At 37.7% G+C, this 576,716-nt stretch overlaps 2 protein-coding genes, 1 non-coding gene and 1 pseudogene across 4 annotated transcripts; 2 read left to right on the plus strand and 2 right to left on the minus strand.

Annotated features, from left to right (window-relative positions):
- Window positions 1-4,286: 4,286 nt before the first annotated feature.
- NEBL (nebulette) lies at window positions 4,287-148,291 on the minus strand. Of its 2 annotated transcripts, XM_036761956.1 has the most exons (28): window positions 147,896-148,270; window positions 147,697-147,768; window positions 139,130-139,234; window positions 133,131-133,241; window positions 122,873-122,983; window positions 103,109-103,210; window positions 102,006-102,107; window positions 90,674-90,787; window positions 88,479-88,580; window positions 80,087-80,191; window positions 77,942-78,049; window positions 73,905-74,015; window positions 62,401-62,511; window positions 60,804-60,914; window positions 57,590-57,700; window positions 57,275-57,385; window positions 55,352-55,456; window positions 53,174-53,266; window positions 48,737-48,829; window positions 47,082-47,174; window positions 43,884-43,976; window positions 42,811-42,903; window positions 39,762-39,866; window positions 38,357-38,528; window positions 35,791-35,883; window positions 34,170-34,316; window positions 15,601-15,707; window positions 4,287-9,901 (listed from the first exon to the last, which is right to left on the minus strand). In XM_036761956.1, exons 1-28 carry the CDS (start codon window positions 147,980-147,982, stop codon window positions 9,725-9,727), a joined length of 3,045 nt encoding a protein of 1,014 aa, XP_036617851.1. In that variant the 5' UTR covers window positions 147,983-148,270; the 3' UTR covers window positions 4,287-9,724. The 2 variants fall into 2 exon arrangements, with proteins under 2 accessions (XP_036617851.1, XP_036617853.1); XM_036761958.1 differs by lacking the exon at window positions 139,130-139,234 and having other exon boundaries at window positions 147,896-148,291.
- Window positions 148,292-210,805: 62,514 nt separating this feature from the next.
- On the minus strand, window positions 210,806-466,370 carry LOC118850885 (LIM zinc-binding domain-containing Nebulette-like). Its single transcript, XM_036760521.1, has 4 exons — window positions 465,987-466,370; window positions 463,708-463,802; window positions 278,121-278,205; window positions 210,806-210,973 (listed from the first exon to the last, which is right to left on the minus strand). Exons 1-4 carry the CDS (start codon window positions 466,053-466,055, stop codon window positions 210,806-210,808), a joined length of 417 nt encoding a protein of 138 aa, XP_036616416.1. The 5' UTR covers window positions 466,056-466,370.
- On the plus strand, window positions 254,882-255,394 carry LOC118852258 (annotated as a pseudogene).
- Window positions 466,371-574,654: 108,284 nt separating the features above from the next.
- On the plus strand, window positions 574,655-574,761 carry LOC118852528. Its single transcript, XR_005010600.1, has one exon. It is a non-coding gene; the product is annotated as a U6 spliceosomal RNA (small nuclear RNA).
- Window positions 574,762-576,716: the final 1,955 nt, after the last annotated feature.

Genomic DNA, 576,716 nt, shown 5'->3' on the forward strand with positions numbered 1-576,716 from the left:
TGGGATTTAATCTATTTGGAAATAACTCAGAAGATTCTTTGGTGGGGGAGAGGGGAAGGGAGAGAAGAAAGTGTTGATTCTTACTGGGTTCTAAGCTCGCTGAAATCTAACCTCTGGGTCAAGGTACCCTGACCTTATAGGTCTCTGAACTGATTGAATTAACTTTCAGAGATAAGTAGTGGTCACATATCACCTGTGTCCCACTCCCATTTTTTGCTATTACCACAATCCCCTGGTATCCTAGAAACAGCATATATACATTACTTTCTTTCTTACCAGGGCTACCACACAGTCCAAAAAAGTATATTTTCTAGCACCAGTATATGAGAAAATATGTAAATTTAGAAATAATATGCAAATGTATGGTTGCCAAAGTCTGTATAAAATAACTTTATGCAGGTTGGAAAACTGCCAATTGTCTGGTCAATACTAAACTACACAAAATGTCAAGCTGAGTCCTTCCCCCTACAACTCTCTTCTGAGTTTCTAGGCGCATTCTGACACTTCTCCCATCCCCCACCCAAATGGCATAACTTCTCAACTGAATAGATGTGCTCCCTTTCCATAATATGGAATTTTTTCTACATGAGTGCTTCTAGTAGGGATTATTCAGACACTCTATAATCCCATATTCATTCTCAGGCAAGTGAGAGGCTTCCTTTCCTGAGATTTGGAGGTTCCAACTACACCATCCTATTTAATCAGTATGTAAATTGCTAGATTTGTTGCTGCTCAGTCATTTCAATTGTGTCCGACTCTTCATTACCCCACAGGGAGTTTTCCTGGCAAAGATACCAGAGTGGTTTGCCATTTTCTTCTCCAGTTCATTTTACAGATCAGGAAACTGAGGCAAACAGGGTTAAATGACTTGCCCACTGTTACACAGCTAGTAAGTGTCTGAGGCCAGATACGAATTCAGGAACATGAGCCTTCCTGACTCTAGGGCCAACATTCTACCCACTGAGTCACCTAACTGCCCAAATTACTAGATCATAGAGTCACAAATTTTAAAGTTGGAAAAGAGCTTAAAGATCACTAGTCCAACCCTCTCGTTCAAGAGTTCCTTTGTACGGCTTTGCTGAAAAATATATGCCCTTGTGATAGTTGTAGAAATGTCATTTACCTTTTCTTTGCCAACTTACTGAAAAGTGAATGATTGCACTCCATCCAAGTTGAACATACTTTTCCTAAACTTGTAAAATTTGTTAATCTACTAAATTTATCTGATATTGACAACAGCCTATCTTTTGTATGGAAATAGGCTTGAAACAAAGGCCTGATGAGACTCTTATCATTTGCCAATAAAAACAATTCTGAATAGACTTTGAAGACGAACAATTTTCTGTTGGTGATAGGAATACCCCACTGCTTTGTAATATTATATTTATAGCAAATAGGAAACTATCTAGAATTTGTCCTAGGTTTAAAAAAACTTACAAACTTTTCCATCAATATGATGCCTTTGTCCTTTATCAAAGATAGAGGAATGCTATGTCCCTAACAAAGGAGATCTGAAATATGTCATACCCAAATCTTGTGATACTGATGTGCAAAATCATTCATCTAGCCTGTATCATGCCTTCCTCTAAGTTATGATAGTGAAGCTTTTAAGAAACCAGGGCTTATGTGTTTATCTATAAAGATAAAAATGTGACCTACATGACCCATTGTGCTGTCAGTACTCCTTAATAATAATTTTGTAGCCCCTGGAAATGTAATTCACCAGTCATGTGACCTGCTCTGTAAGCAAGGTGGTTGAAAAATTTGAGATGTTTGGGGGTTTTTTGGGCATGATTTTGATCATTATCTGTACATCGTGAAAAACCTCTGTTGTAGTGGGTGGAAATTAGCCATTTGGGTTTTCTTTGCCACCTATGTGAATCACTGTGTTGATTCGATTACATCACTATCAAATAGATCAAGTCACTCAGCCATGGCAAACTTACCTTCTTGACTGTACCGGCTGGGAGTATTCCCTGAGAGCATTTCTTTTCATTGTAGGGAAAAATAAGGAGGGGGAGATTTTGGTTCTGGAGGTTCCATATTGCAGTAAGGCAGCCTCTTGCCTTTTCAGTTATCCACCATTCATCATTGTGGCTGCCAAGACTTCTTTGGAAGAAAACTCTCATCTCCGTTATGTTTGCTCAACAGGACCCAAAGTGGAAGCAGGGAGGAAGAAACACCAAGCAGAAAGCTTTTGCTGAGTGATTGCCATAGAATATCCCAGAAAAGCCTTCTTAACCTTTTTTATTTCATGGAACCACAAGAAATAAGTTCATCCCATTTTAAAGAAATTTCCAGCTAGCACTCAAAGGTGAAAACAGGGATTTATTTCACTTTATTTTGGAGATCTTGAATTTCATTGGCATAGAGAACTCCCAGAGAAGAACTTCCTTTTACCAATGCCAGTTGGCATCTCATCTTCAACTTTAAGACTTAGAGAATGGCCTCATTTACTTAGAGCTTTCAAAACATATACTTCTACCAGTTATGTGAGTTTGATGACACAGTGAAATTGTAGGGCATTCCAAAAGAACTAGAATCAAGAGGAAATCCCCAAAGGTTCAAAAACATACTTCTAATTTGTGTTAAAGGGAGAAATGATGAGAAGACATATTTTGCTGATTGCCAAATTAGGGATGCAGAAAAGTTCACTGTTATCTGTGATGGAATAACTAAAACACACATTTCACCCAATCCCTTATCTGAGTCTCTCCATCTCTCTTTCATGTTTGCTTGAACAAAAAAAGAAGATTGAGAGATGGTAGAGAATGAGATGCAAGGGTAGAAATATGAAACCAGCAACTTAGACACTCTGTTCTCATGCTGATCTCCTCATCCTTTAAATTCATTTAATCTTTCAGATTTTCAGCTATATCAGCTCACTCCCAAGTAATGATTTACACAATAGATGAAGGTCTAAGAACTTTACTTAGAGCTACAAAAAATATGTGGTTAGCATATGGCCTACATTTAATTTTGAGAAATCAGAAAAAAATCAGTTTCAGACCTTTCTGTGTAGGAAATAAGGGGTGGGGGGTGGGGGTTAAGGAATAGGATTTTTATTGACTGTATTTAGTCCTTTGGCATTTCTAAAATTTTAATAGGAAAAGATGGTTTCTGCTGCGTTATATTATTTATGTAATTCATTTTGCAAGGTTTTTATATCATAATAAAAATTAAAATATGTTGAACTTTCAAACTAAAACTGATTTCCCTAATGTTCCATGAAAATTACTCCATCCATTCCATGTTATCCAGGTATCGATACTACAGAGATTGCAAGACAGTCACATCGAAAAAAATGTATCAAAAATGGAGGGCTGCAGGAGAGAACTTATCATTCTCCCCCACCCCAATAAATTGTTTTCCAATGATAATGTCAACATCAATATTTTTGAGCACTTCTAACCATTAAAAGAATGAATTTGCTAGATATGACAACTGAGGCTTGCTTTCTAAAATGTGACGGTGCTGGTGGTTGGTTGTTGTTAAGTTGTTTCAGACACATCTGACATTTTTCTAACCCATCTGGGGTATCCAAAGATACCAGAGTGATTTGCCATTTCCTTCTCCAGCTCATTTTACAGATGTGGAAACTGAGGCCCAAAGCATTTAAGTGACTTGCCTGATTTCACACAATGGAAGACCTGAGATTTGAACCCAGGTCCAATGACTTCAAATCCAGTTTTTATTTCAGTTCATTATTGTCCCCTAAGTAATTTATTACCAAATAAAAATGTAATGAGGCCACAGAAAATTTAGATGAGAACAAAAGTCTTTCTGAGGATTAATTTAGTTTTTAAATCATATAGAAATTAGAAAAACAATAGTATCCCATCTGAAAAATGGAATACCATGTAAGTGTTATCGTAGTATTGCCCCATTCACATGTTTAACCTCTGCTTTCTGTTCTTTGCTATAAATTGGTTTTATCCTTAAATAAATGTTAAAAGTTAAAATTGGAACTACTGAGTATGATACTGGTAAATAAATGAAGCAAAAACAACATTAAACATAACCGCATTTCTGTAGCATCCATTGATGTTGTAGAGACACTGGAAAAGGGCCATGGTGATTCCTTCTAACTGCATCTTAACTGGAAAAGACCTTTTAGGTAATTGACTAGCGCTAAGTGTACCTATAACTGATTGGGTGCCATGTGAGCCATCATGTCCACCTCTCATACCCAATTAATGGCTCAACTGAGTCACAGCCTAATGCTGTATTCAGCCTAATAAGCCATTATCTTGTCTCCCAAAGCGACAGTCAAGCAGCAGACCCCATTTCATCATTAACCTGCATTTATTTAAGCAAACCAAGTGTGTAAGGATGGAAAATTAATGTTTTTAAAGTTTCACAAATACAGAACGGAGAAAAGAATATCCATACCCTGAAGAGAGGGCATTTTTACAGAGAGTTCTACTTGAGAAAAACACTCAAAGTGAGCGAGCTGGAGCTACAGCAGGCGTACATCACTGGACAATCTCACTTTAACAATCCATCAATCAATCCAAAGGAACTGGTGGGTGCTTTGCTCCTAAACTGATCCTAATGACGACAGTTGCATTGAAGAGTGCGTTCAGTGACCACGATGAACATACATGATGTGAGACTCAACCGTTTGTTTTTAATGCCATTGCATGTTAGGCAGGGAAAAAAATAATCATGTTACATTCACTGTGACATCAGATGAAACATGGTCTAGTTTGCATAGGTTAGTATTTGGGTTAGCATGATGTTGTAGTCCACCAAGGCTTCAAGATTCACAGTGTAAAGGGAAAAGAACGTGAATTAAAGCATTTCTACTAAAATATATTTTAATAGCTGGTGTTAACATTCTGCATTACAAAAGCCAAATTATGTCAACACATGACATCATTCTGTAAGCCCCCCATTCAAAAAACATTGTTTCCTTCTTAACTGCATGCCCTTTAAGCAAATACAGTTTTGTGGGGAAAAAAAGCAGGATAACAAACTCAAATTCTACATACTTTAAAGCAAATATAAGCCAAACTGCCCAGTGGTTCCTTTTTTACTATTTTTTAATATCACATGGCAAAAACCAACAGCTTATAGTTTCTACATCGTGTCAACAGTACATTCAGCACTATGGTCCGAGGGTCCAGCGACCTGTCCAGTGCAATACCCAAGCACATGATTGTCATGCAGTATTCTTTCATCTTTCAATACAATTTATTCTCCACAGCAAACAGATTACAACTTAAATCTAGTATGCAAATGTTATATTGTATATCAGACACAAAAAGCATATGAAATCCGCACAAATATACTGTAGTGAATCACACAGTTTGAGGGGGAACATATGGCCCTGAGGCTTCTTCCAGACTTGCGGTGTGGGGTTCCTGTAGTCTAAAGCATCTTGGAGTAATTGCTACAGCCTATCTAAAGTCTTAGCTTTTTAGATCATCAGTAGTTAGCAATTGCCTGCAAAGAGCCCTGAAGGGCATATAGTATTTCAAACAGCTACTTTCATTTAGCATTTTTAATCTAATTTATATGTTTTACTACTAAGACAGTACTTAACTAAAGTTTTTTGTTTCCATATTTCATGTTACTCAGGACAGCCATAATCTAGCAACTTTTATAGGCCTGCCTATCTATATATAGGTTTTAGATTCTTAGAGTAAAAGAGCTGAATGAGCTATGAAATCATGAAACGATTTTCTTCTCATAAAGTTAATTCTGCCAAATGCTTATGTCTCATAATTCTTTTGTCTAGGAGATACTAAAAATCCCCAATCCTAAATTTAACCCTTGTGTTATAAGGAATGATAGGCATTTTAATTCCCCAAGGGATTCTCAAGGAAGAAATAATAGTTTTAAAATGCCCTTTCGCTTCTGTGAGTTTGAATCTTCTGAAAGTAAAATGCAATTAGTTGTTAATTCCAATATGGTTGGATGGCAAAGAGAGCTCTTCTTTCTCTGGAGCTTCCCATTTCCTAAAATATAAATCTCACATGACATGAGCATTCCTGTAGGTTTGGCAACAGAAGCTTGCTTGGTTTTCATTCAAAGACCATATGGACAAATGGGGGTAATCAACAAGGTACCTATTTTATTAAATATATAATGAAATCTTATTTACTCTCTTCATGTTTATACATGGGTGCTCTTAAAGGGTAACACATTTTATTACTTTTGCTTTGGTCATTCCATTGCCTCTTTGAGAAGGGACCTCTCCCAGCCTTTGAAATGCACTGAAGCACAAGGAAAACAGGAAAGTCTATCATAAAATAATAATAATTAAAATTAAAATTTTTAAAAACAGGCAAAATAACATACTTTAAGGAAAAAAAATTGTCACTTCACTTGATTAATGAGAGAAGCAAAAATACAGGTTGAGTAATACCCTGCTAAGATGGCAAGTCTATTCAAGGTGGTTCTGGGAATTGTGCTTCCACACTTTTGTATGTTCTGCTGAGCTCAGTGTGATATGAGATACGGATCCCAACACTACAAACTGGATTATGCTGCTAATTAGAGTTGATGATAACAAGATGACAAAGGAGAATTCATTTTGCCACAGGTTAAAAATAGAAAGCTTTCCTAGATAAGAATTAGTAAAAACGTGTTCTACAAAACCTTACTTACAACAGAAGAAATACATCCTTGTTAACGTCATTCTCAAGAGAAAAATGATTCACACAGCTTTGAATTGTTGTTTGGGGGGAACCTTTAAAAATGTATCAGATTGGTCTAGCTGCTTTTATCACTCTTTATAACATCCCATGATTAGAAAAGTAGGGACATTCACCCTATTTTTTTTGGTATGGCGCAGTCCTCTTTGACCTGATAAAATAGATAATTAATTCTTAACTCCACTCTTTTCCCATCAGTGTTTTATATGACAGAGATGTCACCAAGCTGGATTAGCATGAGGGAAGGGAGATGGTGTCAAGAGGAGCGTTAAAAAAGAATCAAATAAGAACACAAGGAATACACTTTTAAAAAACTTGTGACAATGTAGAAATAGTACTTTGGTATAAGGTTTCTCTGTTTCTAGTGTTCCTCCTGCTTGAGAGATACTTAGCGTCAGTACAAGATTTTGTAACCATGAACAATAATGAATTCTGATCATGAGAGTACACAGCATCATGCTTTACTTCATCTACAATGATGCCAACTAGTTCAATGCTGACACTTGCCCCTTAATTACTGCTGGTTAGTACTACATGAAGAATAAATATCTTGATTGATATCCAGATCCTATGTGAAGCTCAGAAATGAACACTGCATCTATGTGGACAAATACATACTCATGTAGGTGTTTATATTTCTAAATTTTAGTTTTGAAGCCACAGAATAAATATAAAACACCAAGTTTGTAGTCACTTTGTAGCCCTGATTCTAATGATCACTTAAAGTTAGTCTTCCATGAGCATCCTACAAATGGGTTTGTAAAAATTATAGCTATCTTAATGTTTAGTTTGAAATTGCAGTCACCAAATGCTTTCTTCCTGTTTTTTTAATTTATCACAGAAAATGGTCTATCTTGTAACCTACGTATTTACTTAAAAATCAAATTGGGTTTTTGTGAAAGCACATTCTTCAATTCAATTACATATTTAGGTTTTCCTTAATCTGTGCCTGAATAACCCCCCAAAACAGCTGGCTGATTGTATTGATTCGGTTAAGTAACTTTCCAAGTCGATGACAAATGAAAACAGTCAAATCCATTATTAGGTGATGTTATTACCATCCCCCATCCAAAATAAGCCTGATTGACTGAACTTTTTCACTTTTCAAGTCTTATTGATGCCAAGTAGACATGACTGGATTGGAATATAGCTTATTGGCTTTGTTAGCTCCACCTCCTCCCCCAAGTGAGACAATACAGATTTTCAAAGGTATAAAATCTCAACAGACTTTGGCCCCATGATATTTTCAGTTACAAGACATTTTTTTCAGGCTTAATGTTACCTTAAATTTTCCAATACATTCTGTGCTACAGATATCCCCTCTAAATACTGTACATTTTACTAAATATTTGGAGAGTTTAAAAAAATAAAGCATTAAGCAAAGCTTAGCACTGGTGCAAAAAATTCCGATGTTCTTTGTGTACAATCTCATTGATAATGACAATAAACTACAAAATCAGAAAGAAATGCAGGTGTATCCACACCTTGGCTCCTCTATTCAGCTTTTGGCTTCATGACACTGTGACCCCCACGTAAGAGTGGCACTAATTTGATGGGCATTTCTACTCATTTTCTTCAGGAAAAATCAGCCTTCATGATCACCCCTCAGCTAATGAGCAACTGCTTGTGTCTATGCTGAAAATCTCTAATGAATTTCTTAATCTCACTCCCACCACCCCCAGAATTTGGTCTAGAGGAGACATAATACAAAGTAGAAATAGAATCCTTTTATAACCAGTTTAGGTTGCTGAATTTCCATGCCAGAAGTCAAATAAGAACTACCCATTCATTATACCCTAAACAGAATCTCTGTCTTTCCATTAACTTTTTTTTTTAATTTTCAATACTTTTCATTCAAATTCAACTTTTCACCAGATCCCGTTAGCCTTTTTTTCCCCTTAACATAGAAGCATTGTCAGTGAAAGCTGCTCAAGGAATGCCTAAATTATTTATTTACTAGAATATAAATCTATTTCCTAAGGTTGTAACTCCTTCAAAATTAGAACGCAGCACAGCAGAAGAATCTCAAGCAACTTTTTAAAATGTATTTTTTTCTGATGAGCCGGCAAATAGGAAGGTTTTTTTTTTTAAATCAGCTATGCACTTGGCTGTTATGATAGGAATAAGCATGGTTACGGGCTATGCAGTAACGCTGCATATGGTACATAAGCTTAAGCCTGCCTGGGGTAAATCAGAGTAAAGGAGATTAGGGAAAGAACATAGGCAGCATTTGAATCTAGGCCTTTGCAGAGTAGCTATGGAGTTATTTGGCCCTGACGTTTTTTTGAGGCCAAGAAAATATTATATTTCTTTCCCTGAATTAGATTTAGAGGATACATAATAGAAAGCAGAAAGGAAGTCTTAACCAGTTGGCCCTATCAAATGTAAGTGGAGGAGAGGGGCACACCTGGGGAACTCATATGGAGAGCACAGATACCACTGTGCCAAGGAATCTGGGAATCTTTTTACGGTGTGAGCAAAACTTTTTTTACCCCTATGGCTACTGGATAAGACAATGTGATTTTAACCAGCCTGTTCTCTGCCAGTCCTTATAGAATATCTAACTGGATTATCACAATTGGATTTGGGACCTGCCTCACAAGTCTAAGTTTAAACAGCTTGGAGATTACTAGATGTGCTGTTACTATATTAATGGACTAGATCTCTCAGGATTCTAGAGTGACAGCTAAAAGGTTTCCTTACTTATCAGATTTAGAGGGAGAAGCAAGACCTCTTTTCAATACCAGAAAAGTACACTTTACGCAAGGGAATAGGAGCCAATTGGAGGAAACCATTACCCTAGTCACCAGCACTAGACATCCAATCACAGTTAACTGCATTGATTGGTTGGTTTGGGGAGTGGCTGAATCTACTACCGCTTTTGGATGAGAGCTCATCCTTTCTTCCTGGGATCTGTGTGTCTATTTTTCATTTTAAGGACTGACTTATCTCAGTGATAAAATAGCTAATAAGTGGTCTTAAAATTATCTTCCATCTTTTTTAAAAAGGTTAAGTTTCAGAATATATTAGAATAAAGCTCAAAGGGGAAGGAGGAGAAAGAATTAGTTAACAAACTCAATGTAATTGGCTGGAAGCATTCCAGTTTTCCCAGTTCTCTGCACAGTGCCATACATCCATCCATCATCTATAGGTTGCACGTTGACAATATAGTCACCATCCCTGAAGGAAACTTCGTCTTCATCTTGAGCACTGTAATCGTACATTGCTCGGTAGGTCCTCTGTTAATGGAAAAGAAGGGATGTTCTCTGAGTACCAAGGGGTAAAAGCATTAGATGGATCACGTGAAGGACTTGGGAGTCAGGGAGCAGCCCTGGTTCAAATATTAGCTAGACTGACAAGCTCCAGAGACGACAGGCAAATCACTTTCTCGAAGACTCAGTTTTCTCATCTGTAAAATAGGGATCATGATACCTATGGGTCCTATCTCACAGGGTTGTTGTCAAATGAACAACACACACACACACACACACACACACACACACACACACACACACAAGTATCCCAAAAGCCTTAGCATATTTTTAAGCTTTAGTAGCTTAAAACTGCTCTAAGACTTTTGGGGTACCCTGTATATATAAAGAGTGCTTTGCAAGTTCTAATGCACTATATAAATACCAGTTATTTTGCTTCAGTGAACAATATATTGAGACTTCCAAAGACTTGTGATTTCACCAATGGAGGAATTACCCTAACCCAACCATAACTCTTTTTCATCATTAGTAGATGGCCTTTATCTGTTGCTATGACCATCAAAAGGTATCCCTACTCTCTCTCAGGACCATAGGTTACTGACAAGCCTGCATTTAAAGTTTTGGGTTTTTCTTCCCAGCTCCAAAGAACCTGCAGGAGCTTGTTCTCTGCTGGCATAACCTTTGTAAAAGCAGGGTCATCTCCCACAGCATGGGAGTAAAACTTTCCCTGGAAGTAGCCCTTGAAGTAATATTTTACTGGAAGTTTCTGCTGCAATGTCACTATCCTATCCTCATTATTACTACTAACAATAACCAACACGTATAGAATTTTAAAGCTTACAAATGCTATCTCGCTTTAGCTTCATTACAACCCTGAAAGTCAGATGCTACAGGTATGACCCCTTCTATTTTACACATTAGGAAACTGAGGTTCACAGATATGAGCTGATTGGTCTAAGGTCACACCTACAGAGGAGTAGGCATCATAGCTAAGATCTGAACCAACATCTTTCTATCTCCAAGTCTAGAATTTTATTTAGCAAGCCACACTGGATCTCTAACGATATTTAAACAACCACAGAAAGAAAGCATTTCTGGTAGTTTTAGGTAGAACTATTTCTGTGCCAGGCCAAACCAGAGAGTAAATATTTGCAGACTCAGCACCTGGCAGACATGACATTACCCTGGGGTCCTATCATGATCTTTCACCAGCATCAACTTGAACAGTTGTAAAAGAATGTACAGAACTTAATCTCAATTCACAGGCATTTATTAGGTACTTACAAGGTGCCAAGAATTATGTCAGGTGCAAAGATTAAAAGAATGTATAAGATAACCTAAACTCAACAGCTAGCTTATTAAAATGAAAATTCAGAATGGGAGAGCCGGGAGTTCTCCTCCTTAAGATATGCATATTCCCCCCAAATACAGAAGAAAATAAACACTACCCTTTTCCCAAATGAGATAATATAGATAATGTACTTTGCAAACTTTAAAGTGGTATATAAATGTCAACCTTAAAATGCTATAGAAATGCTACTGGTTATTATTATTACTATTATTGGCATCAAGATAATGTTTGTGGGACTAGGAAGCAGTTTTTATATTCAGTGCCTGCTCTGCCATTAATATATTAGACTTTGCTCAAAAACTCTTCTACCTAGTACCACCCCTTTCTCTCTTTTCGCTTTATAAGCACTCTACAATTTGGCTTCAGACTTCTCAGTCAATTGAAACAGCTTTTTGCAAAGGGACCCACGATCTCTTAATTGCCAAATCTTATGTTTCTTTTCCTCAGGTCTCAACTTCTTGACCACTCTACAGCACCTGACAATGCTGATTTCCCTGCTGACAAACCCTCTCCTCTCTGGATTGTTGTTATTGTGACTGCTCTTCCTCAGGTGACCACTCCCTCTCAGGCTCCTTTGATGAACCTTCATTCGTGTCCCATTTACTAACTGTGAGTATCCCATAAGGCTCTGTCCTAAGGCCCTTTTCTCTACTAATGCTCTTATCTAGTGAGTTCGATGATCATTTCCATGTCGATGATTACCAATTCTATATATCCAGCCTTAATCTTTCTCATGAGGTCCATCCATCAAATCACCAAATGCCAAATGGACAATTTGAACAGGCTGTCCCACAGGCATCTCAAACTGTTTTGGAACCCCAAAAGAGAACTGATTTACATTTCCCCTTATACCCACCCCTCTTCCTAATTTCCCATTATCAAGGGTACCTTATACACAAGTGTGACTTACCAGTCATCTGGGTTAATGACCCTGATGTCATCCTTGACTCTTCCCAATCAGTTGCCAGATCTTTAATTCATTTCTCCACATGTCTCTCACATATCCACTTCTTTCTATTCACATAGCCATCCCCCTAGTTCAGACATTCATTGCCTCTTGCCTGAATTGTTGTAGTAGTTTTCTACTAGTTCTCCTTGCTTCAAGTCTCTCCTCCTTCTAATACATCCTCCATGCTTCTGCCAAAGTAATTTTCCTAAAGCATAACTGTGGCCATGCACTCCTCTACTCAGTAAATTTCAACAGTTTCCTATTACTCCTAGGATCAAATATGAACTCCTTAGTGTCATTTAAAGTTCTTTACTATCTTTCCAGTTTTCTTAAATACTACTTCTGTCCATACACCCTCCGACACAGCCACACAGGGTTACTTGATATTGCTCACAAATGGCCCACCAAGTTCCACACTGACTATTTTTTATGCTTGGAATATTCTCCCTCTTTACCTTCAGGTTAGAGTAGATGGCTTCCCTCAAAACTCAGCTCAAATGCCACCTTCTCCAGAAGGCCTTTCTCATTTCCTCCACTTGCAAGTAACTCTCCTCTAAGAGTACTTTCCATCTACTCTGTATGTATATTGTATACCATACATACATTTCTTTATCCTACATTAAAATGCAAACTCCTTGAGAGCAGGAAGCATTTTTGTTCCTTCTTTGTATCCTGAGGACTTAGCACAGTGTATGGCACATGCTAAATAGTTATTAAATGACTATTTGGCAGACTAATCAAGTAGGCAATTATTTTTATTATAGGATACATAAACAATCTGTATTTTCCCAAGGAAGGTGTGAAATTAACCAAAAGAATTTCTGTGTATTCATATTATTTATTGCATATGAACATATATATGTTATATATAATATATATGTGTAGGATTGTCCCTTTAGATCATTTATCTCCTTGGCATATAGAAGGAAAGAAGGAAGAAAAGGAAGGAAAGAACAAGAGGAGGAGGAAAAATTTGTTAAATGCCTATCATGTGCTAGGCACTGTGCTAATATTATTTAAGTTAGTCCTCACAACTCTGGGAGGTAGGTGCTATTATTATCCCCATTTTACCTTTAAGGAAACTGAGGCAGACAGAGATTAAGTGACTTGCTCAAAGTCACACAACTATGTCTGGGGCCAGAATCAGCTCGGGTCTTCCTCACTCCAGGCCCAGAACTCTATCCACTGAGCCACCTAACTGCCTCACATAGCCATTATATGTAAGTATACTAAAATACGCTAAATTTTCAAAGAGCCATCACAATCATTGATGGTGCTCACAGCCCCTAAATCTCAGCATCAAAAGGGGCTTCAGATGGTGCCTGATCCAACCAAGCCTTGAACAGAAATCCTCTCTACAGTGTCTAGAAGCAATAGTTATCCAGCCCCTGCCTGAGATCCACGAGTGAAAGGGAACCCATTACTTCTCAAGGTATCCCATTCTTCCCTTGGTTAGATGGTTTTCCTGCTATGAAATTTCACTTTGCCTCTTTGTAACTCCCATGCACGGCTCCAAGGTCTACTCTCAGAATTCAATTAGAGCCAAGTCAGATTCCTCTTTCACATGACAGTCCTTCTAACCCAGGCATTTGAGACAGGCATCCTGAAACAGCTTCCTCTCCTTCTCCTTGCTAAATGTCCCCAGTTCCTTCAAACGATGCCCACAAGGCATGAATTCACCATCCTGGTTCCCATTTCCTAGGTGCTCTCTAAGGAAGTGAGTGTACTTCCCTAAAGTTAACTATTGATTCCTTCTAGCCTGGGCAGGACTAGGCCCATTATGTTTCCACATCGACCCTTGGGGTTGTAGGGTGATATAGTAGAAAGAATGCTGCACTGAGATTCAAAGGATCTACACTGTCCAACGAGACAGCTTTGGCAAAGTGCTTTGCAAGCCTTAAGACACTATATAAATGCTAGTTGTTATTCTCTTTAGTCTTCTTTCTCTGCCATTGAATATCACTTCATAGAGACAGCTGACACATGAAACACCTTAAGATTTGCCAAACGTTGGAGAAATACATACATACATACATACATACACACACACACACACACACACACACACACACACACACACACACAACTTGATCTTCATCATTACCCAGTGAGATGGGTAGTGTAGGTACAACCCACCCCTTATAGATCAGGAAACTGAAGCTTGGAACAACTGATTAGAAATTTTAACCCACATCCCTCTGGACTGCAAGTCCTGGAGCTTTTGTGCTATGCCCCTCTTCCTCTCCTTTAGTTGTCTCACTTCACCTCTTCATGGGTTTGACTCAGGCTCATTATGAATCAATAGACTAGTGTTCTTCGAGTAGAAGCCTCTGGAAAAGTTGACATCAAGGGACAAAAATAACATTGCCCTTGAAAGTTTTTAGATCACAGTGATAGAGGCAATAAAATATTTTTGCACACTGAAAAAAGTAATATAACTGAATCCATGGTATATCAGGAGTTTTTAAACTGGTTTTATTCTCTTTGTTATGGCTAAAATAAAAAAATAGTTCAGCTGATGCTTCTGTTGTTGTTTTCAGGTGTTTTTAGTTGTGTCCAACACTTTGTTATCTTATTTGAGGTTTTCTTCACAAAGATGCTGGAGTGATTTGCCATTTCCTTCTCCAGCTCATTTTACAGATGAGGAAACTAAGGCACATAGGGTAAAGTGACTTGCCCAGGGTCACACAGCTAGTATATGTCTAAGACCACATCTGAACTCAGGAAAATGAGTCTTCCTGACTCCAAGCCAACATTCTATCCGCTGTGACACCTAGTTGCCAACGTTGGCTAATGCTGAGTGGTCAATTAATCTCAATATCACCTGCATTAATTTGGACAAAATATATCATGTATTAAAGAATTTCAGCTCAGTATAAGGAAGGGTTCTCTGCAATGAGTTGAAAAACATGCTACCTCAGAAAAAAAACCCACTAGGCTATAAGTACCACAAGAGCAGGGATCATGTCTTCCATCTCCCTCCCATAAATGGAGAATGCTCTATACACAGGAAGCATTTAAATCACTAGTTAAACTTGAAAACATGATAGGTTGTTTATCACTGGACATGCCACAAAAAAGATAGCTGGATGATCATGTTTCAAGAATGGTGTAGAAAGGATTTCCACAATAGATAGGAGGTTAGCTTAACTCTACGATCTCTTCTAATTCAGCGACTCCATGCATTTAGTATCTGAGTAGGTTCACAGTAAAGGGATACGGGAAAGAACAGATATTCCTCTTCCCCTTAACATTCAGTCATTAATCACACAATTTTAATAGAGTTGTGATTAGCAAGTCAATTGGTATAGTTAGCATATTTTTCTTTTAGTCAATGTATGAATGATATGACTAAAGACCAAAGCAGGCCAATATCTACCAGAAAAAGAACGAGTAAATTCATGAATTTATAAATTATATACATACCAGACTTGGCGAGTGTTGCATTGATCTCATGGATGACATGCTGGTCTGATGCATATACCCATAGCCTTGAGATTGGCTTTGTTGGTAGGCCCCAGGAAGTACAGGGGCTGCATATTAAACATACACATACGAAAAAAAATCAATACAGACAATTTCAAAACATCCCTCCTCATTCCTCAGATGACTTCTTAATCAGCAACCACCAATGAAAGCTGCTTCAGGGATGAAATACCATTTTTGGTGATGGTGTAGTACTTAGATGTTTTCTTCAGATTAGTATAACAAATAAAGAGGGAAGTTGGGCTCATAAATTATGTTAACTGGATTAAAATGAAGATTTTACAAGATCTGAAGTAGATAGAATGCAACCCATCTGGAAGTGTGGACAAACTTTACATCCTACTTCTCAAACAAACGATAAATGGTCATTCTCAAAACTGCCAGTCACTAGCACCCCTATGGATTAATTGATTACTATTCCAAAGTTATCAGTAGTGATGTGAGTGTCTTAGTCAATTATGAGTCTCCTCCATTTAAAAGAAGCCCTTTATACACAACACCAGTCTCTTGGAAATAATAAATGATTCAGGCAAAAGTGGATGCTTACGGTTTTGTGGGGGTTTTGCTTAAATTACTTAGATACTCTGAATGATCCTCAATTTTATCAGCCCAGATATTTCCTTTACTGATGGAGACCGCAACCATTCCAGGTCTTCTCATCCCGTGCATTTCTTGTCTATGTTTTCACACAAACTGCACAGTAATTACTTGAACGCCTGGACTTCATGTAGATTCAGCCTAACTATGGCATCTAAGCATACTGACAATACTAAAAATGCTAGAAACCTTTTAAAATTTCTTAGGTATTCCTTCCCCTGCTTAATTAATCAAAATGGTGTTCACTTAGCTCATAAGCATCTCTTCCCCCTCTAGCCCTTTCATTAATCAATTGTTTGCTCAGATCATATAGGTGTCCCTAAAGTCTTAAATCAGTTATAAGTGATTAAATCCTAAGACTGTGCTAAGACTTTTGGGACATTCTATATATGCTCCTTTGCCTACACATACCTTGAAATCATTTCTTCCCTAAATGCCATTCTTCCTCACTACCTCCATTCCTCCCTTCCTCTCTTTCTTTCTAGCCTGGGTCTCCCTATCTAACCCAAACTGAAAGTACAGTGGTCATTCATGGACTCAATCCTAATGCTGACTGGTATAGAAGCCTTCACCTGCTCCATTTTTCTGACCTGGGTTGGTTCATCTTCTTTCTGTGACCCTCCATTTCCAGGGGTTCATCATATTCATATTATTGCCAGACCATAATGACAATGGATTGGCTTTAGGTTTTCTGCAATTCAGAATTCTCAGACTCAAGTGATATACCAATCTCAGCATTCCCCAGGAGTAGGGATCACAGGCTCGTGCCACCACACCCCACCATATTGATTTTTTATACATCTAGAATTGACTCATCTATTAATATTTGTAGTCCACCCCCACTCCCACAAACACATACCTCAGTATACCATAAGCTTATTATGGGCAGGGACTCTTCAATATTTCTATTTGCATTTCTATAGTCTAGCACAGTACCTAGCATATAGCAATCACTTATTAAATCAATCCTTATTGATTGATTGAAGGTAAATTTTAAAAGGGGTAAATTACACTTAGCATTCAAAAACTCAACTCCATGTATACAAGCTGGGGCAGGCTTGGCTATACAATAATTCACCCCAAAAAAGATCTGCAGGTATGGGGGACTGAAAACTAAATGGGAGTCAACAGTGAGGGAAGCCTCAAACTAAAAGTCATCTCAGGCTCCAAACACAAAAGAATATCCAGAACAAAATCCTCCTGCATTCTGTATTTGTTAGAGTAGATATGGTATCAGGATGTTCCTAAAGTCTGGACACATCGGCAAAAATGCATACTTTCAAGAAATGAAATTAATGAAATTTTCAACAACATTTTATTTAATTGGAATATTAACAAATAACATCTTCCATATTATTTCCATCATTTGTGATGCAAAGATTGATGCTCTTTGCAAGATTCACATGAACTCAATGCAATAACTCTACGTCAATTTTAGCACACTCACTCTTTATGTGTTCAATCAAGTGTGTTGTATCTGTGATTTTCATTAAGTTCACCTTCTCCTTTGGCACACCCCAGAAAAAGAAGTCAAGGGGGCTGTCTGTTAATATTCCAAACATTTCAAAATATGCATTTTTGCCTATGTGTCCAGACTTTAGGGACACCCTGTATTATGTTCAGTGCTAGCTACCACATTTTAGGAAAGATATTGTTAAGCTGGAAAAGATACAGAAGGCGAGCAGCATATTGAGGGGCCCTGCAATCTTCCCGATGAGATCTGGTAGAAGGAACTGAGAATGTTTAGTAGGGGCAAGAAGAGACTGCAACAAAACATAAGAATTCTTCTAAACTATTGAAAGGCTGCCATGTCACATGGAATATAGTTTAGAATTGTTCTATGTGGTATCCTTTGCTAGAACAAGAAATAACGCGTGGAAGTTGCAAGAAGGCAGCATTCAGCTCAGTGCAACAAAAAAATTCCTAAAAATGAGAATGGTCCCAAAGGGGAATAGAATGCCTCAGGAGAGATAGGTTGGTCCCCACCGTTCTGGATATCCTCAAGCAAGGGCTGACCATTTCTCAAAGATGTTGTAAAATGGATTCTCAGTCAGGTATATGTTAGACCAGAAGGCCTGGGGTTCCCTATCATCATAAGACTTTGGAATCAACAAGCAACCAAGGTGAAACCCTTGTTATACATGGTAAAAATCTCCAGGTAACCTAGGTCTGGAAACAGAACGAGGTAAGGACAACAGTGAGAGGGGAGATGAGGCATCTAAGGTGTATCTAGAAGCACATTTTCAGTTACCTACAATGAAGGCATTTGTTGTTCTTCACATTCATGCTCTTAACTATCATACAGTCCATTAGTGATACAGATGATATATATGCAACTGATAGTTGTCATTCTGTTGTTTCAGTCCTGTCTGACTCCTCATGACCCCCATTTGGGGTTTTCTTCACAAAGATGCTGGAGTGGTTTGCCATTTCCTTCTCCAGCTCATTTGACAGATGAGGAAACTGAGGCAGAGTTAAGTGATTTGACCAGGATCACACAGCTAGCAAGTGTCTGAGGCTGGATTTGAACTCATGAAGATGAGTCTTCCTGACTCCAGGCCCAGCGCTTAATCCACTGTGCCACTTAGCTGCCCACAACTGATGGCAGTCCATGATATCAGACCACACTTTAAAGGGTTTGGTAAATGAAGTAGAGTTAATGTGCTGGTTTATTGTGTACAGGCTTATAACATGAAGTAACTGACAAATGTAATTCTGAGGTGTTGTTAATAATGAATATTTTATAAGTGGCAAGTTCATTCTGGTGAAATATGAGAGCATGAATACTTTAAAGCAGTTTAATCATAAGAAAATTACAACTCATTAATGTGTTCTCCAGATGATCATGATATTAAGTGGTTGGAGTTTTTTTTTCCAATCCTTCTGATAACCTATATGTCAGTGTTGTTATAAATTATTTTGAAATGACCAGGCAGGCCACTAAGAAGAAAATGGCAAGAACCATCACCATCACAATACAAAGTTATTGAAAGACCATTTCGAGAACCATGGGAAATAATATCTTAACCATTAACAGTCGAATTATAAAATATGCAGTAAAATGTAAAGCATATCGTTAAAATCTTTTCACTTTAAGAATATTTATTTAAAATATCTATTTAAAGAAAACTAAAAATATAAAGGTGAATCAATTACCGTGAATATAAAAGTAAATCATCAATTAGGTAAAAAGGAACATATGTAATAAATATGCATATATTATATGCAAAAGAATAAAATACAGAGCATTCCAGAATTATGTATTATTTATATTAATTTTATATTATTTATATTAAATTAATAGGTATTAAAGCTTAAAATTGCACTCAGATTTTTGGGACACCAGATTAGACAGATATAGATATAAATAGATATATACGTAAACATGCATATAATATATGTATATAAATGTGTATAAATACTACTTATATGGGATGGAGACAGCCACTATTAATTCAATCATCCATCCATTCATTTGACAGATATTGAGTATATCTGCATACAATGCATAGAGGCAGAAAACAAATGAAACAAAGAAAAAAGATGAATTTCAAACCATTTCAAAATTCAGGCTGATTATATGCAATTTAGTTTAAGGAAATCTGCCATCCAAGTCATAGCCCTCCCCTAAAACTATAGGATACATGGAATTAGGGAAAAGTATGAGATTATTCCATTTCTGCAATGGTTAAAAAAATTTCATCTGTGGAAAAATTCCCAGTATATTTTTTATGCCTGACCACCCTTGCAATGGATGAAACATGAAAGCACGGCTGTCTTATGGCCCCAAATTTTAAGTTAGATACTTTTCTTTCAGCATCTGCACAAACAACGAACAATAGTTGTAGTTAACCTAAGGCAACAATAAAAACAGAAACAGAACTCAAAATTCATTTCACGGCAGTGAGGCTGTTTGACCAGGGGCCTGGAAACTGGCTCAAGCCCCCAAAAATATGGTGAACTTGGACGTTCTTTGGGGTTTTATAAAGTATTAAAACTACAACACTCATAAAATCTATTTTGTGGACTTTTTGGAGAGGGTGTATATTTCCTATTTATTGTTTGCTTCTAAAGAGAAAAAATGAAAAACAGAAAAAACACAGAAGAGAATATTTTAATGAGGCAAGAATGGAGGGGAAAGTAAAATGTGGCTTTAGGAAAGGTGACCTAATAAATATGAATCAGCTCCAAATATAAAAATATGAATAAATCCAAATAATGCTAACAAAAGACCATTGAACCAGTGGGGTCTACTCAATGAGGAGTTAGCAAAATGGATGTCTAATTTAGGGGTGCATCTATCTTGATTTCCCTTAGGATAAAAACAATTGTACTTCCCAAAAATTCTTATCTGCTACACAGAAGTCAAATGTTGAGGTGAGCACACCTACCACAGTGTTTATAAACAACCGAGGGGCAGCTAGGTGGCGCAGTGAGTAGAGCACCGGCTCTGGAATCAGGAGGACCTGAGTTCAAATCCAGCCTCAGACACGTGACACATGTACTAGCTGTGTGACCTTGGGCAAGTCACTTAACCCCAACTGCCCTCCCAAAAAAATGATCAGATGATAGCTAAAGAAAATATGGCGCTTTAATGAATGACCAATCAACACAATAGGGTAACTGTTTACTGCCTAGCATGAGGACCAGACAGGTAGGGCAGCTAGGTTACTCTCAATGAATGAAGCTCCAGGTCTGAACTCAGGAAGACTTATTTCTTGAGTCTTGAGTCAATCTAACCTCAGACACTTACTAGCTGTGTGATCTTGCTTGCCTCAGTTTCCTCATCTATAAAATGAGCTGGAGAGGGAAATGGCAAATCACTCCAGTATCTTTGCCAAGAAAACTCCAAATGGGGTCACAGAGAGTCAGACACAACTGCAACAACCAAACAAGAACAACAAAATGGGGACCAGAGGTCACCAATAGAGCAAGAAATTTAACAATAATAAAAATAATATAAAACATTTATATATAGTTTTGAGTTTGCAAAGTATTACATATATATGTATATATCATGCATACTTAATTACATAACATGATATAGAACTATAATAAATGGTTTGCCATTTCCTTTTCCAGCTCATTTCGCAGATGAGGAAACTGAGGCAAATAGGGTTAAGCAACTTGCCCAGGGTCACACAGCTAGTAAGTGTCTGAAGTCCCATTCGAACTCAAGTCTTGCCTGATGCCAGGCCTGGCATTCTATCCACTGTGCCACCTAACTGCCCAAATATAAACACATACACATAGGTTTCCTTTGATCCTTCTGACAACCCTGTGAAGTAGGTGCTATCATTAGCTTCATTTTTAAAAGGAGAAAACTGAGCATAAGAAAGATGAAATGATTTACCCAGGGTCACCCCAGCTAGGGTATCTGAGGCAGGTCCTGAGTTCAAGTTTTCCTGACTTCAAGTCCAGCACACTCTCTGAGCCACTATGCTGTTTCTAAGAGACCCAGAGTGTGTATTACTTGAAGGGCTTAAAGCATACTTAGAAATTCAACAGGTAAAGACCTATCCTTGGCAAAAGGGAAGCTCTTCCAGACATAAGGAAAAGCAGAGTGATGGGGTGGGGGGAGAGATGGGGGAAGGAGATGGAATGAGCATTTATATAGTGCCTACTGTGTGCCAGGCACTGTACTTAAACATCTTTTACAAATATAATCTCATTTGATCCTCATAACAACCCTGCATGGTGGGTGATATATTGAGGAGGGAGAAAGGGACAAATTAAGAGAGCACATTAGCAGGAAAAGAATAGTTCAGTAATGTCAGAGCAAAGAATTCATGGAGTGTATAGTATGAAACAGACTGGAAATTTTAGAAGGCCCTGAAGCACTTAGTGTAGTGCATGACACATAAAAAAGGGGAAAAAAGTAATTTACATGATAGCTTTGCTGTGTATTTAAAAGGAACAGCAAGTTGTACATAGTGGAGTTGTAGTTTCATGTGTAATCATCTTTTTTATTATGCCATTATGGAAATGCTAGTTTTATTCCATAAGTTAAAAATTAAGATAATTTTTTAAAAGGAATGTTTACTGATTGAATAAAGGTCAAACAAAAATAGTTTGAATTTTGACAGGCAATAGTCATCCACAGAGGATTTTTAAGCCATGATTGTTTATGCTGATGCTCTGAGCACAATTAATTTATTGGAGGATCAGGCAAAGCAGAGGGAGGAAGATCTGGAAACAGTTTATTGTAATGGTCCAGTTGAGTAGTAATGATCACAAGAGTGGTGGTAGGGAGTGGTAGCAAGAGGAGGAGAAAGTACTAAGAGGACTTCCAAAGGTCGAATCACCAGGACTTGATAATTGACTGGAGATAGGAAGTGAAAAAGAAAGACAAGTCAAAAACAACTCCAAAGTTACAAACATGGTAAATGGCTGAAATGGTGAAGACAGAAGGAATAAGCACATTTATGAGATGGAAGACATTTAATTAGGATATTTAGTTAGGTTAGGTGTTGGGTTTGCAGTGGATTTCCAAGTAGAGAATACCCCGCCAATAGTTGTAAGTGGGGGTCAAGAGGTAAAGATGCAGGTGGAGATTTGGGGGTCATTTGTACAGAAGCTCTATGTGCAGTCTTCGGAAGAAATAAGATTGCCAGTGCAAGGTCTTGGTTATGGAGAGAGGAGAACCCAGGACAGATCTCTGAGGTCTAGCTCACATTTAAAAACCAGAAGAATCAATGAGAATGATGAAGAAGGAATGCTTAGAGAGGCAGAAAGTGAACCAGGAGACGACAGTATCTCAAAAACTAAGCGAGGAAAGCAAATTCAGTAGGAAGGAGTGGTCCCTAGTGCCAAAATTGCAGAGTGATCAAGAGAGAAGAGGGCTGAAGAGAGGACTCCAGAGACAAAGCATAGATGAGGAGGAGACAGTTTTAAGAATTGCTGCCATGGATCTGTGCTGGTTTTATCTTAAATGAAGGGGAAAGTACACTTCAAAAAAAGGACATATTTTTGTAGTGCATAACCCCAAAGAATCATTTTCATATTTTCTAACATATGGCTATAGTTCTTTACATCTCATTTAATAGACATCAAAGAGGTTCCAAAGTTGTTGAGAAGGACAAAGAATCCCCCACAAAACAATTAAGATGAAACTAATGAAATGCAACTGAAATATGACTAGACTGGAGGAAGTATGCAGATGCTGTTAGTTTTAAAATAAGCATTAAGTGATTGTGAAAGATCCCAAATGGGTAAACTCCAAACCTCATTATCAAAGTAATAATACTGCAGTTGGGAACAAATTTAGCACTCTGCCCATAATGGGAGCCTCCTTACTCAGACGGACCACTGGGTTTGCGCAATTCATTCATTGAGTCTCATGCTTCAGCTACCAATATCCCATCTTGTAAATACAGTGTGACCTGAAAGAATTAAAACTACATCACATAAAAATACTCTTTCTAAAAAGCTCATTTTCGAATCCTTCTGTGAAAATCCATTTTAGCATCTGGTTAAATGAACTTCCCTTGTGTGGGGGGCTTTTAAAAAAAATGTCTATTCTTTTCCCTACCAATACAATCTTATTTTTATATAGTCTCCAGTCCACTTTTCATTTTATTTCCTTCCATAATTTACATTACATTTCCCAGGCCTGTCCTCTCTGCCCTTTAGGACTCCTACGCTGATGCCAACTTGGGGTCAGGGAGCTCTGAATGAAGATTAGTGGTCACCCAGAGATCCCTAAATTACACATTTATATAGCATTCTGAGACTCCCAAACTGTTTCCTTGACAAAAATTCAGTGAGACAGGTAAGACAAATATCATTTCCTTTTTATAGATGAGGAAATTGAGGCTCCTGGAGGTCAACAGGCATAGGAAATAACCAGTATCCAAACTCAGTAAATAAGCATCTATTAAGCACTTACAATGTGCCAGACATTAACTTCTGGGAATACAGAGAAAGATACAAGGCAATCTTCTGCCTTCAAGGAGCTCATGGCCTAATGGAGCTCCAGCACCCTTTTAATTATACTATAATTACTTTGAACAGAGCTGGATAACACACTCTTAAATCTGGGCATTACATCTCTCCTTTCATTTAACACATCCAATTTATCCTTATGTTAAGGTTTGAATTCTGCTTCTTATTTTTCCCCTAGTTTTGGCTCTTTAGGGTGTCATTTCAGTGGTCAAAAGTAGGATAAACTTCCCGCACTATGACCATAACCAGTACCACAAAAGGAAAAAAGAATATCATTCGGGGAGGATGATCCAAAGTCTCCTTAGAATCTTAAAAAGCATATTCATATAAGTAATATCACTGCCCCCAGCCCAAAGTGAACGTGACCAAAGAGAAGGATAACTTTGACCAATGCACTTTTTTTCCCGCAGGGGGGAAGGCAGGGCAATTGGGGTTAAGTGACTTGCCCAAGGTCACACAGCTAGTGTGTCAAGTGTCCAAGGCCAAATTTGAATTCAGGTCTTCCTGACTCCAAGGCTGGTGCTCTACTCACTGCGCCACCTAGCTGCCCCCAATGCATATTTTTTACAGTGAGTAATACATTACTTTTAATAGGGGGTGAGCTTTCAGCAGGATGAAAGAGACTTAGAAAATAAGTTTGGACTCTTAAGTATTCCATCTGACCTGATTTTTCAGCATGGATAAACTAAAGCTAAAGGGTCGGCCAGTTCATGATACGCTCTTCACTTTCCTTGCGGGAAGTGGTGGGGGGGTGGGTCTGGCCTGTGACAGAATCCTGCAGTTTTCTGTTCCAGCACTTCTTAACTAACCCAGGGCCCAGGCTCTTTCATGGAGTTTTGTAACATGCAAATAGAATGAAGTAACCTCCTACTACAACATTATTAAATATAATGTGTATCCTGGGAATACATTCAATGAAAATGATTGCCTACATTGCATTTGCTACAGATTTTAAATTCGCATATGCCTGTGGTCCATCAGAATAATCTATCCCAATGCCTAAAGCCCCTAAGGGGATCTCATACGCTCCAAATCTGGCACTAGATATTCTTGATGGGAGGGCTTAGTAAGGCAGCTGTGTGTCCTGGAGAGAGCAATGAACATGGGACACAGAATATTTGACTGATTATAGCTATATAGGATTCCACCACATCCAAGCTGTGTGGCCCTGCACTGGTCACTTAATTTAACCTCTGTGAGCTAGTGTTACCCGATGTTGTTCACATTGTGAGGCGGTAGTCAAGTGGATATATTTGATATTAGAATGTAAACTCCTGGCTAGTAGAGATGATTTCATTCTTTGTATTTGTATTCTAAGCTCTCAGCGCAGAACTTGACACGTAATAGGCACTTAATAAATCCTTGTTGGTTCATTGATGGATTTTATGTTCTCTGTGCTCTGAGAATTTTGTCCTTGTGTCTTCTGTAAAAGCTAGGGACTAGAAAAAAGTCCCTGGGGTAGGAGTGGGGGTCCATGAGAGATAACAGGACCTCAGGATCCAAGATGAGTGAACAAAGAGGAAGGTCAATACTACAGTGGGAGGTGCATTGCTTTTGCGGTTAGAGGACCCAGGTGTGAATCCTAGGATTTGGTGCCAATTATGACCTGTGTGATGTAACTGAAGTCATAACTTCCCTCAGACTTCTGTAAAATGAATGGCTTGGACTAGATTGTCCTCTGAGGTATCTTTTGGGTCTAGACCTATAATCCCAGCACACATTCATGATATTGGTTCTACCTATGAGCTAGGAACTAGGGAGACAAAAACTAGGAAGCATTGAAGAGGCTACCACTGACACAGAGTCTGAACATGAAGAGAAGCTCGAATGAGAAAGGCATGCTACATTAATAGCAATGTGAGAAGTGAGGACACTTCCCTGGCCCAAAGAGGGCCTTGGCATCTTAAATCTTGTCAGAAGTTAAGATTCTGTTCAATCAGTAAACATTTATTAAGTGCCTACTAGGTGTCAGGCACCATACTAACCACTAGGGTTACAAAACGAGCAAAAGACAGTCCTTTCCCTCAAGGAGTCCACAACCTATTCTCAGATAGCTTAGAAATTGTGATCCTAGATCACAGGGCCTTCACAGAAGAGGAAGCCCAGTTGTGATAGCTAGTCTAAAAAGACAGCCTCGTTGTAAAGACAGTGTTGGACTTGCAGGAGTTCAAGAGCATTGATTTTGAACCAACCAGGGCAAAGAGGTTAAACACTGAAAGCCAAGGCCCTAAGTTCTTTAGTAAAATGACTGAGGAAGTTGTGCTGAGTCTGGAGCCCAAGGGGGGGAAATCCCAAGGAGGCCACAGAAAGAGCCATTTTTATTCAGGGAGCAAATAAGCAAAGGCAGAGATGTTCCCCAAGGCCAGGGTAAGAAAGGAAAAGAATATTCTTTTGGGGAAACTATAAGAAAGGAGAATATCTGCCAAGTACAAGAACTTTCAGTACCTAGAACTAAGGTTGGCAATGGAGACTTGAAATAACCTTGTATTTATTTTCTATATATTTTGTGTAGGATTATTTGGGAAATACTTTTGAGTGTACCTGTTGTCTCCTCCTAGAGAATGTAATCTCCTTGAGGGCAAGGAATTTTGTCTTCTTGTCCCCAGTATCTGGCACAATAGCTGGCACACCAAAGATACTTAATAAATTGTTGTTTAGTCATCTTCAACTCTGTGTCCAACTCTTTGTAACTCTATTTGGGGTTTTCTTGGCAAAGATACTGGAGTGGTTTGTGATTTCCTTCTCCAGCTCATTTTGCAGATGAAGAAACTAAGGCAAACAGGGTAAGTGACTTGCCCAGGTTCACACAGCTGCAAAGTGTCTGAGGCTGGATTTGAACTCATGATGAGTCTTCTTCACTCTATCTACCGGCACCACCTAGCTGCCCTACTTAATTAATACTTGACTGATTAATTGACAGAAGGACCAAGACACTTGGAGTTCTGCCAAGCCAAACCCACTGGTTTTAGTCTGAAAACAGAGCTAATGTCTAGCTCAGGCAAAAGGCCAACTTTCTAAGGGAAACATTTTGTAGAAACAAAGGACTGGCCAAAAGGAGAGGAACTCGGGAGGATAAAAATTGACTGAAAAAATCAAGGTAAACTTTCTCACTTCTGTTCTTCAATTATTACGGTAATTTCCCCATATTGCTTAGCAGCAATGAAACTGATGATTAAAAAACCTAAAAGAAAAGTGGCATACAGCTTTAAAGCATTAGGGTATGAAGTAAGTCTAGATCTTCTCTCATACACTAGGCTGGTTATGAATAGGGGCCAAATCCAGAGAAAAGTAGCACTAGCCACTAAAAATTGATATGGTCTTACAGTCAAAAGGAACAAAATTCAACAATAGTTGGCATGTGGTCCCACAGGGCCTCAGTTTCCTCCAAAATAAGTATGAGGATGGGGCAGCTATGTGGCATAGTGGATAGAGGACTGGTTCTGGAGTCAGGAAGACTCATCTTGATGAGTCCAAATCTGGCCTTAGACACTTAGTCGCTGTTGTGACCCTTGGAAAGTCATAACCCTGTTTGCCTCAGTTTCCTCATCTGTAAAAAGAGCTGGAGAAGGACATATCAAACCACTCCAGTGAATCTTTGCCAAGAAAACCCCAAATGGGGTCCTGAGGAGTTGGACATGATTGAAATAACAGAACAACAAAATGAAAATGAGAATGAGGATGATGATGATGGTGGTAGCTAATATTTATACAGCACTTTGAAAACCATTTTATCTCATTTGATAAAATGTATCCTGCCTTTGGCACAGACCTCTTGTAAGGCTAAACATTCATTACATATAAAAGAATACTGCAAGCACGGTGTAATGGATAGAATGCTGGACTGGGCATTAGGAAGGCATGGGTTCAAATCCCTCCTCAGATGCTAGTTGTCTGACCCTGGGCCAGTCGTTTAGCTTCTCTGTAACTTAACATTTTCTCATCCATAAAATAAGGGGACTAGACTCAATGGTCTCTAAGGCTCCTTCCTGATATAATTCTATGATCTTATTTGTGTTTGCAAACTGTAATATATTATGCCAATTCGTTATTATACAAAGAAATCCCCTGTATTAGGATATGCATGCATATATAATCATGCATGACCTATGATTATATGTAATAACATATGTTATATTATGTAGTCAGGTATAATGCTGATAACAGAGCATATTGCACATTGGAATTTTTTAATACTTTACAGATGTCAAGCTGAGTCATAGGTGGGGTTGCACGTTCCAAAGACGAGGTGAGCATAGAGGCAGGGAACAGTATGTTATAGATGAAAGACAGATGTTTCTGGAGTCAAGGGACCCAGATTCAAAACCTGCCTCTGACCCATACTACATTTATGAAGTTGAACAAGTCACTAAACTTCCTTGGGCTTCAGGCTCTTCATTTTGGGGGGGAGGGAGAGGAAGGGACAGGATGAGACGGCCTCTAAGGTCTTCCAGCTGTAGAACTGCTATGACCATAGAGAGGCTTGAGAAGAATCAAGAAGGATCAAAATTAGACCGGGGGTGAATAAATCAGTTCAAGCCAACAAGCACTTGCAAAGAAAGCCAAGAAGAGTCCCTACCCTCAAGGAGCTTACCATCTAATGGAGTAGGCAACATGCAGACCAATATGTACAAACAAGACAGATACTCTATCAACTGGAAATAAGCCCAGGAGGAAGGCGCTAGCATTATAGCAGCATCCAGAAAGGTTTTTTTGCAGAAGGTGAGATTTTGGCTGAGATTCAAAGGAAGCCAAACAAGAGAGGTCGCTCAGGCCAATTTGCAGTCTCTGGAAGCAATGAGGTTGGGACAGACCTTACATAAGCATTGAGTAAAGAGACAAGGAAGAAGCAATTACAATATCAGTGGAACGGAAGAGGAGAGAAACTAACAGGGTGATGTGATGGCAACAATCAGCCATTGGGGCAAAGACGCTAGGCAAAAATGAACCAAGAGCCCAGGGAAAGATTCTAGCCATTTGTACAGAATCCAGATAAGAACCCTAAGCAATATCAAAACAAGTGCCCCCTAGTAAGCCAACACGGCACCTAATACCAGGTACTTTTACATATTTCTTATGAAGCCAAAAACAAATCAGCCACGCTCAACTATCCTATGGCTTGTGAATATGGGGGAGCACCTGGTTAGAAGTGGTAAGCCAATTTCCAAAACTGGATTTAACATATGCAGATATATTTAACTATCTACTTTCATATCTTATATGGTTGACTTTGTAAGTCTGTGCCTAAAATTGTGTGTGTGTGTGTGTGTGTGTGTGTGTGTGTGTATCTGGCCTAAAAACAGCTTTTGAAAGTCATTTTTATCTCTAAAAGCCAATATCATTTTTCTTGTTATCTCTGAAAACTAGGAATATGAAGACAGTTGCAACATGATCCCTTTCTGATTTAGGGACTTGTCTAGACACTTCCAAACAAAAGACTAACAGCCAGACATCACTTACTCTTAATTGACCCACCCACATAGGAAAAATATTTTTCAGTTTTTGATTGTTTTCAAGTTATAAGATCAAAACTATCCTTCATAAATACATGTGGATGGCTTGGGATAATTCGGGAAAAATTAATGAAAGACATATGTGCTCCTCTGAGCAAACAAGCTCTTTCCATTAATGTTGTGTTCTCTTTTCCCAACTTCACATTTTGAATATAAAGCTTATGACACTTCCTGCTATTATTCTCCACAGAGCCTTTGGATTCCATCAATATGATTTGGGGCTTTCTTCCCTGAGGAGTGTACACTGCTAATTGGAAGTCTTTAATACTTTAGGTCTTACTTGTTGGATAATTAAATAGAAACCCAGTGTGATTCCATTAGTGGAATTTCATTAGGAAAAATTTCCATTTCCATTGCAATTTTTCATCACCAAGAAAATCTGGTCTTGCATATATCAATTCTTTCAATTTTCATAAATTTGAGAATCAACCTTAAACACAAATACTAAAATGTCATTTCCTTGGGTTAAGAATTTTCCAGTAGCTTTTAGTGCACTGAGAAATGGCATAATTGCAACACTCTTGCTGTATATTTTGTCATCTGCAATATTATAGTAGTCAAAGTCTATGTAAGTCGGAAAAGATACTGATTCATGCCACCTGGCCAACAATCTTAAAGGAATAGCAAAGTACTTCAAAGTGGGACGTAGTCAAGGATGGGTGGATATGGGGGTCTTCTAGCTTGTTCCCCACTGTCACATTGAGTAGGCTCTTAAAAATGTTGATTACTTTACAATCATATTTACTGTGACTACTGTAAATACCTGACATTTTACAAGGCACATTAAGAGATTACAAAGCACTTAACGCACTTTATCGCATTTGATCCATATAGGAAACCTATGATGGCCTCTATACTATAGGTTTTGTTACCTCCCCCCTGCTAACCTAGAATGTTCTGATTCACAATGCTCCCAGTCATTCTTGGGAGGTCTTGAGAATGCTACAGAACCCTTAACATTATTCTTTAGATAACCAAGAAACAATAAAAAGCATATTTTGAAGTGAAAATTTGCAGAGAACAAAGAGATTGTGCTGTAGCTCTATCACTTCCAGAGTCAGCTGTTTGACATTCAGAGCCCTTCATAAAATGCCGCCCACCTATCTCGTCTTAAACCTTACCACTCTCTCCCTGTGCCATATACACCATGATCCAATAGCACTGGCCTCCTTCCTGTTCCTGGAATGAGACAGTCCATCTCCAGAGGCCATGCATGTTCACTGGCTTATTGCCCATGCCTGGAAAGCCTTCCCTCTTTTTCTAGATTTCTTTAAGTCCCAATTAAAATCCCACCTTCTGCAGGATACCTTTCCTGGAGCCCTTTAAATCTAGTTCCTTCTCTCTATTGACTATTCTCAATTTATCCTGTATATATCTTGTCTATAAATACTTGTTTGCATGGTGTCTCCCTCATTAGGCTGCAAGCTCCTTTAGAGCAGGGACAATCTTGCCTTTCTTTGTATCCCAAGTGCTTAGCATAGTACCTGGCATATAGTAGCTTCTTAATAAATATTTATTGACTCACTGCTTGTGCAGAGGACCAGAAAAAAAAGACTGACTGAGGGATGGTTTGAGTTGTCACAGAAAATAGGACTTGCTTTGGGCCAGCTAAGGCAGAAAAGAGGTCATCCCATTTTTCCAAAACTGAAGGAATCACTATAGTGGAAACAGGAAAATATCAACTTTGTAAGTGTTTCTGTTTCTAATTCCCTGTAACATTGCTATAACCTTTCACTACCCTTCAGCCCCATTCCACCACCACCACCACCACCACCACCCCGCTTACATTGACAAACAGAAGCAAATAAAAGAACTGAGAGTAAACGTAAAATTGCTTTTAACTAAAGATGATATAAACACTGTGTTAGATTTCAAATGGGACTAGGAGGCAAATGCCTCATATAAGCAAGTGGATGAAAAACAAAAAAAAAAGAGAGATCAAAGAAAGTCTTAGGGGAGGAAGCCATTAGGTAGATTTCTATCAAAGAAACAGCATGTCAGATATAAATACGTTAAGCCAATCTAATGGCAAAAGACAACTAAGATCATTTAAAGTAAGAAGAATCCGGAATTTTAAAAAACCAAGAGAGGTTTAAAGAAATTCTCCTTTATTATATCAAAGCAATGAAATGGGGACTAAAATGTAAACCATTTGGAAATCTAAGACATTAGAAGATAGACCCAAATCACCCAAGCCAACCAAATCATATTGGAAAATGAAAACATTCTGAAATCAAAGCAAGAAGGGAAAATATCATATAAGGCATAGAACTAAAACAATGGGGAGAGCCTCTGCGTGCAGATGAGTGCTCATGAAAACCAAATGGGAAAGTTCAAAATGAGGTACATTTGCATCAAAGACACAAAAGCAAAGAATCTTGATGGCTTAACCCTTTGTGCTGACAATCAGTATTTCATCTACTCTGTAATAAGTCCAATAAACCTGAAGCTCATAAAAATATTGTGCCCTTTAATTTTTTTTAAAAAATGAAACAAATTGCTATCAGAGCACAAGAAGACCCTTTCTTATGTGGACCCAAGAAGAGAGAAGAGGGTAGTTCTAGATATCAAAAGCTAAAGAAAGAAATACAATGTTAAGTATTTCTCTTTAACACAAAACCAATTTTTACCATACATAATAATAATCTAAAATTTCTACAAAAATCCTGAAAAACCAGCCATCATCTACCAGAAAGAAACAAGGCCATGCAAATTCCTCATCATGTAAGAAACAAAGACATGAAATCTCAGCCTCTGCATACTTAGTCTTTTCCTTTCTTCTCTGAACAGCTATGAAGTTGTTTTAAAACTGTCTTCAAATTTCAGAATGTGCTCTTAAATAGATGTTTGATAAGTTGTCCAGAGAAAACCAAACATCCTCAAAAAACTGTCATTACTGGAAAGTATCTAGGTTGCAAAAGTCTCAATTGACACCTCTTCATCAGAACCCAGCACAGACACAAGAGATGCTCAATTTCAAAGCAACCAAAAAGAGAGGGTTTTGGCTTCCTCCCCTTGTGTCTAACAGCAGAAATGGAAGGAAACTTTTCTTTTTTAGGTTCCTTTGTCAACTCTGTTTCAATGTCATAGAAAAAAACTCCCAAACAATGGTAAAAGCAAAAACAAAAACAAATCCAATGATTTCATGGAAAACTATTTGAACACTTACTCTTAAAAAACAATAAACAGGAGTGTTATATTTTTTTAAAGTCAGAATCTGCATATTTGCTTATTTCAGTGGAGACAAAAAGATGGCTCCATGTAGCTTACTGGTTGTGCAAATGTCATTTTTCACATAAGGAAAATAAATGGAGGAAGATCCCTATGATACATACACACATTCATAAGGACAAAATGGCCCAAGCCAAATGCTTCTGGTATGAAATATCTCACTAGGTCTTTGACTACCTTTTTGGTATGTTTTAATGTCTACTTATAAGAGTGAAAATTAATTATCAAAGCACCACCACTATAGTATGGCTTGGTTGGTGGTAAAATGGTGTGTGTGACATCTTCACAAAGACACCTAATAGGACCAGTCTTAAGTAAAGGCAGAGTAGGTGGCTCCCTAGACAATATAACTTGAGAGTCTTAGGAAGCCACCTCCACCCAAAAAGTCTCCTACACCACTTGCTCTTAGGCCTTATGTTCCAAGTCAGAGATTCATTCTTTTAAATCTCTCTGTGTGAAGGATTGTGATCTTCAAAAGTCTCTTATTGAAAATGAAGAAAAAAACCTGCCCCTCACCCCCTCCAAAAATAAACAAAATTTCAGAAGGAACAAGGAGGAAGAAAGAGAGAGAGAGAGAGAGAGAGAGAGAGAGAGAGAGAGAGAGAGAGAGAGAATAGAGAAGGTATAGAAGGGGAAAGAGAAGGAGAAAGAAGCCCTTCCTATGCCTGAAAAAAGCACAATACCAATAACTATAATTTTAATTACGATTCTTACATGTCATTGATCACTTTTTAGACTTACTCTAACTTTGGGTTAATATTCCCTCATACACTTAGAAGCATCTAACATTTAAACATTATTGTAACATAGACTTTCCTATTGGAAATCAAGAATGAATTATGCATTATTTCCTGGTCAGTTTTGATATTACTGGTGGGCCAATTTGGCACACGCCAATGTTTAATATTCATATCAATCATTTTAATGTTCTAAAACAGATGCACCCAGTTAGACATCTTGAGACTGATGGTACTAGGGATGGCCTTCAGATCATTAGAGCTCCACCTTTAGTAACAACACACAAGTGAAGTGCAGAGGGTATGTGCCAAAGAACATGCTGGGAGAATAAACCCAAGGCTTGCAGAAGTTCACTTCAAGTTTCCAAATGTCACAACAGCCAAATAATTATAGATATGCACATAAATACATGTGAAGATATGTTAAGAATAAAAGTCATGCACGATTCCACAAATTATCAATGTTAGTCTACTTGGGAAGATTTGATACCTCCTTCTTCATCAGATGGTCTTGTTAACTCACTGCAGAAGGAAAAGCTAGGGTTTGTCTCAGAGATTTCTGACTTGTCATCCCCTGGTCCTACACCAAGGGTACTGGTTGAATGAGATCGATGTCTACTGTAGAGACTTGCCTTTTCTATATTGGGGGAAAAGAATGTTCATGTGCATGGTTACATGATTGAAGAACAGAAAGAAATGAGGAAAAAAATAAAAATTTAACATGAAAAGACAAATAACCTAATATTCAAGTTTTAGCCATCAGAGTCCTAATTTCTATCACCAGGATCACAGACTGAGAGAAAAAGGGACTACAGAAGTACACTGGTTTAGCTTCCTCATCTTGCTCAGAAAGAACCAAGACTGAGAGAACATAATTTACTTAAGGTCACCAGGTATTAAGCGGCAGATTCAGGATTTGGAGCTAGATCCTCTAACGTTGAAGGCAACATTCTTTTCACTGTACCACACTACCTTCCCAGGGCACATCATAAAATAATTTATTTTCAAAAAAAAATAATAATTTATTTTCATTAATTTTGTACCTTTTATTTTTTGGTGGGTATAGGGAAGAAAAAAAAGGACCTCTTTCTTTTCAGGAACTAGGAAAACACAGGTGACAACCTGAATTTCTACCAACAGCCAATGGTTAAAATAAAACAAACATTACCAGGTCCACAAAATTGGTTGCCTAATTTTGTCTATATTTTTTTAGAACCTGGATGCCTACACTGGAAAAAACTGACTGCAAGAAGATCTTGATCTGTGACTGTTCATGTGATCAAAGTCAATTGTCAAAGCTAGCAAAAAGGATATACATCCTTGGTCTGAATCATCTAGTTTGATTCACTGCATCATTTGGATTGACTGTCAAACCTCCACAATCTGGAGGTCTAAAATGCAAAATGACAGTTTCCGATAAACTGTTATCACTATCAACCTGCACTTGTTTTACCTTTATTTAGAGATGACAGCATAAGTTAAAAGTCACATAAACCCTACCCATAAGCTATCCATTTTAAGTTAATCAAAGCCCGAGGGTAAACTTTCAAGGCAGACTGAAAATACAGCTTACTCTTTAAAAATCCTTAAATATTGTATCCTTTTGAATGTAGCCAAAAATAAATTCTATTTTATTTTAAGAGATCATCCAGGTTAAAGAAAATCTCTATACTATTTCACTTGAAATTCTTACAATAGGACTTGAAAACACTGTTACAGTGTATTTCAGAATTCAAACCTACTTTATGTCTCAAAAGTTTAGTGAAATCAAAATAACTGCATTTAAGGACCCACAAAGCCTACTGAAATCATATTTACTAATAAAAAGCAGATGCATGGAAACTCGACACTCTTCACTGAATCTAGGAGTAATAGGACATTCTAATCTAGTTTTTAATAAAAGTGCTTTTATCAAGTTTCACTTGCATCAATGATTAAAATCTATTCTCAAGTCATATGTAACTGTAAACAATAATTCATTTCAAAGTCAAGATTTTTAAAAAATTGTTTTTAAAGCTTACAGTGGACTAATTGAATCTGAATGCTTATGGGGGTTTCATTTTCAGGAGAAAACCATGCCAAGATGGAAGAACTCAAAATATGAGTAATACCAGAAAGCATATGTAGGCTCCTAGATTGAATATTGTCTTCCAATGGATCAATGTCGAAGATGGAACCAGGATCAGTACGCCAAACTTTAAGGTCTTTCACCAAAAGAAAGAAATAAAAGAAAATCAAGAGAAAAATAAGAATGACTCATAGAAAAGAAAAGCAAATAAGAACTCAAGTGGCTTCATGTTGTTGTTGGGGTTTTTGTAAAACCATAGTTAGAGCTTTCCTAAAATAATTGTTTGTATTCATGGGACGAGCTAACAGACATTCATTTGCACAAGCATTTGTTAAGAGAACTGTGTGATTAAATTTGCGTTCCCTGGTTTATCTTTATTAGCTTTTTTTAAAGTTGGAGAACAACTTAAGTGCTTTTTGATGTAATCATCAGTAACCCCATAAAACTTTTTATGGCATGGTGCATGTCTACACCAGGCAAGTATTTCCTAATTGTACCACATTGTTTGAATGTCAAGTCTTTTTCTCACCATATTCTAAACTAGATAAAGTATTAAAGGTAGAATGAATTTATTGACTCATAATAAACCACTAAGAAGTTTTTTTTTTCTGGGAAAGAAGTCCTCTCTGCTATATCAAAAGCAAATGTTTTGGGAATGCCCTCTTCAATAAATGTTTCATAGAAGATAAATGTGCATGCCTCTAAGTTCACACATGCATCCCTTCTCCAAAATGTTAGTGAACTTTTCTGTAGATGTTGCCATAAGAGAGAAGGAGATTGAAAAAGAAAGTTTTTACTCTTTCTGTTTCTATAGGAGGCAAAGTAGATATGTGGCCATTGTTCAGTGTACAAAAAGCAAAGTTTAGAAAAGTTAGATGATACGGTCATGGTCACATAGCTAGTGTCAGAAATAGGAATTTGTCTTCTTGCAGATTCCAACATGCTGCCTCTAAGTTCAAGGATGTGAGCTGTAGGGTAGGGAAATATCACTGGTTCAACTGGAACCTGTTGTCTCTGTGGTCAAGAATGGTTTCAGTCATTCCTGAACCGAGAGCTCCACACTTAAGGCAATTCCTTACTGTAGAACATGGATCTAAATGTTAAGTTGGCACCATAATCATTATCATTATCAGAAAAAAATGAAGAGCTATTAATAAATGAACTTCACTGCTAGAAATTTATTCATGAAAAGAAGGAATAAGACAAGCAGATATTTGATTATTCAAATTTTTGAAATTAAATGTAAATGCAATTTTAATTCAGCAAAGTACTTCTGGATACTCACTTCTCTTTGACCCAAGAGTAAAATCTAGGATCCCTTCAACTGACTTTAAAATAATGCATGCCAAAGCCAGAAGAACCACCTCTAGAAATTTTCCCCTACTTATTGTACTGTTTTTACTCAATTTAAACTAGGAAAAGAAAGTCAGAATGGCATCACGGATGGAGAGTTACTCTTGGAATTAAGAAAACACAGGTTCAAGACCTACCTCTAACATATACTGGCTTGTGTAACCTGGACAATTCAACCTCCAAATGTCCCCAAAGGAATACTATAATAGTATAAATTATAGCGAAGTTGTGATCTCTCCAAAGTTTCTAATAGTTTATTAAATTCCAAATCTGACAGGCTTTTCTTAATCCTAAGCTTTCTTGACCTTTCTGCATCCTTTAACACTATCACCTAGCATGTGTCAGAAGTAAGACTTGAACCCTGATCTTCTTGATTCCAAAGTTATCTCTCTATTCCCTCTGCTGACTTTCTACTGCTTATTTATATCAAGTAAAATCACTACACAGAGTGAGGAGAAAAGCTTCCAGTGATTGGTCTTCTGACCTGGGCATTCATTATCTTTAAGTCAACAGAAGCATTCACATTTTAGGGACAAGGATCTTCTTAGATAGTAAATGATTCTCCTTAATCTTAAAAGTCCCAGTGATAAAGACTGTCAGCTTTATTTACATACATCTAGAGTACGGCTCACTTACTCCTCATGTATGCAATACTAAAATTGAAATTCCAAAGTGCTTTTTTAGAAATATGTGTAATTATCACCCCTGTAAATAGCCTCTCTGAGGATGCTTCTTCTTAGCAGGAACCCTACACTGAAGATGATTAAAGGGAGCTTTGAGAGAATTCTACTCCCATTAGAGCAAGGAAAAATTCATGTAGAATATCTTTTCATGGCTTAATTAATACATTAATACATTTATAGCTCCCCAAATAAGATATTTTTTAGTGTTTCTGCTAGGCAATTATCATTTGCAAAGACCAATGCGGCCATATCAAAAAGGCATCAAAACTACCCCCCTCCCAAACAGATTTGTAAAAGGGTTATAGGTTTTCTGATATTAAGTATTAAAAGACACTTATTTTAAAGAGATCTTTTTCCAGCTCTTATAAGCAAAGAATTCTGAAATGTGTCATCTAGATTAAAAATTACAGCCTTGAAAGCTGTGCTACTTTAAAATAGTACCCACTCAGACTAGACTACAATGTAAAACCCATCTAAAGCCTGGATGTAAGTGATAGAGAGGACAAATTCTCGGTCTAGTACATCCCTTTAACCCGTAGCGGTCCCTCCACTGACTCCCTGGAGTATGCTTACCCACAATGATTCCAGGCCGCCGATCCATTTCCACAATCTGCGGGTGGATACCTTTGTAAGCAGCGTCACTCACGACCTGGGTATTCTTCCTCACCCGCTCTGTCACCGGGTCATCCGCAACGGGAGTAAAACCTCTGCCCTTTGTCTTCTCAAAGTCTTCATGGTATTTTACCTGAATAAAGGGAAGAAAAAGAGATTGTGGTAGCTGCAACTTAGCTGGACTGATATTCTGCAGGCTACCGAAGCAAAAAGATCCTTCTATGTATGCCTAGATAGGATCATCCTTCTCCAACTATTCCCCAGATAAAACTAATCACTTTTCCCACTAGGTTTCCACGTGCACTTTCTAAATGCCTAAAACAATATTCTTCTTTGTTTCTCCTTTTACTGTTAGCCATAAACTCTTTTGCTAACTTCATAATTAGGTTGAAGATACTGATTTCAAGTGTCTTAATTACTGAGGTAATCATTACTATGGCTCATGAAAACCACTTTAAAGTTACATTTAAATCTATATATGTATAACTTCAAAATACATATATATGCATTTATTTAGATGTACATCACTTCAAAAAGTATATATGTATATGTAACTACATGTAATGTAACTACAGTAATATTATGTGCATATCTGTAACAAATATATACACATATATTTAAATCTTCACTTGAAAAATCATACATATATTTAAATATTCATGATTTCAAAAAAGCATGTATTGAAGTTATAAATATAGGTGTTTATATACGTACCCTTTTTTAAAAAGTATGTATTGAAGTTATAAATATAGATGTTTAAATATAAATGTATCCTTTTTAAAGTTAAAATATGCACGGATATAATATATTTAAGTTACAAATATGCAAATATATTACTGTAATTACTCTCTAAGCTCTCACCCAAAGAATACCTGTGAATTAAGCCCCTACTGCTCAATCATTTTTATTAACAATGCCATACAGTTATCCAAAAAAAATAGTAGTGACCCACAGAGCAACTGGATTATAAATCTGAATGGCCTTAATATGGTAATAAAACACAAACAGCACTTTGAAATATGCTCTGCAACATGCAAACATGCCAAACACAAACTCAAAACCAAACCGAGAAAGGTCCAGGCAGTTGTCAGTCACACAAGGCATTCAAAGGACAGAAGGGATTTGAAATTGGAAAATAAAAAGGCACAAATCAACCAGAAGAGAAAATCTTTTTATTGAAACTCTAAGTGTTTCCATTACATTTAAGTGCAGTTAGAAAATTCACCATAAGGCAAACTGAGCAATCCCAACTACTGTGCTTTAGTCATTATCCAGCTTAGTGGTGAACTAACATCTCCAAGGTATGATGCAATGTTGTTCTTTAGTATATATTGGTTGTGAGAAGAGTCAGGCAGTTGTACCCTACCATGGAAATATTGTTTTGAGTTTCTTTAACATGCCTCAGTCCAGGGGTATCTACAATCAAACTTGGTCTACCTTGCATCTGTTTCTGATCCTGGGTGTACTTAACCTGTAAAACAATAACAACCAGGACAAATTTAGAATAAAACACGATTAAATTTTTTAAAAAAACACATAATTCCACATTTTCTCCTTCCCTTTGCCGCCTTTCAAAGGGCAAATGATGTACGACACACTTAAAAACGAAGGAACCAGATCAAGAAATTGTCAATCAGCATTCACCTATTGCTGAAGCAACTGTTTTTATTATTCTAAATGACTTTGTACACACACACACACACACACACACACACACACACTCACTCTCTCTCTCTCTCTCTCTCTCTCTCTCTCTCTCTGATCTGGAACCGTTTCTCCTAAAGAGACAGTTGTGTAGGTGACCAATAGCCATCTGTATCATCTGCTCCACTGGTTCTTGGTTTAGACAGATAAGGGAAAGGCCAATCCTAAAGGGTGCCAGATTTATTTTTCCTGGTACCTACTAGAACACAGATGATGGATGCTCACAGAGTGGCCCCTTAGCTGCAATAAATTTCCCCTTTTCTCCTCATATCCTGGGAATAAGGACCAATGGAAGGACAGTTCTTAAATATAGCTGCATGTTTCAATCATTTTTACTTCCTCTCAACCATAGCTTAAAAGTAATTTAGGTGGAAAACATTTTTAGATTCCCTTAATAGTAGCTGCAATCTACAGGCTTTAAAATCTTAAAATCTGCTTAAAAGCTGATTCATCAGGCACAAAAATCTTCTGGATGTGCCAGGGACAGCTCATGTACTCTTGGCACTTAAAAATGGAATGCCATCATTTATCAGACTGATTATTTGTAGGATTAGAGAGTCAATTATTACAGACCTGAAGGCATATGTATAATTCAATATTGAAGCATGACTTCTACTGAAAAAAATTGTCCAAACAAGACATCCCTAAATGTACACCATGTGACTACCAACTAACACAGTCCTATCTTTAATACCTTTAAAAATGGTTTTCCCCCTTGGGAGTTCTGGATCATGGCCAATGACTAATTGATCATTCTGCTTTGCATAGATAGCATAACAATATATGTTCCTATTATGATAAAGGATTGAATTGTTTAGACACCTTAGTTAAAATAACATCCTTGAAAAATTTAATATATTAAAAGTAATACCCCTTCATAAGGCCAAACATGCAATTATGCCTGCAGTACTGATGGAATATCAGTCACTTGGGTACTAGCTAGGGGAAAGTTTCCCAGTGGCACAAATTTTTGTTGGTAACAAATGATCTGCACCTAGGACAAGTATGAACTTGGGTTCAAATACATGTCTACATTAGTAAAGGAGAATTTATTAATATGTGACATCCCTCATTAAAAACTGCATTAGCAACTGTTATGTAGTTTATATTAGAGATTGTTAAATGATCGCATATCCAGAACTGAACTGTTAATTTGGGCCATAGCCAGAATTTAAACTGGGGTCCTCCTGGCTCAAGGGCCTAGCTCACTATGCACTATTCCACAGTACCTCTCCACACATGTACATATGTTTAAGAGCTATACAGAGACAGGGTAGTCTGCTAGATACTTCTGCTTTTAGGTGATGCTGACTATATCAAGTCTCAGAGAATTACAGAGCATGCTAAATGATACCCATGATCTTTTGTGGGGGCCAAGAACTGGAAACTGAGGGGATATCCATCAATTGGGGAATGGCTGAACAAGTTGTGGTACATGAATGTAATGGAATACTATTGTGCTCTAAGAAATGATGAGCAGGGAGACTTCAGAAAAACCCGGAAAGACATATATGAACTGATGCAGAACGAAGTGAGCAGAACCAGAACATTGTACACAGTAACAGCAACATTGTGCAAAGACTGGCTTTGATACACTTGGTTCTTCTCAGCAATGCAAGGACCTAAAACAATTCCAAAAGACTCATGATGGAAAATGCCATCCATATCCAGAGAAAGAAATATGGAGTCTGAATACAGATGGAAGCATATGATTTACTCTCTTTTTTTGTTTTGTTTTTTTCCTTCTCGTGGTTTCTCCCATTTGTTCTAATTCTTCTATACAACATGACTAATGTGAAAATATGTTTAATAAGAATGTATATGTAGAGCTTATATCAAATTGCATGCCGTCTTGGGGAGGGGGAAGAGAGGGAGGGGGAGGAAATTTAGAATTTTTGGAAGTGAATGTTGAAAACTAAAAATAAATAGATCATTTTAAAAAAGAATCTGAAAAAAACACATGATTAAAGACCAATGTGTGTGTATATCTCTGTCTTTCTGTACCACACATAAATTCTTTCTTGGTAATATACACACTCTTTCTTTCCCTCTCCCACACACATATAAACATAATCCCCCCCAACACACACACTCTTTAATATGCATACACTTCCATGTACTCTCATAACACACAAATACATAAATCCTCTTTTCTTGTTATATGTTATACTTAACCATATATATATGTGTACAGCTACATTGCATTTATGGTACATACAGTAAGAATCAAGGAGACATTTTCAAAGTAACAAATGATGGCCCTGTGCTTTTAGCTCATCAAATTAACTAGGATCTCACTGTCATAATAGCATCTACTTTCTGAGCTTGAACCATGATGCCACTGCTTGGCTTTTCATTATGTCTTCTTGATACATATATGCACATGTGAATGTATATATGGAGATAAATAGTACGCTATACACAGACATGTATGTATCCCATCTGTAGATTCTTAGGCTGAACTGTGGAAAGATTGTTGATTGCATTTAGGAGACTCTTCAATTATCTGAGGCTCTATCAATCTGAACAGACATACATACATATGCATATGAATAATGCTCTTTAAAACAACATACTCTTATAAATTCAAAATTATCTTTAAAAGTAAGCAGTAAGAAAAGATTACTTAATTTTAATTTTAGTTCTAGCTCTATGCTTGGGGAACTGGAAATATTGTTTTATTTTTAAAAAAATTTCAAAGCACGACTTGCCGAGCTAATATTTTCTTGATTCTTCTTGACTCTTTCCATCTCCGGAGTAATGCTTACGGCAGTTGCTCTGCCCAGCTGTCCCTTATAATGAACCTATTATTTTACGAAACAAAAAGAAAGTTTTGAACATTAATTTAACTATGCCATGGTCAGATAACCTTAAGTTATTTGCTTTCAGAGAACCATCAAGGAAAGCTAAAAATGGAAAACGCTGGTTGAGGTAAACACATATTCTTATAGTCAGAATCATAAATTATTATCTATTTAAATTCTTAATTCCCACAGCAGTCATTATAACATGCCCGTGTGGATGTGGATGCACTCCTTATGTGTGCATGCCATAGCTAAGCTAAAAAGCATATATATTTAATCACAGAAGACTCTAGTCCATTAGAATATTCATAGAACCATTTTTTTCTCAGAATGATAATTAAAGGTACATTTTGAAATTGTCACTGTCTATAATAGCACTATTTTGTAGAGGATTATAATCAATTAACTACAGAGGAGGGGCTTTGAATAAGGTATGACTTTCAACAGATCCTTCCCCCTGCAAGATCCATAAAAGGCAAGAGAATTTTTGAATACTTATAGCTATTTCATTTTTCATCATCATTTCCCCTACTCTTTATTGTAGTGTGAATCCACATATATGGGTAAAAAGAGAGTCATTGTTCAAAACTTTAGTTACTATAAGATATATTTAATAATATGATGTTTTGAAAATAATTTTCCAAACGATTTTCAAAGAATCAAAGACTCGTTGGAAGATAATATATCTCAAAATCTGTGGATCAAAAGAGCATAATGGGGGCAGCTAGGAGGTCTGAGAATCAATATTAGTAGACATAAAGGCAAGGCCTAAGGATAGCCAAGCATCATAATATAAAATCACATGTCAACTGGAACAAGAAAGAAACAGGGCAGCTCTCTGGAGCTATGCTTTTATGGTCATTTTCTTGAATGCGCACCACCAACTTCACGTTACGTAACCCCAGTAAACCCAATCCTTTCACTTAAAAAGATCACATGAGAAAATTCATGGAGGAGAAATGTTTCTAGGAAGATCACACATTGCTGATGTTCTTCTGGTTTTCTTTAACTCTCTTCAGCTCTGGTGGGTCAGAAATGGATGTGGCACATTTGGTTTCTCCTCGGTATTTCACCTGTGTGGTGGATAAGGTATGTTAGTAGATGTCTGAGAAACCATTGGGTGTGATCTTGGAAGCTAGGACAACAGCGCAGTGAGGACAATGAATCTTCACAGTCATAACAAATCATATAGAGACACCAAGCATTTATGTAAGTGTATGCATATTTAGATAACTATTAAACTTCTTTTCACAGATAAGGAAACTGAGGCTGAAAAGGTTTAAGTGACATGTCTAGAAACACCCAGTAAGTGAACTACAGTCTTCCTGACTGCACATCTAGTGCATTCTTCACTATGCCACAGTGGATATCAACCAGTCATCTGGTAAACGAGTATTTATTAAGCACTTAGTATATGCCAGACACTGTCCTAAGTGCTGATATAGAATACATGCATATATAGACATATGCAAATATAATTCAAATTTTAAAACCTTTTTTTCATAAGTTGTATAAATTAGTCAGGTAGTTAGATGATAGAGTGGATGGAGCACTGGGCCTGGAGTCAGGAAGACTCATCTTTCTGAATACAAATCCAACCTCAGACACTTACTAGCTGTGTGATTCTGGACAAATCACTCAACCCTGTTTACCCAGTTGCCTCATCTGTAAAGCGAGCTGGAGAAGGAAGCAGCAAATCACTCTACTATCTTTGCCAAGAAAACCCCAAATGGGATCACAAAGAGTTGGACATGACTGAAAAGTAATTGAACAACAATAATATAAATTATTTAACCCTAAAGTAGTCTCATTAATGTATCAGGGGTAGGGAATCTGTGGCCTCGAGGTCATAGGTGGCCTCTAAGTCCTCAGGCACGGCCTTTTGACCAAGTACAAGTTTTACAGAACAAATCCTCTTATTAAGGGGATTTGTTCTGTGAAGTTTGGATTCAGTCAAAGGGCTGCACTTGAGGACCTAGAGGGCCACCTGTGCGCCTCCCCCCACCCCACCCCCGATGTACAGGCATTGCTTAAACCACTCTGGTCTATCTGCCATCTTAAACAACTATTCCTTTTTCACCCAAAAGACACTCTTTCGGAAAAATTCCTTAAAGGTCAATACCAAAGAGAATGGAAACTCCATGAATAACATTAATGAAAATGCAAGGCAGCACATTCTAAAGGCAATGTTTAAAAGAAGCCATTGAAGTCAAATGGAGAGAACAAAAGGCCTTGGAATCAGCTGGTACTAGAACCAAGGCTCTCAGGTAGGCAATTTCTGAAAGTCATTTTCTATTCTTTTCCTTTATTTCCATTCTCTTTGACCCTTTTTCTCAGTTTCTGCATCTCTCTCTGTCTCAGCCTCTTGTTTGTGTCTGTCTATATCTCTCTTATAAAGCTAATTCTCCCTGCCCCTACCTATTTCACAGAAATAGAATCAAGATAAATGTGATAGCAAAAGCTCTCAGATGTTATTCATATGCCTATTATTTGGAGGGAGAAGGCCATTGTGTGTCCTCGGGACAGCTTCACATAGAGGAGGGCCATATAAGCTGGAAAGGACAAATCTCTGAAGATACAACTGGAAGAAAAAAAGTCTCATAGTGTTTTGGGTTTTTTGAAGGATGGGGGAAATGATAGCTGTTCAAGTATTTGAAGGATTACCAGGTTGAAGAGGGATTAGAATTATTTTGCTTGGTGTCATAAGGCAGAACTAGGGGTAATAGGCAGACATTACTAAAAAGCAAATTTGAGTTGGATAAAAAAAAATCTTAACCCTTTAACGTATTCAAAATTGGAATGGGCAACCTTGGGAGATGGTGAATTCTTCCTCAATGGAGACATTCAAGCCAAACTAGATGACCAATTGTTGGGAACATTCTAGAGGGGATTCTTGGCCAGCTACTTGGTGGATTAGATGGCAATTTCCAACAGTCAGATTCCAACATTCAAAGTTTTCATCTGTACTTTTTTTGTGAAACAATTGATATATTCCTCCTATACCACCTCTTGGACTAGTAAATTCTAAAGTATTTAGAATCTATTTGCTTTAAATTCTACTCTTTCAGACTTCAAGTAGTGCACCCTAATTCCAGTATATAACATGGTTGTTTTTTTTAAAATCCATGTCAAGTTACATGCCCCCTTCATGATTCCATACACTATCATGTCTCATCATGCTGGCTGATTAAAGAAAAATAAGCTCTGGTCTATTCTGGTCCATATCTAAAATCCCTCACTCTCCCTTGATAATTTTTATTATGTCTCTCAGTGCTAGGACCTGAATCACACAGGATTTTCCAGCTGCAGATGGTCCATGATTTTGCATTTGGATTTATTTTCTTTTTCATCTGTCTGAACACTGTTCTCTGGGACTTGAGTCAACATGGGAACACCTTCTCCTGATAGCAATGACTCTCTCCTCCACCTTGGTGTATCCCTCATTAGTAACTTTTATATAGCACTTCATGGTTTGCAAAGCACTTTCCTCAGAACAACTCTTCGAGCGGGGTAGGGCAGATATTGTTATCTTTACTTTATAGATAGGGAAACTGAGGCTCTGAGGATTTGGGAATGGCTCATGATCATACAGCTACTAACTGCCTTTAGGTGAGATTTGATCCAGACCTAATTCCAAATCCAACATTATTACACCACACTACTTCCAATCAAGAGAGATAGCATGCATTTAAAATGTCAGGATGGCTGGAAAGTGCATAGAACCCATCCAGATATTTGACTGTTTACGAAGCTTGGATAAGGGGGGAGTAACCAATTCTGTTCCTCTCAGTGAGATGGAAGGAGATAGGATCTTACCAGTCTATGCCCTACAGACACTGAAACTATGATCTGATCTACTGGTGAACCCAAGGATCCCTGGGCCTTGCCATACACTCCTCTGCTGCCGCTTTAGCCTTGTAGATCTTTCCTTCTGCCCTCTAGTTGAACTTTCTTTTAACTGTCTCCTTCATTAGAATGTGTGCTCCTTAGGAGCAAAGACCATCTTACTTTTCTTATTTGTACCCCCTGGGGCCATCTCCAGTAATCCTGATCTATAACTTGCCACTGGATCAGATGGCTCCGGAGGAGAAAGTGAGGCTGGTAACCCTGTACATCTCTCTCTCACTTTTTTCAAAAAAGATATTTTATTTTGAGAAAGAAAATCTCAAACCACTCACCAAGCTGAGATGCTCCTGGTTCCTCTTCACTCTCTCGATCTCAGGAGTCATGCAAACAGGAGTAGCTTTGTAGTTCTGCTCTCTATATTGAAGCTGAGAAACAAGGTACAAGACATTTAATTATGCAAAGTAAAATATAACAATACTTTAGTAGAGATAAAAAGAAGTCACATATGGCTATGATTCATTAGAAAAATTTTCACTGGGATTTTATAGTAAACTCTCATTAGCATTCCCTGTCTATTTAATGTTTCTACTTGCTAGACTTTTATTCATCCTGGTGTTCCCAATTCCTCCTTTTTGTTTTCTACCCTATAAATCCTAGTGATCTAATGGTTAATTCTCTGGACCTCATCCTACCCATAATGATTAAAAAAAAAAACCATCAACCATTTTCTCACTTTCTGGAGTAACATCTAGCCATGTGCTACTTGTTATCTTCTTAATAATTCACTACTCCCTCATGATCTAACAACCACTTGTCGAACACCTACTAGATGCAAAGAATTATGATAGCCCAGAAGATTTTCAAATGCAGCCCTGCCTCCTCCATGAGCAACCAATCTAGTGTCATGCACTCTTCTTTTTCTTAATGTATTCCTATTGTCTGCAAAATTCTGCCTTTCAACAGCTCCATCCACTGCCCTAACATTATGGGACTTTGCCTCACCTCTTGGGCAGAGAGAGTTATACTCTGCTGGAGGGATGAAACTTAACAACTTCTGGTACATTTTCACTGTCACACCAAAATAATCCACAAAAGAAAAGGGCTTAAGGACTCAGTCAAACATAAAACTGCATGGGTTTTTTTTTAATTTTTGATTTTAACTTGTTTTGGTTTTTTTTTTATTTTTTACATTTAATTTTAATTAATTTTTTTAAAAATTAATTTTTATCTTATGGAATTCAATAGCATGCTCTTGAAATTAGTACATTTTTAATAAAGAAAAGGATAGGGATAGTTAAAATTCCATTAAAATGAATTGCATAAGGAATCCTTAATGCTTTCCTGAGGGGGGAATGTTGTTACAGAGACTTATTTGTACTTTCACAGTTTTTTCAACAGGGGCCTAAGTGTAACATAGAAACAAGGCCCAGGCTCTCTGTAACATGCTTTTAACCCAATGTCAGTCACACTTTTTCCTTTTGTAAATCACACACACACACACACACACACACACACACACACACCCCATTTGGGAAATTTAAGTAAATTTCTAAATCTCTGATGTATGAGACAGAGAAAGAGTTGATTTAACAAATGAAGTGAGGGACCTCTAAGACTATGGCTACCGAATGGCTGAACAAAAGAACTTCCAGTATTTTCCCCTTCCTCCCTTCCTATACATCCAAAGCACAATCAGGTACCCTCATTAGAGAAAATGACTATTTCATGGATAGAAAACAGAATAAAAGTATTTCTGTGTAGCCTCAGTCTGTTTAAAAAAACCAACTAGAACAAAGCATTATTAGTATAGGCAATTCCAATGGAACAGTTATTTGCCCCATAATAATTCACATTAAATACTTCCTAATTTACAAAGCTCTTGCCTTACAACACCCCTTCGAGAAGAATAGTAAAGTATTATCCCCAGTTTACAGATGAGGGATTAAAGGCTCAGAAAGAAAAAATACTTATAGTAATGTGATCACACATTGCTGATGTTCTTCTGGTTTTCTTTAACTCTCTTCAGCTCTGGAAGATCTGAAATAGTCGTTGCCTGCTTTATTTCTTCTTTATATTTCACCTGTGTAATGAATGCAAAATATAATCTAAGTGGTTTTTTCCTACTAAAGCAATACCTAACAAATGTTTTCAATTTTTTCTTCCATTTTACTTGCATTATTAGAATGTTTATTTCAAAATATGATTTTAAAAAAGTCCAAAAGTGGCTCCTGATTTTCTGATAGTTCTAAAACTCCATTCTCCATTCATTCAATTGCTCATTCATTTATTTTGTTTGTTTAAGGCTGGGTCAACCTATGTTACCCTAGCCGGAAGAAGCAGCAGTCTCTTATGGGCCTTATTGCAACATGGATCACCATGGAGACTTTATCTCCTCTGTTTTTCTAATCTCTACCAGCTCACCTGTCCTTAGGTACCCTGGTAGCCTTCTGCTCCTGGTCACTGATGCCAGAGTTAGTAAAGACACCTAACTGGCTTTAGCCAAATTGAAGTTTAGAATTACTAAGACCAAGCAATCTACCAGTCTCAGCCTCCCTAGCAGCATGTGCATCATTCCTAGCAAAGTTTTCTTCTTTCAATGAATAAATGGACCTATTTCTGGTTTTCTACTGGATATTGTAAGAGTTTTAGCAGAATGAATATGTGAAACAAGCATATTTTTCTTGACCTTAAAATCAATTTTATCACTGACTTTTTGATATTCAGAAGCATTTCCAACGAGTAATATTTTTCCATATTAAATAGGCAGAGCTATGAAAAATATCATCCTTTTGTACTTTTTACAAAATATTAACAATATCTGTTTTCCCAAAGAAAGGTAAGTTTTAAAATCAAGTTTTATTTTCTATAGAACAAGGAATGAGTTGCGTTTTTTCTTAATTTGTTGATATGGAAATAGGGTCAAGGTCAAACTGAATTACTTACGAATTTACTTAAACCCTGTCTGCATGAGCTACAGCACTCAGCATCAATATGAACCAAATAAGGAAAAGGAAAAACTGATAAAATGCTCAGGGAAAAAAGAAAAGAGACAATGGAAACATTTTTAAAGCACCAACAACCTCTTATTCTACATTCCTACATATGGCAAGCCAGGCCAAGACTATAAATGGAATAAGACATCTCTTCTCACTTCAGCAAGTATATGTTCACATTACCAAAGGCATCAACAGGTGCTTATAAGCCTAGTTTCAACTCCATTCAAGAAAACTTCCTCCCCTCCTGCAATTAATCCAACAACAATAATATTAGCTAGCATTTATATAGTGTCTATTCTGTTCTAGGCATTATGCTTTAGAAATATTATCTCATTCTGTCCTCACAGCAACCCTGGGAGGTAGGTGCTATCATTAGCCTCATTTTACAGTTGAGGAAACAGAGATTAAGTGACTTGTCCAAGATCATATGCTAGTAAGTATCTGAGGCCAGATTTTAATTAAGATTTTCCTAAGTCCAGGCCCAGCACTCTATCCACAGCAATACCCAGATGCCTCTATTCCGAATGAGATTAAGGAGATTGGATCCAGCTTGATACATATTTATGCATGAGATAAGAGGCTGGCTATAAAGCTGCATAATGACCTCACTTGCCATCACATCATGTGGTGCTTTAGTTATGTCTAAAGCCCATGGAAAATGAGATAAGAGAGAACATGAATGAAAAAAGGCATATTATATTTGTAACAAATTATGAGCCGGACTCAACAGAGGTGTGTGGAAATTTACCAAAGATCTAACTCTAGCAAAACTCTTTAGAAATCGCTGGAGACCATTTAGAATAATCGAGGCTGGAATTCAAGTCCTGAAATAGTTCGAGGGTGTTTCGGGAATAACGCATCTGCAGGAATACCTGCAGATGCAATATTATTAAAAGACCAAAATTAGGCCCAAACCAAAACAATTAGTTTTAGAGGCTTATAGAGCTTGGTTAACTAGCCATAAATTTCACAGAATAGTTCTTAACAGAGCACCCCTGATGATTTAAAAGACAATCTACCCCAGAGGCAGAAAATGTCAAGATCTTCCAATGTTAGAGAATCACATCTTGGCTTGACATCACTTGTTAATCTTGAAAGGGTAATTTTTCCATTTGAATACTAAGCCAGAGTTTATCTGAAGAGCCCAGAGAAAAAGATACAGGACTTTACTGTTTATTCTATGTCATTGAGATCCAGGATAAAAGAGGTAATGTCCCATTTGGTGTAGTTTTTCTTGGATTATAAACTAAATATCATTTAGAATAATCATTCTGGTGCTTCATTATGCTAATCAAAATAACAGACATAATACTTCATATACATACACATACACACATCATGTCAATGCTGAAACTTGTCAGTGAAAGAGGGCTTAAAATAGTCTAACAATAGGTAGATGTATACATTTTTAATATACATTAGAGGCAACATAACATAGTAGAATAAGTATTGGGCTTGTAGTGAAGGTAACCTGGTTTCAAACCTCATTTCTGATATTTAATAGCTATGTAACCTTACAGGTACCATAAAGAGGTAACCTCTATGGTCCTCTGGCAGCCACTGGGTCTTGGGTTTTGATCTGTAGGTTGTAGATATGTGTTAATGAGGGGTTAACAAGTGCTTAATATTTTTTTTCATTCATTACATTCATGCATTCCCTATGCTAATGAAATCAAGATCCTTCACCTATATTTTAAGCATTTTAGAAAAAAAAGTGACCTTAAGTGTTTTTGTCTTTTTCCCTGTAGTGACTTATTTTACTTAACCTTAGCCTCACACTCCAGCTCTCACTCCTCATAAACTGGATGGAACCCAATGACAAACTAGTGCTACATCAAAGAGACAGCAGGCCTTTGACTACCCTTGTCCCATTCCTACCAGGCATCCAACTTAAGTCTGCTTCAGGAAACATTAGTTCATTTGACAAATGATTTATCCTTCTGTTATTCCAATTATTTGTATGTGACGGTTCATTTCCGGAATAGTTTTATTCTTCTCTTATACTGTACTTCCTAGTCTCCCTTCTTAATGCCTGAGCACCTCCATAATTCTTATCCTAGAAGGTCATAGAAAGACTAGTAATCTCTAAACTCAATCTTATAGCAGATTTATCAGAACAGTTTGAAACTGGACACACCAAGGTAGTATCTATAAGCTATCTGGGCTCTAAAGCATGTGTACTGAGGGATATAGTTTAGGAAGGTAGGACAAAGAAATCATTAAAGAGCTTTAAGAATATTACCAGCACCACTAATAATAACAACAATGATCATAATCATAATAATTACTAGGAATAGAGATTGGACCTTGCAATTTCATTGACACAGAAAATTCCTCCAATGCAAGTAGTCATCTTCTCTGTAAATAAGGAATTAAAGAGTTACTAGATTACATGGAGGTTAAGTGAGTGGCCCAGGCTTCCATAACCAGTATGTGTCAGAGGTGAGACCTAAGTCCTTTGAGATTGGCTCTCTTATTTGATAAAGCGGCATTTTTCACTTTTCTATTCAAAGCTAAACATATGAAAGAAGATTCAGAAATAGTTGGAAATTTTTAACTTTGTCATCTGTTGTAAAATGCCATGTGGTTACTACAGTTGCATCTTTTTTCCCTTCTTTTCAAAAGGAAATGACATGGGACTTGATTGGACAGGGAAGGGCATGTTTGTCTGGACATAAATTCTCAATGTGGTAACTCCCTCCCCAGAAAGGGAACATGGAAACATTGCTATAATTTAGAGTCTTCAAGTAATGCCTGGGCCAATCATAGTTTATGTGACTATCCTATTGTCTCACAGCTATGACTGATCTGAGGAAGGATTTGAACCCTCATCCTCCTCACTCCAAAACTCTATCTATTATGCAATACTGCCTCTCAACAGAGAGCAAAATTATTTATTGCTTTTTCTCTTGGGTGGAAAGCCATGAGAAGCATGCCTAGAAAATGTCAATTTCATAATAAAGAGAAGGAAATTTTTCTTGTAAAATTTAAGCCATAAAATTATGCAACAAATAAATGTTTAGGCCTTTAATTCATTCTTTCAGTGGAATCTTGCTTTTCCAACAATACAACCAAAGAGTTATATTGCTACTGAAATTCCTCCTTACACTGCAAAAAAGTCAATGTGGCTAAAATTCTGTTCTGAAAGATAAAAATCTCATCATAAATTTCATTACAGTATTATTAAAATGATATTTCTTATGTACTACGAGATATCAGAATGAAACATTGCCTTAGGTTCAAAGGGAGCAAGGCTACATTGCTTTCATACAGAGTGCCTGGACCTTTGAAATGCGAAGAAGCAGCATTTAAATGAAGTATGGGATAATTTTTCGACCAATCTGTTTAGTAAACAACCTGAAGGGATTTATCTGGTTCATGTTTGCTTTTTTAAAAAAAAAGGATAATTGATTCTGCAGAAAACTTACTGAACTAATATTCTGCTGATTTTTCTTGACTCGTTCAATCTCTGGGGTCTCTTTTACAGCTGTGCCAGCTCCTACTCCTTTCTTATAAAACACCTTTATTACAAGAGAAGAAAAAATAACTATCAGTCTATTAAGATTTCAAGTCCTTATACCAATTTTCCTTCTAAAAAAAGGTAATCTTCCATATTTTACAATAGTGTAAATAGAGTTCCAACTTAAGATCTCAACATCATTTTATTTTCATAAATCAATTAAGTTTTCTAATATGTTTGTAAAAGTTCGGTTTAATTTCCATATCCTTCCCTTCCAGCCTTCTGGCCAAATCCGCAGATAAACTCTCATGTCAGTCTCACACTTTTGTAATATTAAAACATGACTCAGATTATAACTATTTGCAACTCATACTCTCTAATGAGAAAAAAGTCAGATCAGGTCCTCTGTTCACAAAGACCAGGCATGTTTATAAGGATACTTGGAGGAAATCAAAACCTATACCATAAAAACCTCACCAAATCATTAACTACTTTTCTGAAATAGCATGAAATTCAAAACAATTCTCATTCCCCAGCCAAATAGCTGCTTTAGTAGTCTTCAAATGAAATTTGACATAAATCAAACCTAGTTAATCCAAAGTTTATTTTTCCTAACTTTTCTCTTACTCCTGAATCCTTTCTTCCCATCACCCCCTCCTTCAATCCTCCATAGAAATATGGAACATTGCAGTGAAGGCATATGTGGACAGTAAAATGCTTCTCCTTTGAGCCATGTTTGAGATTTCAGAGCCTACTGGCAGTAAAGGGTGAAAGACATCTCAATTACAGTAGAAGCTGCCTCAGAGTTGTGGCATTCAAAAGGACTGTGTGGGTAACTGAACCCTGCTATTTTCTCCTCTGTAAAGGTAGCATTCAACCAGTGTGTTCCTGAGAACACACATATGAGTGCACCAGGATCAGTGTTGGGAATTTGCCAATTGATTGCAAAGTAGAAAATACTTCAGAAGTCCTTCGAATTAACACTCTTGATGACAATGAGTATGTGCTTAACTGAATAACCTTAAAATCAACAAAATGCTAAGATCTGAAAGGTACTTCAGAGGTCTAGTTCAATGCCTTCACTTCACCAATGAGGAAATGGAGGCTTAGAGAAACTAAGTGATTACTTCATTTCTGCTACCACAAGGAATAGCTGTTGTTTTAAAGTATGTGTGCTTTTTTTTCCTACTTAACAACCACTTTATTTTGAGGTGTATTATATACAACCAAGTGCATACAATGAAATAATGTGGATATCCCCTTGAAATTTATTACAACTAAAAATTAGAAAATGAGATGTTGATAATCTCATAAACTATTTAATTTTGTATTGTTGACTGACATTTTTAGATAGAATATAGAATTCAGTGGGGGGGGGAGAAGAAAGAGAAACAGGAGGGAAAGTATGTTTTCCATAGATGAAGACAATACAGTGAAAGAGGGACATGTTCTACATAGGGAAAGCATTTAAACAATTTTAAAAGCATACTATACATGTATCACTATTGTGATACTAACAACTAATGTTGTCCCACCTTAATGCTGTTTTATAGCAATATTATCAGCGCTTTATGACCAACCCCATTGTACCACCTTGAAACCTTGTCATAATGGCTGTGGGCAGTACAGAACCTGACCATAATCCAGTGAGCACTTAAGGCCCAGAGGCATAATAGTTGCCATATAGTTTGGAGACATGCACAAATTTCACATTTATATAGTTCCTGGTACCCCCTTGTAACCTTGTTTCACCCAATGTTTGTTTGCAAAATTATTTTATTGTATTGGGGGAATTCCTATAGCACAAGGGTTTTTAATATATATATATATATATATATATATATATATATATTTGTGTGTGTCATGGACTTCTGTGATATTGCAGGGAGGTTTATGGACCTCTCTCAGAATATTTGTAAATACCTGAAGGAAATGCTTCATTTCAGTTGGAGGTTAAATTTTCTTTCTCATACAAGACCCCCTGAAATCTGTCCATGGGGATCATCTATGTACCGAAGGTTAAGAACACCTCCTATGGCAAGTAGGATTTTGCCAGAAAAATTTAATAAATTAATGAATAACAAAAGATCAAAAGGCAAACATGTACCTTCCTTGTCAAACGTAACATGGAATGCTCACTACTCACCATGCTGACGTTTTTCTGGGCTGTCTTGACTCTCTGTATTTCAGGAGTATCTGCCACTGTTGAATAGCTAGTCAGCATCTTTTCTGCTTCATCTTTGTATTTTTTCTTTTGTTAAAAAGGTGGAAACATTTAAAATTAATATGATATTGACTTTCCCCAACTCTACTTTGACATGTGGCCATTATATCCCAAAGTAGCTCTTGTCATGAAATAAAATAAGTTAAAAGTCTTCATATTTAGTCTCATCCTTACTCTCCAAAAAGTCTCACTGGTTACCTAGCTGAGGACAAACATCTTTGGTGGGGTGGGGTATGTACAGGCACTCCCTTAGTTTATATCTAACCTTTCTAGATTAATTTCATCCTTTATCCTGAAACCTCAAATCATAGGCAGTGAGGTCTCTCAGACCTAGCCATCACCCTAGATAATTTAAGGACATGAGACTGGAAAATGACATGGCCTTAAACTCCAATATCCTCTTCCTTAAGGTTTTAAGAGAAGATGGGAAAGACAGTTGTTTAAAGGCAAAATACTTTGTGCATCCCAGGAATTACACTATGTCCCGTCATTCTTTGATCCATTTTAAGGAGAGAGCTTTCAGGTATCGAGGATAAAAGAAAGAACCTGATGACAGTGTCAGATGCTACAGAGAGCAATCCAAAGGAGTCAAAGAAACAAGACAAACAAGTTTTAGTGAGAATCAGACCAATGGGAATAAATAAAACTATGAATGAAAGTCTGATGTGTTTATCATTAAAATTATTTCAGCTATGTAGAGAGCCCTGCACTTATGTAACCTGCTTAAGGGCAGGGTTCCATTGTGGATTATAACTGAATAAATTTCCTTAAGAATCAATACTGTAGTAAAAATTGGAAATCTGGCACAACACAGCATTATCTTGAGGTGGTAACCTTTCTCTGAAAATTCAAAATGTACAGTCTCCAATGACTTCAGCTTTGCAAATGTCAGTAGAGTCAACTATTGCTTTTTCACATGCCAAAATGTCGCATTGAGGGTTATTCATAAGCCTTGGGGACCCCCCAGTCTCATTCCTGTGTCTACCTGAAGCGTAAAGAATTGATAGTCTCTCTAGACACAGCTTCCTTCAGTTTCAGAAACTAAAACTGAACTTCTACTGACAATTAGTTTAGTAATATTCTGTCTATGAGAAAGTGGTAATTAAGCTAATTAAAAAGTCACCTCTCCTGGCTAGTAGAAAGGAACACTATTTCTATCCCCTCTACTCCTCAACTAGATTGTATAACCATAGTAACTTTACTTGCTACAGATATAGCCACAAACCAGCTGGGTTATTATGATATTTATCCATAATCATGTCCCCTTCATTAAAAATTAAACAAAGACATTGATGATAGCAACAGATATTAAAGATACAAGGTAAATGTAACTTTAAAAAAGTACAGAAAGAAACACAGCAAAGGAATCAAATAAAACCATGGGAGCTCCAGCATCCAGCATTAATCCAGTTTCTGCTATTCATATCGTCCTACAATGACTCAAAATGAAGTAGATGGTAGAGTGTGGTAGTGCAAAAGAATGTTAGCTTTGGAGTAAAAGGATTCAGGCTCAAATCTCACTCCCCTCCTTACTCTCTGTGGGATTCTGGGTAAATTATCAAACTGTTCTGGGCCCCAGTTTCTAATCAATAAAATGAAAGAGTTGGACTGCATGCCCTCTAAGGTCCCTTCCAGTCTTTGGCCCTATTACCTATTCATGGAAAGCCAGCATATTAATGCAAGCAGTTGCAAGTAACTTTTATGGAATTTTGCCCAATTACGGAATAATCATTGTCCATAAAGTGGAATTCCTGGTTGGAGGTAGGGGAGGTGCTTGGGGGGAGCACACAAAGACAGATGACTCATTAGAACAAGTAACATTCAACAATTTCATTCTTGGCCAACCTGGCTATAGATTTCAGATGCTCTCTTGGCTCGCAGCATATCAGGGATGTCCATGCTCACTTGCATTCCTTTCCCTTTAATTTCATTTTCCAGGTCTCTCTTGTATTCTTTCTAAGAGGTCAGAAGGGAGTTTGAAGATCTTGTTTTAGTATCCTTTGGAAGACTGTCATAATGTATGCATTTGTTTTTTGCTCATACCCATTTAACCAACTTAACCCACAGGAATAGATTCAATGCTGAGATTTCCTATTTTACTGCAAAGTACACATAGCTTTATTCAACTTAAAAATGTTTCTTTTTTTCTCTTCTACTTACCTGGCTTGCCATTTCAGATGCTTTCTTAGCTCTTTGGATATCAAGAGTATCTGTGCCCACTTGCATCCCCTTGCCTTTAATTTCTGTCTCCAGATCTCTTTTATATTCTTTCTGTGAAAAACAAATGGCATAAAAAGTTTATATCTACAAAGCTTTTAATTTAAAAAAAGAAAGAAAACCAAGTTATTAGTATCTAAAATGAAAAGGGTGAATGCAGCACTAATGGAAGTGAAATTAAAACAATTATTAAAAGGTATTTTACCCAGTGATATGCCAGTAAAACTGATAATCTAAGTAAAATTGAAATTTACAAAAATAGAAGCTGCCCAGATTAACAGAAGAAATTGAATACTTAACTATGTCTTAGAAAAAGAAATTGAACAAGCCATCAATGAGCTTCCTAAGAAACAAATCACCAGGGCCATATGGATTCATAAGTGATTTCTACCAAACATTTAAGGAACAATTAATCACAATACTATATAAACTCTTTGAAAAAATAAGGAGTCCTACAAAACTCCTCTTATGACACAAATATGGTTTTGATACCTAAATTAAAAAAGAGCAAAAAGAAGGAAAGAAAACTATAACTCAATTTTCTTAATGAATACTCATGCAAAAATTTAAATGAAATACTAGCAAGGAGATTATAGACACATCACAAATGTTATACACTATTACCAGGTGGAATTTATATTAGGAATGTAGGGCTGGTTCAGTATTAGGTTCAATATCAGCATAATTGACCATATCAATAACAACAAAAAAACTATGATTATCTTAAAAGATGCAGAAAAAGCTTCCTGTTAAAAAAAACACTAGAGAGCATAGGAATAAAGGGAGCTTTCCTTAAAATAAAAAGTAGCATCTATCTAAAACCATCAGTAGCCATTATCTATAATGGAGATAAGCCTTCCCAATAAGGTCAGCAGTCAAACAAGGATGCCCATTATCACCACTATTTAATATTGTGCTAGAAATGTTAGCTATAACAATAATAGAGGAAAAGAAATTGAAGGAATAAGAATAGGCAATGAGGAAACAAAACTATCACTCTTTGTGGTGATATGATGATATACTTTAAGAATCTTAAAGAATCAATTAAAAAACTAGTTGAAATAATTAACAACTTTAGCAAAGTTGCAGTATATAAAATAAACCCACATAAATCATCAGCATTTCTATATATTTACCAACAAAGTCCAGCAGCAAGAGATAGAGAAATTCCTTTTAAAATAACATTAGATAATATAAAATATTTGAAAGTCTACCTGCTAAGACAAATCCAGGAATTATATTAACACAATTACAAAACACTTTTCACACAAATAAAATCGGATCTAAACAACTGGAAAAATAGTAATTGCTAATGGGTAGGCCCAGCCAACATAATAAAAATGACAATTCTACCTAAATTACTTATTCAATGCCATACCAATCAAACTACCAACAGACTATTTTATAGAGCTAGAAAAAGTCATAACAAAATTCATCTAGAAAACAAAAGGTCAAGAATATCAAGGAATTAATGAAAATAAGGGTAGCCTAGCCATACCAGATTTCAAACTGTATTTATAAAGTAGTAATCATCAAAACCGTCTGGTACTGGCTAAGAATTGAGTAGTGGATCAGTGGAACAGATAAGGTACACAAGATACAGTAGTAGTAATTTAGTGTTTTAAACCCAAAGACTCAAGTTTTTTGAGACAAGAACACACTATTTGACAGAAACAATTGGGAAAACTGGAGAACAGTTCGGCAGAAACTATTCATGTAAAAAATCTTACACCATATATCAAAATAAGGTCAAAATTGAAAAATTATTTAGATATAAAGGGTAATATCTTCAGTAAATTAGGGCACAATGGTAAATGTCCCTGTCAGTTCTATGGGTAAGAGAAGCGTTTATGACCAAACAAAAGATACAGAGGATCACAAGAAGTAGAATGGATAATTTTAATTACATGAAATTAAAAATCTTTTTGCATAAACAAAACTAATGCAGTCAGAATTAGATGGAAAACAGGAAACGGGGGGGAAGTGCAACAAATTTCTTTAATAAAGTCTTCATTTCTCATATAAATAGGGAACTGAGCCAAATTTGTAAAAATACAAGCTATTCCTCTGTTGACAAATGGTAAAACGATATGAAAAGGCAGTTTTTGGAAGATGAAATCAAAGCCCATAATAGTCACATGAAAAAATGTTTTAAATTAAATCAATACTGTTGAGAGAAATGCAAATTAAAATAACTCTTACATACTACCTCATACCTAACAGATTGGCTAACATGACAGAAAAGGAAAATGACAAAAGCTGGAGGGGATGTGGAAAAATTGGGACACTAATGCACACTGGTGGAGTTGTGAAACTAGTCCAACCATTCTGGAGAACAATTTGGAACTATACCAAAATGACTATAAAACTGTAAAAAGCCTTTCACCCATCAATACCACTCCTGGTTCTGCATCCCAAAGAGACCAAAGAAATGGGAAAAGCACCTATTTGTGCAAAAAACATTTATAGCAGCTCTTTTGTGGTAGAAAATAATTGGAAGTCAAGGGGGTGCCCATCAATTGGGGAATGGCTGAACAAGTTGTGATATATGATTGTGATGGAATACTATTATCACATAAGAAGGGCCAAGGAGGATGGTTTCAGAGAAACCTAGGAATATTTGTATAAATTCATGCAAAGTAAAGTGAACAAAACCAGGAGAAAAATGTATACAATAATAGCAATATTGTAAGGATGATTAATTCTGACAGACAGGACAAGAATCTAAGATAATTCCCAAGGATCTATGATGAAAAATGCTATCTACCTCCAAAGAGAGAATTGATGAACTCTAAATTTAGATTGAAGCATACTTTTTTAAACTTCATTTTTATTGTTCTATTTATTTATGTTTCCTTTTGCAACATGGCTAATATGGAAATATATCTGGCATAACCCTACATGTATCATTGAAATCAAAGTGCTTGCCTTCTCAAGGAGGACAGAAGCTGGGAGGGAGGGAACAAATCTGAATTTTAAAATTTTTAAATGATTGTTAAAAAATAGACATAATTGGGAAATAAAGAAATAAATGACATAATTTAAAAAAAATAAATTCATGAAGAATTTTACCCGTTAAAACCTGGACAAGAATTGGTTGGTCCAAAAAAATGAACTCCAGAGCCATGATTATTCACAGATCATTCACAATACTAACCTGGCTTGAGATTTCAGAAGCTTTTTTGGCTCGCTGTATGTCAAGGGTATCTGTGCCAACTTGCATTCCTCTCCCTTTAATTTCAGTTTCCAGATCTTTCTTGTATTCCTTCTATGTGGGAATAATATTTTAAACACTCGGATTACATTTATATAATGCATATCTCAAGAATAGAAACCATTTTAGAAACTTAGAAAAATATTTTTTAAACCACACAGTTCATCTACGCCATGCATAATGACAGCAAATCTTCAAAACTCTTTGGAATACACTGCCATCATGCTGATGTCAGAATCCTAAGTGGAAAATTAGCTGCCAATGCCAGAACTTAATTTTTGTAAGTACAATGATGGCCACAGCCTTGATTCTCAACAAGTTTGGGGTGAGCCCTCCTTCATCCTTGCCAGTTGGTCCAAGGTACCCTCCTTGCACCAAATGCTAACATCTCAAGGGGCCCTGACCCCTACTCTAGACACTTGAAGTAAAGCCCTTCATAACTGGGCTCCAGTCTGCCTTCTCAGGCTTCCTCCCTATACCCTCAGTAGTTCAGGTTGAGACGGATCTACATTCACTTCCTCAAAGTCAACATTCCCTTTCTATAAGCTGTAATGTACAATTACAGCAATGCTCAGAATATACTCATACTTTACTTTTCCTGGCCACACATTACTCCAATGACATCCATTACACCACTTCTCCAGTGTAATTCCTCATTTTAATATGGGTTCACATCCACCATGATTCTCCCATTACCAACTAGGTGATTCCCAGTTTCAATACTTTGCAGACTTTAGTTTCATAATGTAAAACCATTCGATGTCACAAGAAGAGTTAAGAAGATGGGCTTTTATTTCAAAGGGAAGTTTGGGAGCATTTATAAAAATGCCTTACTCTTCTCTTCCTATTCAATTCTGGGTAATAGAACCCTTTAAATTCTTTTTCTACAGCATTATCAAGGGATAATCAAGGCATGAGATAAAGAGAAGAGTAAAATTGAGATTCAAGATCTAGAAGAAGCATGATGGTGTAGTGGTCATGACAAACATGGGCTGGGTATGGTCCAAATCATTTTAAAATGTAATTTTATTATACTTATTAACAAATGTAATGTTATTGCATTAGTATAATAATTATTACAATAAATAATATTAAACAAAATAAATATTAATACAATAGAACAGATAGTATTAATAGGTGATTTTCTAAGTCAACATGTGGCCCGCAGGGATCCCTATATGCAGCTTAGTTGTTCCTATTTCCATTTGAGTTTGACACCAACGATATGGTTAACTTGGAGTCAAGAGGACCTAGGTTCAAAGCCTGCCTTTGACACATATTAGCTTAACATAGTTAGCTCCTCTAGGACTATTACATCAGAAAAATGCAGTCTATATTTTGGTAGGATAGATATGGGTAGGGAAGTAGTGCTATAAATAAACATAGTATATGATAATATAATGTGTCATATACAAATAAATAATGGAAATAATCTAAATTATCTCCTACTCTAAAAAGTCAGTTCCTATGGCCCACATTTCAACAACAAGTTCAAACAAAGAAGTAAAAATGGAAACTTTTGCAAATTTGGTATACAAACCTCACTCGCCATCTCAGATGCTCTTTTTGCTCTCTGAATGTCAGGGATCTCTGAACTAAGTTCCATTCCTTTCCCCTTTATTTCATTTTCCAGGTCTTTTCTATATTCTTTCTGTAGGAAAAGAATGTTCAATTTCAAAACAGGAAATATCATTTTAAATGATGGAATACTTTAAACCTTTTTTATAGGGTGCACTGTAAGAAGAAAAAATGTGGTGGAATAATTCAGAATGACTAGTGTTAATGTTCCTTATTTCATTTCTGGACTGCATTTCCCAGTCTAATCAAGTCCAGAAGATTCTCCAATACTGTCAATCTTTATCCTTTCATCCCTTCTCCCAATTTTTTATGTCCCATACTCAGTGATAAAAAAATATGTCACCACTTTAAATGGTGCATGAGATCTTAGGAAGATATGCTTCTTATTAATTATTTGAACTGTTTCTTTGAAAACCCTCTATAAAATATGAATCACCTGAAGTGCATAGCTGAAAAAGAATGAAAAATTACAAATCAAAAGATATAATGCACCACAAGCTTAAAAAAATAAAGTATGGATTCGTTTTAGCCACTGAATGTATCTATCCTCTTTGAAAAACCTACCCTTCTCCTATACCTTGATTTATAGAGTGACGCTAAAATAATTAAAATATTTTCATTCTGAATGAAATTTATTTCTATAAACAGAAATGGACTTCAGTAGAGCTGGATATTTTTGCAAATTCAATTTTGAAAGAAAAAAATTTGCCCCCAATTCTACTTTAGTAACATCAATGTTGTAAAATACTGAATTCTCAAATGCAAGTCAAGACTTCCTTTAATGATTAGAATTTCTGTTCCAGTTGAGTAAATGATTCATTTTCTCCCTTAGTATCATCTTCAGTTCAATGTTGTGAGATATTAACTGGTATTCAACTTAGCTAATGTCCTGCCAGATATTACACTATTTAGTTTGTATTCACTTTGCAGTGAAAGAGCATGAGAAATCAATAATAAAAGCAGAGTTAATTTAGACCTAAGTGCCAACACTTTGAAAGAGCTTTCACTTCCATTTCACTAATTAAGATTTGCTTCATGAAAGAAAAGGAACTAGAAGCTTTGTAATTTAGCTAAAAGACCATTTTTGATGTCTTAACTTTATGAATTTTTTTATAAAGTTCTCATATAAAACAAATTAAAATTCTAAGGAATAGGTAGGACCTGAAATCATATGGCTAAAATCAGATTCACTTAATGCCTTTAGGGCATGGTTGCACCTTTGGTTATCCAAAGCTACACCCTAGAGTGTAAGCTCCAGTATGTCCTAAGAAGTTAGAAGGGGTTCAGGTAAAGGCCTAAAAAAAAATGACCATATATACTTCTATCATCCAAGGACCAGTTTAGCTCAGTTTAGAGAGGCTCATCACCAAAAGGCTAGCCAAGGAGTACTGCTATTGTCAAGTTAGCAACTCACGAGAAATCAGAAAGGAGTTATAATCAGCATTGGTAGAGGGCACACCCACAACACATCAAAGTCAGAATGTGAGATGGAGGAATCTGAGCAGATTTGAGACAGTTAGAAGCTGCTAGTAGATTGAGTGGGGCAAATTTCCAAGCCAAGAGAGTCCAAAAGGTCAAAGGGACAGATCTGCAGGCTGGGAGAGTGCCTGGCATGCAGAGCTGCACCAGACCACACCAAAGTGGAAGCAGCTGTGGAAACCAGCCACGGAAGGCAGCAGAGCAGCGCCTGTGGCCATGAGACATAAAAGGTTTGGAAACCAGCTTTCTTGAACTTCCGGGAGACATAATGGTGAGGTAAATGGCTCTCATCTCTCCCTCCCTCATTGACCCTGAAAATTCCTCAGGGAAAAATGCTGGAATAGAGGAGACAGAGGTGGGGCTTCAGTAGCCAAACAGTGGGAATTCTGAGTCCCAGAAGGGCGTAGACAGCAAAGGTCAACACCAGGAACCCAGGCGTGCCTTTGCACAGCCAGGGGAAGTGGCAGACATGAGCACAGACAATGGCTGAGACCACTGGTGCTGGAGAGCACCCCCAGGGGAAGAGGAGACTTCAGGCAGCCAGACGACCGCAAAGTCAGTAACTAGGCTCACAATTCAAAGAACAAGAAATCTGGGACAGAGCCCCCTGAATCCCAAAAGCAGAAACCCACTGTAAAGCCAGGAAAAAGCTAACCAACATGAAGAAGAACATCAAAAAACTGAGGACTACTGATTCTTTTTATGGAGACAGGGAAGATCAAAATACCAATTCAGAAGAGGACAACATTGACACTATACCCACATCTGATACTCAAAATGGAATGTGATCTGGTCTCAAGCCCAAAGAGCATTTCTAGAAGAGCTAAAGGAGGATTTTAAACACCAAATTAGGAAGATAAAAGAAAAAAATGGGGAAAAAATCATGGATGAGATCAAATCTTTGAGAAGTAAAATTGGCAAAATGGCGAAGGAGATTCAGAATCTAGATAGAGAAAATGACACCCTGAAAGGCAAAATCATCCAACTAGAAAAGGAGACTCAAAAGAAAATGAAGACAGAAACTAATTAAAAATTAGAATTGAGCAAGTAGAAGCTAATGACTCTATGAGGCATCAAGAAGTAGTCAAACAAAATGTAAAGAATGAAAAAATAGAAGAAAACATGAAATATCTGATTGGAAAAACAACAGGCCTGGAAAATAGATCCAGGAGAGACAATTTAAGAATTATTGGTCTACCGGAAAGCCACAATGAAAAAAAGAGCCTGGACAGTATCTTCTCAGCAATTATCAAAGATAACTGCCCAGAGGTCCTAGAACCAGAGGGGGAAAATAATCATTGAAAGAATCTACCCATCACACCCTGAAAGTGATCTCAAATTGAAAACTCCAATAAATATTATAGCCAAATTTCAGAATTACAAAGTCAAGGAGAAAATACTGCAAGCGGCCAAAAAGAAACAATTCAAATATCATGGAACTACAGCCAGGATCAGACAGGATCTTTCAGCTTCCACATTAAATGACAGGGGAAATTGGAATATGATATTCCGAAGGGCAAAGGAGCTTAGACTCCTTTGGACTCCTTGGACAACCAAGGATCAACGACCCAACAAAACTGAGCATAATTTTTCAGGCCAGGAGATGGACATTCAATGAAATAATGGAATTCCAGAACTTCCTGATGAAAAGGCCAGAACTCAATGGAAAATCTGATCATCAAATACACAACTCGGGAGACATAAAAAGGTAAACAGGAGGAAAAACCCCCCACAAACCTTGTTAATCAATAAAGGCAAATTGTTTATATCCTTATATAGGATTATATTGTTGTATATATGTATATATATATACATATATATATATATATATACACATATATGTCAATCTTGAGAACAGTACAATTATCATGACAATTGAAAGGCATACAGTCAGACTGTGGGTGTCAGTATAAAATAACATATAAGGATAAAAAACATAATTAAGATATATAAAGGGAGGGTTCTGGGAGAAGAGGAAAGGAGGTAGTAGAAAAGGGTAAATTACATCACAGGAAGAGGCATTAAAAACACATTATAGTAGAGGGAAAGATGGGAGGGAGAAGAGTAGTATATGATCTTTACTCTCATCAGATTTGGTTCAAGAAGAGAATAACATACTCAGAAAAGTATAGAAATCAAACTTGTCCTACAGGCAGTAGGCGGGGAAAGGGGAAAAGAAGGGGGGGGGTGGTCAGAAGGAAGGGAAGAAGTAGCAAGGGGAAAAGGGTAAGATAAGGGAGTGAAATCAAGAGGGAGGGTAAATAGAGGAAGACTGTGGTCAAAAGCAAAACTCTTTTGAGGAGCATAAGGGGGGAGGGAAAAACAAAAGCATAAATGGGGGAGGAACAGGATGGAGAAAAAAGACACAGCTTGTAATCATAACTGTGAATGTGAACGAGACGAACTCTCCCATAAAACAGAGGTAGATAGCAGAATGAATTAAAAACCATAATCCTACAAAATGTTGTTTACAAGAAACATATTTGAAAAAGAGGGATACACACAGGGTAATAGTAAAAGACTGGAGAAGAATATATTGTGCTTCAACTAAAGTAAAAAAAGCAGGTGTTGCAATCCTAATCTCAGATGAGGCAAAAGCAAAGATAGATATAATTAAAAGAGATAAGGAAGGACACTATATCCTGCTAAAAAGCACCACAGACAATGAAGCAGTATCATTTTAATATATATGCACCAAGTAGTATAGCATGCAGATTCTTAAAGGAGAAGATAAGGGAGTTACAGGAAGAAATAGACAGCAAAACCATACTCGTGGGGGACCTCAACCTCCCCACCTCTGAACTTGATAAATATAACCTCAAAATAAACAAGAAAGAAGTTAAGGAGGTGAATAGAATTTTAGAAAAGGCAGATATGATAGACCTCTGGAGAAAACTGAATGGGGATAAAAAGGAATATACTTTTTTTCTCAGCGGTCCATGGCACATACTCAAAAATTGACCATGTACTAGGACATAAAAACCTCACAATCCAGTGCAGAAAGTCAATGCATCCTTCTCAGCTCATGATGCAATAAGAATTATTTGTAATAAAGGACCATGGAAAGATAAACTAAAAATTAATTGGAAACTAAATAATCTAATCCTAAAGAATGAGTGGCCCAAAGAACAAATCATAAAAACAATTAATAAATTCATTCAAGAGAATGACAATAATGAGACAACATACCAAAACTTATAGGATGCAACAAAAGCAGTTCTTAGGTGAAGTTTTATATCTCTAAATGTTTACATGAATAAAATGGAGAAAAAGGAGATCAATGAAATGGGCATGCAACTGAAAAAACTAGAAAAAGATCAAATTGAAAATCCCTAATTAGATACCAAATTAGAAATATTGAAAATCAAAGAATCAATTAATAAAATTGAAATCAAGAAGACGACTGAACTAATAAATAAAACTAAGAGCTGGCTTTAAGAAAAAAACAATGAAATTGATAAACCCTTGGTCAATTTGATTAAGAAAAAGAAAAGAGGAAACCAAATTACCAGTATCAAAAATGAAAAGGGTTAATTTACCTCTAATGGAGAGGAAATTAAAACAATAATGAAGAATTATTTTGCCCAATTGTATGCCCATAAATTTGATAACCTCAGGGAAATGGAGGAATATTTACAAAAATACAAATTTCCCCTGTTAACAGAAGAGCAAGTAAATTACCTAAACAACCCTATCTCAGAAAAAGAAATTGAGCAAGCCACCATTGAACTCCCTAGGAAAAAATCTCCAGGGCCAGATGGTTTTACATGTGAATTCTTTCAAACATTTAAAGAACAATTAATTCCCATACTTTATAGACTATTTGGAAAAATAGGTGAAGAAGGAGTACTACCAAATTCTTTTTATGACACAAATATGGTACTAATACCTAAACCAGGAAGAGTCAAAACAGAGAAAGAAAATTATACACCAATTTCCCTAATGAATATTGATGCAAAAATTTTAAATAAAATATTAGCAAAAAGATTGCAGCAACTTATTAGGAGAATAATACACTACAACCTGGTAGGATTTATTCCAGAAATGCCAGGCTGGTTCAATATTAGGAAAACTATCAACATAATTGATCATATCAATAACAAAACTAGCAGAAACCATATGATTATCTAAATAGATGCAGAAAAAGCTTTTGACAATACACAACATCCATTCCTATTAAAAACACTACAAAGCATAGGAATAAATGGAGTTCTCCTTAAAATTATAAATAGCATCTACCTAAAACCATCAACAAGCATTACATGTAATGGGGATAAGCTTGATGCATTACCAATAAGATCCGGGGTGAAACAAGGATGTCCATTATTACCCCTATTATTCAATTTGATACTAGAAATGTTAGCTTTAGCATTAAGAGAAGAAAAAGAATTTTGAAGGAATTAGAATAGGCAAAGAAGAAACTAAATATCACTTTTTGCAGATGATATGATGATTTACTTAAAGAATCCTAGAGATTCAAGTAAAAAACTACTTGAAGTAATAAACAACTTTAGCAAAGTTGCAGGATATAAAATAAACCCACAAATCTTTGGCATTCCTATATATTACTAACAAAGCCTAACAGCAAGAGATAGAAAGAGAAATTCCATTCGAAGTTACTGTAGACACTATAAAATATTTGGAAGTCTACCTGCCAAGACAAACCCAGGGCCTATATGAACACAATTATGAAACACTTCTCACACAAATAAAGTAATTGAATGGAATAACATCAGTTGCTCATGGTTAGGATGAGCTATATAATAAAAATGACAATTTTACCTAAATTAATTTACTTATTTAGTGCCATACCAATCGAACTACCAAAAAAATTATTTTACAGAGCTGGATAAAATAATAACAAAATTCATCTGGAAGAACAAAAAGTCCAGAATATAAAGGGAATTAGGGAAAAGAAATGGTAGGGAAGGTGGCCCAGCCATACCAGATATCAAACTGTACTATAAAGCAGCAGTCCTCAAACTACCTAGTACTGGCTAAGAAACAGAGTGATAGATCAGTGGAATAGGTTAGGTACACAAGACGCAGAAGTCACCAACTATGGCAATCTACTCTTTAATAAACACAAAGAATCCTGCTTCTGGGTTAAAAATTCTCTATATCATAAAAACTGCTGGGAAAATTGGAAAATAGTATGGTAGAAAAAGGGCATAGACCAATATCTTACACCATATACCAAAATAAAGTCAAAACGGGTTCATGATTTAGGAATAAAGGCAGATACTATAAGCAATTTAGGAGAGCAAGGAATAGTTTAACTGTCAGATTTATGGGAAAGGGAAGAAATCATGACCCAACAAGAGATAGAGAGCATTATAAAATGTGAAATGGATAGTTTTGATTATGCTAAACTGAAAAGTTTTTGTATAAACAAAGCCAATGCAACAAAGATTAGGAGGGAAGCAGAAAATTGGGAGAAAATCTTTACAACCAATGTCTCTGATAAAGGCCTCATATCTAAAATATACAGGGAACTGCGCCAAATTTATGGGAATAAAAGTCATTCCCCAATTGAGAAATGGTCAATGGATATGAACAGGCAGTTTTCAGAGGAAGAAATTAAAGATATCTATAGTCATATGAAAAAATGCTCTAAATCACTATTGATTAGAGAAATGAAAATTAAAACAATTCTTAGGTACCACATATCTCCTGTCAGAATGGCTAACATGACAAAACAGGAAAATGATAAATGCTGGAGTAGATTTGAGGAAACATTAATACATTGTTGGTGGACTTGTGAACAGATCCAGCCATTTTGGAGAGCAATTTGCAACTATGCCCAAAGGGCTATAAAAATGTGCATACCCTTTGACCCAGCATTACCACTTCTAGGGCTATATCCCAAAGGGATCACACAAGTGGGAAAGGGACCCATATGTACAAAAATATTTATAGCTGCTCTTTTTGTGGTGGCAAAGAATTGGAAATCAAGGGGATGCACATCAACTGGGGAATGGCTGAACAAGTTGTGGTATATGAATGTAATGGAAATACTATTGTGCTATAAGAAATGGGGAAGATATGGACTTCATAATAACCTGGGAAGACCTACATGATCTGATGCTCAGTGAAAGGGGCAGAACCAGGAGAACATTATACACAACCACAGACATATTGATTCTGTGATGACTAACTTTGATAGACTTGGCTCTCCTCAGCAACACAAGGCTCAAAGACCGCTCCAAAGGACTCATGATGGAAAAAGCTAGTTACATCTAGAGAAAGAACTGTGAAATCTGAATGCAGTTTGAGGCAAACTATTTGCTCTCTCTTTTTTTCCTCTTTTTTTTGGTTTTGTTTTTTCTCTCTCATGATTCATTCCATTGGTCATAAATCTTCTTTGTGATTTGACTATTGTGTATCTATAATGGACTGCATGCCATCTTGGCAGGGAGAGGGAGGGAAGGGAAGAAAATTTGAAACTCAAGAACATGTAAAACTAAGTGTTATAAACTAAAAAATAAAAATCGAATTTAAAAAATAAAAAAAGTTTAGAGATTCACAAAAAAGAATGTGGGATGGTAATGGTAAAGACTGGTAATGGTAAAGAATGTTTTATTTTCAAGTCATTTGGGTGTCATGCAGGAGCTCAAGAATTCATGGGGATTTTATTCTGTGCATTTTTCAATGAGCCCCATTTTAAAATTTCAACTAAGTAAATTTCCTTAACATCCTTGACCTCTTTTTAGCTCTGAGACATTGCCTTCCCTTGATGAAACTTGTCCAGCAACCTTGCTAATCACATGGCTTCAAATATCACATTTCTGTAGATGACTCATCTGTATATCTTTAGCCTTAACCTCTCTTCTGAGATTCATTTACATTTCTGTCTACCTACTGGGCAAAACCACCTGGATGACCTGCCAGAACCTACAATTCAACATGTCCCAAACTAAACTCATCCTTTTCCCCCAAGAAATTTGCTCCTCTTCTTGCCTTCTTTCTATAACTCCCCATGGTTAAAACTTCAAAGTCATCAGATTTCTACCTCTCTCTTATCACCAATATCCAATCCACCAAGAAGTCCTTGCAACGCTACATGTGCAGTATCAAAATGATCCATAACTTCCCCTTCCATTTCCACTAAAAAAAAATCAGTATGTCTTTCCTGGACTATCACAACAACTTTCCATTCGCTCTACCAGCTCCCACTCTCAAGTTCCTCTGAATAATCCTATACACTACAACAAGATTTCCAAATGCACAGACCTAATCAGATAATTGCAGCGTTCAAAAATCTTGCTACCTGCATTGTACCGAATATATACCAAAAGCATTAGCCTTGCATTCAAAGCCCTCTAAAATCTCTCTCCAACCTATTTTCCTCCTTTTGTCTTTCTACCTTTATTTACCTTCTCATACTCTTCACTCTAACAAAAGCAGATTATTTATTAAATGCCGTCCTCTCCCCTCAAAAAAAATTCCTATCATCACAGTTTTGCTCATTCTATCCCCTACAACTACAACGCCCACATCCTTCTGCCTGTTGAAATCTTATCAGTGCTACAAGAGTTATTTTCAGAAACCATGAGACTTTCCCTAATCACCACAAGATAATATGATTCCTCCTCCCTTGGATTCTCATAGCACTACATTTAGATTTCTCTTACGCACTTAGAATACTGTTTTCTATTACATTTAGCCTATTGCAGGCCATGTCTCCTAGTAGATTCTATCCTTCTCAAGTGAACTGAAAGATTTTTTTCTTTTTTTTTTAATTTTCCTATCTTCTTTCCCTAATGTCAAACAGACAGAGGTTCTCCAAGGACCTCTGGGTCAAAGGACCCTGGGCACGCCTGAGAGTCTTGGGGAGGGTGTGGAGTTAAAGGGGATCCCTGTGGTCAAAACTATTTTTATAATAATACTACGATGTTTTAACTTCTAATATGGTAAATATTGGTACAAACAAAAGCTCTTTGGAGTTCTTAATAATTTTTAACAGTGTAAAGAGGATCCTGCTATTTAAAAGTGTGAGAGCCTCTGGCCTAGTATAAGGACTTATATAGTGAACATTTAATGTCTCTGACAGCTGCCTGTTGATTGAAGGTCAATAATACAGAGAACTGATAGTTAGTTTTCAGTTCAGATCCAGTAGAGAAGGGGGAGGAAAGAGAAGAGAGGAATCTAGTCTCAAAACTCCCTTTTCAAAATGGGGGAAGAGATTGCCAATAGGACCTAAATGTGAGAAACTAAAACCTCTCCAGAGATGTCCAAAGGCCCATATAGAAAAGGCTGCTTGTCTCCTATCCATGTTGTCATCAGGCATACATTTGCAGAAATCCCCCAAGGACTAGAAGGAGAGGGGGGGACCAGGTCAAAAAGGGTCCCCTCGATAAACTGTACACGCAGTTGCACACAGTTACAGTGTTAACATTTAGCTTTTCATTAAATGACAAATGCAAATTTGTCCAGCTCTTGTTTTTTAGAAGTTTGGTAAACACTGGAAAAGAGGTTTGGTAAGGCTGGTATGGATGAGAAAGCATTTGTATTACAACATTTTACTGACTTAAGAAGTTTCTTTTAACTGTATCTTTGGGTTAAATAATTCACTTCAATTTCAAGAACATGACAACTGATCAGATGTATAAAATTACAACTAATACATATCCCAAATATAGTCTTAAACTTGAAAGAAAGTCCATTTTGCAAATTCAGAATAACCCAAGCTATTTTTCATTTGGTAGAATAAACCTTTCTTTTAATTTCTCTGATGATCTTGGACATTAAAATTAGATTCTACTATAATTGCAATCTATTATATTAGCAACAATCCCATAATGTTTTGGTAACTTTGAATAAATACTTCAGTGATAATAAGTGATGAATTTTTTAAAAAGTGATGATAAAAATGTTAAGGAGACAAATAGAGACTTCCTATTAGCACTTCTATTCCTTCTAAGAGCACAGTGTTTGCACATAATGGGTAGTTCACACAACTTTCCCATTTGTGAGTACACCACTTCAACTGAGACAATATTATGGAAATGCAAATGAGAGGCAGAAAGCAAAGCATGATTCCAAAAACATAAAGCCTTTCAACAAGAAAATACACTTGAAAAAGCTAAGCTCCTCTATCAACATTTCAACACATTTTAAACTGCTTATAAATCTTTTAAGAGACAAAATAAGACATAAAAAGAGATTAAATACATAAAATAAGAATGATAATTTCTCTGAGGAAATGGGACCTTTCTTATTCATGACCTTAAATATGAATGTTAACTCACATCCTGCCAAAAACCAAAATATTTACCTTAAGGTGAAATAGATAATGCCTTGTGCTCACCACTGTTGTAACTACTACTCAAAAAAGATTAGACTAGGGTTTAATGAAACTAAAAAGGCTAAATATAGGACACCTGGCAATATGAACAAAGCAAAAGACCATTTATATAGTCCCTACTATGTGCTAAGTGATATATATATACATATATGTACATATATAAATATATATATACATATATATATATATATATACACATATATATGTACATAAACCCATTTGATCCTCACGACAACTAATTTTTTTCTGAGGTTGGATTTTAACTCGGGTCTGACTCCAAGCCTGGTGCTCTATCCACTGTGCAACCCAGAAAGAGCTAATGGACATAAGATAACAAATATCCATCAGACTGAATAGCAATAGCAACTCTCATTTCTATAGTGTTTAAGGTATAAACCTTATGAGGGAGTTGGCGTAAGCATTACTATCTCTGCTTTATACATGAGGAAACTGAGGATCAGAGAGGTTAGAAGCTATCACTATGGCAGTATGGTCAATGAGTGACAGAACCAGGACTCTAAATGCAGTGATCTTGCCATCCTTTCACATGACCATGTCAAGATCACAGGAACCAACTAGGCAGAAAGCTATTACCAGGGAAATATTCCCGGGGCCATTTTATTCCTTTCTGTTCAGGCTAGCTTTTGTAAAAACCAAAACAAATACCAGCAAGTCCTTACCTCTTTGAGAAGATTTGTGACATTTTTTACATGCAAAAATTCTGGAGTCTTGTCTAAATCCAGTGATGGCCTTCCTTTGATTGCTTTTTCAAAATCGTTTCGGTAAATTTTCTGTTTCAAAAGACAGAATAACCACCCTTAGTTTATGAAATTCTAATACCTATTGAAAATACATCAAAGAACAAATCAGCTGGTCACTGCCATACTTCTCCTAACTCAAGGCCCTTTCATCAGCAGGAGGATTTCAAGCTTCTGTTAAGATTTTTGATTGCTGCCTTCTATGATTAATTTCACTGTTGAACTAGGGTGAAAAGCAAAATGAAAAACATTCATTACCCTCTTTTCCTCTTGGCAAAGTAGCCTGAGCAAGGCTACTCAGCATCACATAGCCATGATTACATGACATCAGAACTGCTCAATTAAGTCTAAAAACTCTGTGAAAAAAGAAATCAGTTGAACTAGATGTATGCTTAGCTTGATGAGTTACTTCAGTCAAAATTATTCGTAATCCAGAGACCCTATATGGACACAGCAAATCTGAGAAACCCTGATGGTATCCAAAGTCTTGGTTTCTCCCTTTTCAAATCTCTAAATGAGCATCTCAACTTTTAAGAGTATATATCCTCCTTGATGCTCATGTGCTTTGGCATCAAATATAGTCAAGGTTAAAATGGTACAAATTGGACTAAATAAATATTTGCTGATTGTCTGGCCTAAATTTGTTTTCCCCAAAGTCAGAAAGGGAGTTCTATCAGTAGTAAATGATTAGCAGCATGTACATTACATCCAGTTAGAGCAGTTTTTACAATGTCATTACTAAAAAGGAGACAATCCAGAAGAACCATCATGACTTTTCTCTCTCTTGAGCTCCCTACAAATGAAAACCATTGACAGCTCCAAATGAATTTTATCTATCCAGTATTTATATCTCTTACCACGGCAAGGCTCAGGCCAAGAATATTGTTCATAGGCAAGTACGTATTCATCTGTCTCCTCAAAAGCCTACTAAGCTGCAGCATGATGACCAAGCTTAAAACAGCAAGCTACAGGCTAAATAAGAATAACAACAAAAACCCTAGGGCTCTGTTCTCAAACCTCCAATCCTTGATCTTTCCTCCTCACACCGCAGTAAAAACTCTAGATTTTAGAACAAGAGAAAAGAAAGAAATGCAAAGTCGATATTAAGCAAAGGCCCATGGAGCCCACGAATTAAATCAATTCCTCTGAGAATAATAAATCCTGTGTCAAAGCTGCCAGTGAAGAGAAGAAGTCAAGGAGAAACAGAGGTCATCATCACTGCTGAATACAGGGTTACTAAGACTAATTCTGCTGCTGCCAAACACCCAATCAATTCAGACTTTAAAAATTAAACCAGGTGTACATATGTTATCACATAGACAAACTAGGAACTTAATGGAATTGCTCCCTCTTTAATGATCAGGATGTCTTTTGTTTGGTTGGTTTAGACACAGATACAGTTAACAGCAAAGTGAAGTTCAAAGGAAATTTTCCAGTGTTAGGCAGGAAAGTATATGTATAACCAAACTCAGTTAACAATTCTAAGAGCTAACATTTGGAATTTGGATCAAATATAAAATCCTCCGGTATGCAAAGTCAGTCTCTCTCTCTCTCTCTCTCTCTCTCTCTCTCTCTCTCTCTCTCTCTCTCTCTCTCTTTCTCTCTCTCTCTCTCCCCATCCCTCCCTACTCCCCATAGGTATGTATGTATGTATGTGTGTATATATATATATAGGTATATATACACACACATACAAGCATATACACACACACATACACTCTCCCCCTTTCAGGTCTTCTTACATAAGACACAGCATCTCCCAACAATGGGCATTTTCCTCTCTGTTCCCCATGACTAGAATGCTCTCTCCTTCCTCATCTCCAGCTCCTGGAGACCCTGGCTTCTTTCAACTGTCAGCTAAAATCCCTCCTTCTACAAGAAACCTGTCCCAACTTTCCTTCATTCCAGTGCCTTCCCTCTGTTGCTTTTTTTTTCCAGTTTATCCTTTCTGTAACCTAACTTATTTGTACATAGTTGTCTACATGTCATCTTCCCCATTAGACTGTGAGCCCCTTGTGGGCAGGGACTTTCTTTTGACTTTGTCCCTTGGATTTAGCACATTGTGGGTGCTTGATAAATGTTTATCAGCTGTTAAAGTCATTTCATGTTTTAAGTCAGGAAAGAACAAAATATTCACATGAATACTTCCAGATGGCATAATTTAGGAGTGTGGAATCTGTTTTGTGTGTTATATGCCCTCTACCTACAAATCAATTCAGAGTCACATGGAAGTAAAGCTACTTAGTTAAATTGGCTTGTGGTTTAATTTCAAGATCCTTGGGGGGAAGGGAAAAGAAAGAGAGGAAAGAGAAAAAGAAGGGGAAGGAAAGAAATAGCAAAGACGGCCAATGGATGGAAGAGAGAAGATGACAGATACCAAGGAAATGAAAAAGTCAGAGAGGGAAAAGAGAAGAGGAAAGAGAAAGGGAGACATGCAATAGGTTCTGAAGTGCTAATAAATCACCCTCTGATCACTGGTGTTTAAGATGTTACCACTTATCAATGTTGTTTGAAATACTAGTTTGCAGATTAACTCATAGATCTTCTATTTGTCTTTGTCCTTAGACCTTCCAGAAAATTCTCTTTGGATGGGTTAGCGACAAGAGCAGGGGAGCTGTAGTGCCAGTAACCAGAACATTGCAATCCAGGTGCAATGAGACTTGTAGTTCAGTCTTTCCAGAATAATTCACTGAATAAGGTTTCTATGAATGCTTTGCTCCTTGCCCGGGAGAGGCCATTACAGAAATATTTTACTTAAGGGTAGGGAATTATCCTTTCACTAGTGTGAGGAATTTGTAATTTGTAATAATTGTAACTCCTTCTTCAGATGCAATTATACAAACTTTTAGGAAGTTGCCTGAGGAACTTCCCAGGTTGATTTGTTCATAGTCAAACATGAAGTTGGGCATGTGTTGGAGGCAGGATGTGAATAGAGGTGCTCTGGAATGTAAGATAGACCCTCAATCCACCCACTGGGCTACATCTACTATGTAAAATGTTTCATATAATCATTTAATGACAGTCATTTTCCCTAAGAATTAAGACCTCATTCATATTCATACAATGTTGAAATTTTGTTGATTTTGTGAATTCATTTAAAACAAAAAGTCAGTTTATGCAAAGATTGGGTCAATATTGTTATTTGGTGTACAAATAAAGTAGCCAGTGAATTGACTACGCTTTCTTTTTAGGTGCTCATTGTAGAGAGTTTTGTTTCTTTTGGACTGGACCTGAGATTTCATTGATCTAGAGCAGTGATTCTCAAACTGTTTTAAGGAGCCTCCGAAGAGCTTTTGTTTAAGTGGGCTACATCTATTGAAATTTACTGAATTAAAAATTAAAATGTTTTAATATTATTACAAAAATGTTTTAACCTTTTGGATCATCTAAAAGAGTCATAGTGACCCCAATGGTCCCAGGACCACACTCTGAGAATCTCTAGTCTAGGGAACTCCAGGTGAGGAAATCCCCTCTTATCAAACCACAACAGCACTTGTACTACAACCTAGAATTTTACAGAAGTGCCTGGGGCACACAGAGGTTTAATGACTTCCCTAGGGTCACAAGATAAGTATGTGCTAGAAGTGGAAGTTCAAAGCTGGTCTTTCTGACTCAGCCCATGCAATCCATAATTGTACAAACAGCCCTTCCTTAATATTTCTGCATTTTGATGAGCTGCGGATTCATCTCTGTATATTCCTTCCCATGATGGAGAAAGCAACCCCTCTGCGACTTAGTAGATATTCTTTGAGAGTTGCTATGGCTGAAAAAAATCACAACCTTGACCCACCTGAGCTTGGCTATGCTGGTCCTCAGATGACTAACATGTTGTCCATTCCCAGATATGGAGGGGAAGCCTTTTTAGGTTGTTAGGACCTGTCAGAGCTTACTCTGGACATCACAATAAATAAGCAACCTAAAGATCTTGTGCCCCAATCAAACAAAAAAAAATTACCAACCTCACTTTGCATTTTTTGAGCCTCCTTTGAAGCCTGGTAAGACGGAGTATCCACAAACTCAAGCATTGATTTGCCTTTAGTTTTTTCATATTCTTCTTTGTACTTAACCTAGATTGTTAAAAAAGCTTCCATTACAAACCACAAGGCAACCTCTTTGTTTTAAAAAAAGATTGTTCATTAATTATATGGGAGGATTGTACACATATAACCTATATCAAACTGCTTACCATCTTGGGCGGTATGGAGGAAGAAAATTTGAAACACAAACATTTTTAAATGAATATTAAAATTGTCTTTGCATGTAATTAGGAAAAAATAAAATACCATATAAAAACTAATAAAATAAAAATAAGGACCTTTTGATATAGAAAAAAAATTATATGGGAATAGAGCAAATTAATTTGGGCCATAGTATATCTTTAAAACTATTAGGTATTTGCCCTCATTCTTAGATTCATAGGATGCTTAAGCTGAAAGGAACCTGAAAGATTAAGTAAAAAATAAAATTATAGACCTTAGGACTACCACATATTCCCTGTCTAATCCAGACCCCTGGTTTCAAGAAGGTAAGATATTTGCGTCCTTATTTCATGAATGAAATAGCAGAAGCCCATGGAGGTTACATGATTTGCCCAGGGTCACAGAGCAGGAAGGGAATAAAGACAGAGAGTGAAATAAGGAACTAAAACTCTGATCTTGCCTTGTGGGACAGTGTTCCTTCTATTACCCCATACTGACCCTTTAATAGAAGTAACAAAAAGGCGTCAAAAAAATGGTAATATGTTGGGTAAGCATTAAATTAACATACACTGAAAATAAATCATATTTTTAAAATAAAATCTAGTTATACTAATTCTAATCATTTTAGAAGTCTCCTTTAGGTCCTTTACTTGTGCAAAACTAAAATTGTCTTCTATCCCTACCCCAAACCCCAAGAGAAAGTGATATGACATTTTCAGGAAATTATATATCAGATGGTGTATCAAGGGAGGAATTAATTTATCATACTGGATTTTTTTAAGATTTGACATGAGAAACAATTTTGTATTATGACATGTACAAAATAATCTATTGCCAATATAAATTACATGAATGAACATAACCTTTAGGTCACACTGAACTTTAGTAAATAGTGCATTAGTAAATCACGTAACAGGGAAGAAAACATGAACCTAATTCTCTACCCTGATGTCACTGGGGGGAGGGGAGAAAAAAGAGAATATGTCACAGAGACTATATAATATTCTTAATAATGCTCTATCCTAACCCTCTAAATTTATGGTGATCTTAAATATGAGCTGAGATACGTTTACACAAGATCTCATGTGAAAATAGTCATTCTCTACAGAAGCTGCCCCGCTCATAGATTTCCCCAAAGGAGTTAGTGCAGAAGAGTGCCAAGGAAGGGGCTGGGAGACACAGTGAATAGATAAGCAGAAGCTTCCATGATACCCTTCCCCAAGAGGAGGCTCTTGTACCCCACAGCAGCTCGGGAATAGGGATTTGTCTAATTAGACACAAGCATGCCTCAAGAAGAAAATCTGGGAAAGAAATGGAAAATGTCTCCTCTGGTACATTACAAAGGTGTATTGTTTTGTGCTCCCAGTTATGAAGAACAGTTTTGAGCAGAAACATGCACCCCATGTAAACAGAGATTTATTCCTCTTGAATACAGATGGGATGATTCAGCAGAACTGGAACAGACATCATAGGATACCAGTCTAGACCCTTCATTTGACACAGAAGGAAAGCAAATGAGAACAGACTAGCTGTGTACACTTCATGGTGTTTTAATTTGATGAACTTTTCTCAATACTACTAAGCAATTGAACTGAAAAGAAGTGATAAACGCTTGCTCTTGCCAAATTAATTCTACAGCTCAAAATTACAAATCAACGTTAACTACCTTAATTCCATAAACTGAAGCTCTATGTTGAACCACAGATTTTCAGGGAGTTTCAGGTATTTACAAAGGCTGAGTCTAGAAAATGCCATTTGAGGTTTTCCAAAGAGTGTCTGTTATTTCCAAATCCATCCTAACAACCGCAAGTCTTTACTATGTTTTTGTTATGCTTTTATGGAGTCATCACCATTCTGGGGAAGTCCCTCTCAATTTGGTAAAGAAGTATCCAGTTAAATCCATACCTGACTCTGGAGGGCTGTATTGCCTTTATGATGGAGGTGCTCAGCCGTGTCAGCTTCAAAATGATAACTTCCTTTGCTTTCTTCAAACACCTTCTTATATTCATGCTAAATAGAGAATATGGAGATGCATATAAAAAGCATAGGGATAGAAGAGGAATTAGATGAATGATTTCATTATGAGAGGAAATTCTCACTTGAAAGACTCCATTAACCAAAATAGAGAGGCACCTTTACTACACCTGATAATCTTAGAGAGTGACTGGAGCAGTCAGGGGTCAAGGCACTTGCCCAAGATCACCCACCCAGTATGTGTCAGGGGCAACACTTGGACCCATGTTTTCTTGGCTAAAAAATCAGCTCTTTACCCAGTAAGCTGTAAATGCTGCAAGATTTAAAATAAGGGGGATTAATTCGTAATAGCAATTAAACATTGAAATGAAATGAAGCATCATCAAATAGCACTTACCCTTATGTAGGGATTAATTACTTAGAGATATGGTTTGCATCACACTCTAAACTCCCTACCTATAATCCAAACCAGACCTGCCAGCCTTCCATGGACATACATGCATACACACATATACACACATGGAGATAGAGACATGCATATGTGAAAGAACTGTCTGATGGTGTCAAATCCAAATAGAAAGGATCCCTGTGGGCCACATATTAACTTAGGAAAACACAAATTAATACCATCTATATTGCGTTGTATTTTTATTTATTTTGTTAAACATTTCCCAATTACATTTTAATCTGATTCTGCAGCACTTGGGAGTTTTGCCAGCTGCTTGTGGCCCTCAGGCTGCAATTTGACACCCCTGTGTAGTCAATCCTTTAAATAAACTACTAACATAAACATTATACACCAGAGAGAATTACAGTAATATTAAGTAATAATAGAAAGAGGTCATAATTGAATGTTCAGACTTTTAAAATGTTCTACCCTTTTAAGTGAATTTTAAAGATTTAAGTCTCCCTTCCAATTCTCCTAGGCTGTGATTTATATTGTGCCTGGCTGGGTTACGTATAATAATACCCTATAAGATTTTAAACTCCATGAGGGGAGGAATCACTTTTTATTTAGTCTCTACAACCTTCCATAGCACAGTGTTCTGTACACTGGGCAGACAGGGCAGGGGGAGGTGTTGGAAGTGGTATGAGTTTTTGTGATTTCATTGATATAGGAAACACCCAGAGAAGAAATTCCCTCTACCAATGCAAATCATCAACCACTCTAGAAATTATGGCCTTAGAGAGTTACCTAGAAGAGCCAAGAAGTTGAGTCACTTGCCCAAGATCATAGAGCCCACATGTGTCTGAACCAAGGTCCTCTTGACACCAAGAACTGCTCTCTCTAATGCTCTCTGTGATATCCACTCTTATTCCTCATGCAGCAGGTACTTAATAAATGTTGAATTTGTTGAACTAAATTGGTCGAGGATGGATTCACAGAAAAAGTACAAAAGCAAACGGAAGGAGGGAAGGAAAAAGCAAAAGAAATAAGAAGGAAGATTCATGGGTTCATTAAAGTTCAAGAGAAGCCTCTGAGCCAAGGGTAAGATAACTGGACATTGACCTAGTTTACTTAAAAGGACAAAGGCATATGGCCAGAAGGAAGTGAAGGAAGCCAGGTCCTAGATGGAGCAGTGAGCTAAATAATTTTGAAATACCCAGTGATGACCTTGAATGAAAGCTACGTATGAAGAGAAGGGAATTACTGTGAGAGGTCTCCTGAACAAAAAAATGAGAAAGTGACTGCAGAGTAGATAGAGGACTCATAGGCATTGATGAAGCAAACATGGTGGGCATATGTTGACATGACTGTTGGAGAAATCATCCAGGGTAAGTAGTGATCTTGACTGCCTACTGTTGATTTCAGGGACTTAGCTTTCCATCTCTTGACTCCATACACTTTGCACAGGATTACTGAGACAGCTAGGTGTTGCAGTGGATAGGGTGCTGGGCCTGGAGTCAGGAAGACTCATCTTTCTGAGTTCAAATCTGGCTGCAGATGCTTACAAGCTGTGTGACTCTAGGCAAATCACTTCACCCGGTTTGCCTCAGTTTCCTCATCTGTCAAATGAGCTGGAGAAGTAAATAGCAAACCACTCTAGTATCTCTGCCAAGAAAACCCCAAATGGAGCTACAAAGAGTCAGACATGATGGAAAAATGACTGAACGATGACAAATATTCTACTGGGAATGAACTCTATATTTACCCCTTCTTCTTAGAACTCTTAGCTTCCTTCAGGGCTCAGCTCAGGTGCCTATCCATGCTTGGCTTCCTCAAGTTATTTTGTATTTACTCCAAACCAAATCAACAAGCATTTATTAAGCAACTACTATGTGCCAGGCACGAAAAGTCAGACACAGCAGCAACAATACGTGCCAGGGATTGTGCTAAGTGCTTGGGATGTAAAGAAAGGCACGACAAAACACCAAATAAACAAAAACAGTCCCTGCTCTCAAGATGTTCACCATCTAATGGGGGAGACAACATACAAACACCTAGGTACAAAGACATAAGCAGGATAAATGGAAGATAGTCCCAGAGTAAAGGCCATAAGATTAAGGAGGCTAGCAAAGGCTTCCCGCAGAAGTGGGACCTTAGCAATGATGTAAAGGAAGACAAGGAAGGTAGGAGATGGAGATGAGGGGAAAAAGAGATCCAGGCTTGGGAACAGACAGTGAAAATGCCCAGACTGTAATGTATGAGGAACAGTAAGAAGACCAGTGTCACTGGATCAAAGATTACTAGGTAGGAAGTAAGATATAAGAAGACTGGAAAGGTAGGAGGGGGCAGGTCAGGAAAGGCTCACTTTTTGTTTACAATGGATCTTCCAATAGAACATAAAGGGATTGTTTTTTGCTTTTTTACATTTGTATCCTTAGGGACTAGCATGATACATCATACATAGTATGCATATGACATACGTTGGATAACTTGAAGTCTTTTAAATTGATAAACACATTGCGGCAACGTAGTACATTAAGTAACCTAGTCCTGAATTCTAGTTCTGCCACTAATTACCCAATTCATATAGCAACCTGAATATTCAATTTCTCTCTCTGCCCAACGTGGAAAATACGACAGACTCCTGCCTTATCATTTCATGTAAAACCCTATGCATTAAATACACTAAAGGATGCATCACTTCATTAGTACATAGAACTACCAATGTAGGAACTCCCTTCACCAGAATAGAGCACAACTCATCTGTGAATCAACAGGTAAGACCTAAGGAGATAAATACAGCATTTCCAAGTTCAGTGAGTTGAATAAGGTTGCAAAGCTATAAAACACCAGAGGCAGAATTTGAACTCCGCTTTCTGACTCCAAGCCCAGCACTCTAACCACTATGATATGATTCCCCCAATTAGGAAGACAAAAAGATTCTTTGGTGTTATCATATTTCATTTTGAATTAAAATAATGATAAATCAGATGTAACAAATAACAGCAGATTCTATCCATGAAGTAAATGCTGGTTGATTAATTGATTCACTGATGGACTTGATGACTTTTGCCTCTCTCCAGAGGCAGTTAGGTAGTGCAGTAGATAGAGCACAGCTGGGCCTGAAGTCAGGTAAATCTGGTCTCACATACTTACTGTGTGACCCTACCAGAGGTGGAGAACCTGCGGCCTCAAGGCCATATGTGGCCTTCTAGGTCCTTGGGCCACTAGGTCCTTTTGACTAAGTCCAAGTTTTATAGAACAAATCCTTTTATTAAGGGGATTTGTTCTGTGAAGTTTGGATTCAGTCAAAGGACTGCACTTGAGGACCTAGAGGGTCACATGTAGCCTTGTAAAATTGCATAGCACCTAGCACATAGTAGGTACTTAATAAAATGCTGCTTTTCTTCCTAATTTCTTTAATTTTGAAGGATCTATATCCTCTAGGAAAAAAAATTTGACTCCTGTTTCTCATTTAAGTCCTTCACAATCTGGTTCCAATCTATTTTCCCAACTACATTGATTTCACATTATTTTCCTACAGAGTTGCAGCTAAACTGGCTTACTTGCCATCCTATAAAAACAATATTCAATCTTCCACATTTGTGTTTCTGCACAGACCTAAAATGCCCTCTCTCCTCACCACCATTTCTTGTAATTCCTAGTCACCCTCCAGCATCAGCTCAACTATGATAGGCTACAGGAATCCTACACTGCAGTTGTTAATGTGTCCTTTTCTCCCTCAAATACTTTGTTTTTAACTCGAGTATAGTTGGGTCAAATTAGTTGTATAAATATCATAATCCTTGCCTCCAACCCCCAGCAACCATGCCAAGAATTTAAATTCTCAGAAAGCAGCAGGATCTATTTATTTTCTTTTTTCCCTTTGTCTCCTTAGCACCTACCACAGTACCTTGCCCAAAGTGGATGTTTAATATCTCTTTGTTGAATGAACTAATGAATGAATAGTTTTTTTTCCTAAAACTGCTAACTTCTGAGTTTTCCATTATCACAACTGGCAAGATAAACAGACAATGAAAGTTTTGCTCCCAAAATAAATATTAACTTTAGTTCTAAAGACTTTCAGAAATGTTTAAAAAAACATCTATTTTGTGAAACTACAAAGAACTTTTCATTGTATTAAATTCACTATATTTAACAGTCTCTGATGCCTCCTAGTGGGAATTTTACATAGCTGCAGAAAAAAACCCCTAAAACCCCATTTACATCAAACTGGAATAAACTAAATGTTGTTTTAGTCCTATTTTCTCAACAAACTTAAATTTTCCTCATGAAAACATAAAAGCCAAGAATCTCAAACTAAATATCTTGAAATTCATCATAATATATTTTGCATATAAAAGGGTTTTTGATTTCACTACCTACAATTCTAAGTCTCTCCTATATTAAGCTGGAGGGGATAATGATTTATAAATCGATAGCTCTTTACTTGGAATCCACAGACCATCAAGGGATCCATGGAGAGATTTCAGGGGGTTAGTGAACTTGCATGGGAAAAATACATCTTTATTTTCCTCAAGCTCTATCTGAAATTTTAAAATTTCCTCCAATTATGTTTTTAAAAAACAACATTCAGAAATGAGGTCCAGAGACTCCACTAGACTGCCAAAGGGCTCTGTCACACAAAAATGTTTGAGGACCTCTGATTTATATCAAGGTCAGCTGAAGCTCATCATTCAACGTATGAATTCTAATTCACAAATCCTGAACTTTGTAGAAGATAACATCTTTTGATGCAATTCTAACAGATGAGGCTTTTTTAAGAATAAAATTCCAATTCAGTTTTTATCAAAGTTAACAAGTAACTAAGACTGTTTCATATGCTCAGCTTTACTGGTTAATACTTTTATCTAGGCAACTTGGAATGGACAGGTGGATGTTTCTGAGAAAACCCTAAAGAACAGTTAGCAATAAAATATCCTTTGTTGACACTTCCAACAAGCAAATCATTTATTTCTTTATCTAGAAGATTACACTTTGTTTACAAACTATTAGGCACCAGGTTTTAAAAGAAATGAAAGGGACTGAATTTCACAGATATGTGTGAGTTTCACAGGTTTGGCATTCCATAACAGCAAGTCAAGATCAGTGGTCATTGCCTTCCCTTGCAAAAACCAGGGATCAAGATGGTATGCTTCCCTTAGATAAGTTGACATTAGACTTTTAAGGTTACATACAAGCAAGAATTTAGTTAGCTAGCACTGTGAATATTAGCTGACTCAAAGGCATAAGGGTATATAGAGCAACAGCAGTAAGACTTGTCCCTATCCTGTAAGCTCCTTGAGGGCAGGGACCATCTCATTTATGTTTCTGCATGTACAGTGCCTACCACACGACAAGAGTTTACTAAATGCTTACTGATGGATGACTACAAATATGCCCCTATAGCTGATAATAAATTTCACCTATGCATGGTGTATAATGTGACATTCCCCTTAAAATAGGTGAAACCCAATCCCTCTATCTTATGCCCAGATCCTTCCAAACCCAGTTTCTGAACAAAATAATATAATTAAGTATATTCTTATATTAATTTATCATAGAATCATTTATGTAAGAGAAATTCCGCATCTTGCAACAAAGTCCAGGTCACAAGAATATATGACATGGAATAAAGTTACTGGGGATGGTTTGATTGTTGTTTGAAGGCAAAAAAAAAAGAATGAAAGAAAAAGAATGGAAGTAGAAAGCTCAAGGAAAAGAACATATTGATTTTTATAAAGATGGCTATGAGTCAAGAATAACTGAATGGAACTGAAAAAGAAGCAAAGAGTCAATAACATGTATAAGTATGGAATTCCACATCTGTGTGTTTAGAGGAAATGACATGACAATGTGGTTTCAGTGGGCTGGAACTGAGATCTAATTTAGGGTCTGTCAACAGTTCTTTATGTTTCATTTCCTGCATTGTAATAATAATAATTGTGGGTATTTCTATAAGCTAGACACTTGCAGTGAACTATGTATACAATTGTTCATGTGATCATTAAAACACATGAAGTAGATACAGCAAGGATATAGTAAGCATCTACTTTGTTCCAGGCACTGAGATAGATGCTGCACATATAAAGAAAAAGAGAGACAGAAACAGAAGACAGACAAAGAGGGGAGATGGAGGGAGAGGGAAAGGAAGGGAAAGTGAAGAAGAGAAAAGGAAGATGTGGAGAAAGACAGGAACTCAGGCAGAAGAGAAGGAGGGTGGGAAGGGAAGAAGAAGAGGAGGAAGGAAGGAAGGAAGGAAATTAGGGGGAAGGAGAAAGGGAGGGAAGGAAGGGAGGGAGGAAGGCATGAAGGAAGGCAGGAAGGAGGGAAAGCAAGAAGGAAGGAAGGGAAGGAGGAAGGAAGGGAGGGAGAATTTCTAGATTCCTCCCCTCAAATAGGTTTACATAAATCATGAATGAATGAACCTAAAATAACCTAAAGTAAGTATACCACTACAAGTAGTTTCTCCCATATTAATCTGAAATATGAAAGAAACACATTGGACACAATTATAACAGAAATGGCATTTTGTTTTGTTTTTTAAGAGAAGAAAATTCCAATTTTTTTTAGCTTAAAATTTAGAAGCCAAATAGTCTGCATGCACAGCTGTGGAGGATAATATTCTTATCTGGGAAAATGGGAATGACAGAAGGATGTTTCCGAATAAAGACCTAAAGAACAATGAGCAAATTAATAAATTATCCCTTGCTGACACTTCAGACAAATAAGCTAATTGTTCATTTGCAGATGGAAAACTGATGCTTATGGGAGCCCTTGCAACTTGCAAGTGTTTCTGAAACCTCCATGATGACCCAGGCACTGCTTTAGGGGGAGTGATCCGTGTACAAGCAATATTATAATCCTCACTTACAAGAAGCTTCTAAAAGGCTGGTTAGGCCTTGGCCATAAAGTGAGGGAGGCTGAGTGATTTGCCCAAGGTCACAGAAGGAATAACGAAGCTAGCATGTGAACTCCTGGTTTCTTTCATTCCAAATCTAGCACTCTTCATCAAAACTAGTATCAATACAATCTAAAACCAACAGTATACTTCATTACTGAAGAGTCTGGAATAATCACATATTAACAACAATAACGGGACTTTGCATTCATGATCATAGCAATCCAAGGCAAGGATTTCCATCTATGCCATATATTTTCATCTAAAACATATTTTTTCTCTCATTCTTTTTCTCTTTTTAAAATATGCTTTATAACAAACAAAAAAAGATAATATGTTTGAGGTCAAGTAAAAGAGTTCAACTAAGTGACTTTTTCCCTGGAAGGCTGGCCCAGGGTTATCTCTGAAAACTGAGGCTCTTAGAGCCCCATAACAAAACTCCTGGTGGCCATACTGAAAACCAGAAATACTATTTTTTAAGGGTCTGAATGTTTTACATGACTAAAGCAAGAGGCAAAAATGATGAGTCCAGATTGGTATGTATCAGAAATATTTTGGGTAACGAATTTATTTTAAAAAACTGTTTCCACTGCATACCTCTAAATATACTGGTTTATTCCTTCACAAATTTGCCATCACGGATTCAAACAAACAAGCAGCAACATGCGGAAAGGAGTAAAATTAGCATCTATACAAATTTGTATTGATATTTCATTTACATAAAAGTACATAGAGACTCACTTTAAAAAATTAGAAGCTGAGGAAAGAAAAGCAAGATGGGAATTATCTCTGAAGAACAAGGTCTTTGTACTTTAAAAAGAAATTTTTCTATCAGGAGACACTAAAGGTCTAAAGGGAATTATTATTTGAAAATGATGGTCTTGGGATGATTTATGGAAGGAGATCAATATTTTGAATCAAATTAGTTGTCAAGAAAGAAGTAAACACACATGGGGAAAAGTACAGGGAGAATACAGTAAAATCTGTATTACAAAGTGGCCAGTCAATCTCTCCTGTGATAAAAACCAACTTACATCGCTGAGCATTTTGCTGGTTTTCAAAGCATGGTCTAAAAATAGGCTTGGGAGATATGAAACTGGATCATGCATCATCTGAGCATCTTTCTTGTACTGCACCTATAAAATAATATAGAACAAAATGCAATCCAGCAGATGACACAGTAAGCACTCTTTTAAAAGCAAAACAATTCTGTTGGCAAATGGCCTGATTAATTCCAAGTGACCACTAGATGGTACTCATTCACTTCTGAATAAGTAGAAAATTCAATTATCCAACCATTTCTCTTTTCAGATGCTGGAAAAATGTTTTGATAGGCACTCCAATTGTTCATAAAAACAAGGCAGCAAAGTTAATTGAGTCACATTTTTCAACAAATCATTGCTTTTCAAAAGCAAAAAAAGAATAAAATGTATAACTTTATTCCTCCAAACCAATCCTTTAGTGTTTGACTTATGATTTGTGAAAACATTGTTTAATCTTCTACTGATGTTGATTTCACACAAAAATTTGTAAAAATGTTATTTTTTTTAAAAGAATCAGTTTTCTTTATAATTTTTTCCCTTTTAACAAAAGCTGAAAAAACAATGAAATAGTAACAACAAAAAAGAAACTCAAGATTTGTAATTGTTATTGAAGACAAGAATATCAATTTCCAGCTACAAATATAAATTATATAAATGTGTCCTGCATATGTGATTATCCATGAAATCAAGATCCCCTGATTCCTGAACGACTTGCTCTGAGTTAAAGGTTTAAATGATTTAACAAAAGATTATTCAATAATTTTAAGATTTTTTTCAATAAAACATTTATGTTCAACTACAGCAAAATGCATGCTTTTTCCTAATTCTGGGGCATACTTAGGAATATGAAGCAAAAGAAAAGCCTAAAAATATATATTTTAGGAGATAAATGTTTTCTAATTAATTATAAAAATAATTTGAAATCTATTTTTTTAATAAAGACATTGAGGACTCAGTTTGTAGACTACAGAGTGAAGGATTATCAATTACATGGAAAATTTGTACTCTGTTCCAGTATTTTTTTTAAGAAGATTTTGGATACAGTCCTGAAAAGTTGCATCTAATTGTAATTGTTTTAATTTTATTGTATTTTCATATTGACTAACATTATTATTTTAAAGAAACATAAACAGCCTCTTGATTTGTGACAGTCATTTGGTCATTATTTTCTGCTTATGAAAACCAATAGTTACAAATGCAGAATGCAGGTTTCCTTTTTCTTTGCCCCATGATAAAGCTGTTTACTAAATAGAGAGCTGGCTTCAGTCAGAGACCCAACCTAGTACTGCCTCTGATTCACCCTAGCTATATGACAGTGTATGAGCCATTTAACCCCTCAATGTCCCCAAGCAACTTTTTAAGTGTATAAGCTACAAACTAGGTATTGATCTTCATCAGTGGATGAAGTTTCCACATTCAGAGTTCCCTACATAGATGAAATCATGAGTCTGGAAAAATGAAGGGGATGAGAAGGGGAGGGAAGAATGAAAATAAATAGGAAGAAGGGAAAGAAGGATGAGCAAGGGAAAAGAAAAGGGGCAGGCAGAAGGGGATGGGGAAGGAGAAGAGATGGTGACTCGAAGTCTATGGTCTATCTTTTCAAAAAATCAGATTATCACATGGTGGAGGTTCAACCAAATGTACAAAGTCAATTTGGTCCTAAAGTTAATCTAGGATCATTTAAAAAAAAATTTCTTAATCAACTGAAGAATTGCCACCATTTGGTTTTTGGTTTTAACTCTTTGCTGTTTAGCCCTGACATTGTTTGGAAAAGAAAGCAACTGATTTCAAAGAGAAAAAAAAAACAATGGAAATTAGTGTGTGTATACATGCATATTTATATATACGCACACACAAGCATACACATACACACAGACACATTTTACATATATACACACATATGTGTGTGTGTGTGTGTGTGTGTAAAGAGAGAGAGAGATACACACACATACAACTAAATGAAGAACCAAATCACATATTTGTTCTTTTTTTCCCCTTATGTCATTCAAAAATAACCACACACAAACCTTTGCAACAAAAAATGTCAAGTGATTCCTAATGCTGAATACAGTAGTAACACAGAGCATTTTTTTTGTTTTCTTTATTTTTTTGTTGTTTCCTTAGATGTTTCTGGTCATACACCCTCTATATATTTTAGGATAATAAAAATAAACAACTGAACTTACATCACTTGCAAGGGTAGCTGCAAACTGACTTTGCCTAAAAGAAGCACTTTCAAGAGGATTATATTGGTGTTTCTTATCCTTCATTTCATTATCAAATTTTTCTCTGTATTTGACCTGTGATCAAAAAGAAAAGAAGAATAAAGCATTTACCTTCACCCTGTAAGAGTACAACAGGTTGGTAAAGAATATGGTAGTAATACATTTGGATCAATTAAAATAACTTTAAAAATAAATTGCTAAAACTTGAAACTCTGAGCCTCCAAACACTTCCCCATATAAAGTTGTATCAGATGGAAAGGATCAAATGTCATCTTTAACATTTAAGATGATTGCCTTCAGAGATGTTACGGTAGCATGCATCCTAGCCGGCCATCGGTTACAAAGACTGTGTGCATAGCAAGGCTGACATTTCACAGGGAATGTTTGTCTTTCTGCATTACCAATATGATATAACGATGTGTATATGATACACATTTCTTTAAGCCCCTAGATGCCACCAGATATATATAGGTCAAAGAAGATTTCCCTGTATAACTTAATTCACATAAAAACAATGAAGTACATGGCAGCTTTAAAAGGTGGTCATCCACTGTTTCTAATGTCCCTTAACACTTTGACATATGTTCTTCTGCCATCAACTATGGAGTTAAATAAATTAGCTGCAGTTAATAATTCCACATTCAAATTCTCAACAAATTGTTTGCCTGTGGCTTTGGACATTTATTGTTGCAGCTGCACATATAAGGCTGAGATTTCTACTATTTAACCCATGTTATTTATTTTGGAGCTACTAAGTGGAATTACAAAGAGCCCAAAGGGCAGTGGAAAGACTTCAGTGGATTTTAACATATTATAGGATGACTTGGAAACAAGAAGTGACATGAAAGACATGGCTAGGGACAGGATGCTCATGTAGCAGAAATTAATCAAGATAGATAGATAGCCCCAGTGGTACATGGGAAAACCCTGAGATGATGAAAAACATAAGAGGAGGGCCTCTAAGAAAGACCTATGAAAAGTCATGCTGAAGAACAGCCCACACTAGTACAGGGAGAAAATGCCTGCTTCCAATCGCCCTAATGGAGGTTCCAGCTACCCTATGAGATACACACACACTGGCTGAGGGACCAAAAGCAAGTTACTCCACCTCTTTCAGTGTGCCTAGGCCTCTCTGAACGTTGTGTTCAGAGAAGTCACTGTTCTACTTTACTGAAGAAAATTTCCATACTAGAAGTTCAGCACCAATGAAATCACAAATCTGGACCAAAAAAAGGGATAATCACAAAGTAGACATGTGATAGGGAATTGGGAAGACCTCAGTCCAAATCTTGCCTCACTTACCACCTATGTGACCCTGGACAAGTCACTTAAACTCTGTGTGCCTCAGCTTCCCCAGTGCTGACATACAGATAATAATGGCATCTACTTCCCAAAACTGTGAAGTTTCAATAAGATGATATTTGTAAAGCACTTAGTACAGTGTCTAGCCGCTTAATAAGTGCATATTTCCTTCCTTCCTTATTGACTTACTCGTCCAACAACGATATCATCACATACTTTTCTTCATGTGTTTAATGCATCTCTTCTGTAGCATTTGTTGTTATTTATTTTGGAAAGTAATTTTAGTGTAAATCACTCTCATTCTCACTGAGCATGTGCCAAGAAACAGCTATCCAAAACAGAAATATCTCTAGCAAGATTTCTGGGTGGGCTATGGATAATCTTGGTAGGCACATGAAATTACAGGCCGCTGAGAAATCCTTTTTTTGACATCTTATAGATTTTCTATCACATTCCCCACAGCCACGAATTCCCGAGATTTTCCATTCTCAAGGCCCCAACCTCATTCCTAAGCCATGTTCTTCAGTGGTTTTGCTAGCCATTCCACCGACATCTTGGCTAGCTGAAGTGAGCTGCTGTGATTATATTCCTCCATCCTTCAAAAATTCTCTGGATCGTTATCCTTCTGCTACTCTTACCTCTGAAGAATGGGGCATTTGTTCTTCAGCCTTGGACCTTGGCACTCTGTGCTCTGCTAGGCTCTTACTCCTTCAGTGATTCCATTTCTCTTACATCTTCTTCCTCTCATTCCACACTGGCTACAAGTATGGCTCTAGGGTAACCCTATTTTGAATATCCTTATACCACATTTCCACCACTTCCCTTCCTTTCAAAATGCAATAAAGCTCTATGTTTAGATCTCTTCTCTTCTCTTTCCACATTTTATCCCTTATTAACCTCATCCACCCCCACAGTTCTATCCATCAGTGCAATGTAGATGAATGAAGGCTACATTCATTTTCTTTAGCCTTGACTTCTACACTTAAACAGATGGCTAATAGCCTACTCAGCACCCTAGAAAAACCACCAGCATCTCAAAGTCAATATTTCCCAAACAGAACAAATTACCTACTCTACCTACTCTTCTCTTTGACTCTTATCTGTCTATTAATGGCACCAACATATTTCCTATGCTCAAAACCAAGAAGTTATTCTTGATAGACCTCTACCTCTCACATCCAACCCCTCTAACCCAGGGCCCTCCTGGTCCCCCTCCTTTTGTGTCTTTAATCTCTCAGTGACCTCATCAACTCCCATGGGTTTGGCCATTATTTCTATGGCAATGACGCCCAAAACTAAATATGCAACCCTCATCTCTCTCCTGAACTTCAATCTTGCTTCCCCCAATTGCCTCCTGGAATCATCCCAAGAAATCTTAAACTCAACATGTCTAAAACAGAACTCATTATCTTTTCCCCTCCTCCAAATGCCTGTTTCCATCAAAGGTATCACCATATTTCAATTCAGATTTACAAAACTAGAGTTAACTCCCGAGTTTTTTTCTCTCTCATTGTCAAATTGTGATATTTTTCCCTTCACATATCTTGTGCATCCATGCCCTTCTCTCTCCTCACCCTACAACCACCTTCATTTGTGACCTAATCACCTCTCCCCCTAAATTATTTCAATTTCTAATTGGTCTCTTTGCCTCAAGTCTTTTCCCTCTACAATCCTTCTTTAGTATACCTGCCAAGCTAGTGTTTCTAAAGCACAAATCTATTTGGTTTTTTTTCTGTTTTTTATTGTGGAAGGGGGTAGTAGGAAGGAAAAAAATAATTTAATTAAGAAAAATGAAATTATGTTTTTAAAAAGAAACTGATCGAATGTAAAGGGATAAGGAGGGGTGTTGGGTATTAAGAAAATATATCCCTGTTGAATTTCAAACATTCAAAGAACATAGTTGGCTTGTTTTTGTACTTGGATAGAGAGATAAAGAATAATCTTATAAAGAACTTGCAGCCACCCAGATATAGAACATCAGATCTGATATCAGATATATTAATAAAAAACCAAGAGGCAAAACCCAAAAGTGAGAGGGAATTCCAACCCAACTACATAAACATCTATTAGAAATTAAAATACGAAAACATAAATATCTGATGAATTTTTATTTGCCTTTCTGATAATTTTCTTTAAGTGGTAATAGAAGCAATAAAAATTGCTACCTTGGATTTGAGTTGATAGCATAAAAATGTCAAAAGTCTTGGGAAAAAGCGACCATTTGATTTTTGTTTTAACATTTATTAAAAAGGAATTGAAACCCAGGACAAGAGCGATGATATCAAGAAAGCAGCTGGTCTAAGGTATTTAAATACCCTAACCCAGAAAAATTACATATGAGACCACAGAATCAAAGCTGGTACTGTTTGAAAAGAATGGGACAGATGTCAGAAGCCCAGTAAGGGATAATGGTGTCAATTTTTTTCATTCCAGTATGCCCCACCACTTCTTATCCTGACCCTTTATCTATCACTAAGGGGCCTGAGATTATTGTTGATTGTGTAATCAAGATTCCCAACAAAATCCAGAATCATTCAAAAGAGTTTTGTCTAATTCTTCACATAGGAATAACCAAATATGTAAAACAAAATTTTAATATGTTGCCATACAGATAACCTATAGATCTTATCTATCAAGTGTGTATATCTTGGATAGACATTACAAATGGACAACAAGTTGGGCTCTGCTAGGTTGCCTTTAGGAAGTCATAAAATTCGGACTCCAGGAATCTATGCGAAACAAAGGCCCATGTTTTTAATACCAATATTCTTCCTGTGGAGAGGCAACATTGTATAATAGGGAGTTCTGCTTGGAGTAAAGAAGATCTGGGTTCAAATGTTACAAACAATATGACTGCTCTTTAATCATATTATAAAAATCATGCATCAAGTTCTTTATCCAAACTGAGGATTTCTATCCATTCATGGATAGAACACATTCAGTGTAGAGAAGGCACGTAGAATCCACTCCTTAAAAGTTTGCTAAAGAATACTTATACACAACCCAAGCAGGTTTTCCATTCAACCCAACGCTTGAACAAGCCACTGCAACGAACTTCCTCCTTACTGGAGGAATGCTGTCATGCTTCAGGACAGACCAGTGTCTTAATTTAAAGGTCTGAGGCACTGCTTCTAAATCAAATGGTTCAAAGCCTTCATTACTGAGAGTGTTGGGTTTCACAAATGGATGACATCACCCACTGTTCAGATTTACAAAGGACTTAGGAAGGCACAATCCTTCAGCAAGGAGGGCAGCCCAGAAATCAGCCACTACGCTTAGAGCATTTATCATGCTCATACAAATACATGTCAGGATCTAAATGGAAAACCCGTAACTGTAACTTGATTGTCAATGAAATGTAGAGTAAACAAATAACAAAATGAAGCATAAAATTTATCTACAAGCCATCAGTTCCCAGAAATTTGGGATGGAATTAAAAGATTATAGAAAGAGGCAATCAAAAGAGAATAATAATGATTCAGGGCTTTCTGTGAACTTACTATTAAAACTGAAATATTAATTTTAAACAAAATAGCAGTTCTGCAGTCATTTCTATAAAAATAATTAACAGCATATAGATTTTGTGCCAATTATAAATGAATAGTACAATTTACAATCAAACTGATTATTACATTTTATAATTAATAAGCTGCATTTAATACTGAGTATTGGGAGTGATTTTTAAACAAGTAATTTTTATAGAAAAAATCATGAGCCTCACTTGGTATCAGTACAGAAATAAAGAGATTATTTCAATGAAATGAGGTACAATCAAACTGATTACTATATTTTATAATTAATAAGCTACATTTAATACTGAATATTAGTAGCGGTTTTTATTATATTTTAGAATTAATAAGCTATATTTAATACTGAGCATTAGTAGTGACTTTTAAACAAGTAGTTTTTATAGAAAAAATAATTATGTCTCAGTTGGTATCAGTACACAAATGCATGAGATTATTTCAACGAAATGAGGACCTGTGACTTGACAGTGTGGGTCACCTCCAGAGGAGCAGATCATTACCAAACATTGCTTTCCCACACAACGCAACTTTCATTCATGTCCTCTCATGACTTTGCCAAATAGGATCCACCTGGCATGCTAGGGGGTTTCCTCTAGGTTCCAACATTATGTGGTTCCCAGAATAGGAGAACTCAGTGGTTGTGGTTGGACAAAGATCACAAATTTGGTTTAACGTAAGCCAATCTAAAAATCACGTCACCCTGCTTTCTGCAATGTCACTATAGAAGAGGAAGTGTGTTACACAAGACCAAGGGACATATTACATTTTTCTTTGTTTCATGGACTGCCATAGTCAAAAATTCAACCCCTAGTGACCAACCTACTGGTAATGGGTAGTATATTTATGAGAGGGCCCATGAAAGACATATTAACAGGATAATAATGTTTCTGTGTGGCAAATGTAAATATTGAATTAGTCTCACTAGGAGAAGCAGGAAGAAGTAAACAAGTGACCTCAAGACATGACTCGACTTTTCTGAAAACCCAATCATTTCCCTTTTTCTTATCCCTGGGAATAGAAAGAGAAAATATCCTCCTGGTTTCCTAAAGGCCTGAATATCACACCATTTGCAGAGCATATTACAAGAATTTATCATGCAAAAGTCTAACTTTGCTGTCATGCAAGGCCAGTCTGTAATTCCCAGACCCAAACCTGACAATACAATTAAAAGCAGGACCCCACAGGTGTTCTTTCCTCAATCTCTCTTGCACAGAAAATTAAGCTTGTTGTTGAGGAAGATTTTCTAAGCGCTTTGTAATAATGTTTTTGTGCCACTAGCTAAGCTGACCTATGTAGAAAAGGAAGAAGTGCTTGCATGGCCACGCTAGAAAGAAAATAGACACTCTAGAACAAAGAAATGCTTCTAAGGCATTCCTACCATAGAAAAATGAGAAATGTCAATGCTATATATGCATTCTGCAGTTTGAAATATACTGATAAATTATTTGATACTGAGGAGTAGAGAGGTTTTTGTTTTGTTTCAACAGAGATTCAGCTTTTCTCTTTTGCTATTATTTCTTGGTTAGAGAAGATGATTTTATGTTTCTGGGCATTTTTTCTCCCTTTCTCTGCCCTGAAGTGTAGCTCAGTCGGAATTAACACATTTCTCTCACTCTCTCCTCCTGAGGGTTAAGAGATTCAGACACTTGTTTCTTCTACCTCACTAGGAGATGCAAAATACACTAGCAAGACCATTGTCCAAGAGGGCACTGGGAATTTTTTATTGCTCTGTCCAATCTTCCTCAAAGTGCTTTCATTAGTATATGGTTGTTAACGGGATATTGTTGTGCTATAACAAATGATGAGCAAGATGATTTCAGAAAAACCTAGACAGACTCACACATGAACTGATACAGGATGAAGTGAGCAGAACCAGGAAAGCATTATACATAGTAACAGCCGTATTATACGATGAACAACTGCGAATAACTTAGCTGTTCTCAGCAATGCAATGATCTAAGATAATCCCAAAGAACTCATGATGAAAAATGCTATCTACCTCCAGAGAAAGAACTGATGGCATCTGAATATAGATTAAATCATACTATTTTTCACATTTTCTTTAAGTTCGAGTTTTCTTCCACAAAATGACTAATATGGACATTTTTACGTGACTGCACACATATAATCTATATCAGATTGCTTATTGTCTTGCAGGGGAGGAAGTGAAGAATAGAATTTGGAACTCAAAACTTTAAAAAAATGAAATGTTAAAAGTTGTTTTACATATAATTGGGGGGAGGACTTAAAAAATTTTAAAAGCACTTTCACTACAAGCTGCAGTCTCTACTTCTGTCCCATAGTCTATCTCTAGGAATGTGTCGTTCCCCCTCCTTAGCCTGTTCTCTTTTCTATGTATATGTCTTATCTGCCAGGCAAAAAAAGAGAGGGAAAAAAACCATCCTTTTATTTTTCTTGGAGATAAGATGAAGAGATGCAATACTACAATTAGGTAGATTCAGAACTGGTTGGATGTCCAGACCCAAAGATTACGCAATTAATGGCTTTATGATCACTTGAAAGGAGAGATCTAGGATCTGTGCTTGACCCTGTGCTGTTTAATCTTTTTGTTAATGACCCAGATAAAGGCAGAGATTATAATCATATTAAAGTTGCAGATGACACAAAAGCATGGAAGATAGCTAACACACTAGGTGAGTCAGGATTGAAAAAGAATATTAACATATATGTATATATATACGTTTAAAAATTATGTTTGTAAGTATAAATTTATACATATAAGGTTTTTTTAAATCAACTTCCCAAGCGGGGGAGATTAAATTAGACAGCACCTAATCGCAAAAAGATCTGGGAGGGTTAATGGACTCCAGGCTATGTGTGGTAAAGCAACTAACAGAGCCAATGTGATCGTACAGTACATAAAGGGAACCATAGTGTCCAAAATAGTGTCTACACCCTTATTAGGATACATCTGGAGTACAATATTTAGTTCTGGGTAGTGCATATTAGGAACAACATTGACAAGTTGGAGAACGTCTAAAGGGAGGCATCCAAGATGACAAAAGACCTGGAGGTCACTCCTATCACACGAAGATCATTTTAAGGCACTGCGGATGTTCAAACAACAGAAGAGAAGATATAGGGGACACCTCAACACTGTCTTAGAATTCTTGAATAATTATCATGTGAAATGGAGACTAGACTTGTTCAGTTTGGCCCCAAAGGGAATCAGGGGAAGTTGGGCCAAATTTAGGCTTAAGATCAAGGTAAAACTTCCGAGTAATTGAACTATCCAAAACTGAGTCAAGCTGTATTGAGGTAGTAGGTTCTTTCTTGCTGGAGGTTACCAAACGATGGCTGGATGATCACTTTGGGGGTATATGGTAGAAGGGATTCTTATTCAGATAAGGGTTATAGTAGACGGTTTCTAAAGTCCCTTCCAACTCAGAATGAAATTCTATGATTCCAAAATACAAGATCCGTGTGATTGTATCATGGTAGGCATTCAAATTCTTTTTATGAACAGAGGTGACAACCCCACACATACTTTAAAATACAGTATTCATGAGTTGCTGTTCTCAAAGAAATTAATCACCTCCTGGCTAACTTTGCAGTGATTAGCCTCCATAAATTTAGTTAAGAGGGGATTGGGACAACAGATATGGTTTATCGCTAGCCTTGTATTCTGAGACTTTCTAGTTTGGTAAGACTAACCACAGTTTGCTCTCCACGTACATCACTGCCTGCTAAAATACGAGGATCACTTTCACTTAATAACTAGTATAAGGACCATGGAAGGGAAATCATAGTACATGTATAAAGGAAAAAAATATAGAAAAGACAAATTAAAATTATTGAACATATTTGTTAACTTTTTCATTGAGATGAAGGGAATGTGCAACTAGTTTAATCAGGGAACAAAAGAGAAGACAAAAAAGATGAGCTAGAAAAATATTTCAGTGAGAATAAATGTCACCATCTCAATAGCCCACTTGCCTATAGTCTCCTTCCTAACTGTTCCTCAAAGTCAGTCATGGCCTGAGGCAATATTCAGCTGCTATTGGGGTATTTTTCTGTCAGACAAAAATATCACTGAGGCCCACTGAGTTAATGGTTTCTCAAACTGACTATAAGAAAAACTTATAAGTAGAGAAATGTTATAAATAAATCACTACTGAAGTCCCATTCTAGAAAATGTTCGTTCCTTGATTGAAGGAGGGATGGTTTTGGCTTTACCTTTTTTTCTTCAACACTCAGCACAGTGCCTGGCACATTGTTAGTGCTTAATAAATGTTTGTTGATTATCATTATAGTGTGGAGGTGACCAAGGGTTTGTTTGAAGGCTACGCCACAGAAGTACAAGGTGCAAAGACTTCCATTATGGGCCCCATGATGGACTATAGGTCTATGATCCAAGGATTGACCTCTCATTCTAGTTCCTTTTCTCTATTAAATCACAGAGAGTTTAATTTTCAGATCTTTCAACATGTGGAACAATTTCACTCCGTTATTTCTCTTCCTCATCTTTTGATCATTCGTTTCTTATTTACTTATAACACTCCTTTCTCTTGTCATTGCTTTCTTATGATCCTCCTGGTCCTATCTTGCTCCATTCTTACTGCTCTTTCTTTATCCCACACTCTTCCAACATTTTTCTCCTATCTCTACATTTATTTACCTGCAAGGATGACTCTTGGCCACATAATCTCTCATCAATGAAGCAATGAGAGGGAATCTATAATTATAAAATCCTCACTGAAGAATGGAAAAATTATATCAACCACCCCTAGTGCTGGCCAATAACTCTCCAATGAAGGATGGAATATATTCATCAGATGCTCAAGAGCTGAAGTGCAGCCATCACTTTTCTTGTGGCCCTTGTAGGGTATCAGGCTATCAAGGCTCTCCAGCAATTCAGCTCCATTCAACAAGAGTTTGTGAAGTGCCTACTGTGAAGTGCAAGATACTGTGCTAAATACTACTCCTGCAATGACAAATAGTGTCTATTCTTAAAGAGCTTACATCATATTTGGATATTCATGAAAATATATATATATATGTGTAAATACAAGATCTGATGAAAAGGATAGAACTAAGAAAGAGACAAGGCAGAGAGAGATAGAGAGAAGGAGAAGAAGGAGAAGAAAGAGAAGAAGGAGAAGAAGAAGGAGAAGAAAGAAGAAAGAGGAAGAAAGAAGAAAGAGGAAGAAAGAAGGGAGGAGGAGGAGAAGAAGAAGGGAGAGAGGGACAGAGGTGGGAAGGAGAGAAGGGAAAAGGAGGGGAGACAGAGACACAGAGAAACAACAGAGAGTGTGTATCTTGGAAGAAATGAAGCAGTCTTGGGTCATGTCAGATGAACTTTCAAGTTATGTTTTCCTAGCTACCCTCTCTCATCCCCTTAACCCTAGCACTAAGTGTCTGAGCACTCAAGACCAAAACTTTTAGGTTAAAAAAATGCTTAAAAATGACTGCTTAATCTATTTCAGCACTTTGTTTTGGAATCTCTCATTTTCCAAATGGGGAAACAGAGGCCCAAAGAGGTGAAATGCTCTTCCCGAGGTCATAAGGCCACACGGGCAGGAAAGTTGCAGAGACAGGACTTGAACCCAAATTCTCTGACTCTAAAGCTCTTTCTGTACCAAACCACCTCTGGAAAAGAGGTCAGACAAATATGTTAGAGTCCTAATGAAGGTGGACCTAAAAATAAAATTAAATAAAATTAAAAAATTAAAATAAAAACATTTAATTGGAAAAGCCAGAATTAAGACCTTCTGGTATCTTTTGAATATGTGAAGATTCTTTGCCTGGACCTGTGGTTTATTTCATCGGTGTTGGGAGACTGTAGTGAGGAAACCCTCTCTACCAAACCAAACTAGCAGTGTGCTGCACCTTACAGTATTAGAAAGTGGCCTGGGGGCATTGGTAAGTTAAGAGACTTGCTCAGGGTAACAGACAGAAAATTTGAGGGCAACTTGAAACTAGGTTATTCTAACTCATCAGCTAGCCCTCTGCTATGCTACCATCCCATGCTGCTTCTTATATTTAAAGGATGGAAATGAAGACTAATGGTTTTAAAATGTGGCAGGGAAAATAGATGTTTTATTTTAAAATGTATAGTTAACAAAATATTACAATTAATATTAAATTATTGAAATTAATTACTAAATGTTTTATGATTGTTTGGGGGCAGGAAACTCCTTAATCAGTTGTAAATTCTAGAAATTCCAGAAAGTATGATGAAGTGGATATTCCTACTAACTGAGAATAGGATTTGAGCCTAGGAAGGAAGAAGCCTTTATTTGGTCTCAAATTGTACCTTATTGTAATTTTTAAAATACTGAACTTTACCAACTATTGCAATCCTACCTGATAAAATTAGTTTCAGAAATTTTCTCTTTGCATTTTCATGGAATCAAAGATAGCATCAAAAATGAAATATTTTACTGTTACAAGAAATGAGATCTCTGAATAAAGTCATTGTGAGGCCTCCACTGCCATCTTACTTGACTAGAAAGTTTAGAAGCTTCCACAGCATGCTCAAAATCTAGCCTTCCAATCACAGCCGGTTCTTTATTCATTTCTCCTTTTCCTTTCTTGTATTCAGCCTACAATGAATGAACAAAAGAATTAGCATCATTTCTATTTACCAATCAAAAATTCTGTTAGTCCTAACCCTTTTAAGCAAAAAAGAAAAACCACAAATTGACGCTAAACAATAACTATTAAAATAGGAATGGATTTTTCTTTAGAAACAAAATAAAAAATATAACATGATGGCTATTAAAAGTTATTAAAATTAATTCAATTTTTAAATCACCAGGTTTGGTAACCCTTTTAGCATGTTATGCATCTCATGACTGTGTTTATGAAAGGTGGAAAATTATGGTAATTATCAGGATAAATAACCTTTTGTGTTGGCAGGAAACCTATAGGGCTATATCCATTCACAGAAACTGGCTTGGTAGAAGTGGTTAACCAGACGAACTCAGTCAAATGATATTGTTCTCATAGGGCTAGGAAGGAGAAGAAATTTGGAGGAGAGTTTAATGTGTCTGACAGCAAATTTTTTTTCACCCTTTAATCAGTTGTTTAGAAAAGGCGAAAGTAATTTAGCAAAGAAAAGCTTATTTAAAACAGAAGAATTTTACCTAGGACCTGAAGGAGGGTGAAAGTGTTCTAAAAAGTAGAGGAGGAAAGGGCAGGATCGACACAGCTAAAAGTGTAGAATCTATGTCAGGGAAGAATTGAGTCAACACTGTAGATTCAGCTTGAGCCCCAAGATAAGGAGGGTGAATATGATCTCCACCAACTGTATACTTCCTTTCCTGATACTCTAGCTGAGGAGGAGACATGGAAAGTTTTGCATTTAAAACCTATTAATATTCATGACCAGATGGTTAATTATGGCCCTAAAATACACTTTGGAACCTGAATAATCCAGGTAAGTAGTCAACACTGAACAAATTAACCAGGCAATTTCCAAACGGCTATTCTTTATTACTAAAATTACTAAAATATCCCTAAAACAATTACTAAAACAGGAACAAAATTTCTAGGATATACAGGGAAAATTATTTCAGCTTTAGAATGACAAAAGGTGAATTACATTGCTAATGATCTTGGAGACTTGGGTTGCCATCTTGATGTCTGATCTGTCAATCCCGGCATTGTATTTATGATTATCCTCTGCATCCTTCCTATAAGAAACCTGATTAAGACAAAATTTCATTAGTAAATATGTTCATACATCATCGTCATCATCATAACTACCATTTGTATAGTGCTTTAAGATTTGAAAAATGCTTTCCTTACAACAACCCCATGAAGTAGGTATTGCAAGTAGTATTATGCCATTTTTACAAGTGAGGAAACTGAGGCCCTGATGGTTTACATGACTTGCCAAAGCTCACTTTTCAGCTCAGAGCTAGCAGGACTCCAAGTCTAGCTTCTCTATTAAGTATCTGCATAACATTACGCTGGCAACCGGATTCACAGAGGTTAATATTTTGCTAATAGAGTATCCATTTCAGCTCATTTTTGCTTTAGGTGAATTATTTATTGGATTATATCGGTTTGCCCAAAGGGTCTGACCTAAAGGAGCTCAGACATTTTCTTAAAATGATGTTTATACTGAGTTTAGAACACTCCTGCATCCAGGCCCAGCAATTAAGGAAATCATTGTAAAACCAACTACAGTGAGCACTCGTACAGGTATGGGTTATGTAAGAGAGAGAGAACGGGAGAGGAGAAGTGGGGAAAAACAAACATACATAGGGCAGCTAGGTGGCCTAACAGATAAAGTGTCAGGCCTGGAGTCAGGAAAACTCATCTTCCTGGGTTCAAATGTGGCCTCTGACACTTACAAGCTGTGTGACCTCCAGCATGTCACTTAACCCTCTTTGCCTCAGTTTCCTCATCTGTTAAAAGATCTGGAGAAGTGTAATGTCAATCACAGCAGCATATCTGAGGGCTGCTGTGAATAATTTTAAGGGTCTAATCACAAAGTATAATGAACACTCTATTCAAAACTAAACCTTATCCAATGAACTAAAGCATAACATTTGTAGCGACATCCTTAAAAAAAAACATATCATTTAATATATATATATATATAATGTGTGTATATATACATATATACACATATATATACATATATATACACATATATATATATACACACACACACACATATCACACATAACAAGGCACATAGCATACATCACTACATTCCCCAAAACACTTGTTTATACAATGGGGGGGGCCAGGGTCTTCCCTAGCACAACACAACCTTACGGGGTCCCAGAAACTACCAACACACTGTCCACCCCTAGGTCACAGTAAATTACAATCTCCTCAATCCAAACAGTGTCCAAGTAAAGTCCTCTTTCATCTTGACTCGAGGCTTAATTCCAGCCCCATGGCTGGCTGACCGCTCCTGGCTCCCGCCTAGATCCTGCTCTGTGTCTCAGCTCAACACTTCACTCCAAGCTCTTCCTGCTCCTGTCTGACAACAGGCTCCAAGGGCTCCTGCCCCCATAGCTTCTTTCTCAACAGGGCAACAACATCATCCACACACATCATCAGCACTGCCATCTCAATTCACCTTCAAAGCCTGGAGGCTCCTTGACAAGAGCTCTAAAAGGGGCTTAAGCTAAGCCTCCTTCCGGTGGGCAAGTCTCTGTCCTTCAGCTCAATTCACTTTCACAACCAGGAGGCTCCTTCAGTGAGCCTCTGCTGCTTGGCGCCTAGCCTTCTCAATGCTCCACACTCAATGCTCATCTCCTTCCTCTGGGTTCACATTCATAGCTGGGGGAGGGGGGGAGGGGAGCTTCAAATAACGCTACCAAGAGTCTCATCTTCATCTTCTTTTCAATTCTTCTCAGGAGTGAGATGCAAGGATCAAGGTTCCAACTTACATACAGTTTTACTCAGCATCTCATTGGCTGAGCCCAAGTGCAAAGCATCTAATTGGCTCAACTGGCATGCTTAGCACCAAAATTCAGCATCTGACAGGCTTAGTGCCATAAAGCATGAAGGCGCATGCCTCAGCCCTTAATGTGTCACAACTTCAGATTACTGGGAATTAATCCTTCAGATGTTTACAATTTAGCCTGAGGCTGGGAAACTGAACTAAAAAAAAAAACTCAGCAAAAAAAATCCCTTACAAGAAGGAAATGGGAAACCAGTCCAGTATCTCTGCCAAGAAAACCCCAATGGGGTCACAGAGAATCAGACATGACTAAAAAATAACTACAAAGTTTAAAAGGGTTCAAATATGGTCCTAGCAACAGAATGTGTCAGTATCCCATTAGAGACTTAGCCTGCGCAGTTTCAGAAAGGGTCATCACTAGAAAAGTTGGCCACCATGTGAAGTGCTTCAGCTACAGCAATTCTGTAAGACTGCCCACTAGCAGACAGAGAAGGACTGGTCATCTGCATCAAGGTTGTAACAACAGCATTTATAGAGTATTTAAAGGCTTACACAAACCTCACACCAACCCTAGGAGGCAGATGCTACCATTATTCCCATTACATAAATGAGGAAACTGAGGCTGAGAAAGTGATTTGTTCAAGGTCACAGAGCTAGTGTCTAAAGAAGGATTTGAACCCAGATCTTCCTGACTTCAAGTCCGACATTCTACCCCCTCCACCACCTACCCACATAGTTGGTCAGATAGGAGTAACCACATCTATGAAATTACAGAAAACTCTAACATGAAAGTACTACAATAAAAAACCACCGTCAACTGGTGAATAAAAGGGAAAAAATCTGTCTTCATATTTCAAAGCATAGCAGGTGGTACACAGCAAGACCAAGAAGGAGGATTAACGAGGCCTCAGAGAAGGATGTTCGTTTCACTAATTGACAGAATTACTTCCTAGACAACAGCCATGTAACTATTCGTCTGTCCCCTTTAGCTAGCTCATGATTATGTTGTTTAAAAACAATCGTATTTCTCTTTTGCCTTTCAAAACCAAAGATAGCATAAGGAATTGAAACATAATATTCAAATCAATTTTAATTTAACCTCCTCTCTCTCTCCTTTCATTCTCTGCTTTATCTTTCTCTGGCTTCAGGATGAGTAATACATTTGTAAGAATACAAGGAATTCCGTAGGATGTTTTCCTTCTCAAGTTTTGAGAATGACTTGAGTAGTACAGGTATTATTTTCTAAATGGTTGATAAAATTCACCTGTAAATTCACCACAACTAAGGTTTCCCCTCTCTTTGGCAGTTTCTTTACCATGAATTCCATGTTTAAATTGAAGTGTCTATTTCATGTCCTGTTCACTCCCGTAAGGACAACTTTCACAAGACAAGTTCTTAACCTGGGATCCAAGGACCCAGATTCCAGGGGGCCCATGAAGTTGGATGAGGGAAAATTGCATCTTCATTTTCACTAATTAAACTTGGCACTTCCTTCAATTATAAAGACAGGCAAGAGACATTATTCTGAGAAGAGGTCCATAAACTTTGCCAGAATTCCAAAGCATTTCCATGATATACACAAAGAGATTAAGAACCTACATCTTAAGATAAAATGCATTTTTTAAAGAACGCATTTAATCACAGATGTGGTCCAAGAATTTCCCTTCAGTACAATTTAAGCGAGTGTGTCTTCTCTTTCAATATTCTATTGTTGACATTGAGACATTTACCTGTTGCAGTCTTACATACACAGAATAATTAAATTGCTAGATAAGAAAATGAACTAGAAAATAAACTTTCTTTTTGTGATGGAGTTCAAACTTCCAGTCATTTGAAACAGGGCCACTTTAGAATGCCGGAGACCTCATAGAGATGATGACAAATCAGTTTCAGCCTACAGTGAGTCAAATTTAGGCTTCGTAAGTGACGGATTCTCAGGTGAAAGATGATCCAAAATTATCACCCACTTCCCAAACTAAATGCTTCCAGATTATTACATTCATAGGAAAATTGTAGGTTGGGAGAACGGCCATTTTGTTGGACAAAAAAAAGGGGGGGTGAAAATGGAAACCCTTGTGTTTTGAAATCTATGCTTTCTATAGGCTTATCTAATGATATGCTGTTTAGTCTAATGACCACATAAAGAGAGGTGAACACCACAAAGGCAGCAGGAGCATGGATTGTGAACAGTGCCCTGCCATCCATGTAAATCACAAATTAAAGCCCAGCATTTGTGGTTCAAAACAGATATTAAGACTCAAGTGAAGGCTACATTCAAACCCAAGGAAAAAACCACAGAGTCTCAGAGGAGAGAGGTGAAGAAAGTGTAGTTACTCACTATTTCTGTGTGCCACTAGTATGGTGCATGAAATAAAGGCTCATAGCTAGTTTCCTTGAAAGCATAGGATAATGACAACCTTTTATTTTTCACCCTTTGCAGTGATGTCGGAAGGCAGGTCTACAGCAATATGTTTCTGCAAGTGAATTATTTGTCTTCCCACTCCACCCTCCCTCCCTTGCCACCATAACCCAGAGCACCTATTACTTACATAGGAGAGAAAGTCATCTAACATTTTACAAATGTCTGCAGTAGGTATTTGTTCCATCCTGAGGCCTGTCATACTCCAGTGAGAATAAAAATGTTAGGCAGCACAACAGTAGTTTGTCAGAGTTAAGCCAAGGAAAGAAAAAATATGTTTCCTATTTCCTCAAGTCACCTCAAAGCTTCAATATTGACCCTTCCCACTGGGACACCTGGCTGACCTCTTTTATACCAGATGTGATCTTATCCTGTCTAGTGTGATGCTTTTTATGGCATTAGGTTTTTAACGTAATGGGAAGGGAAAAGAGAGAAAGTGAGAACATCAGAAAAGCTTCCAAAGACCAAGAAGCCAGAATAACATACACAAGCAAAGGATTCAGTGATTTGGGGTTTAATTTTCCGTAGCTTCATTTAATGACAGTAATCATGTATGGCTGATGTTGACCTGCTGGTGGCAAGATGACAGAGGAAGACACGATGACCAGATTTCCTTTGGACAGAAGGCCATCACACTTCATTTGCCAGCATCTTCCCTTCCCCCTTGTCTAACAACAACAAAAAGGTATCAAAAGCTTTCAAAAGCCCTCAAAGCACCTTGCAGATGTGCATACACATGAAGCAAGTTCTAAATGTGACTAAGGCTATCAGAAAAGAGGAAATAAGTCTTAAAATATTTGGAAAATTCAAAACAAAGAAAGGGAATAGGTTAAAAGATGATCACGTTTTTAAAAGGAGGAAATTAATTTGGCCCTCTGCTCTTCAGAATGAATGAGGAATACATTTGCTCTTTAGCTTCTTTAATATTGAACTGAGGAAGCATCCATCAGTCCAGACAGCACACTTTTATTGAGTGGCATCATGTATAAGAAGTCTCCTTGAAAATGATCAATTCAAATGAATTTAGTAAATTATTAACCATCTTCCAGCTACACTCTATCAAGTTGCTATAATATACTTTAATAAAATGGCCAACCAAAGCCAAGAGATGTTCCTCTATTACACTCAAAAGACCTTTTTCCCATAAAGAAGAAAAAGGTAACAACAACCACATCACAATGTATTGTTCTAATCTCTCTCCTCTGCAATCCACCCTCCGAACAGCCGCCAAAATGAAATTTCTAAAGCACAGAAGCCATCCCTTTTAAGTGTCATTCTCATGCTTATTAAGAAGCTTCAGTGACTCTGTTGGCTCTTGGATAAGATACACATTCTTCTGTTTAGAATTTAAGTCCATCATAATGTGACTCCAACTTATCTGTCTAGACTGCCTTCCATCATATAGTCTACATTTTAACCAAACTGGTCTGCTTTCCTGATTATTACTTTTTATCACCCACCTCCATATCTTTGAAAGGTCTTAATTCCTCTCCCTCCTCTTCTTCCTCCTTAGAATTCCCAGATTCCTTCAAAGTTCATTGCTACCTCTAATTTAAAACCCTTGACAAGCATTCCCCCTCCAAGTGTTAGCAGTCTCGAGCTCTCTCTGAAATTTACTTTGTGTATGATCTGGAATCTCTTTCTCTTTGTAGTCATGTCTTAAACCTTCTCCCCAGAAAATAAGGTCCTTACAAGTAGAGATTGCTTTATTTTTGTATTCCTAGTGACTAGCATAGTGCCTGGCACATAGGGAATGAATGAATGAAAGGGAAAATGAAGAGCAAGGAATAATTATTTATGTAGTGCCTAAAAGCCAATTACTATGCTAAGAGCTTTTTACAAATACTATCTCATTTGATTCTCACAACAACCCAGCAACACAGGTACTATTATCATTTTTACAGATGAGGAAACTGAGGCAAACAGAGGTTAAATGACTTTGCCCAGGTTGTACTCAGAGTCTGTGGCTGAATCTTAACTTGGGTATTACTAACTCCAGGCCCAGTGTTCTGTCCAATAGCACAAATGAACAAATTAATGAAAAAGCATTCAGCGCTTACTATGTGCCAGGCAATGTGTAAAGCTGGGGTGAGGAACCTGTGGCCTCGAGGCCACATGCGGTCTTCTATGTCTTCAAGTGTGGTCCTTTCACTGAATCCAAACTTCACAGAACAACCCCCTTGAAATTCCCCACCCCTAGTGTAAAGTATGCATTAGGGATAAAATACAAAAAGCAAGACAATCCCCATTTTCAAGAAGCTTACATTCTAACACAAGATGATAATACATAAAGGAGCATAGTAGCCAAGGAGGGATATTTTGATCAAGCAAGCCATAAGACAGGTGCTTAGAGTCATAGGAAAATGGATCCTTTCCAGAAGTGAGAGTGTTGACCTGATTTGTTTTCTCAGAGTTAAAGATGGAAAGCAAGGGGTAGGGAGGGATGGCCAAAAGGGCACATGACATGTCACAAAGATAGCCTGAGAGTCGAAGCATCATGGATCTAGTTCACGGATAAATTTGGATATACAAATACAGAGAGATATGGATATATAGATATATGATGAGTACTCATCAATCAAAAGCTGAGGATCCCAAAGTAGGCTCTGAAATAAATGATTAATAAATGCTTATTGATCCTATACTTGGATACTCCAAATGGATACATAACCTAGATATAAAAGATCATATTACAAATTAGATGAGTGAGAAAAAGATTATCTTTCAGATCTCTGGATAGGAAAACAGTTTATGACCCAACAAGGGAAAGAGAGGATCGCTAAAGACAAAATGAATAATTTTGATTACATAAAATTTAAAAGTTCTTGCATAAACAAAATTAATGCAGACACAATTTGTTTGCAATTGGAGGAGGGGAAGGAATTAATTAATCAGAAAAAAATCAGCAAGTTTCCCTAATGAAAAATGAATAAATATCATTACCTGGTTGGTGGGTGGTCAATGAATATGAGCAGAGAGAGTTTTCAAGGGAAGAAAATCAAACTATCAATAGTCATATGGAAATGGACCAAATCACTGATAAGTAGATTAATACAAAATAATTCTGAGGTTCTACCTCACACTCCTTAGATTGAAAAAGTTGAGGAAAAAAAGGTTTCCATCAATTGGGGAACACCTGAAGAAATTATGGTATGTTAGTGAAACAGAATATTATTATGCTAAAAGAAATGACAAAACAGATAACTTAAAAGAAACATGGGAAGTAAGAATTGATTCAGAGTTAAGTGGGCAGTTACAACAATTTATGGAATAAAAATGCTATAAAGACATCCAACTTTGAAAGACAAGAGAACTCTGATGAATCACAATTCCAGAGGAACCATGTTGAAGAATGCTACCCATCTTCTGACAAAGAGTTAAGTAACTCAATATGTGGGAAGAGATCTACATTTTTGGATATGTACAATGTGGGGATTTATCTTACTTGGCTATGAATATTTGTCACAAAGGTTTTCTTTTTTTTCTTTCTTGATGGGGATGGGAGAGAAAGAAAACAAATATTTGTTAATTGAAAATTTAATGTAATTTAAAATGCTCTCAAATCGAATTAACTTTTAAATAGGTTATCAAAGGTTATGAAATTTAAATTTAAATTAGATTGTCTCTTTATAGGTTGTGCAATTTAAATTAAATAGGCTGTCTCTTCATAAAAATATAAGAGCATTATACGAACAAAATATTTTGATTCATTTTTAAAAAAATAATGGAGTTTCTGATGTCTCCATCTAGGTCCTGAGAAAAGTAAGACTACCAAAAGCACAACTCAGTACTTAAGTGTCTTCTCAGATTCAATTCCTGTGATGAACCAGTCATTCCATTTCATCAGACACTCCTTTCACTACTGAGAAATTGATTAACATGCACAACACTTATTTTCACTTTCTTGAAAATACAGAGTTGGTGTTATGTTTGTTTCTTTTTAAAAAGATACCTTTCTTAGAATAATGGTTTTAATTGAGTATAGTTTAGAGAAGGAAAAAAGAGAAGTAAATGCAAGGCAATCATTCTCATACATCAAATATATCCTGCTTTCTCTTTTTTTTAATAGAACTTCTGATTTCACCGAAAAGGGAAACTCCCAGATGATGAAAATCCTTCTACTAATGTAGGTCAGCACCTTCTCTGAAGAGTTAGACACACAACGTTAAATAGAGTAGAAATGTCACACATATGTGGCAGGCTGCATACAACCCACAACACTTTCTAGCAAAACCAGATTAAAATGTAATTGGGAAATATTTAGCAAAATAGATAAAAATACAATGAAATGTAGATAATACTAATATGTAGTTTTCTAAGTCAATATGCATTCACAGGGATCCTTAGGTTTAGTGGTTCGTATTTCTATTTGACCTTGATTTCACTAAGTTAGATCACTAAGGAGTTAAATGACTGGCCCAGGGTCACACAGCCAATATCCATCAGAAGTGCATGGTACTTGAAACCCAGGTTTTCCTGGCTTCAGGCCCGTATACCTTTTTCTGCCTCTTACTACATTTTAAATAGAAAATACCACCTCAATAAAAGAGACTATAGAATAAGGTACATAGCAGGAAAACCTAAATTTTAAAACTAGGGTCATTTCCAAAGTAACAGAATCTAAATTCATTTTTTTAAGGTCGAGGAATGTGGGAATTGAACACGCTCTCCAAAGCTGGCATTTTTCCAGTCTTGGAATATAGTAAAATAAATTGAAATGTGAGGTAAGCTCTAGACTTCAACTGATAATATACTTCCCAAGAAGCACTTATAAGCCACAGTGTAATGAATTGCGTTGGTTACTCAGGTAGAGCTTTATATGTCCTTCAGCAATCCATTATTGACTTAGCTGTAAAGCTGAGCACTTACTTGAGGGGGGAAAAAATCTTTAAAATGTTATATTGTTTTATTACCTTTAAGAAAGCTCATTTGTCATTCTGAAAAAGAGCACTAAGCCTGTTCTTTCCCTTACCAAATATTAAAGTCACATACATTGGGCTGATTATTAATCTCAATTTTTAAAAAAAGTTTATCAGCTTAAATTTTATCATGTGTATGAATAGACAGTTATTTGCAAAACATGAACCAGAGTAAAATTAGTTTGATTCATTTCAAAACCACTAGATTTTACATTTGATAAAACTGATGTGCATTAATCACCTGATATTACTTCCATTACAAATCTATCTTTGGAGGGAAGAAAAGAGATAAAACATCTCCAATTTGCTAATTTCATTAGAACAAAACTTGGCAAGCCCTAGGTCACTTTGGATACAAAGAGATTTGGATTGGTGGACTCTTAAAATTATTTCCTTATTAATATACCTAGAAAACATGAAGTTTAGGAGTTTGAATCTTTTGATTATACCCGCTGACGTAAAGGTGTTTTTAAATCAATACTGTAAGCATTTGGGTCTTAAATAAACTTCTTTAGTCAACTGAAATCAACCATGACATCACCCTTGACTACAAAACCATGAGTTCTATATTTGAATTTCACTTTGAATATTATTCTATTCATGAGGATGTTGTGGGGAATAGAAAAGTATCTATTTTCAGATTTTAGGATCATTAAACTGCTGGATAATTAATAAACAAAGCCCTCTAGGGCCTACCAAGTTCACTGGAGCTATAATTTTTTTAAAATTCTCTCTTGGACTCCCCAACAAAATTAGTCTAGTAAAGTATGGCCAACTGCCAAGTATGTAGTAGCAAGAAAATGTTTTTGTCTTCCCTTCTAGTCATCATACTGCTTACTAATACTTCTTTCAAAGGGAGAAGGAAAAATAAAAATGACAAAATTACTTGCTCTCTAAAAAAATGAATGAAACATTTATTAAACACTATATGCAAAGCCCTGTACTAAACACTGGAGATGCACTTAGAAAAGCAAGGCAGTGCCTCTGATCACTGTTGTTTGGTTTGGTTACTTAATACATTTTTATTTTGTTAAATATTTCTCAATTACTTACATTTTTTTTAAAAAAATTAAGGGGCAACTAGGTGGTACAGTGAGTAGAGCACTGACCCTAGAGTCAGGAGGACCTGAGTTCAAATCTGGCCTCAGACACTGTAGTAGTAATTTGGATTTCAAGATCTTTCCCACCCATTAATAGGCCATGTGACATGCTTACATCACAGGAAGCCTAAGTTACATGGTGGGAGGAACTTCTTGACAGGAAAAGGAAATTATGTCACAGAAAATGCTGAGAGGGTGAGAGAGAAAGATGTTATGGCTGATGATGGCTGATAATGGCCACCCTCGTGATTGTTAGAACCAAACAGGCTGACTTAGCTGTACTGTGAGTTTGTCTTGGGAAGACTCCAGCAGGGATCAGAGAGGTCTGGGGATGGCAAGTTTCCAGGCTGTGATATGGTGTTTTAAGGTCCTTGCTGTTATGATAAAGTGGGTTGACTGGCTGTGGGAGCTGAACATTTGGTTATGGGATATGATTTTCTGGTGTCTGAATAAATGTTATACTTCTTTTACCTTCTTTATGGAAAGTTTCTCATACTGTACGATACAGAACTACATAGGCATATTCACAACTATCATTGTGTTTATTGCCTCACCGTTTCAGACGCTTGACACATTTAATAGCTGTGTGACCTTGGGCATGCCACTTAACTCCAACTGCCCTGCCTTGCCCCCTCCAAAAACAAAAAAAATTAACAGTTTTCTTCAACTTTTTGAGTTCCAAATCCTCTTCCTCCCTTCCATCCCTCACCCCTCTTTGAAAAGGAAAGCAATTTTATACAGGGTAAACATGTGAAATCATGCAAAACATACTTGCAAATTAGGCATGTTGCAAAATAAAACAGAACAAAAATAAAAGAAAAATAAAATATGCTTCAAGCTGCATACAGAGTTCATCAGTCCTCTCTCTGGAGGTAGATAGCATTTTCCATCATGAATCCTTTGGAATTATCTTGGCTCACTGTCTTGATTAAAGCAGTTAAGTCTTTCACACTTGATCATCCTTACAAAATTGCTGTTACTGTATACAGTACAATGTTTCCCTTTTTCTGCTTACTTCCTTTTTGTGAATTGATATAGATCTTCCCAAGTTTTTCTGAAATCATCCTGGTCATCATTTCTTATAGTAGAATAGTATTCCATCAAAATAATATGTCACAACTTGTTCAGCCATTCTCCAATTGATGGACATCCCTTCAATTTTCAATCCTTCACTGCCAACACCAGCTCCCCCCAAAAAAATCTGCAATAAATATTTTTTGTACAAAGAGGTCCATTTCCCTTTTCTTTGATCTCTTTGGGATACAGAACTAGCATTTAGGGTTAGCAGTGGTATTGCTGGGTTAAAAGGTATGCACATTTTCATAGCTTTTTGGACATAGTTCCCAGTTTTTCTCCAGAATGGTTGGATTAGTTTACATATCCACCAACAGTGAATTAGTGTCTCAATTTTTCCGCATCCCCTCCAACATTTCTCATTTTCCTTTTCTGTCATGCTATCCCATCTGACAGACATGAGGTGATATCTTAGAGTTGTTTTAATTTGCATTTCTCTAATTAGAATTGATTTAGAACATTTTTTATGTGACTATTGATGGCTCTGATTTTTTTTCTTCCAAAAACTGCCTTTCATATGTACTGACCACTTGTCAACATCACTCCATTCCCTATATATTTGAGAAATGAGGCCTTTATCAGAGAAACTTGGTATAATATTTTTTAAGTTTCCTGTTTTCCTTCTAATTTTCACTGCATTAGTTTATTTGTACAAAAGCTCTTTAATTTTACTTTCATTTCATTAATTTCAGTTTCATTGCTTTAATTTCTATTTACTTCCCTGATCCTCTCCACTTTTTGTTTGGTCATAAACTCTTCCCTTATCCCTAGATCTGAAAGGTATATTTTTCCGTGTGCCCTTAATTTACTTATATCACCCTTTATGTCTAAATCATTTATCCATTTTGACCTTACCTTGGTAAATGGTGTGAGGATGCTGATCTATGCCTAGTTTCTGCCAAATTGCTTTCCAATTTTCCTAGCAACTTTTGTCAAATGGTGAGTTCTTACCTCAGAACTTAGATCTCTAGGTTTGTCTATGGTCATTTACTACTGTGAATTGTGAATCTATTTCTTGGCCAATACCAGATTGTTTTGATGATTACCACTCTGTAACAGTTTGAAATCTGTATTCATTGATTCACCTGATATTCTTGACCATTTGTTCTCCCAGATAAATTTTATTATTTTACCTAGCTCTATAAAATAATTCTTAAAGATTTTGATTGGCATGGCACTAAATAAGTAAATTAACAGGTTGAATTGTCATGTTTATTATATTGGCTCAGTCTACCCATGAGCAAATAATATTTCTCTGTTTTGATCTTTCTTTGTTTATATGAAGTGTTTTATAATTGTGTTCATATTATCCCTGAGTTTGTCTTCACTGGTAGACTCCCAAGTGTTTTATATTGTCTGCAGTTATTTTAAAGGAAATTTCTCTATTTCTTCCTGCTGGGTTTTGTAGATAACATGTAGAAATTCTGCTAATTTATGTGAGTTTATTTTATATCCTGCAAATTTGTTGAAGTTGTCCATTCTTTCAATTGGTATTTTAGTTGATTCACCAGGGTTCTCTAAGCATACCATCATATCATTTGCAAAGAGTGATAGTTTTGTTTCCTCATTAAGTACTGCTTATCATTTTAGGAAAGGTTTCATTGATTCCTATGCTTTCTAGTGTCGTTAATAGGAATGGGTGTTGTATTGTGTCAATGGCTATGTCTGTATCTATTGAGATAGTCATATTATTTTTATTGTTTTTATTGCTGATATGGTCAATTATGCTGATAGTTTTTGCAATATTGAACTAGCCCTACGTAACTGTTATCAATCCCAACTGGTAATGGTATATGATCTTTGTGATATATTGTTGTAATCACCTTGCTAGTATTTTATTTAAAGTTTTTGTATCAATATCCATGAAGGAAATTGGTCTATAGCTTTTCTTCTCTGTTTTTGCTCTTTTGTTTATGTATCAAAAGTACATTTGTATCCTAGAAAAATTTAGCAGGAATTTTTTTTGTCTTTTTTTCCAAATACATTATATAGCATTAAGATTAATTGTTCCTTGGCTGTTTGGTAGCATTCACTTGTAAATTCATCAGGTCCTAGTGATTTTTTTCTTAAGGATGTAATTGATAGCTTGCTCTATGTCTTTTATTAAGGCAGGGTTATTTAAGTATTCTATTTCCTCTTCTGTTAATCTGGGTAGTTTATATTTTTGTAAATATTCATCCATTTCACTTAGATTATTGGTTTTATTGGCATGTAATTGGGCAAAATACTTCTTAATAATTGTTTTAATTTCAGCATCATTGGCATTGCTTTCACCCTTTTCATTTTTGATAATAGTAATTTGGTTTCTTCTTTTTTAAAATTAAATCAACCAATGGTTTATCTATTTTATTGTGATAGGTTTTTTTTCATAAAACCAACTATTTTTATTAGCTCATTTTTTACTTTAGTTTTATTAATTTCTCCTTTGATTTTCAGAATTTCTACTTTGGTTTTTAATTGGGGATTTTAAATTTGTTCTTCTAGGGTTAAGTTGCAAGCCCAATTCGTTGATCTGTTCTTTCTCTCTTTTATTGATCTACATGTTTAGAGGTATAAAATTTCCCCTAAGTACAATTTTATTTGCAACTTGCAAATTTTAAAATGCTATCTCATTGTCATTCTCTTGAATAAAATTACTGATTGTTTCTCTGATTTTTTCTCTGACCCACACACTCTTTAGGATTAGATTATTTAATTTCTAATTTTGTAACTATCTTTCCATGGTCCTTTATTAAATGTAATTTTTATTTCATTGTGGTTTGAAAAGAATTTCTGCTTTTTTACATTTGGTCTTGAGGTTATTATACCATAATACAATGGTCAGTTTTTGTGAAGATGCCATGCTCAGCTGAATAAAAAAGTATATTCCTTTATGTTCCCTTTCAATTTGCTCCAGAGGTCTATCACAACTAACTTTTCTAAAATTCCATTCATCTCTTTATTTCTTTTATATTTTATGGTTAGATTCATCTAGCTCTGAAAGGGCAAAGTTGGAGTCCCCTACTAGCATAGTTTTACTCTCTATTTCCTCCTGTATTTCATTTAACTTTTCCTTTTAGAATTTAAATGCTCTGTCATTTCGTGTATATATATTTAGTGCTGCTATGACTTCATTGTCTGTGAAGCCTTTTACCATGATATGTTTTCCCTGTTTATCCACTTTAATTAGTTCAATTTTTGCTTTTGCTTTTTCTAAGATCATGATGGCTACTCCTCCACTTTTTTTTAACTTCAGCTCAAGCATAATAGATTCTGCTCCAGCCTCTTATTTTAAGTCTGTGTAAGTATCTGTTTCAGGTGTGATTCTTGAAAACAATCTATTGCTCAGTTCTGGCTTCTCATCTATTTTGTTATCTGCTTCCATTTTATGGGTGAGTTCATCCCATTCCCAATTATGATTACTAACTGTGCATATCCCTGCATCCTATTTTCTTCTCTTTCTCTTCTTCTCTTCCCTTCTCTCTCTGTCTCTCTCTCTGTTTCTCTCTCTCTCTCTCTCTCTCTTTCTCACTCTCTCTCTCTCTCTTCCCCCTCTAACATCTCTTTTTCTTCTGACTACTGCCTTCTTTTATCTTCCCTCTCTTTTATCACCCTCCTTTTTTTCTATTATCCCTTTCCCCTCCAACTTCCCTGTTGGGTAAGATAGATTTATATTACCAAGTGAGTATGTGTATGTATTTTCTCTCTCTGAATCAATTTAGATGTGAATGAGGTTCAAGTGTTGCCCATACTCCCACATACCATTTTCTCCTCCACTGTAAAAGCTCTTTTTTGCTTCCTTCTTTTATGTGAGATAATTTTCTCAATCCTTTCTGTTCCTTCCTCCTCATCTATCCTTTTTTAACACTGCCCCAACTGACTCACCCCTGCACCTTCTTCTATGTAGAATCCTTCTAACTGCTCTAATAATGATAAAGTTCTTAGAAGTTACATGTATCATCTTCCTTTAGAGAAAGGTAAAACAGTTTAACCTTATTGAGTCCCTTGTGATTTTCCTTCATATTTACCTTTTTCCCACTTCTCTTGAGTCTTGTATTTAAAAGTCAATTTTCTATTCAGCTCTGGTCTTTTCATCAGAAATGCTTGAAAATATTTTATTTTATTAAATATCTACTTTTTCCCTTGAATTATTATACTATTTTGCTGGGCAAGTTATTCTTCTTCATAATACCAGCTCTTTTACCTTCCAGAATATCATATTAAAAGCCTACAACTCCTTTAATGTGGTAAGTGCTGAATCTTTGGTGATCTTTACAGTGGTTCCATGGAATTTAGGGTATTTCTTTCCGGTGGTTTGAGTTTTTTTTTTCCTTTTGACCTGGGAGCTGTGGAATTGGACTATATATTCCTGGAATTTTTCGTTTTGGGATCTGTTTCAGGTGCTGATCAGTGGATTCTTTCTATTTCTTTTTTTAGAGGGGGAAAGGCAGGGCAATTGGGGTTGATTGACCTGCCCAAGGCCACACAGCTAGTAAGTGTGTCAAGTGTCTGAAGCTGGATTTGAACTCAGGTCCTCCTGACTCCAGGGCCAGTGCCCTACTCACTGTACCACCTAGCTGCCCCAGGGTTCTTTCTATTTCTATTTTACCCCCTGGTTCTAGGATACTGTGGTAATTTTCCTTCATAATTTCTTGAATATAATGTCTAGGCTCTTTCTTTGATCTTGGTTTTCAGGTAGTTCATAATTCTTAAATTATCTTTCCTCAATCTATTTTCTGGGTGAGTTGTTATTCTGATGAAATACTATACATTTTCTCCTATTTTTCGTGCTTTGATATTTTGTTTGTTTGTTTGCTGAAGTTTCATGGAGTCCTCAGCTTCCATTTGCCCAATTCTAAATCTTAAGAAATTCTTTTCATCAGTGAATTTTGGTACCTTTTTTTTCATGTAGCCAATTATGTTTTTAAGGCATTAAATGTCTTTTAGCAATTCTCTTTCTTTGCTTTCATTTCTTTAGTTAATTTTTTTTCTTCTACCAACACTTATTGGATTTTGAAAATCATTTAACTCCTCCAGGAATTCCTGTTGATCTTATGTTTAATTCACATTTTTTCCCTTTGAGGCTTTGCTTGTAGCTGCTGTTTTGACTTTGTGGTCCTCTTCTGAGTTTGTGTCTTGCTTTTCCCTGTTATCATTGTAATTTTTATGAGGTTCATTTTTTGTTGTTGCTTTCTCTTATTCCCACCCTATTTCTTGATTTAGAACTTTATGTTAAATTTAGGCTCTGTTTCCTGCAATGGAGATGGGGAGGGGTAGTGTCTCAGGCTTTAGGTTTTTTTACACTGCTGTCTTCAGAGCTAGTTCTGAGGGGCTGGAATTTTTTTGGTGCTTCCAAGATGGTGTGATTTGGGGAGAGGTGTGGTCACTACTCTCCTGGTCTACACTCTGGTCCCTCACTCTGGCCCCTGCTCCCTCGGGATCAGAAAATATATTGTTCCTCAAGCTCCCTGATCCCTTGGGGCCAGAAAAAAAAACATTCCTCAGGATCCCTGATCCTTTGTGACCAAAAGAAATAATGCCCTGAGGGCTTCTACTCCCTCTTGACCAAAAGTGCCTCTCTTGCATTTGAACTATGACCCAGATGTCATTGTAGGTAATGGACTTGCTAGTGTCTGGTCCTGTCTCCAGAGCTAGCAGTGGGATACTCTGTAATCTCCTTCTGACCAGTTGCCAGTCCCCCTTTCTGTGTCTATCTTGAGGGCTCCCAAACTTGCTGCTGCTTCTGTCACCACCACCTGGTCCCACCACTAGAGTTTCAGCCACGTGGGCTCCAAGTCAGCCTCCTCCCCTGTGTCACAGATCTCCCTTTCTGACCTCCTGTGTTGTCTTGGGCTGGAATAATGTCTCTGACTTTTTGTTGGTTCTGCCGCTCCAGAATTCAATCTAAGGCTCTATCTTAAAGTTGTTTGGAAAGCTCAGCTGAGTGCTTTCTATACTTGCTTTCTACACTCTGCCATCTCGGTATCATCCCCGGAAACTATCCCTCCTTTCATTGTTAAGAGATTTAGTAAAAGGTTTGATTGGAAAGGATGTTACAACTAAGAGCTAAAATGAGATTTGGGGATTATCTGTGGATTTCCATTATCCATGGTTCTCACTCTCTCTCTCCATTACCACAGACAGTAATTGCTAGTCTAGCTCCAGCATGACAATATGAAGACAAGAGAATTATCTGTTTAGTTTGCTCATCTTTGTTTCATTGCTTCAAATAAATCAGCAATTCAGGTTTACAGTTAATAGAATTAAGTAATTTAACAATCTTGGTTCAAAATGAGAGATTTTTCTTCCATTATTTGGTAATTCTTCAAAGCAAATTCCTTGTTATCAAAAATAAATATCACCTGTTTCTAAGGAATAATAATTATTTAAGTATTAAGGTAAAGTGAATTCTTCTGGTCTAGAAAGTAATATTGTTGAAGACATGACAAACAGTCTGCCTCCATGTCTATCTCCATGGACCAAAGAGAAGAAATTTTTCTTGTGGCTTCGAAGGCCTACATGAAAATTTCATAAATATAAATATATTATTTTACACGGTCTCAACTCTAACAGAATATCATATTTCACATGATAGACTACAAGTATCTGTCTTGCTGTAAAAACTCGGCAAATAATGTTAAACACTTTCTAATCCTATTATATGTACAAACTCCACATGTAAAGGTTGGACTGAGTTGGCAGAGGAGTCTAGGTAAACACACATCTTGCCTCCCCCAGGTACACAGTATTGAATGGTGGATAAAAAGAGCTTTCTACTCAGATTCCCTCAGTCTCTTGGGCATTTCAACAGTATACCTTTAAAAACGAAGATTCAAAAATAATAATACTCAAGTCCTATGAAATGAATGGCTTTTATCTGTATTTCCCTAAGTCCTATCATTCAGAGTTCATCTAGCAAGTTCATCTACCCCCTATACCTAAGCCATTACCTCTTATCTCTTTGTTTACAAAATCTAGTTACATATAAAAACTCCAGGAGATTTTTTAAAGCAAATTTGTCTCTTTCATTTTTTCCTTTCTTTATAAACTGGATGACAGCACATCACAAAACTAAATTACAGTTTGACAACCAACTTTGACACTCACTTTATAAAATCTTATTTTATGTTTTTTTGATTCATTCCCTTCAGTAGTTTCAAAGATTGTTTCTTGTTTTGTTTTTAAAGCAGTTAGATTATAGCACCTTAGGTTGGAAATTCATTATAAACCACCCCCTAGAAACTACACTGTGATCAGTCATAACTTTCACATGTAGTTTCTTTTTATCAATTTGAACCCATCATTGGAAAATAACTTTTTCTGACACATTCATTTTAAGTAAAATCTCACTAGATTCTTATTTTATCCTTGATTTATACAATTTAATATTGCTAATCAGCTGCTTCCAAGGTGTGTGTGTATATGTATATATATATATATATACCTATTGCAGATTGCCTCTGCTGAGGTATATGACCCTGAAGTCAGAATTTTATATGGTGAGAAATTAAGTTATACAAAATTAATCCTCAATAGATAACAAGTACCTTTCCGACCCTTTGAAATGAAACATCAGTTCGTGTCTGCAGGGCAGATTTATAAAATATGGCCTACGTTCATGGTCATTCTGAACTTGGAAGTGCAGCTATGGATCTGTTTGTGCTTGCTGCCCCAGTTAGAGAGAATAACTCTCCAATAAAGAACAGGGTGGGGAGAGAGTGCACTCCTAGCCCTGCTCTAGAAAAGGGGAATTATCCTTCTCATAATATTTAAATATGAACCAAAATATTCCTAGGAGACAAAAAAGGAAATATGGCATTTTAATTGATGAATCAATGCAATCCAATTCAATAAACATTTATTAAGGGCTTCCTATGGCAAAGGTATCCCTTGAGATAGGGGTAGGGCATGGACCTGTGATTTCATTGGCAGAGGGACCTCCCTGAGGATACAACTCTCTCCACAAACACAGACTGTCATCTTCTCTTATACATTATAACTTATGCATTAGAGTTGGCTAGAGCAGAGATGTCAAATATTCAGCCTGCTGGCAACATTCCCTAGTGCCTCTGAACCAGACTAAAGTGTAACTGGGAAATATTTAACAAAATAAATAAAAATACAAAACACAAAAATAAATAAATACAAAAATAAATGAAAATACAAAAAAAACCCATAAATAACATTACATTTTACAACTAAGTCTGGGCAGGCAGAAGGGATTCTATTGTATAGATTAGTGGTCCCCATCACTATTTTAGTTTTACACCTCTGGCCTAAAGGACCCAGAGGGTAAGTGACTTACTCTGGGTCATATAGCTAGTATTTGTCACCAAGGAGAGAAAAACCAGAAGCTAGATAGTACTGACTGTCCAGCAGCTTACATGCTTGTTGGGACAGAGATGTAATATGACTATGTCTGTCACAGACAAATAATAAATACTCTTACATTACTTTGATGTTTACTGGTTTCCATGGCATGCATTACATCAGGTGGTTCCTTCATATGTGAGTAGTCCGATATTCCTTTAGCAGCATCGTATTTCTGTTTGTAGAGAACCTTGAAAACAGAAGTACATGCAGATTTTTTTCTCTTTCTTTGTTACATCAAATACTAATATTTTTAATTTTCATTCAATGAGAATTATAATTATTAGATTACACAACAGATAAAATGTTTTCTTATTCATTGGAATTCCACCACCAATGGTGTAATTTGTTTTAATATCTAACCAAGATAACACATGTAACTCTTTGTTCCTAGTACTACTGTTTACATTTCTAATCTTGGCTCTTTAGCTAGTACTCATGAATGTCCACTAAGATCTACACCAAATCCTACTTTAATTCAAATCTCAGACCACATATCGGGGAAATCTATAGGATTTGGGGATCTTTCAGGCTATTTTAACACATACTGGCTCTATCTATATGATGCCAAAATAACCAAAAATGAGAGGTTAGGGGGAAAATCAAGAAAACCATCTGTTCTGCATTGTGTAGGCAAAGGAATCACGTGGTTCCTGAATTGTTCACCCATCTATAGATTGTTTTGACATTATATAGCTACAGTTATGACAGGAGCAAATTCCATGCTTCAAGTTAACATCAGAAAAATATACCACCTACAGTAATTTTTCATCTAATTCAATGATCTCCAAGTTTCCAGATTTTTACAGAATCAATAGAATTATTTCAAAGATTCTTTGCCTAAAATTTTTGGATTACTGAGTCAATATTCAAGTTTATTATGAAGAGAGAGATACGGATGATGTGGTTGATTGAGGCTAGATCTGAAGAGTATTAATATGGGTTTAAAACCTACTTTTGATACATCCTTGCTGCGACTCTCTCAGTTCCCCAATCAACCATCAAAAATTGTAAGTTACAAACAAGTTGCCACTCAGCAGTGGAAAAGTAAGTTTCCACAATGGGAGTTCTTCCTAGTCTGATGAAATTGCTGTTATACCAAATAATATTTTCCATTACTAAATTGCTTGGCTAAGTTGATAGCTGATTATATAATTAAAACTAAGTATTTAAGCAAAGTATAAAGTAATTAATTGTGCTGATATAAAAAAGTAGGCAATAGAACTGCAGATGGCAATCAGTAGCTACTAAAACTTAGCATTTTCTTAAAGATATTTTTCTTCTTTCACAGCACTGAGTATTCCAATGTTTTATCATTTCAACTGCCTGTTACACAAATGCTATGCGATGAATATCACATTTTACTGTGAAATGTTATAATACATTGCTTACAATAAGAAATGAGACTGTGAAGAGAAAATAAGAGATAGAGAACATACGTTTTCAATAAACTTGTACAACAGGACATAATTATGAAAGAAAATAGAAAATAATAGAATATTAATAGATCATCATTTTGCTTATTGAGATAAAAAAATCCTTTCCAGGTCAATATCTGTGATCAAATGAACCACGATCTTATGATTATGAAAAGAGCAACAAACAGCCATAGAGGAAGGAGTCCTAACATCATCAATGCTCTCTTCAGGAAAAGAGGAATGAAAAATCAGGGTGAGGGAATACAGCAGGGCAGATCAAAGGACCTGATCCCAAGGCAAAATACCCAATATGAAAGAAAAATTTGAGTGAAGATCAAAAATTGAAGTTGACATCATCGAGGGCAACATATTCTTCCCTCAAATGTCCCATGGTGTCTTATGTCAGATATGATCTGTTTGAGTATGCCTAGAATTGGAATCCAGTGGGACACCTACTGGGTGAGTCATTTAGCAGGTGTGACCTCAATGAATATCTAGCATGGGAGACTGAAAAGAAGTCAAATAGAACATAGGAAAACCAATAGAGAGGTGTGTTACAAGAACCTAGAGAAGAGAGAGAATCAAGGAGAACTTGGAGATCAAAAGTGGCAAAGGCTGCATCAAGAAAGATGCAGATGGGAAAAAGGGATATCAGATGTGACAATTAAGAAACTGTTAGAACTTTGGGAAGAGAAGTTTACATAACTGATTGCTGGAGCTGTATTCAAAGGCTTTCCAGCATGGAAGGACCTCCAGGAATCCTGGAACTTATGGCGAATTGACAACGGCCTTCAAGAACCAAGGTTCACTTTCATGCTGCCATGAAGCACTGGAGTAAGATTCCGATAGACTGCTGGGCTAGAGAGATCATATGTTGAACATTATACATCATGCCTCATTTGGAACAAAGTCCCAGAAACGTCATATAAGATATTTAGATTAACAGCATAAGGATGACAGAGATCCACAGATAAGTTCATACTGTTTGAGTGATATATGATAGTTCTTCCATATGTTGAATCTAAAATGCTTTCTTTTTTATTAGTTCTCATTATTTCTTATCTGTTGTGTTTATTATTTTGGGGTTTTTATTTATGTAAAATGAATTCATGTCTAGAAGCCAAAGGAAAATGAAGAAACTATTGCTAGCTGTACAGTCAAGCTGGATAAACCTGGAATCTAAATATCTTGGATCAATTTTACACTCTCCAGACTTATCAGGAAACTCCTCAAAGTTAATAAATATTTGTTGAATTTTTAAACTGAACTTTGAACTTCATTTTGGCAAGATTTTAGCAAAACTTGTAATTCTAAGACTTCATGATGGAAAGGAAATGAAATGCCACTTTCTGGTTAAGGTCAAGGATCACATTTAATTTATCTTTGTGTCCCACAAAGAACATATTAGATAGATAGGTAGATAGATAGATAGATAGATAGATAGATAGAGATAGATATAGAGATAGAGATATTTATATTATAATTACATATGTATATGTGTGTGTGTGTGTGTGTTTCACACAATACCAACCATTTATATGTGTTTCATCAGTAAATACTTCACCACCTTTGTATGTGTGGATATAATATATATATAGTTGGTGGTTAATAAATATTTACTGATGAAATTGCCATTTTAATACAGTATTAATTAGAAGTCTTGAGGAAGAATGAATAGAGTGCTTGGTTTGGAATCAGGAAGATATGGGTTTAGATTCTACTTCTGATACTTACTAGCTATATAACCTTGAGCAAGTCCTTCTATCTTCATGTGCCACAAACTACTCCCAAGAACTTATTCTCTGTATAATAGAACTGTTGAGATCTACATGGAGTTCTCACACTGAGAATTCCTTACACTAGCAAAATCACAAAAGCTTGGAGCATCCATGCTTCAATCTCAAATGATGTCACTGGAGGCTGTCATAGGGTCAGACTCCTCTTCCAATGTACTTTGGAGCACTTTTGACTGTTTTTGAAGGACTTTCTAACCTCTTGTTTGAATGCCTTTGTTTGGCCTCTGAATTCTCAATCCCACAGGATTGAGAGGTCACACTTAGCTGCTTATTCTTTCTTTTTTTGTCTTGCTCTTGGGAAAAGTTCTCTTTTTCTCACTACTATTTCTAGTAGAACATCACACATAATACCAACCAGTGCTTTTGGTAGCTAACACAGGCAACTTTTTCCCCCAAACCATTCATAACCAAACATAGAATGTATCTAAACCATGAGTAAGAACTCAAAGCAAGATAGTATTATATGAATACTAGTACTCATTCCTCATTTCTTTGAGGCACTAAATGTTTTCATTCCAGAATCTTTGACATTTAAAAAACTTAAAAAATATTCTTTGGAGTTTCTTTCCTGTTTTTACTAGCATAGCATAATGTATTAAGAGTAAGAAGATTCAGATTCTAGTTCCAGCACTGCCTCTAACCAGTCTGTACTTAAATTTCCTTGTCTATAAAATAAGGGAATTTGACCAAATGATCTTAGACTCCCAACTTTATGACTCCATTTCATCATCTGAATTCTGAAATTTTGCTTATATATTTGAAATGTTTATACTACTTTGGTTTCAACCGTAAAGGGGTATTGACTTGGCCAAAGTGAATGAAAAACATTCTGTTTTAATTTTCTCAGTTTGGTATGGGACCTTAGAGGCTGAGTAGTCATTGCTCTTACAGAACTGTGGTTAGGTGTGTATGGCAGGATTTTTGCTACATAAATCTCAAATTCAGTTCCTAGTACTCAGCTCTAATCTTCTAACTTAAGCTAAGCAGACATAGGCTATGTCTAGATGAGGGAAATGGATGAAACTGCAATAGCCATTTGAGAATGGGAGCCATTCCTAAGGGATGAGAACTTTTTCAAGATGGCAGACACTCAAGGTTTAGTTTTCAACCAAGGCAGTTAGAAATACAAAGTTTGCCCTATAAAGATGGGAAAAGATGACTGCCTTAACCACAACCATAAGACTATTTGCATCTGGTTGTCCCAAGATTTTATTTATCATATCAGAACTAAGGGGTGAAAAATTCTGAGTTTTACAGCATTTTTCATGATGTCTATGCAGAAAATATAATTTCTAGAACATTTACACGTATTTCATTTTGACATTGTATAAATAAACAGCATAAGGTTATTCACACAATGGGCACATAAGATTGAAAAGCTTTTCTTTTTTGTTAAGGTCTATGAGTTTTCTTGGAAAAAATATTATAGTAGCAACTTAAAAGAATTAATTACAAATTATTATGAAAGAATAATAAACCATGAAAGTGGAAATTATTAAGTTTTTGAAGAGAACAACCCAGATCATTAAAGAAAATGAAAATAGATCCATTAAGAGAAGATAAAAGAATTAGTCTATGTATGAAAACCACTTTACAAATCTTTAAATCTCTATATAAACGTGTGCTGTTTTGGACTTGACCTGTGATTTTATTTATATAGGTAACTTCCAGATGAAGAAAATCACTCTACCGATGCAACTTAATAGCCTTGGATAAAAAGTGGGCTACAGAATGCAAAGAAGTCAAGAGATTTTCCCAGGATCCTCAGACAGTACTATCAACGTTGAGGTTTGAAAAGAGCTCTCCCAGGCTTTCAGGTCAACTCTCTAGTCAGTCTCCCAAAGGCTAGAGTATGTTATTGTTATTTGGAATAGAAAAAAAAAGGATAAAAATTACCAGAGGAAAAATAGTTTATATAGAGACTAGAATTAGAAAAAAGTAGGTCTGCATTGTAATGATGGAAAATTTGATCAACGATAATGAAGAGCTACCTGGCATTTTCTCTACCAACCTGGAGATCTTTTTAAAAAGGGAGGAAGGAAGGAAGGAAGGAAGGAAAGGAGGGAGGGAGGGATTATTTATAATGCAAACATCAAATCACAGAATTTCAGAAGGAAGGGGCTTCAGAGGCCAGGTAGTTCAACCCACACCTCCTTCCTCAAAATCCCCAAAATAGGCCCAGTAAATGAACATCCAGTCTTTGAATTAAGACCTTAAGATAGTTTTCTGAATCATGACTCAGTCCTTCAGGTGTTAGCTATCTGTCCTAGCTCAGGGAAATGTCCAATTTGATAGGCATTCTTTTTATGTCTTTATCCAACTCATTGATAAAAATGTTATTTAAATTTCACATACCATTGAGTACAACTTCACATTAAAGATATCTAAAATATTCTTGTCTGTTTGTGACCAAAGCAATCATTTTATATATGGCATTAAAACACCTTGAAAGTGGTTGAGTATGATATATAGTATTAGCACAGAACAACAAGGATGCAGGTTTCCTCTAAAAAAATTAACGGAATACTTACTAAAGGATTCTTCCAAGGATTATATCATTATCTTTGGTCAAATGAGATAATATTCTTAAAAAGCACTTAGCACGGAGCCTGACACACAGTAGGCACTATATAAATACTTATTCTCTTCCCTTTTTGTATAAAATTATACACACACATGCTATATAAATATCTATGAAGAATTTTCTATAACAAAACATTAACTTGGCTTTTTTTTCTACCTCAATATGGCTCTATGGCATGAACTAAGTTATTTGGGAGGAGGTGTTTTGTTTTGTTTTGTTATTTAACTTTATCATTCAGGCAGCATTTTGTTATACTTCAGAAGAAAAGTTTGTTAGCTTTCTCTGGAACTCTCCAGGTATTCCAAAATCCTCTGGACTTCTGATGCAAGGTATATATACACATAATACTAAATGTATTAAATGACTTAACTTTTACAAAAATTATTGATTAACCGATGTTCCTCCTTGATCGCCTGTTCATAAGAAAAGTTTTCTGAATCACGATTTTTCAAATCTAAACACTGAGGCATAAAAAACTAAACATCAAAAGTTTATACATCCAGGGGCAGCTAAATGGCACAACAGATAGAGTGCTGGGCCTGGGGTCAAGAAGAGTCATCTCCATGGTTCGAATCTGGCCTCAGACACTTACTAGCTCTGTGACCCTGGCAAGTCACTTAGCCCTGTTTGCTTAATCTTCCTCATCTGTGGAGAAGGAAATGGCAAACCACTCCAGTATCTCTGCCAAGGAAGGCCCCAAAAGGGGTCATGAAGAATCAGACATGACAGAACCCAATAATTTGACTCAGTCTAGCCATTTTTTCCAGTACCATACCATTAAAAAAGAAGAATGGAATAGTAGATAAAAGGCAAGCTAAGAAGAAAAGGGTTCAATACTACCTCTGACACATGGTAGCTGTGTAACCAGGGACAAGTCACTTATTCTCTGTGTTTCAGGCAACTCTATAAGACTATAAGTAAAGTACAAGATGATGATGTATAATGATAGAGGAGGTGTTATGGTATTTCCCTACACCAATGAATGCCAGAAGCCCACACCACCTCCATATCTTTCCACCAAAAAATTAAATAAATGTATGTATATGCATACATATGTACATTGATATACACACAACAATATATATATGTGCAAAACAATATTCATTAATACAAATACAAATCATCATTTTTGAAGGTCATTGACACATTAACCAAACTGACACCCACCCCACCCCACCCACCCACACCCATGGAGAAACTTCACAAAGTGGAGAAAACCCCCTAATCCCAAAATAGTATTTAAAGATCTGAAAATGCCACCTTTGTTGAAAAGTAATAAAATAAGGATTTGCTTCTATTTTGTAATTATTGCTTAATTGTTTCTTGTCATCTACATGAAGGGCAACATGTAATCATTTGCTTTATAAGTAGCCTATATCAGCAAGTAGATGGATGACCAGATGTTGGCGGTAAAAATAAAGTGTGCGTTAGTCATGGTCAGGGATGTAGAACCTCAATCTTATATATTTTTAGCTTCACAGCCTGTATCTGAGATTTCTTTACTGCTGACTTAAGTAGAGGCTGGATTTTATAATTACTACGTACTAAAAGATGTTCTGGAAATGATACCAAGGCTCAACATTTAAAAAGAATTATCCGTTTTCAAAGCTCCATGAAGGAAGCTAGGCATTCCCTGCCAAAAAAAAACCACAGTGTGGGTGAAGTGAAATGAAGGAAAAAGGGTGGTCTGTCTACATAGGATTTTAAACTATGTTTGTTGGTATCAAGGCTGGAGGAGGGAAAGTCAGGTAAATGTATCATCCAAGGGTCTTGAAAGCAGGCCCATCTCCAAGGAAGAGTTAGAACTCCTGATAAGGTTGTGAACCAATGAACAGGAAGAAAGTACATCCCTGAAAGGTAAAGGGTCACAGAGATGATCAAAGGGACTAGAGAAAAGAACAAAAGAACTCTGATCATTTGTTCTGGAAAACAGAAGATAAGAAACAGACTCAGGACTTTTGACCTTATCTACATATTTATTTCACAGAATCATGACACTCTTACTCCACACTGAACCATAAACCATGATGATTTGAATAGGATAAAGTTGAAAACAATGGAGAAACAGAAGAATTAAATGAAAGATGAAGGAGGAAGGGAAAGTGAACAGGTAATGCCCAGAATTTCAGTTTCACTAGAGACAAAACCATGATCTGTACCAATGAGGAAGTGCCCACACCAATGATGGACCAATCATGGATTTACTGGAATACTGGAATATACTTGTGGAAAAGATAGAGAGACATGGGCAGTATGACTGGCATAACAGCTAGGCCTGCAATTTCACTGATACAGGAATATCTCAGGTAAGGGAATGAATGCTACTAAAGCAAGGTGACACCTTTTCTGCAATTTGTAACCTTAGAGAGTGGCTGAGAGCTCTGAGAGTTTAAATGACTTGCCTAGGATAACAGATGAAGGACTTGACCTTAGATCTTCCTGGTTTCAGGTCCAAATCCAGGTCAGATTCATTATTCTCTGCTGTCTACCTAGGTAACCAATGGGACAATTAAATGAATCTGGAACTGGTTAACTGCAGGCTCAAAAAGTAGCTTTCCATTCATTCTAGCAGCTTCTTGGCTCATTCTTCATGATTTGTCTTGACTACAGTCCCAACCATTTATGATAAGTGGCAACTGCTAAAAAGAAAATAGAAGTTAATGCTTCAATGCCAACATAGCAATGAGTCTTTGTGGAATACTCCAGGAATCTGCCACTGGCCTTGAGCTAGTTCACATTCTTATCAGAGCTTTGGATAAAGGCACAAACAGCATGATTATAAAGTTGGTAGATACAATGAAACTGGGAGGAACTGCTAACATAATGGATGACTGAGACAAGATCCAAAAAGGTTCTGACAGATTGGTGAATGGAGCTGACGCTAATAACATGAAATTTACTAGGAACAAATGTAAAGTGTACAGTGTAAATTCAAGATATCAACTTCATAAATACAAGATAGATCCATGGTTATACAGCTGTTTGAAAAGTTTCAAGAGGTTTTAGTAGACTAAGCTCGGTGTAAGTCAAGAGTGTAACAGGACAATCCAAAAAGCTTGCATGGTCTTGCAGGTTCTAGGACTGGGAAGTGTCAGTCCCACTGTACTTTGCCCTCATCAGACCTCAAAGAGGTTCACTTCTAGGCACCACAATTTAAGGACGACATTGATAAGCTAGCAAACTTATAAGAGAGGCAACCAGAATGGTGAAGGCCTTTCATTCACGTCATATAAGAATCATTTGAAGGAATCATAGATGTTTACCCCAGAAAAGAGATGACTGGGAGCGCAGAGGTCATGATTGTTGACTTCATGTATTTGAAGGCCATCATGTGGAAAATGAATTATTCTTTTTACCCCCAGAAGATGCAAAGAGGTAAATTTAGTTTTGATAACATGAAAAACTTCCTAAGAGTAGAGCTATCCCCAAGTAGAATATCTTTAGAGATTGGGAGTTCCCCTTACTGGAGGACTTCAAGCTGAGGCTAAATGTCACTTTTTGTGTATGTTATAGGAATGAATTTTCAGGTATAGGTTGCACGTGTTGCCTGCTGACTTTCTCCCAACTCTGAAATTCTGTGATTCTGAGTATTTGGCTATAAAATATTAGTAGGACTTTCCTAGAAGCATGGAATATTTCTCTCCAAAAACATAGTCTTCTGAAATAAGAGATTCATATCTTTTAAGGACAGTTCCCAGTGGATATCTTAGGATACCATCCTTTTATTGAGAATGGAGAGCTCAGAGATGGTAGGAGGGCTTGGGTTAGAGAGCTGTTAGAGGTAGTGGCAGCACAAAGGTATCTGTATCATTTTCAGCCTCTAAAATGTCAAGTTTTACCTGTCTATTGCAGTGCCCTAATCCTCTAGTTTGAAAAGGTCTCAGTGGGAAGATACTGAGACACAGACCTAAGAAATTCAGTAAATACTGATCAGATTAAAAGAGCACTGAATTGGAATTGTGGTGCTAACCATTATATATGTGGCCAAGTTTCTATGTTTCAGGGCTCATTGCAAAAAAAAATGGCAAGATGATAATGACAACGACAACAACCATGATGCTTGTTGCTGTTGCTGACGATGATGATGATGACAGCGACAATGACAATCATAGTTGATTATGATGATGATATCACTCACATTTACATAGCAAGTTACATTTAAAAAAGTAATTTCTCCAAGTTATCTTTAAGGAAATTTCTATGTATGGGATTCCAATGTGTCATATGACCAAAAAGCATCACTGAATGAATCTTGTGACCAAAAAAAACCATTGTCCTCTACCTGAAATAATCATGTATAGATTTCCTTTTTCTAAAATCAATACAAATATATACACCACTGGGTTTTAACTGTCATTCGACTTTAGATGCCCCAGTTTTTACAAACAATTCTATTTTACAATTAATTGCAATTACAATACAACTAACTGTAAATAATTATTCATAATAATTATGTAAATGATTATTCATTCTCAATCATTTTTATTAGATTATGTCTTTTGCTTTCCATGCTCAAACAACAGTTTTGGAAAATTTTACCTCACTCTGAAGCTGTGAAACCTCTCTTGCAAATACACTGTCGATCGTGGCTGGCATCTGCTTATACAGAGAATTGGAAAGGTCTGCCTTGATGGTGCCTTTGTACTTTGCCTGGTGAAACAGAAGAAGACATAACATTTTTCTCTTTTGCCATGAATATAGAAAGAGGATTAAAAGAATCATTTTACTGGAATTGAACTGAGGATCAAAAATTTTTTTTAAAATCTTCCAAGACTTTTAGAAAACTGAAACTTTTAGGCAAGGTATTAAGAGATGGATGATAACTGAATTCAAGAGATTATGGAGACAGCTTTGAATGAAGCAAGGAAATAAAAATATTGCTATTTCCATTAATTCTCTGCAAGTTTCAAAAAGCAAAATTATCTATGAATGTGCAGATTTAAGAATGTTTGTATATTTTGAACAGTGGTAAAGCAAACACCAGAATAATGAGATATGTGAATTTTAGAGAAGGTAAGAGTTATTAAAGTTCACTAGAAAAGACCTACATGCAAAGACTTTATTATATTTTATATTATATAACTATAGTATATTATTTATAATATATTAATTATATAACTAACTTATATAACTAATAATTAACTTCCTTCTATCCATAGCCTTTGAAAAATGCAGCTAATTCTCCACACTCAGTGTTTGAAACTACCAAGGCAGAATGACACCCACTCACATAACTTCCTCTTGGCAGGAGCAGGTAAAATATCAACCCAACAGATTGCCTACTCCCATTTTCTACTCCACAGCAAAATGATTCAGAAGAAAGAAGCAATCCAGATTTTACAAATTTCTTTTAAAATAATCACTTATCACAATAACAAAATCCATTCACTGGGAAAAGTACATGGCAGAACAGTTGCATTACAGATGAGGAAGTACTAACTAATCAACAAATATTTATTAATGGCACCTAGATGACATAGCCTATAAAGTGCTAGTCTTGGAATCATAAGGATATGAGTGTGGAAATGCCTCAGAAATTTGGGCACGTCATTTAATTTGTCTCTTCCTCAGTTTCCTCAGTTGTAAAATGGGGTAGCACCTACCTTACAAAGACAATGGGGGAACAAGTGAGACGATATATCTAAAGCAATATATCTACACCTGAAACAGTTATATAGATGTTAATATTAAGCTTCTAGTGAGGTCTATATTCACTACCTCCATTTTTCACAATACGCAAATTCCACTTCTTAATTTTGAATGTTTTCCTAAAAATGAAACATTTTGGGTTTCAGGGTTATTCCTTACTCTGTCTGTAGCAAATGGCACTTGACTAAACTGCCTTTCTCAATAATCTACTTTCCCTTGGCTTCCATGACACATTTTCCCCTGGTTTTCCTATCTCTCTGACTTTTCCTTCTGTCTCCTTTTACTATTTCTAATATTCAGTTAATTACATGATAATTTTTACGTATTTAAAAAGAATAGCAAGTTGTACATAATAGATTTGAGGTTTCATGTGCAATTACCTTTATTATGCTATTTTATGAAAAGGCTTGTTTTATTCCATAAATTAATAATAAAATAAATTTTTAAAAATTTGATCCAGTTTTTAAAAAATTAACTCGCATTTATTAAGCTCCTACTATGTTTATTCCCCAAGGCAGTGCACTGTGTCCTCTTCTTTTGTACTTTCTGTGCCATAAACTCATCTCAAAGCCAGTGACTCCCAAATTTAATTTTCTAGACCTAACTTCAATCCAAGCTCCAGACCCACTTCTAAAACTGTCCACTCTAGGAAGGGAAGACAAATTAAAGCAGTTTCCTTACCGCCATGTTAATTTATATAAAACAAATTAAGGGAGGAAAAAGGATTGGTTCTCCCTCTCTTATCCAAGCTGGCCAACCATGGACCTAACCCCAGTGCTGACTGGCACAGAAGCTTTGACCCATTTCATTTCCAACCTGGGCTAGTTCAGCACTCCTTAGGGGATCCAGTGGGTAGAATTTCAATAGGGATAGGGATAGAAGGCATTCCAGGCACACTGAAAAGTATGAACAAAGACAGAGAGGTGCATCAGCACAGGGGATATTTGGGAGGCAAAATTCTTTTTGGAGACCATAACGCCACCTTCTCCCTGAAGCCTTCTTTTATTAGTAGCCACCTTCCTCCCAAGACATCTCATAGCTTTCTGTCCTATCGCATCATGTAACAGTATACATTAGCTATCTGTATTGGTGTTTTACCCCTCTACTAGAAAATGTCCAGAAGGACAGGAAGTGTGTTTTATCTAAACTTTGTAGGTCGCATACAATTGGTGCTTAATGATTGAGGGAATTTCATTCCTTTCCATACTAAGCTCCAAAGAAACTAAACAATCCCTACCTTTTTCTTCTCCTGTCTCCTTCCACTTATTTCCATGCTTTTGTTCATGCAATCTTTCGTGCTTGGAATAAAACAGGCCCATCTCTATTTTTCTTTCTTTTTCTTCACGGCCCAATTCCCCAATCACCACCCCCTCCCCTAATTAAAACGAATCTCTCCTTCCTCAAATTTCTCATAGTACTGTTCTTGGAACTCTCTTTTAAACTTAACATGTCCTGCCTCCCCCACCGCCAACCCCTTCTGGCTCTTTATTGCAGTACATACCATTTCCCCACTATTGAACTGTAAACTTCTTTAGGACAAGAGCAAATGACATTTTTTGTCTCTACATCTCCAGCACAGTAGCCAAACAGAGTAGGCTGTCTGAAAGGGTTTACAGAATTAAGTGGAAAATTTATGCCAAAGCCTATATGTGTGTGTGTGTATATATGTGTGTATGTGTATGTATATGTTTTATATATGTATACACACACATTTTATATATATATATATATATGCATATATATATATGTATATGTATATCAACATTATTTTGTCCTTTTCCCTCAGAATTTGAAACTGTCCCAAAAACATTTATATGTTTTTTCTACTGCAAGTTCTGATAACTACAAGTGGAAAATCAATCCAGTCACTAGATTTTACTGTACTGGCCATTCAACCAGTTCATAATTGTTACTTGTTGGGTTCAATAAATATTTGTCGAACTGACTTTCCTCACATTTAAAAAAAAGTTCAAGATATGTAAGTTTTTATTGATCTGAAGGGATCATATAAAATGGCTGTACCGAAATCAATGGGTATGCTTTTTTCAAGCTCATTCACATTGACATTCAATACTTATAACCATTTAATGAGCTTGTTAAGAAAGGAAATAAGGGAGCATTCACAAAGAGCTGGGTGGCTAATCCATCTGTTCTGTGTGCTACATAAATCCAACAGATCACCAGAGTTAGCCTATGTAAATAATAATGGATTTGAGTAAAAATCCCACACTGCTAAGTTATAATATTATGCAAGTCTTTAGACAGGCCATCTTTATATCCTCCATAGCACCTAACACTCTCATAATAAATGAATGGACTCTACTGATGGGCTAACATTTTCATCACCTTACAAAAATCTGTTAGGGGCAGCACTGCACAGTGGATGGAGAGCTTGCCTCAGAGACAAGATGAAAGAACACTGGGATTCAAGTCCAGGTTCTGATACATACAGGCTAAGTGCCCTTGGGCAAATCATGCAACCTCTCATCTCAGTGTCCTATGCGGCTCTCCAAGATTGCAATATGCAGAGAAGGTTCCAATATGCACTGGCAGAGAAATTCCCCTCGTTCAGGAGTTGCCCATGTTCATGAAAGTATAGGTCCTTATCCCTTTTGCTAGAAAATCTGTATTGTCTTCCATTTACAAGTGAGATCTTTCCCCTACCCACCCTAACTTTTCCTAAGATTCTTGAGATAATCATGAGGCATCTTTCAATTTGCAAATATTTAAAGTTCTTTCATAAAAAAGTTTAAAATTTTTTCATAAAAAATTCAAATTTTTTTCATAAAAATTACAAAAGAATTCAGAGAAACCAGAAAACTAAATGATAAGAATCAGGAAAGGGCAGAATTTTTGCAGTTATGGTACATATTGCAAGCTCAAGTGGATTTCCTTTCAAATTGCTGCCCAGTTTCTTGTCTAGGTCTTGGGCATGTTATAAGTCGCATGATCATAATTTCTAGAGATTCTTCTACAAAGGTTAAAAGAAGGCAAAATTCAAGGCTCAAAAAAATGAATACCACAGTGGATCTCACTGATATGGATCCCCTCCCCCCAATGATGCTGGTAACACTCTGCACCCTTCCCCACTGGTGCAGGTCAAAAATCCAAAAATGCTCATTTGTTTATTTTATCCATAGCTTCTCAACAACCTTTTTTTCTGAAGAGGACCCACTGAACATGGTGAAGACCATTGCGGAATCACATCACACTTCAGCCCCTCAGGGACTGTGATGCTGAATTTCACACCCAGAATGACGTCAACCCAAATGAGAAGAATTGCACTACCTCCCAAAGCAGTCCATTCTTCCTTTGCATAAGTCCTACTTCTAGGAAGTCCTTTTTTACATCAAGCCCAAATCTGCTTCTTTACACTTCCAACTATTACTTCGAGTTGTCCCTTTAAGAATACTGAGATTAAAGTCAGGAGATTTGGGTTTAAATTTCAGTTCTTCTGCTTACCACCGGTGTAATTGTAAGGAAGTCACATCACTCAGGCTCATCTTTAAAATGAGTTAGGCAAAAGAAGAATGAACTGCTTTGAGATACAGTGTGATTCTTCTCACTTAGGGTAACCACATGTCATAGAGGGGATTCTTTTTCAGGAGTGGATGGGACCACTGGATAACCACTAAGTTCTTTCTAATGGTGTGATTCTGTGAACTTTAGCATCACAGTCCCTGAAGGGTTGAAATATGAAATGACTTTGCAATAGCCTTCAATATGTTCAGTGGATCCCCTTTGGGAGAAAACTTGATGAGAGGCCATGGAAAAAAGTCAGACACAATGGAATGGGCATTTGGGGATGTGACCTGAACCATTGGGGGAGGGTGCAGAATATTATGATTAATGATTTATGTACAAGAAGTACCATAAGATAGTCTCAAGGGCACTCTTTAAGGTCTAGAAAAGAAAGTGTGTTAATCATATAGCAAGAATGGAAGAAACAAACAAAATAGTTGCACCTGCTGAGTGCTGCATTTATATTCAAGAAACATTTAAAGATCTAGAGGAATCCCTGGAGCTCAATGCGTAGATTATATCAAGGACTAGATAGCACAGTGGCTAGAGAAGTAGGACTAGAGTCAGGAAGATTCAAGTTCAAATCTTGTCTGAGACACCTACTAGTTGCATGACTCTGGGTCAGTCACTTAAACTCTCATAGCCTCGGTTCCCTCATCTGCAAAATGAGAGGGGGTGGTCTTGGTGGCCCCGAGAGTTCCTTGCTGCTCTAAATCTATGATCCTATAAGAATTATTTGGTAAGAGGACATGGATGGATTTTGATCTCCTGAATGTATACATTTCTTATATATCACATCAGGAAATATGATGCATATATAAGAGGCCTTAATAACAAAACCAATATCACTAGAATGAAACAAAATATGTATCTAGCATATTTTTTCTTTGTCCATTGACAATTTCTGCCAGTGGGTGACAATACGCAACTATCACTGTAAAGTGATAATAATGATTACTATTTTTCAGGGTACCTTAATAATTAATAATTAAAATAAATTAGCTGCATATCTGCCAACTACATTAATCCTATACTCATTATTTAAAAAATTAAAATGCTCTTAACACATATTCAGGATTAAGGATATCCATCTCTTGGCATTATCCTACAGAACAACAAATTGGAAATCACAAGGCACTTGGAAAGGTAAATTAATAATGAATCCTAACATTGTTACTTTAGTTATTCAATATAAAATCTCAGAAGCACTATTTAAATTAATATTTAACACAGATTATAAGTCTTTAATAGAAAGTTAATCTGATTTTTTTCCAAGTATGTTATCCAACTTCATTTTGAGACCTACATGCTTATAGGAATGAAACACTCTTATTAATAAAATATTTTATAAGTTTCCATTATCTTACCTCAGAAATAAAAGCACCTATACGTTTTACATGGTTTAGCACTGGGGTGTCAGGTACAAATGTACACTTGTCTTTGGACTTTTTATACTCTCCTCTATAATGGATCTAAAAAAAGAAATAAAGCAATGTAAGTTTGACCTTAAGGTGAAACAAACAACATTTTTATTACATATTCTTCAACGAAACTGGTAAGAAACTTCCTTTAAAATTTTCTCAAAGAGCACTCTCCCCACCAAATGCATAAAGATGGCTGGAATTCCTGATCAAGAATTGGAAAAAAACCTGAGAAATCAAGCAAAAACTCTTCATTTTATAGGTGAGAATACTAGCTAGGATACCACACTGTCCTAGACAAATACGTAACAATCCCTAACAATTAAATAAAACGATAATGCCTAGGAACTGAGAGTCATTCTGAAGAGCAATGAGAAAACCCATGTGTGTGTGTGTGTGCGTGTATATACATACATACATACATACATATATATGTATGTATGTATGTGTATGTATGTATATATGTATGTGTGTGTATATATATGTATGTATGTAAGTATATACATATATATATACACATAATTTGGTTCTCACCAAACCTCAACATACATATATATATATATGCATGTACATGTATATAAATTTTATATATTTATATATAAATGGATTAATTTCATAATTAAATATTTATTAATATTATTTGCATAGGCATGGGGGAATATAACAGAGATAAACTGGTCCTGTGATTGTAGTGAAATAGTAAATTCCCTGAGGAGAAAAATTTTGTCAGGGAGGTCCTCAGCCTATCTACTACTTCTCAGAGAGCTACCTCAAACACTGATTAGTTAAGTGGCTTTCCCAGGGTCACACAGCCAGTATATGTAAGAGGAAGACCTTGAACCCAGATCTCCCTGTATCCAAGCCTAATTCTCTATGCACTATCCCATGTTTGCCTCTCATTCACATGGGGTTAGAAAGATTTCAGATGGCATATCCTCCAGGAACTCACCATCTAACAGGGGTAAGTGAGACATGTACAAAATAACTTTAAGTTAAACTATAATTAAGTGTACAGTCAAACAAAATGCTATAAAATATCTAAGATGGGAGGCATTGTTTCTAGTTAGAGGACAGGGAAGATCAGGGAAGGCTTCATGGAAGAAGTGAGTTCAAAGGTGAGTCTTGAAGGAGTACACGTTGCAAACACTGCATAAGGTGTAGAGAAGAGGAGACAAAGAATCCTTTTCTAACATGGTAGAAGGCATATACATCCATGGAAGCAGGAGAAGAGAAGAAAAGATCAGGGTATATAAAATAGTCCAGGGTCGACAGAATATCCCAGTGTATATGAAGGGACTAGCGTAAAATAATACTAGAAAGGTAGGTAGGAATTGGGTTTGGACAGGCTGTGAATGGCAAAGGAGTTCATTTTACATCTGATCGTGGAGAACCAGTGATGGTTTTAGAGCAGGGTAATGATGTGACACATACATTAGGAAAGCCATTTGGACAGCTGAATGAAGGAACGGTTGTACTTAGATAACAAGAAGCCTGTTTTCTCTAAGGAGTGGAATAATAAGGGATAATATAACACAGTTTTACGCAACATCATACCAAATACGAAAAGACTGGTGCTAGGGAATAAGATTGTTACCTGATTCATAGAATAATCATGTTGGGGAGGCCTTTCATCTAATGCAGCTGTATTTCAGGGACACGATTTACCCTATAGTGTAGTCAAATCTGAGTAACAGCAAATCATGTCTTATCAGGCATCTCAACTATACAATGATTCCTAAAGATAATCAAGCTAAGTCCGTGAGCAATTGGCATCTAGGACTATCTTAAGTTTCAGATGTTAAGTATGCTCCTTTATTGTTTGAAAAAAGCGGTAGGACTTAAGTATTTGGCGAACAAATTTATCCCTTTCTCCTCAGATATTAGATATAATTTGGGATTTCTGGAAACCATTAAACTCAGTAATTAAAGCAATGATGGTTGTATAATAAACAATATTACTTTGGCATATTAAAAAAGAGAGAAAATGCAAGTGTTCCCATTATATAACTGATGGCAAAATGACCTGCGATAATGATTAGGCAAATGTTTGACTCATTATTTTTAATCTTGTAGTGCCACCTTTTTCTCGTCACTTGCACATTCTTCACTGTAGTGTTGTGTGCAGTTATGGAGTGTTAGGCCTTCTGATAAGCACTGACATAAGTAACTTGTTCAGGACACGAGTACTGGAAAAAGGGTTAAATATTTAACTTCTTTCTCTGTTGAACTGACAAACAGAAAAGACAGGGTTCATGCCTCCCCTCATGGTCACCTCTCCTCTTTCTTCCCCCTTCTTGTCCCCCATATTTTAAAAGTGGCTTATTTAAAACAATACTGCTATTGCTGTATACAGCCTTCTCTTGGTTCTGCTCATTTTGCTCTTCATTATTTCGTGCAAGTCCATCCCTGTTTTCCTACGATCAACAAGCTCGTCATTTCTTATAGCGCACTAGTATTTCATCACTATCACATATCACAACTTGTTCAGCCATTCCCCAACTGATGGGCATCCCTGCAATTTCCAGTCATGTTGAATATTATAAATATCCCAATTAACTACAAAGGACCTATGAAGGAAGATGCTATCTACACCCCTAGAGATAATAAACAAAAGTGTGTATAGTATGATTTTTACATATATATATATACATATACACACACATATATATACACACACATACATATACATACATATACACACATTTTTGTGTCTAATGGTAGCCATCTCTAAGCCTGGAAGGATGGAGAGAAAAGGGGAAAAAAGAAACTTATATGACAACTTTACTATATATTTTAAAAGAATAGCAAGTTGTACATAATAAATTTGCAGTTTCATATGCAGTCATCTTTTTTATTCTACTATGTTATGGAAATGCTTGTATTTTTTCATAAATTAAAAAGAAATTAGTTGTTTATAAAAAAGTATTTCTAATTTTCTTGTTCTCACCAATTTTTTTCCATTAAAATGACAAGGAAATAATCCCCACTTTTTAAAAAATGACATTCGTTAGTATTATTTTTGTGTCAGAAGTAGTGGAATTTCCTTGACTCTAAGTTGAGACTTTTATTATATTCTGTAGTGTCTTATCCAAACTTAATGCTCAATACCTTTCTTTTTAAAAGACTTTTTATTTCCAAGGTAAGATAATGAAAACTTGTACTATAATAAGGAGAACATTTCATTTCTACAGACACACATAAGTAGTAGTAGGTGGCGGCAGCGGTGGCAGCGGCGGCAGCGGCGGCGGCAGCAGCAGCAGCAGCAGCAGCAGCAGCAGTAGTAGGATGTACATACTTTTTTTCCCCTCATAAGGAAAGGAGATGGGCATTGGCATGTGGGATGTTGCAATGTTTCAATGTTTTTTTAACCTGGACCTATGATATTATCAGTACAAAGAATAACTGGTCATTTTGATCTAAAAGATATTTGACTGACTTTTTTTAATTGAGTTGACTAGTTACTGACTGAACTAATAGAATCAATGTTTCCCCAAAAAGGGCACTTGAACCTATAATTCATTACTAACTTTTTAAAAAACAAAACACTATCATGCAAAGAAAAAAAAATTCAAATATATAAAGCACAAATAACAAGAAATCCAAAGAGCATCAGAGGTCAGGCCCAAAACAGAAATTAGGTAGGTAAAGAAGAATATGAGAAATACCTTATATAAGGAACCCTAAAGGCAGTAAGAAAAGGATTTTTAAATATATCCAAATGAAAAACCAAATCAATGGGACCATTTTACATGGCCATTCAAAATATTCAATCACAGATGAACATAAAATAATGCCAAAACTCAATGAATTTTTTGTTCCAACCTTTATGGAGGAAGTGCTTAGAAATTTTTCATTGCCTTTTTTAAGTTTTGGTAAACAGTGCAGAAATAATAAATGTATGAATCACAGAAGATGTTCAAAATGTCCAAGACCTCATTTATAAACTAAATGTAAATAAATTATTTGGAATCAATGGAATAAGTAAGTGGATCTATCATTTCATTAATATGGATACCCAATCCAGCAATGCAGATTCCTAGTCCTTTATGTCTTCCTATCCTAATGTATAACACACCAGGGATTTTGAAGAAAAGTGAAAATGGAACTGTTAGTTCATAGTTGCAAGTGATCTCCGTCTATGGGCTCTGATCCATAAAAAGGCTTCCAGAATGTCTGCTGGAAACTCCAGAATAATGAGGTTATCAGATAAACTGGTGAAATTATTTAATAAAGTATAGGATCACTGGACATCTAAGGAACATTAAACATGCTCTACTGGGGCAAAGACAAAATTATATCTGTAAGGTTAAAATCATGCATGCACTATATTTCCTATCTGCTTGAGGTAAATAAGAATCAAGAGACAACAACGTATTTTATCTTTTCTTCACTTTCGAAAAAGGCTTTGATTCAGTTCTACATTGATTTTTTAAAACTGAGCCAGCCCATGAGATTAGAAACTGACAAATATAATAAATATAGTCACATATTAAGAAACAGCATTTTAACTAATGGAACCCCACAATGATTCAGAAAATCTTTGTTGAAAGGAGCATAAGAAACTATCTAATCTGAAATGATTCATTCTTTTCAAAAGAAAGGTATTGAGCATTAACTTTGGATGAGATACTACAGAAGGCATGATAGAGACTAAAATAATTAATAAGATATAATCATAGCACAGTATAGCGGAAATGTGTTAGATTTGGGACCAGAAGATCTAAATTCAAAGCCCAGCTCTAAAACTTGCTACTTGTGCGACCCTAGGAAAATAATTTAATGATCTTTGGACCTCACATTCTTCATCTATAAAAAGACTTTTTTCAATAGTTTTTCAGTTGTTTCTGACTCTTCGTGACCCCATTTGGGGTTTTCTTAGCAAAGATACTAGAATGGTTTGCCATTTCCTTCTCTGGCTCATTTTGCAGATGACAAGACTAAGGCAAATAGCATTAAGTGACCTGCCCAGGGTCACACAGCTAGTAGGTATCTACAGCTGGACTCGAACTCAGGAGTCTTCCTGACTCCAGACCCAGCATTCTATCCACTGCACCATCTAGCTTTCCCCCAAAATAATAAGATGACCTCTAAGAGCCCTTCCAATACTATAGTTACAACTCTATTGTATTTGTTCACACAGAACATAGCATCTATTACAGGAAAGAAGATATACACAAATTAAAAAAGTATAAGATAGAATGTGATGAGTGGCATAGAGAAGGGCAATCCAAGAGCTTTGGGAGCCCTAAATTATGGTTCTAGGACCAGCTTTCAGTACCAATTTTATTAATGATGTGGAAGGAAGAACACACTGTGAAATTATCAAGTTAGCAAGCGCCATTGAAGTCTTCCAGGCTCTGAAACGTCAACCTGATAGAGAGAAACTACAAGATGATCTTGCAAAGATGTGTGAGTGAGCAGAAAAGTGAACTTCCACACTGGTAAGTCTAAAATAATGTAAGGCTACTTAAAAGAAGATGGATTTTCAAGCTACTTCAACTCAGAGAAGAAACTGGAGAGTCAATGTCAATAATAACCTGAAAATATTAACCAGGTTTGCTTTTGCAGGCAAAGCACCTGACAAAATGGTAGTCATCATTAGGAATGGCATCACCAAAACAAAATCACTTTTGCACACTGTATGGGCACAACACCACCCGGGATAGTGTGTACAGTTCACCAAATGTATGAACAAATGAACAAATTATTTTCCATCTCATATATAATATCTATTATCTGGCATTTGGGAAGATTTTAAAGATTGTGCCTTCGATCAAATAATTTCTTCTACATTGCTTCTTACCAAACCTCAAGGAAGATACAGAACTTGTCAGCATCTAGAGAAAGACAAAGTGACTGAGATGAAAGAAGGGAGGTTGAAAATGTTAAGACGGCTCAGTCTGAAGATCCACAAGCTAAAGGAATATCATCAGTGTCTGGAAAATAATGAAAGGAATGGATAGTGTCGACATCTTGTTCATTAAATCCAAGGAAACCAGAATTTGTGTGATGTGACGATCAGAATCATGAGGTTTGGAGTGACAAGAGGTCATAGGATGACAGGTCGAGAGCTGAAAGGGACGTTAGACCTTATCTAGTTCAAAACCTTCATCTTCGAGATGAGGAAACTCAATACTCAATTACCTCATTTATAAAATGGCCTAGGTGGCATATTGGGGCAGCTAGGTGGCACAGTGAATACAGCACTGTGCCTGGAGTCAAGAAGACTCCTTCCTGAGTTCAAATCTGCCCTCTGACATTTACTAGCTGTGTGACCCTGGGCAAGTCATTTAACCCTGTTTGCTTCAGTTTACTCATCTGTCGAATGAGCTGGAGAAGGAAATGGCAAACCACTCCTGTATCTTTGCCAAGAAAACCCCAAATGGGGTCATGAAGAGTCGGACAGGACTGAGAAAGACTCAACAACCACAACGAGAAGATGACATATAAGGTCCCTTACAGCTCTAGAACAATGTGACTGAGTTCACACAGGTACTATGGGACAGAGCTGGGACTGGGGCTCTGTTTTTGTATTGTCAAGCTCGGGGTTCTTTGGATTGTCCAATGCCATCTCACCATTTTAGTCTAAACCCATTATTTTTTAGAAGAAGAAACAAAGGCCCCAAAACTTTAAATTATTTGGCCAGGTCTACATAGGTTTTCAGTAGAAGAGTTGGGATTCAAACCCAAGTTCTTTGATTTCCAATCCACCTGGAATTTATCTCTCCTCTTGAATCTTAGCAGTCTTACTACAATAGGAAGTAAACATAAGGAGCTAATTACTCTAGGAGGTCGCACAGACTAAAAACAAATGCCTTCACAAAAGATTTAGACAAATTCATGGATGGCATCATAACTTATAACAAGTATTAAACAAATTTGGATGTTGGAATGTCTACACTTAAACCCTGAGGCTGCCATCAGGAAAGATTACCACGCCCTCCTATATGATAATCTTTTGTCTCCATTTCCACACACTGGGCAGCTTAAACTGTAATTCTCACTCGGAATGACTATTTTTATGTTTTTTATAGTCATTTTGATAAAATGATGATATAGCTTCAGAAGTGAGTAAGACACAGGCATTCCCTCACATAGACTACAGTCTAGTAATGGGTATAAGTACTGTATCACAAAGCAGATTGAATGGCTGTTGGAAAGGACATTTAAAGTCTTCTACAATGGAGCACCATCAAGAATTTTTAAAAGAGGGTTACCTCATCTGAACTAGAGTATTTCTCTGCCAATGAGAATTAATATTAATAATAATAGCTAACATTTATATAGCACCTACTACATGCCAGGCACTGTGCTAAGCACCAAAATATCTCATTGGATAAGGTATTAAATGAAATAAAAGAAGACAAAAGCAGGGAGACCAGAAGATTAAAATCAATTATTAAACTATGATGATTTAAGGAATAATATCCATCTCAATCACAATATAGTTTGCTACAGGGTTTCTGGGTTAAAATTTTTAATAGTATTTCTGGCTATAAGCAATGTAATGAAAAAAATCATTAAATTTCAAGGCTTTAGGTAGTAAAGCAAATCTGATATAAACAGGAATTCAGAACACCCACCCACACTGACCACTACTCTTGGGATCCCTCTGAAATATCAGAAGGAAGTATAAAATCATACATATAAACTCCTTCTATTAAAAGTTATTTCTAAAGTAATTTATAATATTTGACCTTTAAAGAAGAAATAAAAAGGCATAGAATGCCCTGATCCTTTTCATCATTTTAAAAACAAGAGGAAAACAGGCAAAAAGAAAATCAATCACAACCCTGCACAAACCAAACAAATGAGGACAATGGGATCTCATCTCTTTCCTGTTCTAAATGAAGGAACATTCATCTAACCCCTTGAAATGTGCCATTTTCCCTCTGTTCTAGAAACAATACTCTCTAGTACTGTGTAAACAGCAACGTCTCCTTTGTGTTTCTAGATTTTCTGTAGCAATTCCAGTGAAACAATAGAATGAAAATGTTACAGTGAATTATATATATAATTATAATAATTATATGCATATATGTATATGTGCGTATGTGTTTATGTGTATACACACACACATACACAAACACACACATAAAACTAGCACTGACCAAACTTCGAACAAAATGCTTCCCCTCTGAGTTTGGCTCTGGAGTTTCATCGCTTAGGAGCTGAAATTTCTCTCAAAGGAAACAATTCATTACTTATGAAACAAACCTTATTCCTTACAAGAACTATGCACATTATTTCATCCAGAATTGTAGGATGGCATCGTAGGAAAGAGAACCATACTAGGTAAGAATGAGCAGAATCAGGCTCTGGTCTTAATTCTGCCACTAACTAGGATCTTAACTTCGAACGCAGTACTACCTCTCAGCCTCAGTTTCCCCATCTATAAAAATGGCAAAGCTAACTAAATGATCTCAAAAGTCATCAAGTCATTGCAAGCTCTAAAACTTAATGACACAATAGCATGCATGCTACGAATTCAATAAAATGCTTCATTTACTCACATCACTAATTAGCTTGGTACATTTTCTAGCCAATTCCATGTTTTGGTCTTCAATGACAGGTTTAAGGAATACCTGTGCCACACCCCCCAAAAAAAAGAGAGAGAGAGAGAAAGGAGAATAAATCCAAGATCACTCAACTTGTAAAATGCAAAACAGCTCTTCAGTGAAACACTTTTGGAAACAAGTAAGTGGTACCCACCTTTTCTTCTTCATCTTCTGAATCTTCTTCCCCAGATTTCTCTCCTTCACTTTCATCTCTGCAATCCTCAAAGATGGGTACTCTCATGTTTGTTGTTTCTGAAAAATTCCTTTAAAATTTTAAAATCTACCAGGGTAATCGTTTTTACGTACAAGAGCTTCCTGGAGCTCTCAGTGACTGCTGTCCTGCACTGTGTTTAACCTTTCCAAGGCCTCTTCCTTATTTAGCTTACATTTGACATCCTTTATCTCAATTGGGCTTGAGGGAACAGAAAGGCATCATGGACAATTTGTCAGCTACAATCTTCAGGAGCAGGAATAATTTTTAACTTATAAAATTCAATTGTCTGATCTTTTATAGTCAACTTTCTTTAAATTAGTTAAGAAATTCAAAAGAACAGATTAAGTTATAGCACTCTAATTCAATCCTTGGAGACAAAGAGACCATTCATAAAACTAACAGGTTGAAAGGGTCAGAGGGACTTAAAAGATTATGAGAAAACTGCCCAGTTATAACACTTAAGATATGGCAAGCCTAAAGCCTGTTATCTTGAAGCTTCTCCAACCTTATCTAAATCAGGCTTTCCCTCAAATGTCAGGCATACTTCTACTTTGGTGAGGCTGTAAGGGAAAGGAGGGGAGGGGGAAGGGAGAAAGAGTTTGGAAAATTTTCACTCCTTTCACCAAATTCAATTTAAGAGGGACAAATGTCCTTTGGGAATTTTAGTTAACAGCCACAGTCTAGAGAGAATATTCTAAAAAGGCCCACTTTTGGAAATTGCTTAAAGCTCTGTAAAGTTGGTGTGTGTACACGTGTATGTAAAGACATTCGTTTTTCTAAAACCATTCTTACTTCCAAGATAAAGATTCATGTAGAATGTTTTTCAGAAGAGAAAGCCTTCTGAGTTGTCTGCCATAATCCAAGGTCATTTAGGGGAGAAGCCCAGACTGGTCATGCTTCTTTCTCAGTTGGGCTTCTGATTCTACTAATTTTGCCACCATCCCCTGTCAGGGGGTACCCCTGCCCCACCCCACCCCAAAACCCTCTTTTCAGGCACCCTTTATGTGCTGCCTTTCGTAATCAGAATATAAGCTCTTTGGGGTCAGAAATTATTTTTCTTTTTCCTTTTATCTGTATCCCTGGCACTCAGCCCAGTACCTAGCACCCACTAAATGCTTGAATGATTGTTGCCCTGCCTTCCTTATTGCCTCTACATATTTACATGGTGTCAACCCTGACCACAAAATCAAAGCATCGTATAGCTAGAAAGGATCTTAGTATCATTGTATAGCAGGTCCATTTTATGGATGAGGAAGCAGAAATTAATGACTTTTGAGATCATTTAGTAGTTTTGCCACTTTTATAGATGGGGAAACTGAGGCTGAAAGAGAAGTAGTGACCTGTTCAAAGTTATGATCCTGGTTAATGGAAGAATTAAGATCAGAGCCTGAGTTGCTCATTCTTACCTACATTTCTTAATTACTAAATTGCTTAATGGCAAAGCTAGAATTGGAATTCATTGACTTCTTCTATCATACCACTGTGGTTTCAGTTGAAGGAAGGGAGGGAGGGAGGAAGACAGAGAGAGAAAGAAATTAAATCTGGTATATATAAAAATTCCAAGTGCCTCATTCTTTCTTCAATCAATGATAACAGAAAAGGGAAATGGAAAGTCAATACAAAATACAACTTAAGATTTCCTTAACAAAATAAACAATATTCAGTTTATGTGTTTCTAAAACTAAGGGAAGAGAAAATGGGAAGACTGAAATACAGATTAGCATAGTCAATGGAATACTAGACTTGAAGGCATGAAGACCTGGTTTCAAAACTAGCCTTTGACCTTTATTGATTGTATGACCACAGGCAAGTCACTTCCCCTCTGGAAGCTTAATCTCTTTTTCTTTAAAATAGCAGTGATGATAGCTGCACTACCTGCTTCACAGAGGTGCTGTAAAGTTCAACTAAGAAAATATTTTGAAAATGTTTAAAGCTCTATATGACCATTATTATTATAAAACATACTGAATTAAATACAAAAGAAAAATTCCACAATACTTTAGTTCCGTATCATGTTGCCTTTTGAGATGAGATCCCTGTGTATTGCAAGAGGGAAGGGAATGGGAAGAGGGGTTGAAGGAAAAGGCAAGAAGAATACAATGTAGAAAGTGGAGGGAAAGACCAAGACAAGGAAAAAAAAAGAAGAGAAACAAAATACCACAGGTGAAGTGATTGGTTAATACTTGATTACACTATTATGTTGGTAAATACTGGTTAATTGGTTAAGACTTGAATATTTTTGAATGGCATAAACAAAGTGGTATACAATGATAGACATTATTATCTTGGTTTCAACAGCAACATAACCCTCAGAATCAGAGCTGCTCCCCGATCCCTAGGGGCATAAGAGGGCACGGAACCTGTCCTTCTTTGATGCATAGGAGTATCTCAACAGGTGAGATGAGAGAGAGAACATTATAAAGACAGGTAACAAATAAGATGACAAAAATCATGGCAGTGGGAAAGTATAGGACATACCCAAGGGACATTAAGTGGTCCAGTTTGACAAAAGAGGAGACTACGTGGAGAGGAAGAGAGTCAGGTAAGACCAGAAAAGGCATGATGGAATCACATCCCAGGGTGCTTTAAATGTCAGACTGGACTTCATCTGGGAGATAAGGGGTTGGGAGGACAAGTAGGCATTCCAAGATTTCAAATATGGGAGTAACATAATCAGAACCAACTATTGGAATGAAATGAGAGAATGTAGGTGAAAAGATCAGTTAACGTTATTGGAATAAACCAGGCAAAAAGTTGAAAAAAAGTTATGTGAACCCCTGCCAATGGCTGAAGGAAGAAAAACAGGGTTGAATTTAAAGGATTTGGATACAAATCCTATCTCTGCTACTTTATTGTCTTTTGTACATGTCACTTTACCTCAGTAAGCCTCAGTTTCCTTGTCTGTAAGATGAAGGAGATGGGCTAAATAATCTCCATAGTCTAAAACTGTGATTCCAGTGCCAAGTCCTTGAAAACTGGAGAACTCCACAGAACAACAGTTAAAGTTTAGTAGTTACAGAGCTCTTTGTACCTTTGCCAGATATAGCACCAGAAAAGGATTTTATTTCACAAAATGATCTTTCATCTTACCTTCAAGATGATGCCAAGTACAATACTGGTGAAGAGGGCACTGAACTTGAAGCCTTAAGACCTAGTTTCTAGCTCCATTTTCTCTTAAAGAAATAATACCTTTCATTTATAAAATAATTTACAAAGGGCATTCACATACTTTCTTTAATTTGATCCTTTCAATGAGCCTGTGAGGGAGGTAATGAACAACAGGTATTGCTATCCCAGATTTACAGATAAATAAAATGAGAAATCAGAGAAGTTAAGGGAGTCACCAAAGGTGAGTCTTCACCATTCCCTTCAAAGCTCCTAACTGATTTACTATTCAACAGTTTGTCTTTATGCAGCTCTTCAAGGTTTATAAAACACTTGACAGAGATTACATCATTTGATCCAGTGACCCCAGAAGTAATGCAGGTATGATTAATTGCATTTTATAGATGGGGAATCTGAGACTCAGGGAAGTTGTGACTTTTCCCCAGTTGCACGTTTAACTGGAGAACCATGTTTCACACCCATGTCTTTTGAATCTGAATCCAATGTTCTTCCACACTATAATCCTACGCTCCCTGCTAAAGATCAGTAATAGCTGTGGAAAGAGGTAAGCCAAGATAACAAAAAAAAAATTGTCTTCCTCTTCTCCTTCAGATGACTAGCACTTTAGGCAGAGAGCCTCTCCAAAATTTGAAGAGGTGTGATTGAACATTTACAGTACTATAACATTTGCATACAACATGGTAAGGAGAAATCCTATTATACATACTACAGGATCTCCTTCTGCATTCAAGGAGGATGGTTTTTTGATGTTTCTAATCTTTGACATAATGAATTAATTGGAACAGGAGGCCCATCAGTCAGTAAATTCTAACTGAATATTGGCCATGCTCCTTAAAAACACAAGAAATTAAAAATATGGCCCGAATAACCTTGGCTCTTTCTTTCCAGGATATGCTCCAGAAACAATCTGAGATACAGACAGCACCTTTGAGGTTACCTGATTTAATCTTTTCTTTCAGAGAAAAGGAAATAGAGGGGGGAGAGGAGAGAGAGACAGATAGACAGAGAAAGAAAAGAGGGGAGAGGAGGGAGGACAGAAGTGGTAGGGGGGCAATGTGGCTAATATAGGGGCAGAACCACCATTAGAACAAAGATTTTCTAAACAAATCTCATACTCTATGTACAAAGCCAGATTGCCTCATGTCAAAATCTGATTTCACAGGTTCTTGGAAGCAAGGAGATTATCTTGGAGAAATTCATTGTCACTACTTTACAAATAAAACCTTACTAGACTGACCTGTTTACACGGAATTTGACAACTTAGAGCCACAGTTGTTTGTGATTTAAGATAGCGACATTCCCCTTTTCTATAAAAATTCTTATACAATTCTGATCAATTTCCCTCTAAAAGGGAAAAAAAACCCATGATGTTGTTTGTCACAGCACAGTTCTCTTGCCAACACTCAAAGATCTGTTTCAAGGAATAAGAAGAGAGTATTCTCTGTGGATAATTATCTTATTTCAGAATTTCCTCTCAAACTTGTTTTCTTCTCCATTTTTTTAAAGAAGAGTTCAATGTTATAATGTGATACACATTTTCTAAGCTGACATTCCCCAAGAGGGGAATAACCGAGCTAGATTTTTCCTAATCTCTTTTACTTATTGAGGATTTTCATTTACGTCGTGAGACATTTTGTTCAAAAATTTATTTCGGTAATTTTATTCCTGCAGAAATGGGGGTACTACTAAGGACCTAAACACTGAGATCTAATGGGAAGGACATCACTATCCAGTCCTCCCAGGTGAGCTTGGGCACATGATTTTTGTACCATTTGACTGTTCCTAAAGCAAATCATACTCAGTTTCGCCATTTTATAAAATGACAATATCTGTCAATGTGATACGAATTTTAAGAGTTAATAAATAGAAAGCTTTTTTAAAAAAACACTTAAAGCACCATCCCAATGTAGGCATTAATTCCCCAATAAAAGACTTACTAGTAACTGTACAAATAGGCACAGATGATAAAGAAAAGGGTAATATAATGTAAACACAGTCTTCCACCCCATCCTCTTTCCCACAAGCCAAGAGAAGTTTCCAATTATTTTTACCTTAAAATGAGAAACATTTAGACACCAATGATGAGCAAGCTTCTAATCTTTTTTAGGTTTGCTGTTTATATGTAAGCATTTGTATTTCCATAGCAACTGCCCAGTCACATGGGTAATTCAAATCACCTGCCCAAAGAAACACAGCTGGACTACAGTAATGAGTCATGGATTGCCTGTCTGTCTCAGTGCTATTAGGATTACATGGGACAAGCATCTCCTGATTTCTGAACAATATTTACTACTCAGTATCCTTTTATTTTTCCCATCTTCCACATACATATATATGTGTCTCAATGTCAATACGTAGCTATATATGGGATAAAATGTTCTGTGATATATGTTTGCATACATGTTTGTGTGTGTGTATCTATATATATATATATATATATATATATATACACATATAATATACTATATATGTAATATATTCCCCCTCCCTCCAACATGATAAACAATGAAGGAGCTAGGGACCAAGTTCTGAATTTGGTAAAATTTGTATAGATAAAATAGGTTAATACAATTTGAAAGATTTAAATAGCTGCATTTTTTCGCGAAAAACACTGTCTCTAAATTGCTAGCTTCAAACATGGCAAGCAGATGCAAATTAAGCCAGTTGTTTACCACCACCATCATCATCATCAACTCACATTTTTGGAGCACCATCTGCGGATTTGGAACTTTGTTAGGCACTCACTCAGTGTGTCATCTGCAAAGAATTCTCTCTCTCTCCCTCCCCCCTTCCATTTCTTTCTTTCTCTCTCTCTCTGTCTTCCTCTCTATCTTATCTCTCTTCTCTCTCCCTCCCCCATCTGCTTTCTCTCTTCTCCCTCTATCTCTCTTCCCTCTTCCTTCTCTCCTCCCTCTCCCTCCCTCTCTCTCTTCTCTTCTCCATCTTCTCTCTTCTTTCTCCCTCCCCCATCTCCTTTCTCTCTTCTCCTTTTCCTTCCCTCCCCCCTCCCAAATACACCTCCCTCCCTTCCTCTCTCTCTCTCTCCCTCCCTCCTTCCCTCTCTTCCTCCACATACCTCCCCCTTTTCTCTTCTCCCCCTCCTCTGTCTCACTCCTCCCTCTCCTTTCTCTGCCTTTGCTATCCCTTCTCTCTCTCCTTCTTCTCCCTCTTTTCCCTCTCTCTTCTCTCTTTTCCGTCTCTCTCCTCCCTCTCCGTCTTTGTCTTTCCTCCCTCCTTCCCCCCTCTCTCCGTTCGTTCTCTCTCTCTCTCTCTCTCTCTCTCTCCTCCAAAGGGCTCATCATTTTCAATGGCCTAACAGCTGCTTATTTTACCTTCACCTCACACATTCGCTTATATTCGGACATTTGTCTGAAAGAGGACTTTGCTAGGCAACGATTCTTTTAAATGGTTTCTTAGGAAGAGAAATGTAAAAATCTCATAGTTCAAGATGTCTTCTTTCAAAAAAAAAAACCCTAGTTAATAGCTGTCTAATTTACTTCTTAAAACTGCATTCATCAAACCTATGTCCTCCTAGGGCTTTTATCATCACTTTGATAGCAAGAAACCAGGCTGAACATAGTGAGGGTAGCTTGAATAATAACAGGTATAATTAGTATTAACACAGTTCTTTAAGGATTTACGTAAAACATTACTAATGATAGCTAACACTGATATACTGATTTAAGGTTTTCAAAGCACTTTAGATATGCTATCTCATTTGATCCAACAACCCTGGGAGGGAGGTACTATTATGATCCTCCTTTTACAGATGAAGAAACTGAGGCTGAGGGAAGTTAAGTGACTGGCCGAGAGTTACACAACTGGTAAGTGTCATATTTAAACTCGGTTTTTCCTGACTCCAAGTCCAGTGCTCTCTCCACTACACTTCATATCTACCTGCAATTAACATCTGATAATATCTTTGTTACTAAAATATAATTGCAAATGGTGTTCTCCACTTTTAAACAAGGTTATTAAAGCTTGTGCTACACTAAAATTTTGGATATACTAGGTGAATGTGTGAGTGTGTGTGTGTATGTATTCTCCCACAAAATTGACAAATATCCATATCCTCTAGACTAAGCCTGGGGATGATTTTTTTTCATCAGTCTGATCCTTGACACAGTAGATGGAACACTGGACTTGTAGCCAAGAAGACCTGAGTCTGAATTCTCCCTCACTTCTTTACTAGCCGTGTGGCTGAGAGCAAATCACTTAACCTCTCAGTTTCACTTTCTTCATTTGTAAAGTGCTGATAACAGTAGCACCTAATTAATAAAGTAGTTGTGAAGATCAAAAGAAATAATATGCAAAGTGTTTTACATATTTAAAAGTGCTATATAATTATTATTATTACTGTAACTACTTAAGTTCTAAACAAAAGAATACACCACAAAAGACAGATTTTATACAATGGTTTTGAATAGAATTTTTAAAGTGCATCCTATTTGGCACAGAAAAACTTAGAGTATGTCCTCCTTTATCCACTAATTTCTTTTCTTTTTTCTTTTTTTTATTATTTTCTTTATTTTAATTTTTTTTATTTTTATTTACAGTTACAAATTTTCTCCCTCGCTTCACCTGCGCCTCAATCCATTGAGATCATCAGGAACAAGATACCATTAATCATATGAAGTCCTATCAAACATTTCTTCATTGTCTATGTTCGGGGTGGGGGAAGAAAAATTTTAAAATAAAAAAAAATGCTTCTATCTGCATTCTGAGTCCATCGGTACTCTGTGCGGAGGTGGACAGCATTTTTCATCATGAGTCCTTTGGAGTTCTGCTCTTTACCAATTAATTTGAATGAATGAGGGGGTCATTGTTATGTGTCTACACTGGCACATTATTATTCCTAGTCAGAAGAGACGATTCTGGCTTATTAATGTGCTATTTGTAACGTTAGTTACACTTTAATAACGTTAAAGCTGATATCACAATCATTCCATCAATCCTAAGATACTCCTCATTGGAAGCCCCAAAATGAGTGGCTAAGAGGAGGGCAATAACTAAAAGAAGGAATGAGAGAATAAAACAAATTTATCCCCAAAAGTACCTTTGAGAATTAGAATCATAAAATTTTTAAATTACATACTTAGTTTGTTTTCTCATATTACTCCCCCTTCCCTTAAACATTCCTTTGAAAGGGTACAAAATGAAACATGTGTAGTCCGGCTTCTTCACTGGTGATATGTAATTATCACAGAAATTAGCTTTTGATTTTCAGTTTGTTGTATTATACGTATGTGTTTTATAGATTATGTATGTTTTCTGTGTTATATAAAGCATATGGTTTATGTGTAGTACATATGCACATGCATTATATGCAATATGTACATGTATGCTATATATGTAGCTAATTCACCACAGCTGCCAATTTCTTTTCAGAAAGTACACAAAGCCTCAATAAATGCAGAGTCTTAATTACTTCTCACATCTGGAAAGACTTGACTATGAGAGTGGATTTATTGAAGAAACTCATCATTTGGCTGTCAACACCATCTCAAGAGTCAGAAAAAGAGCAGGCTTGATCAATCCTGGCAATTCTTTAACCCTTTCATATTTCCCATTGCTTAGATCATTTATGAAATTTATGAAAACAGTTAAATAAATAATCTGATGGTAGATTAAGCAGGGGAATCGGAGGGGGTAACTTTATTAAATTTCTAGGAGTGATATACAGAGTTAAAATTTGTGTATCAAAATGTAGAAAATATAACACTAAAGTAATGATAAAACAATGAAAAAAACAGCCTCCAAGAGGAGTGGAATGTATTTAAGAAGAGCCATCATTATATCAGAACAGTCACTATTACAAAACTGGAGTATTCACTTATATCTAAGGGAGGTATGGTGGTGAGAACATCATACTCAAAATTAAGATGCTTAGACTTGAAATTCACCTCGAATACTTAACTGTGTACCCCTCAGACAAGTCTCTTAACTTCTCATCTGTACAATGAGTAAAGTTATAGCCAAAGTACTTATAGTACTTATCAAATAGGATAAGATATATAAAATGCTTTGTATGTGTTAAACCCCTTTATGAAAAGGTTTTTGTTTTTTACTAATGATTGAACAAGCATCCATTAGGCACATACCATATGCAAAGCCCTGTACCAGGTGCTATTGATGAAAAGATAACAAATGACAGTCACTGCCCTGAAGGGGCTTACATTCTAATAGGGAGGACGCGGTATGTACACAGATATGTATGGTACGATATGAGGTGCAATAGCTACAAAAAAAGGGGGAGGAGAGAGCCAGAGAAAATACTTCTAACGAATTTGGAGAGAGAGCTTCAACAACTAGGGGGAAGGGGAAAATGAAAGAGTCATGGAAGGTTTTACTGAGAAGGCACAAAAAATGAACCTTCAAAGAAGAGAAGGATTCTAACAGGTGAAGATGACGAGGGAGGAGGGCATGTTTTTGACAAGCATGAGGGAAAAAAAAGATGACTCTAATAAAACCGTGTGATGGATAGGCAGATAGCTTAATTCAAAAAAAAGAAGGAAAATGATCTGAGGAACGTGGAGAATGCCAAGTTTTATTCAGTTATGCCAACAATCCTCAGAACATCTCTGTTATATTCAAGGTCAGTATTAAGCTAACCTTCCCTGTAGGATCCATATGGTCATAATTTTACAATTCCCATTCAAGAAACATTACTGAAGCACCTATTATATGCCAGACACAGTGGTAAATGCTGGGGATACAGAGCCTAAAGTGAAACACTCCCTGCCTCATAGGAGAGTACATTAATAACCAGACCTTGGAACAAACAGTAAATCATAGAGAGGAGCGGAAGCCTAAAGTTAAGGGGCAGAGGAGGGGTGGCATGCAAATGAGCTATTGGAAAAAAGCATCCAGGTCTTTAAACCTAATTTCTTTGGGAAATGCCTTTGGGCTTTGGGGACTGTGGTCTTTCCCTGCTCTGTTCCCTTTAATCCCCTCCTGTCCAGTTCCCTGCCCTCACACCTTTCCTCCAGTGGCCGGCCAGTTGAAGTAACTACAAACAACAGAGGCATCACAACACAGAAGAAAGATGTCTGCGCATGATCAGAAAGGCTGAGGTTGAGTCTTTGCTCTGCCGTTTATCATTCCTGTCACCTCGGTCATATCACTTAACCTCATTGGGTAACAACTTCTTCATCTGTTAAAATGTGAATAACTGTGCCACCTACTTCAAAGGGATAGTGAAGGGACTGAATAATACCTATAAATCACTTTGTAACTATACTGCACCTTACCAGTGTAGACTATACCTTGTGAAATAACTATTCCGATATTTAACTTGCAGTGGTAGAAACTTCGCAAAGTTCCATGTAAAACCTAAACTTCTAATTACTCTTCTACCGTGTTTGTACTTTATATTTTAAAATGATGATAATATGATAAATTTCACACCTCTACATTCCTACAATTCCAAGTTTATAATTGTAGTGAATATCATTTGTCTCCTCTTTGGTAAATGAAATTAACACGCCCGCGTGAACTGTAAATGCTAAATTAATAGACTCCCTAGAGTTCCCTTTTACTATTGTGCCTCCACCATGCTTTAGAAGGAGGGAAATGCCACAGTTCATGTTCATAAGTGCTATTAAGTCAGTTTCTTCCCGAGTCTTATTCCCATCATTATTTGAGAAAGAAAAAATATCTCTCGCCTGCAAGCCAGGTAGAAGACAAGTATCAAAATTAAATTAAAATGAGAGAAGCATTACTGTCTTCATTCCAGTACTCGTGACAATATTCTCAAAACAATTAACAATGAATATTCCTTTTTTCCGTTATAGAACTGGCCTTTCTCTCACGACTCAATCTCTTATTGTCTCATTTTTTTTAATTAAAAACTGTTTCCATCTAACTTCTGAGCAAAAAATTTCATGTTTTACCTAAGAAATATGGAGTTTTCATGCCACCTCTGTCATTGTATAAAGTCTGTGACTTTTGGTAACAAATTATTTGGGATTCAATTGCCCGACTGGCAAAATAAGCAAGGTGAGGTGACTAGACTAGATAATCACACTGGTCCCTTCCACTTTTGCTAATGTATGATTCTAATTTATATTTTGGTTCTTTCTCTAGGTCTTCTAGAATCTAAAGTTAAAGTTAAAGCAGCTCTATGTTAGAATCTATAAATACAAGTAATATGTGTAATGAGACAAGAATGGTTAAAATTAATTTTGATCAGCATTAATAATATTTGTTTTTCTTCAAAATTTAACCAACAATATCTTCTTCACTTTTTTCTCTCATGTTTTTTTTCCTCTGAGAAGGGAACTTTCTTTGTCTGGCACTGATTTAGTTTACCTGTAAAACTTGCTTCCCTCGGGCTTTTCTCTAAAATGCTCTTGACTACATATAATGTTGTGATTGCTTTAGATGTCCTTCTCTAAGATTATAGCATGTATCCACCGCACTTGTCTCTGGATGCTTGGAAATCCATGATATTAATCTGTACCTCACTGAGAACAATCCAACAAAGAAAGACAGACTTCAATATTTAATGGCCATGAAGATGAAGGGAAGGAAGAACGTCATAGCACTAGAATGTAGGGCATAGGTGTCAAACATGAGTCACAAGCCATGAGCAACCTGCTCGAAGTAGAGCCAAACCGAATTTAAATGGAAACTATTAACAAAATAAATACAAATATGATAAAACATAGATAATGTTAGTGGTTTTCTAAGTTGATATGCACCCAGAAGAATCCTTACGTATGGTTTAGTGGCTCCATTTTTATTCGAGTTTGACACCACCGGTGTACAGGATAAAACAATGGAGACTTGGACCCAGGAAGATCTGGGTTTGAATTCTATCTCTGATACCTACTAGCTATGTGGCTACAGACTAGTCATTTAATTTCTCTGAACCTCAGTTTATTTATATGCAAATGAGGATAATAATAGCTGTTTTAAAATGCCATATAAATAAATGCCTCACATAATAATAATGATGATTATAATGGGGGAAAGAGAAGAGAGAAGCATTTATTAAATGTCCCTTATGTACCAGGCACTGTACTAAGTGCTTTACATTTATTATCTAATTTGTTCTTCACCACAATCCTGGGAGGTGGGTGCTGTTATGATGCCCCTTTTACAGGAGAGAAAACTGAGGCAGGGTAACATAGCTAGTAAATGCTTGAGGCAAGATTAGAACTTAGATTTTCCTGTGTCCAAACCTAGCATTCTATCCACTGCATCACCTCTTGACGATGATTTCAAAATTCTAAGACACAAGCAACCACATTCATGGTCACTGTTTTGGTGTCTCAGTTTTGTACCTATATTTACTAATATAATATAATAATCATATCTGGAATCTAAACCAGAATCATCTGAGTGGGAATATATTTTATTCAAAGTTCAAATGATTTATAATGTACTCAATTACTTTTAAAAATATTCACATTATCCAAGTTGCCTTTTAGACTTCCACTTTGTGTCACTAATGAGAGGGAATATATGGGAAGCAGCGTTCGGTGAAATATTCCCATTTTGATGCAGCTCCCTTAAGAAAAGGAAGTGTAATTGAGGAGGTGACCTCTATGGATGGTGCTATTACATGTAAGGGGCACTAGATATAAAATACAGGATGCACTAGCTTGGCTAGATGCTATTTTTTTTGTCCATTAGGCAAGTCTGTCATATTCAAGAGCATAAAAACTTACGAGATTTTATTACAATGACAAATGATTCATTTAAAGAAATTACAAGTTTTCATTGAAATGAAATCCTCAGAGTATTCTTACCTGTTTATGTTATGAGATACCAAACAGAAGGACACGGAAGAGTCAAAGGAAGGTATGTTTCATTTTAGGAATGCTGCCATTTCCACTGAAAAGCTCCTATCTCTTGTGAAACACCCAAAATTCATCTCTTCAGGCTATGAAACTCTTGAACAATAACTGGAAAAAAACAATACCTATTGTGGGTTTGCTTTAAGATAAATACACACCTACGCACCAAAAAAGGTCAAATAAAAGAGCAACCAATGACACAACAGCTTTCTACCACATGTTATTTTTCCCTTGTAAATTCAAAATCTCTCATGAAAGACAACGTCTATTTAAATATTTATTGAAGTCAGTCAATATCCATTAGACTACAATAAATCTTATAAAAGCAATGAGGAAAAGGATATAAAAGAAAAAAAAGGATGACATGATTATGATTGATGATGAGTTTAATAGAAACACTATCTACCAGGATTCCCTCACCCAGTCCCCATAAAGATCAGGCTAGTTTTTTTCCCAACAGACAGCAAAACAATACCTAAAAGTTGATTAGCTTAGAAAGCTAAGGTTCAAGCTGTGGCTCCCTTGAAGCTTCCCGGTAACTTCTATCCGCATTGACGTGGTTTATGGGTCACAATAAGGCCATTAAAAAAGGTTCACCCTCATAGAGTTACTGGTCATGCAAAGACCTTGAAAGTCACCACATTCTGCACTACTGACCAGGGCATGTGGAGACCACATGGAGACAAAGGGGTGGAATCTACCCAAACTAAATTCTTGTGTGTTCTTATTAAATATCTCTTTTGTGCTATGGCTAAGTAGATTTTTTAAGCTGTTGGATGATCTACTAGGGCATCATTTCATTTCAACATTGAACTTAAACAGCATACAGCCTGCTTCTGACAGTGAATATGATTATTATAGCTTGTAAGTAAACATACAATTCTTTTAAGTTTCTCAAGTACTTCCCTCACAACAACCTGACATCACAGTCACTCTAATTATTATCATCCCTAGGATGAGGAAATTGACTCTCAGAGAAGTTAAATTACTAGCCCAATACCTTGGTAGCAGACATGAGATCCAATCTCTTTCTTAAAATTAGGGAATTTCCTAAATCTTGTATGCATAAATAGCTTAAGATCTGGCTGGTGAGACTTTATTTGGTTATTTGTAGAACCCTGGGCAGCTCCTAAATCATTTATAATTTTGTCTAGTAGTGACATTATTAAATGTTCTCTGTGATCACCCTTTTCAGATTTCTAGCTGAAAAAGAGTTGCTGTTACTAACAGCTATTTAAAGCAATTGAATGATTAGTGGTAATCATCGTGGCCTAGAAACAACAGAGGTACACATTATATTTCACAAAACTACTAGAGATTCAAAAGCCAAAGTTAGAGAAGGCTATAATGAGATCATGAGAAAGATCCTTAGTCAGGCTCTCAAAATGTATTTTGAGGACCTGCTTTTCTTAATAAATTTCTTGATGAAATATTTGTAATTAGTAATAAAAATTAAACAAATACATCTAATATTAAATGTATAAAGCCATTACGTAGCATTCAGATCAACTTGTGAAAAATAAATATGCTCTGTTTTTAAATCAACTATTTAAGGTTTATAGAATTACTCTCTGATATTATTCCATGTTCTACTTACAAGTTCTGGAAATTATTCCAGTCAATACTGAAAAAAAAAATCAGGGAATGCAGAAGCAACATTTCTGAGTGTTGAATATATCCTGTACTAATCAAGCTTCCATCAGCATTGTTGTGAAAGCCTGAATTCACACCCACATGCATGGTAGATAATGCATAGTAAATGATACAAATGGAATGGAATGAAGAATGATACAAGGCGTGAAGTTCACTGGGTCTAAATACAGCCTGCCCTTTCTCCATAGACAGCCTTGGCATCCAAAGAATCTGCTCCATTTGAAAGCTGCTTACACAAGGCTATAAAGGAAGCTTCGTTAATGGCTTTCAATACATGAAAGATTAACACTGTAACAATCAAACATAGATCTATTCCAATAGCAGGTGCCCTACCCAATATTCCACGAACTTCATAAACTTATAATGGCCTTGATGATTCGAAGAAAAACTTAGAAGCCCTTCCCTATTTGGTCCAGAGCATTGAATGAAATGGATCAACAGACTAAAAAACCAAGGAATGGCTAAGTCTAAGAAATGTGAGCCTTAGAACAATTGTTTTGTAAAGGAAATGCTACATGCCATCTCTATGTTTCCATAACGACGGTAGCAGCATAATAAAATTTATTCTCTAATACTCAGTCCGGAAAATGTTCATGTATACCTCACTCGAAACAATAAATGTGTTGCTAAAAGGGTTCACGTATATTTTTGTAAATCAAATCACATAGATGGTTGGGGAACTCATTTCAATTCAAACAAGCAAACAATTTTTAAGTGACTACTATGTGCAAAGCATAGTGCTGAGCCCTAGGCACACAGAGACAAAAATTACTGCCATTAGGGAGTACACAATGAATTGAAATCTCCTATTTAAAAATATTCTCTGATGGAATTTCTTACAAAAGGTAAACAAGTAATTCTCTCATAATTTGTCATTTTTATAAACTTAAATTTTCATACATACATATGTAGTTTACTTAGGTATTTATATTTACATTATATTCTATTGGTTAAGCAAAAAGCTTAAGACCAGATATATTGGCTTTGGTACAAATCTCTTTGCATCGAATACACTGGACAAGAATGGTATTGTTCATACTTCAATGTTAAATTCCTCTAACAATACATATCATGTATTCTTGAGTAACTCTCTAGGCATAGTCTTTTAATTCCCAATTAACTTAATCCTTCCTTAATATCCTCAATCTTTTAAATGAGATCATTAAACTTATACTACTTATTTCATAGGTTTGAGGGAGTTTTCTTTGGTTTGTTTATTTTTTAAATGGAATCCATAATTTCACCAGTGTCAGGAACTCCTCAGTGAGGAAACACTTTCTACCAATGCAGATTAGGAATCCTACTGCAATTTAGTCAGTCAGCGAGTTGTCTAGACCAGTGGTGTCAGATTCAAACAGAAACCACTCCTTGCTGACAACATACTGACCTAGAAAACCACAAATTAACATGATTTATGTTGTAATGTATTTTTATTTTGGTTGTTGAATGTTTGCCAATCCCATTTTAATATGGTTCCATGAATCTGGGGGCAAATACTTCTGGACAATGAGAAAGTAGGTGAGTAGACCAGTGAGTTGGGCTTTGAATCTTAGATTTCTGAGCTAGCAAAACTTTAAGCTTTAATTAATTTATACTTTAATAGTTTAAAACTACAGTTATCGCTTTCATATCATGACTTTTTCTATCACAGTTTCGATATATTGCAAGTTGGCATAAGAAATTAAATGGGAATTTTGGGGGATTTTTGCAGAAGCCACAGATTACATGCAAAGGCTAGCAGATGACACAGAAAAAATTTAGAAACTCATAAATGCATAAAATATATGTATGGTATAATATCAACTCAAATTTTACATTAAGGTACTATAAACACTCTATAAAAGAAAAAAGAAAATATTCAGACTTCCCTGGTACAAAGGGAGGGCCAAAAATTTTTATAATGATTTTCTAGATCACAGACGCACTATCCCCCTAACGTCTACGATGTAGAAGGGATAACTGTACACTGAAATTCTTGGAATATCTTATAGACCACCCTCCCCACACACCCCTTCCCCCTCATCTCTGTAGGGTTATTATGAAACTCAAAGGAAATAACATGTGTTTGTAAAGCACTTTAGAAACCTTGAAGTGCTATGTGGAAATGAGCCCTTTCCATGCATATTCAAGGAAGCATTTGGTTAAGTCCTTTTAAACTCCATGCTTATCCTTTGATTTCTTTTGATAATCCCTTATGTCACTAACAGCAGCATAAGTTATTAAAGGCCATCAGATTTTAACTTAAGAAAAATATCTCAGGTGCTTGATCTCAGCTTAAACAAGTTATTCAAATGTGTAGATGTGGGAGAATGGGGAGTAAGTTTATTAAAAAAGCTTCCCATCTCCTTAATGATCCTTAATGCATTTATATAAAAGCCTAGCTGACTGCCAATTAAACACAGCACAAACTCAAAACAGAAATACTTGTAAAAGGATGAATTCTATGCAATAGAAAGAGCTCATCTTCAGTGACAAGATTGCTGAAAGCTTTTCAAATGAGAAAACTGCCCAAGATTCTTCTGCTTTGACCAGAATATTTCAGAGTTTTGATGATCTCTTCACTTTTTCTAAGTGCAACATGAAGTTAGACTTTGATTAGCAGGCTTCTCATCTTCCCTTATTGACACAGCTGAACATTTAGAAATTTCATCACACTTAATATCAGAACTAAACACTTCTGTAAGACCACATGACATGTATCTGTGTGTATATTTATATGTGTGTGTATGTATATACACACACATATATGCATATGCACCAATGTTCAATGGAATTCTTCTATAATCCCAGTATAAGGGGCAGCTGCTGAATAATAGCAAGTCGGTGGGAAATATATGATTTGAACTCCATTTGCTACCTCTATAACAACCTTGAGCACTTCCCTAAGTCTCTGTCTCCACATCTACAAGCAGTGATAACAATATTTCCATTGCTTATCTTCACGAGAGGGCTATGAAAATCAAATCAGTTAACATGTGCGCAGTGATGAACACTATATCTCTTTTGCCCAAAGATGATGATAGTTATTTGTGAAAACCTGATGTGAAAAGTTTGCTGATAACTACGTTAGTCCTAAAATGACGACAGACTTCAATACCACATCATAAGCTGACTTTTTACATTGGTTTTTTGTAATGCATAGTAGTTATGTTTGGGAGACATGATTTGAGGCAGTACCTAGCTGAATCCATGTAAGAATAAATTGTACTATAACAGGGATTTTGTTTTCATTTTCATACATCATTCTTGTTTTTAAAAGTGGTGCCCCATATGGTTAAATTCAAGAATAAACTGAAAACAGATCTTCTTTATCATAAGCATGTATATTATTGGAAAAAAAAAAAGAAAATCCCTATTTCCCAGCTGGCCAAAGACATCGCTGCCAAATGAAGTAGAAGCCTCAGTAAGATGTGGAGTACTTGCCGCAGGACCCAAATGAATGCAAAGACGACTCACCCAACAAGTTCAGCTAAGCATTTGGAAGTATAAATCATCTTGGCCAAGATAATTATATGTTTGCTCATGTCAAAATGTATTAGGGATCTAAGTGGTAAAGGGATAATTAAGCTGTCAATTTCTTGATCTTTATGTTTCAATGGGTCTTTATCATAGACAGAAACTATACCTATACACGGAAAGTTAAGGCAAAAACACTGGGGCCACTAGTGAATACTTGAGAATTCAACCCTGCTTTTCTCAATAACTTGCTCCCCAATCTTGGCAATGGACAGACAATATTAATATATACGGCACATTCAAGGTCCATTACCCTTACAGAGTAAGGATTGACACTGAATCCTTTGCTTTCCCATTTACTTAAAAAGGAAGATGACTATATTTCTAGGGTGTTTCACAATTTTCCTCAGCATTTTCATAGAAAGACAGAGGGAGAGACAGACAAACAGCTGCCTAAGGCAGATAAGCGAGTGAGGCAGGCTGGGTCATTTAGAAAAAAAAAACAGAATTATGGGTTAGGAGGGGACCTTACAGATCACCTAGTCCTAGGATAACAGGATTTGAAAATTGGAAGGAATCATAGAGATCATTCCAGTTCAACCCCCTCGTTTTAAAAATGAAGATGCTAAAGCTTATAAGGGGCTTAACAGCTTGGCCAAATTTATGTAGCTGGCCACGGGCAGGACCTAGACTAGAACCCAGATCTTAACTCTCAGTTCAGGTCTCTTTTGATCCAAATAATGGTCTCATTATCCAGGTTTCTCTGGATCTACAAAGAGAAAGAGACAATGGAACTTTGTGTGAACCTCATTCAGTCTTCAAAGATCTAGGGTCACTCACGCATTTTTTGACATGAATCAACGGTGAAAGAATGGAAATTCAGAGCCATGACGAGCCCTCCCCCTTTTTCTCCCTCTATAAATGATGTGCTGGATCAGTCTTTCTTTTGAAATACCTATGAAACCCAGGCCAAGGCACTAAAAATGAAAATGGCATGGGGCTCTGATCACCTTGCTCTTCTAAATATAGATACAAAGCTTTAACTTTCTCTAAAAAGAAAAGCAAAAAGTTAAACAATCAGTCAGTGAATCAGATTCATTAAGAGAGCTGAGACCTAGTGTTCCCTTCCATTCCTTGGAAACCACAAGGTCGCTGAAGTTGTCCAAATGTCAGGAACCCCTTCTGTCTAAGAAAGCAAATGAATATGAATCCAGAGTTGGGGGAGAAGGGGATGCAGGGTTTCCACTTGCAAGGCTCCCTTTTACAGGGTCGTAGGGAGGCATGTATTTATAGAAATCTCAAGTTCTATAGAAATATGCCACTTAGAATACCTAGCTCCATTCCAGTTGAAATGCTACCGCCTATGAGAAAATTTTCCTAATTCTTCAGTTCTTAGGGCTCTGCTCCCCACACCCAAATCCCACAGAAATTGCTGTGCATTTATTTAGTAGGTGTTTTGTTGTTATTTCTCTGCCTACAGGTTTCCCCACCTCTGCCCCTTGGTGACTGGAATTAAGCAGGTGTTTCAGAAATGACTGTTGAACAGAATTGAACTCCACTGTGAAATAATGGAGAGGACAGGAAATAGTTGGCAAAGCCTCTCTGAACCCAGAGAGAGGGCTTGCATCAGAACGTCAAGTGTCAGGCCAGAGACAAATCATTTAACTTCTAAAGAAGTTAAGCCTGGGAATTGGTGTAGGTGGCTTTCAGGGTCTCTCTTCCAGTTCTTAATCCACCATCCCATAGGTCTACCAGGGTGGGGAACCTGCAGCCTCAAAGTCACGTGTGGCCTTCTAGGTCCTTAGGTGTGGTCTTTTGACTGAGTTCAAGTTTTACAGAGCAAATCCTTTTATTAAGGAGATTTGTTCTGTGAAGTTTGGATTCAAAGGGTTGCACTTGAGGACCTGGAGGGCCATATGAGGCCTCGAAGCTGCAGGTTCCCCACATACTCTATACTAAAACTTTTCAGGTTCTATTAGCCCTTGGTGTCACACCTAGGTTCCAGGTCCAATCTAGGAAAACAAACTGGGATCATCTCCAGTCATTATGATCGACATCTGGCCACTGGACTCTGGCCACTGGCCAGATGGCTCTGGAGGAGAAAGTGAGGCTGGTGACCTTGCACAGCCCTCCCTCACTTAAATCCAGTTCACTGGCAAGTCATGGCATCACCTTCCTGAGGTCGTGGTCCTCTTGGAGAACCAAGAACAAACAACAACAGGAAAACAAACACTATTGAATAATAGCTACCATTTACATAGCACTTACATAACAGCTTTATGATTACCATCTCGTTAATCCTCATGAGCTGCCCTGCAAGGTGAGTGCTATTATCATTCCCATTTTACATATAAGACAACTGAGGCAAACAGAATGCTTGTTAAAAGTGAAATGACTTGCTCAAGGTTACACAGGAAACAATATTAATAATAATAATGGTGATGATGATGATAATTGCAAATATTCATATTGTGCTTACTACGTGCCAGCCCACTATGCCAAGTGCTTTACAAATATTATCTATTTGATACTCACAACACCCTGCAAGGTGGATGCTATTATCCCCATTTTAGAAATGAGGGAACTGAGGCAAACAGAGGTTAACTGACTTGCCTAGTATGGTCTGGGGCCAGTTTTGAACACGGATCTTCCTAACTACAGCACTCCATCCACTGCACCACCTAGCTGCCGCATTGAAAACAGATGCTGAATGAGAAGCCACGTGGAGGATTTTCTTTTCTTTTTTTTCTCTTAAAAATGTAAGAGAAACTTGATTGAGCTACCTGGAAAAAAAATAGGACAGGCAAGACATGTTTCTGTCATAATCTTTAATATTAATATATACGGCACATTCAAGGTCCATTACCCTCACAGAGTAAGGATTGACACTGAATCCTTTGCTTTCCCATTTACTTAAAAAGGAAGATGACTATATTTCTAGGGTGTTTCACAATTTTCCTCAGCATTTTCATATCTATAACCTTGTTCAGTCCTCATAACAACCTGTGAGGTAGGGAGGAAACAGAGGAATTATCTCCATTTTATAGATTAAAAAAAAAAAGCACAGTTCGATCAATCAACATTTATGAAGCACCTACTATATGCCAGTGTGCTAAGCGCTAGCAATACAAAAAGAGGCAAAAGACAGTGCCTACCTTTCAGGAGCATACAGTCTAACAGGAGAGAGAACATGAACACAAATAATATATATATATATATATATATATGTATATATATGTATGTGTGTATATATATATATATATATATATACATATATATATATATATATATATATATATATATATATATATATATATATATATATATATATATATATATATAAAGCTAAACATAGACAAGATCATTAGGAAGTAATTAACAGAGGGAAGGCAATGGAACTAAGAGAGGTTGGGGAAGGCTTCCTGCACAAGGAGAGAAAAAGAAACTTACCCAAGACTCACCCAAGATCACAGAGCAAGTTAATATAGGCCTAGAAGCCAGTCCATGGCTTTTTCTTTTGTGATGATCTATTGAAAGAGACTGTGAAGAATAAGTGAAAGCAACAAAATGGTAATCCACAAGGAAAATGAGCCCCTGATGCTCCTCCCACTGCCCCCTATGTGTTTCTGAACTGATCCCCACTTCATGTTTTCTGTGCACAAGTCCCAAGGCATTCTGCTTCAGAATTTACATCTTGAGTCTCTAGGACATTAAAAAATATATATATATTTTCTGCATTCCTAAGTATGGTTTCTCTTTATTTCCAGACCAGTCCCAGCATACCCTGCCCCCAGTCATTAATTAATCACTGACATCTCTGATCACTCTTTTGCCTCCTTGACTCCTTAATATTCCCTGATCCCACCCCACCACAGTTTATAATCTATCATATGGCACGTTTTTCAATGATGCATTCATTGTAATTAAGTGTTTTCTGGTTGTCACATCTTTTTTTAAATGTCGAGTGAAAGCCAATTGGACTATATATTCTTTAAGCAAAGCTTGGGATATCATTTTCTCTTAGGGACACAGGCCCCGCCATACTCCTTCTCTCAACCAGCATAATAAGCATTCCAAAAAATTATTGTTGAATGAATGATAGTCAATTCACATAGATTCCGATGCAGAGAAAATTACTGTATAGACCACATTTCAGGAGCAGTTCTATTTCATACATTGCTTAGAAATGCCTATATCCAGAAAATAGCCTCAAATGTCCAAATTGGTTTAAAAGAAAGGAAGGGGAAAAGCACTTATAAAGCACCTACTATATGCCAAGCACTATGCCAAGCATTTTATAAAAATTATCCCATTTGATGCTCACAACAACCCCAGTAGATTGCTATTAATATCTTCATTTTACAGTTGAAGAAACTGAGGCAAACAGAGGTTACATAGCAAGTATTTCACAGTTTGCTTCTGAATTTCATGTTCAGGAAAGTCTATGTAGTGATTATGAAGTAATCATTCAAATATGTTTTACATGAAGACTCTAACCCCCATGGGCACACAGGCTAAGCAGGATCACAGATTTACTGCCAGAAAGGGCCTCAGACGTTGTCTAATCCAACCCCACCTGGCTTCCCTGACTTCCTTCAAGTATCAACAAAACTCCCACCTGCCACAAGAAACCCTTAAATGCTAGTGCCCTCTCTCTGAAACTATCTCCTGTTTAGCCTATATATAAATATATACATAATAGATACTTTTTCGTTTTTTTTTTCTTTTTGTGTCACATCCCCCACTCTTGAGAACAAAGACTGTTTTTGTCTTTCTTGATATCCCCAGTCCATAGCACAGAATTTGGCATATAGGAGATGGCATATAAGAGGACCTTGAGTATAAGAGATGCTTAATAAATGCTTGTCGACTTTACCCCATGCAGATGGGGGAACACAGGTCCAGAGTTGTTAAGGAGCTTGTAAAAGGTCAAACATTAACCATAAATAGCATAGCTTGGATTTAAACCCACGTTACCCTCTGCCTCCAATTAACAGCACTCTTTCTAGGGTACCACACTTTTCAATGTGTACTTTTGCTGTTAGGAAAAACAGAGTTTAACAGACTATAGGACAATTTTCAAATTCATTTTTAAAAGTAACAAAAGTATTTAACTTGATGGGAATTTGGTATATGGAGATTACATATGGATTGTATGAGCAAATGAAAATAAGTCTGCATTCCAAAGGCACATGAAGCAGCTAAGTACACATGTTTGGTATATTCATAGCTATGTATTTCAAAATGGATATAAACACAACCAGTGGGAAATTAAATTCTAATAGAGCCAAGAGTGTAGCTTTGAAAAGCTTTTAAGCATTTATCTCTCCCATGATCTCATGGGGAGTTCAAGCTTGCTTTTCAAGCAACAACATTTTCCATGGCTCTAAAAGGCGTATACTGATTGCAGCACTTAATCTGTCACACACAAAAAATAATAAAATAAAATAAAAAATATTCTTGACAATAAGATTCAACATAAGAAAAGAAAGTTTTCATTTCATCAAAAATTGGAGAAGGAAATAGATATCTTCAGTCCATCCTTTCCTTTCACCCCCCTTAAAAAGAGGAACATAGAAACAGGCCTGGAGTTATGGCTTTTTATTGCTCTCTCCACTCTGATGAATTTTTTAGCTACTGAGTTTATATGAATTACAAAATATATGAGCTGGAAAAGACTTTAGAAACCGTGTAGTCCAAGACCCTCACTACACAGATGAGAGAACCAAGACACAGAGAGAATGAGCATCACACGGTAACTTAATGCTTGAACTCCTCTCCAGTGAGTCTAAATTCAGCCCTTTTTCCTCCCTGCCAAGTGACCCAAAGGGCAAAGCAGAGGCTCAAAATGGGAATTAAGTAGCCAATAGCACATCACCCTTGATTGCTGTAGTACAAAGAGTTCATAAAAGACATCATCCAAGAAATATAAAGTCTAAGAAGGAAGTGAGCCAAAAATGTAATGAGAACAACAGATAATAGCAATCAGAATGCACAGAGGTACCCACAGAATGTTAAGAAGACTTAAAAGGAAGGCTTCCAGCACAGTAGGTATAGATCTAATGATCTACAGATGGAAGATTTATGGAAAGATGGAAAGAAGAATGGGATGGAATGGGAAGGCCCAGTGTGAGGGAGTATCCATGCTGATGACATCATGGATCAATTAAGGCATGGATGTCTTTACATGAATTTATCTGTGGGAAACATAAATTGGAACTTGTGGTTCTTCAGAGCTAAGAGCACAGAATTGATTACTTGGAAGTTACACAAGAAGTATCTATCTTAAAATTATCATTAAAAAAAAACTTTAAGAGATTTCATCTTCTAACCCTCACTCACCAAAATGGAGTCTCATTAGCGGACATTTTGATGAGTGAAAAAAAATGCTCTCCTTGAATAAGTCTTTTGGAGGCACAAACACCCCTCTTCAATAATCCTTCCTGGAAAAATGAGGCATTTACCTCATGAGAAATACTTCCTTATTAAATGTGTACTGAGCTCCTGTTACAGATACGGAGAGCACTATACAAGGCACTGAGGATCCAAAGGGGCATAAGATGCAGCACCTTGGATGGGGAATCCAGACACATGCATAGTTAAGCAAAATGAAAGGTGGTTTTGTTGTTCAGTCATTTCAGTCATGTTAGACTCTTCTGTCTGGGTTCTATTGGCAAAGATACTGGAGTGGTTTGCCATTTCCTTCTCCAGCTCATTTTATAGATGAGGAAACTGAGGCAAATAGGGTTAAGTAACTTGTCCAGGGTCATAGTAAGTGTCTGAAGTTGGATTTGAATTCAGAAAGTTGAGTCTTCCTGACTCCAGGCCTGGCACTCTATCCATTGAGCCACCTAACTACCCTAGCACCTTAGACGGAGAATCCAGACATATACACAAAGTTAAGCGAAATGGAAGGTGCTATTACACTGCGAAAGCAAAATCATTATTCAAATAAAGATATTATAAGATTTATTGAAAGGGTTCAAAGGAAGGAGCAACAAAGAAATCTCCTCCTCTCTTCCTCCTGAGATAGTTATAGAGGGCTTCATGGAGATGAGTCTGGAGTTGGGCTTTAAAGGAAAGGTGAAGAGGGATTTCATAAAGAAGGAACACACTAAATAAGAGATAGGGGTAGGAATGCAAGTGCCACATTTGGAGAGAAATAAGACCACTTATAGAGTGGCTCTAACCACTCTTGTAAGAGAGAGGAAGGAAATAAAATTGGGAACATAGCTTCATTTTTTTTATCCTAAAGGCACTGGGACCTACTAAAGTTTTCTGGGGTTTTGATAGCATCATAGTATCACAGACCTAGACATGGGACTTCAAAGGACATCTATTCCATCTCCTTTGCTTTATACATAAATAAAGAGACCCAAGAGGAGAGCATCTTGGTCACATGAGGTCATATAGGCAATACGCATTTTTGTTTGGGGTAAAGAGGGTAGAGAGAAAAGTGACACTATAAATCATAATAAATTATCTAAATCATTATAAATCATTCTGAATCTCTGTTGAGAGTATGGAGACAAAAAAACCAGTCTGGTGTTGGTGGAGGGGTGGGGCCGAAAAAGAAGCAGTAGATGCCAAGTTTTATAAAAGGCTTTAGAAGTTCACAAAGCATTTTTCTCAGAACAACTGTGTGAGAAATATATTACAAAAATAGCTAACATTAATACAGTGCTTTAAGGTTTTCAAAGAGCTTTAGGAATACTATATCTTTTTTGTTCCCATTTTACAAATGAGAAACTGAGCCTTAGAAAGTTTCAGTGACTTACCCACGATCACTCAGCAAACATCAGAACTAAGAATTGCAATTCAGGTCAATGCCACATAAATGCCAAAATCTGTTTTTGTTTTTTTCCCAGAACAAAGATGTCTCCAGTTGAAAAAACTTTAGGCAAAACATTATGCTTAAACCGTGCACTGATGTTGCACTTTAGTATTGATCTCTTCTGTAATTTCATTAACTTTCTGAAATTTCCTCCTAGTGCCTCTCTGGGAAAGCAACAGTATTGGTAATGTCCTCCTCATCCTGTCTACTGAAATGCCTATGATGTCATAACTAAAACAAAGAGAGTGCTCCAAATTTCAGGATTCATTTAAGAGTTCATTAGCAACAGGATTTGTGAAAAAAAATATCTCCTCTGACAGTACTTCATATTACTGAAATGTACTGCCTAAAGAGCACTTCCACTTGTCAAAGTACTATTGTATCATTTGTCTCCATCACTAAAGTAACAACATCCATTAACAAGAACTTGGGTTTTTTTCACTTTCTGATTATAAATAAAAGGATTTTCCAGGCAAATGAGTGTACTCAGTATTATAAGAGGAAGGTAGAGCCTATTTAAGAATCCTACCTGTTTTTACATTTCCTCTAAACCACTTTTGCAGCATACAGTAAATGGGCATTTCAATCATCCTTCCTCATTATAGTGGGTCAATCAACCAATCAGCATTTATATTTTGTCCCAGAGGCAGTAGGGAGAAGTGAGGAAGGGATTAAGTATAAGGGACATTGTTAATGTAAAAGATGCAACATTTGGCAACTGATGTAGGGTGAAGGAGATTAAAGAGTCAAGTATATGTCCTAAGTTTGGAATTTGAAGGAAAGGCGGCTGGTAATGGCCTTGATGGAAATACGGATGTCCTGAAGGGAGATTAGTTTGGGGAAGAGGAAAACAAGTTCTGTTTTGAATGATGTGTTTGATATGTCCCAGGATTTCCAATTCACAACGTCCAATAGGCAGTTGTTGACACAACAATGGAACTCACGTTCAATTAAATATGCAGGAGGCAATACTTTGGACACAGTTCATACTGTTGCATGTATTTTGCAGTAATGAACTGGCAAATCTATTCTATCATTCAGATGTTTTTGTTAATTCAGACTGGATTGAATAGCGATGACAATAACAGTGAATTCATTCTTTCTAACTTAGAAGAGTCTTCTGCAAAATGAGAAAATTAGACTAGATGGCCTCTGAGGTCCCTTGAAAATGGAGATCTATGATCTTGTGATCTGTTTCCCCATCTGATAAATGGAGGGCATCATTCCACATAATCTCTAAGGTTCCTCTAAAGCTCTGAAATTATGATTCTATGATGTCAGGTCTTCTATATTCAGGATTCCAACATCCTACCACACAGGAAAAAAAAATTTGTAAACATAGCATCTTGAAAGAGGTTTATAAGAACTGATTAGGTAAACACCCTAGCTCATTCAACACAAAAGAAGCAAAAAATTAACAGCATTTATTCCAATGGATCCAACCTCCTAAAAACATGTTTGCATTATTCAATCAAAAAGCATTTATTAAGACCTTAGTATGTTTCATACATGTGATTCTAGGCAAAAGTGATTCCCTCCTGAATGGCCAAGTATCTGTCTGAATTCCTATCTATAGTTGTTGCCTCAAAGTCTATATTTAGGTAAAATGGTTAGTATATCTAGAAACTCATTTTTAGTTCTTGCTAAAACAATAAAAGTTATATTCAAAATCCCTTTAAAATGCAATGAAGAGAGTAGAAGACGTATAAAAATGGAGCCATCAAGAATGTTCTGAATTGGCTAAAATTAACCTGCTCTTTCCAAACATTAACTGAAACCTGTATGTTCTGACGGATTCCCTTTCAGATATAAATAAAACTAGGAAGTAAAAGAAAATGCTTGTACAAGCATAGACTGATAGATACATAAATGGGTTGTAAAGAGCATTTGGTTTGCTTTGTTTTATTCTGTTTTCCAGTCCAGATCTGTGGCACAGGAGTATTCATATTATATCCCTAACCACTTGGCATCTGTGCCATTGAATGAAACAATAGGACCCTCTTAAATACTCCCTTCATAGCCCTTCCAGACACAGAATTTGAAGCTCTATGAGCTTCTAGTATTAATGATTTTTAGAGCTGGACAAGGCCATACTCAGGTAGTCAAGTCCGCTCATTTGATCAATGAGAAAACCAAGTTCCAAGAAGTTAAGTGACTTGCCCAATATCACAAAAATACTAAGTGGCAGGATTAGATGTAAAGCCAGAGTCTCCGGTGCCAAATTCAGGATGCCTTTTCTACTCTTTCACATGCCTCTTAGATACAAAATAACATAAGGGATACTACACAGGACCACAAAGGGTTCTGAATTTGGAATCCTACTTCTGATAACTGCTATGTGACCTTGCTTGGGAAAGTCACAGCCTTCCTGAGCCCAGTTGCCTCATCTGCAAAGTTACAGGCTGGACTAAATGGTCTCTAAAGCCTTTTCCAACTCTAAATCTATGATCCCAGGATATTTTTGGAGGTCAGACAAAATGAAGTGAACACAGGCTGGGGATCAGAAACTATGGAACTAAGTCTCATCTCTGCCCCTACCTAGTTATGCGACCTCAAGAAGACCCTTCATCTCTTTATATCTCGATTCCATCGTTTATCAAAAGGAGGTAACACTACTTCCCAAGCTCCTTTTCAAAGGAGTTGGAGATGAAAACGACTTTAAAGGGGCTCTAATTCAATCCTGTCATATTATATATGAAAAAAAACCTAAAAATGAGACAAGTCAAGTCATTTACCAAGGGTCACAGAGATAGTAAGGAGGGATAGAATTTGAACCCAGGTCTTTTGAGGAAGTGGGGCATAGTAGAAAGGTCACTGAAACAGGTTCAAGATACAAACCAGTCTTTTTCTGGCAGGGCAAAAAAGGGTAAGTCTACTCACTTCTTTGAGGCTCTGCTTTCCCACATCAATAAAATGACTGTGTGACCTATCTCTTACAGCTGTTGTAATAAAAAAAATTTTTTTAAAAAGCTTTTTCAAACTTTCAAGAAGAACGTAAATGCCTTGAGGGCAAGGATTGCTATTTTATTTTTAGTATTTTATAATTAAATATCTATCACGCTGTTGTTCAGTCATTTCAGTCATGTCTAACTCTCCTTGACCCCATTTGTGATTTTCTTGGCAAAGATACTGGAGTGGTTTGCCATTTCCTTCTCCAGCTCATTTTATAGATGAGGAAACTGAAACAAACAGGGTTAAGTGACTTGCCCAGGGTCTCACAGCTAGGAAGTATCTGAGACCAAATTTGAACTCAGGTCTTTCTGACTCCAGGCCCAACACTCTATCCACTGTGCCACCTAGCAGCCTCCAAGTATCTATCACAGAACCTTTGACTTGCTTATATGCTTGTTTAAAAACATCCTATGGATGTAACAGCCTTCTGGCAAGACCTAGGCTAAACCACAAAGACCCTTGAAGTTGGAAGGGAGCGGAAGAGAGAGGTAGTGGGGACCCAGCCACACAGAGCAGCAGCATGACCTTGGCCAACGATGGTAGTGCCATTGGCCATTCTCTTCTTCAAACCCAAGCCTTCACAGGAGACCAAGATAGGTGATCTCTAGATGGACAAGTAGAGAGTGATTTGGGTAGAGGTGTTTTGGGTTGGATTGTTTGATTTTGGTTGTGGTTTTGATCACGGGCTCCCCCTAGAGTAGCTGGAGTACCAAGAACAAAAAAAGACAGGAGGAACTGTCCGTATTTACCCCAGAACCTTTCCTTACTTTGATTGGATAAAACTGGAACCTATTTCTAATTGTATCCTTTTTGTTGTTGTTGCTCTTATTCTAAAGGAGAAGCCTTTGGCAGAGCTAAACTTACTTGTCATAAACAAATGGAACTGACTCTCTCTTGAAGTGTTCTGGGAGCCCTTTGTTCAAGGCATCCAGAGGCAGTTAAATGGCACAGTAGATAAAGCAATGGACCTGAAGTCAGAAAGACCCCAGTTCAAATGTGACCTTGGTCACTTATTAGCTGTGTGATCATGCACAAAACGTTTTACCTTCCCTGCCTCAGTTTCCTCATCTGTAAAATGGGGAAAACAGCACCTATCTCCCAGGATTGTCGTGAGGATAAAATGAATTAATATTTGTAAAGTACTTTGCAAACTATAAAGTGACATACAGATCATCTTGATCACAACGATGATGAAGAGGGAGAAGAAGATGGTTATGAGGGCACAGGACTGCTCTGAGAACCCCACAGGAGAAAGTGACCTTTCCTATCACAGGACTGAGATCTCAACCCCACTCTTATCCCAGCCAATTATTAAAGAGTTTTTGTTCTCTAACTGGTGGCATAATCACAAGCCATTCAGTAACAATACTTCCAATGGTAGAATTAGTATGAACTTGGGCTATTTGGGACAGGTAGGTGGTGTAATGAATAGAGTGCCAGGCCTGGAGTCAGTAAGACTCACTTTCCTGAGTTCAAATATGGCCTCAGACACTTACTAGCTGTGTTACTCTGGGCAAGTCACTTAACCCTGTTTGCCTCAGTTTCCTCATCTGTAAAATGAGAAGGAAATGGCAAACCACTCCAGTATCTTTGCCAAGAAAATCCCCAAGGAGGTCACAAAGAGTCAGACACGACTGAAATGACTGAATCACTGAACTGGGCTGTTTTAAAATCTACCTCATCAGACACAAGCCTAACATAGTGACTTAGGATTCCAAAAACATATATGTTATGACTAATATTTAGGCTCTACATCCAGCATTCTTAAAGAAAATAGAAGTAAAGCTACTTTGAAAAAGTTATAACAGAAGTAAAGTTTAATTATTCTTATATTATAGCTACCAAGTCTACGGTCGTATACCAAATACTCGAGAATTCGGTCTCTGTTTTATATCAGTTGTCAAACCCATTTACTTTAGGAACACTCCATTGGCCTCCTACTAAAAAAAAGTCACAGCTCTGAAAGGGACTTTTGACAGGTAATCTAGTCTGTCCCCTGCCTATAAACAGGATTACAACAAAACCCCAAGGAACAGATGGGTATCTAATTCTATTTTTAAAGACCTCCAGGGAAAATGATTGTACAAATTGCCTTGGCAGCTGACTCCAAAGTGTTGTAGGACAACCTATAAATATAAGGCAAGATGAGCGGGGAATTCAGAATATAGCACAGCATAGGCATATACTTATGGAAGGTTAACACTTAGCTGAGGCTAAATCCTCAAATTTTAACCATCCCTTCAATTGCTTTTCCCTCTCCCTTATAATTATAATTGATTCTCAAAGAAGCAAGCAATCTACGGAAAATCAGAATTTGTGCTAGCAAGAAAGATTTTTGAATATAAAATTAAATGATAATGCCAAACTGACTAGAAAATGGAATACTTCAGACAGGCAGAAAAAAAAGTGGATTTAAGATTCTCTGAAAAGCACATTCTACCAATTATCCCTGTAATGAAGAAATTTGTCTTGATAACCTCACATATGGAAGTCACAGCACAACGGCTCACTTCATGATTAGGGCAGTCAAGTTTGACATTTCATCACATCACATAGATGCTGGCCCCACTAGTCCACACAAATGAGTTTAAATATTGGCAAGACTCAGGTTCCAGAGCTCTTGCTAATCTCTAATCCATACCTTCTAGGTCCCAAAATGGTCCCGATATTTAAAATATACGCTCTCAACTTGGATCAGCATCCAGTCTAGGATTTCCAAAGGCTAGTCCAATAATCTCCATCAGAATTTAAATGCCACAAAATGAAATGCAGAGGGAAGATCCACGAGGGAAATATTGGGAAGAAGAGGCTACAACAATGTAGCCCAGTCAAACTGACCCAGTATACAGTGTTCTTCCTGCCTTGAACTTCTCCCTCAAAAGCTGTGGCCTGAAAGTCACTTCTGAATGTTTCTCCCCTAGGGTCAACTTTCCTGAACTTCCTCTACTTCTGAATGAATAGATTCACCAAAACCTCTCTGATTTTTGACTTTCGTGCCTTTGACAGTAGGGGGCATGATGGACGAGGAGAGACAAAACAATCCTTTGTCAATCAGGTGTTTAGAAATAGCTGACTATTCTGATACTATCACACCTAGTTTGTGGTTTTTAAAAAATCCACAGGATAGCAGGGGAAAAACAGCTGTAACCAAATTTTTCAATATCCTTCCCATGAGACATGTATGGAATTCTGTAAATCATAAACAAAAATATCAATTTCTCTTCATCTCATACACATACAACCAGAAAATTACATGCAGGATGGCTACTGGCATCTTGTAGGGGGTTAGTCTTTTTACAGAAAGAAATGGCTCAGAAATACAGTTTCATTCCCTTTTCATTGGATACGCATTGAAATGGATGCAAAATAATTTCAGTAATCTTATACCTGCCTGCAAAGTGATCTGAAGCACCACATATAAATATAGAAGTAACCTGAAACTTGGGGAATGATTTGTATTAACTAAATTCATTCTCTGTCCTTTATGTAATTCAAGTGATCTCTTTAAGAGGGTCTAGGTAAACAAACATGCATTTCATTACGTGAAACAGCATCTTTTATACGGTCCCTGGGTTCTTTCCCAAAGCTTGCTGCCATAAGTTGAGGCTTTTAAATGGTGAGCTAGATTCTATACCTATGCACCCCTATGGAAATTGCCTCCATAAAGTTTTTTCCAGGGTTATTACAAGTTACATATCATATTCTAAGGATTTCCTCACTCTGCTCTTCAGGGACACATTACTATTGGGCCTTGACTCCGGGGGAGAAATCTGTCCCTTATTAGCTGCAGCAGACAGAGTGATTTTTACTTGACCTCATTTGGCAAGTGCTGGGAGTGTTAATGCTGCCTGGGCATCTAGCTTGCAATGTATACATTGTAAGGTACCAGGACATTAAGAAGAATAGAAAAGCATTCAGACAAGAGAGAGAAAAAATCACATCATTTCTGAAACAAATAAAGTACAGTGCAGCATCTGAACATTACTTATAAAATTTGTTTTACCTGTATTTTATAAATCATACAAAAATCAAATTAACCCCAAACCCATTGAAAGGCTTTATCAAAGGAATACTCAGTCACCATTTTAAGGCTGACTGACAGTAGCACCAAATCTATATTAAGTCCAATATAAATTCTGGCTGCTGTTCCAGGCACCAGGCAATCCAAATTGCCATTCAGTTTGATTTAATTCCACGAGCACTTATTAAGCTCTTACTGTGTGTCAGGCACCGGTCTAGGTTTTGGATACACAAAGACAAAAAAATGGAAACATCCCCCACTAGGGCAGATGAGATTATATTTGCAAAATCCTTAGCTTAGCATCTGTTAAGTAGTAGGCACTAATAGTAGGCATTAATAAGTGTGTATTCCCTCGCCCACAACAACTAAGATAATAATAATGATGATGGTAATAGGCGCTTTAAGATTTGCAAAGTGACTTACATTCTATAGCCTGGTGATATTCAAGGAACACATGAGCTTAAGAATCAGGAGCTGTCTGATTATAAACAGTAAGTACTTGCATTAATATAATGCTCTACAGTTTGAAAAAGACTTCCCACATGTTACCTCTGGTTCCACACAACAATCTGGTGAGGTAGGTGATATTACAAAACTCATTTTATAGATAAGGACACAAACTCAGTGAGGTGAAGCGACTTACTCAAGATCACTTGGCTAATAAGCGTCAGGAGCAGGATTTGAATGCAGATCTTCCTGACTTTTAGGTCCTACTACCCCATGTTGCTTCCCTGAATAGCAAAAATTCTTCACTAAGGGAAGCTGAAATCAGTAAATGTCCTAAAATTATGAGGTGGGCATAACGTCAAACATCCACTGAACTAGAAATAAAAATGTTTGTTTTAGGTCCCAATACACAGAGTCTTTGTTCAATAAATACAACAGCTACTTTGAGGGCATAAAATAACTTTTTTAAAAATGGAGACCAATGGGAAAAACAAATGGTTTATTAAGTTCTTAAAACAGAATGTTATCCTGTGATAAAATTGCTATTTGTCAAGACTGTTGTTAGTAGAAAAGTCTTCACCAAAGAAAGCATTTGGAACTAGGGCTTCATATCATTCAATTCAATAAGTCAATATTTATTAGGCATCTAATATGTAAGACACCGTGCTGAATATGGAAGATACCAAAAAGGGGCGGGGGGGGGGGGGCTTGAATATAACAAGAATGCTTAACCTCAAGGAGCTTACATTGCCCTGAATGCTTATGTGGGAGGATGATGCCCATTAACCTTATTTTCCAAGTGAACCAATACTATATTATGGAGAAATGGGACTAGCCCATGTCAGTTAATGCACTCAGAAGAAACACTTCCCTCCTCCCTAGTTCATAGATATTGTATTTCTATGTAAAAAAAAAATGTATCGAGGAGATGAAATAAAGGTACAGAATGAAACATTTGTTTTCTGACATGGTCAATCTGTGGTTCTGTTTTGCTTGACAGTATTCGAATTACTATGTTAACTTTATTACATGGTTTTTAAAATATATAATAAGATTTACAGTTTCAATAATTTTCTTTTTCTTTTCTTCTTTGGATAAAGAAATGATCAAGATTGTTGATGCCTGTCAAGTTCATATAAAAAAAATTAAGAGGTAAGAAATATACTGACCTATAAAGGAAATCCTATAAGATTTGCTTTATATTGGCTCAATTTATTGTGTACCATATTAACATATGAGGTACTAGATGGGGACATGAAGTAGTTCAGAACCAAAGCTGCAGGGCTAGAGAATTGGTCCCTGGGTCAGGGAGTGGGTCTGGGATCTAACGTGAATAGCTGGTAAAGATTAGGAGCATGAAGGATGATGAGGTGGATAAAACCCACCAACTTAAAAATAAGAAGACTGTTTACAAGTCAGAGAGAGCAAAAGAAAGGAGAGTTACCACATGCCACTGCTAAGAAGAGAAGTGTCAGCCTCTAAAATAACTCAGACAAAGGATAAGAAGCAGAACGGAATGCCAAGGGTAGCTATTCTGGGTACAGGACAGGAATAGTGATGCTACCAACACTGTACTTTGGGAAAGGGAAATGATAACAGGATTTCCTAGAAGGCAAGAGAAAAAAGACAACACTTTGTAAAGAGGGGGCAGCTCTGAGGTCAGCTTAATTCCAAATTTAAATCAAAGTGCTAAATCTGAGTCCCAAAGAGGAAAGTTAATGAAATGATTAAATTTCACCTTATTCAATTTGGCCTGTTTTTCTAGCCCATCGCAGTCATTCTGGATCCATCTTCCCACCCTATTCTATGTCACCCAGAAATTTGATAAGCATGAACTTGATAGTCGAACCTGAATCATTGACAAAGAATGTTCAACACATCAGAGCCAAGGATGAAGCTTCGTGCCTTTCATTCATTCATGTTATGTTCTGTAGAATGTAAGATCCTTGAGAACGTGGACAATTTAGTTTCAGTTTTTCAATCCCTAATACCTTGTACAGGCTAGGACTTAATAAATGTTTGCTGAATCGAATTGATTGTTATTGTTATTGTTATTAAATGCTAGTTATTGTTCTAATTGTGATAAATTGTTAATTTTATTAAATGTTAAACTGTAAGCTTCTTAAAAGTAAGAATTGTTTTATTTTTTGTACCTCCAGTACCTGCCATATGGAAGGCACTTAATAAATGCTTGATGATTGATTAAATAAGTATTTAAGTTCCTATTGTGTAAAAGGCCTTCTGTGGGAGGCTAAGGGGAGACAGAAAATTTAGACAATACAAAGCTTTTGTTTTAAATGGTATTTACTATCTAGTAGGGAGATAAAAGAAAACATAGGAATCCATAATACAAAAAAAAATTACAAAATAAGTGTGTTAGATACTTTGGTTATATGGTTGTTAAGAAACTGAAATGAGAAAAGATATGTACAGTACTTTTTAAAAGTTTAAAACCCTATATAAATGATGGTGAAGGTGATGGCGATGGTGATGGTGATGGCGATCCAAGCTACTCCAGAATGAACTTGGTTATCTCCAAAGGTAGAAAGGTTTCCCTCACTTAAGATCTTCAAGCGGAAACTAGGTAACTACTTTATGGAGAAGTTATAGATGGTCTCAGTCAAGAACAGGTTGGATTAGATGACCTCAGAGGTTCCTTCCAATTCAGATATTGTGATTCTATTTTATTTATAAAATATGACTTTAGAGGATTCAGTCTTGGTGAAAAACCACCACATAAGTTAACATACCTTTCCCTAGATAGCCTACATCAGTTTACGAAATTGGTATGGAATTGAGGAAGACGTGAAATGGAAGTGACTTTTTAAAAGTAATTTAGACTTTGATTAGAAGTATTATCCCCTTTAATGCCTTTTCTAGCTAAGGAAATTTACAATCAAAAGAAGAAAAGTTGAAAATGTACCCTTAGCATTCCTTAACTTTGGGGACTTGTCCCCCCCAGTACAAATGTTCATGCATATGCATACTTGGGCATCATATATTCAGACAGATGCACTTGCATTTATTTGAATACTTGCATAAATATTAGTGTTTAAAATGCTTGCATGCAAAAAAAATCCATTTATGAAATACCCAACCGCATAAATTAGGAACCTTAGACACCTAGCAGCTTTAACACTTCACAAAGTACATGCACAAGTCTATATGACAGACAAAGGTATACTCCATCAGAAAGAGCCAGATTCTCCCAGCAAGGATGCTACCTCTAAGAGTCTGCAAGTAGCCTGAAATCTTTAAGCTACTACAGTACCACTTAATGAATTGCTGGTTCATTCAATTATTAAATGGGATTCTAGTGGCCCGAAAAAATTAATTAAGGACATTTAAGTATTCAATTTACAAATTGGTACCAAATAGCCTGAAAGGGAATATAGTTTTCAAATGGTTCCCCACCACAGTTCCCCCCAAAATCATAGAGTAGTTAATATATTAAAAGAATCTAATTTAGTGACCATTTCTTCTAATTTTTACAGAACATTCAAGCTAGAATCTCTATTCTGGCATCATATACCATATTAATTCTCACGCAGAGCCTGAGTGACAAGTCCTAGAACTCATACCATCTAGAATTGGAAGGAACCACAGAGATCATCTCGTCCATCACCCTTAGCATACACATTGGTGTAAACTGAGGCCCAGAGAAGAGAATTCACTTGTGAGTGGACATTCATACCATAGTTACCCACAACCATAGACTCAAGAGCAAGCAAGCATTTTTATATGTAAAAATAAAACAAAAATTTAGATTTGTGGTCTTGGCTGGCCCTCACGTGAAATGGAAAGTGGCAATTGTGAATAAACAGGTGATACATATACTTCTTTATACATTATATTATATATCAATTAATAAACAAGTCATTGTGCCATTGAGCTCAGAGTACTAAATCAGTTGTCCAAGAAAGTGGAAAATATATCTAACAATGCTCCCAAGTAAGGCCTACCTTAAAGATGTACAATAAATATTGTATAGATAACCTCCACCAATGTTAAGAGAGGCTGCTTCCTTTTTTACTAGAATCAAAAATGTGGGATTCAAAGACTGAAAATGAAATGTCTACTTTTTTAATGATGTACAACCAGGATAAAAAGATATTTCCTCCCAATCTGTAATTAAAATCCATAATGTTTTGTTAATGAAACCCAATATACAAAATCAACAATCCCAAGAGAACCATATTTCACTCCCAATTCTTATTTAAATAATTTTAGCTTTTCTTACAATGCTATGAAGAAGATGAAATTATTGTAAGGGTTTTATAATGTTCTTAACCTATAATATGGATAGATACTATTTTTTTAGAATTTGTAGTAATACATTTTGCCATTCAGGACAGCATAATGAAAGGGTTTTCTTGAATTCTGGATACATGATAATTAACAGGTCACTTCTTCCCATTAAAAGGACCAAGTGAAAGTAACTGATTTGTTGACAGATTACTCCAACATAAACTCTTATCAATGGGATAAAATCAAGATCGGTTCATGATTTGGAAATTACATTTGAACCATTTATTATATAGGCTTTGGGTTTACCAGAGACTAGTGAGTGACTGGATACCACAATTCCTACTTCTTGATAATTATAAGAAAACAAACACATGAAATAGTAAGCTTGAGGGGTCAGAACTGGAAATAATTATCACTCATTCTGAATTTCATACTTCAAATAATAAAGGATCTCACTAGAACAGATATGCCCTCTAGCATTACTGACTAAGACCCACCTTTTGCCTTCTCATGCTATGTAATTCTTATCCAAGGCTTCCTATAAATACTCCAGAGACATACCCAATTCCTGTTGAAGGTTGGGTGCTATAATGGTAACTAGGGTGAGACTTTTTTGTTGTCTTCTCTTTTGGAATGCTAAGGCAGTGAAGTGCCTTTAATGAGTCTTAGCTTTGTTTGAATAGGGCAGGTAAAGTGGGACCTTTTGTTGTCTTTGTTTTGGAGTGCTTCTCAGCACTAAAGAATCTTTGATTGAATTGGGAGTCTCTGATGACCTGCTTGCATCAAGGGAAGGCCTAGGTCACACGTGGGTTTGAGTTGCATGGTTGTGATGCCCTTTGACCCTGAAGAAGCATATATATACTGAGAGGTTAGCATCTTGCCTTTGGGGGCACACTCATTGGAAGAGTGTTGGTGATTTGGCCAGACAAGACTCTGGATGGCCATTGGAACCCCCTCAGTTTTGAAAACCCAGATGTTGCTGCCTCTCTCTCTGGTAACTATGTAATTCCCTGGTCAGACAGCTTGAGGCCTGTCTGTTGAGTTCTCTGTGTGTTTACTCTATATAACTTCTGCTTGCAATTTCTCTTGGTATTCTCTCTGAAGTTCAGGGTGCTGGCTTTTCCCCCTGAACTAAGTGAATGGTATATGTATGTTTAATTTAAGTAAGATTGCTAACCCCTTAAAGTTGCTTTCCTTAGAAAAGCAGATCAAAGAACCTGCGCTAGCAGCCCTTCTGTGTGCTCTTGTTGTTGGTCTTTCACCTCCACAGCAACTGCTAGCAACATTGTTGTTACAGGTGCCAGCACCATATTTGGGTCATCCATCTGTCATTGCTCCTTCTCTTTACACTCCCAGCCCACTTCCCTTTTCTAATCATACATTTCCTGACTGATAGCTTTCAAATCACTCCTTGTACACAAGTCGTTATCAAAAAAAAGATGGTGAGAATACACATAGTACTGACTTTGAGTCAGCCACAATTTCTATTATTCAAAGTGGTGGGGCTCCACAATTAGCAATGAAATAGCATCACATAGCAACCCACACTGCATCTGTGAGTGCCAATGTATACAATGTACCCAATTAAAATGCTCATAATAAAATAGCCAACATAGTACACTCTAGTTTACAAATTAAGGTTTGCAAAACACTGTACAATTTATCTCATGTGACCCTCACAACAATTCTGTGAGGGATGTATGAGGAAGGAGTAGGGAAAATAAGTCTTTATATAACACCTACTATATACCAGGCACTGTGCTAAATACTTAAAAAAAATACTATCTCATTTGATAATCACAACTGTGAGGTATTATTATTTCCATTTTAAAGTTGAGGAAACTGAGGCAAAGAGAAGTTAAGTGACTTGCCTGGGATAACACAGCTAGTGACTGTTTGAACCAAGATTGAACTCCTGATTCCAAGTCCAGCATTATCCACTTCGCCATAATTTGGAACAATTTTCGCCATTATCTTTCTTCAATTACCTGATTATTTTAAGATTAAAATGTCTCGTCTCGAATTATCCAGATAATTGCTCCAATTCTCCACTTCCCTTTCCTTCTGGGTAGATTTAGCCTCAGAATGAAAACTGTTTCAAAGGTGAAAATTATGAAAATTTCAAAACTGATGGGCAGCTTCTTTTGAGCTGAAGTCTACAAACAATTGCAAAAAACAGAAAGCCAGCTGTCTCTCCCTTGGCAAGTTCCCATTTAACCCAAATAAATAATGCAGTGTTTTCTGTTTCACTTTTCCTTTAGGATTTTACTTTAATTACTGCCTAATGCCTGTCTCTATTAATATCTTCTCTTCTGTCCTTTTCAAACGTCCACTTGACAAACACTGCTCAATGGACTTGCACTCCCTTCCACTCTACCACTTACACTGTTAAACGTGCTAATTTTTTCCCCTCGAAGAGAATCATTCACATGTTATCCTTCCCTTAAAAATGTTAAAGGTTCAACAAAATAATAATACAGCAAAATCTGCCTTACCAGATATATACATCCTAGATTTTGACAATCCCTATTGTTGTCAGTGTCCAACTCTTCGTTGCTCCATTTGGGGTTTTCTTGGCAAAGCTACTGGAGTGGTTTGCCATTTCCTTCTCCAGCTCATCTCACAAATGAGGAAACTAAGGCAAACAGGGTTAAGTGACTTGCCCAGGGTCACACAGCTGGTAAGTGTCCGAGGCCAGATTTGAACTCAGGCCTTCCTGACTCTAGACTCGGCACTCTATCCACTGCACCACCTACCTGCCCAATCCCTAATCCTCACTTAATAGAACTAGAGGATGCTTTAGAATTGCTGCTATTGTCCCGTTTCTGATACATGTGACTGAGTGGGATATAATGGTATATTTGCCAAGTATAGGATGGGACAACTGCATATGTTCTTTTGGAGGAAGCTGTGGCATAAAAAGGACACCAGGTATAGACAGCAAAGGGCATGTGCTGTTTATTGCTGGCTCAAGTGTTTAATGACTGGGTAGCCCCGGTAACAATCTCTCTTTCTCATTTGTAAATACTAGTTGTACAGGGCAGTAGCAAGGACCAAATAAGATGATATAGAGAGAATGTTATATAAACATGAATATGTATTATTATTTCCTTTCTGTAAGTCAAGGATTACTTCTTTTCCCAACTCTTTCTAAAACATATTAAATTCCTAGATGAATATTATTCAACTCTATTTTAATTTTGTTTAGTGCTAAAGGTAAAAAGGAAGCACCTACTATTCTTTGCATATCGATCTTCTAAGAGTTTTTTATGTAAAGGTACCTTTCTTCTGAGTCACTGAAAAAAACTTCCCATAATTCTCTTAAATATCAGATAGCATTACCAATTGCTCAGAAGGAAAAAACAAGCAGCCCAATTATTACTGAAATAAACCAAAGAAATATTTAAGTAGAGAATTATAATTTGTGAAGAAACCTCAAGGATTTATTTTATCATTCACAGTTTTAAAAAAAAAACACCTCTTATTTTTATCTACCTCTGTCATCCTGAAATTTAGGCCAGAATCTCTTCCTTTTGAACTATTGGCCTATACTGTTCCCTTAAGTATGAAATTACTGAATGTAGTTTAATGTCAGCTAATCGAAATCCTTAACAACACTTTTGTAATTTTTTTCACACTGCTATATTAGGAGAAAGAAGCAAGGGATAACAACTGGACATCAAGAAGGCTTGTCTTGGAGTGGGGAGAACAAAAAAAAAATCAGAGTATGCCCTGGGGTCAGCACATATAGATAACACTGAATGTCACCTATCTCCGTCTAAGGGATTCAACAATAACAAATGTGCAATATCGCAAGGGAGTAAATCAAAGAAAGAGTTCTGTTGTTTGTCAAACTCTACTAGGGCAAAATATAAAATACTAAATCAAAGAAAGATTTCTGTGTTACTGATCAAATTCTACCAGGGCAGGAGACTATACTAAAATACTATAAAAAATAGTCCACAGCAGGAATCAAAACAGAGAAAGAAGGTTTTTGCTTCATCCTCAGTTAACAATAATAACCAAAAAAAAAAAAAATGAAGCAATCCGAACGTGCCACACACCTAGAACATTTTACCTAATTGGTTCTGCGTTTTTTTTTAATACCGTAAGAGAATGGATAAGGAATTTTGATGGAATGTTATAAAAAGCACTTTCAATGTGGATGAAAGGATGGGCAGTCACACTCTCTGGCCTGTCAACATGTTGTTTTACGTTGTTGTAGTTGTGGTTTTTCCTCCCCTGTGAGTAGCTATCCTGGGTTTAAGTCGTGTCCCATGAACCACTTAGTGTTCCAGCACACCACTCTCCTATTTACATACCACACAGACAGCTTTGTTCAGTTTCCCATTGTCATTCAGTTCTAAATTTATGCAACCAAATTGCTCAAGTCATTAAAAGACTGGCACAGCTTTTAAAAACACAAAGATGTAAGATAGCATGTCTCTTCTTTCTTTGCCAAAGATAGGCACTCCCCAACACAATCACTGTTCACACCCAAACAGTCCTTCCTCCCCCAACAAAGAGCCCCCAGGAGAACATCATGGAGCTCATAGTAACAACTACCAGGGTATAGTGGCTTCCTATCTCACTTAGAAAACCAGTGGCATAAAGCTCATCACTATCATTATCATGAAAATAACCATAAGTTCATAAATTTAGAGGGGACAAAGGCCTTAAGGGGCATCAAATTCAGCTGATTTATTTTTACAATATTGTTAGAGAATGAATTGTTCTCTTGGTAATTGCTCACTTCACTCTGAATCAGTGCATGTACATCTTCCCATATTTCTCTGAAACCATTACCTTCACTGTTTCTTATGGCACAATAGTATTCCATCACATTAATATGCCATAGGTTGTTCAGTCATTCCTCAATTGATGAGCATCTACCACCCCCTTAATTTCTAGTTCTTTATCACCACAAAAAAAGTTACTATAATTTTCTTTTGTACATATAAGTCATTATCCTCTTTATTTCTACCTCATCTCTTTGGGTTATGGTATTATTAGTGCTATCAATGGGCCCAACAACATGTAAAGTTTAGTAACTTTGGGGTAATAGTTCCAAACTGTTTTCCAGAAAATCTGCCATCAGTTCATTAAAGCGCCTGTTATTTTTAGAAATGGGGAAAATGAGTCCCTGAGAGGCTAAGTGATTTGTCCAAAGTCCCATTTCTAATAAGGAACAGAACTGGGATATTCCAGTAACATCCTATACTTTCATGCTTCATCACAGCTGAGACTGGCAAGGTCTCAACATCACTTCCAACACTCTATCCTTCATGGCCAGTGGATGGTGTTGGAGATCATGAAGGACACACCAGCTTGATCAGATTATTGAGGGCATCACTGTAAATTAAAACTTGAGTTTTAAAGGCAAACAATGAAAATATGCAAGAGATGCACAAGGAGAGCTCTTTATTCTGCCACAATAGAGAACAACATCAGTGAAGTACCTATTTTACACCAGCCATTCCACAAACTCATTCACACCTCGTTTTTTTTCTCTACTGTGCATAGCCACATTCATGTGGTTGCCAATGTGACAGTGAAAATGAGCTTACTAATAAAATCATGCAAATATATGAAGTTGCAAAAGTTAAATGCATGAATGTTGAGGACTGACTGTATTCCTGTGCAGGAAGAAATCGTGAATATAATGAATATTGGAAAAAACAAGGAAAAACATGAATTGGCTCAAAGGGAAGTAATCAAAGCCAAGAAAACAACATACACAATGACTATAACAATAAAAATGGAAAGACCAAACAGCATAAAACAACTTAAAAAGAATACTTAGAAAATTACAATAAACAAATAAATATAATATTGACTCCAAAGAAGAGATATAAGAAAATACTTTCAACTCCTTTGTGGAGATAAAGGCATGGGTGGGGGTTGGGGTAGGGAATCCAAGGGTATTGGCTGAATTTGCTGTCTCTTCTTCTTTTTCTTTTTTAAAACATTCTTGTTATAAGAATTGCCTTATAAGGAATTACCTTCTGGGAAAGAAGAGAGGGTATTGTCAGGGGAAATTTAGCTAATATAAAATCAAAAGAAATCAATTAAAATATTCTCAATCAAAAAAAGAAAACAAACAACTGGAATCCCTCTTACAAGTGTCATGTATCTATCTACTGCCTTTTAGAAGAGGTGTGGCACCTGTAATTTCAATTCTTCTAAGACTGGCATTTCAACTTTTATAGCCATACAATGTCACCAGGAGAATATTGATGCTAAGAAAGATGAATGGGTCTTTGTGGCAGTGAACAACTTAAGATTCTGAAGAAAATCACTTCATACTAACAAGAGACATAGATGAAGTCAACTACCATAAGCATAAGGCCTATGTCAGTGTTATCATTAAACATATCTTTCTTCATTTCCAAAGCTGAGACCCCTTTGGAACTTCCCATTAGCTTTCCAGTTCTGGTGTTTCAAGTCTTCACTCATGTCAGACCTAGAATGGTGGATATAGGCTAGGCCTGATAACATTTCAAAATTTTCCCCGGGTTCTCTATCCCAGTCCCCTACCTTGCTAATCTAGGGGATTCATTTTCAAATACCTCATCCAGGTAAGACATTTTTCCAGTATCTTAGTTTTCTTCAAAGCACACCACTCAGGGGCCATTTACTATGAAAGGCTTTGTTGTCATCACCATCAAATTCTTGAAATTACTTTGTATATACTTTATAGTGACTTGTAAGTTATATCCTGTTCCCAGTAGAATATAAGTTCCCTGAAGGCAAGAAACGTATGGTTTTTAATCTTTGTATTCCTAGTGCCTAGCACAGTGCCTTGCACCAAAAAAAGGTGTTAAATAAAATGTTTGCTACATGCACTTCAGTGGCACATGTGCTAAAAATTGAATTGGTAAAAACATTCACTTAATCTGAAACCGTACTCTTTTCAAATATTCAAATATTCAAAGGTTTAAAGGCTAAACTGGACAATCTAATGCTGGATGGAATTTCTTCATCAATGTTCACTTCAGTGAGAAAAGGCATCTTAGTGCCCTACTTGTGGCAAAGAAGTTATTCTCTAGCATGGCAGCTATTTACAATCCAACCTTTAGAAAGCTTTTGCTAAAATGTCTTGGTCTTGAGAAAATTAAATGTTGCCTATTATTTTGGAATATATCAGTGAGGATATTGACAATAACATGAGGAGTTACTCCTGAATGACTGCACAGTATGGCAGCATCAACATGCCTGAAAGAATGAATGGTAATTAAGTAATGGATGAACTGCTAGACTAGGGATCAAGTGACCTCTCATCTACTCCTAGTTTATCACTAACTGTCTAACTACAGGCAAGTCACTTCTCTGTACTGAAATGACCTCATCTCTAATAAGTATATGGTATATGTGTCATCATAACTGCAACAGAGTCATCATTTCACAGATATGGGTATAGATAGGGGGGAATTCCACTAGTTCACAAGTCATCCACACTTTCTTGTCCTGTGTGATACTTGTCCATGTCTGCCCTGAAGAAAAATCCAAAGACAAATGTTACATCCATTTCATACAAATCTAATGGTAAAGTACCAAGTAGCTCTGAAGAGAAAATCCTATCCCCCATTTAAAAACCCATTATTTAAAAAAAAAATTATTACTGCTAAGGTCCCAAAATTTCCAAAAATAATTTCAAAATTATCAATTCTCCATAATGGATGAACCTAATATTCCGGGTGCTTTCTTTAAGTCTTTTAATATTTTATGGATGCCAGCATTATGCTCAGACTATCAACGCTTCAACTCTCTTACTCCATGAATAGCCTACATTCTTTCCTGCAACCTGGTCCTTGATAATGCCTCTCCTTCTTGAAAGGAAGCTATTGGTGATACCTACTTATCCTCATAATATATCTCTCTTTAGACCACATAAAATTTTGATTTTTCTGAGCTTGTGGTCTATCATAAAATCCAGAATTAAACAGAGAGTAGGCTGTATCACCTTTAGAAAACTCTTCACTACCTCTAATGACTCTGAGGTCTTCCTGGAAAAAGGGCCTTTCTTTTTTAACATCATTACTTTTCTGGTGATGCAATGTGATTGTGAGTCACGTAGTACCATAGTCCTTGAAGAATTCAAGATGAGGTCATCTAGAGAGCAGTAAAAAGGCACATTGTGGGTGTGAGTAGGCTGAAAACTATATACCAATGAAAAATTACATAGGAGAAGCAATGGAGAGGATGTCGTAAGAGAAACACGAGCAGCAAAAGAGGTTTACTGATGATGTGATGAGGGTAAGGAATAACTGATGGAAAGCCCATATGTTCCATTGCTAACCACACATGAAGAGATCCAAAAAGAAAACCCCAATATGTTGAATGGAAAACCTAGGAAGGATTTATGGGAGGACATTGACAAGAGTCAGTTAAAAGTCAATCAACAAGCATATTTAGGTGTTATATGCCAGGAACTCTGCTAAGCATTGGTGACACAAAGAGAGACAAAAACAGAGCAAGGATGTGACATAATTTATATCATTGGAAGGAATACCCATTTCAGTGAAATGACAGGTCCATTGTATCAAAGCATGGCCAAAGTAGGCATGCTGAGTTAGTACTTGTTGAAGAACCAACAAGGCTTAACTACCCATTTTTGCATTAATGTCACCTGTGAATATTCCCCAATCATTTTGGGGCATCATTAGAATCAAATGAACTAATGGATGAGAATACACTTGGAAAATTCTAACATACTATCCAAATACAAGGCATTGCTATCGTTAGTATTTCACTTACACTGTGTGGAGAGTCATTCAGCAAATATTTATTGGGAGTCTACTATGGGCAAGGCACTGTAGGGGATACAAAGAAATATAAGATACAATTCTAAATAATCTCCCATCTGTTCTATAATTTAGTTCTATTCCAGCAGGGAGCTTTATTGGCAGTCAGCTGTAAGATTACAGAAAGGTATATTGAAAAAAGTGTTGGTGATATATTATCAGACAAGCTCTCACAGTACACAACAATCATGGGCTCAGAGGAAAGAGCGAGAGAGTTTAAAAAAATCTAGTTATTTATCTGACACTCTGAGTTCCAAGAAGTAACTGTAGCCTGTAGGATGCAATACGGGAACAGGAAAAAGCCTCAACTGCTGTCTGCCACAGCATTAACATGTGTCCAGCATTCCATGTTCCTTGGCTCACTACAGTACACATTTATTTAGAAACCTTCAGAGAACTCACAGTGCCAAACCTGACAAAGGAATCATATTTTTCCTTTTGCACTTTCAAAGTTAATGTTCTAATAGTCATTAAAGGGCCATGTGGAGTAACAAGAACAGTGCCCCTTAACAGTTACTGAAAATTCACAAATAAAAGGAGCCACATGAACAAAGCCAAACCATCACCAAGAGTCATATGAGAAGAGACAACACAGGAAGATGGAATTGAAGAGGTGGAGGATGGAAGAAAAGAGAGCTTGAGATCAGCAATCCATCGCCTTTCTGGACTCACCTTTTGACCAGCAGCGTAAAAGACTGATCAGTACCACGTGCCCACTGGTGCATTTCATATTACCTACTGATGTGGTTCATTTACCCAAACAAAACTGACACTGAATGCCCTCCAAGTCATTTTTATGAGTACAGATAAAAATGAACCTACTTCCCCCCCCCATCTTTACATCAACTAGATAATGAATAACACTTCAAATTACTTAGCTAATGAAAATGATCAATCACTGTCTTATCTGGTTAAAAAGGGAAAGTAAAAAATAAAATAAAATTATGAGTGCTTTCATAAATCAATGGGGACGCGCCACAGCAACTTCTGAAAGAACATGGAGAAAATCAACGGTTTGCTGCTATGGCGCACACGCAGACACGATGCTACAAAAAGGTTCTCAGCAGTTGTTAAATTCATTTAGAAAAACTCACTTTATTTCTCCAACAGAGATCTCACTAGCTAATCTGTATCATAACCTGTATGGGGTCTTAATATTCTCAGCAGGATCAAGATTCAGGCAGCACTGATTTGGCTATTTAATCCTGCAAAAGAATAGTATTTGGCAGAAAAAGACCCCAAAACACTAAGGTAAAGTCTCAACAGTGAGTTCTGCAGTGCAGAGAGGACCAAAATATTGAAGGTGAAAACTTAGTGGGGGTGACAGATCTCTATGGTTTCCTTTTTCCTAGTCCTCTACTCAAAATGCCAGATGTGTGTCTATGCATATTTGTATATGCACATATACATATGGAAAAAATCACACATTTTATGAATGTTTGAGATCCTCTCATCAACAAAAAAACATGCAAGTGCTAGAGGTCTGGATTGTTGCCAGTGGCCTGCTAATTGGCCTACCTGCCTCAAACCTCTCACTTCTCTGGTCCATTGCTCTACAGAGATGTCAAAGTAATATTCCTAAAGTTCAAGGTTAATCATGTCAGACAGGCCTGTCCTAAAAAAATCTCCAAAGCTTCCCTGTTTCAACAATAATAATAATAATAGCAATAACAATAAAATAACTAACATTTATGTAGAGCTTTAAGGTTTGAAAAGCATATTATCTCATTTTGTCCTCACATTTTGTCCTACAAGGTAGGTACTATTAATATCTGAGTTTTTCAAGTTAAGAAACTGAGACAGAAAGGTGTAAAGTGACTTGTCTGGGGTCCACAGCTAGCAAGTGTCTAAAGGAGGATTTGAACTGATGTCCCCCTGACTCTGAGTCACCACCTAGCCACTTGTAAACACAAGAGTAGCTAGACAGCCCAGTGGAGAGTGCGCTGGGCCTGTAGTCAGGAAGACTCTACTTCCTGAGTTCAAATCCAGCCTTAGACACTTACTAGTTGCCTTAGGAACTTAACTTAGTTTCCTAGCTGTGTGACCCTGGGCAAGTCACTTAACCCTGTTTGCCTCAGTTTCTTCACCTGTAAAATGAGTTGGAGAAGGAAATGGCAAACAACTCCAGTATCTTTGCCAAGAAAACCCCAAATGGGATTGCCAAGAAAACCCCAAATGGGATCACCAAAGGTCAGACATGTCTGAACAACAAACCTGTAAATGCAGATAGTAATATAAATAAAATGCAAATTCCTCTCTTTGGGATCTAAAATCCTTTATAATCAAATTTTGGCCAATCTTCCCAGATTTACTGCACATTATATCCCCTAACACACTCCAGGGTCCAGCCAAAAAAAAAAATGGCCTGTTTACTGTGGCAAAAAAAAAACATATATCATTCAACTATAGAAGCTGTCACCCCATACCTCGATATATTCCCTCCTCATCTCTACTTCTCTACTCTCTACTCCCTGGCCATCTTACCAGCTGCCTTGCCACCCAGACTATCCCCTGGAGATTTTAAAACTTTCACCTCCAGAACTACTGCCCTATGGGCCCACTGTCCTGCTTGGTGAATGTCTCACTTGGTCCACTATGTCAGCTATGTTTCATCTTGTGCTCTACTTCCTGGCCATCTTCTTGACAGAATTCTTACCTCCATCTATACTCCCTACCACTGTCTTCCTCTTAAACAATGATCAAAACAACTTTGTCCCTGCTCCTGGAAAGAGGGTCAATCTAGTCCCTTAAGACCCCCTCACCATCCCAATAAATTTCTGGACCGAAATGCTCCACCCTGGCCAACATTCCTCTATTTATGTGATCTCCTCCTATTAGAGTGGAAGCCTTTTGAGGGTAAGGATTGTTTGACTTTTATAATTTTATTCCCAGAGCATAGCAAAGTGTTGGCACTTTGTAAGAATTTAATAAATGCTTTTCATTCTTAGAATCTACAGCTTACTTCAAAGCTTAGGTTAAACATTATCTTCTACATGAGGCCCTTGTTAATCTCTACAAATCAGTTACTTTAGTCTCTTTGAGTTTCTTAGTAGTTTCTCCATTTTAAGGTCCTATTATTTATGGTATAGTGATTTTTTTCAAGCATAGTTATTAAAATAATAAAATCTAGTTATTTTAAAGGCCTGCTTGGCTCTTACTATTGACTAATACTAACCCCACGGGAGAGAGAAGGAGAGAGGGAGAGAGAGAGAGAGAGCGAGCGAGCAGTGAGCAGAGAGAGCAGAGAAAGAGAACTGATGTAAGAAAAGCAAATAATACAATCAAGTATTTTTTAAATGTAGGAATCTGTTGAAGATGCTCAGATTTAAGACCTAGAAAAGACCCTGGTATTCATCTAGTCTAGCCCATTCCCAAAAGGAATGCCCACTACAATATACATAACAACTGGTTGTCCAGCTTCTCCTTAAAGACCTCCCAGGATGAAGAACCCATGGATTCATCTTGTAATTTTCTCACCATCGACTCATTTCTCTTGACTTCTGAAACTGAAACTTTTTCATCATTCCTTCTCTCTTTTTCTAGGTCCTCTTTGTCTTCTCTACCCCTTAACATTAATCTTCTCTACAATTTTATCCTTGTCCCTACTCTCTCTTTCTATTCTCTCCATTAGCAATATCATTCTCTCCTACAACCTTAACTATCACCCTACCACATATGACCCTCAAATCTCTATCTCACACCTGGCCTCTCTCTAAAGCTCCAGGCTATTATTTCTAACTGTACACAATATATTTTCACCTAGATGTCCCACCTGGACTTTACTCTCAATATGTGCAATACTTAACTTACTACTTTTCTCCTTAAAATAGGTTTCTCTTCTCCACTATTTACTGGTAACATTATTTAAATGTGTATGTCTTGTTTCTCCAACTAAAATATGTTCCCTAAGGGCAAGAACTATGTCTTAAGCTTCTTTTGTACCCTCACAGTGCAGTGCACATAGTAGATGCTCAATAAATAGAAGTTAAATAGATGTTAAAGGACTGTATACCTGGAGCAGAACTGTTATCATAAGGTAACATGGATAATATTTGTTGTTAATATCGAAAATATGCATGAGATTTTACAGGCATAAAAACAAATCTTTATATTGCCCTAACTTCTGCAAAGTAATTTCTTTGCCCCCGTAATAATTCAACTGTTAGAACAAATGAGTTTTTAACATCTTCTATTTTCATTCTAATGCTGTCAACTGAAATGGGAAATCTCATCCTCCTATCTCTTTTTCAGATTTCATAGAGACGCAGGTAAATTCTATCCCTTTTGTTTCCTCAAAGAATAAGGAGATTAAGAAGTTAAATTGTTCCAAATAAATTGCAAGTCAGCTTGGTCACAATTAATAATATAGCCACAGACGGAAATCCAACATAAATCTGAGCAGGCAGGAAGAGATTATATCTCCCCATCGTCAAGGCCAAGTAAAGTCTAAGGGTATTATAGGAATGGCATCGTTCTTTGAGAATTAACGGTTGAGATTTTTAAAAAATGCTTCTGTAAGGAAGCAGCACCGTGACATTTTATTCTGTCACAAGAAACACAATGTCTCAAATGCTGCCTAGGCAACTGTTAGGTAAAAGAAAGCCGTAAAAATAAAGCACATGGAGAAAATCAAGAAAAAGTGATTTTAATAGCATATAATTCATCCTGGAAAATGAGAGAAGAAAAATGCAAATTAGAAAAGAGAAAACATCTTTAAACAGTGAAAAATGAAAATTCAGGAATGAAAAAAAATCCCTGCTACGAACTTTCATATCATTTAATTTTCACGAACCTGAAAACTTCATTGAGGTTGTCAGTCATTTAAGAAGTCTTTAATAACAACCCCCCCAACCCCACCTTAAGACAACTAAAAATTAGACTAAATTATAATTTTGCCTACCTAAAATGTAATAGAATTACATTATATATCAGTAAAAATGCAATGATGCTATCACCTGATGTGAAACTATAATTCAATGTTGCAGTAAGTTACTTTATTCACAGTTAGAGGTTCAGAAAAGCTAAATATATTTATAACCAGATTTAATAAAGCAAAACCTGCAGTTATTATTAGCATAAATAAGACTCAAATTTACCTTGAGGAATAAAATAGAGCATTGACAACAGAAATGTTTTTCATTATCTACAGATACAATAATTGTTCCTTTTTTCCACAGACATAGAAATCCTCTATTTTAATCATCACTTCTCTCCCCCATTTATCTGTCACATCTGTGCAGGACAAATTTGTCTTGTACACAAAGTGAGAAGTAGATATTCTGAGCTGTAAAATTTAACTGGGACATGGAAAAGGGGGCAGAGTTTGTTAAGAACACATAATTTTTAGTACATTAAAAATTGAACTTACCTGTTGATTCCCTAAATGTGAGGGCTTTGTCCAATAACCAACATCATTTTTTAGCAGTAGAAATAAATCATATCCACATAAACATTCTCACTACAAATAAACCAGGGGACTTTAAAAAGTTATAGCTAAATGGAAAGATGATTCATGAGTTCTTTTCTGAGAGGCTATGTATGGAGTTGGTCAAATTGGTTTCATTATGAACCACCACCACCACCACCACCCCTCAAGAGAGAAACAAAAAAATTCATTTCATGGGATACTTGGTCATCTTGACTTGTAGTACTCATGATAAGCATAAAAATTGGATTCACAATGAAGATAATTGAAACTGATGTTCTGACATCTGCTACAAAAGATAAAGAAACAAAGAAATTCTATGAAGACTACTCAATGACCTGAATATGAACTTGGGACTAGGGAAGAGTAGAGAAAAATAGGGTGGAAAATACAGTTCAAAATTAAGAAATGAAAGAAGCAGAAATCTACTCAGAAATCTCCCCTCTGTACGTTATAAATACTTTCCTCAAGGAGAGATTGAGAAGGCATGGGGCGGCTTAGTGAGCAATGAGCAATACCATATCACAAATAAAAATGAATATATTTAACAGGCAAGAAATTACAAGTTACTAATACAAGCCCCACATCTCAATATCCAATGTGCTCCACGAAAGGAAAATGTCACTGAAGAAAATAAAGTAAAGAAGAGCTGGAGCCAGTAATGGCTTAAAGGACAGATGACCTAATGTGCAAAGCATATTCAGGAAACACACATTAAATTAGTCTCATGGAGTATCAGGTTCAAGTCAACAAAAATTTGTTAAGGGCCTACTGTGGGCCAGGCACTGTGCTAAGTGGTGGGAATCCAGACGAAAGGAAAAAGCAGCCCCAGCTGTCAAGGAGCTCATAATCAAATGAGGGAGAGGTAGTAGGAAGCCAACAGGATTCACTGAAAGTCTGTAGGGTGGCAGGGTAGGGGAGGGAGGAGGTGATACGACACAGTCAGAACTGAGCTTTTAGAAAGATAAATTTCACAGCTAAGTGGAATATGGACTAGACAGGGAGATTAACCAACAGGCATTTGCAGTAGTCCAAGCATGAGGCAATTAGAGTCTGAATTAGGGCGGTGGCAGTGTCATAGGAGAAAAGGGGGCCTATATAAGAGATAATTTGAAGTTAAAAATCAATAGGTATTAGTAATGGATATAGATGATGACAGACAGTGAGGTTGCAAGCCTGGGTGACTGGGAGTATGATGGCACCCTTGACAATAATAGAGAAGTCAGGAACAAGAGAGGGATTGAGGAGAAATATAATTAGTTCAATTTAGGATACACTGAGTTTCAGATGTCTACAAGACATCCAATTCAAAATGTCCACTAGGCAGTTGGATATATAAGACTGGAAATCGGGAGAGAGGTTAAGGCCACACAAATAGATTTGAGAATATTCTGCACAAAGATGATAATTAAATCCATTATAGCTGATGAGATCATCAAGTGAAAGAATAGAGAAAAAGAAAAAAAAACAGTCAACAACAGTGACTTAGGCAAAACCTGAGAGGATGTGACCTGGGTGAAGATCTAGTGAAGGAAATTGAGAAGGAGAAATCCAACAGACAGGAAGAGAACCAAAAGAGATCAGTGTAACAAAAACTTAGAAAGAAGAGAGCATCAGGAGAAAAGGGTGATCAACAGTGTTATAGGATACAGAGAGGTCAAGAAGGATGTGGATTGAGATAATGCCATTAGCTTTCACAATTAAAAGATCATTGGGAACTTTGTGGGGAACAACTTCAGTAGAATGATAAGGTTGGAAATCAGACTGCAGAAAGTAAAGAAGAGAGTGAGAAAAGAGAAAATAGAAGTGACGATTGTGGAAAGTCTTCTTGAGGAGTGGAGCCATGAAAGGGAGGAAAGATATGGAATGATAACTACCGGGGATGGATGAAGTAAGGGTATTTTTGAGACTGTGGGAGAGATGGCCATGTTTATAGTACAAAAGCAGCCAACAGATAAGGAGAGAGTGACGATAATAGAGAGGGGGAAATCTTCTGGAAAAGACACAATGAAATGATATCATTTGTTTATGTAGTGGAGTTTGTCTTGGCAACGAAAAAGGTCACCTCTTTATGTGAGACAGGAGCAAATGAAGAGAGAATAATGGAAGTCACACTTGCTCTGTATACACAAAGATAATGAAAGGTAGAATCACCTGGGAAAGTATTACAGGTTTGTTAATTTTGCTGTGGGGACAGGTTTTACTGAACCATCTGTCCTCTTGTTTGGTCACTATTAATGTACTTACTAAATATGACCAAATACAATCCATGAACAGATGAAAATTGTCATCTATGCGATGTTATCGTTGAAGCTCAAATTCCAGTTTCAGTAACTAACCAGTTCCGACTAGTTTGGCAATATATACACATGCATGTGTATATGTATTCATACATGTATATATAATTTATTTGTTAGTATATATATGTATGTGTGTGCACGTGTGTATATATATACACACACGTGTGTATATGTGTGTATATATGTACATATATGTGTGTGTACATATATACATGGGAATTCCAAGACAAAGTTCTGAGCATGATCTATTTATTAGCAGGGCTAGCAATTGCCAAAAAAAAAAGGGGTCAATGGCCTCCCAATGACCAAACATCCGAAGTTAAGAATGACAGGGTCTTTTATTGTGATATACAAGATGAAGAGCAAAATCCTGAGCAATAGAAGTGTGTCTTCTTCTGATTGACTAGTTTTAATGAGGGGGATAAGAGTCATCTCAGCTCCGCCCCACTACACCACTGGGAGCTAAGATCAGTTCTCTGGTGATGGGAGTTGCTACAGCAGTTTTAAATTGATGAAATTGACCTTTAGGTTAATCAATTTTCTCTGGAAACTGAGTGATGGGTAGGGGTACAAGTCACAATGTAAGGGTGGAGTTACAAGTCACAAAGTAGAACTGTGACCCAAGTGACCTGGGGGTTACCAAGTGAACTTGCAAGAGTGATAAATTTAAACACATGCAGCAAAGGGGAATAGTAAATCTATCCTAGCTTGATTAAGTATTAACAAAACAGAATTAAAAATCAATTTTCAATTTCACATATACACATACACACACACACACACATATATATGTATACACACACTCATATATACATACGCATACACACATATACATAATAAGACTACCCTTTTCCAAATTAAAGGCTTCCACACAAAATATCCAAATAGTAGTAAGATATTTGTTTCCAAGTAATATTAACAGAATGCCCTCCATTTTAACTTCAAATGACTTCTTGCTTTTTATCCATCTCACATTTCTAAATACCCCAATGTTTGCTATACATAAAAAAGGAAGGAAAAAAGTGTCATTCTGTCAATTGTTTGGGTTAATATAAGACCTAATTGCCTGATACACTATAATTTTGCCACCAATTTACAATTAGCATGCATTTCTCATGCATGAGTTGACCCAATTACATAACAAATTTATGCCTTTAGGGATTTCTCTTGACTGCTTGTCTTGTGTCCACCATACAACTCAATTTCACACTGTCAGCATCCTGAACATGGTTACAGTCAGTCTCTGTCAAAATGATTTATTTAAATTACAAACAAAGACTTGGAATCACTAGATAATCGCTCCCACCCTCATGCCTACCCTCAATATCCAACCCGACTTTGAGTCAAATGTTTTAATAGATCATGGACATAGGCTTTCAATCACTAGGCAACATCTAGCTTCAATGATCTAATATTTCTAAAGATGACTCACAATAAATCACAGGAAACTAGATCAGTAATGTATGTCTAAACCAACTAATTTGTAAATGATTAACTTATACTACATTTTCAGATTTCAGTGACAAATAACATCACTGCAAAGGCTGCTTCAATCATCAATAGCTTATCAATTTGTCATAAGAAATAAAAATTTTTATTTTAATATTCTCAGACATCTTGGGAATTTTCTTCAACTATAATTCTGGTGGAGGCATTTAAAAAAAACTTTTGATTGTATAATTATTTCTTATGAAAGGGAAGGATCAGTGTAAACATGAGGATGAGTTTGTTTTTAAATAGGGAAGATTTTGTCAAGTGAAACATACAGTTTTTAGTTGTGAAAGGAAGATACATGGTTACTGTGACCCAAGGTGACATGTGAGAGCAGATAGAGAAGTGGAGAGAGAGAGGGAGATTGTGAAAGAGGAGGGAAGGGAGAGAGTGAGAGACAAGGAGAGAGATAGAGCAAAGGAAAGAGATGGGGGGAAGAGAGAGAAGGAGAAAAGAGAGGGGGAAGGAAGAGCAAAGGAGATAAGAGAAAATGGGGAAAAGGTAGAGGGGTTAGTAGTGGAGGGGGAGAGAGGGAAAAAACATTTATTAAGCACTTACTATGCTTAAGTCACTCTCCTAATGCTGGGAATACAAATACCAGGAAAACAATATGATCCCCAATCTCAATGAGTTTACACTCTAATAGAAAAAGACAAATACTAAAGGGGAGCCAGATATTAGGGTGGTGGGGGGAAGTACGTCTCATTAGTGGTCAAGGTTGCTTGTGGTTTGTCCTTCATTCTCGAAAAAGGCCATGACATCAGGAAGATGAAGCCATGGCTTGCAAGTGAATTGGATTTAAGTGAGGGAGGAATGTGCAGAGTCACCAGCCTCGCTTTCTCCTCCAGAACCACTGTGTTGGCAACCAAAAATGGGCTCCTTAGCACTTAGTCAACAAGTGAGTGCCCTTGACTAGTTTGGCTTTTTCCCCTGAACTGAATGCTGTTTGTATGTTGGACTGGAGTAAGCTTGTCGGCCCCTTCACCTTGCTTCCCTTGTTTAAGCTGATGGAAAGAACCTGTGCTTTCCCGGTCAACCCCTTCACCTTGCTTAAGCAGATTGAAAGAACCTGTGCTTTCCCCGGCGTACCTTACACCCCCACAGAAGCTGGATGGTTAAAAGCAGCTCCCGTTGGAGCCAGAGGCTGCTACAGTCACAGCCACAGCCACAGCCGAACCAGGAGCTGCCAGTGGCAGAGCTGACCTACGGGAGGAAGCTGAACAAGGACTTCAGGCCAGTGGGTAATCTTTTTACCATAGAGGAGGAAGCATGATTTTGCTTTACGCAATCATGCTTCTCTGTAGCCTCCTGGTTACTCTTTCAAGGCGTACTTATTGGGCCTGGAAGCTTTTGATCAATATATCAAAATGGGGTTGCTGGTTCATGGGTTGGTTACTGTGGAGCCTAAATATATGTTTTGATTCTTCTGCCTTCTACTTTGAGAGTTTCTTATATCCGGCGGTTCCAAACCTTTCAGACATGTATATGATCCTCTTTGAGATTATAAACTCTGCCTTCCTAATACAACCACCTGGGTCCAATGGCCAGATACCGATCAGGACAACTGGAAATGGCCCAGCTCAAGGTTGCTGGTGAGGAGGTGGAATAGTGCAGAGAGTAAGCTGATCTGGGAATGAAATGAGCAAAGCTGGAGTATCTCATGAAATGGCCAGGGACCTACTAACCAAGAGAGACTTGAATGCAGGAATACCTAAATTTCAATTCTGCTTCACACACTTAAGAGGGGTAATTCTGGGCAAGTCATTTAAATTCTCTTATCCTCAAATTCCTCATAGGCATAATGGGGATAATAATGGCACATTCCCAACAAGATTGTGGTAAGGACCAAATCAGTTAACATATGTAAAGTGCTTTGGTGATCTTTAAAAGCTGTATAAACATTCCCTAATATTATTATTACTATCATTATTTTTCTAAGAATTCTCCTTGAAGTCAATGCTATTTGCACATACAACCCCCACTATTCTCCTGATGACATGAGCATAAACACAAATACACTCACCAGATGATTCATTCTATGAAATACATCATTTGGCCATCTTTTTTTATTGCTTTTCACATGATTTTTTTCTCCTTCCCCTAAATTAAATAAGAAAATAAATAAGGAAAACTTATCTTCTGGGATCTATGTACAAAGTTTGCAAGTGTTCCCCGGGGCTTAATGTTACCTTTTAGGAGTGAGTTTATCTCCAATCTGTTTCAGCTGGTTGAGAGCGCAGTTTGTGATGCAGTTAGTAAACAGGCAGAACAAAATGTGTCAATAATATTCCAAAGACTGCCCTGTCACTCAAATGGGTAGCTATGGCAACAGCTCAGTTACAGGAGCCTAGCACAGACAGGCTTGATGCTGCTGTAGACATAGAGACAGTAAATGCCTGAAATTCGAATAAGCCATTTTCATATGCCTTCCAAATTGCCAAAAAAAAAAAGCAAAGAATGCCCCAATGACAGTTAAAGTGCTTTAAAACATTAAAACCAAGAACCCCTTTTCCTTTCTCAGATTCCTCATGTATGTGTTGCAGCGCACTTGTAGAAAAAAATTCCCAAAAGAGACTTTTTACTAAATAAAGAAAATGTTTTCAAGTAAATAGGCACTTACATGATTCTTAACCAAATCTTCAAACCCTAGGATGCTTATAAAAATAAATGGAAGCCAGGTAGTTTTGGCATAGAAAATGGTAGAACTCTCCTGTGACATATAAAAAGTTCAAGAGACATAATTTCTGGGTAATTAATCATTTTATTAATCCTGCTAGCATATAATTAATAAAAGGGGTCAGTGGCAGTCTCAAATACCAAAGACCCCTCATAGAACCCACTCAATGCTTATATGCCCTTGGAAGAGTGGGTGGTCCTGAGGGTGGCGATCAACTCTGATTGGTTAACAATTAATGAGAAAATGAATATTATTAAGCGAGGCAGGCTTATTCTAATGAGAGTCTGGGGGACTTGAGTGATCACCCAGTCTTGGTCAAAGGGACTTATCTATACCCAGATCACCCAATCTAAGGTAATCTAGACAAAAGGGAGAATCCACATTTTCGCAGACCTGTCTGAGTAAAATACAATGGTCTGGAATCCATCAATTTACCAAAACTAAAATTTCTTTACCTGTTGAACAGATTTGAGTTTTCCCTCTCATTATCAGCCTGCACTTCAAAGGCTGCCTGAATAACCTACAGAGGCTGATTTCTGAATGAGGAAGTAGAAAAGGGGAAAAACTTTGGTCCAAAGTCAATAATTGGTTATTAATAGAAGAGAGAAATAATCATTTCTCTCAGTGCAAAGCTACTAGAAACAAGCAGGAAGAGTTCAGAACTCCTGAGTCAGCATTGGCCATCTTTAGTTAACCATAGAAGAATCATAATGGATCACATGCACTTACCTTTAGTAGAAAAAAATAAATTTACTAAAAGTAATCTTCAGTTAAATGCAAGAACTAATTCCTGTAGAATTCCTATAGAGCTGGTCCTCGAATCAAATGCTGGATGTCTTAAGAGCTTAGTCCAATAGTTCTTCATGAATATTAAAATATGCAAATCAAATCTAGGCTTCTTCAGCAATCCTACATGAAGCTCTCCATTTCTGTTTTAGCAAGTGGGTTCTCTTCCTTTACATCTACCCAGCCAGTTGACTTGAAATCTCACCTCCCCTCCAGCTCCCTATTTTCCCTGCAGCTGTAATAAGAACAGAATAAGGCAGTCAGAGCAAAAATTTTAAATTGCAGCATTTACTAAGCCATTCATTTTCAATATACTGTCCTTGCCAACACCAAAAGAAAAGGTCACAATCCAAATCACTAAGGTATTTCATTACAGACAAAATTTGAAATTTCCAAGTGTGTATTCATTGTTAAATGATTTTAAATCCTAGGTGAATGAATTTAAAAGTATATAAAAACATAATACTACAACGAAACACATAAAAGCAATTCCAAATACCTGTCGTGTCATTACATATGTCAAATATCTGGAATTTGTCATTAGGACATTAATTTGTCAGTTCTTCCAATACCATCCTGGACAAGTCTGTGGACTCTAATAATCCTTGGAATGAATGAGCCTAACAAGCCATAGATTTATGTTTAAAATGTGTCAGCTCAGCATCTCCAATATCTCCCACATGGTGAATCTTATCATCCTTTTGGCCTGGCCATTTCTACATCTTCTCTCACACATAATCCAGTCCATAGATTTAAAATAATAGACTGGCTTAATAAACTAGAATGCCTAGGTTAAAACTAAATAGTTTGGAAAGGTGTGCCATCTTTTTTTTTTCCTTCCCCAGACTAGATCTGGGATTTCTTTAGTATAGGATGCATTTGACAAGGCAACTCCCTATACCAATGCTAATCTGTACTTCCCTGGTAAATTACTCTCAGAGAGTTGCCCAGAGCATTGAAAGTTAAAGAGACTTGCCCAGAGTCACACAGCTAATAACAACATTTTATAATCTCTTGTAATCTATCCAACTTTTCTTAACAAGAAAACAAAAGTAATGAAATTCATCTTTGCATAAACTAGAAATAGCCTCAAAGTTACTGGCACAAATAAGTAAAAGTTTCGCTATGAAGCAAAACTTTTTACCAGCCTATACTCTCCTTAGGAGTCAATGCCAATAAGAAAAATCATATACATAACATTTTGGATTAAGCTGCCAACATGAAACAGCAAAATTATTTTCCCCTAGAAATCAGTTCAATTTTTAACCTCTAGATATAAATTGATGTACTAATAAAGACATAGATAGGATAAAAAAGAGAAAATACATACCTGTCAGATGTTTACTGGTCACTAGAGGAAGGATTTTCAAAGAGCCTCTAGTGTATAAAAATTTTATATCCCTGCTAATGATAAAAAATGGATTTAAAACAACTATTTTCTTGTTAAGTGCAAAAGTTAAATTAAATTTGAATTTTTTAAAGTACTTGCTTACCTTCCCATCAGCTACTGCATAATGACATCCTGAAATTAGTCATCATATGCATTTCTGAGGTGAAAATTTTAGTTTTAGGGAAACGAGTTGATTGATGATGGAAACTTTTAAATGTAGTATTGTATGTAGCATGATCCTTGTACAAATTAATATAGTTTCACAAAAGGTGGTCAGGAGAAAAATGTCATTGAATGTAACTTTGATTGGAATATGGTGGTGATTACATTTTAGTTTTTAAAAGGAAAAAAAACCTTTTGATTGATGGGAGGAAAAGAAGAAAGGGAAAGGAGGGGGAAAGGAGGCATCTTTAATATTTGGAGATTTTATTAATGGGATAAAAATCACAACCCCTTGAAATTAAGACCCTTCTGATCATAGGGGGAAAAAGACCTTAGAAATATCCATTTTTATTCAAATAACTAAAATAACAGGGCTATCCTTAGGCAAATTAATAAAATAAGAAGTTTGTCTTTGACAATCTCCCTGTAGATTCTCCACTTCTTTCCTTCCATCCATTTCTATTTTAAGGGAAATTCTGACTTATTTCTTTGAAATCCTTATTTTAAGCTCTTCATACTGGGTCATATTTTTCAACATTTTAATTTGGGGTAGATGATATAGCACAAACACAATTCACCGCCTCTAATGATCCTGGTCTTTTTTCTGTTTCTCTGCCTCATATCCAGCTTTCTCTACCAAGCTCCTCTCGGAACTCCTTCCCTTTTCTGAGATGAGAACCATGATCAAAGGGGTGGTAGCAAGAAGAGGCATGCAATGTTAGGCAGGATGAGGTGCTCAAATATAATGAAGAAAGAGCAAACCTGTCCTGGATTTCCCTAAGTCAGAAGACTGGATATTCACTTTCCAGTTTCATCTTTTTAAAAAAAAAAGAAAAGAAAAAATAAAACCCACAAATAATTTAAATACAATTCACTAACCTTTCCAAATTGTTTTCTTTTCCTTCTCAACCTACCTTACCTTCTCCTGCCTAGTAGCTAAGAACACAAATTTTGAGAAAAGAATGGCTATATCAGGGTCAGAAAAGTAAGGATCCCTGCACTCAACTCATTACATCCCTCTTGCAGAGCTGAACCTTTTCTGTTAATACTAGTCCTGCCTTCCCTGACCAGACACACCCATGTTGCCCCACCACCATTTACCTCGTTAAGATGGCTCTCTCCAATCCCTAGGGACAAAAATGACCTAGAAGTTTTAGGGAAGAGATTCCCTCTCCCCACCAAAAAAAAGAAGATAACATTGCTATTGAAATCACAGGTGGTAGAAATATTATCTGTACAGGTGAGAACCCAGGTGATCTTAAATGTCCCAGTACCTGAAACTTCATAAAACTCAAAACTGTATAATGTGAAATATTCCTTGAAAATTGAGACTATACCATTTATAAAGTCTGGAAGAGTGAGAGAAATACAAAATGAACCACTAATTTAGGCAGCAAAATGAGCAAACTTTCACATGCTCATTCATTGTTTCAATTCATACTCACTGAATAGGGACCTAAGAATAAAGAATAAAATTTTACCAAAGTGCTTTCTGGATACTTCCCTCATAAATAACTCCTTAAAAGAGGCATCTTCATAAGTTTGAAGCTCTAAACCGGTTAATAAAAGCACTTTCCTTTCCTATTTTAATGAATGATGAATTAACACTTCCACATTACTAGGTGGCTGTCTCAATTTTCTTTTTCAAAGTAAATCTTTTACTGTGCTGAAAACAACTTATCAAATTCATTTATACAAACTACATTGCTTAAAGCAATCACACATATAAGTGCCTGCTGAAAAAGAGACCTCTTGCCCCATTTGGCTATGGAACTAACCAATTTTAATACACAAAATTCCGGGTATAACAGCAAATGTTAGATTTTTCAGGATACCAACCCTGTTATCTGCATTTTTACACACTTGATCACAGTGGGAGGGGAGGGAGTGGGAAACCTCATTGAGTTTCCAAAATTACCTTCTGAAAAAATGTTCATAAATATGCAAACAATAAATAAGCAGATTCTGAACCATAATAATTAATGCAAAAGGGAAGGTCCATTTTAGAATAGGAAATGGAGAAATACAAAATATATCATTCTGATGCCTAATATTATAGATATTCATGATGTCAACAGACAAGGGAAAGTGTAATGAACAAGAGCTATGTTTTGTATGTGTGTGTATAGAGAGAGAAGAGTGCAGTCACTCACACATTTGGGGACACTTCCCCCTCTTGCCTACACATCCACACATGAAATCAACAGGGGAGTCCATTCCTTTCACTCTCCTCAGTTCCAGCAGCAAAGCTTTCCATGTGACCCAATCACACCTTTCAGCTGTAATATGGCCATCTTTGTGGCATGAGACATCCCTCAAGGAAATTGTCACCTACGTTACTGATCTGTTCCTGAGTCCTTTTCAGTCTTTGTAACTCAGGTGTGTCCGTAACAATGCTGAAGCCTCTTCCTTTGCTTTCTTCAAAATCCCTTTTATATTTTACCTAACAGAGAAAAAAAATACAAACAATATCACCTTTACGATTAAAAATAAGTCAGGTCAGGATAATTTCAAATGGATCAGGTATCTTCCTCAGGCTGTCATAATTCATCTTATGGGCCAAAGGAGAAAAGTTGAAAGTAAGACTGGCAGACTGCAGCGAAATCCCAAATAAATAGCCATGAGGGCTCACTAGATAACAAGATTTTCAGTCCAGAGAAGGCAGCTATGAATTCAATACAGAGCCACACTCTCCTAACACCATTGGATGTTTTCTTTTCTTCAAAAATGTCAATTAAAGAAAAAAGATTTTATTTGACTACAGGAAAAAAATATGTTGTAAAGGAATGTAAAACTTTTTTCACAGCAATGCTGCTTCAGTCCATAAACATTATTTTGGGCACCAACCGAAGTTGAGAAGACAGAGAATTGGAGGGAGGAAGAGAGCAAGGAGGAGAGGTACACACGGGAAAAGTAATAGGCAAAGACTGTCCTCAAGCAGTTTTCAGTCTACTCAGGCAGGAAAAAAAGCATACAAATAGTTGTAGGTTGGTTGTTGTCTTTGTCCTTCATTTTCGAAGGGGACCATGACATCAGGGAAATGATGACACGACTTGCAGTTGACTTTGAGCGAGTGAGGACTGTGCAAGGTCACCAGCATCACTTTTTCCTCCAGAGCCATCTGGATCCAGTGACCAGATATTCACCAGGATGACTGGAGATGATCCAGGATGCAATGGCAAACCCTGGCCTTTTCAGAATAAGGCCTTTTCAAGTACACACTTACAGTGAGGTAACACCCATTCAGTGAATAGGCCTCTTTAAGAAGTGAGTGAAGGGGTGGCCTCTTTAATTAGAAAAAAGAAAAAAATCAAACTGGGAGGGGAAGAGACTCAAGGTTGCTGTTCCAAAGAGAAACAGTTACCATGGACATTCACTCAAAGCCAGGAGCACCCAAAATACAGTCATTAAGTGGAACTTGGGCAGGGACCTATTTTGGTCTTTCTATTAGCTTCAGAGTCAACTATAAACAGTCCTGATTATTTTAAATGCCTATTAATAAGCAATATAAGGTTCATTTTTTTTAAAATGGCATTTCTGGGTTCCTTACAGCACAGTCTGAGAAACACTGGTCTATACCAATGAAATCACAAGTCCGGTTCTTATCCGTATAGAGATGAGCTGGGACTTCACTCTGTTCCTCATACATGAAGCCCCATCCCTGATGTGCTATTTCCCACCTTGATGCCTTTGTCATTCTGACTCACACTCCTGGAATGCACTTGCTCTGTCTCATAAAGGGCCCCTCTTTCTTTAAGACACCACTCATCCCAAAGAAGATATCCAGAATTCACAATGGAGGTATGCAATACAAACTGTAATTTTTAAAATATTCCTTTTTTCTTTGTCCAAGTACTTCAAATTAGGAGAAGGCGGGTCCCTTCATTTGAACAAAGGATGGGTGGCACAGTGAATAAAGTAATAGACTTGAAGTCAAGAAGACCTAAGTTCAAATTCAGACGCTTACTAGACACGTGGCCCTGACTCAGTTTTTTCATTCATAAAATTGAGAAACAATATTACCCTCACAGTTCTTCCAAGGATCAGATGAGATATTCATAAAGTGCTTTGCAAACTTAAAGTACTATGTAAATTCCAGTTGTCATTATTTAAATATATCTACATGCACGTACAGAAATCTCAAACAAAGTTATTTTGCCAGGGTTCCTCTTCTCAAGAAAAATAAATATAAGGAAGAAATGCTCTTCTTTGGCACTAAATACCAAGAAATAGCAAAACAAACTTAATACTTTAAAGCTGAGAATGTCTCATCCCTTTATCTCCTCAATTAATTTTTTTAAAAAGATAAGCATTGAGTCTTCCTCCTTCTCAGAAGGCAACTAGGGAGGCTACTTAGCCTTTCTTGAAGTCAGTAATAAAGGTTGGACATGACAAAATAACAAAACTGGGAAACAAGCTAAGAAAAAGAAAAATGTCAACAGGCATGAGGAATTAAGAGAAGAAAAAAAAAATTCCTAATCCAAAGTCTAACACTTTGAAATTCAATTTTAGGACAGAAGCTGTTAAGTGTCTTAATAGAGATAAAGAAGAGGGAAAAAAAGATACCAAATGCCAAAGAGGAGAGTGAAGAAAAGTCAAGTTCATGAAGTCAAGACTTCAAGCTGATTAATAATGAACAGCATCTTCCTTCTGCTCAGGCTACAAAAGGGCTATATCTCTGCCTGACTCATCTACCTAGACAGAGTTGTGACAAGGGTACCATAATTCTTGAATATTGTTTGAAAGGGAATCATATGTTGTCCTCTAAATTATAAGAGATGAAGTCCACTGAAATGTTTTATAAACACATATCCCTTCTTCAGTCCAGCATCTTGCTCAACATCCATCTTGTCTATCTCCAAAATATTTATTAACGATAGCAACTCTATGTCTCAGTCCCTATGCCATGTTGATTCAACTAAAAATGCAACTGCCCAGAAACAGTTCTAAATATTATACATCTAAATTTGTCTACTACGCATAATTCACCTCTTAGAGGCTTTGACCAGAAGGAGCAAGAAAAGACAGGATAAATGGGAAAAGAGATACGTGGAAGTCAAGAGGACTGAAGCATTAAACTGAGTATGTCACACCTTTACTATAGGTCTGATTATCAAGGAGTTTAGTATAGATCAAAATAGAACAAATCCTTTTGGGGATTTGTTCTGTGAAATCTGGAGTCAGGCAAAGCACCGCACTTGAGGACCTAGAAGGCCACAGGTTCCGCACCCCTGTTTTATACCCTCCTCTTAAATGATACATGGGCATTATCCCCTTTCCAGGCTTGTCCTGCCTGTCTTCTGGCTCTCCCCCAAGTCTTCTAACTGCAGAGCAATGTAATGTAGAGCTAACTACCATCACTAAACATGTGCATTAAGGTCGAAGGTCTGTGGTCCCTTTCCCTTTTTTTCAAATTTTCATTTATGTCAGCAATAGCTATAATTCTTCATTACCTTTTTCTTCCTCTCCGCTCTTTTCTCCACAACAGTTTAGCCTCATCTCAGATATTCCATAATGTGACCCTAGACTGTTGCCACATCCCCTACCAAGTAAGAGCCTCTCCAAAGCTGTCAGGTACATTCTTACACCACTGGGTATGAGGGAGTCCTGCCCTCGCTCACCAAGAGCTCAGCCTAGCATTGGCCACCATAACAGTAAAGAATGTGGAGACTCCCTAGCCTTTGATTGGAAAGATTACTTAATTCATGGAGCGTGATATGGAAATAGAAAACTCTGTAAATATCAGAAATATTATTCCTGGTCAACAAAGAAAAACTTGATTTTTTTATCAACTTATCAACTCTTAGTTTACCATACAAACTTATACTTTGATACTAATATGTATGTATATTTTAAATGATATCCTAGAACAAAATTAAATTCATGATATTTCTAAAGAGCAGACTTTGCCCAACACTTTAAATTTGTCATATGGAAATGACACAGTCAGGGATGAGTCCTGCAGCACTGGTCCCTGCTGGGTTAGCTCTGAGACAATCTGTCCTTGATCTGTTTCAGACACAAGTCACACAAATCTGTTCGATCTGTTAAATACTGGAGTATTCTTCCTAGAGTCTACTAACAATTCTCTTTTCCTGGTCCCATTCTGTCATTGAAAGTTGTCACAGAGTAATTTTTAATAAGGGGTGTTTGGATTTTTGTTAAAATGTTTAATGAAAAATACTTAAATATTTATGTCTAATGAGCATTTTATTAACTTATTTAACATTAATTAATCTAATATTGACAAATTAAAAGATCAGATTAATGATATTAATACATAAAATGACATTTTTAAAAAATAATCAAAGAAAAAATTTCTTCCATTTTCCATGTAGTAGAAAGGGCCCCAGATTTGGAGCTGGGTAACCTGGGTTTGAATCCTAGCTCTGTTTCCATACTGCCCATCAAATTAGGAAAAAAGAAAATGAACCTCTTGCATATATATGTGCAATCAAGCCAAACAAATTCCCTCATTAGTCATGTTTAAAAAATATATATGGCTTATGATGAACCCTGAACATATCAGCTATCAATTGATCTATCTGTACTGTTCTGTAAGGAAATAAAAAACACATTTCATCATTGGTTGCAAGTCTCTTCCATCTCTAAGTCTGTGATCAATAATAGCCTTTCCTCTGTGTTGTGGGTGTTGAATAGAAAGCAAAGCCAGCATTATATTAGTAGAATAATAACTCAATAATAATAACAGCTCACATGTATATGGTGCTTTAAGGTCTAAAAAGCACCAAGATGAAATAGCACTACCCATGACCCAGGCACAAGGTAACTGGGGTGGGGTGGGAAAAGCTTCATATGCAATAAGGCTCTTGGATTGAACTTTGAAGGAAACTAAGAATTCAAAGTGAAGGTAAGGATGGCATGCATTCCAGGCAGAAAAGAGCCAATGCAAACCAATCAGCAAGTATTTGGTAATCACTATGTACTAGACAGCATGCTAAACACTGGAGGTGACGAGTTTACATTCTAATATGAAGCACAGAATACACAGATATGAACATACGAGACACATAGGAAGCGCATACAAGGAGAGGCACAAGCAGCTGGAAGGACCAGGAAAGGCTTCCTGCAGAGGTTGGCATTGGAACCCAGGATAATGGTATGTACTTGTAAGCCCTGCTACCAGGGAAGCTGAGTCTGAGGCAATCTATTAAGCTTAGGAGTTTAAAGCTGGAGTGGCTGTGATGTGGGTTTCTTCATTAGTTTGGCATTAATATGGTGAGCCCCTGGAAATGGAGTGGACTAGGTTTTCTAAGTAGGGGAAAACCAACCAGATTAGAAGCAAAACAGACTAAAGTCCCCATGTCAATCAGTAATGGGACTGGGCCACTAAGCTCAGAGAGAGTTGGGGGGGGGGGGCGGGGAGAAAGAAGAGGGATAGAAAGAGGGGGAAAACAGAGGGAGAGGGAAAGAATAAAATTGGCATGAGAGCTGAGTCTTGAAGGAAGAATGGGATTCTTAAAAGCAGAGGTGAGGGAGAGGGGAGAGACAGAGAGAGAGGGAGGGAGGGACAGACAGAGACAGCACGTGCAAAGGCAGAGACATAAGATGGATCTTTGGGTGTGAGGAAGAGTGAGCAGGACAGTGTGGCTAGATTGTAGAGTGGGTAGACAGTTTACATAAGGAGACTGGAAATATAGGAAGGGGCAAGACTCTAAAAAGCTTTAAATGTGAAAGAGAAGAGTTAATATTTGACTCTAGTCAATAAAATATACATAAGAGAGGTGAAACAAATTCATGAGAAGGCATAGCCAAGCATGGCAGTTTTGTCACCACTATGTTAAATTTAATATACACCGTAAAGAAAAATAACTCTACATAATGGAAATTCATCATCTCATTTTTTGAAAGAAACAAATGATCATTAAGGTAACTCATATCAAATAATTACCCAGCTGTGCAGGAGCTTCTAAGGAGAGGATGGAAAAGAGGTCCTCCAGCATTCAACCAGAAAGTAGTCTCAGCATCTCAAGGATATCTGAGAGAAAACAGGCTGAAGGGCTACAAAAATGTTGACTTTCCATGGCTGTATATCTCTTAAAGGGGCAATGACCCAGACAAGAATCCCCATAAAGGCATAGGAGAACAGTGCATTTTATCTGCCAAATTTTGTCCAAAGGACAACTTTAAACCCACCATCTACTCCACACGTGAATGTTATTTGTACTGGCATTCTGCATGTCCTCTGATCTCCCGTTAAATAATTATTATTGATTTTAATAAAATAACATACTCCACTCACCACTGATTCACAGTAATGACCTTTATTACCTCCATGTAGTCAATTCTACTGTGTTAGGCATCCTCAGTAACACCTTATGCCCAATGTCATCAGCAAGCAGCACACCATAAGGCCATGCAGATGCCCAGACATTGCAACAGGAGGTGGTCCTTGTCCACCTGCTGAGAACTGCTTTATATGATGATGAATAATAATGAACCCATAATTGTGAGCAGTTGCAAAAATGGATATTATTTATCTGAAAATATATAAAAAGCATTCCCTAGGGCCCTCAAATCTGCAATAGAGATTCTAGTAATATATTCCTTCCTATCGATAATAAATGAAATCAAGGGGGGAGAAAAAGAACAATCCTGAAGAGAAAGGTTTGTAAAAGCACTCGTATTCTTAATAAGAAGATATTGTAGGGTAATATGTGCTAGTCCGTTCTAAGGATGGCAAGTTATATGAATACTCGCTATTATTCTTTTAAAGCTGACGTGTTGCAAAAAGGAGATCAGAAAATGCCAATGGGCAGCTGAGTGGCGCAGTGGATAGAGTGCTGGGCCTGAAGTCAAGGAGACTTTTCTTCCTGAGTTCAATCCTGCTTCCAGCACTTACTAGCTGTGTGACCCTGGGCAAGTCATTTAACCCTTTTGGCTTCCGTTCCCTCATCTGTAAAATAAACTGGAAAAGGAAATAGCAAATCACTCCAGTATTTTACCAAGAAAACCCCAAATGGGGTCACAAAGAGTCAGAAAAAACTGAAAAACAACTGAAAGAAAATGCCAAAAGTGACACTGGGAACCAAAATCTTAGATAAAACTTGCAGATCACTGATATCATCTTAATAAGAACCCATTAGTTATATCTATATGAAATGTGAAATCAGTCATCATTAATGATTTTACTCCAATCAAGTTCTTCCAAATCCAGATATGTTAACTGACTGGGGAAATACTGATTTCAAAACAGGGGAAGGAAGGGAGAAAGAGGAATTCATAGAACTGAAAATGGTGGGAAAATCCATCTACCACCTACCTAAGCCCTTTCCTGATCTCTGTCCCATCCATACACACACACATACACACACACGTTAATGTTCTCCCATTACTGAAATTACTTCGTTTTACTTTCAAAGAATACTTTATGTTAAAATTTAAGCTCCTCCAGAGTAGGGATTGTTCCACTGATTGTATCTACAATCCCAGGTCCTGACATAGTCTCTGGCACAAAGGAGGTGTTTATGAATGCATGTTGATGGGTTGATTGATATTTAGTTACTTTTGTCCTTATTATACCACTATAATCCTGGAGCCCAAGATTTCTTTCAATTTTATCTTTGTAACTACAGTTCCTATCACAGTGTCTTGCATATACTGAACACGTACTAAGTATTTGTTGAATTGAATTAAATTCAAAGTGATCTAAAACATGAAATGATAATGAAAAAGAAATTTGCTCTAGAAATGAAAAACTCTTTCCATCCCCAAATGGGGCTAATGGTTACCAACTATGGCTCACAAGGCAGCTAAAGAAAGTAGTTTCCCTTGGCAGACTGTCACCAGTAGAAGTTTAAAGTCAACATGTGAATTTACACCAGGTAGTTATTCCAACCTCTATTCATTTCATTCAGAAACCTTGTCTCATAAAATGAAAATTAAATCAAAAAACCAATTTCATTTGCTTTCAAGAAATACTGGCATTCTTTGCATTTCTTTAAGGAAGACCCCCATCATTTATACATTAAATGGAAAATTCTTAGTTCTCTTCACACAGTTTAGCACTTAATTACATACTGTCTTGTATTTTTCTCTAATTGTCTCCTGTGTTAGTCTTGTCTCTCCTTAATTAAATTGTAAGGGCCTGGAGGGCATGATACAATATTCTTTCCTCTGTATCCCCCACAGGGCTGAGTATATTCGAGGGGCTCAAACATTCACTGATTGATAGATATGGATATGTACTTTAAAGCTCATAAGCAGAAACCATGCTAACTCTACAAATCACCAGATGGGATCTGGCCAAGTGCTACGAAAAGATTGATTCAGGGGTTTACAAACAGTAAAGTTCATTTTAAAGACAATTTGATGGAGTTGAAAAAGTGAAATCCAAAACAGTATCCCTTTAAAAAAACAAAACAAAACCTTAAAGGGTTTTTAAACTAAAGTAATAGGGTTTTTTTTAATTTAATATAACTCAATAGAGTACATTTTCTTATTAACTGCCTTTAACGCAATAAAAAATATTTTTTTTTAACTTTTATTATTTTTATACCTTGAATCAAGCTTTTCCTTGCCTTTGGAAAAGTGCCATCTGTTATTTGCAGATGGGCCAGTTTCTACATATGGACTTTATCATACCTATTCACCATCCAACTCTAACAGCCTGGGGTAATTTGTTTTTACATCTTCATCAGTATTTTAATCTTTAAAATAGCAGTATATAAATATGTGTATATATACATATAGAGAGATATATTGTCACATAATTTTGCATCAAGTTAAGAGTATCATAGCAAACTACAACCCTCAAAGTTCCCTCAAAGGTTAACCCAATATTCTGAAAACAGTAAATACTAAATAAATTTATGGTGGAACAAATGAATGAATGAATCATCACCAAGGATGTATTAATTATAAATCATTAACATTCAACTCATCTTAAGAAGAATCCAATTCAACCAACATTAATGATGCACTAAGGGTGTAAAGCTGGGTGTAAGACAGGCCTCGACCTGGGTGATACAGAGAAAAAGAGAAGAAACACTCTTCTCAAGGAGTTTTACATCCTACTAAAAATATGTCCACAGAAATAAGTAATACAAGATATATGCAAAAATAAGTATAAAATAATTTGGGGGAGTAGAAGGACTAACAACTGAGAGTGTCAAGAAAGGCCTCTTTTATCTTAACAACCTACATATCTATTTGGAGAGGACCCCAGAGTATTGATGGCATTATGTATTTCCTATCTATGCTCCCTCTACTACCATCCCATGGCCAAATAATCTCTTCCTCTCCTTTCTCTCAAAGTTAAAATGCCCAATTATACACAAATAGGATACAAATGGGGTCCTGGATATGTAAATGAGGAACATAAATTATTTCATTATTTATTTGTAAACAATATCAAAATAGCATCATATTTTGATAGCTGAGTGAATTCAGTGTTTGTTATGTAACTAATTACATTCTCTTTGGACAGTCAATACAACATAACAATCACTAAAAGCATGGATTTAAAAAAAAGTTTTCATTACAACTATGAATGTGAGTGTAATCCAGATAAGCACTGGCTCACCATCCTAATACACACAGATATTAGTAGGTCAGGTGTCAGAGCCCAGCTGCTATGTCTCCCCTATTTATAAGTTTCTAGGGGTCATCCTGAAGGGCCAGAGTTTCTTTCTAACGCTTATAAGACCCCCATTCATTGTGATTCCCCCCCATGATTATCAGTTGATATCAATTTGTCAGTCAGTTTTAACTGCCTTTTAGAAAGGGGTATCATGAAGGTGACATAATAATTGTTGGTACAAAACATTCCCTCAAAAATCAATGTCACACGCTCCTACCAGTATACACAGAGTCCAAGGTGAAGTGGCCCTAGGCTTAGAGAATGTGAGGTAAGAGGGTAATTAACAGTTCCTCAAAGTCCTTTTGCTTGAATCCTTAAGATGTTGCCTTTTTGTTGTTGAGTCGCTCTTCATGACCCCATTTGGGGTTTTCTTGGCTAAGGTACTTTTGTGGTTTGTTATTTCCTTCTCCAGCTCATTTTACAGATGATGAAATTGAGGCAAGCAGGGTTAAGTGACTTGCCCAGGGTCACAAACAGCTACTAAGTGTCTGAGACTGGACTGAACTCAAGAAGATGAGTCTTGGCTCCACGCTCTCTATCCACTGCACTACCTAGCTGATAATTTTTCTGCACGGTTCCCTGGAGAGCCTTGAGTTTGCCCTTTCTCTGTTTTCAGGATGTTCTCAGCTCCTAGCCAAGATATGGTTCTGGGGATGCTTCTAGGATACTTCTGGTTAAGTCCAAATCCATGGTAAGTGGAGGTGGAAAAGAAATTGAAGAGTTCTTCTCCCAACCTCTAAACATTCCCTCTCAGGGAGTTGGCTGGAAGGCTTCAGTCATTAAACTTACAAGCATTCAAATCTCCAACTGCAAACTAACTCATTGGTTTGACACATGCCTCACAGGACACAACAAAGTTAGACTGTGGCATCACTTTACTTCATCCAAAGGCTTTCAGAGACAAAAATACACTGTGATTTACCTTAAGTAGGGTGAGGTAATTAACTGGTTAACTCAACAGATGCCCACCTTTATTCAGACATATTTTTAAAATATCACTCAAAAGAAAAAGTAACTCAACAAAGAATATGAAGGAAAAGACTAGAAAAAAATTCAGAAACCTAAGAAGCAAGAGTGATGTTGTTTCAAATTTGCCATTTCTGCGTTCACTGATAAAATTAATTGGAGCTTAAAAATAAACATGTGTAACTAAGATCATATTGCTACTAAATCTTGGAGTGAATGTTAAAGTAATTACCTTCAATAACAAATATAGGATCACAGTCCAAACCCCCTCATCCTATAGATGAGTAAACTGAGACCCTGAGAAATTCAGTGAATTGTACAAAGTCCCAAAAGTAGTGAGTGACAGAGCTAGCTGTTAACTCAGTTCCTCTGACTCCAAGTGCTCTTTCCGCTGATGGCTGAAATATCTGACATCAAAGCAACCAGGATCTCTCTATGGTTATCCTGGAAGTAGTCTAAAATAAGGAATATTACCTTTTTTTGGAAAATTATAGTACCATTTTAGTAAACTAACAATTTAGTCACTAAAAAGATCTGAAAAAATTCATAAACCTCCCAAAAGTTTATTACTCTTGACTTAATGCTCTGAAATAATTTACACATAGCCAAGAATCATTTCCTCTGTAAGAAATCCTATTTATTTACTCTGTGGACTTCTACTCACCAGCCACCATGCTGCTTGCTCCAGAAACCATCCCATCTGTCTTGCTCATTTCCAGAGCTACAATCATAATCAAGTCATCAACTATAACATTGCTATGGGAAAAGATGTATCACTCTACTCTGTCATGGCTCTACTCATTCTCTCTGTAACATTCCAAAGAAAAATATACCTCCCAAGACACCACTACAATATATGTGGTTTCCCTCTAGAATATAGTCTCCTGGAGGTCAGAGACTGTCTTCCCTTTTACATGTTGGTCACTAGTGCTTAGCACTGTACTCTAAAGTACAGTAAGTTCCTAATGACTGGTTTTTCATTCACTATTTACTCATCTATTTTAAATGCCAAACACCTTTTAGATTTAAGTTGCCTTCTTCACTCTTAAAGACAACTCTTTAAAAAAAAATATTGACCTATTAAGAGATAATTTACTCCATCTGAGTTTTGTGATTATAATACATTTAAGAAAGAACTCCAGTATTTTGAAAGGACCAACCCCTGCCCCCTCCCCAACTGAACTTTTAGGAGATCACAGATAAAAGTCACATAGGCTGGGTAAATATGAATGCATTTTAATCTGTATCGCTAAAAAGATCTCAAATCTATGAGGTCATGAGTCCATTTAAGTAACATACTTAAAGAAATACAAATGCATTAAATCATACACATATACAAAAAGAAGCTAGTTTATTATTGTATTTGTTTTAAACTCAAAATATCATTTGAAAGAAATCTGAGATACAAAAAAAAAACCCAAGTCTTAACTACAGAGTCTAAATTGAGAAGTTCAAAACCAAGCTAATTCAAAATAGAAGAAAAAACTGCTCTGATAGCCTGGTAAAATAAAATAATGAATAAAATTAAGGATCAAACATGCATAAGTCACCACAGCTGAACCAAAACACTCTGGGACTGGGGCTGCAAACAAGAAGGTCTTCACTCTGAGGAGAAACACAGATGGCCGGAAAGTGACAAATGTCCTTAGTTTCCTTACTACTTAAAAAATTTATGTCATCAAGATTGCCATTCATGACATTGGCATACCTGAAACTATATATAGTCTTTCTTTGGAAGAACAGATTTTCCCATTGGCAAAAAGCTTTTATTTTTTAAGAGAAAAAGAATCTCCAATTACATCCTAAGGTACTAAAAAGAATTCACACTCACCAGCATGAAAGAGTTGTCAGCCATCTATTGGGTGAATGAAAAGCCTGAGACAGGTAATTAATAATCAATTTTTAAATTATTAATTATCCTGGCAAATAATCAATAAATTGACAGTCAGTGGTCACCCTCAGTAACCTAATACAAAACCATGGAGATCACTGAATACTTAAAAACTTTTGGAAAAGGGGTTGTGCCCCCCCCCCAATCAATGAAAGGTAAAATCAATCCTGATTGGTGGACTTCTAGGTGGACTTCTAATGAGGGGATGGGCTAAAAGCCCTCAGCCCCTCTAGCTGAGAACCAGGCTTTATCCTGAGACTCAGCTGCTTCCATCAGGCACTCCCAGACAAAAGAATCCATCTCCACCCAGACTACTGGAATTCACTTAGATTAGATTCTATTTACACTTTAATCAGAAGTAGTTGGGTGGGGTCCCACACTAGATTGAGGAGAATGTTTCTGGAGGATTAGGCCAATCTCTTCACCAGTCAAGGACTGGTCCCTGAATGTGGAAATAGAAAATAAAAAACCTCAATCCTAATTTGGTTATTAATGTAATAGAAAAATAATCATTTCTCTCACCTTTGAGGATTCATAGAGAACATAAACATTGCCACTATAAAGGAAGCAGGAGAATGTTATCCCAATTTTTAAACAAAACAGATGCTTAAACTATAAGATTGACCAGAAATTTTTGAGGAGGAAGGAAGAGAATGGAATAAGCATTTATATAACACCTTCTATGTGCCAGGCACTCTGCTTAACTAAGAGAACAGATGGTTAGTGGACATTTAGAAAGGGAAGTGGCAATAACCATGAGCCAGCATGGTTTCAATAAGCAGAACAAGGCACTGTACACTAGTCACATTCCAGTTTTCAATAGGATTACTAATTGTACAGACTACAAAATATATACCTGGATTGTATCAAGGTATCTGACTGTCATACAATATACTCGCTAACAAGATGAAGTCATTTGGGCTGAATGAGAGAACAGTTAGGTGAATTTATAACTGGGTGAATGATGATATTCAAAGAACGCCAATTAAAGGATCAGTGTCAATCTGGAGGGGAGGGAAGAAGAGAGCACTCCAGTGGAGTGCCATGGTATGCTTGGCTTTGCTCAAGTCGATATTGTAATTAAAATTTGAATGAAAAGATAGATGGCGTGCTTACCAAATCTACAGAAGACACAAAGTTGAGGGTTACAGCTAATATTTTGCTCAATAGAACAGCAATCTCAAAAGATTTTAACAAAATCAATGGACCACCTCTAAGAAGAAGAAAACTGATATGGGGGATGTTACTAGGCAGTAGTTAATGCAATAAAGACATAAATATTTTGAGAACCAAGAGCTCAATGAAAATCAACAATATGATGTGGCTGCCAAAAACAAAAATTAAAAAAAAAAAACTAACATGATCCTAAGTTACCTTAATAGAAACATAGTGTGTATGAAAGGTAGCATTGAAAAGTGACAGAGTGGATAAAGAGCTGTCCTTAGAGACAAGTTGCAAGTTCAAGTCTTAACTCTGATACCTGATTGATACTAATGGTATTACCCTAGGAAAGTCATTTAAAATCTCAATGCTCCAGGCAACTCCCTAAGACTCAAATCTGCAGTGCAGGTGTTGATCTGCATTGGTAGGAGTTTATTTAGACCAGTGAAATCTCAGGTGTGGAAAGCAGCATCCAATATCAGGGAGATGACAGTCAAAATGCACTCTCTTTTGGTCATACCTTATCTATTGTGTTCAGTCCTGGGTGCTAAAATTTAAGAGTGACACTGAAAAGTGAAGAAAATCTGGAGGATAACACAGTTAGTGAGGCGCCTTGAAACCATATCAACTGCCATGATTTCAGTTGATAAATTTGGATCAGTTGATAAAATTGGAAATACAGCCAAAGAAGAGAAAAATTAGGGAAAACATGATTGTGGTCTTCAAATATTTCAAAGACCAACATATAGAAAAAAAAAAAAAGATTTAATTTTCTTGGCCCCAGGAAACAGAACTATGACCAAGAGGTATAAGTTAGAAGGAGGCATATTTCCTCGCAACGTAAGAAGGGACTTCTTAACAATTATATTTGGTATTGAATGAAATGGTGTGCTTTGGGCAGTATTAAATTCCCCAATACTCACAGTCATCATATGAAGATAATTTGATAAATATTTGTCTGGGATGTTAAATTTACTAGATCTAAATGACCTCTAAGTTTGTAATTAGTAACTTTCCCTATCTAGAAAAATTCAGATTCTGAGGCAATTCTGTATAGTTCATCATTTGGATCAAAATACTAGGAACATTATTCCTTAAATGGTGCATTTCACTTAAAACATGGGACTAAACTCTCACTCCTCTCAACACACACACATTCCCAGTATTTATTTATAACCTACTGGCCAATGTTGCAAGACATTTACCTATGCATGGTAAAGCACGTATAGTATGAATGGTGGCTAATACCTACTGTTGAGGAAAACTATTAGAAATTTCATGAATCAAAATTATTTATGTCTCTCCTGTGAAAATTTATCATTCTTTAGCTTAAATTAAATCTTGGAATTAGTAGCAGCTGTCATTCCAGGAAAAGTTGAACGAATAAATGTCAAAATCAAATGTGTGAAATACAAACATTTTCATCTATTCAGACATGAGTAACTTTAGAAGTAACATCTTTTTACAAAACCAATAATTGAGCTTTGCAAAATAGAAGTGGAAATATAGTACTAATTTGATAAATGTTGTTACAGATTTCGGGCACTAAAGTATTACAACAACAAACAAACAAACAAAACAAATGCTGGCTATGCACAAGTTTAATACCACAATGAGTGAGCTTGCCAATGACTGTCATAAAATTTGTTTTCAAGTAGGCAGGGACTCAATAAGAGCTTGTTAAATGAATGACTAATGATTTTGGAAGCAGTTCCTTTTTACAAAACAAATGATTAGGCTTTACACAATAAAAGTAGAAATAGGATCCTAGTTTGGTAATTATTCTGACCTGTTTCAGGTACTATAGTATTATAACAAAAGCAGAAAAATTAAAACCTGATCACATATAAGTTTAACACCACAATGGGGGAGTTTGCCAAAGATTATTATAAAATTTATCTTCAAACAGACACTAAGTGCCTGTTGCATGCATAAATGAATTCATATGCAACTTTCTAAAAGTATTTTCTCTTAAAACTGAAAACAAAGCATTCTGAAAAGTACTCAGAGAAAGCCTGAATGAATTTGTTCTGTAACAATTTTACAAAACTGATAGGTAATACTGAAAAAGAAGTCTAAAAATCTAAAAGTAAATTTGGAATACAAATATTAGGAATGACCATTGCATAAATCTCCTTTTCTATCAGTCTAATATGTACTATCGGACTTGTTCAAGGTCACACAGCTGGTAAGTGTGTAAGGCAGAATTCAAACCCAGGTCTTTCTGGCTCTAATACCATGATCTATTCACTATACCACTTTTTTTTTTTTTAACTAAAAGAGATTCTTCTTTGTCTCATTTCTTACCTAGCTTTAATCACTGAATGGGCACTGCCTCAGTCAAACTGAGACCTTACCTTAAAAAGGGCAAGGTCTCCCACTGCATCCTGGGTCATCTCCAGTTGTCCTGAGCTATATCTCACCACTGGGCCCAGATGGCTCCAGAGGAGAAAGTAAGGCTGGTGACCTTGCACAGCCCTCCTTCACTTAAATCCAATTCACTTGTATATCATGGCATCACCTCCCTGGTGTCATGGTCCTCTTTGAGAAGGAAAGACAAACAACAAAAATATATACTATTATGATGTCTCATGATTTGATAATTTCATCATGAAACATCTTCTACTTTCCTAGACCTGCACATAGCACCATGATGTCTGAAGGGGCAGAAACTGAGTAAGGTCAATAGTTTCCCAACAGAAGCTGGCTCTATGTTTGTGCAGAAGTCCCAGACAGTAGTAAGCAAGCAGCAGTGGCCCTGTCCAGAAAGAGAGAGATAACGCCCCTGGCTTCACCTCTAAAACACACTGATGTCATCCAGTGTGTCAGAGGAGGCAGGAAATGAAAGTAGACACTAACCCGCACAAAGTCTCATGCACTTGCCATTATATGCTAAAATATATATACATATGGCCATGCTTCCTGAGAAAGTTTAGGTAAATTTTTGAGGTAGATATTTACCCTGTGCTCTGAAAGTTACTTCAAAGGTTGCAGTTGTGGAAGTGGAGAGGATTCAGATTATTCTTTTGCACTATAGAACAAGGACAGGATTTGCTTACAAAGGGTAAAAAGAAAAACCAGTAGCCACGCATAGGAAAAGGGGGGGGGGCGTTTTAGGGCTGAAAATGAAAAGTATGATTTCTTTTCTGATATTCTTAATTTGTTATTTTCTCCTACCTGAACTAACAGAAGTCTCAATGGCACATTTATTTCCCAATCCACAGTAGTAAAGCTACTAGGGGAAAAAAGTAAGAGGGCAGGTTGGCATTCCTCATCCACCAGGTGGTTTCACTGTTTGGAAACCATCTGGTCTGAGTTTTCTCTTTGTCAGCACCACCTTCAATATGTCAGTAGCAAGAGCAGTTATCGAGATTATGTAGACTCTCACACATGTGTTTGTCTAAAGATACTTATATGAAATTACCCTGCAACAAGTGCACGATTTCCTTGAATTGTGCAGGAAATGTAATCAAATATGTAACAGAAAATACAAATCACCAAAATTTGAAAGTGCAACAATATCCATGCAATACTAGGAATGGAACACCGCTCCATTTGGAATCAGAGGACATCAGTTCAAAATCTGCCTATCAATCTGTATGACCACAGACAAATGATTTATCCTCTCTGAAACTCCATTTTTTTTTTAATCTTTAAAATCAAAAGATTGAATTGAATGACCCCTAACATCTATTCTAGCTTAAACCTAGGATCCTATGGCCTCTCTGGGCCTCAATTATTTCATCTAAAAAATAAAGGTATTGGACCAGATGACCATTAAAGTCCCTTCCAACTTTAAGCCTATCATTCTATGACCTGCTTGATGTACTGGACCCTACAGGGGAAAACAAGATAACAAAACCAGGGCTTCTGTCTTCTAGAAACTTATTTGGGAGGTTGAAAAAAAAAAACACATACACGCAACTACACATTGAGGAAACAGACTTCCAAATTCCTTAATGAGGCTAGAAAAATAAAATGTCCTAATTAGATTTATCTAACATCAATGAGGCTATGCAATACTCAAGCCCTATTATGATTTATAAAATTTTAGTTTTTTTCCAATCAACAGGCATTAATTTCTCTTCCTCCCACACCCCGCCCACCTCCAGAACAAGGCTTCTTAAACTTTTTCCACTCACGACCCCTTCAGCACTTCTTAAACTGTGGGCCATGGCCCTATGTGGGGTAGTGACCCACAGATTCAGAAAGTCAAAGCAAATACAAAAAATTCATAACAAATATGCATGGTCAAGCAAAACAAATTCCGACACTGACCATGTCCAAATGTTTAGTCTTTTAATTCTCTGTGAAGAGATGAGTAACATTGTTCATCATTAGTCCTCTGGAATCATGGATGGTCATTGTGTTGATCAAGGTTTCTAAGATATTTAAAGTTGTCCATTTTTATAATATTGTCAGTGCATAAATTGTTCTGGTTCTACTTATTTCATTCTGTATCAGTTCATACAAATCTTCCCAAGTTTCTCTAAAACTATCCTCTTCATCACTTTTTATGGCACAATAATATTCTATTAGAAACATTCATCCAACCACTGCCTAAACCACTAACATAAACCAGTAAGTGAACCTTAAAGAACCACAATCCCCTAACTCCAAGCCAAAAGAAATTAGCAAAAAGCTCATTTCCTTCTGCAGTTCACAAAGCATGAGGATGAGTAGAAACTGACATTAATTAACCTTATCTTAAAAATCCTTATTCTTAGCTTCCATGGAGAAAGAGAATCAGAAGTAAGGTTACTCAACATATCCATTTTTGACCAAACACCCAAAGATAAATCTTTCTAAATGAATTTCCAGAAGAGAGATGCTACCCCAGAAAGGTCATTCCATTGCCCTTTAGGTAGAAGTCACCATATCACATTCATTTAAGAGGGGACAAATTAAATATGTCAAAGTACCGGCTATATGTTTGTATGCAGATGAGTGTGTGGGTGTGTGTTTGGGGGTAAGAGGGCATAGATGCTGACTGATAAGACACTGGTGTTCTTCTAACACTAAGTCATTATCCTTCACTACCATTTGCACCAATATTTGATTTATCAAAATTACTTGGCTTCACTTGCATCTGACATCTGACCATCCAAAAGATGCATAATCGTATCAAATGTCTAGTTTCCACACAAATAGAAGTAACCAATCATAGCCACTGAAAATGGCTCACACAGAATGTTGCAAGGCTAGCTGTGCAGGTAGGAAGGGCAGAGTAGCCATGACAAGGCTAAATTTCATGGAAGGAAAAAAGAGGAAAAGAGGTTGATCAAGATACAAGGCTGATTCCTCCCTTGTCCAAGAGATATAACCATGTACCTAGAGGATGAAAAAATCACCTCCACTGCCCCCTAGCAATAAAGAGTAAATAATTTATTTGTTTTTTACCTTATTTGTTCTAGGTAGCAGGGAAACTTAGCTGCCACAGTTGGGATTTTGTTTTAAGCATTTGAGATGGGATTTTGACAGTTTTCTCTGAAAGTGACAATATACCCTAAAAAATTAAGGCCAGACTAATGATTTAGTACTATGTCCTAATATAACAAATAAAGAATTCTCTTTTTGCCAATGGTCAAACCAAATCTCTCAGGTCATCTGGGAAAATTTCTTGGGTATAAAATGGAAGTAATCATTTTCTCCCACAAAGGAATAAAGTACTTGGTGACTATAACATTTGCCCTATGAATGACAAGATCTATCTTACCACATTACCCTTAGAAACTTAAATCTTAAATATTTTTTCACCACAAAATGTGTCTTACAGGACACATTTTTCTTATAGGACTGTGGGCTGCTAACATTACTATGAATACAAGTATATAAATATGAAAAAAATGACAGACTGGAAAAATATTTCATTGATCCACTAGCTCATTCCCTTGCCATTAGACAGGACCACAGTTCTATTTAAGGTTTATCAAACTTTCATGTCCCACCTTCCCCAGAACTACCCTGCTTTGGGATTTTGAAATCCCTGTCCTAGGAAAGTCTAGGATGGTAAGTACTTTATTTGAAATATGTTGTTCTCTAAACTATCAAAATGAAAATAATTTCAAAGAGTCCTAGAAACAGAGGTTCTTAACTTGAGGTCCATGGATAGATTTTGGATCTCCCCAAGGGCATAGAGATAGAGTTTCATGGGTCTATGAAACTGGATGGGAAAATTATGTCTTTATTTTCACTACCTTCTAACTGAAATTTGAATATAAATATATATTTGAATATATACATTGATATAAATATAGTCATACAGAGATAGTTATGAACAGAGTTATATAAATATGAATATAAGCAACAAAACATTATTCTGAGAAAGGGTCTGTAGGTTTCACCTCAACTGCCTTAGGGTTACTTATACAAAAGAAAGCTAGGAACCCCTGCCTGAAAGATACATAACTTTTGGTATGAAGTTATACTGTAGGCTACCTAGAACTATGTGTTAAACCTCAGTTACCCAGTGCTAACTGGAAATTCCTGGAATCTCCCCTGGTTTGAGGTTAATATTTTTCCTAACAACATTTATTCCCCACCGTTAAGTGGAAATTTCTAAACATCCCAGAGTTTTGGTTAATGTCTCTGCTAATAACATTGTCAAATGGTCCAGTCCCAAGATAAGTTTGAATGATGTTAAAAACAATTCCCTTAATTCTTGCATCTTCCCAGTTCCTCAGCTGTACAGCAGAGAGCCCTCTCCCATGGAAGGGATGTTGTTTGCATCTGGTACAGATATTTTTAACAATCCCTAATGCAGCTTCTTAATGCCTTAGAGATAGATATTACACAACAAGACAATACTATTTTCCCTCACTTTTAACCAAAGATTCTGTCAAGTTCTAACTTGAGATAAACTGATTTACAAGTAGCATTTATTTATAGTCATACATTTATTCCTCTCAGTAATGATTTCTGAAAAGCAAAAAGAAATTGAGGAAGGAGAAGTGAATTAAGAAAATAAAATAGATATTTAATAAAGAACATAGTAGGGTAAGCATCACATTCTCCTTTTATGTTTTTTGAGAGGATGTTCCAGACCTATAATTTCCTCCATGTGGAAAACTCCCTCTATCAATCAACATTCATCAGGTGCCTGCTAAGTGCCAGGCACGGTGCTAAGCACTGGGGATAGATACAAAAAGAGACAAAAGACTGGCAGCCCCTGCCCTCAAGTAACTCACAATCTAATGGAGGAGACAACATGCAAACAAATACACACAAACAAGCTATATACAGGATAAATAGGAAATAATTAACAGAGGGAAGACACTAGAATTAAGAGGGACTATTCCAACAATCTAGGCAGGAGGTAGTGACTATCTGAACTACGATTTGTGTCACTGGGGTTCTTAAACTTTATTGCGTCATAGATCCTTTAGACAGTCTGATGAAGACCCCTTCTTAGAATAATGGTTTAAGTACATAAAATAAAATACATAAGATTACAAAAGAAACCAACTACACTGAAATATGGTTTTAAAAATTATTTTTTAAGTTTGAAGACCTCAGGTTAAGAACCTTGCATAGGTTATATGAATGAAGAGGAGTTTTTTGTATTTGTATTTGTATACAAGAAACTGTGGAAATGAAATTGACAAAACTTAGGAAATGATTAGATTTGAAGTTTGAAGGAGAAGAACCAATTAGGAATGGCCCTGAGGTTGTAAACCCGGATGCCTGTAAGGATCGTAGTGCCATCAGCAGAAGTGGAAAAGCTTCAAGGCAAAATTTTTAGGGGTTAGAGGGAGGAATACAGTGAGTTTGCCTTCACTGAGTTTTAGATGTCTACTGCACATTCCACCACAGAGGAGTTAAAAGACTGGAATTTCAACAGTATAGGGAACTCCCAAGAAAGGAAATTCCTTCTATTAATGGCAGTTGACAGAGGTGAAGTGACTCATGAAGCCAGTATGTGTTCAAAGGCAGGACTTGAACCTTGCTCTTCCTGACTTCAAAGCTGGCCCTCTGATCCCTATGTCACCCTGACTTTTGAACTGGTCATATCTGTATAGATGTATACCATAAACCATCACAAATACATAACAATCTATATTTCTTTGAAATGTATGCATGCAGGATTCCCAAGGACACTCACAATCCATACCATTTCTTTTAAATCTTCATAGTACTCAATAGAGTACTCAACTAGTAGTAGGCATTCAAATATTATTTAATGATTCAACAAATCTTTCCCCTCATCCCTATTTCACCTTATTCAATGTTTTATATTGTTCATCAGCCCTGAGCTAAATTTCAATTCTCTCTCAGAACTGCCTTATAAAAAGATGATAGATATTTCAGTCTTGATAGCAGGTCAAGTCATCTAAGGAATGATGCCCAGTTATATGCAGACTTGACAATGGAGCTGAAAACACAAAATTTATCACAGTAAAAACTGAGAACCCTCAATTAACCTTCATGAAAATGACAAGAAAACCACCAGACGTGAGAGGGTTTTTAAAAAATTTTTTCAAGAAATAACCTGAGATTTCTATAGATCCAATCTCTCTAGCAACATTGTACAGCAGAGAAAGCCCTGGACAGGGTTGCCAGGAATGTTAAGTTATACCCTTGGCTCTGGTACCACTCTGATATATAAACATCCCTTTTCTTTTCTGGGCTGCAAACTCCTCATCTATTTGGAATGGAGGCAGGGGAGTTGAGGCGTTAGACTACTTTCTTTCTAATATTGCGTCCATGTCAAATCTCTGTGATTTAATCCACATTTAAGGGAAAGAAATAGATGAAAATATCCTTAATAGATTTTTCACTAATAGAAGTTGCAACAAAGGGTTTACTCAGCTAATCCCTCAGTTAAAAAAAATTATTCAATTAATAAGAATACTTCATTCCCTAACCACTTAGACACAGTATTGTGTATATAGTACTGTAGGTTTTTAACCAGTATGTTTTATTTTATATTTGGGGGAGAATAAGCATTTAACTAGCACCTACTATGTGACTTGTATTGTGCTAAGTGCCTTTATTTTATTTTTTTTAACAGATGTTCTCATTAGATCCCAGGTTATTATTGAGTCTTTTTTTTCAGTTGTGTCTTATTCTTTATGGCTCCTTTTTGGGGTTTTCTTGGCAAAGATACTGGAGTGGTTTACCATTTCCTTCTCCAGCTCATTTTACAGATGAGGAAACTGAGGCAAAGACGGTTAAGGGACTTGCCCAGGGTTACCCATCCAGTAAATGTCTAAAGCCAGATTTGAACTCAGGTCTTCCTGACTCCAGGCCACCAGATACCTACACACACACACAGTTGTGTGCAAACATACATGCATACACTTGGAATTCTAACTTCATTTTCCCTTACTCGGACATTAGAGGTCAGGCTTTGAATGAAGCACAAGGGCTTTAACCTCAAATGAGAAAGTTTCACCTAACTTATACTTAGCAAAAATAACACTACTGTTTTGCTTTCAGTAAGAAAACAGCATCTTTTCTCTAGTAGTGGTGATAAACTCACATTTATTCATCCATACCCTCTCATACTGGTTCCCTTATGAACAAAAGAACCTATTCCCATACCTTGCTAGGGTTGAGAACGTCATTTATGAAGATGGAGCTAAACTCTGGTATCTGGTCCACACCTGAACTGAGATCACAGGCTTGAGCTCCTCAGCACTTCACCCCACATACATGAGTTTAACCAGACACAGACAAACAAATGAGTGAGCCCAAGCGTGACTCTTTTACGAGCTGTTGTTGAGTTGGCACAGAAAATATCAACCATCAAACAACTGCATGATAACCAGAAACACCTCAATTAATCAGACAAAAGGAAATACTGGTTCTTGTTGATTTATACTGCAGAAAGATGTAAATCCAATTTTTAAATATCTACTTATGTTTTAAAGGAGCTTTTAGAGGAGCTGGAAACCTAAAGTACTCCTGAGATGACTTCTTTCCAAAAGCCAATCATCACTCACAAATTTTGCCATTCTGTAAATAAAAGCCATACCTTTTCAGAATATTGTCTATAGATCGTCCAAAAAATAAGAATACACAAATTCAAAACCCTGAAAAAGAAAATTGCCCTTTCTATTGCTGAAACCTTCCCAACCACAGATCCCATAGGCCTTCCCAGAAGCATGTGTGGAAAACTCATTGAGCTATTTTAAGAATTCTATTAAAAACAGGTACACAAGCAGAAGGCTTCAGACTCCAGTATGTGGCATTGATTTATACTATAATGTATCATTTCATATCAACATGATGTGATATTATTTCATCTTAATGCGCCAAGTGATATGTTTCAGAGCTCTCCAAACAATCTAGTTGTCAGATTGTTTGACGGGGTTCAAGGGACAATGCACAGCAATCGGGGGAAGCAAGTAAGGAAAGGGAAGTTATTTATGCTTTTTCATATAGAACAAAATGAAAACTAGGAAGTTCAAAATATTAAGCTATTACTTCTGCAGAACAGAAGGCAAACCCAGTGAATTCTCAAACTACAAAATCAAAGGGGAGAGGCAATATCCTTGTTTCATCAGGTTTTGACTGATCAGCACTTTTCATGGTATGGAACTTTGAACTTCTATGCTTCAAAAACAGAAAACTCCAGAGAACATCACGAAGCATAGTTCCCTCCTCTACTCCATAGGATGCAAACATTAGGGGAGAAAGAGAGACTGAGACAGAGAGAGAGAGTCAGGAAGGGAAGAAGGAAGGAATGAAAGAGAGAGAGGAGGAGGGAGAGAGGGAGGGAGGAAGGAAGGAGAAAGAGAGAGAGAAAGACAGAAAGACGGAAAGAAGGAAGGAAGGAAGGAAGGAAGGAAGGAAGGAAGGAAGGAAGGAAGGAAGGAAGGAAGGAAGGAAAGAAAGAAAGAAAGAAAGAAAGAAAGAAAGAAAGAAAGAAAGAAAGAAAGAAAGAAAGAAAGAAAGAAAGAAAGGAAGGAAGGAAGGAAGGAAGGAAGGAAGGAAGGAAGGAAGGAAGGAAGGAAGAAAGAGAGAGAGAAACAGAGAAAGAAAGAGAGAAAGAAAGAAAGAAATCTTCCCCTAAAAATCACCAAGTCAAAATCGGTAGTTTTCATTTTGAGGATTATGACCAAGGGCATGAATAGTTCCCTCATTCTCTGTAGATTTCTACCTCATTGGTTGGGGCATAGGGCCAATGAAACCAACATTGAGTTCAATATATGAGTCATGGGAGCATATTAGGGGCACAAGCCTTGGGTGAGAAGGAACAGGGAAAAGGTAACTACACAGTCAACATTATCAAAAAGTCCTTTCTTGGTTTGTAATTTTTGCAGTCAAGAGATATTTGTTCTCCAGTCAGTCAATCCCCCAATTGGGATTATGGGCTTTTCTTGGCAAAAGTACTAGAATGATTTGTCATTTCCCTCTCTAGCTCATTTAAAGATGAGGAAACTGAAGCAAATGGAGTTAAGTGACTTTCTCAGGGTCATGCAACTAATAATTGTCTGAGGCCAAATTTGAACTTAGGAAGATGAGTCTTCCTGATTCTGTGCCTGACATTTTATGCACAGTGCTACCTCATATCTAATGAAAATGATGATAATAATAATATCCACTATGCCACCTAGCTGCCAATAATAACAGCAGTAGCATCTTTCTTTTGTTTCTCATTCTACACACACTACTTTGTGAAAGTCGGCTTATAGAGGAACTGCTAAGGACCAAAATGAAACACAACCACTTCATGGTAGCCAAGAGTGGAAAGTAAGGAGGAGTCCTCACTGGGGAATGGCTCAACAAATTATGGCATATGGATGTAATGGAATATTACTTTGCCATAAGAAATGATGACATGGAGCTAGGAAGCCTTCTATAAAATGACACAGAGCTAAGTGAATAGAACTAGGAAAACAATTTATACAATGAGAGAAAAACAGTTTTAAAATTCTTTAGAACTGATCAATTCAATAATAAACCATGAGTCTAAAAGAATGAAGAAGCCTGTCACTGGCCTCTTGACAAGAGAGGTGTTGAACTTAACATGCAAAGAGAAACACACATTTCAAACATGAATAGCATGGAAATTGTTTTTTGCTGGACTATGCAGCTATGCATCGAGAATTTCTTTTTAATTTGTCCAATGAAGGTTAGTGAGAGGAACGAATTAATAAAATTTTTCTTGTTCATTTAAAACAAAAACTATTTCTTAAAAAGACAACCATTTCAGGAGTCTGAGAAAACTTCAGCTTAAACAAAGTGACTCAGGGCAATCTTCTCAATCTTTGTTTCTCTGAAGAATCTATAGTCAACTTTCAACTCTCCTTAGTAATAAAGTGAGGAAAAGAGGGGAAGATAGGTGTAGTTAATAGAAAATAGAAGATTCCTACAAGAATACAAGACAATCTTGTCCTGAAAATGAACCAACTATTACCACTGTCATGACTACTAGAATTGAAGACAGCAACAATAGTAATTGCTATTGAAGCCCTCTAGGTACAGTGGAAAGAACACTGATTCCAGAAACAGAGGCACTTACTAGTGTGCCAGGCAGCAAGGTGGCACAGTGGACAGAGTGCCTGGCCTGGAGTTGGGAAGATTCCTTTCCCTGAGTTCAAATCTAGCCTCAGACATTTACTAGCTGGGTCACCCTGGACAAGTCACTCAACTCTGTTTGCCTCAGTTTCCTCATCTGTAAAATGAGCTGGAGAAGGAAATGGCAAGCCAAGAAACCCCAACTGGGATTAAGTGTGGTCGTCTCTTTCCAGCAGCCATTTTCTGCCCTGACAATGTGTGCACCACTCCTCTCTCCCTTTTTACCCTTTGACACTGAAGACTGTAACCAAATCAATACTACTATTGCCTCTGGATAGACTGTCCTATTGTTCCTCTCACTATCTTTCAGATTGCCTAAGAGAAATTCTTAACCTGGGGGTCTACGAACTTAGTTTTTGTTTTTTATTTCATAAATAATCTGGATGTCTATTTTAAAATACTTCATTTGCTTTGTAACCCTATATATCTTATTTCATGTATATAAAAACTTTTTTTTTCTGAGAAGGGGTTCATAAGTTTCACTAGACTGCTAAAGGCATCCATGGAACAAAGTTAAGAACCAATCCCTACCCTAAACCACAATTTACCTTGTTATTTCTTCCATTGAAATATAAGTCAAAGAAGTCAAGGAATCTCATTCTGATGTTTGTTTCCCCACAATTTAGCACTGATTAGCACACAATAAGTGCTTAATAAATGCTTTATATTCATTCGTGAAGAAATCAAGGCTCCATGCAGCTGACCTGTCCAGAGCCATAAGTGAGGCAAGATTCCAATCTGGGACTTGGAACAAAGTACTTCATCTACTATCCCAGGCTGCTCCAAATATCAAATGGTATCTGGGCTCTGACTTGTCTGGGAACACTAGTGCTAAAAGCCACCAGGAGAATATACGGATTATTAGAAACTGACGATATTAGACATTTGCACATCTTCCTGTAGAGCTCTAACATGTGTAGTCTTGGTTGAATGTTCACGTATCACATTTATAAAACGTAGGTTATAGTTCATTTGCAGAAGTCTACCTAATCAAAAATAGGCCTGTCTATCCACAAATGGCCTACAGGAAATGAAATATTTAAAGCCATCAAATGAAAACTACAGAGTCAACAACTTTTTAAAAAGCTAATGATATGAACACAAATGCCAACTGACAAGCTAAATGTAAGAAACAGCCCCTCTCTGCTCAAGGGTATCCTCATTCAACTGCCTTCCTAACTCAAATTCAGCTAATTTCACAAAGTCTGTAATTCTTCATAAGAATCTTCTGATAAAGCTAAGCCAGAAGCAAATTAAAATTTACTTTATTATTGATCCTCTTTCAAAGTATATTGAGACAGCAGTATAAAGATGTTTTCTAAGGTCCCTCCCAACTCTGATGGCACAATTTCCCAAGGACATCTAAAATCTCACAGTCATTACTCTTGAAACCAAAGACTTGGTCATGATGAACAGGTTATATCAATATCAGAGGTTCATAGTACAGGACAAAATTTTAAATACATTTTATAGTTATTTCCCCCTTGATTATTTCTATGTTAATCCCATCCAAAGGGGAAAATATTTTTTTTTCAAATTAAGCAAACAGAAATACCAAAGGGAAAATTGAAATTTATATGTAAATATTAAGATAAAGAAAAAGATATGCTATAGAATGTGTTTTCTATCTATAAGGAGTCCTTCTTTATTCATTTTTTACATCTTAGAGAATTATAGGTTAAAAGAAGGGGTGGTGATTGTGATTTGCTTTTGGGGAGTCCCATGTTGTCAGACAAAACTATCCTCCCAATCAGAATTAAAATACAAATAAAATGACAGACAAACATTTCCAAGGCAATGACCAGTGCATTATTCAAAACGTATGGTTAAAAATCTCTTTTCTGTTGACAAAGTTATTAACAAATAGCATCTGCCTATCACTGCAAATACACTACCCACAATAAAACTATTAATATAGCTATCACCAAGATGACTGCTCCTTTAGCCTAATATATAATATTTTACTGAAACATTTGTACTTAATGCCCTAGTTATGGATCCATTTAAAGTTGGAGCGCTAAGAGGCTTTCAGAGACTATTTTGAATTGGACGTTTTCAGAATGAGGCTTGAAAGGACGCCTATTTTACAGATGATATGGTGACATGATTGCCCCAAGAATTCCAACTGCCAGGAGGTAGTTTACCATTTATTTAAATAAGTCATCAATTGTCTCAGGTGACTGCCTTTAATAAAGATAAACAGAAGATGTGTGATTTTTCAAAGCTATCTACATAATAAGTGCCTGCTGTTTGACATGCTAGCTATACAGAAAAAAAAAAAAGAAAACCTCACAACCCACTCATGTTTTTCTCATTCAAATGTGTATGTGCATGTGTGCTATACACACAATACACTGGGTAATCAAGTATATTTTCCATTTCTGTTTTACAGGGAAAGAATCTCATAATGCCCTCCAAAACACTGTTCAACATTGGTTGAGTGCAACATTGCAGAAAGAAGTTTTAAATCATGGAGCACCATAAAATGAAACCTGATTATGAACTCACACCCACTCATATCATAATGATTTAAGCCCTGTGGCCATGAGTATTATAAGGCTGAGAATTACAAATCTAGTGTTGCGTTTGGGTTCCACAGTTTGTACAGAATTTCTTACTAGTCATTCTGAATTCTTCTAAAATAAGGCTAATTTCTTTCAGGTCCAGAATCCACAAAACCTTAATAAAGCCCTAGGCTCAGTGAAAGGCCTAGACAAGTCATCCTCAAACAGAAGATTCTCAACCCCCACCCACCCCTAAGGAGCTCTCCCTTGGCTTTCAAATTTAGAACTTCTCATTTGCATCCCCACTCCAGTTTTTTTGTGGCAAGAGTACTAGGCTTGAAGTCAGGAGAGACTTGGGTTCGAAACTTGCCTGGAAAACTAAGTAGGTAACCATGGGTGAGTCATTTAATGCCTCTGAGTCTGAGTTTCCACATCTGTAAAATGGGGATGATAACAGCTTCCTAACAGAGTCACTGGGAGGATCAAATTGAAAGTATTTATATAATTGCTAGCTATTATCATTCTTATTAATTGGACATGAGTATCAGGATGTAAGCTTATCTTCTGTAGACTCAATAAAAGCATCTTCAACGAAACTCTAGTACTATACAGGATAACAGGGGTCATGTCCTATTCCCTACAGTTTAATTTCTTTTGGAATTTGGAAATCTCATATATATGTAGGCATGTACATATATGTGTGTGCACATACATGTACTTATGCACGTGTGTATACATATACAGATATGCATACATGCACATATATTCAATATGACATTAAAAACATTAATTGCCAATTAAGGGCATCAAGAATTTCTAATATACTTTTGCTTTCCATATTTAATTCTAGGTATATCTTTTTTGTTACCTTTAATCAGGTAATATGATACTCGAGCTTTCTATTATACATAAGTGATGTCTTCCTCTGTCTTTCTGCAGGCCTCCAATAGTTTTCTCAAAATGCTTCCTATATAAAGGTAGATTTTTTTTTTTTTAGCAAATCTATTTTTGTAATGAGTCTATATTCCTCAATAGCTCCACTTTCCCTCTCTAGTCCTAAATGTCACAATGACTACAGCACACACTGTTATAAGCAAATAATGAAACGTTTTTATACTCTCAGTCAAATATGAGAAAATGAATTCATCCATGATGCCAGTAGCTGATACCACCTTTTTAAAAATTACTCTGTTCAAGTATAGGTGGTCTATTAGTTAATTTCATGACATAAAACTCAAAAGGGGCTTTTTAAAATTCTAAGTGTGTCTGTCTCCTTTTCAAAATTCATTCAAGATGTTAGCAGTATTTTTGCCATACACTTCATTATTAAAGGCACTTCTAGAGTTTGGATAAACGTAGATTTTTTTAATGCCTTTCAGCTTTTTCCTCTTCAGATTTAAGTGATTCCTTAATTTTCATTTTATTCCACCTAATCTGGTTTAGCAACAAAGTTGTTGATTTTAATCCTCTGCATTAATCTACAATGTATTTTTGTGTAATTTGGAGCTGAGGATATGATTAACAAAAAATAATATGAAGTCCTTACCTATGACTGATAAGATCGTTTATATCTTGTTTCAACGTAATTCTTGCGTATAATAAAAGCTTTCATATCTTCTGTCCACTTCCTGTGTACTAGCGATTTGTACATTTGTGGTCTGTGCCACCTACAAAGAATTTCCAACACCTGGAGCACTGGTATTTCTGATTTATTTCCAAATATCTCGCCTTTATATGGAACCCAAACATGTAGGCATCATGTCAACCTGCTCATCATAATGAATTACGATGACATCTTTCAACCCTCTACAACCTTGCCTAATTCTCGAATTCAAAGAAACAGTGACATCACACAGGCCAGAATGAAAACCTTATCACCAGCACGACGACGACGATGATGACAGCCCACCAGGCTGATGTTTCAGAGGTCCTCCCAGGCATTCACAGGCACTATAGTGGTCTCGGAGCACAGAGAATTCCCACTGGATATCACCCTGTACATTCCTCCATTTTACTGCTGCAACCCCCTCATGACAGAGATGACAAATTGGCCTTCAGGGAGTTGTTTTTATTATTGCTTTTATTTCCATTTTTAATGAACACCTCATATTTATATGGCAATTTATAAAGTGTAAGATAGAATATGTATCATATTTCAGTCATGTCTGACTCGTGGTGACCCCATTGGGGATCTTCTTTGCAAAGACACTGGGGTAGGCTTCCATTTCCTTCTCCAGTTAATTTTACGGATGAGGAAACTGAGGCAAACAGGGTTAAGTGACTTGCCCAGGGTCACACAGCGAGTGTCTGTCAGAAAGATGAGTCTTACTGACTGTAGGCCCAGCACTTTATCCACTGTGTCACCTCGTTGCCCACAGATAATATACATATAGTTAGTAAATGTACATATTAGTATCTCTTTTACAAATAAAGGAAAATTGAACTCCATATGACTTTCCTATACTCATATGACTAGTAAGTCAAGGATCTAAGATTTGAACTCATTTAACCAACAAGTATTTATTAAAGTCCTACCTAAGCATAAAGAGAACATACATCAACTAATACAATATAGTTAAAATATAAGGTAGTTTGGCAGAGAGGGAACTATAACAGGTGGGAAAATCAAGAAAAATACCATAAAGAAGGTAGTGCTTGAAGAATTCTGTGTGAGGCAGAGGTAAGTAGAGAGAGTATGCCAGGCTCCGAGAGTGTCTGGACAATGACAGAGCTGATAAAGTGTTGTGTGTGAAGACCTGAGAAAGAGCTAGCTGGGCTAGACTGAAAAGTACAGAAAGAGTAGCAATGAACAAGAAGGCATGGTATGACAGGCAGGGGATAAAAGATAAAGAGCTTTAAAAGCTAAACAGGTGATTTCACAATTTTATCTTAGAGATAAACAGAGAGCCAGCGGAGTTTGTTGAGTAGGAGAATCACATGGTCAGATATGCACTTAAGGAAAAATTTCTTTTGTGGTGGTACAGAGGATGGACCAGTGGGGAGAGACCAATTAGAAGGCCACTGCAACAATCTCGGGACAGTTACCCTTCAATAGGGGTAGCCATTATTACTACACATGTATAACCTGTGTCAAATTATTTGCCTTCTCAATGAAGGAGGGAAGAGAGTGAGGGAGAGAATTTGGAACTAAAAAAATTTTTAAAGAGTTAAAATTGTTTTTTACATGTAATTGGGAAAAAATAAAATATTAAAAAGGGAAAAAAATAAGGGCAGCCATTTTTCTCAAGTTCTTTGTGAGGTCGGTATCTCACAGGTTTTGAAGTTAACAAGGTACAAGTATTGTTAATTTTGTGACTATAATACTTATTCGTTATTCAGTCTTTTCAGTGATGTCTGACTCTTCGTTACTCCATTTGGGGTTTTCTTGGCAGAGATACTGGACTGGTTTGCCATTTCCTTCTCCAGCTCATTGTACAGATTGGGAAATTGAGGCAAAAGGGTTAAGTGACTTGTTCAGGATCTCACAGCTAGTGAGTGTCTGAGGTCACATTTGAACTCACAAAAATGAGTCTTCTTGACTTACAGGCCCGGTGCTCTAAACACTGTACCACCTAACTACCCCCAAACACAATATTTACCATAGTATATATTCAAGGTAAGAAAAATTCATATTAAACAAAATGATTTTATCTGCAATAATGTAACATCCAAAACATCACCACATATCTACTGAAATTGTTGCAGAGCATGTATTAAGAAACTCTACATAATTTCCTTTTTCCCTGTCAACAACCGTACTCCATCTATACATCCGGGCCTCTATTATGGAAGACTATCAAGAAAGGCCTACTATCAAACGACCCTCAATCAGCACAACGGAACATGTCTCACATTGCTATTTAGATTGGATGACTTCTGTCCAGACAGAAACCTCAAAATACAAAACAAACCATAGGAGAAGGTAGGCTGTCACTTCCCAGACTCATTTCCACCAAAGAAAATGCTGTAAGGTGTCACTAATCTCAACAAGTACGGGGAAAGTATGAATTAAAATCTAAATTATAGAATAGTTTTAATTACAATTAAGTTTGATTACTTTCAATTCCCTGAAGTAACTCAAACTGTTCTAACACAGTTCTTCTTAGGGAAACTGCTTTAATGAAGAGATTTTAGTGTAACAATTTGTCTAGGAATAAATGTTGCTATCATTTGGATGGGTTTGGTATTGAAACTGTACATCTCCCTTTAACATGAAACTAATAGTTTGTTTAGTAAACCCTTTTGTGCTAACGAGTATGAAGATAAACCCATCCCTCCTCATCTTCCAAAGTAAGATTGCACCAGGGAACAAACTGGGCCTTGTCACTTGCTTTTTTCCTTTATCGGTTGATATTCCAATTCGAAACTACTAACGTTCATAGTGTCTCACAATGTGAGAGGTCCTATGGGTATTTTGTTTTCCATTTAACAAGACAGAATTTGAACATTTCCTTAATTACATAACTTTTTCAGGAAGACCTGAGTTCAAATCTGACATCAGATACTTACCAGCTGGGTGACAGGTCACAATCTCTGTGGGCCAGTTTCCTTATCTGTAAAATGAGGAGATTGGCCTCAAGTATCTCTAACGTTCCTTCCAGTTTTAAATCTATGATTGTGTGATTCAATTTCTTTCCCCTAGACATTATAGATAAAAGGTTCAAGAATCAGTATGGCTAGTGCCTAATGGGCCTGTCTTAGAGGCAGGAAGATCTTGGTTCAGGGATCACACTCTGACACATAGTGTCATGTGACCCAGAACAAATCATAAAGAACTTCTCAGTGCCAAAAGTGACTCTCAAAACTTACACATTGAAGATCAGATGTTGATCTCATTGGTAGGAGTTCCTCCCTTCTCTATACCACCACCAGGAATATTAAAAGGATCCTCATATTATATTAAATATTATATAATAATTATAATATATATATAAATAATAATATAAATAATATAATTATATATATAATTATATTAAAAGAAACCTTACACTCATTTTTAAAATAAACTAGTAACAAGACATCATGGACTCTTCTTTATTACTTACTGTTGATCTGCCTTCGCGTTCTCCCTCATTATCTACACCTAGTAGGGTATTTAAGAAAGACATTATGAAACCAAGAGTCTCCCCTTGATCATTTTCAAGAGTTCGGAATATTTATCCTCCTGTCTGTTCTTCTCTTTCTCCCCCCAGAAAGTAACTAGGCGGCACAGCAGACAGAGTTCTGGGCCTGGAGTCAGGAAAACTTGAGTTCAAATCTGGTCTTACCACCTGTGTAACACCAGACAAGTCACATCATTGCTGTCTGAGTGTAACACCAGACAAGTCATATCACTGCTGTCTGACTCAGTTTCCTCAACTGTAAAAAAGGGATAATGATAGCACCTACCTCTCACGGTTGTTGTGAGGACCAAATCAGATAATAATTGTAAAGTGCTTAGGAACAGTGCATAGGATACACTTAATAAACACTTGTTTGTTCCTTCGCAGAAGGGAAAAAGAGGTAAAGGTAGGAAAGAAACACACTGGACTGGACTGATAGGGCTGAACTAGCATTGGGAAATCTGGTAGAGAAGATCAGGCAGATATTGGCAGCCTCCACAACAATCCTGAATTTTTAACTTCATCCCATTTCACTTAAGAAACATTAACCACCTACTGTTTGAAAAGTTCTGAATCACAAAGATGAAAACCGAAAGTTCCTGACCTCAAGGAGTTTCTAATCTAATATTAGGGGAGGGGGATTAGATACAGTCTCAATTATATGTCAGTAAAGAACCAAGTGCCCACAAGAGGCCTGAATCTTCTCTTTCTTCTAGAAGGTCCAATTCAAGAGCCACCTCTATGAAACCTTCCCTGATCTCCTAGCAACTAAGTGACCCCTTCACTGCCTTTCCTTCCTTCCCACAATGCTCCATTCTTGAAATTCTCAGGCCCCTTCTGTGCATGTCATCTGGTAGTTTCCTAATATGACTTTCTTCTCTCTCTCTCTCTCTCTCTCTCTCTCTGTCTCTCTCTAACTAGGTGCTAAACTTGGTTTTTTTTCTCTATTGCTGGAAGACTGTAAGTCCTTCACTACCCTTTTAATGTTGGCACCCTGGGTCAAAAAACCCAAACATCACACCCTAGTTAGGACAGCTTTTTAGATGACTTTAGGGGTAGAGAACAGAATGGTAAAAATCCAGGGCTTCTCCCCACTCCCCGCCAAAAGGCCCTCCCATCACTTGGAGAAGCCAGCTAAAATCCATGAAAACCTAGTCCTCAGAGCTACTGAAAGTAAAGGGAAACTAACTCTCTATGAGTTTCCAGGATCAAAGTCCACCATCCCCAGGCATGAACATCCCTCCAGACTTGATTCTTCTGGCCTTCCCTGCCTGAGCACAGACAAGCATGCCTCAGTTCCATCACCTTCTAACAACCTCAGCTGTACCCTCACAACACCTTCCTTCTACCACCAAGCCTCCTGGACACATATGTATTTTCTATTATATTAGTTTAATTTTGACACCACAGTATTGTCTCATGTCCTAGAAGGCATCCTTCTGCCTCCTGTTTTATTTCTCCCTCTTTCCATGAAGTTCTAATAAAAAGTTGTACTGTTGTAGTTCATCTTCCTTTGAAATAATAACTTGCATTTATATAGTGCTTTCAAGTTTACAAAGTGCTGTATATGTATTATCTCACTGATCCTCACAACAAACTTGTAAAAATAAGTGTTATTATCTCATTTTACAGATGAGAAAACGGAGGCTGGGAAAGGGTAGGTGCCTTGCCCAGGGTCAGACAGCTAGTAAATGTTTGAGGCAGGATTTTAACTCAGGCCTTCCTGACTCCCAAGTCTAGCAATTTATCTAATGTGCCACCTAGCTATTTAGAAAAAAAAATTAAAAGGAAAGTAAATTGCACTAGGGTATGAAGGACTGATAGGTTCCATTTTTCTTTCATAATTTAAAAGAGGAGTCAATTAATCCAAATAAATTCCTAATGGGGGGGAGGGGAGTGAGGCAAGAGATTTTGTGTGCGTGTGTGTGTAAATCATTGTACAAAGTATTCCTCCGTTAGCACTCCTTAATAAACCTACCAATCACTGAATACACTAAAATCAGCCTTGTTTAAAACCATGCAGCTGATTATTTAGCCCCTTGTGAAATGGTTCTCTAGCAAGTGGGGCTCAGGGAAAACAAAAATTGCGCATGGGGAGGGAACCCCAGCTGACATACCAGGGTAAAGAATGTCAGCACTTGAAAGGGCCTTAGCAATGGAAACTATCCCCCCATTTTACTGGTGATGAGACTGAGGCCTAGAAAGATAAAATAAATTGCATGAAGTCTTATAAGTAGTTACTAGAGGACCTAGAAATAGAGCTCTTTGATGAACAACTTTCCATTAACTCATTCATAAACTTGTAAATGTAAATGGCATATTATAAGCTGGGTGACTTTTAATAATTCTTTCAAACTGCAAAGTTAATTGTAATTTAATATCAACTGATTGAACTGATATCCAAATATCCTAATAATTAATAGTTTTGTTTCTTATCAAACATTTCCCTAAAATCTGGTATAGATAGCTCATTTTGGTCTTTCTGAGCAGGAGAAAAGAACAATTTTTACCAGAAAATAATACGGATATAGAAGTTTGAAAAACCAACTATAAGAGATGACCTTTGCCAAATCAGCTTAGACAAGTGGGAGGCAAAGTGGGACAGCATGCCTCCAAAGGGTGTCATGGAGAGAATCTGCACTACCCATGGGCAGAATCTGCAAATGGGACAATGAGGAATATTATCATAGAACCCCAAAGAGCCACTACATTCTCCCAAAGGGCTTTGATAGGAAGCCCATCCCAATAAGAGGTTGCTGGGTAAGAAAGTGTTCTGCATTTAGGGATACATGGTTTTAGACTGAACTTTTTCCCTGCAAAAGAAAATTCTTTCATTTGCCCTGCTCCAAGAAATTGCTTTTCCTCCCTTTGTAGTCAATTATTCCATTGTTTTACCTTATGAAAGTAATTAGCCAAGAGGTATGGTTCTTATAAACAACTTTCCTGACAGCCAACTCTAAGCATCAACATCCTGGGGTTGAAAAAGCTGTTGAAAGAGCGCGTTGCCAATGTAACCCCTTGTGCTGCAGAGCTGGAGCTGAAAATTGGGCCAGAGAAACATGAAAGAAAGAAAAATGTACTTGAAAAGGAATGGTTATTCCCCCCTGAATCACAGGGCCTCCCAGTACCCAAGAACATGAACACTGAGCTGACAGGGCCTGCAGTGCAGACATCATAAAAATGATGTTTACAGTCCCTTGGGGCAGGGCAATTGTAAGTCTGCCTTCATGCATACGAAACACATTAGTAATTGCATCAGTTGTGAAGGTAGCTGCTTGACCACCCTGCCAATGAGACAAAAGGTGCTGGACAGTAGCTGTCATTTCTGGGCAAAATAAAAGCTGCCACATAAGCATGGAGGAGGGGCTCCCAAAGCTCAAACGGAAAGACAGAGGAGTGGGATCTGCAGTTCTGTGCAATAATGAGGGAAACGTGTGGCAGCGCTGGGGACCAAGGCATACCAGGGGGGACCGGGCCAGTAACACTGCGAGGTAAATCGATCAAGAAGATAAAGAGGAATGTGCAGGAAGAATGAAAAAGGACTTCCAGTTTCATCATTTGCCATTTTCACATAATGCTCCAAATAAACCCCAAAAAACAAAAAACACCAAACTGATTTAAATGGTCTAAAAGCCCACTTCTGTAGGTAATTTATCTGTGAACTGTTCTCACATATATTGAATGCTGACACAGCTGCTTCGGAACAGTCTCTGCAAATACTCCTCGGTGCAAAAATAATTGTTCCTGAGTAGATAAGGGCCAAGGCCAGCTACATATTGCTGGCAGCAAACTAGCTTCTTGCTTCCTCAACCAACTGTTTATTTTTTCTTTCTGGGGATGGTTCTTTCCTTTTTATGTTTTCCAAGAAAAAAAAAATCTGTGATCCCATCTCTAATCTAAGAAGAGGAGAACTCCCACCCAAAAAGATGAGCTTCCCTTAGACCGACAAATTTCTGTGATCCACGTTCTTAGGAAAATTCATTCTGCCTCATTACTCAATGTCCACAGTGTTCTTAAAGCTCTCTCACACAAGAGCCTGAGTCTGGGCTCCACAGCCTCCAAGAAAGTCGGCCAAGCAGGGAGGAAGTACCACCTGTGAAGACCCGTGCAGATGGAAGACAACACATGGCTGTCATTTCTGCCCATCACCACAACATGGAATGGGTCCTTTTATTTACACTTCGGAATTGCTGGGAAATTTCCAATCTATTCAGGATATTGTTTCGGCAAGATTTCTTCCCCCAAAAGTAGTTTTGTTTCCTATATAATAGGGGATATTATACAAGCTTTTCCTTCCTTCCCACAACACTGGGTTTGTCTTTTAATGGTCTCTTGGTACAAAAGACTTCTGTTTGACTTCCTCTGTTTAATGCTGGGTGTGTGTGTGTGTGTGTGTGTGGTTGCTTGTATGTGATTTAAACTGTTTTCATCCACGCAGAAGCTAATGTTTCTTAATGATCATATTTGCAGTGCTTTGGGATTTTCCAATGTACAGTCACTAAAAGCATCTTTAAATAGCTTTGCTTTGGTGGTCTTATTGGATTTTTTTTGGTTTTAACTCCTTCAAAAATCGCAAAAAATGGCTAGATAACTGAAGTGTTGGTAACTATCTTTTTTTTTTTAAATCAAAACTGCCTAAAGATACCTTACCCATTTAAAGGAACGAAGATGGTCATGAGATGTGATCAAGTGACTTGTGATGATCTGTTAGGCTCTCTAGAGACACCAGTATCACTCCATCATCAGCTTTCATAGTACCTGTTCCCTTGATTCTAATTTTTACTTTTTACCCAAAGTTTTCCCAATATTCTCATAATTATTCCCAGAAATAAGCTGTCCAAACAACACTACTTATATCCCATTTTTGCAAATAGGCATTATACTAAGCCTATGAAAATTACCAGTTGGCAATACTCCCTTTTTAAATTTTTTATTAGGAGTCATTCGAGAATCAACAACATATTTACTCATATAACTTACCACTCCCCTTTGGGGGAGTGATCACGTGAGGATATTGCAACAATCGTTGTAAACTATGGCAACATTGCAAACCAGGGAATAATTTCCTTCCCCTGGCATGATATGGCCCCAGCAACCCCCTTCAGATCAGGGTCTCTGAAGGCTTGATGAGAGCAATTGACGAGGTGTGAACACTGCTTACCTTTCCTATTTACTTCCAGTAAGCAGTATTTAATTCAGTCCACATCTCTTCAAAGGCTCCCATCAAGCCTTCAGAGACTACTGTGGTCACAGACTGCAACGCAAGCTAACAAATAACTTTGGCAGGTAATTTATAGCCTCCTTTATTGTTCCAAGAGCCAGAAACGAAAAAAAAGGAAGAAGAAACTATAAGATAATGCCGAAGACTGATATTTTCACCTCAGGTCAGTGTCACTTTTTGATTAATAAAACAAAGCTATGTAGTATTCCTAATATACATTATGTAAAGTTTTGTTTTATTAGGGGAGGGAGGGGAAAGAAATAGAGGGAGAAAGAAAGAAAGAGAATGAGAGAGAGATACAGAGAGAGACAGAGAGAGTGTGTGTTTCAGGTTTGGGCTTGAGAGGTCAGAGCTAGAAAGGCCTGGGTTAAAATCCTGCCTCAGACTAAATGATTGAATTATTTAACCTTGTGTTACTGGCAAATCATTTAGCTTTCAGTACTCAAGTAGCTCTCTAACACTGATCATAGAGGAGGTACAACCTTCATTGATAAAGTATCTCTCACCAACACCCCCCACATCCCAGCTGTTGCCAACGTCTGTCAAGTTCAACTTTGCAACTATGCTCTGACTCTCCCACCAATCGAGTGCAGGCCCTCATCACCTCACACCTGGACTATTGCAGTAGCTGCTGGTGGATCTGCCTGCCTCAAGTCTCTTCCCACTCCAGTTCATTCTCCATTCAGCCACTAAAGTGATTTTCTTAAATGCAAGTCTGATGTCACACACACACACACACACACACACTCTCAATAAATTCCAGTAGCTTCCTATTGTCTATACAAGCAAATACAAGATACTCTGTTTGACATTCAAAACCCTTCATAACCTAGCCCCCTCCTACCTTTTCAGTCTTCTTATACCTTATTCCTGACTTGTGCTCTTCAATACAATAACACTGACCTCCTGACTACTTCTAAGAGCAAGACACTTCCTCTCTGGCTAATGCCCCCTGCCTGGAATGCTATTCATCCTCTGCTCCAACTACAGACAGCCCTGTCTTTCTTGCGATTGGAACTACAATCTCATCTTTTACTGGAAGCCTTCCCCAAACCCTCATAATTCTAGTGCCTTCCCTCTGTTAATTATTTCCTGTTTATCCTAAATACAGCTTGCTTTTTATATATTTGTTTTTATGTTATCCCTCCCCCATTAGATGGTAAGCTCACTGAGGGCAGGGACTATCCCTTTGCCTCTTTTTGTATCTGTAGCTCTTGGCACAGTGCCTGGAACATAGCAGGTGCTTAATAAATGTTGATTGATTAACTCAGTAGTTCACTTACCCAGGAGAGCTCTACATCAGTGAAATCACTGATCTAGTCCCAATCCCTCTCCTTATTCTAAGCTGGATTGCATTGGCTGGATTCGTTGGTATATGGAACTCCCAGAAATGTCCTCTACTGGTACAGACTGGGAATCTTTCGGTAATTTACAGTCTTGAAGAGTTGCTTCAGACACTGAGAGATCAAATGAGTTCCTCATGGTCACATGGTATATGTGAGATGTAGGACTTCAGCCAATTCTTCCTGACATGAAGGCTGTCTCTTTGTCCACCAAGACATACTATCTCAATCAGGAAAATATGCACATCAACAAAACATGATCATCATAAGCTCCCTAAATATCATACATTTTTTGCTGCCATGCATTCTATTGAAGAAAAAGCTCTAAGTAGTGTCTACAATGCAAATCTATAATCCAACTACTAAAGACAAAGCTGGCCAGAATCAATATTTTAGCAGCCTCTGACATCTTACCGAAGTAGATTGAAGTAATAGAGATGCTCTCTGTTCTGTAGAAGTATGGCCTAATCCTGCCATATTCGTGTGTCCTATCATTCTCAGGGCATGTTTTGATAGATGTTTCTAAGAAGGGAAGAGCAGTTATCTAAAGAATTTAATCACCTTTATTTTAGCAACAAATGGTTTCTTTCCAGATGTCAAAGTCTAGCTTTGATATTATATTTTCCATACAGTCAGTCTCTATGTTTTGGGAGATGTTTTTAAATTCTGGAAATCCATGTTTGACTTCAGACATTTTTCTGACTTTGGGGGCCATTTCTCCAACTTTCCATTAGATATCTCCACTTGGATACTCTTTGATCATCACAAATTCAATATGTCCAAAAACCAACTCATCATTTTCCCCCAATGACTTCAAACCTCCTTACTTCCCTATTTATGTCAGAAATATAATACTTCCAGGTTACTCATACTCCAAACCTCCAGGTTCTAATTCTTTCCTCTCATCCCAGATCTCATCATTCATCAATCCTTCTTAACTTTACTTTCTCCACCTTGTGAAAGGTCTCACTCACAATAGGAATGCAAATCTTCAATGCACTGAATTCTCTGACCCAGATGTTTCTAACAGCCCTTCCTTTTCCATTCTTACTGAAATCACATTAGTTCAGACCAACCTCATACCTGGATTTATGCAAAGGTTTCTGAACATGTCTCTCTGCCTTATTTTTTCATTACAAATTATGTAAGATGAATTTTGTAGTTCAAATAATACAAATACATTAGAAAAGCTTACTATTTAATGAATCCCTAAAATGAATCCTCTTGTAAAAAAATGAAAAATCCTTTTATAGTGTCAACAATTCCTGCCTAATTTCACTTTGCTCAAAACCATGTATCAACAATAAAAACAACGGGACTAAAAGTAGCCCAGAAAACATAATTAAACAAATGAATAGTATGAAACATGAAAGACAGACGAAAATCATCATTCAGAAAATATGATTTATTCAATATGTAAGCACCCGTGGATAAAGCTGATAAAATAGGGAATTTACTAAGTCAATCCCATGGTAATGACTGACAAATGCGAAGAAAATGAATTGACCAGCTGATACTTGCACACACAAAAACTGCATGTTTAAAAGTGAAAAATAACAAAGAAAATCAGCCGGAAAAATCAAAATGTCTACTCTGAAAGTAGCCAAAATAAATTCTATCAGGATACTTATTGATCAAAAACTGGCTTTTTTCTTTTAAAAGAATCCAGAAAATGAAGAGCTGTAGGAATTGGGACCAAAGTTTTCCCAAAGTCCCTAATGTCCTACTAATAAGGACGGTCCAAAGAAAGAAAAATCATTCAGACTAAATCATGGAAATGAGATCTTAAATACTGTCTTAACAGAAGAGTTACCCTATCACTAAATATTGGGGGCGGGAGGGAAAAACCTTATTCTACGCAAGGCACTGAAGAGGGATAGAAAGAAAATAGAAAGTTTGGTTGCTGTCATTGCTAGAATAATCAAAACAGTCAGCAATTGGACAGCACCAACAGTGCCTGACTTGTTAAGAATCTTTTAATCAAATTACTATTATAAGAGGGAGGGGAGGGAAAGGAAAAAGAAGGGAACAATGACAGTGACAAAGCAATTTATGTCCCTGCCTCATCAGCATGGAAAACATAACTTGTCAAGTTGCTTTGAGTATGGCAACAGCCATAAAGCCCCTCCCCCTCCCTTCTCCTTCTCTCTGTCCTCCCTCTTCCTCCCCCACTCTTTCCCCCACCCCCCCCACCGCCCCCCACCCCCCCTCCCCCCCCCTCCCCTCAAAGAGAATGTGCTCTCCAGCCTGTGACATAAGGAAATCCATTGGTTTCTGTTTCAAAGCACTGCAAACAGTAGCTCTGGTGCCCAGTGAAACCACATCTTCAACACACAATGGTTCCCAATTAATTCACTTAATACCTCAAAAGATACTTACCAAACACTTGGATTTTGTTAGATACCATAGGGAGAAACCAAGAAGAAGGCTAACTCGTGTTCTGTAAGGCTTTAAAATTTAAAAAGTGCTTTCCTCTGAAGAACCTGAGAAGAAGGAGGATCATGACCTTGATTTGATGGAAGTAGAAACTAAATCTGACAAGTGGGAAGTGACTTACTTGTCCATGATCACAAACTAACAAGTACTGGAGCCAGGTCTCAAACTCAGGTCTGCATCTAAAACCAATAATCTTTCTACTAGTCAGAAGCTATTTTCTCAAGAAGCTAACAACTGTACTAAGGAGAAAAAATTAGTACATATGAAGCAGGCAACAATTTAAGTCCTAATCTGTGCAAGAAGTACAAGAGAAATAAAAAAGATACAGAGATTTTGGTGAGCTAGAGAAATCTGGAGGAGCTTCATGGGAAAGGTGGGATTCCCTAGGCCTTGAAGCACAAGTTGAATATGAATGGATAGGGTGCAGCCAGATTGTGAAGGGTTTTAAGTGCCCAAAATAGAGGTATACATTTTGTTCTGGAGGCAAAAGAGAGTTGGTGCAGCTGCCAAATTGATATCTTTAGAACACAAGTCTAACCATGTCATCTGCCAATTCAAGAAACTTCAGTATATCAGTGTGCCTGTTTTCCTCCAAAATTTGTTCTTTTTTGTCAAGGGAAAATTACAAATAGTGAAGGGGCTGTGGAAAACCAGGCACATTAATGCGCTGTTGGTGGAGATGTGAAATGGTACAGCCATCTGGCAATGTGGAACAATCCCTAAACTAAACTGTTTGTACAATGCTCAACAATACTACCACTAGGCCTATATGACTAAGAACATCAAAGAAAGAGGAAAAGGTCCAATATGTATGAAAATATTTATAGCAGTTCTTTTTGTGGCAGCAAAGAACTAGAAACTAAGTGGGTACTCATCAATTGGGAAAGAGCTGAACAAATTATACCATAGGGATGTAATGTAATACTATTGTGCTGTAAGAAATACAGAAAGATGGTTTCAGAAAAATCTGGGATGCAATATATGGCCTGAGACATGGTGAATAAGCATGACTAGTACAATTTCTACTATAACATCGATTGAATAAAAAATGAACAGTTTGGAAAGACCTAAGAACTCTAATCAATGCAATGATTAATCACGATTCTATGATTCACAACTTATGAAAAAGAATACCACCCACCCCCTGATGAAGAAGTGATGGAATGAGGCACATATTTTGGGATGTGGCCAAGATGGGAATTTGTTTGACTCTGCTTAATTATTACAAGGATGTTTTTCCCCTTGGGGCATGAGGGGAGAAGAGAGGGAAGGTGAGAGGGAGAAACAATAGATGCTTGATTTGTTTTAAAATAAAATTGAGCTTTAAAAGGAAGAAACTTTAGTAGCTCCCTCCTGCTCAAGGATAAGATGCAAACTCTTCTCTGACATTTAAGGATTTTCAAAATCTGGTTCCAACTGTAGCATGGCTCCTGGCTCATAACAAGCATAAATGCCTCATCTTTGTCAGCCTAGACTAATTTCACATTTCTCCCCCCTCACACACTGGTCCACATCTTTATGGTCATATAACTGACAAAAAGATTTAAAGATCCTACAATGGGATTGGCTGAGGTGCCCGTGAGGAGGGCTCTAAGCTGCCATGGCGCCCAGCTGAAATGGCATGATTCTGAAGCCCCATTTCCACAAAGACTGGCAAAGACTCGTTGCCACATGGTTTAACCAGCCAGCTAGGAAGACAAGAAGGCGAAAGGCCCGTCAAGCAAAAGCCCGTCGAATTGCTCCTCGCCCTGCATCTGGTCCTATCCGGCCCATCGTCAGGTGCCCTACTGTCCCATACCACACGAAAGTACGTGATGGTAGAGCATTCAGCTTGGAAGAGCTTCCGGTGGCTGGTATCCATAAAAAAGTGGCACGGACTATTGGTATCTCTGTGGACCCTCGTTGCCGGAATAAGTCTACAGAGTCTCTCCAGGCAAATGTGCAGCGGCTGAAAGAATATCGTTCCAAACTGATCCTCTTCCCAAGGAAACCATCTGCACCCAAGAAAGGAGATAGCTCTGCTGAAGAACTCAAGTTGGCAACCCAGCTTACAGGACCAGTTATGCCCATCAGAAATGTCTACAAGAAAGAGAAAAGCTCATGTCATTACTGAAGATGAGAAGAATTTCTCTTTGGAATCTGGGCAAAACGAGCCAAGGAGGCTGCAGAGCAAGATGTGGAGAAGAAAAAGTAAACAGCCTCTGAGAACTTTGAATAAAATGATACAAAATAAAAAAATAAAGATCCTACAATGCTTATTTGCTACTAATACCAATAACAATCGATATTTGCGTATTGCTTTAAAGTTTACAAAAACAATGTTTACAAAGCAGTCGGCCAAAGAGCTATGGATTTTCTCTGGAGAATGGCAAGGGGGAGAGGGAGCAAAAGAAGGAAGGGAAAAGGAGAAGGAAAGGAGGAGGAGGAGAGGGTAAGAAGGAAAAGGGGATAGAGAGAAGGAAAGGGAATAAAAGGAGGAGAGGAGAGAGAAAAGAAAAGGAGAGAGAGAAAGAGAAGAGGATGAGGGAAAAGGGAAAGAGAGGTGGAAAAGGAGGGAAGGAAGAAGAGAAAGAGAAGGAAAGGGGGAAAGAGAGAGAGAAAGAAAAAGGAGGCAGAGGGAGAGAGACCAAGATAGAAAAGTGGGAGAGGAGAGACAGGAAAAATATCTGTGCAGTGATTAGTAAGTACATATCCATGTACTGAAGGACTAGAACCCTGCTGAGCTCCAAGGAAGAACTTAACTCCCATCTGAGTGTAGACCTTGTTCTAGGGGATGTTTTCAGTTAAGATCATAGTGCTTAGGAAGATTCATCCTCATTGTGTTTCTTCACACCATGGGGGAAATTACTGGAGAGTATTATGGAATGATTAAAGGAAAAGCATTTGTTTTGATACAACAAAATGTTGGATAAAAAGCTATCTTCTAGATGTCTCCTATATATCTGGCAAATCACGTACAATTCCTAGAGAAACAATACCAAACTACAGCTGCTCGAAACAACAACATTCATATCAATCAAGGCCAAAAAAATAGGAAGAACAGGCTAGACAAGTAGAAATCCACTGAGTAGCACACTGTTTGATAAACCTAAGAACATAGACTACTGACAACAGACTATTCAACAAGAACTGCAAGAAACACAAGGATGAAGTTCAACAGAAAATAGATCGGAGGCAATACCTTATACCATATGCTACGAGTTACAAATAGGCACATAGCCAAATACAAAATATAAAAGATCGCAACTTTTTTCTTTACTTAAAAATATTTCATAATTTTTTAAAATGAGAATAGAAATAGGCACCTTTCCCAACTATGACTAGGGAGAAAATGCTTAACCAAACAAGGGATAGAGGTTATTGTAATAGAAAAAAATGATCATTTTGATTCCATAAAATAAAAAAAAACCTTTTGCATAAACAGCAATGCATTTAGAATAAAGTAGAAAATTGTTCACTGGTGGTGGGGGGGGCAATTTTTCATCAAATACCATTAATCACAGTCTGATATCCCAGTGAATTAACAAAAAATAAACAAGAAAATGTCATTCCATGATAAATAGACAAAGTATGTTGAGTAATCAATTTTTAAAATATAAACTATGAACAACCATATTAAATATTCCTCCAAATCATTACTGATAAAATTAATTCAAACCAAAACAACCTTAAGGCATCATGACATATCTAGGAAACTGGCAAAGATGACAAAAGGCCAAAATAATTAATGTTGATCTAGCTGTTGCAAAAGAGACATAGTAATATACCTAATAAAGCTGCAATTCAGTCCAACCATTCAAGAATTTAGTCCACAAGCATTTAACAGGCACCTATTACACGTCAAGCACTTGATAAAAGCTCAATTATTTGAAATTATTCCCCCAAAAAGTCACAAAAGGTGATATTTTTCTTACAAAAACTGCATCCAGTGACCCTACTAATGGCTATATACTTTCAATAAGGTCGATAATGGAAAAACCCCATATATAACAAGATATGTAACACATTTGTGTTAGCAAAAATAAAATAGAAATAAAGTAGGTTTCTATTAGTTGAAGAATAGCTGAACAGGGGCAGCTAGGTGGCGCAGTGAGTAGAGCACAGGCCCTGGAGCCAGGAGCACCTGAGTTCAAATCAGACCTCAGACATTTGACACAATTACTAGCTGTGTGATCTTAGGCAAGTCACTTACCCCCAATTGCCCTGCCCTCCCCCCTGCAAAAAGAAAAGAGCTGAACAAATTATGGTAAATACATGTGCTATATTATTACTGTAGCAAAAGTGACAATGAGGAATTCAGAGAAACTCAAGAAGTCTTACACAAGCCAACGCACTGAAAGAAATCAGAACCAGGAGAAAGAACAATATACACAGTGACAACACTGACAGAAAGATGCTAAAATGAAACTAAACACTGACTGATTCCTATGTCTGTGGAAAAAAGGAACAATTATTGCATCTGTAGATAAAAAAAAAACATTGTCCCAGGAAAATAAATGGATGAGGAAGCAACTCTGTTCTTCTGGAAGGCCCCCAGAAGTAAGGCATACTGAAAATATTGTCAAATGTTGTCACTGTGTCAATTTGGTTTTGCCCAGCTGCTTTTCTTGCTTATAAGGGTAGGCTCATTGGGTCCAGAGTCAGGCAAAGGGTGTACATCCAGAATGACTAATGAATGTGATGTAAAAACAAAAGGCATCAATAAAATTCTTAAATATAGTCCAGAGACAGTAGTGGCACTTTGTGGTATAAAATTTAAATGACTAACAAACAAGATTTGTAGTGTTTCTAGCAACTACTTTACTGCCAGTATATTCCCTAGTGAATGTGAAAGCTGGTAATTAAGGAGCCCCATTACTGGTCAAGCCTTTATTTAAATAACTGGGAGATGAAGAGCTTAGCATAATACATAACCATACTGGTAGGACCTCACGTTTTTTAACACACTCTTTAAAAATCAGATCTTGGTCATAGCTAACCGTATTTTTTTCCTTTCAGACACAAAATCACTGCACATTTTGTTGACCTGGTAGGTGGCAATTTGGTATACAAAGCCACTGCATCTACAAGCAAACCTAACCCAAATGGATTCTGAGAATTTTTCCCCCTACATTTCTCTGATTTACATGTTGACCTCAAAGTACACAAAAGATCAAAATGTTCCTACCTCATTTTACCCCTAGGTAGTAATAGCTTTTTCAATAGTTGTTTTTTTAATGAATTTTTAAGTCTTTTCTTAAAGAAGAAAAAACCATCAGAACTTTTCAAATACCCAAGTTGAAAAGTAAAGATTATTTTTCCAAGATTAAAAACAAATCGTAAATGGGAGAGATATCCTTTTGGTACTGAAAAGCAATTCCTACATGTGGAAAAAACATATCTAGAATTTGAAATAGGGATAATATTAAATAATATGGACAATCAATTGAAATAACTGGCAGGTGCCTATTCTCAGTGCCTTCATTTTATAGCTACTACTTTTTTTTATTTTATTTTTATTCTGAGCTTAAATACCAATAAAGAGTATGCATATAGAATACCAAAAAAATTAATTCCATGTGAGACTGTGACTCTCCGCTTCATACTACTTACTTTTTAGAGTATACAATAAATTCTACTTATTACTTTCCAACTGTCCTCCTTGCCGATGCTTCTTTTCTGCCTCATGTCACTCCTGCTCCACTATCACCACCTACTTTCTACTCGGCCTTCATCCTCCAAGATACAGCTGGGAAACTCCCAATAATGGATAATCTCCTTGGCTTCAGAGATACACTATCCTGGTTCTCCTCCAAACTCTCCATCCACTACTTCTCTGGCTATTGTCTTGCTTCCTCCAATCTTGACTCATTAATATAGGTAGTACTGATGAGAGGCTCAAAACCTTTTCTCTGTTCTCTCATTAGATATCTCATTAACTCTGCTACCAATGTGTAGGGAAGAAATAGAAGGGAAATGTCACATTTATTTGACATTTTAAAATGTATGAAGTCCTTTACATACTTTGTCCTATGTGATCGTCACAACTCTGAAAGGTAGGTAATGCCCCCCTGAGTATTATTTATCCTCATTTCACAGATGGGACAATAAGCCTCAGAGGTGAAATGTCATAGTCACAAAGCATCCCCATTTTTGAATTAGCATTTGAACCAAGGTCTTCATGCTTCCAAGCTCAATATTCCTTCCACTCTACCATGCTATGCACCACACCATTTCCCCAACTCCCATAGGATCTTTTCAATTAGTTTATGCCACCAGCACCTCAAATTCAATATCCCTAAAAACTGGTTTCTATAGGTCTTTTCCTCTAAAACATTTCCCCCTCCTGATCTGACAATGGCCCTCTGAAGTATATATTTGCTATGTCTGTAATCTTGAGATTGTCTCTGACTTACCTCCCTTCGTACCCAGTCAGCTGCCAGCTCCTGTCTATTTCTCCTCCATGACCTTTTCCAGCTTCAATCTTCTCATCTCAATTTCTCCTACTATCACCCTCGTTTCTGTATAATTGGCCTATTCCAAAGTTCAGTTCTTCCCACATTCACTTTTCCTCCCACCGCACAAACTCCAATCTCTACTTCACACCAGTGCCAGATTAATCTTTTTACATATAGAACTAGGCATATCGCTCCTCTCCTCAAAAAAAATCATGCAATGGCTCCCTATTGCCTACTGAATAAAATTGACAATGGTATTGGAGGACTTCTGTAATAACCTAGCATTTATCTCATATTTATCACTTCACACATTCTACACTCTAACTAAATTTGACAACTCTCTGCCTCGACATACCTGGTACCCAAGCTGTTCCCTATTTATGAAATGCCCTCTTTTCCTAGCGAATTCCTACTCAGCTTTTAAGGTCCTTCCATAAAGCCTTCCTGATTCTTCCTAATTGGTAAAGACTTGCACCCCCTTGGACCACACATAGTATTTTTTGTTAAATGACTAATGCATTTAACATGTTTTAGTGTGTTTTGTCCCCCTCATGCTTCTTGAGGGCAAGTAGGCATTCCATCATTGCCAGAGAACAGTCTTATCTAAACTTGACATCATGATCACTTCCATTCACCTGGCACAATCCTCTACACAGTGAATTTTATTATTATTGACCTCATATTTTCGTACTCTGATGCAAAGGATATTTGATTAAAATAATCTACTGAATTATTTAAATGAATAAGAAACCTAAAACCACAGCATTTTGCTTTTTACATCAGGGCTATTTTTGACATAAAGATCCAGTTTAAAATCTCTTAGGCTTCTGATAGACTGAGTCAGGTATTTAACACCTCAGAGAACCTTCCTTTCATTATGCATGACTTCTTTTTTCTTTTTACATGTCACACAAGTCACTAAAATCTGACAATTATTTCTCTGAAATAACTCTTAAGATTTATCTCTTCCATTACATCACAATGCTCACCACCCTGTTCCATGCTCTAACTAAATGTCTCTTTGTTTTATGTATTTCCACCAAATGAATCATTGTGTAATGGTGAATCAAGATACTTAGTCTTACTGTCTTTAGCTAGACTTGTTCTGAGATCAATGGGACACTACCAAAAGCCTTTACAGCTTGGTAGAGAGTGGTCACAGCTTATACACCACTGGGGCAGCCTTCAATAAGGCAGGGTCAGCATCACACCAGGATGGAACATCAGAATAGGACTTTTTTGGAGACTGGTCCCAAGGATTTTGTTGATAGTGACTGGTACCATGGACTTTCACATACATCTACAAGGGTCTTCATCTTTTCTGTATCTTATATCCCTTTGGTCACCTGGTGAAATCTATGGACCTTTCCCCAGAATAATGTTTTTAAATGCATGATATAAAATACACAGGACATAAAGGAAATCACTTATATTAAAATACAGTTATCAAAATACTGTTTAAAATAAACTCATGGATCCCATTCAAGAACTCTTCATTTTGAAAGACTTCACAGATAGGGGTTGTTAATTAGTAGGATTTGACCAGGAAAGGCTCTGGAGATAACGGAAAGTCAGGTGAGAATAGCACAAGGTTGTTGAAGATATGATGATAGCATTTACACTTGTACACATTGGAATGGAAATTTTAAACAGATTTCCAGATAACTAATGCCACAATGTTGTCTCAATTACATGGCCATTTCATACATAAATCTATAGCATATGGCCCCAATTATCAAGGAAATTGTTTCAATTCTTTACTGCATTGTATTGTGAAGACAAATCTGAGACAGTATAAAGAAAAATGCACAGGAAAACATCATAGATCACACTACAATTTCTATTATCCCTTGAGTTGAAAAATAGAGTAAAACTAATAAGCAGCAGCCTCATATATGAATAAATACATGTATATGTTCAGATGATTTCTTCCAAGACATTCTTATCATGAGCAACAGATTTTCAACTATATTTTTCAGAGTTTTTGCTATTCAATTATCTGGTTCACATTCTTCTATTTTCATTCAGGCCGAAGTTATACATATGGACTAACCATAACACCATCTTCTCAAAAATTTTCTGTTTATGAAGTCTCCCCAAAACATAAAATATCATTAACTCATGAAAAGAAAGGCACCCAAAGATGTTTCAGCCCAATAGAACCATAAAAAGAATGCTTAATGAGCCAAGTCTCTTCATATTTTAAATTTTACTTAAAGCATTCCCTATTTTTATCTATATTCATTTTATGTGGAACACAAAACAAAGACATTTCAAGGTTGAAGATAATTTTCCTCTCTCCCCTTGCCTATTTTCTTGTATCACCCTCTTTTAAAAGCCAATCAAGGTAATCTTTCTGCTTCCATAGCAGCACCTGATTCAAATTATCACACCTTCCAGGCATCAATCAGTCCTACAAAGCAGCAGTTATGAGGAATCGTTAAACTTTGAACCATTTCCACAAGGTAGAATATCAGTGGTTTTTTTCCATAACAGCTTTGGAAAAGGGGTTCAAGCACTAGGGAAAAATAACCAACAAACAATGAATATATGCCAGACAGTTCCTTATCTCAAACAGAAGTTTTTTTTTTCTTTTTCCTTTTTATTTAATGCTCATTTGGCAGCTTTTCCTTCTCTGATAGTACCTACCCTTCTTCCTCAGTCCCACTTTTAAGGCCATAGTGGCTCTCATTCTTCCCCCAAAAAGATACAATTCCAATTTGTTGTGGCCCAAAAGACAAGTAATAACACACAGCATTTATGCAGCACTCTATGCTTTTCAAAGTGCTTTCCACATATTTTCTCATATGATCTTTATAACAACTCTGTAAGGTAGGTATTATTATTAATATTTGTTAATTATCTGCATTTTGCAGCTGAGCAAACTGAGTCTGAGAACCTAAGTGATTTGCCCAGGAAATAGACAGCTAGTGTCTCAGATGCCCCAGAGGTGACTTTATGCCCCAGTGGTAGATTCAAACTCAGATTTTTCTGATTCCAAGTCCAACAGTCTATCATATCCACTCTTCCACTTAATTGCCTCAGAAAATTCAAGGATTAAGGTCAACAAAGCAATATAAAGGAATAAGAGGGAAGACCCTCAATACAAACAAACATTTAAGTTTTTGATGATGACAAAATTAGCAAGTCTTGGGTTTTGGGGAGATGGGTGATTTTTTTGCCTTTTATTGTCTAGATCTACAATTTAATTTTCCTCAGTGAGGAAACTATCAACACAAATTGGTGACTGCTCTGCAATTAATCATCTCAGAGTGTTGGGTTTTTTTGTGGAATGGAGAGGTGTTATATCTTGCACATAGTCACAAAGGCAGGATGTATCAAAGGTAGCACTTGAACAGTCTTTTCTGACAAGGCCATCTTTGTATCTCTCCCCCACCCCTCCCCAAAAAAGTAAGTGTACCTCCCCTTCCTATGGGACAACTGTTTGGTGGATATCTCAAGCTAGATGTCTTGCAGACATCTCAAACTCAGTATGTCCAAAACTGAAGCTATTCCACCACCACCCAAAGTCCCCAATTCTTCCTAGCTTTTTTATTACTAAGAAATACACCATTATTTTCCCAGACATCCAAGTTTACAACTTGGGTATCATATTACTACTGTAATAACATTCTCATTGGTCCCCTTACTTTCTCCTATTCAACCTCCACACTACTGCCAAATTTAGAGTTCTAAACCACAGACTTGATGGTGACACTCTCCGACTAAGAAATTTTTAGTGGCTCTCTATTTCCACCCAATCAAAATACAAAATCTTCCACCTGCATTTAAAGCACTCATAAGCTGATTCCCATTTACCCTTCCAATCTATTTCATAATACTCCCTTTCATGTATTCTCCAGAGCAAACTAACCTTTGAGCTATTCCCTTCACCTGATACTCCAACAACCATATATACGTATATATACGTGTGTGTGTGTGTGTGTGTGTGTGTGTGTGTGTGTGTGTGTGTCTGCACAGGCTGTATCCCATGCTCCTGGGCTAATATAAATCTTCACCTCTGCTTCTTGGAATCTTCCACTTTCCTCTGCCAACATACAGCTGAAAGTGAATAAACACCAATATCTATCACTGGGAGCTAAAGACCTTCCTTGCCTCCAGTCCAAATCCTACTGCCCACTCCGCACCAGGCAATGGACACCCCATCTTGGTGGAATGCTAACCATCTACATCCATACCTCTACCAGAAGTAACCCAGCACGCTACCTTCTTCCCAACAGTCACTGGTCTGGGACCATCTCTCTGGCCATTTCTCCCCACCATCCAAGGCACCTGATTGTCTTCTCTGATGCTTTGCCTGCCAAGTCCTAAGGATCATCTGAGCTTTTTATCTGTCTGAAACTGAATCCTTTTTTAAGAGTTGTCTTCCCTAATTAAAACATGAGTTCTTTTACAGCAAGGACTGTTCCAGTGTTCTATTCACATCTCCAGTGCTTGGCATGTAGTAAGTGTCTAATGAGTGCTCTTCCTTTCCAGTTTATTCAAAGCACAGCCCAAATACCACCTCCTAGAGTAGGTCTTCCCTTCTCCTCATCAGTGCTTTCTACATCTTGACATCACATCATCTTATTCAACAGATACTTTACTTATTTTCTTATCTGTGTACATGCTGCATTCCTCCAGTAGAATTTAAGTTTCCTGAGAGAAAGGATTGTTTTATTCTTGTTTTTGTAATCCTAGCAGCTAGGCATAGAATCTGGCATATTAGAGTTACTTAACAAATGCACATTTGAATACACAGCGTATTCCAAAAAGTCTTGATGCAGATTTAAGCTACTAAAGCTGAAACCCTATCAAATCTTAACTGTTGCTTAGTATGTAACAATATCATATATCATTAACATATAATATTATTGAATATATTAATAAATAATTTGTCCTCATAAAAATACGGAGTTTTGCAAAAGTATCCAAATGCCATGGATAAATCATATCATGCAAAAGTTGGATTACAGATTTGCAAAAAGTTTTTTCAACATTTCATAAATATCTGAAATACAATTGAAACTCTGGCTTTCCTAACACTGATTGCATCACGGATTGAATACTTCCTAATACACAGTCCTCTCATTTTTGCTACCTAGTACTTGCCTTGCTCTATTCATTTACCGAGGATAAAAAGCTAGCCCACAGGATTAAAGAATTATAACCAAACTCCTCCAGAAAAACTATACCTTACATGAAAATTCAATAGACATTTTTTTTGAAAGGTCAACCCTCATTTTAGAACAAAGGCCCAAGATTCTGAGGAGTAAGTTGTTATATGGTGCTCCACGAACCACAAGACACTGATATAATTGTCATCCTACCACCAAGTTTATAGGCTCAGTTTTCATCCTCGGTGATGCTCTGGCATAAGTATTCTTTGCATGGAGCCCCTTTTGATTTTCATGGAAGCTCTGACTCAAGTCCAAGGGCAAAGGGAGATGAAAATCGGGCCAGATTATTTCAGGCAAAATAAAATAAAGGTACTTTACAGGAGATGAAAGATTATTGTACACTAATGAGGGACAGTAGGCTTAGGCTCTAGTTTGACTCACATTCAAAGGGTTTGGGGGGTTTTGTCTGAATCCCATGCCATAGAGAAAACTGACCTATACTGCCCAGTGCCCCCATGGGGCGACACTTTACTTACACTTTCAGAAGATTGTACCTCCTTTCAGAAGATGTATTGTGAAGAGAAAGTTATCTGGGCACCTCACTCATTAATTTCATGAAATGTGATTGAATTAAGTTAGCTCTACATATGAAAGGGAAGAGAGACAGACATGGCATTGCACATACCCACAGAACTCTAGCTTTGAGCAACTAAAGGAGTCCACTGAATCACCTTAGTTGACAGCTCAAGCTTGTAGGCATCTGCAAAAAGAAGAAAATACTGCTGCTAGAAAGAACACGTAAGAATGAAAAATTGCATTTCAGAGAGAGTAGATCAGGGGAAAAGCTTCAGATTGTTAACTTCTTAAGGGCAGGGACTGTTTTTGGCTTCTTTTTATATTCCCAGTTCTTAGCATAGTTCCTGGCACATGGTAGGCACTTTATAAATGCTTATTGATTGATTCACTGGTTACTCATAACAAGAAAGAAAGGAAGAGAGAAAGGGAGGAAGGAAGGAAGGAAGGAAGAAAAGGAAAACAAAACCACAAAAATGAGGCAGAAATGTAAAGAAATACTGCCTGTCAAGATTCAGTATCTTGAGTTTATGAAGTAGCTCCTGCAGAATCCTAACTCAAAAGATTTTGCTTAAGAAGCTTTATATGAAGGGGGGAAATGAAGACGGGAGGAAGGTAGATGTTTCATAAGCTGCATAATATAACTTAAATGGGCAGGAACTTGGCTAATTGAAGCTTTCCTACTGTTCAACAGAAATACTACAAACCCCAAATAGTCAATGAGAAATAGAATTTAAAAATTAATCTGTGCCTATCTATTTAGAAAGATACTCTTGCCTTGAACATGAACAAGCAACCCTAAGAACTGCATAAGGGAGAAAGTGATACCATCTTTGAGGCAGCTAGGTGGCCCAATGGACAGAGTGTCTGGCCTGGAGTCAGGAACTCATCTTCCTGAGTTCAAATCTGGCCTAAGACATTAGCTGTGTGACCCTGGGCAAGTCACTTAACCTTGTTTGCCTCAGTTTCTTCATTTGATAAATGAGCTGGAGAAGGTAATGGCAAACTAGTCTAGTATCTTTGCCAAGAAAACCCCAAATGGGGTCAGGAAGAGTCAGACAACTGAAAATGACTGAAAAAAACAACAGACACTCAGTTAAATCCTGGGGATGTAAAAAAAAAAAAAAAATATGGTCCCTGACCTCAAGGAACTCACATTCTAATAAAGGAGACTATATTAAAATAGTTTTGTACATAAAAGACCTATACAGTGTAAATGGAAGGATGCATAGGACTTATTTTGTTTTTGTTGTTTAGTCATTTTTAGCCTTGTCTAACTCTCTGTGACCCCATTTGGGTGGGATTTTCTTGGCAATTTTACAAATGAAGAAACAAAGGTTTAAGTGACTTGCCCAAGGTCACACAGCTAGTACGTGTCTGAGGCCAGATTTGAACTCCGGAAAATGAGTCTCCTTAAATCCAGGCCTGGAGGTCTATCTACTGTACCACCTAACTGCCTGATAGAATATATGTATTTATTTAACCGTCAATGAAGAAGCAGGCAGGACTGTTACTTGAACTGGCAGAAAACACTAAATTATGATTTCCTTTACAAGAATTTCATTTCTAATTGGGGTAGGCTAGACAAACATCCCATCGAGAGTTTATTACAGATTTTTTTCTCTTTTTTTTGCAAAGATCTTGTTCCTCTTTATCTTCAATGTGAAGTAGAAAGAGAGGAAAGATATGTAAGCCTTCAAATTACTTACAGTTTACTTTTTGGGGGCTGACAATTTAAACCCTTTTTACAAATTTATTCTTGCTTTACTTATTCTAGAGTTTGCCACCAAGGCTTGAGTTACATTAAACACACATAGGTATATTTAACTTCCCACATGTTATAAGCAATATTGGGAATGTGCCTACATTCAAACATTACTATTTAAGAAACAATTTTTATTTACAGAATTGCAGCTAGATTTTAGCGACTGTAACCAAAGTAGGCTATGTTGCTTTGGAGAAAGGCACAACACTTTTTATAACCCCAAGCTTCCTCCTGAAAGCTTCTTTACAACAGCAATATTCTCCCAGATTGGTTAATATATGGCTACAAACCATAGAAAATACTACACTCCCTGAAGAATCAAAATTGTAGGTCATCCACAAGCCACTAGAGAGATGTACAGCAAGCATAAAGGGGATACAGAACATTAGCAGCAGCTCCCAACTACATTAAGGACAGCAGAACACTTGGAGCTCTCCTAAGTACTCTCCACTTTTCTCTCTATGCCTGGCTCCAGCGAGTTTAATTACCATCCTTATACAGATGATTTCTAGACATGCATAATCAGCCCCAAAATCTCTCTCCAACTCTAGTCCCATGTCACCAACTGCTTTTTCAGATATTTCAAACTGGATGGCCCATAGCAATCTCAAATGCAAAGTTCTGTCCAAAAACAGAACTCGCTGTCTTTCCACCCCTCTTGAAAATTTCTCTGTTATCGTCCACAGTACTCCCAGAATCACAAATCGGCACTATCTTCACACCACCTGACCTCATGCAATCACTTGCCAATTTTGTCATTTCCATCTCCACAATACCTGTCTCTCCCACAGATACTGCCCTGGAGGGTAAGGCCTCCATCATTCTTCGCCTAGACTTTTATACTAGTTCCTAATATATCTTGTTGACTCAAACCTCCCCCTCCCTTCCAAACTATCCTCCACAAAGCTGCCAACAGGTTCTTTCTAAGGCAAGAGACACACATTCTCCATGTACTCAAGACCACCAGGGGCTTGTCTAGATCTGGAGTGAACAGTGCCTTTGGCCCTCTCCTGGGAACTAGGATTTGTCCCAGAAAGGGCTTGGATTTCTTCTCTGACCCTCAGGGATGTTTCAGGAGGAAAGGATAGCATATTCTAGTTTCAAAGGAATTGGGAGGGGTTACAGTTGGGGGATGGGGGGTGGGAGTAGCTGATATGCAGATGTCTTGATGCCAAATAAGGATGACCATGCCTCTTTGGAAAAGGGAGGAGATATCATCCAACCATCCCCTCATGCCCCACCACACATATACATATGTACATATATACATAACCACCCCAACTTTGAATAATGTTAAGTGCTTTGAGATCATAGGACAGAAAAGAGATGAGGGCTCTCAGCCTCTGCATCCTGAGCCTATGCCTTTCTTACTTGTGTGTTCATTCCCCCCAAGTACTTCCTTTTGTCCTCTCTGCCAGCAAAGGAGAAGATGGTGATGAAGTCATTTTCTGAGCTGGGGTTGGATACCATGACAGTAGAGAACAGGAGTCTCATCCCCATCCCATTCCCCCAATTCTATGTAAGTAAATGGTGTCTTTTTGTCAGGAAGGAAGGAAGGAAGGAAGGAAGGAAGGAAGGAAGGAAGGAAGGAAGGAAGGAAGGAAGGAAGGAAGGGAGGGAGAGAGGAAGGAAAAAAAAAAGAAACTCCAGAAGAGAGGGACTGGAAATCTAGGGAAGTGACAAAGGGTTCTGAAAAGGGAGGCTGGAAGGCAATGAAGATAAACTTCCAAATATTGTTTTATATAGGGTCAATCCTGTTTGAAACAAATGGAAGTGAATCATATCTGTGCAAGAGAGTGAGGGGAGGGAGGGAATTCTCTCTCTGTCTCTCTCTCTCTCTCTCTCTCTCTCCTCTCTCTCTCTCTCTCTCTCTCTCTCCCCCCCCCATTCTCAGGATACCAACTTACTTTGATGAAAACTAGCTATCAAGAAATCCTGGCCATGACTGAGCAAAATCGAAAAATGTTGGTTATATTCCATCTCTACCATCACTATCCTACTCAACTGCCTGATATCAATTGTTCCATTAGTAAAAGAAGGAAAGTCATGATTTTCCTACTTTACAGCAATTGTGAAGGTGAAGGAAAGTTACAAAGGTTAATGAGCTAACATCTGCAAAGCTTGTTAAGATCCCTGAAATAAATGTGAAGTGGATTAATATTCTGCTTCTGAAACCTATTCAATATTTTAATAATAAAGGAAAATATTTGAACAAAGGATGAAGAGTGGAAAAATTCTGAGCCCCACTCTTACAGTCCCATTTCATTATTAGCTTGCATATTAAGAAATAATATCAAGACAGTATTTTTGTCTGAGGTCTTCCATCTAATCTGAGAAATCCTTATCAGTCTTGAAATATCCATTCCTTTTTTTTTGAGATTTTTTTATTTTAGTTTACAACACTCAGTTCTACATAATTTTGAGTTCCAGATTTTCTTGCCCCACCCCCCACCCAAGATGGCATGGAATCCAATATATCTTCTACGTATAACTTCGCATTGAACTTAGTTACACACTAGTCAAGTCATGAAGAAGAATTATGACCAATGGAATGAATCATGAGAAAGAAGAAATAGAACCAAAAAAACCCCCAAAACAAAAACAAAAGAGAAAAAAAAGGGGAAAAAATGGCAAGCATAAAGTGTGCCTCAATCTGCACTCAGATTCCATAGTTCTTTCTCTGGATATAGATAGCATTCTCCATCATGAGTCCTTTGGAGTTGTCTTTGCACCTTGTGTTGCTGAGAAGAGCAAAGTCTACCAGGGTTAGTTGCACTATCCATTCCTGAACAATGTTCTGCCCTGAAATCTTTTCAAATAATTCCAACGGCAGGCCTTGCTACTTTTGGAGAGGAAATCAGGTAACAGTTTAAGAAGGGACTCTAAACTTCTGAAAATAGATTGACTTGGTAGTCAAACCTAGAGGCCCCCCCCACACACACACACTTTAATCTAATTAAAGTCATTACTTATCTCCCATCTCCACCGTAGACTGGATTATGTGGTTTAGGAAAACAATTACTAAAATGCTGGATGTACCAGCATTTTAAGTGACTTTGTTCTGATTAAGGAATCTAGACCGGGGTGAGGAACCCGCAGCCTCCAGGTCCCATGTGGTCCTCTAGTCCAAACTTTGACTCAGTCAAAGGGTTGAATTTGAGGATCTAGAGGGCCACATGTGGTCCAGAGGCTGCACTCCTGATAGACTACTGAGGGAACTTCCACCTGAACTCTTCTGTTTTATTTAATTGTGGAATATTGCCTTTGTCTGGGAATACTATGAATGCTAGGTTGAAAATGGCTTGTGTCCAAGAGATTTCTTAAAGTACAATAAGACTCTGCCTTTTTCCCCCTCTCTTTTAAATAGAGATGCTGAGAACTAGAGTAGTGTGATTAAGAGGGGAGAAAGAAACAAGCATTTCTTAAGTGTCCACTGAGTGCCAGGCACTGTGCTTATAAGTAGTTTGCAAATGTTATCCCTTTCGATCCTCACAATTACCTGTAAGGTAGGTGTTATTATCTTCATTTTACCATTGAGCAAACTGAGGCAGGCAGAAGCTAAGTGCCTTACCCAAGGTCACACATCTAGTAAATATCTGAGGCCAGATTCCTGACTCCAGCCCCAGCATTCTCTCCACCGGGCCACCCACCTGCTCAGAAATTGTGGAAGTTCTTGGAAGCCACAATTGAAACAGTGACCTAAGGATTTGTCTCTGGCAGGCTTTTGTTCAAAGCACAGAGTGCTGAATATGCTCCCACAAACAAAACATTTAAAAATTCTCTTATTTTTGCTGACACAAAAATCTTAAAAAGAAATAAGAAGAAATCTCATGCCATAAACTCACTGAAGAAAAAGATCAGACGCCATAGGCAACAAACAAGAAAAAAAATCAAAAAATGGCAAATGTAAAGCCCCCAAAAAAGAAAAGTGAAAGATTATCCTAAAAGGTTCCTTGCATTTAGCTAGCAGAACAGAAGATGTCTCTTAACCTATTCAGATAGATAGAGTTCTTAATATTTAGAAGTTCACATCAGATATGATAGAAAAAGCAGGAAAACTCGATGAAGAATATGAAACCTTCACATATGCCTCTAGAAATGGCAACCATGGCAGGAAACAAGTCAAAGAGCCCCAGCGACATTTTAAAATATTGTCTGACTGCAGTATTAGCCAGAGCTTTGACCTCTTGAATCTTAAAACTTGAAAGGATTTTTTTAAGTTAAATATGTATGGATTGATTCATTGAACAGCAAGGCAGCTAAGTGATAGAGTGGATGCAGGACTGGAGTCAGAAAGACGAGTTTAAATTTTATCTCAGACATTTACTATCTGGGTGACTCTAGATAAGTTGCTTAATGTCCCTGTGCCTCAGTTTCCTCATCTGTTGAATAGGGATAATAACACCTCCCTCTAAAGGTGATGATGAGGATAAAATGATATCTTTATGAAGCTCTTTGTAAACTATATAAATGCTAGCTATTAAGATGATTACTTGGACTTATGACCACTTACTCTATTTCCCACTAGATAAGACCAAAGGATGTAAACAGTTCTCAAAAGAAATGCAAACTGCTAGCAACCATATGAAAGAATGCTCTAAATCATTAATAAGAAGAGAAATTCAAATTTTAAAAAGGGTAGGCTTTACCTCACATGCAGCAAACTGGCAAAAATTATAAAAGATGGGAATTGGGGATGTTGGAGGATTATAGAAAGATAAGCTCACTAATGCATTGTTTGTGGGACTGTGAAGTAGTATAGCCATTCCAGAAAGCAAACTGGAATTATGAAAATTAAATGAGTAAAATGTCCATATCCTTTTACCCAAAGATTCTACTATTAGGCATATATCCCAAGCAGGTCACTGATACAGAGAAAGTCTGCATATACCTAAAATATTTATAACACCCCTTTTTTCTGGTAGCTAGGAACTGGAAACAAATGACCATAGACTAGGCATAAATTGGGAGATGGCTGAGCACATCAGAGTAAAGGAATGAAATAAAATATTACTGTTATTAGACACAACTATGACCACCCCCCCCAAAAAAAAAAACACACAAAGACTAACATGAAACGATGCAAAGTAAGCTGAGTCAAGAAGGCAACATAGACACTGACTACAATAATGTAAATGAAAATATCAAAACAATCAAAAGAAAACTTGCAAAATTACAAAAAATAAACATGACTCTAAAGAGGAGATAGGAAAAGATACCTCTCCTTCCACTCCTTTGCAGAGGTGGAACATCCAAGGGTGCAGGACATTAATTACATTTATAGATTCATTTTCAATGTATCAATGAATTATACTGATCTTTTTTTCTTTCTTTTTCTGATTTTTTAAAAATTTATTTATTTTTAGTTTTCAACATTCATTTCCATAAGATTTGGAATTCTAAATTTTCTCCCCCTCCTTCCCCTCCCCCTCCCCTAGAGGTCATGCAATCTGATATAGGCTCTACATATACATTCATTTTAAACATATTTTGCATTAATCATGTTGTAAAGAAGAATTAGGACCAATGGGAGGAACCACAAGAAAGAAGAAAGAGAGAGAGAGAGAGAGAGCGCAAATAGTATGTTTCGATATGCATTCAGTACTTTTTCTGGATATGGATGGCATTTTCCATCATTAGTCTTTTGGAATTATCTTAAATCCTTGCATTGCTGAGAAGATATAAGTCTATCAAAGTTAGTTATCACACAGTGTTGCTATTACTATGAACAATGTTCTCCTGGTTATGCTCAATTCACTCAGCATCAGTTCATGTAAGTCTTTCCAGGTTTTTCTGAAGTCCACCTGCTCATCATTTCTTATAGCGCAATAGTATTCTATTACATTAATATGCCACAACTTGTTCAGCCATTCCCCAGTGGATGGGCATCACATCAATTTCCGATTCTTGGCCACCACAAAAAGAGCTGCTATAAATATTTTTATACATGTGTCCTTTTCCCACTTCTATAATCTCTTTGGGATACAGACCTAGAAGTGGTATTATTGGATCAAAGGGTATGTACAGTTTTATAGCCCTTTGGAAATAATTACAAATTGCTGTCCAGAATGGTTGGAACAGTTCATAACTCCACCAACAAAACATCAGTGTTCTAATTTTTCCACATCTTCTCCAATATTTATCATTTTCCTGTTTTGTCATGTTAGCCAGTCTGACAGATGTGAAGTGATATCTCAGAGTTGTTTTCATTTGCATTTATCTAATCAATAGTGATTAAGAATATTTTTTCATATGCCTATAGATAGCTTTAATTTCTTCCTCTGAAAACTGCCTGTTCATATCCTTTGACTATTTGTCAATTGGGGAATGAATTGTATTCTTATAAATTTGAATCAGTTCTCTATATATTTTAGAAATGAGGCCTTCATCAGAAACACTGGCTGTAAAAATTGTTTCCCAGCTTTCTGCTTCCCTTCTAATCTTGGTTGCATTGGCTTTGTTAGTACAAGATCTTTTCAATTTAAAGTATTCAAAATTATCCATTTTTCTCTCTTTTAAAAAAATGTATTGGCACTTCTTGGCCAGGGCCAAGATGGTAAATGAGAGAAACCATTCAGCCAAGATTAGCCTTAAAAAAACTTCGAAATAACTGCTCAAATCAAATTCTGGAGTGGCAGAGCCAACAAATGATCAGAGTGAAATATTATTCCAGCCCAAGACAATTTTGGAGGTTAGAAAGAACAATCTGTGACACAGGGGCAGAGACTAGCCCACAGCCAAAATGGATGAAACACCAGTGGTGAGACTAGGTGGTGGTAACAGAAGTAGCAGCAGCTTTAGGAGTTCTCAAACCAGAAGTGGTAAGGGGAACTGGCAACTGGTCAGAAAGACATTACAGAGGACCGCTTTCCTAGCACTGAATGTAGGACTAGATGCTATGTGGCAACTCCACTGCCTATATGTACTTCTGGGTCATAGTTCAAAGATTGAGAGGAGCACTTTTGGTCAAGAAGGAGTGTGGCCACAAGGGATCAGGGACCATGACTATTGCAATCCCAAGGGATGAGGGTAAGGAGTGGAGTGCAAACCACAAGAGCAGTGACCACACCTCTCCCAAGATCACATCACCTTTGAAACACCAGAAACATCCAAATCCCCATTACCAACTCTGACAACAAGAGTGCAAAAAACTCTGAAGCTTGAGACGGTATCTTGCCCCCCACCTCTCCACACACACACACACACCAGGAATAGAGCCCAACATTACCACAGAGTTCAAAATCACGAAACAGAGTGGAAAATGAGCAAACAACAACAACAACAAAAACCTGACCATTAAAAAAAGCTAGTGTGGTGACAGGGGAAGATCAAGACAAAGACTCAGAAGAAACCAATGAAATCAAAACATCTACAAGCAGAACCTCCAGGAAAAAAAAAACAACTTTGAATTGGACACAAGTCCAACAACAATTTCTAGAAGAGTTTCTTAAAATTAGGTAAAGAAACAAGAGTAATTATATAAAGGCAATTAACAGTTTGATTTTTAAAAAGGCACAAATGTACTGAAGGAAATAAAACCTTAAGAAAAAGAACTGGCCTAATGGTAAAAGAGGCTCAAAAATTCATTGATGAAAATAACTCCTCAAAAAGCAGAATTGGCCAAATGGAAAAAGAACAACAAAAGTTCATAGAAGAAAATAATTCCTTAAAAATTAGGAGCAAGTGAAAGCTAATGATTCCATGAGATACCAAGAAATAATAAAGCAAAAAGGTGAAAAATATAATAAAATGTGAAATATTTCATTGGAAAAACAACAGACCTGAGAAACAGATCAAGAAAAGATAATTAAAGAATTATAGAACTGCCTGAAAACCATGATTACACATCTTATTTCAAGAAATTATGAACAAAAACTGACCCAATATCCTAGAACCAGGGAGTAAAATAAAAATTAAAAGAATCCACTAATTACTACCTGAAAGAGATCCCAAAATGAAAACTTCCAGGAATATTATAGCCAAATTACAGAGCTCCCAGGTCACAGAAAAAAAATATCTCAAACAACCAGGAAGAAATGATTCAAGTAACATGGAACCACAGTTAGGATCACACATGATTTGATGGCTACCACATTTAAAAAGTAGGTTTGCAATATGATAGTTGAGAAAGAAAAAGGACTGGGATTGCAACCAAGAATAACCTCCCTAGCAAAACAGAGTATAATCCTTCAAGGGAAAAAAAATGGACACTTTTTGAAATACAGGACCTTCAAGCATTCTGGATAAAATGACCAGAGCTGAATAGAAAACATGACTTTCAAAAATAAGACTCTAAAAAAAAGCATCAAAACAATCTGGTACTGGCTAAGAAGTAGAGTGGTGGATCAGTGGAATAGATTAAAGGCATGATATACAGTAATAAAAGACCACAGCAATCTAATGTTGGGTAAACCCAAACATCCAAGCTTCTTCAGTAAGAACTCTTCATTTGACAAAAATTGCTGGGAAAACTGGAAAACAGTTTGGCAGAAATTGGCAGAGACCAACATCTCACACATTATACCAAGATAAGGTCAAGATGGATAAATGATTTAAACACAAAGGATGATAGCATAAGTAAATCAGGAGAGTAGTACATCAGATATATAAATAAGGGAAGAGTTTATGACCAAACAATAGATAGGATCATGGGAAGTAAAATACATAATATTGATTACATGAAATTAAAAAGCTTTTGCACAAACAAAATAATGCAGCCAAAAGTAGAAGCAAAATAGGAAACTGAGTGGAGGATAGAATTTACAGCAAATTTCTCTAATAAAATCCTTATTTCTCAAATACATAGGTAACTCAAATATGTACGTAACAAATATATAGGTAATAAAAATAAGAGCCATTCCACAATTGACAAATGGTCAAAGGCTATGAACAGGCAGTTTTCATAAGAAAAATCAAAGCTATTAATAGTTACATGAAAAAAATGTTCTAAATCACTATTGATTAGAAGAATGCAAATTCATACAACTCTGCGGTACCACCTCATACCTATCAGATTGGCTAACATGACAGAAAAGGAAAAATGACAAATGTTGAAAGGGATGTAGGAAAATTGGAACACCAGTTTACTGTTGGTAGAGTTGTAAACTAGCCATTCTAGAGAACAATTTGGAATGACACCCAAAGGGCTATAAAACTGTGCATACCCTTTGACCCAGCAATACCACCACTAGGTCTGTATCCCAAGGAGATCAAAGAAAAGGGAAAAGGACCAATTTCTACAAAAATATTTGTAGCAGCCTTTTTGTGATGGCAAAGAACTGGAAATTGATGGGATGCCCATCAAGTAAGGACCAGCTGAATAAGTTTTGGTATAAGATTATAATAGAATACTACTGTGATCTAAGAAATGAGAAGCAGAATAGTTTCAAAAAATACTTATATGAACTGATTCTAAGGGAAATGAGCACACCCAGGAGAACATTGTACACAATAACAGCAATACTACAAGGAGGATCAACTGTGAAAGACTTAGCTACTCTGATCAAGACAATTCTGAAGGCTATCATCTCCAGAGAAAGAACTGATGGAGTCTGAAGGCAAATTAAGGCATACTTTTCTTTACTTTCTTTTTTGTTTGTTTTGGGTTTTTCCTGCATTTGCTTTTGCAACATGGCTAATATGGAAATGTGTAGACTTCACATCTATAATCAATATCAACTTACTTGCCTTCTCAAGGAGAGGGGTAAAAGACAGGAAGAAGGGACAGAATTTGGAACTCAGAATTTTTAAAAATAAATGTTAAAAAATTTTCATGTAGTTGGGAGACATTTGATGAAATAAAAATTCATTTTAAAAAAATCAAAGCTAGTAATCAGGTCCCCTGACTCCCAGTTCACTGATCCTTTCCACCTAGTTCCTATTGGCAGAATGATGGACAAGGGTTTGTGATAGCCAAAATAAACAGCCATAAGATTAAATTTCTTTAAAAGGGAATGAGACCTTGCCTATAAAAGATGCCAAACATTCACTTCGGCCAGAATACATTGCCTTATTTTTGGAAGGTTCCCAACCAAAGTACTTGATTAGGCGCTAAATCTAAAACCTCAATCTTTCTGCATGGTCATAATTAATCCTTACATATTAAAACGTGAATAAAATGAGACTAAAGACAAAGATGGAGAATTAGTATTAAAGATATACAGAGAGGCTGATTTCTTTTCTAGTCCAAACTCGGCTTTTCATCCTTCTTCCAGGCTAATCATTTGGCCAAAACCAAAACTGAACAAAATACACATTTATATCTGTGTAAAGTCTGATAGCAAATCCCTATAGCAAAAAGAGAGGGAGATCATTTGCCTCAAGAAATATTCAAAAGGTTGGAGGGTGACACAAAATTTTTCAATTAACTTAACTGAAATGAAACAGGCTTAAAGAAGCACCCACTATGAACCAAGTACAGAAAACCAAATCTCTGAAAATAAATGTCATAATCAATTCATCCTCAATTATTATGGATTGAGAAAATCTTCCAAATTAGTGCCAGCAGTCACCTGCTCACCTTGTACAAATACAGCAGCAGTAAAATTCATTAAATCAACATTCATTCTTGAGAAATTGCTTTTAAGTCACTGAATGAGAAATCACTCAAACAAGTAAACACTAATTTTATTATTGATGCAAAATCATTCCCTTCTTTTATTTCATTTTGATTTTCATGTTTTTATTACTGCATAGTCATTGCTAATATGGTCATTTATTTTTATTACATCGTTGGTTCATTTTTTATATACAAAATAATTAATGTGCCAAATCGTATAGTATTTGTTGTAATTATAACTATACTTACATGCTTGAATGACAGTATTAATGACACTAACCCCCCCCCCATAAAAACCCACTAGCAATACCATTAACAAAATCTCTGAACAGGTGCTTTCATATCATCAAGTATTAGGGATGCTAAATTAATCATTTAGAAATTACCTGACTTTGTAATTCACTTTGCTGCTTCAGCCGAAGGTTTTCAGGTGTGTCTGCCACTGTAGTGAAGGACTGCTTTGGGTAGTGGCTGAAAAATGAAAGGTGAAATTGAAATATTAATATTTAAGTATACTGTAAGATGCCTTATACAATTTTATAATTAGACATAATAGAGCACAATTAATTTGTAACAAGGCTACACTATATTATTTCAGATACATTTATTTATGAAACACATGCCCACCTAAGAGTAACTGATATTTAGATAGTGCTTTATCATTTGCAAATCATTTTATAGACATTATATCAATTGAACCTAATAATAATATTGTGAGGTACTTACTAGTGAAGGGAAGAGGTCTTTATTATTAAGCATCTACTATGTGCCAGGAACTATGCTAAATACTTTACAAATATCATCTCATCTGATCCTTACAACAACCCTGGGAGGTAGGTAATATGATTCCCATTTTCCAATTGAGTAAACCAAGGCTGATGGAGATTAAGTGACTTGCCCAGGATCATACAACTAGTAAGTGTCTGAAGTTGGATTTGAACTCAAGTCTTCCTGACTCCAGGCCCAGTGCACTGCCCACTATGCCACCTTGCTGTCTCATTCTACAAATATTATCACCACTTGGGGGCAGCTAAATGGTGCAGTGAATAGAGTGATAGGCCCTGGAATCAGGAAGACTCATCTTCCTGAGTTCAAATCTGGCCTCAAGTACCTAATAACTGTGAGACCCTGAACAAGTCACTTAACCCTGTTACTTCAGTTTCCTCATCTGTCAAATGAGCTAGAGAACAGAATAGCAAAGCACTCCAGTATCTTTGCCGAGAAAACCCCAAATTGGGTCATGGAGAGTCAGACATGACTGAAACAACTCAACAACATCGACATTTTTTAAATTTGGCATTTTACTTCCCCCCCTCAATGACCTGTAAAAACAATTTTTGACATTCATCTTTTAAAATTATGAATCCCAAGTTCTCGTTCTACCTCTGCTCCTCCTCGTCAAGAAGGCAAGCGATTTGATATAGGATATACAAGCGCAGTCATGCAAAACATATTCCAGATTAGTCATGTTGCAGAAGAAAACACAGACAAAAAAAAACAAACAAGAAAAGTAAAGCTTAAAAAAAAGTATGCTTCAATCAGCAACTCCATCAGTTCTTTCTCTGGAAATAGCATTTTTCATCATAAGTGCTTCAAAACTGTCTTGGATCATTGTATTGCTGAGATTGCTAAGTCCTTTACAATTAATCACCACAGAGTATTGCTATTACTGGTTCTGCTCACTTCAGTTTGTATCATTTCATGTAAGTCTTTCCAGGTTTTTCTGAAATCATCCTACTTGTCATTTCTTATAGCACAATAGTATTCCATCAAAATCATATACCACAACTTGTCCAGCAATTCCCCAATTGATGGATATGCCCTCAATTTCCAATTCTTTTCCACCACAAAAAAGAGCTGCTATAAATATTTTTTGTGCATGTTTTCATCTCTTTTGGGATATAGACCTAGTAAGTGATATTGCTGGGCCAAAAGGTGTGCATGTTTTTACTGCCCTTTAGTTACAAGTTTAGTTACAAATAGTTACAAATTACTCTCCAGAATGGCTAAATTAGTTCACAGCTCCACCAACAATGCATTAGTGTCTCCATTTTCCCACATCCCCTCCAACATTTTTCATTTCCCTTTCTAACTAATCTGATAAGTGTATGGCAGTACCTCAGAACTGTTTTAATTTGTATTTCTCTAATTAATAATATTTTAGAGCATTTTTCATATGGCTATAGATAGCTTTGTTTTCTTCTTCTGAAAACTTCCTGTTCATATCCTTTAACCATTTATCAACTGAGGAATGGCTCTTATTTTTATAAATTTAGCTCAGTTACCTATATATTTTAGAAATGAGGCCTTTATCAGAGAAGCTTGCCACATTTTTTTCACATTTATGATTATGAACTGTATTTCCCTCCATCCAATTTTCCCTCGTTTATTCCTACTCTCTCTTTCCATTCACCTTGTTCATCTTCAAATGCAGTTTGGGAGGGTGAGTCCAAAACCATGACTATCTTTTCCACAAGGCAATTTGTAGGTGGTGACCACTATCTGCAGGGTCTATTATTCTTTACGTCACCAATTTTTCTTGACTTAGAACCCTCAATGCACACTGGTCAAAACTATACACAGCTATTGCTTCCTAATCATCCACTGCTAGGCCATAATCTTTGAAGCTATGTCCTCCTTAAAATGTTTATTTTTCAACACTACCTGCTTAAAGCCACTCCAACTAATCATAAGAAAATTAACAGACATCCTACTTTTATGGCATCTACTACATTGTAAGCTCCATGAAGGCAAAGATCATGGCTGTTATACAAACTTCCTATTTCCCTCAATGTCCAGCATAATATTCTGCACACAGTAAGTACTCAAAAATGTCTGTTGAATAAATGAATAATTACCAGTATATTTATGACTTAAAACTAAAAGAATGCTGAAGCATTTTTTGAAAAATACAGTCCACTGACACTAATGTACTGTGGTGGAGTTGTAAACTGATCTAACCGTTCTGGAGAGCAATCTGAAACTATGCCCAAAGGGCAAACTGTGCATACTTTTTGACCCAGCAATATCAAAACTAGGTCTGTATCCCCAAGAGATTTTTAAAAAGGGGGAAAAGGACCTACTTTTGCAAAAATATTATAACAGCTCTTTTTGTGGTGGCAAAGAATTGGGAATTGAGGGCATGCCCATCAACTGGGGAATGGTTGAAGAAGCTGTGGCATATAATTTTGATAGAATATTACTGTGCTTTAAGAAATGACATGCAGAATGATTGCTGAAAAATCTGGAAAGACTTACATGAACTGATACAAACTGAAGTGAGCAGAACATTGTACTCAATGACAGCACCACTGTATGATGGTCGACTATGAATGACTTAACTATTCTCAGCAATACAATGATCCAGGACAATTCCAAAGGACACATGATGAAAAATGCTATGCATGGCCAGAGAAAGAACTGCCAGAGTCTGAATGAAGACTGAAGCATACTATTTCCAGTTGGTCTTTTTGGTTCTTGTTGTTTTTTTCTTTTTGTCTGTCTCTTCTTTCACAACATGACTAATATGAAAATATGTTTTACATGACTGCACATATATATGACCTATATCAAATTGCTTATTATCTTAGTGGGGAGGGAGGTGAGGAATGGAGAAAATGTGCAACTCAAATTGTTTTTAATTTTTTAATGAATGTGAAAATTTGTCTTTACATGTAGTTGGAAAAAATAAAATACTATTTTAAAAAAGGAAAAAGAAAAACATAGCCCACCGGCCAGATCTGAGATTGGCAAACCACAGCCCCAAACAAATTAACAAACATGCTGGGCAAATCAAATATATTCAAATTATGAAAAGTAAATAAAGAAAAAAATCTGAACTACATGTGTCTGCAACAATATCTCTTATAGTTTTAACTTTTTATGACTTATTAATTATGATTTAATCTATAATTGCTTACAAAATCTTCCCCTAGAGGAACATAACTGGAGGAGAAAAAAATCTTACAAACTTGTGATTATGAAAAAGAAAGAAATCCAGCTTAATATTAATAACCCAAAAAATCAATTATAGGAGGTGAAAGGAGTATACATTAGAAGCTACTTACGTTCATGGATTCTGAAACAAAATAAGCTCAAAACTTTAGGGATTCAAGTTCTCTTCCAAGCTGCCAAATTACAATTTCTTGGTTCTGATTCAATTTAATAAATCTAACAAGGCCTTAGCCTACTGCATGCAAAAAATCTTTGAACTGAGCTCTAGGAGAGTTATAAAGTTTGGGGCAAGACACGACCTCGCTTTCACGGAGCTGACAGTCTCTAAGGAAAATATGACCTATATGTGAATGCCTCTGGTACAAAATCATACATAATCGCATCCAAGTAAAGAAAGCAAAAGTGTTGATGAAGTCTGAAAAGAAAAGTCGTGCTCAGGGCAACAGTAACCAAGACAAATTTTTTTCAAACTTCTGTAAAACAAATCATAGCAGAGGTTCAAAAAACTCTTTAGACACTAACTAATCCAGTGAAGGAGACACGCACATCATACACCAGGTTTTTATTTTTTAAATAGCATAGCAACTTAAGTGCAAAAATCTCTGGGTAAGTAATTGATGATAACAACTAATAATAACAATAACTGAAGTAGGTATGTGGCAGAGTAGATAGATTAGTAGGCCTGGAATCAGAAAGAGCTGAGTTCAAATTCTGCCCTAGATATTTATTAGTCGTGTGACCCTGTACTTAAATCTCTTAAAACTTACTTATCACTTAAAACTCTTTGCCTCAGTTTCCTCAAATGTAAAATGGAGATTATAATAACAACCCACCTCCCAGAGTTGTTGTCAGGATTGAAAGAGGTATTTGTAAAGTGCTTTGCAAACCTTAAAGCTATACATACATGTCAGCTGCTATTTATTATTATTATTAATATAAGATCCATAAAGTAATTGAAATCTTATACAAAAGATTGAGGACAGTAGGATAATATTCAGGAATCCAGTAAATAATACTCTCTGTCCCTGAATTCTTTTTCAGGTGAACAAAGAAGGACTAGGAAAACAATATATATGATGACCATAATAACATGAAGGAAAACAACTTTGAAAGACTTCAGAAATCTGATCAAAGCAGAGAACAATAAGAATTTCAAAAGACAGATGATAATGTACATTCCACCTCTTGAGAGAAAAGTGATGGACTCAAGATACAGAGTGAGATTCGCCTTGTCAAACATGGCTAATGTGTTGATTTGTTTCACTGGAGAGCACATATTTGAAAAATGAAGGACTTTCCTAGCGAGGAAAGGCAGAGGGAAGAGGTTAGGCAATGATAGACACATAAAAAAGTAATATTAGGTAACATTTTATGACACTTTAAGGTTTGCAAAGCACTTTACAAATATTATCGCATTCCATCTTCATAGCAACACAGGAAAGTAAGAGTTATTACCATTCTCATTTTACAGATGAGGAAATTAAAGAAGACAGAGGTTAAGATATTTGCCACCCTAGGGTCACCCAGTTAGTGAGTGTCTGAGGTTGGATTTGAACTCGGGTTCCTGACTCCAGGCTTAGAGTTCTATGCACTGCACCAAGTAGCTGCTTCATAAAAAGAGCATCAATAAAACATTTTAAATGCATAAATTAAAACAAAAGGGTAAAAGGAATATAAAAACAGAATAGTTTGTTATCTTTCAGAAATATACATATCCATATAGCTTAAGAACAATTTGTATATGTGTATTATGTCATATGCACATGTATATGTAAAGATATTGGTAGATAAATCTATTCTTTTTTAAAAACAAACTATATATATATGTATCATTTACAATGATTGCTTATATGTGTTTGTATTGTTTTCTATCTATACATAACTATACATAGATATAAGGATATATCTGCCCTACTTAAGAAACAAGTCGTACATAAAATTTGACAGTTTCATATATAAGGTTCTTGCGATTTTTTTGTATATGAAAATATTTGTGTTTGTTGATGATTGTTAAGATCACTCTAAAAAGGAAAGTTAGATTTAAAATTTTTAATTCAAATAACAGCAGGGGAAGGGGAAAATACAGGGGAATGAGAAGGAATCCAGTCAGCAGGGATACTCAGAAAAGGCAAAGAAGAAATGTAGTAATGGTTATGTGGGGAAGGGGCAGGAGGAGTTACAAGAGGATAGAGAAGTGTGCTCAAAAAGATCAACTCCAACACAGAATCCAAGGTATCATCAATTTCACAGGGGAAGTGAGCACCGAGAAGAGACATTTAGGCTTTGGACCTTTGGAAGGTCAAGGCCAGTGTGAAAAAAGAATAAGAATAAGATTAGATAACAGTAGAAGCCTTAAAATTGGGGAGCAGCTAAAAGAACAGAAATTTAAATATATTAAGTATAAGGTTCACTATCAACATATACAGGATACTCACATTTCAAATATCAGGGCCACCATCCCTCACAGTTTCTATCTATTGCAACTGGAGGATCTGACTGCAAAACTCTAGTGTCAAACCAATTTGTATTACGCAGTGATTTATATATGAGCCACTTCAAGTCTGGCATATTATTCCTTCCAGAGGTGGGGTTTATTAAGATTTAATAATATACTGCCATTTTTGGAGAAAATACAACCTTACCTTTTAAAAGCATTTAGAAGTCAAAAGTTCTGACCTGGTGCCACCAGAAGTATAAAATCTCATTACTCTACTTGCTTTCCAGACCTGCTTTTTTTTTTTATTCAAGTGAAGGCCCAAACTAGAGGATTTGCTGTGGACTACCTTTTTTGCTCTCTGATTCTAACAAAAGATGACATTTCACCTGAGGGCCAATATCATGAATGTTGAGGGATTTTCACTTTAATTGGATTTGCTTTTATGGAAGAAAAATATTTCTGCATTTCATAAGAATTGCATTTTTAAGATAGGAAAGTTTGACAACATTTTAAATATCTTTCCCAAATCTGAACCAAATCATTTTTGCAACAGCAATGATCATCACTAATACATCTGTTGCTGTAGCCTTCTAAAGCACTTTTACTGTTTTATCTCATTTGATTTTCATTTGTAGATTCATTCTAGTGCCTGCTATGCACCAAGCATGGCGCTTGGTACTACTAAAAAATACAAAGATAAAAACAAGATATCCTCAATCTATGTGACATCCCATCACTACCCTATCTTTCTTAGCTCACTTTTTTTCTCCTCACGTTATTTAAGCACCTATTACTTGAGAGGCACTGGGCTACAAAAAAAAAGTCTCTGCCTACAAGGTATTCTATTGAGAGAAGACAACATGCATATAAATAAGGAAATGAAAAAATATAAACAAAATTATTTCAGGGGAGCAGACACTAGAAACTGGGGAGACCATGATAAGATTTGTGTAATTGGCCTAAACTGAGCCATGCCAATAATTCTCTCCTAGCAGTCATGCAAATAAATCAGGCAGGAATTATCACCTACATTTGACAGAAAAGAATATCTAAGCTTGGAGAGGTTAAATGCTTTGACCATAATCACACACCTAGTAATTGTCAAAAGAGTCAAACTTCTGCCTTGAGATCCTAAACTTAATGTTCTTTTTTGCTATAGCACCAATTTCTAAATGATAATTGTTTCAAAGACTGTCACTAAAATTACTACTTTATCTGCTGTTATCAACCACTAAATGTTATAAAATTAGAAACTTACTGTCCATGCTAATGCAACTTAAAAGCTAACAGGACAATTTAAAGTCTTATCCATGCCATCATCATTTAGACTTTCATCCAGTTTAGAAACGTGCAACCCAGAACTCATGATTTAATCCTATATTTACAATAATCGATCCACTAATTCATTAAAATAATTATCAAGCATGGGATTAATAATAACAACAGATGCTTATAAGGTTTACAAAGAGTTTTTCCAATATTATCTCATTTGAATCTCAGAATAGCCCTATAAAATAGGTTACACAGGAGACGATAAAAAACAAGGAAAGGAATAATATATTTACTATCAAAGGATCTCTAACATTACTCACCACCTGTCTGATCTTGAACAAGTTGGTTAAACTCTCAAAATCAGTTTCCTCTCCTACCAAATTAAGGAGTTTCTACTAGATGACCTCTAATGTCCTTCTAACTCTAATTTCTATGAATTTAAGCATTATTTATCTCCATTTATATATGAAAAAATGAAGTCGTAATTTACCCAAGTTCACACAGCTAATAAGTAGCAAAGGTAGAGCACAGGCTTGACTAAAATCCCCAAATTTTTTCCAGGCAAACCACTGTCTGACCACATCCCCCAAGTTATTTTGTAAAGTATTGAACTTTTTAACCTAAAAACAAAAGATAACTTCCATACTCAAATATGTCAATGATATCAATTCTCTCCAACGATACAGATTGCAAGCCTTCCATACTCACCTATCATATATGGCTCTTATCCACATCCTCCCAAAAGTTTACCATAGGAAGATCCACCCAAACTCCCTTGCTTTTTCCCCAACATCACAAGGGTACCAGTAAAACTATCTTTCTGGCTACCTGGCCTTTAGTGGTCATCGTTTATTCCTACTTTTCTTTCAGAGTTCCTTTTTGGTTATATGTTAGAGCCTGCTCATACAATGCACCTTTCCATCATCCTTTTTGCAATGGTCCTCTTTCATTCTTTGGGAGCAGGTCTCATAGCCATATAGCAACACAAACAAAATGTATTGAAAAGATGGACTTGTGCTATTTTGGGAAGATTGGGATGAGTAAAAGTGTTTTTCAATTTCCCAAAGGCCATCCAGTCCACTTTCCTTCTGCTTCCCAAATCTGCGCCCAGATCATTGTCCATTTATATTGTCTGTCAAATACATACACACAGTTGGAAATGTTCTAGACAGTGTCCATTCAGATGCATGCCGGAATCTAGGTAATAGATATTCTGTATCCATTTGGTCTTTCCTGTGCAGATGGACAGTCCAAACTCCTTGGAGTGATCACAGATATCTTCCAGGAGGTTCGGCAATATCCTAGGGCTTCATGCAATCAACACAATGTCATATGCAAACAGGAGCATCTTGAGGACTTTACTATCCATAGGGCAGACTCTAAATTGGACCTCTTCCACGAAAATGATGAACACTTTCGACACACATAAATTTGCCTTTTTTATTCCTTCGCTGATGATCATCATCAGAGACACTGGGCAGAGTTATTTCCTTTGTCCTATTTTCCAAAGAATCACGAATGATCTTGATACGTGGATGGGAAAATACACTGTTGTAAAAGAGTTAAGAGGCAACATCTGGTTCCTCTGAGTATCGAGAGATGTTTTTATGTTTTTACAGATGAGGAAATTATAGCCCAAACCAGTGAACTGACCTGCCCAAGATCACAAATGTAGTACATAAGAGTTAAGACTCAAGTCCATGTCTTAGAACTCTAATACAATACTCTTCCATTATGGTATACTACCTTTCCAGGGAATTAGGTTAATTTTAGATAAATTGGATTTGGGGTGGAATTATCTAGCAGGCAGCTGGAAATACAGGGTTCTATCTCTTGGAAGGGGCTGGAGGTAGAATAGAAATTTTGGAATCATTCACATATAGGTTATAATTAAAGCCTTGCGCATGTGTTCACTAAGGGAAAGAGCAGAGAAAGAAAAAAGACTATAAATAGAACTTTAGGATGTTACCTACACTTTAGAAATAGGAAGAGAATGTGAAGCTGGCAGGAAAGCAGCTATCAGGGAGGTAGGAGAAGATCTATGAGAGTAAGAATCCAGAGAGACTACAGGAAGAAAAGGTACCAAGAAAGGAAATCTGGCCACCAGCAACAAATGCTACCGAGAAATCATAACAGACAAGTATGGGGTGGGGGAAGCTATTGTATTTATCAATCAGCATTTCATTAGTAACCTTCATGAGAATTGTTTCAGTAGAATGGCTGGGACAGAAGAGAGACCATAAAGGATCCAGGCATAAGTGGGTGGCTGGGAAGTGAGGACAATAAGTACAGACCATTCTTTCAACTTGGCAGAGAAAAGGAGGAGAGATAGGAAAATTGTTTGAGGAAGTGGCAAGTCAAAGGGAAGAGTTTGTTTAAGGGTAAGATAGATATGGTTCTATCTATAGCCTGGCAGAAAAAAAAACATTAAAGTGGGAAATAATAATAAATATCTGAATATAAATTAGATCTGAGCATAGGAAGAAAGGTTTAGTGCTAACAATATTGCTAAGGATAGATATCAAAAGCAATTGTGGCAGGATGAGATTAAGAAAACTACAAAGACCTGAAGAAAGACATTGGAAGAATAACATCTAGGTGGCGGGTATAGCAGAAAACAGGAATACTCTATCACCCAATTAAAGGTAACAAAAAAGCGACATGAGGAATGAAATATGATAAATGCATATGCCCACACACGCACACATTATATACATATATGTGTGCATATATATGTATGAAATTCATAATCATAGAATTTAAAGTTAGAAGGAGCTGTGAAGGTCATAGAATCCAACCCCCTTAATTTATAGATAGGGAAACTGAGACCCAAAAAGATTATGTTATCTGCCCAGGGTCACACGGCTAGTAGAAATGTGAGGCAGGATTCAAACCCACATCTTCTGGATTCAAGTCCAACATTTTATCCACTTAAAGCACACTGCTTTTCACCATTAATCAACATTTTAAAAGAGAAGTAAACAGATTAAGGTAGTGTTAGCAATCAAAGCAGAACAAAGAAGAAAATCCATTGCAATGTCAAGGACAACAAAAAATAACTGTACTATAGGACCTTGAAAAGCAAACAAATTAAAAAGAGAAAATCCTGCAAAGAGGATATGGAAAATCTCTAGTCACTTTAGTGTTAGAAACAAAGCACAAGCTGGATCAAAAGTGAAGCAGTATAATGACCACAAAAATGGTTATGTCAAGGCAGGTGACAAACTATAGCTCCTCTCCAAAAGTGCAGGTTCAGATAATATCCATAATTATTGACTCTTCACAGTGGTAGTGGCCAAAGCACTTAACGCATAAGCCTAACTTCATCTTTACTAACTCAAAGCACTGCATATGTATAACCAAAAAGAATACCAGCAACCCCTCTAAATTAAAGGCCAATTACATATTATGTATTTTATACAAGGAATACACAACCTACGTCATTCAAAAGCCTATAAACACGGGAAAACAAACCCCCCAAAATGGCTAATATGCCCAAAAGTCCCAGGTATATAAAGAGCAGCTCTCTATTGATTCAGTAATTATTAAACAAGCTATCCATGAGTGCCTTTATATTTATACTATCATGACTGAATATTTCTAATTGTCTGATTCAGTTCCACCACATGGCTTAATCCTGTACTGGAAATATATAAAACAGATTAAGTATAGGAAACATACTAGAGTGATTGATGCCAATATAGAAAACTATTCTTTACTTAAAACATGCTATCAACACAATGTCAAAAATGTAGTTTCTCCCCTCGAGACCATTTAAACCACTTCTGTCTAACCTTAATGCCATTATCATCACTTCTAAATATAAATGAATCAGAGGACCATATCATAAACAATATGTACATGAATGACATTGTTATATTGTGCCACTGAAAACTACATAAAACAGTCATTTCACCTCTTGGAGACAATTTCTAGAAATATTAAAATGTTATTTGGGCTTGTTAAGTATAAAATTCTTAATATGCATCCAAGAAGAATCAAGACTGGAGACTACAAGCTTGAATCTAGAGACCAAACTGAACCAATGGGTAGATGTGATACCTACAAATTCCTTAGTTTTCTCCTGTCAGGACAAATAGTGCATAAGACCCTCATGGAGAAAGCTGAAACCTGTATGGTGAGACTGAATGGCATCAGTGGCTTAATGGGCAGAATACATTTAGAGAAATGAATACCTACTTACACAATATGAGTTTTAATGGATGCTTCTCGCATGAGAGAATAGATAACAATGGATCTAGGTGTCCAAACAAAAAGATATACAATGTTAATAAAACTTAGAGCCAATCAACTAAAGTTAACACTTCCTCACTGAAAAGGAGGAAGAGCACATGTTAAATAAGGGAAAAACCCCATAGAAGTACTTTTGGAACAAGCAGACATCACTTTAATAAACAACAATAAAGTCTGATTAAAGGTATCAAAAGTCAAATATCACCAGAAATGGTTTGCCTTCTGTTTGGGCCATCGAAATAGCTAAGATCTAAGAAAGGAAACAGAAGGGTCCCACCATTAGCAACATCTGCATGAACTCAGCACCAATAGTCAACAAAGAAGTGTCAAATAAATACCTGAGTCATACAGATTGTGGAAATGAAAGGATTTATGACAGAAACTCAGGACTAGGTCACTGCTACCAGAAATCAGAGAAGAATTCTCCCTTAAGGAGACTAGACTTAGTGATTAATGGAGATTTTGCAGGAAAAGGGCAGAAACTGTGCAAAAATTTAGCCCCTAGAAAGACATGACTTGGTGGGAAAGTTATGTGGTACAGTGAATAGAGGTATAGGCCTAGAGTCAGGAAGACCTAAAGTTGAGACAGCCTCAGGTACTTACTAGCTGTGTGACCCCTGGGTAAGTCACTTAGCCTCTGCCTCAGTTTCTTCATTTGTAAAATGGGACTGATAGCATCTGCATCACCAGGACTATTGTGAGGTTCCAATGAGATAGTAATTGCAAAGCACTTAGCATGGTGCCTGGAAAATAGTTAATTGCTATATAAATGTTTTTTAGTCATTTTCAGTCATGTCTGACTCTTTGTGACCCCATTTGAGTTTGTTTGTGTTTTTGACAAAGATACTGGAGCACTTTGCCATTTCCTTCTCTAGCTCATTTTACAGATGAGGAAATGGAGGCAAACAGGGTTAAGTAACTTGCTCAGGGTCACACAGTTATTAAGAGTCTGTTGTGGGATTTGAACTCAGGAAAATGAGTCTTCTTGATTCCAGGCCCAGGACTCTATCCACTGTGCCACCTAGCTATCTTTACATAAATGTTAGCTATTTATTATTATTATTATTATTATTATTATTATTATTATATTAGAAACTCACTATCTTTCTTGGACTGACATAGCACAAATTCTCACAATACACAGAACTCAAATATTCTAGAGAATTAAGAAAATTGTACTGAAAGTGGACTTGTTTCAGAGACCAAACTGTTATCCACAGTTGCATGGATACTGCATTGATACTTAAGAATAATGTTTTTAAAAGATGTCATCATATCAAATACTCAACCTCCAAACCATGTGAACTGAATAGCTTTCAAAATATGGAGACTAAGAAGAAGAGATGAAAATAATTTTGCAACAGGATAAGGCTTTTGTCATCCCTGTTGTCCTATCTGCCACTGGAGGTTACTAAGGGTGATTTGATTGAGTCCATAGAGGATGGGTTTCCATCCTAATATGTTTATGCAACTATACAAAGCCGTTATTGTGTTACCTGTACACGAGTACGTAGAACATTAAATGTAAAAGAATAATATTAGGATAGTGACTTGTCCCAAGATAGATGCTGTCCCAGCTACACTGAAAAAAATGAGAAAAATATATACCAATATATTTCTTTAGCACTTTGAGGAAAAACTTGAAGATCCATGAGAGACAGGGGCTGACCGATAATGCAAGATTATAGGGAAGGCCTCAAGAATACAGAATAAAGGGTATGAATTGAGGGCTGCCTCTTCTTCCAAGATTAGAGAAAAGGAGATAAATAAGAACCTTGAGAGGTTTAGAAGAATGGAAGGGGGAAGGAGTTTTCAGATACTATTAGTCTTATCAGCGGCAAGGCCATCTCATAATAGGTGGTCGAGAGTGTAGGGAACTGATGATTTATACAGAAAGGAAGAACCAGGAGATAGAGATGACATCAAAAATTGCCAAAAGAAAGAACCAAAAAAGGTAACTATTACAAATCACTTAAAAAGCTGCAATAAAGGGACACAGAGCTCTATACTTAGAGTAGACAGGATCAACAATGATGTGTGTTATGCTTTTAAATGAGCACCACTGGACAGATATATGGAGTGTCAAGCCAAATGCAGTTCTGTTATAAGAAAACTGTCATTCATAGAGTTGGAAAGAAGACCAAGGGAAGGTGTGATCTGGAGACACTTCAGCCCAGAAATAGCAGGTAGTGAAATTTCGATCTATGTTGCGTTCAGTATTCTTTTAAAAAAAAAACTAAAATTTTAACAGATTTGTTTAAGAGAAGCATCCTCCAATTCCTGGGAAAGCTGGAATGAAATCAACTCAGTACCATGCCATTGAAAGAATCGAAATCATCGGAACATTTTCCTTTGCAAATGTTTTTACTGCTTTAGCACACTTTACTCTGAAACATTTGACAGAACTTATTTTCCAATTTGCTTTAAATACATCCAAACTAAACTTGAAAAACAAAACAGTTCTTCCTTCCCCTCCCAAAAAAAAATGAACCCTATGCAATGGTCTTTCATTAATTACCTGGGTTTTCAGATAGGAAGGAAAGGAAAGACATCAAAGGTAAGAAATGCATATGATTTTTGTCCATATTCTTTGTTGATATTTCACTGCCAGAAAACAAATTTTTGAACTTATATCTATTGTATTTGAAAAGTCTTTTGTTTGCTATTTCAGGAGAATGTGTAAGGAGGGAGAAAGAGGTAAATTTTAATGACTGTCAAAATCAGGTAATTTTCCACCTTGACTGGTTCCACAAGAAACTTTTCCAGCTACTGAGTCTATGTATTCTATTATCATCATATTTTTATATATGTGAGATAACATAAGGGCAATTCTTGTAATAAAGATTTTAGTCCTACTGAAGCATCTAGCACTACCCCTTTCACACTAGTGCAATAAATCAGCCTCTTAAAAAGACTTTAACTTTCACTTCTTGTGGTCAATTGAGGAGCATATTTGGTACTGATTAGGGCCATTTATATAAAAATGCCATTACCGTGATTTAATAAGGGACGTGTTGTGATGGTAGTACTTTCTCTTGGACTCTTATGGTTTTAATAATATGGGTCTTTTAGAATATTCTATTCTATTGAACAACAAAGCACTTATTAAGTGACTATTGGGTGGCCATTCGCTGTGCTTAGTGCTGGAGATACAAAGACAAAAAACCTGCCCAGTCTTCAAGGCATTTACATTCTTTTAGATGAAATAACACATGCAGATAAATAAATGTAAAACACGGGCATGATTTTTTTAAAAGTTGATTTTTGCAAGGGAGCAAGAGGTGTTGGAGAGCCAGGGTCAAGTAAGGCATCTTGCACGAGATGCCCCCTGAGCTGAACCTTAGTTAAGAGGCAGAGGTGAAGATATGGGAGATAGCGTTTTCAAAGGCAGGAAGATAGAAGGTGGAATGCTATGAGCAAAAAAGAGGAAGAAGGACAATTTGACTTTATGATAGTGTGCATGGGGGAAAATAATTGTGGGGGGCTTTCACTGCCACAGAGATTTGCTTTTGAACACTGAGGTAATAGGGAATCACTGGAGCTTTCTGACCAGGCAAGTGACAATGTTAGATCTGCATTTTAGGAAAATATTTGGGAAGCTGTGTGGAGGATGGGTTAGATTAGGCAAATAGCTGAGGGAGGGAACCCGATCAGGAGTCTACTAAACAAAACTCTAGGCAAGAGACAAAGAGATCCACGTGTAGAATTAGGGGCTACATAAATGATGGCCATTACACAACTTCTGTCAGGAGTAAGTTAACATCAATATTGAGATGAAAAAAATGATAATAAATGAAAACCAGGAAATATTGAATGTCCTTCAAAATGGAGCCCTGCCAGCACTGCCACAGAAAGCTCAGAGGAAAGAAAAAAATATGGATTATAATCATATAGTCCCTCTCATACATGAAATACAAGCCCTCACTGAAAGGAGTTGTAGATCCCCCCTCCAGACCACTGACACTCCAAAGCGCAGTCAGTAAGCTGTCTAACAATTTACCAAATTTTCTTTCTCGTTATATGGGTTAAATGACTTTCCACCTATTGATCTACTTCCTCAGCAAGACTAAATAGTAACATCTATCTTTTATTTATAATAGGAGCCACTGTCAAAAGGATTACACACAAAAACCTGACCTACCACACTAGGAACACTATGGTCTGGAGGGAAATGTTACCTATATATGAAACATCTGAGTTTATTTTAATCCAAAAGGTTAATTTTTTTAAAAACCCTATATGACTAGATATTGCCTATGAAGGACAACAACTAACAGAAATGGCCAATTCCCTGAGCTGTTGACTTTACTGATAACGTTAATGCACAGGCCAGGTATTAAATGATACTCAACAGCTCAGATGTGTGCTTTGGAAAACTTTACTGTCAAGAAGAAAACTGGCAAATACAAAGAATTTAACTGTGTCTAAATGATGACCAAGTGCTGGGAAAAAGAGGCTGACCTGCTTTGATTTTCTTATACTTTCAGTCTATTCAATAAACCAAAGAACAAAATCCATTTTGAAGTGCCATAATCTTATTGCTAAAGCTTCCTGGTGCGATATGGAGCATCAGAAGACAGAGGGGCCACAGGAGACCAATTACCAATTACCAGGAAGAGATATTCACCAGCATATTTTTAGTTTAACAGAACTCCTGGAAGGATGAAAAAGCAGATACTATATTTTGTCATTGCGACATAATTGCAATTAACAGTGGCAGACATTTCTATAGAACTTTACACTGTCGCTTGGGCCTTGCAACGGTCCCATGAGGAAGGAACTACAGGAATAATTATCTTCATTTGGCAGGTGGGAAAATGAGGCTTAGAGAGTGTTAGGCAACTAGCCCACAGTCAGATATGTAGTATCAGTATAGACCAGGAGTGGGGAACCTACGGCCTCAAGGCCACATGTGGCCCTCTAGGTCCTCAAGTGCAGCCCTTTGACTGATTCAGTCAAAGGTTCCCCACCTCTGGTACAGACACTGGATTCAAACCCAACTCCTCATCTTACTCCAAACCCTGAGCTTCTTTCATTTATACCAGTGGTTATTAACCTGGCATCCAGGGGTCTGTGGATAGATTTCGGAAGGTTTGTGAACTTAGATGAAAAAATATATATATACATAACATTATTTCTATATAACTAATTTCCTTTGTAATATTATTTATTTTACGCATTTAAAAACATTATTATGAGAAAGGGTCCAAAGGTTTTACCACACTATCAAAGGGGCCAAGGATAGAAAAAAAAATTAAGAACCCATCCAATACACACAGTGGCAGCTATAATATCTGAAAGCAATTGTTAAGCATGAGTAACAACTTTTTAAAATACTTTTTGGCTTGAAAATACCTCATTTTGTTATAACAAGAAGGGGCCTACATTAAAAGAAAAATACATTATTTCTCTAGATAATTAAATGGCCATTTAGATTTTTCCCCTCATGCATCAGTGTATTTTCCAAGGGATTTCTAGTATAATATAGTCTTACAAATAGTTATAAAGTTACTTGCCCAGCACAAATATCTAGCAGGAAACTATTACTTCAATATTTCATGGATTTGTGATTAGTTGGCACAGGGTGGTCAATGCAGCTTGCAAGCCCTCTAGGATATAGGAGATAGATGATAATGGCTGACATTTTTACAACTCTTTAAGAATTCCAAAGCACTTTACATACTTCATCCCATGTGTCTGTCATTGGTCTTCAACTGCAGCTGGGACTAAAAAATTCATCAGTTCCCTGTGACCAACTTACTTAGCCAAGCTGGTCTTCAGGCAGCAGAAACAGTTCGTGGTGGGGGCAGAGCCAAGATGGCGGCAGGAAAGTAGGGACTCACTTAGGCTCTCCCCCAAATCCCTCCAAACATCTGTAAAAAATGGCTCTGAACAAATTCAAGAGCTACAGAACCCATGAAACAACAGAGGAAAACAGGTCTCCAGTCCAAGATGGCCTGGATGGTCACTGGGAAGGGTCTATCGCACCATGCTGGAAGTGGAGCACAGCCCAGCGTGGGCCATATCAGGAAAGACCAAGTGCTGAGGAGATCAGGTGGAGCAGGCCATAGGGCCCTGAATCACTGAGTTGTAGCAGTTACCAGATTTCTCAACCCACAAACATCAAAGACTACTTAGCAGGTCAGTGGGAAAACTACTAGATCAGTGGGAGAGAAGAGAGCAGTCAGCCCCAGACCTAGGGGCCATGGAGGCGGTTAAGCAGGAAGCTCCTGAGGGTGCTTCCAAAGCTCCAGCTGCAGTTGCTTCCGGCCCCAGGCCCAGTGGGAGGAATCAACCAGACCAGAATGGGAGTGCAGGGAACACTTTGCTGGCACAGATGCAGGGTTCCCTGGATCTGGGTCGCAGTCTTGGTTGGTGGTTCTTGGGGGAGGAGGAGTGCTGGTGTGGCAGAGCTGGCCGTGTACAAGTACCTCTGAAAACAGCAATGCAGCTTGGGACAAAGCACATCTCATCCTGAAGGCAGTCATACCCTGACAAAAACCTCAAGGGTCAAGTAGTTGGCTGGGAACATGGCGAGGCAGTGAAAGACTCAGACTATTGAATCTTTTTTTTGGTGACAAAGATCAAAACATACAGCCAGAAGAAGTCAACAAAGTCAAAGAGCCCACATCAAAGGCCTCCAAGAAACATATGAATTGGTCTCAGGCCATGCAAGGGCTCAAAAAGGATTTGGAAAGGCAAGTCAGAGAAGTAAAGGAAAAATTGGGAAGAGAAATGAGGGTGATGCAAGAAAATCATGAAAAACAAGTCAATGACTTGCTAAAGGAGAACCAAAAAAAACTGAAGAAAATACCACCTTAAAAAATAGACTAACCCAAATGGCAAAAGAGCTCCAAAAAGCCAATGAGGAGAACAATGCCTTAAAAGGGAGAATTAGCCAAATGGAAAAGGAGGTCCAAAAAACCACTGAAGAAAATACTACCTTAACAATTAGATTGGAGCAAGTAGAAGCTAGTGACTTTATGAGAAATCAAGAAATTATAAAACAAAACCAGAAGAATGAAAAAATGGAAGACAAAGTGAAATATCTCATTGGAAAAACCACTGACCTGGAGAATAGATACAGGAGAGATAATTTAAAAATTATTGCATACCTGAAAGCCATGATCAAAAAAAGAGCCTAGACATCATCTTTCAAGAAATTATCAAGGATAACTGCCCTGATATTTGAGAACCAGAGGGTAAAATAGAAATTGAAAGAATCCACTGATCGCCTCTTGAAAAAGATCCCCCCCCCAAAAAAAACTCCTAGGAATATTATAGCCAAATTCCAGAGTTCCCAGGTCAAGGAGAAAATATTGCAAGCAGCCAGAAAGAAACAACTCGAGTATTATGGAAACACAATCAGGATAATGCAAGATCTAGCAGCTTCTACATTAAGAGGCAGAAGAGCTTGGAATATGATATTCCGGAGGTCAAAGGAGCTAGGATTAAAACCAAAAATCACCGACCCAGCAAAAATGAGTATAACACTCCAGGTCAAAATATGGATTTTCAGTAAAACAGAAGACTTCCAAGCATTTTTGAAAAAGAAAAGATCAGTGCTGAAGAGAAATTTGATTTTCAAATACAAGAATAAAGAGAAACATGAAAAGATAAACAGGAAAGAGAAATCATAAGGGACTTACTAAATTTGAACTGTTTTGGTTATATTCCTACATTGAAAGGTGATATTTGTAACTCATGAAATCTGTCCAATTATAAGGGTAGTTGAAGGGAAGACAGACAGATAGATAGATAGATAGATAGATATAGATAAAGGGCACAAGATGAGTTAAATATGAAGGGATGATATCTAAAAATAAACAAATACAATTAAGGGTGAAAGAAATATATTGGGAGAAGGAGAAAGGAAGTGATAGAATGGGATAAATAATCTCAAATCAAAGTGGCAAGAAAAAGCAGTTCTATTGGAAGGGAAGAGGGGGCAGGTGAAAGGGAATGAATGAATCTTGCTCTCATCAGACTTGACTTAAAGAGGGAATAACATACACACTCAATTAGGTATCTTACCCTACAGGAAAGTAGGGGGGAAGGGGATAAAAGAGAGGGGACGATAGAACGGAGGGCAGAGCAGGGACGGAGGTAATCAAAAGCAAACACTTTTGGAAAGGGCCAGGGTCAAGGGGATAAAACTGAATAAAGGTGGACAGGATAGGATGGAGGGAAATATAGTTAGCCTTTCACAACATGAGTATTGTGGAAGGGTTTTTGCATAATGATTCACATGTGGCCTATGTTGAATTGCTTGCCTTCTCAAGGAGGGTGGGTGGGGAGGGAAGGGAGAAAAGTTGGAACTCAAAGTTCTAAAAACAAATGCTCAAAAAAAAGCTGGCTTTTTTACATGCAAGTGGGAAATAATATATACAAGCAATGGGGTGTAGAAATCTATCTTGCCCTACAAGAAAGTAAGGGGAAAGGGGATGAGGTGGGGGGGAGTGGGGTAACAGAAGGGAAAGCAGACTGGGGAAAAGGACAATCAGAATATATGCCATCTTGGGGTGGGGGAGGGTAGAAATGGGGAGAAAATTTGTAACTCAAAATCTTGTGGAAATCAATGTTGAAAACTAAAAAATATTAAATAAGGAAATAAAAAGACGAAAAAAAGAAACAGTCCATTGTAGAGCCCATAAGTATCACCTTCCTATACTGATAAAGACCTGCATTAGCTTACATTCTTCTGGCATAGGCTTCAAGAATCTAGAGTAACCTCCACATCATAGCATGGTACCAAAAGAGGACTTTAGTGGACATAGAATCTATTTGTGTGTTTGGGTTTCTTTTTTTAAGCAATTATGGATATTCCACAATTTACAGAATATATTTATCCTGACCAACTTGGTTTTCAAGTATGTGTATGATCAAAAAAGGAGGTGGCCTGGTCAGGTATCAAAAATGAAAGAAAACAGGAGACCTGAATGCTTTGTTGGTTGCCTTGAAACATTAAGGGAACCAAAGAATAAACTTTACTGCTTTGAGGCCAAGGGTTCTTAACCTGGAATTTATGGGTGCTGTAAGAAGATTTTAGGAGATCCATAAACATGGATGGGGAAAAAACTACACCTCTGTTTTTACTAACATCTAAATGAAATTTACCTTTTTTTCAATTTTTAAAAACATTATTCTGAGAAGGGGTCCATAGGTTTAATCAGACTATCAAAAAGAGCAATGATACACTCAAAAAAATTTAAAGGGAGGCAGAACCAAGATGTCAGAGTAGAGAAACATTCAACCAATCTCTCCAAATATTGTACCCCAAACAACTTTAAAATAACATATCAAATAGAATCCTGAAGAGGGAGAGCCAACAAAAGGTCAGAGTGAGACATCCTTCTAGCTCAAGACAACACAGGAGGTCAGAAAGAGAAATCTGTGACATGGGGGAGGAAGGTGACCCAGAGCCCATGCGCATGAATGGTGGTGGGACCAGGTGAAAGCAGCAACAGCTTTGGGAGCTGTCAAGCCAGAGACAGTAAGGGGACCTTGGAACTGGTCAGGAACATTATAGGGTATCCCTGTGTTTCACTGAATGCTGTTTGGCAGCTCAATTGCCTATATCCATTTCCAGGTTATAGTTCAAGGGCAGAGAGGAGCATTTGTGGTCAAAAAGGAATATGAGCATTGAGGGGCAACATCACTTTTGGTCACAAGGGGGACTCTGAGGAAACGCATCATTACTGGTCCAAAGGGAGCAGGGACCTTGAGAAGCAGTATCAATTGCAATCCCAAAGGATCAGGGGGCCCTTCCAGGGTAAGCACCAAGAACAAGAGAGCAGTGACCACACCTCTCCCCAAATCACACCACTTATAAAGCACCAAAAACTTCCAAACCCCATAGAATTGCTGCTTAAAACAGCACTGCAAAAAAGAAATCCGAAACTTGAGACAGCCCTTCCCAACCCCCACGTCAGGAACAGAGCCCAATATTATCATAAAGTTCAAAATCAAGAAATAGGGTGGAAAAATGGGCAAAAAAAACCCCAAACCCTGACCATAAAAAGCTACTGTGGCGAGAGGGAAGATCAAGTCAAAAACTCAGAAGATGACAAGAAAGTCAAAACAGCTACAAAGTCTCCAAGGAAAAAAAGGGGGGGGGGGACTGGACGCAAGCCCAACAAGAATTCCCAGAACAGCTAAAATATATTTTCAAAACTAAATAAGAGTGGTAGAGGAAAAAATTAGGGAAAGCAACAAGAGCAAAGTAAGAAAACTATATAAATACAATTAACAGTTTGGTAAAAGAGGCAGAGAAAGAAGAATGCAATGCTTTAAAAACAACAGAATTGGCCAAAGGGTAAAAGAGGTTCAAAAATTCATTGATGAAAACAACTTTACAAAAGCAGAACTGGCCAAATGGAAAAAGAGCAACAAAAGCTCAATGAAGAAAATAATTCCTTAAAAAATAGGAGCAAGTGGAAGCTAATGACACCATGAGACACCAAGAAACAATAAAACAAAGCCAAAGCAATGAAAAAATAGAAGAAAATGTGAACTATCTCACCAGAGAAACAATAGACCTGGAAAATAGATCAAAGAGAAATAGTTTAAAAATTACAGGACTACCTGAAAGGCATGATTAAAGAAAGAGCCTAGACATCATATTTCAAGAAATTATGAACAAAAACTGACCCAGTATCATAGAACCAGGAGTAAAGCAAAAATTGAAAGAATCCAATAATCACCACCTGAAAGAAATCCAAAAATGAAAACTTCCAGGAATATTGTAGCTAAATTACAGAGCTCTCAGGTCAAAGAGAAAATACTCCAAATAGCCAGAAAGAAATGATTCAAATATCATGAAGCCACAGTTAGGATCACACAAGATTTGGCAGCTAACAACGTAAAAAGTAGAGGGCTTAAAATATGATATTTGATAAGATAAAAAGAGGTAGGATAGCAACCAAAAACCCTACCCACCAAAACTAAGTATAATCTGGACATTTAATAAAACAGAGGACTTTCAAGCATTCCTGATTTTAAAAAAAACTGGAATAGAAAATCTGACTTTTAGATACAAGATTCAAGAGGCGCATAAAAAGGTAAACATTAAAGAAAAATCATAAGGGACCCAATAAGGTTAAACTGTTCACCTTTCTATATGAGAAGATATATGTATCTTTTAAGAATTTATCATCATTAGAGAATTTAGAAGAATTCTACATAGAAAGACAGTGTGGGAATGAGTCATTTATGTTCAGATGATGTAAAAAAAAGGATAGTAAGGGAAGAGGGATGCCACGGGAGAAGGGGTAGGAAGAGAAAAAAAAAACCAGGCAAATTATCACACATAAAAGAGGCATGCAAGGAAAAGCTTTTACAATTTGGTTCAATTGTGTTTCAGTCATGTCCAGCTCTTTGTGAACCCAATTGGCACAGACACTGGAGTAGTTTGCCATTTCCTTCTCTAGCTCACTTTACAGATGAAGAAACTGAGGCAAACAGGATTAAATCACTTGCTCAGGGTCACTCAGCTAGTAAGTGTCTGAGGCCAGATTTGAATTCAAGAAGATGAATCTTCCTGAGTCCAGTCCTTCACTCCATCTACTGTGCCACCTACCTGCCCCTAGCTTTTACAGTGGAAGGAGAAATGGGAAAGGGAAGGAGAGGGGAGGGGCAGCAATACTTAAATCTCACTCGCATCTAAATTGGCTCAAAAATGGAAAATACACATACATATTCAACTGGTAATAGAAATCTATCTTACCCAGTAGGAAAGTAGGAGGGAAAGGGGCTAAGAGAAGGGGAAGGAGATAAAAGGGAGTGCAGATAAAATAAGGCAGCAGTTAGAAGCAAAACAGACTTTAGAGGAGGGACAGTAAAAAAAAAAAGAGAAAGTTAAACAGAAGAAAATAGGATGGAGGGATATGCAGTTAGTACTCATAACTGTGAATGTGGATAGGATGAACTCCCCCATAAAATGGGTCACATTTTGAGAGAAATGATTACTAGTAAACAATGATTTGGAGAAATTCAGATTTCCCCCTTTTTCTATTATCCTCATTTCAAGACCTCAGTCTCTGAAGGTTGAGCTAACCTTCTCCTCTATCCAGATGACACCCAGGTGGGGAAACCATGCTCTACTTTAGTTTGGGTTGGAATCAATTCTTTGAATCAATTGCCCAAGGCTGGGGGAACCATTGTGGGAAGATAATACAATAATATACATTTGACAAAGGGCTATGGAAGCACATATTAAAAGCTAATAGGAAACTAAATAATCTAACCCAAAGAATGATTGGGTCAAAGAACAAATCATAAAACCAATCAATAATTTCATTTGAGAAAATGACAATGAGACCACATTCCAAAATTTGTGGGATACAGCCAAAGCAGTATTTAGGGGGAAATTTATATCTGTAAATGAATATATTGATAAAAGAGAGAAAGAACAGATCAATTAAATAGGGCATAAAACTGAAAGAGAATAAATTTGAAATATCCAATTAAACACCAAAACAGAAATTCTGAAAATCAAAGGAGGGACTAATAAAAGTAAAAATTTTAAAATAAATTGAAAGTAAAAACTGAAAATGAAAATAAAAATTGAAGGTTAAAAAAACAATTGAACTAATAAATAAAACTAGGTTCTGGTTTTATGAAAAAACAATAAAATAAATAAACCATTGGCTAATTTGGTGGGGAGAGGGGAGGAAAAAAAGACAACCAAATTATCAGCATCAAAAATAAAAAATGTGAAGGCAACATCAACGAAGATGAAACTGAAGCAATTATTAGGAGTTATTTTGCCCAATTATATGCCAGTAAAACTAACAATCTAAGTTAAATGAATATTGACAAAAGTATAAACTGCCCAAATTAACAGAAGAAATACCTGAGTAATCCTCTCTTAGAAAAAGAAATTGAACAAGCCATCAATGACCTCCCTAAGGAAAAAAAAAATCCCTAGAACCAGATGGATTCACAAGTAAATTCTACCAAACATTTAAGGAACAATTATCCCAATACTGTGTAAACAATCGAAAGAATAGGTAAACGGGGCATCCTATCAAATTCTTTTTATGACATAAATATGGTTTTGATACCTAAAGCAGGGACAGCAAAAACAAAGATAGTAAACTATAGCCTAATTTCCTTCATGAATATCAATGCAAAATAATTTTAATTTAAATGAAATAATCACAAGGACACTACAGTAATATATCACAAAGATCATACAATGTGACCAGGTGGGACTGATATTAGGAATGCAAGGCTGGCTCAATATTAGGAAAATTATCAGCATAACTGACCACGTAAATAATAATAATGACAAAAACATATGGCTATATCAATAGATGCAGAAAAAACCTTTGACAAAATACAACATCCATGCCTATAAAAAACAATAGGAAACATAGGAATAAATGGAACCTTTCTTAAAATGATAAGTAGTATCTATCTAAAACCAAGAGCAAGCATTATCTGTGATGGGGATGAAGCTGAAGTCTTCTCAATTCCATTATCATCACCATCATTCAATACGGTATTAGACCTGCTATTTAGCTATAGAAATAAAACAAGAAACATAAATTGAAGGAATAAAAAAATGAAACAAGGAAACAAAGCCATCATTCTTTGCAGATGATATAATGGTATACCTAGAGCACCCTAGAGAATCAACTCAAAAACTGTTGAAACAATTAACAACTCCAGCAAGGTTACAGAATATAAAACAAACCCACATAAATCATCAGCATTTCTACATAATACCGACAAAATCCAGCAGAAAGAGAGAGAAAGAGAAATTCCGTTTACTGTAACTACAGACAATATAAAATACTTGGGAGTCTACCTGCCAAGATAAACACTGGAACTACATGAACACAATTACAAGAAATTTTTCAAACAAATAAAGACAGTTCTAAACAACTGGGGAAGCATCAATTGCTTTTAGATAGGCCGAGCCAATATAATAAAAATGACAATCCTACTTCAATTAATTTACTTATTCAGTGTCACACCAATAAAATTACTAAAGAATTATTTCATAGAGCTAGAACAGTAAAAAAAAATTCATCTAGAAGAATAACAAATCAAGAATATCAAGGAAATCAATGCAAAAAAAAATGTGAAGGAACATGGCCTAGCAGTTCCAGATTTCAAACTATGTTACAAAGTGGTAATCAACAAAATCTGGCACTGGCTTCAAAACAGAGTAATGGAACAGGGGAATCAATTAGGTATACAATACACAGTAATAAATGACCATAATAAGCTAGATATCATAAGTAAATTATAGAATAATGGAAAAATGTAACTGTCAGATCTGTGGATAAAGGAAGAGTCTTTGATCAAATGAGATAGAGAATTATGGGAAGCAAAATAGATAATTTTGATTACATGAAATTAGAAAGCTTTGTACAAACAAAATCAATGAAGCCAAAATTAGAAGGAAAACAGGAAACTGGGGAAAATTTTGTAGAAAGTTTCTCAGGTAAAAGCCTCATTTCCCAAAGTTATAGGGAACTGAGCCAAATTCATAAATTTAAGAGACAGTCCCCATCTGATAAGTGGTCAAAGGATATGAACAAGTAGTTTTCAGAAGAAGAAATCAAAGTTATCAACAGTCACAGGAAAAAAATGATCTAAATCAATACTGATTAGAGAAATGCAAATTAAAACAATTCTAAGTTATCACCTTACACTTATCAGATTACCTAACATGATAGAACAGGAAAATGACAAATGGTGGAGGGGATAGGGAACAACTGCGACATTAACACACCATTGGTGGAATTGTGGACTAGTCCAACCATTCTGAAGAACAATTTGAAACTACATCCAAAGGGATAAAAAACGTACATATCTAGCAATACCACTACTAGGTCTGTATCCCAAAGAGATCAAAGAAAAGGGGGAAGGACCTATTTGTACAAAAAAAATATTTATAGCAGCTTTTTAGGGTAGCAAACAATTGGAAATTGAGGGCACACGTACGATTTAGGGAATGGCTGAACAAATTGTGGCATATGATTTTGATGAAATAGTACTCTTCTATAAGAAATGATGAGCAAGACAGTTTCAGAAAAAAACCTGGGAAGATTTATATGTACTGGTGCAAAGTGAAGCAAGCAGAACCAGAACATTGTACAAAGCAACTATACTGTAATAATTATCAACTGTGAAAAAATAACTGTTTTGATCAAGACAATGATACAAAACAATTCCAAAGGACCCATGATAAAAAATGCTATCTACTTCTAGAAAGAGAATTGATGAACTCTGAATGTAGATTGAAGAATACTTTTTTTACTTCATTTTTATTGTTCTTTTTTTCTTTGTAGTGTAGCTAATATAGAAATATGTTTTTCATGACCTCACATACATAATCAAAATCAAATTCCCTGCCTTCTCAAGGAGGGTGGAGGGTTGGGAGGAAGAGAATTTGAAACTCAAAATTTTTAAATGATTTCTAAGAAAAAATTTACATGTAGTTTGGAAATATTTAATGAAATAAATAATAATGAAATAAAAATGTTAACAACTCTTGCTTTAGGTTGATATTTTATGGGAAGGACATAAAAAGGTCAAGATCAAGTCCTTGTACTTTTAAAATACTCCTGCATATTCTTTCTTCTCTAGTTTTTCAACAAGTAGTAGTCTGACTAACTCAACTTCACTCTCCTCTACTGGTTCTTATTACTCTTGCTTCTTACCTCTGGGTATACTGCTAGGACCTCTTCAGTTTCTATTCTCTCTCAGTGACCTATAAGCTCTATACGTCTAGCCCTACTCTCTCCCCTGAGCTCCAGTCTCCCAACACGCCATGCTTTCGATATTTCCCACTGGACATCCTACAGCCATCTCAAACTCAGTAAGCTCAAAACAAATGTTTTGCCTTCACATTCCTACCCCTCAAGCCACCCCTTTTCTGAATTTCTGCATTTCTATCAAGAGCACCACCATTATTCAAACTCTGAAGTCATTTCAACTCATCAATGCCCCTGATGCCAGGTTTAGTCAGTTGCCAAGTCTTACCAATTCTACCTTCACAATTCTGTATTTGTCCCCTCCACTCTACATACAGGTTTGCCATCCTACCAAGCCTTCATCACCTCTCATTTGTACTGTTTTGATAAAAACCTAATTGGTCTCACTGCTTCAAGTCTCTCCCCACTCCAATCTATCCTCCATACAACCACTAACATGTTATTCTTAAAGCACAGATCTGTGAAGAGGAAGAAAATGCTGCTGATCCAAACTCATGCCCTTCCTGGGTTGCCAGAGGGCAAGTTTGGCTTTGCAATTAGGTACTATGTCCAAACAACACAAATTAATCCATATCTAGGCACAGCTATTTTCACCTTAGATCTTGTTTTGGAAAAATATGTTGGTTACTTCATCAATAACTATCAGGAACCTGAGTTTCTACATCAATGACTTTTCCCCTCGTGCCATGTCAACCTATTGGCCCCATAATAGCACTTCTCTTAATCAGCAGCCTTTATAAGGGATACACCTAGCCAAAAGCAATCTAACTTGGCTTGGTACTCAAACTTTCCCAGGTATCCTTTTAGCAATAACTCTAACATTTACACAATACTTTAAGGTTTCTGTACAGCAATTTTCAGGGTTTTGACTGGAGCAGCGAGAGGCTAGAAAGGAGAGAGAAAAGCCCACCCAAGAAAAAGCAAGGCTGGGCTAAGTAGAGATGATCCTGTGTCAGAATTGCTTTCTAAAATCTCCCCTAATCTCTCAAGGGCTGATCACCCCATAGCCCTCATTCTTTTGTGCACAATCATTAAAGGTCAGCTCCAGTGGCACCTTGCCTATAAAACTTCCTCTTATTCTATCTGTTGGTAATAGCTTTCCCACACACACATCTCAAACGGAATTCTGCACCTTTCTAAAATATTTATCATGCATTTTTTCTAGTATCATTATCTCCAAGAGTGGAATAGCAAATGGACAACTTTTGATTCTGGAAGACCCAATTTCAAATTTCATCTCTCACCCAAAGTGGCTATAAGATACTGGGAAGTCACCCAAGCTCTCAGTGACCCAAGTACTCTCTAAGACTATGAGTGGCAGACTAGTTGCTCATCTACATAAGCAGATGGAGTTTCCCCATGGGCAGTTCTCTGAACCAATGAAAGCACAGATCTGGAAGAAAATCAGTCTCTTTGTGTGTCATATCTTCATACTAGACTATAAGCTCCCTTAAGGGAAGGTCCATGTCATAACTAAACTTTGAAAGTCCATGTCATAGCTAAACTTTGTGTGTCTCTCCAGTGCTTAAAAAATTCAAGCTCCAGTCTACATTTCCAGATTTATTACACATTACTCCATATCACATACCCTACAGTCCAGCCCAGCTGGCCTACTCACTGTCTCTGACATACATACACATTCCATCTTCCATCCCTTCCTTTGACCAGGCTGTATCCAAGTGCCTAAAATCCTGTCCCTCCTCACTTCTAGCTCTTAGAATCTCTTCCTTCCTTCAAAACTATTTAAGCATTTCTTTCTACATCAAACATTTAATGATGATCTTATAGCTGCTTTGTATGTACTTCTACGTCTACCAGTGCAACCTTGCCATGTAAGTGTCTTGAGGGCAAAGGTTGTTTGATTCTCAGTGCCTAGCACAGTGCCTAACAGAGCTGACACTAATAATTGCTTGGAGCTTGACTGATTAAACATAGCTTTGCACACAATGGACATAAATTACTAAATATCTCCTGAATTGAACTGAATTTAATTTAAAAGCAATATCTAGAGGATATAAAATTTCGACAGATTAGATTCCATTTTGCCTTCAGCATTCTCCTTGCTCATTTGTAAAATCATCACAAACAAAACCAGAAAGAATGTCAGAGAGATGTAGAATAAACCATGGAAAAACAGAGATGGGGCAGGGGAGAGGAAGAGGAGATTTCTGGAAAGGAAAAAAAGGCTTCACTCTGTATCAGTACATAGGTCTTCCCAGATTCCTCTGAAACCATTCCTTTTATCATTTCTTACAGTATAATAGTATTCCACTGTATTCATATACCTTAACTTGTTTAGCTATTCCCCAAATGATGGACAATCTCTTGGTTTCCAGTTCTTTGCTATCATAAAAAGAGCCACTATATTTTTCTACTTATGGATCTTTTCCCTCTTTCTTTGATATTAACCTAGTTGTGGTATTACTGAAGGAAAAAAAAGATTAATCCTGAAAATCTCATTTCAAAAATGTATAAAGAACTAATTCAAATTTATAAGAATAAGAGCTATTCCCCAATTGACAAATAGTCAAAGATCTAAAAAGGAAGTTCTCCAAGGACATAGAAGAAATCAATAGCCATATGAAAAAATGCTCCTGATAACTAGCAATTAGAGAAATATAAATTAAAAGTGCTCTTAAAGTTCCAACACATATCCATCATACTGAAAAAAACAGAGAAAAAAGCAAAGCAACAAATGTTGGACAGGCTATGGGAAAATAGGCACTTTTTGGTGGAGTTCTAGGTTAGTTCAGCTAAAGCAATTTGAAGCAACACCCTAAAAAATTAAATTGCACATAGTTGATGCTTCTCTACTCTAGACACTGTCCTTGTTGAATAACCAGTCTTAATCCAGAGTTTGGAGCTTGTAATCAGCAGAGATTTGGGTTCAAATCTAGATTATAATACTGTGGCACCACAGGCAAGTCATTAAGCCTCAATTTCCTCATCTGTAAAATGGTGATAATAATACTGGAAAAGGCTCAAATGAAATCAAACATGTAAAGTGTATCACAACCCTTAAAGGATTAGATCAGTGTCCATTCGTATCATTTTTATCTAATCAAGAATAGGCTCCAAAAATGTTCATGTGTAATTATTATTATAGCATATCATTATCGTACTTATTGATCACTTGCAATATGGTGTTGCGGATTCTTATACTTCTCTAGCAGCCAATTCAAAGGATAAATCAATATCCTTTCTCCTTGGAAATGGAGTCAGAGAATAGAAACAAAGACTAAATACAATGTAGGAGCTGAATCCAGCCGACCTGCTGTCTAGACAACCAATCTGAACAAATAGCCCACATTTACCAGATAATTATGCAGTTTTTCACTGCAGTTTGACTGTGTTACTCTTGACGAAAGGACAATTAAGTCAAGTTGACTGTACTTGATCAAAATTGCACTTTTAATTTTGAAAAACAAAGACGGAAGTGTCTTTCACAGTTAAGGTGTCTTTACTAATACTCAGACAATTAAATCACATGAAGAGAAGAGATATGAACCGTTTAATTAATCCTGCAGAGACTTTCCCCCAAGTAGTGCAAAAGTAACAAATGCAAAAAAAAAAAAAGGCAGCATCCTAAGAAAGAATAGTAGTAAAGATATTATAGGATTGTGTCAATATGCATCTTAACTGGATACTGACGGTTATTAATATCATCTGTAATGCCAACTTCTAGCTATATGATGCTTAATGGCTACAAAGAGCTTCGCTTGCTCCATCTCATTAAAAAGATTTAACTTGGAGAGCAGAGGTTGTCTGTCACCAAAAAGCTAATGAGTACAGGATAACACAATAAAGATAACAAATTATAGTGGGAGGGGGCAGCATTCCCCAAAGAATTCAGAGTCCATTTCCATATCACTAATTCTTCGTGTCATGCCACCATCTTCACCATGCTGTAGCTGATGGTGCCATTTGGAGTGTTATTCTTTTGCAGCCAAATAGTGCCCTGACTCCTCACCGGTTGTCAGCCTGCCCAAAAGGCAGCACTCAAGAGTGACTAATTTAAAAGCAGCCTTGTCAGAACATTGAAAGCCTGCAATCTTATAAAAATCCAAGATCAAGATGTCTTCCCCTGTGCTTCCTGTACACAATGAACAAGATAATTGGCTCTTTTATTTGAATGCTTAACTTTTCAGTTCAAGAGGGACAGCTGCTCCCCTCGTTCAACCTTAATTCTTGAACCCTGCTCAAACCTTAATTCTTCCTTAATAAAATCAAGACACCGACAAGCATGTGGGCGCATGTGCAGTCACACATGGAGAAAAGGGATTTCCTTTTTTATTCATTTAAAGACTTCCATTTACTTCTTATTCCAGCCCAAAAGGGTATAATGATAATAATGGCTAAAAAGATCTACCTCTTCCTACCAGAAGTGCTGAATACGCTTTCATAAAATAGGAGGAAAAACCAGGAGGTGAGTTTTACCTGGTTTTGTCTCCATTGCGAATAGATCTTTCACAACTAAACTGCATGTACCTCATTATTGATGTGATTTATACCAATGGACTACACAAGGAGGTTTTTTGCAATTGTAATTGCAAGGCCTCAGAATACAAATGTTAATATCTTCTGTGAGGTTGGGGGCAATTATGGCTAAAAAGAATGAGTTATGACTACTCAGCTCCATTAGTACAAGTCAACAAGAGTACTAACCACTTGCAGATCTTTTTAGATATTTACCTTGGCAGAAGGGAGGGATTTTTATTAGATTTTAGACTTTAGATTGAAGAAAATGGTCTTACACATTATTTTAGCTTAAGTACTTAAACTGGAAAGGAAAATTAAACAGAATAGAACATAAAGTTCTCCTGAGTCATTTGAGAACAGACCCTGTCTACAATACTAATGTCATTCATATAGAACCCAACCACCCTTAATTGAATTCAACAAGTATTCATTAAGTTCCTACAATGAAATCCTGCAAAGCATCAGGTTATGCACACAAGATACAAGGATGAAAGGGAAATAGTACCTGCCCAAATGGGACTTATATTCTAGGGGTAGAGGAACTACAAAATGTATAAATACAAAGAAACAAAATTATGCCAAATAATTGGGAGGTAATGGGCTAGGAATAACTAACACTAAATCCTAGGAGATCAGACAAGGCATCTGAGCTAAGACTTGAAGGGATCTATAGATACTAAGAAGCAGAAATGAGGAGTGAGAGTATTGTACGCATAGGTGACAGCCTCTGATCAAAGACTCAGATCTAGGAGATGGGTCTGTCTCATACAGGGAACAGCAAGTGGGCCACTTTGGATGGAATGTCAAGTACATGGGGGAGGGTCCTGTGAAATCAATCTGAAAAAATAACCCAGAGCCAAATTGTGTGATTGATTTAAACCTGATTGATTTAAACCTGTCACTCCATGGAAATAAAACCATTACTAGAAAAAAAACTGGGGTGTTTTTTTCTGATATGAAAAGATTCATTAAATGATTTTTTTATTAAAATGCTAAAGTCAACTTTGTTCTTCCAATTTACCTTCTGCTTCTCAAAACTTCCCACAATTTCTTCATTGAGATCAAACCTTGAAAAATCAATCCACTGTCACTATACTCTTGATAAAAGTAAATTAACTAGTTTTTGCTTCAGGTTTTTGGCTGGTTGGTTTGATTTTTTTTGGTCTTTCAAACTTAAAGAAATAAGGGAAGGATGACAAAGGAATTAGAAGCATCTAGAGTAAATCCTAGAAAGTTACAGAAAGCCTCAAGCTGACCACTTAAATGATTGGCAAATTGCAGCAAGGAAAGGCCTAAAAATGTCATTTCAATGGATCAGGGATCCAGGAGGGATCTTAAAGGTCATCTAGTCAACCCTCTCACTATACAGAGAAGAAAATAGAGAGCACCAGGTCTTGGAGACAAGAGACCCTTATGTTTTTGTCTATGTATTCCTAGCACTTAGCACAGTGAAGGGCACAAAATAGGTACTTAACATATGTTTATTGAATTACAGTGCCTTGTCCCAGATCAGGCACTACAAATCCCATGCTTTCATTATAACATACTGTCTTCTTTAAGGAAATAAATCCTCTCTTAAAGCCTTCATGATTGTCCCTATGTTGACTAGTGCCAACAACTAAAAACTGAAAACAGAGAGAAATATAACCTCAGCATCTATTTACTCCCCAAAAAGGTGAGTATTGAAAATAAAATGTGAAAAGAAAAAAAATGATTCCTCAGTAGCTAAAAAATAAAAGCAAATATCTACATTTTCAATTACTTAGTACTTTTCTTTTTAAAACAGGGAGGCCCTATTTAAATTCTGGCTATAAAGATAATAATTTAAATGTCATTATTTCTATTTCACTTGCTATCAAATTGTTACAAACAGTCTTTAACTTTAGAGGAAAATTATTTGTCTTTGATGGAGAAAAGGAAATGTATTTCACAGTTTTAATTTCTTTCTGCTCCAGTCTGCAGTCTCATATTTTTAAGACAATGACTATAATTTATATAACAAAAATATATCACTGTGTCTATAAAATAGAGTTTACAGAGATGCTACTGGTTTATCATTAATGACAACTGGATAATGAATTATCTAGGAAAAAATGATAGAATTAGTCACCTGCAGTTACTCTTTTAATAAAATATGTCTTAGTTAATTTATTCTGAGACTACAAGGAATCATGAAGAAATATAGCAATGCCTCAAAATAATGTAAGAAATTATTGTTTTAATATGCACATTTATACTTGAGTCAAATGCTTATTTTTGCTGAGATCTATTAGCTCAAAGACATGCCCTAGATACACCCTTGGCCTCTGAGGTCCTTTCCATCTCTGTGTCTTTGAGACGATGAATGCTATTAAATCAGATTGGGGGAGGGATAGAGAAGACATTTAAAATGTTGAAAGGGCTCTGCCCATTGGATTTGCTTAGTTTTGGAGGAAAACTTAACTATAATAACATTTCACATTTCTATAGAAATTTGAGAACTGGAAAGTGCTTTCCTTACAACAACTCATAATTGGATTCTCCCAACAACCTCATGAGGTGGGTGCTACTATCATCCCCATATTACAGATGAGGAAACTGAGTCTCTGACAGATACGTGACTTGCCTACAACTAGTAAGTATCTAACACAAGATTTGACCTCAGTCTTCCTAATTCCAAGCCCAGAACTATTTCCACCTTGCCATCTAGCTGCCAAACACTAAGACCAATGCTCTAAATCAGCAGTGTCGAACACGCCGCACCGTTTCTTACATGTAGCCCACAACACTCCTGAATGAGCCTGAACTAGATTAAAATATAACTTGGAAATGTTTAACAGGATAAATGAAAACATAATGAAACAGATAATATTATATTTTAAAATTAAGTTAATACGCAGCCTTCAGGGATCATGCCATACAGATCTGTTGTTGCTGCAGCTGCTGCTGCTGTTGTTCAGTCATATCTGACTCTTTGTGACCCCATTCAGGGTTTTCTTGGCAAAGATACTAGAATGGTTTGCCATTTCCTTCTCCAGATCATTTTACAGATGAGGAAACTGAGGCAAACAGGGTTGGGTGACTTGCCCAGGATCACACAGTTTAGTGCCTGAGGCCAGATTTGAACTCAGGAAGATGAGTCTTCCTGACTCCAGGTCCAGCGCTCTACCCACTGTGCCACCTAGCTGTCCTTCTCTACAAATTAGTGGCCCTATTTCTATTTACATTTGATCCTACTGTTCTAAACCGAAATTCACACTGTTAAGAAGCCTATCATTTATGGATCATTTTGTTTCCAGCCCCTACCCAATTCATGCTGAGAAAATCAAAATGAAGTTTTCAAAAGTTACTTTCAAACAAGTGTCTATTGGACTACATATGAGGTGTACCCAGTATAGGAATAGATATCATCTTTGAACTAGGTCGTCATTAGAATCTGCGGCAAAATGGAATCTAAACAATTTCCACAGCATCCCCCTGCTCCCACCTTTGCAGTCTTCTTACACTCATACCTCAGCCCCAACTCTGTGACCCAGGGACACTGGCCTTCTTGTTCCTCCAAGAAGATCCTCCAGCTCCCAACACTGGGCATTTTCCCTGGCTGTCCCAAACACCTAGAAGGTTCTCCCTCCTCAGCTCTATCTTCTGGCTCCCTTGGCTTCTTTCAAGTTCTAACTGAAATCTTACCTTGTGTGAGAACATTTCCTGACCCCACTTAATTCTAGTGCAGTCCCTCTGTTGATTGTCCCCAGTTTATCCAGTATATTACTGGTTTGTACACAGTTGTTTGCATCTTGTGCTTCCCCTCCCTGAGAGCAGGGGCTGTCTTGTACCTATCTTTTTATCGCCGGGCCCTAGCACAAAGTCTAGCATATAGTAGGTGCTTAATAAATGTTTATTGACTGAATGAATATCATGTAATCTCAATGTCCTGCTTTATGGCATATATGAATGTTTTAACAAACAGGATGGAAGAGTTCTAGTCCTGGTTCTGCCTCCAGATTCTCTAGAACCCAGTTCTCAATTTCCAGTCTGATGCTCTTTCAATGATAATTAATGATGATAGCTAGCATTTATATAGAGGTATAAGGTTTGCAAAATGCTTTAATAATAGATAATAATAATACCTAATATTTATATAGCACTTATGTGCCAAGCATTGTGCTAAGCACTTTACAGTTATGATTTCATTTGATCCTCACAGAAATCCTGGGAGGTAGGGGCTATTATTATCCCAATTTTATAGAAAGGAAACTGAGGACACACAAGCTGTAAGTCGCAAAGCCAGAATCAAAACCCAAGTCCTTTGATTCCAAATCCAGTGTTCTTGTCACTAGACCAGTGCTTCCTAAACTGTGGGTCGGGACCCCATATGGGATCACGTTAACAATGTGAGGGGTCTCAAAAAATTGTCGATAGTGAAAGGTTTCTGAATGTGCAACGGCCAAAAATTAATTCAAAATCAAACGTGTAATGAATCCAAGGTGATTCTGGCAGCGCTAGCCCGTATTGCATCAAGGCTTCACTGAAGTCTTGGTTTTGAACACAGCACTGACAATTATAAAACCAAAATATCGATCAACTCTGAAAAATGTTGAAGATGCTCTCTGTCCTGCAGTATCAAAGATTCTGCCAAGGTTTAATTCTTTACATAAACATAAACAAGTACATCCATCTCATTAGTATGCAGATTTGCTTTTGTCTTTAATAAATGATAAAATTATATGCATAGCAAAGAATTGTTTTAAAATAAATTCCTTTAGATTTATTATCAATAAATGTTTGATTTGTATACACATCTTATATACCTATTGACTTGGGGTCGTGTAAAAATTTCTCAGGTGAAAAGGGGTCTCAAGTGGAAGAAGTTTAAGAAGCCCTAATCTAGACCAAGCTGATGCCTAAGGATCTAATCAGTGACAGCCAGGACATTTTTTTCTAACAAAGGCTTCCTCACTTCCCACATCACTATATAAAGGGTATAGTTTTGTAAAAAGTTAAGGTACTGAAGCCTCAAAGGACTGTCCAGCATTGTATTCTTGTGGGTCTGGTATCATTAGCATGAGTAATTTCAGTCGTCGTGGGTTTTTTTCTCCCCTAACACACTGTTCTGAAATAGTCGGTATTCCATCTGTCATGGTGACAACCCTACATTACAGATCAATGTAATCTACTTATCGACTTTTGAATACCAAATTCCTCCAAGGAGAGTCACAAATCCTGAAAACCGGGGCTTAAAAACATGTAAACACAGACTCGCCGTGACAGCTCATGATTGCTGCCATTCAGAAAATAGCCTAGACGGTAATTCTTCCTTCAAGACCCCTTCATATGTTACATTTACTAAACTGCCCGCAAAATAAACCCAAATTAAATAAAAGCAGAGAAATAATAAACTCAGAAATGTACAACGGAAAGCCTCCCGATGGTAGTAAAGATACGATTGCCTTTTCTGCCTGAATCTCATGGGCATGACCGTAATTTAGTGAAATTACCACCAGCCAATGTCTCCTTCTATTTGAGAGGTAATAAAGAACACTAGACTTGGAACCAGGAAAACTGGAGTTCAAACCTGCTCTCAGAAACTTACTGGTTGTGTGACCTTGGACAAGTGACTTAACCTCTATTTCATTTGACTCATCTGTAAGATGGGAATAATGATGGCAATCTTCTCTGAAGGTTGTTATGAGGATCAAATGAGACAATATTTTTTAAAGGGTGGGGGGTAGCTAGGTCACACAGTGGGATAGAGTTTTGGGGCCTGGACTCAGGAAGACCTAAATTCAGATCCAGTCTCAGGCACTTAGACCCCGGGGCAAGTCACTCAAACTCTGATTGTCTCAATTTTCTAATCTGTAAAATGGGGGTGATAATAATAGCCTCCATCCCCCAGGGTTGTTGTAAGGATTAAGTGAGATAATTAATTGTAAAGTGCTTAGTGCAGTGCCTGCCACATAATAAATGCTACGTAAATGTTAACTATTATTAAAGTGTTTTACAAATCTTACACCTCTATATAAATGCTAGCTATTATCATCATCATCATCACCAATTATTATTGAAAGAATGCTAGCAGGGAAGTTGAAAGACCTGGGTTCTGGTCTTAGTTCTGCCCTAAGTGGCATTTTCCTGGGCACATAGTTTAACCTCTGTGAACCACATTTTCCTTAGCTGCAAAATAAGATGGTTGGATTTTTAAGAGGCCTTCAGTTTTGTGACTCTCTGACATATCACTTCAGAAATAGGATTTTATCAGTTCATTCAGGATTTATTGAGACCATGAATCGATTCACACACAAATCCATGGTACTAATTCATAAATCAGAAACCTTTCATTTATTTTCATTTGGGGGTATTACTTTTTTCTAGTGATTGTACTGTCATGTCCCATGTGTAAGAGAGTCTGTGCTAGGAATGAGGAATTAAGTACACACACACTCTGAAGAAATAAAATAAATGCCATAAAGTCCAAGCGCTAAAACTCATGCCCTTTATCACAGAAGGACTGCTCTACTCATTACCCATGATCTCTTACTTTATACACAATTTTAACACTCCTGATGCTTTGGTTCCTAGTCTGTAGCAGATTAGAAGTGGAAGACCACAAAGAACAAAGGAACAGCTAAAGGCAAGTGATTGCTAACACCTGACAATGGAAGATAACAAAAAAAAAGATTTAATGATACAAGAACTCAAACGGTCCTGCACTCTGGGTCATTAAGGGACCTAGATTGCTCAGGAGTATTCGAAGACATTCTTTTATTGTAGCACAAATCAATGTTAAATATTTTTGATGACAACCCTTAGCCAGTGAATACTTTGAAGTCAGAGGCTCCCTTTATTTACTATCTTATGACGTGAGGCAAGTCTTTTAACCTTTCTGTGGCTTGGTTTCCTTACCTATAAAATGAAGGGGTATATCATATGATCTATGTGACAGAGAGAGAAACTCCCAATCTCATCAAACCTGGTGACTATTACCCATCTCTGACGATTTGTGTGGTTACAAATTATAAGACCAAGTGACATCTAGAAATCATTAGTCAGGATTATAAAGACTGGGCAACAAACTCAAGCCCTTAGGAGCGCAGGTGGTATTTTCATAACTGCAACTGCAAACTATGTGCAAACAAGCTAGAAATAGGATTAATTAGAAATACTCAACAGAGCAAAGGCACGAGAATTATGCGGAAGTCCACTCGCATAAATAGGTTTGGTAGAAATTCCAACTCTTTATCAATCACCATACTCTGCCCTGCTGACCAGACTCCTTTGAGTAAAGGAGAAAGCTAAGTGCTACAATATTCCTGTATTACCTCCTTTTGTTAACTGTTGAATGATCTGTCGAATTTCAGTACCAAACCTAAACCTAAGTCAGACCTTCCCATTACGAATGTGTATTAAGAAAATATACCCAGAAAACCCAAGTTCAGCACACTGATGGGAGAAGGGAAGGAGAAGACTGGCTGAGCCATGAGGCAAACCATTCCCTTTCCTCCCAATGTGTGAGTATCATCAAACTGACAACCAGCCATATATGATTCTATTCTAGACCTGATTCCTCCACACTTATCACTTCATAACATCAAGTTTAAAACCATCATAGTGAATTAATTTCAGGATACTAATTTGTAAAATCAAGTATTAAGATTCAGGAGATCCAGATACTAGTCACGTTTTGTCCTTTATTTGTGGCATGACCTAGAGCAAAACATAACCTTCTCTGTGCCTCAGTTTCCTCAGCTACAAAATAAAGGGAATAATAATATCTATCTCATAGGATGATTATAAGGATCCAATGAAATAATATTTGTAACAGTATTCTATAAACCTTAGAGTCCATGCAAATGGCAGCTATTTTTCCACACTCATTGAGAAAATGATTGTAATGACATCTGCCTAGCTCACTGAATTATTGTGTTCAAATGGCTTCATTTATCTGAAAGAACTTCGAACAACATTACTCACTATAGAAATACATGGCATTATTATCGCCATAGAACGTGGACAGTACTGTTTTGTTTTTTTTTTTTTTTGCCAGCCCTTTTATTTTATGTGTGTAGGGAGTTCCTGTAGATAAAACTAATGGTTTCATTAAATGTTGGAGGAGATGTAAGAAATCAGGCACATTAGCGCAATGCGGGTAGAGCTATGGGACTGCCATAACCATTCTGGAAAGCCATTTATAACTATGCCTTTTGGAACTAAGACACTAAGTCCTGCTTATGCTTTGACGTAACCATACAGCTGTTAAGCCTATATAACTAAAGACATCAAAGAAAGAATTAAAGGGCTCATACGTACAAAAATATTTAGAGCATGGTGTGGGGAGCCAGCTACGTCCTGGTTACTGTTTAGGCCTCATTAGACCTCTGCAAAGCAGCCTCTGAGATCACCTAATGACAGGTCTATGCAAGGCAAAGGCCATTTTTAGGATAAGAAGATGTGGCAAAGAAAACCTGCCTTCACAGCTGATTATCCACATGGGAAAGAACTGAAAGGTTTCAATATGGTCATCTACATGGGAAAGAACAGAGATTTTCAATTTGGTTAGCCTGTCCTCTCATTCCCAGGAACAAGGAGATAAAAAATATTAACCCATGCTTCATTGTACTCTTCTGAGAAGTCAGGATGACTCAGCAATTAACCTGTATAAAACACTGTCAGTAACTCCATTAAAATCAGTCTATAGCCAGACCATATGACTCGCCTAGCCCCATGTCTTTGCCTTTTTGTGTTCATTACTCCACCTTATACTAGCGCCATCTGCTGGCACGGCATGGTTACTTTTTTGTAACAGTAAAGAACTGGAAACTACAGGGATTCTCATCAATGGGGAAAGGATGGACAAATTATTGAATACGAAAGTAATGGAATACTATTATGCCATAAGAAACGATAAAAGGGGGGCAATTTCAAAGAAACTTGAGAAGACCTATATGAACTGATGCAGAGTGAAGTGAGCAGAACCAGGAGAGCAATTTATAGAAAAGCAACAACATCATAAAGATAAACAACTTTGAAAAGCTTAAGAACTCTGATCAATGCAATGACCAACCATAATTGCATAGAACCAATGATGAAGTATGCTACCCTACCCTCCTGACAGAAAGGTGATGGCCTCGAGATGCAGAAAGAGATATACATTTTTGAACGTGACCAACATGGGAATGTGCTTTTCTTGACTGTGTATATTTGTTATAAGGGTTTTTTTTAATTATGGTGGGAAAGGGGGGGGAAGAGAAAGCTAATAGGGAGATAGAGAATAAGTTCCTGTTAATTGAAAAATAAACATTTAAAAATACCATATGTATATACAAAGAAAGCATATAATGGGAGTAATATATGGCTGAACTTTGGAAAGCCTGCAACAGGACTAGAGAGGAAGAGACTGGAAAGCAGAGGATAGTGTAGGGTTTAACAAACTCAAGATTAGGAATGAAAAAAAGTATAGACAGACCATGGGTGAAGGTCTGAGAAAGTACTGAGGATGGAGGGATTGGAGGTCATGGTGAGGATAAAGAATAGGTGTAGGAGCAGTAAGTCTTAAGGAGAGATGGAATGATAAAAGATTATGGTACAACAAAGGAATTTCAGAGTTCTTGAACAAGGAAGTGGATGATGGCAATATCAGGGACATGACCATTTCTGTGTATAGCTGCGGTGGAGGAATGGAACATAAGAATTGAGTAGACTGAAAATCTGAGCATTTAGAATTTTTGAGGGAATGTTGTTGTGAATGTCAAAGTCCCCCACTACAAAAACAGGATTACAAGTGGAAAACAACACTATGAGCCAAATACTAAAGTCAAAGAGAAATTAAGTAAAATATTATACGGGGGAAGGTTGAGATAGTGGCCACCAGCCTCCATATTGGGTGATAAATTTGAATAGAGTGAACATCAAAAGAGGAAAGTTTCCTGAATTGTGGCAGTAGAGGAACAGTCTAGAAGTAACAATAGGAAGGCAAGAAATATTCCAATTCCCCACCATAACCAGTGGGTCAGGAATATTAGATAAGGTGTGAACAGTATAGAAAGGAGAGCCAGGGATATGGGGTCACCTGGAAGAAGCCAGGTCTGGTGAACACTAGAAGACAGAAGTAGTAAGACAGAAAAGAGTCTAAAATGAACAGAAGTTTGTTGATTATGCAGTGGGTGTTCCAGAGGGCAGAGAGTAAGATCTAGAATAGGACACTATGGCAGAAAAGAGGGAAGAATGTTGATGTGGATGGGAATGATGAAGCAGACAGCTAGGGTTGGGGTAGGCATTTGTTCTTAGGCAGTTGGAGGAAGGGAGTTGATGTCACAGAGAGAGAGAAAGCACAAGAGAATAGGAATATAAAATCTCAGTAGATGGGAGGATAATAGCTAATAATAATAATAGCTAACATTTATACAGCACTTATTATGTGCCAGGCACTGTGATAAATGCTTTACAATTATTATCTCAGGTACCAAGGTACTTTGTTCTGCACTTCTCTAGTATACCTATCCTAGTTTATTTGACTATTAGATAAGTTATTTGACTATAAGGGTAAGGTCCATACATTATCTAAACATTTTAAATTTTCCCTAAGGACCTATTTACAGGGTTTTGCACACAGCAGGCATTTAATACATTTAAAAGATTCTATCATCCTCACCACAGAATCAGTATAAACCCAAAACACCAAAAGCTAAACGGATTTCAAATCTATAGCAGTCAAATTTGGGTTCTTCCAAGGAGTAGTAAAACTTCGTATACCTATTGCTACTTTAAAAAAAATTTCTGGGGCTGCATTACATGTGATCCCAATGTCAGCTCAGATGATGACTCAGTTGAAAGATATTACAAGTTTAGACACGATAAGCATTGTAAACAAGATGTGTGTGTGTGTGTGTGTGTACACACACAAATACATACACATACATGCATAATTACATATTATACTTACCATATTATATCTATTATATACATTACATTATATATACGTGTATATGTATGCGTATATATGTATATGTGTGTATGTTTATATATTTGTGTGCGTGTGTGTGTGTATAAGCGATACCTGCCTTATTGCCAGCATGGTTCACCTCTCCTCGGTGTATAGGAGAATTCATAACTGACACACTTCAACCAGAAAAGAAGGCAATGCATATATACATTATTTTGCAAAGGAAGAGCAGAAAGAGTTTGAAATGAACCCAGCTGTGCCAAAAGTAAAACTCCCCAAGTCCAGCAAAATAACCTGCAATGGATAATTCCAGGTCCCTGAGCAAAATTCTGCAAATCACTTACTCTTTAGCCTACACTCCACAGAAATGCCCTTCATACCAGAGTGTAATGGAAAGATTACTCAGTTTTGGAGCCAGAAAGCCTAGTTTTGAATTCCACCTCTGATAGCCACTTCCTAAATTAATTTGGGCAGCTAACCACCCTTCTAGTGTTCAGCTTCCTCCTTTGTAGGAAGATGTTGGATAAAATGACTCCTAAAGTCCCTTTATGCTCTGCTCTTCTCTTCTCCAGCCTAAACCTCCCACGTCTTCATATGTCAGGAACTTAAGCATCGATGATCCTACTCTGGGTGCTCCCCAGCTTATCAATGTCCTTCCCAAAATATGACACCAAGAACTGAACAGAGTACTCTAGACCGAATTCAGAGCACTGTACAGTAATACAATTAGGGCAGCCAGGTGGCAGCCTGGAGTCGGGACAACTCATTGCCCCAGAGTTCAAATCTAGCTTTAGGCACTCACTAGCTATGTGACCCCAGGCAAGTGACGGAACCCTGTTTGTCTCAGTTTCCTCATTTGTAAAATGAGCTGGAGAAGGAAATGGCAAACCACTCCAATATCTCTGCCAAGAAAACCCCAAATGGGATCACAAAAAGTCAGATACAACTGAAAAAAATGACAAAACTAAACAGTAATACCATTATCTCTCTGGTCTCTTGAACTTCAGAGAATTACAGAATCACAAATGTGGAGAGTTGGAAGGGATCTGAGCAGCCAGCTAGTCCAATCTATACATGAAAGGAATCCCAACTAGAATGTACCCAACAAGGGGTCATCCAGCTTCTGCTTGAAGCTTTCTGAGGAAGGGGAAGTCAGCACTTCTCTAACAGACCATTCTGCCTTTGGACAGCTTGAATTATTAGGAAGTTTTTCCTGACACTGAGACAATATGAGGATCTTTGCTTCACTTAATGCAGCCTGGATTTTCATCAGTTTTCTTAACCCTAAGGGTGCCCTGTCAGCTCATATGAGCTTACAATCCACTAAAAAAAACCCAGAATTTCTTCAGATGAATGACTGTCGATCCACCCCTGCCATAACTTGTACATCTCAATACAACAGGCTGTATAGCTTACTGCTCCGGAGCCATGAAAGAAGTCTTGGAAGAACTTGAAAAAAAAAAATAACCACCTGGCTGCATTAAAAAATCTGTTAGTGAATTCTACTTTTCCCTAATTCTTAAGGGGGGATAAAAATTCAAAATTAGCATCCCACTAATACAGGGAAAGTAGCAGTACAGCAGACCTCTTTTTGGCACTCATTAGAATATTTTATCAGCAAGTTTATGGACTAGAGCTTCTAACAGCCAAAACCATTTACAAATGCATACCCCAAATTGCTACATGAAAACCCAGGGCTTTGGCCATTTTTTGCAAGGGAACCTTTCCAAATATCCTTCCCACAAGACTTAGGGGATATGATATTGTGAGTAATGAACTAGAAATAACCTAAATATAACTGTGTGGGTGGTTGTTCTCTTTTCCCCACATTTTAGGAATAACATAGGAAAAAACACAAACACAATCCAAGTTGACAAATTGAATACCGATTTTTCCAGGCTAGTTTCCGTGCAGGTGGGTGGCTGTCTTGCATGGTCCTGAATACTTAAATTCAACCATTTTCTAAAGCAGCTGATTTGTCATATCAATTTGCCAGGCATTTTGGCCTCAGCACTATCTCTAAGGCAACTGGTCAGTAAGCAGGTTATTGTTCTCTGTGACTATAGAATAAGAACAGTGAACTGGCTTTCTCGGCTTGCTTGGAGATGGGAGAGACTCAACGGAGGTATAAAAAATAATAATGACATTTTACTGTAATTCGCACAAGTCTAAACCCAGAGAGGTGGTGCTGTAGAAAGCTTAAGTGTGTTTTTCCAAAATGTTCTCGGAATTTTTAAAGAAAAAAAAACCACTATGATCCTACTTGGTTCTGCCTGAGAGCTCTTATTAATTGCATTCAGAGGAATTTTATTTCAATGTAACTCAGGCTGGAAAGAAATTTATGATCTGCACTAGTTAGCATTTATTCCAAATCATACAGTATAACTATTCTACTCCAAAATTCCCAAATATCAAAAATGTCATATAAACTTGAGAATGAACTGCCTTAGACACTACAAAGATGAACTGCATTTTAAGAAAAGACCTAGATAGATGTTGATGGCTCATTATTTACTTTACAAGATGAGACTGTTACCTTTTTTTTAATAGTTCTCATTTCTCTATTGCAAATACAAACTAATAAATCTTTACTGTCTTGCAGAAGTGAAATTAACTTCTAAATATGTTTCACATTGGAACTAAAAATGCAATACCAACATTTGAGAACAACACTAGTAGCTTCATAATATCTGAGGTCCAGGAGAGGGTTCTTGGAAGATCAAGAAGCAAAGCTGTATTTGTTTCAATGTTGTCATTTTTATAAGGAGGTTCTGCTATTAGAAAATTGGAGAGCCATATGCTTCCCTAATTCTATCTGATACATTATAGCATATCATAATCTTGAACTAAGCCTAAATGATTGGAATAAAGCCCAAGAAAAACTTTTAAAACCCACAATTTCTGGGAAAACATTTACGATTCCAAATAATTTCATTTTGAGTACTTGTAGATTTAAAAGAACTCTCACGGGCCTCAAGGGACATTATAAAAAGAACAACATTCAGTTAACATGAATATTAAAAAAAAAATCCAACTAAAGCAAAAAGTTATCCTCTTATCCACCCTCCCCCAAAACCTTCGGTATCATAACTCCTGCTGCAGACATATTATGAAACCTTTTTTTAAAAAATTTGTAGGGGTCAAATGTGATACACCAATGTCATGGCATAAGGAAAATCTAATTCTCTCCTTCTCCAACAGTCTTGAATAATTATTGACCATCTAACTGCAATTCACAAATCTATCTACCAGGTCTGTAAAACTGAATTACAAGTATGTAGTCCTGACAATCTAACCCAATTACCATATCAAAAATAGCTACAATTACTATGTGTGAATATATGTGAACATCATGTGAGAATGGAGGGAAATTATCCAAAATGCTTTCATGGTTCAAAGAAAACAACTCTCAGCTCATTCCCACATTCAAATCAGTGATTCCTTAACCTAAAATATATAATAATGGCCTAGAGAGGGAGCTATACAAACATGATTTTTACCATGCTTTAAGAAGTGAGGCAATTTTTCATAGTGTATATACCAAGAAGCCATTTTTATTGCTGGCCCCAGAAGTAAAATCAAGAATAATGGACTGTTAGAGTGAAAAGAAACCTAAGATCATAGATTTAGAGCTGTAAGAGACCTTAGCAACCAGCTTGTACAAGTCCTTCATTTTACAGACTAAGGCCTGGAGACATTAAGTGTCTCACCCAAGGTCATACAGATGGATTTGAATCTGAATCCTCTATTTCTAAATCCACTGCTCTTTCCACTTAAAAAATATCTAACCCAAATCCCTTCAGCCAAGCAACAGATATTCATTAGGTACCTATTATATGCCAGGCTAAGTGCTGGGAGATACAAGAACAAATGAAATCATCTCTACTCACAAGAGGCTTACATTCTAATGGAAAAGGTTGTATGTCAGTATTGCTGAATAAATATAAAGAGAATAATACAATTGAATACAAAGTAGATAAAGAGGAAGTAGTTTGGGAGAGAGGGCACTAGAAGATGGAGGATCAGAGAAGTCTTCATGGGGGTTCTTGAGCTCCTTCATAAAAGATGAAAAATATTCTATGAGGTATTAATGGAGAGGGAGTGGGTTGTAGGCCTGGAAACAGGAAAGTGTAATATGTGAGACACAAAGGGTAGTGTGGCTGGAGCAAAGAGTGTAGGAATGAGGGGAGGTAATGATGAGGTTTGGGGTTGAGGGGTGCTCGAGACCCCAAAATACCAACACGCCGTGTCCTGCTGAAAGAATTCGACCCAAGCCTTCTCAGTCAAGGAAAAAGACAAAAGTTTATTAAGCGCTTGCCATAATAGGTTGTCTTAAGAAATCCCACCCTTTGTGATACCCGTTTTCACAAGCAAGACAGATTCAATCTACTGAGCTAGTCTAGCTAATCTACTGAATCTGAGCACCTTCATGGAGACAGGATGCGACTTATATACACAAAGATTGTAGGACGGATCTAGGGTGGTCCTGGGGTGATGGGGGGAGGGGTTTAGGGAGGGTCTTGAGGAGGAGTCTAAGTAGGAGTTTGGTGGGACTAAGATGAGGTCAGATTCCAGGAACCAAGAGAATGGAAGCAGCTGAAGGCTACCGGGGATAACAAGACGATGTAGGGCTAGGCTAGTTTAAGGGTAACAGGTTTGGGCAGATACTTTGACAAGATCAAGGGTAGAAACTAGCCAGTTCAAGTGGGAAGATTCAAGGAGAGTTCAAGGGGGTTCCCAGAAACTGTACCCTCATCAGTAATGTCCAATGAAGCTGGAATGGTCTGTTGGGACAAGGTTGTAAAAGATTTTTAAAGACAAACAGAGAAGTGTGTGCTTCATTCGAAGGCAGTAGAAAGCAACTGGAGTTTATCGAGTCGTAGATAACATGGTCAAGTCTCTGTTTAAGGAAAATCATTTTGGTAGCAGTGTGGCAGATGAAGTGGGGAGAGATGAAAAAAGGAAACCAATTAGGAGATCACTGCAACAATCTACGCAAGAGATGATGAGGTTGTACCCTAAGGTGTTGTTTGGGGTGGGGTAGAAAGGGCGGGTGAGAGAGAATGAAGAGTTGAGGATAAATGTCAAGGTTACAAACCTGGGAGATTGAAAGGACAGTGGTAACAAAAGTAAAGTTCAGAAAAGAAAGGGCTTTCAGAGGAAAGATAATTTCTATTTTGAATATGGCCAGTTTGAAATGTCCAAGAGGTAACTGGTGATGCTAGATTGAGGTACAGAGAGAGAGAGAGAGAGAGAGAGAGAGAGAGAGAGAGAGAGAGAGAGAGAGAAGCTACATATACAGACATGAGAGTCAATGCAATGGCAAAGAGATGATAATTAAACTATGGAAGCTGATAAGATCATGGACAGAGAGAAGAGTAGGGAGACTGAGATAGAGCCTTAAGAAAATACTAAGGAGACTAAAAAGGAACAGTTAGGTAGGAGAAAAACAAGGCAAAAGTGGTATTACAAAAACCCAGAGAACATAGATGAGAGAAGGGGGTGGTCGACAGTGTCAAAACAGCAAAGTCAAGAAAGAATGAGGACTGGAAAAGGGACCAGGAAATTTGGCAATTAAGAGAAACATTTTCAGAGAAGGCAATTTCAGTCAAACGATGGCCGAAAGCCAGGTTGCAAAGTGTTGAAGGGTGGGAGAGAATAGAAGAAGTGGAGGTAGGTAGTACAGTTTCTTCCTGTGGAGTCTAACTGAAAGAGGAAGGAGAGATATAAGATAGTAGCTTGAGAAGATGATAGGATTTAGTGAAAAAGCATGGAAGAGAGAGACATATCTGAAGGCAGTAGGGAAGGAACCAGCCAATAAGGAGAAGCTGAAGATTAAAGAGACTTGATGACTGAGACTGCAATCTACTAGAAAAGAAAGAAGAGTGTGAGATCAAGGGTGCATATATAGGGCTTGGGCTTGACAAGGGAAAAAGCCACCTCATTTTCAAAGACTGGGGAAAAAGAGAAGAGAGTAGAGAATGATACCATGGGGTTCTGAGATTAAGAGAAGGGAAGAACATGGAGCTCACATCAGCTGGCTTCATTTTTTTGAGTAAAGTAAGAAGTGAGGTACTCAGTTGAGAGTAGGGGTAGGGAAGGTATTCATTACTTGCATTACGGATGAAGGAATTGAGTTTCATAGAAGGAAACTGATTTGGCCAAGGTCACACAGCTAGCAAGGTACAGAGTTGGGACTCAAACCCAGGTCTTCTGATTCTGAACACTGGACCAGGCTAGAATCTACTTAAGATATCTGAGCAGAAACAGTTCATTAGTCCTATCAAATACTTAGTTATCCAGCCAATGAACACATATCGAGCAGATGCTATTCCTGCCTTCGAGGACCCTAGAAATAAGCAGCAACCAAAATGTGTATCTATTCATGTATCTATATTATATCTATATGTATCTACTCATTGTATCTATATTCATTACAGAAATGGAACAAAAAAGAGATAAGATAGTCTGTATCTATATTCATTGTCCTCAAGGTCACCCACAACTTTGACTTTTCAGAGTGTGTAGTGTTCCGAGATTCATAATCATACGGCATCCCCAGGAGATCATCTGCATTAAAAAGTGAGTTCTTTATGCCGGGTGCAACCTGCAATCATTGAAAACTGCACAACTTCTCAAAAACAGCCCACATTACTCTATTTTTTCTATCCAATTATAGGATGAACACACTGTCCCTCTTCAGTGTCCACCCCAGATACAGAGAGATAAAGAGACAGACAGATATGTATTATCTCGATGAAGGCATCAGCCAACTTCACGTAATAGCCGAGCAGCTAATGGATGTTCTGTAGCCATTTAATTTTTGCTGATCGGATTGTTCAGCTGATCTCTTTTAAGTAATTACTGGTCTTGCCAAAAATGTCCAGCACTTTTCTGAAGCTTGGCACAATCAGCACAACGGCAAAAGTAAAAAGTAGCGTCTGTAGAACCTCACTATCAGTAAGAAATCTCTCATCCATCTGAACCATGCATGGGTCCATGATGGTAGCGCATGTACATGCATGTACACACACACACACACACACACCCTTGCTAAGTCATCCTCCATAACGTCCACAAACATTGACTGTTGACTGTATTGGGCAGTTAGGTAAAGCAGTGGATAAAGCACTAGGCCTGGAGTCAGGAAGATCTGAGTTCAATTCCATCCTTACTTACTAGCGGGCTGATGCTGGGCACATCACTACACCTCTGTTTCTCTCTGCTTTCTCTACAGCAAGATGTAGATAATGCGAGCGCCAACCTTCCACGGTTGCTATGAGGATCTAATGAGATAATATTTGGAAAACAGCACTTGGTAGAGTACCTGGCACATAGTAGGCATTTAACAAATGCTTATTCCTTCCTTCCTTAATAAGGACTTAATAAGCACTTCATGCCAGGCAATGGGCCAAGGACTGATTGACACAAAGAAAGGCAAAAACCTATGCCAAACCTCACACAGTGTTCACATTCTTATGAGGCAGGCAATATAACTGGATACACACAAGGCATATACAGAACAGATAAAATGGAATCTCAGAGTGAAAGTACTAGTAGGTAGGGATGAAGGGAGGGGGAGGAGGACTGGGAAAGGCCTCCTGAAGAATATGGGATGTAGGAAGTGAAGGAAAGCGAGGAGGTGGGGATGACAGCAAAATTGAGAGCCTGAGTGACTGGGAGGACAGAGGTGCCCACAACAGCAAGGGGAATGTTGAGAACAGGGTAGGGTTGGAAGAAAAAGGCAATGAGTTCTGTTTTGGACACATTTAATTTAAAATGCCCATGGCAAATGTAATTGAAGCTATCCAAAAGTACAAAGCCAAATATATAATTCTGGGAATGTATATGCATAATGTACATCTATGGTATCCTTAACTTCTTGGACCTCCTTACATCTCCTTTTCTGCCTTGCTTGACATTAATAATCCGAGGATCACTGAATGGATTTATCTTGCTGGATGCATTTATCAAATAAATTTGCATGATTTTAACATATGCATGAGGGACTGCTTACAGGAAGGGAACTTTTAAAGCTATGTTGTGCTCTCCTGAGTCTAATACACTTTCAGAATCAATAAATGGAACTGCCAGTCCTGGCATCAATACGATCATCCTAGGGATCTTCAGCTTGGTACACCACTAAGAAAAGGGAGAAACTGTTGCCTTCTTGCCTTAATCTATTTTAATTGAAAGGTACAAGGAATTACTGAAAACAGAACAAATGTAAAGCCACTTTTATAGTCAATGGCAATAAACATTGTGTATTTTCTCAGAAACGTTACTAAGCAGAGCTCCTATCCAAATGAGTAACATTCATTTTGCAGGTTATCAGACTTGGCTAACAGTGCCATAGTCCATTAGTTTTTCTGATTTTGGTCAAGAGCCCGTACAAGTCGAAACATGTTGGACTTGTCTTCTTTCATTCTGCCAGCGATGCTAGAGCAACATATTCTCCTTGTGTCCCAAGATCCCACAGACAGTCCATTTTTCTCTGTTCGAGGATGTTTTAAAATCAATTTGGCACCAAATTATTCTGAGATTGTTCACAATGCACTGAAAGATTTAACTAAACATTTTCATATACAATGAATGAAATATTCAAATCTGATTTGGGAGGCACATGAATGGGGAGAAAGAAAAAATTGTGCCAATAGGAAAATTCATAGCAAAAAAATGTGTAAACCAAAACATATAGTTTAGAAACAATAGTACAATAGGCGAAGTAACTTTCAAAGTGTTTGGGTGGGGTATTTTTTAATCCTTCCTTTAAAGAATGAATACTTGTTCATGACATGCCTATCAAATCAAACATTTAAGGCAAACACAAAATTATCTCAGATTCAATATCAAGCTATACCATCTAAGGGTTTCATATAACCTCACATCTATCAGGGACTTAGCAAATGGCTTCCAAGGAAATTCAGAAGAGCTCAGACAAATAGTTGAATATTCTAAAACAGCAGAAAGTTCCAAATTAGATATTTCTTAACTGGGGGAGGGGGCAGTTTAGTGGCACAGTGGATAGAGCGCCAGGCCTGGAGTCAGGAAGACGTGAGTTCAAATCTGACCTCAGATACTCAATAGCTATGTGACCCTGGACAAGTCATTTAATCCCGTTTGCCTTATTTCCTTCATCTGTGAAATAAGCTGGAGAAAGAAATGGCAAACCACTCTAGTATCTTTGCCAAGAAAATCTCAAATGGGGTCACAAGGAGTCAGACACAATTGAACAACAACAGAACCAAAGGGGATCTGTTTGTTTGTTTTGTAAGCAATATAGTAGGAAGAGAATTGGGGTTTTGCCCTTGTTTTGTCCCTACTTATGTGATCTTGCACAAGTCACTTGCTTTTCGAACCTGTTACCTAATCTGTCGAATATGTATAAAAATACTTGTCCTACATGCCTTGAAGTATAATTTGATATATAAAATAATGGGAGCGTGAACATAAAGGTGCTCTGTAAACTGTAAAGTCTATAAAAAAATTAACACATTTTAATTATGGTTTCTGCTATCTCTTTTCTCCAGTTACTACGTTCACACTGTGTATAATCTTAACACATTCTCTCTGTCTTAATACCAGCACAGAGGAGAACAAAAGATACTGACCTTTATCTACAAAAGAGATGAACCCAAATACTTCAATAAAATATAAGTCCCTTTCCAAATTTCCTGAAACTAATTAAACCTCTATAACATTTCTTTAAGGAAAACATTTTCAAATGCTAGAGCCCTACTCTCTCTCCTGTGATCGTTCCAAGATCTCAGGTTGCAATGAGTCCACTGACTCATTGCAACCTGTGATCCTGAAAGCTCACCTGTGAGCAAAAGACTAATTGGAATGCTCATGATAGGCACAATGAAGCCGTAATAATTAATAAGGATTCATTATGTGCTTATTATATGAGGCACTGGGCTAAGTGGTTTCAGTGTGTTACATCTGAACAATGAATGGTCCCATTAATTCTGTTCGTCTTCTCAACTCAAACTCGTGTTTTCAAAGAAAAACTCATGAAAGTTAGAGTTCTTGGGTGCAAGCTAAGTTGCATTGTTGTCAACGTGCACAAAAACAAGCTCACGAGACCATGAAATGCATTTAATAGAAGCACATGTCCATGAGAGGAGTTTCACAGTTTCTACACCAAGACAGAAAGGTTGTGACTATCATGTAAGGATCAGCCTAGCTAAGAACAGAAAGTTTCATCACCAGACCTCACACGTCACAGCCCTCATGAATTCTACTAAAAAATGGATGAGTTGTGATCAGTGTGCTAGGAGAATTCCACGTATCAACAAAATCATGCATCCTTAAGGTGCTAAGGTATATGAACCGTACCTCAGTGTATTCAGATTAGGTTCACAGATTTAGAGCTAGAAGGGATTTTAAAAGCTATTTAAGTTCAATCTCCTCATTTTACACAGGAAGTAATGTAGGACCAAAAGTTAAATGGCTTGCCCGTGATCACAAAAAAAAAAATATTTTATTCAATCTGTGAAACAAACTAAAATCATTTCATATGTGTGCCCATAGAATTGGTTCATAAGTACATAAATTTTGTTAAGACTCTGAAGACAATAAACTGAGGCTAGAATTGAATAGGAAAAAAGAGAGTGGATAGTGTGAGTTACATTGGGAAATTATGCAACATCTTCAAAGGTACCAAGATTGCCTCTGTAACTAAAATCTAACACTGAAATTCTTCCAGGGATACTATAAGGCTCAAAATATATACTATAAAGGCTCAAAATGACCCATTTTCCAAGGGAAAGAAATCATTGGCCACTCAAAGGGCACTGGAGAGAGGCATGGTAGGCATAAATAGGCTACAACAGATTTCCAACAATTAATTGTGTGCAAAAAAAAAAAGTGGTACAAAAAATGACCAATCTTGATTTCAGAGGACAGATAATAAAAGACATCCCTTCCTCTCAGGAGGGAGAGATTACAGATAAAGAATTTTGCACATTTCAAGCATGGTCAGACATGGTATTGGTTATTTTATTATTAACTGTTTTTATATGTTACAATGAGTCGTTCCATGGTGAGAAGTATTACAGAAAGAGACTTAATCTATCAAAGAGACGTCTGACCTCAAAGGCAACAGGACCAGTCATATAGCAAGAGAATAAAATATCTGAATGACAGCCCGCTTGCTCCATTCAAAACTATGTAATGTTAAAAGATCTATAGGAAAGTCTAGAGAAAAGTGGGTGGACCGCTGTGAAGGATTTACAAGAGGGATTAGAACAAAAGTTAAGTGGGATTAGAAGACATGGATCAATTATAGTAGGTGCTGTTGGAAGCATACACACACACACACAACTGAAACCACTGATCCAAGAAATATTTATGTTTTGGAAATAAAAGTGGAAGAAAATGGCAATAATGTGATAGCAATCACATCAAACTAGAGCTAGAAAATTTTTTTAAGTCATCTATCCTTCAATATTTCAATTGGTCATTCCCTCCAAAAGGACAGTTCACAACGCATCCACCCATTCCCAACCAGTGCAACTATTGTACATGACCTTTCATAAGTCCTCCACAGGGGATCCACCTAACATACTGGAGCCCCTTATCTTGACATCGCATGGATACCAAGGAACATCCCTCACTGTAACTGCAAAAGCTGGCCACCTTATTTTTTAGTCATATGTTTTCCACAAATAGGAATATCTAGACAATCTCACAGAGAATCCCTCTTCCATTTGGGTTCAATGTTGGACATCTTATATGATGGTGCCAAATGCTTTTCATTCACGAGCACATCTCTGTTTTCTGCATCACTAGATATTAATAATCAAGGGATAATAAAGGTTATCTTTGCTGTGATATCTGTCAGCAATCTTTGAAGAGTTTCAAGATATTCAAGGAAGACACCTCAGTGGAATAGAGTCTTTTAGGTAGCATTTGGCTCTGAGTCAAGAAGACTTGGGTTCAAATTCCAAGTCTTACCTCAGAGTCAAGAAGACCTAGATTCAAATCCTATCCATGACACATGCTGTCTGTGACCCTAGGACAAGGGTGGGGAATCTGAGGCCTGGAGGCCACATGTGGCCTTCTAGGTCCTCGGGTGCAGCCTTTTGACTGAGTCCAAGTTTTACAGAATAAATCCTTTTATTAAGGAGATTTGTTCTGTGAAGTTTGGATTCAGTCAAAAGGGCTACACATGAGGACCTAGAGGGTCACGTGTGGCCTTGAGGCCTCAGGTTCCCCACTACTGCCTAGGAAATTGCTTAACTGCCCAACAGCCCAAAGCAACATAAAGTCCTTAACTCCCAAAGAGGGTGCTGATCTGCGTGAGTGCAGAAAATTACTCAACGGAAGCTTTCTTAATCATTAAAATCTTAAGTCCAGTAAAAAAAATCCCCAAACAATAAGGATATTGGCATCTTGTATTCTCTGCACTTTTCAGTCAACTATGTGATGGTAAATGATGTGAAACTCTGCTTGTTCTCTCATTGTCCATTCATCAAAGATTTTAGAAAGCTGATAAACTAAGCACATCAGTTAATGGCTATCAATACTGTCTCCATCATCTTTTTCTTTAAGGAAAAGGTATGTGATTTTTGTCCCCCAAGCTTTTGGTATCCCCACTTCTATTTTGGATATCTTGAAAATAGATCAACTACTTTGAAAATTTCCCATACCCAAAACAAATCCCGTGTGTATAGTACTTGCTCTAGTACAGCTGCTCCTTCTCATCTTTGTTTTTTTAGGGCCATTTCTCTTTATTTATAGAGTATATTAAAGACTTTGAGGTCTGGGGTAAAATATGGTAGCTCCAAAGTCATTAATGGAGAAAAGAATTTGCTGTAAAAATCTTAAGAGATCTTTGCATTTTTCATCCACTTTTTGTCCTATTTTGAGTTTCATCCTTAAATACTCTTGGCATGATTTTGATTAGTTGGGTCTGTCACCCAGCTTACTGTAACTTTTTTTTTCCCCTCCAACATTTCTCACTCTCTTATTCAATGATTTTTCACATAATCTCCCACCATCATCTTCCATAAAACATTACAAACAAGTTAATATTCTAAACTTGTGCTGCTTTTGGCTGCTGTATCTGTTTGCTTGGCAAGGAGATCAAATGTTTGCTAACTGAGGTGGTTTCTAGGCTCTTTAGGTCTTCTCCTTGGGGCAAATGATTTACACAGCTAAAACTTTTTTAGGAAAGTGTAATAGCATCATGTGACCAACAAAACTTGATTAGGCATTTTCTTCAAAACTATCTCCTCTCCACCCTCTTCTAAATAAGAATCATGTGGGAAAAGGTAAACTAATTTGCAGCTGTCTCCACGAGCTAAGACACCAAGAACATGGTAACACCCCGGAAAATTAACATACAAGACGACTAATCCTTAATCACTGATATGCTCACTCAGTAACCCCTTTTCCATCAATTGCTATGCTCTGGCAAGGCTGCACTAAGGAACTCAAAGGCTTATTCTCTAGGATCCAGCCAATGATTCCATTGCTGCTGCTATCATCTCTGCCAGGGCACACCATCCCCTGATCTTGCCTTCACCTCACCTTTCTATGAAAACACTGTCCTGCCTTCCCCATAGTTGGTTGGTTGTTGTCCTTCGTTCTCAAAGAGGACCAAAATGATATCACTATGTTAGAGTCGAGTTTCAGTATGTCTGACTGTGGCTGATCAGACCCGTATGAGCTCAGAATGCTCTACCACAGGTCAGGCACAAATAGTTCATGTGAACATTTGGGGTGGATTCCCAAAATTTCCACATCCTGCGTTTCCTTTGAGCTGTTTCAATTCTGCTTTGTTCATAGAGCACAGCACCTTCTATGATGCAGGGATGCCATGCTGAGCAGTCCTGTCCCAGTGTCTCCCATGTCACACAATCAATTCCAAAGTTCTTGAGAGAAACCTTGAGAGTGTCCTTATACGTCTTCTTCTCACCACCATGTGAACACTTGCCCTGTGTGAGTTCTCCATAAAACAGTCTTTTTGGCAAGCATACATTTTACATTCGAAAAATGTGGCCAGCCTATCGGAGTTGTGCTCTCTGAAGCAGAGTTTGAATGCTTGGCAGTTTAGTTCAAGTAAGGACCTCAGTGTATGGTACCTTATCCTTCCAGGTGATCTTCAGAATCTTCCTAAGACAATTCAAATGGAAGTGATTCCTGGCATGATGCTGATAGACTGTCCAGATTTCACAGGCATACAGGTATAAGAAAACATAAGCTTGTTCTTCCTGGTAATAGAGAATGTGTTGTTCTGTAGCCAATACAAAGCTAGAAAACTAAGAAACAGAAGTAAATGGGCTTGGACTCCAGTATGTGCACGGAAAGGGAGAAGATCCCACTGCACCTGAGGAAAAGAGGACTGGTTTCCAGCTGAGGCCAGTTATGTACCCTTTTCCCCCTCCCAAAAGCCATTTGGGACAAAGACTGGGACTGATGAAAAGTGAATTCCCCAGCGTGGGAGGAAGCTGAGACACCTTTGAGAACCAGTCTTCAGGGCATATGCCACCAAACGATCAGAAAGTAATCAATAGAGGGATTTAGAGTAAAAGATTGAAATTTCCAAAGATATTGAACTGTTGAAAACTCAGTTAAAAAAAAAAAACAAATCCTGAGCACAAATGGAAGATGGATTCAAGGACATCTAAACAAGTCCAAATATTAGACCAAATATTGCAAGATAAAGAAAAAGCAATCATCTGATGAGAACCCTGTGGATTCTCAAAAGAGAAAGGAATCAAAGAAGAATATTTCCAAGTGGTTTAAGAGAGAAGAAATTATACTGAAAAAAAAGGCCATAAAGACCGTGTCAACATCTAATCACATTTATTTCACATTTTTCGGCATCAACAGCTAATTAAACTAAATCAAGTTACAGTTTTTCTACTATCATCACCTTATTTTCAGCCTTTCTCATTATTTAGTTAATTCTGATCATTGCTCTGACAAATTAACAGTTTAAATGTGGTTAGTCATCTAGAAATGACTTCCATACTGGTAACCTGTTGTTTCTTTTCTGTGACACTATGCAGTACCGGCCATGTCCAACAATTTCAAACTATAATCTTTAAGAGAATATGATAAATGGGTAAAGCTTTTGAGGAATCTGTTAGGCTTCTTTTGTTCATTAAGCCTGAGCTATGCTTTTTAATAATTTTTTTATTTTTTGCAATGACTCTCCTATTCCCACTCTTACATTAAGGTCACCCACTGAGTATTAAAGTATATGTTGTGGCCAATGTGGGAATTTGTTCTGCTGTGCTATATTCATGAGAGTTTTGTTTTTCTTTTTGTTTTATTTTCCAATCAGGAAGACAGTGAAAGGGAGAGATAATAAATGCTTATAAAAAATTTTTTAAAAAATAAAGTACAAGATATAAGGTACATATTAGTTCAATTGGAAAAGTCGAGTAGAGTTTTTCACAGAATTTCCCTATCTCCTTATCTTCTTTGACAGATGTTGGCATATAGACTGCAATTAACTTCACGGCGGTCTTTCCTTAAATGCTTATTATGAGCACTGAAATGCAAAATAACCAAATGTCCTATGAAATGACATTTTTGTTGCTTTTAGTTTTATGTGATTTCATCCACTGTGCCAACTCCTTTCTTGTGCTTTTTGAAAGAGAACCCACGAACGATCCTTCCACTTAGCTGCAACTTTCCTTTTGTCTCCTATTGTAAGAATATCAAAATTGGTATGATTCAATTTCTCTGGTACCTTGTCTATTCACTGGTAACTGTATCAGGCTCTCCCAACTAAAACATTAAGTTGTTGTTCATTAATAGTCTAAAAACCTCATGATTCTTAATACCTTCTGCCTCCTTTTTCTGCCACTAACACCATCACTGAAGATGGAAAAGGTAAATACGTGGGACTGAAAGCCATTTTGTATTTGTCTTTGTTTCATGGGTCACCATGCCAAAGTCATCATCCAAAGGCCAGCCTATGTAATGAACCTCTCCACACTAACCAAGGCTGATCCATAGAAAGCAGCCTGTTTCTAGGACCATATCACATATAATGGAGAAAAAATAAAATTAGCATCAATAATACTAATAGTTAACACATAAGTAACACACTTTATATGTGATCTCATTTGATCCTCCAACCACCCTGTGAATAAGTGCTATTCCTGTATCAGGATTCCCATATCCTACTTGTCATCTTGGCGAGTGGGGAGAGAGATAGAGGGAGAAAAAATTAGAAACTCAAAATATAAAAAATCAATGTTGAAAACTATCTTTACATATGATTGCAAAAAAATACTATTTACAGAAAAATAGGTGCTATTAATATGTCCATTTTATAGATGAGGAAACAGGCGGAGAGAGAATAAATGACTGATCCTGAGTCAAGCAGCAAAGTAAATGCCTGAGTCAGAATTTGAACTCACGTCTTCCTGACTTCAAGTCCAGGACTCTAGCTGCTGTGCCACATAGTTGCCAAGTTTCATTAACTTGGAAAAGTTTCAGGAGTACCTAAAGGTCAGAATTTAAATAAATGGAATTCTTATTTAATGTGCTACAAAACAAAGTTTACAGAAATAGATCATTTATTGCTACACATCTTGTACAGTATTTGCAAAGAGCATGTTTGGTCTCCTGTGACCTCTGTCTCATCTTCTGCACCACTTAGCACCAGATGGTGTCCATTTTAAAATAGATTGTGCTCAATAATCTATCGTATACACTGAAAATAAAAGCCACTCAGACAGGCCAGTGACTCAGCACGTCAGGTCTCCGTGACACCATCTTGCCTCTACAGGGGTCTAATGAAGGGCTATCTATGTAGAAACAGTAGCCAAAAGGCCCTGGTCATACTATGGAAGTTTGTTATGTTTTGCTTTTTGGGGAGTGGGGGTGGGGCAGGAGATACAAAGGAAGACAAAACAGAGAAATTACCACTTAAAGAGACAGCGCAATTTTAAGCCTTTCAAAGGTGGTATTCAGGATGATGAGCTCTTCTGGCACCACGCTCCTGGTCAGAAGTCACCTTTGAAAGGCTTAAAATTGTGCTGTCTCTTTCAGTGGTAACCTCTTTATTTTGTCTGAAACTAAGAGAGAGACAAAAGTCTTTTCAAATGAACAGGATTTTGAAGTTCATTGTAAAATCCTGAAGTTCATTGTAAATGATACTCTAAGTCCCACTATGGACAACTCTGCACTGACCAAAGCAGTTACTGCCAACTCAAGGAAGAAGTGGTTCATGGGAGAGAAGGGGGCACCGTTGTGCCTGGAAAGTTGTATAAATATGTGACAGCATATCCTCAAACCCTGAACACCAGACCCCTGGTTGGCATCGTGCTCCCCTGGAAGCTTTTATGCTATTGTGTACAGTCCTCAAAAATGCCATGAAATCCACGCATGCTATACTTGAAATCACAGAGACCTGATCTGGAAAACTGCTCTTTGCTAGTGAAAATTCATATCCTATTATGGATCCTTTCCCCCCTTAGAGCACAGAGAAGGGAAAAAAAAAAGAGCAAAACCTGAGACAGACAATGATAGAAAGTTGAGTGGGCTAATCTGTAGGTAAACAACAGCTGTACAGTACATGAAGTCACAATTCCTCAGGATGCCAAGTCCTCCATTTAAGACTTTTAGCTGGTATGGTAGAACAAATCAATAGGGAGTGTGAGTAATACCCATAAGGAAAGAAAATTCCCTGATCACGTGTCAGGTTGGGAAGGAGTACTCTGTGTGTGTACATGTGTGGGACACATGAGGCAAGCTTCATAAAGGAAAGGCAAGTTGGTGTAATACAAAGAGCATCAAAGACATGGGTTCAAATGCCGCCTTTCATATTTATTAGCTGTGTGATACTATTCAAATTACTCCTAGACAACACTTACTGCACTGTCCACCTCACAGAGTTGTGCTCAGGATCAAGTGAGATAACAGATATTATTAAGAAATGAAAACCTGGATGGTAGCAATGCATCATGGGAGGAAAAAAGTGAACCTTAAGCATTTCTAGCCCCAGAGACAAGGATAAGAAACAGTAACCATGTTAGAATCAAATATAGGAAATAGTGTGATGTAATGGGAATAGAGGATGATATCACCCACACAGAGACCTAAGAGGGAATGGGGCTAGAGATGGGCAGAGAATAGGAAACTGACGACCATCCCACGGAACTTGCACAAAGTCGCCTTTCCTGCCTCGGACCAAGCATGCATGTGACTCAACGTTTGGTCTCCCCAGCTAGTTCCAGCCATGTGATGATCAGGTACTGAAAAAAAAACCCACAGTATTTTGTATACAACACAGATACTCCCCTGGTCCTCTCCCTAACCTGTGACAGAAGCAAGAAATGAAGAAGTTCCCTTTTTGACTCATAAAGTTCATCACAGTTCTCAAAGAGATGACAGGTTTTAGGTACATTTTGTCAACACATTGAAAAATCATGTGTGGCCACATCTTGTGACCACATCAATTGAGTCAGAGGTGAAGGGTGAGATGGGAATCATATGCCCCTCTCTTTACACTCTTCACCAGTTAAATATTTCCTGTCCTAAGCAAATCACCCAGGATCCTTTTTGTTAAAATCCACGTGGCACAGTTCACAAACAATATAGATTACCATTCTTCCACAAGAATACAGGTCTACCACAATTGGTAGGCCTGGGTATTACACTTACTTCTAAATTTGTGGTTACACAATTTTAACAAGCAGATATTTTACAAAAATGTTGCAGTGGATAGAGCACCAAGCCCAGAGTCAAGAAAACCTGAGTTCAAATGCATTCTCACACACTAGCTGTGTGACCCTGGGCAAGTCACTTAACCCTCTTTGCCTCAATTTCTTCATCTGTAAAATGAGCTGGAGAAGGAAAAGACAAAAAGAGTTAAAGAGTTAAAAGAGTTGGTGTAAGGCCAATCAGTAAGCAAAAGATCTTTCCAGCCCATTGAATGGGCTCAGGTGGGCCCAACAAAGGGAGGCCTGATTAGAGGCAGGCCCACACCTTTTCACTAACTAAGTGTGAGGCCCCAAACCCACACCCTTTTGCTAGTTAAGCTGATGTGGGTGTGAAGCCCTTAGGACCCTAAGGGGAGTTGCTAAGACCAGGTATGTGCACTGAGTTGTAGTCAATCAGACGCTTCCTAGGAATGTATAAAAAGAAAGCCCAGAACTGAGAGCAGCAGAATTCAGGAGCAGACATCAAAAAGACATTGAGACAGCACACACTGAGGGAGAGCCAGCTCAGGAGAGACTGCAGAGCCGAGGGTACATAACAAGAGAGTTGTGGAGATCAAAGAGCAGAATCTGCAGAGAGCTACAGGAATTGGAATTTAGCCCAAGGAAAAGGAGCAGAAACTCAGAGTCTACAGAGCTACAGAAGAGACTACTGAGCAGAGAGTTAGGATTCATGAGTGACTGTTTACAAGAAGGCCCTAGTGGGGGGAAGGTTACAGGATGACTTGGCTCCTTGCTTTAATACTGTGTTATAATTTCCTTGTTGCTACATTGGGGTGGGCTTACTGGCTTTGGAATATGGAATTGGAATCACTGGTCCTGAGATTGGATCCTCTTGTGTCTAAATAAATGTTATACTTCCTCTGCTTTCTATCTAGAGAATTTCTTATACTCTGCGATTCCAAACCATTCAGGCATGTTCATGGTCATCCCCGAGGTCATGAATCTTGCCTTACTGATATTGTCGGACATCAATGAACTACTCCTACTATATAGGTTATGGTTTGTCTTACTGCTTGCAACTTGATAAAGAAAAAAAATACAATCAAGCTTCCCCTCTCAGAGGGAGAGCTTGGATCCTACAAATTCTACTCAAATTCAGGTTTGTTAAATCCCCCACCTCGACTATGGAAGGGACCTCCAGGGGTTCATTCTTTTACTCCACTGCTCAATGGTCACCTGGTCTAAAGCACAAATTCCTTCTATTACATTCCCAGTCCACATATGAAGTCCTCCAATGGAAGAGAACCTGCAATCACCCAAGGCAGGCCATTCTACTTAGACACAGCCTGTCTTTAGGAAGTCTTTCCTCAGATCAAGCAGTAATCTGCCTCCTCGTTACTTCTGCCCATTTATACTAGCTCTTCTCTCCTCCAAGCTAAATATCCCCATTTCAATTAATCAACTCAGCCAATCAATAGGTACTATGTGGGGTCCTGGAAAACAAAGACAAACATGAAAACAGTCCCTGCCCTCAAGGAGCTCACAGTCTAGCTAAGGGAGACAGTATGTACATTTGTAGGGGGAAGGGAAGGAAACAAGCATTTATTAAGCACCTACTGTGTTTCAGAGATTGTGCTAACCACTTGAAAAAATTATCTCATTGGTTCTTCCCAATAACTCCAGGAGATAGATGCTATTGTTACCTCTTTTTGTAGCTGGGGAAACTGAGGCAAACAGACGTGAAGCATTTGCCCAGGGTCACATAGTATCTGAGGCTGGATTTGAACTCAGTTCTTTTGGGGTACTAGGTCCAGGGTTTGATCCATTGTGCTATCTGGCTGCTTCTAGGCAGCTTTACAGGTCACGAGTTTATGTGATGCAGTCTTCTCACCAGCCTGGTCACCCTTACCTAGACACACTCCGGGTCACTGATGTCCCTCCTACTTAGAGGCCCCAGATCCAAACGCAACCAGGGCACAATCCGGTGGAACTTTCACTTCCCTCCTCATCATAGATACTGGATCATTCTCAATGAAGTCTATGATCATATGGCTTTTTTTTTTTAACTTCAATATCACACTGCTGACTCAAATGGAGCTTGTAATACACGAAACCTCCCCAGACCTTTTCCCCTGAATTATTGTCTAGCAAGGTTAGCCCCATCCTGTACTTCTTTCAGAACCCAGGACAATCTGCCGCTTTGGCCTTTATTGAGCATCGCTGAGGTCCTTTCTAAACCTCCCCCCTCTATGTGTCTGTGATCTTGTGATGAGAGGGTACAGGCCTTTGAAGCCTGGAGGATTTTCAGATGAGTTGTTGTCTGCATATGTTCAGCCTGTCACAATGACTACAAACTGACACAACAAACCCCCTGGCATTTAAACAATAAGGTTTTGCAGACTCTGGACCAAAAGAGTGGAAGAGGGCAAGAGGCTCGGAGAGTCTGCTATAAATAACTATTAGTTAAAATCAACTAACTCGTCATTTTGACCATCATTTTCCCTTTTATAACCTCCCACTGACTTCTGTGTATAGATATCCCACCTCACTTGCTTAATTACACATATTTGGTTTCATCCTGTCTTATTTTCTAAAATGAAACCTCAGCAAAGACAAAGGTCTTTTGTTCTATACGTCACCTAGCCCATTAGAGGTATTGACAAATACAAACACAACAGTAAATATCAATCATTAATATCTGAACTAATTACTAGACTAGGGTGTGATCAAGTTTAAGAGGCACAATAATAAGTTCTATGAAAATGTCCCCTTTAATGAAAACCATAGAAATACAAGTGAGGTCACCAAAATTTTCTTTTTATAGCTAGCAAATCAATGCCATCTATGTTATAATTCAGATTCTTACTGCAGCAACAGGAAACCTTTCAGAGATCCCAAGGAGGTTTTTTTTAAACAAATACTGTAATGATGGATGCTAAAAATACTCAGCTGGTGCACATTTAAATACATACTGGAAGCTGAGATGAAAAAAAAAACCCAGTTTGCATTCAAATGAATTAAAAGAAAGATATCTCCACTAAATTCTGCAGATTGGTTCTTTTTCTTTAAAACTTTTAAAGTATTTCAAAGTGATTACTGCAGAGTCAAGATAAGCACTGATTTTCTCAGGGAAAGGGTGTTGCATTCTCAGCCAAACAATCCAGGTTATCAACTACTACAAAGGCCTCATACAATAACCAAGCATTTTTTGAAAAGAAAATCCCTGATTTCTAATTTAGGATGTAAGACTCTAAGAAAAAAAAAATACTAATACTTACAACTCCCTTTTGTGTTTAGAAAACTGTGGTTTTAGCAACAATTTAAAGAGAACTAAGAGAATAATAATCATTGCTGGCATTTACATAGCATTTTAAGGTTTGCAAAGAGTTTTACAAATATGATCTCATTTGACCATCACAACAACCCTAGGAAGTGGGTGCTATTATTGTCCCCAGTTTACAGATGAAGAAACTAAGGTACTTCTTTCTTTGATGACTCGCTCACGGTCACACTGCCAGTAAGCATCTGAGGCCAAATTTTAACTCAGGTCTTCTGACTCCGAGTCCAGTGCTTCACCCACTTCTACATGTAGTTGCCCTAATTAGGCCATTAATTCAGTATCTAACTAAATGTATTCTGTTTCTTTGTACAGTTTCCTTGGTGTTTTTTAGAAAGTGTGATTGGGGGAGTTTCCCTTGTAACTTGACCATGAACATCCAGCGTGGCATGTTGGATACTGAACTCATCCTCAGTCCCAAACCCACCTCTCATACTTGGTTGCTAGCCTTCACGCTCAAAGAAGACCATAACGACCTCAAGGTACAGTGTGCCCAACTGTGGCCGATCAGATGAGGATGAACTGAGAAGGCTGAACCACACACAGGTCAGGCACAAACGGTCCATCTGCTACTTGCTAGCTAAGTGAACTTTGTACAAGTTACTCCAAGCCTTGGGAAACCTACAAAATCAAAGGTTCTTGACACGTTGATTTTGATGTATCTAAACTTATTTCTAAAAAATTACAGCCCACTTTTCCTTCTTTTAGAAATTAAACAACTAACTTCTACATCTGTCCAAAACAATAACACTTCCTCGCCAACAAATTAGCCCATTGTGTCATAAAGAGCACAGTCAGTGCCAATATTAAAATGAGTATTATGTTACATGTCACACAAAAGTAGAAATGGGTAATTTTGGAAATTAAAAGACACACTGAGTGGTTGATGATGTGATAAGCAATAAAGAATAAAAAACAATGTGGAAATGTAGTAATACCCCTATAAATTGCTGGTATTGGTAGATGACCTTATAGGTACATAATGCTAAATCAGGCTGTTACTTTAGATGGTCATTATCATGAGAACATCTATTAGCCTCCCATAAGTATGAATTTGTGAAATAATGAATCTCCCACCACTATGCCTTTGAACAAGCTGTATCTAGAATACTGTCATTTGTTGCCCGTCACTTCTGAATCCCATTTGCTTTCCAGACTCTGATCGAATACTACCTCCCACACAAGGCCTGTCATGATCCCCACCCTAGTTGTTCTCCCCCCAAAATGACTTTATATTTACATTGTACCTAGTTTGTATTTATTTACCTGGGCATACATTCTTTTCCCACATTAAAACGTAAGCATTTTGAAGGCAGGGGTTGTTTTCATTTTTGTCTTGCATCACCAACACTTAACACAGTACAGGATACATAGTAGCTGCTTAACTGAACTTGTTGAAGTTCATGATGAACAGTCCTAAAATATATCTAAGTTTTTAAAAGGCATTTTTGGGAGTTTTTTGTCTTTGTATCCCTATTCTTTTTGTTGTTCAGTCATTTCAGCTCTATCCAACTCTACATGAGCCTCTTTTGGGGTTTTCTTGGCAAAGATACTGGTGCCATTTCCTTCTCCAGCTCATTTTACAGATGAGGAAACTGAGGCAAACAGGGTTAAACAACTTCCCCAGGGTCACACTACTAGTAAGGGTCTGAGGCCAGATTTGAACTGGAGAAGATGAGTCTCCCTAACTCCAGGCCCAGCACTCTATGCACTACGGTACCACATAGCTGCCCTGTGTTATATCCCTAACACAGTGCTTTCATTTGTAGATGTTTGATGAATTGATTGAATTGGTTTGTTCAACAGTAAAACATGGTAGAAAGGAAAGAGATTACCAGGAGTCAAGTACCTGTTCTCCTCTAATGTGGCGTCATGAAGGTGGAAGGAGAACAGAAAATTCAGCAACAGGATCTAACAAAACAGTTATCTGAACCTAGTAGATCAAGCCTGCTCAGTGGGGAAACAGAATTAACATAGCAGGGTATAGGATTCTGAATTTCAATTAGAAAGAGCCCAGCCCCTAGAGCAGCCAGTTTTCCCACTGGAAATTTCCCCATTCCCTCACATACACTTATAAGATGATTCTACTGAAGGAGGGGGCAGTTGGGCATCTACCAAACCAAACATAAAACTTTTCCCATCTGCCACTGTCTTCTTCCCCTTTGCTCTGCCCCTGCAACTCCAGCTGTAGCCCCCGGGGACTATGAACAGATGGGGCCAGTCCAAACCAGCATGGCATACTTTCACTCCATCTGGCACACTATTCTTAGAATGGTCATAGAAAGAGAAAGTGCATTAGGAAAGACCATCAACAAGGGAGATATGAGGGGTTTTAAAATAACCTCCCCGACCCCTACCACCTCACCCCCATCCCCTGGCCCAGAAGCAAGCTTTCTAGTCTTACAATCAGTAGCAGCAGATCTTCGTGCTACCTTTGTCATACAATATCTACTCTAATCACACTCCCATATGGCCAGTAGGTTGACCAATGCAAGATTTGTCCATCCTTTTCACCTTCAAAGTAACCTTTATGGATAATTTAAGAGACAGTGAAGCAAAGTCCCTCCAAATCCAATTCCATTTCCATCACACGCTCTCAAAGCACAGGACAGGTCAAACACTCATTTGGTTTCTTTTTCCACAGGATAATAATTACGTAATTCATAAAGATACCATACTTCTCAGCCCAAGGGGTTCAAAGACATTTACAATTAGTTGTTTATGTTCAGCTTCCACAACATTGGCATTAGGTTCATTTAGTTATCGTCTCTCTTTCAACCTATAGAACACACAATGTACGAGACATCATTGACAGAAGCAGAAGGAAAAAAAGCACATTTACTGATCATCTAACCCAGTACAGGACATTAGTCCATCATTTGCCTTAGAAATGATGGAAGCACTATTGGCCACAGGTAAGTGTGACAAGAATAAATTATAGGCTGTAAACATGGTGATAGGCAGTGGTTAACATTTGGTAAATATACATAGCTCTGTATGAATAAATTACAGTTGGTGAAGATTACTTACAAAAATTACAGTAATTCATGTTTGGTTAAGATAAACACTTAATTCATGCTAATTATTACAGACCACCACTATGATTATTGTTGTTAATAATAATGTCAAGAATTACATCAAAATCAAACTGAGAGAAATGAAAGGTCTAAATTTAGATGAGAAAGCAAAGAAATGGAATGATGCACATCTCAACTAACGGGAAACTACAAGAACCTGCCCATTAAAATGGCCATAGCAATCTTAAAGGACAAACTGAAAATGTTATTAAATAAATCAAATAAAAGATACAGCTGACTTGGTCTTTAAAAAAACACAAATATTTTGGGAAATTCAAATTCCTTACTCAAAATTACCCTATCAACACAGCCACATCACTGAGAGGGAATCAATCAGGAATCACTTAAAATCTCTCTTCGGTTTGGTCTATTGAATGGACTGCACATTAGAATCTCATGTTTAATGGAAACTGTCAGTCTATTAAACTTTCTTGTTTTATTGAACTGGTCAGAATCATTATCAGTACACTGCATTCATTTGATTGGTATTATAGAGTATCTCAAAACATAAAAAGATATTCATTTCAAAATACTTGCATTTTCTGGAGTAGTATAAGACTTTAATTTATGATATACAAAATATGAAGTCTTATATTAGTATTAGCACCACAATGCCTTCAACATAGATTAAGTTACTTGCATTTAGATCTAAACTACTATATAAAGGATCTCTGCATGGTGATGAGGTCCTGTTAATTTTAGTTATATAAACGAAGGGATATCTTGCATAAGAGCCCCCTTTGTAATCCTACATTATCCAGACTCTTTTATTCTAATTTTATACAGGCTTCTATATACATTTATATGGTAGGGGAGGAAGGTAATGTGGTCTAATAGTAAGCATTAGAATTAGCTGAAGATCTCTTCCCCTACGATCCCTAATCTGTATGATGAACATTTTTTAACAAGTATTCTAATGCATCATTCTATCCTCTCCTCCCCTCTCATATAAAAATGCATATGCACATATATATATATATATATATATATATATATATATATATATATATATTTGTGTGTGTATACTCAGTAATCATTTTCCCTAGAGTCTTCCTTCTATCATAGTAACGAAGCATGTAGTATGCAGTTTCCCATCTTCATCACATCTTTCTCTCTCTCCCTCCCTCCAAGACTGAGTGAATGGAGAAGTAAATGTTAATTAGAGAAATGTGAAGTTCTTAGAACTTCGGGGGATGAGGACAGATAGAGAAATGGAAGGCAGGTGGGAAAAGTAAGAAGGAAGGAAGGGAGGGAGGAAGGAAGGAAGGAAGGAAGGATGGGAGGAAGGGAGGAAGGACTATAAATATAAAAATATACATTATAAATATAAAGTCTTTAATTAGGTAAAAAAAAAATCAACTACACAATCACAAGGTGAAGGAGACCTAGAAAGTCTATGAAAAAGACCTAAGGGCTTTTGTTGACTGTAAGCTTAGTACAAGTCAATAGTAGGATGCAAATGCCCTGTTTGATAACCCAAGACATCAAGCTGGGGAAAATTCACCTGGTTTCTGAAGTCTGTGGAGTCTCATCACTATCAAGCCAAAGTTCTAACTAGACCTTGGGGAGTGAGTCATTGTACAGATTTCTCAATTAATTCTGATTACTAAGTATTCCCTGTGATTAATTTGAGCTCACCCCTTCAGCTCAACTCCTAACCTCCTACTCTCCCAATTTCTGACATTCTGAACTACTATCCTAAGCAAAAATGCCTTTCCCATACCTCCTCATGCATAAAAGTAATCCCTTTTCAACTCAAGTCTTCTCCTAGACTGTCTCACTCTACCTCTGCCTGGCCCTCAACCAGCCCTTTGTAAACAAAGCTCTACCTCCCAGATCTGGAACTCTATCACTCTCCTCTCTGACTACAATCTCTCTCCCACATCTCTCACTCTTTCTGAATGTGCTCTTTGCCCTCACGACACTCATTGTCTTGATCCCTTGATTTCTTCCCCAGTGATCACTTCTGTTCTGACTTAACTTCCCTCCTTTCTCAGTCTTAACCCAATAGTCATCCGTTTCAATACTCTGCTCTTTTCTACCCTTCTATTGCCCATAGTCCTTTATCTTTCTATCATTGCTACACTATTAAACCCCAATGTTGGCTAAGCCCTACTATCCACCTTACTTAGTTCATGCTTCTGAGAATACAAGTGCTTTTACAGAAAGTCCCCAAAGCATTCTGACTGGGTCCCCTAAAAATGACAGCAATCTTCTAGTTTACCTCTTACATATTTCTCATCACTCCACAGCAATTATTCCAAACCATCTCCACTCTCCTCAAACATGACTCTAGTCCCCTCTCTCTTGGTAACTGACCACACTTCTTTTACTGAAGAGATGCAAGCCATCCAACACAAGCACCTTCACCTTCTGTTCTCCACACAAGAAAGATGATGAATTGGCTTTCATCCTTATTAAGGCCAAGTTCCTCCCCTCTACCTATATCCTTGATCCCATTCTTATCCATCACACTTGGGTCTTTGCCTCTTTTGAGACTTACCCTTCTCCCATTCACATCACCTACATGAGAATCATCAAAAGAATAAATCTGAAACCTTCTGGTCCAGATACCAGTTTTGCTGATAAAAAGCCATTGCCCAGGCTAAAATAAATCAAATCCTGGCTCGTGGAAAAGCTACTATCTTAAACATCAGCTAAGTGACCACTATTACTTCAAGCCAATCCACTTCTCCATTTCACACCACCATGAGTCTGGGTGGTGTGGTCCATTAAAAGGGATGGTCTTTCCTTCCTCGTTTCTCTTGGAACTCCTAGTTCCCTTTAAAGCTAAGCTCCAGTGCCACCTGCTACAAAAGGCTTTTCCAAGTTCCCATAATTGTTAGTGATCCCCAAGTACCTCCCCCAAAATCACTTTGTATTTGTTCTATAAACATATTTATTACTCATATAACATATTTGTTATTTTCTCATGCCTCTATATGTTGCTTCCCTTCAGGACAATATAAGCTCCTGGATGACAAGGTGTCTAGCACAGTGTCTTGCACATAGGAGGTTCTTAAGGAACACTGATTAAGTGAAATTGAATTACATAGAATTTCACTGTTAAGAAGGTCTTAAAATTAGTCTTTAAAAAAAGAAATTATTTTAGAATGCATTTTACAACTCCGCATGCTGTAGAGTTTAATACATTATTGCTATGGACCTCTGCAATTACAGATATTATATGTGGTTATCACCTACACTTCCAGGATAGTATTCATTATCACATGTTCAGGAGTAGGAGGGAATAATCAATAAGAACAAAATCTACTACAAATAAGCCCCAATATAGCTGACTATGAAACTGTCCTATGCTAAGCGCTCAGCAGTTAGGGGTAGCTTCCCCCTCCATCCATAATGCAGTCATGTAACAGGAACGGAGCATCTCTTTGACAGCCTACAGAGCTATCCCTGTACAAAACCACACACTTTAGGATAAGGAGAACACAATAACACTGCATCTACTGGAAGCCACAGGGGTACTTTTCAGGAGGCAAAATGGAATTACTGGAGTTGGAATTTGGCCAGGACACTGGGGCTAAATACTCTTACTCTTATGAAAAGTGCCTTGCAATTGTTAATGACCTCAAGTTGTCAGGTTCTCAGTTTTGTGTCTTCTGTGAAAAGAAAGGCTGATTAGATCATTTAAGTAAATCCCTCGGCAGGCTTCTTTAACCTCTGATCTTCTAGATATGTTTTAATCACAGACACATTATCTTGATTCAATTAAATGGTTGGATATCAGTGTGAAACTCTGAAAGTTATTACAGTGCCAATACATACATCTATTATATATAATACATATATACATGTGTAATATATACACTTGATTTGTTCCCTAGTGGATTAATTTAGGGACTCAGCAATCCCTACTTGGACTGAATCATGCTGTTTGAAAGAGTGTATAATATCCTAATTATCCAAGAACCCTTATCTTTATGAGTTTCCAGAGGAGTGATAACTCCTAAGTGGGGAGATTAGACTTAATACTACATCTCTGAAACTGAGGCACTGTTTTTCAGTGGACTCTCTCCTGCAAGCAGTAATTCTAAAGGATAAATCTTTTATTATATTTGCCAAAATACTTACCTCTAATAAGAAACTTTAAACACACTTATCTAACTCTTTCGCACTACAGCAATTTAGAATTTGTTCTGGTTTCTTTAGGGAATGAGTAAGGTATTAATCTTCATTCCAATAGTGATAAAACTATAAATATTTTAAACTAGCAGACATATCTAGAAAGCAAAACATTTGTTTTCCTTATCGGATGTCCAAAGAGAACCCTCCCTGCAAAAACACAGGGAGTGAGAAGAGGAGGAATAAAGAAATAACACCATTGTCAAAAGTTCTCCCTATCCTGTGAACCACCATCACTCACAGCCCCACAAAATGGAATGACTTAATTACAAGGCTTTCTTCCTAAATTTTTAATTTACAGTCACTGCTTTGCTCTCTTGAATGGACTGTTTGTCTACTCATCCAACTCAACACTTACCCATACTCAAACGAACCTAAGCTTTATAAAAATTAATTTATGACCTTGAGTAACTTATTTAACCTCATGGGGTGTCAATTAATTTATCTATAATATTACAGAGGATTGGACTAAATCCGTGAGATTCCTTCCAGATAGAAAATTTTTTGGTTTTACACTGGGCCCCATTTATCAGAGTCCAACTTCAAACACTTCTAGAGCAAGTGGCAAAAAAGCTAGTCAAAGATACTGCTAAGAAAGGGGGTTGTTGGGAGAGATCATACTGAAGGTGGTCATTAAGAAACAGCTGGCCAATGATGGACTGAGTGAGAAGTATGAATGTGAAAGAGGTAGCCTAGACGTCATCAAATTACAAATCACTTTGTGTCCAAAAGACTTGGCTATCAGTTTTAGACAGGAGAGAAGCAACTATTTTGTCACTGAATCAAGAAACATAGGGCAGAATGTCCATATGACTCAAGATATGAATAATTCCTCCTTTTCCCACCTTGGGGAACAATGTTTCTTGGTTGCCTTGATCAGAGGTGTCAAACTCAGAGGCCTGTGCGTTGAAGAAGATTAAAATGTAATTGGGAGATGTTTAACAAAATAAATAAAAATACAAATAGATAATGTTAATTTGTGGTTTTCTAAGTTAATGTGCCTGCAGGGATCTATTTCTATTTGAGTTTGATTCCATTAGTCTAGATCACAGAGTCAGCGTGTTTTTCTTTTAAAAAAAATTTTAGATGATGAAAATTAAGGAATTAAGCCAAATCTCAGCTCCCGGGTACTACCTCTTCCTTAATACCTTTCCTTGTCCTCAGAGTTGCTAGTGTTCCCCCTCCAAAAAAAATTGACTTTAAAATTACTTATCTATGTACATGTTGTTCCCATCCCTCTCTCCCCCAGTGGAGGAGTGACTGTTTGATTTTTGTCTTTGTATTCCAGGTGCCTAGCACAAGGTCTGGCACATAGTAGGTGCTTAATAAATCCTTATGGAAATGCCTACTGAAACTTAAGGGATTAACATTCCAGATACTTTTAATCCATCTGCAACATTGTTAAAGATTTATCCACTATTACCTTCCATAAGCAAAGAATCCATTATATTTAATAATGGTTTTTCATGATTTTCTTTTTTATAAATGAGAATGGAAATAGTATATCCAGTAGATGTATTGCTATGACCCTACTGTTCTCTTGATAATCAATATCCTTCCCCCTTCTTCAAATTTCTGCTAAAAACTCTTCTATGAATCAATTCTACTTAGGTCTAATCACTCCAGAATTCTGCAACATTCAGCAAGAGATAGATGGTTTAGACTATATTGATCTGTACTTGGCAATGTGTTTCTTTTCAACATTTTGATCTTTTAGGTACACACCTATGTTCTTCCTCCCCAGCCCAGATATAAATCCTTTAATTTCAGTTGGTATGTTTCCATAATATTCAAAAGAGATCTTTGCATACAGTAAGTCACCAATAAGTTACCATGTGCCAGGCACTGTACTTAATGTTAACTAAATGATCCAAAACATTTTCTCAAGCAAATGTAGCTTATCTGTGTAGAACCTCTTTTTCAGCTATTTTTTTAACATTAATGATGTCATTAAAAGAGGGGAAAAAAAAACAAGAGATGAAAGAAAAAATCATTCCCTTGATTCAAGAAAGCAGAATGGCACTCCCAGGATGGCATAAAAACCAAAACATACAATGATAAAAGTTTTATACAGAATCAATAATAAAAGTACTCAACTCATCTAGGTAACTTGCCCAAAAAATGTTTATGTAAATATTAAAAAGTCATTCTCCACTTCCTACCAGTTTTCTCTACAATCTTCCTTCTCGCCACCCCTGCCCTTTGTTAATGGTATATTAAGGAGACATTTTTATGTCCCTTGATGAAATGGGAGCAAAGTTCTAAAAAGAGCTTTTACGCCCTCCATGCCAAAAAAGGAATGAGACCAAGGGGAGAAAAAACATCCCAGGACTTCCTTTTTATCTTACATAAACAGATTAACATTAAGGGACCTTTTTTATGCTCAGTATGAAAAAATATGAAACTCAACCTTAATGCTTTCATTTCTCCCAATTTATCACTTTCCCAATCCCTCACCCTCCTGTATTATGAGTGAAGCTTGAAAGCCCTGACTGGGACCTAAGGAACAGGAGATTTTTACCCTGATATGTTAATATGCTTCTATCCACCAGAAGTGGTTTCCTGGAAGTGAAAGGCCTTTCCTGAGCTAAACAGTGAGAGCAAGTGAAAAAATGAAAAGGGTCTGTCTCTCTCTCTTCTCAATCTTCAGCAAGTCCTACGACCACCCACAAAGGCCCAATGAAAGCTCAGATGTTTCTTGGGGGGGGGGCGTGTTTGTAAAAAGTATTTATTGTCTAAAGTTTAAAAGAACCCAACAAATAATTCATTTCAGAACACTAATTTAAAGACTATAGTAAGTTTCACTAAGTTACTTTAAAAATATGTTAATTCCACAAATTTTAAAGTCATTTTTTTTATTGTAATCCACATTCAGGTTTTTATTCTCCTAACCTTTTCCCACCCTACCTTCTCTCATCCTCTATACCCCAACCAACCCATGCGCTAGGAAGTCAACTGGTATAATAGAAAAGCTCTGGATCTCCAGGTGTGAGAAGATAACCTGGATTTTCATTCCTCTTCTGCTCATAGGCCAGGTACTCAGCCTCCAAATTTCAGTTTCCTCACCCTTAAAATGGGGATAATAATGCCCATATTATCCACCTCACAGGGTTGCTATGAACACCAAATGACATGATGCAAAGTGTCTGCTATGGCTGCATATACTCTCTAAAATCAGCTCTTTGCCTCCTCCTCCCCCCCACAATGTATTTAAAGAAAATAGTATATTGTTGGCTACAGATGCCTGGGAAGCTCAAAATCTCAAATATTTTGTTATGGATGTAGTTCCCCAGCACCAGTGAGAGAGGGGGAGTGAGATTCTTTGCCTATTTAAAGTAGCAATATTGCAAACAAGCAAGATTTAAAAGTGAAATGCAGACTGAAACAGGATGTGGCCTCAATGACAACAAGATCCCTGAAGCTCTGGAGTTATGGCTATGAATTCCAGCTGTATTTTGAGAACCTGAATACTTTTTGGAAAAGAAAAGCAAAAGAAAAAGATTTAAAAAAGAATCAGGAAAGGAAAACAAATCCATGAGGAAAGAAAAGAGAAAAGTAGATGATAAAATCAGCAGGTGAAGAAATAAAGAAAAAAGCTTAAGCTACATTTTGCTTATTCAATTAGACCTCTAAATTAACTCTCTGCATCTACCACACCATAAAATAACATTAGGACCACCAAACACTGCTTCTTATGGAGAAGAGGGACAGGAACAAAGTGGCTTTTATATCATCTTAGACAAAAAATGTGGGGGTTTTCCATGCTATAAGCAGCAACAACAATTATATGGCACATCATATGAGCAGAACATTTTTACAGAAAGTCAAATTGTGAGAAAGGAGGTGTTGAGTTGTTTTCTCACACATACACAAATACCCATTTCCTGACCTGAGACAGTCCATGGTATGCTTTTATCTGCAGGTCCATGCACACCTTGGTTTGCTTAACACCCTGAGGTGTGCGGGGAGCCTCAGACACCAACACAAACAGGATTCCACAGTGACTCTTCCAGGTACTCTCACCCCGTCCTATGTTGGGGGTGTATGCACATTTGTTTGGGGGAAAATAAACAGTTACAGCATTTGATGAATCAGGCAGGTCTTCCCTAAGGGTTTTAATGATTTTAACAAATGAAATAGATCTAGCATTCCATGATGGCAAAAGGTTCACTTCCTAGAACAATTTCTTCTTTTCAAAAGGAAAGGGGGAAAAAACTGATCTTAAAAAAGATCCTCTGGTCCCTATGGGACTGGAAAACATTCCATCTTATTACAATTTAATAAAGTGCTTATTAACCTGATGCCACAGGGTGGCACTGTTGATTCCATATTGTTCAATGACCCAATGGACATCCATATTCATTGGTGTCAACCAAGATAAGCACATTATTCTTCTATTCCACATAAAATTTACAAACTGCTAACAGGAAGTTTGCCTACAGAAATATCCAAATCCCTTCCCACTCTCTCAGCTTTACCTTCCAACCCATCCCTCAATGTCTGACTCAGATCCTATAACTTCTGTCTTCAGTAGAGGATTGCTTGTTCTCCCCTTTTCCCCAGCCATAGATTATTTTTGCTTTTGTATTACTTACAATTTAATGTGTCATGCCCTTCCCACATTTCCATCTCCATGGAATAAAGTAACTTCCTTGAGGTCACAGGCTGTTTTGCTTCTGTCTTTGTGATCCTGGTACCCAGCATAGTATTTGACACATAGTAGGTGCTTAATAAATCCTTTACCACCTCTGAACCACACCTTGTGCCTATCTTATTGGGCTTCGCTGCTCTGCCTTAAAGTCTAATCTTGGTAGTTTAGAGTCCTGTAAGCTCTATAAAGCAATAATAACAAGAATTGAGGATAAGCTTCAGTTCAAGACCACCAAAGGGCCCACCCAAAACAGTCATTTCAATTCTGTTTTTCCTCATCTCCACATACTTCCATACTACTAATAGCTCATGCTAGGGTGTGTGGGATATTCAAGATGACTAGCATCTCTGGTGTGGAGGCTTGCTGAGCCCTTTTCAGGGCTGCTCATCTACCTTTGGTGTCCACCTGATTCACCCAACTCTCCCCTGTGGCTCCAAGAAACTGTAGTAGCCACACCCTTCAGTAAACTATCTCAGCAGATAGGCTAAACTAGGAGCAGGCAATGACAGACTTCAAACCTGTTAGCGAGTTAGGGAGATGTCCACCCCAAGCATGTGAAGACTTTTCCCAGTGGAATAAGTGGATGAGAACAATTTGCTTCAACAGCTACGAAGGTGGCTGAAGTACGAGGCACCATGGAGTGACTGGAACTTGGTTATATATTGAAGATGCCAATTTCACCCACTACATCCCAGGCCATCACTAGTTGTTCTGACTTTTGTCTTGCCACTGGACTTCAATGATTCAGGAAGAGAGAATGAGGCTGTTGACTTTGTGCAACTCTACCTCACTTAAATCCAATTCATGAGCGAGTTAAGACATCACCAGTGACATCATTGGTCCTCTTCAAAATCAAAGGACAAACAACAATACTTGCTAGGCCCCTGGAATGTTCTGATTACCTCACCACCACCACCAAAATAAACAAATTTCTGGACCTGGTTCACTTCTGATTCTCCTAAATCTATTTTTTTCTTGTTTCCCTTCCTGACTCCTCCAATTTTTCTGGATCCTCTTTCTCTCTATGCTGGCTTTTTAGCAAAGTACCTGGCAGAACCTGTCGTGATGTTTTTTATAGATAAAATAAAGAGACATCAATTAGATGATTAGGCCAAAACTGAGTTACCTGATTTGGAGTTGTAACCAAAGTACAAATATTAACGCTTCCTTGTCAATTTGGAAGGAGACAGCACTCCATTGGAGTACCCCAGGGATTTGTGTTTGATCCTTTGGTAAGTGACATTTTTCTCAATGATTTGTAATAAGCATTGGTGTTTTTGCTTATTAAATTTTTAGATGATACCAAAGTAGAAAGGAGAGCTACCACAGTGGATGATGGGCTTCGATGCTGGGCCAAACTGAATAAGGTAAAATTGACTAATAGTTATAGTTAGCTTCAAAAAAAATCAATTCCATAAAGACAAGGTATGGTAGGAATTACTAGATGGCAGTTTGTCCAAAAAATATGTGTGGGGTCTTTAGAGGGCTACAAGCTAAATATGAGTCAACAATATGACATGGCAACAGAAAAGGATGATCAATCAACTAATAAACATTTATTAAGTGACTACTATTTGCCAGGCACTGTGCTAAGACAATTCCTGCCCCCAAGGAACAATCTAACCAATCTACATTGAGAAGTATAATGATATGAGAGTTCTGCTAGACTTTGCCTGTATCAGACCATATCCAGAGTACTGTGTTCAACTCTTGGCATCACATTTCAAGAAGCACATTAATAAGTCATACAACATCCAGAAGAAGACAACCAGAGTGGTGACTAGTCTGGAGATCATGCAATATTCAAGCTGCCTGAAGAAAATGGAAATGTTTAGGCACAAGAAGACTTTTGGACCCAAGTGTAATACATTGTTCTAATCATATGATTCTTCTACTCTGAAACCTCCCTATTTGCCTATATATGTTCCCTATATCCTACCAAAGAAGAAATTCTTGATCTGATCATTCAAGATGTGCCATATTCTGGGGCCAACCTATCTTTCTAGTCTTATCTTGCACCAGGAAACATTGGTACAAACACTGAAGAGACAGAGAAACCGCATTCAAATCCTAGCTCAGGAACTTAATACCTACTTATGTGGCCTCGGGCAATTCACAACCTCTCTAGGCTTCCATTTCCTCATCTCTAAAATCAAAAGGTTGGACTAGATGGTCTCAGAAATACCACCCATCTCTAAAATCTATGATTCTACTTCCTTCCATTTCCTTAGGGTTTTAGCCAAACTGACCCACTCTCTATGCTCCATTTTGTGTTGGTAAACAAAAGGGGCTCTTAGCACTCAGTTCAACCAAGTGCCCTTGAAGAGTTTGGCCTTTTTTCCCTGGATTAGATTTGGGAGTCCTTGGTAACATCCTTACCTCAGGGGAGGGCCTAGTTTACACATGAGTTTGAGAGACACGTTTGGGACTTCAGAGGCTTTTAGACCACGTGGGTTTAAGTCACCCCTTTGTGACGATTCTAGGTCACAAGGGTAAGTCGCATGTGTCACTCACCCTTGACCCTGAAAAAGATATAAAACCAGGGGTTGGCTTTCTCTTTTTCGGAGCTCTTACCCACAGCTGTGGGGGCGTGAGTGACTCTGGGGCAGCCCTTGTTATGAGCTCCTGGGCTGAACCTAGATGTTGGTAACTATGAACTGTATTTGGTCTGTCTGTCAATGTCTGTAATTTGTTTGTATTTGTTCCAAAGTTCAGGGTGCTGGCTTTTTCCCCTGAACTAAGTGAATGGTATTTGTATGCTGAATTAAAGTAAGCTTATCAACCCCTTAACATTGCTTTCCTTACTAAAGGAGATCAAAAGAACCTGGGCTTTTGCAGCATGCTGGTAGCATTCTTGTTGTTGGGCTTGTGTTGGTCTTTCACCCCCACAACAGCTGCTAGCCAGATTGTTGAAACACATTTTTATCCTATTTTCTCCCATTTTCAGGACTTTATTCACAATGCCCTCTGAACCTAGGAGACACTCCTTCCTCATCTCTGTCTATTGACATCCCACCTTTCCTTCATTCCGTCCTCTTCTTCAACCCTAATTGCTTCAGTACCACCTTTTTCTGAAGCATTCTCTTTCTGCCCTACTCAGGATGAAAGTGATCTCTTTGTCTTCAAGAGAGGTGAAAAGTTCTGTAACAAGAGGAAGAGATCCCTTCCAACTGGATAGAGGGGTCAGGGAGGAGGGAGCAATTTGCCACAGAAGGCTTCCTAGAGAAGGCAGAATTTAAGTTAGGCCTTAATGCATGATTAGTATTCCAAAAAGCAGGAATAACAAATAAAATCCAGATGAGTAGGGACAGGGAACTGAAATAGCAATGGGCATATATGGAAAACAGTCTGGTCTAGCTGAAGCACAGCATATATAAAATTGACTAAAAGTCAACTGACTCAATAAATAGCCAAAATAGTAAATAGCCTTGAATGCCAGGCTAAAAAAATGTAGACTTTTTCCTGTTGGAAATGGGAAAAACACCAATGGTTTCTGAGAAGTGGAATGATGGATCCAGAGTTGAGCTTCCAGAAGAAAAATATGACAGTAGGCTGAACTGATGCAAAGGGAAAGCACAATTGGAAGCACTATTTCTGCAATCAGTCAGGTAGAAAGTAATGAAGACTTGAGCTAGGATGTTGGCCATGGTAAGAAAGAATGGGAAGAAAGAAATGGACATAAGATAGAATCCAGACATTGAATCCAATGAAATAGGGAGAACTGGAGATATCTTGCCGGGAAACCACGAGAAACTCAGTGCCTTGCATATGGTTTTGTCCTCAATAAAGACTGAATCAGTGATATAGTGTCACTATCTTATTTCTTCTAAGTCACCAGCAACACACAAATCAAAGCATATAGGTCAAATGCAGAAGCATTGCTCAAGTTTGTTTGCTGCCAAGGCTTTACATTCTTTTACCACTTGGTCATGGTCATGGCTATTGGTCAACTCATTGGTTGGCCTGGTAGGAGAGCATATGCATGGTAGGGTTGTTGTACATGGATGCCTTTAGAGGAGAGAACAATAGGTTATGGACTCCTCCCTTCTGTGGTAGTTATGATTTGGCTTGTCCTGATTTGTGTCCCCAGATGGTTCTTTCCTAAATATGCACTCAGTCTTCCTGCTGAAAACAAATGACCACAAACCTTAGGAAAATCGCCTTTCTGAGCTTGCAGGCCGTGCTTTTTCCTGTTTATTATTAGCCATATACAGTTCAGCCCATGATACATGCTGTAATAAAAAGTAATTATTTTTAAATTGCTTCTTTTGCAAATAATTGGAAACTTAGAAATCTCATTGTCTACTAGCAAGCTTCCTCATTATTCCACGTTAGAAGTTTTTTACCACCAGTTTTCAATGACAATGATTTCAACAAAATTTTTAAATATCTGAATCTTTGAATAAATAAAAATAATTGACTAGTCTATTCCATAAATATTTAATGGGAGCAGTGTTTGAAAGTTTTCTTTTTCATTTTTAATGGCTGTTTTGTTTTTACATCACCCTGTTTTCCAAATATATCTCTCCCTCATCCCCTACTCAACAAGCTATGCCTTATAACAGGGAAGAAAGAGGGAAGAAAATTGCAGTTCAGTAAATCCAATCAACATGTTGGGTCTGATAATATATTTAGCTTTCCACATATTTGGTTTATTTTTAACAAAGCACAACTACAAGGAATATAAGACCCATACATAAGGTCTTGTGGAAACCAAGCAACAGATAAAACTGTAAAACAATTAATATATAGGCATATCTTGAATTATAACCTAGAAATACTCTTGAAAAGTTACTTGTAAATAGCACTCTAATTCAAAGGACTAGGACAGGGGTTCTTAAGCTTTTGTATCATGGACCCCTATAGCAGTCTAGTAAAGCCTATAAACCCCTTCTCTGAATAAATTTATATGCATAAAATAAAAAACATAGACTTACAAAGTAAACCAAGAAATATAGTTATCAAAATGTAAAACAGTTCACAGACCCCAAGTTAAGAACCTTTGTACTAAGAATCATTTTCAGAGGTTTTGAGTGTTCATATATCTGATTTTTTTTTTTACTGCCCTGAAAATCAACACCAAGAAAACAAATGTTCTCCACCAGCCAGCACCACACCATCCATACATAGAACCATCGGTTTCAGCAAATGGAGAAGTTTTGAATGCTGTGGATAAGTTCACTTACCTTGGCAGTGTACTTTCCAGGGATGTACCTATAGATGATGAGGTTGACTCACGCACTGCCAGAGCTAGCTTAGTGTTTGGGAGGCTCTGCAGGAAGGTGTGGGAGAGAAGAGGTTCTAGACTGCCCATCAAACTGAAGGTCTTCAGAGCACTGTTGTATGCCTATGAAACCTGGACAGCATACCAGTGCCATGCCAGGAAATTGAATCACTTCCACCTGAATTGTCTTAGGAAGATTATGAAGATCATCGAGAAGATAAGGTGCTGAACACTCAGGTCTTTTCTCAAGCTGAACTGCCAAGAATTCAAATCCTACTTGCAGAGAGTGTAACTCCAATGGGCTGGGCACATTGTGGGAATGCCAAACACACATTTGCCTAAAAGACTATTTTAGGGATAATTCACACAAGGTAAACACTCACACTGAAGACTGAAGAAGCAATACAAGGACACTCTCCAGTTCTCTCTGAAGAACTCTGAAATCAATTGTGAGACATAGGAGACACTGGCACAGGCTCACCCAGCATGACATGCCCACATGAAAGAGGTGCTGTGCTCTACGAGCAAAGCAGAACTACATTAGCTCAAAGGAAACATGAACTACACAGACTTAGAGACACCTCCACTCCAAATGTTCATATGAACTATTTGTGCTCAACCTGTGGTAGAATCTTCCAAGCTCATATTGGTCTGATCAGCCATAGTCTGACACACTGTACATTGACCTCAACACAGTGATGTTATTTTGATCCTCTTCAAGCTCCAAACTTTGTTTTGCCTCTCGAATTTTTCTATGGCAAAATGTGTTTTAGAAACTTTTTCAATAAGCAAATTTAAGAATTCTCTTAGCCTGTTTATATAGGTAACATCCCAAAGTCATGACAGTGGCTACGATTTCATCACTGTGTAGAGGAACTAGAAACTTTCTCCACCAAAGAAGACTCAGAACTCAGCAGCAAGTTATAATATTTATAGAGTTCCTTGGAATATTGAGATTAAAGGTCAGAGGCAGTATTTGAAGCTTGGTGTTCCTGGCTCCAGGGCTGGATGTCTATGCACAACACCTTTTTACCTTTTTTAATTCTATCTAGAAACTATAAAATAAGAATTTGCAATGCCCAGCCGAAAATAGATATTTGCTTACAGATAATTTTCTAAATAAAATTATCTAAACTAGATTGCATATTTCCTGTTGTGTACACTAAAATGTCATCACCTTCAGAGCACATTATTGAGAGGCAGTGTGGATTATAGGGGAAGAGCACTGTGTTGAGAGGCAGAGAACTAGTTTCAATTTTCAACTCTCCCTTTCCTTCTTACCATCAATGTAACCTTGGGAAAGTCACTTGACCTCTTCCTACTCTGACTCCTTTTCCTTATCGACCAAATGAGAAGATCAGTCTAGATAACCTCTGAGCTTCTTTGGACTCTAATTCCTATAACCCTATAAATTCTTCACACTCATTTACTTTTAAATGGAAAAATAGCTAGCTTAAGCTAGCTAAGGTGAGATTTCTAAGGCTATCTTCCCCTGAATGTTTAGTCAAGAGATATGGCATCAAATGTACTAAATTACCATAATAGCTAATTTATCCAGCACAGTGAGGGAGTTTTATGTAAGTGAATTTTCCTAATAACTAAGGTTTTTACCTCTTCTAAGCACCAAACTTTTGTTTCCCATTCTAAAGGGAACAAGCAAACAAAGCTAGTGAATTGTAAGTCACACCAATACATGAATCCACTTCAGTAGTCTGCTTTCCCAATCCTCCTCCTCCCTTCTAAACACACTGTTGTTGCCACAGACGTTTCTTCCTGAGGTTTGCAGTGGACTATAGATAGAAAGGTACATAATTTTGCAGGGAAATTCATGAAGCTCCTCATCATCCCTCTTCCTTGTACATCCTTGGTGTTGGAGACACAAACACAGGTACTTACGTATGGGATACCTCATCCTTACCTCCACCCCCTATTTGTCAGATGAGAAAACCTAGGTATATGGAAACAGAGAAGGGAGAAAGAAAAGTTGGAGTGGGGGATGGGTTCAGAGGGGGAAACCAGTATAACTGTATTAGGGTTATATTGTGGTAGATGTCCCTAAAGATTTAACCGAAAGGTTTTTTTATTCTGAATTTTGGTTGCCCAACAAGACATCTCACATTTGTAACATGGTAACAAGCGAACTAAGTAGAACTATAATGTTACCCTGCCTAATGCTGTGTTTTTGTGAAAGTAGTGACATCAGGTAGAATAAGACTCAGTTATATTTGGGAAATACAAGCTTCTCTTACTGACTGGGAATCATTTTTATAAACATCAATTCTTAGACTATGCTATAATACAGTGAAGTCTTCAACATTAATGAGGTATCAAGGGATTTTCGTCCCTGCACTAAATGGCCTCAAAATGCTGTGCATTATTATTATTAATTTGTACATCTTGTTTTAAAGGTATTTCTCTAAATTCCTCTATGACTGCAATTGAGCTGGCAGCTGGTAATTTACTCACTATTTTTTTTGTATGTTTGGCCTCTAACAACTCTCTTCCTCACCTTTAAACCTGGAGCTTCTAATTTGCTGTAGATTTTAATAATAAATAAATAAAATAATCATTTGTATGTAATTATTATAAGGGCTCTTGGTTAAGACATAAAAGATTTTCTCCCATGGAATAAAGCAATGATAACAATAATAATAATAATAATAATAATAATAATAATGATAAAGTTAGCATTGGTACTTGGGATTTGTGATTACTTTTATAGATTTATATTTACTTACTATTTTTTGCTCTAAACTCTGCTTGTCCTACCCTATCTCTCACGTTATATGCACTGACGTGGCAAATAAAATGACTCAGTCTACCTAAAGTTGCAGGAAATCTGACCTTTTAGTAACTAGAGGATTGCATAATAAAATGCCTTAGGTACTACTTGTTGTACAAGGTGTTCCTGAGAAAAGAGAAGTCCTATGCAATCTATTCTGCCATAGAAAATTTCATTTGAATTTTACTGATTTACTCTTGCTGCTTTGTGATGCTAGACTGATCACATAATCAATGTCTGTATTTAAGTTGTCCACATGCAAAAATAAAGAAAATGCTGCCTATAAGGCCTCCCACAGAAACTAAGAATTAACTAATTCAAAAGCCCTTTTATACTGATTGTAAAGGTACAAAGACTCATAACTATGATTTTTTAAAGAGATATAAGCAAATGTCTAGAAAATTATTCTAAAAATCTTGCCTGACTCAAGCTAGCTCTGAATACAGCACATGCAAATTAGCACCCTACTGAGAATTACAGAGGTATTATTCGAGTTTCCTATCCTTGGGTACTTTCAGAGGACTGCATTAAGCAAGGTAATTAATATGCAATTTACTTTTAAAAATATATTACAATTCCCTTGTAAACGTGCCAGCTTTTCAGCCAAATAAATCAAATATACTTGTCTTCCCTGAGGCAAATGAGAAGAGAAGAAAGATTGTACTAAATAGTTAAAGAGTCAATGTTTGTAATACAAGACGCCATAAATGGACATTGTGGGTGATTGAAATGAACCTAAGACAAAGCTGTTGAATCTGAGTATTCTCCAATGTCATAATCAATATTATTCCTCTTTTTAAAAAGGAGAAATAATGTTTTCACAAGCCATCTCATTCAAAAATAACAAACTATACAGTTTTGTGTCTTAGCACATTGTGACATTCATTTGAATCTCTCTGGACCTAAACAAATGGGATGAATTTGAATGCTATATGCTAATCTACCACCTTTACAAAGCTGACCAATCACTGACTTTATCTAACACTTGTGCTACCATGAAAATGCCTACCAGCACAACCTTCACCAACAACAGAAAACCAAATAATTCTATGTACAAATATGAAAAATGGGGAAAAGGGTGGTAAGGTAGATTGCCGTATCAATCAGAGATGAGAGTAGAGCCTTCTCAGTGTTGCCACTTGCCAATGTGACAAATTATTATTAATAACCAATATCTTGGGGAGATTCTGAACCCCCCTCAACTCCTTCCCCCCACTGCCCCATTCTTCCAAAGTCCTGACTTTAAGTTGAGTTTTCCTTTAGAAGGACATTTCTAATAATGACAGTGCATTGACTTTGCTCATCTTGATCAAACCCCACCCAAGCTTTCAAGGAACTTAATATAAGGCGGGGAAGCCCACTGTATTCTACTCAAGCTTGGGTAGGCAAAGATCTTTTTGTCTAGATAGCCCGAGGGCTGGGAGCGGTCTTGTGTAGAGATATTTTCTCTCTCCAGGAGTGACACAAGGGAGTGACATCAGCCCCTATTGGAAGGGTATATAAACTGTGCAGCCTAACTCCAAAGTGAGTGAGCTCAGTTCCAACTGCAGTTCCACATGCATGCTGCCAGCTTATGAAAAATAAAACATGCATACAACCTAATTCTGTTCATCTTTCTTAGACCAAACTGAGGTTTATACCATTAAATATAAAGCAGCAGTATTCTAGCATTTTCTCGGGGCTAAGTATTTCAATCAGCACAACTCTTTATAGACTCAGGTCACAAGACTTTTTCCAGCCTCTCCCACTAAAGTACACAGGTCTGAGAGACCTACTCTGCCCTGGAAATTGGGATCTCCTACAAGAGGCAGAATTTGTACATGATTTCACGTACACATAATAAAAATGGGAAACAGGGTGGTAAGGTGGATTGCCATACTAACCATGGCAGAAAAGAGAGTAGGGTACAATAAAAATGCTTCTTGGCAAATCCAAGAGTCTTGGAAATTCTGAATCAAACTAGAGACTTCTGACCCTCAGTGTCCCCCAAATTCCTAGGAAGAATCCTAAACTATCACATTCCTTCAGTAATCTCTGAAACCAAACTTATCAGGGTCAAAAGACTCATAGCTGCAGAAACTCTAAGAAAACCTGGTGTGTGAGCAAAAGCATTATCATCCATCTATATACTGGGTTACCTGCTACTGATACCGTAGGTTCTAACTAATCGGAAAAGATGTTGGTAGTTTAGGCATCCTCTGTGGTATGTCCTCCTAAGAGTAGGCCTATTTCCAACTCCAGGGGTCCACTCATGGGACCTTGATGCCTTTGCAAAAGTAGTCCTTCTCTGAAGCTCATAAACAGTAATTAATCATCAAGCATTTAAAAAAAAAAAAAGGCCGTTGTGTTTTAAATGGAGCTACTCTACTAAGCCTTTAAACCCAAATCACTCTGGCTTTCTGTGAAGAGTCAATAATAGCCCCAACCCAAGCCTATGTGCCTCATTGTTTAGATTTTTGATGACTTAGAATGAGCATAAACAGCAATCCGGTCTTTGGTTGTTGTTCTAGCCAAAAACTCTAAGGCTCTTCCCCTCCTAGGTTGATATCTTTCTGATGATAAATTGAGTCATCTTCTGTCTCAACTCTAACCTAGTCCTTAATCACTGAATGGGTGTGGTCTCAGACAAACAGACCTTAATTTAGAAAGGCCAAGGTTACCCATTGCATCCTGGGCCATGGCCAGTCATCTTGACCTTTTCTTCCCCACTGGACTTCAATGACAGTGGAGGAGAGAGTAAAACTGGTGACTTTGCCACCTTTGCCTCTCTTATATCCAATTCACAGGTAGTAGCAAAGTAGAAGTCAAGACATTACCCTTATGATGTTATTGGTCTTCTTCCAGAACGAAAGACAAACAACAATATATCGATTATTTACTATATGCCAAGAACTGTGCTAATCACTGAAAATAAAAAAAAAATGCAAAAAAGAAAAGTCTCCTGCACTCTAGGGGTTTACATTCTATTGCAGGGAAACAACACATAAATAAAGGGTCTCCCAAAAGTCTTAGGGCAGCTTTAATAGCTTAAAACTCACTGAAACTTTATTGGAATACTATATATATGCAAAATACATACAAAGTAAGTACGAACTTAGTTAGGAAAGAGTCACTAAAAATTGAGATCAGGAAATAAATGAACGCAATAAATAATCAATATATTTATTCAATATTTTCCCCTAGTTCCATGTAAGAATAATTTTAACATTTGCTTTTTAGAATTTTGAGTTCCAAATTCTCTCCCTCCTCTCCTCCCTCATTGAGAAGGCAAGCAATTTGATATAGGTTATACATGTGCAGTCATGCAAAGCATATTTCCATATTAGTCACTTTGTGAAAGAAAAGAAACCAAAAAAAAGAGAAAAATTAATAAAGTAAAAAAAAAAAGTATGCCTGCATTCAGACTCCATTGGTTCTTTCTCTAAAGATGAATAGCATCTTTCATCGTAAATCCTCTGGAATTGTCTTAGATCATTGTATTACTGGGAATAGCTAAATCATTCACAATTGATCATCACACAATAAATAAACTAGGAAGCCGCATTGTAGTTGAGCTTAAACAGATTGCAGGTCAAAGGCTGACCATGTCACCATTTGCCTCTAATAATCTTTCAATGGTAATCTCTCCTTGTGCTTCATCTAACACTGTTTCTCTCACTTTTGCTTCCAATTTAGAATTAAATAGGTTAATGGTCTACAAGCTTATGAAATTGTCTTTGAGAATGACATTAGTTCCAATAATGTGGTGGGGCACGCTGATCAACCTGGACCTTTCTGTAATCTTCTCCAAGGTAAATAAGCTCAGTTGTCCAATGAGAATCAATAACTATCCTATTCCCTTTGGAAGTCTCCAAGACCAAGAAATAACCTCCCAACTTCTACCATGATTAAAGAAGCTCTCAGAGGGCCTATGACCCCAGAAACTCTGGGAAGCTCTTGAAGAAAATTAATGAGATGTTCCCAACATCAATATTTTCAGAGAAGTCTAGAAAGTATCTCTGCCATGAAAGCAGTCAACCAACAAACATTTACTAAAAAATCACTAGGTGCTCAACTACATATAAAGTTCTGGGGATGTAACTATTAACTATGGGTACTGACAGAGAACAAAGTCTTTACAAAATCTTGAGGTTCTTTATAGCCTTTCTAAATACAAGATGTTCCCTATCCATTTGCATAAGACACCTCATTGATGGAGACTGATTACTTAATGTTCTATGCTCGTGAGGAGCAACATTTACAAGAAATGGAAAGAGAGGGGGGACACTGGTCTTCTGGCTTCAGGATTCAAGAAAGAAAACATAAGGTTCCAGATTCTTCAGGTCCTGAAGAGAGAAAGAATGAAAGAAGAAACTAATATCTAAAGACATCAACACCTCAATCGCGTCCCTTTCCCCAGCTTGTTTTACCAGAGTAGAGCAACTGAGGAGAGTCTTATGCAAACAAGCTTTGAGTCCAGGGTTACAAAAGAAAACTATATGAAAAAAAAAAAATCTTGAAGGTTTCCCAATTAACACAGAACTGACCTTATAGTGGATGACTATTCACAATAATAAATAAATTCTTCATGTTACCAAATGAGTCCCTGCGAGGTACTTTGAAATAGCAATCTAGAGAGCTTAAAATATGTCTTAATTTATAAGAATTTGGTTTACATATATAACTTTTTGAAGAACAAATCTATTGTGCAAATAAAGTACTGCTATACTTTGATCACTCCTTTTTTCCACTTAACAAAAATCCTGGTTTAAATTCACAATCTCTTTCCCTAAAGTTCATTTGTCTATTGTTTTCCTAGAGAAAAAGAATAAGGAATTTTCCAAAAAGTAGATCATTAATGGGTCAGATGGACCCACATAAAAAGAGAGTAATGAGATTTGACATGGTGTATAAACTTCCAGGAATTTTACATGGAAACAGCACTTCTTTGTAGTCAATGACTAGAAGATCCCCTATTTTCTTGTTACCTACTGACATTTTAAAAAAATAGTAAGTAACCTAAAACAACTGTCCCCAGAGTTAAAAAGTAGAAAGGAACTGAGCATTGAACTAGATGATGCAAAAGGCAAACTAGACAATGTTTGTATCATCTTTTCACTCCGCCAATAGTCTCTAACATTGTAAAACACTGGTAGGTCTGTTGAGATTTAGGGGCCCTGAGACACTGAGATAGTGACATGCAGGCCCTACCCAAAAGAATTTGACCCAAGCCTTCTTTCAGTCAAAGAAAAACAGGGTTTATTAAAGATCTGCCATATTGGCCAGACTCTTAAGGAATCTGAATATTTGTATCCCTAAAGTAAGCGGGCCAGATTGAATCTGAGCGCGTTCATGGAAACAAGCCTGATCTTATATACACTGAAAGACTGTGGGAGGACTCCTAGGGTTGGCCAAGTGGTCTAAGGTGATTGGAGGAAAGGTCTAGGGAGGATCTTGATGGGAGTGCCCAGTAGGCTGGAGTGACTGGAGGAACCAAGAGAATGTGGTTTTGATAGCATCAAGGGTGGGAAGTAGCCAGAGGCAATCTGAAGGTAACAGACAATGGAGGCCTGGCCTAGGTTAAGGGTAAGGGAGGGTGAAAGGGATAAGGAAAGGCCAGTTGAGGGGAGTATAGCCTCAGGTGAACTCCAGATCAAGTGAGAAGATTCAAGGAGAGTTCAAGGGGGTTTCCAGAGCCTGTACTCAGTCAGGTCCACACTAAAGAAAAACATTAAGAACTTGCAGAATAATTTAGAAAGAAATCTATTTCAGATAGCATAAGGCTTGAGCTTTTCATTGATTTCATTAATATAAACATGCCTTAATTTTATGTCATTATGTTAAGTCTTTTGAACATAAAGATTAACACAATGCTAGCCTTAATGCCATAGCAAATATGGAACGTCTAAGTTCAGACTTACACACTTTTAGTTCCCCGTTGAACCTTTGGAATCCTTTCCATACATCAGGTCAGACAAGCATGGCACTTAAGGCCTCCAGGAGTCATGCTGTTGGAATTGAATTACTTACAAAATAGCATTTATCACCACAAGAATCTTTCTCTAGAAAATTTGCTGAAACAGATTGTCGCTGTGCACAGCACCAAAACCAAAGAAAGCTGCATGCTGTAAATGGTCTTTTAAAATCACCAGTAACTGAACTTTTACTCCCTTGTTGTCCTTCCCTAATTCATTCCAAGGTATTTTCATAACGTACAAAAGAGTAACATTAAAAATTATGATCTAAGTGTATATGCAGCTGACCAAGCTCTCCTTAGGTTGTAACACAGTCCCTGCACTGCCATTTGCATTTGGATAATTACACATGGGGCACTATGGCTTCCTTCAGGACATTAGCCAAATCTAATTGGCCTCTTTGCCTCTACTTGGTTTGAGAGCAGTCCTCAGCTGTGGCCAAGAATATCACCCCTAATTGTGAGTCACCCAACCTCATCACCTAATTCTAATCTGAATACCATGCCTGAAGTTCAGGGTGAGAACACTTGGGGTCAGGGGAAGGAGATGTGATTGCCCTTTGTGTTGGTAAACAAAATGGGCTCTTAGCACTCAGTTCAACCAAATGCCCTTGAAGAGTTTGGCCTTTGTTTCCTTGATTAGATTTGGGAGTCCTTGGTGACCTCCTTGCCTCAGGGGAGGGCCTAGTTTACACATGAGTTTGAGTGACATGTTTGGGACATCAGAGGCTTTTAGACCACGTGGGTTTAAGTCACCTCTTTGTGATGATTCTAGGTCACGTGGGTGAGTCGAATGTGTGACTCACCCTTGACCCTGAAAAAGATATAAAACCAGGGGTTGGCTTTCTTTTTTTCGGAGCTCTTACCCACAGCTGTGGTGGCGTGAGTGACTCTGGGCCAGCCCTTGTTATGAGCTCCCGGTCTGAATTTAGATGTTGGTAACTATGAATTGTATTTAGTCTGTCATTGTTATAATTTGTTTGTATTTTGCTTTGAAGTTCAGGGTGCTGGCTTCTTCCCCTGAACTAAGTGAATGATGTCTGTATGCTGAATTAAAGTAAACTTGTCAACCCCTTAATGTTGCTTTCCTTAGTAAAGCAGATCAAAAGAACCTGGGCTTTGGCAGCATTCTTGTTGTTGGGCTTGTGTTGGTCTTTCGCCCCCACAATGGCTGCTAGCCAGATTGTTGAAACACCCTTTCATAATAAACTGAAACCTAAAAACATGAAAGAAGGCAAATTTTTTTTCAAAATAACAGTGCAATGAGAATTGAAATTCAAGTTCATAATGATGTCCTTGAGACACTACAAAGATCCTGAAATGTGTTCAGGCAGCTGATGCTGCTCCTAGAGTCAAGAAGACCCAAGTTCAAATTTAGCCTCAGAAACTTACTACCTGTGTGACCCTGGGAAAGTCACAACCTCTCTTTCCTCAACTGTAAAATGGAGATCATAAGAGCACTTCCCTTGCAGAGCTGCTGTGGGGATCAAATAAGGTAATATTTGTAAAAAGAGTTTATCAGAGTGCCTAGCACATACCAGGCACTGCAGAAATGCTTATTCCTCCCCTCCCCCACTTCTGAATCAACAAGGAATCTAATGATAAATCTAATGATAAGTATATCCGTCTATACAGGTCACATATGTTTACCTGGATACCCAAAGGACCTGTGACTTTGTCAGTGTGGAGACTTCCCAGGGAGAGAATTCCATCTACCAATGCAAACCACAGACTCTGAGCGGCAACCTGCCACAGAGAACAGTTAACTGATGCTCAGGATGACACAGATAGTTAAACATAAGGAATGAGATTCTAAACCAGATTTTTGTAACTCTAAGTAAAACATTTGGGGCATTACATTAGGAGGTCTTTCTGGGGGGAGGGGTGTGGGGGAGGACTCTCAGGAATCCATAATGATTACCCAGTCAAGACAATTCATTCCCCAAACATTCATTATATATGTGAGCTTACTGTCTTTCTCTTCAATGCACTCAAGACTGAGATCCAAGCAGCAAAAGGCCAATGGAATACAATGTAAATATCACCTTATCTAGAAAAGTCTCCTTGGACCTCTTGAAAGTCTCCTACGATAATTCTATGAATCAGACCAATGAGCAAGTATTGATTATGATAAAATATTTGAATATCTAACTGCAATTGTTTCCACTGTAACAAAAAACTTCTTAAATTCTCAGGTAAGAAATTTTCTTCGTTAAGTCAAATTCAATTTTTAGCTTTCATCTAAACATTCATAAGTGCTTATATGGTTTGAAAGGCATCTTAAGAGAACTTTGCCACAAATATAAATGTTTTGAAGGGTTAAGAGAACAAGAATCTCTCCCTAGATTCTATGTTCTGCCCTCAAGACATGAAACTAATCATAACCCCTTTGGATTTCAATATTTTCCTCTTTAAAATATGGAGGTTGGAACAGTTTCTTTCTAAGCTCCCTCAGAATTTGGCCTATGACATAAAGACACGGGACTGAAAGGTAAAATGGCAAATATATAGTTATTAGAGAAAAACACATCTTTCTTTCCCTTTCCCTCTCTATTCAAGTTCACCAAATTCTGCCATTTAGTTATCTGCAATTTCTCATGGTTTAAATCTTCCTCCCAAATTCTATACCAATGTTTCAGTTAAGGCTTTCACTATCATGTGCCCAGATTATTACCACAGACTAATTATTCTTTCCATAATCTATATCTGTAATGGGATTTGCTGAAGACTCCTCAACTGTTAAGAGTTGAAGGGGACCTTGGAGACTATGTACTCCAACATCTCTATTTCTCAGATGAGGTAACTGAGGACCAGTGAGGTTGAATGATTTGCGTAAGGTCACACAGCAATCCTACCGAATTTTATCCTGAAGTTGATTTCACATCTTGAATTAAAAACAAGTAAGTCAGTTTTCCCATTGGCTGTCTTCTCTGCCTGGGATCCTTGGTTTCTTTCAAAAGTCAGTTCACAACCTTCTGTATGAAGCCTTTCCCAATTTTTCCCTCCCCTAGTGCACTCTGATCTATCAATCTATTCTAGAGAGATAGAGGTAGAGATAATGTATGTGTTGTTTTCCCCATTACAATATATGCTCCTTCAGGGCAGGAATTATTTCAGTTTTGTTTTTGCATCCCCAGGACTTAGTACAGTGACTGGCACTCAGGTTTTTAATAAATGCTTGAATGATTTTGAATTTTACGTCTATCTTGCAGAAATCAGAAATACAAGCCTGAAAGAGGGGAAGAAGGGACCTAGTACTTTGAAATACCAGATGTACTCAAATTAGTGTGTGTCCTCAATCTTTACTAATCTGAGTACATCCAGTATTTCAAAGTACTAGGTCCCTTCTTCCCCTCTTTCAGGCTTCTATTTCTGGCCTTTCATCACAACTAGGTCTGCTCTAGGCCACTTCACATCTGATCTTCTTATAAGGACACAATTAGGGATGACATCCAAAGTCTTCGTGTTATTGTCCAGTCTCAATATCTATGTACTCCCTGTTTTTCTAGCAGTGATCCATGCTGTGGGCTATGGTATTACTAAAACAAAATATTTCTTGTTGTTTAGTCATTTTTTAGTTATGCCCAGCCCTTTGTGACCTCAGCAAAGATACTGGAGTAATTTGCCATTTCCTTCTCCAGCTCATTTTACATATGAAGAGCTGAGGCATACAAGGCTAAGTGACTTGCCCAGAGTCACACAGCTAGTAAGTGTCTAAGGCTGGATTTTAACTGAGAACCCTAACCACTGTACCACCAAGCTGCCCAAAATAATAATAAGGTGATCCTAGTGCTTGCAATAACTAATCCCTGTAATTGGGTTCAAGATGGACTCTTAAAATAACAAATAATTTAATCCCCCACATGGAGAAAGTTTATTATAGGAGAGAAATAGAGAACACTGATTCCCCCTTCTCCCCTATGTACTGGCTTCCTATGGACTTAATTGGGAGTAAAGGGAGTGAGAAAAAAGTGAATATACTTGTTTTAAAAAATACAGGAGGCAGAGTCAAGATGGTGGAGTAAGAGGAAACATTTTTGTCCAGTTCTCCCAGTATACCTCCTCCATAATGACTTTAAAAATGCACTAGATAGAATTCTGATCAGAAAAGACAAGAAAAATTTACAGTGAGTTATTTTTTCCAGCCCAGAGCAACTTAAGAAGACAGAGATCTTCAGATACAGGGGTAAGGACTAGCCAGGAGTACATCTTGCTGGCAGTAGTAGCCGTTGCAAGCAGACCCAGAGAGCACCAGGGCAGGAAGCACTGGGGCAGAGAGAGATCCCAGGGAAGAAGGGAATAGGCACCATTTGGCTGCTCAGTCATTCATTACACCCAGTTCTGGGTCACAGGTCCAGAGCAGAGAGGAGGTGCCTCAACTGAGCACAAAGCCTTAGATGAGGACAAAGTAGAAATTGATAGAATCCACCATTAGTCACCTCCTAAAAGAAACCCCAAAATGAAAACTCCCAGGAATATTGTGGCCAAAAAGAAAATCCAGAACTCCCAGGTCAAGATGAAAATACTTAAAGCATCTAGAAAGGATTACTGTACTACATGAAAGCTATAAGCAAACAAAAAGCCTAAATATCATATTCCAAGAAATTATAAAGGAAAACTGCTCAGATATCTTAGAACCAGAGGGCAAAGCAGAATTTGAAAGAATTCACCATTAGTCACCTCCTGAAAGAAACCCCAAAATGAAAACTCCTAGGAATATTGTGGCCAAAATCCAGAACTCCCAGGTCAAGGAGAAAATACTTAAAGCATTCAGAAGGAATTCCAGTACTGTGGTGTTACAATTAGGATTACACAAAATGATGCAGCAACCACTGTAAAGAAACAGAGGGCTTGGAAAATGATATTTTGGAAGGCAAAAGATCTAGGCTTACAACCAAGAATAGCTTATCCAGAAAAAGAGTATAATTGTACAGGGTAAAAAATACAGAAACATATGGAATGTTAAATTATCTCAACACATCCAAAGAGCGTGTAATTCCTTTAGTGCAAGTGCTCCTTTACTTAATCAAGGTAAATCACAAATTCTCCACATCTTAGAATGTTTCATGAGTCATTGTGGCCAAAAAAAAAAAAAAAAAAAAGAATTACTTGGACATCAATTTTCTGATGATGAGTCTCTTTAGACTTAGTTATGTTGCTTCTTGGTTGAGAGATACACAGTCCAATACAAGAACCATACGTGGACCCTTTCCAGCTGGGTAGGGCCTGCCACATTTTGCATTCTCCTGCTATAGCCTTCAAGCATCAATTTCAACAGAGAGAGGTGATGAATTATCTATTTTTGGGGCTATAGTAATAGTCATCAGTCTAGATGCAGCCAAGCCAATGAACAAACTAGATAATGTATGTTCAATACGCTATGTGAAAACTAGCTAATAAAAATGCTTGTTCACTTGGAACTGTCACAGAAATGTGTGATAATATCAGACAAAATTAAGATCTTTTGGTAGGTTTTCAGGCATTTGCTGACTGCAGTAGTTCCCAAAGTTTGGGGTCTTAAGGAATCCTTCAAGCTCTTAAAATTATTGTGGACTCTCCAAAGAGCTTTTGTTTATGTGACATCTGAAAATATTTACTATATTCAAAATTAAAACATTTAAATATTATTATGAAAATAGTTTTGACCTCATGGAGCTCTCTGAAAGGGCTTTGAGAATGACTGATCTGACTGACCACAGGCCAGCCCACAATTCTTCATGGTATTGTAGTTGTGGGAGAGGAGAGGAAGAAGGGAAAGGATGATGTTCATAATCAAATTTCTTCATTTTGGCTTGAACTCTTCTATTACATAGAGGCATAATACATCATGCCACTAGGTCCTAGAAGCCCTACTCACCAGAAATTTTGTCCTGGCAAAAATTCACAGTCACGTAACCAATCTACTAAGCAGAGACATTTTGAAACTGTGTGATATTTTCCACTGAATATTCCTGCTAACATTCAGTACAAAGCACAAAAGGTTAGGGCTGTGCAAAAATGGTAGACTCGTACACTGTTGGTAGAGGTAGGTCTAGCCATTCTGGAAAGCAATTTGGAACTGTGCCCCCAAAACTGTCAAACTCTATGTATCCTTTGCTTATATATCCAAAGAAATCAAAGAGGAAAAGGACCTATGTGTATGAAATACATTTATAATTGTTCTTCTCATGGTAGCCAAATTCTGTAAACTAAGGGACCATCCTCCTACTGGGGAACAGCAAGACTATTTGTGTTATATGAATGTAAAGGAATATTTGTCCCATTAGAAATGATGAAGTGGCCAGCTTCAAAGGGAACTGGGAAGATCTCAATGAATTAATGCAGAGTGAAGTGAGAACTAGGAAAACAATTTATGTAATAATAAGATTATAGAGAAAAAAAGAATTTAGATCTCATAAGCCTCAAGTCCAACCGAATGAAGATAAAACACTCCTCTCATCTCCTGAAAGAGAGGCGATAAATTTAAAATGCAGAAAGAGACATACACTTGCAGACATGGCCATTATGAGAATTCATTTTGATGAACTATGCCACTATGTACAGAGGGCTTTATTTTCTGGTTTGTTTGTTTTTTTTTAATTTATTCAGTGGTGGACAGTAGTGGGAGAGACAGATTAAATTTTTTTAAAAGAAGGAAAAAAAGGCTATTTAGGCCATAAAATGCCACATTTATTTCAATATAATTTATCGCTGTTCAGTGGTGTTGTTCTGCATTAAAACTCAGGCACTGAGGAATAATAAACATGAGCTGCTATTCATCTTACTATTAAAAATATGTATATTTCAAGGCACTGCCTTAATATGGTAGGGCTGCTACTGACATTACTATTACCTAGAATGAATGGGAGTATGTACATATACTTTTGTATGTGTATGGGTGCGTGTATATATGTATATATACATATATTTTCAAGTACAAATTATGAATTAGTCCAATACACAGAAATAAATACTATAAACGTTCCCTTCCATTTTGAAAGGACCAAATAAGGAAGGATTAGTGTGTGGCTGTTCTCCAGGCTACATCCTGTGGCTAGAGCACCCAAAAGTTTCTAGATTAATCAACACTTCTAGGTTCAGTCTCTGGAAAGAAAAAAAGGAAATTGGACTTTTCTTGAGAAATCTACTGCCTTGTATACATATAAATAAGCATCCAGTGAAACTCTTTTATAAGAAAAAATAAAACTTCCTTTAATTGTTTCTCAGCTTCCACTACATGTATTATTCACACGGCATGAAGCATGCCAAGTCTCTTGCTGACCTTCTTTTGTCCAGAGTTGTTTTGTTTTGTTTTTTTTCTTGGAACCAGAAAACATCTTGTCCTTTTTGCATGATTATTTTCCCATCCTAACTCTTATCAGAAAATATGTTTATTTGTGACTTAACCATTTTAGACTCATCACTCAATGCAATTTTCCCCCTTTCTCTCACGTGTCTAGAGAAGGCCTTTACTCAGTCATGCTTTGAAATTGGCTTCTTTTCAAATGTTATTTTATTTAATGACAGTGATATTTGCAAACCCCAGTTAACATCAAATGGCAGCACAAGGTCACCAATAATAAGTTCAAATCAGCCCATTGGCATCAGAGCACAGAGTTCCGATGGACCAGATACATCTTCTAGACGGAAAACAAACTGCTCTATGATAGATTGCGATTGATAAATAACAAAGGAGGTTTCCAGAACAACAGAGCATTGCTTAAAGTAACATAGCTCAGTAAATAATGGAAGCACTTTCTTTTAATTAGGGAAAGAAAAGGGAACAATTTCCTCCATAAAGTATTTTTTTAATAGCCAGAGTTCATGTGCAACAATTTGGGGGGGGGGGGGCAGGGGAAGAGGCTGCACATTCTACATTCTCCAGATATTCAAGCAAGCCTAACAGCGTTAGTGAAACTGTAGCCAAGAAAATTAGGTAGAATCAGAGAGGAAATGGGCATTGCTATGGAGAGGAGGATCAATCAGGAAACTTTTACAGTTCCTTGAACTAAGCATGAACTTAATAAATATTGAATGAAGGAAAGATTAACAGCCCTAGCTGTAAAATTCCTTCTAGAAGTGAAAATAGAAGAAATATAAGGGTGGAAGGTTACCAAATAAATACACTTCCCAGTGAGCAGAGTAGAGGGGAGAGAAGATAAAAGGAATGAAAGATAGGAGGGAGATAACAGGAAGAAGGAATGGAACTCATCTCGGTGAGGCTTAGAACATGTAAGTAAGGGAGATTTACAGGAACCAATCCACTGCAAGAAGCACCTACTACATGTAATATACTAAGCACTAGGGATATAAAGACAAAGCAAAAATAAGTCTTTGCCCTCAAAGAGCTTACATTCAAACACATTCTACCCCAAAGAGAATGTGAACTGAAGGGCAGAATTTAAGAATCCAAGATCATCCTGCTCAATACAGAATTTGTAGGCATCCTACTGATGTCACAACTTCAGAGGTAAAAAGAAATGTTTGCCTCTGTCTTACCCTATTGAAAGAGTTCTGCCATAGAGCCAGGAGACAAGATTTGCCTATGTTCCTTCTTCTATAATGGTGGCTCCAAGTGGAAAAAAGAGATGATGGTCAATGATGCCTGGCCCCAAGTCAGTGAGCTTTCTACTGGGGCTGTCTAATATCTAACTAAGCAGCAGACACATGATTTACGAACCGTAATTCAGGAAATTGGCTTTCTCTTCTTCCTCTTTTCCTTATTTCTATTACAAGGATATGAAAATTTGTTGGACTCTGATCCCTGCGATGCAAAAATATTGCAGCATGAGATCAGGGGGGTTGGACTACTATGTTTGTAAACCCTTTTAAAGGCCACTTTTGTCCATTCAAGCAATTATTTAACGTACCTTACAAAAGACATTAAGCAGTATTCACACAAATACAGGGTGTTCCTAAAGTCTGGACACATAGGCAAAAATGCATATTTTCAAGAAATTTAATGAATGAAATTTTCAACAACATTTTATTTAATTGGAATATTAACAAATAACATCTTCAATATGATTTCCATCATTTGTGATGCAAAAGTTGATGAGCTTTCCAAGATTCATGTGATTCACGTGAACTTGATGCAGTAACTCCACATTGCTGTCAATTTTAGAACATTCACTCTTTATGTGTTCAATCAATTGTGTTGCATCTGTGATTTTCATTGAGTACACCTTCTCCTTTAGCATATCCTAGAAAAAGAAGTCGCTGAACAGCAGAGTCTTCAGTGAAATGGTTAATGAGATGTTAATGAGATTTCCTATATGTCCAGACTTTAGGGACATTCTGTAGAATCAATCCAAATAAGTAAAAATCATTCTGAGAATCTTGGAATAAAGGTATTGTGTAACATTATTAGTACGGTTATTATTATTACTAAAAATATTTTTAAACTGTCAACAGAAAATCCAAATTTAAAAAGAATTTTTACAAAGTCATGTTGTGATATTCCAAAATCAGACATAATTTTGAACTTTAGCTTATTAGCTTGGTAGACAAATACCTCAACTGGTTGGTAATAAAAAAAAATAAAATGGAACCACGAAGAATTATCACTACCCCCCCCCTAAAAAATTCAATACAGAATTTAATTTTATAGGCCGATAGATATAAAATAATATTTTAGGAAAATCTAGTCATGAGTCAATCAACTCCAAAATTTGGGAAGGGGAATATAGAAGTCAGATAGGCATGGAAGCAGGAGCAAGTTAGGGGGAAGGCATCAACTCTCTATCCAAAAAGGTAAGACCGGAAGGGACAGAGGCAGAAACCAATGCTGGGCAAACAGTGGAATAGATAAAGGTATAATTGACAGATTGAGACTAGATAAATCAAGATGGTGCCCAGGCTAAAGTCAAATAAAGACTAGTATCTTTCCCAAAGGGCAAGGTACACCCTCTTCACCCCCAAAAAGGCTTGCTTTGATATTTTTATAAGATTTTTGGGATTTTTTGTTTTTCTTTGTTTTCCTATTTTCCCTCCTAATAAGATGAGATATTATGAGTAGAAATCATATTTGAAGTTTAAAAAAGAAGGTGTGTTTTTTTAAAAGGAGGAGAGGGTCATTAAGTCCAATCAAAAAGATTTTACTTCTTTAAACAATGGGAAGCAAAATCAGATGGCTGAGCCCATTGTTCCCATCCCACATGTAACAACTTTACATTTTTTATAGGTTTAAAGCAGGGAAATGTCAAGACTGTTATACAAAGTTGTGGTTTCTATGTTTTACATTCTCAAACTGTGAAACCTATGTTTTTCATTCAAAATTCTTTGCCTTATCAATGTCCTTTTCTAATTTCACAAGAATATAATTTTCATGTTGGTTCTATTAAACAAGGTTGCTCCAAGATTAAATCTTGTTCTTCCTCTTCATTATATTTATATTTTTTTTGGTTCCATACATGTGAGTTCACTGGTATATGGAATTCCTGATGAGGTAACTCCCTCCATCAAAGCTGATCCTTGCCTACCCTAAAAGTTAAAGTCTTTGAAAGGTTTTTGAGGCTTTCTCAGAGGCAACACTGGAACTCAGCTCTTCCATACTAGAAAGCTGGCTCTTTATTCTCCACATCATAATGCCTCTCAAATTTAGACTTGGTCTTGCCTACCATGATTTGTGATCCATGTTAAAGCAAATTTTCTGCCAAATACATGTATTTTCTAAGTCTAGTCTGATGAATGACCATTATTAAAAGGGCAATCAGTCTCTTCCCACCCCAACCCCATATGCGTGGGAAGAAGTGGTCAGTTCTCATCTTAAAGATGCCCATGCCTAAGAAGCCTGGTGACATTAGAGGAATATGTCCCTTGGCCCAGAAATCCTCTCAGTCTTACATGAGAGGCAGGGTTATATTTTCAGAGTCAATTTGGGGGAAAGGGATGGGAGAAAGGAGGGTCAAGGGAAATCTAAGGATAGCTTCCCTCCAATAGTCTCTGTTTGATTTATAACCCAGAGTAGGGGCTGTAGGAGGGGAGGAATGGTTTTAGAAGGTCCCACCATCCCATCAGCTTTTTACCTCATGTAACAGGAGTTCAGTAGTATAATTTTATTTTCAAGACATGCCAGTTTGTTTCTCTAACAACTTGCTTCTGTAATAATAATAATAAAAAAAATTTAAAAATTTGAAGCAATGGTTTAGAGGAGCCAGGAAGATTTCTTAGGAAACTTTCCTTGAAAGATCTGTATCCCTTCAATGGAAGAAAGGATTATAGATAAAACTTAAAACTGCTTTGTGTGTTGTGTGTGTGTGTTTTAATGGACATGTTAAACAGCTTCATCACCCTTAGACTCTGCTTTTCTTCATCTCTCCTTTTTCTACCATACGGGAGCCCATCAAGCTCAATTAGGCATCTCTCAAAACCCCAGTCTCCTCTCTCAAGTCACACTGGGATCAGATCTGAGGGCAGAAGGCCCAGTGTAACCCAGAACAAACAAGTAACTGAGTAAACTTTTAAAATAATAAACTCCTAAATCACTAGCTTATATTTGAAAACAGCATCATATTTTGCTCAATTTTAATTGAATTCAAGATTTGCTATGTACCCATCATGAGCAGGGCACTATGCTACACTCTAAAAACACAAATACAAAAAAAAAAAATCCCTGCCCTCAAGGAGTTTACATTAAAATGAGGAAATAAAATATGCACAGATATGCAGGGTTTTTGCATACAAACATTTAAAGCTTAGCGCTATGGTAAGACTTCTGGAACACCCTGTATAGTATTACAGTGTTATCAAAGTCATATAAAGAGGGAGATGGCACTGCCAATGTAGGGGATCAGGAAAGGTTTGGTTTAGGAGGACACCCCTGAGCAGTGCTTTGAAGGAAGGTAGTGATTCTTAGGGGGCGCCATAGTGCACAGAGCACCAGGCCTGGAATCAAGAAGACTTCTCTTCCTGGGTTCAAATCCAGCCTGAGATACTCACTAGCTATGTAGCCCTGGGAAAGTCATTTAACCATTTGCCTCAGTTTCCTCATCTGTAAAATGAGTTGGAGAAGGAAATGGCAAACCACTCCAGTATCTTTGCCAGGGAAATCCCAAATGGAATCATGAAGAGTCAAACACAACTGAAATGACTGAACAACAAAGGGATTCTTAGAAGTAGAGTAGAAGGGGTATGGCATGCTGGTCCTAGAAGACAGACTTCAATAAGGCAAGGCATTGTACAGGGAGTAGCTAGCTGACCAACCTGATTGGAGCAGAAAATACGTGGAATAATATGAAATAAGATTGAAAAGGGAGATGGAGGCCAAACAGCCATCTGAACCCCACCCAAACCTGAACAGGAATCCTCTCTACAATATTCAGAACAAGTGATCAAGACTTGAGGAGCAGAGCTATCCACTACTCCATCAGCATCCCCATAAGACTTTTAGGCACACCTACAAGGAAGCTTTGACTGAGCCAAAATCTGACCCTCTGCAACATTTAGTCAATGCTATTGGTTCTGCCCTCTAAACAGGCAAAGCGGGCCTAATCTTTCTTTTACAGAATAATGTTTTAAAAATTTATTTATTTTACCCAAATTACATGTAAAAACAATTTTTAACATTTGTTTATAAAACTTTGAGTTCCAAAGCCTCTCTTCTTCCTCTCTCCCCAGCCCCCCTCATTGAGAAGGCAAGGGGTCAGTTCAATATAGGTTACACATGCATAGTCATGCAAAACATATCCATAATAGTCATGTTGTGAAAGAAAACATAGGCCAAAATAACTCAAGAAAAATAAAGTTTAAAAAAGTATGCTTCAATCTGTACTCAGATACCACCAGCTCTTTCTCTGGGGATGGATAGTATTTTTAATCATAAGTCCTTGGGAGTTGCCTTGGATTAGATTAGATTGCTTAGATTCACAGCTGATCACTTTAGAATATTGCTGTTAATGTGTACACAGTACATTTCACTTTGTATCAGCTCATGCCAGTCTTTCAAGGCTTTTCTAAGAGCAGGAATCCTGTTCATCATTTCTCATAGCAAAATAGTGCTCCACAATCATGTACCACAACTTGTTCAGCCATTCCCCAATTGATGGGCAGCCCCTCAATTTCCAACAAAACAACTTTAAAATTATTTGAAGGCAGCATCTGTGCATTCCCTAAATTTTCTCTTCTCTGGGAAAAAGATATGAGGGGATTTCTGAGTCCAAAACAATCCAGAATTAAGATATATTATAATAAAGTTCATGCTATTCAGCTTGACAGGCTAAAAGAATTGAACAATTCCTTCCAAGCACTGACCTCTCTATACCCTGGGTCTCTGGATTCCTCTCTTTGGTTTTCAGGGTATAGTTTTCTAAAAATCTGCTTAGGTATCCACAAGTCCACCCTCTGACATCAGTAGCCCACTTGACCCAGGGGGAAATTCTCTCTCCCCCTACTCTATATACTTCATTTCTTATCTTCGTAGGAGTTACATTTGTCATGGTGTATCTTCCCGTTAGAATCTAAGTACCTCGAGGGCAGGGACTGTTTTGGTTTTGCCTTGTATCCTTACTGTCTAGCACAGTACCTTTCATACTGTAGCTGCTTACTATTTTTTTTTCATTTAGTTAGGATATTTCCATTTGAAAATTCAAAATACACATCTGTCTGCTTAAGACAGTCGTTTTCTTTCCTGGGAAGCTCCTGGTAATTTTTCATTAAATATAGCAAATGCTAACTATATCACATTTACATTTAAACCTTCAGTTCTTTGTCTGAGGGTGGCAATTCTCCAATTCACAATTACTTTTGGGGGAGGGAGGCACTCTTGTCACACAGAGAACCAAGCTCTTACATGCTATTTTTTCCTCTCTTCCTTTCTACTAGAGGAAGACAAAAGTGAGAAAGGGACATATCAGCGATCTACCTAGCAGATCAACAATGCTAGAAAGTTTTTATTTTCTTTTGTTTTAAAGGCTTTTCCCCTCATTTGCTAATAAGAGCTTACATGTCCCCCACCAAGGGTGAATAGATTTCAGGAAGTCCATGAATATAGACGGATAAAGATGAATTATCATTTTTTCTAACCTCTAACAGAAATGTAGCATTTCCTTCCATTACAGATCTAGGTAATAAACCATTATTCTAAGGATACATCCATAGGCTTCACCAGACTGCCACAGGAGTCCATGACACAAAAATGATTTAGAACCCTTGCTCTATATATAGGGGGTGGGAGTGGGTGGACAAAGAATGAAGGGAAACTACTTTCAAGTATTTCTTTTATGCAAAGCTAGCTAGAGGTATTCAAGCTATGAATTCGACCTCAAAACTGGAAAATTCTGTTGTTTAAAACAGGTTATCTTACACAAGGATATGGAATAGTTAAAATTCATGTTTGTTCAGTCACTTTTCAGTCATGTCTGACTCTTTTCGTTTAATGTTTTAACAGTATTTTTCCCCAGTTACACCTCAAGAAATTTTTAACATTCAGTTTTACAAGATTTTGAGTTGCAAATTTTTATTTCTGACTCTTCACAACCCCATTTGGGGTTTTCTTGGCAAAGATACTGGAGTGGTTGGCCATTTCCTTCTCCAGTTCATTTTAAGGATGAGGAAACTGAGGCAAACAGGGTTAAGTGACTTGCCCAGGGTTACATAGCTAGTAAGCATCTAAGGCCAGATTTGAACTCAGGAAGAGGAGTCTTCCTGACCCCAGGCCCAGAACTCTATCCACTGTGCCACCTAGCCACCCTTAAGTGAGATAAAATAGTACTCTAGAGATTTATATTTATGTTTTATTCTAAATCATTTGTTGCAGGTCTGACCAAATATCTTGCCCACTAGATGGGCTGGAATATCCATCTAAACACTACTTCAAGGAATTTTACAGTATGAAATATGGTGGGGAAAAGGAGAAGTAAGGAAACTTTTTATACCAAATGGGGAAAATATTATATTTCATACCAAAAATTACTAGGAATAATAAATATTTTCTACATATATTACTTTATATTTAATATGTTAGAGGGGGGAATACTGATGGTACTAGAATTTTCTCATGGCACTCCTACTATACACTGCATGGAACACCAGAGTTCTTCATCAGAATACAATTTGGGAAACATTAGTGTGTGTAATTTAAATATGCTTTGCGTCCTTTGGTTTTTTGTTCAACATGAGCACTCAGCTCGGGTCATTTCACATTTCATTAAGGCCTTCATCTGAGATGGATACATATGCTATCTTGTATTGGAGATAAAAGCACTGAATCTGACCAAACACGAACAGAAGGAATCCACGCCAGAAGTGACAAAATGTTGAAAGTACTACGGGATCCATTTGTAGATGTAACTAGGTGGTGAATTAACTAGGGGACTGGACGAGGAGTCAGGAAGACCTGAGATCAAATTCAACCTTAAATACTAGCTGTGAGACAACATGAAAGTCACTTAACTACTGTCTGTCTCAGCTCCCTCATCTCCACAATTGCGTAATTACAGCACTTAACTCCCATAATTGTTGTAAGGATTAAATAAGATAACATTTATAAAGCACTTTGCAAACCATAAAGTGCTAGATAACTATTGATGATGATGTCATCCCAAAGAGAATGGAAAAAAAATACGGGTGACAGTATCAGAAAACTTAATCAGAGACACCTGGCCTGATATCCCTACCTCTTCAATTCCATAAAGCTTTTATGGATATGGCAGTATTTATATTACAAATATAGTTCAATTCTTTGAATGTATTTCAAACATTGGCAAAAAGAATAGAGACACAGCCATGTTTATTAAGAGCCATTGCTTTGGAAAAAAATAAACCATCTTCTGTTGCAAATATACCTCCCTTTTATTATTCATTCATTCATTCAACAACCACTTATCAGGCATCTGTTAGAATTAGTATCTTTCAAGAGGAAAGACTCTGGGTCAGTTTTTGGCAAAAATGGCAGCCTGAAGAGAGGCAAACAAATTGTCCCACACCTACTCTAGTAAAAACCTAAAAATCCCACCAGGTCAAATAATAATAAAAATTTCAGTGAGAAACTCAATGAGTGACTTCTACAAAAAAAATGAAACGTGGAGAAAAGAATTGGAAAGGACATAAGCAGCTTAGAACAGAAAGTGGCAAATCCTACCCAAGTAATAGACCCCTTAACACTAGACTAGATCAAACAGAAATCAATGACTTCATGAGACAGTGAAAAATATTAAAACAACACCGAAAGATTGAAGAAAAAAGCACAAGATACATGAAATGAAAAACAACTGACCTTAGAAAGAAGGTCAAGAGATAATTTAGAGAACCACTGGACTTACTGGAAACCATAGTTTTAAAAAAATTCTCCATCACTGTATTTCAAGAATATGAATGAAGTCTGTTCAGATCTGTTAGAACTAGAGATCAGAGTAAAGATATAAAAAACCTACCAATCACCTCCTGAAAGAAACTCCAAAACGAAAAGTCCAATAACTATCAGAGCCAAAATCACAAACTACCACATCAAAGAAAAATTACAACAAGCATAAAGAAAAAAGCAGTTCTCATACTACAGTCAGGATCACACAAACAAGACTTGAAAGTTTCTACTATATGAAAAAGGATAGTTTGGAATACAATATTTCAAAAGACCTAAAAATCTTAAATGGAGGATAACTTGGCCTAGAAAGATGACACTAAACCTACGGGAAGAAAATGTATCTTTAATGAAATAAAGGATTGTCAATGCAAGCTTGAGTCAAAAGAAACTTAGAAGGTAAATTTATTTAAGCAATTAGAAAGGGCTATAAAATGAAGCAGCAGTTATATTCTAATTGCTCAACAGAAATAAGTATCCCTTCAGAATCATGACATCTTTTAAAAGTTTTGAAGGAGTTTTTTTTTTAAAGGAAAGAAAAGAAAAAGACCCAGGGGGTGCAAAGACTCTATTCTAAGAGTTTTAAGAGGAGAAAGAGAAGTGAGAATAAAAGGGATACACTAATGTAGAAAGGTGAAAGTAGTGGGTGAAACTGGCTATTCTTTTAAAATTAAGGTATACAAGGTAAACAGTGTTATACAAAGACAGAGGAAGAGGTGGGAAAAACAAGTTTCAAGAAGTCTAACAATTACATGAACCAGACAAAGGACAATTGGAAACATGCATACACATAAGCAGGGTTTGGCATAAGAATATAACCAATTTAAAAGGAAAACACGTGAGATAGAGAAGCGAAGAGGGAAGAGGGAAGATATTATCAGAGAGGAAATAGTTATAAACAAGAAAGAGAGGGAGGAGAGAAAGGAGAGAGGAGAGAGAAGGAGCGAGAGAGCAAGACAGGGAATGAGAGAGAGCGAGAGAGACAACAAGAAAGACAAACAGACGTTTCTGATTTTGAAGAGGAGGGGGATAAAAGAAAGGAGGACTAGTACTAAAGGGGTGCCCATCAATTAGGGAATGGTTGAACAAATTGTAGTATTCAAATAAAATCTAATGTTATTATGCCATAAGACATAAGAAAAGAAACAGGGGCAGCTAGGTAGGACAGTGAGTAGAGCACGAGCCCTGGAGTCAGGAGGACCTGAGTTCAAATATGACCTCAGACACTCAACACATTTACTAGCTGTGTGACCTTGGGCAAGTCACTTAACCCCAATTGCCTTACCTTTCCCCCCCAAAAAAAAAGAAAAGAAAAGAAACAATTTTTGAGAATCCTGGAAAATACAAAGTGATGCAGAGTGAGGCAAGTAAAACCAGGAAAATAATTATACAATGGCAATATTGGAAATAAAAACTACTCTGAAAGACTAGCACTTCGGTCAAAGCAATGATCAACCACATCTCCAGTGGACCTACAAGGAAGCATGTTATCTACCTCATGATTATAAAATGATGGACTCCAGGTGTGATGAGCCATGAGATTTTTGGACATAGCCACTGTGCAGATCTGGTTTTGCTCCACTATGCTTAGTTGTTATGATGGGTTTTTTCTTCTTTTTTTTTTAAACTGGGAGGGGAAGGAGTACATTAGCTCCAGTGATGTAAAAAAAAGAGGACCTTTGAAATGTTTTTACAATGCACTCCATAAAGCAGAAGGATGAAAGGAGCATAGAAGAGTTTTGAAAATATGAATGTAATTTATCAGATGTGTTTTTTAAAAAGCAATATAAAATAGAGACTTAGTTTCACGTACAATCTTCTTTTTGTGTTCTGCTGTGTATATGGAAATGCTAATTTTATGTGTGTTTAAATTCAGAATGAGTCAAATAAAATTCCCATAAATTTAAAAAAAAACCCTACTTGTCAGAAGCTTTGAGTCTGAGCCTTGGTTCTGGTTCTTGCATGCTGTGTTAAATGGATAAACCAAAAACTTTGTGCATTAGTTTTCTCATATGAAATGGGAATAAAAAGGATTGTCAAAAAGGAAAGTGCTTTGCAAACGGTAAAGCATTCTCTAAAGGTGAGCTATTTTTATTACCTGCAAAGCCCTGCTGTAGGAGTGGTTACTCTTGGCAAATAAAGCAAATATTTGCTCTACAATGCATGCCAATTAAGAAAAAAATTAATAATAACCATATCTCTTCTGTACGCTATCATAATAGACTTCCCAATTTAATGATGCTTGGCTACAACATCACCACGATTTTGATGTACTGTCAGATTTGTTAAAATGGTTTTCTACCTTATCATTCTGGTTATCAGGGCCTACCATGAATTTACAAACGTGTCTGTATGGGAGGCAAGAGCAAGACAAAATGAAGAAGCCTGAGAAATGTCAACAGAAAAGATAAGCCGAGGCCGATTCCTGATGACATTGGGATGCAATTGGCATGAAAAGCGCCACTGCAGCCCTAACAAATGACATTATTGGCATTTCGCTGCAACGTGATGCGTAGTTAGACGATAAATGAAGATACTCGGCTTCGCTATTGATGTAGGCATCACAGATACATAAAAGAACACTGCGATGCACCAGCAAACACCTTTGGGGTACAATTTCTTTTCTTGTTTAATGGAACTAGACACCCAGTTAACATGTTTAAGCCCTAGCCTCACATAGAATGAAGACTTACCATTTTCTATTTTAGAACCCTTTATATTTTCTACAATCCTGGAAGCAAAATGTTGATACCAACAATTACCTAAGACTGAAAAGAATCCTGTTAGAAAAGGCACGTTGAAAAGAATACAATAGGAACGTTCTACAGAAACAGAGAGATGGGTAGCTGTACCACAGTGACATGGATGGAGATGCAGTTCAGCTTCTGAGGATAACCAGCTCGCTTGCTTGTGCGCTCTCTCTCTCTCTCTCTCTCTCTCTCACACACACACACACACACACACACACAGAATCTTGACTCTGAAGGCAAAGAATATAAAGTCTGGTTTAGTGTCAAGCAATCCATTAGGTGCTTTTAAAAAATATTAAATGGATTGACTTGTCATGCCAGAAAGTACAAGGAGAAAATCATTTCCCCTGTAAAAAGAAAGCAGGACTAGATTTTTTAAAAAATCATTTTTAGGAACCAGAAATTGAACCTAAAGATGACTTACAAGGCTGTTTTTAGGAAGATACCACTATTGTTCAACATTCAATCATGGGTTTAAAAAAAAAGGGGAGGTATTCTAACAACCAAAAACAACATTAAAATTCTAAATTCCCAAGCAAAACTTACAAAAAAAGAAAAAAGGGGAAATAAAACATTCACTCCCTCCTTCTCACTCTATTCCCTCCATTGTTGCTCTCTCATCACCCACCCTGGGGGAGCCTTCTCCTTTCCTGGGCAGTATTGGGGCTGTTGAGATGATGGTTATTCTTTGCTCACAACTATAGAAAAGAAATCAAATCTGGTAAGTTTAGCTAATCTTCTTATGTGCCAATTATGACTGGCATCAAACTACTCAGTAAAATATTAAAATGAAAGGTGTAACTCCCACAAATCTAGTATAATTCCCTAGCTGCATAACCTCAAAATACCGCCAGCTTTTCCCTCTCATGGCTCCTTCCTTCAGCCCACTTCACAAGTCATTCCTCTCTCTCCTCCCCACTCACTTCCTCCACCTGTCTAGTGCCAGCCTAGTCTCTGTCCTTTCACAGAATTTGCCATTCCTGCTCCTTCTGCCATCTGGAACAGTTTTCCTCTGTCTCTGTCTCATCAACCCTGCATCTATTTTAAAATATCATTAAAAAACATATGTTTTCTCCCCCACCCCTCTCAATTCCTTCCCGGTTCTTATTTATTTCATCCTCTGACTTTTCCTTAACTCTGGGGGAAAAAACATCATCTGCAATGCACATCAAAAATCTACCCTCCAAAATGCTGCGGTGATGTGTCTGTGTCTGGTCCAAGAGATTTAATCTCCAACAGCTGAAACTTCTCACATGAGTAGTCAATACCCACTACCTCCATGGTTTGATTAAAAAGGATGTGAAGAGAACGTCTCTGTGCATGAGGTTAACAGGATAAAATAAGTACAGTTAGGTCCCGATTTCTACAAATAAAGAATTCTCTGAATTACTCACTTGGTGGGAGGGAAGCGGTTGTTATTCCCACTAATTGAGACCTTGCTGTAGAATCAAGAAATTAAGCCATTTCTAACAGTAAAATAATACCTACATAGTGCTCATTCACAGCATTCAGAAATCGATGTTAAAAACTATGCCTATGTCATGAGGCACATTGTTCCCTAATGGGCCAATTAAAGATTGTATGTTTTAGCTTTAATGTTCAGAATTACTATCTCCCTGGTGGTCATTTCTTCCATTATTCTGTTGGTGCTGCTAAATGTACATGAAACATGGAATACAACAACCATCTCTGAAGAATTAAAAATTAATATTGCACAAAAGACAACGAAAAGGCACTAGACAGCATGTACAGGATACAGCATGTAACCAATAAAGAATTTAAAAGAAGAATAAGAGTATAAGATGATGTCATCAAGAAACATATGATAGAAAGAAAAGATAGATTGGTCACATGGTGGGGATGATGAATGACAATTGGCTCATCAGAGTGTACCACTGATATCCTCATGATGTCAAGAGAAAGTGAGAAGAGCCTCTCCCCCACAGAGGGTCCACCCAATGGGCTAATTATGGGAAGACATGAACAAGAATTCAAAACTAGACAGGTGTGGATGGAATGCAATCTGCATCATTGGAAGGAGCTCTCAAACTGATGAGATTATAAATACATTTGAGCATTGGAATCCTGATAGTTCCTGAGGACTTTTATTCCTCATATTCAAACTCAAGTTAATGGATTAATGGAGATACTAACTTTGATCAATGTCTGACCTAAACACTAAGGCAAGGATCGTAGACTTGACTGTGGAAAGACCTAGTGGAATAGCAATCCTCAGAAAGTACCAGGGTTCGAGTCTTAAGAGGTGAGGATGATAGCTAGCAAGGCTTGCAGTCCCTCTGCTCCCCTCCTTGAGAAGGTGCTTTATATTTGGTACCTCCACTTCTTCTCTATCTCATATCTAAACCCTCTTGCAATCTGGCTTCTGATATCTCATCACTCAATTGAAACTCCTCTCTCTGAAGTTACCAATGATCTCCTTGTTTCCAAATCTAATGTTCTTCTCTCATTCCTCATCCCTCAACCGCTCTCTATATCCCTTGACCCTGTTTCCCACCTCCTGGGCACTCTCTCCTCTCTACAAATATACAAGGGCTAGTAGGTGGTACCATAGTGCATAGAGTGCCAGACCTAGAACCAGGAAGACCCAGTTTTCTGAGTCCAAATCTAGTCTCAAGAAACCAGTTGTGTCACCTTGGGCAAGTCATTTAACCCTGTTTGCCTCAGTTTCTTAATCTTTAAAATGAACTGGAGAAGGCAATGGCAAACCACTCCAGTATCTTCACCAAGAAAACCCCAAATGGGGTCATGAAGAGTCAAGACACGTTTCAACATCACAAGTATACAATATAGTATCCTCCTGGATACTATCCAGGTTTTTCCATGATTCACATTCTCTCTCTCTCTCTCTCTCTCTCTCTCTCTCCTTTCTTCCCTTCCTCTCCCACTCCTTTTCCCACTTTCTCTCCCTCCTACCTACCTATATGATCACTCATCAGCCTCCTTTTCAGGTCCTTCATTCAGGTCATACCCACAAACTGTTCAAGTCCCCCAGGGTTCTCTCTACCTTGTGCTCTCTCCTCTTTTTCACTCTTACCATTAAATTACCATCTCTATGCAGATGATTCCCAGATCTATATATCCATCCAGCCATAATTTCTTTCCTGAGCTGCAGTCACACATGACCAACTTCCTTTTAGATATTTTAAGTCAGATGGCCCATGGACAACTCAAATTCAACATATCCAGAAGAGAACTCATTGTCTTTCTCTCCAAATCCTCCCCTCATCCCAACTCTTCTATTACTCTCAAAGGGATCAATATCCTCTCAGTTACCCAGGCTCACAATCTCAGCATCAAACTTGACAACTTATACGTCCAATCAGTTGTCAAATCTTGTCTTTTCTCTTTCCATAGCATCTCAAGTATACATCTCCTCTCCACTCACACAGCTGCCACCTTGGTGCATACCCTCATCACCATTCACCTGGACTACTGCAATGATCTTCTAACCAAACTCCTAGCCTCAATTTTCTCCCCATTCCAACCCATCTTCCACTCAGAGCCCAAAATAATTTTCCTAAAAAATAGGTCTGACCATGTTACCTCCCGGCTTAATAAACTCCAGTGGCTCCAGGATCCTATTGACTCCAGGATCAAATGGAAAGCCCCTCACAACCTAGCCCCTTCCTATATTTCATGCCAACTTCACTCTCCTCCATATATTCTACAATCCAACTACATTGGGCTACTTGGTGTTTATCACATGACACTCTATCTCATCTCCATGCCTTTTCATTTGTTGTCCACCATAACTGGAATGCTTTCCCTCCTCAAACCCACTTCCTGGCTTTCCTTCAAGACTCAGTTCAAATCACACCTTCTTTAGGAGACCTTTCTCAGTTTCCCCTCACTGCCGGTAACGTCCTTCTAAAACGACCTTCAATTTGTAATATAGACATAAATACAGATGTTACGCAATATATTACATAATATATGATATATAGATATGCTATATATATACATGTATGTTTATGTATACATTTTATATTTATATATACTTATATAATCTTGATGATACATAGTTATTTGCACACAGCCTCTGCCCATTAGAATGTGAGCTCCTTGAGGGCTTTCATTGAATTCCCAGGATTTAACTCAATGCCCAGCACACAGTAAGTGTATAATAAATGTTTATTATTAATTGACCTACCAAAGCCTTTGCTGTCCTGACTTAACCTTTGACAATCCAAGGTCATCTCTGTCCAATCCAAAAAGCTGCCATGAGTCAATCAATCAACAAGCACTTATTAAAGCACTTACTATGTGCCAGAGGAAGCCTAGAAATAGGACGTGGGTGGTAGAAGGATGGCATAAGCCATCTATAATTGCTCATTTCCTCTTCTATAACATGACTGTGCCCCAGTGTGTCTGCTCCAATCATCCTGGTTGTTTTCATGAAATCAGAATGAAGCCATACCCCTAAGTGTAGTAGCTCAAGCAACCTTCTATGTGGAAGCATGAAAGCAAGATTGTAAACAGAGCAGAGGACTAAAGGCTGTGGTTTCTTCTACCTGGCAGGAAACTCACTTTCCTGTGTGCTGTTTGTCATCAGAATCAGGCATGCCTCCACAAGAAATGGGGAGCCAAGGGAAGCTTGGCTCAGGTTTTTTTTTTTATGTATGAGAGTTAAGAGAAAAATCTTGCCCTACCAAATCAGACATCTTCAAAGCCCTCATGCCTGATTCACCCTGGAAACCAGGAAATCTAAGAATTACAAGAAAAAAGGGCATGAGAGAGTGAGATCTACTTGTCACATTCAAGACTGCCACCTGGATTGCTCTAGAATCTTCGGTTCCAAATTGTGAAGATGACCATCAGACCAGTAACAATTTCCCATTTTGATATATATGTTCGACTCACTCCCAGTGGGTTTTTTTTCATTCATTAGCCCTATTCCCTAAGATTAATCCTTCTCAATCAATCAATAAGCATCTACATCATTCCTAACAACATACTCTTTCTTCTACAGTCTTCCCACATCAATCAGTTCTGTTTCATGCTACTTCCATCATGTTCTTTCTTCATTAATTTTGCCTTCTTTTTGGCCCCTCCTTTATCATGGTGAAAAAGGTAGAAAATGAAGATAGCTTTCTTGTCAGTTTCAGGGGGTAGCAGCAGTCCTTACAGCAACAGAATCAATGTTGCTAAGCAACATTTTTGCACCCTATGTAAAAGAGAAAGGCGCTCGATCCATTCTTCTGAGGACATGGTAGTTCGATTTTCAGGGAACCCCGGGGCACATACCTCTACTCAAACAATCTCAATTGTGTGTTGGGATGGAGATGTTTTTCTTCTCTGTATGCCCTTTGTCCCTGACTTTTTACAATTTTCTCCAAAAGGAATATGTTCAACATGCTAAGAGATAGACAAAAGATTTATGTATGTAATTCTAAATTCCAAAATCGTCCCTGCCACTAGTGCTTTGTGTGAGGACAGTGGTATATCAATTTGTCCTGCAGTGACTCAATTTCCCATGTCTGAAAAATTAGGATAAAAATGAGTCATTCCATAAAGTCATGATAAGGAATGAATAAGGCAAATTGCCAAATCACAGATTGTTAAATTAGTGCAATAGTTTCCCCTGAAAAAGAGAAGCTTGGGAGCTTAAAGGTACCAGTATAAATACAAGCAAAATGTTTCTCATATAAATTTCCTTTCTTGTGATCCTTTGGATGAACTATTCAACCAGGGGAGTCTAACATGGACACAAGGGAGGACAGATAGACAAAACCTCCAGAGAATCCTCTGAAGTAGGGGGTGGATGCATATGATTAAGATATTTCAAGGAAACTATTTTCATTCATGGCAAAAACCAGGATTCTTGCCAAATCTAGGTGTTGGATCTCAAAAGGCTTTTTCTTGCAAGACTTTTTCTTCAATTAAACAAATATTTATTAAGCATCTACTGTTTTGTCAGGCACTATACTAGGCACTGGAGACACACCAAAGACAACTCCAGGGGACTCATGGTGGAGAGAGCTACCTACATCCAGAAAAAGAACTGTGGAGTCTGAATGCAGACTGAGGTAAACTGTTTGCTCTCCTTTTTTTTCTTTTGGTTTTTTTTTTTTGGTTCTGCTTCTTCTTTCTCATGATTCATTCCATTGGTCATAACTCTTCTTTACAACTTGAATATTGTGTAAATAAGTTCAACGTGAAGTTATATGTAGAAGATATATCGGATTCCATGCCGTCTTGGGGAGGGAGGTAGGGACGGGGGAAAGAAAATCTGGAACTCAAGGTCATGCAGAACTGAGTGTTGTAGACTAAAAATAAAAAATCTTAATTAAAAAAAAAGAGAGAATCAGTCTCTGCTCCCCAGGGGCATACATTCAGTGTTCTTTCCATTACACAATACCACTTGTAAGACACCAGGATTTAGAGCTAGAAGGGCCCTTGGAGATCCAATCATGGAGGCCAAAAAGACGGGTTCAAGACTTGCCTCTGACACATACTGACAGTGTGACCCTGAACAGGTCACTTAATCTCTCAGTTGCAGAAAGGATGTCAAATAGAAGTTCCTCACTGAGGAGTTCCCTGTACCAATGAAATAATAAGTTCATCTGCCTTTCCAGTTTCTGGGGGGAAAGCTGATAATTTATTATGCATAGAAATGGGTGAGTAAATACAACAGGAAAGTTAAGCGTCTTTCCTACTGCCACATAAACTCACTTGTTATCTATATTCAGACACCATCATGGGTACACCATAAGGCAGAAACTATATTTATCCCCCAAAAAAGGCAGTTTCTTGATGGATTTCTTAATTACTTATGCATGTTATGGGTAGTAATAAGAGCATCAATTTGTCTTCATAGTTAGCTTTGTAACTTATTGCTATGCTATGAATACTGATAAGCCTTAATAGTTTAAAGCTGCAATAAGACTTTTGGGACCCTGTACAACATCCAATGTTAAAATTTACTACTAATATTGAGGAAATCAAAGAGTAGAGGGGAAGCAAAAAAAATCGGTGAATAGAGAGCTGGTCTCAGAATAAAGAAATGCCAGGTTCAAATTCCATCCCTGACAGCAGCTGTCATTCGTCCATTTGATGATGCATAAACTGTTTACTGCCTCTGAGCCTCAGTTTCCCTTTCTGTAAAAGGAGGAGAAAAAAACCTCTAGCACCTACTATCTCACAGGATTGTTTCAAGAGTCAAATGACATAACATATGAAAAACATTTTGCTAACTTCAAAGCCCTATATAGTTTAAATTATTATTATTAAAAGGCCTAATAATAAATCCTTTCTAAACTGACAATAATTCACAGTATATTACCAGTAACAATCTCTTCCAACAATGTACATTTTTGGAGTAAGAAGGTGATACAGAGATTTAGTCAAACCCTTTCATTTTACAGATGAGAAAAATGAGGTTGCAAGAGATGGCCTGACCTGCCAACATCATGAAGACAGTGAGCGTCAGAGAGGGGAACTCTGTCTTTGGAGCTGGTATCCTTTCCATGTCTATAAGGAATTATCTGATAGAGATTTGATATTGGTTTTATTATATCCTTTTTTTAAGACCATAATCATTTTTCCTTAGCCTGCCCCAACATCACTGAATCTTTCCTTGTAACAAAAAATATATATTTAAGCAAAAGCAATAGACACAGTAATTGTGTCTGGCATTATATAGCACATTCTACATGCATAGCCTTCGCCTTACTGTTAGAAAAAAAGAACCATCAGTATCCTTATCCTTATTCTTTGGGACTGAGATTGCTCATTATAATACATCATGATCCAAAAAGTTTTATTTAGTTTCAATAGTGTCATTAAATGTGACATGCCATATAGCCATTATCTATTATGATGATACATACGAGATGTCTCAAAAAATCATAGTGCAGTTTTAAAGCTTAAAACTGTTCTAATACAATGAGCACACCTCCTAATAGTGCTTTAATTTTTGCTTCTCACTACAATCTTATGAGATAAGTATTATAAGTATTATTATTATTATTATTATTATTATTAAGAGTTATTAAACTACCTATACCCTTTGACCCAGCAATGTCACTCCTTGGTCTACTTCCAAAGACGATTAGGGGAAAAGGCAAAGAACCTAGATGTTCTCAAATGTTTATAGCAGCTCTCTTTGTGATGGCAAAGAACTGGAAATTGCAGGGATACCCATCAATTAGGGAATGGCTGAACAAGTTGTGGTATATGACTGTGATGGAATACTGCTGTGATATAATAAATGATGAGCTCAATGATTCTAGAAAAACATGGAAAGACTTACAAGAAATAATGAAGTGAAATGAGCAGAATGAGAGAACATTTATACAGTAATAGCAATATTGTCTTAAGAACAACTTTGAGCAGATAAGTTATTTTGTTTATTACAAATACCCAAATTAACCATAAAGGACATATGAAGAAAGACACTATCTGCATCCAGAGAAAAAACTGATAAACAGAAGTACGTATAGAATAATTTTATATGTGCATATAGGTATACATGTATATGTGTGTGTACACACACACACCCCTATTTGTGTCTAATGGTAGCCATCTCTAGGGTAGAACGAAGGGAGAGAAGGAAAAAAAGAAATTTACATGATAATTTTGTTGCATATTTGAAAGGAATAGTAATTTCTACTTAGTAGATTTGCAATTTCATATGCAATCATCTTTTTTTTATTCTACTATGTTATGGAAATGCTTGTTTTATTACATAAATTAAAAATAAATAGGAACTAAAAAAAGTATTATTATTTTCATTTTACAGATAAGGAAACTGAGTCTCAAACAGGATAAGTAATTCGATCATGGTCACACAGCAATGAAGTATCATGGTAAATCTCTCTACTCTGAATCTAGTGGTCTTGCCAATGCACCACAGTGGCTCTAAAAATAACATGGAAATTTGCTTTTAATATTCTGTGATAAAAGCAATCTAATACTTTTCTATGTCAAAGCTCTATCACCTTACTCCTAATAATTAATTCTTAAGACATAAAAGCATCTAGCTATAGTGACTCAATCTGACAGGATCCATGTAGGAAAGAGAAGCTGAAGAAGAAAGCACCTCAGGAGAAAGACCTTTGTATGTAATGTGTGAAGACAGGAGTGAAATATGATACCGGTGCTGGATGCAGATGTGCATTTATTGTTATGGAGGAATTTTCTCTATGGCCATGGCTACTTCTTCAAAGGAGTTTTCCCATTGTGTAAGTTGTGCATGTATAACATGCTCTGTGTTCCAAGAGAAGGCTAGAATATTGGCAACGGATCTAACAAACTACATTTTTCATGCTCCATACAGTAACCTCTAACTTCCTCCCTGAAGAGGAGGGAGGACCTGCTGAAACAGACTGAGAAAATTAAGCACACTCAGAAAGCTCAGAAGATCACTTCAGAAATCTTGGGCTGTGAAAGTGTCCAGAGAACCTGGAGTTTTTCTAGCATTGGTCAAGCACTCTGGAATTACACATCAGGGACTCATACCCTTCTAACATGGTCACATGTGTTTCAGTCCAAGGAAAGAGGTTTTCCCATCATTCTCTAGCCTACCTCCACTTCATCTGTGGCTCCTGGGATCCAGAGCTGATTCTCTGAAGAGAATCTTTATCCAACGACAATTACAAGACTAGTGTTTGTAATGGACAGATGAGTGCATGAAAAACATTTGTTAAGGGCTTACTATGTTCCAAGATCTGCACTACGCAGTAAGGATATGAATATAAAAGTGAGACAATCTCTGCCCTCAAGGAGTTTGCATTCCAGTAAGGCAGATGATGATGATATAAATATTAATAACAAACATATAGCGCTTACTATGTGCCAGGAACTAAGCCCTTTATGATTATTAGCTCATCTGATTCTCTTAACAAGTATCTCTCATAGTATCTCTTCAAAATACACATTGAACATGATTTCTCATTCAAAGTGGTCTAGAACAGGCTGATTTTAGAAAAACCTGGAAAGACTTACATGAACTTACATGAAGTGAATAGAACCAGGATAACACTGTATACAGTAACAGAAATATTGTATCATGGTCAACTGTGAATGACTTACTTATTCTCAGCAATGCAATAATCTAAGACAACTCTGAAGGATTTATAATAAAAAGTTCTGTCCACATCCAGAGAAAGAATTGATGGAGTCTGAATGCAGATCGAAGCATACTATTTTCACTTTATTTTTTCCAAGTTTTTCTTTTCTTCTGTTTCTTCTTTCACAACATGATTAATATGGAAATATATTTTGCATGATTGCATATAGCTTTTAGCAAATTGCTTGCCATCCCAGAGAGGGGGTATATGAGGGAAGGAGGGAGAAAATTTGGAATTCCAAAAAAAAATTTAGACAAATGTTAAAAATTGTCTTTACATGTAATTGGGGGAAAAAACAAAATACTGTTTTTAGAACAGTCTATAGTCTACATATCCTGTTAACCACTCAACACTTTTCTTTGAATTTCCAATAATTACCTTAAAGTCAAAAGTGCAAATCTGATGTGGCTTCCTAAGAATGAATTAGACTTAGCATGAAGCAAATGAGGAAAGAAATTCCATAAAAAGAAAACATGCATATGCAAAGATCCAAAACTGAGAATGAGAATGGCATGTTTGGGGAAAATGGAGGAAAGCATAGTCAGCTATCACAGAGGGTTCATCCTGGGAAGCAATGAGAGACAAGGCTGAATGCAGAAAACAGGTGGTGTGAAGCTACAGCACACAACAGTGACAACTTTCCTGACCACCTTAGCAAACAAGTAAATCAACCACCTCCAAACATTAAAGTTAGCAGCCATTGACTTTGGGGATAATTGTTAATCATGGCACTTGATGAAGCTAGAGATTTTAAAAGACTTTTACTGAAATAGTTCTCCTATCTCTCCCTCTCATAATCTGAGAAAGGACTACTGAAGCCTTCTGGAGGGTAGTCAATATCAAAGACAAAAATGTTACCCAACCTTTAGCCTCACCGCCACACGTGGAACAAGGGAAACCTTGACCATCCTAAGGATATTTCGTCAATGATGATGACAGCAATGATAAATAGTTTTCCATAAAGATTTTTGGGGAGGATAGGCTACAAAGTAACCTGACAAAAGAACATTTCAGAAACAGAGTTTTATGTTCAGAAAGGTAAAATTCAAGTGGGAGTAAAGGTACTCCCCCTCTCTTCCATAATAGGTACCCTATTTAAAATAGGCTTCTCATCCTAGAGGACAGAAGGAGATTTTACAAGAGACCCTTTAGAAATATAGTAAAACTTCACAGGAGTGTTGATGAAAAACTGTTTAAAGCTTAAAGTTCTATATAAATGTCATCAATTACTTATTATTCCCACAAAGACATGCTCACTTCCAACTCGATGCAATTTGTCATGCTGTTCCTTGCCTATAACGTTCTCTATCCAAACCCTTTCCATCATTCAAGACTACCTTACCTGACTCATTCAGTCCATACTGAAGTCCCCATCATCTGAACTTCTACTGCATATATATGTGGTACCACATGATTAGAAATTCTGGCATCATACTCTGCCTCACAATAGTAAGAGCTGATATTTACATGGTGTTTTAAGACTTATAATGTGCTTTATGTACATTAGCTCATTTTGCCCTCATTATAACCCTAGGAGGTAGGTACTTGAAGTATTATTAACCCTACTTTACAGATGAAAAAAAAATTGAAGCTCAGTCGATGAGTAATCATTAATTAGGCACCTACTATGTGCCAAACACTTTGCTGAGTGCTTGGGGATATAAAGAAAGGCAAAAGATAGTCCCTGGCCTCCAGGATCTCCAAATCTAAGCTCAAATAGCTTAAGTTGCACACAACACAACTACTGGTCTGGTGAAATGAGCACTAGATTCAGATGATTCAAATCCCAGCACTCCCACTTGTTATCTATGTGACATTGGACAAGTCACTTCACTTCTGCGCTTCAGTTTCTTCATTTGTAAAATCAGGGAAATGGACAAGAAGATTTCTAATTTGCTTTTTCAGCTCTAAATCCATGGTCCTTTGACCCTAAGTATCAGAGGTGGGCAGCTCTCTCCAGCTTCCCAATCCAGCACAAATTCCTGCTCACCATGATCTCTCTCTCCAACATTAATTTTTTCATCCTAAGAAGCAAATTCTTGAGAATACTAATCATGGCATCCTTCTTTTTCTCCTCCATGAGGCAAATGAAGAACCACTTCAAAATTAATTTGCTTGATATACCCTCTTGTAAAGTACCTCATGCAGTACTTTATTTACTCTGACTTTTTGGTAAGGATATTTTCAAAATCAAAATGAATCCCCCCAAAAAATGCCCTAGTATTTATTAGCACATGCTTATATAGGTACATTTTATTTCCTTCAAAAGAATATAAGCTTCTGTATAACCTGTATCAAATTGCTTACCTTCTCAATTGGGGGCGTGGGGAGGGAGAGGAAGAGAGAGAATTTGGAACACAAAGTTTTAAAAATGAATGTTAAAATTGTTTTTACACATAACTGAGAAAAATAAAATACTAAATAAAAAGGACAAAAATTTTTAAAAGAAATTTTAAAAAATAATGTAAGCTTCTTAAGGCCAAGACTATTTTACGTTTTTTCTTTGTATCCCTAGTGCATAGCACTGTACTTGGCACGGAGTAGGCCCTTTAATACATGCTTGTTGATTGCTTCATTTTGTTCATTACCTCCCAAAAAATGTAATCCCTTCTACATCTTTAGAAAGACTTTGCTTGTGAGAAAAAATAAGAAGCTACCTTCTAGCATATTCTTCTCTCCCAGATTCATTCTTAGCCCTTTAGACTTGGCCACCATGCTTAAGCTGCCATCTCATCCTGGAAGATCCCTCCATCGCTGTGGCCTTCTCACCCTCTCCACTCCTGCAGTGCCCTTCTACCACTGGTATATTCCTTCCAGAGCCTCCAATCTGAGGAAGTGGCCAGACCAGCACCCTTCAGTCCCCTCCTGGCTCCAGGGCTGATTCTTCAGACTTTGCCATAGTTCCCAGTATGGCTACTTTTTCCTCCCTACTTACCCATCACCACTTTTGAACTTCCTTTTAAGTGATATCTTCTCCATTCAAAGTGAACTTCTTAAAGGAAGGAGCTGTCTCTTTTTGTTTATATTCATAGTCCCAGCATTTAGCAGTGCCTGGGACACAGTGAGCACTTAATAAATGCTTCTGGACTTGACTTAATCTAGTGATTCAACTGCTGATACTGCCATCCATCATAACTCAAGACAACCCCAATAACTATCTCTTTGCTTTGGTATGGCTGAGGAGACCTGTGAAATAGCAAGCAATGGTTTCCACATTGCAAACATATGAATATTGGGATATCAATGTTAACATTTTGTTGACCTTCACAGTCAAAGATTCTATCAATCCCCTGTCAGTAAGACGTAGGATTTGAATTGTTTTTTCATTAGTGGTGATAGGTTCATACCAAGCAAGAGTTTTTCCCCATGTAAAGCCAACTGGCCCTTATGGTGATTAAATCAGCCTTGACTGCGATTGCCCCACTCTTTAATTCTGTGCTTCCTGGCCCAAACTATACTATTATGGGCCAACCAGTGAAATAAATTAATTTTCTGCCTTGGACTGCTCTGCCCTCCAAAGCCTCAGCACAGTAAGGGGCAAGAAAAGAGCTGTACTTGAGCAAATCAGGTTGATGGAGGGAAATGGGGGAGATGGGTCAGGGAGAAAGAGGGAAAGACAGAGCCCCTTGGCACTCCAAGGCCATTGTGGATAGCTATGGGTGCTGATCCTGCCAATGAGATAGGTCTCCAGTGAGGGGCGATTACACAGAGGTGGGGAAAAGACCACCCAGGAAAGGAGTATGTTGCCCACAGGACCTTGGGTAGGGGTAGAGAGATACTCCAGGCTAGTGTACAGTGGGGGAGGGGGCAGCACTGGGCTCACCTCTACCTCACCCAGGGAATGAATCACGGGATTTATCCTCAAGTGGATCTCTATGCCTTCAACCTCATATCCCCAGATCTTGACACCCTGGGACAGAGCTTCAGTAACCACATACTAGACTAGGTACGACTACGGACTGGGACAAAAACTAGAAGGAGCAGCACACAGTGAGGAGGATAGTAAGATAAGGTGTTGGGCTGCTAGGTGGCACAGCGGATAGAGTGCTGGGCCTGGAGTCAGGATGACTCCTCTTCCTGAGTTCAAATCTGGCCTCAGACTCTTACTAGCTGTGTGACCCTGGGCAAGTCACTTTACCTTGTTTGCCTCAGTTTCCTCATCTGTAAAATGAGCTGAAGAAGGAAAATGCAAACCACTCCAGTATCTTTACCAAGAAAACCCCAAATGGGGTTACAAAGAGTAAGACACAACTGAAACAACTCAGTAACATAAAGTGTGAGTTTTTCCAACCAGTAAAACTTTGCCTTGGGCCGGGGATTGAGCCACACTGCTCTCTTAGGCGTAATTAAGTGAGCTAACTAGACCAGACACACTGGAGAGACAAAGAGAAACAGGAAACCAAAAGAGAGATCATGGAACAGATTGAAAACTAGATTGGAAAAAAATAACAGCAGTAGCTCATCTAAATCTCCAATAAACCATGGGACTAACAGAAGCGGCAGGATGTAAACCAGAAGGGAAGAGTGACAACAATGAGCATTTAAAACTACACAGGAAGCTCGCTAGAAAAATATAACGTAAAGAACCATCTCCCCTTAGCAAAGGATAGACTGAATTGTCTAAAGCTGTCTTTACCTCTCTAATTTCTATGATTAATGGAATCACAGGGTCTTTGCAAGCTTACACAAAAATCATTATGGCCCCATGACTGCACATTATGATGAAGCTATAATCTCACCTCACTAAGGGGCCTTCATTATATTGAAATGAAATCACCATGAGTTCATTTTTACATCATGGAATTCCTTTCAAGAGAATGCTTTATGTTTTAAACAGCCCTATAAACAACTGTTTTGGATTCTGAAGATTTACTATAGGAGGATGGGGGGAAGAATGAAAGAAACAGGTTCCTATGCAAATAGGAACCATCCAATCATCGACTTTTTCTGTTAAAACCATTAAAGTACCGTGTTGGGGTGATGTTACAGATTGGCCCACCAGAAAAAGAAGATGTCACTATGGAGGAAAAAAAACAGGTAGGCCAACATGAAATGCAGAAGAATTTAAAGGAATGAGTTTTGTTGTCTCTTGGCCATGAAAAATAGTTGAGTGGTGGATTTAAGCCAAAGTTTGAAATAAAAGCATTCTCTTCTCTGTCTGCACCCTACAGAGCTCTCTTTGAAGTAAACATGTGCTCCACAGGGCACAGACCAAAGCAAGAATCAGGCCTCCTTTTTATTATACATATTTGTATATATAACAGTGCCCTTCAAGCGGCTATAAAAAGGAACCCATGGCTTCCTTATTCTTAGAGATTTAAAACTCCCAATTTTCTATTTTCCTTAAGATTAACATTATACTTCCTTTCTGGGTTTCCCTTGTGGCCCCAGATACTACCTTACAGATGCTGGCCTAGCTGCTAGCCTTGCTTCACTCTAGCTTTGACCAAATTGGTTCCAAATACCAGGTCTATGTAGACCACTGAAGCTGGGCTCGGCTCTTCAACCACTGTGGATTTCTCAGATGAACTCAAAGAGCTTTCACATCCTTCTTTGCTCTACTCACACCCCACCTCACTGCCCAGTCCTGTACTGGATGAGAAGCAGCTATTCCCTCTTCCTGCTAGGTGACCTCCTTACAAAACCCAATCTCTACCAAAAAGTATATTAAAAGTGCTTTACAAGGTTAGGCTCTTTAGAAGCTGATCTCTGTGTCCTCTCTAACCCTACATTTTCCTTCTGGTTTAAAATGTCAGACTCTATTGAGCCTGAACTTTTTTCTGAAATGTCCATATTAATCAATTGGCAATTGGCCACATGCCTGAAAGCTAAAAATCATCACAGGGACTGAAATCCAAATATTGTCCTCTTCTCACAGTAATTCACCCACTGCACCATGCAATAGAAAAACTCAAAGCCATGTGTCAGCCACTGACCAGAAACTTCAAAAGAGTGAAAAATGTTAGAATAAGATCTTTTCTAGGATCAACGATTTAAAGTAGTTCATGAGAAGATGGTTAGAAGAAGTGCAATATGGACCAAGGGGGAGGAGACAGAGAGAAACAGAAAAAAATAGACACAGACAGAAACAGTGAGAGACAGAAAGACAGAGAAAAAGAGACAAACCGAGATCAAGGTATTGAGACAGAGACAAAGAGGGATTATAGATTATATAAATCCCTGCCCATAAGAAACTTACATTCATTTGAGGGGCATGTACATATATACAAATATAATACACACGAGCCCTCACATACATTTCTCTATCCTAAAAGAATGTAAACTCTGTGAGGGCTGAGTTTTATTTTTGTCTTATCAACACCCAGCACAGTATCTGGAGCACGCGGCAGTAGATGATTAATAAGTGTTTGTTGATTGATTCTAATCCCAGTTCTACCACTAATTTGAGTCTAATCCCAGTTCTACCACTAATTCTATGTAATACTGAGTAAATCCTTTTACATCTCTGGCCCTCATCTACACCTCCTAGGTGGAGGTGGGGGGAGGGAAGAGGGAGGGAGGGAGGGGACAGAGAGAGGGAGGAACAGGGGAGAGGGAGGGAGGGAGAGAGAGAAAGAGAGAAAATATGGATGGATATAGAGTGACAGATAGATATACCATCACTTCCCCTAAAGTTCTGATGGTAGAACTACCATCCTCTCAGGCTCATGACCTCAGAGTCAAAACTAACTCTCCCCTTTCTGTTATGATCCCTCACTATCACCCAGTCAACTACTCAATCAAGGTCCTCAATGCTGCTATACTAGGTTATTGTAGGAAACTCTGACCCATCCTCTGTTTCCAGTAGATGCCTTCCACCTCCCACATTGTCACTTCAGTCATCATCCTATTGTACTGCTTTGGTCAGGTCATTCTTCAACTCAAAAACCTTTAGACTTCTATTCGCCTATTGAATGAAGAATAATTTAAGGGCAGCTAGGTGGCACAGTGAAGACAGCACCTAATTTGAAGTCAGGAAGACCTGAGATCAAATCCAGCCTTAGCCATTTACTAGCTTGTGACCCTGGACACTTAGCTTCTGTTTGCCTCAGTTTCCTCATCTGCAAACAGAGCTAACAACAGCACCTACCTCCCAGAACTGTTGTGAGAATCAAATAAGATAATAATTGTAATGCACTCAGCACAGTGCCTGGCATATCCATAGTAAGCACTATACAAATGTTAGCTGTTATTATTAATCGACTGATCCTGTCCTTCGGGGCCCTCTGCAATCCGGCTCTAACCTATTCTTCCAGTTGTATCACATACAACTAACATTGACACTAGGCCAAATTGAACCACTTTTTGTTCCCCATTCTTATGCTGTTTGCCTTTACTCATATCACCCCCTCCTACCCACATCTCTACCTTGAAGTTTCTACTCTCCCTCAAAAGTCAAGTGAGGAGTCACTCCATGAAAATTTCCCAGAATCCCCCACCCCCTTCCACAAAGTGATCCCTCCTCCTCAAATTTGTCCATCGCCGGAACTTGCCTTTGCATTTATCACATTTGCATCCCAGTAATCTTTGTGCTTGTTTATTTTTTCCCCATCAGATGGCAAGCTCCTCAGAAGCAGAGTTTCCATCATTTGTATCTTTATAACTAAAACGGCTAGCACAGTGTACTTTTTTAAATGTCTACTGAGCTTCATTTAATTCCAATCTTTTTTCTCCCTGGTACATTCTGACAGCATTGTCTTTAACTATCCTCTCCCATTCTGTTAGAGTTATTTGTCTTTTGTTGTTAGTTGTGAGAAGCAGCAGGACACAGCTGGATGAAGCAGACAGCCTTGGAGCCAAGAAGACTTGGATTCAAGTCCCATCTCTGACACATATTGGCTGTGTGACCCTGGACAAATCACTTAATCTCTCAGGCAATTCTAAGATTGTAAACTGCAAAGAAGGCACTACAATGCTTCCTTAGCTGCCTTCTAAAAGGAAGCTAGGTGGAACCGTGGATAAAGGACTGAGCCTGGAGGCAGGAAGACCTGCCATCAACCACTTACTAGCTGGGTGACCCAGAGTAAGTCACCTACTCTCTGTCTGCCTTAGTTTTCTCAATTATTAAAATGGGGATAATAATAGCTCGTACCTCACAGGAGTGTTTGTAAAAGTGCTTAGTACAATGTCTGGCACATAGGAGGCACTTAATAAATGCTCATTCCCTTCCCTTCTATCTCCCCAGTAGAATGGGTGGACAAGAACAATTTGTTCCAATGGCCAGGAAGGCAGCTGAAGCAGGTGCTGTGGAGCACCTAGGGACTGACCAGAAACTGAGGACACCAAGGTCATCCACTGCATCCTGGGCCATTGTCAGTGTCTTGACTTTTGACCTGCCACTGGACTTCAACGACTCTGGAAGACAGAGTGAAGCTGAGAACTTTGTGTAACTCTGCTTCATTTAAATCCAGTTCACACACAAGACATTACCCCATGACATCAGTGGTCCTCTTTGAAAACAAATGACAAACAATAACATCTCCACTACACACTTAAATTTCACATTCTGTTCCTGTCTCCTACCCCAACAGCTAGTGTATTGTGATTATTTGTGCAGGTGGCCTATTTCCACCATTAGACTATAAACTCCATGAGGGTAAGGCCCATGTTATAATCAGCTTTGGAGTCCCATACTGCCTAGCCCAAAGATTTGCTCAGAGCAGGTGCTCACCATTTATTAAAGGAGCGAATGAACATATGCTGTAAGCAAAATGCACTGGGGATGTGTTGGCATTAGTAGTACAACAGAAGTAGCCGATGGCTTGAAGGTCAATTGTTTTATCCTTCACAGAACCATTAATGAAAAAACAACAGAATAGCAAGAACAGTTATAGCATCCATCATCCACCATTTGAGATTCAGTGCCTCAGACTTTGCAAACCATGAGGATTTTCTGCCAAGTTAAATAAATAAATGAAATAGAGAGAAAGGAAGGAAAAAAGGAAGGAAGGAGGGAAGGGAGGGAAGGAAGGAAAGAAGGATAGAAGGAAGGAAGGAAGGAAGGATGGAAGGGAGGGAGGGAAGAAAGGAAGGAAGGAAGGATGGAAGGGAGGGAGGGAGGGAAGGAAGGAAGGAAGGAAGGAAGGAAGGAAGGAAGGAAGGAAGGAAGGGATGGAAGAAAGGAAGGAAGGAAGGAAGGAAGGAAAGAAGGAAGGATGGAAGGAAGGAAGGAAGGAAGGAAGGAAGGAAGGAAGGAAGGAAGGAAGGATGGAAGCAGAGGAACAGCAAAGCACAGCACAAAATAAACAAAGACTATGTTGCCAGCCACAGCACTACTAAGGCTTGTTCTTTTGTTAACACATTTGGACTCTTTGATGTGTTTGACAGGTCATGACATGGAACACTGACCTGAAGATAGAAACAGAAACACTTATTTTTTCCTGCCTGATAAACTCTTCTTTTTTTCCCCACTCTGCTGTTTCTGGGATGGTGAGTAAAGCAAGAAGGAATCAACAAGCAGTCCACTTAATTGTGATCTTAATCCCAATAATCTTCCTCAAAATTGCAGCAGGCAACACTTACTTTTTAAAATACTCTTGGAAAATAGCCATCTCAATTTTTCCAGGTTTTCTCTGGTAACTGAAGCAAACACTCAAGACTCATTGACAGTTGGGTTGCTTCAACATAACAATGAAGTCATAGTTTTCAGGCAAGATGAAATTAAGAGCTGTTTTTATGAAAATGAGATTATCAATCAAGCTATGCTTGAGGCCTAGAGTGAGGCAGAGACAAAGAGAAGACCTTAGCATACATGAAAAAAAGTGGGGCTTGACATTTCTATCTATGCAATCAACGGCGAAAATAGAGTAACCTTAATCCTAGAGGTGGAATATCTAAAGACAAATCATACCCCAAGGCAATATTCTACCCAAAATAGATTAGATACAGGTATAGACAAGGATATAGATATAGCTATAAGCTAGCATTTTTGGCTGTATGATGAATTCTACTAGGAGAAGATGAAGTAGTCTCCAAAAGGATGCTAATACAAAACCAAGAGGCCAGTAAATATTTGATGATTATGATGAGGATGAGCATGGCAATGATGTATGCTAGGTGATCCCTGTTTTCTTCCAACAGACATGCTAGATTATGAGAAAAATACCAAATCAAGTGCCTATACTTACATATCATAAAAATGAAATTTGATTTTACTCATGAACTACTCCACAGAGCCTAGATAAAAGTTGTTACTTAGGGACAAAATATTACTCTTTCGTTATATAATATGTATATTTCTAGGTCATTTGCAGTTGCAGGGTCCCTTTTCTAATACTGGTATAGGAGAACAGAGGATCATCGATCTACCTTACATGCTAATCATATCATGTCAGACTTGTAGCACTGAATCCACAATTTGTCTGAATCCATGTAATAATAAATGATGCTGTGGACATATTCAATTTTTCTCTCCCAAGGTTTTTCTTCTTGTACAGTCTATACTCACTTAGACATAGATAGAACACTTTTAGTCTAGAGTAGGATTCCCTGACATCCAGCATGCCCCTGGACCACCTCCCATTCTCCTCCATCAGTGTGTACTCAGGGATTGAAAATTGCTCTTAATATTAACAGAAGTAAGATCTAATTACCTAGGTGATTTTAATGCGGTCATAGGAGAAATCTGATGATAAAAGTCCAAAAGAACATTTTTCCAAAAAAAAAAATCAAAGAGATCAGAATTTATTTATTCAAATTAACACTGCCCTCTTCAAGGTAATCACCTTAGAAAGCCATACACTTATTTCAACAATGCTGTCATTACTCCAAATATTTTAAGTCCTTTTTAAGAACTGTTTCCAGACATGTCAGAGAGGTGGTAGGCTGCAGACACAGAGAAATACATTGTCAGACATGACAAATGCACTGATTTGACTTGACTGAACTTCTTGGTTACAAAGAAGGGCTCTGTTGGGGGAGGGGGAGGAAATAGGAGTTGGGAAATGTCAGTAAAGAGAATCAGTAAAACTTTTTTGAAAAGAATTCTCTTTAAAGTTATCAAAGGAAATCACTATTATTCTTTTACAGTCATATATTGTTTTTAATTTTAAATGGCATTGCCTGGCTTGATTGACCACATTCAATAGACCTGAATCCAAATTGTTTTTGGTTATTTTCAAAAATTAAAATCAGTCTCCCAAGAGGGAGATTGGTCCCCACTGCAAACTATTCAAAAGAATCAACAAGGAGTCCACTTAACTGTGATCTCCATCCAAGCAATCATCCTCAAAATGGCAGCAGGCAACACTTCAATTTTTCCAGGTTCTGTAGACTCTGAAGTCAATTCCAAAATTTTCAAGAAATATTTGCAGCAATGGCAGCACCTTTGGGACATGAGTGAGAGCTCATGAGGTAATTATTTTGAAGAGTATGATATTCATTCAGATAGAAAAATTATTGTTTGTTTAAAAGTCAGACACTTGACTTAGAGAGATAACATGGTACAGTGGACAGCTCACTGGACCTGGAGTCAAAAAACACGGATGTGAGTTCCAGGTCTACTATTTACTAGCTGCGTGAGCTTGTGTTCTTCACGCAACTCTCAGAACCTCAATTTCCTCTTCTGAAAAATGGGGGTGATCATATGTGTCCTACCTGACAGTGGAACTACAAAGAAAGCATTTAGCAAAAAAAAAAGTATCATAATAATAATAGTGCATGACCCTGTCTTTCTATTCATAGATAAATGGATTACAGCTATCTACTATATGGATTAGCCATCTCATCCTAGAGTCCTCATAGGGTTCTGCAGCTACTCTGGGGATTTCAGATGACCTTGAGTCTGAGTAAATTCCATACAACTTCATCTTGGAAATGAAGTTCTAAAAGATAAAACTAAGGCCCACTTAAGATATAAGGAACCACAACTGTAGGAGCTAAAGACGGGTAATGAAGTCACACGGCCAATAATACCAATTTAGGGAATCCCTCCTTAGGCTCTTTGCTGTCTTATTTAACAAATTCCTACTCGAACAAGCTTCTTTTTTTATATCAAAATTCTTCCATTTGAGCTAAACTCATTGACTCAAGTTAAATCCTCAGTGGAGCTAGAAAACATTTGGCCCTGTTCCTTTTGCCTAATTACTCTTCACAAGTTTAAATGCAGTCTATTAAACCACTTCTCAGAACAGGTACAGCTGCCGTCCAATCACAGAACAGGCACAGCTGCTGTCCAATCAGGCCCTGTAGGGTTTAATGGCTCAATTTTTAAAAAAAGAAAGAAAGGCAGCCCCTTCAATCACCCAGCCATTCCTACCAATAGAGCCATTATGAGAGGGGGAAGACTAGAACTTTGCCACACACTTGAGGTCCTTCCTCAGCATCATAACTGAACTTAGAATCTAATTCATAAACCGTTAAATTAGGAAAGTGGCAGATGAAGGGCTACAATTCCCCTTCTCCCCATCTCACCCTGCTCCCCCTAGCCCCACCCCCCCTCAACAGTTTTGGATTGAATCTTTGACCTCCCCACACCCACACCCAATCCCTTCAACTGAGAGACTGCTTCATGCTGCTTGTGTGCACAAAAATTCCTAGTTAGACTTGCCACATTTCTATAGGAAGTCAGGTTGGGGAGAAGGGCAGGAGAAACACAACCTCTTTGCAAAGGACTCGGGGTAGGGGCAGGAATTTCAACATGACTTTCCTTTTCTGTTCTAAAAGAGATAAATACAACTCCAACTGCTGTTGAACATTTCAGAAGCAAGAAAATACCAAGTTTCCCTCCCCCAAAAGGCAAAATGTCCAACTCATCAAGGAAAGGTCAAACAGAAAACGTGTCCTAAAAGTGAAAGAACCCCAAGTAAATGGCAGTTCTTACACACACAAAAAAGAGGAAAAACAGACCTATAGAAAAAGTTAGCTGCTATTCCTAACTCCAGCTGATGCTCCAAAGCAGACAAATCATATGCCAAGAAGGCACCAGATTCAAATTGCCACTATCATTCTCACCAGCTGCCCGCGCAGCAGAAGACACCAACGAGCCCGACCCCATCCCTATAAAGGTAACTAGTAATAGTGACTACAAAGCCAGCTCACTGAAGCTGGCTCACCTCCCTCTTGTCACCTGACTGCCACAGAGCAACCTCACAAGACTCCAATGACAGATTACCCACTTGGGCTTCTCTGAGGACAAGGAAGGCCATCACCACAACTAGAAACTCCCAGAGTTCCAGAGCAGGCTCCAGAGCAAGGAATGGCTCAAGAAGAACCATGGAGTCTGTCAGGAGTTGTAGACAGGTCGGCTACTACCAGCACAGGTCAAAAAGCAAGCAATAATCAACAAGGACTAGGTAGGATTCGACTTTAGAGAAAGAACATGCTAGTAGATAAGCCAAAGTTAGCAATTCAACAATTACTAATTAAGTACCTACTATGTGTAGAGTACAGTGAGCTAAGGTATGCAAGCATTTAGATAAGACATAATACCTACCTCGATGGAACTTATAAGGAGATACAACTATACAGGTAAAGGAAAAAAGCATTGATACGGTGCCTACTATGTGCCAGGCACTGTGCTAGGCACTTTTTACATAGATCTCATTTGAGCCTCATAATAACCCATAGGCAGGGGCAGCTAGGTGGTGCAGTGAGTAGTGCACCAGCCCTGGAGTCAGGAGGACCTGAGTTCAAATTTGGCCTCAGACATTTGACACACTCACTAGCTGTGTGACCTTGAGCAAGTCACTTAACCCCAATTGCCCTGCCTTCCCCCCTCAAAAAAATGTAAAGAAAAATAATAATCCGTAGGTCCTATTTTTACCCACATTTTACAGCTAAGGAAACTGAGGCAAACAAAGGTTAAGTGACTTGCCCAGGATCACACAGCTAGTAAGTGAATGAGGTCACATTTGAACTCAGGTCTTCCTGATTACAGGTCCAACATTCCATCCTTTGTACCACCTGCTACTTCAATAACTTCACAGATAACTATAATACATGTGAAGTTTATTAAAGAGATATAAAACACATCTCTTCGATATTCATAAGAGTGAAAGGGATCGAGTAAGGCTTCCTGGAAGAAGTGGGACTGTAGCTTTAAAGGAAGAGTAGAGGAGAAAACAGAGTGAGGTGGTGTACCAAGCATGGAAACAGTGTGAGCAAACACATGGAAGATGGGAGGTGCAGAACGTCTATTCAGGAGGCAGAGAGTAGCCCAGGTTGTCTGGAAACAGACAAAGGAGTTTAAACTTTGCCACACTGGCAATAGGGAGCCGCTGGCTATTTTTAAGTGAAGGAAGAGCGTGACCATTTCAAAGCATAAGGGGATTAGTCTGGCAGTGGGGTAAATAATGGACTAGAGGAAAGGCTAGAGGCAGTAGACTTTTGACTTCATTGGCATAGGGAACAACTAGATGAGGAAATTCCCTCTACCAACGCAGCCTGGCAATTTCACTACAACCTAAAGTTTTAGAGGATTACCTGGAACACTGAGAGGCTAAGCGACTTGCCCAGAGTCATACATTCCTGTGGCAAAGTTGGATTTGAACCCTAATCTAGAGGAGACAAAGGTTAAATTACCTAAGGTCACATTGTTATTAATTGTCTGAGGGAGGATCTGAACTTGGGACTTCCTGACTCCAGGTCCAGTGTTCTATATGCTATACTGATTAATTGTCTATTAATCTTTACCATTCTAAGTAATTGTTTTTCCACACTGGAAGTATAGAGCTAAGCATAAACAAAATTATGAAGCCTGGCAAACTTATTTGTGTCCTGCCTTTTCTATGTTCATTTCTCCTTTCGGGCACCCTGTACTACTGCCCTGACTACACACACACACAAAACACACAACCATCACCATCACCACCACCACCACCACCATCATCATAGAGTCCCACCCAGGTCTACACTCCATAGCCCTCCTGTCACATGCTAGAATCTCCATCTCTGCCTAAAATCAAAAGGACACTGAATTAGGAGGAGACGTGCATTAGTCCAAACTAGCTGTGTGAGCTCCATTTGCCTTCGACTTTCTCACGCCAATCTCCCTCGCCTTTAAAATATAAGTAATAATACCTGCCCTCTTTGCCTCCCAAGGCTGCTGTCTGGATGAAATTAGATCCTGTGTCTGTCTGCGTGTGTGTGTGTGCACGCGTGCGTGTGTGTGTGTGTGTACATACTCTGAAAAATACAAAATCTCTATGCAAATGTATGTTATTATCAAAAATTCCTATTCCATCTATGCCCTGCCTTCAGCTACACTTGAGGGAGAGAAATGCTCTGACAAAGTAATACCCCATGGAAAGGGGACTGACCTCAGATTATGCAGTCAGATAAAGAGCTATTCACTGAGCTTGATGCTGGCATTCAAGTTAAATAAAATCTATTAAGCACCTACTCCACGAATGGTACTGTGTAGTCAGTGGGCATAAGGAACATTTATACGAGGTATCCCAAAAGTCTTAGAGAAGTTTTGAGCTGTTACAGCTTAAACTGCACTAAGACATTCGGAACATCCTTTATGCTAGCAGATTTCTTGATCTGTACTGGCAGAGAGCTAGATTTGGTATCATGCGCCCTGGGTTCAAAGTCATTTACCTTTTGAGCCTCAGACGGCTCATCTGTAAAATGAGAGGTTCAGCTCCAGATCTAAAAGGGACAAAGGCAAGATTGAGACAAAGTGCTCTGGGGAAATTTGAGAAGGGAGAAAACACTAGGGTTGAGAGGTTCGGAGAAACCTCCATAGCTTTGAGGAAAGGGATTCTGAAAGGCAGAGCAGAAAGCATTACAAACCATTCCCTAAATTCAAAGTCAAAAGCTGTGCTAGGACAGCCATGCTAGATCTGGGGAAAATGCCATAATTAGTTAAGAATCACCCCCTGCTTTCATGGAGCTTACAGTCTAGAAAGGGGATCTAATACATACATATGTGATTAGAATACAAAATAGAACACATTAACCATAGGAGACATACAAAGGATCTTAGGAGAGCCAAGCCGACCAAGGCCATTACTTCTTAGGGGAACCAAGGAAAGTTTCCTGGAGGAAACTGCATTTGAGTTGTTCTTAATATCACAGGTTTAGAGCTGAAGGGAGCCTTAGGGGTCTCGTTATCTCCACAAACCTCATCATTTTACAGATAAAGAATGCCCAGAGGAAAGTGATTTGCCAAGGGTCACAAAGCAGGGGTCAGAGTGGGATTCAAACCCAGGTCTCTCTCACCCTGGATTCAGCATTCCATCTATTACAAAGGATAGTTAGCATTCAAAGAGGAATGAAGGTAAGTGAGGACATTCCACGAATAGTGTGTCTGGTTCTGGAGTGACCAAGGAGCATAAGGACCACACAGCATCTGTCCAAAGTCCCCAGAAGGCAGAGCAATTTGATGGCACAGAAACATGCAAATTTACTGCAACACTTCAACACTTTGATGAATCTGTGATCCCGTCATCCACTTCACATCCCGTCTGTCCACCCATCCCATGCAACTCTCATCCATGTTCTCCTCGTCCTCCATGTTCATCCCTGTCATCACAGGGGATGAAGGCCTTCCTCTAGACTTCTTAACACTGTGTGATTATCAGTGGAGTAGAGGGGTTAGGTATTGGTTATTCCTCATTCTCACTACATGACTGGCCTGTAGTCTCTTCTAGCCATACATTTCTGTGATGCCACCCTTAACCTTCTTCCTCCCGCACAGAGCCTAGTCCTAACTAGCTTCTCCTCTCTCTCAGCCCTTGCATCCAAATTCTCTTTAGCCATAGAACTGGGTCAACCACATCACGTAATCATGGCTTCCATCCATTAAATACACTGAGAAATACAGTCCAAGTGAAAAGAACTGGTACAAAACACCCAGAGTTCTCACTCAATTACTGTGTTAATATAATGTGCAGTAAGTCTCCCAACCTTGATGCTATGTGAATTTTAAAAGAGGACACCTAGGGTGGTGATGCCTTAACTCAAAGGAGTAGCTCACTAAAGGTGGCATTTTAGGCACTATCGTAGAAAAATGGGGGCTAGGTCTTGGGACTGCTCCAATTCCTCATTTTATAAATGGGAATTGGGGCCAAGAGAAAGTGAAATGACAAAGGTTATAGTTTTAGAGTCAAGATTCGAACCCAGATTTGTCTCCAGATCCACTTTCCTCTTTACTAAACCATCCTGCCTTTATCTACCCAGTGTTACTATTTTTCCCTATATGTGCTTGTCCTAAATGACAGCTGGAGGAAACCGTATGCACTTCTCTTGCTTGGAAAGGTAAGGGACTCCCAGCTTAGAATCACTCCTATGTCTGTAAATTGGGTTTCCTCAGCCCCCCACACCACAAAGAAATGGGGTGATGTTTTTGGTTTCGTTTTTTTTTTCCCAGGAAGCATTTATTAAGTGCATATTATGTGTTAAGCACCCTACTGGGTGCTAGGAACACAGACAAAAAAAAGTGGATAAATCCCGTTAAATCCCCATTTTTTTTTTGCAGTAAGGCAATAAAACTTTTTTTCTTAATGGTACTTAATCTGCAGGTTGGTGTAGCAATACTAATTTTTTGTAATATTCCACTGTCAGAGAACTTGGAATCCTTCAAACTTAAAAGAAAACCATAGCACTTCTATTTTGAAACAGGTAGTTCAGGAAGCACTTTTGAATAAGACAATGACATGACTTTATGGCTAAGAAAAGTTCAATTCTTTGTGGAGAAAGTACACATTCACAAGTTCTAAGAACCACTCCAGAATGTGGTTTGAAAAATACTTTAAGACTTTTAAAAGCTGAGAAAACCTTAACAGATTAGCCACATTTCACTTTTTAAAATGCCAGATTAACACCAAAATGATTTTTTCTTAAAAAAAAAAAGAAAAAAAGAACAAGAACCCCACCCCCAAGGCCATCAGAGTTTACCTCTGGGTAATAATGTTTCTTGGTGCCATAGAACAGATAAGGAAACCTCCTTCTTTCCTCAAGAGAGGTGGAAGACTATGAGTACAAAATGTTGCAGACACTATGAGGCACAGCTAATATGTTGGCTGTTTTTAACTTAATTATTTTTCTTTGTTATAAGGGAAGATTTAACACTAAGACCAGAGGAAATTATGTCCCAAAAATGATTACTATAAAAACAAAAGGTATAAATAAAGCCTATTTCAATTTTTAAAAAAGAGACAGGAGGAAAAATAGGTTTTGTCTAGCTGTAGTTTTCTTAAAAAAAAAAAACAAATACACACCCACAAATATTTTGATGCCCTAACAACATTTTCAAAAAGAAAAGTCACTTTTATATTTTAAAAAATAATTTATTTCAAATTACCTAAAAAGCCAGCAAAGACAAAGTTGAAATAAGAGGATAGGCACTGTTATTTCACCCAAATAAACATAACAAGTATATGTTCGAAGTTTTACAAAGGCAGGAATATGCCTACATCACTGTGTAATCTAGGACAAACCTTCATAACTACAAAAGGCACTCATTTTGTAGGATAACAGGATTTAGAAGAGACCCCGGAGATCATATAGTCCAACCTTTTCATCTCCCAGAGGAGATTTTTTTAAGGTCCCAGAGAAGGGAAGCAACCCACTCATGATGGGTTTATTTATTAAGTGTCTGCGTGCCAAGCACTGTGTGAGGTGCCAGGGATACAAAGGTAAAAATGAAGTGGGCCTAAACAAGAAGGGAGCAGCAGAGCTGGGGTTGAAACTCGAGTCTGCCGATTCCACGTCGAGTCCATCCAGCTGCCTCCTGGAGAGCACATTTAAAAATCTATTCTTCTCAGCACCACATCTAAATTCAGCATCCATCCAGTGAGGTCAAATACCACAGTCCTCATTAGGATCACCATTCCACGTTAAATCTATGCTGACTGCACCAAACACATACTCTACGTGTTTGTAGAACAAATCAACATTTTTTAACGGAACAGAAAAATAACAAACAGGTTTGTGTAACATATGGAACAAAGGTTCTGCCATGGATAGGCTTGTGGGCAACCAGCAGATTCAGAATTCCCAGATGTGACATCTCTCAGGAAAAAAAAGATTTCTCTCATTTTCTTTTCTCTTTTTTTTGTTCACTGTGTTCTTCTTATCCAAAGATGGTGCTGTGTTTGGGCACTGTTACCTTGGAATTTTCATCTTAATTACAGAAGCTCTTAGTAACAGTTGCTTAGTAACAAACACATTTGAAATAGATTTGTTGACTTAGTATGATATACACTCTCAAAAGCCTTTAGAATGAAATGTACTGCTTGAGGGATGAGAGCAGTCACATAAGGTAAAAAGATATGAATTTTTATAAGGGAGTTTAGGAAACACCAGATTCCAAAGACAGTGCTAAATTCCAATGATAATATTTATATTACATAAGCATTAAAGAAAATTTGTGTTGTTTCCATAATTGCTTCAAATCATGCCGTTCTACTTAAAGGCTACCTACCACCCGAACCTTATGATTTGCTGGGATTTAGAGTTGTTATTAGTACAGGATCCCGCAGGGAAAACAGCTGGATTATGGACAAGTCTACAAAAGATTAAAGTTTGCTCTAAATAAGATTTTACTCCTACCTCTCCCACTCAAGAGCAACTAGAAACACTGGGAGGACGGTCAAATCCACAGGCAAAAGGACCTCCAGGCTTTGGGCCTCACTATCACAAAAGAAGCAAAGAGAAACCTTTCACTTCCCCCAAAACATTGCATTATTAACTGCAGTGACAGTAACAATAAATGGAAGTTTTCCACAGGGAGTTTTTAGAAGGGGATAAACCTTATAGTGACTTGCTGATGAGATCTATGTCATAAATGGAATGTGTTACAAACACATATCAGATGTACATCCCACCCATATCTCTATGGTCACTCTTCTCTTGTGTAAAGAGGGAGAGAAGAGTGGAAATACTGGCTTCCCACTCTGTGTACTAGCCATATAGACTAGCACCACAAAAGGGACCACATATTAGCTTTTTACCCCAGAGAATAGAGACAGTACAGGCCTTAAGAGAGAGGAAAACCTGGATCAAAGTACTTCTTGTGACATGTATTAGCTTGGTGACTATTAGCACCTGACCTCTCAAGGGTCCCAGACAGCTCCCTAAAGCAATGTGTTATGAACCCCCTTGGGCAGTATGGTTAATGCTCAAAATAATGTTTTAAAAAAAATGCTAAATTTCAGCTAGCAGCTAGTCAAAATAAAAGATGGAATTTTTTTTTGTCCCATTGCTGGTTCACAGACTCACTGAAATCTATCCATGAATCCATTGAGAGTCTATAGACCCCAGGTTAAGGATCCCTGCTCTAAAACTATAAGGACAATTTGGAGTTTTACATGAGTTTTCCACACCAAGGGTTCCCTATACTGCAGAACTCATAGATACACACCAAAAAATCAAGAATCCTGGAGAACAGATGTTGAGAGTTTCCAACAAGAATCCCTTTAGGGAAACAGTAAAAACTTGACTAATTCAGAACAGCATATAGGGGAGTGGGGTGGGGAGGAAGAAGGGTTTCTAATTATAGACTAATTTAAAGAAATGAAATTTTATTAATGTAAAGCACATGCATGTTACAAATTAATTCAGAAGTGGATACCAACAAATGATAGGCGGTGCATTCACCAAAAATACTTTTTTCTATTAAACTTGTATTTCCTAATAATATATCCAATATATAAAGTATTCTGACACAAAAAAATAATTATTAGACCCAGAAGTTGAAGGCACATTGAAAGAATTTTTCATTTCTTAAACCTGGCAAAAGCTACTGGTTTTTTTTTTTAACTGGATTCTCCATGTGCGAAGATCTTAAAATTTCAAAGAAAAAAATAACCATTTTTTTTTTACTCCACAGATGTCATGTATACTGTATCTGAACTGCTATAAATTCACTAGTAGGATCCAACAATGATAAATGCAGATTATATTTACCTAAACCATTATAGCTATAAAGAATTCCACATGCATCATCTCATTAGATCTATACAAAATACAAAAAAATACATATAAGATGGATAATGCTCATTATTATCCCCATTCTTCAGTTGAGAAAACTAAGGCCCAATGCATTTGACTAACTTTCCAAGGGTCACAGGGCTCATAAGTGCTAGAGCTAGAGCTTAAAATTAAAGTATTTGATTCCGAGTCTGGTGCTGTTTACTGCTCAGTTTTTAAAGGATCATAATCCATTCATTTAACAAACTAATATTCCACGTGAGGTCTGAGGGAAGACAGGTAATCAGCGAATGCTCCATTCAGAAGGTGATATCTGAATTATACTTTAAAGGATAGCAGGAATGTAAGAGACAAAGAAAAGAGAGGAAGACATTCCAGGTAGAAGGAAGAACATGAGCAAGCCAAGAAATCCAAATCTGGGTCAAGAATGTGCAAAATTCAGTTTGGGGAGGCTCATCAGTAAACAGATCTTTCCCTGGATAATACCACTTTAGGAGCAATTAAAATTTGCAGGTATGAAAGTAGCAGAAGAATATAAAAGAACGAAGCTCAGGTCAGACTTTCCCTCCCCTCAAGAGGGAGGGAACCTGGGATTAACATAAAGTCTAAAGTAAAAAAGCAGGCTGAATGAGCAAACAAAAAAGAACCCCACCATAAAGAGCTACTCTGATTACAGGGAAGCTGAAGACACAAACACAGAAGACAATGACTTGAAAACAACTACAAGCAAAGCCTCAAAGAAAAATGCAGATTGGACACAAGCCCAACAAGAATTCCTAGAAGAGTTGAAAAAAAAGCAAAAAAAAATTATTTTAAAAACTAAATGAAAACTATGAAAGAAAGATATGAAAAGAAAACTAACAGCCTGAAATAAAAGAGGTATAAAACTTTACTGAAAGAAAATAAGTCCTGGAAAATTAGAATTAAGCAAATGGAAGCTAATAACTCCATTGAGACATCAATAAATAATAAAACAAAATCAAAAGACTGAAAAAATAGAAGAAACTGTGAAATATCTGATAGGAAAAATGACTTATGTGGAAAACATATTGAGCAGAGATTATTTAAGAATCATTTAACTATCTGAAAATTATAAACAAAAAAGGAGCCTAAACATCAAATTTCAAGAAGTTATCTTAGAACCAGAGGGCAAAGCAGAAACTGAAAGAATCCAACAGTAGTCATCTCCTGAAAGAAACCCCAAAATGAAAATGCCCAGGAAAACTGTAGCCAAAACCCAAAACACCCAGGTCAAAGAGAATATACTGCAAGTAACTGGAAAGAAATAACTCAAGCACTATGAGAGCCACAATCAAGAACACACAAGATGTAGCAGAAAGGAATAGAGGGCTTGTAATATATTATAGAAGGCAAAGGATCTAAGATTGGATTTAAGAATAATCTACCCAGCAAAACTGAGCATAGTCCCACAGGGGTATGTGGGGTGGTGGGGTAGGCAGGGAATGGAGATTTGATGAAATAGAGGACTTTCAAGCATTCCTGATGAAAAGACCTGAGCTAAAGAGAAAAATGCGACACACAAACATAGGACTCAAGATAAGCATAAAAAGGTAAATATGTGTGAGAAATCATAAGGGACTAAACAAGGTTAAACCATTTACATTGTAATATGGGAAGATGACATATGTAATTCCTCAGTGCCTTATCATCACCAGTCTTACAGGAAGTCTGATTAGACAGAGGGCCTATGATTCTATTATGTTTGGATGATCTCAAAAAAAAAATAATGGAACGGTGGGGGGAAGGAACGATCTGAAAGAGGGAGGAAATAAGAGGAAGATTGGGAAAATTATTTCCCATAAATGTGGTTCGTAAGGACGAGTATATACGATGCAGGAGGCAGTCAGGGGGAGCAGACCACACCTGGACATCATCAGCGGTTAAAGGACGGGGAAATGCACACACACAGAACTGGATATAGAAACTTAACATACCCAATAGGGAAGCAGGAGGGAAAGGGTTGAGGGAAAAGGGGGCAGAGAATAAAAGGGAGAGTAGATTAAAGGAGGAGAGAGTCAGAAGCAGAGCCAACTCAGAGAGTAGTCAGGGGGGAAAAAAGAGAAGAAAAATTATAAGAGAATAGAATGGGGGTGGAGGAGGGAATACCCAACACTCATAACTGTGAATGAAATGAACTGCCTATAAAATGGAAAAAGAGCAGAATGGATTAGAAACCAGAATCCAACAATATGTTGTTTACAAGAAACACATTTGAAATAGGGAAAGATGCACAAAGAGGTGAAGCAGGATTTAAAATGCTTTAGATGGAGTAAAAAAACAGGAGCAACAATCATGATGTCAAAGCAAAAGTATACTTAATTAAATGAGATGAACAGGGAAACCACATTTTGATCACAGGATCATAGACAATGAATTAATATCATTACTGAACATACATGTGCCTAGCATCTAAATTCTTAAAGGAAAGGTTAAATGACAAACAAGAGGAAATGGTAAAACTATAATAGTACAGGACCTGAATTTACTCCCTGTAAGATCTATGTAAATCTAATCATAAAATAAGCAAGAAATAAGTTAAGAAGATAAATAGCATTTTATAAAACAAATATGATAGACCTCTGGTGAATCCTGAATGGAAAGGGGTCTACCTATTTCTCAGCTGTGCGTGATATCTTCACAAAAACTGATTATATATTAGGGCATAAAAACCTCAGAAACAAATGGAGAAAAGCAAAAATAGTAAGTGCATCTTTTTCTAACCATAACATCATAAAAATTATATTCAATAAAATACCTTTAAACCATAGATAAAAATGACTTGGAAACTCTATCAATTTAAAGACTGAATGGGCCAAAGAACAAATCATAGGAACAACAAATTCATCAAAGATAATAACAAGTGTCTGTGGTAAGTAATCAAAGCAATATTTAGGGGCAATTTTATCTCTCTAAACACATCAATAAAAGAATGAACAAATCAGAAAAACAACAGATTTAAAATCCCCAATTAAACATCAAAATATAAATCCTGAAAATCAAAAAGAGATTAGCAAAATTGAAAGTTTTTTTTAAATTGAACTAATGAGTAAAATTAGAAACTTTAAAAAAATAAGCTCTTAGCTAATTTGATTTTTAAAAAGAAAGAAAAGGGGTGGAGCAAAGATGGCAGAGTAAAGGCAGGGACGTGCTTGAGCTCTCCCCTAAATCAATCCTTCCAAACACCTGTGAAAAATGACTCTAAACAAATTCTAGAACTACAGAACCCACGAAATGACAGAGTGAAACAAGTCTCCAGCTCAAGATGGCCTGGATAGTTGCTGTGAAGGGTGTATCGCACCATGCTGGAAACGTAGCGCAGACCAGTGTGGGCCACGCCAGCACAGACCAGGCCAGAGCAGGCCTCAGGGCACTGAATCACTGAGCTGTGGCAGTCTCCAGACTTTTCAACCTACAAACGCCAAAGACTTTAGCAGGTCAGTGGGAAAACTCTGTTGGACCTGGGTGAGAGAAGGGCTTGGTCTGGCCCTAGCCCCAAGGTGGTGGAGGTGGCTGCAGTCACAGTGGAGACAGCAGCAGCAGCTGCTTCCAGAGCTCCAGGCCCAAAGACAGTAGGGGAAATCAAGTGGCTGACCAAAGTGGGAGTGCAGGGATCTCTTTGCTGGCACTGAGGCAGGATTCTCTTGCTTTGCCCTGCTTGGATCTGGGTTGCAGTCCTAGTTGGTGGTCCTGGGGTGAGAAGGAAGGCTGGTGTGGCAGAGTTTGTGGTGGCTGTGGAGAGGGAGTCCTTCTAGCATTTCCAAGGCAGAAAAGAGTGCTTGAGGTCACTCTGAGACCACAGCACAGGCCAGTAGAGGAGTAACATCTCTCCTTGGATCATAACACCTCAGAAGAACTGAAAATTTACAAGTGGCTACAAGTAGCTTGGAAAACAGCAGCACAAAACCCCTGAAGCTTAGGACAGAGCATTCTCCACTCTGGAAGCAGAGCCATACCTTGACAAAGAGCTCAAAAGTAAGTGATTAGCTGGGAAAATAAGCAGACAGCATAAAAAACCTCAGAGTACAGAATCCTACTTTGGTGACAAAGAAGATCAAAACACAGATGAAAGACAACAAAGTCAAAGATCCTACATCAAAAGACTCCAAGAAAAATATGAATTGGGTGCAGGCCATGGAAGAGCTCAAAAAGAATTTTGAAAATCAAATAAGAGAAGTAAAGGAAAAAATTGGGAATAGAAATGAGAGGGATGCAAGAAAATCATGAAAATTGGGTCAACAGCTTGCTAAAAGAGACCCCAAAAAATACAGAAGAAAATAATACCTTAAAAAATAGATTAACCCAAATGGCAAAAGAGGTCCAAAAAGCCAATGAGGAGAAGAATGCCTTAAAAAGCAGAACTGGCCAAAGGGAAAAGGAGGTCCAAAATCTCACCGAAGAAAATGATTCCTTAAAAATCAGAGTAGAGCAAATGAAAGCTAATGACTTCATGAGAAATCAAGAAATTATAAAAACAAACTAAAAAGAAAGAAAACCAAGCTACTAATATCAAAAATGAAGAAGGCATATTCACAACCATTGAAGAAGAAACAAAAAGAATTATTAGTTGTTTTCCCCACTATATATGCCAAAAAAACTGATCTAAATTAAATGGATGAATATTTACAAAAATATAAATCATCCAAATAATTAGAATAGGAAATATAATACTTAAATAAATAAACTTATCTCAGAAAAAAAAAATTGAACAAGCCATAAATGAACTCCAAAAGAAAAACAAAAACCAAAACAAAAAACAGGATTAGATGAATTTACAAATGAATTCTACCAAACATTTAAAGAACAATTGATTCCAATACTACATAAACTGTTTGGGAAAAAATAAGTAAAGAAAGAATCCTACCAAAATCCTTCTATAACACAAATACAGTCTTAGTGTCTGAACCATGGCGAATCAAAACAAAGAAAGAAAACTATAAACCAATTTTTCTGATGCATATTGGCACAAAAAATTTTAATGAAATACTAGCAATTTGATTATGGCAATATATCACGAAGATTAGACACTATACCCAATTATAGCAGGAATTAAGGACTGGTTCAATATGAGGAAAACTATATGAATACTTGGCCTTATTAGTAACAAAAACAACAAAATCATATGATTATTTCATTAGATGCAGAAAAGGCTTTTGACAAAATACAACACTAATCCTTGTTTAAAACACTAGAAAACATAGTAATAGAGTTTTTCTTAAAATAAGTAGTATCTCTCTAAAACCATGAGGCAGCCATATCTACCATCAGGGACAAGCTAGAAGGCTTTCCAGTAAGATTAGGAGGAAAGCAAGAACATCCATTGTCATCATAACTATTTAATATTGTACTAGAAATGCTAGCTATAACAATAAGACTAGAAAATAAAATTAAAGGAATAAATATAGGCAAAGAGGAAACAAAACTATTATTTTTTCAGATGATATGATAACTTATTACTCAGAGAACCCTAGAAAGTCAACTACAAAACTATTAGAAACAATTAACAACTTCAACAAAATCACAGTATATAAAAAACCCACATAAACCATGTGCACTTCTATATATTACCAACAAAATCCAGCAAGAAAAAATTAAAAAAGGAAAAAAGAAAAGATAGAAAGAGAAAATCCATTTAAAATAACTACAGACAGTATAAAATATTTAGAAATCTCCTTGGCAAGATACACACAGGAACTTTCTGAACATAATTACAAAATACACTTCACACAAATAAAGGCAGATCTAAATAACTGGGAAAATATTAATTGTTTGTGGGTAGGCTGGGCCAATATAATAAAAATGGAATACTACACAAAGCAATTTATTTACTCATTGTCATACCACACTACCAAAAGATTACTTTATAGAACTAGAAAAAAAATTTAAAACTCATCTGAAGGAACAAAAATTCAAGAATATCAAGGCAATCAATGAAAAAAAAATGGGAAAGAAGAGGGCCTGGCAGTACTCAATCTCATAATACACTACAAAGCTATAATTGTCGAAACAATTTGGTACTGCATAAGAAATAGAGAGGTTAATCAGTGAAACAGATGAGGTTCAAAATATTCAGTAATGGTGTGTCTCATAAACTCAATGATCCTAGTTATTAGAGCAAGAATTCACCATTCAACAAAAACTTTTAGGAAAATTGGAACGTAGTCTAGCATTCAAGACCCACTGCAATCTTTTTTTCCCAATTTTGTTTTATTTTGAGCTCTAATTCCTCTCTGTCTCTACTTCCCTCCTCCATTGGGAAGGTAAGAAAAACAAAGACCACTAAAAATACATAGTCATGCAAAAATGAATTCCTACATTAGCCATGTCTTTAAAAAAGAAAAGAAAGAAGGAAAAGAATATGTTCTTTGATCTGCACTCTGAGTCCATTGTTTCTCTATCTGGAGGTGGATATCATGTTTCATCATGAGTCCTTCGGAATTATGGATAGTCATAGAATTCCTAAGTCTTTCAGAATTGATTATCCTTAACAGTTTTATCATCAGTGCATAAGTTGTTCTGCTTCTGCTGACTTTACTGTGTCTCAATTTATACAAGTCTTTGCAGATTTTTTTTCTGAAACTATCCTCTTCATCATTTCTTGTAGTAAAATAACATACCATTGCATTTATATATCATAATTTATTTAGCCATTCTCCAATTGATGGGCATCTCCTCAATTTCCAATTCTTTGCCACTACAAAAAAAGAACTGCTATAAATTTTTTTGTACTTGTGGGTGCTTTTCCTTTCATCTCTTTGGTATATAGCCCTAATAATATTTTGGAGTCAGAGGGTATGCACAGTTTTATAAGCTTTTGGGGTATAGTTCCACATTGCTTTCCAGAATGGTTGAACTAATTCACTGCTCTATCAACAGAGAATTAGCATACTTATTTTCCCAAAATCCCCTCCAACATTTGTGAATTTTCTGTTTTGTCATTTTAGCCAATCTGATGAGTGCAAGATGGTACCTCAGAGTTGTTTTAATTTGTATTTCCCTAATTATTAATAATTTAGAGCATTTTTAATATGGTTATTGATGACTTAGATTTCTTCTTCTGAAAACTGCCTATTCATATCCTTTGACCTCAATTTTATCAATTGAGGAATGGCTTTTATTCTTAATAAATTTGACTCTGTCCCCTATATATTTTAGAATTGAGACCTTCATCAGAAAAACTTGCAGCAAAGAGTTTTTTCCCCAGTTTCCACCTTGCAGTAATACTCTCATTTGATCCTCACAGCAACCCTGGGAGGTAGGTTTATTATTTTTTATTATTCCTACTTTACAGATGAGGAAACAGAAGCAAAGTGACTTACCCATGGTCACACAGCTACAAAGTGTCTAAGGCTGGATTTGAACTCCTGTGTACCTGATTCCAGATCCAGTGCTCTATCCACTGTACCACCTAGCTACCTACGGACCTCTCTATTCCATCCCCCAAAACCGATCCAGTTGCCATGCCCCTGCAGGGGTACCTTCCCATTTCTGTCTTTCCATCTGGAGGCAGATGCCTGACCACTTACACTCAGCAAGGAACACAAACCAGAGCCATTTTGAGAAATCCTCCACTGTAAGCACTACTCATGATCCTACTGCTAGAACCTCTCCCTTCACTCTGCCCATCCCAATCTGCCTATTCTAACCTCCTGAATCCCTATCATCCTGTCTTTCTATGCCCAAGTCCTCGGTCCTATTTTATGGTCTCTTATCCTGTAATTCTTACCCTCTACTCCTTGATTTCCCAAAAGACTATGATCTAGCTTGCCTACACTCTGACCGGAAGGTCCCCCTAGGACAATGCTGATTTTCCCCAGAACCTAGACTTTGTGTTCCTGTCTGGTCTTTCACTATACTAGCTGGTCTTTCATTTTCTGTGATCCCTTGCTGTCCTAACTCCTATGATAAAGTATAAAATAAGAAACCCTAAAGTATAATGTATATACAAATGCACATCCATTTATACATAGATAAATGCACATAAACACAATACATAATCACAATATACCGGCTTCATCACCCTGAGCAAGTCATTTAAACTCTTAGAATCCCAAGCAACTGCTTATACATACATACAGATACACATAAATATATACATATGTATGTATGTATACATACACACACATATCTACAGTTTTGTCAAGAGCTGTTGCTTCATAACCCACCCAGCCCTGAGGAAACTCCCTCTAGCAATTCAGATCAGCAAGACCTCTGTAACTTGGAGTCTTAGAGTTGCCAGGGCAACCGGGAGTTTAAGTGATTTCCCCTTTGTTAAACAACCTGCATTGGGCACAACAACATAAGCCTTACAGATATTCAGGCCAGTACTCTATCCATTAGAGCACAGGCGTCTGTCTCTCTGGTTAGTTGGTTTTTTTAATATACTGATTCCAAAGCTGACAATTGGCATAATTGCTTTGTAGCTATGTCAGCATACTTGTGGCACTCATTTCTCCAAAGATTTCTTAACTGAGGTACGTGTATTAGGATGCTGTGAGCATTCACCTCTCATCGACTTGCACAAATTTTGCTCCGCACAACTGCTGCCATAAATTTTAATTTGCTACTTCCCCCCTCAAAAATAATGTAATTTCAGAGTGAAATAACTTTATCTTCCTTGCTAATATTTTTCAAATAATTACAATGTGGCATGAAATGTATGTTTAGATTGTCAAGTTGCCATTATCCAACCTGTACAACCTACAGTATGTGAATAAAAAAGTATGTGAAGTTCCCAAGTGCTTAAGAACATACAGCATGTATCCAAACATTTGCACTGCCAAGAAAAGGAACTGGTGACGCTGTTTGGCAAATAGAAAAATGAGATGTGAATGAGAATTGTCCAGAAGCTGTGTAAATCAATTTCCCTGCTTCAAATATTCCAAAGGCAGAGTCATTATGCGGCTTTAATTAACCTTTGCAGTAACAATTATTTGTATACCTTCTGTCCAAAAGTCACACAGAAAGCCAACAGACTTGCCAGCTGCCCGATGACATTCATTATTAGCTCACAAAATGAAAACTTTTTTTTCAAATGTTTTCTTAAGTGCCTTAATTGAACAGGAAAATTAACAGGAAATGGAAGGTGGCCAACCCCTTCACTGCTGGACTCAGAATAACATTCCACTGTCAACATTCATTCCCTCTGTGTTGGAATTATATATTCTGAAGAGGAGCAGTGAAATGTTTCCTATGCTACGTTACAGGGAAGGGCCCTGAGAACAAAGTCAACCACTATGTAACTGCAAAAAAGAAAAAAAATACAACTGTGGGTGTTGTTTTTCTTTTTTTTTCTAGTCAAGAAAGAGGCTGTACTGTTTCCTCCCCCTGGGTGGGGCTGGGGTCAGGAACTGTCAAGGTTTCTGCATAGGCAGGGTCCAAAGGACATCCAGAACCATCCCCAGTTTGGGTGTTGGGATGAGGCGATGAGAAGGGGCCAGAATCACAGTGGGAATTCCCTCAAGAGCTGGATAAGCAAACTATGTAGATAAATTGGGGCCAGAAGCAGAAAGCAGTGTCTGAGTAGGATGTCAGATCAAGCCAGGCAAAGGCTAAAGGGGACAGGAAAGTGGGGAATGGAGGAAGGGGAAAGAAGATGAGGGGAAGGGGTATGGGGGGAGGTGTAGTTATAAGACGACCCAGGCTGCAACAGTTAAGGATCAGGAAGATCATCGGGGTGCTGAGCTTGACAGTTAACCTCAATTTGCTATCCACCACTGATCTGTGAGGGCAGTGCCTGTATCTATGCCCAGCTGTGTACGGACAGCCCCACCCACCCTCCCCTTTCCTGTGAAGTCCCTTTAGCTAAAAAGCTCCTGCTACTCTTGGCCTCCTTGTTTGCCATGGCAACAGTCAACTCCACTCAGAGTCAATTAGGGCCACTGAATCATATAAGGAAAGGGCAGGGAGTGCCTAAGATCAGCACCAGTTGAGAAATGGACAGGCCTCATATAGCTGTGCAGCTAAGTGGCACAGTGGATAGAGTGCCAGGCCTAGAGTCTGGAAGACTCATCTTCCTGAGTTCAAATCTGGCCTTGGACATATACTAGCTGGGTGATCCTGGGAAAGTCATTTAACTCTGCCTCAGTTTCCTCATCTGTAAAATGATTTGGAGAGGGAAATGGCAAGTCATTCCACTGTCTGGGCCAAGAAAACCCCAAATGCGGTCATGAAGAGTCAGATGTGACTCAATAACAAGAACATATGGTTGCTGGGTCACTTAAAATTTTTTTTCTTTTTTGTTCTCTGAAAAAATAATGTTTAGAAAAACAAAAGTTATATGTATATGAGTGTATTCACTTCTTCATTTGGTAAAGATGCCTTAAGCATCTACTTCCAAGTTGGAAGAGTTATGAAAAAGGCAGGCACGTAAATATGTTGTTGGAGCTGCAAAGTGGCACAACCATTCACAAAAGCAGTTTGGTATCATGCAAATAAACTAATATGTTCGTGCCCTTTGACCCAGAGATTCCACAGTTGGGAATGTGCCACATGCAAGTCATTGTTTTTGTCAATTTGAAAGATTCCATGTGGCAAGGAACTGGAAATACAATGAGCCAAGTTACGGAAATGGTGGGCGGGGGGGGGCGCATTTTAACACACATGAAGGGCAGCTACCGGTACAGTATGACTGCACTTAATGCCTGGATTAAGTAGCACCAGTTACTAGAGGATAAAGAGGAATTATTCCTCTGGCTGTAGCTCTAATGCCCAGGCCCCCACCCCAGCTTCTTTGTCCACTCATACTGAACAACTGGGCCTATATGCCCATGCCAAAGAAGTAAGCCTACCCTTAAGTGCCAAGAAGACAAAGATTTCTGTTCATGTCTATTCAACTTTCACTCCAACCAAATGGAAGTATCGGATAGCCAGACTTTCCTGCCACATTTGGTACTGTTGTCCATTCCTTCCTCTTAGATGCTCCCTCCTCTCTGGGTTCTCTTCTTGTCTCTATCATCATTCCTTCTTAGTCACCTTTGCTGGATCTATGTTCCACTGCCATGACGCAGAACCCCACCTCAATAGGTTCCATCTGATGACTCTCCTTCTTTTCTCTCTCCACTTTCTTTCTGAGTGATATCACTGACTCTCAAAGACCCAAATATCATTTCTATTAGATCTACGTGTCTAGGCCTGTCCTCTCTCCTGAATTCTAGCCCATATCACAACTGTCTGTTGGCTATCTCCACCTGGATGTCCCATGGGCATCCCAAACCAACATGTCCAAAATGTAATTCTCTACCTTCCTCCATGAAACTCAATGCTCCTCTGAACTTCTCTATTTCTATTAAAAATCACAATTCCTCTGGGTCACCCAGTTTGGCAACCTGGGAATTATTTTCGGCTTCTCCTCCTCCCACACCCTACCCCACATCCAATCAGTTGCTAAGTCTCATTGGTTCTACCTACACAACATCTCTCTCTTCAATCTCCTTCTCTCCATGTACATGGCCGCCATCTTAGTGCAAGCGATTATCACCTTTTACCTGCACTATGACAACAACCTCTTAATTGGACCCCTGGCTTCCAATATTTCTCCTCTCTAATCCATCTTCTATGTAGCTGTCAAAATTGTGTTCCTAAAGCATAAGTTTGACCATGTCACTCACCTGTTCAAAAGCCTTCAATGGCTCCCCAGTGTACTGGGACAAATACAATCTTCTCAGTCTAGCATTTAAAGTCCTTTCTAATCTGACTCCAGCCTAACTTTCCAGGCATATCTGTAACCCTCATCATCATCATCATCATCGCTACCATTTAAAGTTTACCAAGTGCTTCACATATATTTTCTCATTTGACTCTCAGAAAATACCTGTGAGGTAAGTGCTATTCTCGTCCCCATTTTGGAGATAAGGAAACTGAGGCTGAAAGTGGCTAAGCGTCTGGGGCAGGATTTGAACTCAGATCTTCCTACCAACACTCTAGTCACTACAATACCTAGCTGTTATATTACTCCAATCCACCAACCCCTAAAAGAATGTAATCTACTTGTGGTAAAGGATGACTTTACATTTTCCATTCCATTTACATGTTTATATATTCTATTTTATATAGTTATATTTATATTACTTGCACCTAATATCCTTTACACGTAGTAGATGATTAATAAATTTTGGTGTGTTTTGGGGGGGAATTGACTAATGGAGAAAACACTTTACTGGGCATCAGAGAAAAGCACATAATGTAAAGTATGGATTTTATTTCCTATCAATACCCTGGGATGTCTTTATAGCATTTTTTTACTGTAGAGAAGAATTCAATATAAGGTTAATGCACTTTGGGTACCTTCCAGGGAGGTTTAGTTAACATGCCAAAAAAGGGTCTCATTATAAAGTGATTTTATGGGATTGACCCCAAGAACAACATTATAGTATGTGATGTATATACTACATTTATATATATAATATTCATTTATGCATAAAGTAAACATATTATATTTATAAAGACTTGTACATTGGTTGAAATTAAAATACAACTCTTCCATTTAGGCCACAAAATTTGCATTGACTATTTTATTTACCAACATGCTTTCCTCCTATTCAATAATGGGGCCAATTCCTCATTCGTATTCAGTGCCTGACTCGGATACCTCAACATACTCTCTCCCATCTCAAATTTATCTTGCATTTACTTGTCTGTTTATATGTTGAATGCCCATTCTTCATTTTTGTCTTTGCATCTCAGTACCTCAGTACCTATAGTCTTACACAGCACTTAATAAATCCTTGCTTAATTGGATTTCTTCCACTTCCAAGACTCCATTCCAAGACATATCATTCCCTTAAAATAACAAAAGCATCTGCCAACAAATATCCTGATGGGTTTCCCCCACTAAATGACATTCTGAAGAAAACCAAGTCAAAGGGGAACAGAACCAGCAAAAAAAAAAACTGATAAGAATAATAAACTAGATCTGCTGACTGATTTATTTCAGAACCTGGAGTTGTTTTTAAGGATGAAAAACAATGAGCACAATTCACGATACTGGAAGATTATTTTAACTTCTCGAGGATACGGCAAGTATAGGTGAGTCAACCATTGTCTTGACAACCTAGTGACCGCTAGTCTGATCCCACTTCTTAGTTACTAGTTTTATATTTTACTTTGGAAAAATAGCAAACTCTTTATGTATCAATTTGTCTGTAAAAACACGAAGCACATAATACCACTTAGCATCTGTAGAACACTGTTTTTTAAAGTTCCTTCCATACATTATTTTGTTAAGATCCATAACAACCACCTGACCTTCATATGGTATTCTTTTATTTTATTAGTAGATGATAGTGATAATGCCTTTGTTATTAAGAGGGAAACTTAAACACAGAACAGTTATCTGATGAGCAGCCAGAGCTAGAAGAAAGATCTCTTATTTCCTAGTCTTTGTTGAGAGGAAAAAAGTCTATAAAGCAAGCTCCTTGAGGGCAAGAACTGTTTCATTTTTGTCTTTATATCTCTACGTCGTAAGATGGTATCAGGCACATAACAGGCACTTAATAAATGCTTGTTGATTAGTGGATAATAGCAACAAAAGGTGATCTATACATTCACAAACATATGAGATTTTGGTTTATATTTGTTCTCTTAATATAGGTCCATGATCTCATGGATATGGTTCTTTCTCCATCTGTATGAAGAAAGAAGAAAATGAGCATTTATTAAGTACCTATTATGTATCAGTAATGTACTTAATGCTTTATAAATATTATACCTCATTTGATCCTCACAACAACCCCATGAAGTAAATGCCCCTATTATTCCCATTTTATAGTTAACTGAGGCAAACAAAGGTTAAGTGACTTGCCCAGGGCCACACAGCTAGTGTCTGAAACTGAATTTGAACTCGGGTTTTCCTGACTCCAGGCCCACTACTCTATCCATTGTAACACCTAGCTGTCCCCATGTAGTACCAATCACAAGCCATCTATTACTTTTTCATCCCATACAACTTTTATCCCTATCTTTTCATAAATTCCCCACAAATAACCTACCCAGTGTCATCTGGTTCTTTAACTCTTTTAGGGCTACCAGTTTCTATTATTCAACACATTCATTACATGATCAACCTAGTTCCTTTTCTAGTCATCGTTCTTAAACACCAGCTATCGCACAACTTCCACAAGTTATCTTTGGTAACATTCTTCATCCTACTGACACCCATCTTTCCAATGGCCTTTGGGTCACCTGCTATTGTGATATTTCTTAATAAATCACAACCATATAGCAACACTGGGAGAAAAAGGTCGGCTTCTGTAAGAACAATTATCTTGGGATCATTGAAGGTGCTGCAAAGTTTCCAAATATGGTCCAGCCCCTACTTAATTCCAGACCCAGCTCACCATTCACTTGCAGAATACTGATCCAGGACATATATAGATATATAGATATATTGATAGACTAATCAACAGGCTGCTTATACAATTCATGTCATAAACTGAGCCATACATATTTTTCACCCAGTGTGCATGTCCAATGTGGATGGTGAGGCTGACTTATGTTGAATAAATGTGGATCTCATTGAACAGACTCTCAATGTGTTCTAAGGTTTGACGCAACAAGTAAAATGCCATCCACAAACAAGATGTGAAGCAGGCCACAAACATATCCACTATTTATTGTAGTATTTATATATTTCTTAACTATTTAACATGTCTAAAACTGCGCCATCTTTTATTAGGTTCCTTTTTTCTAATACAGTGCTCCCAACTCCATTTTCCCCAAAAAACCTTTAGTTTTTAATGCACAACTTTGTATAGCAGTGGGTTTTTTATAATGCAGATTCCAGTTATAGCAGAAATGCCATTGTTTTTAAATTGGAAAAAAAGTTAAAAATTTAAAAATAAAATAATCGGGTCTATTTTTAAATAAGTTCATTCAATACATGAATTTTGGGTAAAAGTTTTTGCTGAGTTCCATATTTAAGAAGTCTTTACTTGTTTAAAGTACAGAAAAACATGATGGGAATAATTCTTCAGCCTATGAGTAAAATACCTCAAATTATTATCATCCAGAGAGACAATATTCTCTAAAGCACACATGAGAATCAGATTATTAAATGAGCCGAAATATGAAAAGATTTCATTTTCCACTTGTCTTTATGTTTCCTTGAAGCTATTAAGAAATTCACCAACACTTGATGAAACTTACAATATTAAATGTACAAAAAACACAAAGCAGTATATTTAATAGAAGGGATTCAAACATCAACCAGCTAGAGAGTTGACTAAATGCCTTCTAAGCATCTAAAGTCCTTTCCAACTTCCTAATTACAATTCTAGGTAAAATGCTAAGAAGACAATTTAAGTGCAGTTTCCTCAATTAACAGCACTGTAAAAAAAATCTTTACATATTTCCTATACCAACAAATTAAAACATTTATCTAATTTAAAATCAAGAGACAGGAAAAAAAGGAATGAGGCCTTTTCCTATAACAAAATCTAAAAGAAGTCATAAATGTATTCCAGTCTGAAAATAAACATTCACAAGTGATTTTGAGCCATTACCAGAAACCCTCCACGTAAAAAGTTAAGCACTTTAAATTTTAAAACAATGTACAAACAGACAAAACCTTCGCTGCTAAGCATAAAAGCCAACCACTAAACCTGAGAGGAGAAAATGAAAAAAAAAAAGTAAAGCATAACTTGGTTCCAGGCAAGGAGGGAAATAAATGGGACATCAAGGAAAGGCATTTTGAAACAAGGCTCATGTTAGATTCACTCATTAGCACAGACTACTGGATTATAAATCACTTATATGAATTAACTCTACTGTAGGCCTAGCGCCAAAAAGCCATCAAACAGTTTTTTTAAAACCACACTGTTAGCTAAGATTTTAGCAGAATTCAAAGATATGACTCACAGTACTAGTGTGTGTTAAAGTGTTTTGTAAAGTTTAAAGAATAAGACAAATGTATGGTATTAGTACTATAATTATTATTATTAAGGCCACAGAAAACACAGAGAGGACTGGTGAAAATAGGCCAACTAAGGGAGAAAAAACCCTGAAAATTTATCTTTTAACCATTTGCTCGATGAGAGGAGCCTTAAAGTTTATCTAAACCAAACCCATGATTTTTACAGAGGAAGAAAATGGTCTCAGAAAAGTACCAAAATATAGCACCTTGAAAATGATGAAGTGAGAAATCAGACTTGGAGTTCAACCCTATGTCTTTCCACCATATTAAGGGGGAGAAAAATCTAGAACTCCAAATAAGATGGAAGTGAATGTTGAAAACTAAAAATAAATACATTTTTAAAAGAAAAAAAAAAACAATATTAGAAAGATGGCCTTGGCTTAGAATTTCGAAGTTAAAAATTTTATTATAACAAGGGTGGAAATGAGGTGTTTTGCTTGGGCTTTATTGGTTTGGTTTTTTTTTTTAATACCAAATCAACTTAATTGGAGAATAAACCTGCCAGGCAGCAAACGGCACCTGGAAAGCTAGGCTAAACAGGATGCCTGTTGTCTACCAATAAAAAAAACAACCTACCACCAACACAATCATTATTATAGCATATAACATGGTTTTAAATCTCCCTTATATGCCTGATATTCCTATATAATTTAGCCACCATTACAACAAAACTCTGCCAAGTTCTAAATTACACAGAAAATCCTAAATTACAGTAATAAAAGTAATTTTAGAAACCTAAAACAACCTGAGAATATTTCATGTTTTAAAAAACGATTAATCAAAATTTTAAATGGCCCATGGAGCCTAAATGGCAGAAATGTTAAGATTACACATCCCCAATCCAAATCTTTAATATAGACTAAAATTAAAACTCCATAGGAGTGGGATTTTTTTTCTTATTGTTTAAATAAAGTAGTTAGAATTGTGCCCATTTCTGTATAATTTTAAACTAATTATTTCTCCTGTCTTTTTTCAATTCCCTTCCAAAAAATTTTTAATTTTATGAACTTTTTAAAATTTCTAAGTTTTTAAAAAAAATATTAAGAGTTTATTATGTGCAGAGCTAGCAGAAGTGTAAGACACTATGGAAGATATTTAAACTGTGGATTGTGACCCCATATGAAGTTGTGACTCATAGTTTAAGAAGCACTGAAGGAGTCACAAGTGGAAAAAGTTTAAGAAGTCCTGGTTAGACCTCATGGGTTTATGATTATTTGCATCCATTTGACTATATGCAAATGAATATGTAAGTGCTAAAAAAAAAGAGGTTCAAAGTGCTATGTGAGATCTAGGGGGATGGAGGGGAAGATCAAGGGAAGTGTCTTTATTTTTTTCTTTTCTTTTTATTTTTAGTTTGCAACACACGGTTCTACATAATTTTGAGTTCCAGATTTTCTTCTCTCCCTTCCCCCCTCCCTCCCCAAGATGGCATGGAATCCCATATAACTTCCATGTATAACTTCGCATTGAATTAATTTACACACTAGTCAAGTTGTGGAGAAGAATTATGACCAATGGAATGAATCATGAGAAAGAAAAAACAGAACCAAAAAAAAAAAAACCAGAACCCAACAACAAATACGAAAGAGAGGAAAAAAAAAGGTGGGGGGGGGGCAGAAAAAGGCGAGCATGAAGTTTGCCTCGATCTGCATTCATACTTCATAGTTCTTTCTCTGGATGCAGATAGCACTCTCCATCGTGAGTCCTTTGGAGCTGTCTCTGCATATTGTGTTGCTGAGAAAAGCCAAGTCTGTCAGGGTTAGTCACCACAGAATCCATATATCTGTGGTTGTGTATAATGTTCTCCTGGCTCTGCTCCGCTCACTTAGCATTATGTCGTGTAGGTTTTTCCAGGTTGTTATGAAGTCCGTATCATCCCCATTTCTTATAGCACAATGGTATTCCATTACCTTCATATACCACAGCTCATTCAGCCATTCCCCAATTGATGGGCATCCCTTTGATTTCCAATTCTTAGCTACTACAAAAAGAGCTGCTATAAATATTTTTGTACATATGGGTCCTTTTCCCACTTGTGTGATCTCTTTGGGATATAACTCTAGGAGTGGTATTGCTGGGTCAAAGGTTATGAACATTTTCATAGCCCTTTGGGCATAGTTCCAAATTGCTCTCCAAAATGGCTGGATAAGTTCACAACTCCACCAGGGATGTAACATTGTTCCAATTGTCCCACATCCTCTCCAGCATTTATCATTTTCCTGTTTTGTTATTTTAGCCAATCTGACAGGAGACAGATGGTATCTAAGAGTTGTTTTGATTTGCATTTCTCTAATCAGTAATGATTTTGAGCATTATTTCATATGCCTATAGATATCTTTAATTTCTTCCTCTGAAAACTGTCTGTTCATATCTTTTGACCACTTCTTTTCAAATAGGGAATGACTTGTATTCCTATATATTTGGTTCAGTTAAGGGAAGTTTCTTAGAAGAAGAAGCACTTGAGTTGGTAGGTAGGAATTCAAAAATCAGATAAAAGAAAGGTCATTTCAAACATAAGGAAGAGACAAAGAGAAGGTATAGTGTGGTGCATTAAAGTCCAGTTTGGCTACCCCATAAAGCATTTTAAAAAGGAACAGAGGAATATTTTTTTTCAAAAATAGATTAGGTGGTGCCAAATCACAGAAAGTCCTGAATGCCCGGCCATGAAATTTGGACTTTACTGGACAGGAAATCCATAGAAGAATTGTGAGCAGAAGACTGGCCCTACCAGATCGGGCCAAACAAATCCGGAATTTGGTTTGGAGGTGAAGAGAACAGAGGCGAGAAAACCGTAGAAGTTCCCTATAGCCAGCTTTTTCCTCATCATCTTCTAGGAATTTGAAACAAAATCAGTTTTCTTCTAAATTTAATGTGCTCTCCTATTATCAGAAATGACCAAACACTAGATAAATTCTGAGATGGAAGCAAAAGGTTTAAAATGGAAAAACTCTCACAAAGTAACATATTTCATACTTCATTGGCACCACTAGATTTTAAAAAGGGTAGTGTACCTTTAGAAATAAAAGTAAGTTCCTAAGTCTAAAGCTGGAAGGGACCCAGGGAGGTCAGTCATCCTGTCCAACCCCTTCACCATTTTACACCTGCATAACTGAACTCAACCCTGAAAAGACTTACATGAACTGATGCAAAGTGAAGTGAGCAGAACCAGAAGAATACTGTACACAGTAACAGCAATATTGTATGATGAAGAACTATGAATGATTTAGCTATTCTCAGCAGTACAATGATCCAAGACAATCCCAAAGGACTGATGATGAAGCACACTATCCACCTCCTGAGAAACAAATGACACTGTCTGAATAGACTGAAGAATGCTATTTTGCACTTTCTATCATTCTTTTTTATTCTAGTCTCCTTATACAAAATCACTAATATGGAAATCTTTACATGATTGGACACGTGTAAACTATGTCAGATTGCTTACTGTCTCAGGAGGAAGGGAGGGAAGGAAGGAGGGATAGAATTTGGAACTCAAAGCTTCTTTTAAATGTTAAAAAAATTATTTTAACATGCAATTGGGGAATATATGTGCATGAGAAAGAGAAAGGGAAAAAGGGGGAGGGGTTGTAACTTGCCTAAAAATCTAGTTACAGAAAGATAAGTTTCAGAAAATAAAGTGTCAGAACTAGAATTTGAATCTGCCCTCTGATTCCAAATTCAATCTTCTTTCTATTGTGTTATGCTATTTCAAAATTAGATTCAGTAATAAAAATTATATCTGTGATGCAAATGACACCTCAATTAAACCCATGGAAGGACCCAAAGATATTACCAAGTCCACACTCCCTCATTTCACTGAAATGAAATGACTCAATCTCACAAAGAGTAATGAAGCCCAAGTTCCTGACTTCAAAACCAGTGGGCTTTCCTACACTGCAATGCTATAAATTACATAAAGGAATGACGATTCAGAAATATCTTTAACATCAAAAAGACATGGTATAAGTAATTGGTCATTTTTAAAATATCCTCACCAATAGTTTGTTACTGTTTCATTCAAGACTGAATTCCTGGGCTCTTCTTCCCTCTGGATCTATACTGTAGACCTCACCACAAGACCATATTATCTTCAAAGATAGGAAGAATCTTTAATTTCTTTCTGTATTCTATGCACATGTGCTTTCTCGGAAAAAAAGCAACATGCCTATGTTCCTTACAAGTACTCCCTCAGTACACATGCAAAAAGCATAGTATCAAAGAATCTTATAGTAGAGGAACATTTATATACTACATTTCTAATTCAATTTACTTTTCAGTGTAAGAGTAACAATAATAATAGTGACAAAACAGGAAAATTATAAAATTAAAAATATAAAGAAGATGTGGAAAATTGGAACACTAATGCAATGCTGGTGGAGTTGTGAACTGATCTAACTATTCTCGAGAGCAATTTGGAACTAGGCCCAAAGGGCTATAAAAATGTGCCCAGCACATTTGACCCAGCAATATCATTTCTAGGGCTGTATCTAAAAGAGATCATACAAATGGGAAAAGGACCCATATGTACAAAAAAACATTTATAGCAGTTCTTTTTGTGATGGCCAAGAATTAGAAGTTGAGGGGATGCCCATCAGTTGGAGAATGGCTGAACAAGTTGTGGTACATGAATGTAATGGAATACTATTGTGCTATCAGAAATGATGACCAGGCAGACTTTATAAAAACCTGGAAAGACTTGAGTGAACTGCTATTGAGTGAAGTAGGCAGAACCAGGAGAACATTGGTACGCAGTAACAGCCACAACATGTGATGACTAACTTTGATAGACTTACCTTTTCTTAGCAATGCAAGGATCTAAGACAACTCCAAAGGACTCATGATGGAAAATGCTGTCCACATCCAGAAAAAGAACTAGGGAGTCGGAATGCAGATTGAAGCATATTATTTGCTCTCTCTTTTTTGTTTGTTTCCTCTTTCTCATGGTTTCTCCCATTGGTTCTAACTCTTCTTTATGACATGACTAATGTGAAAACGTTTAACATAAACATGTATGTAAAGTCTATATCAAATTACATGCTATCTTGGGGTGGAAGGAGGGGAAAGATTGGGACAAAATTTGGAACTCAAAATCTTATGGAAGTGAATGTTGAAAACTAAAAATAAATTAATTTAAACAATAATAAGCAACTCATTTATATAGCACATTACCATTGTCAAAATGCTTTTATATGCTGAATTATTTAAAATCCTCATGGCATTGCTGTGAGGTGGGGCAAGGCATTTTTCTTTTTCTCAGTAACCAACAGTCATATGATGCCTTCTTGTACACTTCCAATGACAGGGAGTACCATCTTTTTTGAGTTAGCCTATTCCACTGTTGCACAGCTCCAATTGCTACCTTTTTTTCTCCTAGTAAACTGAAAATCTTCCTCTCTGAAATGTCTGTTACTTGGCTGTCATTCTACATTCAAAGCAACACAGAAGAAATCTATTAGCTTCCACAGGAATCTTTTAAGAATTTGAAGACAGAAATCATGTTTTCTCTAGGATTAAGTTCTTTCTACTCCAGGCTAGGCACTACAGTTCTATGATTACCACACTGCTAGTTCATATTGACCTTCCAACAAAAACAAAAATAACTCCATAACTTTGAGATTAACTGCTACTAAGCCAGGCCCCCTCAACTCTGTATTGATTTTTTGAACCTGAGTAGCAGTCTTTACATTTATCTCACTTAAGTGTCATTTTAAGTTGTACCTGTAGCTCCCCTAATATCACACATGGGACAGCCAGAATTGCTATTCCACATTCAAGGTACACTCAAAATGAAAGCTCACTAACACCCACCAATGTATTTAGTTTTCCTCTTCTAAGCCTTAGAAAATAGATTAAAGCAAAATAGCCTAAAAAGATGGTTTATATTAGTATATTTCCTCTATAAATGTAGGACATGCCCTCCCACAAATACACACATCATCGGTGGAGAGCGTGAGAATCCATAGGGATCATGCATGAGGAACCAGCAGGGAAGAAACCCAGTATCAGTGGGAGACCCGGAATACATGGAAGGGCAATTTACACCTTCAAAAATACTAGTGATTTTAATCAGCTGGCCAGTCAACAAGCATTTGTTAAGCAATTACTATGTTCCATGCACTTTGCTAAGCATTAGGGATACCAACAAGGGCCAAAAAAACCCCACCATTTTACTATTCTCACCAGGCCTGTTCCTTGATGGGTAGGGCAACTTTGATGGGTACAACATCTCTGCCGGACCTGGTACTCTCTGGGAAAGGCATCTCTGCTAGGTTCATTGCTCCAATGATCTGTTCTCAGTCTTCTGTAGCACATTCCTATCTTTAAGGCCAGCCTCGCCATCTCTCCTTTGGGCTGCCAGCATATTGTGGTTAAAATTTCTCTTTTATAGGGTCATAATGACAGCTTTTTAATTATAGCCACAATATCCAGCTAATGAAAGCCAGGTAAAGTGCCCCCTGGCTAAAATTAGGTTTTACCTTTCTGATCTCTGTTTCTCCATTAGAGAAAAAAGTTTTCTGTTACAGATAACTACCCAACTTGCAGTAAGTCACTCTTAATGACCCCAAGATTCTCTCTAGTGTAGTTGTAAATGAATTTGAGCCAGGACAAAAGATGATCTAAGGAAGTAAGATCACTGTTCTCCAATCAAGCCTGATTACCTGTCTTTATTATACATATCTGTCAACTTGAGTGATTTGGAGCTGTATGTAAGCCTGTGAAAACTTCAGCCACCCTACATATCAAGTCAGGCTCGAATTTTTATTCCATTCTTCAACATTCTGGCTATCCCTCCTTACTCTGGCATCCACAAATGTGATAATTCATGCTTTTCATCCATGTCTTCACCTATGGTTTCCATCATTCATAAAAATATTGATTGGGAGAGAGCAAACTTGTAACACACCTCTCTTAATATCCATCCAAATAATACTCTTTGTATAGTTATTCCAGTATGATTAAGAGAGAGCATGGTATAGTGAACAGAAAAGTGAGCTGAAATTAGATGGTCTAGTTTTAAGTATTGTTTCTGGCATTGAAAAGTGGCATGACCTTGACAGAGTTGCTTAGACTCTGAGTTTCTTCATTTATAAAAAGTTGCATTACCTACCTTATCAAGTTTTTATGAGAAAAGTACTTGGAAAATATGAGAACACTCTGTAGGTGTGACTTGTTATCATTATGGCTGTTGGTGTGAATGTTAATGAGGAATTTGCCTAACTTCTATCATCCAGCCTACATTTCTCCACCACATTCACAAAGATCTTATTTCATTCTTGCTGAAATCAAAAGCTATAATATGCAGCATGCATCCCATGAGCTAGTCTATAACCCTTTCATAAAAAGGAAATGAGGTTAGTTTGGCATGACTTGTTCTAAGGGAAGCCATGCTGCCTTGTAATGATTAACTCCTTTTTAAGTACTCATGAACCATCTGTTTAACAAAATCTGTTTTAGGATTTTACTGGAGATCGATGTCAAACTGACAAGCCTGTACTTTCTGGATTCTATCACCATGTATACCCTTTGAAAACTTGTGACATTTGCCCATTTCCAATCTTCTGACTGGTCTCCCATTCTCCGTGATTTCTCAAAGATTATTGATGACACAGTAACATCAGCAAGTTCTTTCAGTACCCTGGAAAGCAATTCAGTAGGACTTTGAACTCCATATTCTCTCTTAAGTGAGGTTTCACTTCCCTTTTAGAGATGTTTGTTATACCCTTTCCAGCTAGACTACTATCCTTCTAAATGAAGAAAATGGTAATAAAAAAAGACTGGAGTGTTCTTTTTGTATTTTGTTAACATTACATCTTTTCCCAGCACTGTCCCCATAACCCTTCCTTATTCGTCCTTTTATACACAGCTTAAAAAAAACTTTTTCAGTTGTCTTCAGTCTTTGTCACACACCTTAGGTCATTCTGAGATTTAGTTTTTCTGACTTTATTTCAGAGATTTATCTATTCTTTTTAATTTATTCCTAATTATATGCCTTTCTTCATATTCTGTGTACATTTTTAAAAAACTATGAATTCATCAGAAAGAAGCCTATGTGACCAAATTGGTTTGTATATATCTTACTCTTTTATTTTGACATTATTCCTGATTGTACAGTCAGAATTGTAGTATTGCTGTCTCCCATTCCTCTTGAGCTATATTCCCTTTTAGCCTCTCACTAAACTGGGCTCACATACATCTTTTCTTTGAAGTTTGTCTTTTAGTGGTAAGAATGTACATGTCTATGAAAAGTGGAGAATGTACAACAGAGAGAAGAGTTTGTAAATCATAAAAAATTTTAAAAAAAATTAGAATGGTGCTCTGGTTTGGGGAAAGACTTTAGTAATTTCACTCCAGGGTTTACACTATTACAGTGATTTTAATAAATCTCCTGAAGCATTCCAAGACATTGAAGGGAGAGCCATAAAAGAAGGGCACATTCTATTAGCTCAAGCAACAATTTACCCCACCCCCATTTTGATATCCATAGACCTTCATGAACAATTGATTGTAGAGACCATTGCATCTACTGTTGCCATGGTAACCATCTTCTCACCAGCCACATCATGGCCCTGGGTATACTTGTCCCACAAGTTGACCTTGGCAGGAAAGAGATACCATGGTGATGGTGGAGCCATTTTCAAGGATTCAGGGCATGACTTGCTTAGTTTTGCTCAGAGCCCAAGATTTCCAATGTGAAGGGGCTATAGAAGGAAATGAATATGATTCCTGGAGCAAAGGCAGAATGATATAGAGATCTCTATTCTGGGAAAATGTTAGTGCATTCTCTACTAGATCTCTCCCTCCCACCCTGTACATAAGAAACTTCCTTGAAGATTCTGGCTACTTGGAGGCTTGCTGACCACATCCTGGCAGCTGAATTCTGTATCAATCGACCTACTGTTGAAAGACCTGGAGGCAGAAATGTGTGTGTCATTTGCTTAGGTCAGTGCAACCAGGTCTTTTCTCTGGAGTTTTGAAACTCACATATGAGCTATTTACTCTCAAGGTTCCTACAATTTCTGTATCACTGATGAGTTTTTCCATGTTTTTCAGAATAAAACCCAAAGCTGCAGTTCCCCTTGGCATATCCTCTACAATTGTGGGCCATGAATTGCAAGAATCTATCAGAATTTCTCTATTTAGCAGAGTGGGACTTCTAGCAAATATCTAGGTAGCTGAAACCCCCTATCACTACTAGACCTTGCCTACATTCCAGTTCAGTAACCAGTATTAGGTAAAACATCATTCATCATCCATATCTTCCTTATGGCGAGACAGTCCATATTAACACTTTGTATCTTTTTCACAAAAGTTATTCCCAATTCTTATGCCTTCAAGTTTATGGATTTCCATCCAAGTATATACCTTCTTGGTACACATACACTAAATCAGTTTCTTCCAAACAAAGTATGCCTTTATTATATTATTGCTGCACACTTCCTGCACTTAAATTTGTTTCTTTTAAACAAGGTATGCCCTTTCATTCCATATCTATTCTACTAGGATGTGACACTAATGATTAGTTAAAAATCTGAAGTAACTTCATTTATTATTCCTTATCTGTCCATTAGGATCATTTGGCTTTGCCATTCACCCTGTCGCTATACCCATAGGACTTCTAGGTCTTTCCATCTTCCCTGCAGCAAACCCTCTTTTATGTGTTGTCTCCCTTAAAGTGTATAATCCCTGAGAGGAGAGACTCTCTGGATATTTGTTGTGGTGGTTTGAATCACCAGAATGCAGTGAAGTGTTTGAGAAACAGCAAGCATTTTAATAAGTATTTCCTTCCTTCCTTCATTCACTCATTAGTATGTAGCTATCCAGAAGCAAGATTAGATGATATCATCAGAGAGTAACATGATGGGAAAAGGAAGTTAACTGGTCACATAACCGCATGCTTTACTTGGTATAATGAAATCTCGAAAGATCTAGAAGAGTGGTCTCCAAAGCAGGTAATACAAGCTTTCATGGGAACACAACACAATCCTCTCAGGTACGTAAGGAAAATATGAGATTGAGGAGAGCAGCAGAGCTGTTTAAGAGTACACTTGTTTCCTTCTTCTCCCTGTGCCCAGTGTGAGCTTTGACAGTCATCAGCAATACTCCCCAGGTGAGCAGTCATTCCCAGGTCCAGGACCCTAAACCCATGCACTCCTGTCCTCCAACTTCAGTCACAATGCATGCCTCATAAGCTCCCTGGTTAAAACCAAAAGTGTTTTGGTACCATTAATAAATAAATTTAATTCAAATTTATCTTTTGAATACCATTTATTTCATTTTATCACCTTTTAAAAAATATTTTGTACATTTTATAAAATGTATATAATTCATAAATAAATATATAAATTGGGGTACATGGTCAAAATCTTTTTCCTGCTGGGATATGTGATCAAAAAAATTTGGAGACCATTAATCCAGAAGAAAACCCCCAAGAATATGGGTCAGCACTCACTGTCATGAAAGATTAATGGGAGGAGGTAGATAAGAGTTGAAGAGGTTTTGGCCTGTACTTAAATTAATGAGGTCATAGGTACATCATCTGAAAAATTAAGCTAGGATTAAAAACTTGTAAAAGGCAAACTGATCATCTTTTTTGTAATGTTATTGGACCCATCTACCCATCTCACCACCCCCCTCCATCATATATCCCCCTGCTATTTCAAAGTCAATTGATTTTTTTTCCCATGGAACTGAAAGAGACCTAAAGTTTTCAGAACCTGGAAAGATTAAGAAGAGGAAACAGATTGAAAAAAAGGCTTTCTGGGCTTGATGAAGAGGATGGAAAGTTGGGGGTGAGGGGTTGGGAATAGGGTTACTGGAAAAGGGAGGGACGGCGGGCAGCTTCTGTCATCCCATGGCACCACACTGACATTCTAAGAATTCACAACACTTTAGACAGAATAATTAAGTTACCCTGTGAAGTTGTCCAACAGCTCCCTGACACTCTCTGACTAGTGATAAGCACTCTTCTGGGCAAAGCTGCCATTTCAAAAAAGATTTCAACAGAATTCAATACATATTTAGTCCATTCACTAATACAACCAATATTTGTTAAGCACCTACTGTGTGCAAAGCACTATGATAAGTGTTTGGACTACAAAGACGAAAATGAAGAAGTGAAGCCTACACTTTCCACTGGGCAAATGGATATAGCATTTTTGTTGTTTAGTCATTTTTCAGTCATATCTGACTCTTCATGGTCTCATTTGGGGTTTTCTTGGCAGATTCTGGAGTTTCCCATTTCCTTCTCCAGTTCATTTTACAGAAGAGGAAACTGAGGCAAACAGGGTTAAGTGACTTGCCCAGGGTAACACAGCTAGTAAGGGTCTGAGACCAGATTTGAACTCAAAAAGATGGGTCTTCCTTACTCCCAGCATTCTATACACTGCACCACCTAGCTGCTTTGGATATAAGAAAATATAAAAGCTATAGAAGTAATTTCAAGAAAAAATGAACGCTAGTAGCTGGGGAGACCAGGAAAGGTTTCAAATAAGAAGAGACACCTATATTATTATGTTATGATTTTTAATGTAACTTTAGTTTGTTTTTAATTAACAAGCATTTGCGTTCTCTCTTTCCCACCTCTTCCCCTACCAAAAAAAATGTGAATAGTCAAGAGAAATGATATCCAAAAATAGATATCAGCTAGGCTCTGAAGGAAGCTATGGAATCAACAACCAGCAGAGGTGATGATGGGAGCTTGAGGAAAGGCCTGAAGGCAGGAATGGCAGGGACAGGTAACAATGGGAACATGTGGAGGGGAGTGATGTGAAATAAGACTGGAAAGGTGTGGGGGAGCAAACTGTGGAGCACTTACAATGAGGATAATTTTTGCATTTTATCCTAGGGAGCCATTGAAGATTTCAGGATAGGAGAGAGGAAGGGGGTGGGGTTGGAAATGATCAGATCTGCATTTTAAGAATATCAATTTGAGAACTATGTGCAGGATGATTTGGAAAGAGTAAAGACTGGAAGCAAGGAGACCAGTCAGGAGGCTTTTGCAGTCATCTAGCCAAGAGACAATGAAGGGCCTGAACTATAAGGGTACAGGCTGACCAAGTGGATGGACTGAAGAAGTAGAATGGAGAATGTAAACTCCTTGAGAGTAGAGATTATTTTGTTTTGGCTTTGGATCCCCAGCTCTGAGTACAGTGCCTGGCACATAGTACATAGTTAGTAAGCGCTGGTTACATTGAATTAAACTAGATTATGCAGGATTTATGTACAGACGTGGATGAGAATCACACAAGAGAAAGGGTCCAGACTGACATCAATCTCTTGCCAGAGAAATTAAAAAGCCAGGCAAGGTTCAGAGTATTTGCAAAACTCTGCTAAACGTGCTGTGTGGTTGTTTGGTCCATGCCTCTCCCTTGGGTGAATAATGAGATTTCAAGGAGATAATCAAGTGTTTTTGTTTAAATGATCTTTACAGATTGCTGGGTTAGGGAAGGAGTACAACAACCAAATCCACTTACTGCCCCTTTGTACACATACTTCCTTTACACCTCCTCCCACAGAGAGTGGGGAAAGTCAACAGTGAATACATATAGTACGCAAAAGTTGTTGTTGAAAGAACCTGGCGCCATCAAGGACTCCAGAGGTGGACAACGAGTGTACCACTCACTGGAAACAAACACCACAGAGGTGCTGAGCTGAAAAGCTCTCACCATTCCAATTCAAATTACCTAATTTCAGAATGGCTTTGCATGGCAGATACAAGTAGGAATACTAATACTAGGGTTACAGGACACCAGATACTTAGCATTTCTGATTTCTTCAGAATGGGAAGGACCTCCCAGCATGGGGTGCTCTTTCCAGCAAAAGAGATGCTAATAATCCATGATCTGGTGGGTAAGTCTTAAAGACTTGCTTGAGGCAGAGCTTTATTGACTTACCCAAGATCATACAGCTAACACATGTCAGAGACAGGATTTGAATCCCCAGTTTTCTGATTATAAGCCCAGCACTCCCTTCACTGTTACTTGAGGGAATCACTATATCACTATATTCTTAACTGTCAGAGATTAGATTTACATTATCCAAGAACACACTGGTCTTCCAAACTTAAAAAAAAAGCCATTAGCAGACATAGCTGTACCCATGTTATCAACCTGCAGATGAAAGAATCAATAAGAATCATTTGATTAAACAAAAAATGTTCCAGATGCCCAGCTCTTAAATATATGTATATATACATATATATTTATATGTGAACATTTTGATCCCACATATACCTTTACTAAAAGCCTAAGTCCTTTATCTAGCAGTTTATACAAACTATATGAACAATAGTAGTGGAGGGGAGGGGGGAGCCCAACTACCTTCCTCTAACTCCAGAGAGGGAGCTTCCATATGGCTTTGAGGCTCTTACAGAGGATAAGTATGTCATGTGAGCACCTGTCTATTGAACCTCTTATTCCTTACATACCCATGAACTACTAATACTCTTTAAAGCCCCCAACCACAAAACGTTTAAGGATGACACACTGAAATGCATTAATATACAGACCCTTGACATAGAATCAATATACCGTTAAGCACATCTATATCTTGCATTAACCTCGCGTCTCTCTGAGATTTAGAGGCTATTCACTGTTCTTCATCTCAAAATCTTTTCCAATGCCGTTCCCCACTATTGTGAAGAAAAGGAAACTGCTTATCTAAACCTCTTTTTGGAAATGTTTTAAACCATGGCTATCCTCAGTACCTGACATTCAAAGAAAGCCTTTTAAAATTAAAAAACAACTTAGAAAAGATCCTGAATGGTAGAGGACTTGATGTAAAGCACATGAGCACAGCGTCTGCCACATAGTAGGCATTATGTTAGCGATTAGCTATTAAGTGTGTTTTTGTACTGTCATATCAGTTACGGGCCAAAAATAAAACACAACTTCAATACATAAAGGTTTGGGGCAATATATAAATTCATCTATATAGATATTTCTCCCTTTTTCTTCTCCTTTGCTAGCCCTTCCTCACCTTAGAAGTTGTTTTCATGAATTATCATGACCAAAGAGTGGCACAGAAGATAGAGCACCAGCCCTGGAGTCAGGAGGACCTGAGTCTAAATGCAGCCTCAGTCACATACTAGATATCTGTCCCTGGACAAGTCACTTACCCAAACTGCCTTAAGAAAAAAAAAAAGCCAGTTCACTAATTAGTGGCCAACCCACTGATAATGAGCCTCTAACTCTTACCTAGGCTGGTCCTTGAACTACTGTCATATAGCACACATCTGGGTTCATATTCAAAGCCAGTTCAGCTCGGCAGGACTCACTAGGCTGACATAGCCTTGAGGAATCTAGGGTCACCTCCATGGAATGATGAGAAAATGGGAATATCATAAATGCCAGGCCTAGCTAGTCCTAGATTACTTATTAATTTAAGAAACAGAAAATAAGGGGGAAAATGCAAAATAGTAAAATATAAAAACAAATTTATGCTTTATAGACCTGATGTGAAAAGAATTTTCAGCACAGCACAAAAATGTTAAAAATTCTTTTATCTGTGCCTTAATGAATATTTAAAATATTAAATAGATTGGAATAAAATTTTAAATAGAATATTTGTTATAATTGACACATGATTCTTTAAGGTTTGCAAAACACTTTAGATACATTATCTCAGTTGGGTCTGACTATAACCTTGTAAGGGTGATTGGTATGACAGATACTATCATCTCTACTTTACAAATAAGGAAATTGAAGTTTGGAGAGGTCAATTTGCCCATAGGCACAGGTACTAAGTATGAGACCCATCACTGGAACTCAATTCTTCTTCCTAAATTCAGCCCTCAATGTAACATTTAACCAACACGATGCTGCCCCTTACTTAACGTTTTACTAAAATAAGCTTTAACACATTACTCTTAACATACACTAGAAACTTTTTCTTGGTCTTAAATGAGATTTTCTCCTTCCCTCATTACAAAAAATAGTCACTTTCGCTCATCAGGTCTGAGTTAAGGAGCAAAAGGTCTAATTTGCAAGGGAAAAGTACGTTCTATAAGGAACCTCAGATGCAAAGCAGTTAAGGATTATTCTAATTGGCTTTAACTGGCACTCCCACACATTGCAAGCTTCTTGAACTGAAACTAAACCTTACTTTCCAAAATGCAGCATTATCTGTGCCACAGCAGGAGGAGAAAGCAAGAAACCTTTCCCAATATGATTATTCTACATAGCCATTTATTAAGCCAAACTAACTCAGGAGCACCAATAAGAAAAGCTGTATATAGGCTTTTAACTGTTTTGCACACCACAGACTCACTTGGGAATCTAGTTATACCAATTGACCCCTTTTCGGAATAATGTTTTTCAATGCCTAAATAAAATGCAGATGATTACAAAGGAAAACAATGATACTGACATGCAGTTACCACCACATATTTATAAAAAACTTTATAGACCTCAGTATAAGAATCCCCGCTTTAGAATACCTTCAGCTTTGAAACTAGGTAGTAGCTGGGACATTGAGCAGGGACACTACATTTTAAAATAATAATAATAATAGCTAACGTTTACATAATGCTTACTATGTGTCAAGTGCTTTACAATTATTATCTTATTGGCTCCTCACACAGATGAGGAATGGGATACTGATTCCAGGGGTGGGGAACCAGCCTTGAGGCCACATCTGGCCCTCTAGGTGCTCAAGTGCAGCCCTTTGACTGAATCCAAACTACACAGAATAAATCCCATTAATAAATGAATTTGTTCTGTAAAACTTGGACTTAGTCAAAAGGCCAGAGCCAAGGATCTAGAAGGCCACAGGTTCCCCAGCCCTGGAAACCAATGCATATATTTTGCAACCCTTTCTTATATAAAACTAGCTTAAAGAGCAGCTAGGTGGTGGAGTGAGTAGAGTGCTGGCCCTGGAGTCAGGAGGATTTAAGTTCAAATCCAGCCTCAGACACTTGACACACTTACTAGCTGTATGACCTTGGGCAAGTCACTTAACCTCAATTGCCTTGCCTTCTCCTCTCCAAAACAATTTTAAAAATAAAAATAGTTTAATCAGAACATCAAACAGGAATTCCAGGCCCTGACACCCTCATTTAGCACCGACAGACAACATTTTCTTGCATCTTGTTCACAATCAAGGCTCACCTAAGATTTGAGAGCATACACTTCGGCATGGGGCCCTACTTGCATTCGCTATTCTATGCAAACATTTCTCCAAGAGCCTTCCAGGCACAATGGAGGTCAAACTGGATGAAGCGTGAGCACCGAATGATTTGAAATAAAATATGGATTTGAATATTGGTTCTGTTCTACACTACCTCTGTGATTGCAAAAGTCAAGCCCTCCCTCTGGGTCTCAATTTCTTCATCTAAGGTTTCTTCTAGATCCAGATTCTAGGGGGTCAGCACAGAGCTCAAGTGGGATGGGTTGGAGGAGGAAGAGGGTCAGGGAACCATACCCATTGTCAGAGTTTCACATGAAGTGAGGTGGGCCAGCTTTCCATCCCACCCTTTCTACCTCTCAGCCAACAGTTCGATCTGAGCTTCCCCTGGGACAAGACAATCAGCATGTGCCCAGGGCATCTGATCATGTGGCAAGAACCCTAAACACCAGAGTAATGATAACTGTTTAAAATTCCATCCTGAAGTATGCAATCAGTCCATATGGTACCTGTTGTGAGTGGAAAACATTACAAAAAAAATTTTAAGGGCTTACAGCTGAACAGATTCTTACCATCTTGGTAGATTTATTCTAATAAGTGAAATTGATTTTCTTTACCCAAAAGGGCAAAATGGTCTACTCAACTGTGAACTGCCAGATTTTGTAGGAACTGACAGTCACATCTGGTTTATTTCCTGGATGCATTTGCCAAGAAGGAAGTCTGTTTTCATTTGCAGGTAAAGACCTAGAGGCATACTAAGAGGTGTAAACATAAAAGGAACACAATTCAAACACTAAAGAGTGCTAGACAAAGAAAAGAGAAACTCTCAAAACTAACCCAGCAGAAAAGAGAACAAAATGGCAACAATATGCTTAAAACTAATAGCAAAGTCTAGAAAACACTCTGATTTTTATTCATTCTATGCACTAACAAACCAGTGCTTAAACTTATCATAGAAGGAACTGCTTCCTTTTCTCTCTTTCCATTCCATCCCCACCTTCTTTTTTCTTTAACTTTGCAGCCTAGTGAAATTAGCAATTCAGTTTAGGAAATACAGGTTTACCCTGCTTGATTTGCTTCTTTGGAAGTTACAAGCATAATGAAGCTGGGCAAATTAAACTACCCTTTAAGTTCACTGAAGAGTTGACCATTTGAAGGAATTCTATGGAGAATTCTTTACAAACGGAAATAGCATGTTCTGCTAATCAAATAATCACTATTTAATGCATCTCTTTTTATAAATGGACATGTCTAAACAACTGGAAAATATTAATTTCTCATGGATAGGCCAGGTCAATAAATTAAAAATGAAAATTCTACCTAAATTAAATTACTTATTCAGTGTCATGTCAATCAAACTACCAAAAAGTTATTTTATAGAGCTAGAAAAAAATAATAACAAAATTCATCTGGAAGAACAAATGGTGAAGAGTATCAATGGAATAAATAAAAAAATGTGAAGGAAGATGACTTAGTCATACCAGATCTCAAATTATATTATAAAGAGGTAATTGTCAAAACAATCTGGTACTGGCTAAGAAATAGAGCTGTGAGTCAGTGGAATAGATTAGGTACACAATACACAGTAGTAAATGACCATAGTACCCTAATGTTCGATAAACCCAAAGATCCAAGCTTTGGGGACAAAAACTTATTATCTGACAAAAACTGCTAGGAAAACTGGAAAACAATTTGGCAGAAACTAGGTATAGGCCAACATCTCACACCATATATCAAGATAAGGTCAAAATGAGTACATAACTTAGATATAAAGGGTGATACAATAAGCAAATTAGGAGAGCATGGAATAGTTTACCTGTCAGATCTATGAGTAAGGAAAGAATTTAGGACCAAATAAGATACAGAGAGCATTACAACATATAAAATGGATAATTTTGGTTATAGAAAATTAAAAAGGTTTTGCACAAATAAAACCAATGCAACCAAAATTAGAAAGAGAAGCAGAAAACTGGGGAGAAATTTTATAGCAAATATCTCTGATAAAGGTCTCATTTCTCAAAAATATAGAGAGAAAGAACTGAGTCAAATTTATAAGAATACTAGTCATTCCCCAATTGATAGTCAGAGGATATAAACAGGCAATTTTCAAACAAAAAAAATCCAAACTACCTATTGTCATATGAAGAAATGCTCTAAATCACTATTAGAGAAATGCAATTAAAACAACTTGGAGGTGCCACTTCACACCTATCAGATTGGCTAATGTGACAAAAAAAGGAAAATGTTAAATGTTGGAGGGGATGAGGGAAAACTGAAACACTAATGCACTGTTGGTAAAGCTGTGAACTGATCCAACCATTCTGAAGAGCAATTTGGAAATATACGCAAAGGACCATAAACCTCATACCCTGTGATCCAGCAATACCACTGCTAGGTCTGTATCCCAAAGAGATTTTTTTAAGTGAAAAGTACTTACTTGTACAAAAATATTTATAGCAGCTTTCGTGGTGGCTAAGAATGGGAAATTGAAGGGATGCCCATTAATTGGGTAATGGCTGAACAAGTTGTGGTATATGATTGTAATGAAATAGTATTATATTACAAGAAATGACGAGCAGGATGGTTTCAGGAAAAACCTGAAAGGACTTACATAAACTGATGCAAAGTAAAGTAATAAGAACCAAGAGAACGTTGTACACATAACAGCAACATTGTACAATGAATAACTGTGAGCGATTTAGCTATTCTCAGTAGTACGATAATCCAAGACAATCCCAAAGGACTCATTATGAAAAATACTATCCATTGCCACAGAAAAAAACTGATGTCATCTGAATACAGACATACAAGCTGCTATTTTTTCACTTTCCTTTCTTTGGTTTGAGTTTTACTGCACAAAATGACTAATATTTACTGATACCTAAACCAGGAAGAGTCAAAACAGAGAAAGAAAATTATAGACCATTTTCCCTAATGAATATAGATGCATAAATTTTAAATAAAATATTAGCAAAAAGATTACAGCAACTTATCATAAGAATAATACAATTTGATCAGGTAGGAATTATACCAGGAATGTAGGGCTGGTTCACTATTAGGAAAATTATCAGCACAATTGATCATATCAACAACAAAACTACAGCAATCATATGATTATCTCAGTAGAAGCAGAAAAAGCTTTTGACAAAATACAACACCCATTCCTATTAAAAACACTAGAGAGCATAGGAATAAATGCAGGCTTCCTTAAAATGTTAAGTAGCTTCTACCTAAAACCATCAGCAAGCATTATAGGTAATGGGGATAAGCTAGATGCATTTCCAATAAGATCAGAGGTGAAAGAAGATGTCCATTATCACCACTGTTATTCAATATGGTACTAGAAACATTAGCTTTAGCAATAAGAGAAGAAAAAGAAATCAAAGGAATTAGAACATGCAAAGAAGAAACTAAGTTACCACTCTTTGCATATGATATGATGGCTATACTTACAGAATCTGAAAGAAACAAGTGAAAAACTACTTGAAATAATAAACAACTTTAGCAAAGGTGCAGGATATAAAATAAACCCACACAAATCATCAGCATCTCTATATATTACTAACAAAGTCCAACAGGAAGAGACAGAAAGAGAACTTCCATTAAAAGTTACTGTATACATTATAAAATATTTAGGAGTCTACCTGTCAAAACAAACCCAGGAACTACATGAACACAATTACAAAACACTTTTCACACAAATAAAGTAAAATTTAAATGACTGGAAAAACATTAGTTGCTCATGCGTTGGCTGAGCTAATATAACAAAAATGACAATTCTACATAAATTAACTTATTCAGTGCCATACCAACCAAACTACCAAAAAATTATTTTATAAAGCTTAAAAAAATAACAAAATTCATCTGGAAGAACAAAAGGTCCAAAATATCAAGGGAATTAATGAAAAGAAATGCTAGGGAAGGTGGCCTAGCCATACCAAATCTTAAATTATATTATAAAGCAGCAATCATCAAAATTACTTGGTACTGGCTAAGAAATCGAGTGGTGAATCAGTGGAATACGTTAGGTACGCAAGACACAGTAGTCAATGACTATAGTAGTCTACTGTTTGATTAAATCCTAAGACTCCAACTTCTGGGATAACAATTCACTATTTGGCAAAAACTGCTGGAAAAACTGGAAAATAGTATGGCAGAAACTGGGCATAAATCAATATCTTATACCATACACCAAAATAAAGTCAAAATGGGTACACGATTTGATATAAAGGCTGAGACTATAAGCAAACTGGGAGAGCAAGAAATAGCTTATCTGTTAGATTTGTGGAGGATGGAAGAATTTATGACCAAACAAGAGATAGAGAACATCATGAAATGCAAAATGGATAATTTCAATGACATTAAATTGAAAAGGTTTTGTACAAACAAAGCCAATGCAACCAAAATTAGGAGGGAAACAGAAAATTGGAAAAGAATTTTTTATAACCAGTGTCTTTGATAAAGGCCTCATTTCTAAAATATATAGAGAAATGGGTCAAATTTATAAGAATACAAGTCATTCCCCAACTGATAAATGGGCAAAGAATATGAACAGTTTTCAGAGGAAGAAATTAATGCTATCTATATTCATATGAAAAAATGCTCTAAATCACTATTGATCAGAAAAATGCAAATCAAAACAACTCTTAGGTACCACATCATACCTGTCAGATGGACTAACATGACAAAACAGGAAAATGGCAAATGCTGTAGAAGATGTGGGAAAACTGGAATACTAATGCATTCTTAGTAGAGTTGTGAACTGACCCAACCACTCAGGAGAACAATTTGGAACGAGGCCCAAAGGGCTATAAAAATGTGCATACCCTCTTGACCCAGCAATACCACTTCTAGGGCTGTATCCCAAAGAGATCATACAAATGGGAAAAGGACACATATGTACAAAAATATTTATAGCAGCTCTTTTTGTGGTGGCCAAGAATTGGAAATTGAGGGGATGCCCATCAATTAGTGAATGGCTGAACAAGTTGTGGCATTTGAATGTAATGGAATACTACTGTGCTATCAGAAATGATGACCTGGCAAACTTCAGAAAAACCTGGAAAAAACTTGAATGAACTGATGCTGAGTGAAGTAGGCAGAACAAGGAGAACATTCTACACTGTAACAGCCACAATGTGTTATGACTAACTTTGATAGAGTTATCTCTTCTTAGCAATGCAAGGATGCAAGACAACTCCAAAGGACTCATGGTGGAAAATGCTATCCACATCCAGAAAAAGAACTAGGGAGTGTGAATGCAGATTGAAGCATATTATTTGCTCTCTATTTTTTGTTTGTTTCTTCTTTCTTGTGGTTTCTCCCAATGGTTCTAATTCTTCTTTACGACATGACTAATGTGAAAATATGTTTAATATGTAGAGCCTATATCAGTTTGCACACCATCTTGGGGAGGTCAGAGGGGAGGAAGGGGGAGAAAATTTAACACTCAAAACTTATGGAACTGATGCTATTAACCAAAAATAAATTTTTTTAAAAAAATTAAAAGGTTAAAAAAAGAAATATAACAATACCATACAAATGACTAATATTGAAATGTTTTATGTGATTGCATATGTATAACCTATATCAGATTGCTTACCACTTCAGGAAGGGGAGTGGGGAAAGGAGGAAGGATAGAATTTGGAACTCAAAACTTTCTTTAAAATGTTTAAAATTGTCATTACATGCAATTGGGGAAAAAATAAAATACTTAGAAATAAATGGAAATCTTCACATGCAGGGCTTCCTTAAGGTAGAAAGCCCCAATGCTAAGTAGGGGCATATTCGTGGAAAGATGGGATAGAAATCTGCAAGAACAATGTCAGAGTCAATTAGTAAAGGTTTGTTATGTTACTAGAATAATTCTAAATGTAGGTATTAAAATCGGATGTTTGGGTTCCCTCAGCCCATTATAGAAGACACATAGACTCAAGTAGGGATTTTTGGAGTTAGAAGATTGGCATTCAAACCTCAGCCTGACAGCAAGACTACTTGCTGTCTATATGCCATAGTATTTATATGATGAGCCAAGGTGCACCAAACCTAACACCAAAGTAGCATGGGCTTCATATTCTTATATGCAAAATGATGACATTACACTAGATCAGGAGTTCTTAACCTTTTTTGTGTCATGGACCCCTTTGGCAGTCTGAGAAAGAGTATGGGCCTTTTCTCAGAATAATATGGGTCACCTGCATTCATAATTTAAATAAATGCCAAATTTCAGTTAGAGGTTAGTGAAAATAAAGATAGAACTTTTTTTCCTATCAAGTTCACGGAATCCCTGAAATCTATCCACGGACCCTCATGGGGATCTCTGAACTCCGGGTTAAGAACCGCTAGAGTAGGAAATCTCTAAGATCCTTCCAGTTCTAGATCCTAAGTTCCTATAATTGTTCAATGTGAATAGAGCCAATGCAAATTTGCTGCATCAGACTCACAATTTCTGTAAGGCAAGTGATTTCTGAAAATGGATTAGTCTGGCCAAATTAAACTACTGCTCCATTATCTGGACCCTACACTGCCCCAAAATAACTTTGTGTTTTGGATAAAACTCATTAGCCGATCAATAGCTGGCACTGCCATTTCTAAGAGGTAAGTCACAAGATAAAGAACTGCTTTCCTTCTTAATAAACAATTAGCAAAAAGGAGAATATATAAAATAAAGGTAATTAAAACAATAACAGATATAGTCAAAGATACTAGTCATAACTCAAGAAAGCCTCCTGGAAGGTAATTACATATAACAATGTCATTTTGACTTTTACACAAGAGAAATTAATCACAACCCTTTTAAAAAAAACCGCTGAGAAAAAAAACTGTCTGTTGGATACATGTTTTCTTTCATAAGACTAACTTGTATCAAAATCTGCATGATTTTATTGGAGTAAGAAAAACACCTTACCATAGTTGTTTGTTTTTTTTTTTTTACTAAAACACATTTTCACAATTTGTGGTTGTTGGATTTTTTTTTACTTAATAATCAAGCTCTGTATTCTCAGCACATCTAAGAAATAAACAAAAATGCTGTGTAGTGTTTTTCCCTTCCCAAGTTCCCTGATGAAAAAACGTTCTGACTGAGCTTCATCATCCATCATCTCAATGGAACATGAAAGTTTACAAAAATATGGCATATACCGAAGCAGATCAGTGTTGTTTTAAAATATTTTAATAGTGCCTACTGCTGCTTTAGGAACCAAATTTATATTATGTTGAGTCTCACATCTAGTCTGCACTAACTATACTTTGATCACTCTATCAAAAGATCAAAATTTAAATATTATGCAAATTTTATTTCCTTAATGTTCCCTTTTTGCTTGAAATCAAACAGAAGACTTGTTTCCCCTATGAAAACAGAGGACTATAAAAAATCAACATATTGAAACTAAGGAGGCAATCTTTGCAAACATAGTCCTACTTTATTCCGTTAAAGGTAACATCTATTACAGACCCAAATAAAGAGGAATTATACTTTTTCTTAAAAGAACTCCAGACATCAATTTTCAAGCCTCTTAATGTATGAAAAGGATGGACTGGATTACCTACATCATTATGACAAATGTTCTAAGGCCATCCTCAGTGATAAAGATTAATTTCAGAAGAAATGTCACACATATGTCCTTCCTGAAAATACTTTGGCTTCAATGAACAGAAATGGGGCAGTAATTGAGCAATGACTGAAACTGAATCTAAAGCAATGAAAGAAAATGTCACTGTCCCAGATTAATATCTGTATGTATATTGAGTTCATTAAATATAAATGCTACCCAATGAGGTACAGAGAAAATATTACCTTACCTCCACATGGAATCTTTCATTTCCAAGGAGCATTATGTAGTATGTGTAAAAGACGATTGAGATGAGGAAATTCTAGTAGCCGTTCTACACAACCATTTTCATAAAGGCTAGAGCACAGGTTGTGATAGGAAGGGTCTGAATACAATTCAATAAGCATCCATCCAGCACTTACTCTCTGCAAGGCCTTGGACTGAAATGGATCAGAGACTCAGAGCTAAAAAGGACCTTAGAAGTCGCAAACTATCATCTAGTCCAGGGGGTGGGGAACCTGCAGCTTTGAGGTCACATGTGGCCTTCTAGGACCTCAAGTGCAGCCTTTTGACTGAGTTCAAGTTTTACAGCACAAATCCTGTTATTAAAGGGATTTGTTCTGTGAGGTTTGGATTCAGTCAAAGGGTGCAGGTTCTCCACCCCCAATCTAGTCCAACCCCATCATTTTTTGCAATGAGGAAACTGAGGTCCAAAGAGTCTAAATAAATTACCCCAAGATCATGCAGATACAAAGTTGTGGAGCTAGGATTTGGACTTCATTTCCACTGTTCTTTCCATCATACTAACCTTCCAATAGCGGCCTAGCATCGTGGGAATCTGTCTAGTCCATCCTTCAGAAGTCACTTAATAGTAGTAGCTCATACACATAGTACCTTTAATAAAGCATTTTACTTCCATTAGTCCAATGAGGTGCTTACTGCCACTCATATTACTGCCATTTTAAGTATGAGGTAATTAAGACTCAGAGGGGTCAAGGTACTTGTCCAAAGTCACAGAAGTGTAGGACATACAAGTGAAAAAGACCTTCAAAATAGATCGAAGCCCCTCATTTGACAGATGACCAAACTGAGGACTGTGCTCTGCCCAAGGTCAAACAAATAACAAAGCTAGTATTTAACCCCAACATCTAGTATCTTTTCTACTATATCCCAACAGAGTGCTAGACTTGGTCAGGAAGAGGAAAGTGAACTGCTGCCTCTGATACTTCCTGACTATGTGACCCTAGGCAAGTCACTTAACCTCTCTCAGCCTCAATTTCCTCATCTGTAAAATGGGGATAATAACAGGAAGCCCTTCCCAGGGTTGTTGGTGTAAATCAAGTGTGATAATATACATAAAGGGCTCTATGAGAAGCTAAAAGGGCTGTACAAACATTAACTAGTCCACAGCAGGGTTCTTTTTACAACAGCCTTTTAACAGGCTGCTAGCTGTGTTAGAGGGATTGAAAGGTAAAATAAGAAGGATCACCATCTCCTGCTCACTTTATGCCAGCCAGAGCAAGTGACAAGGAAGTTACTTGCTTATGCAAGATCCATGTTGCTCTCCTTAGAAAGCCTGCTTAAAGTTAAAAGATTCTATATTGAGCATTACATGGGAAATTTTGGGCAGGTGCCCCTCTCAAGGATAACAAAGATGCCATGGGTAGTGTTTCCATCCATAGTGGTTTTTTGGATCAAAAGATGGATTTTCCTAGAAAAAAATGGACAATGTTTTTGTTCTATAGTTCATCTGAGATCATAAAGATCCTAATTATACTGATTCAAAACTAAGTTAGATTGTGAATGACTAAACCAACACAATTTGCTAAGAAGCACCAAGTTTTTTAAGGAAGTTTTCCATTTTCTATTCTAAATTTAATGAAACTTAATGAAGGAAGCAGTAAGAGTATAGCTAAAGCAGTTTTAAGAGTACACATGTATACATACACACACACGATTTGCCCAGTTAACTTCTTTAAATTTAAGTGGATAGGTCCTTGGTTGACAAATATACAGCCATTTGTGGAGGCCCTACTTGGGAGAAACTATTGCGAAAGGTTTAAACACATCCAGTCTGAAAATCTCAACACTCAAACTAAAACTGCTGCAGGAAATAAAGGTTACTTTTTATTATCCACAGGCTAATTACCCAGTTTGTAGATTTTTTTCCCATTTCTCTTGCCTACATATGCTTCCATAGAGAGGAAATGAAAGACTATATAACTCAAATCTGTTCATTTGGCTACTTGCCTCTTCAGTAAAAGGCCTCTAAGGCTCCTTCCAGCTCTAAATCTATGATCCCTTTGACATTAAGATGGTACTTGAGATCAGCTGTAGATCTCATTTATTCAAGGGGGTGGGTGGGTGTGTGGGCATATGTGTATGGGCCCGCCCCCCCCTCCCCCCCCAATAGAAACCACAATCATTTCATGACACCTTGATGGGCTAGCAATGTAGAAATCCCCCAACGACCTGGTGGCTCAACAGTGGAAAACAAGGAAAAATAAAATAAAACAAATTTTGCAAGGACATGGAAAAGAAGGTGGTCTCATTAGCTGTTGTGATGACTTATCTGTTGTCCTTGAGTAAGAGACATCAGCAGTTTAGTCGAAATATACTTTAACAATCGTTTAAAAAAAAAAGTCGTCACTGACCCTCATCTCCTGCCCTTGAACAGGAAATGTTTTCTCATTACAATAAGAAAATGTGTCAACTGTATGACAAGTTTTCCTCCAGAAAAAAACCCTTTTTCCTTTGAATGATTCCCCATCCCCCAACCGACCCTTTATTTACCCTTCCCTCTCCTGTGAAATGCCTTACTTATCTATTGTACATGGTCAAAGAATTTTGCTGATTGGCTGTGTACTCTAAGCCATCCTGAAAAGCTATTAAAAAAAAAAACAAGTATGTACCCTAGGAAGCTAAGTAGTCTTCCTCAGCACCCTAATTAATTTCTTTGCTTTTATTTTGGATTGAACCCCAGTTGACTAGAATGTCTTTCCCCAGAGGTCCCATTCCTCTTGGTCAAGAGATTCTCCCACAATACTTGTTCTCCATTTTGATGGATAATTAAGGTAGAGTTTTTTTTTTTCTGTTTGAACTTTTTTTTAAACCAATTGTTCAATTTTTTTATGTAGCCTGAAAAAATTCCACAGAGCTTTATGGATAACTCTTAATCATTTATAATCATAAAGAACCTCATCCTAATTATATTGATTTGAAGCTATCTTAGATTGTTTTTAGGATACACAGGATTGTTTTTAGCATTTACTAAGTACCTACTAGGTCACCATTAATATGCATTTGCTGAGTGTCTTCACTATGTACAAAGCACAATGCTGATTGACGAGGGAGACATAAATATAAACAGTAATCCCAGCTCGATGCCTGTGAACCTAGCACTGTGTTATGTGGCACATACATGTAGCAATGGACCATTCTTTGACCTGTAGATCAAGACCAACTTGCTTCTAATTTAAGCATACTATTTTTTGCTTAAGGTAAGGCTACTCCTAGAAGCTACTCAGACACATCCTAGCTATGTGACCCTGGGCAAGTCACTTAACCTCTGTTTACCTTAATCCACTGAAGAAAGAAATGGCAAGCCATGCCAGTACTTTGCAAAAAACAAAAAAAAACCATGAACAGTATGGTCCATGAAGTCACTAAGAGTCAGACACAACTAAACAACAACAAAACCACTGCTCTTCTACAATCAAAGAGTTCCAGAGCTCCCTCATTTAACAAATAGTTCTATGGATCAAGAGAAGAGAGCAAGAAGTAACCCACTGAATGCAGTTATGATCTGTTATCAAGTCACTCATTAACAGCTGGGCTTAACACTTTTCAGCTGCTTCTTGACCCAATTCAAGCCTTCGAAATTCCTTGCTTCTCTGGGATCTCACAAACAGATTAGCATCAGACCCAATGAGCATCAGCCCCAGTGGCAAACTAACTTTATCACACTAACTACAGAAGTAGTGTGGCTTTAGTGCTGTACTTGGAATGTTAAGGTCCTGAGTTCAAATTTTGCCTCTGATACTTAATAGCTGTATGACTTATGAGTAAGTGCCTTGACCTCTCTGAACCCATTTCCTCAACTGAGTATGGTGATATTAACATAGTTACCTACCTTCTGATGGTTGAGAGATCTATTAGAAATGTCAGTTATTTTGAAAAACAATTTAGAACTATGCCAGCATTACTGCTATTAGGTCTATACCTCATGGAAATCAAAGAAAAAGGAAACGGACCCATATGTATAAAAAATACTTATAGCAACTCTTTTTGTGATGACAAAGAACTGAAAAATGAGGGGCTGCCCATCAATTAAGGAATGACTGAATAAGTTATTGTACAATATATGAATGCGACAGAATATTATTCTGCTGTAAGAAATGACAAAGGGCATGGTTTTAGAAAAACCTAGCAAGACTTATGTGAACTGATGGAAAGTGAAATGAGAGAAACTAAGAGAACAATTTATATGTTAACAGCAACATTATAACAATAATCAACTGTGAAAGACTTAGCAACTCTAACCAATACGATGATCCATGACAATTCCAAAGGATTCATGATGAAAAATGCTATCCACCTCCAGGTAGAGAACTAATGGACTCCGAGTGCAGATTGAAGCGTATTTTTTCCCTGTATTTTTCTTGCCTTTTCCCCCACACAACCTGGCTAATGTGGAAATATGTTTTGCATGACCTAATAGATATAAAGGAATTAAATTTCTTTCCTTCTCAGTGAGTAGGGGCAGGAGTAAAGGAAGGTAGAAAATTTGGAACTGAAGATAAACATTGAAACATCAGTTATTATTAGGCAACCTTAGCTGTGCCTAATTCTTGAATTTTTTGGGCTAAAGTGAATGTGAAAAGAGCCATGGACTTAGAATCAGGAGATTTGACCTTCAAGCCTAGTTCTATGTGAATAAATCAGCTTAACCTCTTGGAGCCCAGGTTCCCTCATCTGTAAAATGGTGTTACAATACTCTTATAGTACCCACCCCACAGGATTGCTGTGATTGCTTTTAAAACCTTAAACCATGTCAATATAAGCTATTTTACTGTATTCAACCCCCACAATCTCAGAAGAGTCCACCTGAAGTCTTTAAAGCAAGGTTATATTCACATGAACTAAGCTGCAATACAAAATCATAGCGAAACCAGATGACCTAACCAAATCAAAATGAATCCACATAGGCCCGTTATGCTGATTTCACACTTTATCTGATAAAGAGTTGGTTTTTCATCCTTTGGATAAAGATAATTTTCATAGCCCTCAAACAAGTTCCCCTTACTTTCTATTTTGAAATACAGAAAACCTACCTAAAACATGAATAATTTCTTACTCAAAGGTATAGTCATCACCTTACGGAACTCAAATTCACTCCATGTACTTCCACAAAGGAACCATTTTCTAGGAATAGAAAATTAGCTACAAGCCACACTTGGGCTGACAGTGAGTCAAGTCTTCATAGTAAGAAGTTCGAACTCTCACATTGATGCCACACATGCCATTTATAATACTTACGCATTACAATAGGGTTTCTTCTCATAGCCTTTATAGTTGTTCATGTTCAATGCCATCTTGCAGACTTCACAATGGAAACATCCTTTATGCCAGTACTGGGGGAAAAAAATTGAATTATTATGTTGTCACTATTTTCTAAGTTTGATATAGAATTAAAGATCATAGATGACATAAGGAAGGGACCTTGGAGGAAGTGTCTAAGGTGCTATGTAAAACCACATTTTCTATTCATTTGGCGAAACTGCCTCTACGTGAATTAAAAATGCTAATTCAATTTCTTACTAATATTTGAAAATGCATTAAAGCCAGAGTTCTTAAACTAGGGTATATGAACTTTAAAAAATATTTTGATAACTACATTTCAATAAATTGGTTTCCTTTGTAATCCCATGTATTTTATTTCAGGCATTTAACAGATAGAGTCCACAAACTTTTCCAGACTGTCAGTGGATCCCATAACAAATAAACAAAAAAGTCAAGAATCCTTTCACAAAAGGAATTTTAACAGAAGGCATGCTTGCCTACTTGTAGTTAAATGAAGCAAGCAGCTTTTTAACCCCTTTAAAGTGGTTTTTAAGTAAGTTATTATTTTCAGGTTTTTAAGGGGTACGAACGATGGTGGAATAGTGGGAAAGCCCTGGTCATGGAGTCAAATACTGCCTGACATTTACTAGCTGCCTGACCATGGGGTCACTTAAATACTCTGAGCCTCAGTGTACTTTCTCATCTGAAAAATGGGAATAACACATATTGGATTACTTAAAAACTCTTCAAAAACTTTAACATGCCTTAACAATATCAACAGATATTATTATTACTACTACTTTCCTACTAGCTTTCTGTAGCAGATTTTGTTGCATTTCTATTTACTGTACCCATAGACAACTCTGAAACTGATTAATGGAGAAGTCACTGTCCCTGAAAGTGCCTTTAAAAAAAAAACCTAGTTTAAACCTCTCAAAGAGTAGATACTTATAGGAATGATCTGTGTACCCTGGGTGGCCTAGTGGCAGTGCTAAGGGCAATGAACTTGGAGTCAGAAGACCTGGGTACAATCCTGCCTCTACTCTTTACTACTGGTGTGACCGTGGGCAAGCTTCTGTGGCCCTCAATTTCCTCACTTGCAAAATGAGGGAAAACTGGACTAGCTCATCTCTTCACTAAGGCCCTTCCAGCTCAAAATCTTATGAGCATCAATAAATAATAAACAAAGTTTGGCAATTTAAAAAACAACAACAATAATATAGTGAGATAAGGTTGGAATCACTTCTTTGCTACGACTTCCACCAAACCCACCGTGGATCCCGAAAAGGGTTTGTTTTAACAAGGCATCACGACGAATTATCAATAGCATGGGAACCAGAGCATCTGTCCAAATTCCCCTCCTTCCTTGCCGGTCGCTTTCTGAGTGATATAAAGTGATTTAAGTCGTGTAATGCTGTGCCATCCATGGGGCCTCTTTCAACCCCGGAAAGCTGTCGAGCCGTAGTGACAGCGGGCTTTCACCTATTCCATTGAACTCCCTCCAGAGGGAGGCAGGAGGAGAGGTAGGTAACGCAGGAGAAGCCAGAGTTTCAGCCAAGAGAGCCGAGCGCCCGCCCCAAGCGAACGTCAAAGGTGGTGAGGCCCGGGAACAGCGCCAAAGCCTCGGGTTTCTCTGGAAAGCTCGAGGTCCGGAGCTGGGGCGGGGGAGGCGAACAGCTGGCTGTTGCTTTCCCCCCTCTTAACAATGCGGCAGTGGCTCCCCGTGGCATAATAATAACTATTTGCTTCTCTACCTCCCCGCGATCCCCCACCACATTCCGAAGGAGCGAGGGAGGTGGGAAAAGGGTCTTAGAGAGATGGGGGATGGCGGGTGGGGGGTGGGGAGGTCGAGGGGCTCACTTGATGTAGCAAGTCTGCCCGCCCCTTGGGAGATTCTCGTGCTCTCCTCATCCCCTGTTCCACCCCTCCTTGGGCAGGACAGGAGAGCACTGCCTAGCAAGATATGCAGCCCCCCCATCCCTCTCGGAACCCTCTACCCCAATTGAAAATTTAAACACTCAACATCTGACCTTTCGGGGGGGATTTTTTCTTTGCGCTGACCACACAAACCATCCCCTGTATGTACGTGTACGTACACGTACACGTACACACACACACACACACACACACACGTCGCTTTCCTTCCTCCTCCAAAGCCAAACTTCTAGCAGGTGCAGCGGCGGCCGAAGCGCCCGTGGGTAGGGGGCTGGCTCTCCCTTGGCTGCTCGCTCCCTCTCATGTCACCCCTCGCTCACCTTATCCAAGCAGTTGACTTTTTCCGTGGGATACACGACTTTCCCACAGCGGGCGCACTGGGGGTTCATCTTCGCTGCTCTTAGACTAGGTGACGACTAGGAGGAGGCGGTGGCTGAGGCTGCTACTGCTCCTGCGGCGGGGCTGGCGGCGGCGGCTGGGGGCTCCGGAGAGCCGGTGTGACATCCCCTTACGAACTAGCCCCCCCACCACCTCCGGGCTGGCGGGCAGTCGGACAGGCGGGCTGGCGTCCCCGGCTGGGGGCGGCGGCGGCTGCTGCTGCTACTGCTCCAGGCTGGAAGGTCGAAGCAGACGACAGCAGTGGTGATGGCTACAGCCCGGGGCTCGCTCCTTTTCCCGACTGCAGCTCCACGGCATGCGGGATGGGAAGGGGAAGGAGGAGGAGGGACGGAGGGTGCGTGTGTGAGTGTGTCTGTGTGTGTGCGTGCGCGTCCCGCTCCTTTCACCCGTGTGGCCACCAACGGTAGCACCAACGCAACGCACTGCAACGCACCCTCCTCCTCCTCCTCCGCCTCCGGTCGCCGCCGCTGCTGCTGCTGTTGATCCGGCTGCGTCTCCCTCTCACCCTAGGTACAAATGACTCATACAGATAGATAATCTCTCCGTTCCCTCTCTATCTCTCTCTCCCCGCCGTGCAGGAATAAGCCAAACCCACCGACGCTCCTGGACCAAAGTTGCAGTGAACGAGCACGTCGGGTATCTAGGGAGGGAGAGAAGGAAGCCGGAGAAACGGTGACAGCGGCGGCGGAGCTGTGGCGTAGGCTGGAGCGGTAGCTCTGCGGAGAGAGGAGGAGAGGGAGGAGAGCAGCGATCCTGCAGAGGAGTTGGAGATGCTCCCTGCTCCTCGTCCCTTACCCCGGCAACCTCGAGGGCGGTGGGGTGGGAGGAGACGCCAATCCACCCACGGGCGTCTCTGCGCCCAGCCTGCGGCGGGACAACAGCATCCGCGGCCGCCCCCGCCGCGCATACACTGGTCCCCAACCTGCAACCCTCCGGGGACGATTGGGAAAAGGAAAGGGAGAAGGGATAACTGTTTACCCCTACCAGCCTCCTCTCTAACCAAGGAATAGAGTCGAGTGAAATTGTTCCCTATTCCCTCCGCTGTAATCTATCCCCGAGTCTGGGAGCCCGAGGCAGCATCAGCAGCAGCTGTACTTGCAGCTGGCCGCAAGCACCCGCTGGAGCTGAACCCCCCTCCCCCCACCCCCAAGAGAAGGCCACACACTGGAGGACTGAAAGGTGAAGGGCTGGTCCTTACAGTAGCACAGTAAGATTTCTCCCCGGGGAAGTGGGACCATCCTGTTACATGCAGTTCTCGGGCACCATTGCTGTTGGCAGGGTGGCCGAAAAGACTTGCCTTTTCCTTCCAACGTCCCATCCCCCTCGCTTTTTTTTTTTTTTTTTGATCTGCTGTTTGGAAGAAGGCTGGTCATGTGGGACTTCAGTTCTGTGTTTATTTTGTAAAGAAACACCTATTGATACTGGTTTGGTTTGGTTTTTAAGTTTTGCAATCAAAATCCACTGAAAAATTAAGGTAAATTCCCCAACGTTCTCACCCAGCATGAGAATTTCAGATACAACCCCTCTTGGTATGCTAATGAAAATCAGAATATGAAGTGAATGGATCCATGATAGCTGTCTTACTTCGCTATTTTCCGAGCTGAGAACATTAAAAACGAAGGAGCAGAATTTCTCAACAGTTTTAATAATGTAATATGCTGGCTATTACAGAGAAGCCAACAAAACTAACGCACTTTTAAGACTTGGTAAATGCTAAACAATACTCGTAATTTTTTTAAATTTATGTGGCTGTATAACAGAGAGAGAGACATATACACCTTAGCTTCAGCCTCTCAGGAAGAAAATTATTGACTTCTTCCTCTACTAGGTTGGAGGCACTGTTGAGTGTTTCTTACATAACAATGCCCTATTGTGTAACTCTTCGGGAACGGTAACTACTTGGGAAGCGTCAGTGAAGCCTTTGAAGCCATTTATTATAGAACTCACAATCACATCTGAAAAGCAAGCGAAACAACAAATCCAGTGTCCATTGTCATTCGAAAGTACTTTAGCTCTAAAAAACATTTCTATATTCACAAGAAATGAAGTTTTTCAATGTTAGTGTCCTGACTCCCCTTAAAGGCAATAAATAATTGTAAATATTAATTTTATCATCTAAAATTTTAATTTAGCAGAGAGATTTGGGGGGGGGCGTTTAATGAAAGTCTATAATTTTGGACCTGACAGATATTTTAACTATGCATTGAATTAATTATTAGCAAACTGAAACTGAGCTATTTTCTTCTATTCATGGCTAAGAATCAAGTACTCAGTAATATATTTTACCTCTATTCCATCTGCTTTCTCTTGTAATTTATTTTCACCAATTTCATTTTTGGCTTAAGGACATCTCTTTCAGATTTTAAAGCCCCCTTTACTAATCCAAATTGGTTCTGAGATAATGTTTGTAAGCTGGACCCAAGCTTTCTAAATTCAAAATCATTGAGTCAGTTGGGACCTAAGGAGACAAAGTGGTCCAACCCTCTGCCTTCAAACTGTCAAGTTAGTCCTGTCCATTCCAGTGTTCTCCACACAGACAGTAAAATCCTTTATGTTAATCATCCAAAACTTCCCCCTACTATAATTTAAGTTCATTTCTTCTTATTTGGAGCTCTACTGTCATGAAGGACAACTGACCAGCAGCTCCCTGGCAAAAGCCTTCGTGTAGGTGAAGACATTCATCGAAACCTTTTTTAAAAAACCCAGTTTCTTTCATTTTTTCTGTTTGGGATCTGTCCTTCACTGGCCCTCTGTATAGTTTTTAGTCATCGCTGTTGCTAAGATGATTTATATCTAGTGCTTAATCATGAGCATTAAATAGTATTAGGGAAAGGCCTATATTGATTTTGAGAAATACAGTAAATCCTTTGGTCTGCGTGCTGGTGCAAGTCATTGGTGAATACCACCTGGTTCATCAAAGATGGGAAGCCAATGAAACTGCAAAAGAGATTTGTTGGATGTTTTCTTTCCCACTCTATTAAAGACACAATGTTCAAATTGAGAGACTACCAGTGAAGCATAGATCTTAGAAACTGTGCTGTGTCACTCTTGGCCTCAAATTCACTGTGATGTGTTCCCAAAGAGTAAAAGGGGAGGGCACTTTCTCCACCACCACTACTACCCCACCCCCACCCCGAGGATGAATGAAACTCATAACAATGTACAAACTCAGTACAGAAGCCATCCCAGGGAGTTGAGACACTTTAAAGAGATTATCTCATTTACTATCAAAGTGTTTCTGCAAATTAGGGAGAAACTAGGACTTCGGACATTAAAGAGAGTTCCCAATTCAGTTCGTGCTACAGAGATTAGGCTACTTGTTCCAAAACAATGGAATTTCTATATACTGTTTCTTAACAAACTGAGTTTCTAAGTATTTTAGGCAGAGAGAATATTAGGGTCTAAGGGGTGAGCCCTTTGATGACATTTTTAAAAGGAATGTTATGTGCAGAAATATTAATAACCCTATTGTAAATCATTCAATTTTGTAGAGGGTCTTGGAGTATTCCTACCGATTTTTGAGATAGATTCTATTGTATTAACCTAGATTTATTTTATTTTGTTTTTGTAACAAACAAAAATATCAACAAATAGGAACATTTCAGCATACAAAGAAGGATTGTACTTAAAACTATGGACTTTGGCTACTTACAGTTTTTGAGTGTGTATCAAATTGAATATGGTAAAGATAAAAGTGCCTCATTTGTCTACAACCCCTACAACCCTAAATTCCCTTCTACTTTCTCTGTATTTTTTCTGTTTCCATTACCCTCTTCTCTTTCTTTTTTTATTCATCTCTATCACTATGCATCAATTCCCCCCCCCATGTTATTTTTGTGATAAGAATAATTAATTAAGTTGATGGGAAACCAGTATATGGATTGGCTTGTATTTCACTGTATTACCTGATGCATTGTCTTGGTTCTGATGAACTTTTCTTCTTCCCCTTCTTTTTAAATTTTTGTTACAAAGGTGGCTTGATTGGGTAAGGAAAGGATAAGGAAATGTATACGGAAGTGAAAGTGATCCCCAAAAAAGTTATCAATAAGTATAACGTTTTAAAAGGCTATAAAACCTTTTAAAAGATTTTTTATCATAGGTGAGGAGACTATGGGTACAGAGTATAGCATATGCAGTCAAACATGGTTGTTTTGATGGTCAGTTTTACTTAATTTTTTCTTTGTTACAAGGGAGAATTCAAAGCTGGGGGTGGGGAATCTGTTAATGTAAAATAAGACTCAAAGAAAATAAATAATAAAAAGGTATTTTTTTTAAAGTCACAACTTTATCTCTGTATATCATATCTTTCTCAACTAGAATGGAGGCTTCTCAAGGACAGGGATGATTTTGGCTTTAGCTTTGTAATCCCAGCCTGCTCTTAATAATAGAACTGTTATAAATCAGAGTAAATATAAGCGGGCCTCAGGCTACTTTACTTAAATATTTATTAAGGACATATTCATAAAACAGTTGTAGCAATATGGCATACTGGGCTCTAACAACTGCTACTTGAAAGACCTTTGGCAAGTCACTTGACCTGAGTCTAAATTTCTAAATTAAATAATCCAGGACTCAAAATATTATACCAACCATAATCTGCTTAATTTAAACTAAATTAGATAAAATAAATTTCTCCAAAATTATCTAGATAATTGAGGTAAAGGTAAGTTTTATTCAAGTTAAACGTAGGTTCCACCCAAGTGTCTAGATACTTGAAGTCTTAAAGTGTCCAGATAATTGTGTCAGTTATCCACTTAATTTTGCATATGTATAAACACCAAAAAGTTGATTTTTTAGGAATTAGCATATAATAAATAAACACAGTAATTTAAAGGCAGCTGGATGGTACACTAGATAAGTTCAAATTTAGCCTCAGCTACTTCCTTACTATATGACCCCGGGCAAGTCATACAACCTCTGCCTCAGTTTCCTCAATTGTAAAATGAGAATAATAGTATCAATCTCCCATAGGTGTTGCGAGGTTTAATGAGATAATATTTGCAAAGCACTTAGCACAGTTAGTAGCACATAGTAGATACCTAATAAATACTTTTTTAAATTTTTAAACAAAAATAAAGTTTTATATCTAGGATGAGTTGAAAGATTTTCTGGCTCAATACATCCAGTTGCTACAACTATCCTAATAACTACCATCTATAAAGAGAAAAGTTAAAAATTTGAATAATTTCAAAATATATAGTCTGGCCAATCAACATACCAAAATCTACCTATTGACAGGAAGCTTGATGTGTTTGAAAATTAGTCTATTATCATGGAATATTAGAGCTAAAAGGGACTTTAAGAGATCATCTATTTGAACGCCTTGATTTTACTAATGAGACAACCAAGATCCAGGGAGATTAGGACTTACCTAAGGCCATACAGGCGGTAAATAGAATGAGAATTTGAACCAAATCTTTGCATTACAGATGCAATGCTCCTTCTTCCATAATACACTGTGCTATTATTAGAACCCAGGTCTCTTGATCTCCATCTTGTCCAAAAGGACACCATGAGAATTTAGGCCACTTTTTTGTTGTTGTTTTGGTGGTAATCAGGAATAAGTGACTTGCTCAGGGTCACACAGCTAGTAAGTGTCTGAGGCCATATTTGAACTCAGGTCCTCCTGCCTCCAAAGCTGGTGTTCTATCTATTGTGCCACCTAGCTGCCCCAAGACCATGTGTTTTTGCTGATTTACTATGTCTAATGTAATTCCCCTGATCAAATAGGCTTTTTAAACTTTCAAACATGGAAATGAAGTTAGCCTAGCATGACCTGTTCATGTGAATCCAGGGTAATTTTTAATGAATAGTGCTTCCTTTTTGAAATGCTTGCAAGCCCTTCCTTTAATAATGTATTCTTGGTTGGGTTTTTTTTCCCCAAGTACTCTAGAAGTTTTCCAGGAATAAAAGTCAAGCTTGCTAGACTACAAATTGCAGACTCTTCATTTCTCTTTTTCCAAAATAGGCATAATTGGCCTTTCTCCAGTCATGTAGCTCCTCTCCCCATTCACCAGATCTGTCTCAAAGATCACCAACCACAGCCCAACAATCCCATCTGCCAGCTCCTTCGCTATCCTAGGGTGTATGTCTGGGCCTGGTGCCTTGAATTCATTGAGGACAACTGGATGCTATCTCATTCATCTTGGGTTCCATCCCCGCTAACCATTTCTCTTCCTGATCTGAAGATCATTTTTCTTAGAAGAGAAACAGAAAGAAAATAAGAATTGAATTTTTCTGCTTTCTCACTATTATCTTTTACCTTCCCATTTATTTGAAACCGGATGCCTTTTTTGGTCTCCTTATTGTCCCCAAAATAACTAAAAAAAATCTTTTTGGTTGTCCTTAGTATTCAGTGCCCCCTTAGCTTTTTGGATTTGGAGCTTAAGCATTCTTGTTTATCCTTACAGCATCAGGCTACCCTTTTTAGAGAGAGGGGGAAGTGGGGGAAAGAGAGAGACAGACAGACAGAGAGACAGAGAGAGAGAGAGAGAGAGAGAAGGAGGGAAGAGAGGAAGTGGAAGGGGGGCAAAGGCAAAGAACAAGGTGGTAGAGGAGAAGGAGAGACAGAGAGGAGAAGGAGGGAGAGAGTGGAAAGGAGAGAAAGAGAGATGGGGGGGAGTCAGAGCAGTGAGAGATGGGAGCATGGGTATGGTCTCTCTATTCAATCAGCTTGTATTCTAATAGGAAAAGAAAACAATACACATTAAGGAGAGGTGACCAAGGAGGGAGTGTGGAGGGGAAAGGAGTGAGAGGGTATCTATGGCAGGAGCTCAAAAAATGAATAGATTAACTCCCTTAGGGCCTTAGGACACAGAATATAATAATAGTAATAAGCATTATTATTATATAAGACTCATAGCTAACTTTTGTATAGTGCTTACTATGTGCCAGAACTGTACTAATTAATCCTTTATAATAATTATCTCATTTGATCCATAAAACAACCCTTGGAGGTAGGTGCTATGATTATAATACCCATTTTATGGTTGAGGAAACTAAGGCAAATAGGGTCACACTGCTAGTAAGTATCTGAGGCCATATCTGAACTCAATTCTTCTTGACTTGAGGCCCACCACTGTATCCATTACACCACATACTTGGGCCACAGATTCAGGAAAACTTTAGTAGTGCGTGGGTTCAGGTTTCAGGTCCAATGTGGAATGTGCTAATCCAGGCCACAAGGAGCCAGTCCGATGCTGCAGACACATGGTGAGGTGGCTGCAGGTGAATGGCAGATAGGATGTGAAGTTGAAATATGGTTTGGTTTCTAGGGCCAGCCAGTATATACAGTGGGGTATGTAGTCCAGGTTGCCCAAATTAAGGCACCAATCAATTAAGTTGAGCCCTGGAGTGAGAACACCCAAGATAAATGGATTTACTGCTCCAGGGATTTGCAGGCACAGGTTCAGGAGGATCTTGGTATGGAGATTCAGGTCCAGGATAGAAAATGCTGGTCCAAGTAGGGAGATGCAGGTCAAACAAGGCAGGAAGATGAGGAGATGGCCTGGTAGATGGCTGGAGAAGATGCAAAGCGAAAGTATGGTGTTTGCTTTCACTGCCAAGCTCCCTATAAAGCTACATCAGTCTCTTTAAGCAGCTCCCTCTTTTCACAGAATCATATCTTCTCAGTCTGAAGGGACTTCAGACACCCTCTGGTTCATTGTATACCTGAACAAGAGTCTCATATCTAGGAAATCCAAGACGTGGCCACTCCCTTTTCCTTGAAGCCTTCTATCACCCAAGGCAACCAGCTCCATAGTTTGCTCTTCAATAATCATTTCCATTTGCCACTTCAGAATTTCTTTCTTTAGAACTTCCCCTCCCTCTTGATATAGTATCACCTCTGAAATATTAAGAATTAAATCTTCCCTATTGTTTCTCGGAATGTCTTGAAATTTGCTCCCCCAAAATCTAGGGCACAGGTCAGACTAAGCATGGTTTTCCTGTCTTCTTTCATGAACTCTGCCCTAATGACATTCTATCACACCACTTGCCCCTAAGATGTTTGCTAGTTCTATTTCATGAACTACTTTAGAATTAGGTCTAGAATAGCAATTCTTTGTCATTTCTTCCATCTTTTGAAAGATGAGATTTTTATTAAGGCAAATGATAAATTTATCAGCTTTTCCACCATTGTGCATGTATGTAAATGTATGAGAGAGAGAGAGAGAGATTCAGCAGATGCTCATATTGTTGAAGTCTACGATCACCATTATCATCACCATTCACCACTTACAAACGTCCTACTCAGGTGCTTCATCATGGTAGAGAGGTTACCCTGGGAGACACGAGAGCGTATACCAACAAAATACAACCTGAGTCAGTTTCTACCACACTGAAAAGGATCTGAGCGTGGTCTTGGCAACAGATCATGTCTGTTTTCCAAAGACCTGCCTAGCTAAGTACTTAGAGGCTCAACACCAGTAGACTGACAACTTGGTGATGAATGCTTTGGCCATGGTAACCCCTGAAACAAAGGAAATTATAAAGTGACTCCCAGGCTTTCATAGACTCCTTCCTCTACAGATGGCAGAGAGGCAGAAAAACATGCAGAGAGCCCTAAGAATCCCATATTCCTTGACAGATGCAATGATAGAGATGGCTTTGTTTGATAATTCTCCTTTGATAATGAACATCAAGTGAAACATAAAACAAGAAAATGTATGCTCACCAAAGGTGTCTGCTGCTGTCATGAAGGATATTCAACTCAGAGTTCAAATGGAAAGGGGATCCCCAATAGATGCCAAGATTCGTCTGCTAACAGATGACAGTGGGCTAACAGCATCACACATGAACTAAGAGGTTTAGACAGCATGATCTCCCAGGTCTTGTCCAAGTCCAAAACCTATAATTCTGTAAATGAAGAGAGAATGTGTGATGATGCTGATATGTTGTACAGAATGAAAGAGGGAAGTTGAGGGAAATCTCTTTGGATGGCTTCAATCTTCCCAGTACAGTAGGAGGCTGGGTCATCTACTACAAGTACAAGGTTGGCAGTGGAATTGGGCAACCTGGGGACCTAGTTAATCATCTATAAAATGGGGTTTATAATACCTATAGCACCTACCTCCCTTATAGGCTGATGTGAGGATCAAATTACCTAACATATGTAGAACATTTCATAAATCTTCAAACACTATGTAGATATCAACTATTACTTAATAATAATAATATAATGTGAGAGAACAAAGTAAAAGTTTTGGAATAGTCAGAGTAACATTTATGAGGCACAGAATAAAAAAGAGTAGGGCAAGAGAATTGTAGAACAGTGGTGGAGGTCCATTGACTTGTAGAGAGGAGGATGGCCAGAATGGTGGAAGGATTTAAAATTGTATCAAATTTGGGATGGTTGAAGAAACTGAATCTGTGGTAGGTGGAGTATGTTACCCATCCTCAAATATTTGAAGGGCTGTCTCATGAAAGAAGAAGTAGATAATTTGTGTAGCTACATAATTCATAGCTTCAGCCAACAAGTAGAAGTTATGAGGATCTTGATTTCAATTCAACATAAGGAAAGCTTTTCTAACAATGTGAACTGCTGAAAACCAGAATGCACTGTCTTGTAAGAATCCCTGTTACTAGGAAGTATTCAAGCATGATAGATAACCACATATCAGGGATACTATAAAAGAGATTGCTGAATGGTATAATAAATTGCAGTGGATGATCTGTAAGGTCCCTTCCAACTCTGGGATTCTATAATACTAAATAGAACTCCTACATTTTGAAATTGATTTAGTAAGATTTTTAAATATTATTTCATTTGTGTAGAGAGCTGCCTATAAAGAACACCCCCCTACCAGTACAGATCAGCATTTTCTCGAAAACTTAAAGTCTTAGAGATGATTAGGGCATTTCTAAGTTAAGTGACTTATCCATGATCCCAAGCCAGTATTTGTCAGAGGCAGGATTTGAACTCAGGACTTCCTGATTCAAAGGTCAGCTCTCAATTCACTATGCCAAGCTGTCTCCTGTATGCTGAACCTTCTCATATACATGAAGATCACTTGTGAATTATCTCTCAACCTTAATAAAAGCTCAATCAATGAAAACCAAATTTCCATGTAAAAAGAAAAGGTTTGTCTTTGTAGTCTTATGTCAGCCAGGGATATATTTTGACCAGACTACACTTTGACATTAGGAACCTCAGCACATTTTGTAGACATTCCATCTCTGAATAGAGTCGCTATTCAGGTCTGGTGGGAGGACAACATAGAAGGAATGTTTAGTTGTTTTAATTCCTTGGAGGAAGTGCTGAGTATTCTCTTCTTGAAACTCTGACTCATTAACTAGCATTCTTTCAGACTTCAGAGGCAACTTGATTTCCAACCTACTTGGCAAGAGATTTGCAATTACAGCCAATGACAAATAAAAGGTTGATCCCTTTTTTAAAAAATCAGGCTAACACTAGTTGGTATAATTTATGCACAGTTAATGAATAGGGTTTTAAAATAGGCATGAAAGGATAGGATGGCCCTGGATTGACCTAGAATTCTCTAGAGACCTGTCTCAAAATGGAAATAAAAGAGACAGTGATCAAAACTCCAAAAAGTAAGTTTTTGCCATTCAAAAATGTGGAAAAAATTGTGAAAGAGAAATTGTTTTTAATGGGATGGGGCAAGCTAAGCTATTTTAAAAACCTGGTCCTTATTATAAACCAAAAAATGAGCAAGTCAACAATATACTATATATTCTTGTTCAGGTCCAGGGAGCTAGAGGTCTATGGGAAATGTGGAACAGCTTGCCATTGTTCTAAGGTTTTGAATTATTGTGGGTCTTGCCTCAATTATACTCGCCAGAATTACTTACCCAGCACAGGTGTTATAGTGTTACATTCCCTTGATTGCATTAACCAAGCTTTGATGTTTACCTATTCTCCATGGCTCCATTTCTTATATGCTATCCCTGAGTACTACAAGTTAACTGGAAGGTTTATGCTGAGTTGCACTGCTTAGTGTGTATAAAGAGCACACCTTGCCATTTCTTTACTGGCTTACTCCAGCCTGTTGGTACTTAAGCCTGATGGTCCTAAGCTTCACTGAGACAGCTCCCAGTTGGTGGGTGCTCCAGTAACATCTGTACCACTACCCAGATGTGCCCAAATGAGTCTTGGAGTCATGGGACCATTGGGATGATTACTGGAACAGAAAGGGCACATTGTTCTTGCATGCATTCTCTGCTCAATAAATGACCATTTGGGCCTTGCATCATCAATTTCCTTAGCTCAGCATGATAGCTAAGTACCTATCCGATCTATTACTATAGCTGACCCTGTAGGCATACAGCTAATGCGAACTATTATAATTTTTTTTATAATGCATCCTAGAAAAAACTAATAGAACTGAAAAATACCATAATCCTGTCTTCTCTTAATTGCTTACAACTACTATTATTCCCATTTATAAGTACTACTGCTAAAGAAGGGATATTTTATAGGCCCCAAAGGAGAGAACACCAGGACTTAGCAGTTATCAAACATTTGAGCATTGAAGAAAAACTAAAGAATCTATGTTTATTTAGCCAAAGAAAAGGCTAAATGTTTATTGTCAGTGGCTATGGTTGGACTACCTTCTTTGAAAAAGTAGATAATTAGAGAAATGCAAATTAAAACAACTGTGAGGTACTACCTCAGAACCACCAGATTGGCTGATATGACAGAAAAGGAAAATGATAAATGTTGGAGAGGATGTGGGAAAATTGGGACACTCACTAATGCACTGTTGGTGGGGTTATAAATTGATCCAACCTTTCTGGAGAGCAATTTGGAACTATGCCCAAAGGGCAATCAAACTGTGCATACCCTTTGATCTAGCAATACCACTGCTAGGCCTGTATCCCAAAGAGATTTAAAAAAAAAAAGGAAGAAAGACCTACTTATACAAAAGTATTTATAGCAGCTCTTTTTGTGGCGGCAAAGAATTAGAAATTGAGGGGATGCCCATCAATTGGGGAATGGTTGAACAAGTTGTGGTATATAAATGTAATGGAATATTATTGGGCTATAAGAAATTGATAAGCAGGATGATTTCAGAAAAACCTAGAAAGATTTTCATGAATTGATGCAAAGTGAAGTGGGCAGAACCAGGAGAACATTGTACACAGTAACAGCAACACTGTATGATGATCAACTATGAATGACGTAGCTATTCTCAGCAATACAATGATCCAACACAATTCTGAAGGACTCAGGATGAAAAATGCTACGCACAACCAGAGAAAGAACTGGTTAAGTGTGATTGCAGATTAAAGCACACTATTTTCACTTTATTTTTTGTGAGTTTTTTCGTCTGTTTCTTCTTTCACAACATGACTAATATGGAAATATGTTTGGCATGATTGCATATACATAACATCAAATTATTTACTGTCTTAGGTAGGGGAGAGGTGAGGGAAGGAGAAAATTTGCAACTCAAAAAAATTTTAATGAATGTTAAAATTTGTCTTTACATTTAATTGGAAAAAGTAAAATACTATTAAAAAGAAAAGGGAGGTAATTATTTGTCAATTGTCTTGGTTCTGACGTTGCCCTTAAAACAAACGGCCACCAAACTCTAATCCAAGTTCAACTCTTTCATAAATCCTCAATGCAATGAAGGCAATATGACTTGCTGGTGTTGACTTTTTCCCATCCCACTCCCTCCATTGATCATGATACTGGACTTGGGGGGCCTCAGAAATATGGTGGTGGGGGCACCCAACAGCAGTGAACAAAGAAAGAGAAGACATGGGCAAGGGGATTAGATGGAAGATAGCAGAATAATGAGGTACGGGGAAAAAGATATGGTGAGGAGGGACAGAAGACATGAGAGAAAACAGAAGAGGAGGGAGATGAGAGGTAGGAAAGGAAAGAGAAGACCTTAGAAGAGATGGTGGTGACACCACTGAGGAAAGTCTGTTTGAGCAGGGCAGGACAGGCAGTGCAGAAGGTTGGAAAGGAGCAGGTGAATACTGATGAGCAATTCAGCAGCATTAACAAAAGGGAAAGAGAGAAGATAGCCATGGAGCACTGGGAGGCTTGAGAGGGGGCAGAACCACTGGGGCTGCCAATGCCCAGGCTTTCTAAGAAGGCAGGAAGCTTGAAAAATCTTCAAAAGGCCTGAAAAAAAATCCTAAACAGACCAAAGACCAGACACAAGTACTATTTAAGTCATTCTCAAAAATGGTTTGGATTATATGGTAAAGTAGTAAATTAGATAGGTTGCTCATTAATGTCCATGACCAGTAACTTGGTTTGCTCAGTTATAATCCTAATGAGGCCAAAGTAGTAGAGTTGATCCTTATGTAAGCCAATTACCTTCATTCCATTCTATGGACAGAGCACATCCCTTTGTCCATTAAGCAAACTCATTTCAGTGATCACACAGGAGACAAAGTGACAGGATATAGAAGGTTCTGTCTCCCATCACCACACCTAGAAAAACAGCTGAAAGTCTGAAAGTGCAAGCCCTGCTGACAATGAGTCAGATCATATTTGTATGGGAAGAACATTTCCTTATCAGGGTGAAAGCTGACTGGCTATCTAAGAGGGGCTGCTAGGGAAGACAAATGGAATAGAAAGAGGCATAAGGAGACAGACACATCCACTCCAAAAACCAGTGGCCCAGAAAATAGAATAAGATGCTATGAGATGCGAGTGTTCAGGTTGTCCCAAAATAGCTTCCGAGGGTGGAACTTCAGAGTGGTATAATGCAAAGAATCCAAAGGATCAGGTTCAACATGGGTTCAACTGCCAACCCATTACAACCTCTGTGGGACTGGACAAGTATTCCACCTTTCAGGGCCTCAGCATCTATCTGCAAAAAAAAAGGGGTTGGACTAGATCAGGGGCAGGGAACCTGCAGCCTTGAGGTCACATGTGGCCTTCTAGGTCCTCAAGTGCAGCCCTTTGACTGTATCCAAATTTCACAGAAGAAATCCACTTAACAAAAGGATTTGTTCTGTAAAACTTGAACTTAGTCAAAAGACCGCATCCGAGGACCTAGAAGGCCACGTGTGACCTCAGGGCTGCAGGTTCCCCAACCCTGGACTAGATCATCTCTGAAGTTCATGCCACCTCCACATCTCTGATGCTATACCCTACAACTCCAGAAACTATAAACAGTGGCCAGAAATGAAAAGGTTCCCTTTCTGCTCCAGAGTTTTTGAACGATGAGAAAAGAAGGGATCACATATTCAAATGGAGACAAAGGATTTTCTTTTAAGTAGATAACTGTTAGCAATGCACTAAAGGACAGCTAGGTAGCAAAGTAGACAGAGCTCTGGGCCCGAAATCAAGAAGACTCTTCTTCCTGAATTCAAATCCAGCCTCAGACACTTACTAGCTGTGTGACTCTGGGCAAGTCACTTCACCGTGTTTGCTTCAATTTCCTCATCTGTAAAATGAACTGGAGAAGGAAATGGCGAACCACTCCAGTATCTTTGCCAAGAAAACCCCAAATGGCGTCATGAAGAGTCAGACACAACAACAAAGGTACTAGAAGCATGTGCCCAGAAAGTAGGTAGTGATACCATCATTACCGTCATAACTATCATTTGTGTAGTACTTTAAGATTGACAAAGTGCCTTATGCATATTATCTCATTTTAAGCTTCACAAAAAGCCTAGGAGGTAGGTGAAATTATTATCCTCAAATTGCAGATAAGGAAACTGAGGCAGGCATCTGTTAAATGGCTTGTGCAGTCACATAGCAAGTAAGCTGTTTAAAGGCTGGAGTTGAACTTGGGTCTTCCTGACTACAAGTCTAGCTCTATTATCTACTGTGCTACCTAGCTTAGGCACTTTGGAAGCAATTTAAATTAAGGTTAGGCAACTATATGAAAGAATTGGTTCTGATAGACTGACTAGTTTGGGCACCTTGGAAAAGGTAACCCAACAGATGACAAGCTCCTTAAGGGCAAAGTGTTTCTTTTTCCGTCTTTATATGGCCAAGGCCTGCTACAGTGCTTGGGAGCTAGTAGGACCTAATAGAACATTGCTGAATGCATGCATGCCTGAAGGAATGAATGGATACATTCACTGGTTTTTCCTTTGCCAATAATTTTAAACCATCAGAAAGAAATGGGATTTTTTATCTTTATATCCCCAGGGCCTAACAAATAGGAGGTACATAATGAATGCTGGTTGAATTGAATTGAAATAAATAGGTAAAGGGAGGATGTTGTTAGGGAGGCAAAACATAGTAAGCAACAACCAGAATCTAATGAACAATCAGAAGATACACCAAAAATACGGCTTCTAATAAGGACAAGGACAAGTAGTTCAATTGGGGTAACTGCAAAGGAGCAGACCGCTCATGGGAAATACAAACAACATTGGCAGATATTTATTGCAAATTTACTTGAGGTCAAGGTCCTGATGATACATGGAAAATTACCATTGCCCAAGCACAAGATGAATTTTTGCAGAAAATAAATGGGTGGAAATGTTTCTACTGAAGAAAAGTGTTTTGTTGTTCATTTGTTTCAGTCATATCCAACTCTCCATGACCCCATTTGGGGTTTTCTTGGCAAAGGTACTGGAGCAGTTTGCCATTTCCTTCTCCAGTTCATTTTACAGATAAGGAAACTGAGGCAAACAGGGTGAAGTGACTTGCCCAGGGTCACACAGCTAGTAAGTGTCTGAGGCTAGATTTGAACTCAGGAAGAGGAGTCTTCCTGACTCCAGGCCTGGCACTCTATCCACCATACCTCAGAAAAGTAGAATATCAGTAGAAACAAAGTCATCACGTTGAATGGCACCCATATTCTTCATAGCTCCGAAATCTCAATTCATGGATCATTTGTTCCCAGTTGAAAGAAGAAAAGAAAAGGGAAAAGGGAGAAGAGAGCAAAGAAAGAACAGAACAGAGGAAAGGAAGAAGAGAGGGAGAGAAGAAGTTTGGTGGGTTGTTTTTTTTTTTTTTTCTGTCAAACACTGCAGAAAAGCAATGAGCTCAGGCTGGGTGCTAGGAATCCTGGGTCTAGTCCACTTACTTGCTCTGTGCCCTGGGGCAAATCACTCAGTCTCTTGGGACTTCAGTTTGCTTATCTGTAAAGGAAAGGTACTGGCCTAGATTAGATGATCTCTTTAAAGACCTTTTCTTAAAGCTCCAGACTCCTGTGACCTCAAATTAGAAGCAATTCCCAGGCATGTATGCCTTGGCTCCTAACTCAGCAGAGACTCAGAGACTATGCCTGTAAAGATTTGGAAAGCAGACTTCTCTTCTTTCAGAATGACTCATCAAATGGGAAAATGTGGAGCCTTGTCTGTGGTGTACCAAGCCTTTACAAACTGTGTAGTACATAATGTGCCCATTAGCACTAAGAATCTGGGGCAAGTAAGTGTTGCTCGTGATTGGCAATGTGAAAAAAAATGATTTGAGAGGGAATGAAATGAATGAAGCCATGTGGGGAATGGAGCAAAGGCAGAGAGAGCTTCAGTGCAAAGGTGCATTATCAGCTGAGGCTGAATACAGAGCTGGGCTTCCTGAAGTGTCATCTAATAACCGTATACAATTGAACTCAAATGAAAGAGAACAGAGACATGGTATTTAAAAAAAAAAAAAAGAGGAGCTTTAAAAAAAAATAAGATAGACTGATCATGTGAAATGGGCTTATTTTGTTTTTAAGAAATACCTACCTTTGCCTCAGCCTCACCCATCTTACCTCCCCCACCCACATCTGGCTCTTCTCAGTGAATTCTGGTAGAGCCTCAAAAACCTAACCAGTTCACGCAGAAAAGGGGGGAGCCAGGAGGAAGTAAAAAGCAGCTATCAAGAAATACTCAAAATCAGGGATTCTAACCTTTTTTTGTAGACCCCTTTGGTAGTCTGTGGAAGCCTAGGGACCCCTTCTCAAATGACGTTTTTAAATGCATAAAATAAAATACAGAGGATTAAAAGGGAAACCAATTATGCTGAAATAGTTATCATGTTTTATTTTTCAAAAACAAGTTCACAGACCACAGGGAAGATCCCCTCAGAATGTGGAGTTTTCTGTTTGTTTGAAAAAAATCACCTCTTCTTGGTTCCCCCTACTCTGATTTAGGGCTCAGCTCAAGCATCATCTCCTACAATGTGGCCTTTCCTGATTTCTCCAGGAGTTAGCACCACCTGACACCAAAATCACTTTGTATTTATTTTGTTTATATTCTGTGTTGACATATCTGTGGACATGTTTATTATCCTTGAGAGCAAGGATTATCTCAATTTTGTATTTGAATACTCAGTATCTAAAAAGATAACTAGCCTATGGTGGGTTCTTAATAAATGCCTATTGATTGACTCAATATACAGATTAGATCTTAAAGGAAATGAAGTTGACTATAATAGGGAGATAAAGACAGTTCCACTTTCCAAGGTAGGTAGCTAAGTGGGAAAGTACCCTCTATTTAGAGTCAGAGGAGATGTGTTCAAATTCAAGCCCTATCCTACCTTTGTTGACCCATGGCAAATGATTTAACCCCTTTCTGTCTCTGTTTACTTATCTATAAATTTATAAATTGAAATAGATACTCTGAAGTCCCTTCTGGCTCTGAGGATAATGATTCTGTAATCCTGTAAAGAAGGTACCTGTGCCTTGATGAATAGGACTGACATTTAACAGCAGTGGCAGATACATCCATGCTGAGACCCCTAAAGGTTGGGCCAAGCAGAAGGGTGATCAGATTCTAAGACCTCCTTCCACTTCAAAGAATTTAGGTATCCAATCCAATTCAATTTCGATTCCACATGCATTTACTCAGGTCCTATGGACTAGGTACTGAAAATATAATGATAAAATGGAGACATTCCAGACCCTCAAGAAACTTACATTCTATTAGGGGTAGCAACATGTACATAGATAAGGAAACACAAAGGATAACTGAAGTAAATATAAAGTGCTGGGGGGAAGGGACTAAGAGGGAGGGGACCAGAAATACCTTCATGTAGGAAATAGAGTTAAACTCACTCTTGAAGGTAGCTAGGGATTCCAAGAAACCTAGGTGAAGAAAAAGAGCATTATACCTACAGGGCACCATTTTAGAAGAAAAGAAGTGTCATGATCTGGAAAAAGAAAGGAAGCCAGGAGAGTGATGTAAAATAAATCTAGAAAGATAGAGTCAAATTGTGAGGGTCTTTAAATGCCGAACAGAAAGCTTTGTACGCTATACCTGAGAGGCAAGAGGAAGCCACTGAAGCGTCTTGATTAGAGGATTGAAAGAGTCTGATCCGTGTTTTAGGAGTGTTAATCTGGCAGTTATATAGAGGAGAGACTAGAGATGAGAGAACCTTGAGGCGCCCAGGGGACATAACCTCAACCAAGAGAAAGCTCTACGTCTCTTTCAGCATTGGGTTGATATTTTTAGCTGCAGCAGATTTTGCTATTTAGAAAAGTGTTGGTTTTTTTTTCAATTTAAATCGAAAATCTTTTGCATGAATAAAACCAAGGCAACTATGATAAGAGAAGCTGTCAGTTGGGGAAAATCTTTACACCAAACAACTCAGTAAGAGTCTGATAACATCTTTAGGGAATGAATACAAATAAATAATGCCAAGAGTCATATCCCAGGGGGAAAGTGACCATAGGATATAATCACACATTTCCCAAAGAATTGTAAACTGTTAATTAGTATAGGAAATATTGCTCCAAATTACTAACAGAAAAAGAAATGCAAATCAAAACAACTCTCAGGTTCTGCCTCTTACCCAGTAAACTGGCAAAGAGGGCAAAAGATAGGCATAGTCAATGTGGGAGGGGCTGGGGAAAGACAGGCACACTGGTTCACTGTTGGTGTAGGTATGAAGTGGCTTCAACCACTCTGGATGCAATTTGGAATTATGCTAAGTGACAAAAATGTCCATATCCTTTGACTCTGAGATTCCACTATCAAATTATGGATAATATTTGTAAATTAGAGATTATTTGTAAAGGATTTAGCACAGTGCCTGTTACATAAGTGCTTAATAAATATTCGTTCCCTTCCACCCTTTTCCCCTTTCCCAAATAACAGGCATATATACTCCATAGAAGTCAAAGATAGAAAGAAAGTTCTCCTATACACCAAAATATTTGTAGTAGTAATTTTTAGTAGTAGCAAAGAACTGGAAACAAAGTAGATGGGGAATGGTTAAGCAAATTGTGATACAAGATCAATCAATCAATAAGTATTTATTAGGCACTTATCTTAAGCATTAAGCATTTATTTTATTAAGTATTTATTATGTGCTAGGCACTAGGAGTTCAAGTATAAATGTGAAGCAATCCCTACTCACAAAAAGCTTAGATTCCAAAAGGGAAATGGAATGGAACAATACTGTCTGATAAGAAATTATGACTATGAAGAATAAAGAAAAGAATGTTTGCAGAGGAACACGCAAACTGATGTAAATTTAACAGATTCAAAGAAATTAACAGATTCAAGGAAATGATGACTACAAAAATGTAAATAGAAATAAAATAATCACAAATAATGCTATGACATAATGACCCAAAGAAGATGGTAGTAATAGTAAGTAATAGCAAAAGCATAGATAGATAGATAGATAGATAGATAGATAGATAGATAGATAGATAGATACGATAGATAGATACGATAGATAGATGGATATGATAGATAGATATAGGTATAGGTGTAGATGTAGATGTAGACACAGACGTAGACATAGACATAGCTATAGACACAGATATAGATATATAGATATAGATATAGATACAGATGCAGATATAGATATAGATATATAGCACCAAGTGCCAGGCACTGTGCAAAGTGATTTACAAATATTATCTCATTTGATCCTCATAACATTGAGAAGGTACTGCCCCCAATGGGGGGACAGCAGGTTTGGAACACTGCACATAATCTTAGATTTTTTTCAATGCATTGGTTAGTTTTGCTAAACTTTTTTCTTCTTGTCTTCTTATTATAAAAATAGCTTTCTGACAGGAGGCAATAGAATGAATCTGGTGATAAATTTTGGGTGATGTAAAAAGGTGTCAATAAAATTTCTTCAAAATAACAAAACTGAAAGACTCACAGTTCTGATTCTTCTTTCAGAATATGACTAATGTGGAGACACATTTAATATGATCATACGTATGTAGCCTATATCAGATTGCTTGCTGTCTTGGGGAAGGAGGAGGAAAATTGAGAGACTCAAAATCTTATGAAAGCAGGTGCTGAAAACAAAAAAAATTTAAAAACCGTAACTGAACACATATAATTATAGTGAGCAAGGCTGATCCTAAAGAGAGAAGAGAAAATGCAACTCCTGCCCTTTTTTGTCTTAAGGTTAGGCAGCTATGGTTATAGAATTGCACATATTATTAAGTTAGGTGGATGTTTTGCTTAGTTTTGCTGAACTTTCATTTTCTTTCTTTAATTCATATTCTTTGTTACAGTGGATGCCTCTTTGGGTGGTACAGGGAAACATCATACATACATACATGCATATATACATACACACATACATGGAAATGGAGATAATATGAAAAAGGTTATCAATACAATTTTTAAAGAAAAGCTTTTTCCAACTTCACAGACTTTGTATTTGTCTTTATTTCACTCCTTAATGTTTCTGCTACTCACAGGGAATCAAATTATATATCCTATGACTGTGAATTCCCAAAGAAACCCACTGATGGCATTCAAGTTTCAATGGTTGCTTTAAATTCTCACTCCAAAGTGGTATCATTTTATTATTTTTCTATTAACTTTTCTATGAGATTCCAATCATTTAGCTAAAGCAGTGAGAAAAAAAGTAGTAGACTTACAAATGAGAACTTGTCAAATTCAAAAGTGAACTATAGGTACGTAAAGGTAAGATTTTACATATAATTTTATTAAAAGTTAGAAATGAGTGAATCATTTCAATTACAAAGTTGAAGAACACTAATTATGGTTAATTTTCTTACCTTCCCCATCTTCCAGGAGCTCCCATATAATTTATGAACCCAAGAACAGGACTGAGTTACAGCTAATTTTATACTATTTCATTCTTCTTAAGCATTACATCCTTTCTGCCATTTTATGGATGGGAGAAGTATGGAATCAATGATCCTTTATATCTAAGAAGACTTGTCATCTGGTTTGGGAATTTTAAATTAATGTCATTTCTATCCCTGAGCTATTCTTTTCCTAACTTAGTTTTCCCACATGAATCATTAAGAGTAACCTGTATTCACATTAAGTTAATTTTAGTTAAAAGCTCATAAAAATTGGCACAAGGTAAGTAATAGGTCACATTTAGATAGTGCTTTAAGGCTTATAAGGTACTTCCTTTATAATAAATCTTCAAGGAAGAGATTGCAAAAATTAATATCCCCATTTTACAGGTGAGAAAAATGAGGCTTAGAGAGCACATGACACGAACCCAAGAGTAGCTAGTGGCAAAACTGAGACCCAAACCCAGGCCTTTTGATTCTGATACCAGCGCTCCTCCTGCTATACCCCACTACTCTGCCTCATAAAGCGTAAGTCCATTTAGATTGCTTATAGAGAGTGATTTCTCAATTAATATCAGCAGAGAAGTAGAGTAATACATGGACAATCCAAAAGTCATTTACTGTTGGGTTCTGGGATCTGTTTTTGGCTTTCACATTTAAAAGGGAGGGATCTGCTATTAAGAAGCATTATTTCCAGGAAGGATGAAGGGATAGATAGTACTACTCCAGTCTTCCATGGTCAGACAACATCTGGAGTATTGTACTCAGGCATGGGTGCCATGTTTAAGGAAGGATACTGATAAACTGAAGAACATCAGAAGAAGAGCATCCAAGTGCAGCATAAAGAACAATGTTTTCAGAGTCAGAAGACCTTCAAATACCAATCCTGGCATCTGCTACACATAAAAGTTTGGGCAAGGCACTTAATACCTCTAGGACTCTGTTTTCTCATTTGAAACTTGAGAGGCAGCATGGGGGGTAGAGTTGATAAAACAAATGCCTTGGAGGTGATTAAGATCTGGTTCCAAATCCTGCTTCATACACTTAATAATTACATCTGAGCCACTTGCTTAACATCTCTGTGCCTCAGTTTCCTCATCTGAAAAATGAAGGAGTTGGCCTTAATGGCTTCTGAAACACTTCTTGCTCTAATGCTACAATCCAATGATATGTAAAATGAGGAGATTATACAAGACCAAAGGAATTTATAAACTTGGATGAGGAAAATTCGTATTTTTATTTCAACATAATTGGTTTCCTTTGTAATCCTTTGTATTTTATTTTACATATTTGAAAGCTGGTTAAAGAAGAGGTCTATAGACTTCACAATACTGTCTAAGGACTCCATGAGACACACAAAAAGTTTAAGAAACCCTGTATAAGACAATCTCTAGGGTTTCTAGAGTGTCAGCTTTAAGGCTATGAAACAAAGATCTCATCAAAGTGAAAAGCCTCCAGTCCATATTATATGAGGATCAGTTGAAAGAAATGGGGAGGATTGCCTAAAGAAGACTCAGAAGGGACCTAGGAGGTGTCTTCAAGTATCTGAAGCCACACAAAAAGAAGAGGAGAAATCAAATTTTTTCTACTTGACCCCAGACAACAGGATTAGGAGCAGTAGGTGAAAGTTACAGGGAGGCAAATTTGGGATGGATGTCAGAAAAAATTCCTAAAAATTTGTTATTGTTATTCATTCATTTCAGTCATGTCCAGCTCTTTGTGACCCCATTTGGGGGTTTTCTTGGCAAAGATACTGGAGTGGTTTGCCATTTCCTAACCATTGCAACTCTCCAGAAGTGGAATAAACCACTTCAATTGGATAACCACTTGTTGGGTTTGTCAGAGTGGGGATTCTTTTTCAGGTGTGGAATGAACTGGAATTATTTGAATATATTTGCACAATATTTGCTCCAGCCACAGGAGGACTTCAGGTCCCATGGGGACAGGGGTTGCTTACACTAAGTGGGTATGCCTGGGAGCAGCTGGAGAGGTTGAATCTCGCTGGAGAAGGAAGGGGAGTTGCCCGATCGTTTCTGGGATTCAGCCTGCCTTTGTATTTTCTGCTTTCTCTGTTTAATAGAACTAAACAAAGTGAGGCTGGTGACTTTGCACAGCCCTCCCTCACTTAAATTCAATTCACTTGCATGTCATAGCATCCCCTCCCTGGAGTCATGGTCCTCTTTGAGAACAAAGGACAAACAGCAAGCAGCAGAGCTAAACAACCTCAGTTACTAGGAAGCAGAGAGACATCACAGAGAGACCACTGACTTGAAGGTGGAAAGACTCGAGTTCAAATCCTGCTTTAGACATTCCCTAATTGGCCCTGGGCAAGTCACTTTCTTAGCTTCAGTTCCTCATTTGTAAAATAAGACTAATAATAGGACTCATCCCACAAGATTGTTGTGCGGATCAAAAGAGATAATCAAGTGCTCTGCAAACCTTAAAGGGACATATAAATGTAGGTATGTGTTATTACTGTTCTTTCAACCAGTCCTCACGTGGCACGGTCTTGAGAACAACCCTTTATAATCCTAGTGGTCTTCCTCTGTACATACTCCTCTTGTCAATGTCCTTCCTAAAATGTACAGCCCAGAAGTGAACACAATATTCTAGATATGGTCTACTGATCAAGAGAGGTATCATTGTACAGTGGAAAGAGTGCTGGATTCTGTGCCTGAGGATCTGAGTTCAAATTCTGTCTCTATCCATCGCTAACAATCTGATCTTAGGCAGGTCACCTAACCTTTCTGGGCCTCAGTTTCCCCATACGTAAAATGAAGACGTTAGACCAGATTGCCTGTAGGGTCTTGTCCAAGGAAAATCTCCATAATCTTGACCAGAGCAGCCTATAATAGAGCTATCACCTCCCGCCTTTCTAGATACTGTGCTCCTAGATACAGACTAACATTAAACTAGCCTTTTTTTTTTCATTTTTCCTTTTTTTTTCCAAATTGATATATTTTGCTTGACACATCGTACCGAATCTTAGGACAGTCACAACTGGATCAATTCCCCATGATATACAATCCCCCAAAAGAGTTGAGCAAAATAGCAAAAAAAGAATGATTGCCACTGATAATACAAGTAACCTTCCATTTTATACCTTGCATATTAAAACAAACAAAAGACAAGAGTTTGCTTTCCGACTTAGTTCAAATGTTGTCCAAGGTTTTCTTTTTTAATCTGATTTTTGTTGCTTTTTAATGTTATCTTCATTTATACAGTTAATTGTGTGTGTAATCAGCAACTCAGAACTGAAACTCTGGGATTACAGTGGCCAGGTCCAATCCTAGTGGAATCTCTCAAAAAAGCTTTCTTTGTAGCTCAGGCCTCAACACAGCATCTCGCCTTGGGACCATCAGACTAGATGGCTCATGTCTAGATCTTGACACAAAAGGTAAAAGGACCTGGGCTCCCATAAAAGCACAGACTAACAATACATTGAATACAGCATAGACTCTTTCACCCAACAGATAGCCCTAATAAACACTCAGGGCTTGGGTACAAGCCCACAAATAGCCAAGATCACCCATGTTCCTCTCCCAGTGAGCTCCAAACTCTTCCAAGGACTTATGTAGTCCTCATACTTACTCGATCAGTTTTCAGTTGACTCTCACCCACTATCAAGTACAAAAAACACTTGGAGTTAATAGAAACAACTCAAGACCTCTTTTTTATTTAATTTTTATTTTTCCCAATTACACATAAAAACAATTTTAACATTCTTATTTCAAATTTTGAGTTCCAAAGTCTCTCCCTTTCCCCCATTATCAAGAAGGCAAGCAATTTGACATAGGCTATACATGTGCAGTCATGCAAAACACATTTCTATGCAAATCACACTCTGAAGGAAAACACAGACAAAAAAAACAAGAAAGAGAAAAGGTATCTTTGATCTGAATTCAGGCTCCACCAGTTCTTTCTCTGGAGATAGACAGCACCTTTCATCATAAATTCTTCAGAATTGTCTTGGATCATCGTATTGCTGAGAAGAGCTAAGTTATTCACAGTAGAACATCATACAATATTGCTGTACAATGTTCTCCTGGTTGTGCTCATTTCACTTTGCATCAGTTCATATAAATCTTTCCAGGTTTTTTCTGAGAGCCTCCTGCTTGCCAAGACCTCTTTAAAAAACATAACTTACAGGACTAAACAAGGGCAATGTCTGGGTTTGTCTTTCAATATCACAGCTCTGTATCTTTTTTTTTTTTTTACTCTGGCTTGGAACTCAGCAATGTCTAGAAACACCTCCTCTCCAGGATGATTGGTCCAGAAATTTTTCTGTTTGGGAACAGCACTTACACTGGAGTTAGAGAATTTGGGTTCAGGTCCAGGCTGTGATGAATACTATCTGTGTGTGTGAGACAATGGGCAGGTCACTTAACTTCCTTGGGTCTCAGGCTCTTCATCTGTAAAATGGGGGGACTGGACTAGACCTTTTGTGTATCATGGACCACTTTGACATCCTGAAGCCTTCAAAGAATAATCTTCTTAAATGGGGTTACCAATGAAGCCAATTATATTGAAATAATTATCAATTTTTTGAAAGTTCACAAACCCTAAGAACCCTAGACTGTATGACCTTTAAAGTCCCTTTCATCTCTAAATCTATGATCCTATAATCAACTGTCTAGAAACTGCTACAACCTCAACAGCCCCCAATTTCCTTCTCTCTTGAGAGTCGTAGAATAATTCATCTGTGCAGGTTCCCTCCAAGGAATAGTCTGTATCTTTCTGCCTCTCCTTCTCCTCAGCCCTCATTCGTGTCTCCATTTTCAGCTCTGTGACTGTCTCTCTTTGAAAGACCAATGCCAAAAGCACAGTTCAGTTATACACAAGTCATGATTCAACCATTTATCCTTAATGTGATTTCAAGGGCGTTGTCTGTACCTTCTAGAAGAGACGTTTTCCATGCCAGACCAAGGCCCTTTTCTTTCAACCTTGTTAACCTTTACCAGGCTCGTGGTCATGCTCTCTACGTGAATACTGTTCTCATTTTGCTTTGCTTACTCTACATCACTCGATACACACTTCCCACATTTCCTGAATTCATAATTTTCATTGTTCTTTAGGGCTTGATAATATTCCATTACATTCACATACACAACTTGGTCAACTGTTCACCAATAGCTGGACATATGTTTTGTTTCCAACTTTTTGCTATTGTAAATAGTACAAAGATTTTCATATAGATAGGTCTTTTCTTCACATAAATAACTTCCTTGGAGTTCAACTCCACTGGTGAGATCACTGAGCCAAAGGGTGTGAACGATTTATGTCTTTTCTTGTATAACTCCAAACTGTTTTCCTAAATGAATTCTCTACCAGTACCATCATATTGGTACACCCGCCAACATTGAATTTTTTTTCATTTTTTACTGTTATTGCCAATTTGATGGTGTGCCATGATAAACCAGAGTTGTTTGCATCTGGATTTAATTGCAATTTTATTATATAATTTTATTGTTAATTTAATTTTTTTAATTGTTGGTGACTTTGAGCCCTTTTTAGAGGGCTATTGTTCTTTCAACTTTCTTCATTCTAAAACTGTTTTGCATACCTTTTGACTGCTTATCTATTCAGGAATGATTCTTAAGCTTGTAGATTTTGGTTCTTTTCCAAAAAAGTTTCTGTCTTTTTTCATGAGAGATTTTGCATGAGCAAATTTTTTTACCTGCCCATAATTTTTTGTTCTAACTGCAAAATTTGTTTCATTTTTTCATTGAAGTTGTCTATTTTGTCTTTAATAGTGTAACATGGTCAACTCTGGCCCCACTCCCTCAGGACTAGGCCTGTTTTTTTACCACCTCCTCCTCAGGGTTCTCTGATACCCTGAAACAGTTGGGAAGTCTCCTTCCTTCACTATTAACTTAAGCCCCTACTGTGTTCCCCCCACCCCCTTTTTTGAGAGTCCCAGTTCCACATCCCAGTTCCATTTTTTTGATTGCTAGATATGTGATTCATGTTAAATCTATTTAAAATTAAATTATACATCTTTACAGAATGGTCATCCATTGAGTATTAATGTTTCCAATCTGTTGCTTCAAGGACAACAGTAGCAGAGAAACACTCCCCCTTTTTTGGATTTAATTTTTTTTAATTAGCAAGCATACTTCTTCCCCCACCTACCCCTCCCACCCATTAAAAAGAAAGGAAGAACAGGATGAAGAAAAGGATGGAAAGAGGAAGAAAGAGAAGAAAGGAGGGAAGGAAGAAGGAAAGGATGGAAAGAAGGAGAGAGGAAAGGAACCCACCTATGTATCACATAAGTTCAGTCAAGCAACACATATTCCCATACTGGGAATTCTGCATATTAGCCCATCATCTCTCTGTCATGAGGTAAGCAGAGGTTTGTTTGCTTATTTTTTTCAGTCCTCTGGAATCATAGTTGATCATTTAACTGAGTCGTTCATGAGTCTTTCAAAAATTTTCATTTTTATAACATTGATGTCATATTGAAAAAATACTCTTCTGGTTTTACTGTCTTCACTCTGCACCAGTTCACACGAGGTCTTCCCTGTGTCTCTTTGACACCATTTTTTCCTTCATTTCGTACAGCATAACAGTATTCCATCATGGTTACATACCACAGTTTGTTCAGCCATTCCCCACTTAATGGGCCTAAGTTTCCAGTTTTTTGCCAACACAAAGAGAGCTACCAAATATCTATGTACATATAGGACTTTCCTCTTTTCTTGATCTCTTTGGGGTAGAGCAGGGGCAAAGGGCATGTACCCTTTAATGACTTTTTGTGAATAGTTCCAAAGTTATTTCCAGAATAGTTGGACCCATTCAAAGATCTACCCAATAGGGCATCAATGTGCTTCATTTCTCACAATCACTATGACATCTGTCATTTTCTTTTCTGTCATCTTTGCCAAGCTAATGGATGTAGAGCAGAACCTTGGAATTGCTTTAATTTGCATTTTTCTATTTATCAGTGATTTGGAGCATTTTCTCAGGTTATACTAACATAACCTGGGTTTTTTTTTCCCTTGAGAACAGCCCTGTGCATATTCTTAAACCATTTCTCAAATAAATGGCTCTAATAGGATAAATGTAACCATTTAACAACAGGATTTGCTTTTACAAAAGAATATTTACTTCAAAGATATAAATCAATCAATTACATTTATTAAGTGCCTAATATGTGCCAATCACTTTGCTAAGACAAAGCAAGAACAAATATTTTCCCCAATACCTCAAGGTTATAATCTCTCCTATACCACCTTGTTGGGCTGGGAGGGTGGGGTTACAGTTTAGATCAATTCCTACATAGCATTAGTTCTACTAAGTTCACGCCCAAGCTAGCAATGGACTTCTGCTGGGCTGGAGTACCAGAATCCTTTTTCCTCAGGGCATGGCTGATGGACTAACTGCAATATCCAGCCTGGATTCCTTGGCTCCCAAGATCCCTATGGCTCTGTTCCCAGGCGAGATGGGAGGTTCCCTTCTGTGCACCTCAAATGGAAAACAATGAAAGAAAAAGCCAAAAACCTAGGCCTGTTTCTTGGGGCCACACAATTTCAGGGAGTTGGGGAAGGGAGGAAATCCCAGTTCCCCTACTCCTTACTATGATCTCCCAAATTGTGAGTGAAGGAGTTACCTCCTCCCTCAGACATGAATGCCTGAAAAATCCCCTGCCAGTATGGACTGGGTACACAGTCAGTGGAAAAAGACTAGCCCAACCATGTAGTATAGCCATTTTTAGCATATTGGGGGGCCAGTACTCAATTGGTGGCTATTCAAACATCTCTTCATTTATCCAGGTTTTCCTTTTTGTGTGTGAAAATTACTTTGTAACTAATCATATAGGGCCTATATGCTTCTTGACTGATTAACTCCAACATACTTAATGCATTTTGTTATTTTCAATGCCACCTTTTATCTCTTACTGGTTTTTGTTAGGAATATGCATAAATGATAAAAAACATTATGGATTTTTTTATCCTGACAATTTTTGAAATACTTAATTGTCTTGATTTTTGTGGGTTCTCTAGGGTTTACTAAGCAAGCCATCATATCATCTACAAATAGAGATAATTTCACTTCTAGTTTGCCAATATTTATTCTTTTCATTTCTTATCACTATAGCAAGTGTTTCTAATACTGTGTCAAATAATAATAGGATAATTAATATTCTTGCTTTGCTTCTGATCTTAGTGATATAGTTCCAATGTTTCTCCTTTACAAATAATGCTAGCTCTTGAATTTAGATAAGTCCTTTTGATAATATTAAGGAAATGTATGTTTATTCCTAAGCTCTTTAGTGCTTTAATATAAATCACTGTGGCATTTTTCAAATGCTTTTTTGGCACTTATTGATACAATTGTGCCATTTTGCTGTTCTTGTTATTAATGTGATTTATTACCTTAATTGGTTTTGTAATGTTGAACTGTATTTGCATTTCTGGTATACATCTAATTTGGTCACAATGAGGTATTATGTAGTTAAAAAAAAAACAAACAAACCATTGGCTTTAAAATCAAAAGACTTGGATTCTACTCTCCACTCCACCATTAATTTATTGTGTGTCTTTTGGCAACTCACTTCATGCCCTAGATCTCAGTTTCCTAATCTGTTAGAATAGGTTGAACTAGATTATCTCCAAAATCCCTCTCAGCTTTAATATTCTGTGTTGATATGTATGGAGAGGGCCCCATGTGTAGAAAGGCCTATCAGTTTCAAGGGCTGTCCACCTACATGATGGTGTCTTTATGTGGCTCAAAGGGAGCAGGACTAGACATCTCCAGCCTCTTCACTCCCCATCCTTCTCCAAGGGAGATTTTAATTACTACCAGAAAGAGAAACAGGAATTTGGGATCAGGGGCCTCCACTCTGCTTTCCTTAAAAAGAGGAAGTACTGGGCTAGAATTATATCTATCTACTCCCTTAAATAATATTAGTCTAGAGGATATGATCAGGTTCAGTCTAAACTTCTGGTCACTATGTCATTAGTGGGGGAAAGCAGGACCCCAAGCTGTATATCCAAGACTTGACCTCTTTCTCACCAAGTGCCCATGAATACAAATAGCAAAGAAACCCATTTATCCAAATCATAGTAAAAACAGAAGCCAGAGGAAGTATATATAGGAGAATATAGACTAGATAATACAGAGTGAAGGAGCTCTCCTCTTAGGAGTAAAGTAACTCAGTTCAATCAAGAAAGAGTCTCAGATCTCACCCAAGGGGAAATTCCACAAAGTCTCTAGTGTAGCAAGTTGGGAATAGGGACATGACTGAGACTGCTAGCTTCTCTCACATCTCTCCAACAGTCTTTTATTTCAGCTTCCTGAAGTGGGGTTTGCCTCTTTCACCTTCCTGCTGGAAGCTAGAAACACTCAAAGTGACTCGAAGTTTAAAAAATACAGGAAGACTGAAGAAGGCTGGAGCTCTCCCACTCTTGTCAACTTCACCCCACCACTCACACCAAACAAGGCATTCCTCTCCAACAGTGAAAAGAAAGTCCCATACCAATGAGCCTTGGGACATGAGTTACATATAAATATTGGTCACTAATCTCTTTTATGGGGCAGCTAGGTGGCACAGTGGATATTGCTAGGGTTGGAGTCAGGAAAATTCATCTTTCTGAGTTCAAATCTGGTCTCAGATACTTACTGTGTGATCTTGGGCAGTCATTTCACCTGGATTGCCTCGAAAAAAAAAAGAGGAATGTGGAAGTCCCCTAGAAATACTATGTTATTAACTAGCTCTCTTTTTTATTTACATTATTGTAGTTATTGCATATTTTGTTTTCCTGCTTCTGCTTGCCTCATTCTATATCACTTCATACAAGTCATCCCATGCTTATTTGAATTCTTCACATTAAGTGTTTCTTAAGGTCCAGAAGGAAAGGATATATTTATCACTAATTCTCTTCATGGTGGATCCATCAGATCTGCTGGTTAGTGATCCCAGCTCCATGGGAGGGTTCAAAAGCTCCTGGAGAAGCCTTTTCTCCTTATCCAGCAAGAGTGTGTAAGGACATCCTGCATCACTAGGCGATAAGGACCAAGCAGACAAAGTCCAAGTTGGGAGGAAATCAACATAAAAAATATTCATATCTGGTCAGTACCACCATATATATGGAAAACAAAGATACAAGGACTAACACAGACAAGAAGACCAGTTAAAAGGTAAAGCTGTATTCAAAGCCAGTCAGATTCGCATGAGTTTAAGAAGCCAAAATACAGGGAGTGCTGGAGAGTTGAATGTTTGCCCTGCACAAAGTATAGCTTGAAGTAGCTAGTAGTCCGGTGGTTGGAGCATCAGTTTCTCAGCGTTTTTCTAAAATAAGGTGTCCAAACCTAAACTCAATACTCCATATATAGGACAACTAACTACCTCTCTAGTCTTGAAAATGATGAATCTTTTTATAGCCTAAGATCTTGGCTACCATATCACTCTGTTGACTCATATAGAGCTTGAAGTACACTAAAACTACTACATATTCTTAGATGGAGTGCTATCTAGTCATGTGTTTGTGATAAAGATTTTTTGAACCCAAGTGTGAGATTTTTACATTTATATCTATGTTATTTTATCATGTTAAGTTTAGCTCAATGTTCTAGCCTGCCAAGATATCTTTAGATCCTGACTCCATCAAGTGTGTTAATTTTGTGTCACTGGAAAATTCAAATAACATGCTACCTGTGCCCTTATCCAAGTCACTGATAAGTGTCAGCATTAAACAGCATAGACACAAGCATAGATCCCTAGGACAATCCCCTGGAAACTTCTCTCCATGGACATCAAACCATTAATGACTACTCCAACCAGCTTTGAATTCACCTATTTGTATAATCATCCTTTGATCCAGTGATGTCGGCCCCTTGCTGTCCCAAGCAAGACATTCTCTCTCTTGGCTCTGAGCATTTTCTCTGGCTATCCCCTCATGCCTAAAATGTTCTCCCTCAACTCTACCTCCTGGCTTGCATCCGTAGCTTCCTTTGAGCCCCAAGTAAAAGCACATTTTCTACGGGAAACCTTTACCAACCTCTCTTAATTCTGGTGCCTTCCTTCTGTTAATTATTTCCTATTTATCTTGTATATACCTTACTTTGTGTATATTTATTTGTTATCTACCCATTTGATTATATGCTCTTTGAGGGCAGAGACCGTCTTTTGCCTTTCTTTGTATCACCAGTACTTAGCACAGTGCCCAGCACATAGTAGACACTTAATGAATGTTTGTTGACTTATTGACTCATCCAGCTCACATCTCCCCATCTTCTTCAGAAGAACATGAAAACTTTATCAAATGCTTTACTAAGCACTAAACTGTACCTACACAATTCCTCTAACACATACATGACCTGTCAGAAAAGGTTGGTCTCTGGCAAGACCTGTTTTTGTTGACGTCAAGCAGGCTCCTTGGGATCACCAATTACTTTTCTCTTTAACACAAACACTATGTTGTTGAATTTTTACAGGAATCATAAGATCATAGATTTAGTGAGGCTGAAACGATTCTCTCAAGGTCATAAGCCAGTAAGTAGCAGAACCAAGATTTGGACCCACATATGGATTTTAGTGAAAGACTCATTTTCCCCCCATCACTTCTAAAGTGGTGAAATACTCTTCTGTTAGGAGGCACAGTAATTACTCCAAGTACATGAATCATCCTCTAAATGTGGTCACTAGTCCTCTAGGTCCTATCCCTACCAAAATGCTACCTAGAAAGCCATGAAAAGATACTAAAAGAGAGCTTTCAATTCAACAAATACTTATTAAGTTCCTACTACATGTTATATATGGTGGGAATTCCTCGAGATAACAAAAACAAAGCAATCTCTGAGCTTAGAAAACTTGCTAGTGGGGAAAACAGCTCTACAGGTAAATAAAGATTTAATTTATATACAAGAGCTACATAGTATATCATTTCTATATGGTATGTAGTTTATATATAAAGCTATACAGATAAGTAAATACTTATAGTTTATATACAAAAGATATATGGTAGATAATTTTATATAGTATGTAGTTGGTACATAAAGCAATACATATATGTAAATACTTAGAGTTTATATACAAGATATTCTTTATATTTCAAGATGTATATAATATGTAGTTTATATATAAAGTTATATAAGTACCTATTGTTTATATACAATATATACTATATAGTTTGTAGTCTATAGTTTATACATAAGGTTATACAGATAAGTAAATGCTTATAGTTTATATACAAGATACTCTTTATATACAAGATGTATATAGTCTATAGTTCATACATAAAGCTATACAGATAAGTAAATATTTATAGCTTATACATAAGCTATATATAGCATATAGTTTATCTATAGTACATAGTTTATACATAAAGCTATACAGACAAGTAAATACTTATAGTTTATATACAAAATATCCTTTACATATAAGATATGTATAGTATATAGTTTATATATATAAAGCTATACAGATAAGTAAATACTTATTGTTTACATACAAGATGTGCTTTATATAGAAGCACTATGTATATGTATTATATATAGCTTGTAGTTTATATATAAAGCTATATAGATAAGTAAATATTTATAGTTCATACGCAAGATAATATTGAGTAGTGTATGTACAAGACAAATGCAAAGTCATTGAGGGCATGATGAAATTCACGCAGACTCAGGAATGGCTCTTGTAAGAGGTAGGGCTTGAACTGAAGGACTTTGATGGGGCTCAGGCTTCCAAGGGGTGGAAGGTGAGGAAGCAAAGCATTCCAGGCAGGGAGGCCAGCCTATGCGAAAGTAACACAAAATCAGCACAGACTGATAGGTTGGAACCATCAGACTTGAAATGCCCAACAGCTTCATGCTGCTCCCCACATATGCCCTCCCCAGAGTGAGATAAATACTATACTTATCAGCGTCATGGTCTGGCTCACAACTCTAGGGTTCCAAATCTGTCGTTTCACGTCCCTTTTCAGTTTATTCCATCTAACACAGTTTTTTTTCCAATTCCAAAAGCAAATACTTCATATTTAAAATGCAGTTTGTCTCAAAAGTCTTAGTGTAGTTCTAAGTCGATATTTAAAAAAAATCTTAAATTACATTTGCATCAAAGACTATATCACCAAACAATAACAATCATATTAAAGAGTGATAATAATGAGAAAACAAAGCTCTCAGAATTGGTCCAAATAACAGGGTAAGCTACATTACAGGGTATTCCAAAAGATTTAGTGCAGTTTTAACCATCAATAACTTTAGATCTATAAATATTATGAACCTATAAAAAAACAAAATTTCAAAGGTTTAATACTTACAATTTTAAAATATTGATATGTTTCAGATTAAAATTCAACCTAATCACTATGTGAGGCTATACATCATTCTAGTCAGTTTTCAAACTTTGTAAAAACTTAGCTGCTGCTCAGTGACTGAAAGGATTACCTTTGTCACCTTAGCCTTAAGATCATGCAAAGAATGAGGTCTTGATGCCTACATGGCAGTTTTGACATGACCCCACAGGTCTAATGGAGATAGGTCAGGTGACCAAGATCACCAAGGAAGAGCACATCCTCTGTACACTAATCTGAGAGAGTATCATCCAGAAACTGTTGTACACGTAATGCGTAATAACAGAGTTCTCCATCTTGTTAAAATTAAAATTTATTGCTAAGAAAATTCACAAATCTAAATAAGTGTAAAAAGAAATCTGAATAATTTTATTTTCAAATGATGTTTTTCTAAGTTTGCAATTTTATATTTCTGAAGGTCTAAAAGCCCAAAACTGCACTAAGACTTTTAGGACCCTCATAATGTAACTTACTCCATTATTTATATCAATTTTGAGAGATTTGTTTTCCCTTTATTATCATCATTCTCTTTAATATAATTACTTTCGTTTTGGTGATATCATCTTTGATGCATATGTAACTCAAGATTTTTTTATTATCTACTTAGAACTGCATCTCTTATTCCTGTTTCCTTCCTTGGTTACAAACTTTTATTTTGTTATGATCTGGAAAACTTTGTTCCTTTCTAGATTTGTTTATTAGTTCTTTCAACTGTAGGTAAAATACTGTTAGTACATTAGTGTATGGGGAACTCAAGGATGAGGAAATTCTTCCTATCAAATGAGAAAACCCACTGTGCCGATATAGATAGCTCAACACCTTCTCCAACTTGTGCATGAGGGTTACAGAGCCAGTATGTGTCAGAGGCAGGCTTGAGGGCCTCTGTCCATCCATTATGCCAAGCTGTCTCCTGCTAGGACAATGCCCTAGTTTATTGATTGTATTGAGGGAGCAGTCACCTAGGAGAGTCCTGTTCAGCAAGAAAATTGACAGTCTAGTTTCTATTATTGCCTCCAGAATTCCATTATGTAATTTTTTGACCATGTGCCCAAAATGTTTGACAATGGGTGCATTTAAAATATTCTGTTATTTTAAGCTGTAGGCACTCTATTCAGTGAGTCATACTTATCAAGAACAAATCCCTTTGACCTTAAAATCATTCAGCCCCTCCCTTTCCAGACCCAATATACTTTCCCACAAAAATGTGATTATACAAAAGTTTTTCTAATAGCAAAAACAAAAAAGGGAGAAGAGAATTACACAGGAGACTAGGGGGAATGGCCTTATCTGTGAGGCCTTATCTGGGGAGGCGGGGAGAGCTAGAATAGTACATTTTTTTAAAAAGGTCTGCTACATCCAACTTGTATAATTTTTCTTTTGTTTGCTAAACAGTGTCATTAAAGGAAATAATGTAATTAATTGTTTTACTCAGAGGTAGTCCCAAGGCTTATTAATAAGTTATGCAACAGCTTGAGTATCTTATGGGTAAGACATTTTTCCCACAGTCCATGTTCCCAGGTAATATAGACTTCTGATGTAGCCATGTTTTCCTCTCTCTAGCCACCTCTAAACAAACTGTGGAAATATCAGGTATCTAGTTTATGTAATTAAAAGTTTTCTTGAGTCTAACCCACTCCTTTCTTCCGCATCAGAACTTTTGCCAAATTCATCGAAATGGTCACCCTCATCGTCATGTGTAGACACGATGATCCTTGGGAAAGAAAATACTTCAGAATGCCTGGGGAGACCTCCTGGGATGAAATGAAACCACAAGAAACTACAGACAACAATAAATGAGGAAATGCACATGGCAAAACTTGAGTGACAGCCATGAAATTAACCCTATTGGGGATTTTTCCCCCCAAATCTCAGAGTTGTCAAGCTGACTTTCAATGTTAAATCACAACATATCCAAATACACAACATTATCCAGTAATTAAATATAATAACTGTCACCAGAAAGGGTTCTTTATTCCCTGTGAATATGTACCTTCCGTGAACCTGCCAAGCCACCTCAAACGTAAGACAGGTGCTTTCAACAACGAGCTAAATGCTGTGTGTCATCCACTTAATTACATAACTACAATTCCTGAAGCTGAAGGGAAAGAATTCTTCGTTGCACTTTTATTGTGAAACAAAATCCACTCCTTGTACTATTGCTGAAGTAAAAGTATGCGTTTGTCATTATCCCACTAAACATAAGAAAATTCAATGTCAAACACAAAAGCCCATGTGATCAACGAGAAGGTGTGTGTGTTACTTGATAACATCCTCTTGGACTAGGCCAATCATTCTTCCCATTATCTGATTCACCAAGATAGTTTCTATACAACTATAAGATTCCATTATAGAATTCCAAAAGAAATTCAGTCACTTGGTGAAATCTACACAAAACTCATTCACACAAAACTCAGGTTTGTTTGTTGTTATTTTTTTAATGAATCGATTGACTTGGAGATTGTTGTGGCATCCCCTAGGCTCCAAGACTCAAGCTGCAATCTTTTCTCAGAGTATAACTATATTGTTACGTTTCTAGAACCTCTTACTCTCCTCTTGTTCATGAACACTCCTTAGGAGAGTGGTAGATCTTAGTAGAAGATCTTAGTAGAATCGTAGATCTAGAACTGCATTGTAACTGCCTCATTTTGCAGATGAATAAAATGAAATCCTGACAGGAGTGAGCTGCCCAAGGCCACATAGGGAGTTAGAAGAAAAGTTGGGGTTGTGCTTCCAAATTTAGCATTCCATCTACGCATCATCCTTCATCTATTCATCTCCTGGCTCTGGTGGAAACCTGGCTCTCCCTAGAAGACCCTGCATCTCTGGTTACTTTTTTCAGTCCTGAGCCTCTTCTCTCAAGTGCCCCCCACTCCCAACACACTGGGCTAGGATCAGCCCATTCCTTGCTCCCATACTATGACTGCCAGATCCTTCCCTCTGCCACAATCACTCTGCAACCCCACCTTGTCTGAGGTTCTCTCTATCACCTCTATCTCTATCACCAAGATTCAGATCTTAATTATTATACCAGTTTCCAGGTCACTCTCTCTCTCTCTCTCTTCCTTTCTAAAGGAGGTCAGCACCTTGCTAAGTCTTCCTTTCCACACCTACCCCTGTCCTCAAAATTGGATGCTATATACATTGATGTCCCACCAAACATCCTGGATTCTCAGTTCATTAATTGTCTCACTCTCACACTTAGAATATCATTCAGTCACCCACAGTGTGGTGGTGCCTTATATCTGTCACCTATAACTGTATAATATCCATTATTTAGAACTCAGAAAGTCCCCTTTCCAATCGTAATTACCTGTACTTCCATCTCTCCCTCTGTCTTAAATCTCCTAAGATTTTTCTTTATCCTCATCATGACCTCTGGTGCCTCCAACCGTATTCTTCCAAGCCATCTCCCCTGCTGAGGCCTCACTTTCCTGTCTTTACAATGTTAATCTTCGGATTGATTTTTCAATGTTGAAATGCTTTCTCAGAAATCTATAAGCCTGATGGGTTTTTAATTTTTTTCAATTAACAAACATTTCACTCCCTCTCGTCTCTCCTTCCTTCTGTTTAGGAAAGAAAACCAAAATCCTTGTGGAAAATATGCATAGTCAAGCATAACAAAATCTTGCATTGGCTATTTCTTAAAAAATATATATATATATATTCCTCATTCTACATTTTGAGCCCTCCGTCTCTCTGTCAAGAGGTGGACTGCATGCTTCATCATTACTTTGCTAGAACTGGGGTTGGATGCGACATTGATCATAGCTCTTTATTCTCTCGAACTTGTTTGTCCTTAAAATGTCCTTAAAATGTTCTCCTGGTTCTGCTCACTTCACTCTGCATCCATTCATACATGCTATCTCTTTTATCATTTCTTACAGTATTACATCACATTACTCAGGTACCATAATTTGTCCAGCCATTCTCCAATTGAAAACTAAGAATATTCCCTTAGTTTCCAGCTCTTTCTTACTACAAAAAGAGTTGCTGCAAATATTTTTTGTAAATATGGGGTCTCTTATTCTTTCTTCAATCTCTGAGCATCTGGGCATAATTTCAAATTGCTTTCCGGAATAACTGTACCAATTCACAGCTCCACCAACAGTACATTAATGCATCTATGTTCCCACAGCCTCTCCAGTATTTATAATATTCCTTTTTTGTCAGCTTTACCAATCTGATATGTATGAGGTGGCACTTCAAAGTTCAAATTTAATTTGAATTTTTCTAATTATTAGTGATTCAAAGCATTTTTTTCATATGTCTTTTCACAGCTTAGGACAACTAGGCGATATAGTGCATAGAGTGCCATATCTAGAGTCAGAAAGACCCATCTTCCTGAGTTCAAATCAGGCCTCAGACACTTACTAGCTGTGTGACCCTGGGCAAGTCATTTAACTCTGTTTGCCACAGTTTCCTCATCTGTGAAATGAGCTGGAGAAATGGCAAACCACTCCAGTATCTTTGCCAAGAAAATCTCAAAATGGAGCCATGAAGAGTCAGACATGACTACAAAGGACTGAACAACAACAAAATTCATAACTTAAATTTCCTCCTTTGAAAACTGGACAGGGCTGATGTTTGACTGGTTTTATAAATGAGTGCCCTTGTATCTTTCTCTATACTCTCATCCCATCCAGCGCAATCCTACCACTCCACAGTGCTTTTCCTCCTCTTCCTTTCCCTTTGTCTCAACCATTAGAGGCAATAAAGTAAAATACAAAGTTCTTTTTCTGCATAATTGTACCTACAATTAAGTTTTTCAGAAAGGTAAAATATTGTCCAAAAAATGGAACTAGGAACAGGTAATGACCTATCTCCTTCCCAAAACGGATGTCAATATTTCACTTTTCGGTGACTTGTTCTGTTACTGTTTTGACACAGCCTATGTCAACATAATTGAGAATTCCACTCAGGATCTAGTCCTATTTTTTATCCCTCCGTAGCCCTGATTTTCTTTAATAAAAGTCTAAGTCTGACTCCTAAGGAAATGCATTGTCAGCTCTGTGCATTTGGTCCTGCTCTCAACCAAATCCCACGTTCCAGGATGTCACTTATATTTTACCTTATTTTAGTGCCAGGCAGAAGTTGCCCTGATTCTAATCCTCACAAATTGAGAACATTCTGGGCAGCCAACGGCTTGGATTTATCAAAAACACGAATTCCCCTTCCTAATCTATTTTTGAATATTGTGATTTTTAATGGTGTTGATGAATTTTTAAATCTTTAAGGTAAAAGAAATTAATAATTTCTAGGGGGTTTTTGAAGCAGCAATTAGGTTTGCTGATTTAGAGCTGGAAAGGGCCTCAGAGGTCATCTGATTGGGAGGGAGGGGGAAGGAAAGAGGAAGGGAATAAGCATTCATATGGTACTAACTATATGCCAGGCACTGTGCAAAGCGCTCTTTCGTATGATCCTCATAAGAACCCTATGAGGTAGGTGTTATTATCATCTCCATTTTACAGTTGAATAAACTGAGGCAAACAGAGGTTAAGTGACTTGCTCAGGGTCATACAACTAGTCAGTGTGTGAGGGTAGACTTGAACTCAGGACTTCCTAACTCCAGGCCTAGAACTCTGGTACCACCTAGCTACCTCAACCTTTTCATTCTTTAGATCAGAGAACTGGGGCCCAGAAATATTCAATTACTTGCCTAGGATCCTATAGGTAAGTTGGAGAGGCAGGATTTGAAGTCAGGTCTTCTGATTCTACACTCTTTCCATTGTACCATATTGACTCTTGAGTAATACTTCATATTTTTGGCACCATGATCAAGTGGAAAAGACCTAAGGACAGGATTTGAAAAATGAAGATAAGGAACATTCTGGGAAGATGGCAGAGTAGGTCAGAAATGTCCAGGGTCTCCAGACTTCCTCCACAAACAGACAGAAAATAGCCATGAAATGAACATAAAGCAGCAAAAATAAAGGGGTAAAGCAGTTGTCCTCCTAAGACAACTCGAGAGGACCTCAGAATAGACAGGACTTCCAGGGGCTAAGGTTTGGCCTGAGTGAAATGTAGACACCTCCAAGCTGACTCTACTGGACTAGCAAACAGCAGCTCTGTGCTATGGAAATGCTTGTTGTGTTCCACAATCGAAAATAACAAATTTGTTTAAAAATGAAGATGCCCATCCTGTCTTCACCACAGATGCAACCCTGTGTTAAGCTGCTAAGAGCCTCTCGGTTTTAATGCCATTTGTCTTTACTTGCTTCAGAAAAATGAATTCTAAGAATGTGTAGATTAATCTGGGGGAAAAAATGTGTAGCAAAAATGTGTAGAGCCTATTTAAAAAGAAAGACAATGGTGCACTAAAGCAGCTTTCCTCAATGATCCCCCCAAATATTCATATTCTTCCATTAGAATCATCTTTATAATGCACATCTGAATGAAATGGAGAAGATAATAAAGCACTGTAGACAGAGGGGCCAGAAACAGCAACCAAATACACAAAGGCTCCTTCAGCCAGAGGTTTCCATTTGAGTCACCAGCTTGCATCCCTTTTTCCAGGAAGTCTGAGGCCTAGGATTGTTGTGGAGACAGGCTCCATTCCACAGCCAGCATCAGCTCCCATTCCAACGTGGTCCCACGTGGCCACAAGTAAAACCTTCTGAACTTTTTCCAGGGATCAACAATGCACTGGAGAGACCAGGCTACGTCTATTTATGTAAGCAGTTCAATCATTTACCTAATCATTTCATTTAAACTACCTTTGAGGTCCCTCTCAACTCTTAGATTCTGTGAATGTAAACACAACTCAAGTGCAGTTCACCTGATCAAGTACCTTAACAACAGAGCCAAGAAAGGCCAACCAGAGTGAAGGGCAATCAAAATCTTGTAGTAAGAGGATCATTTGAGGGAACCGGGGCTTAACCTGGAAAAGAAAGGACTTGGAATCAGCATCATGTATTTGAATGGCTGTCATACAGAGTAAGAAATGAGCTTATTTTCCTTGGCATTGGAGGACAGAACTAAGAGAAAGGAAGGGAAGGAGTCGAGAACCAGATACTAGATTGACAGAAGGAAAAATTTCCAAATAAGTAGGGCTTACCAAAAGTGGAAGAAGTGGCCTCAAGAGCCAGCAATTTCTCAATCATGGGAGGTCTTCAAGGTGAGGTTAGGTGACTCCTTGTTGAGAATATGGGGAAGGCAAGATGATTTAGGGGGAAAATAAGCCAGATTGGGAGACAGAAGACCTGACTGTGGGATCATAGGCAGGTCGCTTAGCTTTTCTAAAAACTTTAATTTCCACATCTAGAAAACAGTAATAATAAAACTCGCCCTACTTATCTCCTGGAGCTGTTGAGCAGAAAGGCATTCCATAGAAATATTAGTAGGAGTTTCCTGTTCAGGTTCAATTCACTTAATGATTTCTGAGGTCTTTTCCAACTCTGAAATTTCACGATTCAAAGAATTAGTTCAACTAACTTTTTTTTAATTGTACTAATTGGCCAAACTTACCAGTTAATTCAGTCAAAAGCACTCAACCAGTTATGCTAGAAGATACAGTCCTAATGTAACTTAAGAGTTTAGCCATCTGCCCCATGGGTATCATCTCTACTTCTGCTATTAGAGAGCTCAGCTGGTAACGATTTGGCTATTAGGTTACAGACCCCTTAAAAGCAAAATTTGTGAATCCTCACTGCCTAGGACACAGTAGGCACTTAATAAATGTTTATCATATGCATCAATGAATGTCTATGATACAGAAGAAGCCAGTTCTTTTCCCAACAGATTAGGACACTCAGTAAGATTTTGCTTAACTATTGAGTTGTGGGACATTAGTGTCTGTGGTAGTACGCCAACACTGAGGACATCTACAACTATCTATTAAATTTCATATTATAACTGATTTACAGTGGAAAAAAATACGACTTCTATTTATTCATGAAAAAACAGCACACTGTCTTAAGCTGAATTGAGCCCAGTATCTCTAGTATGTATATTGTAATTTAAAAAAAAAACCTCCAGATTTCATTTTCCCTAGCAACACCCACAGTTCCAATATGTCTGAGTCTCTATTTGTTATAAGTCAGATCCAATTTGTCTAAACTTTTAACTCCCTTTTGTGATTTCTGTAAACATAATTTCCTTCTTTTCACTTGCGATTCTTGATGGGGAAAAAAGTTCTCTTCACTGTAAAAAGTCTTAAGCAGAATTCTTCTACATTAGTTTCAAAGGTGTCAGGATGATGCCTGCAGGGTTGTTCCCATTCTGGATAATTCTTCTTACAATAATAATAAAGTGCCTCTGATGGTAAATGTGAAAATCATTTATCTGAATGCTTTACACATAGTAAATTATAGATTTTGAGCTGAAATGGACCTTAGAGGTCGTTTAGTCTAATGCCCCATATTACAGATGATAAAACTAAGGCTAAGACACAAGAAGTACATTGTCCAAAATTAAATTAAGTAGTAAAGCAAAGATTTGAACTCAAATTCTCTGTACACATCACCATGCCACTTAACAGGTATTTGTTGGACTGAATTCATGAACATCTACCCAACAGTTTAAGTTGAAATGAGCCAAGCATCTCAGATGAGCAAGCTGTAACAAAACATGGACATCCACCAAAGGGACGGAGAGCTGGACCTGTGGCAGAAAGACCTGAAATCAGTTCAAATCCTGCCACAGACACTTACTAGCTCACTGACACTGGGCAAGTCCCAAAATCTCCCCAGGCCTCAGACTTTTCATCTGTAAAACAGAGGTAATTACAGTACCTATTTCACAAGGTGGGTATAAAGATCAAAGGAAAACAATATACAAATGTTAGCTTTTCTATAGGGCAGCAGCCAAGGCACAGCAAATGGAGAGCTGGCCTCAAAGCCAGGAAGACCCTAAGTCAAGTCATGCCTCTTCTATCCATTGTCTGTGTGGCTGAGTAAGTCATTCAACTTCTTGGCCCTTGAGGCCACTCCCTAAAACCAAATAGCAAGGCCAATGCCAACATGCATTGGGAGGTAGGGGGAACGTGGCGATTTTCTGCCTGTTTGTGATGGAAATCTGGAGAGCCTGGACATTTCTGACCTATTCTACCATCTTCCCAGAATGCTCCTTATCTTCATTTTCCAATTCCTGTCCTTGGGTCTTTTCCACTTGATCATGGTGCCAAAAGAAATCTTCATTCAGGATTTCTCTATATTAATGAAAGCACCTGTCTAGGTCCTGGCCCTATCTCTATTAATTTCATCCCTAGTATGTGGATAAGCTTTTCCAAGTGAAACTAATACGCACACTTCTATAGTCAGATCGCAACATGACTCTTAGTTATTTTAGAGTTTACCTTGGGGACTACATCATGCATTCACATTTTTATGAACAATCATGAAGCCAGGAAGGGGAAGGAATGACTCGGATTAGAGATGGGTTGGTCGTATGGCAAAAGCTAGAAACAACCAGTGAACAGGTATATATTATAGATATACACATATGTACATATATACATATACACATACAAATGTATATATACATGTACATATCAAAAGAATGCAAAGAAGATCCCAGCACATCAGATGACCCCTGTGTCAAAATTATGGAAAGATACGAACAAGAGTCACACAGGATGAGAGGATGAGCAACAAGGGATGGACTGCAATGGAAAAAATACCCACATACATGAGCTCACAGATCCATTGCAATATTAGAGGCTACCCCACAAATTAATTCTAAAGCACCTTTTCCTTCCAATTCAACCTAGAATTGACTACACAAAGAAAATCTCAGATGAATGAAGTGGCTCTCAAAATATCTGGCAATTTTTAATGCCCCCTCACCCATTGTTCCTCATGAACTTCTCAAAGAATCTTTGCCAGTAGTGATCAATGAGGAAACTCAAGACAACAGAAAGCAAATCATCCTTTTCTTATTTTTAATCTTTGAATTTTTTTAACTTGCAAAGTGGCTATTACCCCAGAGATAATATCTCAGGTACTCTTTTTTTAGGTACTCTTAATAAATTATTTTTTGTATTACTTGTATATGCTTCTGAGCAAGCTATTTCCATGCTATATAAGGGGTCTTTATTTTTCTTTTCCCTCCTTTTTCCTTACCATGAACTGAATAAAATAAGGGGAGGAAAGGGGAGAATCCCAAAACAAATATGCATAGTCAAGCAAAACAAAGAAAAATTGTTCTCCCTTTAGTTTTCTAGGTTTCACCAGAATCCCAATACTCCTTTTCAACTGCCACTTGCTTAAAATACAGATAGTTTTCAAAAATAAAAAATTCAGAACCACTTTAAATAGATATTAAACTTTATGCTGGTAGACAAGGGAAGAAATCAAACTCTCTCCCTAGTGGCAGAGGAGGAAGAGAAGAAAGAAGGACAAAGAAGAAGAGAGAAGAAATAAGAAGGGAAAAGGAAGAAGGAGGAAGAAGAGAAAAAGAGAGGGAAGGAGGAAGAGGAGGAAGAAAAAGAAAGAGGAGTAAGGAGGAAGAGAAAGGACAAAGAAGAAGAAGGAAGAAGAAAGGAAAAGGAAGGAGAAGGAGGAAGGAGGAAAGAGGGGGAAGAGGGAGGAGAAGGAAGAGGAAGAAGGAAGAGGAGGAAGAGGAAGAGAAAGAAGAAAGGAGAAGGAAAAAGAAGAGGAGGAAAGAAGAAACAACTCACATTTCTATAGTACTGAGTTAGAATTCAAGATGTGCAAAGTGTTTTCCTCTCAATAGTTCTGTAAGATAAGTAATGCAAAATTATTATCCTCATTTTACATTATGCTGATGAGGAAACAGACTGGGAGAAGCAAGGCCATCAAGCTAGGCCAGTGATTAGATTACTGCCCAGTTCATTTGATTTGTGGATTCAAGAGGAATGTGTTTTCATTAATGTAGGAACTACCAATGTGGAAAGTCCCTCTAAGAAAACAGATTGGCATTCAGTCCCTGATTTAATAAGTGCGTGCTAAGGAGTCGCCTAAGGCACACAGAGTTTGTGAAGTGATTTGCCCAGGGTCACACAGCCAGTAAATGTCAGAGGTAGAATCTAAAGTATCCTCACAAGAAGGTCTGCAGTAGAAATGTCCCTACTGTGCAATTCCCTGTGATCCCCTCAGTTCGTTAGGATTGCAGAAGCAGATGGAGCAAGGAGATTGCCACAGCCTTGAGCAGAACTATAGTTGGTAAAGAATTTCTTTTGTGCAAAGTAAACCTTGATAAATTGAGAATATTAATTATTAATTATTAATAAGGAATGGCTTCATCAAATGTGTGTCTGGGGACAGATGATCCAGTTTCTTAGAAATCTCTGTGTGGGACAGTGGATACTGGACTTCTGGACTTGGAGTCAAGAAGATCAGAGTTTGGATCCTGCCTCAGATATGCCCTAGCCGTGTGTCCCTGGAGCTGTCACTTAAGCTCCATTTGACTTGGTTTCCTTATCTGAAAAATGCAGACAATACCAGCAACTATTTTAGGGGGTGATTATGAGGATCAAATGAGATAATGTATATCAAGGGTCTTGCAGACCTTAAAGATCTATGTAAACGTAAATGTTATCAACATAAATGTTATCAATACACCAAGCTAATAGGAGTATATTATAGGGTCCATCAATTTATCAGGTGCGCTTGGTTGAATCATATTCCTTTGGAAAGATCTTTTAAATTATGTGAATGTAAAAAGGATGTTCAGTTTTACCAGGGGTGGCACGCCTCCCACCAAAGCAGGTTGCAGCGCCTTTATGACTTAGTAAAGAAGTTACAGGGAACAGCTTGAGGCAGTTATTTGTCCAGGGTCATACAGCCAAGGAGTATCAAAAGAGAAGATTTGAACCCAACTCTTCTCAACTTCAAGTCCGGCATTATGTCCTCTATGCTGCACTAACACCCTGGCAAAACAATGAAAAATCCAGAAAATGCCCCTGGTATTTTGTTTTGTTTTAATAGGCCCACAGAAAAGGAGCTATTTGAGAGATCAGAATCATTTTTAAATCTCTGCATCTATTATTGGGCTCATCGCAATCTAACAACCAGGCTTTTCTAAGGGCCAAACAAATAAACAATCTACAGCTACGACCAACAAAAAGAAGTGTTATTTTTTTTCCTTTCACAAAGTGTTAGAGAATGCATTGTTTAACCCTTTGTATCCAAAGCAGGAAAATCAAGATGATTGCTAAAGTGAAAATCCCAGGAAGGATGGGACAGTCTCAAGAATGGAATTCTCAAGATACAAAGTGACACCATTTCAATGAGGGGGGCGGGGGGGGGTGAGAAATGGAACTTGTCTGAAGAGTTCCATGTAGATGCACAGAGCTCCAAGAAGTTGTAGCATATGCAGCGGCCACACCCAGGTAATACTGTCTTGGCAGACAGGCTAAACCAGATTGAGGGCAGCAAAGAGACCTCAGAGTTGTAGCAAGGCATTTCACAATGTATTTCATATTATTCTGGTGGAGATGAAGAGATATGCTCATACAATTACATTCACTTGGAAAGCAGAATTAACTGGACCCAGAGTTATTTTTAATTGCTTCACATCACCTTGGCAATAGATCTTAATTAGAATGCTCCAAAGATCTGTGTTTGGTCTTGTGCCATGTAACATTTTAATCAATGGCTTAGATAATGGTATAATCAGTTTATAAACATTTATTAAGCTCCTACTATGTGCCATACACTGCTAAATACTGGGGATGCAAACAAAGGCAAAAAAAAATCAGTCCCTGCTCTCAAGGAACTCAGTTTAATGAAGGAGACAACGTGCCAACAACTCTGTACAAACAGGCTAGCTACAGGATACGTAGAAGAAAATCATTCAAGGGAAGGCACTCACATTAAAAGGGATTAAGTAAGGCTTCTTGTATAAGTGGGATTTTGACCAGAACACTAAGCCAAGGAAACCATGAGGCAGAGATGAGGAGGAAGAGAATTCCAGGCATGGCAAACACCTAGGGATGTGTCTGGAGATGAATTGTTTTGTGCAAGAAATAGCAAGGGGGCCAGTGTCACTAGAAGGGACAGCTAATGTGCTAGATGACAGCATCATAATCTAAAAAGATCTTGGCAGGCTAGAGCACCATCCCAAGATAAATTTCAGATATCAATGCAGTCTTAAAACAAATTCAAAAACTCAACTTCACAAGAACATGATTAGCTGAGGCCTCACAGTTGTTTGTTTAAAATTGAAAAAAAAAGATCTAGGGATTTTAGTGAACTGAGACCTTAATGTGAATCATCAATATGATGTGGCAGGCAAAAAGAAAAAAGCTAATGAGATCTTGGGTTGAATTAAAATAAGCATAGATTCTAGGAATGAGGAAGTGATGGCCCCCTTGTACCCTCTGTGGCCTTCTCTGACCACATCTTGAATATCACGTTCAGTCATAGGTGACACGGTTTGAGAACAAATAACAAGGCAGGAAGTATCCAAAGGAAGGCAATGGTGAATGGTCTGGAGTCTGTCATATGATGACAGATTGACAGAACTGGGGAAGTTTATTCTGGAGAGGAAAAGACTCAACTGATACAATGATAGTTGTCTTCAAGCATTTGAAAAGTTGTCATGTGGAAGGATTAGACTTGATCTGTTTGGCTCCAGAAAACAGAACAAGGAACAATGAATGGGTGTGAGTTGCAAAGATGTAATTTAGCCTTGATGGCATGTAACACCTCCTGACAATTAGAACTTTACGAAAACAGAATGTGTCATCTGGGGAGGGGTGGGGTCCATCTCATCTGAGTGCTTTGGGCAGAGGCTGATTGTTGGTTAGAATGGGCAATCCTCTTGGTTTTGAATTGGACTAGATGTCTACTGAGTCTCTTGTCCATCTAAAATCTGTGATTCTGTATCAGAAACAGAATTTTCAGGTTAGAAGAAAAATTAGAGACTATCTATTACGACCATCTTATTCTCCCCTTGCCCTCTATAAATCTTGTCATTTCTGCTGTACTCTGAGGTACCACCTCACACCTACCAGACTGGCTAATATAACAGAAAAAGAAAATAATAAATGTTGGAGGAAATACGGAAAAATTTGGGACACTAATAGATTGTTAGTGGAGTTGAGAATTGATCCAACCATTCTGGAGAGCAATTTGGAACTATGCCCAAAGGGCAATCAAATTGTGCATACCCTTTGATCCAGAGGTCTATATCCCAAAGAGATCATTTTTTTAAAAAAAGGGAAAAGGACCTACATGTACAAAAATATTTATAGCAGCTGTTTTTGTGGTGGCAAAGAATTGGAAATTGAGGGGATGCCCATCAATTGGGGAATGGCTGAACAAGTTGTGGTATGTAAATATAATGGAATATTATTGTGTTATAAGAAATGATGAGCAGGTAGACTTCAGAAAAGCCTGGAAAGACTTACATGAACTGACGTTAAATGAAGTGAGCAGAACCAAGACAACATTATACACAAAAACAGCAACATTGTGCAATGAATAACTATGATAGACTTAGCTCTTCTCAGCAATACCAAGAACCAAGACAATTCCAAGAGACTCGTGATGGAAAATGCTATCCACATCCAGAGAAAGAACTATGGAGTCTGAATGCAAATCAAAGCGTACTATTTTCACTTTTTTTTGGTTTTTTATTTTTCGTGGCTTTTCCCTTTTGTTCTGTTTCTTCTTTTACAACACAACTAATGTGGAAATACGTTTAACATGATTGTACATGTATAACCTCTATCAGATTGCTTACTGTCTTGGGAAGGGGGGATGGAAAGGAGAGATGGAGAAAAATTTGGAACTCAAAATTATATAAAAAACTAATGTCAAAACTATCGTTACATGGAATTGGAAAAAAATAAAATACTATTTACACAGCATGGTGTGTGTGTGTGTGTGTGTGTGTGTGTGTGTGTGTGTGAGAGAGAGAGAGAGAGAGAGAGAGGGAGGGAGGGAGGGAGGGAGACCCTTTCTTTCTTTTTCCTGGCCATCACAGTAGTTCAGGGCCTATATCACCTTTCAAATGAATTATTGCACTATCCTCCTGGTTTCTCTGCTGCTAATCTCACCCCCTCTTGAATTTATCTTCTATATAGTTTGTCTTTAGCTCTTAGTGTGCTCGAAACAACCACTTTTAAATTGTTTTCAATTCCTGTGACTCTTACAACTTTTTAAAATCAAGTTCATGTTCTCATCCTTTCAAAGGACCATAATTTTTTTTTGTTTTTTGTTTTTTTTGGCAGGGCAGTTGGGATTAAGTGACTTGCCCAAGGTCACACAGCTAGTATATATGTCAAGTGTCTGAGACTGGATTTGAACTCAGGTGTCCTGACTCCAGGGCCAGTGCTCTACTCACTGCACCACCTAGCTGCCCCCATAATATTTTTTTGAAGGGGAGACTGAGTCTCCCTGTCACCCAGGGTAGAAGTGCAGCAGCCAATCATGGGCCTTGCCCCACTGCTGACTATCTCATAAGCTTTAATCAACTCTGTATTCAAACTGGGGTGGGTTTCCCCCTCCTCAGGCATCCCAGTGCCCCACTTTCTCTCAGGGGCTGTGGATATCTGATTGGCTTAGTACAATGCTGCTCAGAACTCCTGAGCTCAAGAGATCCACCAGCCTCAATTTTCCCAGAATCAGGAATTACAGGCGTGTGCCACCATACTCAGTCATAAGAATTTCTTATAGGAAGTGCTATTGGTGATTTCTATGGTGGAATTATAGGCTTTTTGTTTTGTTTTTAAGTTATAAACCAGGGGCAAATACTAGACAAGGCAAAATTAGACTTTTTTACTCATCCTTTTAGGTCTGGTCATGTCACTCCTTGACTTAATAAATTCCAATGACTAAATATAAGCTTTTTTGTTAAGTTTTTGAGGCCCTTCACAGCCTAGCCTCAACCTACCATTCCAAACTCTTATATAAATTATTCCCTTTCATGAACTCTATGGTCCAGCTAAATTGGCCTTCCTGATATTCTTCACACAAAAAAACTTCATCTCTCTTCTCTTTACCTTTGCATTGGCTGACCCCCAAACCTGGAAGCCACTCCCACTTCACCTCCACCAGTTGGAAGTCTTTGTTTCCTGTATCTCTGCTTAAGAGATACTTTTTACATGCATCTTTTCCCGATCTCCCAAATGCTATCTTCTTCCCCCTTTCATTTGGCCTTTTACCTATTTTATTTATATTTCCAGAAATAGTGTCCACTCCAATAGAAGGTAAGCTCTTTAAGGCTAGGGAATGTTTTCTTTTCTTTCTATTCCCCAGTGACTTGCATGATGTACTTAATGCATGTTGTTTGACTGATTTTAGATCAAAAAAAAAAAAAACTAAGCACCCATCCTTGTGTGACTTGCCCAAGGTCAGATGACTAATTAGTAGCTGAGTCAGGACTAGGGCCCAATCTCTAGGACTGAAATGTATTCTACAGCATTTCATAAGATCTGTAACTAGAACAAGTGTCATCACTAATTATTCTTATTCATGTTAACGATGTCCAAGCAGTCACCATACATTGACATTCAACACTTCACTTTTTCTAATAAGACTCTGGAGACTCATATAGAGGGATGCTCAAGTTAATTAGTGCAAACATTTGTATTGCTCCCGTGTTACAAAAAAGGAAATGTGGTGGGGTATAGTAGAGATCTGGGTTCAAGTCCCAACTCTGACATATACTGGCTCCAAGAACTCTGTGCAACTCAATCTCTCAGTGCTCTAGGGAACTCTACAAAACTCTAAATTTCAGGGAAGATTCTAACCTGCATTTGGAGGACTAGTGAAATCGTAAATCTGGTCCCTGTCTCTAGTTACAAAACAGTTATTCCTTCGGTCTGACTCTTCGTGACCCCCCCTTTGCAAAGATACTGGAGTGTGGTTTGCCATTTCCTTCTCTGGCTCATTTTATAGATGAAGACACTGAGGCAAACAGCTGGTAAGTGTCTCAGGCCAGATTTGAACTCATGAAGATGAATTTGATTTCAAACCCAGCACTCTATCCACTCTGTCCACCTAGCTGTCCCACAAAACAGAGGGAATGCTTTTATAGACTAGATCTGATTGTAACACACATAACCTGGTTGGCAAAAATGGCCCCAGTTTTACATCACAATTTTAAAACTGGGAAAAATAGAACACTGTCAAACCAAAAAACATCCAGAGGACCGAAGAGCAAATTTAGACATGGTACAAAAGCGTCGCAATTTTGCAGTTGTATACAATTTGAGAGTGAAACAAGGTAATATGCCTTGAGGGGCCAAAAAGCATTCTTGGCATAATTTAGGATAGAGTAATGATCACTAAAAATGTTCAAGTATATACTTAAGGAATAATACTCAGGGAATAAAAACAGATTATGTGTGCTGACTCTCTTAACAATTTCAAATATAATTGAATGCTGTAAACATTACCACCAGCTGATGTGGGTAATACAAAGAGGACTAAAAATGGTTCAGTAGAAATTAATCCCCACATGTAACTGGATGATAGATCACAGGATTTAGAGCTGAAAGAGACATTAATACTCATCCAATCCTACTCTCTCATTTTATAGATAGAAAATTGAAGCCCAGTAAGATTGTGACTTGTTCACAGTCATATAGGTAATAAGCAGTAAATTCAGGCTTCAAACCCTGTCGTCTGATTCCAGTACCTCTGACTCTCTTTCACTATGCCATCCAGAAAATGACCACAGTAAGATGGACTGGAAGAGACTAATAACCATAGATCAAAAATCCATAATCAACAGACCAGACATTTTGGCTATTGGATCAAATTAATAAGAATTAATAAAGCTGGGAACTTACTAATATAGCCATCTTACTTAGCAGAAATTTTACAAAGACCTAGAAACAGCCATGTAGTTCTGAGGCCAATGGGAAAACCAATCACTAACATGCTGATCCCCTTGTCGATGAATGGTTTTACAAATAAGTAGATGGACATTTTAAAGAGGTAGAAATGTTCCATGTTTCAGTGGCAATTCCAAAGGCTTTATTACTAAACATGGCATAGGGAAAAAAAGACACCAGTCTCAAAAGTAAGATTTGTTGGGGCACAGTGAGTAGAGCACCATCCCTGAAGTCAGGAGGACCTGAGTTCAAATCCGGCCTCAGACACTTGACACACTTACTAGCTGTGTGACCTTGGGCAAGTCACTTAACCCCAATTTCCCTGCCTTCCTCCCTCAAAAAAACACCCCCCAAAAAGTAGATTTGCTGTCATCTGCTTGGCCAATAGAGCTTCCTTGTTGTCATGAGTTTAATTCTAGACTCCTGTGAGTTATAAAAGAATGATATGAATTAGCATGGGGTAGGAAAAATGAAGTGGATTAAAAAAAATGTGCTTTGTAGAGACCCTGACGTGTAGTTGGACACCCAGTTCATTAAGTCTTTCTGTATATAACTGTTAGATAGAGATGGCAAATGGACAATGAGCTGGGTCCAGAATAAGGAATAAGGAATCAAACCAGATAACATTTGGGAAAGTGTGCAGTGTTTTTCATGGTTCTAAGCTGCTCCCTGAAATAAAAACTCAACTTTTAAAACATAAATATTCTTTTATTAATATTAGACAGCCGTGAATCAATAACTGAGTCAGCTACATGGCATAGCAGATAAAGTCCTAGATGTGGAGTCAGGAAGACCTGAGTTCAAATCCCTCTCAAATATTTATTGTATGGCCCTAGGCAACTCACTTAATCTCTCTGAGTCTCTTTTTACTCATCTATAAAGTGAAGATATAATGATAACACCCAACACCCAGGGCTGTTGTGAGGATCAAATGGGGCTGCTAGGTGGTGGTCTTGGAATCAGGAAGACTCACCTTCATGAGTTCAAATGTGACCTCAGAAACTTACTAGCTATGGAACCCTGGGCACATCATTTAACCCTCTTTGCCTCAGTTTCCTCAACTGCAAAATGAGCCGGAGAAGGAAATGGCAAACCACTCTAGTGTCTTTGCCAAGAAAGCCCCAAATAGGGTCATGAAGAGTTAGATACAAGTGAACAACAGTGACAAACAAACATGCAAAGTGCTTTGCAAACCTTAAACCATTTTATAAATGCTAACTATTTTTATTTCCAAAGAACCAAAATTACAAATGTACCAAAGGGCAATACTTTTTCATAGTCCATAAACAATAATAGCTGACATTTATATAGAGTTTTAACATTTGCAAAGCACTTTCCAAATATTCTGCCTATTCAGTGAAGGCCCTTAAAATATCATCTCTTCATATCAAGGCTAAAAGTGACCTCTTCTTTTTTTAAATTCCTCTTGATGCTTTGTTTGGATTCAGCACTCATTACACTCTTATTTACCCTAACTTAGTTACTTGTATAAGTGTATTTTCTCTGCTAGCAGAGTCCTTCAAAGTCTGATCTTTGTAGTATCTGCCACTGTATCCCCAGCTCCAAATTCAGTCGTAGATGCTTTTAAAATACTTATTGGATTGATTTAGACAAACGATTTCACCTCTGAATTTTTATTTCCTTGCTTGATAGAGTGAATGTCACTTAGTGTCAGGAGGACCCTGGGTTCAACATCTCTACACATACAAACTTACTAGCTGTGTGACCCTACACATGTCTTTTACATTCTCTGTGAAACAGTTTTGCCGTTTGTAAACTCATAGGGTTGGACTCAATGATCTCTAAAGTCTCACAGCTCAAGTCCCTACAATCCAATTTTGACAACATTTATCTTATTATATACCATCATGGAAATAAAACTAACATTAGAGATTGAAGCAGAGTGGGTTTTTTAACAGGGAATTTGTTTATTAATTTTTTAATAAAAAAGAAAAAGAAAAATGGTTCAAAGTAGAGAATATGTGAATAAAATGCTTCACATTTTTGTCAAAGAATTGTAGGGCCTCTGATAAAATTCTGTTCTTAATGATTCTTATTCATTCTGATGACACCGAAGAAGTCACACAGTGTAGTTCAGTGATTTAAAGTTTCAGTAATAAGACTCTTGAGACCAAGACTCATATAGAGGAAGAACATGCGCAAGGATGTCACATTCTGTTCTCGATATGTGATTGTCATTATCGGCCAAGTCAATAATACTTAAAAATGTACAAGCTACCTCTAAGCTACAATAAATCTTCCAAATCTCATGGCCTGACATTTATAGCCTATTCTAGCCAGCAGGAGTTAATTTTCATCCAATGGTATAATTTTAAGCCTGTCCTTTGGATTCTCTAGAAACTACCATAAAACACAATGGCACAGGCCTGTTACTGATATCCCTAGTCAATTTTTCTTTGAATTTACTGGCTGTAATAGCTAGATACCAAATCTGTAAGCTCAGAAAGAACCAAGACTTTGGCGTAATATGTCTGTGCCTTCAGAAGCTGGAGTTGGGACTTACTAACACGTAAATCAGTTTTGGTGAATCAGTTTTTCAGAAAGCTTGATGTATCTCATTCAAAGGAATGGGCCCATTCCAATGACTACCCAATGAATGCTTTAGGTAATGTATGCCCATCACAAGTCAGGCCTTTACACAAGTGCAGCCCTTAAGCATTTTCTACACCTGACCATAACTTTCAATATGGGGAAACTCATATAGTCCAGAAGGACTACCCAAGCTCCAATAATACGATCAAGAACCCCAAACATTAATGATATTGATGAAGAATGGCATCGGGCAGGACCCCGATGTTTGCACGACTCTCCATTTCCTCTTTTTTAGAATGAATTTATGAGTAGGGAGGAGAGAAAAGTATAAATGAACAAGTAGCTACAGTCATGAGAAGAGGTGGATAATGGATTGTGGCATAGAAGTCAGGAAGTCCTGGGTTCAGGTCCTGCTTCTGATATATATACTGAAGGCAAACCATTAAAATTACAGAGTACTTGTCTCTTGTATCAGTACAGAGTGGGAGGAATTTCCATTATTGGGAGTTGCCCAACACCAATGAAATCACAGGTTCTGATCAGGAAAATATATTATAGCCACAGCTATTTTACAATGGAAATTTTATTTTGGAAAATACGAGACAGCGTGGTACGACGGATAAGCCTCAGAGCCTGGAAAAGACCTGGGTTCAAGTCCCACCTCTGACATATTGACTGTGTGACCCCATGCAAATCACCTCAGCTTGCCACAAGCAACTTTCTAAGACCATAAGTGGCAAAGAAGGCACCCACCAGCAGTGGGAGAAGGAGTTTGCTCATGGGGAATTCTCTGTTGCCAATGAAATGACAGATCCAGGTTCAACTGAGTAACCACTTGGCAGTAATACCTTAACATCTCTGATTATAGAATTCATTATAGGATAAGAGTAGAGTTTTAGAGCTAGAAGAGATATAGGGGTGTGCGTGTGTGTGTGTGTGTGTACACATATGTCTCAGGAGTATATATATCTCTCAGGTAAGTCACAACTTCTCTGGCCTCAGTTTCCTCATCTATAAAATGAGATAGTGGTGGTGGTTTTGTTTTTTTAAGTTGTGTCCAACTATTCATGATCCCTTTTTAGGGTTTTCTTGGCAAAGACATTGGAGTGGTTTGCCATTTCCTGCTCATTTTACAGTTGAGGAAACTGAGGCAAACAGGATTACGTGACTTGCTGAGGGTCACAGATTTGAATTCAGGTCTTCCTGACTCCAGGCTCAGCACTCTATCCCCCCGTGCCACCTAGCTGCCCATAAAATGAGGAGAATTGGCCTAAATGATCTTTAAGGTCCTTTCCAATTAAAGATTTGGGAGGGGAGAGACAGACAGACAGACATAGACATGATCCTTTGAGCTAAAACAGTAAATGATAATGCTGATCTAGTTCTGGCAAGCAAAGTTAACATTTCATCTTCCAGTTCTAGTTCTGTGCCTCTGCCCAGACCATCTCCCACGCATGAAATACATACCCTCCTTACCTTGGCCTCATAATCCCTGGCTTCCTTCAAGGCTCAGCTCCCATTCACCTCCTATAGGAAGCCTTTCATGATTCTCCCAAATGTTTCCTCTACCTGTCCCTCCTTAAACAATCACCTCCAAAGTGTTTATTTCCATATTGAACCTCCCCAGTACAACATAAGCTCCTTGAGGGCAGGTGTAGTTTTCATTTTTGCTTTGATGACCCTAACACCTGGAGCTATCTTGCAGATAATAGGTATTTAATAAATACTTGTTGGTTCAGATAGCATTTAATGCTGGTGATTTCATGACTAATGATCAGTGGTAGACATTTTCATGGGTTGGAAAATGAAATATACTGCTTCCTTGGAAAAGTACCTTTTATTAAAGCTGCCTTTGTTGTTTTGCATAAGTACTTAAGCAAATCTTATCCAAAACCCTTCATTTTCAGAAAAGTGCAGTTTACTTCTCCATTGGTCATTATCAATCAGTCAACAGGAGAAAGGAAAAGAGTGTTAGACATTCTTTTAATTCTAACTCAGCAGGGAAGTCATTTTGCCTGTATTTCTAACTTCAGTGAAATGAGACAGCTAATCACACAAGAAAAGAAATACTTATGTGAGATTTCTACTTTTTGGTCTAGTCTAAAAAGAAAAATCTTACATTATTTTAGATATTATTCCTCCTCCACACAAAGTCCTACTCAGATGCTCCACAGTGGTACAGAGGCGACCTTGGGGTCTTGAAAACTATACCAGTGGAGTGTAAGCTCTACGAAGGACTTCCATTCTGGAAAGGTTTCACATGTGGCCAGGAAACAGACTGAATCTGTTTCTTAGGACCAGTCTAGCTAATCATGGAGACACAACACCAGCAGACTGACCACTTAGTGGTAATTGGCCATGGCAACCCATGAAACAAGGAAACATAAAAAATGCTCCTCAGTGCCATATGGTCCCCTTCCATGCCTTCAGTGACAGTAAAATGAGCAGAGGGTGCTAAGAATCATACAGTTTTTAGAATGTCAACAAGCTTTGATTTGATTGTTGGTTACCTTAATGTGAGATCCTTGTCCAATTACGAACAAGTAGAAGCTTTGCCAAAGGAGCGTAATCGCATCAATCTTGACATTCTTGCAATAAACAAAGCAAAAAGAAGCAAGCTGCAGCTCATTGGAAGGATGGTTCACAGACACAGAAGCAATGGAAGGAGTGGGCACAGTGGGTTTTATCCTACACCCTAAAGTGACTAGAAGCATTTCGTGGGCCACACCACTGCCCCTGAAGAACCAAAGGAGAGCATCTCCTAGAAGGTAATGAAGAGGCACAAGAGCAGGCAGCAGCATACAGTATAACCAAAGAGGAACTCTGAAGAACAGGAGTAAAGGATAGCTTTAAGGAATTGTATGACAGGAAGAGAAAATGGGCTAGTCATATGATAAGACTGAAGGATGAAAGGGGGACAGCCAGAGTGATTGCCTGGTTGTTGTGTTTGTCCTTCATTTTTGAAGAGGACCGTGACATCAGGGAAATGATGACATGATTTGAAGTTGACTTTGATTAGAGTAAAGGAGGGCTGAGCAAGGTCACCAGCCTCACTTTCTCCTGCAGAGCCATCTGGGTCCAGTGGCCTGATATTCACCAAGATGACTGGAGATGGCCCAAGATGCAGTGCAAGACCCTGGCCCTTTCAGGCTAAGGTCTTTTCAGGTTCTCACCTTGAGGGAGGTAACACCCGTTCAATGAATAGGCTTCTTTAAGAAGTTAATCAAGGGATGACCCCTTTAATCAAAACTCAAAAAAAAAATCAAACTGGGAGAAGACCCTCAGGGTTCCTGTCCAAAAGAGAAACGGTTACTATCTGGTACTGACATTCACTCTGTGCTAGGAGGGGAATCTCCTGGTACCCTCTTGGTGTAAGAAGAATTTGAGGAAGGCCTCCAACATGGCAGGTGTCTCTCCACGACCAACTTTTGGGAGGAAATAGGATGATTTGCATCATTGGAGGGAAGAAAATCACAGATTCTTTTGTATATTTGAATATGATTCTTCACCCTTCAGTTACTATAAATGCTTTAAACATTCCTTCAATTAGATTCTTTTAAATTGTTCACATTAGCATTGGTCAAAAGAAAAAAAAATATTAGAGGTGGTTAGAGTCTTAGCAGTTAAATTCCGAGCCTGGAATCAGGAAGACCTGAGTTCAAATCCAGCTTCAGATACTTACTGTGTGATCCTGGTCAAATAATTTCTGTTTGCCTCAGTTTCCTCAACCGTAAAATGGGGGTAATAATAGTATTTACCTCCCAGGGTGAGAATCATTGTGAGAATTAAGTGAGAAAACATTCATTATTTATTTTTCTGATATATATCATATCATATAAATAATATTTTTTAAATGCTAAGCACAGTGCTTGGCATATTGTAGTGTTATATAAATGCTTATTTCCTCCCATCCCTATTATGACAAATAGAGAAGGCATTATAATACCATACTCTATTTTTGTCCTTCAAAAGTATTTTAAATTTTTTTTTGGACCAGACCTGTGATTTCATTGATATGCAGAACTTCTCCTAAGTGAGAAAACTCCCTCTACCAATGCAGACTGGCACCTACTCTGCAATGTATAGTCATAGAGAATTGCCGGGAATACTGAAGGCAATCATAGGATCACACAGTCAATACTTGTCAGAGGTGGGACTTGAACTCAGGGCTCCCTGGTTCTAAGTCATCTCTATCCACCATGCCACACTGTTTCAAACAAAAACTCTAAATTTTTTTATCTATTGAAAATTCTAAAGTTTTATTTTTATATGGAGTTTTCCTCATAACAACTCTATGGGCAGAGAGTACGAATACTGTCCCTATTTCGGAGATGAGGAAATTAAGACTCTGAGAAGTTACCATATTCCCCCATGTATAAGATACACCCTTTTTCAAAAAATTTGGGGTCTAAAAACTGGGTGCGTCTTATACAGTGGTTGTAGATTTTTTTACTTGCATTTCCTGCTTTTTCACACTTGTTGTCTTTGGGCTCATTGTTTCGCATTTGTTACCGGTATATTAGGTTATGTTTTGCCATGTTCTGCCCAGAAATGGCTCAGAAAAGATTTTCATACAGTGCTGAATTCAAGTTAAAAGTGATCCAGTTTGCAAAAATGGATGGAAATCGTGCTGCTGAACATAAGTTTGGTCCTCCTCCAACTGAGGAAACAGTCCAAGACTGGCTACGGGAAGAAGCGACCCCACTGAAACCCCACAGAAGAAGGCCACGAGAGACAAGTCAGCAAAGTGGCCTGACTTAGAAAGAGAATTGAAGATATGGATTGAAGAGCAAAGGGCAATTGGAATTCCCGTGTCCACAAAGATGGTTCAGCATGAGACAAGAATTGCTGATGAAAAAGAAGTTACTGATTTCAAAGGAGGACAGGATTGCTGCCTCAAGTTCATGAAGCGGAATGGACTAAGCATGCGTACATGCACCAGACTTGCCCAAAAGATGCCTGAAAGCTATGAGCAGATGAATAAAACTTGAGTTCAATAACTTTATGTAACATATTTTTTTTTCAAATTTCGGGCCCCAAAATTAAGGTGCGTCTTATACATCGGGGAAATACGGTACTTGCCCACAGCTAAGTTTCTGTGGCACAACAACTCCAAGTCCAGTGCTCTTTTCAGCATGCTAGGCTGCACAAATTTGATTGCCTAATCTCCTGAGAACTCATAGTATGTCAAATGGTCACTCCCTTCCTTGCTAGGGTTGGGAAGAGAAAGGAAATTCCTTCATGCCAGGCCACTCTCCCTTCCTCGCTTTTCATTGCTTTCTTCAAAGTTGTGTTTACTTTATCAAGAAGAATATGTGCCTAATCTTATCTTTCCTCACTTTTTCTACCCTCTAGCAAAGAAAAAAAAGGTTAAGAACCCCACATCTAGGGGTAAGTTCTATAGCTTTCCTTCTCTCTTTTTGATGGATGAAGAAACAAAGGTTCAGAGTGATTTATCAATAGTCACACAACTAGTGTTAGAGGCAAGATTTGATCCCAGATCTTCCCGACTGCCAGTGTAAAATGTAACCGTCATGCCAAGCTGCCTCTTATGTCAAACAATGAAACAGCAACATGAACAATTCAGGGTAGTTCAGAAACAGCGCAGAATTGTTCAGGCAGGAAGACTCCTCCTGTACAATCCCCACTGAGATTCCCCCAGGGATTCCTATCTCTTTTCCTTTGAGGGCCCTGTTTGCTTTCAGGCACTGGCCTGCCTTCTTTTCAACTGTCTGGAGGCTGAAGAGCAAGGAGGATACAAACACTTTGTACTGTACCCCTGACTCTGCATCTTGTTCTCTCAGTGAATGCAAATTGGTCACCATCAGCAACGCCAAAGCTCACATCCTGAAGCCCAGCACAACTGTCACTCGGGTGTTAGATACTTTAGCTTGGGTCCTGGTTTCCCACTGTCCAGATCATCCTTAATAAAACTCCTGAACATGGCTTGCTAATTACTATTGATGTCACTTCCCACCCCCCTCCCTTCTAGGATAACTTGGCACTGACTCAATTCATGGCCTTTAGAATCCCCCTTATTGAATTTCAAGTTTAGAATCCCTATGCCTTTGGGATATAGCTTGGACCTTGGAAAGCTTTCCTCGGAATAATCTCATTGCTAGTTGGTCGTGGCTCTACCCTTGTCAAACTATCACAGGACCCCCCAAACAAGACAAATGGTAAATAGTATGTTATGGAAGCAATTGCAATGGGGATCATTAACTATTCACAAGTTGTTTTTTAAATCACGGATCAAAAACAGTAACAGTACCATACAATTAATGGGCAATTCCATCCCTTCATGTGGCAATGCAAAAAATATCAAATGTTTGTTAATGATTTGGAATTTCAGATGAGTCGAAAGGAGTGAATAAGATAACAGATACTGTGTTTTAGAGGTAAGAGTGTAGAGGTCACTGTAAGAGAACCACGGTTTGAATCAATAAAGGCTTACTGCATAAAAGTAGTTCTCAAAATTTTTGGTCTCATTACCCCTTTACACACTTAACAATTGATGAGACTGCTTCCCCAAAATGAGCTTGTTTATTGGGTTACATCTAGTTATATTTAACATATTAGAAATTAAAACATCTTGGTATTATTATGAAATAGTTTTGACTTCATGGATCTATAATAAGGTGGGTCCCTAGACCACACCTTGTAAACCACCGCTCTATAATATTCTGACTGATATAAAAGTCACTTGTATGATTCCCTGGCTCATATAAAGCATTATTTTCTGTCTAGTTGGCAGGTCCATCAGATAATTCCAGGTATTGCATTGGAGGTCACACTCTGGCATTGGAATTTTTGAGCTGGAAGGTACTTTAGAAAGAATTCATTCATTCATCAAGGATTTATTAAGCCCCTACCTGTCATTTTGTTTTTTCCTCTTAAAATGTAGAATTTTATTAGGAAGCTTTAAAATATAAAAAATACCTGTCAAGAAAGAGCAGTTTTCCCAGTAAAGTAGAATTTTTAGGGCAACAAATCTAAAAGGTCACGGGAGAGAAATAGCATCACCAAATTTTAACAATGGTAAATTACTTGCATTTGGGGCATTTTTATTATTCCCTGAATTGGGATTTTCCTCAGAATTCCACACAGATTCATGCATCCACAACAATTTCATCATAAAATGTTCCCCTTCTACACACATTTTAGGATTCCAGAATCTACCTTGAGAAACAAAACGATACAAGCACATCAAGACTAATCGGTCTCAGTAGTAAGCGACTGAGAAATCTGTACACCAGGCGTTTTGCCAAGCTCTGAGGATCGAAAGACAAAAATGAAACAATCTTGAATGACTTTAGGGAAGACAATTCTGTAGATCAGGTCAAAGGGATATATCTGATTGATACATACACAACTTGCAATTAACACCGACAGACCTTACCGGTATACCAAGAATAGTATTTAAAAACACGGTGAGTTAAATAAATAAAAGCAACTATTTCTGTGGCAAAAAGTTGCACGATGAAAACTGGTCTTCTGATTTTCATACTTACAGATTTGGAAAGATAAACTAAAAAAGTATTAAGCTGGAAAGCTTTTGTATTTCTTCCAACTCTGCTTTGAAAAAAAAATCAAGAAATCTTATCTTTAAAAATAATTAAAATTCATCCCTGAGAACCTCAATGTACCTTTTGTGAAATCTACTGAGCCTCCAGGTTTTGAAAAAAGTGTTCTTTAAATTTGTTTGTTTCTCTCATTACAGGTGACCATTATGATGACATATTGGGGAGTGGGGTCTCCCAAGTATCTAAATATACAGAAACACAAACAAATAGCATTCTTCCCTTTACTGCGACTTCCTTCATTACCTCATCAGCTCGGGAGAACTAAGGTTTACTCCATAAGAACTGTATAAGGTTAAGCCCAATTGCTAATTGGAAAAATACCAGAAACCTGAAAATACAGTCCAAGATAAGAATCTGCCTCCCCAAATAGCTTCCCCATCATCATTTGTTTAACATTACATAAATTATTTTATTTTATGCTTTCTATGAAAATGAAGCAAGATCCAGGCAGTGATAAAAAAGGGTTTTATTATCTAGTACCCCCTTGCTAACAGGGAGAAGGGTATAGGTTAGCAATAGCACAAATCTCCCAGATAGAGATGATCAAAACGAGACACTAACCAAAAGACTGGCTGCTCCAGGGTTTCATTTAAAAAGTCCTCTATCCACATAGTTTCTGTGGCCTAGCAAACAAACTTTAAAAAAAAAAAAAAACCACAACTACCCTCTACTTCCTGTTGCTTTTTTTATGCTAGCCCCTGGTAACAATGACCAGTTGCACCAACTCCATCCCTTTAACTGCTTCCTAACTCTGTATTGTGCATCTCCCACATTCCAGAACCATTCAAACTGCTCACAGAGGGCTCAGGATTTGAAGACGGTAAATAGTCCTATGACTAGAATAGAATTTAAGCCTGTGCAAAGGCAAATAAATGAAAAGGGAGAAATGATAGTTCATGTTTCTATAGATTTTTAAAACTTAAGATGTGCTTTGCACATATCCCCTCATTTCATTCAAACCAGTTCTACCCAATGACACCATGAGGTATGAAACCTTCTTGTGTGCATTTTACAGATAAAGCAAAGGTTTGGCAAAGTGAAGTGACCTCCCCAAGGCCACATGGTCAGGAAATGGCAGAGGTAGGATTGAACCAAAGTCTTTAAGCAATCTCTTAGCATCAGAGGTCTTCTGGGTCAACTTCCATAATTTATAGATGCCAGAACTAAGGCCAACAGAAGGTAACTCAGGTAATAAGAAGGAGAACTATATTCTCTAACTCCAAATCCAGCATTTGTTCTCCCACTCACCCACGCTGCCTCTTATACTTTTTAGGCCTTTTTTAAAATCCTCTGGATAAACAACTGATATGTAAAAGCACCTGACTTTAGGCTTGGGAATATGAAAAAAAAGGTTATCTTCAACTTTGAAAGCCTTTGGAACTGATTAGGGCTATGACAAACTGTGATCCTGGAGGACTGATACTACCCCATCCTGTGACAGAGAAGTGATGAACTCAAAATGAAGAATGAGACATACACTTTTACACATGGCCAGTGTGGAGACTTTTTCTTTTGCTTGATTTCGAATTTTTTATTACCATGGTTTTGTTTTTATTTTTCTCCAATGGGAGAAGGTAGGAGAGAGAGAAAAGAAATAGTTGTTAATTGAAAAGATAATTTTTAATAAAACCAATTATCTTTGGGGAAAGGATATACACTACTATGCTGGACTTCCTCTCCAACATTGATATCAGGGATTAGGTTTGTTTTTTGAAATCTGACAATTTTACCTTTGAGTTACTTATGATTTGTTTCATCTAATTGGCTAGAAATCTCCAAGCAACCCTCCACTATCCTCCGCTGTCACTGCCACCCCCAACCTCAAAGACAATTGTTGCCTACTTTTAACGTAGAACTTGACTTCAAGATAGAGGCTGAATCAGGCTTTAGAGGCACAAAAAAAGAAAGCTGTCTCTTCCCCCAAAAGGGTCCTTTGTTAGAAAGCTGGCCATCAGTCAGTATTTTCACCTTAAATTTCAGAAAACGGGGGATTCATTTATTGCAATAGAAGGAAGAAATAGCATGGTATGCCTGGCATCCTCTAGAACAGCTCTAAGCTCTGAAGTATGGCCTACTCTTGGGGGATTCTTTATAAGAAGAAAAGTAGAAGCAGCTTTTTAGGAAGTGGTGAGAAAGAATTCCACTGTGCCACAACAGCCTTCTGGAAGCTCACTCTGCCCCTGCAGCCCCTTTCTCTGATTGGTTGATTTCTCCCAGAATTTCCATTTTAAAGAAAGCACTCAGGCCAGCCATCTTCATGCCTCTCCCTGCTTCAAGCCTGTGTCTGCAGACTGGCTCCACCATTTTCTCCCTACAACTTCCCCTTTTCCTTTTATGTGATGTCTTCCCCCTCATTAGAATGTAAGCTCCTTAAGGGCAGGGGTTGCTTTTTTTCTGATTATATTTATGTATTTAGCATAGTGCCTGCGACATAGTAAACATTTTATAAATACCTACTGTCTTGACTGTACATGCAATGATAAAAGAAAAAAAAATCCAAAGGACAGATGAGACCTTCACTCGAATAACCTAAAGAAAACCTACAGCTCTTCTCCAAGAAGTGGACAACACATTGCATATGTAACGTGTCAGTAGGAAAACTTGCATCCATGAACTGACAATTGCAAACGAAAACATTTTTCTTTGACAAAATACTCAGAAACGGATAGCAGTTAAAAATATTTACCTTGTTTCTTCTCTCTTTTAATTAGGGATCAAGTCTATGTCAAGGCAAAAAGAACCTTTTCACTGCATCCTTCCCTGATTTATAGCATCTGTGTCTCACTTGAGCTGTGGAGATCATTCATTCCTCCTGAAATCTGGGTCATCAGTCAAATCCTCTAGACCATATTACAAAATTGAAAGGAAATGGCTTTTTGCGAATGATATATGGCACAGCCTACAGCCCCGTATGGTCTGGGAAGGGTTCAAGGCCAACTGCTCTGACATTCACAGCCCCCACGGTTTTTATTTATATGATAAAACCCAAAGTTGTTCCTCCTGAATCGATTTCCTCTTCACCTATACAAGATTAGTAATCAGTAATTCTTTCTCCAGGTGTTTCCCATCAATTCCATTTGCTAAGTCTCATGTGCCCAGTCACGGTTCCACTTGGGGAGAGGAAATGGGAAGACACAGTCACACCATCGGTAATCTGGACCTGTGGTGGGAAAAGGGACAGATAGGACTTAAAAGAAACAGAGATTTCCCAGTTACTTTCCTACAGAAGCTGTAGTCCCTGATGTTTTATTCATCACTCTCTGCTCCTGCCCTGTTTTCCCAGGAATCCCTTTGGGCTACAAAATACAGGTATGATCCCAACTGAGTCAGATTTTTCACTACAAAACCTGACATTGCAACCTGCAGTGGCAAGACAGCCACATGTTCTCCCAATATCCCAAGTATTGGTTATTTCAGGAGCCAGGAACTCAGTCTGCAAGATTCAATCACTCCTATGTAGATGGCCCTTTTAATAAGGAACCCAGGAGCCTGTTTGAAATAGCTACAAGTCACAAGCCATCCCCCCCACCCCCATCCAGGTTTAAGGATGTAAAACAGGATTTCTACAACCTGATTGGCACTTTCCCTGAAATGAACATAGTGCCTTTTTCCTTTAAAAAAAACACTCAAACACTGTCACAGTCCCCTAAGAATAGTATCAAGGAACTGTTTAAGACAGTGGCAGGTGGCTGATGGGCTGATACCTGTGGTGTCTCTGCTGCTCTATTGGAAAGATCCAGTTACCAAGAATACTAAGGATGTGGTTACCTTGACAACATAGGTAACTCATGGCTACAGGATGTTTGACTCTCAATTCCCTTTCGATGTCTCAGTAGATTTAATGCTATTTGATCAGAACTATGTGGCTGGAATGTTTGTCCCTGTGGCAGAATAAGAAACCTCACATTCTGCTGGTAACTTTGTCTCCAGGATGAAAATATGTTCCATTTCTCTACACAGCTTTAATAAGGCAGATAATTGAAGTCCCCAACCTCGAATTATCTAGGTTGTCTATATACGCCACCCATTCTCACTGAGTAATTGGACACGTCCTCTATTTCTTTTGATTAATATCAGTAATATCTGACACATCACTTGAAGGTTTGCAATACTTCACAAATATTAGTTCATTGGCTATTCACAGCAGTCTTGAGATATCTGCCATGATTATCACCATTTTAGGAAGAAGAAATGTAGCATCAACGTAACCATTTTAATTTAACTAACAGTGAGAAACTGGTGAATGGGGCAGAAAGGATGGGATCTTCAGGGTAAGATGAAAACCACCTCCTGCAGTTTGTGTGATGGAGGAGAAAAAAAGCTAGGCATAGTCTGGCATTTTAGGATAGGTAGGATCCCGTGGACCAAATTTCTATAGGGAAAGTCAGCTAGGAAAAGTGAAATTCTTAAGCTACCAAAGGAAGTCATCCCAATGGGGAGGAAAAGTGGGAGTTATCCGAAGAGGCCAAAGTAGATGCCCAGAAAACGTGCCAAGTATCTTAGTTTTTTTTTTGAAGTTATGAAGAGAAGATCCATCACCATCAGCAGACACCTCATCTTTGTCATCTTCATGAGATCGAAGGTTTCCTGAGGTTGAAACATACTTCTCTATTCTTCCATATTGTTTCTTTTCAGACATAGACTACTATTTCTCATGAGCAGGAGAACAGAGAGAGAAATCTTCAGAACACTAACACTTCCTAACAGCAAGCCAGAATGAAGGGTGTGGCTGGCAGGATCCCAAGCTGCATTTCCAGTTTATACACCTGAAAACATTTTCACACATCAAATCCCAAGCATGCTACTGTTTGATGATACAGTCTCATTCTCTCCTCACCGAAATTTCTCCTTTTTAATAGCAGAAAACTCTCACTTAACTCTCTCAAAAATCCTTCCTCTCCTAAAAGGCCTGGTGTTTTAGTCCAGCGTCCATACTCACGAATGGTCATGTTTTAAAACCAACAGCAGCAGGACAGCCATAGAGAACTGGCTGGTTTTGTGAAGCTTTTGTATGAAAACACACTAACCCAAGGGCAAGAAGAGACAGACAGCAGACTGAATGAGAGAAGCTTTGTTTCCTACCTGTTGAGACACATCTGGAGAGCTGAGGCCTTCTGAGCTCAAGAGACATGCACACCTGCTTCACTGACTTTTGATTGGGCCCTAAGGTTACCTAGGAGGGAGGGATGTAGCTTTGCTTTTTACTGTCATGGATCCTTTTACCTTCTCAGTCAGAATAATGCTTTAAAATGCATATATATACATATAAATACACACACACATATATACACATACACACATATATACATCATGTACGTACATATGCGGGCATAGGCTTATAATGGAAACCAAATATAGTGAATTATTGTTGTTCACTTGTTTCAGTTATGTCCGATTCTTTGTGACCCCCTTTGGGATTTTCTTGGCAAAGATACTGGAGTGATTTGCTATTTCCTTCTCCAGCTCATTTTACAGGTGAGGAAGCTGAGGCAAATAGGATTAACTGACTTGCCCAGTGTCACACAGCAGTAAGTGTCTGAGGCCAGATTTGAACTCAAGAAGATGAGTCTTCCCTGACTTCAATCCAAGCACTCTATTCCCTGAGCCACCTAGCGGCTCCTGGAATGTGGTTATAACATTTTTTTCTAAAGTTTGCAGACCCCAGGTTAAGAACGCTTGGTTTATATGAAGACAAGAGAGTCTGACAAAAGTATATCTCCAGCATAGCCCTATCTGGGAAAAGAGATATTTGCTCTGGCCAGAAGGCATTGGAGTGTTGAGCTTTGTGACAGGTTATTTAGGAACTAAATAACAAAATGGAGTCAGTATAGACTAGATACAGGGATGGGCAACCTGCAGCCTCAAGGCCACATAAGGGCCCCATTTGAGGAGCTAGAGGGCCACATGTGGCCTCGAGTCCACAGGTTCCCCACCCCTGTGATGGCGAGCAGTCTAGAAAACATTCAGAATCAATAGCAGTTGAAGAAACTAGGGATTTTCAACCTGGAGGGAAAAAAAAAACCTTAGGGAAGATGGAAGAGCTGCCTGGAATTTGGAAACAGGATTAGACCTGCCAGTCTTGTTTTGCTTGTCCCATGAGGTGAGAACTAGTAGATGAAAGTTGCAGAAAGGCAGATTTTGATTCAGTGTAAGAATTAGCTCTGTCCAACAGTGGAGTGGACTGGTAGGAAAGGTAGTGAGCTGCCCATCTCTAGTCTCCAAATAGAGGCACCACATCATAGGTTTTGTAAAGGAGATTCCTGCTTTAGGTATGGATTAATTCCCTCTCTCTCTAGTTCTATGATCCTGTCATCTCTGGGATCCCTAAAAGTCTCTGAGATTCTATCGAGTAAATAACTCCTTCCTGTGTCCTGAAGTGAACTTTAGGCAAGAGCAGGAAGGAAAATAAACAATTCAAAGAAAAATGCTGAGAAAGATTGCACAAAGAAGCCAAGATTTAGATTTTAATTCACTTTTAGGGCACAACGGAAGATTTCCATTAGAGAAGCCTTTGGACCAACAAAGCTTTTGGTGTACCTAACAGGTTTTTAAAATTATGGTTATATTTCTGAATGAATAAATCATAAAAGTTTATTAGTAAACATTGTTCAAAATTAACTGTCAATGATAAAGATCTTATTAAGAAGCAGCAACTTATTGGATTCTCTCACGTCCTCCCCTTGGAAAGCTAGCTTTTAATAATAATAACTGTTAGCATTTATATAGCGCTTTAAGGTTTGCAAAATATATTTCATATATTATCTCATTTGATCCTTGTGACTACACTGTGAGTTGGTGCTATTATTATCCCCACTTTACTGATAAAGAAAGCAAGGCTCACAGAGATTAAGCGACTTGTCCAGAACTCTAGGAAGTCAGAAGCTTCTAGCCAATGTTTGAATTGCAGAGAAAGGATCCACCAGTTTTTTAATAAGGGTTGTTTCTCTAGTAATATAACAAGATCGACAGGTCATGAGATCTCCATTTTTTAAACTTGGACTTATGCATTTTAATTACATAACCTATGTATATCAAGTGTTTTTAATCTCATCCACGTGTGTACTCCGTCCAATGAGAGTGATCACAACTCATCCATATCTCATCATCCTCTTGCTTAAGTCTTCTCATAAGTTTTCATCAGAATCCATCCTCTATCAAGAGAAGTAATTCCTTAATATCTGATATATTCTCTCACCTCCATCATGGACCTCTTCTGTCTAAATTTGGTCAGTTATTCAGTATATCAATAAGCATTTATTAACCTACTATCTGCCAGACACTGTACTAAGCACTGATGATGCAAAGAAAGGCAAAAGACAGTCACAACTCTCAAGGAACTCACAGTCTAATGGTCTGGTCCAGCTGCTCTTCCTTTCTTTGTTTTTAGTGCCACTGTGACAGATCTTTTCCATTTTTCTTTTTGCTGTCCTCCTAGTATTAAACTGAAAATGCTGTCAGGATTATTTAGCTTAATTGGGACTTTCACCAAGCTTTCTGTGAATTTGTTTTTCCCTTTATTCGCTTTTCGCTGTTTTATGAGTAACGTTGCTCATAACCTTCTACCATCCTCCTTTACAGGATTTTGCAAATAAGTTCATATTCTGAATTAGTACTGCCCTTTGCTGCCATGATAAAGCACTATTGTATTGTTTGAACAGTAGAATTGTAATTTTCCTGCACTACCCTGCATCCTTTCTATTCAATACCATTTAACCTAATTCAATTAAACAAATATTTCTAGAGCACCTACTATGTACACATAGCATAAGGCAAACATCTTCACACAGTAAGCATTAATAAACATTAGTATACATTTATTGTATTTTTCTACCATTTTATAGTATGAAGATCTATATGGAATTCAGAAGCAAGGAGACGTGGTCTATGTCCTCAAGGAACCTGAAGTCTGGTTGGAGAGATAAGAACTCTATGCATGAAACAATCAGAGCATAACTTAACTTTAACGTAAAATAACTCTGAATGTGGGACAACATGTTTTAGTGAAAGACTCACTGGACTTGAATATGTAGAGGCCTGAGCTCAAATCTGTTGATTGATGAAAAGTGGCATGGCCCTTTGCCTTCCAAGGATGCAAGTATCATAAACCAGAGACGGGGTATTAACCTCTCTGTCTTCTTCCTGAAATGGTACCATTAAGGTTAGATTTCCTACTTCCCTGCTTTTTAGTACTCATTTCTTATTAGATAACTTAGAAAATACCCTCACTTTATGGGTCTTAAAGATAACAGGGCAATCTCCCATTGGTATCTTTGTCTCCAAGACATATTAGTTTGAGCCCTGAAAGGTTTAGGGCCATTGACTAGAGCATAGACCCCTCCTTCCCCTCCCCCAGACCCTGTGTGCTGTCATGGAGGCTACACACAGAGACTGTCCCTGCTAGGCATTGTTCTCCTACCCTTGTCCTCCTCCTCCTCCTTGTAACTAGCAAAGTTTGTTAAAGCTGTCCCTGCAGGCCAATGTTTTTGGCTCCACTCTCCTGCACTACAAAATTTCTCTACAAAATCTTTACATTGGGAAAATAATTTAACTTCTTTGAACTAAACTCCTTATCTGTAAGATGTGGAAAATAACACAGCTAATATGTATCCAGCAGGATTGGTGGGAGGAAAGCAATTTGTAAAACTTAAAGTACTATATAACTGTAAATTAATATTATTAATTTTTATTATTATCATTATCGTAGTGTAGTCAAGAATGCATACTTGGGCAGCTAGGTGGCACAGTGAGTAGAGTACCAGCCCTGGAGACTGGAAGATCTGAGTTCAAATCTGGCCTCAGACACTTGACACACTTACTAGCTGTGTGACCTTGGGCAAGTCACTTAACCCCAATTGCCCTGCCTTCCTCCCTCCAAAAAAAAAAAAGAATGTATACTTGAGTTCTAAAGGAACTCAAAATAAGGGAATGAACACTAGGCTGCAATGAGATTTGGAAAGATTTATGGGGCTGCTAAGTTGATCTTGGACTAAAAGAAGGTATAGATTCTGTTTCAGAGGCTCAAGAGTCATTACCCAGCCCCCATCTCCATGATCCTTAGGAGAATTCTCATTTCTGAGATACCTACCTCTCCCTTCCCTCAAAGCTCTGACAGATAGGGAGGAGTCCTGTCCATCAGAGTTAGCTCAAGGTGGCATTGTGGCAAGAGCACTGGGCCTGAAGTCAGGATGACCTGAGTTCAAATGTGACCTCAAATACTTGCTAGCTGGGTGATCCACTAGACTTCTGTTTTCCTCAGTTTCCTCATTTGTAAAAATGAGGACAATAACAGCACCTACCTCCCAGGTTTGCCATCAGGATCAAATGAGATAACATTTATTAAGTGCTTAGCATAGTGCCTGCCACATAGTTGTTGTTCAGTCGTTTCAACCATGCCTGACTCTTTGTGGCCCCATTTGGGGTTTTCTTGGCAGAGAAGCTGAAGTGGTTTGCCATTTCCATCTCCAGCTCATTTTACAGATGAGGAAACTGAGGCAAATAGGGTGAAGTGACTTGCTCAGGGTCACACTGGTAATAAGTCTCTGAGGCCAGATTTGAACTCAAGAAAATGAGTCTTCCTGACTCCAGGCTTGGCGTTTTATCCAATGTATGCCCTAGCTGCCCTCTGGCATATAGTAGATGCTCTATATAAATGCTAGCTATCGCTATTATTATTTACCTGGAAAATAAAGTCAGGACAGATTCCTGAGATGTTCTTCCCTTCACAATGTTGAAAAACATGCCACCAAAATAAATGCTTCTTTACTGAAAACAACATACAATATACTTTTTTTTAAAAAAGACGAAAAATAATATGCCATCATGTCTCCTCCCTCTCCGATGGATTGAGAAGTCTTAGAAGTTGACTTGCCACCAAGAAAGCCTACGCCTCTGAGGCCAACAGACCCTCTGGGACCCCTAAGCATGGGGCCTGTGAATTTTGATGGGAAAAAATTCATTTTATTTCAATATGATTAGCTTGCTTTATAATCCTGTAAGTTTTATTTTATTCATATTAAAACATCATTCTGAAAAAACATCTTCAGGCTTCACCAGGCTGCCAAAGGGGTCCATAACACACACTCAAAAAGCTTAAGAACTCTCTCCTTAGTGTGAGGACCACCTGGAGTGGATCATCTACACCTATGTTGCTAAACATCCTAGAGACTCTGAAATGGGCCCAGAGCCCAGTGGTATACCCAGCCTGCAGTCAGGGTCTGCTGATCTTTGACATGAACTGACCGACTACATGCCAGGACATTCCAAGCCCCACCACAGGAATTTTTCTCCCTTATCCTTTATTCCATGCTTATCATTTTTAATTAAAGATGCTGGCTTCTATTCATTATATTAGAAATATTCATCCTTAATCTGGGCATTTTCCTTCCTTCAAACAGATTTGGACCTGTACTGCTGCTTTTTAACCTTTCTTCAATTTTAATCTTCACTGGTTTGCTTTTTCTGCATTTGGAATTGTTTCCAGCTAAGAAACCTCAGGCACTGGATCATTAGCTTCCTCTGTTTTCCCTTTTCAACTAGTTCAGTTAAAACCTTCAGTAAAAACAGACAAGTGTTTTCCAACTACCCCTCATAGAGTCAAGGTGGCCTCGAGTGCCACACACTGGTCCCAAATGCAGGAGAACCATCTTAAAGTGACGCAGGAATCGGTCTCCTAAGAGAGAAGAATGCTGACCTTTACTTTGCCAGTGGAGGAGTTCCAGTCCCCATTTTTTTTTTTGCCTCTGCTAGCTCCCATAGAAAACCTTTGAATTGTACGTCATTAAGCTATTTCACTACTGATTACATTGTAAATGTCAGGGGGGAAACCACAGCAAAATCATTAGGATCAGAGGAAATTTCTTCAGAGGCTTTTAAAAAGGCTTTACAACAACAAAATAAAATCTAGCAGGAAGCCTTACAAAATCTAGGGAAGAAAAACTCCCCTGATCCCTGAATCTTTTCAAGGGATTTGTACAGTAAGTACTCATAGCATCTCTATAATTTTAATTCATTTTCTGAAGAAACAGGGAGTCACCGAAAAGCGATTTCTCAATGGCAATGAATGCTTTGAGCTGCCAGAGACATTAATAATCATAATTGCTCAGAGCTATGTAGCAGTTAAAGTTTTGTAAACCACTTTGTGTACATTATCTCATCTGATCCTCACAATACTGAGCATAAGTGTTGTCAATGTCTTCATTTTAGAGAAAAAGAAACTGAGTCTCATAGACATTAAGGGACCTGCCCAGGGGCACGCAGTTAGTAAATGTCTGAATCAGCATTCAAACTCAAGTCAAGGCTATGAGCCTTTGAACTCTTAGGATCATTATCATCTAGTCTGACTTCCTCATTGTACAGATGGAGAAACTGAAGCCTGGGGAGGGGAATAATTTTGCCCAACTGAGCCACTGGAATTTTTCAATTCATAAAATGAGAGATTCAAAGCTGGAGGGGACCCAAAAGCCTCTCTAACCTAACCCCGCCCCCTCCCTTTACAGATAAAGAAACAACTTGTCCAAGTCACACAGTGTCATAAGTGAGAGTAAACCCTATGTCCTCTTTAGGTTAGACTCATTACACCAATTACATTCTCCAGGAAACAATCCTTCCCTTTTTTTTCTGTGCACTCATTAGGAATCTAAGCAGAGGGGTGTGCACGAGTGTCCACCCAGGCTCTGAAATGTCCTAATACTTTTCCTGTGATCCAGAGAGTGCTAGTGGTCTTCCAGAAAGAAACAAAAACCTTCTTGCCTCCAAATGTCAATCTGAGAAGAAAAGTCTAAGATGTTTCTGAACCGACGTGGTTCTTGCTGTAGTGGACTTGTGTGGGAGATAAGGTGATGAGCATTACAGCTAGAGACACCTTTCCCCAAAATGTCCTAGAGCCCTCCCTGATCAGAAGGGCCAGTACTCATCTTGTAGTTGCTGCTCCTGGAGACAGACAAGTCCCTGCCTGAGAGACAGCCATGTAAAGTTAGTTCAGACTGTTTCGATCAAAAATATCGGGCAGGATAATGAGCAAAAGCTTTGAGGATTTTGAAACCAAAAGGCTTCTTTTTTATGAGGCTATTCCTCAACTGCAGGCCAACCAAAAAAGGCAGGGGGGAGGGGAGGGAAAGAGGGAGGATAAAATAAGACAGACTTTGTCTTATTAACCTGGCACTCATACCCAGGGATTAGAAACTGGCAGTGGCAGACACCTCGATGGGGATTCAAAACTCAACAAGTGAATGTCACTATGGAAACGACTCAAATGAACCAGAAGTATGAAGGAACTAGACCTCAGGGAAATGTCTGAGGAGAAGGAATATGGCTATGAACCAGTCAGTGAGTTTGCAAGGGATGCTGGGAAAGGCTAAAGCCACTGATCAGGTCACCTTTTGGCCCTAAAATAAACAGAAGATGATGATTGTTCCTTAGGCTGCAGGCAAGAAGGATTTTGAAATGAGTGGGTAGCTCTTCCCTCCCTGGACACATATATACATGAACACACACACACACACACAGTGCTTTTCTAAGAGAGAGCCCAAGCTGGATCATCTGATGTTCCCGAATCCAGTTGGCCAGCAGTTCTGCTGTTCAAAGCCTCCAAATGGATGGTGGGTTGGCAAGGTACAGCACACTGACAGCTCAAGGCAAGGGGTGAACCAAGGAAAACCCCAATCCATCTTGGATGGAAAATAAATTAAGGTTTGAAACTATCCCACACCATTGAATATGTAAATATTTTTAAATCGTGACCAGATTCAAAATTGTATCTTTTCCTATGAGAGGAAGAGGTGAATCTTCACATCTACAAAAGCCATTTTTATCTGCCACATTGGATGAAGTTGGGGCAATGGGCTAGAAGCAAGATGGCAGACCTGATTACCACTGGGCATCCTCTCCAATTTTATGAGTCTGTGATAGTAATTACTTGGAGTATGCAGTGATGTTCAAGTACCAGTCATACTTGATAAGCTTTTGGTAACTTCCACCTCTAAATCCTGTCATGCTATGACCCTCCACCTTTTCTACAGATTCTTACTTCAGTATTTATAGGACTTGGGATTTCTACCACAGCAAGTAAGCTCTGACCCTCTCTGGAAAACCAGGCTGCTACATATGCCCTCAGTGTTCTGGGGTACCTTGAAGGGTTAGCATATGCCTACTGCCACTGACTCAAGCTCTAACTGTTTCCTCTCACCCCCACCCCACTCTTAGGGGCCTGTGACTATAACTCTAGTTCTGTGTAACCACTTAATATCAATTAGCTTTTCAACAAGGATATTTACTTGGAAAAAATAGCAAATATTAATATAAAACATTCCCCCCAAGACCATAGGGACAAAACCTCTGCTATATAATTGTAGTCTTAACTTAGCTTGGTTCTTACATAATACGGGTCCCACCAAATTCAAGTCTAGATATGTCATCTGTTGGATGAGTCCTTGTCTCGACCTTCGATGGCCCAGGTCTAGAAGGTCACTCCCCAAGAATATTTCTTGCTCCTTGCGACGTTAGTGCTGGGCTGGTTACAAAATCCAGCCTGAACTCTGACTCTCAGATTTCCAGGAGCTCACTCTCCTGACATTTCTAAATTCCTGGGGTCAGAGACTCTATTTCCTTCATCTAGAACAGAAATAGTGGAGAGTTTGTCTCTATGGAGCTAGAGTTATAGTCACAGACCCCTAACAGTGGGGGCAAGACTGAATCACAGCTGGTGAGGGCTCAAGAGAGGACAGGAATGGGAAGCAGGCAGTGACAGGGATCCTACCATAGCATTCCCTGGCTTCCCTCAACACACTCAAAACCAGCCTTGAAAACAGAAGCATAGAAAGTTCTCTTCTCACCAGCTACACTGTAAGTTCTAACAATGATAGAAAAGTTCCTCAGGATCCAAGGCACAAATTAGATCCATGAGATCCAAGATAACTCTTGAAAACAGAAGCTTGTTCAAGGTGTCCCTCAAGACAATTATTAGTTTCAAATCTAGCCTCAGACACTTACTAGCTGTGTGACCACAAGCAAGTCTCACAATTGCCTCAAAAAAACAAAAGGTGATCCTCCAATACTAAGAGCATGTGATTCTATGACAATTGGCAGGAATCATTTTCTTTCTTTTTTTTTTTTGGCAGGGCAATTGGGGTTAAGTGACTTGCCCAAGGTCACACAGCTAGTACATGTGTCAAGCGTCTGAGGCCAGATTTGAACTCAGGTCCTCCTGACTCCAGGGCTGGTGATCTACTGACTGCACCACCTAGCTGCCCCAGGAATCATTTTCTTAAAAAGATAATTATTATTTGCTCATCTGGGCAGATCACCCACATAGAGATCCATGAGATTCAAGTCCCAAGGGCCAAACTAAACTCATCAGGAATAGTTTTCACTAACCTAGTGTTGTTGGTTCTCATCCAAGGCATCGTTCCTGTTCATCCTCCAAGTTCCCCAATCCTGGCTGGCCATTTTATTAGCAAGTGACTCATTTGACTACTGGACCTCATCACATCTTTAAAAGAACTATAGATGTAGGAATTTTTACCTGTAAAAATAAGGCTAAGTGAAGGGCAGGGCCCTTGTATTATCCTTTATTGTCTAATGAAGCTACAAGTACAATTCCCAATTCGGCAGATTACTTTCTTAAGTAGAAGAAACACTTCCAAAAAGTATAGTTTATTGTAATACTTACAGCTTATACCTTAAATGTTTTTTTTAACTTCCCTATTTCTGTTAATGGCACCGCTATCCTTCTGGGTACTCAGATTCACAGCCTCAGTATCCTAAACTTAGGAGTGGGCTAGTAAATGTTTAACGATCAGCTGGGGGGGGGGGCGCAGCTAGGTGGTGCAGTGAGTAGTGCACCAGCCCTGGAGTCAGGAGGATCTGAGTTCAAATCCGGCCTCAGACGCTTGACACATACTAGCTGTGTGACCTTGGGCAAGTCACTTAACCCCAATTGCCCTGCCTTCCCCCCTGAAAAAAAAAATCAGCTCTGGGAGACTGGGGGACATGTATGCACAACACAGTTTTAAGTTTCATCTGTATTATTAATATTTCTCCATCACTTTCTTATGTTTAGAAATCAACAAAACAATAAATTGAACCCTAATATGTAGCATTTACTGATTTCTTTTTTTGAATTTTATCATTTTTATTTAATATTTTAGTTTTCAACATTGATTTCCACAAGATTTTGAGTTACAAATTTTCTCCCCATTTATGCTCTCCCCCCCCATTCCAAGACGGCATATATTCCAGTTGCCCTGTTCCCCAGTCAGCCTTCCCTTCTGTCACCCCACTCCCCACCCCATCTGCCTTCCCCTTACTTTCTTGTAGGGCAGGATAGATTTCTATGCCCCATTCCCTATATATCTTGTTTTCCAGCTGCATGCAAAAAACCAACTTTTTTTTGAGCATCTGCTTTTAAGACTTTGAGTTCCAAATAATCTCCCCTCTTCCCTTCCCACCCACCCACCCTAGGAAGGCAAGCAACTCAACATAGATCACACTTGTATCATTATGTAAAACACTTCCACAATGCTCATGTTGTGAATGGAGAGCTATATTTCCTTCCATCCTATCCTGTCCCCCTTTATTCAATTTTCTCCCTTGACCCTGTCCCTTGTCAAAAGTGATTGCTTTTGATTACCTCCTCCCCCATCTGCCATCCCTTCTATCAACCCCCCTCTTTTATCCCCTTCCCCTTACTTTCCTGTGGAGTAAGATACCCATTTGAGCGTGTATGTTATTCCCTCTTCAGGTTGAATCTGATGAGAGTAAGATTCACCCATTTCCCCTCACCTGCCCCCTCTTCCCTTCCAACAGAACTGCTTTTTCTTGCCACTTTTTTGTGGATAATTTACCCCATTCTATTTCTCCCTTTCTCAATATATTCCTCTCTCACCCCTTAAATTTATTTCTTTTTTTTAGATATTATCTCTTCATATTCAACTCACCCTGTGCCCTCTGTCATATATATATATATATATGTATATATATGTATATATGTATACATACATACATATATTCCCTTCAGCTACCCTAATACTGAGAAAGGTCTCATAAATTACACACATCATCTTTCCATGTAGGAATGTAAATGAAACAGTTCAACTTTAGTAAGTCCCTTATGAATTCTCTTTCTTGTTTACCTTTTCATGCTTCTCTTGATTCTTGTATTTGAAAGTCAAATTTTCTATTCAGCTCTGGTCTTTTCATTGAGAAAGCTTGAAAGCCCTCTATTTTGTTGAAAATCCATATTTCACCTCGGAGCATTATACTCAGTTTTGCTGGGTAGGTGATTCTTGGTTTTAATCCTAGCTCCTTTGATCTCTAGAATATCATACTCCAAGCCCTTCGATCCCTTAATGTGGAAGCTGCTAGATCTTGTATTATTCTGATTGTGTTTCCACAATATTCAAATTGTTTCTTTCTGGCTGCTTGAAGTATTTTCTCCTTGACCTGGAAACTCTGCAATTTGGCAACAATATTCCTAGGAGTTTTCTTTTTGGGATCTTTTTCAAGAAGCAATCAGTGGGTTCTTTCAATTTCTATTTTACCCTCTGGTTCTTGAATATCAGGGCAGTTTTCCTTGATAATTTCTTGAAAGATGATGTCTAGGATCTTTTTTGATCATGGCTTTCAGGTAGTCCAATAATTTTTAAATTATTTCTCCTGGACCTATTCTCCAGGTCAGTGGTTTTTCCAATGAGATATTTCATATTGTCTTCCATTTTTTTTCATTCCTTTGGTTCTGTTTTATAATATCTTGATTTCTCATAAAGTCACTAGCTTCCACTTGCTCCAATCTAATTGTTAAGGTGGTATTTTCTTCAATGGTCTTTTGGACCTCCTTTTCCATTTGGCTAATTCTGCCTTTCAAGGCATTCTTCTCCTCATTGGCTTTATGGAGCTCTTTTGACATTTGGGTTAGTCTATTCTTTAAGGTGTTATTTTCTTCAGTATTTTTTGGGTCTCCTTTAGCAAGTCATTGACTTGTTTTTCTTGCATCATTCTCATTTCCCTTCCCAATTTTTCCTCTACTTCTCTTGCTTGCTTTTCCAAATCCTTTTTGAGCTCTTTCATGACTAGAGACCAATCATATTTTTCTTGGAGGTTTTTGATATAGGCTCTTTGACTTTGTTGACTTCTTCTGGCTGTATGTTTTGACCTTCTTTGTCACCAAAAGGAATCTAGAGTTGAGTTTGAGTCTGAGTTCGTTTTTGCTGCCTGTTCATGTTCCCAGCCAACTACTTGACCCTTGAGCTTTTTGTCAGTGTATGACTGCTTGTAGAGTAGAGAGTACTTTGTCCCAAGCTTTACGGTCCAAACACTGCTGTTTTCAGAGCTGCTTCTACTCCACCATCAGCCCAGGCTCTGTCACAGCAGCACTCGTCCTCCCCCAAGAACTGCCAACCAGGACCGCAAAGCAGACCCAAGCAGGGCACAGTAAGAGAATCTGCCTTTGTGCTCACAAAGTGCTCCTTGCACTCCCGCTCTGATCCGCTGCTAGATTCCTCCCACTGTGTGAGCCAGGGACTCAGGAAGCAGCTGATGCCACCACCTCACCACCTCTGCCACCCCCAGGGCTGGTGGTCCAACCACTCTGAACTCAATTCTGCAGTTTCCCACTAACCTGCTCTTTGGCATTTGTGGATTGAAAAGTCTGGTAAGTGCCACAGCTCAACGACTCATTGCCCTAAGGCCTGTTTTGGCTGCCTGACTCCCGGTCTGGTCAGTCCTGGCACGGCCCATGCTGGGCTGCACTACACTCCCAGCACCATGTGATAGACCCTTCCTGGTGACCATCCAGGCTCTCCTGGGCTGGAGACCTGTTTCCCTCTGCTATTTCATGGGTACCGCAGTTCTAGAATTTGTTCAGAGCCATTTTTTACAGGTATATGGAGGGATTTGGGGGAGAGCTTAAGCAAATCCCTGCTTTCCAGCTGCTATCTTGGCTCTGCCCCCACATTTACTGATTTCTGAGATACAAATTCTCACATTGAAAATTTAACAATGTCTAGGCATGAGCTGGTGTTATCTCTCCTGTCTCAACTTCTCACTCCACCCCACCCCACATTTATGCCATTTTGACCTCTTGTATCCATCCCCCTTTCTCCATCTGTACAGCTGCCAGGTGGCTAAGGCCCTCATCACCTCTCATCTGAACTATTACGATGACCTCCCTAGTTTATCTCCCTATTTTAAGTCTCCCCTTTCCAATTTATCTTCCACACAGCTATTTAAGGGATTTTCCTAAAGTGTAGGTTTGACTGTGTCACTCCTCTACTCAATATGCTCAAGTGGTACCCAATCAACTCTAGATTCAAATATAGACTTTTATGTTTAGCATTTAAGGACCTTCTTGCTATTCCTCATACATAGTATTTCATCTCCCATCTCCACACCTTGACACTGACTCTCCCTCATGCCTGGAATATACTCCCTCTTCACCTTCCCCTTTAAAACCCTAGACTCCCTTGGAATCACCATCATGATTCAGCTTAAGTACCACTTTCCTCATGAAGCCTTTCTTTATATCTCCTCTCTCTCAGTTGCTAGTGTCTTCCTCTCAAAGCTTACCTTGCATATATCTTGTATATACTTATAAAAGTTCAGGATGTTTCTTTTCATAGAATGTAAAATTCTTGAGGGCAGGGACTATTTTACTTTTCAGGGGATTAAAAAATTCTTGCTGATTGATTGGAGTATAGCCTCTTATTATCTCACAGTTAAAGTGCTAAAAGTTCAAATAGTGTCTAAAAAAGTCTAGGCTTTATCCTGTCCACCCCCTATCCCACTTGAAGATAACAGAAGCTTCTTCAAGGTCTCCAGCAGGATAATCATTGATACCTGACTTGGATAGATCACCCACATGGAGATAACAGCCACCTCCCAAGGTCACTGAATAGATGTCATCCCTAGACTAATTGTAAGAAATTGCCCAGAAAAGCACCTGTCCCTTTATAACAGCCATCTATACCTGAGGCTGCTGGGAAATTATAAAATTAGAGGAATAACATTTGTACTACCAGTCTCACCAAGTTATTGTGGCAAAAGCGTTTTGTAAACTCTTATATAAATATAAGAAGCTAATATTACCATTTTGTAAAAGTCCATTACTTTCTCTATCGTTGTTTTTATGGTAGATGGAAGACAAAGAAAAATTCCACTGTGAACAGGAATAAAGTCCAAGAATTCATGCATAATTCTTAATTCCTACTTTATTCAAGAGCATTCTAAGGAATTGGACATAGAAGCACTTGCCACAATTAGAAGTGACATTTGTGTTGTTGTTCAGTTGCTTTCAGTTGTATCTGACTCTTTATGACCCCATTTGGGAATTTCTTGGCAAAGAGATTGAAATAGTTTGCCATTTCCTTCTCCAGCTCAGTTTGTAGATAAGGAAACTAAGTGGCTTACCCAGGGTAACACAGCTAGTAAGTGTCTGAGGCCAGATTTGAACTCACAAATATGAACCTTCTTGACTCCAGGCCTGTCACTCTATCCACTGTGCCACCTAGCTGCTCCTATAGCACATCAAATTTTTCAAAGTTCCTTACCTATCCCATTTGAGCCTCACAACAACACTGAGAAACAAGTTATTAATTAATGTCCCCATTTGAGAGCAGGGGAAACAGGAGTGAACCTGTGATTTCAACAGCACAGAATAAGCCTGCTGAAGAAAGTTCAGGATCAAGGCACATCAACATCTTCTCTGCACCTTCTAGTCTGAGAGAGGTGTCTGGGGCACTGAGATGCTAACCAGATTCCTCAGTCAGTCTGTGTCAGAGGTAGGATTCCAATCCAGATCTTCCTGCTTCTGAATCCAGTCCTCCAGTTAGTCCTTCAATCTAAGAATGTATCAAAATAGAAATCTACTTTCTGAAGTATTCCTTTCAGCAGGTTCTCTTTCTGATGTTTCATATTGGGGATGTGACTATCCTGAGGAGTGAAAGATGCTTTAATGAGTACAATGTTCTGTGTTCAGCTGTAGGGGATGACTCAGATGATGCATGTCCATCCCCACAGTGAGCCTTGGCTCAATGAAATTCTTACACAAATCCAAGTTAACTCTAATGTATTCCCCAACCTCCGAAAGTCAAGCTATCAAGTGACTCAATGAGCATGACTAGTCCCCCTCCTCTGGACATCCTCCAGCTTCTCTATGTCCTTCCTGAAATGAGGCACTCCCAACTGAATACAGAACTTCTTCATTCTAAACACTCCCCCGCTCTTAATGCAGCCTGTTTTGGCTTTGAGGTCTTATTGTTGACTCACATCCAAAGAATACAGTTGCCTCACCTGAGAAGGAGAATTTCTGTAACTTCCTCCCAGAACAGCCCTTCACTTACTCTCACTGGTAATTGCCATAAACTACCTTTAAGTGTGGTTTTCTATGTGGGAAGGTTTGATTTTTTTTTCAAAATAAATAAATACATAGGGATATATTATAGATTTATAGTGATGGGCATCTAGAAAAGTTGGAAATACCTGAAGAAGTAGGAATCATTCATAAAGGAGTAAATATGGATTGAACTTAAAATTAAGTCAGTTATCTTAACTCTGCAAGTAAGCTGAGAACTAGAGATATTCCCTCAGCCTGGAAACAGAAATGTTTTGAAAGGGGTAACAGGGGCTCCCAGCTTTGAAATGAAAAAAGAAAATGGTAACATGGGACTGACCTTTACAGGACACACTCACAAAGGAGACAAACTTCTGGGGGTGATAGTTTGTTTATCTAGGCTTGCAGAGCCCCAAGAAGAGCACAAGGCTGAAATGTTAGCCAAGGAAAAGAAGTAAAGGAGCCAAGTTTCACCTAAAGTTTGGTAAGACTTGCCTTGACAAGCAACTAGTAAATTTTCTTCATACCTGGATGGAGAAAGACAAAGGTGAGGGGACTCCCAAGGTGTGAGAGCCATCAAAACGTCCAGTCAGGTCAGAGGAGACAATTATGACAGTGTTAGGGCTTGACATATCTGAGGAGAGGGGCAGAATCTCTTCTTGTTGATGTCGTTCAGTCATGTCTGACTCTTCATGACCCCATTTGGGGGTTTCTCGGCAAAGAGACAGGAGTGGTTTGCCATTTCCTTCTCCAGCTTATTTTACAGATGAGGAAACTGAGGCAAACAGGGTTAAATGGCTTGCCCAGAGTCACACAGCTACTAAGTGTCTGAGGCAAGAATTGAACTTAGGAAGATGAGTCTTCCTGATTCTAAGCCCAACGCTCTATCCACTGTGCCACCTAGCTGCCCAAAGAATCTTTAAGGATGATGCTCATGATGGTAATGATGGCTGCCCTTTGCATAGCACCGAATGCATCACACTTTGGATCCCTTGGAGTGCCCACCCTACAAGGCTTTTGTGGGGTTCAAATGAAATAAAACATGCAAAGCACTTTGCAAAGTTTAAATCTCAATCAAAAGGTCAAATATTATTATCATTCCAACAATCCTGTGAAGTAGGTGGCACAGGTATTAATACCCTCATTTTATAGATGAGGGGATTGGGGCCCAGAGAGTCTAAGGAACTCATCTGCCTTCAACTAAGAGCTCTTCACCCAGGAGTGGGGTGGAGACCCAGACTGGGAAAGAGACTCTAAAAGCTAAGAATTTTAATGGCGTTGCCAGCTTGATTCCACCTTAGCTAGAAGCCTGGACGTTTGTATTAATATCCAACCCAGCCCAGGCAGGATGACTCTGGGAAGAACCAAAACAATGCAAATTGACATTTGCATTGAAGACCAAAGAAATCTACTGCTGTGAGTTTTTAAGACACCTTAAAACTCTCCCATGTTGTTCATTTTAAACCCTATACTTTCCCCATGAGAGGCTTTAGGGCTCATTGGGTAGAGGGCTGGTCTTGGAGTCAGGAATCAAGCCCTGCCTCTGTGCTTTGTTACTGTGGACAAACTGCTTAACCTCAATGCCCCAAAGAAGCTCTCTACATGACCCAATTTGGCAGTTCAGTGGAGCTGGATAGTATTTTTTATCATAACTGAAAGAAATGCTAAAATTCAGTTAGGGATTAATGAAAAATAAAGTTGTTCTGATGGAAAATGCCATCCATATCCAGAGAAAGAACTTGGGAGTCTGAATGCAGATGGAAGCATGCTCTTTGCTCTCCTTTTCTTTTGTTGTTTTGGTTTGTTTCTTCCATCTCATGGTTCCTCTCATTAGTTCTAATTCTTCTTTACATCATGACTAATGTGAAAATATGTTTAATATGAATGCATAAGTAGAGCTTGTATCAGATTGCACACCATCTTGGGGAGGGGGGAGGACAGGGACGGGGAGAAAATTTGAAACTCAAAATCTTATGGAAGTGAATGTTAAAAACTAAAACTAAATAAATTAATTTAAAAGGCTGAGAAAACAAAAATGAAAAGAAAGTTGTTCATTTTTTCCCCATCCAAGTTCAGAGACATCCTGAAATCTGGGGGTCCATGAAAGACAGGTTAAGAAACTTTGCTATACGATGGAAGGAGTTTGCATGCTGGGAGTTACCTACATTGTTGAAATCACAGATCTAAATTGTTAATGCAATGTGTGTAGATTTCCTACAAAAACCAGTTCTCTAGTTAAAACACTTAGAAAAACTTCTCTAAAAAAAGTTATATGCTTATTCCAGGGGCAGCTGGGAAAGGGAGCAGTTAGAAACCCGTAACCCCTTCTTGAAGAGATCAAGAAAGATTTTCATCCAGAAAGCTTTTGACCTTAAAATAATAGAAGAGTGGGTGGTGGCCCAGATTTCCATAGGAGAGGAAGTGGCACACTCAGCAAGAGGCTCCCAGGGCAGCATATCATTTTACATGGCTCCTCATCTAGATTCCAGCCTCCAGTCACCAGTAGAGTTTATAGTAACATCAGAAATGTTTAGAATTCTTATTATCCCTTTAAGAAAATTGAATAATGCTCAAGCTTCCAGAGAGGTGGTGGCTAGAGTCCTAAATTGAAATCAAGAGACTGGGGATAGATAGAACCCAAGCTCTGACTTGGGTCAATTTGCTTTGCTGCTACAGAGACCAATGGAGACAGATTTGTGAACCTAAATAGCTTTCAAGTGTTGAGTGCTTGGAGATCCTCAGGAAAGTACAATAGGTTTTGATTGCTTAAATGAATTACTTTCATGGTCACTACCTTCCTCCCTTCTCCCCCTTCTCCAAGACAAGGTGCTCCAGGTGTTTAATATTCTAAAACAGACCTAGTTGCAAAGCAAATGATGAGCCATTCATAGTTAAGGCATTGTGGTTAGAGTCCAGAACATTCTGACTTCATCCAACAGGGCATTCTCTCTTATTATCAAATATTACTAAATATTAGCACATTAAGATGGAGCCCACAGACTCATTAATGCTGAATGTAATTGAATCAGGCTGGCCACACAAGATTTTCCACTGGGCTGAATCTGTTTTTTATCAAATTCCTCCAAAGTGAATATATTTGCATATACATTGGTGAGTATGTTACGGGGAAAAAAAAAAAGACAATTTGTAATAGAAGGAAATGTAGAAGAGCTTGCCTCTAAAGTAGTGGTTTGATTTCCCAGAGTGGCTTGCCTAGAATGGCTTTCTCTGACTTTCTCATATGGACCCACTCATTTGGAAGCTCTAGAGCAACAGAAAACAGATAGCCAGTGAGATCAAAGGTGCAACTGGCTAACAAACTGAACTTTCCTGGTCTAGCACCCTAAGATACACGTATGTACCATTCCACGCTAATCGATTCCTTTGCATACATGCTCACATGTGTGCATGAAGATTATAGTAAGGGAATACTTAGCATCTTAAAATGTGTAAGCATCTTTGGGTCTATGAGCTCAAACCAGCCAAAATATGTCGCAAGAGTATAAATTTCTAGAATTCTACTGAATGGTGGCACCATCTGGTGGATATAAGTAGCACTGCAATAACTCTATACGAATATTCTCAAATTTCACCATCTTGGGGGGGGGACAGTGCTCTTTTTCAGAAATGATTTTAGATGTTTGATTTTTAAAAATTCTTTCCAACAGCCCAAGTAAATACCTCCCTTATCTAAAGAGCTTTAGGATTTATCAAATGTGGCATGAGGTGGCACATGATTAGATTTGGTCTTGAATGTTCTGTGGTTGTTGGTTTTGTGTAATAAATGTAATCTCAGATTATACTAAGAATCACATAGTGTCCAACTGGAAGCTGAGAGTCTTGTACTTTGCCCTGCTCAGACATCACCTGGAGAATTATGTTCAAATCTGAGCACCACATTTTGGAAAGGACATAGTTAAGTTGGAAAGAATCCAGAGGAAGACCACCAGGGTGGTGAAGGGTCTTAAGATGAATGGATGAATAAATGAATGAAAAAATATTTATTAAGTGATTACAATACACCAAGATCGAGCCATATTGATGATCTGTGTGAGCAACAGTTAATAATATTTGCTCTGTGGAAAAGATCAGACATAGATGGGACAAGATCGCTGTCTTCAACTATTTCAAATTCAGACTTGGTTGGCCTGGCCCAAGTGGCAGAAGTAGAAGCAATGGGTGGAAGCCACAGAGAAAGATTTCAGCTTGATACAGAGAAAAATTTCCTTAACGAATAGAACCATGTTAGGAGCTGATAGGTTCCCCTACCCTCCCCACTGAAGAAGTTTAAGCAAAGAATAGATGAATACTTGTTAGGGGTGCCATAGAGGGGATGCTTGTAAGGAATCCCCAGCCTATATAAGCACAAATGTTGCTATGTGCATTGCCAGGCTACCCCAATGTCCACAATTTAGAGAAGGAAAGTGAAGTAGGTAGTTAGGCTGCTAGGTGTCACAGTAAATAGAGTACTGGCTGGGGGGCGGAGCCAAGATGGCAGCTGGTAAGCAGGAACTACTGTGAGCTCCGTACCGAGTCCCTCCAAAAACCTATAAAAAATGGCTCTGAACCAATTCTAGAACGGCAGAACCCACAAAACAGCAGAGGGAAGCGGGGCTCCAGCCCAGGACAGCCTGGATGGTCTCTGGGTGAGGTCTATCCCACACGGAGCTGGAAGCTGGGAGCTGGGAACGGAGTGGAGCAGAGCCCAGCGTGGTCGGCGTGGACCATCCAGACCAGAAGCCGGGCAGAGGGGGCCCTAGCGCCCTGAATCAGTGAGCTGCGGCAGTTACCAGACTCCTTAACCCACAAACACCAAAGACTGCGGAGAAGGTTAGTGGGAAAAGCTTCGGGAGTAGAAGGAGTTCCAGCCCCCGGGGCAGCGGAGGTGGGGCAGCTACAGCTGTTGTTACTTCCAGCTCCAGGCCCACCTGGTGGGAGGAATTAAGTGGCGGATCAGAGCAGGAGTGAAGAGCCTGCTGAAGATCTAAGCCCAGTCCGGGTTGGGGGTTGGGTAAGGAGCAGTGCTGGTGTGGCAGAGCTGGCACCTCCCCCCCAAACGTGGAACATAGAACTCTCTAGTCTACAAGCAGTCATACCCCGCTGAAAAACTCAAAGGTCAAGTTAGTTGGCTGGGAATATGGCCAGGCAGTGAAAACGCACCGAGATTCAGTCTCAGACTTTGCATTCTTTCTTTGCTGACAAAGAAGACCAAAACATACAGCCTAAAGAAGTCAATAAAGTGCAAGAGCCTACACCAACAGCCTCCAAGAAAAACATGAACTGGTCCCAGGCCATGGAAGAGCTCAAAAAGGATTTGGAAAAGCAAGTTAGAGAAGTAGAGGAAAAATTGGGAAGAGAAATGAGAAGGATGTGAGAAAACCATGAAAAACAAGTCAATGACTTGCTAAAGGAGACCCAAAAAAATACCGAAAAATACACTGAAGAAAACAACACCTTAAAAAACAGACTAACTCAAATGGCAAAAGAGCTCCAAAAAGCCAATGAGGAGAAGAATGCCTTGAAAGGCAGAATTAGCCAAATGGAAAAGGAGGTCCAAAAGACCACTGAAGAAAATACTACTTTAAAAATTAGATTGGAGCAAGTGGAAGCTAGTGATTTTATGAGAAATCAAGACATTATAAAACAGAACCAAAGGAATGAAAAAATGGAAGATAATGTGAAATATCTCCTTGGAAAAACCACTGACCTGGAAAATAGATCCAGGAGAAATAATTTAAAAATTATTGGACTACCTGAAAGCCATGATCAAAAAAAGAGCCTAGATATCATCTTTCAAGAAATTATCAAGGAGAACTGCCCTGATATTCTAGAGCCACAGGGCAAAATAGAAATTGAAAGAATCCATCGATCGCCTCCTCAAATAGATCCCAAAAAGAAATCTCGCAGGAATATTGTCGCCAAATTCCAGAGCTCCCAGATCAGGGAGAAAATACTGCAAGTAGCCAGAAAGAAACAATTTGAGTATTGTGGAAACCCAATCAGAATAACCCAAGATCTGGCAGCCTCTACATTAAGAGATCGAAGGACTTGGAATACGATATTCCGGAGGTCAATGGAGCTAGGATTAAAACCTAGAATCACCTACCCAGCAAAACTGAGTATCATGCTCCAAGGCAAAATATGGATTTTCAATAAAATAGAGGACTTTCAAGCTTTCTCAGTGAAAAGACCAGAACTGAATAGAAAATTTGACTTTCAAACACAAGAATCAAGAGAAGCATGAAAAGGTAATCAAGAAAAAGAACAAGAAAAAGAAACTGCAAGGGACTTACTAAAGGTGAACTGTTTTGTTGACATTCCTACATGGAAAGATGATGTGTATGATTCATGAGACCTCAGTATTAGGGTAGCTGAAAGGAATATGCATACATATATGTTTATGTATATATATGGGTGAATGTGTATGTATGTATATATCTATGTGTGTATGTATATATATATATATATATATATATATAGATAGAGAGAGAGAGAGAGAGAGAGAGAGAGAGAGAGAGAGAGAGAGAGAGGGAGAGAGCAGACACAGGATGAGTTGAAGATGAAGGGAAGATATCTAAAAGAAATAAAATCAAATTAAGGGATGAGAGAGGAACATACTGAGAGAGGGAGATAAGGAGAGATAGAATGGGATGGATTATCTCCCATAAAGGTGGCAAGAGGAAGCAGTTCTGTGGGAGGAGGGGAGAGGGCGGATGAGGGGGGAATGAGTGAACATTGCTCTCATCAGATTTGGCCTAAGGAGGGAATACCATACATACCCAATTGGGAATCTTACCCCACAGGAAAGAAGAGGGAAGAAGATAAAAAAAATGGGGGGGATGATGGAGGGGAGGGCAGATGGGGGTGGAGGTAGTCAAAAACAAACACTTTCAAAAGGGGACAGGGTCAAGGGAGAAAATTCAATAAAGGGGGATGGGTTGGGAAGGAGCAAAATATAGTTAGTCTTTCACACCATGAGTATTGTGGAAGGGTTATACATAATGATACACACGTGGCCTATGTTGAATTGCTTGACTTCTTAGGGAGGGTGGGTGGGAAGGGAAGAGGGGAGAGAATTTGGAACTCAAAGTTTTAAAAACAGATGTTCAAAAACAAACAAAAATGTTTTTGCATGCAACAAGAAAATAAGATACACAGGCAATGGGGCATAAAAATTTATCTTGCCCTACAAGAAAGTAAGGGAAAAGGGGATGGGAGGGGAGTGGGGTGACAGAGGGGAGCGCTGACTGGGGAACAGGGCAACCAGAATATATGCCATCTTGGAATGGGGGGGAGGGTAGAAATGGGGAGAAAATTTGTAATCCAAACTCTTGTGAAAATCAACGCTGAAAACTAAATATGTTAAATAAATTTTAAATAAATAAATAAATAGAGTACTGGACCTAGACTCAGAAGAGTTCAAATCCTGCCTCAGATATTTATTAGTTGTGTGACCCTGGGCAAGTCACTTAACCATTATCTGTCTTGATTTCCTCAACTGCAAAATAAGGAGAACATTTACCTCCCAGGCAGATTGTTGTGAGAATTAAAAGACAAAATATTTGTAAAGTGCTTTGCAAACCTTAAAGAACTATGCAAACACTAACTATTATTAGTGATCAAGGGGTCCCACATTTCACCCAGCAATGTGAGGGAATTCTCACCAAGATAGAAAGGAAAAAGAGGTATTGCAGGCATGCTTAACTGCTGCCATCACTTCATTTACATCAGAGATTAGAAAATTATGGACAGTAATTTTCCTTTTCACAATGAAAAAAGGGTAATAGCCCCCAAACAGTCCAGCATCCCTTACAGGAATGGATCACAGGATCAGTCCATTTGACAGATGTGACAGTTGAGACCCAGAAAGGAGAAGTGATTTGCCCAATGTCACTAGAAAGTATCAAAGTCAGATTTTGAACTCACTGTACCAGCTGCCTCTCATTGTCATAATGAGTGGGGTAGCAGGGAGCAAACACAACCTACCAACAGGGGTCGCTATTTTCAAACACTCCCTAATATTACTCATTAGGAAAAGGAGTATTTCTAGCAGGGTCCTTATAGGGTCTGTTGCTAGTGGTGTTTTTTATACTAGCCCAGTTGGTTCTGGGGAAGCCAGAACAATTATGTTATGTCACAGTAATGAACTCTTTTGATACTTCAATGAATCTGCCATTGCCTAGACATTGGTATTCCCTTGAACAATGCAGATTGAAATTTTCTGTGTCCTCCCATAAATCACCCCCAAGAGGTTCTGCCAATGTGCTAGGGGCCTTCCTCTAAACCTCTGATATCATGTGGATACCAACAGGGCCTATCAATCCATTTCTCATTCTCACTATATGATTGGCCCGTCTTTCAACATCTCTCAGATGACATCCTTTATTCTGCTTTTCCTGAATAGTTTTTTTTTCCCAATATACAAACACCAAAGACCCTACAGTATGGACCAACTGCATATCATAGTCTGGATAATAGACATTCTTCGTCCACTTCATTTTTCCTGTTTTAAAGCCAACCTCTTCTGAATGCTTGTGGATCTTCTACTATATGCCAGGGCTTGATAAAATCATCACGCATAAACAGTTGCCTCTGAAGGATCTTGTCATGTAGAACAGGAATTCTATACCTGAAGTCTGTGAACCTTTAAGGAACAATTTGATAATTATTTCAATATAATTTGTTTCCTTTGTAATCCTACATGTTTTATTTTGTAGATTTAAAAATATTATCCTGAGGAAGGATCCATAGGTTTCACCAGTCTGCTAAGGGGTCCATGATCAAAAAAAAAAAAAGGTTAAGAACCCCTGATCTATAAGGAATGCCTCTTTCATTTGGAACCTATGATGGATATTATCCTTATCAGTACTGAGCACTTGTGGCTAGCCTACAAGTCCCTGAGTTGTGACTCTCTTAATATAGATCATCAAAGGGCCAAATCCATAACCTTTTAGGAGTACCCCTAGAACATGGAGGGCTTCTTCCTAATGTTACTGGCTCAAGCCCTGATTCTAGTGTGTTCTCAAGGGTAATTGCTAGATACAGCTAGTATCTCCCCTAGAAATCATCAATTGGCCCAGTGATTGGCACTTTAGTATCAATTTAACTAATTAACATCAATTAGCTTTTACAAAAAGATATTAACTAAGAAGATATAGCAAAAACAGAAGTACAAAACATCCAAACCAGGGATACACATTCCCCTATACCCTTTCAGTTCCTGGGGACAGTGGGCTCAAATCTAAAGCAGATGCTATAAAGCATTTACTCCCACAAAATTAACTTCCAAATGCTGCATAGCTGATGCTCAAAGACACTCCAGAAAATGGCATCTCATCTGCCAGATCCCATTCATTGTTGGGTTAACATGTCACCTCTCAATAGGCAAGGTGGCCATAAAACTTTGGCAAGAACTCTATTTCCTAGAACTGTGAAGGCTCAAATTTTCAAAGATCACAGCTGCCTACGATGCTCCTTTACCTAAGAAAAAGAAAGAATAGACACAACAGAGACAAAAGCAAAGGTAGGGGCATGTGCTCAAAGATTATGGCCAAGATTTTAAAAGGGCCTGAGCCCCTTTGCCCACACAGAAGCCCTGGTCACTTTGTCCTCTTCATGCAAAGGCAGCCAGGGAAGAAAGAGATGAAGTTTCCTCCATGGGCTTCCTTTCTATGCACGTTCAATTCCCACTCAGCCAATCAAAAAAGCTTCTCATCACCACAGAGTAAACAGACAGGAAACAGTCATATAATACATGTGCATGCTCCAAAGTTCACATGGGGATTACATTACACAGAGAATTCTCTGCATGCTCATAAGGATGGTGCTGTCATTGGCCAGTCCACTGTCACCTAAATGTTCTATATTTTCTTATCTGGGTCCCCTGTCTCCCAAAAGAATTTAAGTTCTTTGTGGGCAGGGATTTTCATTTTTTTTGACTTTGTATCCACATCCTTTATCACAAAGTCTAGCATATAGTAGGCATTTAATAAATATTTGTTGAGTTCATTAAGGATTCCCATATGACTTGTATAGGTTATTCTCATAGATGTGATAGGAACAAGACAGGAAACTAGGTCTATGGTCAGTTGTTATGGATATTCTCTTGATCAGCTATTTTTTGGTAATGATAAAATATGAAATTTTCTCCAGCTCTTTGGTATCCTCCTCACTTTCAAATAACTTGAAAACTGATCCCTCAGTGCCCTCAAAAGTTGTGTCAGCTCCAAAGAAGAACTCTCCTGTGTATATTTTGTTTAGTCCAGATGTTCTTCTCATCTTTTTTCTTCAGTGACATTCTATAGCACATCTTGGACTATGATTTGTGAGTCCAAATATGATGACTCTACTGTCACAGATGACAAAAAAAATTGTTATAAAGTTCCTTACAGATTTTTTTCCCATCTATTTGTTGCCTTTTGTCCAGTTTCATCTTTAAATATCTTTAAATATTTCTCATCAGTTTTCTACAAGTTTGTTTTTGCATCCACTGTTTCATGAGCCTATATATTACCTGCACATAACTTTCTACCTTCCTCCTTACAGATTTATATTTTAAGCCAGTGGGTTTTTTGTTTAGTTTTTGGTTTTGTTTTGTTTTGTTTTTGCTGCTGTATCTCTCTGCTTAGCAAGGAGATAAAGTGTTTGCTGACTGAGGAGGCATCTTGTTTTTTTCGGTTTCCTCTTTGGGACAGCTGATTACTACCCATTCAACTTCTTTGAGAAACTATGATAATCTGTGTTGATAGCTAGTCTCTTATCTCTTTCTTATATATTTTTTTTTACCAATAGTTTGTTTGCATATGTCAGTCTGGAGTTGCCTTGGTTGCCTCTTTTTCTCATGTGTGGTCTCTTAGTTGGGCACTGACTTTGATCTTTGCTTTAATAACTCGGCAGTCTAACTGTAAGAAGAGAGCTGATTCAGCAATTATTTCGTATCAATCGCTGATCATTTTCTATCTGTGAAGATCTAATGAGTTTCATTTTTGTCAATTTAGGCACATTGATGCACTGCTGATGAGCTGCAAAATGGTGCAACCATTCAGGAGAGCAATTTGGAACTATCCTCTAAAAGTTATTAAAATGAGCACACTCCATTGACCCAGCAATACCACCACTAGGCATGTACTGCAAAGAGATGAAAGACAAAGGGAAAGAATCCATGTATACAAAAATATGCAGCAGCATTTGTTATAACAAATAACTGGAAAATAAGGGGATGCCTTCAGTTGGGGAATAGCTAAACAAAGTGTTGTATACAAATGTAATGGATTATTATCATGCCATTCTAAATAATGAAAGGGATGGATTCAGAAAATCATTGGAAGATTTAATATAACTTAATAAGGAGTGAAGTAAGAACCAGGAGAACAGTTTATAGAGTGACCATAGCATTGTTGTTTTTAAAAAAAAAAAAGGCTTCAAAAGATAAGAATTCTGCCCAGTTAAGTAGCCAACCAAAATTCCAGAAGACTGGTAATAAAGTATTCTACCAGCTCCTGACAGAGAGTTAGTTGATATAGGACATACATTTTCCAGCATGGCCAATGGATAGATTGGTTTTCCTTGACTACTCTTATTTGCTATAAAATCATAGAGTTAGAAATAAAAGGAACCTCAAAGACCATCCAACTCATCACTGCTAGTATCTTCCCTTTGAGATTACCTACCATTTACCCTGTATAGATTTTGCACGTACAATTTTTTGCATGCTGTTTTCCCCCTTAGAATGTGAGGTCCTTGAGGACAGGGCTATATTTTTACTTTTCTTTGTATCCTAACTGCTAACTGGCCAGTCCACCATCACATAAGTAAAAGGGATATCCTAGTGAAATTCAGCGAAAGCACAAGTTCTGACTGGACTAAAAGGAGACTTTGAAATGTAAAGGGGAAAGCCTTCAAATGCAAAACAGACATTCCCCCCCTCCCCAGAAAGGGTGAGAGACTAACATATCTTAATTGGGTATGAGGAGGCCAGCAAGACAATGATTATACTTTAGGGCATAGACTGAGTTCTTGGCTTTTTCCCTAGCCACTCATTTCCATAGATTCCCAAAGGAGTATGTGAGGTGAAAATGACTGAACTGAAACTAATCACTGCAAGATATTGTGGAGTGGCTTAGGGGATTTTTGAGCAAGGAAGATTTTTGTCCATTGGACAGGCAAGCATTCTCCTATCTCCTACCTGAAGGTGACAAACAACCTTATAGCTGAGGTGCAGGAGTCAAAGGAAAGAAGGAATCTCAGCTAGGGGCTGTTGCCCTAGCTGAAAGAGCCCTTCCACTGAAAAGAGTTTAGCATTACTCCAGCTGAAAAGTGCAAGTAGCACCAATCCCAGTCAGTGACTGAACATTGGAAAAAAAAGATTACAGCTACCTATCAAAAAGTGAGCCCAGGAGGTGTACTGGATTGATCTGTTCAACAGGGACATTGCATCCTGAGAAAAGGCCAGCAGCTAGCTGAGCAACCTGCCCAGCCCAGCCAGGAGTCTACTGGTGTGTGGCCCAACACAGAAGCATCAGGACCTGGTGAGGACCTGGCCCAATAGCAGATTGGACCACTCTGCTGAGACACTATGCCACCAGTTGAAGAAATGTATAACAAACCACGAAGAGAAGAAACAATAAGACCTAGCAGTTCCAAAATTGTGAGTTGCCTTGGTCATGTATGTACCGTACAAGTATGTCTCATTACCCTTCCTTTTTAAATTCATATCCACTCTTTCCTTCTTCTCAGGGTATAATGCCCCTGCTATTGAGGAAAACACATTGTAATTACTGTCATTGCTATGATGTTTGAGTAAAAGCCTTTGCTAAAGAGTTGAGTCTGATTATCAAGGGCAAACACACTAGTGGGGGCTTGGGAACTATTGTTTTACAGGACAGCCACCCATAAGATTACTCCTAGAAGTCTAGGATTAGTAACAGTCTTTGGGGACCCAAGCTGTCAGTGACAGGGCTGGCAACTGAGCCCTACCAGGGCATCACACACACACACACAGAGAATATATATATATATATATATATATATATATATATATATATATATATATATATACACACACACACACATATATGTATGTATGTATATGTATATATGTGTATGTGTGTGTATGTATGTATATATATATATATATATATACATACATATATCTGTATCTGTATTTTTTTTCTGTCTCCCCCAATAGAATGTGAGTTTTTTTGTGGACAGGGATCATTTTTATTTTTGTCTTTATATCCTCAGCACTTAGAACAAGGTCTGGCACATAGTTAGGACTTAATAAATGCTTGTTGACAAACTGAACTCACTTATTGTACAGACAAGGCAGCTGAGGCACAGGGAAGTTAAGTGAGTTACCTAAGGTCACACAGACTATAGGAGTAAAATGCAAAATTTTAACCCAGATCCACAGTTCCTCTCTACTCTACCCCAGGATTGTTTTTTGATTTGTTTTGTTTCTAATTTCAGAAGGTAAAATTTGAGTGGGAGAGAGAGAGAAGTATAAGGATGTCAAAAAAAAAACAGTGAAAGAAAACAGGGTCATTGAAATATTTTTTTTAAAGACCATAGAAGAAAACAGAGGAAGGTTGGAGGAGGGAGGGGGAGAAACAACAAAGCAGGAAAATTTTTAAACTAACAGTGAATTTGTTGTGTGCTTTTTGTTAAAGGACAAACTATTTGCAATGAAGATATGCAGTTTCCTGCACAACCCTCTTTTCCTGTTCATAGGAAAATGTTTGTATTTGTCAGCTACAGATCATCAAAAAAGAAGTTATTTTAAATATTTGGTGATAGGGGCTGGATCTATGCTTTCACTGGTTCAGGGAACTCTTTGGTGAGGAAGCTCTCTACCAGTTCAGGTCAGTACTTTTTCTGCAATTTATAGTCTTGGAATGTTGCTTAGGGCAGTGGCCTCAAGCTCAAGCAGATACATAAGGATCCTTATGGGCACAAATTGACTTAAAAAACCGCAGTTGGACATTATCTATGTCTTGTTGTATTTTTGTTTATTTTGTTAAATATTTCCCAATTATATTTTAATCTAGTTTCGCCATACCATGCTCTAGAGTGTCAGGAGCCTCAGGCTGCCCACCTGCAGTCATGTATTTGACAACTTTGCCCTAGAGCACTAAGCAGTAAAATCACTTGCCTAGCAACCTACAGCCAGCATGTATGAGGTATGGTGGAACTTGAACACAGGTCTTTCTGGCCCCCAGGTCAGTTCTCTATTCACTGAACAATCATGCTTTTCTTAAACTGGGGGCAGGGGGCAGCTGGGTGGTGACATAATTCATAGAGCACTGGGCCTGGAGTCAGGGAGACTCATCTTCCTGAGTTCAAATCTGGTCTCAGACACTTACTAGTTATATGACCCTGGGCAAGTCACTTAACCCTCTTTGCCTCAGTGTCCTCATCTGTAAAATGAGCTGGAGGAAGAAATGGCAAACCACTCCAGTATCTTTGCCAAGAAAACCCCAAATGGGGTCATGAAGAGTTGGACATGGCTGAAATGACTCAACAACCACAACATATAGACAGGGGATCCCCAAAGTCTTGTTGCAGTTTTATGCTACTAAAACCTTGTATATATGCTGTTGTTGAGTCATTTGCTAACAAAGCTTAAAACTGAAGTAAGACTTTGGGGATTCCCCTGTATATATGTTCTTGTTGTTGTTGAGTCATTTGCTAATAAAACTTAAAACTGCAGTAAGACTTTGGGGACACTCTGTATACATAAATATACGTAATCAGTTTCACTTTTTGCAGTGTTATTTAGTGTTCCCTATTTCCAGAACTTCCTGACACTTTGGCTACAGAAATTATTCATGATATATAATTGAAATATTTTTCAGTAGTGTATACAGAGCTTTGACCTCTCACATTTCTTACTCTGCAATCACATTTTCCAACATAGTTTTGCTGTACTCCCTCATGACAACATTTTACTTACATATGTGTATACATGTATACATATACATGTATATATTCTATGTAGTTTTTCAACATATACGTACGTGTATATAAATCTCTCTACTTCCTTAACCTCTGCCACAGAAGTAGTGGTATAAGCTGGAGTTCTGTCTGGTTTCACTGCTGCTTTTCTATGGTGTTTAGTGTTATATTAGTCCAGGATCCCAAGGATTTCTCAGGGTGGGTACCTGGAAATTTTCAGTGTGCCCAAAGTGGTCTAAGTCAGAGCAAATCTGACCACTGCCCTTCTATTCTGAGCTCTGTAATTTCCTAATCTGGGTTTGGCTCTGAGCAACACAACTATTAGCTTGTCCTAACTGGAGTTCCAGTAAACTGCTTCATAACTATCAGCCAACTAGAAAACTCTACACATTGAGAGTGTCAAAAAACTTCAAGCTCCCTTTTGGTCTGGGCTTAATGCTCCTGTTATTCTGCTACAGGCTTCAGACTGAGATAGAGGCTGAATCTGAAACCCTGCTGTATTCCTACAGTCAGAGCCACAAACCAACTTGCTTCTATATTTGCTCCTCATTTAATATACAGCTTACAAGTTGCCACTATTCATTAGCCTGGACCACCAGGATCCCTCCTCTGTCCACCCTGGACCTGTGAACCAGCAGTGGGTAGTGAGCAACAGAGTTGCCTATTCTCACTCCATGTACAATATCAGGCCCCTCCATGCTGAATCTGGGTCCTTTTATTGGCAGGCCTTCATTCAGTGCATGTGCTGGAATGCTCTACATAGCATTTCCTGGCTAGACCCCCAACCTCACTATAGTTAGAACTTGTTTGTCTAGGCAAACCTGGGATGGAAAATTACTTACTGTGGGTTTTTTTTTCCTCCCTTGGATTTCCTCATCAGAACTCAGTGTGGTGTCTTTTCTAGATCTTTGTGAAGTAGTTGTTGGGGAGAGTTCAGCTGGACTGCTCACTTTTCCTTGGCAAATCTCTGCATATGCTACTTCTAAGTAACAGAAAGAGCTCTAGACATGGAACCAGATGGGACCTGAGTGTGAACCCCATCTCTGTCACTTATAACTTCCCTGAGCCTCTATTTTCCTCATCTATAAAATGGGGGCTTTTACCTATAGTACTTACTTTACAGAGTTGTTCAAATGAGAGAAGGCCAATAAAATTAATTTCAAACCTTAAAGTGCTAGCCTAATGTCATTACCGTTACCATTATTATTATTATTACACTATTGTTTATTATCCTCCTTCTTTGCCTCCACAAGTCTGACCATAGCCACCATTTGGCTTAGTTTGTGGCTCAGCATCCCAAATCGCAGCATCTCTTTACATCATTTTCCCTATTGATATGCAACAGCCACATCCTATTTCCCATCTTAAATCCAAGCTCAATACTTATCTGTTTGTTCTGCTATTCGGGCACTAATTGCCATCCCTGATTCTGTTTGAGATGTTTGACCTGGTATTTTAGAACCAACTCTTAATTGTGTTTTTCTTTAATATGGACAGCATATATAAAACATGAGCAGAAGGAATGCTATATATATGCAAATTTTATTGTATTTTACTCTCTAACCTAAGAGATTTGCCAAACTCAGTCAGACTCTAAAGAAGTTTTGTTCTGAGATGCTTGTGAAGGCTCCTTTTCCTCTTTCCCTAGCCAAGAATGACTGAGAGCCTTGGCTGTTCATCTATGTTTACCCTATAAATCTCGCATAAAATTGACTGGTTTTACAGCATTTCACGGTGTTTTCTACATTTTTCTTTTGTAAGATCAATCAATCAACAAATATTTCTTAAGCACCTGCTATTCACCCAGCACTCTGCAGGATGCTTCGAATCAAGATGGAGATCCAAGGTCAAGTTAGTGTCATACCACTTAAACTTTAATTTTTCCATAGAAAAGTAAGTATGTTTTAATTGACTCATTCTCTGATGCTTCAGTGTGGCATGAACAAGCCAGCAAGATCTGTAAGGATATCTCAGCAGAATGAAAACTTGGGAAGGTTCTACCCACCAAGCTGGAAAGACTTTGAGTATAGGCATAGTGACAGGTTTAATGTTTATCATCTGAAAACCAATCTAGCTAAGTATAGAGATAAGACTTATCACCAAAAGGTTGGTGATAGAGATTAAAGTTTCTGGCCATGGTAACACATAAAGACCATTTAATAAAGCACAAAAAGAATATTGACACTGATGAAATCCTGGAACTTCTGAAATACCAAAGTATTTTTTGTATAGACTTGCCCTTTCAGAAATTGCCCATTAAATGCTAGGTAACTTAAAGGACTCTACTTCCAGCCTTCCCACCTAATCCATCCTCCACACAGTTGCCAAATTGTTATTCCTAAGACATGAATCTGGCCACATCCTTCCTCTACTCAAAAATTTCAGTGGCTCCCTGTTAACTTTAGAATAACAAACAAAATCCATAGCCAGAGATTTAGTCTTCCACAGTCACCTCCCATCTACATTTCCAGCCCTGTTTCATGTTACTCCCCTCCACTCATTCTCCATTCCAAACTAGCTTGACAGCTGTTCTCCATACACCACATTCCATCCCCCACTTCTAACCTCTATGCCTTTGCAGGCACCCCACCATCTCACCCCCAGACATGTATGGAATGCAGTCCCTCTTTACCTTTGCCCCTCCTCCTTCAAAGTATAACTCAGGTGACGCCTTCTCCATAAGGCCTTTCCAGATCCTCTGAAATAACAGTGCTCTATCATGCTCTTGAAATTGCTTTTAATGTTTCATGTAGATCTTGTATTTACTTATGTCATGACCAGAACAAGAGCCTAGACGTCATAGTTCAAGAAATCTGGAAGAAAAAAAATCTTCCCTGAGGTCTTAGAACCAAAGGGTAAAATGAAAACAGAAAGAAAGTGCCAGTCACCTTCTGAAAGAAATTTCCAAATAAAAACTTCCAGAAACATTATGACCAAAATCCAGTTCTTCTAACTCAAAGAACAAATGCTGCAAGTAGCCAGAATGCAAGAATTCAAGAACCAAGGAACCACTGTGTGGATCACATACAATTTAGTAGCTACTGCTAACAAACAACAGAGAGATTGTAATACCATATTCCAAAAGGCAAAGGATATAGTCTTACAGCTGAAAATACCTCATACAGCAAAACTGAATATAATCCTAAAAGGAGGGGGTTGGGGAAGAAGAATGGACCTGGAATGAAATAGAGGACTTCCAAGCATTTCTGATGAAAAGACAAAAACTGTTTAGAAGCTTTGAAGTTCAAATGCAGCATTTAAAAAAAACACAACATTAAAAAGGTAAACATGAATAACAATGATAAAAGACTAAACTAGGATAAACAGCTTATATTCAAATGGAGAAGAAATGTCTCCACTGAGCTCTAGCATCCTCAGGGGTCATAGAAGCAGTCTAATTAGACATAAGGCCTGGGATTGGTTCTGTTATGTCTTGATAATCTTAAGAAAAGAATGGAAAGAAAGGGGAAGAGGAATACATGGTGGGAGGGCGGGGTGGAAAGGAAGGTTAGGGAATTTTTTTTACTTTTTTACATAATTTTTAGTGAAATATATTTTAATTATTTATTTTACATAATTAGGATATAACAGACATCTATACAAACAAGGGATGGGGAGTGACTGATACTTGAACCTCGCTCTCATCTGAACTGTCAAAGGAGGGAAGCATACACCCACACAGAGTTGGGTACAAAAATATATCTCATTCCATAAAGAAATGGGAGAAGTAGAAATTCATGGGAGGATAGCTTAAGGGAGGGATTAGTCTTAAGCAAAGTAAACTCTAAAGATGTACAAAAATATTTATAGCTCTTTTTGAGGTGGCAAAGAAATGAAATCTGAGGGAATGTCCATCAACTGGGGAATGACTGAACAAATTATAGCATATACATGTGATGAATTATTACTGTGCATAAGAAATGATGAAAAAAATGGCTTCAGAGAATCCTAGGAAGACTTATATGAACTGATACAAAGTGACATGAACAAATTCAGGAGAACAATGAATACAATGATAACAATAGAGCAAAGACAAATAACTATGAAAGATTTAGGACACTGATCAGTCTAATCTAATCTAATCATCAACCACAATACCAGAGGACTGATGATAAAACATGTTGCCTACCTCCAGATAGAGAAGCGAAGGACTCAGAGTGCAGAATGAGACAATCTGCAAGCATGTGTATATGCATACATACATACACTTATGACTAATGTGAAGGTGGATTTTTCCTAATTGAAAAAATATATATGTACATATATAATTTTTAAAAGCAAACAACAACCACAAAATAATTGAATTCTGCAAAATACAAAGAATAAGCCTAAAGGAGAGAGATGAGAAGATATCTCCCCCTACCAACTCCTTTGCAGAGATGGAGGACCCATGGGTGTGTAATATTGTATACAGTATGATTTTTAATAACAATATTGATCAGTTTTGCCAATTTTTTCTCTTATCTTTTTTTTCTTTTTTAAACAATACTTGTTATGTGGGATGGTTCTCTGGAAGGAAAAGGAAGAAGGATATAAGGGGAAATTTAGGTGATATGAAAACAAAAGATATCAAAAATTTTATTTTAAAAATTATATTTCCAGAGCATTGTTATGCTTAGGAACCTATCTTGCCATTCTATGTATATCTTGTGTGTTTTCTTTTCTTTTTTTCCTGTGTTTTATTTGGTTTACCATGTTTCACCATCATTGGTGGCTTACAAAAGACTAGATTTAAATAATGTCTATGAGTTCTTGGTAGAATTAAACTTGACTCAAATAATCAGTCTTTGTGAACTACGGAAGGCAACAAAGAGGAGATGGTCTAGTGAGGCTAGGACTGAGACAGATGAGTGGTAGGTCAAATCTTAGCTGAGCTGTGACTTAAGGGCTACTCGAAACAAAAATCAGGCAAGGGATCAAGACTCCAAACAGTCAAGGCCAGAAGCAAAGGCCTGATTGGTCACAGGATAACAAGGATAGGTGCTGAACAGTTCAGACCATAGCCAAAGGAAATCATGGTCAAGTACAATGAGTCAAAGAGTCCAAGAAGTCACAGTAAGATCAAGAGAATCAGGAGATCCATCTTATCAGAAAGCAAAAGCCCAGAATCCAAAGAGTCATGAGAGATGTTAAAGCACTACACTTGTGAGGATGCTACTCAATATCTTCCACTCTGGTTTCCCATTACAAAGAAGAGCATAGATGAAGTCCGAGCTAATGCTGCTCGCCATAATGCTGAACTGAAATATTACTTCGCATCTTCAGATGACTACCCTTCAGCTTGACACATTACATTCAGAAAGAAGTAGAAGAGTGGCAGCAAGTTGGTCATTAATAATGGAAATATTGATGAAACTACAATTTCAATAGCTCCTCCCACAGAGATTATGGATACTGTTATTCTGTCTTTAAGAGGAAATCAAATTTTGTGAGAGGCAACCTAACCATCATCTAGATTTACAGGAGTCACCCTCTCTAGTCCCATAGTGCAGCCCAAACCAGATTAAAATGTAATTGAGAAATGCTTAACAAAATAAATAAAAATACATGTTGTTGTTCAGTCATTTCAGTCATGTCCAAATCTTCATGGCCCCATTTGGGGTTTTCTTGGCAAAGATACTGTAGTGGTTTGCCATTTCCTTCTTCTGCTCATTTTATAGACGAGGAAACTGAGGCAAACAGGGTTAAGTGACTTGCTCAGCGTCACAAAGCTAGTAAGTTTCTGAGGCTAGATTTGAATTCAGGAAGACTTGTCTTGAATGCAGGCCCAGCACTCCATCCACTATGCCACCTAATTGCCCGCAGTACAACATAAGTAATGATAATTTGTGGTTTTCCAAGTCAATATGTGGCCTGCAGGGATCCCTTTCTAATTGAGTTTCACGCCACTAATCTAGACTGTTAACTATTACAGTTGGAAAGAGATAGGACAGAGAAAAACAAGAACTTTCCCAAGTGATTAGTCTTAAGCAAAACTAACTGTAAGGATGTGCAAAAATATTTATAGCTCTTCTCAAGGTGGCAAAGAAATGAAATCTGAAGGAGTGCCTATCAATTGGGCACTCATTTAGCTCATACTTTGGAGAAGATATACCTTGAAGAAAATTCTTTTTAAAAGGAAGGGAGAAAGGAAGGGAGGGAAAGAGAGACAGAGAGAGAGAGAGAGAGAGAGAGAGAGAAGAAAAGAAAATTCTTAAGAGGTTTTGCCATGCTGAGAGAACTAAATGAAGAGACTATTTCCAGAGTTAAAGAGAGGTCAACAGTTGCAGCTGATAGCTAGAGGTGACTTCAGTTGTGATCTTTCTTATTGCAACAAATATGTCTCTTTTTCACACTGTTAATAAATTGCATAACCAGCAACTGGTGTTTATTTAAGCCTAAAAGAGTAGGGAGTAGGGTGGGAGGGAAGAGAGATAGACCCACATACATAGAGAGAGAAAGAGATACTAAGAGAGAAAAGAAAGCTTATAGAAAAGAGATTTCTCTGGCTTATTGAATAAGTTGTGGTGGGGGCTCAGGGCTAATTGTTTAAGTATTGAGAGAGATTGTGCATTTCTGTAATTCATGAGGGAATAACAGAATGTAACTTTGATTGCTTTAGAACCAGAGACTGAAAGTTACTAAGGAAATGAGTCAGTAGCAGTAACCACCCCCACCAAGACTACATTGAAAAATAAGAGAGAAAATCCACAAGACCTTGAAAAATCTAGAGAGTGAAGTAAAGGATGGAAGCAACATCAGGTTCTTCTCATCCAGCCCTAGGCTTGAAATGGAAATTGGATCATGGCGATGATAATTACGATAAATTAAAACCTGATTGTTCCTTAATTCTTCCCATATGCAGATTATAGCTGCTCTTACAACTTGCTCCTTTTCCAAAAAAACAAAAACTCACCATGTAGTCCAACTATAACCGCAGTAATATAGTTAAACTCAACATAATAAAACCAAAAAAAAAAATCAGATAGTTCAAGGCATTTGTTTTTTGGGTTCTGCTCCACAATTTGTGTTATCCTCTCCATGCTTTGTATTTCTGTGGAAACTTTCATCAAAGCATCTCAGTTAGGGGTTTGTGTTTTATCTTTTCATTAAAACTCACATACTTTCCCCAGACTAAGAACTTGTGGGATGCATTTCCCCTAATCAAGCATTTCAAGGTCTGAGATATCCAGGTCTTAATAACATGAGGTGATCAGTAAAGCATACTGAAAAAAAAACACATAAATCAGAATTTTATATAATGCTCTAATTGGAGCCTTTCAAGGCACCCTGCCCTGATGTTGAAAACTATATTCATAAGTGTGGGGGGGAAATCTGGATCATTTTAAAGTTGATATTTAGGCCACTGAATTCATAAGGTTATGGGGTGGTGAGGGGGTAGTAAATAACTTGACATTGAGAAACCAGATGAAGGAAAATGATAAATATACTTAATTCCTGGGACAGAGAAAACTCCAAACCATCGAAACCATGAAATCAGCATATTGACAAATTTTATGGCTAAGTTACTTTGCTGCCTTTGTGCATAAAAGAACTTGAATCGTTGACATTCTTAACTGTTCTTCCACCCACTTCAGGCAGCCAGCAGGAATGCAGGAATCAAAGCAGCTGCATTCCTGTCTCCATAAAAAGTGAGTGCACTCTGCAAATGGCAAAGATTCAGGTCATCATTTAAAGATGATTGCCAAGTGGTAAAGATGAGCTCAGGAAGGAACAAATAACTGGATATAAAATCAATGATCTATCATGTTGCAGGAAACAGCCCAAATTTCTCTGTGTCCCAAGGGGATGTGGTTCTTAGCAGGGCTAGCTTTGACGTGGTAAGTGGGGCAAAAGTAGCTTGCACCAGCGTGGGACTTTGATGTTCACTTAAATTGTTTTTACACCTAGTCCAAGAGAATAGGGGTGGAATTATATTTATTACAACCACAAGGCTGTGCAAATGTATTTACTGTTTAAGCCACTCTTTCTTCAAGTCCTAGCTGTCAACGGCTCTTCTCCTTATTTTTCTTAGAGCCCTTTAGGAGCCAAGAATGTTTTGCTTCTTAAGCCATGTACCTGAAGAGCTAAAACAACAATCTTGTTAATGAGAAGACAATGAGGCTGACTGCAGTGCTGCACCGTGTTATTGTAGGCCTTACCTTTTAATTGCCTAGTGCTGGCAACTTAACAGACAGTAATGAGTACGTTCTTCTGGGGTGGGTTTTTTTTTTTTGGTTGGGTTTTTTTTTTTTCATGAAACTCCTTAAGTGCATTGGAAACAGAGTTTATCTTGTGTACTGAGTGGAGAAAACTCTTATTAAAAGATGACTGAAGCATGTGGAATGAAGAGTTTATTTTGATGAGTAAGGTATGTCTTGATATTTTGCATTCAAATTCAAGAGGAAAAGGAGATAGGGTGGATTAGCCTCAATCATCTGGGAGATGACATTTCTCACTGTGTTTGAAGTATTTTATGAATTAGGGAATGGGACTGATTTTGAAGCTTAAATTAATTTAATCTGTTTGCTTTTGTTTGATGCAGCAGCTGGGCTGACACACCCTGTTTCTTTGAAAATGCTCAGCTTCAAGGGCCTAGGTTTAGAAGAGCCCAAGTGTAGTGCAGAGGTGGTGTCTTCTTTTCTGGGGAAAAGAGGAAATCAGTTTTCAATTTCCCCTTGTTGACGTCTGGCATCCTCAAATAGGGATTGGCCTCTGATGGAAAGGTAGAAACCATCAGGCTTGCAGATTATGCTTTCAATTAAAGATGAACTCGCCAGCTCAAACAGACATGACAAAGAAAAGGGAAATTATTATCCCCACTCAGAATCCCAGGCACATTTTCATGGAAAGGGCCTCAGGGTAAGGATGAAAGGGGAAGAAAGGTTAAAAATGATTTGGGTCCATTAATGATGATTGACACCCGGTTTGCCATATACCTGACACCTCCCATAAAATTCTCCCTTGAGTCTTTCAGCTCTCTGTTTCACGTCTTACCTACCTTAGGTGCTGAGTTGTATGGGTCTCTGATCTTGGGGGGATCCACATGTGTAAGACCATGAAATACAAACTTTTATACTAACTATTGGCATCTGTCTTCACTCTCCATCACTGTTCCTTTTGACTCCGATCTGGCACATTTTCTTATTGATCATCAAAACATCAGAGATGGGCCTTGTCTAAACCAGGATTCACTAGGTGTTTTGTAGGTCAGGTGCCAAACAACAGTCCTCAGATATTCACTTACTTACTCACTGAGCCTATGGCTAGATCTTCTCTTCATCCCTGACATACCATCGGAGCAATCTGACCCAGTTCTGACTCATCTACTTTTTCTCCTTTGCTTTCCACATAGGTCAACAAAGACATCAAGTAACAACGAGCAGGCCCTTTTTCCACAGATACATAAGCAGATTAGACAGTTTTTCTTGTGCCCAACCCAAGCGGTATGGGCCCCAGGAAGACACAAACACCCAGATAGGTAGGAAAGAGATTCCCTGTCAGCCAGATGTGTATAGAAGTTACTCAATTCCTAGGGTTGGAGTCAGGAGGAAGCACATCCAACTCACAGCATGAATTCTGTGACATTCACTCTGGCACCCCAGAAGAAAGAATGAGCTGCCACTATCTATAGAGATTTGCATCTTCTAATGAGCTTCACTCTTTGGCAACTACTTTCAAAGAAGGTATGAATGAAGGTGCCCCCAGCAACACTCTTGAAGGGATCACCACAGCTGTTCTCCAAACCCCCCTGATATTGCTACTAGTTTAGTGGTGAAAACCAGAGTGTGGCTTATGCTCTCTGTACATGGCTTCCTCTTTGTTCCTTTTGCCAGAGGATTTAAAGCTAGAACAACATAGAACCATAAGTTTTGAGATCAAAGGGGTCTTAGGGGCCATCCCTCAGTGCAACCCTCCCACTTTATAGATGAAAAAACTGAAGCCAGAGAAGAGAACATCCCAGAACCAAGTCACAAAACTAGTAAGTAATAAAACTGAGATCCAGTCAGTTCTTGTCCCATGTGAGCCTGGCTTGAAACAACAGGTCTGGTTAACGTGTCTTCTGGTCAATCTGGCTATCTTCACAATGAGCTCAAATTAGTCTTCAGTAGCATGATCCTCAGAGGCCATCACAGTCTCTTCCCATATTTGACCATTATAAAAGTGAAGAGGAAGGTCCAATTAACAAGTGTAATACTTGATTGGCATAGATAGAGGGCTGGCTTTAGTCAGCATGATCTGGGTTCAAGTTCTGCCTTTGACACATATTAGTTGTATAACACAAAACAAGACACTTGACCACTCGGCACTGCAGGCTACTCTAAGATTATAAATTACAGAGTAGGTAGCAATCTGTATCAGCAAAGGGAGTTTTCTCACCAGGAAGTTCTTTATACTAATATAAAAAACCCAGTTCCACACCCCCTCCAAAACTCCCTCCCCCAAAAAATGCTCGCTTCATTATAGCAGTCAGACACAGTCCCACATGGGGCTGCCTCTTCTCAAATTCCTTCTGACAGGACAAGAAAGGGAAATAGTCTGGTATCCTTTTGGAAAGGAGGGCCTTTGGAAAGGCTTAACAAAAGTATATATATGGCTATGAAAATTCCTTATCTAACCAAACAAAATCAGTCCTAATTGCAAACTGCTCTCCAGAATCTAAGGGGCCCCAACCCATCTGTAAGTCACATAAGACCAGAGCTGGAAGGGACCTCATCCAATTGAAGTCATACCTGAAGTAGAAATGGCTTCTACAACATGCAATGTGACAAATAGTCATCCACCTTCCCTTGAGGATCTCCACTGATGGGAAGCCTATTACCTCCAAAGGCAGCCCATTTCACAGTGGGATAGCTCTTCAAGCCCAAATCTGCTTCCACAATTGTCATCATTGCTCAGGATTCTGACCCCAAGTCTAAAGGAAAAAAAAATCTAATATCTCTTTGAATGACAGTCCTTTAAATGTTTGAAGGTAGATATCATTGTCTGTCCTCGGTCTTCTCTTCTCCAGGACAAACACCCTTAGTTCCTTCCACCAATCCCCAAATGTCATGGCCCTTCCCCATTCTGTTCACCCTCCTTTTGCCCAAGGGTTCTTAGCCATTTTTGTGACATGGGCCCCTTTGACAGTCTGGTGAAACCTACGGCCCCCTCTCAGAATGTTTTGAAATGCATAACATAAAATGCATAAGTTTACAAAGGAAACTAATTCTATAGAAATATAGTTATCAAAATATTTTTAAACCAATTCACATGTGCTCACTTCAGCAGCACATATATTAAAACTGGAATGATACAGAGAAAATCAGCAAGGCCCCTGTGCAAGGATGAGATACCAATTTGTGAAGGGGTTGGTATTTTTTTCTCAATGTGGCTAATGTGGAAATATGTTTTGCATGACTCTATATGTATAATGGGTATTGCATTTCTAGCCTCTTTAATAGGAGGGCAGGAGAGAATTTGGAACTGGAAAATATTTTTTTAATTTTTAAAATTTAATTTAAAAGAAAAGTTCACAGACCCCAGATTAGGAACCCTTACTCTAGATGGCCTCTAGTTTTTCAATGTCCTTCCTAAAATGTGGCACCCTATACTGAGTATAATATTCTAATGGATATCAGGACTATTAAAGGTGAAAAAGACAGGTATACTGGTGACCGATAAAAGTTCGGTTTCCTCATCTGAAAATGAAGGAAGCTGAACTTACTGGCCTCTAAGGCTTCTGCCCTCTCTGTCTATGATTCTGGGTTCCTATGAAACCACTTATAAGGATGGGTTGGTAGAAGGGAGGGGAGGGCAGGAATACACACACGCATGTATGTATGTATGTGTATATATATAATATATATTATTATATATTATGTGTGTACATATAGGTAAATATATGCCATATATAATATATATGTGTATATATACATATTACAGATGTGTGTGTACATATATACATATATGTATACGTGTGCGTGAATATTGACATAGATATAGAGAGAGATACGGGTGCTCACATTCCAAAATCTATAACAAACTGTCTCTCTTGGTTATTTAGTCATCATTTTTTTTCAATTGTGTCAGAATCTTAGTGACCCCATTTGGGGTTTTCTTGGTAAAGTAACTGGAGTGGTTTGCCTTTTCCTTCTCCAGCTCATTTTACAGATGAAGAAACTGAAGCAAGTGGGGTTAAGTGACTTGCCCAAGGTCACACAGCTAGATGGTGTCTGAGGCCGGATTTGATCTCAGGAAGATGAATCTTTCTGACTCCGGGCCCGGCACTCTCTCCACTACACCCCTTGGTCACTTAGGATTAGGGTAAAAGAGAGATCAAGCCCCAGTTTAAGGATTCGATAGCATCCATCATTGTTTCTGCATTTCCACTGCAGCAGCTCTCACTGTGTATTCTCAGAGGACTGTCCAAAAACTTATTCTTAACTTAAATCATAGTAAGGCAGAGGAGGAAAAGAAGAAATAGCTAGCATCTTCCCACGTTAGTGCATCCCTGTTACTGGCTGGCTAAGCTGTCAATCAGGATCTGCTCAGCTAATGTCCTATAACAACCACAAGAAATAGCCACTGACTGGTCCAATACTGAACATTCAGTCAATGAATAAGGTCGGTGCAAAGAGAAAGCAAGAGTGCTGCTTCTTCGCCTCTGTATTATACAAATGACTTTGAATCTCTTCAGACTTTTCAGGAGTCACAAAAAGGCGTCAAGCTCTTATCACAGAGACTCGAAAGTTACTCCAGGAAATAATAAATAATTATCTTGTCAGCTAGAATGCAATTTTAAATTTCTCTTTAAGCAATGATGTTTAGTGTTTGACTTTTTTTTAAGTGAAGCTCCTCCTGCTTGTATCTGTGAGAAGAAATTATCATCTTAAGCTGAAATCAACAAAAATACGTTAATTTTCCCAGATCTTGTTTGTCCAAGTCCTCCAACATTCACTGCCTACATGGACCAAAGACTGCAAAAGTAGTGCCCACCATAAAAATGGGCATAGAGCAGGTCTATTAGTCCAAATGGCTCCATTGATCAAGCTGCAAGTCATGGCCTTCTTAAATTCCTGGATTGTCCAGACCAACTCCATCCAGCTGTTGGTGGAAGGAGAAATAGAAAAGAAGAAGTTGGAAAACAGGAGAAGAGCACCTGGTTCCACACGGGAACTGAATCTGAAAATAGCTGGGGACTCAAAGACAGTCAGGTTCCTACTGAGGCCGAATTCCCCAGAGCCTTCCTCTTCCCTCCCTTTCCTTTCTTTCCTGAACTGCCCCTGCTGTCTCCAAGGCCAATCCCTGGATGGATTCCACCCTTCCTTCTACTGA

Source organism: Trichosurus vulpecula, chromosome 5 (assembly GCF_011100635.1).
Source record: "Trichosurus vulpecula isolate mTriVul1 chromosome 5, mTriVul1.pri, whole genome shotgun sequence".
In the NCBI taxonomy this organism is placed as follows: Eukaryota; Metazoa; Chordata; class Mammalia; order Diprotodontia; family Phalangeridae; genus Trichosurus; species Trichosurus vulpecula.

Bases quoted from the DNA above. Each gene is read 5' to 3' on its own strand.
- NEBL (XM_036761956.1), bottom strand. From the start codon at position 147,982: ATGAGAGTACCCATCTTTGAGGATTGCAGAGATGAAAGTGAAGGAGAG. The intron at 102,108-103,108 runs GTAATTCACCTT...CATTCATTGTAG, and splicing joins TCTCCAAGATCATTAGCAAT to GCTGAATACAAGAAAGGAAA. The intron at 57,386-57,589 runs GTAAGTAGAAGA...CTGACCTCTTAG, and splicing joins CATCTGAAATGGCAAGCCAG to AAAGAATACAAGAGAGACCT.
- LOC118850885 (XM_036760521.1), bottom strand. From the start codon at position 466,055: ATGAACCCCCAGTGCGCCCGCTGTGGGAAAGTCGTGTATCCCACGGAA. The intron at 463,803-465,986 runs GTGAGCGAGGGG...TTTTTCCCCCAG, and splicing joins AAGTCAACTGCTTGGATAAG to TACTGGCATAAAGGATGTTT. The intron at 210,974-278,120 runs GTAATTTCTAAA...TTTCTCTGTTAG, and splicing joins AAAGTGAATTACAAAGTCAG to GTAAAATATAAAAGGGATTT.